The sequence below is a fragment of the Nycticebus coucang genome, chromosome 16 (assembly GCF_027406575.1).
Source record: "Nycticebus coucang isolate mNycCou1 chromosome 16, mNycCou1.pri, whole genome shotgun sequence".
Classification (NCBI taxonomy): Eukaryota; Metazoa; Chordata; class Mammalia; order Primates; family Lorisidae; genus Nycticebus; species Nycticebus coucang.
The window spans coordinates 71,419,060-71,995,698 of NC_069795.1; the positions used below are offsets into that span (position 1 = coordinate 71,419,060).

The 576,639-nt window shown below is 40.2% G+C and overlaps 12 protein-coding genes, 1 long non-coding RNA gene, 4 other non-coding genes and 9 pseudogenes across 27 annotated transcripts; 17 read left to right on the top strand and 9 right to left on the bottom strand.

The window, feature by feature from the left end:
• The first annotated feature begins 19,905 nt into the window (after positions 1-19,905).
• Positions 19,906-20,805, top strand: LOC128567458 (cyclin-dependent kinase 1-like; annotated as a pseudogene).
• Positions 20,806-23,003: 2,198 nt separating this feature from the next.
• On the top strand, positions 23,004-23,110 carry LOC128568229 (U6 spliceosomal RNA). The gene has a single exon (XR_008375050.1). It is a non-coding gene; the product is annotated as a U6 spliceosomal RNA (small nuclear RNA).
• A 4,022-nt stretch (positions 23,111-27,132) lies between these two features.
• On the top strand, positions 27,133-120,086 carry CASR (calcium sensing receptor). Its single transcript, XM_053565315.1, has 7 exons — positions 27,133-27,322; positions 78,669-79,092; positions 81,650-81,956; positions 86,506-87,390; positions 109,893-110,123; positions 115,598-115,721; positions 117,191-120,086. The coding sequence occupies exons 2-7, from the start codon at positions 78,908-78,910 to the stop codon at positions 118,681-118,683; spliced, it is 3,225 nt and encodes a 1,074-aa protein (XP_053421290.1). The 5' UTR covers positions 27,133-27,322; positions 78,669-78,907; the 3' UTR covers positions 118,684-120,086.
• LOC128567802 (protein transport protein Sec61 subunit alpha-like) lies at positions 66,842-68,538 on the top strand (annotated as a pseudogene).
• Positions 120,087-133,398: 13,312 nt separating the features above from the next.
• LOC128568331 (U1 spliceosomal RNA) lies at positions 133,399-133,560 on the top strand. The gene has a single exon (XR_008375135.1). It is a non-coding gene; the product is annotated as a U1 spliceosomal RNA (small nuclear RNA).
• Positions 133,561-138,186: 4,626 nt separating this feature from the next.
• LOC128567806 (pirin-like) lies at positions 138,187-139,251 on the top strand (annotated as a pseudogene).
• A 17,539-nt stretch (positions 139,252-156,790) lies between these two features.
• On the top strand, positions 156,791-159,248 carry LOC128567800 (TGF-beta-activated kinase 1 and MAP3K7-binding protein 3-like; annotated as a pseudogene).
• A 12,175-nt stretch (positions 159,249-171,423) lies between these two features.
• Positions 171,424-172,796, top strand: LOC128567803 (eukaryotic initiation factor 4A-I-like). Its single transcript, XM_053565318.1, is given in 2 exon segments — positions 171,424-172,290; positions 172,293-172,796. Coding segments are annotated over 2 exon segments (1,212 nt in total). The 5' UTR covers positions 171,424-171,440; the 3' UTR covers positions 172,655-172,796.
• A 2,935-nt stretch (positions 172,797-175,731) lies between these two features.
• Positions 175,732-189,334, top strand: CSTA (cystatin A). Its single transcript, XM_053565333.1, has 3 exons — positions 175,732-175,980; positions 185,118-185,219; positions 189,047-189,334. Exons 1-3 carry the CDS (start codon positions 175,915-175,917, stop codon positions 189,173-189,175), a joined length of 297 nt encoding a protein of 98 aa, XP_053421308.1. The 5' UTR covers positions 175,732-175,914; the 3' UTR covers positions 189,176-189,334.
• An 8,668-nt stretch (positions 189,335-198,002) lies between these two features.
• LOC128567807 (securin-like) lies at positions 198,003-198,711 on the top strand. Its single transcript, XM_053565321.1, has one exon. The coding sequence runs from the start codon at positions 198,046-198,048 to the stop codon at positions 198,652-198,654; it is 609 nt and encodes a 202-aa protein (XP_053421296.1). The 5' UTR covers positions 198,003-198,045; the 3' UTR covers positions 198,655-198,711.
• A 5,378-nt stretch (positions 198,712-204,089) lies between these two features.
• MIX23 (mitochondrial matrix import factor 23) lies at positions 204,090-233,750 on the bottom strand. 7 transcript variants are annotated; one of them, XM_053565331.1, is made up of 7 exons: positions 233,358-233,415; positions 233,070-233,186; positions 223,722-223,852; positions 217,048-217,173; positions 213,412-213,558; positions 208,346-208,405; positions 204,677-205,071 (listed from the first exon to the last, which is right to left on the bottom strand). In XM_053565331.1, exons 4-7 carry the CDS (start codon positions 217,156-217,158, stop codon positions 204,991-204,993), a joined length of 399 nt encoding a protein of 132 aa, XP_053421306.1. In that variant the 5' UTR covers positions 217,159-217,173; positions 223,722-223,852; positions 233,070-233,186; positions 233,358-233,415; the 3' UTR covers positions 204,677-204,990. The 7 variants fall into 7 exon arrangements, with proteins under 7 accessions (XP_053421302.1, XP_053421307.1, XP_053421306.1 ...); XM_053565330.1 differs by lacking the exon at positions 223,722-223,852 and adding an exon at positions 227,394-227,473; XM_053565327.1 differs by lacking the exons at positions 204,677-205,071; positions 223,722-223,852; positions 233,358-233,415 and adding exons at positions 204,090-204,396; positions 233,655-233,744.
• A 493-nt stretch (positions 233,751-234,243) lies between these two features.
• Positions 234,244-273,010, top strand: FAM162A (family with sequence similarity 162 member A). Of its 3 annotated transcripts, XM_053565322.1 has the most exons (6): positions 234,285-234,396; positions 249,905-249,993; positions 258,704-258,826; positions 264,777-264,885; positions 268,565-268,673; positions 272,761-273,010. In XM_053565322.1, the coding sequence occupies exons 2-6, from the start codon at positions 249,951-249,953 to the stop codon at positions 272,848-272,850; spliced, it is 474 nt and encodes a 157-aa protein (XP_053421297.1). In that variant the 5' UTR covers positions 234,285-234,396; positions 249,905-249,950; the 3' UTR covers positions 272,851-273,010. The 3 variants fall into 3 exon arrangements, with proteins under 3 accessions (XP_053421299.1, XP_053421297.1, XP_053421298.1); XM_053565324.1 differs by lacking the exon at positions 249,905-249,993 and having other exon boundaries at positions 234,244-234,396; XM_053565323.1 differs by lacking the exons at positions 234,285-234,396; positions 249,905-249,993 and adding an exon at positions 257,384-257,535.
• On the top strand, positions 258,837-264,764 carry LOC128567812 (trifunctional purine biosynthetic protein adenosine-3-like; annotated as a pseudogene).
• Positions 273,011-274,172: 1,162 nt separating the features above from the next.
• On the bottom strand, positions 274,173-279,160 carry WDR5B (WD repeat domain 5B). 2 transcript variants are annotated; one of them, XM_053565319.1, is made up of 2 exons: positions 279,113-279,160; positions 274,173-278,688 (listed from the first exon to the last, which is right to left on the bottom strand). In XM_053565319.1, exon 2 carries the CDS (start codon positions 278,620-278,622, stop codon positions 277,630-277,632), a length of 993 nt encoding a protein of 330 aa, XP_053421294.1. In that variant the 5' UTR covers positions 278,623-278,688; positions 279,113-279,160; the 3' UTR covers positions 274,173-277,629. The 2 variants fall into 2 exon arrangements, with proteins under 2 accessions (XP_053421294.1, XP_053421295.1); XM_053565320.1 differs by lacking the exon at positions 279,113-279,160 and adding an exon at positions 279,063-279,109.
• Positions 279,161-286,535: 7,375 nt separating this feature from the next.
• KPNA1 (karyopherin subunit alpha 1) lies at positions 286,536-368,367 on the bottom strand. Its single transcript, XM_053565316.1, has 14 exons — positions 368,178-368,367; positions 345,407-345,540; positions 321,636-321,743; positions 317,936-318,035; positions 315,994-316,088; positions 309,496-309,627; positions 307,895-307,983; positions 307,447-307,546; positions 306,696-306,859; positions 305,182-305,260; positions 296,500-296,625; positions 294,075-294,202; positions 289,203-289,381; positions 286,536-288,872 (listed from the first exon to the last, which is right to left on the bottom strand). Exons 2-14 carry the CDS (start codon positions 345,533-345,535, stop codon positions 288,685-288,687), a joined length of 1,617 nt encoding a protein of 538 aa, XP_053421291.1. The 5' UTR covers positions 345,536-345,540; positions 368,178-368,367; the 3' UTR covers positions 286,536-288,684.
• Positions 341,643-342,810, bottom strand: LOC128567804 (glutamine synthetase-like; annotated as a pseudogene).
• Positions 365,625-365,756, bottom strand: LOC128568287 (small nucleolar RNA SNORA51). Its single transcript, XR_008375097.1, has one exon. It is a non-coding gene; the product is annotated as a small nucleolar RNA SNORA51 (small nucleolar RNA).
• Positions 368,368-383,937: 15,570 nt separating the features above from the next.
• PARP9 (poly(ADP-ribose) polymerase family member 9) lies at positions 383,938-427,233 on the bottom strand. 2 transcript variants are annotated; one of them, XM_053564417.1, is made up of 12 exons: positions 427,151-427,233; positions 426,593-426,831; positions 423,026-423,131; positions 422,169-422,202; positions 418,897-419,744; positions 415,916-416,149; positions 414,137-414,349; positions 400,495-400,540; positions 397,968-398,348; positions 394,338-394,483; positions 393,240-393,414; positions 383,938-386,805 (listed from the first exon to the last, which is right to left on the bottom strand). In XM_053564417.1, the coding sequence occupies exons 3-12, from the start codon at positions 423,038-423,040 to the stop codon at positions 386,429-386,431; spliced, it is 2,469 nt and encodes an 822-aa protein (XP_053420392.1). In that variant the 5' UTR covers positions 423,041-423,131; positions 426,593-426,831; positions 427,151-427,233; the 3' UTR covers positions 383,938-386,428. The 2 variants fall into 2 exon arrangements, with proteins under 2 accessions (XP_053420392.1, XP_053420393.1); XM_053564418.1 differs by having other exon boundaries at positions 427,058-427,164.
• On the bottom strand, positions 391,071-391,178 carry LOC128568187 (U6 spliceosomal RNA). The gene has a single exon (XR_008375012.1). It is a non-coding gene; the product is annotated as a U6 spliceosomal RNA (small nuclear RNA).
• A 71-nt stretch (positions 427,234-427,304) lies between the features above and the next one.
• DTX3L (deltex E3 ubiquitin ligase 3L) lies at positions 427,305-440,430 on the top strand. Its single transcript, XM_053564419.1, has 5 exons — positions 427,305-427,522; positions 428,555-428,763; positions 434,600-436,138; positions 436,535-436,752; positions 437,623-440,430. The coding sequence occupies exons 1-5, from the start codon at positions 427,339-427,341 to the stop codon at positions 437,690-437,692; spliced, it is 2,220 nt and encodes a 739-aa protein (XP_053420394.1). The 5' UTR covers positions 427,305-427,338; the 3' UTR covers positions 437,693-440,430.
• A 3,075-nt stretch (positions 440,431-443,505) lies between these two features.
• LOC128567284 (protein cornichon homolog 1-like) lies at positions 443,506-443,943 on the bottom strand (annotated as a pseudogene).
• A 668-nt stretch (positions 443,944-444,611) lies between these two features.
• PARP15 (poly(ADP-ribose) polymerase family member 15) lies at positions 444,612-482,923 on the top strand. The gene is made up of 12 exons (XM_053564421.1): positions 444,612-444,815; positions 458,990-459,106; positions 460,794-461,030; positions 462,112-462,333; positions 464,418-464,496; positions 465,324-465,473; positions 468,410-468,472; positions 470,031-470,198; positions 474,462-474,668; positions 478,749-478,882; positions 481,539-481,713; positions 482,022-482,923. Exons 1-12 carry the CDS (start codon positions 444,813-444,815, stop codon positions 482,309-482,311), a joined length of 1,845 nt encoding a protein of 614 aa, XP_053420396.1. The 5' UTR covers positions 444,612-444,812; the 3' UTR covers positions 482,312-482,923.
• LOC128567285 (prefoldin subunit 6-like) lies at positions 445,955-447,994 on the top strand (annotated as a pseudogene).
• LOC128567286 (uncharacterized) lies at positions 449,809-458,978 on the top strand. The gene is made up of 3 exons (XR_008374842.1): positions 449,809-451,094; positions 451,965-452,185; positions 457,171-458,978. It is a non-coding gene; the product is annotated as an uncharacterized LOC128567286 (long non-coding RNA).
• Positions 482,924-537,394: 54,471 nt separating the features above from the next.
• LOC128567459 (protein mono-ADP-ribosyltransferase PARP14-like) lies at positions 537,395-545,745 on the top strand. Its single transcript, XM_053564634.1, has 3 exons — positions 537,395-537,591; positions 540,317-540,450; positions 545,722-545,745. The coding sequence occupies exons 1-3, from the start codon at positions 537,405-537,407 to the stop codon at positions 545,743-545,745; spliced, it is 345 nt and encodes a 114-aa protein (XP_053420609.1). The 5' UTR covers positions 537,395-537,404.
• LOC128567783 (60S ribosomal protein L17-like) lies at positions 539,078-539,632 on the bottom strand (annotated as a pseudogene).
• Positions 545,746-576,639: the final 30,894 nt, after the last annotated feature.

Here is a 576,639-nt window from a genome sequence, read left to right on the forward strand (position 1 = left end):
GGGAAAACTCTTGAAGGAATCGGCCTCAGTGAATATTTTATGAGGAGGACTCCCCAGGCAATTGAAGCAGTATCAAAAAGACATTACTGGGACCTGATCAAACTAAAAAGCTTCTGCACAGCCAAGAACATAGTGAGTAAAGCAAGCAGACAGCCCTCAGAATGGGAGAAAATATTTGCAGGTTATACCTCCGATAAAGGTCTAATAACCAGAATCCACAGAGAACTCAAACGTATTAATAAGAAAAGAACACGTGATCCCATCTCAGGGTGGGAAAGGGACTTGAAGAGAAACTTCTCTAAAGAAGACAGACGCACAATCTACAAACAGATGAAAAAAAGCTCATCATCCTTAATCATCAGAGAAATGCAAATCAAAACTACTTTGAGATACCACCTAACCCCAGTAAGAGTAGCCCACATAACGAAATCCCAAAACCAGAGATGTTGGCGTGGATGTGGAAAAAAGGGCACACTTCCACACTGCTGGTGGGAATGCACACTAATACGTTCCTTCTGGAAGGATGTTTGGAGAATACTTAGAGATCTAAAAATAGTCCTGCCATTCGATCCTATAATTCCTTTACTAGGTTTATACCCCAAAGACCAAAAGTCACAATATAACAAAGACATCTGTACCAGAATGTTTATTGCAGCCCAATTCATAATTGCTAAATCATGGAAGAAGCCCAAGTGTCCATCGACCCACGAATGGACTAGCAAATTGTGGTACATGTATACCATGGAATATTATGCAGCCTTAAAGAAAGATGGAGACTTTACCTCTTTCATGTTTACATGGATGGAGCTGGAACATATTCTTAGCAAAGTATCTCAGGAATGGAAGAAAAAGTATCCTATGTACTCATCTCTGCTATGAAGCTAAATTATAGCTTTCACATAAAGGCTATAACCCAACTATAGCACAAGACTATAGGAAAAGGGCCAAGGAAGGGGAAGGGAGGCGGGAGGTTTTGGTGGAGGGAGGGTAATGGGTGGGGTCACATGAAGGGTGCATCTTAGAATGGTACAGGCGAAAGTTACTAAATGCAGAATACAAATGCCTACATACAGTAACTAAGAAAATGCCATGAAGGCTACGTTGAACAGTTTGATGAGAGTATTTCAGATTGTATATGAAACCAGCACATTGTACCCCTTGATTGCACTACAGTACACAGCTATGATTTAACAATAAAAACAAACAAACAAACAAAAAGATATTATTTCACTATTTTAGTTTTCCTTACTATGTTGAGAAGTCATCTGACAAATTGTTACTCCTTTAAAAGCAATCTGTCTTTTTTCTCTCTGGCTTCTTTTAAATTCTTCTTGTCTTTGGAGTTCTAAACTTGTATTGTAATGTGTCTAGGTATGGATTTCTTTTCCTTTAGATTATGTGGGTTTTATGAAGCTTCTTGAGTAAGTGTATTAGTGTCTCTAATCATTGGCCTCCTTTTTTCTTAAAGCTTGTTTTTGAGGAAGAGGAATAGCTATTTAATTTGGGCTGTTTCAAATAGAAGTCAAAACCCATACCTAGTATATGTGGGTAAAGACAAAATTGTGACATCCATAACATTTTATCATATCAGTTTCTATTTACATTGTTCTTTTGTCTAACAGCAACATGTCAATTTTCTAGACTATTTTTAAGGTTTTAGCAGAAGAGACAGATTTTGTTTTATTCATTTTTATGCTTATTGTTTTATGCTTCTGTTTATTGTTTTAAAACGCAGAAGTTTAAAAGTGGCTTAAAATGCATTTTTAAAATATTTTTAAAAATCCCTTACTATAAGTGTCGAAGCTAGAATAAAAGGAAAATCAAGGCATGCAAAATAAAATTAAATCAAAGGTAAGAATAATTCACAAAATGCATGTAAATGTGAATTAATTTGGGTGCTAGAGAAAGGCTATAATTTAAATCTGAGCTTCACAGCTGATAAACTAAAGTCAATAATAAAATCAAATAAAAGATTCACCACGTCTACAAGGTACAAATAAACCAGCTTTTCTGGGGAAACATAATCTGGTTTTAGTACTGAGACACGAAAAAAAATTCTCAAGGTTTGAAAACGGATTAACATGAGGTGTATCAGATAGCGTCCTTAACCTCCCTGCATTAACTATAATGATAAATTTCATAACCTCAGGTAGAGAACAAAAACACAAGCTGAAGCAATTTTACATAGGCAAAAAACAGCTTGATCTAGGAATTAAGAGCTCTGATGGTCAAACTAAAGCTAAGGATAAGATATAAGATGGCTTGCATATCTCCCAGGCAATGTTCTGTGACTATCGTCTCTCAAAATTAAACTTTCAGGAAGAATTGATTGAGAACTCAAAGTTCTCTTCTTTCACAAGAAAGAATATATTTTGATGTTCAATCAAAGGAGTAATGTTTCCATCTTCCCCCCAAATTGAGAACTCTGATCAAAACCTCCGCTTTAATGTAAGGATATCCTACCTCCACATGGACGTGGACCGATGGAATGCTGTGGCAGAGAAGTTTATTCTTTTAAAAAATCATTTAATACCATAAGTAATATATGACTTTTTTAAAAAGCTGAAACATTGTAGAAAAATTAAAAGTCCCTTTTGATCATCATCCTCATTCCTAGCCCTTTCCTTCTCTTCAGACATGATCCCAGCAATTTAGTGTATTCTTCCATTACATCTTTGCATGTACGTATGTATAGAAAATATATAGCATATAATACATATATAGTACTGTTTTGTATTAATTTCTCTTTACACAAAAATTGTGGTATTTCTATTTCCCCACTCAACAGTGCTTTTTGAATTTCTAATCATGTCCATACCTTTGAATCCACGTCATTCTATTTTCTCCCCCCACTGATGAACACATAGGTTGTTACTAATACAAATATTTCTTTTTTTTGTTTGTTTGAGACAGAGCCTCAAGCTGTCCCCCTGGGTGGAGTGCCATGGCATCGCAGCTCACAGCAACCTCCAACTCCTGGGCTCAAGCAATTCTCCTGCCTCCACCTCCCAAGTAGCTGGGACTACAGTCGCCAACCACAACACCCAGCTATGTTTTTTGGTTGCAGCCATCATTGTTGTTTGGCAGGCCCAGGCTGGATTCAAACCCGCCAGCTCAGGTGTATGTGGCTGGTGCATTAGCCGCTTGAGCCACAGGTGCCAAGCCATAATCCAAATTTTTTTTTTTTTTTTTGTAGAGACAGAGTCTCACCCTATGGCCCTCGGTAGAGTGCCATGGCATCACACAGCTTCACAGCAACTTCCAACTCCTGGGCTCAAGCGATTCTCTTGCCTCAGCCTCCCGAGTAGTTGGGACTACAGGCGCCCGCCACAACACCCAGCTATTCTTTGGTTGCAGTTCAGCCGAGGCTGGGTTTGAACCCGCCACCCTCGGTATATGGGGCCGGCGCCCCACCGACTGAGCCACAGGCGCCGTCCTAATCCAAATATTTTTAATGACTACTTTGCATATGCCTTATTGGTGTAAAAGCAAGTATTTCTTTGCTGTAGATTTTGAGTAGAATTGCTAGATAGAAATTTTAATTTTTTAATGAGTACTACAAAATTGCCCTCCAAAGTTGGTGCACCAATTTCCACTTCTCCAGGCAGTGGATGGCAGTATCTATTTCCTTAGACCCTTATCAATGCTGGACATTATCAATCTTTTAACTTTTTTTTAATCCAAAGGATGAAAATGATATCTTGTTGCTTGAATTCACAGTTCCCTGATTATTAGAGAAGTGGACCTTTTTTCATTTTCAGCAACCATTAATGCTACTTTTCCCGCCCATTTTTAGCAAGCTGTTTGTTTTTTATCTGCTAATTTGTAATAATTTTTTAATAATTATTGTTATACACATACACAATATGAATCATTTTCCTGTTACACATATTATAATAGCTTTCTTCAAATATGTTGTATCCTTCAGCTGTGTTTATATCACTACGTAATATACAAAGGTTTTTCATTTTGATAGTCAAATTTTTCAGTTTTTCCTTTGCTTTATTTTACTCTACAGAATATACATTTATTGCACAGACGTCAAAAGCCACCTATGACATTTTTTGCCTATAAATCCCTGACTGCTTCTCTCTTCCCTCCTGATCATCAATACCCATCATACAAGATCCATCTGCTGTAAGATGCAATCTTTGGGCCTTTACAGGATGGAATGATTGCCATTCATTCCTTTATTCAATTAATACTTATTAAGCATTCACCGTATTCAGTGCCAGGCACAGTGCTAGGTGTTGGATATGAATGAGCAGACAAGACCCCTGCCCTCATGGAGCTCACAGTCTACTGAAAAACACACATTAAACAAGTAACTAAACACACATATTTATTGCACATACTGTGACATGATGAAGAGAAGAACTTCCACTGGGCCTAGCTTACCTCCATGACAGTACTGTATTCTAATTTTCTGATTCCCGTGATTTTATACTTTGGCCACTAACACATTGTTTTCCTGACATCATTCTCAGAGCCATCATCCCTAACAGGGACAGACTCCAAATTTAACTGTGCTTTCCTCTCTTTGGGCTGCCCTGCTGACTTAGCATGGTGTGAGTCACGCTCGCTCTGAGAAACAAAGTTCTGAGAAAACTGAGCCAACAAACAGGTGACAGAAAAATAAAACTCCTTGCATAAGGGATTTGGAGCATGTAGGGGTGGAAAAAATCTCTCTGGAGTTGTCAGATGAACTTGATCCAGATAAAATACTCTATGCTTAGATGAACAAACAGATAGCAAAATAAATAAAAGTACAATTTTGAGTACTTATTTGAAACAGTGACATGTGAAACACTTCCTATAACACCTTGAGAAAGGCCTTCACAATAACAATAACATCTTGTAACAAAACTAAACCTAAATCTTTGGACTAAGAAAAGAATAGAAAAAAGGACACGGAGTCAATGAATGCACATTTTCCCTCTCACCATCATCTGTAAAATAAGCCATTATACACTCGGGGTTTCAGGATCTTAACTGACATTCTAGAATAGCAAGAAAAGGCCTCCCACTGTCTTCCTCGAACTTGGGGCCTCGTGTCTATAGCCAAATCTCCATTCTACCAGGTTTATGATCTTAGGGAGGTTATTTACTTCATTCCCTCTGCCTCAGTTTCCTTATGGCTTAGACGTGAGTAACAATGGTCTTCCTAGAGTCTTTCTGAATGTTTAGTACATTATAGGCATTATAATCTTATAATTTATACTTTTTTTAGAGCCTAGCTCAGTGCTTAGCACAAAAGAAGGTATCTCAAACACATTTTATTGTTTATCAGTGCTTTTATTATAGGGCTCCCCCTCAAGCAGTGATCCTCAACCCCAAGAGAAATGGGTGAATGGTCCCTGGGGCCCCACAGAGGCTCTCAGAGGGCTGACGACATGTTCTGCAAAGAGCAACCGGGATTTGGAATCATCCTAAGACAAAGGGGTGTGGCCATTTGCCTGGCCCAGGCTCCTTGCTGGATCTGTTGACTTTCCACCTTGCTAGGAAGAGACCAATTTGGATTTTTTTTTCAGATAGAGCCTCACTCTATTCCCCTGGGTAGAGTGCCATGGCATCATACCTCAGAGCAAACTCAAAGTCTTGGGCTAAAATGATCCTCTTGTCTCAGCCTCCCAAGTAGCTGGGACTACAGGTGCCTACCACTCCACCTAGATAGTTTTTCTATTTTTAGTAGAGACTTGGTCTTGATCTTGCTCAGGCTAGTCTCAAACTTGTGAGCTCGAACAATCCTCCCACTTCGGCCACCCAGACTGCTAAGATTACAGGCATGAGCCACTGTGCTTGGCCTAGGGTATTCTTTATTTAAATAAAAAAAGTACTAGATAATGCTTATGAGCATTTTCTTAGTTATATTCAGCAAAAAGTAAAACATTCTACATTATGAAATTATAATGCCTATTGTGTATTAAGCATTCAAAAAAGCTCTAGGAGCCCCATTATTATTCACATTTTACTCATGAACAAATTGAGGTAGAGAGAGTGAGGTAAACAACTTGCCCAAGATTACACAGCTGGTCACAGATTCTTCAGTTGCTCTTCACATCAGGTTGTGTGGCATCAGCTGGGTGCCAGGCCCCACACCAGAATCTGGAGCTCTCTTTCCTGACCAGAGCTCTATCCTGGGCTCTGGTGGACTTGATTCAGCTCATATGTTTTGACTCTTCCAACAGAACAGAAGAAGCTATCTCTCCTTTTCTGTCGTTTGCTTCACCTCCCCCAGCTGCAAAATGTTAAATTACAAACCCTTGGGTGATGGAGTGGGGCCTGCATGTAGGGCCACCACCTATGGCTACTTCCTTGAGCATCTAAGGCTAACCTGAGCTCAGCTGGTGCCCTCGGCTCATGGGGGGCCGGCACCTGGAGCTGGAGGGGGCTCACTCTGAACTGCTCTCAGGCCCAAACCAGTCTGTGACATGGACTAAGAAGAGATTCCTGGGGAAGAAGAGAAACATTCTGGGGAGGTTTCTACCTGAAAGGGTAGGCTTCATCATGGGAAAGACTAGAAAATTTGATGGGCTCAACCAATAGATACCTAAAATCCAGGGAGATTTACTTTCTAACACAAAGAAAAATAAGGTCAAAATGTTTTTTCTCAAAAGTACCTGAGACACAATTTGGAAAGGAAGTTTAATATTTTTAACAATGGCTTTCTTAACCATCAACCAGCAATTTTAAAAAATCAAGAATTGATTTTTAAGCCTTTTTAATTTTGTGAAGGCAAAAAAATGGAAACCTAATAAACACATGTATATGTAAAAATTTTTAAAAAGTGCTTTGATACTTTCATTTTTCAAGAAAAAATCAAGAATTGAAACAGAAATAAACACTCAGATGAACTTGGTACATCACAGTTAAGGCCAATACTGTGACAGTAAAATGGTTAATCCTGGGTTCATAGCTGTGGGATAATTCAGAAAAAGTTTATTTCCTGAATAATAAAGACTAGGCTATCTAATCCCAGATCACATTATCCTGATAAATAAGGAAGTTGTGCTTATTAAGAGCAGCTTAATAAGATTGTAGACCCTTTAAATATCCTGAAGACACTGGATTCTTTCCTTGCTAGCAGCAAACTGTGGTGGGCAGCTCAGGGTCATTTCCTGCCTCGCCCTTGACTGCCAGCTGCAGCCCATGGACATGGCTGACCAGGGCACAGGGTCTCATGACTCATCCTTGTTGCAGCATATGGATATGCGAGCAGCACTATTTCATAGGAAAGCATAATTTTGTTTTATTTTGTCTAGTGTGACTCCAGGACAGCATATCTGTCCCTTTTCTGAGGTTGGAAAATTTGATTTCCTCCCTTGCCTGTGGAAATGAGCTCAGCACATAACTCTATTTAATCTCAGAACGTTAACACTAACCTGAGAAAAACAGCTGATGCCAGGCCCTCCCCAGGCCACAATACACAGGGTGAATCCTTCTCACTGAAACTGGGCCCAACTGCAGAGAACAGAGCTCTTGGCAGCCCCACTAACTACAGTAGTTATGTATTTTCCTCAGTTCAAAGATGTGTATAATATTTTTTCACCAGGAGAGGAAAATAAATTACTCTTTTAACAATTAGAGGGAGGGGGCGGGGCCTTGGTGCATGCCACACCTTCTGGGGGCATGCATGATTGCAAGAGGGACTTTACCTACCAAATGCAATCAGTGTAACCTGGTTTATTGTACCCTCAATGAATTCCCAACAATGAAAAAATAAAAAAAAATAAGCAATATAAAAAAAAATAAAAAAATAAAACAATTGGCACCAGAATCCCAGTGAGGAAAGGGAAAAATGAATTCTAGCGACAGTCATGTACGGTTATTCTGATGTTTTTTTCAGCGCTGTTTTCCTATATATACACCCATTATCCCAAAATGTTCAGTAGGAGGCTAGTCTATATGATCACCTGTATTCACCTTGGAGAATGAAGACAGAAGGGTGGCACAGCGAGGACAGCAGCTGCAGATGCTGAAAGAAACGGTAGAAGCTGGAAACAGCAGAGAGGCAGGCTTCAGAGTGGGCAAACTCAGAGATGCAGACACAAGAGAGACTCTGCTGAGGGACCAGGTAATGGAAGAATGGGCAGATCCGGGGGGCAGCCTTGCCACTATTAGAAGGAAAGAGGCTTCCAAGTGGTAGAACTTTGAGTTCAATTAGTATTTGCTCAACACATCTGCAATGATAATTCAGATGTGTTGAGCAAATACTCTGGGTTGAGTACATCACAACTTACAACAACCTCAAACTCTTGGCCACAAGCTTGTTCTTGGGAGGCTCTTGCTTCAGCCTCCCAAGTAACTGGGACTACAGGCACCCGTCACAATGCCTGGCTGTTTTAGAGACTACTATTAGATGTCCTCAAACTTTTTAAACAGGGGTCCAGTTCACTGTCCCTCAGACTGTTGGAGGGCCAGACTATAGTTTAAAAAAAAAAAACTGAACTAATTCCTATGCATACTGAACATATCTTATTTTGAAGTAAAAAACTAAAACAGGAACAAATACAATCACACCACCTCATGTGGCCCGCGGGCCGCAGTTTGAGGACCCCTGGACTACTTCGTGCTTTTGCTCAGGCTGTTCTCAACCTCTGAGCTCAAGTAATTCACCCACTTCAGTCTCCCAGAGTGCTAGGATTATAAGCGTGAGCCACCTCACCTGGCCTAAATAGAACTACAACACTCATTCCCAAACTGGGAGTCAAACCTGAGCCACCTGCATGAAAACCAGGAATCCTCAGCACTAGACCATATGGGAGCCACTACATGTAATACACTGATTTTTTTTTCTGTGACTTTTTTTATTGATTTATTTTTTTTAATTCTTTTTTTATTGTTAAATCATAGCTGAATACACTGATTTTTTTGGCAAATATAATCTCAGAAGTATTCTCAATTCAACTAATGCATTATCTTTATATCAAAACCTATGGGGTACAGCAAAAGCAATGTTCAAGAGAGAAGCTTATAGCAATAAACACCTATATCAAACAAATAGATTTCAGATAAATCATCTAACAATGCCTGTCAAGGAAGTAGAAAAGCAAGGACCAGCCAGGCCCCAAATTAGCAGAAGAGAAGAAATCATAAAGGTAAGGGCAGAACTCAACAAAGTAGAGACAAAAAACTTAAATATCAAAGAAATGAAAAGTTAGTTATTTGAAAAATGAACAAAATCATTTGTTCTCCTTTTTTTCTTGTTTAGTCTAGAAAGTGGTTTGTTGATTTGGGGCAGGGAACTGGCCTGACTGACATGCAGTTCTATAAATGCACATTTGCCTCAGCATTTTTTTTTTTTTGTATAGTTTAGTAAAGTATTAATAGTTTTAATAAGTAAATATTTTTAGGTTGCAAAACTGATCTTTATCACAAACTCTGAATCTGAAGAAAAGAAATAAAAGGCTGTGCATTCAGAAAAAAAAGAACAAAAAAGTTACAAACAAAAAATACTCTCTGGGGTGGCACCTGTGGCTCAAAGGAGTAGGGTGCCAGCCCCATATGCCGGAGGTGGTGGGTTCAAACCCAGCCCTGGCCAAAAACTGCCCCCCCCAAAAAATATATATATATATTCTCTCATATTTACCTATGTATTTATCTTTATTGATGCTTTTTATTTCTTTGTATGAATTTGAGTCATCTAGTGTCCTTTTATTTGAGCCTGAAGGAGTTTATTTTGTATTCTGATAAGGCAAGTCTCTTAGTGTTTGATTATATGGAAATGTCTTGGTTTTTGTTTGGTTTTGAAGTGTAACATTGCCGAATGTAGAATTCTTAGTTGACAATTTTTTTCCTTTCAACACTCAAATATATACTCCTACTGCCTTCTGAACTTCATAGTTTCTGAGAATTCTGCCAGCTATTAGTCTTACTGAGAATCCCTTGTATGTGGTGAGTTGTTTTTCTCTTGCTGCTTTCTTTTTGTTTTTGCTTTTTGATAGTTTGATCATGATATGTCTAGGTATGGACCTATTGGAGTTTATCCTACTTTGAGTTTGTTGAGATTTTTGAATGTACAGATTAATGTTTTTAATCAAATTTGGGAGGTTTTCTACCATCATTTCTTCAACTGTTATTTCCTCTTCTGTCTCCTCTCCTTCTAGTATTCCAAATATGTGTATATTAGTATGACTGATGATATTCCAGAGGTCTACAAGGCACTGTTCATTTCTCTTTGTTTTTTCAGTTTTCTTTTCCTCAGAGTGGAAAAGTGGATTATCTCAAATAATTTGTCTTCAAATTTTCTGATCCTTTCTTTTCTGCCAGTTTAAATCTACTGTTGGGTCCCTCTAGTAAAATTTTTATTTCAGTTATTGTACCTTTCAATTGCAGAATTTAAATTTGTTTCCTTTTATAATTTCTATTATTTTACATTCTCTATTTGATGAGCTGTTGTTCTCATATTTGCCTTCAATTTTTAAGACATGAGTTCCTTTAGCTCTTCTGACATATGTAAAATACCTAATTTAAAGTCTTTGTCTAACAAAGTCAATGCTTGAGTTCCTCAGGAACAGTTTTTCAATTGACAGGTCTTATTCTATGCATGAATCATACTTTTCTGCTTCTTTGTGTGTTTTATAATTTTTGGTTGCATACTGGACATTTAAAATAAAATAATGTATCAATTCTGGAAATAAGATCCTCCTCCCTTAGAGTTTGTTGATGTCAATGTTTGTTATTGTGTTTTGTTTTGTTTTGTTTTGTTTTTGGTGACATTCCTGGTCTAATTCTACAAGTCTATAGTTTTTGTTGTGTGCAGCTATGAAGATCTCTGCTTAGTCAGTGCAGTGTCCAGCTAACAAATGGACAATATATTAGTCAATTGGGGGCTATTATAACAAAACACCATAGACTAAGCTACATAAACAATGGACATTAATTTCTCACCATTCTAAAGGACAAGAAGTCTGAGATCAGAGAGCCAGCTTGGTTGGGTTATGACAAGGGTTCCCTTTTACATACTAAAGGCCCTATCTCAAAATATCACATTGGAAGTTAGGGCATTAACATGAATTTTTGGAAGATAAAATTCAGTCCATAAGTAATAGAGATTTTCTTAAATACCTGGAACCGATAAGCTTCCCAGCCTTTGCTTAAAGGCTCTTTGTGTATGTTGAGGTATGATTTCAAAGTTTTTGCGGCTAGTTTTAAACTCTGACCTATCCAGGGTGAGAAGTTTGAACTTTATCAGTTCTTTCCTCAGCATGCAGCCATCTAGCTTCTCAGAAATATGTCAGAGCTTTAAAAAGTCCTAAATGGACATCTTAACCCTAGTTTTGTCTTTTAAGTTTCTTCATCAACTTCTTGTTAGCCTCAACTGGTAATGCCACCTCAGGTAGCTGTGATGATAATTATTGGTATTGTTTTCAACAAATTCCCTGATGATTGGCAGTTCACACAGGTGAACTCTGAGTAAGATCAAATAAGACAAACCTTGAGAATAGAAGCTTTAAATGAGTTTCCAGGCAGGTAAAATAGTAATTATTCAACAGAGTGAACCAACAACCTGCAGAACGGTAGAAACTATTAGGCTATTAAATATGAAATGTCCAATTTCTTTTTTTTTTTTTTTTTTTATTGTTGGGGATTCATTGAGGGACAATAAGCCAGTTACACTGATGAAATGTCCAATTTCAAATCAAAAGTTTAGTTTATCATATTTCAAACAAGAAACAGTAAAATGAATTAAAGTATGAGCCTAAACTATCAACACAGTTTTGCCATCTTAATGGTAGTTTGATTATGCCAGCAACAGAGAAATTTGGAGAGCAAATGGCTATGAAATCACAAATGGTGTTTTCCTCAGAAAGCTTGTTTTCCTTGCAAGAAGTGGTTCAAAGCCGGGAAGAAGTGGTAGTCAGTTGGTGCAAGGCTGGTGGGTATAGTGGATAACAGTGAGTTTTTCCAAGTCCAGCGTCTAAAGTTTGAGCAGTGTTGTTTGTACATTGAACCATTGTGTTGGTTCATTGTACCAACCATTGTCTTGCAGGAGGATTGGTTTATCTCTATTGACCAATTCAACTGTTGTTTAATCACAAGCATCCTCATCATTTCATCCAGTTGGTTGCAATAAACATCTGCTATAATCAACTGAACAGGCTTCATGAAGCTGTAGTGGATTCTATCAGCGCTGGACCATCAAACAAACACCATTAGCTATTTTTGATGAATATTCTGTTCTGAACTGTGTTTTGGCACTTCATCTTTATCCAACCATTATGCAGAATGCTTGTGATTGTTGAAAGAATCCATTTTTGGCTCAGCACCCATAGCTCTGTGGTTAGGGCACCAACTGCATACAACAGGACTGGCAAGTTTGAACCTGGCCCGGGCCTGTTAAACAACAATGACAACTACAACAAAAAAATAGCTGGGTATTGTGGCAGGTGCCTATAGTCCCAGCTACTTGGGAGTCCCAGCTACTGAGGCAAGAGAATCACTTAGGAAAGAGTTTGAGGCTGCTGTGAGCTGTGATGCCTGGCACTCTACTGAGGGTGAGAGTCTGTGCCAAAAAAAAAAAAAAAAAATTAAAAAAAGAATCCATTTTCATCACGTGTAACAATATAGTGTAGAAATGGTTCATCTTTATGCCATGGCAGCAAAGAAAGGCAAGCTTCTAGATGATCTCTCTTCTGATGCTCATTTAATGACTAAGGAACCCATCTATCCAGCTTCTTTACCTTGCTGATTCATTTCAAATGGTCCAATCTTGTTGGAAAAATAGTGTCACACTTTGCTGTTAATTCACATGTAGGTTGAAATGGATTCACTTCCACTACACCTTTCAGCTCATCATTATCCACCTTGGTCTCAGGTTGCCCTCTTGGCTCATTTTTCAAGATTAAAATCACCAGAACAGAACTTCTCAAACTATCAACATACTGTGCATTCATTAACCACATCCTTCCCAAACACTGCATTGATATTTCAAGTTGTCTGCAATGCATTTGTTCCACAACAGAGCTCATATTCGAAAACAACACAAATTTTTGACTTATCCATGGTTTCACAAAATTTGTTCTAAAAAACTCTGAAAGGTAATCGTAAGCCAAACATGCATTTGAAAGAATTAGCATGTACATTTACAATTTAAAATAAAAATGTGAAAGTGAAATACCAGTGATATCAACTCTCAAACTTAGTACTTAAGAAAATCAGACATTTTGGGCGGCGCCTGTGGCTCAAAGGAGTAGGGCACCGGCCCCATATACTGAAGGCGGTGGGTTCAAACCGGCCCTGGCCAAAAACTGCAAAAAAAAGGAAAAGAAAATCAGACATTTTATACATAATAATCTAAAATTTGCAAACTATCCGACAGGGGCTGATATCCATAATTTGCAAGGAATTCAACAACTCAATAGTAACAGCAACAACAAAAAAAATCCCATAAAAAGGCAGACAAAGGGCATGAATAGACCTTTTTTGAAAGGAAACATAAAAATGGCCAACAAGCATATGAAAAAGTACTTATTACAAATTACAACCATAAAGAGATACCATCTTACACCAATCAGAATGGCTATTATCAAAAAATTTAAAAATAACTATATGTTGGCAAGGGTGCATAAGAAAACACTTACATACTATTTGTAGTAATATAAGTTAGTACAACCTCTATGAAAAACAGTATAGAGAGTTTTCAAAACACTAAAAATAGAACTACTATTCCACCCAGCCATCCCAGTACTAGGTACCTAACCAAAGGAAAAGAAATTATTATATCAAAAAGATAACCTCATCTGTTTACAGTTATATGTTTATCACAGTACTATTCACAATAGCAAAGACATAGAATCAACTTAAATGTCCATCAACAGAGGACACACACACAAACACGATGGAATACTATTCAGCCTTAAAAAAGAGTAAAATAATGTCTTTTGCAGTAATATCTTTTTTCTTTTTTTTAATTAGGTCTTTTGTACATAGATCATAAATACCTTTATGCCATTTTCAATGTGTTGATTATTTGTACAAATTGGAGTGCTTACATCATTCTAATCAACATAGCTGTCACCTCATTTACCCAATTATAGCATTAGGACATTTGTGTTCTACACATGATAGATCCAACTTGTACTTGCAATGTGCTCCCTAGGTGTGAAACAACTGAGAAAGTCAAATACCACATGTCCCACTGGTAAGTGGGAGCTAAATAATGTGTACATACAGGCATAGAGTGTGGAATAATAATCACTGGAGACTCTGTGGGGGGAGAAGGCAGAAGAGATGAGAAATTAATAGGCACAATGCATACTATTCAGGTGATAGTTACACTAAAATCTCAGAATTCACTCCTACAAAATAGATCCATGTAACAAAACTGCACTTGTATGCTTTAAGTTTATAAAATTTTTAAAAATAGTAACTATTATTTAGGGATGGTATTTGAAGAACTCCAAGCCCCTTCTGTTTCCTTCATTGGCCTCAACAGCTGCTATTTTTTTACAGCTTCCATAATTGAGCCAGTCAGCTTTCAAGGCTAGCACAGAGTTGGGAAGAGGGAGTTAGGATTAAAGCAAGTTAAAATGCCACAAGGCCTGGTGTTCCTACCAAGATTCAGCCAGTTTTCTTGAACAAACACTTTTCTGACTCTTTGAAGACTTTAATTTCCAGAATCCTGAAAAACTTGGTTTTGGCAGTTTTTGCCAGCAATCTAGTTGCTTTAATGGAGAAGAAGAATTCTTTTTATTATAGAAGACTTATTACTCTGCCATTCCAGATGTCAAACTCTTAATTACATTTGGATCATTTATATTTTTCTATTAATTTTTTTATTTCATCTATATTTCCAAATAAGCTAATATAATGAATTTTCTCTCCTCTATTAATATAATCATGTGCACTTTTTTCTGATGATATTTGTGATTTGTCTGTTGACTTAGCAAAAATTTTCTATTTTATTGGTTTTCTTAGAAAAATAGTCTAGGGCCAGGCATGGTGACTCACACTTGTAATCCTAGCACTTGGAGAGGCTTTGCTGCACCTTGGATTGCTTGAGGATTCCTTGAGGCCAGGAGTTCAAGATTAGCCTAGGCAACAAAGCAAAAAATCCTATCTCTACCAAAAAATAAAACCAAGAAAAATAAAATCTGATTTAATTGAAGTACTAGATTTTTTATAGGTTTGTATTTCATCAATTTCTGTCTTCTACATTTTAAGGCTTATTTATTATCCTTTTTATTAATTTAAATATTTACCAGTTTATATTTAGTACTTATATTTTTCCTTGAAAGAGTAAATTTTAGACTATAAATTTTTCTCTGAATAATGCTTTGGCTAAATTCAGTAGGTTTTGATATGTACTTATTGCTAGGTAATCTACAATGCTATTTTGATTTCTTTTTAGCCCAAGAATTTTTAGAATACTTTGTTGTTAGTATCCAAGCACAGAGTTGTATTTTTTTTTTTTTTGAGACAGAATCTCAAGTTGTCACCTTGGTGTAGAGTGCTGTGGCTTCACCACTCACAGCAATCTCCAACTCTTGGGCTCAAGAGATCCTCTTGGCTCAGTGTTTCTATTTTTCAGTTTTTGTGTAGGCTGGTTTCAAACCTGTGAGCTCAAACTATCATGCACCTTGGCCTCCCAGAGGGCTAGGATTACACGCATGAGCCACCATGCCCAGCAAGCACAGAGATTTTAAATTGTGTGTGCACACTTATAATTATTTTACTGTAATTAAGAAATGTGGTTTTTATGAGGTCAACTTGGAAGAATTTGTTGATGATATCTTCTTTGTGGTTACATACAGGGCCAATTTTTAAAATATATTATAGAATTCATAAAAAGAATGATTACTCTTTTTTAAATACAAAGTTTTATATGCGTAAGGGTAATCAGTCTTAATTGTGTTACTCATATACTCTATGTTCTTATTCATTTTTTAAATCTACTTGACCCCATAATTTCTTTAAAAAGAAAAATTAAAAAAAAAAAGAAAAAAGATATCTTAGGGAGAGATTAAAGATGGCGGGTGAGTAACAGCTTCCCTGCAACTGGGAACAGCAAGTCTGGGGAGACAAGACTCCAGGCATCTCTGGCCGGTGGGATCTGCCTATAATCATCCCTTTGAGGATACAGGGAGCCAGCAAGGGACTTCTGGACCCCAAGAAGAGAACAAAAAAGTGGAAAACTGGCAAGTGGTTGCGTGTGTTCGATCGACCTAATCACACCGGCAACCTTAAGTACAAGCAGCAGTGAGACTGCAAACCGGAAAGGCCTTACCTGTGAACTGTTTCAGTGTTCTTGGACTTGGCACTCAGTTGAACTGCCTTGGGGAGAGCTTGAGCAGGAGTGTGGAGAACTTTGGGCATTGTCTGGGGCCCCAGAATGAGCCACTGAGCTGGGTGCAGGAAGACATTGTGAAAGAACCACCCTGGCAAGCTCTGCCCTCAGGGTCTCAGAGCAAGGATTGGGTGGGTCAAAGTAACCCATTGACTGAGATATCCCCCAGACACATCATAATCAATTTCAATAAAGTTAATATGAAGGAGAAAATTCTGAAAGCTGAATTTCTGAATTCTGAAATTTCTTTCAGACGAAAGAAAACCATTACCTACAAGGGGAAGAATATCAGAATAACTGCAGATCTCTCTGCTGAAACCTTTCAAGCTAGAAGAAGATGGTCATTGACTTTTAATCTCCTAAAACAAAATAACTTTCAACCCAGGATCCTGTACCCAGCTAAACCGAGCTTCAATTATGATGGAGAAATTAAATACTTCAACGACATTCACATGTTGAAGAAATTTGCCACAACTAAACCAGCTCTCCAGGACATTCTTAGACCTATCCTCCATAAAGATCAGCGTAATTCTCCACCACAAAAGTAAACCCACCCAAAAAATTTTTGATCAAATTCCAACTTCCACAGTCGCAAAAGGATTAAAAATGTCCACCGGTCTCTCGAAAGGCTTATCAATACTCTCAATTAATGTGAATGGTTTAAATTGTCCTCTAAAGAGGCACAGGTTGGCTGACTGGATACAAAAACTCAAGCCAGATATCTGCTGCATCCAAGAATCGCATCTTACATTAAAAGACAGATATAGACTCAAGGTGAAGGGATGGTCATCTATATTCCAGGAAAACGGAAAGCAGAAAAAAGCAGGTGTTGCAATCCTGTCCGCAGACACAATAGGCTTTAAACTAACCAAAATAATTAAGGATAAGGATGGACACTTCATATTTGTTAAAGGTAATACTCCATATGAGGAGATCTCAATTATTAATATTTATGCACCCAACCGCAACGCACCTCAATTTATAAGAGAAACTCTAACAGACATGAGCAACTCAATTTCCTCCACTTCCATAGTAGTTGGAGATTTTAACACCCCTTTAGCAGTGCTGGATAGATCCTCCAAAAAGAAGCTAAGCAAAGAAATTTTAGATTTAAACTCAACCATTCAACATCTGGACTTAACAGGCATCTACAGAACATTTCATCCCCAAAAAACTGAATACACATTCTTCTCATCAGCCCACGGAACATACTCCAAAATCGACCACATCCTAGGCCACAAATCTAACCTCAGCAAATTTTAAAAAAATAGAAGTAATTCCTTGCATCTTCTCAGACCATCATGGAATAAAAGTTGAACTAAATAACAACAGGAACCTGCATATCCATACAAAAACATGGAAGCTAAACAACCTTATACTGAAGGATACATGGGTTATAGACGAGATTAAGAAGGAAATCACCATATTTTTGGAAAAAACAACTATCAAGACACGAATTACCAGAACCTCTGGGATACTGCAAAGACGGTCGTAAGAGGGAAATTTATAGCACTGCAAGCCTTCCTCAAGAAAACGGAAAGAGAGGAAGTCAATAACTTAATGGAACATCTCAAGCAACTGGAGAAAGAAGAAAACTTCAACCCCAAACGCAGCAGAAGAAAAGAAATAACCAAAATCAGAGCAGAATTAAATGAAATTGAAAACAAAAGAATTATACAACAGATCAATAAATCCAAGAGCTGGTTTTTTGAAAAGATCAATAAAATAGATAAACCTTGGCCAACCTAACCAGGAAAAAAAGAGTAAAATCTCTAATTTCATCAATCAGAAATGGTAATGATGAAATAACAACAGACCCCTCAGAAATTCAAAAGATCCTTAAGGAATAGTACAAGAAACTCTATTCTCACAAATATGAAAATCTGAAAGAAATCGACCAATATGTGGAAGCACACCACCTACCAAGACTTAGCCAGAACAAAGTGGAAATGTTGAACAGGACTATATCAAGTTCTGAAATAGCATCAACTATACAAAATCTCCCTAAAAAGAAAAGCCCAGGACCAGATGGCTTTACGTCAGAATTCTACCAAACATTTAAAGAAGAACTAGTACATATACTATTAAACCTCTTCCAACATATAGAAAAAGAAGGAATATTACCCAGCACATTCTACGAAGCAAACATCACCTTAATCCCCAAACCACGGAAAGACCCAACAAAAAAGAAAATTATAGACCAGTGTCACTCATGAATATAGATGCTATAATACTCAATAAGATCCTAACAAACAGAATCCAACAACACATCAAAAAAATTATACACCATGACCAAGTCAGATTTATCCCAGGGTCTCAAGGCTGGTTCAATATATGTAAATCTATAAATGTAATTCAACACATAAACAAACTTAAAAATAAAGACCATATGACTCTTTCAATTGATGCAGAAAAAGCTTTTGATAATATCCAGCATCCCTTCATGATCAGAGCACTTAAGAAAATTGGTATAGAAGGGACATTTCTTAAACTAATAGAGGCCATCTACAGCAAACCCACAGCCAATATCATATTGAATGGAGTTAAATTGAAATCATTTCCACTTAGAGCAGGAACCAGGCAAGGTTGCCCATTGTCTCCGTTGCTCTTTAACATTGTAATGGAAGTTTTAGCCATTGCAATTAGGGAAGAAAATACGATCAAGGGTATCCACATAGGGTCAGAAGAGATGAAACTTTCACTCTTTGCAGATGATATGATCGTATGTCCGGAAAACACTAGGGATTCTACTACAAAACTTTTAGTAGTGATCAAGGAATACAGCAATGTCCCAGTCTACAAAATCAACACAAATAAATCTGTAGCCTTTATATATACCAACAATAGCCAAGCCGAAAAAATAGTCAAGGACTCTATTCCTTTCACAGTAGTGTGAAAGAAGATGAAATATTTGGGAGTACCTAACAAAGGACGTGAAAGATCTCTACAAAGAGAACTATGAAACTTTAAGAAAAGAAATAACTGAAGAGGTTAACAAATGGAAAAACATACCATGCTCATGGCTGGGAAGAATCAACACTGTTAAAATGTCTATACTACCCAAAGCAATATATAATTTTAGTGCAATTCCTATTAAAGCTCCATCATCATATTTTAAAGATCTTGAAAAAATAATACTTCATTTTATATGGAATCAGAAAAAAACTCTGATAGCCAAAACATTACTCAGCAATAAAAACAAAGCAGGAGGAATCACACTACCAGACCTGAGACTGTACTATAAATTGATAGTGATCAAAACAGCATGGTATTGGCACAAAAACAGAGAAGTAGATGTCTGGAACAGAATAGAGAACCAAGAGATGAATCCAGCTACTTACTGTTATTTGGTCTTTGACGAGCCAATTAAAAACATTCAGTGGGGAAAAGATTCCCTATTTAACAAATGGTGCTGGGTGAACTGGCTGGCAACCTGTAGAAGATTGAAACTGGACCCACACCTTTCACCATTAACTAAGATAGACTTACTGGATTAAAGATTTAAACTTAAGACATGAAACTGGAGAGAGTAGTGACGCTAAGGTGGTAGCTGGCGCCACGACCACCGCGGGATAATAAGCCGGGTAGAGTTGCTGAGGATCTGCCATACTTATTGATTAACCGTGGAAGATTATACCAAAATAGAGAAAATTGGAGAGGGTACCTATGGAGTTGTGTATAAGGGTAGACACAAAACTACAGGTCAAGTGGTAGCCATGAAGAAAATCAGACTAGAAAGTGAAGAGGTAGGGGTTCCTAGCACTGCAATTCAGGAAATTTCTCTATTAAAAGAACTTTGTCATCCAAATATAGTCAGTCTTCAAGATGTGCTTATGCAGGATTCCAGGTTATATCTCATCTCTGAATTTCTTTCCATGGACTTCAAGAAATATTTGGATTCTATCCCTCCTGGTCCGTTCATGGATTCTTCACTTGTTAAGAAATTTGTTACCAAATCCTCCAGGGGATTGTGTTTTGTCACTCTAGAAGAGTTCTTCACTGAGACTTAAAACCTCAAAATCTTCTGATTGATGACAAAGGAACAATTAAACTGGCTGATTTTGGCCTTGCCAGAGCTTTTGGAATACCCATTCGGGTATATACACATGAAGTAGTAATACTCTGGCACAGATCCCCAGAAGTATTGCTGGGGTCAGCTCGGTACTCGACTCCAGTTGACATTTGAAGTATAGGCACCATATTTGCAGAATTAGCAACTAAGAAACCACTTTTCCATGGGGATTCAGAAATTGATCAACTCTTCAGGATTTTCACAGCTTTGGGCACTCCCAATAATGAAATGTGGCCAGAAGTAGAATCTTTACAGGACTATAAGAACACATTTCCCAAGTGGAAACCAGTAAGTCTAGCGTCCCATGTCAAAAACTTGGATGAAAAATGGCTTAGATTTGCTCTCGAAAATGTTAGTCTATGATTCTGCCAAATGAATTTCTGGCAAAATGGCATTGAATCATCCATATTTTAATGATTTGGACAATCAGATTAAGAAGATGTAACTTTCTGACAAAAAGTTTGCACGTTCCAGATAGTTGTATTTTTACTGTTAACTCTGTTTTTGTCTTGTATATTTTTCCTTTCTTTGTTGTAAAACTTATGCTGTACTACATCTTCTAATTTCAAAAATATAACTTAAAAATGTAAAAAAAAAAAGAAAAGACATGAAACAATAAAAATATTTAAAGAAAGTGCAGGGAAAACTCTTGAAGGAATCGGCCTTGGTGAATATTTTATGAGGAGGACTCCCCAGACAATTGCAGCAGTATCAAAAAGACATTACTGGGACCTGATCAAACTAAAAAGCTGCACAGCCAAGAACATAGTAAGTAAAGCAAGCAGACAGCCCTCAGAATGGGAGAAAATATTTCCAGGTTATACCTCCGATAAAGGTCTAATAACCAGAATCCACAGAGAACTCAATCGTATTAGCAAGAAAAGAACACGTGATCCCATTTCAGGGTAGGCAAAAAACTTGAAGAGAAACTTCTCTAAAGAAGACAGACGCACAATCTACAGACACATAAAAAAAAGCTCATCATCCTTAATCATCAGAGAAATGCAAATCAAAACTACTTCGAGATATCACCTAACTCCAGTAAGAGTAGCCCACATAACAAAATCCCAAAACCAGAGATGTTGGCGTGGATGCGGAGAAAAGGGCACACTTCCACACTGCTGGTGGGAATGCACACTAATATGTTCCTTTTGGAATGATGTTTGGAGAATACTTAGAGATCTAAAAATAGACCTGCCATTCAATCCTATAATTCCTTTACTAGGTATATACCCAGAAGACCAAAAATCACAATATAACAAAGACATCTGTACCAGAATGTTTATTGCAGCCTAATTCATAATTGCTAAGTCATGGAAGAAGCCCAAGTGCCCATGGACCCACGAATGGACTAGCAAATTGTGGTACATGTATACCATGGAATATTATGCAGCCTTAAAGAAAGATGGAGACTTTACCTCTTTCATGTTTACATGGGTGGAGCTGGAACATATTCTTCTTAGCAAAGTATCTCAGGAATGGACGAAAAAGTATCCAATGCACTCAGCCCTTCTATGAAGCTAATTTATAGCTTTCATATGAAGGCTATAACCCAACTATAGCACAAGAATATGGGGAAAGGGCCAAGGGAGGGGAAGGAAGAGGGGAGGTTGGGATAGAGGGAGGATAATTAGTGGGACTACACCTACAGTACATCTTAGAATGTGTACAGGTGAAATTTACTAAAGGCAGAATACAAATGTCTACATACAATAACTAAGAGAATGCCATGAAGGCTACGTTGAACAGTTTGATGAGAATATTTCAGATTGTATATGAAACCAGCACATTGTACCCCTTGATTGCACTAATGTACACAGCTATGATTTAATAATAGTTAAAATAAATAAATAAAAATAAAAATAAATAAAAATGTATGGAAATAAATGCAAACAGCCAAGAGGAGCCACAATAATCCTAAAGAAGAATAAAGTTAGAGACTTACTATACCAGATTTGAAGACTTATTATAAAGCCAAAACAAAAAAGACATAGTGATATTTTGGCAAAATAATAGACAAATAGACCCCTAGGACACAATAAGGAGTACAGAAACAGATCCACACATATATGAGAACTTATTTATAACAAAGGTGACATAGAAGAGTATGGGAAAGTAGATACTTTAAAGAAGTGAGGCCGAGTCAATTGGATATTCATGGGAAAAAATGAAACTTAACCCATACAAAAATCATTTACAGGTGGACTGCAGATCTTAATGTAAAAGGCAAATCAAGAAGTCTTCTTGGCTTGATGCTTGTAGCTACATACATTGAGGCTGGCAGGTTCAAACCCAGCCCATGCCAACTAAACAACAATGACAACTACAACAACAACACAAAAATAGCCGGGCATTGTGGCCAGCGCCTGTAGTCCCAGCTACTTGGGAGGTTGAGGCAAGAGAATCACTTAAGCCCAAGAGTTTGAGGTTGCTGTGAGCTGTGATGTCACAGCACTCTTCTGAGGGCAACATAGTGAGACTCTGTCTCAAAAAAAAGAAAAAAGAAGTCTTCTAGCAGACAACATTAGAGAACACAGCCACAACTTGGAGTAGGCAAAGGTTTCTGAAGGAGGACCAGAAAGAACACACTAACCATAAATGAAAAGATGAATATATTGGACTACATTAAAAATAAGAACATCTGTGCTTGCTTCAGAAGCGCATATACTAAAATTATAATGACACAGAGAAGGTTAGCATGGCCCCTACACAAGGCTGACACACAAATTCGTGAAGTATTCCACATTTAATAATAGAAAAAAAAAGAACTTCTGTTCATGAAAAATCACTATGAAGAGAGGGAAAAGGCAACCACAAAATCGGAAAAGATATTTGCAATACCTATGATTGTCTCAACAATTAAATTTCAAATGTTCTCACCATAAAAAAATTGTGTGAGGTGATAGATATGTTAACTAGCCTGATTTAATTTTTCACATTGTGTTAACATATTGTAACATCACATTGTATCTCATAAATGTGCATAATTATAAATTATCAATTTACCATAAAGTACCTATAATTGACAAAGAACCTATACCTAGACTATAATAAGATTTACATGTTGATAAGAAAAAGAGAGATAACCCCATTTTTTAAAGGAGGAGAAAAGAGAAAACAGACACTATAACTATAATTTTCCATTTTCTGTATGTATAGTGACTTCGGGGAAAACTTTTGGGACATCCTGTATTTTGAAAGTAGAGCCAGTAGGACTTGCAGATAGTTTGGCTATCATGTGTGAGGGAAAGAGAAGCATCAAGGATGCCTTGGGAAAGGACTTCCTAACCCAACATGCTGTCTAACAATTAAATGGTTTCTCCATCATGCAGTTACTCTAGTGGAAGCATTTAGTCCATCTGTGGCGCTGCCTAAATAGTCTCCTCCTTCTGGCCTACCTGCCAAATAAGCTCCTGGAGGGATTTCCATTCTCAGCAGTCATGGACCCTGATGATCTGTAAGCACCAAATGTTCTCAAACCATAAGGCAATCAGACCACAGTTCTGCATGGATTTTCAGACTACGTAGCTGCGAAATAAATTACCTTTACCAAAGGTACTTTTTAACTGCTGGAGGCCCTACATACTTTAACTACACATACATTTTTTTTTTACTGGTCTAAAGGGTTAAATTGAACAGCAAGGGCAGCTGCTTTGGGGGACACAAATGCCACAAAGTGGACCCTGGAGAGATGGGAGATGTAGACAAATGGGAGGAAAGAGGAACAGCCCCATCCTCTTGGCCTTCAGGATGGTTAGGAATAGAGTTAACACCTGAAGAAGGTATAAATAGAGGAAATGAATTGCAAACAAACATTCTAACATTTTAAATCCCTCAGAATGTGTCAGAACAGATACCTTGGAGAGAAGCTGGTAGGGCTCTTTCAGCACTATTGTCGTTATACCATTGACACAGTGGTGCTATTGCTCAAAGCCTGTTTGGAACTCTCCTTTGGGATTTGTCCTCAAAAGGAGAGTTCATATAACTTACTCCAAAATCTGTCTTTTCAGAGGTCAGATCCCTGGGAAGCTCTGCTGCTTGGCAGGAAGTTTAAAACTTCTAGCCTGTCTAGTATTTGGGCTCCCATGGTGTCATTCATAACAAGCAGGCATCTAACAACCTCTGCTCCAACCCTCTTCAGACCTCTACTCCAGTGTGGTTGATATTCTCCACCCTAAGGCGGCCCTTAAGCATCTTCTCAGACAGCTCTGATTGTTAGGAAGTTCTTACTTATTTTGGACTGAAAACAGCCTGACTGTACTTTCCATCCACTGGTCTTACTAGAGTGTGGGGCAGTATTTTCCAAATTTCAAGTATCACTGGTCCTATTAGTTCTCTTCAATTTTTGTTTGAAATTACTCATTTTTCTTATATAATAAAATTTATCTTAAATGGAAACTACATTGCTTTGTATGTGGAAAACTACATCAATTAGAAATTAACAGCATGAGGAGTCACAGACGGAAGAGAAAATGATGAAATTAAATTCTACTTAGGAGCTGTTGCCTAGCAAAGGTTCTTGGGGGGAGGCAAGCTCTTTCATTGTTAAAACAGGAGATTAGCAAGGGTTAGAGAGGTGTAAAGACAAATACCACAAAGTAACACTTCCTCCCTGACCTGGGCCATAGGAACAAGATAATTGAAAAGGGTTTTAGCTCTTTCGCCTTGTAATCCACTGTTATTTACTGTTATTGTCTGTTTACCACCGAAAACCATCTCTAGTGGAAGATGCACACATGGGGACAGACTGGCAAAGTGACCCAGCACCTGGACTGAGGTCAAGTTTATCAGGCTCAGGTCTTGGTTCTACCAACTGCCAGCTCCCCAATCCTGAAAACCTTAAACTATTAAGTGTCAGTTTCTACATCTTTAACATGGGAGCAACAAGAGCTCTGAGTGTCACTTTCTTAAAGACAGTCCCCAAGGTTGAACATTATGCTCAGGTGTCAGCTGACTATTGAAGAGTGTTAGTCCATCCTAAGATTATAGCCTCATCCAGCTTTTGGAGTGAATTAATTCAGCCTTTGGATGCTGACAAGGCTATGCTTATAGCTAACTCAAGTATCAAAGATAGAAGTAGGTACAGGGCTCTAGGCTTATAGACCCAGCTACTTGGAAGGCTGAGGCAAGAAAATCCCTTGAGCCAGGAGTTTGGGTTGGAGGAAACAACAAAACTCTGCCATATTTTGATATATACTGCTATTGAGCCAAATCCCCCATTACCAACTTGTATTGCTGGGTGTTTGGGCCTGCCGGAGGGTTTGACATTTATCCTTATTAACTAGATTCTCCTCGTTTACTTTACCCTGGTGCTTAACCAAATCCTCAACTCCTTCTGCCCTGCATTTGTGTGAGAGGAAGCCAAATGGGCAGAACTGGGCCACAATAATGTACTTGACACATTTGAGTCCAAGTTCCCTTTAACAAAGGAAATGAAAACTTTTTGCTGTATAGCCACTATGTGTCTGGCACTTTTCTTGAATATCTCATTTAATATTCCAAGCATCCCTTGAGGTAGGTGTTATTTTGCAGAGAAGAAAACTGCATTTTTCTTTGAAGTTATTAAGTATAGTTACAATGCAATTTTCTATGTTTTTTTCTTAATATTGTTTTGAAAATGCTTTATAATATTACTTCATTTTTTTCTTTTTGTTTTCTTTTTGCTTCATAAATAAATGCATACTCCTTGTTCTAAAAGGAATTGGAAGCATTTCTGTCTCGATGTTTATCATTTTAGCAGTTGTATAATATCCCATTAAGTCACCCTAATTTATTTAATGAATTTCCTACTGTTGACATTTTGGCTTGTTTTGCTTTTTGTGGTTTCGAAATTATTTTATGTAATAAATGATCCAGCTACAAACATCTGCACATGAGTATTATTTTTTTGTTCTGGAAATTTCCCCAAGTGCAGAATACTACATTAAAGGGGATAATATTTGGAATGGTTCTTTATAGAGATTGGCAAATTACCCACCCAAAGGAGTATGCTTTATTTGAGGGTGAAAGGCACATCACCTGTATTCGGCAAAAGAAATTAGTTTTACACTTATTCATAAAATATTCGGCTGCTGTGATGGGTGGCAGGCCCAGTGCCAGGGGCTGGGGACAGGGATGGCAATGCAGGATTCCAGCCTCCAAGCAGCTTACTGAGGGGTCCAACAGACGTCTTCGCACCGGAGAGCGGAAGGAGGCAGCTGTTTGCTAGCGCCCCATAGGTCTTGTGGCATAGGCATCGCTTCACCTGAGTCTCGCAGTATCAGGAAGAGTTTTGGCACAGGATTTTTGTTTATTCTATTGTGAATTTCTGGCCTTACATCAGAAAACATTGTTGCATCCTCGGCTCAAAGAACGTTGGTGGCGTGTAATAAGCCCCCTAAACCAAGAGGTCGGGTTGGGGAAAAGGGAGCTCCCGGACAACAGGGTCAGGATTTGGGAGCCGGGAACCCCTGGCGCGACACCGAGAGGGCAGGAGAGGACCTGAGCGCGGGGCCCGACGTCTCCTGGGGGCCAGACCCTGCTAGTGTCCCTCAGGAAAGGGAAGACGCGCCCTCAGCGCCCGGCTCCAGGGGCGTCTGTTCAGGGCAGGGAGACTGTGAGGGCTCAGGTGCTGCCTGCCGTGGGGGGCTTAGAAGGCAGCCAGCGAGTGGACTCCGAGGGGAGCTGGGCTCCGCAGTCGGAGACCCCGAGGGGGAAGGCGGGCGGGGAGCCGGAGGGGGGCGGAGCTCCGGGACCGGGGCCACAGCGGCCGTCCAGAGGGTCTGTGGGGGCTGCCGGGGCTGGACCTGGGAGCCGGCGCCGAAGCGCCAGGGAGCAGCGCGCGCCTCGGCAAGACCCTGACCTTGGAATTCAGAGCAGGACCCGTGCGCAAACCTGAGCTCAGACCCGAGCCCGTCCCCGTGGAGATCCACGGCCGAGGGGCCGGAGCTGCCCTGTGCGAAGGAGCCGGGACAGGGGCGCAGGTAGGACCGCGGTGCGGGAGGAGGGCGGGCGGAAAGCGTCCCCAGTGGGGAGGGGCTTTGGCGGGGTCTGGGGGCCAAGGCTTCAGGTGTCAACGAGGGGCGCACACCGGAACAGCTCGGATCAGAGAACATTGAGCGAAAGTCGTGCGGCAAGTTAGGACCCCGGTTACAGGAGCAGGGGTTTCCCCGGCGCAGGACTGGACTGTTCGGGGACCCTCCGAAAGGGAAGTGGGTCGCCTGTGCAGATAAGCGGGAGCGCTCACTAAGACGCGGGCTGTGGGTAGTGTCTTGTGCCTCCGCCTTATTTCTTCCAGTGTTATGGTCTGAAAGAACTCTCATTCTGTGTCAAAAGGGGATAGGCAAGTTTCTAGAGTACACGTATATGTAAGGGAGAGCTACAGCGTCCGCCCTGGCCTCTAGGACCATGCAAGATTCCTGGTCCAAGCTTCCAGCTGCCTTGGAGACCTTGCCTCAGTGGCACCAAATTAGAATGTCCGTCCCTAGTCCGAGTCACTAGCCTCCATATTCCTTGGGAAGAGAAAAAGAGTACCAGATTGATGGAGTCTTTTATTAACCTTATTAGGATTATCACTGTCGTCCATAATACATGCCCATGGGTTTTTATTTTATCAAATGGTACAAGCCTTTGTCTTTTCTATGCCTATACTTATCCCTCCCTTCCTTTTTTACTCAATATGCTTTCTTGCTATACTCATTTTGCCCCCTCCTTTTAATTCTTTATCTACCACCTGCCTAATGAAGGTACCGAGAGAAAATAATGCCTCCATCCCTGCTCACATCCCTCAATCCCCAATATTCCCTTCTAGCGACGGTCCTCAAATGTCTTTCCCAGAGGCGGTCCTCCGGGTGGGGAGCCTGCTACGAGAATAACAACCTATTTACTTGCCCTAACTCTACCAGCAATTTGAAGAAAGGTGCACTGGGGAAGAACCCATGACACAGTACTGTACCTCACCTGTTTTTCCCCTTAAGCTGGAATTTCCAAGTGAAGTCTATGTAGACTTTGGTACTAAGGACAATTAATTAAGGATAGTTCCTGAATGCTCCGGATGTCCTGGACTTAACACCATACTTGTTCCTATTCTCTAAAGCAGAGCTTTGTCAGTTAGGCCTTTGTATTGCCTTTCTCTCCCTTACCCCAAGACCCTCTAGCATAGGAATTTTCCTCTGTAGGAACCTGGGAGATCTGGATATTTTATACCCGCCTCTGAGCCGCCTGGTGAAGGGGCTCAGGGCCAGCTTTGTGGCTCCCAAGGTGGGAGGGGAAGATTTAGGAGAGGAAGATGGAGGGGCAGTGGAAAGGAAGGAGCAGACCAGGACCCTTGAATGGGACGAATCCTGGAGCACAGGCCCCTGTCATTTGGGAACAACTGCTAGATAATTTTGTTAAGAGACCACACATGTGGTTTACTTCCTGCCAACACTCAACACAATCAACTCTTTTCCAAGTTTTTTTCTAGGCTAGGCCATAACATACTGAGAAGTGAAAAAATCAGCAAATCTACCCATTTTTGTCTCTATGATAAAACAGTGTTTGAAATTTTTACTGAATTAACAAGTTCTTCAGGAGCTGCATAAAAATTGCTTAACATAACCTAACAGCTGCTCCCATCAGCCCGTTTTCCTTTATTCTGTTCATTTTTTCATGTTGCACAATTTTGAACTGGATCCCAACCATGTCAGAAAGTTCAGGTTGTTTAGAAGCTGCCTCTTCTAAGAAGACTGAATGGGTGTGGGGTGGGAGGAGTAGGGGGGAGAAGATTAGAAAATAAGGGCTATCTTTGTGATAGGGTAGGGGGAAAATGAAGAGTAATGGATTGACTGCAAGTGTGGGAATGGTAAGGAGCTGCATATAATTCTCAAGAAATCATTCTTGCAAAATACAGTATTTATGTAGAGTGGCTAGCCTAACTATGTGACAGTCACTGGCCACAAAATGGTATAAAAAAACCAGGCAAGGTCCCTGCTCTCTTGGAGCTTACAGATGCTTTGGAGAGGCAGCTGTTAGTAAAATAACTAAGTGTTGACTGTATAATTACAAGCTAAGATAAGCTCTCTAAAGGAAACAGTCCTTTGAGGATGTTTACAGACTGAACTGTGAGCCCAGGGAAGGTGTTCTCAAGGAGTTCTCCCTTGAGCCAAGATCCAAGGATGGATGTGAGTGTTAAGGTTATATTTGGTTTTGAGGTAGGACCAGATGTATCTATTAGGAATTCCACTTGGCTGCTGCTAGTCCTCAAGAAGACTGCCTGCCCTGTGGCATTTGCCACACATGTGCACAGATACGGATTTGGCGTTTCTGGCACTTTGGGAAAGAATGCTGCATTATCACAGCACTGTTTGTGTTGTCTTGAGTTGGTCATGGTCTTCCATTACTGATTTCTTGCTTTTAAATTAAATGTTCAGATTAATTTTATTATTTTCAGTTTATTTAATTGTGTACAAGAAAATGTGTTCATCGCAGTTCAAATGTGAATCAACCATAGTCCCATTGACAAGGTAAATATGGTAACTTTGATACCAATTTTGGCTTACCCAGTGACATTTCACTGTTATCAGTGAACAATAGCCGAGGTGAAAACAGGTGAGGCAGGTAGGCTATAATATCTTCCCTTCATCCTCATCCACGACACTACTTAGGAGGATGTCAAAGTTTTTTAGTTACTCTAAAGCTCCATGTACGTCTTCAAAGCTTCATATACAATTCCTTAGTAAAGAAAAACATAGTATCAATTGCATTGACACTGTAAGTAAAAGAAATATAAATTTCACAATGTAGAGCATAAGATCCTCTATATAACCAAGGAACGTATTTCACATTCAAACTCATATTTTTATTAATTCAACAATGTTTACAGTAAATGTTCTGTGTGTCCAGAACTGTATTAGTTAGTATGGCTAAAATGGATTGCTAAACCACAATCCCAACATTTAAGATATGTGTAGACATCTAAGAGAGGGAATCATACTCATTAATGTACAGGTTGTAAAGTATTATGTTCGTTATAACAGAAGTATAAGCAGGGAACAATAATATACAAAGGAGGGGAGTGGTCAATTCTACCAAGAAAAGGAGGGGTCAGGGAACCATTCATGGTGACACTTGAGTTGAATCTTGAAAGATGAGAGAGACAAAAGGGAGAAGCATAATAAAACAGAGATTTGTGTGCAAAAACAAACAACAAGCCAGAAGCATGAAACAGATGTAGGACCAGCAAGTGGGTCAAAGAGCTAAAGCCAAGGGATCAAGGGGGGATCATTGAAAGATGAGGCTGGAGAGGTGGGCAGGCTAGCAGAGGTGGTTAAAGTATGCACTTTGGGTCAGACAGACCTAGTTTGAGTCATAAGTCTGCCACTTCTCCTGGGGGACCTCAGTCACACAACTTAGCCTCAGTAATTAACGGTAATGAAGGCAGTACTGCTCTCATAGGATTGCTGCAAAGATTGAGATAAGATATGCAGAGAGTATGTACTCAGTCATTGTTGGCTATTATTTTCATTATTTATCGAAGGGCAAAGGGAGTGGCTGGAGGACTTTACATAGAGGAGAGACTTAGTGAGCATTTTTGTTTAGAGTGCAGTCATTCTGGCTGCATGTGAATGCTGGGTTGAAGGGAATTTGTTTAGAACAGGCTGACCTCTTAAAGGTAATACAACCATTCGGACCAGACTATGGTGATGGTGCTCTGAATCATGGGGCTGAGGCAGTGGCCCTGCAGAAAACCAGCTACATTCCTGAGATATCTCAGAGGTAGGCTCCGCCGCAGAACTCAGTTACTCATTAGATGTGGGTAGTGAGGGTGAGGATATAAAGAGGTGAGGCTTGGGATTCTGGTCTGTCATCCTTTAGCTTTGTCATCCTAGTGATCTTGGCACAGACAAAAGGAAGCTGGGCATCAACCAGCACTTTGGATCAGTAATCTGGGAAGCCCTGTGTGCAGAACTTCGTGATGAGTAACAAAAACTGTCGAAGACTCCTTACAACATCTGCGATGTAACTTGAAATAGGATCAGAAGATCCAGTTAATACATACCAAATATAATTTGTTTCTCTCTCTCTCTCTTTCTCTCTCTCTCTCAGCCTTTCAGTTAAGGGTGAATTGACATTGTACTTCACCTATTTGTCATTGCTTAAAATGGCATGTGTAACCTTTACTCATGCCTGGTAGTATTGACTTGATCCTTGACTGACACCAGGCAGATGGACTTTTTTCTCTTTTTTTTCATGTCCTCCCAAATCCACTATGCAGAGATTGAGGTGCTCACATGAACTTTATTAAAGCCAGTGAGGATTAGAGGATTGAGATGGTTCCTATTTTATAATGCAATGCAGTTATGATAACCACATCACCCATTCATCAGGCAGGAAACAATCCAGACATGTGAAGTAGTGTGTATTGAAAAATTGCAGAGAGCTTTACTCCCATTTCACCACAGGTGGCTACTAAGAATTACGATTAAATGTATATCCTTGGATTCAGTTGCTCAAACGACTGTATTATTACCTGAAGCCACAGAAATGAACAGACATTGTAATTAGGCGGAGCCAAACGAGTGAGGTAATAAAATGTGAAGTGAGCAAAATAAGGTCAGCCTCTGCCATGGACAGTCCAGTTTGGTTAAAAGTGGACTTTCCTTCTCTGACTTTGGGCAAGACATTAACATATCTGAGCCTCATAATGTCCTTTACTGGAGGACATTATTTAGATATCTGTAAAACTAAGGTAATGTCTCCTTCATGGTGTGGTCGTGAGGTTTAAATGAGCTATATGTGGAAAGTGCTTAACACGATGCCTGGTGTATGGCAGGTGCTTCAGTAGCCCATGTGCTTTGTCTCAGCTAGTCCCTGCATCTTCCCTCACATTGGAAAACAGGGAAGAGCAAAGATTTCTTAGGTTAAGTAACCTGAATTAATTTGCTTTTATGTGTTTCTCATCCATAATTGGGAACCAGGGTGGAAACTTGTTTTCCTCCACCCTCAGTGAAGTTTATCAGTGATGATGGGGGCAAAGGTAATATACCTGTGGAGAGGAAGCTAATTTTAGCTATCCTTCCTCCAATGACTCTTTCACACCCACGCACTCAAAATCATTAACAGAAAAATGGAGCAAGTTGTCTGCGTTTGCCCATATTTTCTATGGGAAGAGTTCTTAACAAGCATGTTTCTTGTTTACTTGTTGTTTTTCGTGTAGAAAGAAATAAGCAGGTTCAAAGACATTGTAATTATTCCCCTCAATAAACCTTTGTCCTAGGAAAAATGTTTTGTTTTTCTCCTTCTAATAGAAGTTGATGGTTGAAAGAATTATCATATCCTGCATATAGTCTTTCTAAATATTCTATAATTTGACATAAGCCTTTAATTTCGTTTAGTTCACCCATTGGGCTCCAACTGTGTATCAGACATGGAGTTGGCACTGGCCAGTCAGAGACGACAGCCATGGTACCCAGATTTCAAGTTCGGTAGCCCTTGTGGGAGAGGGTGAGTAGGAAAACAAGAGGGAGTGGTGCCAGCTGATCTGAGATACGGAGGATGGGCTGAGGGAACCCTCAGGCCAAAGCTCTCTACCAAAAGCTCTCTACCAAAGGTTCAGGCCTCAGTCCATCAGATCGTGAGCCCCTACAAGTCAGGATCTGGGTGGGCTCATCCCTACTTCCGAGGCCTCTGCCCACCAGATAAGTGTTTGCCAATTGAGAGGTCAGGGGAAAAAGTAGTAGGTGGAGTCGCCTTTTCTTTTTACACTCTGAAGAAATGACTTTCATGCTCTGTGTAATTATCAGCCAATTTTCACCCTCATCTTTTGAGAAAGGGTACAGTAGTATTGTGGTTAGAAGCCTAAGCTCTGGAGTTAGACTGCCCAGGCTTGTATCTCTCAGCTTGACAGCTTCCTGGCTATGTGACCTTGGGCAGGTTGTTCAGCCTTCCTGTGCCCCATTTCCCTTATCTATGAACTGGGGTTATTAACATTACCTACTTTTTTGGTTGTTAAGAAATTTATATGCACTAATACACATGGTTAGAGCTCATCCGGTGTAGGCAGCATATCTTATTCAACTCTGAAACCCTGGAATCCAGCAAAGTGTCTGGTAAACGTACCAGGAGGAGCTCAATGGATCGATGAATGGATGAAGTAAATGAGTGACTTAAGGAGTGAAAAAAATCTCCATATCTAGACTGGCACAACAGTCAGTAATCAACAAAAGCACCCTCTTATCATTAATGCATTTGATCCTCAGAACATGTCCACACGTCTGGAGATAAATGAGGGAGGGGGCGAGGGAAGTATTATTATCTCCATCTTACAAATCATGAAACCAGAGAACTGGAAGGTAGAGTGGCTTGTCAAAGAAAGCACAGCTATGTGTGAGCGGCCTGGTCAGGTGAGCAGCCTCTCCACTCACTCCTGGACTCTGCTCTCCCCACCATCCGGCTGCCTCTGCAGCTTAAACAGGTTTCACAGAACTCAAAGGACATCTACCAGCAAAAACAAACACAGGTAGCTCATTTAGCTTTCCGAAGAAATAACCTTTTACTACAGATGGGCTCAGTCAAGTTATAACTTGAAGTTTCAACTGAAAGTTTGGAAAGTTTTTATTTTTTGGAGGAGAGCGCTGTAGATATTTCATGAGAATGAGGAAGTTCTAAGTTTGGAAATAGCAGAGATCATGGAGGGAAATATTGATAGATTTTATTATATAAACACTTTAAATACTTACATATAAAGTTATAATTAAATTAAAATGAAAAAAAGCTCCAAGAAATTTGCAACAAACATGCCAAAAGGTTCAAATTTTCCACATACAAAATACTCATAGGATTTTAATAGGAGAAGCAACAAGACTACAGTTTCAAAAAAGTTATCAAAGGATATAATGGTTTTCAAATAAGGAAAAGCATATGGATGGTGAAACATAAAAATATTTCATTGTACTTGAATAAAAGAAGCATCTTTTAAACGAATTATTAGTTTCCTTATTAGGAATATTTTAGAGATAATGCTTATGGAATGGAACGATTTTCTAGAAAACAATTGTCTCAAAACTGTTCATAGCCTTTGACCAAAGAATTCCATTTCTGGGACCCCATCATAAACAAATCATCAGCAGTGTGGTTAAAGACTTATGCCCAAAGATGTTCTTCAGTGTGTATTTTTTGAAACACTAGGGAAAAAAAAAAAACATGTGTCCAGTAATAAATCAGTTAAATAAATTGCTTGTACCCTCATATTAATCTGAAATTAAAAACAAACAAATAAATAAATAGGTTAAATACAGAGTGGCCAGAAAGTTCCTGTGCAATTTTAAATTGCATACTATTTTAAACTGCATATGAATTTTACGGCCTCCGTGTATATTATGGTGGGTATAAAGCATCAGGGACTATGAGCTAATGTCATTCGAGAGTCTCACCCCCTGAATTCAAATCCTGACTCTGCTGTTTATTAGCCTTGTAACTTTGGAAACCTCTCTTTGCTCTACTTTCCTCATCTGTACAATGGGGACAGTGAGAGTATCTACCACAGAGGGCTGTGATGTGGGTTAAATGGGCCTATATAAGTCTAAAATTCCAAACTCCTCAAAGCTCTAAAAACCTAAAGGTTTTTTATAACTTAATTGACAAAACAATGATTGAATTGACAAAAATCTACTTTATTCCATTTACTGTGACTAAAATTGGTAGCTATAATCAACCTTAATCCTGTTCCATAGTTTTACTTTTCTTGCAGAATCTCCCAACTTCTCTTTATAAATTAATAACCCTCTTGCACATGTGAAAAGCTCAATTTTGAAGGCAAAGCTAACTGGAGAGCGAGTATATCTATTTTGAACTAATCACATGTCCAAGAAACTTTTCCTCCAGCCCAGAACTTTGGGACTTTAAGATGGGAGATGTTATTAACATGTAGATTGCTGACCTCCACCCCCCCCACACACACACAAATTCTAATTATGTAGGTCTTGGGTGGGGCCAAACGTCTGTAGTTCCTACAGTCTCCCAGATGATGCTGATCTGTAGACCACCCTAGGTAGCCTGGCTCTCTGATCCACCCCTTCTCTAATCTTTATCACCCCTTGAATTGCACTTTTTTTTGAACACCTTAATTTGGGAAAATCACCAATTTGTTTTTTAAAGTATTATTTTCTTTTTTTCTCTCTCTCTTTTTTTTTTTTTGAGACAGAGTTTCATTATGTCACCCTCAGTAGAGTGCCATGGCGTTATAGCAACTTCAAACTCTTGGGCTTAAGTGATTCTCTTGCCTCAGCCTCCCAAGTACCTGGGACTACAGGCACCTGCCACAACGCCCAGCTATTTTTTTGTTGCAGTTGTCATTGTTGTTTAGCAGGCCCAGGCCGGGTTGGAACTCGCCCAGTGCATGTGGCTGGTGCCCATGACCGCTGAGCTACAGGCACTGAGCCTAAATTATCATTTTCCTATCCTCTCATTTCTATGTCATGCTTTTCTTATGTTTTTAGGAGTAGTAATATAACAAAATTATTTTTTACTTTCTAAGCACTATGTGTCAGGAACTGTGTTGGCACAGTGCTTCTTTTTTTGCTTGTTTTTTAATCCTTTCTACAACCCTGGAAGGGAGGCACTGTATATCATCCTCATTTAAGTGATGAGAAAACTGAAGTCCTAAGCCAGCAATTCTCAACCTGTGGGTCACGACCCCTTTGCAACAATGATAATACATATTGTATATCAGATATTTACATTATGATTCATAACAGTAGCAAAATTACAATTATGAAGTAGCAACGAAAATAATTTTATGATTGGGGGTCGCCACAACATGAGGAACTGTATTAAAGGGTCACGGCATTAGGAGGCATTAGGAAGGTTGAGAACCACTGTCTAGGCCTACCTGTTTGTGAGTGGTGGAAACATTCACCTTGGCCCCAAAGCCATTTGACCGTCCTGCCTGCTTCACATGGTGATACACGTCCCAAACTACCTGCCTTCCCATCCTTACTTCCTACAGATTCCCCAGTCTAGAACCTCCTATCTCCTTACCACCTTGTCCCGACACCAACCCAGGTTTCCTACACCAGGAATCTTTTCCAGTTGTGTGTGCCCACAGCCCACACCCAACTGTATCTGTTGCTCTTTCTTGGCCCCTTAGCACATGTGGTTGTTTTTCACACCAGGAGATTTTTGTCTTCCTCACTGGATTTGGAGCTCCTTGAAGGAAGTGTTGTCTCATGCGTCTCTGGGTGGCCCTGGTAACAGCTATGGTGGGGACTAATGGCCTCCTCCACCACCCACTTCTTTATCTTCTTCCTCCCTATCCCATCCCCAACACTTGTCCCTTCCTACCTTAGTGAAATCAAGCCACACCAACAAAAAAGCAAAAGGGAGGCTGGGTTTAATCCTTCTTAATTTCCCCCTCTGCAATCCAGGTGCGTGGTTTTGTGGTTCCACAATGTCATGAGAAGGAACTTTTCTGTTAGAAGGAACTTTCTCATGAGTGTCATGAGAAGGAACTTGTTCTTCACTTGGCAGAGAAGTACCAGCAATGTCTTATACCCTTAGTTCCTCTTGAGCGTTTCCGTTCTCCGTGCCTACTCAAATTCCGTGTTCATTATGGTACTTCTTAGTTTCACTCTGGATCCTTGTCATCATCCAAGTATAAGCCAGGAGTTCTCAGATGCTCCTTCCCAGCTTGTACATCCGGGAAGCTGCTTCTTCCCTACTGAGATCTTCCAGGGCCAGCATAGTGGACACATTCATTTGGTCTGTACACCTGGTTATTCTCTTCCCTGCTTCTTTCCTTCCTCTTCCTCCTCCTTTCCTCTTCTTTCTTCCTCCTTCTCTTCTTCCTTCTTTCTCCTCCCTTGTCCTCTCCACTTCTCTCCATCTTTCCCTTCCCCCTTCTTCTCGAGGTCATTAATCCCATCATTGCTTGAGTAGTGTTATCGACCCAGCGTGACAGCACCCAGCTTACACATCCCAGGGCTTGTAACCTTCCTTTTGTAAGTTTTTTTTTTTTTTTTCAAAACTCATCATTATTTCTTGTAACGGGTCTGCAGAGCAGCTGGGCTTCTCAGCACAAGAGTGAGATTTCCTATGATGTTTTCATTTCCTCCCATCCATTCAGTACAAAGTGCTGGTTGTGTTTTTGTGTTATGGACTCAAGTCCATAGAGATGTGCTCCCGGCATCACTGTGACATAATTTAGATTTAGTTAATTTTCTTGCTCAGGCTTTTTTCTGACCACATTGATGAACCAGCTTTGTGGTGCTCTTGGTGCTTTCCTTTGGTGGGTCCTGTATCTGAATTCCTTCTCTTTTGTGCTTAATTACATGTGCTATTCTCTCTAGTTTTCATAGTAGAACCGTGGGGAGAAAACTATGCTGAGGAATACCAGTTACTTTTTTTGATGTTTGCAATGGGTCAGGCATGGTGCTCAGCATTTTTATAAATTGTTTTATGTAATCCTTTCAAAAACCTTGGGTAGTTATTATCCCAGCACACATGGGGAAACAGGTTCAGTGAGGTTGAGTAACTTGTCTGAGGTCTCGTGGCCAGTAAGTGGAACCTTAGTTTCAAATTCAGTCTATAAAATTCTAAAGTCTGTAGTCAAAAATGTAGTTTCTGGGATCTTTTTTCCTCTGCTTTGAAAATGGAATGAGTTTGTCAATAGTTCTGTCATCTCTGCTGTGAGATTATAAATGAGCATGCCCTTTGTGGAGGGCAATTTAGCAATACATATGACAAGCTTTTAAAATGTGCTCATCCTTTAATCTAAAAATTCCCCTGCCTGAGTCTGTGCTAAGGAAATAATCCTTAACATGTGCAAAGATTTTACCCTCAGAAAGTTCAGGGCAGCAATATTTACAGTAGGAAAAACTAGGAACAGGTTTCAGGTCCAGCAGAAAGGAATTGGCTAAATAAAGTAAGAAACATAATCAATTAAATTCCAAATAGTCATTCTAAATTATGTGGAAAAAGAATATTCAGTGGCAGAGAAATGTGTTTATGACATAGTATTAATAATATTAGAAATGCCATAAATTCAGGTTAAAATGATTTTATAAAAGCAGATTCAAAGAGAAATGACATAGAGCTAAAGATGTAGGCATGCACCATATATTTAAAAATGTGAACAGTCATAAAGTTAAAAGGTTGTAATTAAAACTTACTGTCATTTCCTTTTATCTTTTTTACTATATAATAATTACTTTCGAATTGATGTTTAGGTTTTTTTTTAACTTTTTGGAGTCTTTTTAATTGGAAAAAAATGTCTGATGTTGTTTTTCTCCCCCCAGTATCCCAGTTACTGAGATATACATAACAGATAAAATTGACAAATAAGGTATATAATGTGACAATTTGATATATGTAAATTTGAAATGATTACTCCAATCAAGTTATTTAACATATCTATCTCCTTACTTACCTTTTTATGTACGTACAGTGAGAACATTTAAGATTCACTCTCAGCAACATTTTGTATGTAGAATACAGACAGTATTGTTAACTATAGTCAGCATGCTGTACATTACGTCCTCAGAACTTATCTTATAACTGAAGATAAGTTTGACCAACATCTCCCCATTTAGATGTGACCGTTAGACCTACATCTTGGTCGTTTCCTCCGTTGGTGTCCTTATACTATGACTATTTTTGCCCATCTACCTGCCAGGCTGGGCTTGGGAGCTAGTCATTTGTCCAGGAAGTATTTGCACAAAGCCTGAGCTCTTATCTGGCATTGTGTATTCTTGTGTGGCTTAGATTTATCAAAATTATTTTCCTCATTTAAACTAAGTATCCTCTCTACCTTCCTCTGCTACCTAGTTTTATGAACCCCAGTAGGCCTTATTTTTTTCCTCCAGAGTAGTAGCTGTCTTTTTTTATCCTCACTCACACTTCAAAGGAAATTCTACACTTCTTTTAAATTACAAGATCTTTGACCAAGTTCATATTTTATAATTTCCCCCATAGCAAAGCAAGCATTTTTACAGACACTGAGTTCTATCTCTTAAGTTTCTTCAATATCGTTATTTTTTTCTTAATGCAGGTTTTCATTCATTGTTTCTCTCTCTCTCTCTCTCTTTCTTTTTTTTTTTTTTTTTGAGACAGTCTCAGTATGTCGCCCTGGGGTAGAGTGTTGTGGCGTCACATCTCACAGCAACCTCAAACAATTGGACATAAGCGAGTCTCCTGCCTCAGCCTCTCAAGTAGCTGGGACCACAGGCGCCCACCGCAGCACCTGGTTATTTTTTCGTTGCAGCTGTCATTGTTGTCTAGCTGGCCCGGGCTGGCTGGGTTCGAACCCACCAGCCTGAGTGTATGTGGCCAGCGCCCTACCCACTGAGCTACAGGCGCCACCCTGTTGTTTTTCTCTTTTTATCCCGTGTGCTTTGGTTTCCTGACTAAGGTCACCTCCAAACGGCCGTGTGCTGCTGGGTCACTTCAGTTTCTTACACTCATCACATTGATCCCCCTTCTTTCAGGATTCAAGATGTCTTTGAAAAGTGTCCCCATTCTTTCTTCAGCTTTTCTCTCTGCTCTCCTGGCTTTGATCATCTCCCTGCTGGCTTCTTTCATTGACCCCCTTTTCATTCTCCTTTTCTGTTTCTCGACAGTCTACCTATCTGTTCCTCATTCATTCATTGGCTGCTCCAACTGGTAATCCTGAGTATAATCAGTTAAGCCTTTGATTTGGGCCTTCTCTGAAGCATTTTTTCAGACCTTTTAAAAAACAAGTCTCACCACTCTGACTCCTGAGAGTTGTATAGAGCTTTCTGACTCATCTTTTTTTTTTTTTAGGGCATAATCAGTTATAGATGGAACAGGTTAACCTCAGAAGATAAAATACTAAAACAAAACATTGATTAATATATCCCCTATTAAAAGAAAACCAAAACATTGGTTAAAAAACAAAGAAATTATCTTTTAAAAGAACAGGTTATTCCTGATCAACCTCCCAAAAGAGTTAATGACATAGTATTTCCACCTCTCAGAATGAATCTTAAGGTAAAAGAAGTATTTGAAAATAGGGTAATTGAAATGCTTTTTGTAAGAGTAAAAAAATAAGAAATGTCTTTAATGCTCAGAAATAGATGATTGGCTATGTAAATTTTGACTTACATATTCCATGAACCACTAGGAAGTCAAATAATTATTATATATTTATTATCATAAATATATATTATTGAATGAAAAAGAAATCCAGGTTTCAGATCAGAATGTATACTATAATCCCATTTTTGTAAAATTATATATGTATGTATGTATATATATAATCACCAAAATAAACTCTCTTGGTGATCAACTTTGGGGTGATTTTTAATTGTTTCTTCTTTCTACTTTTATACGTTGCTTATATATTTTACAGTTAGCAAATATTGTTTTTAAAACCAAAAAAAATTAGTTTCTTTTCTTAGTAATTTACATAACTAACCTTAATTTTTGATTATTCATTTTATAGTTTCCTAAATTTTACTATGAACATACTCAAGCACTTGAATTATTTGAGTTTTTATTGTGAAATGTTATTCCTGCTAGAGATAATATATAATCTTATATATGGCTTAAAGAATAATAATGAAATGGATACCTGTATACCCATAATTCAGCTTAAGGAAAGTAATTCTTTGGAACTTCTGCATGCCCCTAATCAAGGCTTTCCTGCTCTTTCCTTCAGAAAGGTAATTGCTCTCAAATTTGGTTTTCATATTCCCTTTCTTTATAGTTTTATGACATATAGATGTTCAGTTTATTATGCTACAACTTGAGTTACTGTACTACACATTGAAAAAGCAGTCTGTAAATAAGGGAATTCTTACTGGGATTTCTGGAAGTTGCATTGCTTATACAAGGTTTTTCCCAACACAAAAATGTTCTGTGCCACTAAGGAACCACAGATGACTTCAGAGTATACTGGATGCAGCATAATATGAGAGTGAATTCTGTTCATGAAACACACCCACTGCAAGTTCCTCCTCTTGGCTCATTTGGCTTTATATTCTGTTTGAGAAGTGCGTATTACACAGTGAGCAATGATCATGCCACTGCACTTCAGCCTGGGTGACAGAGGTCTCAAAAAAAAATTAAAGCAAAAACATACACAATGTGAGGGTGTTCAGCATGCCCTCTGAGTGAAGGGCTCAACTACAACTTGAACTTTTCCTTAGAATTGAAAACAGTGTAACCTAAACCCTGTACCCTCATATTAATTCGAAATTACATTAATTAATTAACTAAATAAATGTTTGGCTGGGAGGAAGACCAAAAAAAAAGCAAAAAAATAAATAAACTTATTATATTATACCAGAAATACTTGTATCCCTAAATAATACATTGTTTAATATGCAGTGCTTTGAATATTATACAAATGGCATCATACTCTTTGCATTCTTCTCAATATTCTTTTTTTTTTTAATTATATTTGTGAAAGTAACCCATGTTAAGGACTATGGCTATGGTTTATTCATTATTTCATTTCTTCTGTAGATGGACAGAAGAATATTGGTATGTATAGTTTCTTGCTGGTATAAAAAAAATGCTATGAACCTTTTTGTGCATGATTCCTTGGCAGATTCCTATGGAAGAATCTTTAGGAAATTACACCTAGGAGTAAACAGAAAAAAATGGATTTCTAAAGTGACTTTATCAATTGAAACTTCCTCCATCAATATAAGAGAGTGCTCAATTAGGCACACCCTGGCTAACAGTTGAACTGTTGCCAAATTGCTGTGGTTTTAATTTGATTACCAGTAAGTATGTGCTTCTTTTTCTTGTTCTTTTTTTTTTTTTTTTTGCCTATTGATTCCTTTTTGCCCACTGTTTATTCCAATACGAATTTTTCTTTCAATCAGAATGCTAAATATTCTAGGTACTAATCTTTTTTATTTACATTACTACAACTGTCCCCTTTCAGTTTGTGATTTGTCTTTTCACTTTTAGGATCTTTTCATGAACAGTCGTTCTTAATTTAATGTAATCAGATTTACCCTTTTATTTTCTTTCATTGTTTGTGGCTTTTTTTTATTTGTTTAAGAAATTTTTCCACACCAGAGATGATAAAGCCATTCTATTATTTTGTTCTAAATTTAAAAAAAAAAATTGCCTATTGCATTTTAATCTTTAAGCCATTTGCAATTGGATTTTGTGTATGATTTGAGCAGAGTTCCAAATACATTTTTTCCACGTGGATAACCAAGTGTTCCAATACAGTTTTTGAATAGTCTACCCCACCCTTTCTCTCACCAATATACGGTACCATCTGTCAATTATCAAGGTCCTGTGCACCCTCAAGTCTGTTTCTGGGCTCTCTGTTCTATACTGTTTATCTCCTCTGCTATTGTCAACCACTGTAATTGTCCAGGAGAATATTAACTTTTGGTAACAGGTAGTATGAGCCTCTCTCCTGCGTTCATTTTCTTTAGGAGTGTCAGCTATTCTCAGCCCTTTGCTTATCCATATAACTTGTAAGAAATAATAAATGAGTCAAGTTGTGCAACACACCACGCACACACATATCTCAATAGAGAATTGAGATTTTCTATCAGAACTGCAGTGAATCATTGATTAATCATTCATCAGTGTTGAGTTTTCCTATCCATGAACGTAGGAGAGCTGTCCATTTATAGTCACATGTCACTCAATGACAGAGATGCATTCTGATAAATGCACTGTTAGGTGATTTCATCATTGTGCAGACATCATAGAGTATATTTACACCAACCCAGATGGTATAGCCTAAAAGACACCTAGGCTAGATGGGATAGTGTATTGCTCCAAGGCTACAAACCCATACAGCATATCATTGAACTGAATACTGTCAGCAGTTGTAGCACAATGCAATTTGTTATCTAAACATAGAAAAGATACAGTAAAACTATGGTTTAAAATAGTGGTTTTCAACATCTTTTATCTCACGACACATTTGAACATATAGTTGAACTTACGTGGCACTCTTAAATTATGTTGGTCAAAAAAAGGAGTAATAAAGAAAATACAGTACTGTGCTGTGAACTGCTTTCAAAAATAATTTAATTAATTATCTTTAAAAATTTTCAAGGCACACCTAGGATCTTCTTGCAGCACACTGGTTGAAAACCACTGGTTTAAAATATAAAAAATTATACAACAGTTTAGGGCACTAACCATGGATGGAGCTCACACACCTGAGGGTTGCTCTGGGTAAGCCAGTGAGTGAAGGCCTAGGATATTACTGCACACCACTGCAGGCTTGATAAACACTGTACACTATTTCACCATTAAGTGTGGTGTTTGGCATAGGTTGTTTTCACAGTCACCCTTTATTACGTTCATTAACTCCCAGCTTTCTGTCTTCCCCATGAAAGGATATTGAATTTTACCAAATACCTTTCTCCCTCATGGAAGCAGGCTTCTGAAACTACTGAGTTGGCCTCTGGATTCCTGGAATGTGTGGGAAACATGTTTGGCTCCTTTCTTCCAGCACCAAGTGGCCATGCAGTTTGGAGCACATCTTTCTCCTATTTGATCAGAAAGAAGGGATCTCAAGTTCAGCCTTGGACAAGGAGGCAGGATTTCATGCCTTACCTATAGATTGCTTAAGCTAACATAATGGGAAAAAAGGATCTTCCCTTGGTCCCACCTCTTACTAGAGTTTGACACGAAGGCTTGGGAGTCTCGCTAATATTCTCAGTAGATGCATTTTCCTTCGAAAGCTTGAGGGCAAGATTTGGATAGTTCTGAGGCCCCTGCCAAAAACTGCCTCATAATGCACTAGTTCTCAAACTCGAGTGTGTATTAGAATCACACGTCATTGGACCTCACCCCAAAGTTTATATGAGTCAGCAGGTCTGAAAATTTGTTTTTCTGAAAAATTTCCAGGTGATGCTGAGACACACTTTAAAAAACACTGTCCTAATGCTATCTCCTTTAAACAGTGTCTCCTAACAGAGGACAGTTCAGAGACAAGGAAACAAAATAATTAAAGTGTCTGAGAAGGAAGAAGGAAGGCTGCAGAGCACGACAATGAAGACTGCCCCTGGAGGCTGACAGATGGCCACCCCATTCTTGCATGGGGGGACTGGAAGGAGAGGGGGACACAAGGGAAAATGGGAGACTTGGAATAGAGCAATGGAAGGAAAACACGGGAAAGTATGCAGGGGGGCCAGAAATGAGCAAATACATCAGGAGGGGCTGACTATTCAGTTTGCATCCCTTAAGAACTTAGAGAGGGGCGCCCGTAGCACAGTGGGTGGGGCGTTGGCCACATACACCGAGGCTGGCAGTTCGAACCCAGCCAGGGCCAGCTAAACAACAATGACAACTGCAACAAAAAAATAGCTGGGCATTGTGATGGGCTCCTATAGTCTCAGGTACTTGAGAGGCTGAGGCAAGAGAATCGCTTAAGCTCAAGAGGTTGAGGTTACTGTGAGCTGTGACACCATAGCACTCTACCAAGGGAGACATAGTGAGACTCTGTCTCAAAAAAAAAAAAAAGGAACTCAGAGAGGAAGGATGACAGGGAGACCTATGCCACTTCTGAGAGAGAATGACAGGACACCCATTGGAGGAACAGTCCCTTGTAAAGATTTGTTCCACATAGAGATGGGCCTCTGCCAAGTAAGACAGTAAGTGCTGGACATACTGACACCCAGGCCCCAGGAAGTAAGAAACAATGCAAGTTTCTCATAAAGCAGAGAAATTGTACATATTCTTGAAGTAGAAAGGGGAGATAACTGTGAGTAGACAAGACTTAAGGTCATGTTCACTCACTTCAGGAGCTGCAGTCCCTGCTAAAGACACTTTGAGGAGCTCAAGGCTAGTGAGGGCGCAGGTGTCAGACAGGGAGAGTCATCCAAGGAGGAAGAAGTTGAAGCCATCACCCTGATGGGTAGGACTCCATATCAAACGTGCCAGGGAGAGCCAAAGACCAGCTCTGCACGTGGGGCTGGAATCATTTGATGTTTTTTGGGGTTTCTACTCATCAACTTGGGGACTAAACAACTGATTAAAAATAGGAAGGCATAATGCTCCATTCTGCCTCATACCTGCTGCCTGCCTGGGCTAGCTTGCTCTCTGGGACACCATATCTGTCTCTCTTTTTTTTTTTATTTCAAATGTCTTTTATTAAACTATGTCTACAAACAGTCCCAGAACAAACCAGTTACACCCTCAGGAATGGGACATCATATCTTAAAGCTCCCTCTGGCTTTAGTAGTTAGTGCAGAACACATCTGAGCTGGAAGAAACCTTGGCAGTGATCCTCAAAGGTCCAGCTGAGCCCACACAGCAAAAGCCACTTCCCAGAGATCAACCAGAGGAACTGCATCATTGACTTTATTCTCCATATTTGTTATTAGGACCGCTGGATTCAATTTATTGACCTATTAAACCATAAATCTGTATCTTAATATTTACTCTATAAAACCTGAAAGTATTACCTTGGATTTATACTGGGTGTCCATTTAAAATAGTTGTCTATATTATTTTACTTTTTTGAGACAGAGTCTCTAGCTGTCGCCCTGGGTAGAGTGCTGTGGTGTCACAGGTCACAGCAACCTCAAACTCTTGGTTTTAAGTGATTCTCTTGCCTCAGCCTCCCAAGTAGCTGGGAGTACTGGTGCCTGCCACAATGCCCAGTTATTTTTTTATTGTTGGTGGTGGTGGTGTTGCAGTTGTCATTGTTGTTTTAGCTGGCCCAAGCTGGGTTCGAACCTGCCAGCCTTGGTGTGTGTGGCCAGCGCTCTACCCACTTAGCTATGGGCTCCACCAAAATAGTTGGCTATTTTAATTTGTACAGGAATTTTATGGACACCCTGTATAATATCTTGCCTCTGGGTAAACTCAAGTAGCTTCCTGTGTGTGACGTGTGTAGAAACCAGTAAAAAATCACGTCACTAGGAGGAGTTTTGATCCTAGATTTTCTACAAGCAATTTTTGAGCATGTTAATCCACCTACTGACAATATATAAGCTACAAGCTCAGGTGACTACTGAAGAAGCATGTTGTTAACAAGGACCTGGAGCACCAAGACCCCTATCACATGCACCTTGGCCCAGACTTCATATGGGATATGGTTCTGTGATTCATTGACTCCTGGGTGACTCAAGGTAAAATTACTATAAGCTCCAAGAAAGAAGGGTGCAATGGAAGTTCAGGATCATTGTTAGAATTGCAGATTCTTCTGGTAGTACATGCAGATATCCACAGTCCAAAGGGCCAGATGCGCTCAGCCTCCCTCACACCTGATCGTCCGCAGCCTCTTTTTGAATACTTTTACACCCTCACACGTATATTTATTCTTACAAAGTCCTAATTGCTGAAACAGGGATTTTTTTCTTGGGCTGTATTAGAAGCCTAATGTATTCTAACCCTTTTGATGGTTAGAAAATTCTTCCTTGCATTACACCAAAATCTGTCACCATGGAATTTGCTCGGTGTATACCCACCTAGAAAAAACCAGGACCTCTTTTAGTATTCTGAAAATCCCGATCGTTTCATAACTAGAGTCCTTTTCTCCAGGCAAACTTTCAGGGTCAGTCCTAGTAATTGTTTCTCCTGCAGGCTTCATAACCAAACTTTCATTGTTCCTGTTTGCCTGCTCTGGACAGAGGCCAGCTTGCCTGGGTCCCCTCTCTAAGACTGAAATATGTATACTTGGCACCATACCCCACACGAAGTCCGGGCCAGAGCTGAGTGTGATAAGGGTCTTGCTGCTCCGGGTCCTTATTAACAACACACGTCTTCACTAGTCACTTGAGCCTGTAGCTTCTGTAGCTTATATGTTGCCAATAGATGATCCAGACCCTTCTGTATTTTTTCTTACTATTTGGGTACAGTTGCTAAGCCAAGGTCAAAAACTCCTTATCTGAATTACTGAAATCAACACTCATTTTTATCTGCCATTCCAGCAAGCATAGCAAAGAGAGAAGTCAGGGGTAATCTGGGATGACTCATTCAAGCTGGGTCCTGACCATTACCGCTGTGCTTTCTGAGAGGTACAAACCCACCACTTCAGAGTATCGTTCTCATTTCTTCCACATCAGTGTCTCCTGACCAGTATACCTTTGCTCTGAACCCATACCAGTGTCTTGATGCCCTCCTTTACACTAGACCCTGTGTCATGCCCTCTTCTTAGAAACTTTGAGGTGACTTTTGGGAGTGTGGGGGTTTTGCTGCTGTTATTGCTTACTTTCCCTTTGTTCCTCTGATCTCTATGCCAGCTCCTGTCCTCTGTGCTTTCAGTGTGTGGTGTTAGATAATCCTGATGATCTGCCCCACCCCCAGATTGATTGATTGACTGATTCTACTTTATGGCCCAGTTTTCTTTTTTCTATAGTGTCCATTTGAAGATTCTTTAATGGAGAATATCTACTTTTTCCTCATTAAAGCCTTTGATTTGTGCTGTCTTCTAAAAAAAAAAAAGCATTCTTTAGAACTTCTCCAAAAACATGTCACAGCGGCTTTACAGTATCTTAGACTGAGAGCAGGGAGACGAGCAATTGCAGAGCTGTAAGAGAGCGCAGTTCTCCTAACCTCAGTCTGGAACCTCCACACTAACTGCAGTCTTTCCCTTACCTGGCTCAGACAGGAGGAGGATGACACCACATTGCTGTTCTCTCTTACTGCAGAATGTTCATAATACTAAAGAGTGCGTGGGGCAGGTGGGGGTGGGGCCACACACCAAACATATCTGAGTCCCAGTTCTAACCTAACCGGGAATGGTGTACTATACTATTCAGTAAACTCTGTTGTCATTCACTTTGTACCTGGACCAGATAGAGGAATGCTTTGCAGTCTGGACTCCAGTGTGTAGAATTCAAGTAAAGAAAATCTGTCTTGGGGCTCGGTGCCTGTGGCTCAAGCGGCTAAGGCACCAGCCACATACATCTGAGCTGGCAGGTTCGAATCCAGCCCAGGCCCGCCAAACTACAATGATGGCTGCAACCAAAAAATAGCTGGGCATTGTGGCAGGTGCCTGTAATCCCAACTACTTGGGAGGCAGAGGCAGGAGAATCGTTTGAGCCCAGGAGTTGGAGGTTGCTGTGAGCTGTGATGCCATGGCACTCTACCCAGGGCAACAGCTTGGGGCTCTGTCTCAAAAAAAAAAAAAAAAAAAAAAGAAGAAGAAAGAAAGAAAAAGAAAATCTGCTTTGGTTTCCAATGAGTCCTTGGAATGCAAGTGACTAAGAAAAGACCATGTCCCCTAGATGGACACATGGAGACAGGGTAGTAAGACAAATTCCTTGTTTGAAAGTACCCACAGCACAGTACTTTTTTTCATTGACTGGACTATGAGTCGAACAGAAGCGCAGGATAAATGACTTACTTTTCTTCAGAGTCATTTATTAACCTCAAGAGCGTGGAACGCATCACTGAGAGACCGATCTTTGCAACACATTCAAAAGACATAAACCAGAGTTTTCAGGGGTTCTGAGGGGGTTCATTCTGGCCCTTGCTGCTTGCCCAAACATGGCTGCCTCCAGCACCTTGAAGAACAGATGGATAATGAGTCTTTGCCTACACCTTTGAGAAAACTGGGCCATGCTGTGATTATAGCCCTCTGCCTCCACAAGTGAACCAAGAGCACAACTCATCAGTTGGGCTGTGAATGAGGTATAAAATTTAAACTACTGACTTATTTTATTTAAATCAACATACCAGTGTGTGCACCGCCAAGTTAAGTGTGGTCCCCTTTTAAGTGAAGCCCGTTGAAAAACTTTCCACTTGTCCCTTAATGTTTTCATGTTTCTGAAAAGATCATTAAAGAGTGAAGTGAAGGATGGCACAAAAAAGAAAATAATAGCCATCTATATCCACAACTTAGAAGTAACTACTATTAATATTTTGGCATACTTGCTTCTAGCATTTTTTTATATTTAAGAAATTTCTTTCTATTCTTTCTCATTAAATGAAACAAGAATGATGATAGAGAATTCAAATAAGGCAAAAAAAAGTTTAAAGGTTTTTAAAATTATTTTTATTTTTATTTATTTATTTTTGAGACAGAGTCTCACTATGTCACCCTTGCGACATGGCGTCACAGCTCACAGCAGCCTCCAACTCTTGGGCTTAAGCAATTCTCTTGCCTCAGCCTCCCAAGTAGCTGGGATTACAGGCACCTGCCACAATGCCTGGCTATATTTTTGTTGCAGTTATTGTTGTTTTAGCTGGCCCGGGCTGGGTTGGAACCCGCCAACTTCTGTGTACGTGGCTGGTGCCACTGTGTTACAGGTGTCGAGCCTCTAATGGTTTTTTAAAGAAGTTTAATTTTTTTTATTTCAATAGATTGAGGGGTACGAGTGGTTTTTTGTTACATGGATGAATTGTATCATGGTGATATCTGGGCTTTTAGCATATAAAAAAGTTTTTTTAAGCACATTAAAGTTCATCATTAATATTTGGTGAACATTATTGAGGACATTTTTCTATATACGCTATTGTTCTGAAAATCATTGTATTTAGCCAAGTTTCCACTTTTGAGAAAGGGTTAGATTTTTCAAAATAGGTCAACACTGCCAGGAGCCATTTAAGTCTAGTGAATAAAGTAATAATTAAGCTAGGTAACAAGATTTTGGTGCCAAGTCAGGTTTAATTGGTTTTCTTGGACAGCTCAGAAAGTGCCATGAGGGGCACCAATGTCAGAAGTGATCAACAAGAGCTGCCCCCAGAGAGGCTCTCTCTGAAGGACATGTGCACAGGTCTATGCCCTTTGGGGGCTGTGGACCTCAGTAAGGTCCTTAACCTCATTCAGCCTCTGTTTGCTCATCTTTAATGGGATATTCACAGTGTCCATATTTTACTAGTTGTTATGAGAATCAAATTAGGTCAAGGACATGAAAGCTCTTTTGTAAGCTATCAAGGCCTATACAAATGTTAGGCACTGTTATTTAAGTATATTTGTCAAATTAATCTTGTTTCTTGATGGGCACATCTGCAAACACCGTCAGTCCACAGACAGCTACATCTTCAAAGCCTAACGGGCTGGTGCTTTTCTCTCTACTTCTGCTCTCCTCAGGCTGCAGGTTTGTCCCTTCAAAGCTTGCTTGCCCTTGACTTGATGGTCTTTTACCTGATTTTTACTGATACCTGAGGTGGCTGGGAGGACGCAGTTTGAATCACTAACACCATTGTTTCAAGCTTCTTGCAGCCTGTGCAATGAATGATTTCAGTCTGGGGTGTTTGTTACATACTTCGGAATTTTAGAAGGATCTGGTAAATTTCCCTAGCTACCTTAAAGTTCTTTTGACGTTTAAAACACATCAATTCATCTTTCACAGAACAGGGGAATCTGAGACCTGGAAGGTTTCTCAGAAGTTCCCATGTGCATAATAAAGGGAAGAAAGATTAAAAACTGAAGTTATTGCATCTGCGAAAATGAGAATAAGAACTCTAATCTCAATAGTAGTTAGAAGGACCAAATTTCAGGCACATAGTACAGCCTGGCATAAAAAGTGCTTAATAAATGTTACTTATTTTTCATGTTGTTATTAATAAAGGATTAGAATGTATAGACTCAGTAAGTGTATTAGTCCGTTTGTGTTGCTATAAAGAAAATACCTGAGGCTGGGTAACATAAAGAAAAAAAAATTTATTTGGCCCGCAGTTCTGCAGACTGTACAAGAAGCCTGGTATCAGCATCTGCTTCTGGTAAGGCAGAAGGTGAAGGGGGAGCAGACATCACATGGCAGGAGAGGGAGGAAATGATGCCAGGCTCTGTTAAGTAACCAGCTATCTGGTGAACCAATACAGTGAGAAGCTATTCATTATGGGGGAGAGGGCACCAAGCCTTTCATGAGGGATCTACTCCCATGACCTAAACACCTCTGCCCAGACCAGCAATGGATCAACCAATTAGATCAACAATGGGGATCTAATTGCAGCATGAGATTTGGAGTGACCAAACATCCAAACTCTATCAGTAAGTTAGAAGGATGTCAGTATATATGCCATTACTGACTTTTGACCCTTAAGGATATGAAGGATAGCCATAACCAATGAGCTGCTGTTACTCATGCATAATTTGCAGGTGTAGTTTTGCTATTTGGAAGGTCTACTTTTTTATTTGTATTCATTCATCTGACATATATGTATTAACTGATTGCTAACCATATGCCAGGCATTGTGCCCCGCATGGGAGATACAACAATGAGCCAGAGAGACCTTAACCCCTTGGAGCTGACTGTAATGAAGGAGGCAAGCAATAAACAAATAATTACAGGAAGGAATATTCCATTGGAATTTTTTTTGGAGTGCAGTGAAGAGACCTCCTACACTGCACTCAAAACTTCTACTACTCCTATAATTCCAAGAGGTCATGTAGCTGAAGAGACCCAGGCTTGTTTGGATGGATGGCAAGTTGGCAAAGAGGATGCAGAGCAAGTTTCTGGAAGTAATTGACATGTGACCTGAGATCCAAAGAAAGAGTTGGACCAATGTAGCAGAGAGTGAGGAAAAGCAGATTCCCACTAGAAGAAACATGTGCAAAGGCCTTGAGGCTGGGAGGAATAGGACATAGTTATATCTGAAGCACAGTGAGGGGCTGTGGAGCAAAAAATTAGATTGAGGGCTGTAGGGTCTAAACCTGACAAGGGCCTTGAAGACCATGATTGTAATTGTGGTCTTGACCCTCACAGTAAATGGAAGCCATTGACCTGATTCAAAAAAGTTGAATAGATTTCTGTATTCAAAGATCATGTAAGAAGAAATATGGACATGGGGGAGGGTGGTAGGTGGCTGCAGACAGTAAATATAAGAAGCCACACATAAGAAGAGTTGATGGTAGGTTTGCCCATGGCAGTAGTAGTGGGGCTGGAAAGGAGAAGAAAGAATAGACAATTACTTAAGAGGCAAAATCTACAGGATCTACTGATGAACTGGAAGTAGGAGATAAGAAAGGAAGGTAGGGAGAATCTGTTCATCCATTCAGCTAATATTTATGGATCCCCTACTAAATTTCAGACGCTCTGCTAAGTAAGTACTGAGGATTCAACTGTGATCAAGACAGACAAGTACCTACCCTCAAATCAGGGAGAGGTAAACAGACATCAGATGCATTTTGTAGGTAAAACCAGTGGTCCTCAGGGAAGAGCCAAATAACCCCTAAAGAAGTGGTGGCATGATTCAATTGCAGAGGTTGACAGCCTGTTGTAACCTTCCCATAGAAACAGAGTCTATGACGCATCTCATGAGACACAGGCCAGACCAGGAATTAGGGACCCAGCACCAGCATAACTGGGATCAGGGCCAGGGGTCACCAAGACTGGGGTCACCAAAGTCACATCAGGGTCTGTGACAGCCCACAGTAACTGGAGGGGTCTGTTGAGCTAGTTTTATAAGTGCTGCTTGCCTGGGGCCACAATTGGGAGCCAGTTCAAAACCTGGGTCAAGGGAGAGCTGGGCCAACAGTGGAAGGGTAGAGATGTGCCACCTCTGACACCAATTAACTGAGACATTTGATGGACGATTCAGACCTGAGAGAGACTGTGCTGTGGTCCATTATCTCAATTCCAAGAAACACAGTTGACAGTGTCCTTTCTGATTCATCCGCTCAAGTTTCAACTTCCTCGGCTTATCCATGCTGCCAGGAGGGCTTCATTTGTTTCCATCTGCAAGGATTTTACATTTCTCAATTTTTGTGCATCTCAGAATTTTTGTAATGACCAACATATGTGTGGAATAGCAAGCAGGGCAATCTCAGTGTTCTTTAGTTCTTTGTAACTCAGACAAAAGGGATGCCTGTCTTGCAGACCTGGTTTGATCTAGCATAAGGCCCCTTTTGTTAGCCTCACCAGTAAAATACTTGCTTTCTCCATCTCAGTATCTGTTTCTCTGCCATCTCGACATCATTTTGAACATAAGTTAAATATTCAGGATTCAGTGACAAGTTTCAGCCCCCGTTGCTGCTGTGTGGGTATGCCTGCATACATGTGTGTGTATACACATGTTGTGTCTACCCTGGTGAACATGTGTGACAGCTGGGTGTGAGTAACGGCTACATCAGGGTATGTTGCCCCACAGGGCATGAGCATCTCCATGCTATGAGTAACATAATATAGTTAAAGAATAAGGAAAGTATATCTAAAGCGATTGAAACCAAAATAGCAGTTGGGGATATAATTGACAAAGGGAAGCATGAAGGAGGATTCTCTGGTGCTGGAAACATTATATGTCCAGGGATATGGTACATATGTAAAAAATTCACTGAGTTGTACTCTTTTTTTTTTTTTTTTTTTTTTTGTCGAGACACAGTTCTACCCTATGCCCTGAGCAGAGGGCAATGGCGTCGTAGCTCACTGCAACCTCAGACTCGGGCTGTGGGCATCCTGCTGCCTCAGCCTCCGAAGCCGCTGGGATTACAGACGCTCGCCGCGGCACCCGGCTGGGTTTTTCCATTTTTTTCATGAGTCGGGGTCTCACTCTCGCTCAGACAAGCCTCAAACTCCTGAGCTCAAGCAATCCTCCCGCCTCAGCCTCCCACAGTGCTGGGATTACAGGCGTGAGCCACCGCGCCCGGCAAGTTGTACTCTTAAAAATTGTGAACTTTATCTTACACAAGTTATACCTCAAAAATGTTTTTAAAGAAGAGAAAGAGAAGCACCCACCTGATCCAAGAAGGACAAGATGAAGAAGGACAGTCCATCCTCAATTACAAGGAGCAGCAGCAAGCCCCTTCCTGGAACCTGTTTGTGTCTGATCACTCCTTTCTGCCCTTCCCCCATCTTAGCTCCCAGCCAGTGCTAATTTCCACCTAGCAACATGTAGAAGAAATTGGCAACATATCCTGACAATAAGCCAGGAGCCTGTGGAGAGTCTGATAGTATTAATTATTTACAAATATTGCAAATCCAATGTGACACAGCCTGAAAATTTCTAGAGAAATACAAGATAGCATCCCTGTTAGTCATTATCCACATCTCTGATACCAGTTAACTACAAATGAATTAAATTAAATACATTATAGAACACCAAAGATTTACAGCACTTTGAGCTTTAGATTCAGAAAAAGAGAAGAAGTAAAAACAAGAAAATTAAAAGAATGATATTGTTCTTATTTTCTTCTTTACTTTGTTGGTAGGATCCTTGTTTTGGAGATTCTACAATGCATATTAGACTATTAAAGATTAATAAATCCTGAAGTAAAGAGACATGTTTAGTTTTTTTTAGCCCCACCTTTCCATATGTATTTGACCAAGAACACTTTGGGGAATGCTACAATAAGTCTATCATTCATTTTCTCTTCCCTTCTTTTCTTGGAGAACCATCAGTCCCCACTGTTCCAGGTGCCATCTTGGTGCTAAAGTCTCTCTTGTCTCAGCCCCAGCTCTCCTTTGAAAGCCCCAGGACATCCCTGCCCATAGCAAACCTTCACCTAGATATTTCACAACAGGGCAGAATGGCAACGTACAGAGGTTTGGAGGAAGTTCTGACTTCATTAATTCTTCATTCAGTGGATATGAAGAATGAGCCTGATAAAATGGAAGAGGCTCTATCTCTGTAGTTTTCATTAAGTAGACTTGAAAATTGAACCCCAAACTCAATAAATCTTTGATAATTAGAATCTAGAAACTTTAGTGATCTGTGGCCACTAGAAAGGCAGTCACAATAAAAATTAACAACATAAATCTCTAGGATACCAGTGAACAGTGGAATCCCACCTGGAAACAATGTGATCTACTTTTAAATTATTTCCTCACTGTTTATTACAGTATGATTTGGCCAAGTCACTTTATCTCTCCAAGTCTCACACAGTTTGTCCTATGAGTAAAGATGATATCTGTGGAGATGGTTGGGATGATTTAATGAAGAACTGTGGCAAATATAAAATACCTTTTACCTGCTTTTTACCTCCCTCTTATTTGTCCATTTAACTCTCATCTCCTATTTCCTTCTTTCCCACTAATTAGCACAGTCTCCACACTAACACCTGAATTCACATCTATTCAAACCCCTTTGTCCTGCCCAGCATGTTAACTGTATCACTTGCCCATATCTTGATGTTCCAGTGAAATGGATCTTTCCATTGTGGTTTACTTTCTTTTGTAAAAAGTTTGCACACTAAAAATGAGAAATAAGAAGCCTCCCATTCCATACTGAGAAAACTGTGAAATAAGAAAATGGCATTTACATCCTGCTCCTAACACTGCTAGCCTCTGGAACCTTGCCAAGCCACTTGGAACCTTGCCAAGTAAACTCCCTCTGGGCCTAGAGTTTACTCATTTGTAAAATGAGAGGTTTATACTGAAGGTCTTCTGAGTTACTTTCTGGCCCTGGCATTACAGCACTGGATTCTAATACACTCCTCAGAAGTATATTATTATTATATTGATATCTAGCCACTTTCTCCTAGGATTGGAATAGGTTGCTCTTTTTTCTGGAATAGCCTCTAAAAAACAATAGTATTATTTTAGAGTCTGCAAAATAAGATATTGGGGACTAGAAGAGGCCTTTTGCCCTTGGGAGGGTCTGCTCCTAGGTAGGGAAAAAAACAATTGTCCCAGATCCTTGATTTTCTCATGTGCCAAATAATTCTTGAGGTGCCAGCCGGTTCTAGTAGCCTTTGTACACAGGGTGTGTGCATAAAGTGCCGAGCAGCTTGCTTGTATCACTTTTCCCATGAAATATTCAAAAAGCAGGAGGGATGTCTGTTGAGCACACTACTACATCATTTCTTAAAGAGAAAAAAAGACACCCATTTTTCTGCAGACATTGAATGACTTTGTTGTCATGTCAACAAGGTTACTTCAAAAAAGCACATCCTGCCTGGCTTGGTGGCTCACACGTATAATCATAGCATTTTGGGAGGCCAAGGCAGGAGAATGGCTTGAGGCCAGGAGTTGGAGACCAGTGTGGGTAACTAAGTAAGACTTCATCTCTACAAAAATTTTTAAAAATTAGTGTGGTGATCAGGCCACTGCACTCAAGCCTGGTGACAGAGCAAGGCCCTGTCTCTTAAGAAAATAAACAAAAAAAAGAACACCCTTCCTGAGATGTATATATGCTCATGAGTAACACCAGCAGTCTGAGGAAAAGTGGATTGGATTGTCCAGGAGAAGAACATTGTACTGGGAATCTGAGAACTGGTTTCAGCTGAGGTTTTGCTAGGTATTGGCTGTATAATATTGGACAAGTCACTTAATTCCCCTGATTCACAGGTAATTGTCTTGTAGCTGTTGGTAAGTACCATTAACACTATTAGTCTCTTCTTGATCTACCTCCTAGGAGTGCTAATAATGCTCCATCTTTTCTTGCTATATTTTGTTCATACTTTGAAAACAGTGGTATCATACATGCTGTTTTCTAAGTTTGTTTTGTAAGTTATTTAACAGCATATCATGAGCATTGTCTTGTGTATTTAGGCAGTTTTATGATATGTTCTGAAAGACTGCATGGTATTCTGAGACTATACCATCTTTGCATACCAGTCCTCACTTGGCGTTGGACCTGGAGTTCCTGTTATTTGCTGTTAGAAACAGTGTTGCCAGGTGCAGGGAAAGGAGGAATCTGGGCTCTTTAAATTAAGATCATACCTCTTGTGCTCCATTTACATAGATCCATCTGTCTCTGGCTGGAATTGGGACTCCAAAGGAAGAGGGACAGAAGGACCGGTCACTTAAAAGAGTAGAAAGGCAGAGTAGAACATGGGAGAGTGTGTGTTGGCTTACTGGGGACCGAAGTGGCAGACACTACATGTGCTAGTACAAAACCCTGTGAGGTGAAGGTTATTCCCTTACATTTACTGCAGGGGCTGACTGAATCGTGTTCACAGATACCATCTTAAAAGGGGAAGCTGACTGAGAAGGGCTCAGAACCACCACTGTGTCACCCCTCCTAAGCCCTTATCATCCTCTCTTCCCCACCATGACACCTGATCTTGAATACCTTTGAATACTCACTGCTTTACCCTTTCTGGAACTTTCAGTCACATACTTAGCACCTTGTTATAAATGACCTAATTTTTAGATTCTTTGGGTTAAAACAGATGATTTACATAGCCTTGCCTGTATGCAGTTAAATTCCTTCAAGATTAAAAACTCTCTATGTGGGCGGCACCTGTGGCTCAAGGAGTAGGGTGCTGGTCCCATATGCCAGAGGTGGCAGGTTCATACCCAGCCCCGGCCAAAAACCACATAAAAAAAAAAACTCTCTATGTGAGCTTAAAATTTAATAATCTGGCTCAGCGCCTGTGGCTCAAGGAGCTAAGGCGCCAGCCACATACAACTGAGTTGGTAGATTCCAGCCACATACAACTGAGCTGGTGGGTTCGAATCCAGCCCAGGCCTGCCAAACGACAATGAAGGCTGCAACCAAAAAATAGCCAGGCATTGTAGCAGGTGCCTGTAGTCCCAACTACTTGGGAGGCGGAGGCAGGAGAATAGCTTGAGCCCAGGAGTTGGAGGTTGCTGTGAGCTGTGATACCACAGCACTCTACCCAGGGTGACAGCTTGAGGCTCTGTCTCAAAAAAAAAAACAAAAAAACTTAATAATCCAACAACATAGACATTCTACACTTAATGTATATTTTTTTGTAAATGGTCTGAAATTTTTAAAATGTATCTTTAAAAGTCTGCTAAACACTTTTTTGCTGTTCTCTGAACTCTTCCCACCCACCTTCGCTAACCTTCAAAATCAGGACACACTAGTAGCAGAATTTCCTATTTGTTACTAGAGTGTGCAGAGATCATTTGCATTTCTGTTTGGGTGAGTTGCTTTATTTAGTAACAGCTGTGGCAGAGGGCAGGGCCCACCAGAATCTTTTCTCTACTACTAACCATTGCTAAGTGAAGGAAAGAGTGAACTAGGAGACTTCTGAGATCCTTTCCAAATTTAAAACCCTGTATCTCTTGCCCATATCTTGATGTTCCAGTGGAAGGGATCTTTCCATTGTGGTTTATTTTCTTTTGTAAAAAGTCTGCACACTTTGAGACTGCTCATTTTGAGACAAAATGAGAAATAAGCTTCCCATTCCATACCATGTAAACTGTGAAATAAGAAATGGCATTTACACCCTGCTCCTAACACTACCAGTCTCTGGAACCTTGCCAAGCCGCTTTCCTCTCTGGGCCTCAGTTTACTCGTTTGTAAAATCAGAGGTTTATACTGAACATCTGAGTTGCCTTCTGGCCCAGGCATTACAGTATTGGATTTTAATACACTCTCAGAAGCCTCTCTCCGGTTTTATCTATCAATAACCCCTCGAGGAGTCTAGAGCATTGGGGACCGACCGGCTCCTCCCAGCCCAGCCCAGGTGCGCGGAGGCGGCCTTCTGAGGAGTCGCCGGCGTGGGCCAGTCAAGTGCAAAGGCCCTGTCCCCTAACCGTGAGGACCGGAGCCCAAGGCCGGAGAGAGCGACTCCTTTAGCGCCATGCACTACAAGTCCAAACAACCTCTCTCCCTGCTGACGCCACGCCGGCTGAGGCTGCAAATCGAGCTGCGATCTTTCTGCTCTGGCACAGCCGGCCCGCGGCGGATGCGGGCGCGCAGGGCTGCGCTGGAGCGGCCGGCTGGGCTGCTGACCGCGGAGAAGGGGGGCTGCTTCCCGGGCGTCCCCTCCCGCGCTCCACCCACCACTGCGCAGTCTGGGTCTCTGGGCGGTGGGATGGGAAGAGGAGGGAGAGGGAGACCCTCTCCCCCGAACGCGGCGAGGGGAGGGGACACTTCCAAACCCAACCTTCAGCTGGGGCCCCACCAGCCCCTGCTGCCCAGCTCGGTCATCCGGCAGAAGCAGCAGCCAAAGCCTAGACGTGAGCAGTAGTCAGTCCCAAGGGAGAGCCTGATGTGGAACCGCTGTCGCCTGACCCCTTCACTTCTGTGTCCCCTTCAACTTTCCACAAACCTGCTTCCAAATTGTTGCACTGACCTATGGGACTGATACTTAAAGGAGGATTTGTATATCTGACGCCTGAAACCCGCCCATCTCTCCCCATGTATCGACCACAGACCTTTGCTTGTGTGCCCTTTTTGCAGTTGAGCGTCTTCATCCTCCTGCAGTCACTTTTGAGACTTCGGAAATGTCCCCACCATGATCCCATTGTAGAGGTGCGTGCGCAGCTGATCTTACCCGCTGGGTGGACCGGATGCTACCTGCTCTCAGAGAGCACCTCTTCTCTCACCTGGCTGTTGGGGGCCTGCCTGGCTTTCTGCCTCTGTCCTGACTCTCAGCAGCATACACGGCTGTTTGAAGGCGGCCATCCTGGGGTGAGCTACCAGTAGCGTGGGAGGACCAGTTGGGAGGTGGTAAGTCACCATCCTGCTCTCTTCAGTTAGTAAAGGCACTGATGGGGGAGTGAAGGGGCATCACTATCATTATCATACAAAGAACTAATGTTTAGTTAACATTCAGAATGTGCTAGGCTTTATGCTAAGTTCTTACAAGTATTACCTTAATATAACTCTTATAGCACCCCTACTGTTGTTGTTATTCCTATGTTACAGATGAAACAGAGGCACAGAGATTAAATACCGTGTAATTTGCTGCAAGTCACCAGCTGGTAGTTATCAAAGCAGCGATTTGAACCCTAGGTTCAAGGCCGTGCTTTCAACTGTCATGCATGGTGCCGCTCATGGCGGGATGAACACTTTGGTGTAAGGAAAGGTTAGTAAATGGGGGATATGAAAACTTGGCTTCCTTTCTTGTTCTACCTCTGTGTCATCTCAGGAAGTCACTTACCCTAGTTTTTCAGGTACATGAAACACCTGAATTGGATAAAATTATATGCATTGTGTGCATTTTTCTGGGACTAGGAGCCACAGCTTTCATCAGCATCCCAGAAAAATCCATTACCTTCCACACACACACACTTTATATATAAATATATATGGAGGGTGCCAAAAATGTATATGCATTTTAAGAAAGGAAACATCTATTAAAATTATAATAATATATACCGATAACATTTGTCATCTTGTATATTGTATCTCTTGTAATTGCAGAAGTAAAATGTGGCCTGGATATTACAATTTTAATATAGTTTTTCCTTTCTTAAAATGTGTACGTATTTTTTGGGCTTCTGTATACGTGGAGCAAGTTAAAACTCGCATGAATGAATCAGAAAGGACACTTGTGACTGTGTTTCTTGGACATGAAATAATGGACTGTATAACACAGTCCATTTGTCTTAAAATGTTCACAGTGAACTACACATTAAGAACTCTGTGGACTATCTCTTCTTCAGAGCCTTTTTCATGATAAAAAATCTACCCTACATTCTCTTCCAATGTTTTAATCACTAATGAGCTTGAGCACTAGCAACTCCTAACTACTGCCACCTGTGTGCACATGAGTCAGAGCCCCTCCTCCCCCCACCTTGTGGTTCAGGGGCATGAAGGGCTCCTGGCCACACGCCTGCCTTTCCAGAACACCCGCATGTCCAGATAGCCATCACAGGAAGAGTGTCATTGGGATGGGATCATCAAAGTCACCCTCCACCAACTTGCAACACCTCAGCATTTTTATGTTAGCATGTTGTATTCTTTATTTTTAGGTCTCAAGAAAAGATTCAGAATCCTATTTTCATTGTGCTATAAAAAGAATTCTAGTGATAAGGATGCCATAAGACATGTAAAGCGGCTATTCTCTGCTGAGCATGTCTGTGTCCTGAGCATACAGCAGTGAACAAGACAGACAGGTCCCTGACTGCAGAAAGAACAAGAGGGCCTCTGGCGGGGAAGTGCCAGGCTGATGCAAGGGTGCTGTGGAAGGGAGGCCTGGAGGACCAGGAGAAGTGGTATTTGAGCCAGTCCCTGAAGGATGAGGAGGAATGAATTAAGCAAGAGGTGCAGGTCAGAGGGCAGAAGAGCATTCCAAGCAGAGTGGGAAGGGCCCAAGACTCTAATGAACCGTGGCCAGCCAACGGACTGAAGGGAGGGCAGGCTGGAGTGTAGAGAGGGCAAGTAGTGTGGGAGATGACGTGGGAAAGAGACAGCCAGAGTGTGCGGGGCTCCAGGAGTCACCAGCTGGGACACTGCCTGTCTGGGTGACATTAGCAAGGAAGGTAACATCTCTGATCTTCCATTTTCTTAACTTGGGAGGCTTGAATTAGATGGTCTCAAAGGTCCTTTCTAACTGTACTATCCAGTATTTTGTGACTTCAAAGAGAGTAAAATGATCACTGAGATTAAATGGCTCCTACCAACCCAGATGTAAGTTCTACTGTCATTTAGGCCTTGATGTCCTCCTGTTGAACATAAATAACCTCGAAGCACATCACTATCAAGCAGGGCCTTTCTGCAACTATTATAAAGATAAAAATAAGACCATCGCGCAATCATGTCTGCGGGAACACAGACAAAAAACCAAACATCTCCCTGTCCTGGCTCAGATGAGTGACTGCTGCTTCTTTACAATGTAGTTACTGTCTCACTTTAATCTTCCTTCCTTCTAGACAAGATTTATTAAGACGCCAAATCATAGAACTGGCCCCTGCTTTCTACAGCATGCAAAGCCCAGCTTCCTTAAACCCTCCCCAAATCACCTAATGCAAACCCCAGTTCCGTATGTCCTTTCTACCACCTTCTCAGGGTGACACCTCCCAGTTCTCCTTCTCTGCTGTGGGTAGCAAACCCAAATTGTCCAAGCACAGGGTGTTCCTGGTGCAGCGCTGGCCGAGAGAAGCAGTGTCTCCTGCACTTTGCACCTGACTTTGCATCTGCCAGGCCTCTCTTGTCTCACCCGAGGTGCAGCCTGTCTTGATGGTCTTTGGCTAGAGGGCATTGACGTCAGCCCCCTCCTCTTCCGACTGCTGTCCCCTGATCTCTTCTCCAGTGCCCTGCTGTGGGCTTCACGGTTTAGAGACTGGAGCCATGAAGAGGAGAAGAAAATGAGGAAGAGAAACACCAGGGGGTGAAACACAAAGGGACAACTTCACGGGGAATTTTCTCCCACCTGATGTTGAGGGAGCGGAATAAAAACTATCTCCATGGCAAACATGTTTTTCCTCACTTGAAGCACTGGGCTTCTTCCTTTTATGTCTACAGCCCACCCAGCTTATGCATGAGCTGCTTGAGAGATAGTGGTATTTCTGTTTCCCAGCCAAACCACACCAATCATATTCTCCCGTAAAGTCATCCTCACAGTTCCCAGAAACTGATGTATTTGGCAGTATCTAATGAGGTGAAAATTGTTGCTGTAGGTGACTCAGTTTCACAGTCCAGATTTCCCACCCTTTAAAAGTTTTTCATAGAAAGGAGTCCCTACCAGACAACCCACCCTGTTCTGTTCATGTGGCAAAATGATAAACAAAATCAGACCTCCGATGCCTGCTGAGCAGATGACAACCAAGAAAAGAGAAAGAAATGACCTCTATCTTTGGCCACAAAGCAGACGATTGGACTCTTAATCCACTGATTGAGAAAGCTAGTAAAGATAGCACCTTTTGACTTGCAGAAACCACTGCTCACACCAAGGCTGTCAGTGTCCAGTTCATGGCAGAAGTACAGGTTTTCTTTGTGCTCAGTTTGATTGCAGGACTCAATCAGCTTTTTCTGTGAAGGGCCAAAGAGTAAATATTTGAAGCTTTCTAGGGAATCTTTGTCATAACTATTCATATATAACCTTGCAGCACAAAAGCAACCATAGCTATTGGGCCAGTGACTAAGTATGCCTCTATTTCAGCAAAACTGTTTACCAAAACAAACAGACCAGCTTTGGCCCATGGGCTGCAGTTGACTGATCCCTAGTTTGATGTAATCAACACATGGGCACAGCTCTTTACTTTCCCTGAAATCTTTCTCATGTAATAATTGCTAATGTCTTATGAAACGAGTATTTCAGGAAACACAGTTAGGAAACCATTGCCCGATAGTGAGGGTGACTTTCCGAATCTATAATCAGTATGCATGGTTTGTGAACTAGAAAAGATTGCCTTTAACCATAGAGTACTTCTCACTCTTTTTCCCAGCCAAATGGAGGGGTTTTACCTGATTATCATTAGCCTCTACCTTTCCCCAGCACAGTAAAGAGTGAACTGACATTAACAGGAAACTATTGTGTATCTGTTCAAAACACATTTTTTGTTTTGCGAAGTTATGCTTGAAAATAAGTTACAGTATTAGAAGAAACAAGTTCATTTTGAAAAATCATTCTCAGGAAATAGATTTTTCAGAGCCAAGAACAGAATATGACCACAAGCTAAGGAAGGAAAGGAAAGGTAGTCTAGCAGTGGTTCTCAAACTTGAATAATGTACATCAGATTTGCCCAGAGGGCTTGTTAAAACACAGGTTGCTGGGCCCAACCCCCCTAGAGTCTCTGATTCAGTTAAGTTGGAATAGGACCCAGGAATTTACATTGCTAAAAAGCGGTGCTGGTGCCACACACTTAAGACTCACTACCCTGCAGCCAGCCCAGTACTCAATAGATAGGAAACTCTTTATCCACTATCATAAAGTTTCTGTCCAGAAGTTACCACTTTCCAGGAAATCAAATCTGCTGGGTTTCCACCGTGTGTGAAGATACGTTAGCTAACCCAGCTTTGAAGTCAGATTTATAGAAGTATATATGGGCTTAATTTGGGAAAAATTTGAGACAGTCTTTCCCCAGAACAGCTTCGGGTGTCATTAGCAAGGGAGAACCTTCTTATGTAGGCATGTTCCAGGATTTATTTTTTAAATGCTGTTACATGATTCACCAACTAAAAGTCAATAAATATTTCCTGACCAGGAGAGATGTTTCTTCAAAAATGAAAACAAAATTCAAAATGAATTAAGCAGGGAAACATAGTTCCTCAAAATGGAAATAAAATTCAGTTTGAACAATTACAATGCAATATATATTTGGGGATTTAAAAAAATACTGTCCGAAAGGACTGCCCATGCAAATGTATATTAGAAATGTATATCAGGAAGAACCTAAATGACCAGAATGTAGATGTCTGAGTCAGGCAAATTACGATGTTACTAGATAACATGTCTTGAGATCTGTTATGTGAGGGCTGGGCACAAATTCTATCAACCTCAGGTCAGTCTCAAAACATAGTACCATTTTTGTTGGCATATTCTAAAAAATTACATAAAGAAGTTAGGAAAGGTTTGTGGGATAGTAACAAATAGCTCTAGAAACATATGAAATAGTCCTAAGCACAGGACCATTCCCAAAGGAATTTGGGTTGTTAAGTCTGGAAAAAGTGAAAGTAATTTTATCTTACCTTTGAATGAATGAGAGATTTCTGCCTGCAGTAAGCTAAGCAAGAAGAAATGGATTTAAATTTTTTTAAATTTACTAATAGATTGATTTTAATTAGTTAACTATGAGGTAAAATCTTTGAAAGAGAACAATGAAACACTGAAGGGATGTCATTTTGGGCTTTGGAAATTTTCAAGACGCATCGCTTCTCGGCCTTTTGGCTAAGATCAAGTGTGGAAATTTTCAAGACGCTAGTAGCAGTAATCCATTTAAAAGCCCTAAAATTTGGATAAATCTCTTCCATGATTCCCACACCATACTGAAGCCAATTGAAAGAGAGAATTGTCATGCTACTGAAAAAGCCCAAATGCCCATCCACAGAAAAGTGAATAAACAAATTGTGATATATGCACACAGTAAAATATTAGATAGCAGTCAAAATCATGGATTCTAGTAAAACAACAGTATAGGTGAATTTCATTACTATAATGGGAGGGAATAGTCTTGGAAGATTAAATACAGTATGATAAACTTTGATAAAGTTTAAAACAACTAAAATTTCTAAAATACTTTTTAGGAATACAGGTAGATACAATATAACCATATAAATGGAAGGCAAGAGGTGGAGTACAGTGGCTCACGCCTGTAAGTCTAGTAGTTTGGGAGGCCCGGAGTTTAAGGCCAGATTGAGCAATGTAACAAGACCCTGACTCTAAAAAAAATAGAAAAATTAGCTGGGCCTGGTGGCATTCACCTGTAGCTTTTCAGGAGGCTAAGCAGACGGATTGCTCAAGCCCAGGAGTCTGAGGCTGCAGTGAGCTATGATAATACCACTAAACTCCAGCATGGGCAACCAACCGTCTCAAAAAAAAAAAAGTGACAACTATAATGAAAAAGAATGTTCACAGCACCATTATTCATTAAAATCCCAAACTGTTCATTAAAAGAAGAATGGATAGATAATGTGGGATAGAATCATTTGAGAATACTATACAATAGTGAAAAAACCAAACTCCATTTACACACAATATTGTTGGATCTTGCAAACACCATGTTGGATAAAAGAAGCCAGATATCACATGATTCCATTTATATAACGTTCAAAAATAGGAAAAGCTGATCTGTGACACTAGAAGTCATGTTCCTGGTTATCTCTGGGGAGGGTGGTGACTGGGGGGGTGGGCAGACATGGGGTCTCCAGGGTTCTAGTTCCAGTTCTTGGTTTGGATCCTGGTTACATGGATGCGTTTACATTGTGGAAGTTCATGTATGATTTGTCCACATATCTGATGTCTGTTATACTTCAATTTAAAAATGTAAGGGTAAGGGAAAAATAAGGGAGATGGAGAAAAAAGGTAAAAACAAGCAAAAAAAGGATGGAAGATATAAAGAAGTAAGAAGTATTCATAAGCATATATTTCAAAGAACATACAGTATGAGTAGATAGTAAAATCTTTTTTTGCACTGGTTTTCATGTTTAATGTTTATGTTCATATATAATCATTCCTTTAATAACTTTTTTTTTACTTTCTCATTTAAAAAGTAATATGATTGTCCCTTCTTCACAGGTTCTAGGATCCCATTGTATACCAAAATTCTAAGATGTTCTAGTCTTTTCTATAAAATGTGTAGTATTTGTGTATAACTTGCTCTATCCTCTGTATACTTTAACTCATCTCTAGATTGCTTATACTGCCTACTGCAGTGCAAATGCTATGTAAATAGTCATTTTATATAGCATGACGTGTAAACATGTCATGAAGTCATTCTTCGGTTTAGACACTACTGACAAGGGAAAAAGTCTGTACATGTGCAGTACATAAGCAACCATTCTTTTTTAAAAATATTTTTGGCATTCAGTTGGTTGAATCCACAGATGTGGAACCTAGGGATATGAAGGACCAAGTGTATGTGTTTTGTTTTGTTTTGTTTTGTTTTTTAATTTCAAAAATAAAAAACAAACTAAGGAAAAAATACAGAATTCCATCAACAAGATCAATTTTCCATTTGGTGTTATCCTCTCAATCTGTCTTATTATTTACAAAGTTATTTAAAAGGGTAGGGCGAGAAGGGAAGCAAGGAACCACGAACATATGGTTCAGGATAATGTCATCTTTGGGGGGAAGAAGCAGGAGAATGGGGTGCAAGATGGGAACCTCCAGGTAGGTTACTACTGATGTTCTTTGTTTTAATGGAAGATTCATTATTAAAAATAACTGAATAAAGAATTTTAAATGGGCCAGGCCTTCCTGGACCTGGGATGAAGAATCAACAAAGGATTATGATTAATCCAACTTTGTGCACCTGTGGCCTAATTAAAACTAAAAGAATTCCAATAATAAATGGATCTTGTGGCTGGCCGGAGTGCATCAGGAGCCGGTGTCAAGGCCTAAGCTGTGAGAGCCAAGTGAAGACAGCGCTGAGGCTGCTGCCATGGGCATTAAATTTTTGAAAGTTATAAAACCTGTCCGTGCAGTTCTACCAGGAATTCAGAAACCTTAAAGGAATATCCAGTTTAGAGAGAAGGTGTTATGAACTGCTATAACTCTCTTCATTTTCCTAGTATGTTGTCAAATACCACTATTTGGAATCATGTCATCAGATTCTGCAGATCCTTTCTACTGGATGAGAGTTATTCTTGCATTCAATACTGGAACTTGAATGGAATTGGGTATCTCCCCAACTGTAACATCTGGTCTGATTATGCAGTTGTTAGCTGGAGCCAAAATCATTGCAGTTGTTGATATACCCAAAGACAGAGCTTTATTCAGTGGAGCCCAGAAACTATTTGGTATGATCATTACCAGTGGGCAAGCCATTCTGTATGTCATACCTGGGATGTATGCGACCCGTGGCAGTGGATGCTGGGATCTGTCTCCTTATCATTATTCAGTTGTTCGTTGCTGGTTTGATTGTGCTGCTGTTAAAGGAGCTGCTACAGAAGGTTTACGGCTTGGGGTCTGGTATTTCCCGCTTTATTGCCACCAACATCTGTGAGACCATTGTCTGGAACCCCTTTCACCCCACTACCATTAACGCTGGCAGAGGTAGGGCCGAGCACACTTAGTCCCAGCACTTGGGAGGCGGAGGTGGATGGATTGCCTGAGCTCCCAAGTTCAAGACCATACTGAGCAAGAGGGAGACTCCATCTCAAAGAATAGCCGGGTGTTGTGGTGGGAGCCTGTAGTCCCAGCTACTTGGGAGGCTGAGACAAGAGAATCACTTAAGCCCCACAGGTTGCTGTGAGCTGTGATGCCACAGCACTCTACCAAGGGTGACATAGTGAGACTCTGTCTCAAAAAAAAAAACACTGGCAGAACTTCCGAATCTGAAGGTGCAGTCATAGCTCTGTTTCATTTGTTTTGGCCACCAGGACAGACAAAGTCTGAGCTTTACAGGAAGCTTTTTATTGGCAGAACTTACCCAATCTCATGAAACCTACAGTTTTTGTGTTTGCCGTTGTTATATATTTTCAGGGATTTCATGTTGACTTGCCCGTTAAGTCAGCCTGCTATTGAAGACAGTATAGCAGCTGTCCCATCAAGCTGTTCTACACCTGGAACAGTCCCATTATTCTCCAGTCTGCCTGAGTTTCAAACCTGTAGGTTATTTCCCAGATGCTGTCTGTTCGATTTAGTGGCAACTTTTTAGTAAATTTACTGGGACAGTCGGCAGACGTCAGTGGGGGAGGACCTGCTCATTCTTACCCAGTTGGAGACCTCTGCTACTACCCTTCTCCTCCTAAGTCTGGTGGGTGCCGTGTTGGAGGATCCCATCCATGTAGTTGTTTAAATCATCTTCGTGTTGGGATCCTGTGCATCCTTTTCTAAGACACGGGTAGAGGTGTCTGGTTCCTCAGCCAAAGATGTAGCTAAGCAGCTTAAGGAACAGTGGACAGTAAAGAGGAGTCCCAGAGACACCTCTGTGGTTCATGAGCTTAATAGGTACATCCCACAGCAGCTGCATTTTGTGACCTGTGCATTGGCGCCCTGTTGGCGTTGGCGGACTTCCTGGGGGCCATTGGATCTGGCACCACAATTCTGCTTTCGATCACTATGATTAATTAGTATTTTGCAATATTTGTTAAGGAACAAGCTGAAGTTAGTGGGATGGGTGCTTTGTTTTTCTAAACGTTCAAATATTTCTTTTTGTGTGTGTAAAAGGGAAGTATTTTGACACGTTTTTTCAAATAATGCTGGTGGTTCCCCTTTTTTCCCTCTCACAGTTTGTCTAGTGCTGATTGTCCCACTTCTTAAATGGGCACCGACCTAAGCCTGTGTGCAGCATTAGTACCAGCTGCCTTAAAACTAAAGTTTACATTATTTGTTTAAAAATGTACAGCTAATGTACATTAGGTAGAAACCAATGTATCTCCCTTGCTGTGTTCAATAACAGTGAGATAGTACATGGATTAGTTTTACACACAACATTCAAAACACTTAATATTCCCCCTACTTGTTTAAAAATAAATGTAGTTCAGCTACTTGGGAGGCTGAGGCAAGACAATCACTTAAACCCAAGAGTTTGAGGTTGCTGTGAGCTGTGATACCACAGCACTCTACCGAGGATTAAATAGTGAGACTCTGTCTCAAAAATAAATAAATAAATAAAAATAAATGTAGTTCAAATTCCCACTTTCCAGTAATATATATGTGTATATATATTTCTTTTCTTTTTTTTTTTGCAGGTTTTTTTTTCAGCCAGGGCCTGGTTTGAACCCACCAACTCTGGTACATGGGGCTGGTGCCTTACTCCTTGAGCCACAGGTGCCACCCACACTTTCCAGCATTTTTGAGCTTATTTAATGAGTTCTAGAACATTTATGCCTACTCTATATTGTAGATAATTAATTTTTTAACTCATAGTATCCCCACAGCCCCTCTTTTTATTTGTCCCCTTTCAAAACAGCCATTTAGCCCAGATGGGCAAAATTATGCAGTCAGTTATTTCTGTCACTAGAAACAACTGCTTCTAATTACTCTGCCTGTTTTTCAAACCTCCTTTCTTCCCAGTAACAGCATAATTGGTGCTGTTTGACTGTATTGGCTATGCCTTCGAACTCCAACCAGGCACTTGAGAATGCTCCTTCAAGGTATTATGCCCCTATTCTTTCTTTTTTTTTCATATCTTTAAAGCAAAGATCTAATTCCCGAGCAATGTCTGTAGTTCAATGAGGGTGAACAATGAGCAATTCATGCTAGGAATCTGTGTATGTTGTTGTACTTATAGCAGCAGCATGAGTGTAAACAGTAGACAATAAACTTTTATTTAATAAAACTGTTTCAGTTGTGTTGGAAAAATAAAGAAATGTGATATAAAAAATGGATCTTATGCTATAATTGAAAGTAAGTTTAGTCCTCTGAAGATCTAAACTGCTATTTTTAAGACACACTTTGCAATGAAAAGCAGGAGGAAAAAATGACTTCACCTTTAACTAAAAAGAAAATGCTTTCCTTTTGCTTACTAAACTTCACATAGCTTTTTGAATGAGTGTGAATTACAGCTTCTATTCATGATTCAAATATTCATATGTAAGGTTTCAATATAAACCAGATAAACTTCCCGGATCACCTTATACCCCTAAAATTCTATATTTTAGATTAATGTCCTGATGATATGCCAAGATGGCCTCTAATAAAACAAGAATGATTTATCCAGACTCCTTCCTGCTAATTACAGAGTTTAACCTGAAGACATTTTTTATTGCCCACAGTAAAACTTCAGATTTGGGTATTTGCTCTTGTGCTTATGTCCCCACCGCTGCTTATAAAAATGAAAGATTTAATGTGGTTGAGGAAACTGGGGTAAAATGAGAGTAAGAATTAAAAGTAATACATGAGTAATATTAGAATACTAATGTATTTTTTGTTTCTATCTTAGCCACCAATTTGGCTTGCAGCTTCCTAACAGTCAAAGTAAAGAGGGAAACAGAAGGAGATAGAAGATTTATAATGCCGATGAAATAATTTGGGCTAGGTTTTCCAAAGAAAATTAGTATTTCCAGAGATGGAATTCCAGTGATGGAATTTCCAGTGACGGCTAAAGCTCTTGAGAGCTGATAGTTAAATAGCCAGGATTTTTGCAAATTGTTTAACCATTGAAACTTGAAATTGATCTTGGTGGAAATATTTACCAAACACAAGTCAGGATTCTTTTTTTTTTTTGCCTTCAGACAGCTAGCTGGTTTAGTGTGCAAGGACACTGTGCAAAGTGTGGGAGGGACTGCAAGTGAGTGGGGAAAGGCTTAGACCAGCTTGTTATGTACAAGAGCAGAAGAGAGTGGGAATATGCCTAAGACCAGAGAATAACTTGGAAGTTTGTGCCAGCAGTCACCCACGGCACCTCAGTCCTTTCCAATACTACCCTTTGGAATTTCATACCCAGAATTATAAAAAATGCTATACTCATTGAGGGACAGACATATCTTCCATTCAGAAATGCATCCAGAGAGATGAGGGAATCTCAGGTTAAGGATTTTATGCTTTCCATTAGGTCAGCACTTCCAAGTTCATATTTCACAGCATAGTAACAAGTGTCCTGCTGGGGAGAAGAAAAGTGTTCCATGCTGAAATAAGCAGTTATCTTTACCACAGGACTTCTTGGAACCTTAAGAAGGCAATAGAATGCACATTAGTTCCTGAACTTATTTTATCCTAGAACAATTTGTTGTGGCACATCTTGGGACACCCGACTGAAAAATGCGACTCTGGGTAGTCAGGGTTTCTTGAGATTAGGAAAGGCAATACCAGGATGTTCTTCCTCAGCAATACTCCTTTAATGTAGGGCTTGAGGCACTGGCATTTTTTATAATAAAAACAGAATCTGCCTATCTTTAGTTTTCAAATGAACCATTTTATTAAGCCTGTGGGTATCCATACACCCATCAATAGAGCTTACTTACGGAAGGAAGGGAAACATTTCAGGACAAGAAATTTCTTAACTGTGTCCCCAGCAACTCAGTCCTGTTGGGGGAACACCAGGCATTGACAATGTCAAAGCCCAAAGCCAGCTTGGGTCCATTTTCACCTCACAAGATTCTGGAGCAGAGACTGAATATTTCTCAGCACTTTTAACCTTGACTATTCCCCACTCCACCTCCCACCTATCTCTTGTTTCCTTTCTGTCTTCTTGAGCTAGGATCGTTAACTCCTGACATGCCATGGCTGCTCCACACATCTGCCTGCACTCAACAATGAGTGTGGAGCCCTCCGTTCCAGACCCTGGATGAGAAGACAAGGTCCTGTCATGGAGAAGCTCAGAATTCAGCATTAATGAATGTTAGCTTCCTCTCCTACTTAGCACCTTTCCTGGGCTTGTCTAGGCTATTTTGTCCCACTGTGCTCAGCACCCTGGGCGGCTCCTCACCACTTTTGCCCATCCTTTTTCCTCTCTTCCCTGATAGCTTTTTCCAATGACTAACAGGAACCCAGCTCAGCTAGTTTTTATCACGCTCCTGTCCTTGCATTTTTCCAACTCAATTAAGCCATTACCAGGGCTAAATGAGGCATGGCCTCTCCAAAAGTCACACCTGTTGTCAGAGAGCTGGAGGGTGAGACTGTGTGCAGCTGGCTGGCAGACAGCAAGCCAGGCTCAAGGGAGGCAGCTGAGTGTGACCAGGCAGTTTGTGTTCCCCCCAGTGCTGAAAGAGGGCCCTTATTTTAAAACAAGATGTGCCTTGATTTGGCACAGAAAGAATGATGTTTGACAGAGCTGGGGCTGTCACATTGGAGATAGCAGATAGAATGTCCCTTGTTCTTTGGCAAATGTGCACCAGGTGTGTATAGAAACCTACACTGTGGATGTGTCCTCAGCAAGAGGTAAAGACAGCTGTAACCAGAGCCAAGTACATGAGTTTTATGATTATTGGTTGAACTTTCTCAGGTTTTTCCTTGCTCACCCTCATTAAAACACACACATTTTACCTTTCCACAATAGTGGCTTCAAGCCCTACTGTTAATATTCTTTATGATCAGTGTGAGGAATGAGGGAAAAGATTATAATACAATGAACCAGAGAAACAGCAGTGTACTTACCCTATGAAACAAATGATCTCTACTGGAAATCAAATGTGGCTTCATAAGCATCTTTTTTCTAGGCAACCTAGAATTTTTACTTTGGCAATCTAGCAATTGAGAAATTATAGCTTTTGAGAGTGCTGTGACTTTAATTTACTGAGCAGTTTTATGTTCAGAAGGTCTGTGTCTGTATCTTGGTTTTCTCTATTTGAAATGTAGGCAAAATCATTCTGCTCTGTACAATTTCCTGAAATATCAGAGCCAAGATGTGAGAGTGAGGATGGTTTATACTTTAATGAAAATTGAAATGTTACAGTGTTGAGTCTTAATCTTGCCTTGCTATTCTGTGTTAACTTGTCCTACACTATGGACTTGGATGAGCCATGTACCTACTTTGAAGACAAATGCAAGTTAACAAATATTTTTCAGCACATCCACTGAATACCAGATTCCTTACTGAATGCTAGTGATGCAGCTGTGATCACAATGAAACCCTTGCCCACAAGAGCCTTCAGTCTCGCAGGCTGACCCCTTCCATGTTCTGTCCTGGAATTGCCCACCCAGCCTCTGGTCTCTACTGATCACACTTCATTCATTTATTCAACAAGTATCTGTGGAGCATCTACTAAGTTCCAGGCTGTGCTTGGTGCTGGGCTACAATGTTGAGGAAAGGAGACCCTGCTCTCATAAAGCTTCTGGTCCCCATATTGACTTAATTCTCTCTCCAGGCAATCACCAGCCAAAGGATATCACTCTCTGCTCTTTCAACATAAAGTGCATGCCTCTTTATAGCATTTGCATCATTGTAATTATAATATGTTTTTATATCTCCTTTTAAACCATGGGCATTTTGAAGGCAAGTATTTCTTTTTTTTGAGACAGAGCCTCAAGCTGTCGCCCTGGGTAGAGTGCTGTGGCATCACAGCTCACAGCAACCTCCAACTCCTGGGCTTAAGCGATGATTCTCTTGCCTCAGCCTCCCAAGTAGCTGGGACCACAGGCACCCGCCACAACACCCGGCTATTTTTTTGGTTGCAGCCATCATTGTTGTTTGGCAGGCCCAGGCTGGATTCAAACCTGCCAGCTCAGGTGTATGTGGCTGGTGCCTTAGCCACTTGAGCCACAGGCACCGAGCCTGAAGGCAAGTATTTCAAGTTTCTTTCCCTGGTGTCTTTCACTCCCTACTTTCTCGCACACAGAGAGCTCAATTGGTGCTTTTGAATGAATGAATAAATAAATGCAATAATTTATAAGTTCATGAACTCATGGAAGCCCTGGATCCATCTGTCCTCATCTCCTGCCATTCCACAGCTCTTGGCTGAGGAACTTAATGAGCAGTCATCTACCAGAACTGAAACACCCCTCATGATGTCAAGGACCTTCTAAACAAAAACTACCTGGTCCATTGGCCATTTCTTCTTCCCAGATACATCTGCCAGGAGAGAAAGAACAAATATTAACTTCAGTTTTTTCCCCTAATACTTTTTTACAGGAGGACAAACATGATTATATATGATTTCGTGATGTTCCATTTAGCTTATAGTAAGAACAAATGACTCTTAGGTGGATACTGTTCGAGATAGGTCCAGTAATAAAAATACACAGGATGCCAATAAAAGTATTCACATTTTAAGAAAAAAACTGTATTGAATGTGTAATATTCAAGTCACATTTGACTTCTGCAATTACAAGATGTGCTCAATATGACTTGTATTTATCTTTTATTATCAGTGTATACAAATTTAATTACAAATTTAATACAGTTTTTTCTGTTTTTAAATATGTGTACATTTTTTGGCACCTTCTGTATACAAGGTCAGGCAATTAAATTCAGGAACTCATCCTAGAAAAAGTGCTATAGATCTCATTGCTGAATATCACTGTGGTCACCTTTGAAGTACTTCCCTCAGGAAGCTATACACCAACACCAGCCCATAGTCCACCCTTCAGACACTTTTTCTAGGATGAATTCTAGAATGAACTTAATTGTCAGGCCTCATATGATGACAGCTCTGATGGCCATTCCAGAAAAGGAGTTCCAAAATTGCTTTGAAGGGAGGGCTAGGCACTGCTATCAGTACATAGCTTACCAAGGGGAGTACTTCGAAGATGACTATAATGATGTTCAGCAATGAGGTGTGAAGTGTTTTTTCCAGGATGTGTTCAAAAACTTAATTGTCTGACTTTGTATATTAATATATAACAACAGTGATTTAAACAACCCTGAAGCTTTTTCCCTTTTATGTTGAAGTCCAGGACTAGTTTAATAGCAAGATTCTGCTCCATGAACTCATTAGCTCATGGTGCCATCATTTCCTAGGATATGGGTTGTGGTTCAAGATGGACTCCAGCTGTCTCACCGCCAAACAGCAGAATGGAGGAAAGAGATGAGGGACGAACACCAACTCTTTCTTAAGCAAGGTTCCTGGAAGCTGTCATGGGACATGTCAGCTTATATACCATTGGCCACAACTTAGTTATATGACCACACATAATCATCAGGGAAGATGGAGAAAATAGTCTTTATTGTGGACAGCCACTAGTCCAAATAGCATAAAAGCATATAAGGGGAACAATGAGAAGTCACTACCACAGATGCACTGACATATTGGTAGTGATTATTTAAGAACTTTTATATTTTTTATTGTTTGGGAGTCATTGAGGGTACAAAGAATTAGGTTACACTAATTGTATGCTAGGTAAAGTCTCTCTTATAATTGTGTCCTGACCCCAAGAGGTGTGCCATACACCGTGACCCCCTCTCCTTCTCACCTCCCCTCTACTCACTCCCTTATTCCCCTACCCACCACCTTGTATTAGATCATCTACTGCCTTCATATTAGAATAGAGTACATATTAGAATAGAGATTCTTGATTCTCCATTCTTGTGATGTTTTACTAAAGAGAATCCATTCCACCTCCATCCAGGTTAATACAAAAGATGTAAAGTCCCTATCTCTTTTAGTGGCTGACTAGTATTCCATAGTATACATATACCACAGCTTGTTAATCCATTCCTGGGTTGGTGGGCATTTAGGCTGTTGGCAATTGTAAACTGAGCTGTGATAAACAGTCTAAGGCAAATGTCCTTATGATAAAATGATTTTTTTCTTCTGGGTAGATGCCCAGTAATGAGATTGCAAAATCAAATGGAAGGTCTAATTTGAGTTCTTTGAGGATTTGCCATACTTCTTTCCAAAGAGATTATATTAGTTTGCAGTCCCACCAGCAGTGTAAAAGTGTTTCCTTCTCTCCACATCCACGCCAGCATCTGCAACTTTGAGGCTTTGTGATGAGGGGCATTCTCACTGGGGTTAGGTGATATCTCAGGGTGGCTTTGATTTGCATTTCTCTGATGATTAGGGATGATGAGCATTTTTTTTTTTTTTTTTGCATTTTTTTCCGGCCCTGGCTGGGTTTGGACCCACCACCTCTGGCATATGGGGCTGGTGTCCTACTCCTTTGAGCCACAGGCGCCACCCGGGGATGATGAGCATTTTTTTCATATGTTAGCCATTTGTCTATCTTCTTTAAAGAAGGTTCTATTCATGTCTCTTTGAATTTTTTAGTTTGTCGCCCTCAGTAGGTAGAGTGCTGTAGCATCATTGCTCACAGCAACCTCAAACTCGGGCTCAGATGATACCTTGCCTCGGCCCCTGCCCCCAAGTAGCTGGGACTACAGGAGCCTACCACAATGCCTTTTTTAGAGATGGGGTCTCCCTCTTGCTCAGGCTGGTCTTGAACTTGTAAGCTCAAGCAATCCACCCCCTTGGCCTCCCAGAGTGCTAGGATTACAGACGTGAGTCACCATACCTCGCCTAAGAACTCTTGCATTCTAACAATTGCAAGCTAAAGTCACAGTGATGACTGTGCTAGGATCACACTTGATCCTGCCCTGGTTTTTGATGTCTAGGGAGTGGGAGAAATGAGGTAGAGGGGAAAGAAAGTTTTTGCAACAGGGAAGGTGGGAGGCAATGGGAGCTCAGGCACAGGCCACAGAGGTGTAGGGGAGAAGGCAGAGTAGAGAGCAATGGCAGAATCACGGGACCCAGGGCCTGATGTTTTAGGGGAGGAACACATTTATAAGAGGGACTTTGCCTAGTAAACGCAATTAGTGTAATTTGGATCTTTGTACCCTCAATGAATCCCAAAAAATTTTTTAAAAGAAAATGGAGACAGAGGATATAGAATGACTCGTGGCTTTGAAGGCAAATTAGACCCTGATAATTGGAGTAAGAAGTGTTGTTTAGTGACTATATTATACTGGTGGAGTGAACTACTACAAATTGACCCAAAATCTCTCCTTCCATTACAGTGGTTCTCAACCTGTGGGTTGCAACCCACGGGAACTGTAATAAAGGGCCGTGGCATTAGGAAGGTTGAAAACCACTGTTCTATTACTTCTTGCTTGAAGAGACGAATGAAGTTAATAAACTCTTCCAAGTAGTTAATCTTTCACAGGAAAAAATTAACAGGTCTTAGTGACTTAACCTAGCCAGTTATAATGTTCCCTCTGCTACCTAATTCAGTACATGGGACTCCTTAAAATTCTGAATTCTTGAGGCATTCTTAAGTGCCAAAATTTCTCACTTGAGTAAGCTGAATATACAGAGAATCTATTCCCTACCTAGAAAGTGGAGTTGGTATTTCTCTGCACAAAATTGTTGTAAAGTTTAAAATACATTGGATATTTAAAGAGCCTGGCACAATGCTTGTGTCAATGAATGTTAATTTCTATCTCTTTCCAAAATACTTTCCTGTTTTATGCATTCATTCAAAAAACATTTGGTCAGCATTTCTTATTTCAGGCACTATACTAAGTACTGGAGGGCAAAGTTTAATTTAGTCAGAGAAAACAACGGTTTGTTTTGTTTTGTTTTCATTTCTGAGTGTTGAGGTAAATTCTGAGCTGATCTTTTACACCAGTGGTTTTCAACCTTCCTAATGCTGCGACCCTTTAATACAGTTCCTCATGTTGTGGTGACCCCCAACCATAAAATTATTTTCATTAGGAAAATAATTCTAAGGTGGAATGTGAAGTTCAAGGGAAGACTAACAAGAGTGAGGCTGAAAGGACATTTGTTACAGCTAGCATTTTCTGTGAGTTTGCTAGTTACACTGTACTAATGGCCCTCCGTGCATTACTTTAATAACATCACAGAGGCTAAGTGATTTGTCCAAAGTCATACTACTTAAAAAATAGTAATGGTCTTAAGACCATAATGGTCTTTGCCTCGGGAATGGCAAAGAGTGCATGGATTCCAGAGAGATTTAGGAAGTGGAATCTACAGGACTTGGTGATTGTTTGAATATGGAGAATAAGGGTGAGAAAAGAGAGGAGGCAAAGGTGACTCCTTATTTTGTGTGTTTGTGGACAGCATATAATCTTCTTAGATAGAAAGCTTGTTCCTTAAAGAGGAACAAGTTTGGGAGCGTGGTATGTTTAAGGCCTGTAAAGTTGAAGGCACCTGTGGGATATCCAGGTAGAAATGTCCCGTTGAAAGTTCATTGCTTGATCCTCAACCTTAGGGCAGACTAGTCAACCAACATCAACCTGTAATTGATCCACAAGGTAGGTGAGATATGGTACAGAATAAGAAGAACAGAGAGTTTCTTCTGCTAGATTAATCAGCTGGAGGAGAAAAGCTTTTCCCTAGATTCAGCTGTGGATCTTTGTAAAACATGATCTAACCCATGATTTTTCTAAATCTTGTACTACAACTACTCCTAAGAGGCCTATAGATGTCATATTACAAAGTAGAACAAAGACCTGTATTATCATAAGAGCACTGTCATAACAAGAAAGAGTAATTGATCTGACACTTTTTGTTGGTTCAAAGTCAGATTTAAACTTACATAAAATTTATTCTGTATTTTCTATAACAACTTATGTGCTGAATAAAATATCATTATTATTATTCTAATACAAGGGGCTGCTACTACTAGACCAATTTTATGCTTCATTCATGCAGAAGAATGAATGGATTAAAATCCAGCAGCAACCAATAAATTATCCCAACAATAAAAGCAAAAATGAAGCCTCAAGCCCTTCTCCAATATGGCAATTGAAGTTTCCTGTATCTGACATGAAGTGCGATGAAAACGTGACTCTAAGCCATGCCTTCTTAATCTGCAACTCCTAAACCCTTCTAGTGAAAATTCTGAGTCACCTCTGTTTTTAATCATCATAACAAGATGGGATTTAGGTTTACTTGAACCTAAATTTTGTCTCTCTTTCCTTTTAGAAAGCATCATAGACGGTCTCTACATGATGTGGCTTCCAAAGACTCAGGGACTATCCACCTTACAAATCTGCAATGAGAAGGCAGGAATGAAGATCAGACACCTCAGCTTTCATCCTGTTATTAATCACTCCGTAGACATGTGTCCCCACTGCAGAGAGTGAACTGCATGAACGAGGAAAGTTCTCAGGGCCTCAAACCACCAGCACTCTTGTCTCTCGCCCTGAGGAGAAGGCAGAATCATGGCGTTTTATAGCTGCTGCGGGATCCTCTTGGCTCTTGCCTGGCACTCCTCTGCCTATGGGCCTGACCAGCGGGCCCAAAAGAAAGGGGACATTATCCTCGGGGGGCTCTTTCCTATTCATTTTGGAGTAGCAGCCAAAGATCAAGATCTGAAATCAAGACCCGAGTCTGTAGAATGTATCAGGTACGAGAAGCAGCTAAATCTCAGAGTCTCCTCTTCTTTTCTTTTTTCAGAGAAAAGCTGCATCAAACCCCAAATGTTCAAATTTGGTTCTCTTTTCAAAAATGGCAACTGATAATCATACTGAAGCTTATTATCCCCCTGCCTCCTTTTTTTCTCCTAAAGAATTTTTTCCAAACATAAAATGGCCAGGGTGTTGAGTAGAAAAACTCTTGGCCCATTAAAGCATCTGTCTGGTCATTTGGTGACCAGCTCATTGTCATCGTTACCTGGCAGCAGCATTGCTTGATGGAAGAATAAGTAACTAGAAGGAAATTTACTGTAGGTCTTGCAAACCTGAGTAGTAAAATGCCCTATTGGCCTTTTGTGCCCTGTGGTCAGTATTATAATACCTGAGTGCTAGCTGCCTCAATTGTTTTTAAAGGAATTTAGAGTTGAAAGAAATAGCGTTTTCTATTTGGCATGACTCAGCCATCTTCAAAATGTGGTCCATAGCATTTGGCAACTGCGCCTAATAGAAAGTCATTCTCATAGAAAGTTCATAGAAAGCTCATAGAAATCTGAACCCCACTAGTCCTCCCCACTAACAGAATACATCTTACTCTCTTGGTGAACTCTCCCTGCCGCTGGGTGAAGACAGCTAATATGTCTCATTAAATCTTTCCTTCTCCAGGCCAAATAGTCCCAGTTTTCTCTTCCATGACTTGCTTTCTTGATGCCCCACCCCTACTCCCGGTATCCTACTTGTCCTCTATCCAATGTTCCCTAATTTATCATGACCCTTTTACAATATGGCAGCCAGGACTAGGCACAACTCCTTCAAACAGGATCTGACTTCTGCAGAGCACAGTGGGACTGTGTACCACCTCCCCTAATCTAGACATAAGAGACCATGACTGCACTCCAACTCTCAACTCATTTTCTAAGAGAGATTTGCAACTTCCAAAAGAGATCCAGCACTTTTCCTGCATCTTCTCGATAGCAGGAAAATGAAAATGAAAACTAGGACTTTTCCAACAAAAATGGATTTCTGTTCATGATCTAGTAAGAGCTAATAAATTAGATAACATTTTCATATTTTTCTTAGGAATGCAGAAAAGCTAAGTGCAGAATGTAGCTGATGCCAATTATAACAATCACATAACCCATGTGGACAAATACTTTCTTTGTTGTACCCTGCTAGACAGAGTTGTATCTGTGCCAGTTTAGCAGTACAGATGTTTAAAATAAATTCTGTAATATTTCTTAATAACTTCGCAGATTTAAAACAAACGATTAGATAAATGAAGGACACATAAAGAAAATGAAATGAAAATGTTACATTAAAAGTTAGATCAGAAAAAAAAAAGTTAGATTAGGAACTGTGGGAACCTGAACAATACGATAGAATAAAACAGATCGTATTTCTCACCTCCTGTCACTGAGTTCAAGTAATGAAACCCACGGTATAAAGGGAGAACCTGCCGAGTTATGTTTTTTTCCTGTAGGCGCAGAAACACTAATTCAGCACATTTGTTGAGGCCTCACTCTGAGACAAGTGCTCAGGCCGTGAAAACCATGTCACTGACCCTATTTCTCTTGTTAAGTTGCTTGATTTTTATTTGAAATAACATTTTTCTTTGAAAAGCAATACCACTTTTTTTTTGTTCTTTGTTTTTTTTTATTGAGAAAGAACCTCAAGCTGTCGCCCTGGGTAGAGTGCTATGACTTCACAGCTCACAGCAACCTCCAACTCCTGGGCTCAAGCAATTCTCCTACCTCAGCCTCCCAAGTAGCTGGGACCATAGGCGCCTGCCATAACACCCAGCTATTTTTTGGTTGCAGCCGTCATTGTTGTTTGGCGGGCCCGGGCTGGATTTGAACCCGCCAGCTCAGGTGTATGTGGCTGGCGCCTTAGCTGCTTGAGCCACAGGCACTGAGTCAATACCACGTTTTTTAAATACAAAATATAAACAAGCCCAAAACAGATAATCTTAAAATAATCATTCTACCACCAGGAATGACCACTGTTTAATACCCCAAAATGACCACTGTCTATATACAGCCTTCATCTGTCTGTGGTTTATTAATAAAAATGAGATCATTCATCACCCTTTCCACTTCCATCTCCAGGAATGTTATGGTCTCTATTTGTGACTGCAAATTTGAGTTATTTTTAGGCATCCACGAATTAATATCCTAATTTATATTTTTCCTTTTTCTTTTTAATAAAAATATATGTTTCTAAAAACCATTTCTAGTAAAGTACCTCACATCAGCTACTTCAAATTTTTGCTGGAGAAGCTGGATACAAATTATTCAATAGATTAAAAATAACAATCTATTTTTATTGCTCCCTGACTCTGTGTGAGGCACCAGGCTGGGTATTTTACATAATCATATCTCTCTCTTCACAGCCACTCTGTAAGGCAAGTGTCATCTCCATTTTACAGGGAGGACTTTGTAAACAATACCCAAAGAGTGACAGAGCCAGGATTCAAACCCAGCTGTGCCTAGGACTGACTTCTAAAGTAGTTGACCAGAAAGCTTCCCATTTTCTTCCACTTCTTCTTTCTTCCAGGTATAATTTCCGTGGGTTTCGCTGGCTACAAGCTATGATATTTGCCATAGAGGAGATAAACAGCAGCCCGGCCCTGCTTCCCAACATGACGCTGGGATACAGGATATTCGACACTTGCAACACCGTTTCTAAGGCCTTGGAGGCCACTTTGAGTTTTGTTGCCCAGAACAAAATCGATTCTTTGAACCTTGATGAGTTCTGCAACTGCTCAGAGCACATCCCCTCTACTATTGCTGTGGTGGGAGCAACTGGCTCAGGTGTCTCCACGGCGGTGGCAAACCTGCTGGGGCTCTTCTACATTCCCCAGGTACCCGCACCTTCTAAGATGGGGCTCTGGGAGCAGAATCAGGACAGCAGGCTTGGAGGGTGCCTTGCCTGGTGTCCAGGACTTTGACTATTTTCCTATCCCTGGTGCAAAAGACCTTTTATTCAGTTGGTGACCATTTGAGATTTCTGAGACCCCCGATGTCAATAATGTCTTCACAGGCCTTCCAAAATTCTTTTAAACATGCCTTGTATAAAACTTTGTCCTTTTTTGTAAGCATTGTTATTTATTTCCCATTTCTTTCCTTTAGTAAATGGCATCTCTTCTGCTTTTACTAAAAGGAATGATACCATACGATATAAATCCCACCTTTCAAACCTAAAATGTATGTCCCTAATTCCATTCCCATATAAGTCCCTGTTTCTCTACTGTCTGGCTGAAAACTTAGGTCAGAAGGAGAAAACAAAACAGAAACATATTGTTTGTCTTGCACATTCCAGAAGTGAAGAATATTCTATTTCATTCAACAAATACATAGAGAGAACATATATGATTAAGCATTCACCACCCTGGAGGAACTCAGCTTAGGTGGAGAGACAGTTTTCATTTTCAAATACTACTATTTTTCAAATAATACTGTTTCAAAAACAGTTCACTGAAACAAATGCTTTAATCAACATTTATTCAAAGTTGCATTTTTTCACAAGAAAAATGACAACAAATGTAAATGGATTTTATAACCTGATTTTTCCCTCTTACCACTATGCAGCAAACCTTTTCCAGTTTAATATTTATAGATTTATGACATCATTTTATAATATTGAAAAATTGGAAACAACCTAAATATCCATGAATGGAAGAATCAGCTCGATTATGATGCATCCCTTATATCAAGTTTTAAATAAATTATAAAGCACACCTTAAATTTTTCAATGTTTAATATTTACAATTAGTAAGAATACCTTTGGTAAATTTACATTTCTCTGCTAGGAGGGCTCCATTTTTCTGGTGATAGCCATTATCTCTTTACATACACATGATAACCGAAAGTCTATCATCATTTACCGAACTTTACTTCAGGGAACTAAAGGTGTTTCCCATGGGGAAGCCCTAGCTTTGTAACTTTGGTGCCACCGAGATCTGGCAAAGCCCATATCAGCAAATGTGTTGGGCATATGTAAATTTGGTACATTGCACAGCTTTATTTTATATGTGCAATTAAAATAAGTTGTTGTTACCCCTCGGTCAACAGGCATAAGATGTTTTAATAATTACCTTCAAGTAAAGAAAGATCATGAAGGGGAGGGTCTTCATTCTTTGTGGTTTGCATAAGGTTAAGCTGAATTTTAATTATAAAAGTGCTGAGAGAGCTATAATGTTCATCTATCAAACCAATGTGAGTTTATCTATAGCAGTGGTTCTCTGCCATGGTTGCATGTTGGAATAATATGGAGAGCTTTAAAAATACTGATGTCTGGGTCCCACCCAGGCCCACCCACAAAGATAGGTGTTTAATTGAGCTGAGATGCTGCCTGGGCTTCAGGAGTTTAGTGAGTTCCCAAGGCAGCTGTAATGTGCACCAGGCTGGGAATCACTGCTCTGCAGGGTTAGGTCAGCGGCCCAGAGCTATTTTGTATATCAGCCCCGCCACCAAGTGGTTGGAACAAGCAGACCAGCAAGAACCAATTGTGGTTAGCACAGTTTTCTGAATCATCTATGAAATTCTTCCCTCTTATGACATAAAGAACTTTTGTGTGTTTTTAAGGGGATTTTTTTTTTGGGGGGAGATGCAAAGTGATATTTACCTCATTTCATAGGTTGCTTTCTAAAAACTGAATAAATTTAAATCCAGTTCTTAAGAGTATATGCATAAGGGATATTTTTGTTTCTAGCTTTTATCCCTTTAAAACCTTTTTTGGCCCATTTCAAAAGAAAATCAAGGAGCAAGCAATAACAGAAGGATTTACAAAATGGTATGTCTCACATTGGCAAAAACCTGATTCAAAGCCTATTGTTAGGGCCTGCAAACAGAGTTCTTTAAAAACAGTAACATCTAAACAAATTATTTCATTTAACTACCTACCTCATGAACTTCTATAGTAGTACAAGAGTGTGAGCTTATTCTGATGAAAGAAAAAATTGTCAGTTTCATATTATAGTTTTTAAAATCAAAGCTTTTGTCAGAAAAATCATACTTGCCCGATGGCAAATGTGGCTGGGTTTTTATGTTTTTAATATAGAAACTATCCATTAACAAGAAGGAATATATTGGAAAACTTCATTTAAAAACATTGAACATAGCCAGGCACAGTGGCTCATGCCTGTAATCCCAGCACATGGGAGGCTGAAGCTGGTGGATTGCATGAGCTCACAGGTTTGAGACAAGCCTGATCCAAGACCCCATCTCTAAAAAATAGCCAGGCATTGTGGCTACTTGGGAGGTTGAGGCAAAAGGAGCACTTAAACACAAGAGTTTGAGGTTGCTGTGAACTAAGACACCGCAGCACTCGACCAAGGGTAACCAAGTGAGACTCTGTCTCATAAAAAACAAAAAATTGAACATAGAACATCAATTGTTCCAAATGGTGAGAAATATTGAAAAGGCATTTCCCCAAATTTCTTCAACTTGTTTTCTTAAGTTAAAATCTCTCTAGCAAACTAGAGAACACGAGATATTAACCACTACTTCCTTTTCTAGATTCTATTACGCATACGTAATGGAATACTATTGAGTGTACTTCTACTAAGTGCAAAAATGTTTTGTTTTTTAGAAGAAATGGTCTAATAACTTGGAACTTCCTAACTGGTAAGCCATAATGACATGCAAAATGCTGCAAATGTGCCAAATCCTGCCCAATCAAAGATCCCGATCCCCCCAAGCCTTGGGATGGTTAGACGGGCCTGGGTGGTCAGAGCACTCCTCGCCAGGTTTGATCAGCCCCCTCCCTTTTCCCCATCTTCTGTGTTTGCCATAATGTGGGGGTGGGAAGTAGAGGAGCACTACACTAGCTAATGCTTTCCATGGTATTTGGGTGCTTCTTCAAGCAGTGATCTCTTATCATAAAAAGCAAGGCTTTCTTCCCTTGGTGGTCCACACCCATGCTCAGGTGCAGAAGTGGCTATGTCTTAGAGAGTCAGAACAAGGTAGCTTCTCCAGGGTTCCTTTTCAGCCCCTCTAAGTTTTTGGAGACTCACATCAAAAGCCTGCCAATGGGCTCAGCCAGCACCTACAACTGCACAGAGGTAAAGGGCTCAGAGCCAGGTGCAGTGGCGCACTCCTATGGGCCCAGCTACTTGGGAGGCTGAGACAAGAGGATTGCATGAGGCCAGGAGTTAAAAAATAACTCCTTAAAGATATCACTCTTGAAAAAAAAAAAAAGAAAGAAATAAAAAGGATAAAACTCTAGATCAGTGGTTCTCAACCTTCCTTATGCCACAGCCCTTTAATATAGTGGCTCCTGTGGATCACGACCCACAGGTTGAGAACCACTGCTCTAATGGTGGTTGAACTGAAAAGTAAGAAGTAGAAAGGATATTTTTCTGATAATATTTAACAATACATAATACATCATTGTTACTGAAGTGCAGTGGAACTGAGCTTAATGAGCCTAAATCGCTAATTGAGCCTAAAGGGTAAAATAGTTCTCTAAAATGACGGCAGCTGAGGTTTTGAGGTTATTTTTATCTGAAGTACTGGGGGTGAGTAGGAGAAGAAAGATGGGAAGAGAGAAATTAGGCAGTGGCTGGGCATAGTGGCTCGTGCCTGTAATTCTAGCACTCTGGGAGGCCAAGGCAGGAGACTTCCTTGAGCTCAGGAGTTTGAGAACAGTCTGAGCAAGAGTGAGCCCCCATTTCTACTAAAAATGAAAAAAATAACCAGATGTTGTGGTGAGTGCCTATAGTCCCAGCTATTTGGGAGGCTAAGGCAAGGGGATCACTTGAGGCCAGGAGTTTGAGGTTGCTGTGAGCTAGGTTGATGGTACGGTGCTCTAGCCTAGGCAACAGAGTGAGACTCTGTCTCAAAAAAGAGAGAGAGAGACAGAAATTAGGCAGGATATGAAAAGGGAACTCTTTGGGACTCCTCTGAAGAACCTTATGTTTACAATCTGTAGAGAGCCTGACTCTTCCCAGAGGTGAGTTATAGACAAGTATTCATCACAGTAAAGGGAATTTAAACTGTTCAGATCAGAAATCAGGCCCAACTGGCCAAAGATGTTTACATGGATACTTCTACCCAATGAGCAGCACAGCGGAGGTTAGAAGCAACATGAAACAGTGCATAAAGACTCTTCTTGAAAGGATAAGTACATCCCACCATTGCTGGATTGACTTATGGCTATTTTTGAAGGTAGCATTGTGAAGAATCACCCATTGGGAATTAAGATGCTCTGTCACAGACTGAGAGGTACTTGGGCACTCTGGACTGGAACAGATTCTGATTTTCCTCACCCTTTCATCCTGTCCACAGTGAACACCATGTTTGATACATGAGACTAAGGTAGACCCAAAAAGCCACCTCCACAATAGCCTTGAGGATCACCCAGCACCTCACTCACTCACTCATCCCTTCTGTGTTCCTGGTCCTTTCCAGGTCAGCTACGCCTCCTCCAGCAGACTCCTCAGCAACAAAAATCAGTTCAAGTCCTTCCTCCGTACCATCCCCAATGATGAACACCAGGCCACCGCTATGGCAGACATCATAGAGTATTTCCGCTGGAACTGGGTGGGCACAATTGCAGCTGATGATGACTATGGGCGGCCAGGGATAGAGAAGTTCCGAGAGGAAGCCGAGGAGAGGGACATCTGCATTGACTTCAGCGAACTCATCTCCCAATACTCTGATGAGGAAGAGATCCAGCAGGTTGTAGAGGTGATCCAGAATTCCACAGCCAAAGTCATCGTTGTTTTCTCCAGTGGCCCAGACCTTGAACCCCTCATCAAGGAGATTGTCCGGCGCAACATCACAGGCAGGATCTGGCTGGCCAGCGAGGCCTGGGCCAGCTCCTCCCTGATCGCTATGCCTGAGTACTTCCATGTGGTTGGAGGCACCATTGGATTTGCTCTGAAGGCTGGGCAGATACCAGGGTTCCGGGAATTCCTGAAGAAAGTCCATCCCAGGAAATCTGTCCACAATGGTTTTGCCAAGGAGTTTTGGGAAGAAACCTTTAACTGCCACCTCCAAGAAGGTACTAAAGGACCTTTACCCACAGACACCTTCCTGAGAGGTCAGGAAGACAATGGTGGCAGGTTCAGCAACAGCTCCACTGCCTTCCGACCTCTCTGTACAGGGGATGAGAACATCAGCAGTGTGGAGACCCCTTACATGGATTACACACATTTACGGATATCCTACAATGTGTACTTAGCAGTCTATTCCATTGCTTACGCCTTGCAAGATATATATACCTGCCTACCCGGGAGAGGGCTCTTCACCAATGGCTCCTGTGCAGACATCAAGAAAGTTGAGGCTTGGCAGGTATGTCCTTCATGTAGATAGTAGTTTGCTGCATAGCAAAGCAGAGTTGGGCTGATCCAGGCAAGAAAAATAGTGATTACTTGAAAAAGTCAGTAACAGGGGTGGCGCCTGTGGCTCAGTCGGTAAGGCCCCGGCCCCATATACCGAGGGTGGCGGGTTCAAACCCGGCCCCGGCTGAACTGCAACCAAAAAAAAAATAGCTGGGTGTTGTGGCGGGTGCCTGTAGTCCCAGCTGCTCGGGAGGCTGAGGCAAGAGAATCGCTTAAGCCCAGGAGTTGGAGGTTGCTGTGAGCTGTGTGATGCCATGGCACTCTACCGAAGGTGATAAAGTGAGACTGTCTCTACAAAAAAAAAAAAAAGAAAAAGTCAGTAACTAAAAGAGGCTACTAAGTAGAACTTTGGATTCAAATTGCCTTTTTAAACATCATGCGCAACTGACTTCTATAAAATTGATAGTAATTTGATTATGTATTTAAAGCCTTGACTCAACTATTCTTTTTTTTTTCAAAAATGTATTTTTATTATACTAAGGTAAACAAACCCACATACACCTTCTATGTTTTTAGAGGTTACCATTTCAAATGAAGGGAGAGGATTGAGAAAAAGAGTGATTACCTAAGAGGTTTTTAGTTAACATACACTGTATTTATAATTAAATGAGGAATTTTATATCTACACACATATACATGTAAATCTATATGAGAAACCTAAAAATGTGGAAATGTTAACATCCTTAGACTATGGTCAGTGATTCCATGGTGCCATGGTTTCTCTGTAACTTTTTGTACATTTTAAATGGTCTTAGGAAAAAAATACATTTATCTACATTTATAAGTGAAGAATAAATACTCAGAACTATGGGTCTATCCTCATCTGTTTAATCATGTCCTTGTTTATGGATGCTGAGTAGTTTCTAGTACTGAATTCAGACCTTCAGAACTTGGGGAGGGGGGAGCTCATATCATCAGGTAATACAGTATTCCTTCATTCTTCATTTTCTATACATCAGATTAATTTCGAGTTTGCCTTCCTACCTTGTCAGAAAGGAAGAAATACCTGTGTCTCTCGTAGACCTGTTTTCCTTGCTTCAGTTGGATTAAAATTGGTGAATTTCTCAGACAATAGAGGACATGGTGATTACAGGCGGAAGGTCACATTTATCAGGAAAATGCTTTTATTCAGAAGGATTCAGCAGATGTGCACACTGCCTAGGGCTCTCAGTGCTTCCTGAGGCAGTGTGGGACTTTGAAACAATCTTTCTTTTTTTTTTTTTATTATTGTTTTTTTTAATTGATATTTGCTTTCTGGTAATGCTTTTTTTTTTGTTAAATCATAGCTTGTACATTAGTGCGATCACCTGTACCCATTCTAAGATGCACCATAGATGTGGCCCCAACCATTACCCTCCCTCCACCAAAACCTCCCCCCTCCCTTCCCCCTCCTTGGCCCTTTCCCCATAGTCTTGTGCTATAGTTGGGTTATAGCCTTCATGTAAAAGCTATAACTTAGCTTCATAGTAGGGCTGAGTACATTGGATACTTTTTCTTCCATTCCTGAGATACTTTACTAAGAAGAATATGTTCCAGCTCCATCCATGTAAACATGAAAGAGGTAAAATCTCCATCTTTCTTTAAGGCTGCATAATATTCCATGGTATACATGTACCACAATTTGCTAGTCCATTCATGGGTCCATGGGCACTTGGGCTTCTTCCATGACTTAGCAATTATGAATTGGGCTTCAATAAACATTCTAGTACAGATGTCTTTGTTATATTGTGACTTTTGGTCTTCTAGGTATAAACCTAGTAAAGGAATTATAGGATCAAATGGCAGGTCTATTTTTAGGTCTCTAAGTATTCTCCAAACATCCTTCCAGAAGGAACGTATTAGTGTGCATTCCCACCAGCAGTGTAGAAGTGTGCCCCTTTCCTCCACATCCATGCCAACATTTCTGGTTTTGGGATTTTGTTATGTGGGCTACTCTTACTGGAGTTAGATGATATCTCAGAGTAGTTTTGATTTGCATTTCTCTGATGATTAAGGATGATGAGCTTTTTTTCATGTGTTTGTAGATCTTGCATCGGTCTTCTTTAGAGAAGTTTCTCTTCAAGTCCCTCTCCCACCCTGAGATGGGGTCACGTGTTCTTTTCTTGTTAATACGTTTGAGTTCTCTGTGGATTCTGGTTATTAGACCTTTATCAGAGGTATAACCTGCAAATATTTTCTCCCATTCTGAGGGCTGTCTGCTTGCTTTATTCACTATGTTCTTGGCTGTGCAGAAGCTTTTTAGTTTGATCAGGTCCCAGTAGTGTATTTTTGATACTGCTTCAATTGCCTGGGGAGTCCTCCTCCTAAAATATTCACCGAGGCCGATTCCTTCAAGAGTTTTCCCTGCACTTTCTTCAAGTATTTTTATAGTTTCATGTCTTAAGTTTAAATCTTTTATCCAGTGAGAGTCTATCTTAGTTAATGGTGAAAGGTGTGGGTCCAGTTTCAATCTTTTACAGGTTGCCAGCCAGTTTACCCAGTACCATTTGTTAAATAGGGAATCTTTTCCCCACTGAATGTTTTTAATTGGCTTGTCAAAGATCAAATAACGGTAAGTAGCTGGATCCACCTCTTGGTTCTCTATTCTCTTCCAGACATCTACTTCTCTGCTTTTGTGCCAGTACCATGCTGTTTTGATCACTATGGGTTTATAGTACAGTCTCAGGTCTGGGTAGTGTGGTTCCTCCTGTTGTGTTTCTATTGCTGAGTAATGTTTTGGCTATTCGAGGTTTTTTCTGATTACATATAAAACGAATTCCATATTATTTTTTCAAGATCTTTAAAGTATGACAATGGAGCTTTAATAGGAATTGCATTAAAATTATATATTGCTTTGGGCAGTATGGACATTTTAACAATGTTGATTCTTCCCAGCCATGAGCATGGTATGTTTTTCCATCTGTTAACATCTTCAGCTATTTCTTTTCTTAGAGTTTCATAGTTCTCTTTGTAGAGATCTTTCAAGTCCTTTGTTGAGTATACTCCCAAATATTTCCTCTTCTTTGGCACTACTGTGAAAGGAATAGAGTCCTTGACTGTTTTTTCGGCTTGGTTATTGTTGGTATATATAAAGGCTACAGATTTATGGGTGTTGATTTTATAGCCTGAGACATTGCTATATTCCTTGATCACTTCTAAAAGTTTTGTAGTAGAATTCCTAGTGTTTTCGAGACATACGATCATATCATCTGCGAAGAGTGAAAGTTTGATCTCTTCTGACCCTATGTGGATACCCTTGATTGCCTTTTCTTCCCTAATTGCAATGGCTAAAACTTCCATTACAATGTTAAAAAGCAATGGAGACAATGGACAACCTTGCCTGGTTCCTGATCTAAGTGGAAATGATTTCAATTTAACTCCATTCAATACGATATTGGCTGTGGGTTTGCTGTAGATGGCCTCTATTAGTTTAAGAAATGTCCCTTCTATACCAATTTTCTTAAGTGCTCTGATCATGAAGGGATGCTGGATATTATCAAAAGCTTTTTCTGCATCAATTGAAAGAATCATATGGTCTTTATTTTTAAGTTTGTTTATGTGTTGAATTACATTTATAGATTTACGTATATTGAACCAGCCTTGAGACCCTGGGATAAATCCGACTTGGTCATGGTGTATAATTTTTTTGATGTGTTGTTGGATTCTGTTTGTTAGGCTCTTATTGAGTATTTTAGCATCTATATTCATAAGTGACATTGGTCTATAATTTTCTTCTTTGTTGAGTCTTTCCGTGGTTTGGGGATCAAGGTGATGTTTGCTTTGTAGAATGTGCTGGGTAATATTTCTTCTTTTTCTTTATTTTGGAAAAGGTTTAGTAGTATAGGTACTAGTTCTTCTTTAAATGTTTGGTAGAATTCTGACGTAAAGCCATCTGGTCCTGGGCTTTTCTTTTTTCTTTTCTCAAATAGTTGATGCTATTTCAGAACTTGATATAGGCCTGTTCAACATTTCCACTTCATTCTGGCTAAGTCTTGGTAGGTGGCGTGCTTCCAGGTATTGGTCAATTTCTTTCAGATTTTCATATTTGTGAGAGTAGAGTTTCTTGTAGTATTCGTTAAGGATTTTTTGAATTTCTGAGGGGTCTGTTGTTATTTCATCTTTATCATTTCTGATTGATGAAATTAGAGATTTTACTCTTTTTTTCCTGGTTAGGTTGGCCAAAGGTTTATCTATTTTATTGATCTTTTCAAAAAACCAGCTTTTGGATTTATTGATCTGTTGTATAATTCTTTTGTTTTCAATTTCATTTAATTCTCTCTGATTTTGGTTATTTCTTTTCTTCTGCTGCATTTGGGGTTGAAGTGTTCTTCTTTCTCCAGTTGCTTGAGATGTTACATTAAGTTGTTGACTTCCACTCTTTCCGTTTTCTTGAGGAAGGCTTGCAGTGCTATAAATTTCCCTCTTAGGACAGCCTTTGCAGTATCCCAGAGGTTCTGGTAATTTGTGTCTTGATTGTTGTTTTGTTCCCAAAATATGGTGATTTCCTTCTTAATCTCGTCTATAACCCATGTATCCTTCAGCATAAGGTTGTTTAGCTTCCATGTTTTTGTATGGGTATGCAGGTTCCTGTTGTTATTTAGTTCAACTTTTATTCCATGATGGTCTGAGAAGATGCAAGGAATAATTTCTATTTTTTTTAAATTTGCTGAGGTTAGATTTGTGGCCTAGGATGTGGTCGATTTTGGAGTATGTTCCGTGGGCTGATGAGAAGAATGTGTATTCAGTTTTTTTGGGATGAAATGTTCTGTAGATGTCTGTTAGGTCCAGATGTTGAATGGCTGAGTTTAAATCTAAAATTTCTTTGCTTAGCTTCTTTTTGGAGGATCTATCCAGCACTGCTAAAGGGGTGTTAAAATCTCCAACTACTATGGAAGTGGAGGAAATTGAGTTGCTCATGTCTGTTAGAGTTTCTCTTATAAATTGAGGTGTGTTGTGGTTGGGTGCATAAATATTAACAATTGAGATCTCATCATATTGAGTATTATCTTTAACAAATATGAAGTGTCCATCCTTATCCTGAATTATTTTGGTTGGTTTAAAGCCTATTGCGTCTGCGAACAGGATTGCAACGCCTGCTTTTTTCTGCTTTCCATTTTCCTGGAATATAGATGACCATCCCTTCACCTTGAGTCTATATCTGTCTTTTAATGTAAGATGCGATTCTTGGATGCAGCAGATATCTGGTTTGAGTTTTTGTATCCAGTCCGCCAACCTATGCCTCTTTAGAGGACAATTTAAACCATTCACATTAATTGAGAGTATTGATAAGCCTTTCGAGAGACCAGTGGACATTTTTAATCCTTTTGCAACTGTGGAAGTTAGAATTTGATCAAAAATTTTTTGGGTGGGTTTACTTTTGTGGTGGAGAATTACGCTGATCTTTTTTTTTTTGTAGAGACAGAGTCTCACTTTATCGCCCTCGGTAGAGTGCCATGGCATCACACAGCTCACAGCAACCTCCAACTCCTGGGCTGAAGCGATTCTCTTGCCTCAGCCTCCCGAGTAGCTGGGACTACAGGCGCCCACCACAACACCCAGCTATTTTTTGGTTGCAGTTCAGCCGGGGCAGGGTTTGAACCCGCCACCCTCGGTATATGGGGCCGGCACCTTACCAACTGAGCCACAGGCACCGCCCTACGCTGATCTTTATGGAGGATAGGTCTGAGAATGTCCTGGAGAGCTGGTTTAGTTGTGGCAAATTTCTTCAACATGTGAATGTCGTTGAAGTATTTAATTTCTCCGTCATAAATGAAGCTCATTTTAGCTGGGTACAGGATCCTGGGTTGAAAGTTATTTTGTTTTAGGAGATTAAAAGTCGATGACCATCCTCTTCTAGCTTGAAAGGTTTCAGCAGAGAGATCTGCAGTTATTCTGATATTCTTCCCCTTGTAGGGAATGGTTTTCTTTCGTCTGGCAGCTTTCAGAATTTTCTCCTTCATATTAACTTTAGTGAAATTGATTATGATGTGTCTGGGGGATGTCTTATTTGGGTTGAGTCGTGCTGGAGTTCTGAAACTGTCTGCTATCTGAATTTCAGAATCTCTTGGCATGTCTGGAAAGTTCTCCTTCATAATCTCATGGAGAAGAGACTCTGTGCCTTGTGAAGCCACTTCGTCACTTTCGGGAATCCCTAGAAGACGAATATTGGTTTTCTTCAAATTATCCAAGAGCTCTCTGAGAGAGTGGTCTGTTTTTGCTCTCCATGTCTCTTCTTCTTTGAGGGTTTGGGAGCATTCGAAAGCTTTGTCTTCAATGTCAGAAATCTTCTGCTTGAAGATCTGAGAAGAAATCTTTCTTCTGCTTGCTCCATTCTGTTACTGAGGGATTCTACTGTGTTTCTCAGATCTTTGAGGGATGCAACTTCTTGTCTCAATGTGTCGAAATCTTTGGTCATTTGCTCTTTGAATCCGTTGAATTCTTGAGGTAACTTTTGGAATTCTAATTCGATCTTATTTGCTATCCAGATCCTGAATTCAATTTCTGACATCTCAGCTATTTGTTTGTGCATGGGGTCTTGTGCTGTTTCTGCCCCATTGATCCTTGGGGGAGTTGATCTTCTCTGATTATTCATATTGCCAGAGTTTTTCTGTTGATTTCGCCTCATGATTGTTTTTCACTGTTGCCTCTGGCTGTCCTCAGAGTTGGGGAGGTGTCTCTCCAAGATTAGACCCCAGCGGGATCACTCTTTTGTTGCTGGATCTTTGTAGGGAGTGACCCTGTGTAGTTCCTCTGGGGCTGCTCTAGCTAGGGAGTTCTGGTTGTGGAAGCAGCTCCAGTTTGTGCCACACCCAGATCCAGCAACAGAGCTGGGGGTGGTGCGCATGGTTCTCCCAGAGTGTCAGGCGCCCAGTGACTTTGGCACAGACTGCCCAAGGCTCCAGCAGTCTCTGGCCAGGAGAAGAGCTCTGCGCAGAGGCAGGGAGGGCTCCAAAGGGCACGCAGCTACCAGAGTCCCTGTCCAGATGAATGGGCTAGTGTGGAAGCTGGGAGGACACAGGAGGGAGGACGCAGGGTTGCGTGGCTCCCGCAGTTCCTGGTCAGGGAATGTGGAGGCCCGGTGGGTGTGGGTCACCATTCGGGGGTCACTGCACAACTCTTATGGAGGTCTGGGCGGCGCCAAGCCCAGGAGTTTGAGGTTGCTATGAGCTGTGACGTCATAGCACTGTACCCAGGGCAACAGCCCAAGGCTTCAGTGTGCCAAAACTGTCTCACTCTGCCCCTAAGGATTAAGGCTGTAAGGCAGCTCAGTCCCTGCCTTTAGGCTGCTCGGTCAGTAGGTTACTTTGACCCGCCCAATCCTTGCTCTGAGACCCTGAGGGCGGAGCTTGCCAGGGCAGTTCTTTCACAATGGCTTCCTGCGCCCAGCTCAGTGGCTCAGTCTGGGGCCCCAGACAATGCCCAAAGTTCTCCACACTCCTGCTCAAGCTCTCCCCAAGGCAGTTCAACTGAGTGCCAAGTCCAAGAACACTGAAACAGTTCACAGGTAAGACCTTTGCAGTTTGCAGTCTCACTGCTGCTTGTACTTACGGTTGCCGGCGTGATTAGGTCAATGGAACACACACAACCACTTGCCAGTTTTCCACTGTTTTTGTCCTCCTCTTGGGTCCAAAAGTCCCTTGCTGGCTCCCTGTATCCTCAAAGGGATGATTATAGGCAGATCCCACCGGCCAGAGATGCCTGGAGTCTTGTCTCCCCAGACTCACTGTTCCCAGTTGCATAGAAGTTGTTACTCGGCCGCCATCTTTAATCTCCCTGAAACAATCTTTCAATCTGTGAAATGGGCACAAGATAACCACTGCCTACAGACAGTACAACCCCCCCCCCACCAAGTAATTTATCTCTACCCCTGCATTAGTCTTGTTCTGTTGTTCATCCTTTATCTCCATCAGAAGGAAGGAGGTCTGGACCAGGGTACTGAGAATGACACTTTCCTCCTCTTGGAGCTCAGCCTCTGCTGAGCCTTGTTAGCACTGGAGCAGAGCTGAAAACGTCCCTCACTTAGGGGTGTGTGGGGCCCTGGAGAGTCCTCTTCCTGAAGATCAGTATTCAGAAAAGGTTGGTGCCTTTTACTGAAAATCTCTGCATTATAGGAATTTGGTCTAAAGGCTTGAGGTTTCACATTGCTGATGGGGCTGGATGAGTGGATGAGATGGCTCATCAGCTGTGCCTGCTGCTGCCACAAGTCTATTTCAGTGTGCTCCTTTGAGAGGGTCCCATTCTGCAATCAGAGCCTGGCAGATCTCATCCCACCATTGTACAACATAAGATAAGTCAATGTTGGGACCCAGATGAGTCCCGTCCAGGAGAGAGGACAGGTCAATTTGGTGCTGCTGAACAGTCTGATCTGGTGTTCTGTTTGGGGCACCTATCAAGAAAGGCACAGGCTCCCTTTTGCTCTGCTTACCACACAGAGATCTTCGGTTCTGAAACCGCATCTGAATTCTTGATTCCCGAAGGCATATTTGTTTAGCCAGTTTCTTCCTGGTAGCAATATCAGGGAATGGGTTTCTCGCAAAGGCTTGAACCAGTTTGCTTCTCTGATTTCTTGTGATGGCTTCCAGGTCTGATTTGGCTTTTTGGGGTATGCATTCCTGACACCAGGCTGGTCATGCTTCTGGGTTTCATCTTTTCCTGAAGAATGTTCTGAATTTAATTGTCTCTGTTGTTTCATTCTGTAGTTTTTAAACCAATTCTGGATTTTAGATTCTACAACACCAATTTCTTTGGCCAGTTGTTCCCTGGCAACTTTATCAGGGTGAGAGTCACGGCTAAACCATGCTAGGAGGGTATCCTTTTGATTCTGGTTATTAAAAAACCAGTCTCCATGGGTTTCTGTCTATAGCATGCCACTTGAAGGGCTGTTCGAATTCATCTTGGGGAGAGGATCTAGTCTGGGAGAGCGACTCAACTATTCTTACTCCAGTGGTTCAGAATACCCAAAGTATGGTCCCTAAAAGTTTTCATAGGCCGGGTGTACTGGGAGGCCAAGGCCGAAGGATTGCTTAAGCTCAGGAGTTCAAGACCAGCCTGAGCAAGAGCAAGAGCAAGACCCCATCTCTACTAAAAATGGAAAAACTAGCCCAGTGTTTTGTCAGTCACCTGTAGTCCTAGCTACTTGGGAGGCTGAGACAAGAGGATTGCTTGAGCTCAAGAGTTTGAGGTTGCTGTGAGTATGATGTCACAGTACTCTACACAGAGCAACAGAGTAAGACTCCATCTCAAAAAAAAAAAAGTTTTCATATATTCTAGAACTAAATAGAGAATGTTTTTAATGTCTGAATTAAAGATAATGTCTCCTTCTGAGTAACAAGTATTTGTTGGGTACCTATTACATTCCATACACTAAGGGGCATAACACAAGTATTGTGTTCAGCCATCACTCTTGCCATTATGTCCCTCACAGCCTGTGCTGAGCCACCCATTAGGCCAACCAAGCACAAGCTTAGGATATAAGCAAATCACAGGCACAGAAGAAAAAAAAAAAACCCTCTTCTTAAAAGGATTTGATATTGAATACTTCAAAAAGAAGGACTGAGGGCCGGGTACAGCAGCTCACGTCTATAATCCTAGCACTCTGGGAGGCTGAGGCAGTCAAATTGCTTGAGTTTAGAATTCAAGACCAGCGTGACCAAGAGTGAAACCCCCATCTCTAAAAATGGCTGGGTGTTGTAGTCCCAGCTACTTAGGAGGCTGAGGCAAAAGGATCACTTGAGCCCAAGAGTTTGAGGTTGCTGTAAGCTGTGACACCATGGCCCTCTACAAAGGGTGACAAAGTGAGATTCTGTCTAAAAGAAAAAAAAAGAAAGACAGGTTGCTAGCATAGAAAAAAATCAGAACTTAAGTTGAATTTCTAGTTTAGTCTTTAGTACTTTTGTATTACACACATTTTGTAGACTCACATCCTACAGTGCTGTTCCGTCTTGCACATGTGCCTTGTTTTTTCAATCAGACCATGTTTTATACTCCTTTTGTATTTTCCTCAGGTCCAAATTGACCTATCAAGGAGAAAACATGAAAGTGGGAGGGAAATCCCTGAATTTTTTTTTTTTTAGCATATGCTATACCTTTTAATTGATATTAAATTAATATTGGTATTACTAAATGTTTTCATGTTCCTTAATTGAAAATGTACAAATCATTTCAAATTAAAATAGAGATAGTTATTTTAGAGTCATGCGTAGTCATAGAATAGTCACAGAAATTCCTGAATTCAAATCAAATGACCCAGCCTTCAACTCCCCCATTTTCTAGCTGTGTTCTAAGTCACAGTGTCTTCATCTGTAAAATGCACCTAAAATCTAGTCTACTTTCTACTCAATGTTCTTTTGACAATGAAATGAGATATGTGAAAGCAATTTATAAACTTTCAAGCTATAACCATGTGGGTGATTATTATGGTAGGACTTCAGTACACCTCTAATTAATTAATTAGGCAAAAAAAAAAATAACTGGGGCATCTTTGTATATAGAACCCAACCAACACAGACCCTTTGGGAAAAGATACTAAGAGGCAAAGAATGTACAACTTATGTTAGTTATTGCAGAGACCCTCATGAGAGGGTATGAGAGACTATCATCTAGGCCAGAGCCAGGACCTGCAAGTTCTCAACCCTTCTTATATAGGAACATCTCACTCAACTATGATTGTTGGCTAAAATTTCTAACCTCTATGAGTATTCATAGCTTCCTTTCTCACACTGAACCTCCACCCTGGCAAAGACAGAAAAGCTCCGATAAAGGTGAAAGACTCCAAAGACTTCAGAAGCCATAATGCTAAGGTGTGTAGTTTTAAGTAGGAGTAATAAAGGGACAATCTTTGGGTGGTGAATACTATTGTTTTTTCTCTTTTCTCTTGTATGTCCTCTGCAAGGGGGACCCCAGCTCTTGAAAAGCCTGCAAGACCAGGGTGAGGTTGACGGGAAAAGAGGCTTCCAGTGGGAAAGTTGGGCATTCTACTCTTTAATCACTGCTCTCCCATACAACAAAGTAAGGTCAAGATGGTCACGACCAGAGCTCAGGCCTTAGAGAAGAAAGCCATGATTGGCTATACTCAAGATTGGGACTTTTAGTTGTATAAGAGAAAACCCAAACCAAATTAGCATAAACAAAAAAAGGGAAATTAGTGGCTTATGTTACTGAAAATCTCAGAAGTATTCCAAGTACAACTAAATACTCTCATCTCTCTCTTTCTTTGTTCTTTATTCCCCAGGGTTAGCAGTTTTCAACAGCGAGCTCAAAAAAAAATTCCTTGCTTCTAGGATCTCCTTACTTCCCAGAATTTCCAATAAAAGTCCCAGACATTGGTGGCACCTGTGGCTCAATGGGTAGGGCACCAGACACATACACCAAGGCTGGCAGATTCTAACCCAGCCCGGGCCAGCTAAAACAACAATGACAACTGCAACAAAAAAATAGCCGAGTGTTGTGGTGGGCACCTGTAGTCCCAGCGACTTGGAAGGCTGAGGCAAGAGAATCACTTAAGCCCAAGAGTTCGAGGTTGCTGTGAGCTGTGACACCACAGCACTCTACCCAGGGCAACAGCTTTAGACTCTGTCTAAAAAAAAAAAAAAAAAGTCCCAAACATCATGCTGTGTTTATTGACCAGTCCTAGGTAATGTATCCATCCCTGAAGCTAGGAGTTCACCCAAACTACACAGACTGAAAGTAAGGGGAGAGTGCATCCCCACAGGAAATCAGGATGCTCTTTCCAAAAGGAGGAGGAAAAAGAAAGCAGCAAAAATTTAAAATATCCACTGATAGACAGCTCACTTGACCCTAGTCCAGGTAAAGAGTGTCCTTCTGGCACAATTCATGTAGGAGAGGACACACATATGAAAATGGGATCAGACTCTAGGGAGGAATAGCATGTAAATGTTGGCCAAAATCTCCTGTTGGGTGGGCATTCCAAAATTTAAGATCTGTGCCATTGTCTCCATCAAGAGAAGAACCAGCAATTATTCACTGTCATTATCAATACCTATCTGGAACCCTTTCGCTATACAATCTAATCTAAGAATCTCAGTTGGGAACTCCATGTCTGCCTTCTCTCAGTCTTTCCCTTATAAGTCAAACTGCCTGAAACCCCCCACAAGTCACTCGTTAGTTTTTGGCACAGCATCTTTGCTGAGGCCATAACCTACAACAGAAGGGCCATCGATTCTCATCTTCACTATCACTGTCTACCAAGAACTTTTAAATATTTTTTAAAATTCACTTTCTCTTAGAAATCTTTTCAAATCCACAAGTTTCTGATCATTCTTTCATCTTCATTTTTGCTGTTTAAGCTTCCACAGCTCTTTAACTAACTAAAATAGATTCTTATTAGTTAAATCTCTAGTTAAGTAAGGATCAATCACATTTTTTTCTTTTTTTCCACCTAAAATATATCAATCAACTCATATGCATTAAAAGTACCACCAATAGGTAATTTATGAACACACAACCTGCAATTGCCTCCTGACCTCCACAGAGACCCCAAGCCCTCCTTACACCCCCCCTCCCACAGCTCTTTCTCTTCACTTTGAATCCTCTGCCTCACAAGAGCAGGAACTAGGCCCATATTGTTCAGAATGCGTCCAGAATGCCTAACACCAGAATATTTGTAGAATGAATGAGTTGATTTGACTGGACACTACATAGAGTTCTTTGCAGGGAACTGTTTGACCCAACAATCCATTCTTGGATCAATCACTATGGCCAAGGTATTTTAGCCTCTAACTAGACAAGCTTGGGTCAGATGCTCCATCGAGTTTGAGTGGAACATCATGTAAATAAGTATGGAACCACTTTCCTTCTTCTTTCAGGATGATCATGGACGAGGCATGCTTCCTGTTTTCCTCCATCTCACACCAACCACTCACTAGTCAAAAAATAGGCATGCCTCTTGACAGAACTGTGGTGATGACAGAAGTCACATGGAGTTGATCTTTCCAGGAATTGCTGGCACTCTTAGGAGTTACGGTGAAAGCCTGAGAAGATGGAGGGGAGATATAAAATATGGCTGAGGTTAGAGAAAGGAATGAGGCCTGGATCTTCCCTTCACTCTAAGCACAGGAAATAGGCAAGAAGCAAGAAGCTCATTATCTGTGCAAACTCTCCCTCATTATCTGTGTAAGAGCTGGAAGTCCTTGACCACAGTGGGGGCTTTCTAGTCTTTGGCTTAATTCTATTGACTTTTTAGAGAGTATGCCAAGAGGTGATTCCCATTTATGCTTGTGATGAGCAACAATTAGACTTTAAAATTCTTTAGGGGAAACACCCTAAAAGGCCACAAGATGGGAATATCACTGCATAAAAGAATGTGTGACCTTCTAAGTGTGTGCATTTCCCACATAATTGCCCCTCTTTTAGATATGCCTGTCTCCTGTTTAGTTTTCTTTATGAGACTGTTAGTCTCTTTGGGTATTTATATTATCTTCTATGTTTAGGTCTTTCTACTGGCTTTTTTTGTTTCTCTTACCCTTTATTTATTCTTTCTTTTCCTCATATTACTCCCCAAATAAAATAATTTGGATGCATATTGAATTATACTCTCAAGTTAAATTTTATGCTTTCTTTTTTAATTCCGTCAGTTTCTTTCTTTCTTTCTTTTTTTTTTTAATTTTAAAAGCAAAAGAGGGTTCTCTCTGGGGGAAATATCTAAATTATTTTTTAACTTACATTGACACTGCTTTTTTGTGGGTCAGTGATTATCAATTTAAAGATTCCTGGCCAGGTCAGGCACAGTGGCTCACCCCTGTAATCCTAGCACTTTGGGAGGCTGAGGCAGGAGGATCACTTGAGATCAGGAGTTCAAGACCAACCTGGTTACATAGTGAGACCTCCCTCTACATAATATAAAAAAATTAGCCAGATGTGGTGGGACATGCCTGTAATCTCAGCTACTTGGGAGCTGAGGCAGGAAGATCACCTAGCCCAGGCATTCAAAGTTGCGGAGAAATATGATCATGATCTAGCCACTGCAGTCCACCACAGAGCAGGACCATGTCTCCAATATTCCCTATTATTGATTCCTCTTAAGGGTGAAATGAAAGTCTCTAACTTTCCTTGCTATGCAAATTAAAGGCAAAAAGATATTTTGCAGAAAATAAAATATTCAGCTGCAAAACTTGCAAGTCAACATGACAAAAGAAATATTAAAGATTATTAAAGAGATAATTTAGAGATATGACTTAGTAAACAATTTATTATAAATATATATGGTACAAATTTTGAGTAGAAAATACTCCACACTCTGTGATTCTATTTACATACCTGCTGTGAAGATGAAACACTATAGTACTCTCAGGTTCAGATTTAAAGTATGGAAAAGGTGAAGCATATCAATTGAGATGGGCCTTGAGGGATAGATAGGATTTGTGAATATGGAGAAGTATCTGTTCCTTGGAGGAAATATCACATGCAAGGACACGTATATGCAACCTAGATAAATCACAGAAACACCACACTGAATGAAAGAACACAGACTACAAAAAGAGTACATACTGTAGGATTCCATTTATGTGATGGTCTATCTCTAGTGACAGAAAGAAAGCAGATCAGTGGTGGCCTCAGGCTGTGAGAAGAGTGGAGATTGACTTGGAAGAGGCACCAAGGAACATTTTGGAGTGGAGGCAGTGGTAGTTCCCAATAGGTGAATACATTTGTCAAAACTCAGAACTGTACATTTAGAATGGATACACTTTATTCTATATAAATAATACCTCAATAAAGTAGATTAAAAATAAAAAATAAGGACAATTTCCCAGGGTATGAAAGTACAGGCCACTCATGGAGATCACAATGTCACTCAGTTTAGGTTGCTTTTCCAATTATGTCTTCATGCGTTGCCACAAGCATTGCATGTGCTTCCACCATCCCATTGTTAAAAATTCCATCTTCTCAACCTAAATTTTACACTAGTTAACCTATTGTAACCAGAGATTGACAACCTAACAGAATGTCCAATCTGACTCTGGTGCACGTGAGTAAGTATACATGATGGTTAAGAGTTTGGACTCTGAAGCCAGCATGAGTTGGTTTAAGTTTCCATAGTCACCTAATTGCTTTATGACCTTGGGCAGTCACTTAATGTCCCTGTGCCTCACTTTCCTCAGATGAAAAATGAAGATGATAAAAGTTACCTTACAGTTTTATTATGAGGATAATATGTATTTATAGAGTGCTTGGGATTGTGCCTATATAGTAAATAAGGAAAGTAAGACCCAGAGAGGCCCAAATGGTTTTCCCAAAATCATCTATCCAGCCAGTAAGAAAGCCTACAGCTGCTCCAGATGATCTGTTGCCTGATGAACCCAAGGTAACTGCAAAAGAGCCAAGTGGCCAGTTTGTCCATCTGCGCACATGCCTTATACCTCCTGAGAGGCTGCCAGGTGAGCTTATGGTTTCCTAATGAAGACACTGGTCCACAGCCTTGAACCATGGGTGTTCACCAAAGGAAACTAATTATCCTGACAGCCTGGTACTTACCCAAAGAGAAAGTATAGTATGCAAATAAAGTATGAACGCAACTGACCAAGTTGGGGTGTATTAAAATATCTTTTGGTCCATCTTGAATATTATTATATTTCTTGTTCTTAAAACAGTACTTGGCCCATAGTGGTTGCTCAATAAATGCTTGTCGAATAAACAAATAGATAAAGGAAAATAATGGGACAAAGGTAAATACTGAGAAAGACAGTCAACTGTAAAACAGTACATAGATACAGGAATGGTCCAAAATGCTTTCTAACTCTCCTTTTCATTTCTTCTTTGACATTTAGGTTTAGAAGTGTGCTGTTTGGTTTCCAAGTTTCTGGTTTTTCCAAACATCTTTCTGTGATTGATTTTTGGTTTAGTTCCATTGAAGTTAAAGAGCATACTTTGTATGATTTGAATATTTTTTTTTTTTTTTGGTTTTTGGCCGGGGCTGGGTTCGAACCCGCCACCTCCGGCATATGGGACCGGCGCCCTACTCCTTGAGCCACAGGCGCCACCCTGATTTGAATATTTTTAAACTGGCTCAGCGCCTGTGGCTCAAGAGTCTAAGGCACTAGCCACATACACCTGAGCTGGCGGGTTCAAATCCAGCCCGGGCCTGCCAATCAACAATGATGGCTGCAAGCAAAAAATAGCTGGGCATTGTGGCAGTGCCTGTAGTCCCACCTACTTGGGAGGTGGAGGCAGGAGAATCCCTTGAGCCCAAGAGTTTGAGGTTGCTGTGAGCTGTGATGCCACAGCGTTCTACCCAAGGCAACAGCTTGAGGCTCTGTCTCAAATAAAAAATAATTTGAGGTTGGTTTAAGCTATGACACCATCCCACTCTACTGAAAGCGACATAGTAAGACTCCATCTCAAAATAAATAAATAAGAAGATGAATATTTTTAAACTTGTTAAAACTTGCTTTATGACCCAGAATATGGTTTATCTTGGTAAGTAATATGTGTACTCTTGAAAAGACTGTATATTAGGTTGTCGTTGGGGTGAGTGTTATATAAATGTTAATCAGATCAAGTCATTTGATAGTGTCATCCAAGTCTTTTATACCTTTACCGATTTCTTTTGTCTACTTGTTCTTTCAATTAAAACATGTTCACTGGCTCAGCACCTGTAGCTCTGTGGTTACAGTACCAGCCACATACACAGGGGCTGGCAGATTCTAGCCCAGCCTGGCCTGCTAAACAACAATGACAACTACAATTAAAAAAAAAATAGTTGGGCCTTGTGGCGGGTGCCTGTAGTCCCAGCTACTTGGGAAGCTGAGGCAAGAGACTCACTTAAGCCTAAGAGTTTGAGGTTGCTGTGAGCTGTGAAGCCACAGCACTCTACCAAGGGTGACATAGTGAGACTCTGTCTCAAAAAAAAAACAAAAAAACTTTTTCTTCCATTCTTGAGATACTTTACTAAGAAGAGTATGTTCCAGCTCCATCCATGTAAACATGAAAGAGGTAAAGTCTCCATCTTTCTTTAAGGCTGCATAATATTCCATGGTGTACATATACCACAATTTATTAATCCATTCATGGATCGATGGGCACTTGGGCTTTTTCCATGACTTAGCAATTGTGAATTGGGCTGCAATAAACATTCTGGTAAGAAAATTCCAGGAAGGCTATGTTAACCAGTGTGATGAAAACGTGTCAAACAGTTTATAAAACCAGTGTATGGTGCCCCATGATCACATTAATATACACAGCTATGATTTAATATGAATAAAAGTGGGGATGGGGCCTTGGTGTGTGTCACACTTTATGGGGGCAAGACATGATTGCAAGAGGGACTTTACCTAACAATTGCAATCAGTGTAACCTGGCTTATTGTATCCTCAATGAATCCCCAACAATAAAAAAAAAAAAAAAAAAATTAAAAAAAACACGTTCACCTTCTTTTTTGCATTTATCCTCAGCCTGGACACCATTTGTCCACCTAGTAGTGCAGGACACCTACAGGTTTATTGTTTATTCCATTAACCAAGAACTCAACAGACATAGTTTGAGTAGTCACTAAAATTCAAGGCCTCTACAAACAACTGGGGATACATAAAGAAATAAAATAGTGCCTTGTTTAGAGGAATTTGGTCTAACAAAGTATGGGTACAAAATTTCTAAGCAAAAATTTTCCAGGATGCTTCCTTTTCTGGATAAGACATTTGCATTGCTACCCTCTCTTCTCCTTCCCTTCTCCTTGCCCTTATCCCCCTGCCACATCTAAAGCTAAATTTTCCATGTCTCATTAGTAGACCAAATATCCTAGAGATTACCTTGTTGTAAGTAAAGTTCCCTGCCTGCTGCTGAATGTCAGCTCCATCAATGATTGGATTATTGGGGGTGTAGAGGGTTTGGAAACACAGTCTTACTCTGTCACCCAGGGTACAGTGATGTGGCATCATAGCTCACAGCAACCTTAAACTCCTGGGTTTGAGCAATCCTCTTGCCTCAGCCTCCCAAGTAGCTGAGACTATAGGCCTCCTACCATAACGCCCAGCTATTTTTTCTTTTCTTTTCTTTTTCTGTTTTTAGTAGAGACAGGGTCTTGCTCTTACTCAGCCCGGTCTTGAACTCCCAAGCTTAGGCAATCCCACCCACCTCAGCCTCCCAGAATGCTAGGATTACAGAGGTTAGCCATGATGTCCAGCCCAAATTTGGATGTTTTAAAGCCCTTTCCATTGAGATATAATTCATACACCATACAATTCATTTAAAGTGTGAAATTCACTTTAAATATGCTAAAGTGCTTTTTAGTGTTTCCACGCATGCGTTATCCATTTTAGAACATTTTCACCACATCAGAAAGAAGCCCCATACCCTTTAAATATCATGCTCTCAGCCTCCCAACCCCTCATCTCTAGACAAGCACTAATCTTCTTTCTGCCTCTCTATATTTGGATATTTCTGGACATTTCATATAAATGGAATTATAAAATATATGGTCTTTTGTGACTGGCTTCTTCCACTTAGCATAATACATTTTTAAGGTTCTGCCATGTTGTAGCATGTATCAGAACTTCATTCCTGTTTATGGCCAAATAGTATTCCACTGTATGGATATACCACAATGTATTTATCTATTTACCCAATTGATGAACATTTGAGTTGTTTCCACTTTGGGTTATTATGAATAATGTTGCTATAAACATTTGTGTACAAGTTTTTTGTGTGGACATATATTTTCTTTTCTCTTGGGTGTGTGTGTGCATATGTGTATTTTATATATATATATATAATTATATATATATATATAATTGTGGGGTCAAATGAGAAGTCTATGTTTAATTTTTTGAGGAACTTGTTTCCAAAGTGACTGCACCATTTTATATCCCCACCAGCAGTCTCTTGAGGACTCTGAGTTCTCTGCATTCCTATCAACACTTTTCATTATCTGATCTGTACCATGTTGGTGTGAAATCTAGCCTCTCTTTGCCTTGGCTCCTTCTTGGGATCTACTAATCTATTTCCCCTTGTTGTTTATCACATACACAATTTTTGAGAAATTGATCTCTTTGCTGCCCCATCACACATTGTGTTTATTCCTGACGTGCTATCTTTGCCCATGCTGTTCCCACTATATTTAACACAGGATTGTCTTTGCCAATCCAGATGTCTACCATGCTTCAAGCCTACATTGACCATTTGACCCTTTTGATCTCTATTTCCTCTGAATTTCTTTGTACTTAGACTTGGTAACCCATAAATTAACCCTTCACTATATTTTATCTTGCACTGTTTGCTGTTTCATTGAATATTTTTATGTTTTACATTTTATTCCCTAGTCCCTATGTAAACTCCACAAGGTCTAGATGAGCCTGCCTTGTATTACCAGCCCAGTTCAGAACACACAGTGGATATACTATAAATATTAGGTGGTTGATTAATTCCAGTAGTATAAAAATCTGGTATTGTTAGGATTATGATGAAAATCTCCAGCCCCTGCCAACTGCAATGCATAAGACTTGTAAACAGAAATGATCTTCTCCAGTCTGGCCATTGTGAAAGATGACCATTGAATTATGAAAGGGTCTTGTCCAGCTTCTCTCCCCTGCATCTGCTCTGATGCTTAGAGAGTGCCACTGCATTACAGAAGACTAGTGGAAAGAGAAAAGGAGAGAAGCAGCTTGTTGCCTGGCATGTTAAGAACCAAGGGATTGTCTCGGTGCCTGTGGCTCAGCAGCTAGAGCACCAGCCACATACTCTGAAGCTGGTGGGTTTGAATCCAGGCTGGGCCTGCCAAACAACAATGACAACTACAACCAAAAGAATAGCTGGATATTATGGCCAGTGCTTGTAGTCCCAGCTACTTGGGAGGCTGAGGCAAGAGACTCGCTTAAGCCCAAGAATTTGAGGTTGTTGTGACACCACAGCACTCTACCCAGGGCAACAGCTTAAGACTCTTGTCTCAAAAAAGGGGTTGGGGGTGGCACCTGTGTCTCAGTGGGTAGGTCGCTGGCCCCATATACCAAGGGTGGCAGGTTGGAACCCGGCCCCAGACAAACTGCAACCAAAAAATAGCCGAGCTTTGTGGTGGCCACCTGTAGTCCCAGCTACTTGGGAGGCTGAGGCAAGAGAATCACCTAAGCCCAGGAGTTGGAGGTTGCTGTGAGCTGTGATGCCATGGCACTCTACTGAGGGTGAGAAAGTGAGACTCTTTCTCTTAAAAAACAAAACAAAACAGGCGCCGGCCCCATATACCGAGGGTGGCGGGTTCAAACCCGGCCCCCAGCCAAACTGCAACCAAAAAATAGCCGGGTGTTGTGGCGGGCGCCTGTAGTCCCAGCTACTCGGGAGGCTGAGGCAAGAGAATCGCTTAAGCCCAGGAGTTGGAGGTTGCTGTGAGCTGTGTGAAGCCACGGCACTCTACCGAGGGCCATAAAGTGAGACTCTGTCTCTACAAAAAAAAAAAAGAAAAAAAAACAAAACAAAACAAACAAAAAAAAAAAACAAGGGATTGAAAGCTGGATAAAAGGAAGGAAATTCATGCTAATTACTCTACCTTTACTGCTATATTCCCTTTTTTTTTTGAAACAGAAATTCACTCTGTCACCCTGGGTTGAACGCCGTGGTGTCGTCATAGTTCACAGCAATCTCAATCTCTTAGGCTCAAGGGATCCTCTTACCCCAAGTAGCTGGGACTACAGGCACTCATCGCAATGCCTGGCTAGTTTTTCTATTTTTAGTAGAGATGGGGTCTTTCTCTTGCTCAGACTGGTCTCCAACTCCTGAGCTCGAACAAAGCACCCAGCTCGGCCTCCCAGAGTGCCAGGGTTACAGGCCTGAGCTACCACACCCAGTCATTCTTCATCTTTTTTTGAGGATGGCTCAGCAACTCTGGTTGCAGAACCGGGTAGTAGGGAGTGAGGGGTCCCCCTCTCCCATAGGTCTGGGACAAAAGTCAGGACAGCTAGAGCCTTCCAGGGCATATGCTCTCCCCTCAAACACATCTCAGAACTACTTCTGAGCAAATTCAGGTGACTCTTTTTATCTATTTAATTTTACGTACCATAACTGTTTATTTAAAAATAAAATCAAGGCCAGGTGAAATAGCTCATGCCTGTAATACTAGCTCTCTGGGAAGCCAAGATGGGAGGACCACTTGAGCTCAAGAGTTTAAGACCAGCTTGAGCAAGAATGAGACCCTTGTCTCTACAAAAAAAAAATAAAAATAAATAAATTAGCCAGGTGTGGTGGTGCAGGTGCTTGCAGACTCAGCTACTTGGGAGGCTGACAGAGCAGAGGAAGATTGCTTGAGCCCAGGAGTTTGAGGTTGTAGTCTGGGTAATAAAGTGAGGCTCTGTCTCAAAAACAAACATACAAACAAGATAACAGAGAGAGGTGCCTGTAAGTGTTCTCCTGGGACCATTAAACCACAGAACAAAGAGGCATGAAGATGTGAGTGCAGAGAGCCCTGCAGCCTCTAGGCCCAGCCCTCTTACACACGTGAGGAAATGGGCTCAGAGCACAAGAGTGGTAAAGATTCATGAGCTGCACTGGAAGTGGGTGCCCCTGTGCTCACAGACTGGACTCTGTCTTACTCTCGGTGACTTGGTGGCAAAGGGCAGGTCCCACATGAGCTACTAAGTGCCCCTTGTCTCCTCTTGGCCAATATCAGGGCCACAGCAGGAAGCAGAGCCAAGACCTCAGCAATGCTGCAATAAAGCACAACAGCTAAGACACAAGCTTGTGACCCGGAGCAAGATACTCTTTACTCTGCCTCAGTTTCCTCATCAATAAAATGAGGGTAATCTTACTATTTGTCATGAGAGTTAGATTAGGTAATGAATATAGAGTATTTAGGATCGTTCCTCAAAGGCAGTGAAAATGACTATTTTTAAATGGCTAGAATGTATTAGCAATTATTATTATTTTATGTGTGTGTGCAAAGGCTTCGGTGGCCCATAAAACCTGTACAAATTCAAGGATTTGCCATGACTCCGACAACAGCGAGGCCAGGGCTCCACCCACAGCCTCGTTTCTTTCTTCCTTCCATCCCACTTTCTGTGATTTTTGGCACCAAGGCACTTCCACAAAAATAGAACCATAGAGAAAGAAGTTGTGAAGAGTCAGAGCACTCAGCCATCCCTCCTCTCCTTCCCCAGTGCCCATCTCAGAAGGTGCCAGGATGGGTTCTGGCTTTCAAGCCCTGCCTTTCCTGAGATGCCACAGGCGGCGGTGCATTGGCTTTTACTTGGCCAGTGGCCAGGTGAGATGTACCCCATTTCCCTTTCCCATCTTCAAGAAAGTTTTTCCCACCCCACTTATAATCTGAATAGTAAGTAAAGCCCATGGTTTACTAGGGCTACTGCTAATACTTGCCAGTACTGTTCTAATGTAAATTGGAAACAGGTGTCTCTTCCTCAGGTCTCTTCCTCTCATTTTGTTGGAACAAGAGAGTTTACTGTCCCTGTGCGGTGCAAAATCTACATACCTGGTTATGTGTGGCAGCCCTGTGGTCTGTACTCATTCACCTGTGTTCCTTTCTAGGTCCTGAAACACCTACGGCATCTTAACTTTACCAACAATATGGGGGAGCAAGTGACTTTTGATGAGTGTGGTGACCTGGTGGGGAACTATTCCATCATCAACTGGCACCTCTCCCCAGAGGACAGCTCCATCGTGTTTAAGGAAGTCGGGTATTACAACGTCTACGCAAAGAAGGGGGAAAGACTCTTCATCAACGATGAGAAAATCCTGTGGAGTGGATTCTCCAGGGAGGTACGTGCCATCCATCAGAACACCAGACACCTCCACCATGGGTGGGACGCTGTTCTGGACTTTGGGAGGGCCTTTGGCTTCACCAGTGGACTTCCAAAATGATGAGTCTACTCCTCTGTGAATGTGCACTTCAGGAAAAGACACATGATGGCTGAGGGGATGAGTAGTCTATGATGGATGTGCCCCAGAATGTAGTAGCCTGCTGAGGACCCAGATCCCTGTAGGAACACAGACTCTGGACTGGGCATCCTCTTTATTGCTCCCAGGAGCCTGGATAAGACTCACCACATTTCTTTTTGCATTTGTCTTTTTATTATCAACTTTGAGCATCTTGGACCATTTTTTTTAACGTGACCAAAGATTTAACTTCATCTTTTTACCAAGTGCTTCTCAGATTGATGGGTTTCTAATGAGATGCTACAAGAATGGGTTGTCCTTGTGAGCGTCTCAATAGATAGTGATGTCATCCACAGTGTGCAAGTCATTATTAGCATCTACTTCAGAGAGTGGATTCTCAATTATAAACATGTCATAACCTTTTCTAAATAGAGATTTTGAGGTTCCAGAGGTTATACTCCTTTGCCCACTAATTATACCTTATCTAAATTATCTGGATTTTTAGATAGCCTGGAGTCTAAATTGATCAGCTATCCTACCAGCTGTTCACCACTGATGGATCATCCAGGTTATATTTCCGCTGCCATTAACGAACATCATTATCTCTAGTTGGTGTGTGTCTCATTTCCCTTCCTGCGTGGAAACTAGTTCCTGTACAGTTCTCAATAATCCTAATGTCCTTTACCAGATTGTATTCATCATGGATTTAAACATTGCTAAGTGAGTATCACAGACAATTCTCATAAACTTATTCACTTATGCTCCTGGGGTAGTTGACAGACTTAAAAATTAAATCTAGCTTTTCCTTCCATAAAGGCACTACCTTCAACCTAGCACGCAGTCTCGTCTACTCTTTTCTATACTTTTTGTACAAATGACCACAAAAATACCAATGACATCACATCTGTAACCCTAGCACTCTGGGAGGCTGAGGAAGGTAGATTGCTTGAGCTTAGGAGTTTAAGACCAGCCCGAGCAAGAGCAAGACCTTGTCTCTACTAAAAATAGAAAAACCATCTAGGCATTGTGGCAGGTGCCTATAGTCCCAGCTACTGAGGAAACTGAGGCAAGAAGATTGCTTGAGGCTCGACACCTGTGGCTCAGTGGTTACGGTGCCAGCCATAGACACCCAGGCTGGCAGGTTCAAACCTGGCCCAGGCCTGCTAAACAACAATGACAACTACAAAAAAAAAAAAGAAAAGAAAAAAAAGCCAGGCATTGTGGTGGGTGCCTGTAGTCCCAGCTACTCGGAAGGCTGAGGCAAGAGAGTAACTTAAGTCCAAGAGTTTGAGGTTGCTGTGAACTGTGATGCCACGGCACTCTACCAAGGGTGACATAGTGAGACTCTGTCTCAAAAAAAAAAAAAGATCACTTGAGCCCAAAAGACTGAGGTTGCTATGAGCTATGATGATGCCATGGCACTTTATGCAAGGCAACAGAGTAAAACTGTCTCAAAAAAAAGATAAAATAAAATAAAATAAAATAATCTTCTACCTCAAAAAAATACCATTTACATTTAACTACAGAAGCAAATTACATATTCATAACTTCCCTACATATCTCAAAAAGTTGTTATGGAGATCAATATAAAAGCATATTATAAATTAAATTATACTATGTAATTGCATAGTGTTACTTATATAGCATTATATCTTAACATTCTCAATTTACTTACAAATGCAGTACTTTAGAGCTCAATGGGTCTTTAAAGATCCTTGTATTCAACCCTCTAATTTGAAGTTGATGAGACTGATATTGAGGGATGCAAAAGTAACTCCTCAGGCTAGACAGATAGATGATGTAAAACCTGAGACTAGACACCAAGGTCCCTAACTCCAATCTCAGTGTTCCATCCTTTACACTACACTGCCGATAATTCTTTCTTTGTTTTGGTACAACTAATAAGAAGTCAAAGAGACATATTAAATTAGGAGCTTGGGATTCAGATGAGCTTCCTTGGCTATAATTGGATAGGCATCTTTAATAATGCTGTTGGGGAGACTTGCAACTATAGTAGAACCTCTAAGTTGACTATCCAAGGGACTATAACAAATTGGTCAACATTCTAAGGTGGCCTTAGTACATATGATGCATGTCCAGTCTATGAAAATTGGGTCAAATTAAAGAAATGCTCAATGTAAGGAGGTGGTCAACTATGGAGGTTCCACCATACTTGACAGCTTTTTGCGAAATGGATCTTTCTGGTGGCTGCCTCAGCCCATTCCTGTAATGTTAGTATTTTTCTTTAGCCAAAGAATGCTGAAGAAGGCAAAAAAAGGACTCAGAGGGTAACATCTCCTAAGCCTTTACTGGGATAAAGCAGAATTTGCAGACTTTGAAAACTGACTTGGGTATGAATCTCAGCTTTCCATCATTGTGTGACCCTAAGCCTGTCCCTTAGCCAATATGAAGATGGGAACAAAAGGCATAGCAGAGACTCCCAAAAGTTCCCAATATTTGAACTCTCATTTTTCTTCAATAACGCAATCTATTTTAGCTGGACATATAACCAGCCAGAATAAAGAAGGTATTTCTCAGCCTCCTTTTCTGCTAAGTGTGACCCCAGGACAAAATCCTGGAGAATGGATTATAAATGACAGTGTTGTGTGATAGTTTCTGGGAACCTTCTTTAAGAAAGTGCCTGCAAGTATACTGTGCCCTCTTCTTCATCCCTTCCATTATCTTGACTCCTGGAAACTACATGTTACCATCAAGGACTATGAGGCAAGACCAGTCATGTTAGAACCACAAGGTAAAAAGAGTGTAGGTCTCCAACACTGGAGTGCTGTGTCACGATAGGCCACATATCTAGATATTTATATGACAGAGGAATACTTTTCAGTCTTGTTGGGATCATTGTTATATTGAGATTTTTGCACTCACAACCTAACAGAAATCAACAAGAAAAACTATTAAGCTCATTCCATGAGGCTAATATTATCTTTATATCAAAAACAGAACAGTACAAGCAAAGATCATTATAGGCCAATGTTGTTTATATACACAGATGCTCAAATCCTAAATAATCAGCAAACCTAGAGCATCAATGTATAAAATATATAATACATCATGACCCAGTAGAGCTAGCAGTGAATTTACAGTAATATCATGAAAGCCAAACATTACAAAGTTCATAAACGTACCTTATCACATTAAAAAAACAAAAGATAAATGTTCTATTATAATGTCAATAGATACAAAGAAAGTATTCAATGACATTCAACCCCTTTCAGATTAAAAAAAATTCATAAACCTAGGAATAGATGTATCCTTACTTTACTTTATCTTGCTAAAGGATAGAGCAACCACCATTCTTTAAGAAAGGAAATTTAGAAACATTCCTAGTGTGGGTTTGGGAAATAGGGTTCATCACTTTCATTCCAAGATCAACTGGGTTGATACTCAAGAAGGATTGTAAGAATGTCTCTGAGGATGCCCTGTCACCATAGTTGAACATGCTGATGTGAATTGTCTTTCACTCTTCCCTTCCTATATTTCCCCTTCTAAGGTCATGGGAGTCGTAGCAATCATCAGGTCCAATATGGAATTACACCATTCCTATGCCTTTCATTAGAAGATAATATCGATCATCTTCAGGTTTTTATTAACTCTTTTGTCAAGCCAGTTATTGCTTTCCATGTTTTTAACTTTGTAAGATAGCTTACAAAATCAGGAGGAGGAGGAGGCAGGCTTCTGAAAGAAATGTTGTGGAAATAGTATTATTCAAGGCATGTGACTGGGATTACAAAGATGAATGAGAATTGCTCCGTACCATTAAGAAACATATGCTGTTGCAAGATAAACTTCATTCTTCTGACATATTCCTTGTCTCTGAAACATATAGACCGTCAGGTGGTAAATAACTAATAAATTTTTAGAGTAGATACTCAATTACCTTGTCATGATCAAAGAATGAGGCAGAAGCAGGACTTCTGAAACAATGCAGCAATGATAAAATTGAACAAAACTGTCAAAAACAGACATTTAAGGACCTGGAAATTGACCAAAAGGACACAAAAGGCAACATTTCTTTTTCTAGAAAAACTAATGAAACTCTGATAAGAATAGTGACAGTCCGTAGTATTTTAGCTGGGAGCTTCTTTCCAATTATTTCTAATGTCTTCATTGTTCTTTTGGGCTTTCTATGCAGTAGTCACATCTTCTGCAAATAATCAAGTTTTGTTTAGTCTTCTCCAGCATTTATGCCATTATTTTTCTTGTGTTATTCCACTAAATAGGACCTCCAGTGCAATGTTAAGTAGTGGTGATGATAATGGGCATTCTTGTTTTTTTTTTCCTTTTTTTTTTTTTTTTTTGGAGACAGAGTCTCACTATGTCAGCTGTTGTCACAGCTCACAGCAACCTCAAACTCTTTGGGATTAAGTTATTTTCTTGCCTCAGCCTCCCAAGTAGCTGGGACTATAGGTGCCTGCCACAATGCCCAGCTATTTTTTTTTTTTTTTTGGTTGTAGTTGTCACTGTTGTTTGGCAGGCCCAGGCTGGATTTGAACACACCAGCTCTAGTGCCCTAGCCATAGAGCTACAGGTGCCAAGCTGGGGCAGTCTTGTTTTAAAGAAAATGTTTTAAATATTTTCTCATATACAATGTTGTTCACTGTAAATAAATTACCCTTTCTCAAGCTAAAGATATTTCTTCCTCCTCCTTTTTTTTTTTTTTTTTTTATTGTTGGGGATTCATTGAGGGTACAATAAGCCAGGTTACACTGATTGCAATTGTTAGGTAAAGTCCCTCTTGCAGTCATGTCTTGCCCCCATAAAGTGTGACACACACCAAGGCCCCACCCCCTCCCTCCTTCCTCCTCCTTTTCACTAAGCTTTTAATCACCAATTTGTGTTGGATTTCATTTTTTCTTCATCTATTGATCATAGGATTTTTCTCCATCAATTTGTTGACGCCATGAATGATACTTACAGATTTTCTAATATTTAACTTCTTTGCACTCCCGTCATAAAACCAACATGGTCATGGTGTATTTTCTTCTTGTGTTCCTTGAATTTATTTGCTAGTTGTTTTACATTTTATTTGTCATCTGTTTTCAAGTAGTAGAAAGTAGTGGTGTTCTCCCCAGATCGTCTCACAGAATCCCGTGGCTATGTGTGTGTACGTGCATGCACGTGTCTATGTGTACATACGCAGCTGCCCTGTGGGTATCTGTCCCTCTCACAGATAACAGGACCAAGGTCCTCTGGACCTCCTTCTGCCTGGAATGGGCCCAGAGTCTGCCACACTGGTCCTTGTGCCCAAACTCCTCCCCCTTGCATGTGTCAAAGGAGTTATAGGACTAGCCTGGACCCCATGGCTGCAGCCACTCACCCTTGTGCTCTCTGTCCTCCAGATTCCCTTCTCCAACTGCAGCAGAGATTGCCTCGCAGGCACCAGGAAAGGGATAATTGAAGGGGAGCCTACCTGCTGCTTTGAGTGTGTGGAGTGTCCTGATGGAGAGTACAGTGACGAGACAGGTAAAGTGACAGCCCCTCTTGGGCACTGTGCACTCAGTCCACTTTGGGGGTCTGGGGTCAGTGAAGCTCACAGAAAGGCTGGGCTGCGACTGTGCTTAGCACAGTTCCTCATTAACACGGTTCCTTAGGCAGGGTATCGTGAGCATTGCACCTTGTTGGCCACAGAGGGGGAACAGAAAAACAATGTTCGATGTCATTTTAATACCATAAAAGCTGAGAACAGACTCATTACACATCTTCCTCTTGCTTTGATACTGCTCTCCAATACTGTTTTCCTTTACTTAGACCTCAGCGGCCCTGAGTGCACAATGTTCTGTCTGCTCTGAGCTTCAGAGTTATAGGCCATCATGGGTTACATGCTGGGGGCTGGCACATATGGAATTTGTCATCTCATGTTTTTCCTGTGCCTTGGATTCTTCTGAAGTGGAAATAATAAGCTGGGCGTGGTGGCTCACATCTGTAATCCTAGCACTCTGGGAGGCCAAGATGAGTGGATCACCTGAGCTTAGGAATTCAAGACCAGCCTGAGCAATAATAAGACCCCATCTCTACTAAAAATAAAAAAACTAGATGGGCATCTTGGCAGGCACCTATAATCCCAGCCATGCAGGAGGCTGAGGCAGGAGGATCTCTTGAGCCCAGGGGTTTGAGGTTGCAGTGAGCTGGGCTGATGCAATGGCACTCTAGCCTACGTAACAGAGCAAGACTCTGTCACAAAAAAAAAAAAAGTGAAAAATAATTAAGCCTATCTTACAGAGTTTTGAAAATTAAATTAGCATTGGTAATGTACGTTGTAAGTTCTAAATGTTTATTAAATCTGTGCCATATTAGAAGCACTCTAGACACAAGCTATAATTGTTATTATTGTTATTTCATCCTCACCACATGATGGGGTTGTTGCTGCTTCCATTTTAAAAATGAGGAAACTGAGACTCAAAGAGCCTGACCAAAAGCATAGCCAGAATCCCACCCAGATCTCTAACTGCAAAACCCAGGCTTCTTTCTCCTCTCCAAACTGCATACTGCTGGCACATAGTTGAGACTCAGCAAACACTTATTTGACTGAATGAGTCTGTGGTCACCCTTATTGAAAAGCTGTGGATGTGGAGGGAGGAAAGCACAGGTCAGATGCATGGAATACTCTGCTTTGATCTCAAGGCAGGGCCACTGGTGTGCAGGGCGGCCACCTGTCCAGCGAGGTTGCTCATTCTCTGCTGCAAACCATCCGCAGGTGGTATTAAAGGAAGCAAGCGCCCCCCGTTTGTGTGCAAAGGGAAAACAGTAAACCATTCCATCAAAGGTGTATGAAATTAAGTTAAGTTACCAATTATGTTTGACAGTGTGAAAATTACAATTTCATCACCAAAGAAAATAAAAAGTGACCAGATCCAATAACCTGTGTACCCTCACCACTACCAATTTTAGACGGTGTCCCACAGTACCTAACTCTTCCCTGGGACGTTTTACAGATGCGAGTGCCTGTGACAAGTGCCCAGACGACTTCTGGTCCAATGAGAACCACACTTCCTGCATTGCCAAGGAGATCGAGTTCCTGTCGTGGACGGAGCCCTTCGGCATCGCGCTCACACTCTTCGCGGTGCTGGGCATTCTCCTGACGGCCTTCGTGCTGGGGGTGTTCATCAAGTTCCGCAACACGCCCATCGTCAAGGCCACTAACCGCGAGCTCTCCTACCTGCTCCTCTTCTCCCTGCTCTGCTGCTTCTCCAGCTCGCTGTTCTTCATCGGGGAGCCCCAGGACTGGACGTGCCGCCTGCGCCAGCCCGCCTTCGGCATCAGCTTCGTGCTCTGCATCTCGTGCATCTTGGTGAAAACCAACCGCGTCCTCCTGGTGTTCGAGGCCAAGATCCCCACCAGCTTCCACCGCAAGTGGTGGGGGCTCAACCTGCAGTTCCTGCTGGTTTTCCTCTGCACCTTCATGCAGATCGTCATCTGTGCGATCTGGCTCTACACGGCGCCCCCGTCCAGCTACCGCAACCATGAGCTGGAGGACGAGGTCATCTTCATCACGTGTCACGAGGGCTCGCTCATGGCGCTAGGCTTCCTGATCGGCTACACCTGCCTGCTGGCCGCCGTCTGCTTCTTCTTCGCCTTCAAGTCGCGGAAGCTGCCCGAGAACTTCAATGAGGCCAAGTTCATCACCTTCAGCATGCTCATCTTCTTCATCGTCTGGATCTCCTTCATCCCAGCCTACGCCAGCACCTACGGCAAGTTCGTCTCCGCCGTGGAGGTGATCGCCATCCTGGCCGCCAGCTTTGGCCTGCTGGCCTGCATCTTCTTCAACAAGATCTACATCATTCTCTTCAAGCCGTCCCGCAACACCATCGAGGAGGTGCGCTGCAGCACGGCCGCCCACGCGTTCAAGGTGGCTGCCCGCGCCACGCTGCGCCGCAGCAACGTCTCCCGCAAGCGCTCCAGCAGCCTCGGGGGCTCCACGGGGTCCACGCCCTCCTCCTCCATCAGCAGCAAAAGCAACAGCGAAGACCCTTTCCCGCAGCCCGAGAGGCAGAAGCAGCCGCCGCCTCCGGCCCAGACCCCGCAGGAGCAGCAGCAGCCCCTCCAGCACCAGCATCCGCCGCCGCAGCAGCGATGCAAGCAGAAGGTCATCTTCGGCAGTGGCACAGTCACCTTCTCACTGAGCTTCGACGAGCCGCAGAAGAATGCCCCGGCGCACAGGAATTCTACACACCAGAACTCCCTGGAGGCCCAGAAGAGCAACGACGTGCTCACCAAACACCAGGCGTTACTCCCGCTACAGCGCGGGGACACAGACTCGGAACTGACCATCCAGGACACAGACCTGCAGGGGCCAGGGGGTGGGGACCTCCAGCGAGAGAGGGAGGACCCTGAGGAGATGTCCCCAGCCCTTGTAGTGTCCAATTCACGGAGCTTTGTCATCAGCGGTGGAGGCAGCACTGTCACAGAAAACGTACTGCGTTTGTAAAGGGACAGAGAAGGCGGGTCTGGGGAGGACACGGAGAGGTTTCTCAGGCTCACGGGGTGGTGGAATCATCCCTGGTTCCTTTCTCCTGAGGAAGGACGGACAGTGAACCCGTCAAATGCCCCGAACTTAGTTGCACTGTCTTAAATGACAGTAAGTTGACTAATGTTCCTTTTAAAATTAAAAAAAGAAGAGCCATGTGTTTCTGTGGTTGTATTTGTCAAAGCACGGAGAAGACCACAGTAAGATTTGCTGTTCACCCACATAAGAGAACTCTTTATCTATTCTCTCCTGCCCAGCAGCTCAGAGGTGAAACCAGGATACCCACCCACGCCCTCCCCCCTTCCTTTTTTTTTTTTATATTGAAATGCTTGCCCTGAAAATCATGGACAGCCTGGTCTAGAGACAGAAGTGTGCAGACTGATTGGAGATGAGGTTTGCCACCACCGGAGTCTGAAAGACAGAATGTCTCCAGTGCTGCTCAAAGCCTTGACAGTGGAGAGAATTTTAAATGCTCAAAACATAAGAAGAAAGCGTCTCCTCCTATTTATGAAAACCCTAAGATATTTGGTCGCCCACCTACTGCTACTGTCATCAGACATCAGAAGGTCTGCATCTTTCTTATACCATATGTCTGGTCTTGTCTAAGATGTGACAGTGATACCATGTTTAGATTCCAGGATCACAAAAATCACCTCAAATTGTTGGGAAGGGACCGCATAAACCAATGAGTTGTATCTATAATTAATATTGCTATGTGTAGCTTCATCTTTAAGAAAATGCTTCTGTTGTAATAGTCCATGGACAATATAAATTGAAAAAAAAAGTCACAGTCTGGTTTATATAAGGCAGTATTATTGAGCACCATTTCCTTCCCATCTCAACACCCTCACCCCCATAAGCTGAGCCTAATGTGAGTTCTTTTAGGGTCTGAAGTGTTCAGAAGCTCCCTCCACTTCTGCCCCCAAAGGATTCCTGAAGTCAGATACACACCTGTCCCTGTGGAGAATGAGCTCCCGTGATAGTAGCCGGGGTAAGGCAGGGTGGTTTCAAGAGAGCAACCCCACGCACACATTAATTTCAGGGCTGTGTCCCTTCAGCAGTGGTATTCAGAGAATATTGCTGGGGAGTCAGGCTCTGGAGCCAGAGACAGTGGGGTTCAAGCCCGGGTTGGTCACCTACAAGCTAAGTGAGCATATGCAGGGAACTTTAGCCTCTCTAAGCCCCAGCTTCTTTGTCTCTAAACTGGGAATAATAGTCATCCTTTTCTGTCAGAGCTCTTACATGGATTAAATGAGAAAATGTATGTAAAGTGCTTCAGCACAGTGCCCAGCATATAATGAGCATTCAATAAATACTAGTTAATATTGTTACTGATATATCACAATGATTGTTTTTTCACTTGCTTAGAATACAAAATAAAACTTATTTATTAAGTATTTGGATTTTAATGACTAGCCCATTGATCACAATAGCTCTTTCCATAATAACCCCAGTACAAGGGACAGTCTTGGTAATCCCTGGTAATATTGGCTCATGGGAAGGAAGCCACAAACTCAGCTTCCCCAGTGGCCCAATGTCCTGACCTCCACCTTCAAGGAAGACCACCTTCAGTCTGACCAGGGTTTCCCAGAGTAGCATTTCCCTAAATGCTATGCAGAAGAGTAGCATTTAAATCTATATGAGGCCTCAAGTTTGACAACTTTGGGTGACTTCTTTCCCTGACCACTTTCTTCCAAAGGGCTGCCTTGCAATGACTTTTAGGGTAACCTGTTGACATGATAGTTGTTAAGATTATCATGAAAAATCATTAGGGGGTTCCACATGGGAGTGCAAGTGTAAGGCAGTGGGTGGCCACCCAGGACAACCCTGGTGAGGGGCCCACACACACCCCCAAAAAGGACACCAGCCACTATCCCCACCTGTTGTACCTTTTGAGCACACCTCTGAGCAAGGCACAGAGTTGAGAGGATTTATATCGAACATTTCACTTGGTCTTGGAAAAACAAAAAGCTGAAAGCATGATAACTTCAAATAGCCACGGGATAACAGCCTCAACAAAATGTCACCTGCTCATCCTTCTGAGGTTTGATGTCAATGCACACATTACCCAAGTAGCTGATGTGAAGGAGGATGAGCCTCTGCAGAAAAGGCAGGAAGACTCACAGCATTTACATTGAGCTTTATGTCACGGAGGTTCTGGATAATTCATGGAAGCCAACAAGTTTCCAGGGCACCATAGAAGAAACAGCATGTAATCTCCAAACCTGTGCGGACTTTTGTGGTGGGCAGAATGATGGTCACCCAAAGATTCCCATATCCTAATCTCTAGAACCTATGATTATGTTGTTACATGCATGGCAAGGGTGAAATAAAGTGGCAAATGGAATTAAGAGGGCTAATCATCTGACCTTGAAATAGGAAGATTATCCTGAATTATCCGGGTGGGCCCAATATAATCACAAGGGTCCTTCAATGTGGAAGGAGGAAGCAGAAGAATCTGTTGGAGTGACATAGCGTGAGAAAGACTCCACCATCCACTGCTGCCTTTTCATATGGAAGGGGGGCCATGAGCCAAGGAATGCAGGAAGCTTCTAGAAACTGGAAAAAGCAAGAAAGTTGGTTTTCCCCTAAAACTACTAGAAGAGAATGCAGCCAGCCCTGTCATCACCTTGATTTTAGCCCAATGAGACCCTTTTTCATAACTATAATATAATAAATTCAGGTTGTTTTAAGCCACTATGTTTGTGATAATTTGTTTCAGCCAACAGGAAACAAATACATTTTTATTGTCATCTCCTTCCCTGACCTCTGGCAGCTCAGAGCCACTGGCCAGGACGTCTCGCCAATGCCCTCTGTGGTGCTCTTCCCTCCACCTAGATCACCAGTTTTCCACCAAAAGAACGTTCTGACCAATACTGTATTCCTCCAGATCTGCTGGGAAACATGTAAGCCTTATGCTCTAAGTCTCTCCCAGCTTTGGCTTATAGAAAATGATCAACCATGTTGTCTCAATCTATTATCTGTTCATAGCAAAAACCTGAAAAACAATGGCATCAGAAAACTAGTGTTGGCTTTTCTCTTGTATAAAAGAAGTCAGAAGGTAAACATATGGTCACCATTTAGTTACTTTTTTTTTTGAGATTCCTTAGGATTCATTGACAATGGAAAACTGCTTATATTTCTTTTGAAAATAAAATGGAATTGCATAGTTAAAATAATTTTTATTCAAATGAAAGTATCCTAGAAGATCTTAAGAATTTACGTTGGAACTTCAGAATAGACAATTAGTATTTAATATTATCACCCTGAAAGTCCCAACGGTTGTCACAAGTGATCTAATTGCATTAACTTAGATTTTGGGGAATTTGGGGCTGTTCTACCTCTGCCTTCCAAAACTCACACTGGGACAATGTTTTCTGTCCTTTCGAAGTCACGTAGCTTTGGGAGCCAGAGTTTCCATTAGCTCATTGCCTGAATTTGAAATCATTAGTGCTGGAAGAACAAGGAAACATCATTAAGGGGTGCTGGTTAATCCCTGGAGGAGGTGGCCCTCACTGGTCTGTGCCTGGCTGGTCTTTTTAGGAGTCCATTGGAGACAAAGTTGATTTGAAATTGGGGTAGGCGGGAGGAAGTTGTAGTAAAATCACAGGTCTCTGGAAGACCCTGGATTTCCTGGCCCAGATCATGGAAAAACACTAAAGGTTGGATGAGAATTCTGAATGCACTTCGATATTATGTGGAGGGGTCAGGGATATACAGACAGAAAGGGGTAGGATCAATCCAGGAACAACGGTGCACTCCAAGGATAAGAAGAAGAGTTTAGCCTTGAGGGAACTGCTCAGCAAGTGGTAAGAGAAATGGAGAACTGTGATGAAGGCACAAAGGGGCAGCAAACTAGAAAGAACCAGCATGAAAGTGCATCTGGGAACTAAAAAGACAGCTGCGCCTCAAGCACCAGGAGGGGCCAGGTGACATTTTCCTCTGTTGGGGTGACAACCACATCCCTCCATTCTCCTGAGCCCTGCTTAAGAGTGGAAGAAACATGGAATGGAGGCAAACAGAGGTGCCTGTTCTTATCAAGAGCTGGACTGGAAGAAAGACTGAGGGAGTCATTGAAATACATCACAGGCTGCCTTTGAGAGCTGGGCATCAGCCACCTGGGTAACTAGCTCAAACAGGAGGTTGTAATCAGTAAGAGCAGTGAACTCTGGGACTAAAGGCCCAGCACATGGAGGGAAGACACTTTCAAGTTTAGTGAAAATAGGTAAGAGATCAAAGCTCAGGAATAACCTTTGGGTCAGAACAGGATTTAATCCCTGACAAAAGCATCAGGAAGTGTTTTTTGGAAGAATGTGGTCGTATTCCTTGACATCAACCCAAAGATGTGGTTATCGCTCAACACATCCTGATTTTTTGTATATGTTTTGTTTCTATCTGACCTCAGCCAATACTCACATTATAAGCAGAAATTGCTGCTTGGTGGTGGACTAATAGATTATCTTTTCTGCTTTTTTAGAATTTTCTAAATTCTTCCCAAATTTCGTACATTAAGTACAAAATTATGTGAGGAAAAATAAAGAATGGAATTTAAGCATGTAACCAAATTTTAAATAGATAAGAGCACTATCTTAGATGAGAATCACCATAGGTCAGTTGCCTCCCCTATAGTTCTTCTAGAGGTCTAGTTAGCCCCCAGACTTAGGGAACCTTTTAATTTCTTTTGTTTATTATTCTTTACAGACTAGTGGAAAACCAGGAGCAGAATTCTAAGCAGGATAACAGATAAGTTATATGTCTTTAGCTGGGCGAGGTGGCTCATGCCTGTAATCTGGCACTCTGGGAGGCGGAAGTGGGTGGATTGCTTGCCATCAGGAATTGGAGACCAGCCTGAGCAAAAGTGAGACCCCGTCTCTACTAAAAATAGAAAAACTACCTGGGCATTGTGGCACATGCCTGTAAGTCCCAGCTACTCAGGAGGCTGAGGCAAGATGATCGCTTGAACTCAAGAGTGTGAAGTTGCTGTGAGTTATGACACCAGGGCACTGTAGCCTGCAGCAACAAAGTGAAACTCTTGTCTCAAAAAAAAAAAAAGTTACATGTCCTTGGATGAGGCACTGAATCTTTCCTTGCCTCATGTAAAGTAGTTTCCTATGTAAAGTAGATATACTATTACCTGCCATAGTTACCAACTATGGTTATTCACCAAATAAAATAACTGATGTAAAAGCATAAATAATCATTAAAACTACAGATGACTAAAGTTAGAGGGTTTGCTTTTGAATACTAAGGAAGGGCCAGGGAAGTCAAAGACTTCTTAGCTGTAGACAATAGAATCCAACCTAACTAGCTGAGCAGAAAGAGATTTGTTCTAGGGTATTAGGAAGCTTATAAAATGTGGGAGGTCCAGTGATCCAAACTTGGATACTACATAATCAGGAACAATTACTTCATCTGGGAGAAAAACATAATCCCTCCACAGGGTTGTGTGGCAAAACCTTACTACCTATCCTGCCTTCTACTTAGAATCAACACGAGGACACTAGAAAACTGCATTGTAGCTGGAGGGACCAACTCTCCCTCCCCAGACACCCCCAGCATGTGTTTGGCCCCATTCACATCAACCTTCCAAGTCTCACATCAGTCACTTGCAGAGCCCTAGCTGCCAGGGGTCTAGAAATGTAGCTTTTGCTTCCCAGCCTCTTCAGCAGAGGAAGACATGCTGGAAGAAGTTCACAGCAGGTGCTGAATGAGCCGGTCCTCGGTATCCACCACCCAAAAACACAAAATGAAAACACACTCTCCTGAGAAATCCCAAGGTAAATAGGATTCCTTTCCATCTTAACAGCTGCAGTAGATCTAAGAGATACTATGCTGAAGACTGAGCTGCAGCTGGCATTTGGTCATGAGGGAGAGCTGGCAGGCAGAGTGGCCAGAGAGAGCAGGAGAGGACACTGCGGGGAGGGCAGGACGGGCGCGTTTTGTTATAAGGCCTTTAGTACAATTTCACTTTTTCAATAAAATGCGTATGTTTGTGTGTGTGTGTTTCAAAATCTATTTAATAGCCTGGAGAAAAATACATAATTGTTTAATAGTAGTTATGTCTGGATGTTAGAATTATGACTGCTTTTTATTTTCTTTTTGGCATTTTTCTGGATTTTTTCCCTAAATTTCTCTCTGTGAACATGATTTATAGTAAAACAGGAAAAAAATCTGTCACATAGGTTCTCATATGTCATAATTTTTGTTCTTTTTTTATTGTTAAATCATGGCTGTGTACATTAGTGCAATCAAGGGGTACAATGTGCCAGTTTCATATACAATCTGAAATATTCTCATCAAACTGTTCAACGTAGCCTTCATGGCATTTTCTTAGTTATTGTATGTAGACATTTGTATTCTGCATTTAGTAAGTTTTGCCTGTACCCATTCTAAGATGCACCGTAGGTGTGGCCCCACCCATTACCCTCCCTCCCCCCCCAACCTCCCTCCTCCCTCCCCCTTCTTTGGCCCTTTCCTCATAGTCTTATGCTATAGTTGGGTTATAGCCTTTTGTTCTTTTTTTTCCCCTAGGTTTTTATTTGGGAATAATTTCAGACTTACAGAAAATTCACAAAAGCAAAAGTAATACAAAGAACACTGCTCAGATTCACTTATCATTAACACTTTACCCCATTTGCTTTGTCCTTTGTGCCACAATCATTTAATAAAATATGAAGCACACTGAAGTACTTGTAGGTGAAATCACGTAATTGTTATCAAAAGGCAAAGGGGTTTGGCCTGGGTCCAGTTACAGCTGCAAAACTGGCCTGGGTCCAATTACTGAGACAACAAGGGTTAACAAGGAAGAAAGGAATTTTTAATACAAAAGACCTCTTGCCAGAGGAACAGGAAAAGCTGCCTGAAGTCCAGCTCTCCAATTAACAGAGATCATGAGCTTTTTAAGGATTGGCCACATACCTTAGGGCAAAGGATGGTGAGTCCTGGCCAGGACACATACTCTGGGACCTTCAGAATCTCAACTCTTTGTATTGCAAAAAATCCACCATTTCTGGGAAACAACTCAAAAGGTCAAGTAGTTAGTTAAGGGAGAAGATAATAAAACAAAATATAGGAGTCATTAAAATTTGTTCATGGAACTGATTATATAATGTCTGGGATTTGCGTTAAAATACTGCAATGGGGGGGGGATGCTGCAATGGGAAAGATAAGAACAGCAGAAAGTCTTGGCTGTTGAAGCTGGGAGACTGGTATAGGAAGCTTCATTTTTCTATACCCTCTATTTTTGTAGGGTTTAATATTTTTTCCATAGTAAACAATTAATGTTATGTCAACATACAAGAACTCAAACTCTGTAAAATAACTTACAGAAGTTTATTCTAAGCTGCCTATGTATTACCATGGCCTAGAGAGCCCTCCTAAGAAGCCTTCACCAACTGGTCTCCCCATGGTTGGGTTACAGTTTGGCTTTATACATTTTAGGGAAACAAGAATTACACATAAAGTCATAAATCAATATATGGAAGGAATATATTGGTCTGGCCCAAAAAGAGAAGATAACTGGAAGCAGGGGATTACAGGTTATAGGTGGGTTTAAACATTCTTTCATTTACAGTTGATTAAAAAAATGAAGCTTTGTCTGAAGGTCTGGGACATGTTAGTTAAGGGACTCTGTTAATCAGAGACAAGCCACTAGACATATACTGGACTTAGATGGAAGGGATTTGTTACGTAAATTGACCATCTGCAGGAGTGCCTTAAGCTTTGTCCTACATGATCTTAGGCTTGTTAATGATTTTGTATCTTACTGTTATAAAAAAATAACTCTAAAAGGGACAGGGAATGACTAGGTATGTCTGACATCCCTTCTCCTCAGGCTGGCAACTCAGGTAAGTGGTTTTTTAGGGGGTGCAATAGGACTTCCTTGGCCAAGAGAGGGTTCATTCAGCCAGCTGAGGGGAGCTTAAGATTTTATTTTAGTTCACAGTTTAAAAAGTACCTAAAGGGTAAAAAGAAAAATCAGTAAAAAAAAAAAAAAAAAAATGACACTTAGGCCAGGCACAGTGGCTCACACCTATAATCTTAGCACTCTGGAAGGTCAAGGAAGGTGGATTGCTTGAGCTCAGGAGCTCAAGACCAGGCTGAGCTAGAATGAGACACTCTCTAAAAATAGCTGGGCATGGTGGTGGGCACCTGTAGTCCCAGCTACTTGGGAGGCTGAGGCAACAGAATCACTTGAGCCCAAGAGTTTGAGGTTGCTGTGAGCTATGATGGGACAGCACTCTACCAAGGGTGTCAAAGCGATACTCTGTCTCAAAAAAAAAGAAAAAAAAAAAGACGCAAAAGAATTTCACTGATTTTGATACAAGATTTCCCTGTTTGGGCCTAGATGGAGAACCCCATTTTCTAGGCTTGGTTGAACTCAGAAGTCAGTCTCATCACAGACCCCAATCTCAAGGCACAAACAGCCCTTTCCAGGTCACATTCTCAGGGCTTAAACAAGGTCATGACAAAAAGCAGCCTGATTGGTATCTTACCCTAGTAGCACACACCCTACTACCTCACCTGGGGCAAGGACTGCAAGGACCATTCCTTTGCTTATTTTAGGATTATTTTCTGCCTGAAGGCCCCTGACCAATTGTGACATGTTCCATGTTCCAGATATAGATCCCCCAAACCCTCCTTACCCACAGGATAGGAAAAGAGGTGTATAATCCCCTAGACAGAAGTCCCACAGGGGCTTCCCTCTTGGGCCCCCCTGTTCCCAGAGATTGTTTTCCCCTTTTTTTGAGACAAAGTCTCACTATGTCATCCTCAGTACAGTGCAGTGGCATCACAGCTCACAGCAGCCTCAAACTCTTGGGCTCAAACGATTCTCTTGCCTCAGCCTCCCAGGTAGCTGGAACTACAGGCACCCACCACAATGCCCAGCTATTTTTTGTTGTAGTTATCATTGTTGGTTAGCTGGCCCAGGTCAGGCTCAAACCCGCCAGGCTCGATGTATGACACTGTGCTACAGGTGCCAAGCCTCTGTTCCCCTTCTTTAGCTTATCTATCTCTTTTATCTTTGAATAAACTCTGTACTTTTGCTTGTTCACATGGTCCATGCTTTCATTCTTTGAATCTCGGGATCAAAGATCCAACACAGAGAAATTCCAGCTACAATTTAACTTGTTCCATCAGTCACAAGGGAAGTCAATCGAACTTACTCATAGAAAAAGAACTTGGAAGTTTGCCAAGCAGCTAAAATTTTGGCTGAAAAGGAAAAGAAGAAAAATTAAGATCTTTACAAGAAAGTACATAAAGTGAATCTTTGGAACACATCAGAAAGGCCTTCCTGAAGCTTGTTGCAAGAAAAGTCTCCCTGGATCTTTCAACATTTGATTCAATTATGATGTTATCCTTACATGAACTAATTGTTGGCTGGTTTAATTTTTTTTGATCATCCTCTGGCAAAATGTTTACAAGTTCTTAATAGATCATTTTGCCAGTAATTTCTCTTTTATGTACATATAATCACCAGGAAATAATCCAGTAGGCAGCAAAATTAATGACTACCAACATGTTCAGGCTAAAAGAGAACCGGCCTGGGCCATGCCGTGGGAAGGGCTGCACCCAGGGAGCACTGGCAACTGCTGAGATCTTGTGAGGAAAACCAGGAGACAACCCAGACACCCAACACCCAGCTGACAGCTAAGGAAACTGTGCTACCATCCCATTGTGGGAGAGCCCACAGATGTTAGTATGCAAATATCTGGACTACTGGAAACATACAATCGAGTTCCAGAACTAATGTTAAGGGGGAGGGCAGGACACAGAATAGGATGTCCAGACAGGATAACAAGAGGGAAATTTCACTGAAATGAAGAAAGAGGGAATGTGAGAGAGGAAAATAGAGTTTATTGCTCATTTGGTTCTTTCTTTTGTAAAGTTATATAACTTCACTGAAAAAAGGAAAAAGAAAAGAAGGGAAGAGAGGAAGGGAGAAGAAACATAGCCTCCCCTGAGGTATTTTAACTATGACTTAAGAACTAACAAAATCAAGATTCTTCTGGACAGCTGATTAGAAGAAGCCGCTTGCAAGCTCTTGAGCTAAATCCATCAAAATTTATAATAGATAGGCTATGGAGAATGCTAACCTATTGCTCCATATCTTAGCCAATATTGAGTGACCTCTGATATGGGTGGAAGTACAACATTCAAAGCCCACTTTTTCAAATCACTTTCTCTGTTATGCAGGTGTGATAAGTCGACTTTAACCAAATATAAAGCAAACGATTTTACTGGCCTTGCTCAGTGTCTCCGTCCCCCAGCCCCCATGGAGCAAGCAAGCAAAGCTCATGGGATGTACTTCTAAAGCAGCTTCATTTTTTCTCTCGCTCTCCATCTAATCTGCTTTATGAGGCTAGTTCTCCTGCCTCTACAGGAAAAAACTTGATTATGACTATTTCAGTAACCCTTTAAGTCGTCCAAGTTCTAATCAGTAATTAAAATGTATGATTTCATGTGACGGTCAGAATTCTGAACATAGTTTCATTTGGGCCTCCTTCCCTTCCTCAGCTCAGGCCTCCTACACCCGGACAAGTCTGTAGTCAGGGAAGAGGGTCCAGTCAGCCTCTTTATCTATTTGTGCTATGCCCTTTCCTCGCTACACGTACCATTAACCCCTCCAAGGTTGGGACACAGGGAGGAAGAAACATAAGCTGGGCAGCAAAGTCTCCATAATGAGCACCCAGCAAGCAGGAGTTAGACTCTTTTTTTTAAGACAGAGTCTCACTGTGTTGACCCAGGCTGGGGTGCCATTGCATCATAGCTCACAGCAACCTCAAACTCTTAGGTTCAAGTCATTCTCTTGGCTCAGCCTCCTGAGTAGCTGAGACTACAGGTGCCTACCTCATCACCTGGCTAGTTTTTCTATTTTTAGTAGAGAAATAATCTCATGCTTGCCCAAGCTGGCCTTGAACTCCTTCTCTCAGGCAGTCCACTCCGCCTTCCAGAGTCCTAGAATTATAGGCGTGAGCCACTGCACCCAGCCTATATAGCTGAGTCTTTTGCCTATGGTTTGTCTCATGTGTTCTTTGAAGACCCCCTCCATTACTAGGGAACTGTCTCCTACAGGTTCCTTAATGAAGGTAATGGCGTCTCCTTACTTCTAAGCATCCCCCAATATGTCTAGTTTCTTTGCTCTTCCTGGCCGCCCTCTTAAGCAGAATCTAAGAACACACAGAAGAATAAGCTCTAAATTCCCATTTTCAGGATTCTTTCCCAGCTAGCAGTGGCCACTGGGTAAGAATCAGTGGTGCAATATGATCCACAGACACTCAGTGTAGTGAGAGAGTCAACACAGCTAAGAACCTGAGATGTTCTTGAGCTCATGGGCTTGTTTAATCACTGAGACAAAAACTCTCCTTTGACCAAACTCTTAATCAGATTCTGGGTGGCACCTGTGGCTCAAAGGAGTGGGGCGCTGATCCCATATGCTGGAGGTGGTGGGTTCAAACCCAGCCCTGGCCAAAAACTAAAACAAACACACACACAAAAAAAATCATATTCCTCTGAGTCCCCACTTACCTAGGCCAAACCTTGGGCTTCTCTCTCTGCTCTTATCAAATCTAGGTTGAGAAAGACTTCTTTTAAGTCATTGTAGGGAAAATCCCTCACCCTGGGTATCTGACCACCTGCAATATCTTATTACGCTGAACTGGTCGGCCACAATAATCCTAGCAATTCAGGTGGCCAGAAACCCCTCAGCTCTGATGTTTCCTCTTAGTGATTTTCCACCCACTGCTCCCTCCCTGTCCTTTGGTTATAAATTCCCACTTGTCCTGGTCTGAATCAGAGTTGTGTCTAATTGGCAAGATCCTTGTTGCAGTGGTCCTAAATAAAGTCTGCCTCACCATCTTAACTAGTTTTTGGATAAAGTTTTTTTTTAATAACTATTATTTCCAATTCAAGACCATGCCTTCAAGCATGGACCAGTGGACCATGCCACTTCCTTGGTCCACTGGACAAGCCTCTCCCAAACTCCTTCCAGACCTTCCTCCAATTCCTTTCCCATTATCATATCCTTCAAGAGTAGGTCTCGTAATTAGGGACTCAAGAATAAAGATTTTAAAGTTGACCAGAATCTTCTGATACATTTAGTTAAACTCTAGCTATTTCCTTGGCTCAACTTTTTGCTGCATATTCAAGATTCTATAATTTCTTATCGTGATGAACTGATCTCTTGTCTGATACCTGGATAAGTCATCTAAAATCAATAACATAAAATATTTCACTTCTATTAACTAAAACCTCCTAATTTGCCCTTCCCAATAAACTAGATTCCCTACCTAATCAGTAGTATCGAACAATTTTCATTTGCCACTTTAGAAAAACCCCACCAACATTAGTGGGACAAACTGCGTTACATGTAATGAGACACCAATGAGTGTAATCCAGGAAAAATACTTATTTCAGACAAAAACAAAAATTTCTATGTCATATTGCTGGTTACAAGAATTATCATAACAAGAGATCAGCACCCAGAGAGGCTTGCAGACTTTGAATGGGCCCAAGACCACAGCAGAGACTCACCTTTTAGTAAAGTGTCTAAACCAGTCTGGACGTTGATGTCATGAGCCTTCTCAAGTCTTATTTAAGCAGATAACCCATGAGGTGCTATGTGCGACCTTCCCACATTTTTGGATTCTTTTACTGGACCTTAAAGTGATAGAAGACAAGTAGAATTTAATATGTCAAGTAGAAGTGAATTATAATATTAAAGTTATTTGGATTTTCTAATTATAGTCAAAGAAAACACCCAACTTCCTTAACAAAATAAGCAATTAAAACAATTTGACTTCAGATATACCAAGTACACAAATTAGCACTATCTTATATTCCAAGACCAATTTGTGGATCCACTTGCTTACAAGAAGGTGATTTTGTAACAAAGTTTTTTAATGCCTTTTTATTCAACTCTCTTGAACATGGTTCAATATAGGATCCCTTTTACTCAATTCCAATATGAAACAAACATAAGGTTGCAGTAATTACGAGACTCTCATGAGTAATTTACAGTATAATCTTTGTCAGATCACTTATTGTGGTAAGGAGAATAATGGCCCCCAAAGCTGTCTACATCTCTAGACCCTAGTACTTGTAAATATGTTATATTTTGTGGCAAGAGGAAATTTGATTGCATGTGGATTTAAGATTGCTAATTAGCTCACCTTGAGATAGGGAGAATATCTTGGATTATTCAGGCAGTCCCAAGTAATCAAAGGGTCCATAAAAATTGAAGAGGGTGGTAGGGTAGAGTCAGAGAGAGATTTGAAGATGCTGGCTTTGAAGATGGAGGAAGTGACCATAAATAAGCAATGAACACGGGTGGCCTCTAAAAGGTAGAAAACAAGAAATAGATTTTTCCTTATAGTTTCCACAAAGAAATGCAACCGGGCCAATACCTGGATTTTAATCCAAGAAGATTCATGTTGGACTTCTGACTTCCAGAACTATGAGACAGCAAATTTGTATTGTTTTAAGACGCTAAGTTTGTGGAAATTTGTTACAGCAGAAGTAAGAGAAACACCATTACACTTACCCTTTCAAGGTCTCAGTTCTCTAATGTGTAAGTGGGGGAGGGAGGGTGGTTCTGCCCTGACATTCTATGGTTGCAAGTCTTCCTTAACTATAAAAAAATGAGTTCTTTTTCAGACCACAAAGATTTTACGGGTTCAAGCCACTACAACATCTGAAAACTTTCACATAGTAATAGGAATTGATTGTCATCAAGTTAATCTGATAGGGCTGGGTGTGGTGGCTAGTGCATTTGGAGGACAAGGCAGGTGGACTGCTTGAGCTTAGGAGTTCAAGACCCGTCTGAGCAAGAGTGAGACCCCATATCTACCAAAAATAGAAAAATTAGCTGGGTGTTGTGGTAGACACCTATAGTCTTATCTATTCAGGAGGGTGAGGCAAGAGGATCACTTGAGTCCAAGAGTTTGAAGTTGCTATGAGCTATGACAGGACCACAGCACTCCATCCAGGGAGACAGAGTGAGACTTCGTCTCAAAAAAAAAAAAAAAAAATTAACAATGTGCTCTTAGGATTAAATAACGCTACAAAGAAAATCAGGCAAATCCAAGTACTGACATTCTATAGGACCACTGTCCTAGTCTTAGCAAAAAGTATCGACTCGGCTCCTGTGAGTAGCTCAGTGAGTAGGGTGCCAGCCACATACACAAAGGCTGGCAGGTTCAAGCCCAGCCCAGGCCTGCTAAAACAACAATGACAACTGCAACAAGAAAATTGCTGGGTGCTGTGGCAGGGGCGCCTGTAGTCCCAGCTACTTGGGAGGCTGAGGCAAGAGAATCACTTGACACAAGATTGGAGGCTGCTGTGAGCTGTGATGCCACAGCACTCTACCAAGGGCAACAAAATGAGACTATCTCAAAAAAAAAAAGTCAGTATCATGGCTGCGCATGGTGCCTCAAACTGTAATCCTAGGACTCTGTGATGCCAAGGTGGGTGGATTGCTTCAGCTCAGGAGTTTAAGAACAGCCTGAGCAAGAGTGAAACCATCTATACTAAAAATAAAAAAAAATAGCTGGGCCTTTTAGTCCCAGCTACTAGGAAGACTGAGGCAAGAGGATCTCTTGAGCCCCAGAGTTGCAATTTCTGAGTTAGCACACCACAGGGGCACTCAAGCCTGGGGCAACAGAGTAAGACAGTATCACACTTCCCTGGCAGGGGAGATACCATAATCACAAAGGTAGTTTTTCCAGGATGAGGCTTATCCATCGCACTCAGGTGTGCTGACCCCTGAGATGTCCCCAACTATGGGAAACTCAACTGCATAATATGTGGTAGCGGGAGACTGAGTTATTTGCTGTTCTAACAAAAGAAGGAGTTTTTATTGCATGTTAAAAAAAAGTCAGTAAATATATATACACACACATATATTTTTTAAAGCATTTCTAAATAATAAGAGTCTAAAGAAACGCTAATAACCAACTGTAATATATGAAATTTGAATTGGGGGGAAATTTGGGAAACGTTAGTGTGGACTGGTTTTTAGATGAAATTAAGAAAATACTGTTAGTTTTTCTTAAGGGTAATGATGTAGTTATACAGGGTAATGTTCTTTATTTTAGGGGATGCATGCTGAACAGTTTGGAGGTAAATAGTCACAATATCTGCAATTCTTTTTATATGTTTCAGACAAAAAATAGAGGTGGACAAAAAATTCATGTGCAATTACTATATTAAACTATTTTAAATTGCACATGAACTTTATGTCCACACTGTATAGATACAAATATATATTAAAATACACGGCAAAATATTAATAATTGCTTAACCTGAGTGGCGTATAGGAGTATTTGTCACATTTTTCTGAATGCTTTGGAAATTTTGTAACAAAAGTTGGGGAGATTTGTTTTTAAAAACTGTTTATAAATGTGTGTTAATCCTTTGCTCAGAAACTTTACATTTTGGGGCTGGGTACAATAGCTCATGCTTGTAATCCCAGCACTTTAGGAGGTTGAGACAGAAAGGATTGCTTGAGGCCAGAAATTCAAGACCAGTCTGGGCAACATAATAAGACCTTGTCTCTACAACAAAAATTAAAAATTAAAAAATTACCAGGGCATAGTAGTACATGCCTATAGTAACAGCTACTTGAGACACTGAGACAGGAGGATCAATTGAGCCCAGGAGTTCCAGGTTAGAGTGAGCTATAATTGCTCCTGTACCCTGCACTCCAGCCTGGATGACAGAGCAAGATTGTCTACCAAAAAAAAAAAAAACCCAAAAAACTAACTTTACATGTAGCTTTAAAACGCTCTCTCTGTATACATACAACTTTCTTTATAAAATTATCTGTAGCAACTCAGATTGGTGACAACCACCACCTTATGTAAAATAGTTTATATAAGTTTCCAGTCAGAAAGCTCATGGGAAAAAAAGTGATGTTCTTCTATGAATCAGTGGGAAATTACTGCTCTCTAATTGAAGAATACCTAACTTGGTGGAACGGGGATTTTTGGTCTCAGCAGGTCAGATTTTCATTTCTTGATTTTGCCAATAGAAACGACAAAAGCAAAAGTCTGAATATAATAAATAGAAGCTTATGGACACATAAAAGAAGGCAGGCACAAAAATTATTCCCTTAACCCATAATATTTATGACCAGTAGCATAAAGAAATTGCAAGAAATGTATGTCACCAACTTTGACTAAAGTTGCAAAGCTATATCAGCCGTTTCCTGTCTGCATACAAGAGAATATCAGAGAGAATTAAGTAGTAGCAATTTATTCAGTCCAGAAGTAAGAACAGGATTTGCTAGAGATAGAATAAAAAATACTTTTATATCATTTGCTCTCTAGAAATTTTTCAGATATGATAGGTCAATACAGATTTCTATTTGTATTAAAATAAAACTTAATAATGTAAAGTTTTTATTAAAATATACAAATACTATTTGTAACTTTTATTTGAAAAATATACATTTAAAAATCTACAATGGACTTTACATAGAAAATTTTAATTTGATCTCATTGTGGAGGACAACCAGGATATTCACTACCACCTAGTGGACTGTAACGGAATTACAAGAAAAGCCTGAGGTGAGAGAGTAAGGGAAATGGTTAACATCCAATTTACAGAAATTCCTTCTAAATCAGTTTCCTTTGGTGATCTCTACAAATGCTGAAAAAAGTATCTGACAAAACCCAAAGCCAATTTCTCAGGTCAAAAAAGCACTCAAGAGACTAGGAATATGCTGGGAGTAGTGGCTCATGCCTGTAATCCTAGCACACTTACAGGCAGATGTAGGGGGATTGCTTGAGCTCAGGAGTTCAAGATCAGCCTGAGCAATACCCTGTATCTACTAAAAATAGAAAAACTAGCAAGGTGTTTGGCAGACACGTGTAGTCTCAGCTACTGGGGGGGGGGGGGCTGAGGCAAGAGGATCACTTGAGCCCAAGAGTTTGAGGTTGTTGTGAGCTAAGATGATACCACAGCACTCTATCCAAGGCAAAAGAGTGAAACTCTGTCTCAAAAGAAACAAAAAAAAATAATACAGGAATGCAATAATAAGTATTTTCTTAATGTAATAAAGCCAGCATTTCATAGATGACATAATAATATCTGCAAAATATTATACAAACAAAGGAAAACTAACAAAGCAATTAAAAATCTAAAGTCACATGATATAAAACTAACATACAGAAATCACTAGCCTTAAAGTATACTCACAGTAACCAGTTAGAAGATAAAAGAGGAGAAAGGCCTATTTACAACAGCAATAAAAAAGATAAATTCTAAGAAATAAACTTAACAAGAAATGTGCAGAATCAATATGAGGAAGATATTAAAACACTCCTAAGATACAAAAAAAAATAAACTTGAACAAATGGAAAGACACTTTATGAACAGGATCATTCACATTAAAACAATGTCTGTTCTTCCCAAGTTAATTTACAAATTAAATAAGATTATCCATAAAGATACCAATAAGCTTTTTTGGAACCAGATTAAGTTGATGCTAAAGTTTATATGAAAAGATAAATGTGCAAGAATAGCTTTTCTAAAAATCTGAAAAAGAAGAGCTATTAGAAAAGAGTACTACTGGCGGTGCCTGTGGCTCAGTGAGTAGGGCACCGGCCCCATATGCCGAGGGTGGTGGGTTCAAACCTAGCCCCGGCCAAACTGCAACAGAAAAATAGCCGGGCGTTGTGGCAGGCGCCTGTAGTCCCAGCTGCTGGGGAGGCTGAGGCAAGAGAATCACGTAAGCCCAAGAGTTAGAGGTTGCTGTGAGCCGTGTGACGCCACGGCACTCTACCCGAGGGCGGTACAGTGAGACTCTGTCTCTACAAAAAAAAAAAAAAAAAAAAGAAAGAAAAGAGTACTACTACCAGATATTGAAATATACATATATCATAAAATCTCTATGATGAAAGTTTAGTATTTAGTACATGAATAGACAGATCTGTGTAAAAGAATACAAAGTCCAGAATCAAGCCTAAGTATAAATGAAAATTTAGAATATGATACCAGAAACTCATGTGACATCTAAAAGCAAACCACTGGTGCAAATATGACCAGTTAATATATAGCTATGAAAACAACTTGATAGCCATTTTGAAAAAAGACAAAATTGGATCCACACCCCAAACAAACACAAGAATAAACTCCCAATGGATCAGAGATCTTAATATAAAAAATGAAACTGAACCATATAAGAAATTCATGGCACATTTCTTTATAACTTGTGGAAAGGCTTTTTTGTGTGTGTGTGCATTCTTTTATGGAAAGGCTTTTTAACTAATACTCCACATCCAGATTCAGTAAAAGAACATACTAATAAATTTGACTACATAAAAATAAAAAATTTTCACATCACAAATAAAAACCACCAAAAGCAAAGCCAAATGGAAAATTGCTGAGAGAAAACATATTTGCAACATATATCACAGATAATGAGCAACATACCTAATATATAAATTATTTTTAGAAATCAAAGGAAACAAAGACCAAGAACGCAATATAAAAATGGGCAAAAGATATGAATACATGAGATAAGGAAATAGATACATGAAATAAGGAAAAATCTGTAAAGGTGATAGGCTGTGTCCTGATAAGTTACAATCAGAGTTACCAACACCACCACTTCTCTTTTATTAATTAATTATTTTTTTGGAGACAGTCTCACTTTGTCACCCTGGATAGAGTGCCATGGCATCATAGCTCACAACCTCAAACTCTTGGGCTCCAGTGATCCTCTTGCCTCAGCCTCCCAAGTAGCTGGGACTACAGGCACCCATCACAATGCCAGGCTAGTTTTAGAGACGGGAGTCTCACCCTGGTTCAGGCTGGTCTCAGACTCCTGAGCTCAAGCAATCCACCTAATTCGGCCTCCCAGAGTTCTAGGATTACAGGCCTGAGCCACCAGACAAGCCCCCCACTTCTCTTTTAATAACAAGATAAGTAACAGCAAGTATCAAGGGCTTTTGATGTCTACAGGTTATTTTAAAACACCTCAGAGGGGTACTTAACTGAAAATAACAGAAAGAGTTAGAAAGCTGTGACATAGTCTAAACACAGGGTTAGTTTTATCAAGGAATTGGAGCCTTAGAGGTAGTACCAAATTGTATTTGTGAGTTTACATTTCTTTATATCTGGCTTTAAAAGTGACTAAGTGTACATGCTATCTTTGAAAAAAATATCTGTTTCTATTTGTAACTTTTGACAGCATTCTAATCTCCTGAAGCAATGATTTCTTGTTAATAGTTGGGATGTACGCTTCCCTGCAACCCCTCAATCCTACGATCCTATAGTTCAGTGATTGCCCAACAGGGCAAGCATAACAAAGATGCCATTGGCCACTTGGTGGCAGTATATCTTATTGCATATGAAGTTCTTAAAAGGTGCGACTCCGGCTTGCCCCGCCAGGCGCCGCGGAGGCTCCTAACGCCGGAACTAACGTCTGAGCATTTAAACCATCTCATCGTTGACTTTGACATGGGGTCCTACAAGAAGGTTACTCTCACAGCGCTCAGCCAGGAACAATCTGAAGGGATTGGAGCCAGAGTCCGCAGAAGCATTGAAAGACCCGAGTTAAAAAATCTAGATCCATTTTTGCTTTTTGATGAATTTAAAGGAGGTAAACCAGGTGGATTTCCTGATCACCCACATCGAGGTTTTGAAACAGTATCTTACCTCCTGGATGGGGGCAGCGCGGTTCATGAGGACTTCTGTGGACACGTAGGTAAAATGGACCCAGGAGATCTACAGTGGATGACCACAGGCCGGGGCATCCTGCATGCTGAGATGCCTTGCTCAGAGAAGCCCGCCCATGGCCTACAATTATGGGTTAACCTGAGGGATTCAGAAAAGATGGTGGAGCCTCAGTACCAAGAGCTAAAAAGCAAAGAAATTCCAAAGCCTACTAACCGTAACCATCGGTTACATAACCATAGCAGTCATCTCTGGAGAAGCACTGGGGATAAAGTCCAAAGTTTATACCAGCACGCCAACTCTGTATCTGGATTTTAAATTGGACGAGGGTGCGAAACATACTCAGTCTATTCCCAGAGGCTGGACGAGTTTTATTTACACGATCTCTGGAAACGTGTACGTTGGGCCCAATGACGAGCAAGTAAAAATAGAACCACATCATATGGGCGTGCTTGGGGAAGGTGACAAAGTTCAAGTGGAGAACAAAGATCAGAAAAGAAGCCACTTTGTATTAATTGCTGGGGAGCCATTGAAGTAACCGATTGTTCAGCACGGTCCATTCGTAATGAATACCAGCGAGGAAGTATCTCAGGCCATCCTAGACTTCAGAAACGGAAAAAATGGCTTCGGAAAGGCCAAAACCTGGAAATCAAAGATCAGAAACTAGTGAAGACCACAAGAGCAGGTCTCCATGCTTCCTAGAATTTGGCCATTTGTAGCATGCAACTATTCAAGGCCTTTAGTTTCTAAAGCTAACTTAGCCGGTGCTTCTAAAGAATTACACGCTAAAGTGGTAACCTGGTTTATGTAACAATGCACGTAAGATGAAAATTTCTTGGCACCTGCAAATAAAAGTAATCGTTGCTTCTCTAAAAAAAAAAAAAAGTTCTTAAAAAGTGATGGATGGTTTGCTAACAAATTAGAAGATAATTTATGAAGACATTTCATGCAGTTCACAAGAGACCTTAGTTATCAGAAAGAGGAGGTCAATGCTTAATATCCTTTAAAAGGGCATTAGAAGCAGGGGGAAACATAGTCTGTCTTTGTCAAACCTATTTATGGATACGCTCTAGAAATTTCTATAAGAAAAGATCTTTTAGCCGGGCGTTGTGGCCGGCGCCTGTAGTCCCAGCTACTCCGAAGGCTGAGGCAAGAGAATTGCTTAAGCCCAGGAGTTGGAGGTTGCTGTGAGCCGTGTGACGCCACGGCACTCTACCCGTGGGCGGTACAGTGAGACTCTGTCTCTACAAAAAAAAAAAAGAAAAAAGAAAAGATCTTTGGAGCTAGAAAAGGTCCAGAAAAAGAGGAAAACTGCTGACATAGTAATGATCACTAAAAATACATAAAATAAAAGGATGATTTTATTAATAAGATTAAGAACCCTCTACTGTTTAGCCAGCTGATCTTGAACAAATCCATTGCATTTTCAGGGCTTCAATTTCTTTGCCTGAATAGTGGGCTAGATCAAGGGTCAGCAATTTTTCTCTGTAAAATTCGTGATAAATATTTTAAGATTTGCAGGCCTTACACTGTCTGCTGCAACTACCCCTTCACTGTAGCATAAAAGCAGCAACTGGTAATATATAAACAAATAAGCGTGGCTGTGTGCCAACAAAACTTTATGTATGAGCCTAAGATTTGAATTGTTCCCAGTTTCCACATGTCATGAAATACTATGCTTCTTTGATTTTCTCCCCCAATTACTTAAAAATGTAAAACCGATTCTTAGCTCAAGGGCTATTAAAAAAGAAAGAGAGAGATGGCAAGGCTAACTCTGACTATCGGGCTGTAGTTTGCTGACCTCTGCGCTGGATATGTGGTCTAAATTCCCTTCTTGCCCCATGTCTCTGTGTGCTGAATAAACTGCTATTTAGCTATTTAGCTGTTTAGTTATTATCCCTATTTAGCCAACACTGGTGTTAGACTTGCCTTATACTTTCTTGCACCTTCTTTTCCATCCTAAAGCAGTTTCTCAAACTTTATTTACTTGCATACCTGTTAGATAAGACTTTAAAAGATTTCACATATTTTTTTTCAACTTTCAATATGTTTCCTTTTATTTTGAAATTGAAACAGCAAAATGAAGAGGTTTGTGAAGATTTCACATATTTTAAATAGCACATATAATTTTTAAGGTAGTTATCTGTGTCCTTCCAAACACATGTGTGAGTTTTCCAATTATAACACATCCTTCTGTCCCAACTCCCTTCATCGCAAAGAGATTCCCAGAATTGTCCTCATGCATCTGAGCATCACTGCCTTGCAGTTGTTTAGACTTGAAAATTCCCAACTGGAAATCCCCCAAAAAACCTCACTTCTCTTTTCTGCTGTGAAAGAACATCAGTTTTCTACTAACTCTGCTCTTTGAGGATAGTAACTCAAACCTATGTGAAGCAGCGCGTTCCAGGTAAGCACTCTCCTTGCCTTCCTCTTAGTCCTTTCTTCCACATGGTCCACAGAACCCCAAGTATGAGTCAAATAATGAATCTGTGCATTTGTGCTTCCCCCTGTTCACTTAAGACTGTGAGACCACCCACCTTTCAACCAAGATCTGATCAACTTGACCATGTAACTGGTTCTAACAGCTATGAGAATAAAACACTGAGAACTCATGTTTACGGTCAGTCTGTGCAGAATGTCCATAAATTATACAGAGGAAATTGAGAAAGAAGCTTTTAGACCCATACTTGGTGATGAGCAGTCTTAAAACTACTCCTAGAAGGAGACGAGATTACAAAATGCCAGTCTCGGTAATTCTTTCACTGTTAGTGAGCCCTGAGGGTATACAGACTGAGTTCCCGCAGTGGGCCAAGGGCCCTGCAGCATTTGGTCACATGGTCTGCCCCCTGAGCCTGTGCAGCATATGAAGTCAGTGGAGACTATTATCACTCTTAGGACAACTGATGAACCAAGGATCCTTTGTGCCTGGACATAGATTAAAGCTACTTCCTCTTTAGAGTTTTGCTATCACTCTCCTTTGCTCTGGGCCTCAAAGATCTCTGTGCATTCATCACTTCCCTTCCCCTTAGTGGGACAATATTTTCCAGTCTCACTTTGATTTCAGGCAGATGTCTTGTCTGCTCTCTTCCCATTCTAGAATTTAATTCTTAAAAATAGAAATCAAAAAGTCTTGTAGACTTCTGCTTTCTAACATGCCTCTTTTGAGATAATGAGAACAGACTGACCACTAGCTTGAATGGGGGAAAGTAAGAAAAGGGAGAAGTAGGAAAAGAATAAAAATGTAGGTAAATACCTGAAATGTTATCCAGTCACATATTTTTTCAGCATTTACAAAGGTTCTTAGATGCCTTGCTTTCAAAATTTTAAAACCCTCATCATCCCATCTACTGAAATAAACAAATTTGCTTTCTCCTTCAACCCCATTTTTCTCAATTATTTCTCTCTACTGTGGGCCCATGTTTCCATAATAGAGTAAAATCACATGATAAAATCCTATACAAAAAAAGAAAACAAAAAATACAAATAAATAAATGAATGAATTTTTAAAATCTTTTGCAGCAGTTCAATATCAAGTTGTGGAAGAGTTTGTAATAATATTCACAATAAAAATAATAAAGGCAGTATGAACTAGGCAATCACAATTGCATAATGTTTGTATTTGAACGTAGCCTATAGAAAAAAGCTAGAAACTTCCTCTCTGAAACTTTAAAAGGGATTTCTGGGTGGTGAAATTACCAGTGGAATTATTAATAACAATTATTTTCTTTCCATATTTTCAAATATTTCTATAAGGTAAATGTGATATTGTCATAGTCAGAGCAATGATGTTATTTAAAAAGTTAAAAGCAGGCTTGGTGCCCATAGCTCAGTGGTTAGGGTGCCGGCCACATACACCTGGGCTGGCAGGTTCCAACATGGCCCGGGCCTGCTAAACAACAGTGACAACTACAACAAAAAAATAGCCGGGCGTTGTGGCAGGTGCCTGTAGTTCCAGCTACTTAGGAGGCTGAGGCAAGAGAATCGCTTAAGCCCAAAAGTTTGAGGTTGCTGTGAGCTGTGACGATACAGCACTCTACCGCAGGTAACACAGTGAGACTCTGTCTCAAACAAACAAAAAAAAAAGTTAAAAGCATTTATTGAAGTTTTGATTTGTCTACTATGAATACGCTAAACTTTAATAAAGTGGTTTTTAACAAACAAGACCAGGGATCTTCAACGAGAAGAATAAAAGAAACACCTCCTGACAATGACTCAGTCTCTGGTTCAGCTTTCTTGCTAACCAAAGAAATCTTTTATGCTGATTAAATTTCCTATCAGTCCCATGAAATGTTTTACCTTTTAAAAAAATTCTCAGATATTAATGTGCTTAATAAAAAGTATTTTGCAAATCATGTGTACACTAATTACTGATTTAAAGAAGAGACTATATTATAATTGTCTTGTCTCCCCACAACTGACTATAGAACCAGAAAGTAACCTGGATATGGCAAACAGGTTATGAATGTCCTGGTTCACAGGCTGAGTCATCAAGAACCTGTTGGGTAAAAATCTAGTCTGACTACTTGTCTTAGACTTCATAATTTCCGACTCCACCCACTGTCTCCAGGCTCTTCTCCATCTCATTATTGTCAGTGGAAAATCTGACAGCCCAGCCTTCTCAGCCCCACCTTCTCATAGGCTTGTAGGCCAGATAAGGTGCTCAGAAGGGGGAACAGCCCAGGCCCCAGGCATAGTGAGTGAAGAATTACAATTGCAAAGGGTAAGGGAGCTACTGCTGTTGCTAAATCTGAACATGACTTCACTCATAACCACTTGATTTTTCTCATGTCCGAATCAGTTATCTTTACCTCCATGTGGAGTTATAAAGTGGTTTGCATCAATCAGCAATGCCATGACTCTCCTGTCCCCTGTTTTGCTTTGGGGTTGTTGGGCACCCAGAACAGCCGCAGAGGATGCTTTTGTGACTTGTGCTGAGAACTGTACCCTGGTTAATATTCATTTAAACCTGATCTCTAGCACTCAGTCTGTGGGGAAAGCCTCAAAATTACATTCTGGGCCTCTAAGGTCTAGCTGACTTTGGGTTAACATTAGTTTAACCTACAGGATTTTAGTTATCTCCAATTTGTTCATTCATTTGTTTAACTATCAAATGCCCAAAACGTGTAAGACACTATGCTAGGCACTGGATATGAAGTGTGAACAAAACAGACACAGTCCCTACCAATAAAGCTTAATTTAGATAGGGGGTAATGTAATAGTCTAGAGCCAAAAACAAAAACAAAATGAAAAACCAAAAATAAAAACCCAAAGAGGACAAGTGCAGTGTCTTAGGCCTGTAATCCCAGAACTTCAGGAGGCCAAGGCAGGAGGATCTTTTGGGCCAGGAGTTTAAGACCAGCTTGGGCAACATAGCAATACCCCATCTCTACAAAAAGGTTTAATAAAATTAACCAAGAATGTGTGGTGGCAATGATGATAAGAGCTATGATAAAGAAATTACAATTATGGCTCGGTGCCTGTAGCATAGTGGTTATGTCGGAAATTATGAAGTCTAAGACAAGTAGTCAGCCACATGCACGAAGGCTGGCAGTTTGAACCTGGCCCTGGGGCCAAGTGGACAATGATGACAACTGCAACAAAAAATAGCTGGGTGTTGTGGCAGGTGTCTATAGTCCTAGCTACTTGGGCTGAGGCAAGAGAATCACTTAAACCCAGGAGTTTGAGGTTGCTGTGAGCTGTGATGCCACGGCACTCTACCAAGAGGGTATCCAGCAGGGGCACACAGATGTTGAAGGTGTGGGGAGGATGTGCCCCAAGGGAAGTGACGGCCCAGTTTAGGCCTTATATTGGTTTTCTAGGGTTACCATAACAAAGGATCACAGACTAAGTAGCTTAAACAACAGAAATTTATTTTCTCACAATTCTAGAGGCCAGAAGTCTGAGATGAGGGTGTTACAGTGTTTATTTCTGCTGAGGCCTCTCTCCTTGGCTTCTCTTCTGCTTTCTGACTTCACAGGCTCTTTCCGCTATGCTATTGTGCCATAATTTCCTCTTCTTGTGAGGACACCAGTCATATTGGTTTACAGTCTACCCTAATAACCTAATTTTAACTTAATTACCTCTTAAATGACCCTATATCCAAATACAGCCACATTCTGATGTATTGGGGCTTGGAACTTCAGCATATGAATTGGGGAGGGAGGACACAATTCAGCCCATAGCAAACCTGAAGGATCAAGAGGAATCAGCCAGGCAAACGTGCGCTCAGGGAAGGGTTTCCAATATAAGCAAAGAAGCAAGAGAAAAAGGCACCCTAGAACTCCACAGAAGCCAACTCAGAGAGGGCTGTGAAAACCATATTCTAATGATAATGAAAAGCTCCTGAAGGGTTCTAATTAAAGCAACAATAAGCTGGTAATTGGTTTTGCTTTTTAGAAGAAATATGGGGAGCTATATGTGACTAATGGAGCATGGCTGAAGGAGGAGGGCAGAAAAGCTATTGCTGGAGGTGGAGAGCAAGATGGTGGCCGAGTAACAGCTTCCTTGCATCTGGGCACCATGAGTCTGGGGAGATAAGACTCTAGGCATCTCTGGCTGGTGGGATCTGCCTATAATTATCCCTTTCAGGATACAGGGAGTCAGCAAGAGACATCTGGACCCCAAGAGGAGGACAAAAACAGTGGAAAACTGGCAAGTAATCGCATGTATTCGATCGGTCTAATCCCGCTGGCAGCTGTAAGTGCAGTAGCAGCGAGACTACAAACTGGAAAGGCCTTACCTGTGAACTGTTTTGGTGTTTTTGGACTTGGCACTCAGTTGAACTGCCTTGGGGAGAGCTTGAGCGGGAGTGCGGAGAACTTTGGGCATTGTCTTGGACCCCAGACTGAGCCGCTGACCCGGACTGACGGAGCTAATAGTGTTTGGCTGTGGGCTGCAGGGAGCCATTGTGAGAGAACTGCCCCAACAAGGTCCGCCCTAGGTGTTGCAGAGCAAGGATTGGGTGGGACCTAATAACCTAGTGACTGAGCAGCCTAAAGGCGGGGTCTGAGTCGCCTTACAGCCCTAACCCTCAGGGGCAGCATGACACCGATTTTGGCACACTGGGTAAGTAGATAGCCACTTCACCAGTGATTCCAGAGATAAGCACTTTCCTGGGAAAGCTTCTGCTTAGCAAGTTTAGAAGCTTAAAGTGCCTTTTAAGAGGGCTGAAGAGAGACTTAGGGTGTCTACCCTGTGGGCTTTGAGAAATCAGCAGAGGCCTCCAGTCCTATCAGCATTGTAATTAACATCTCATACCCCAGAAGACCACCTGTTGCCCAGACAATATTCAACAAGATATATATACTGCTTTGTTTTTGGTTGCTTTTTTTGTTTGTTTGTTTTTTATTTTAATGTTGTTGTTGTTTTGTTTTTTAATTTCAACCTTTTCCGTACAGATTTTTTCATTTCTTTCTCCAGTTTTCTAGTATAAATACAATTTCCCATTGCTGCCTTTTTCAATAACTAGAACTTCATTTTTGCTAGTGTTTCTACCCCTATTATTTTTTTTTCACCCAATTTTATCCCATAAAGTTTTCTGTTTGCTTGTTTTGGTTTGATTTATAGCATTTTTGTCTTCCCCCTCTACTTGGTGGAGGTGTGGTTCTGTGTCTGATCAGGTTAGCAAAGAGTTGCTCCCCTCAAGGGAACCACCAAACCGGGCACCCCAGAGGTTGGGGTTTTTTAAGGTTGTGTCAAAGTACCCTACTGTACACCTATGTTGCTCTGTCTCCCTCTTTCTGTGCCTCTCTTCTTTTTGTCAATATTCCTTTTACCCACCCCCTCTCCTTGCTCTATTTTCTTTTCATTCTTTCCTTCTTTCTTTCATCCCTTCTTGCTCTTCAACCTTCTCATCCTTCTGGTCCTATACCAAAGGACTCATCGAAACCTTAGTCCACAGGCACAGGAATTTAAAGAGCAAGAGAAAGTGAAAGGAAAATTAGGGCAAGGAAACAGATAAAAGAAATCACTCATGAGGAAGAATCAGCAGAAAACTCCAGGCAACAAGAAGAACCAGTCCAGAACAACCCCTTCAAGGGACCATGAGGTAGCTACTGCAGAGGATTCCACCAACAAAGAAATGTTAGGAATGACAGAAAGAGAATTTAGAACACACATGATGAAAACAATGAAGGAAATGATGGAAACAATGAAGGAAACTGCTAATAAAGTGGAAAATAACCAAAAGGAAATCCAAAAACAGAATCAAATAACAGATAAAAGATATGAAGAATATAGAAAGGATATAGCAGAGCTGAAGGAACTGAAGCACTCAGTTAGGGAACTTAAAGATGCAATGGAAAGTATAAGCAACAGGTTACACCATGCATAAGAAAGAATTTCAGAGGTAGAAAACAAAGTTCTTGAGATACCTCAGATAGTAAAAGAGGCAGAAAAGAAGAGAGAGAAAGCAGAACGTTCACTGTCAGAATTATGGGACCTTATGAAGAGTTCCAACATACGAGTTATAGGAATCCCAGAAGGGGAAGAAGAATGCCCCAGAGGAATGGAAGCCATACTAGAGAATATTATAACAGAAAATTTCCCAAATATCACCAAAGATTCTGACACACTGCTTTCAGAGGGATATAGGACCCCAGGTCGCCTCAACGCTAACTGAGCTTCTCCAAGACACATTGTGATGAAACTGTCCAAAGTCAAGACAAAAGAAAAGATTCTGCAAGCTGCCAGGAGTAAGCGCCAGTTGACCTACAGGGGCAAATCCATCAGAGTGACTGCAGACTTCTCTAATGAAACTTTCCAAGCAATAAGACAATGGTCATCTACCTTTAGTCTTCTTAAACACAACAATTACCAGCCCAGAATTTTGTACCCTGCTAAGCAAAGCTTTAATATTGATGGAGAAATCAAATCATTTATGGATATCCAAACATTGAGGAAATTCGTCACAATAAGACCAGCTCTACAGGAAATACTTCAACCTGTTCTACACACTGACCATCACAATGGATCAGCAGCAAAGTAAAAACTCAGAAATTAAAGGACAGAACCTAACCTTCACCCTGATGCAAAAGATAAAACTAAGCAATGGACTCTCACAAAATAAGATAAACAGAATACTACCACACTTATCAATTATCTCAATAAATGTTAATGGCTTGAATTCCCCACTGAAGAGACATAGATTGGCTAACTGGATTAAAAAACACAAGCCATCTATTTGCTGTCTGCAAAAAAACACCTGGCTTCAAAAGACAAATTAAAGCTCTAAGTCAAGGGTTGGAAGACAATTTTTCAGCAAACGGAATTCAGAAGAAAAGAGGAGTTGCAATCTTATTTTCAGATTCATGTGGATTTAAAGCAACTAAAGTCAAAAAAAGACAAAGATGGTCACTTTATATTGGTCAAGGGAAAAATACAACAAGAAGGCGTTTCAATTCTAAATATTTATGCACCCAATTTAAATGCTCCCAGATTCTTGAAACAGACCTTACTCAGTCTGAGCAATATGATCGATAATACCATAATAACAGGGGACCTTAACACTCCTCTTACAGAGCTGGACAGATCCTCTAAACAGAAATTAAACAAAGATATAAGAGATTTAAATTAGACCCTAGAACAACTGTGCTTGATAGACACATATAGAACACTCCATCCCAATGATAAAGAATACACATTCTTCTCATCACCCCATGGAACATTCTCCAAAATTGTTCATATCCTGGGACACAAAACAAATATCAACAGAATCAAAAGAATTGAAATTTTATCTTGTATCTTCTCAGACCATAAGGCACTAAGGGTGGAACTCAACTCTAACGAAAACGTTCGACCCCACACAAAGACATGGAAATTAAACAATCTTCTGTTGAATAACAGATGGGTGCAGGAAGAAATAAAACAGGAAATTATTAACTTCCTTGAGCATAACAACAATGAAGACACAAGCTACCAAAACCTGTGGGATACTGCAAAAGCAGTTTTGAGAGGAAAATTTATCACTTTAGATGCCTACATTGGAAAAACAGAAAGAGAGCACATCAACAAACTCACAAGCCATCTTATGGAGTTGGAAAAAGAAGAACAATCTAAGCCTAATGTCAGTAGAAGAAAAGAGATCTCCAAAATCAAATCAGAGATCAATGAAAAGGAAAACAAAAGAACCTTTCAGAAAATTAATGAAACAAGGAGTTGGTTTTTTGAAAAAATTAATAAAATAGATAAAGCATTGGCCAGACTAATGAGAAATAGAAAAGTAAAATCTCTAGTAACCTCAATCAGAAATGATAAAAGGGGAAACAACAACTAATCCCACAGAGATACAAGAGATCATCTCTGAATACTACCAGAAACTCTATGCCCAGAAATTTGACGATGTGAAGGAAATGGATCAATATTTGGAATCATACCCTCTCCCTAGACTTAGCCAGGATGAAATAGAGCTCCTGAACAGACCAATTTCAAGCAATAAGATTAAAGAAACAATAAAAAAGCTTCCAACCAAAAAAATGCCCTGGTCCAGATGGCTTAACACCAGAATTCTATCAAACCTTCAAGGAAGAGCTTATTCCTGTACTGCAGAAATTATTCCAAAAAATTGAGGAGGAAGGAATTTTCCCTAACACATTCTATGAAGCAAACATCACCCTGATACCAAAACCAGGAAAAGACCCAAACAAAAAGGAGAATTGCAGACCAATTTCACTCATGAATATAGATGCAAAAATTCTCAACAAAATCCTAGCCAATCGATTACAGCTTATCATTAAAAAGTCATACATCATGATCAAGTAGGTTTTATCCCAGGGATGCAAGGCTGGTTTAACATACGCAAGTCCATAAACGTTATCCACCATATTAACAGAGGCAAAAATAAAGATCATATGATCCTCTCAATAGATGCAGAAAAAGCATTTGATAAAATCCAGCATCCTTTTCTAATTAGAACACTGAAGAGTATAGGCATAGGTGGCACATTTCTAAAACTGATTGAAGCTATCTATGACAAACCCACAGCCAATATTTTACTGAATGGAGTAAAACTGAAAGCTTTTCCTCTTAAAACTGGAACCAGACAAGGTTGTCCTCTGTCACCTTTACTATTCAACATAGTGCTGGAAGTTCTAGCCAATACAATTAGGCAAGACAAGGAAATAAAGGGAATCCAAATGGGAGCAGAGGAGGTCAAACTCTCCCTCTTTGCTGATGACACGATCTTATACTTAGAGAATCCCAAAGACTCAACCACAAGACTCCTAGAAGTCATCAAAAAATACGGTAATGTTTCAGGATATAAAATCAATGTCCACAAGTCAGTAGCCTTTGTATACACCAATAACAGTCAAGATGAGAAGCTAATTAAGGACACAACTCCCTTCATCATAGTTTCAAAGAAAATGAAATACCTAGGAATATACCTAACGAAGGAGGTGAAGGACCTCTATAAAGAAAATTATGAAATCCTCAGAAAGGAAATAGCAGAGGATTTTAACAAATGGTAGAACACACCATGCTTATGGATGGGCAGAATCAACATTGTTAAAATGTCTGTACTTCCCAAAGCAATCTACCTATTCAATGCCATTCCTATCAAAATACCAACATCGTACTTTCAAGATTTGGAAAACATGATTCTGTGTTTTGTATGGAACCAGAAAAAAAAAAACCTGTATAGCTAAGGCAGTTCTTAGTAATAAAAATAAAGCTGGGGGCATCAGCATACCAGATTTTAGTTTGTACTACAAAGCCATAGTGGTCAAGACAGTATGGTACTGGCACAAAAAATAGAGACATAGACATTTGGAATCAAACAGAAAATCAAGAAATGAAACTAACATCTTACAACCACCTAATCTTTGATAAACCAAACAAGAACATACCTTGGGGGAAAGACTCCCTATTCAATAAATGGTGTTGGGAGAACTGGATATCCACATGTAAAAGACTGAAACTGGACCCACACCTTTCCCCACTCACAAAAATTGATTCAAGATGGATAAGGAACTTAAATTTAAGGCATGAAACAATAAAAATCCTCAAAGAAAGCATAGGAAAAACACTGGAAGATATTGGCCTGGGGAAAGACTTCATGAAGAAGACTGCTATGGCAATTGCAACAACAAAAATAAACAAATGGGACTTCATTAAACTGAAAAGCTTCTGTACAGCTAAGGAGACAACAACCAAAGCAAAGAGACAACCTACACAATGGGAAAGGATATTTGCATATTTTCAATCAGACAAAAGCCTGATAGCTAGGATCTATAGAGAATTCAAAATAATCCACATGAAAAAAGCCAACAATCCCATATATCAATGGGCAAGACACATGAATAGAACCTTTTCTATAGAAGACAGACGAATGGCTAACAAACAGGAAAAAATGTTTATCATCTCTATATTAGAGAAATGCACATCAAAACCACCCTGAGATACTATCTAACCCCCGTGAGAATGGCCCACATCACAAAATCTCAAAACTGTAGATGCTGGCGTGGATGTGGAGAGAAGGGAACACTTTTACACTGCTGGTGGGACTGCAAACTAGTACAACCTTTCTGGAAGGAAGTATGGAGAAACCTCAAAGCACTCAAGCTAGACCTCCCATTTGATCCTGCAATCCCATTACTGGGCATCTACCCAGAAGGAAAAAAATCCTTCTATCATAAGAACACTTGTACTAGACTGTTTATCGCAGCTCAATTTACAATTGCCAAAATGTGGAAACAGCCTAAATGCCCACCAACCCAGGAATGGATTAACAAGCTGTGGTATATGTATACCATGGAATACTATTCAGCTATTAAAAACAAATGGAGACTTTACATCCTTCGTATTAACCTGGATGGAAGTGGAAGACATTATTCTTAGTGAAGCATCACAAGAATTGAGAAGCATGAATCCTATGTACTCAATTTTGATATGAGGACAATTAATGACAATTAAGTTCATGGAGGGGGAAGGAAAAGCAGAGAGAGGGAAGGAGGGAGCAGGTGGGGCCTTGGTGTGTGCCACACCTTCTGGGGGCAAGACATGATTGCAAGAGGGACTTTACCTAACAAATGCAATCAGTGTAACCTGGCTTATTGTACCCTCAATGAATCCCCAACAATAAAATAAATGAATAAATAAATAAATAATTGCTATTATTCAGGGAAGACATAATCATGCCCCCAGCCAGAGTAGTGAAGACTAGATGGAAAGAGATGGATGGAGTCAGAGTAACTAACCAGAGCTGGTGCAGAAGGGGGCTAAGAGGAAGGAGTCTTTCTGATTTAGGAAATGAGAAAACCAAGTCATGGAACATGGAAAGAGGACAATCAGATGTGCAGGAGAAGATAAAGGATGAGTCAAAAGTAGACCCTGCACCTGAGACCTGCCAGCATTACCCCCAACATCTCCACTAAGGACCATGGTGTATATTATGAGGAAAGAAAAGGGGGGTAAAGTACTTATGTACCCAGCCTGGCTTGATTAAGATGATGTGACTTATAAGAATCTATAAAGTACTTAAGCAAATCAGCAAAAAAAAAAAGATGATGTGACTTTTCATCTCATCTATTTCAAATATTAAAAGTAATCCAAAAATACAAATATATCCTTGTATCCTATTTTACTTTCTTCACCTCTCTTTACATTTCTAGGTCCCTCACAATGCAGCTAAGGACACAAATGCAAAGGTCGTTGCAATAGTTTCTAAGATACCTGGAAGTGAAAATATGACTAGTTTCCCTTAATGGAACACTAACTATACATACATACCAGGGACTGAGTTTAATATATTTTCCATCTAATTCACACAAGCCTGGGAAGTCATTATTATCTCCATTGCACAGGCAAAGAAACGGATGCTTAGAAAGGTGGACTAACTTGCACAGGATCCTGTTCTCCTTTGAGAACTAGGATGAATTTAAACTCGTTCCACAAAAGCCTTATTGTCCTTTTCATACATTTTTACTGAAAATGGTAAAGTATTCTTAGTGAAATCATCCCACAAACTTGAACTCCATTTTACAATACACTGTGAATAATGATCCAGAAAAAGTACAACTTAGCAGATCTGTGACAGCGCTGGCTTGTATCAAACTATCAGGCCTGAGGCTTAGGTTCAGGTTAGGTATACAGACTGCCAAGCAACTCATTTAAAAGGACAGATTAGTTAAGTGACTGCTGAAACTGTGAAAACATACGGACCATCTTCTATCCAGCAGTGCAAAGAAGCAGGAGCAAAGAGAAGGTAACCTCAAACTCCTGAATGCCCCACTGTGTTTTCTGTATTTTGGATTCCTAAGAGAAGACCATTTGAACTGGTAGCCAAGTTTAGTGTCAGTCCTCTGATTAACAAGCACTGTGAACTCAGACTGACCCTGTTTTCTCAACTGCAAAATGGAAAATTTTGAATGAGATGTGTTTATCCAATGATCTGCAAGCGCTCCAGAAGTCTATGTTGGCTGGATGTCCTCTACTCACAATAATAAAGTGGTAAGATCTATGAATTTACTCACATATTTGCTGGGCAGTTGCTGTGTTTGATGATTTAGGAGACATGATGGTAGTGGCCAAGACAACAGTCTCTGCCATGGAAGAGATTTCAATCAGATCATAGATAAGATAAACAGAGAATATACACATAATATAACGAGGGTAACGGAATATGTAGTGCAAACAAAGAGCTAAGGGGAATCACAGAAGACAGTGGGTGGTGTGGTTTTTGAAAGTAGTACTAGATGTAGAGTGATGGAAAAGAGAAGGGATGGCATTCCTTTCAAGGGGCATTGTATGAGCTCCAAAGTGATGGGGCTGAGAATAAGAATGAGGAAGAGGTGCGAGGGACTAAAGGGACACTCAGAAGACCCAACTGGAGAGGAATTCAGAAGCTGATTCCAGAAGATATGTGAGCACTTGAATGCCATTCTTAAAAGTGTAGAATGAATTTGGTAGATGAAAGAAATACCCAAGTTATAGAGCAATTTTTTTTAAGCATATGAGGCAGATTTGGATTTCAGGAGAAACTATTAATAGAAGGAAGTCCCAGCAACGAGCCAATAAGGGAGTGATGAAATTTTTTGGTGGAGTGGTGCCTGTGAACACAGCAAAGAAGGGCAAATTTGAAAGAACTTGTGAAATCATAATTGCCAGAATGTTTGAGTAATTCCTGGCAATCTTGCCCCTGGGTTTCTGTGCAATGAGCTTTTAAGTTGAAGGTTTCTTTCACCTCAGTAGTATTATGCCAAGACCTCATTTATTTTGTCTAGTGTAAAGTTTAAGTTGCTAATACTCTACTTCAGTCTATAGAAGCCCCCCTGCAAGAATGCAGGGCTTCTAAATATCCGTAGATATAAAATCAGAGAAGTTGGAAAGTTTAATGCTGCTTTCCCTTCTCCCCCAGGGATTGTGTCTGTGCGGGGCAGAAGGAACACTGGAATGCTCCAATGGGGAATGACACAGAAGGTGACAACACTCTATAGTTTGGGGGAAAATATTCATCAGCCTGGCTTTGGATTGAAGGTGTGACAGTGCTGTGACCATGACCTGCCCCCTCTTTATTGGGGAGCTCCCAGAGATGAGGCACAGAACCCTGTCCTAGGGCTGTGGTCAGGGCACTGGACTAGGACAAACACTTTTAAGGACTGACATCCCAGTTCCCATGTAGTATATGCCAGATGTACTGCAACACAAACTCACAATCCACTTGCGTCCACCCCAATGTAAATAGCACACGCTCTTTCCTCGGGCTGTTCTTATGTGTTTTCTCTTTGTAAAAATGTTTTTCACCTAGCAATGGACTACTTTGCCAGATTTCCACCTCTTTTACCTCCCTATTGCCTCTATAAAGTTAGGACAAAAACATTGTAAGTTACTGGGCTTCTAAATTTAATGCACATAAGAATCACTGAGGGAGTTTTTTTTTTTTTGGTCGGTGCTAGCTTTGAACCCACCACCTCCAGTGTATGGGGCCAGTGCCCTACTCCTTTGAGCCACAGGCACCGCCCCAGGAAGCTTTTTTTGAAATGCCTATTCTAGGGCCTGCCCTCAAGAGATAATAACTTAATAATCTGGAATTGGGCTATGGAATCTGCACTGAGCAAGGATCCCATGTGATTCTGGTGTAGGTAGTCCACGGTCCACCTTACCACAGCACAGCTAAGTTGAACCTAGCAACATAATTAATCCATGCCAAAGCCAAACTGATAAATTAACATTTCTCAAGAAACTTTTGAGAGTATGGCCCTATATTTATGTGAGCCTTTGGTACCATTTTTCCTAGGGCATAAGCTAATGCAATGTCATTCTAGGAAAGCCTATGACTTAGTGCATGTTTTTAGCAGGAACAGAATTTTCTCCACAGGGACAGGTATAGCAACATTGATTACATAATATTTCTCCAACCTAGCTTTATTATTAATCATAAAAGTTGAGTCAGGTCCTTTGATGAGTACTCAGGCTGAATACACCCCATAACTCCTTCCTTCTTCCCTGAAAAGGAAAAAAAAATTCAAGTCAACTGATAGAGCAGGCTGCTGAACAAAGGTTCCTATGACCCCAAGCCCATACAAGAGTATCCCGAAGCTTCGGGGTTGTAGAAATCACTTGTTCCTTTGCTCTATAAAGAAGGGGCAAAGAGGTGATCGCTGCTACCCTCAGTCTGAAGTGAGAAAGCTGTGGTTGCCAAAAATTTTACTCTGGAAAGATGTTTGACACCTCGTTATTTGTACAATCCTGCAAACTATGTTCTCACCCCTCACCCTCAGTGTCCTGGCACGCAGAGGGGTTCCCTGGGAGGCATAGTTCCCAGACTTGTTGGCTTTAGGTACTTTAATCCCACCTTCAGTTTCATCTGCAAAAGTCTCACTGAAATCAGACAAGTCCAGGATGTGGGTTACACAGCCTTTTCAAAAAAAATTTTTTATTAAATCATAACTGTGTACATTGATACATTTATGGGGTTCCATGTACTGATTTGATATACATTGAGAAATGCTTACATCAAACTGATTAATACATCCATCATCTCACTTACGTATTTGTTGTGGTAAGACAATTATACTCTTTTCTTAATAGTTTTGAAATGTACTATTGCATTATGCACATTAGGTAAGGTCACCCCAAATACCCGCTTCCTCCAGTCTCCCCTCCTAAACAACTTTTTATGTGCCAATCTCAGCTTTCCTTTCCCAATGCATCTCCAACCCTAACTCATCCCAGGACACTAATCTCTAACTCATGGAAGCTTGGAACTCACATTTTTCAGTTGTCCTTGGGGCCTCACTCTCTGCCCATGACTGGCAACCACTCGCAGTGAAAAGTCAGAGCCCTTGGTGGCCAGAATTTTTATTTGTCTTTGCCTTGTCTTGGCTAGAATTTTTTTTTACTTTTGCTATAGAAAACTTTTTCCTGCCACTTTTCCTGCTATGGCCAGAAAAGTCAGGGATTTCCAGAAAACTCCAAGTGTCTAAAATGCCATGAGCCCAATAATTAGGATGTGGTTGGTTAAGGAATATAAATTCATAAGAACATTGTACTTTTAAAAAATAACCATTGGCTCAATTAAGGATACTCATTAGAAATGATTTAATGCAAATATGTACCCATCTCTAAATCGTATATTCAAATAGTTTGTAATATAGGAGAAACTTAAGTAAATATAAATATCTAAGGACATTTAGATACATTTTTTTTTGTTAAGTTTTCAGCTCTTCTCTAGAATTATTTAGTCCAAGATTGTATTTCCCATATTATAAAACTACCTCTTCACTTGTGCAGCAACTTCTGAGTTATCAACCTTGCCAACTTTGGCCTGTTGAAATGGAGAGAGGTAGATGCTGTTATGGGTGAGAAAGGACTACCCGGCCAATTTAAAAGTGTCCAAATGGAGTCTTTTATTAGCCAGCCGGCAGCTGTCTCTAAATGTTCAGAAAAACTGAGAGAGCAGCACTGACTGGCTCGGAATTGGGGTTTTTATAGGGTTGGCCAATGCAAGCAAGCAAGCAATCAGTTATCAAAACCAACCTTCACAGAAGCAGACTTTGCATTTGCGGTTAGCAGATAAGCAAACAGCTTTTCATAATAGAAGCTCAATAAGTTCTTATTCCATCTCACCATTCCTCCCTCCATCTCCCGCCCCTGGTCTAAGGGGTGATGCAGGGCCACAGAGGCCATCTCATTCCCCACTTCTCATTTTGGGTAATCAAATCGTTTCATCTTCATCTTGACAGATATGTTTGCAGGACCATGAGTTTTACTGCCTGTACCCACCCCCCACTCCACCCACCCACCCCCTTTTTTTTTTTTGGATGTAAGAAGTGAGAGTATTAATAATGCATGATCCTACCAACATCCTAAAAGGAGGAGGAGGGGCCCTGCAAAGGCTGATAGGAGAGTGGTCAGCTAAGGAGATCAATTGAACCAGTTCTTAAACTAAGTTTCCGACTGGTTCCTAGCCTCTTTGCGATCTCCGAGTCTCTTTCTCAACATAGTTAGGCTGTCTTTAATAACTCCAGAATTGTTGGATTCGGGTCCCGCGCGGCGCGCACCCGAGGCGGGGGTCGGGCGGGGAAGCGGCGCCGGCCCGGACCCCCCGCGGGAGTAGGCGACGGGCGTGAATACTAACTAGGTGGCGGAGCCGGCGGCGGACGGAGAGCAGCAGCTGCCGGAAAATGACTGTGATGTTAAAAGATTGTTACTCTTGGAAGGCTGGTTAACATTCATTTCCTAAGAGAAACTTGACCACCATTTGCTCTGGCATGGCGCAAAGCAATCCACAACCTGATATTCAGGTTCTCCATGATCTTCGACAACGTTTCCCTGAAATTCCAGAGAGTGCGGTGTCTCAGTGCATGTTACAGAATAACAACAATCTTGAAGCCTGTTGCCGAGCCCTTTCCCAGGAGAGTAGTAAATACTTACATATGGAATACCACAGTCCAGATGACAGTAGGATGAATAGAAATCGCCTTTTGCATATTAACCTGGGTATCCATTCTCCTAGTAGCTATACCATCCAGGAGATGGAGCTCAATTTAATGGTGGTGGAACACTGGTCCATAGTTCAAGTGATGGACATATGGATCCACAGCATACAGCAGGTAAACAGCTGATATGTTTAGTTCAGGAACCACACTGAGCTCCAGCTGTTGTGGCTGCCACTCCCAACTACAATGCATTTTTTATGAATGAACAGAAGAGAAGTGCAGCTACTCCTTCACAGCCACCTCAACAACCATCTTCCACTCAAACAGGAATGAATCCGTCTGCTATGCAAGGGCCTTCACCACCACCACCGCCACCTCCTTCATACATGCACATACCTCGGTATAGTACAAATCCAATTACTGTTACAGTATCCCAGAACCTCCCTTCTGGACAGACTATACCAAGAGCTTTACAGATTCTTCCACAAATTCCAGGCAATCTCTATGGGTCTCCTGGCTCTATTTATATTAGACAGACATCTCAGAGTTCATCAGGAAGACAGACTCCTCAGAGTACACCATGGCAGTCCTCACCACAGGGCCCAGTGCCTCATTATAGCCAACGTCTTTTATCTGTTTATCCACATCAACAGAACTATCAACCTTCTCAGTATTCTCCCAAACAATAGCAGATCCCACAGTCTGCATACCATTCTCCACCTCCTTCTCAATGTCCTTCACCCTTCAGCTCTCCACAGCATCAAGTGCAACCTTCTCAGTTGGGCCACGTCTTTATGCCACCTAGTCCTTCAACTACTCCACCCCATCCATATCAACAAGGACCTCCTAGCTATCAGAAACAGGGAAGCCACTCAGTAGCCTATCTCCCATACACAACATCAAGCTTACCCAAAGGTTCCATGAAGAAGATAGAAATTACAGTTGAACCTTCTCAAAGACCTGGACAGCAATTACTAGGAGTCCTTCACCCATCAGTAGTCAACCATGTCCACAGAATCAGCACTCACTGTACACAGCCACCACACCACCTTCAAGTTCTACTTCAAGAGGGATATCTACTCAACCAAAACCTCCATTTAGTGTTAATCCTGTGTATATTACGTATACACAGCCAACTGGACCTTCATGCGCTCCTTCACCATCTCCTCGGGTGATACCAAACCCAGCTACAGTTTTTAAAATTACTGTAGGCCGAGCTACAACTGAAAATCTTTTAAATTTAGTGGACCAAGAAGAGCGCTCTGCTGCACCAGAACCTATTCAGCCCATTTCAGTGATACCAGGCTCTGGGGGAGAAAAGGGAAGCCACAAACATCAGAGGAGTTCTAATTCTGGATTAGATGACTATGCCTATACACAAGCCTTGCTGTTACATCAGCAAGCAAGGATGGAGAGGTTAGCAAAGCAATTGAAACTTGAGAAAGAGGAGCTAGAGCACTTGAAGGCTGAAGTTAACGGTATGGAGCATGATCTGATGCAAAGACGGCTCAGAAGAGTCAGCTGCATCCTGCGATCCCCACGCCTGAGGAAATGACAAGATTGAGAAGCATGAACAGACAACTCCAGATTAATGTTGACTGTACACTGAAAGAAGTTGACCTTCTTCAATCTAGAGGAAACTTTGATCCAAAAGCCATGAATAATTTTTATGACCACATAGAACCTGGCCCAGTTGCACCACCCAAGCCATCTAAAAAAGACTCCTCAGACCCCTGCACAATTGAAAGAAAAGCCCGAAGAATTAGTGTAACTTCCAAAGTACAGGCAGACATCCATGATACCCAGACAGCAGCTGTGGATGAGCATCTACCTGGCTCTAAACAGAGTCCTCGGACACAGCCTCGAGATGAAGACTATGAGGGGGCTCCATGGAATTGTGACAGCTGTACCTTTCTCAACCACCCAGCACTAAATCCCTGCGAGCAGTGCGAGATGCCACGGTACACTTGAATTTGGAACAGTCCACACCAGGCTGAGAGTGAAATGTTAAGCACCAACAGAAGAAAAAGAAACTGTGGGAATCTGTTCATCTGCCCAGCCTTTCATTTCTGATTACACAGTGGGGAGGAAGAATGGCACTGTGGCCACTGTGCTCAGGAAAGGGAAAATGGGGAGGTTTCTTTTTTTCCTTTATTAACTTCTGTTGCAGAATGAGAGATAGAAAGCGATACTTAAAACTAGGAAAGGATTCACTCCTGAAAGAAGGTACATAGAGCAGTCAAGAGCTCTTCTGTGGAATCCCAATTGTTAAAGTTACTGCTGAGTAGCTCTTATTTTATAAGCTAGAACTTTCAATCATGGTAATGTTACAGTTTATGCAGACAAACTGTGAATCCCAGAGTAGACTTACCTAGTCGCAGCTCTCTGGAAACCAAGGCTCCCTTATGCTTCTTCCTGTTGCTTCCTTCTAAAGAGAAGGACAGGAAAAAGCACCCAGAATATGATTTTTTTTGGGGGGGGGCAGGTAAAATAAAGGTATTTGTAATTGCAAAAAAAAAATAACTCCAGAATTGTTAATATAGAAGTAGCACATTTCTCTTAGAGTCACACATAATCCTTCTTGCTTTAAGAACAGTAGATCAAGCCCTCTACAGTTCTGAAGGACTACCTCTGCTAAAGAGTCTAGAGAGGTCTCTAATCAGGCAACTGAGTTTTCTAGGTCCTTCAGATCCCAGTCAATTTGTTTGCTGGGCAATTTGAAATTTTCTCCCCTACTACAAGGGCAGACATTTCAACTGCTGCTGGTTCTTGCTATATCTATATAGTACCAGGGAGATGGATTTAGGCACAGTGAACAATACCTGGTGGTGTCAGGGTTGGTGTTATTCATATACTGGAATACCGCATCTGGCTTTTCTAAGAGTGGCCTTCAGGGGGCTCCTACAGATCTCTTTTGGGGGGCTGTGGTATTGGAGCAGGAGAGGGATTACGAGTGGGAGAAGGCATTGCCAGGGGCTGGACTGGTGGGCGTCCAGAAAACAGGACTACATTGGGTCCAATTGGGTTTAGTTCCCTTCTGGGCACAAACTGCTGAATGGTGCATGTTACTCCAGGGTCCAGACATGTGACCCGTAATCTAAATTCCCATGTATGTCCCACAGTCCACCCCTGTTTCTTCTTATGCCCTTGGTAGACTTTTATAACAATGGGATTATAAGTCCTTGGCTGACTACAAGTTGCTGGTCTTTCCCTGGATAGGCTGAGGTGCAGCCCCATTCTGCACTGTGGTATTCAGCTCCCCTGTCACAGTTGTCCTTTCCTATACAAGCATAATATTACTGGTCCTGCAGTCTTTTCTCACATCCGAGGGAGCTGCACCCATAGTAAAAGTCCCTTTGGTGTTACAGGCATCTGCTGGCAAGTGTTTCCAGTTGGGTGGGAACAGGTCACATAGATCAAAGGTGAAAGTGGGCTGTTTGTCTGACTGAACTCTGCTCAATAATTCTCCATTTATGGTCCTAGTCAATTCCCATGTATAGTTTACAGAGATGTGGGGATCTACCACACATTGTCCTCCCCATCTCATGAGGAATGTCAAAATTAGTCCCCATTTAATCTTAGCTTTAGCAGATTCTCAGTTTGCAGAGCTAACCATTTCTCTCCTGGGTCCAGGTATGTTTTCTTGACCTGGGACAGGTAGATTCAGCAGCATTTTCCGCCAACCTTGACAGCAGTGGGGATGATGAGGATTACCAGCAGTGGTCTGTCCCACCAGGCACCCAGAGAGCCAGGTTGGTACTTCCAGACCAGGTCCCTGGGCTGTATGTGGCTTTGCTCCTCCGAAGAGCGAGTTTTTCTTTTGTCTCAATGCACCATCTTTACGTCTCACATACTCGTTGGGAGGAGATCTGTAATGCTTGTAATGACCTGAGGAGAGAATGTGTGTTAAATTTTGCTAGTCTCTCACTTTCCAGGTGAGGGATCAGTGGCAGGGGTTTTCTAAACATTATTTCATATGGGGTGATTCCCTTCACATAAGGAGTGCACTGGATATGGACAAGGGCAAAGGGAAGGAGGTTCACCCAGTTTTCACTAGTCTCTAGTTCTATTTAACAGATCAGGTTAGTGAAACAGCTATGTTTCATTTTATGAGCTGACATTGCAGACAAGGCTGGGATTTAATATAGGTGGGCCACAGTCTCTTTTTTTTTTTTTTTTTTTTTGTAGAGACAGAGTCTCACTGTACCGCCCTCGGTAGAGCGCCGTGGCGTCACACGGCTCACAGCAACCTCTAACCCTTGGGCTTACGTGATTCTCTTGCCTCAGCCTCCCGAGTAGCTGGGACTACAGGCGCCCGCCACAACGCCCGGCTATTTTTTTGTTGCAGTTTGGCCGGGGCTGGGTTTGAACCCGCCACCCTCGGCATATGGGGCCGACGCCCTACTCACTGAGCCACAGGCGCCGCCCGTCTCTTTTTTTTCTTTGAATCATTTTTCTCTTTCTAATTTCTTTCTTCACTAAAGACAAATTATAGAATTAACTTAGTTGCCAAAATAAACTGTACTTTCAATATACTGGGTTTCATTTTTTGCATAAAGTGCAGCAAGAATAATTATTAGTTATCTAGGTTCTCCTTTCCTTTAAAATTGTTTTTGTTGGTGAGGCAGCACCTGTGGCTCAAAGGAGTAGGGCGCCAGCCCCATTATACTGGAGGTGGTAGGTTCAAATCCAGCCCCAGCCAAAAAAAAAACTGCAAAAAAAAAAAGGCTTTGTTGGAACTTTTCATAAGGAATCTCAGGTTAGACTTGAAAGCCTTTTATGAGCCCAGGTTTCATCTCCGCTGTTAGATACCTGTATGCATTGGGTAAATTTCTCTTCTCTTTTATGAACTTCATTTAACCTACACAGACAATTTATAAACATTCTAAACATTTTTAACCTTTGTCTTGCCTTTCGCTTCCAAAACACACCCACTTTCTATAACACAGAATCATAGTTCACTATGAAGTCAGCCATTCCCTTGGCAAAACTGATAATTAGAGGGTTTAAAAGGCTAGAATTTTATTCTTTGATAAAGACTCAGTTTCCCCAACAATTTAAACAACGAAATTATTACATTTTACAAATGAGAGACATTTTATGGAATATAATATTGATACAGGATTTTCCCATTTAGGACTAGACAGGGAATTCCTATTTTTCAGATTCAGGTAAGCTCAGAAATCAAACTTCTATCTTTAGGCATGAACACGTTGCAGGCCATATTCTCTGAGGAATAAAGCAGTCCTAAGCATTTTGAATGCCTCCACCCTGAGAAGGGAGTACATACTCTAATCTCCTCCCCAGACAAAAACTGCAACAAAGACCAAATAACCTTGCTCAAGGTGCAGGGCTGCATTCATTCATTTGTTAGAACATTCATTTAGTTTTTAAAGGTATTTTTCTATTTATTAATCCCTTGGTCAAAATATTTCTCAGGGCTAATTATTCACCCCATAGACAAAGGACCCATGCAGGAGACTTCTGACTCGGGCCTCCTCCCCCTGCCAGTAGCTCTGGCACTCTCCACTCTCTCTGCATGCCCCCTCTATTCAACAAAATTCCAATTTTGTGCCCTGTGGGCTCAATTCCTGAATCCCCAAAACCAAGGACTCACTGAAGAAATTCCAGTAACAAAACCACAACACAGTTACCCTTTCTGATGTCATTTCATTTTTTTCCCCCTAAGTTTCACATGGCCACGTGGCTGCCAAAGACTAGACCTGTGTCCAAGACAGAAAGCAGAAAATGTGGAACTTCCAGTTTCTCTCAGAATAGTTGGGGGCAAAGTTGGAGCAGTGAAAAGGGGGCCACTCACACAATTGTTTCATCCTGTGAAGAGGAGAGTGAAACTCCACCTATCGTTACCCATCTCAGTCAGTCTCCAAGCAGTCACATGCACACATTCCAACCCATTGCTTAACCTGGGCAGCCTTAATTTCCCACTCAAACTGCCACTTAGCCATAGGAGGCAAATCAACACTCCCTTAGGTCCTTTCAGTCATACTATATCCACACACTCTCATACACCTTTTAATAGGCCTGTGGGTGATCTAACACCCCAGAGGTTGATTGGACCCCATTTCCACCATAAAGGGTGTTGACAAACATTTCTGGGAGCCCCTGACAGGCCGATAGGGCTGAGGCTCCCCATTGGATTTCTATGTGTGTGTTTCTAGTGGCATGTGGCTCTACTGACACATGCCTCTGAGTGCCTCTGACAAGCCAATAGCCTGGCAACCCAGGGTCCCTGTCCAAAGTTCCTGCCTCTTTGGCCTTCCCTCAGAGGTCCCTAAGGGCTCTACACAAATCACAACAAACAAATTCAACAAATAGTTATATATCTCCACAGCAATCCACAACAAATAAGTACAACAAAAATACCATCAATAGTTACACTAACATCTGCAGACACTATCCAAAAGTAGATCTTAAAATGGCTGACCTCCGGAGGTGGACTCACAGGTGAATTTAGAGGTGATTGTCAGCCGGTCTCCTGAGGGCTCTGGGTCCTCTGGGGGCCCTGGAATGTTTCCAGGGGGTGCCTCCCCTCAGAGGGCCCACAGCCTGTCCCTCTCCTGGAAGCCACCTATGGACTGGCAGAATTAGGGTCTGGAGGACATGGGCCAAACATAATAAGCATGGGGTAGGGGTGGGGAAAGAGTGACTGACAAAAAGGAAAAGACCGGGAAGGGCTCAGTCAGATGCCTGCCCAGCCATGTCCCTGACAGAAAAACAACTCTATCTTAGCATAGGCTGGATGTATAAATCCTGTGCCAGGTCACCCCAGGGGGTGATTCGCCACTGAGCCGTATGATAGAGTCATGGAACCGGGTGAAGGCCCACTCAGATTCCATAGCCTCGGGCAGTGGAATCACAACTAAAACTCAATCATTCACACATTCATTCACATGTTTATGTGGAATTGGAAAGGGAGGACAGTTTAGAGATCTACTTTATAATAATATCAAAGGAAAAATGAAACCAGAAGATCCAGTCGGCTGCCCCAACATGAGATCTGAAACCAGAAGATCCAGTTGGCACCCTGACACAATCCAGGATCCATCACCAGCCTTATGGCTGCATCCAGCCCCCAGGCAACCCAGACAGATGGACAGACTTACTGGTAAGGGACAGAACCAGAACCAGACGACTTCCTTAAGGTGCCTAGTCAAGTAATTTAGTGGATTGAGGAGGGGAACGGGGTTGGTCTCCCATCTGGGGCTGAGGAATGTCTCTCAGTGGCCATCCCCTACCAGGGGTCCTCAAACTATGGCCCGCAGGGCACATGAGGCAGTGTGATTGTATTTGTTTGCATTTTGTTTTTTTTTTTTACTTCAAAATAAGATACGTGCAGTGTGCATAGGAATTTGTTCATAGTTTTTTTTTAAACTATAGTCTGGCCCTCCAGCGGTCTGAGGGACAGTGAACTGGCCCCCTGTTTAAAAAGTTTGAGGACCCCTGCAACGGAGATTGGCCCATGTACCTAGCCACAACTGGTGGTCCTAACCTAGACCTAGCCATCGCGCTGGGGCCTCCAAATGTTATGCGCAAGAAAGGACTACATGGCCGATTTAAAAGTGTCTAAATGGAGTCTTTTATTAGCTGACTGGCAGCTGTGTCTACAATCTCAGAAAAACTGAGAGAGTAGCACTGACTGGCTCAGAATTGGGGTTTTAATAGAGTTGTCTGATGCGAGCAAGCAAGGAAGCAAGCGAACAAACAAGCAAACAATCAGTTATCATAACTGACCTTCAAAGAAGCAGATTTTGCATCTGCAGTTAGCAAATAAGCAAACAACTTTTCATAATACAAGCTCAGTAAGTTCTTATTCCATCTCCCCATTTTTCCCTCCATCTCCCGCCCCTGTCTAAGGGGTAGTGCAGGACCATGGCAGCCATCTCAGTGCCTAAGGAACTATGGAGGTAGAATAGACACTTGTGGTTTAACAAAGTCAGAACGAGTTTTCAAATCAAATGAAGGCCAGCTTTACATGTAAAAAGGTGAGGTTATCCCCTAACCCGTGTCATTCAAAGATGCTGAAAACAAGCTTACTTCCCAAAATGTATTTGATCACCTTATGCCTAAAATTCAAATACCCATAAGATTTTTTTCTTTGCACCATGTTGTGATTCCTTACGGATTCTTTTGTAAGAATTCATTTTAATAGATGAATAGGTAAAATGAGTACCTTAACACCAAAGAGATGAGGAAAGGGGTTGAAACCTGAGCGCCTCACAATGCTGGCTTTAGCAATCCCTAAAAACATACAGCCTGCTTGTAAGTCTGGAATTGAATGCCTTTACCCATAGAAGAATTATATACAGATGGTCTCTGACTTACAATGGTTCAACTTGGATTTTTCAACTTTATAGTGAATTTATCAGCATATTAAATGCATTTTTGACTTACGATATTTTCAACTTGAAATGGGTTTATTAGGAAATAGCCCCATCGTAAGCTCAGATGCATCTGAATTTATGATAATTCAACTCCCGATTTTTTGACTTTACAATGGATTTATTGGAGTATTAAGTTCATATTCAATCTATGGTATTTTTTACTTATGATGGTTTTACCTGGACATAAGCCCATCATAAGTAAACAGCATCTGCATACGTAGCAATATTGTTCTTGGAGGCAAGGAAAGACAAATGTAACAACTACTTACCATTTCCTGCCATATGCCAAGACTTCCTTGGCAGGATAACTGAAATTTGTGGGCTATTTCTCCTTTCTCTTGTATTCTTGGGCCTTAGCAGGGGAAAAGGCACTTAATACTTAGTACACAGACCCATGCATATCTAGTCAGTTTATCTTCAAAAAAGCCATTTAAAAAATTAAATATGAAATAAAACTTTTAGTTGGATTTTTTTCCCACAAGTAATGTAACGACTAGCTATCTGTAAGGAAAAACATGAGCAACTTAAATCTCCCAGCCCTCACATCATACATACCACACATAAAAATAATTTCAGATGGGTCATACATTTAAAGAATCTAAAACCATGAAGCATCAAAAAGAAAATATAGAAAAATATATTCCTGAACCCTAGGGAAAATTTTTTTTTTTGAGACAGAGCCTCAAGCTGTGGCCCTGGGTAAAGTACTGTGGCATCACAGCTCACAGCAACCTCCAATTCCTGGGCTTAAGTGATTGTCTTGCTTTCAGCCTCCCAAGTAGCTGGGACCACAGGCACCCACCACAATGCTGGGCTATTTTTTGGTTGTAGTTCTCATTGTTGTTTGGCAGGCCCAGGCTGGATTTGAACCTGCCTGCTCTGGTGTATGTGGCTGGCACCTTAGCCACTTGAGCTACAGGCACCAAGCCAGGGAAAATGTTTTTAAAACATGTTATAGGCAATAAACATGAAAAAAAAAAAAAAAAGAACTTCATCAAAATTAGAAACTTCCCCTCATCAGAAATACCCATTAGGAAAGTAAAAAAAAAAAAAAGGGGGGGGGTGGGGGAGCTCTGAGTGTGGAGTCATAATGACAAACCCAGCAGCAAGACAGATCAGCATATGAGGCAATAGATTGGGAAATCCTTGTTAAGGAGTTGTCCCTCTATCTCCATAGGGTCCCTCCCATTTCTCTGCCAGTTGTTCCAGTCCTTGTTGTTCTCAGGCTTTAAGCAACACTCAGTCTCGTGGTTTAAACAGGTGGAGAGGCACTTCCTACTGGGGTGGGGACCTGAAAGAGCAAACTCACGCATAGTGGCTAGTATTTGATTTATTTGCTTGACATATTGCTTTACTCTGCTTTCCTTACTCATGGTTATACACATATCATCAGACTTACCTCGGGGCACTAGAAGGGTCTCATATAAACTATTTCATAGGGGTTTAACTCAAGCCTGCTTCTGGGGACTACCATGGTGGCATTCCTGTGAAAATTAAAAAGTCCGCTGACCAAGTTCCTACTGTCAATCCTACCTAAGGCTCCCGTGGGGATGTTTGGATTGAAGCTACTAGAAAGACATGGCACCCCAGGACCCCTCTCCGTCACCCAGTTCCTCTGCTCTAGCATTATACACTTTAAAGGCGGTGTCAACAAGCTGTGAGGGATTCATGCCAATTGCCCCTTCCCATGCTGGAGTTCAGCATTTTGCCCAGTGAAAGTGATATTAACCATGTGCAAAGTTTCAGGGGCCTCTGGACACACATTTGTATATTTCCAATATGCCTGATATGTGCATTCCAAAAAATTTAGAGAGCACTTCATTAGCTTTTTGTTGTAAGTCATGGACCTTGTTTAAACTCTTCTGTCAAGGCATTCTCCATTCAGAGGCCTGCTCCAATACACTTTTGGTAATAATTTGTCCTCACACTGAATCTGCTTTAGGATCCCAATTCGTGTAAATCTAATAATACCCTGCTGTCTGTCCTTGCACATTCAAATTCCCTAGCTGATGTTACCAAACTGAAAATTGCCCTGCCCCAGCTATAGGTTCCCTCTTGCCAAATTGAGCTTCCTGCCAGGTCTTGGAAGGAGAGACCATTCCTAGTCCCAAGTCCTAACCCACTGGACACAGCACTGAAGAACTGGTACCAGTCATGCCCTCCCCAACCAGAGGCTCTTCCATCAGCTGTGGCAGGTGGGAGGGAGCAGGTTCTTCAAGATTTGGATTGAAAGGTTCATGAGATCCTCCTCAAACTCCAGTACGTACCCTGACCAAGCAGTATTACAATAAAACACACCCTTTTGTACCTTCATATTAATCCACATAATACTCAGTGTGACCTTCCCTGCCACTTGTACGAAAAAAATCCACTAATGCCAAGTATTTAGCAAATTCAGTCAATTTTCTGCAGATTAGGAGTCACAGAAAGGACCTCAGCCCCAGAGTCCGGGCTGGCCCTCCTGCCATCCTGCTGGCTACACTGTTTCTTCCTACTCCATAAACAAAACAGAAACTCTGCTTTTCTGAAGCCAAGACTACAGCCAACACCTGGGTTACAAATTACCAGCTTCTACACATTTTTGATGGCCAGAGAGTATTGAGTGTTGAGAATATAGGAGGAGAAAACAGACAGTTATTTGGTGTTTTCCTGATACACTAGCCTTCACATTGCTTCCATTTTTATCCTCCTACAGCACAAACGGTTTCTGTATAGCACAAAATGTCCAGTGACCTCCGTTACCTGATAATGAAAGTGTAAAAAACTTATTATTATTATTTTTTTTTTTGAGACTTATTCTGTGGCCCTGGGTAGAGTGCCAAGGCATCATCGTAACTAACCTCATAATTCCTGGGCTCAAGTGATTCTCTTGCCCCAGCCTCTTGAGTAGCTGACACTACAGGTTTCCACCATAATGCCCAGCTATTTTTTCTATTTTTAGTAGAGATAGGGTCTCACTCTTGCTCAGGCTGATCTCCAACTCTTGAACTCAAGCAATCCACTTCCTTCAGCCTCCCAGAGTGCTAGAATTACAGGCGTGAGCCATTGTGCCTGGTGTAAAAACCTTTCATCTGTCATCCATGACCTGTCCTCATCAACCTCTTGCTTTCCCCCTTCACTACAAGGATAGCCAGGAGGAGTAACTGTGTCCTCTCCTGGGCACACAAATGGGGTCTTCACAACCATTTTTAAAGCAATGTGTTGGTGCCGTGGGAGTTAAGACTCTAATGAAAAACATCAGAGAAAGTGGTTGTATAAAAGCAAGACCAATGGATATATAAAGAAGGCATTCAAAAGATAGTGCTGTTTCAGCTTAAGAGCAAGAGCAAGAGTGTCTCTACAACAAAGAACAAAAACTAGCCAGGCTTGCTGGTGCACCTGTAATCCCAGCTACTTGGAAGGATGAGGCAGGACAATCCCTTGAGCCCAGGAATTTTAGGTTGCCATGAGGTAGGCTGACACCCTGGCACTCTAACCCAGGCAAGAGAGCAAGACCCTGTCTCAATTTTCAAAACAAGATAACACTTTTAAATTCTAGCTTTTGGGGGGTATAACTTACATACAAAAGTCCACCCACTTGAAGTGTGCAATTGGATGAATTTTGTAATTGTATACTGTTTGTGTAACCACTACCACAATCCCAATACGCAGCAGTTTCATCTCCTTAAGATGATTCCTGGAGCCCCTTTGCAGTCCATTCCTCCCCTAACCCCAGCCTCCTCTGGTATCCTTTTTATCCTTTATAACTTTGCCTCTCCTGGGGTTTTATATAAATGGAATCATGTAGTCCATATTCTTTTGCGTTTAACTTCTTTCACTTGACTTTTCACTTTGACTTGTTTTGGAGATTCACCTATGTTATTTAACATATTATTATTTTGTCCCTTTTTATTGTTAAGTATTATTCTATACCATGGATAAGCCACAATAGTTTTGCTATTCACCAATGGATGGACATTTGCATCATTTCCAGTTCTGAACTAATATGAATAATGCAACTATAACCATTTGTATGGACACATATTTTCATTTCTCGTGGGTAAATACTTAGGAATGGGAACAGTGGGTTGCATGATATGTGAATATATCCCAACTTCCATCCTGGCAACCACTATTTGGGAAAGTCCAGAGTCCCAGACCATTAACAAAAGCTGGAGACTAGCCCAAATTCTCAGTATCTTCATGCTTCAAGAGCTCTAAGCCAACAGTAAAATAAAAGGCAACCAACCCATAGTGAAGCCCAGTAACTCAGCCATGAATGAGAAAGTTCTGTAAAAGATAACTTCTCTAAGGGGAAAGAGGAGAGGGAGGGGAGGGGAGGGGGGAGCATGGGTGGAGGGAGGGTAATTGGTGGGACCACACCTATGGTGCATTTTACAAGGGTACATGTTAAATCTGCTAAGGGTAGAATATAAATAGCTTACACAATAACTAAGAAAATGCAGTGAAGGCTATGTTATCCAGTTTGATGAAAGTATTTCAAATTGTATATAAAACCAGCACATTGTACCCCACAATTGCATTAATGTACACGGCTATGATTTAATTTAAAAAAAAAAAAAGACAACTGCTCTGGAAGACGAGATCACATATAAGAAATATGAAACATAAGAGGATGTCTAGCTCCATACAGATAGCCTGAATAACTCATCCCAGAACAAAACCCTAAAAGAAATCTTCAGGTATTTTAAAAATGGCCTGGCAAAGTGGTTCATGCCTGTAATCCTAGCATTCTGGAAGGCCAAGATGGGAAGATCTCTTGAGCTTAGGCATTCAAGACCAGTCTGAGAAAGAGCAAGACCACGTCTCTAAAAAAAAAAAAAGTAACTTGGCACTGTGGCAGGCACCTGTAGTCCTAGCTACCAGGGAGGTTGAGACAAGGGAATCATTTTTAGCCCAGGAGTTTGAGTTTGCTGTGAGCTATGATGCCATAGTACTCTACAGAGAGCAACAGAGTAAGACTCTGTCTCAAAAAAAAAAGTACTTTAAAAATAAATTTGTATTTAAATAATTGTATGTTTTGTTGTTTTTTTTTTTTTGTAGAGACAGAGTCTTACTCTATGGCCCTTGGTAGAGTGCCGTGGCATCACACAGCTCACAGCAACCTCCAGCTCCTGGGCTTAAGTGATTCTCTTGCCTCAGCCTCCCGAGTAGCTGGGACTACAGGTGCCCGCCACAGCACCCGGCTATTTTTTTGTTGCAGTTTGGCCGGGGCTGGGTTTGAACCTGCCACCCTCGGCGTATGGGGCCGGAGCCCTACTCACTGAGCCACAGGCACCGCCCAATAATTGTATGTTTAATTGATTTGATTATTAATAAAATTTATATCAATTATTAATTAATTATTCATTATTAATTAACCCAGAGATGTTAATTGGTGTGCTTTTCTTTCCTGCAATGTCCTCATGTTTGACTCTTCTCCTGCCAGTCGGAGGCATCCATACTACCTTGAGAAAAACTAGGATTTTATAGTAGGAATACGAAAGACAAAATATTTGCTCTAGGGACATTTTTACTTCTAAAATAAATTACTGAGAATAAAGAGGGATGACCACAGGGTAACACAGCATAGACCCTAGAAAGAGAATAGGAAACATGCTTTGCTTACCGTATACCCCACCACTGGAGAGAGAGAATCAAGACGGTCTGGACTAAGAGGTAAGCAGAGAGATAGAAATGGTCCATGGCCTTGAAAAAGTTGGGGGCCTGAATATGAGAGGCCCTGTCTTAAAAAAGACATAAAGCCTAGTTTCTAAGGATCATGTCTGTGAGCCAGGATTCCCGATCTAGAGACAATGGACCTGATGGGATGGAGCCCAAAGGCGTCATTGAGAGTAACTGGAATGAGATTGTTGACAGCGTCGATGACATGAATCTCTCGGAGTCCCTCCTCCATGGTATCTACACCTATGGTTTTGAGAAGCCCTCTGCCATCCAGCAGCGAGCCATTCTTCCTTGTATCAAGGGTTATGATGTGATCATTCAAGGCCAATCTGGGACTGGGAAAACAGCCACATTTGCTATCTCGATTTTGCAGCAGATTGAATTGGATCTAAAGGCCACTCAGGCCTTAGTCTTAGCACTCACTCGAGAATTGGCTCAGCAGATACGGAAGGTGGTCATGGCATTAGGAGATTACATGGGTGCCTCCTGTCATGCCTGCATTGGGGGCACCAATGTTCATGCTGAAGTGCAAAAACTGCAAATGGAAGCTCCCCATATCATTGTGGGTACCCCTGGCCGAGTGTTTGATATGCTTAACCGGAGATACCTGTCTCCCAAATACATCAAGATGTTTGTACTGGATGAAGCTGATGAAATGTTAAGCCGTGGATTTAAGGACCAGATCTATGACATATTCCAAAAGCTCAACAGCAACACCCAGGTGGTTTTGCTGTCAGCTACAATGCCTTCTGATGCGCTTGAGGTGACCAAGAAGTTCATGAGGGACCCTATTCGGATTCTTGTCAAGAAGGAAGAGTTGACCCTGGAGGGTATTCGCCAATTCTACATCAATGTGGAACGAGAGGAGTGGAAGCTGGACACACTGTGTGACTTGTATGAAACCCTGACCATCACCCAGGCAGTCATCTTCATCAACACCTGGAGGAAGTTGATTGGCTCACTGAGAAGATGCATGCCCGAGATTTCACTGTGTCTGCCATGCATGGAGATATGGACCAAAAGGAACGAGATGTGATCATGAGAGAGTTCCATTCTGGCTCAAGCCGAGTATTGATTACCACTGACCTGCTGGCCAGAGGCATAGATGTGCAACAGGTTTCTTTAGTCATCAACTATGATCTTCCTACCAACAGAGAAAACCACAGAATTGGTCGTGGTGGACGCTTTGGCCGTAAGGGTGTGGCTATCAACATGGTGACAGAAGAAGATAAGAGGACTCTTAGAGACATCGAGACCTTCTACAACACCTCCATCGAGGAGATGCCCCTCAACATTGCAGACCTCATCTGAGAGGGGCTGTCCTAATACCTAGCCCCAGCCAGGGTTCAATCTTGGGGGGCTGAGGAGTAGCAGGAGGGGGGAGGGAAGGGAGCCAAGGAATGGACATCTTGTCATTTTTTTCTTTGAATAAATGTCACTTTTTGAAGCAAAAAAAAAAAAGAGACATAAAGATGGGGTGGTGCCTGTGCTCAGTGGGTAGGGCACCAGCCCCATATACCGAGGGTGGAAGGTTCAAACCCAGCCCTGGCGTTTGGCAAAAAAAATAGCCAGACGTTGTGGCAGGTGCCTGTAGTCCCAGTTACTCAGGAGGCTGAGGCAAGAGAATCGCCTAAGCCCAGGAGACGGAGGTTGCTGTGAGTTGTGTGACTCCATGGCACTCTACTGAGGGCAATAAAGTGAGACTCTGTCTCTAAATTTAAAAAAAGAAAAGGACACAAAGATGAATAGAACCAGCTGTTGGGATTAGCCAGAGAAGGTGGCCTAGGAAGGCTGAGCCTATGTCTTCAGGTAACTTGTGGCCATTTTGGGTGGTTTTTTTTAGTTTTTGTTTTTTGTTGTTGTTTTGAGACAGCATCTCACTTTGTCACCTTGGTAGAGTGTTAGTGGCATCCCAGCTCACAGCAACCTCAAACTCTTGGGCTTAGGTGATTCTCTTGCCTCAGTCTGCCAAGTAGCTAGGACTATATGTGCCTGCCACAACACCCAGCTATTTTTAGAGACAGGGTCTTGAACTCCTGAGCTCAAATGGTCCACCTACCTCGGCCTCCCAGAGTGTTAGGATTACAGGCATGAGCCACTGTGCCCAGCCTTTTTTTTTTTTTTAAGACAGAGTCTCACTTTGTTGCCAGAGTAGAGTGCCATGGTGTTATAGCTCACAACAACCAGAAGGTCAAACTCCTGGGCTCAAGTGATCCTCTTCCCTCAACCTCCAAAAGAGGTGCGCCACCATGGCCAGTTAATTTTCCATTTTTAATAGAGACAGGGTCTCATTCTTGCTCAGGCTGGTCTTGAACTCTTGAGCTCAAGCAATCCACCCAACTCGGCCTCCCAGAGTGCTAGGATTACAGGCATGAGCCACCGTACCTGGCTGACTTGTGACCTCTTGAGTGAGTGCCTTGTCATCCACATTTGCTGTTTTTCTCAATTGCCAGGTGAAGGCATTTAATAAGACATAGCTGTGCAGTGGCCCTAGAGTAGTCAGTAGAGCACTTACCCATCACCAAGAACTTGCCAAGCACCTGTCAAGTACCAGCGAGGGAAGAAGCACCTGTATAACATGTAGCAATGTAAAACAATCTCCAAAATATATTAGGGGTCAAGCAAAGAGTATGGTAACTGAAGTAGTAGAGTTACAGTTACATAAAAGGAAAACACATCTGCTTGTATATGCATGTGTGTGTTCAGCTAATCATTCATTTGTATGTGTAAAGAATGTCTCTAAAAAATATACAAGAAGCTGGTGCCAGTAATTGTCTCTGGAGAGTAGAAGGGTGGCCGAGGAATTGGGTGGATGAAGAAATCCTTACATTGCAAGTTCTTTGGTTCTGCTGAACATTTTTATTATGTATATGGATTATTCCTTCCCAAAATTGAAAAAATATCAATGAAGAGCCACACAACATGGCAATTTTGTTTGTAGATAAGTTGCCTGCTAAAGCCCTGACACATGGTGCAAAAAATACACCATTGTTTATAAGGGGGAAGCAATAGAAACAACCAAAATCTTCATCAGTTGGGGAATGAATGTGTAAAGTACAGAATAGCACAAACCATGTGGCAGTCAGCTAGAATGCCACAGAGATAGATCTAGCATAGAACGGCACAGGGCAGTTAAAGGAAATGAACTGGATTAAGTTCCCTTCTGTGTATCAGGACTCAAAAACGGATGGAGCAGAAAAAAAACATAATGTAAAATGTATGCTTTTCATACAATTTGAGGAAAAATGTTAAGAACACACTAAGTAAAAGTATAAAAATGGGCTAGAAGGATACCAGACTCACAATGTAATTTACTTCTGTGCGAGAAAGGTTGGGGTGGGGTGAGGAGTTTCCTCCAAACCTATAATATGTATTTTATTTCTTAAAAACAACTATAAAAAAAATAAAAAGGCCAGGCACAGTGGCTAACACCTTTAATTCCAGCACTGTGGGAGGGTAAAACAGGAGGATTGCTTGAAGCCAGGAATTAGAGACCAGCCTGGGCAACATAGGGAGACCTCGCTCTATAAAAATAGTAAGAAGGCTTCTTTGCCTTTTCTTTGTCACCACAATGGGGGACAGTTTGCTGTCTATGGTGAACGTATCTTGCTCTTACTCTGCAAATCTTTCTCTTTCTCAATAAAACTTGTTTATATCTTGCCTTAAAAAAAGAGAAGAAGAAAAATTATCCAGGCTCAGTTGGGCATGCCTATAGTCCCAGGCTGAGATGGGAAGATACCTTGAACCCAGAAGTTTGAGGCTGCAGTGAGCTGTGATCACGCCACTGCACTCCAGCCTGTGTGGTGACAGAGTGAGATCCCCTCTCAAAAAAAAAAAAAAAAAAAAAAGAAAGAAAGCAAATGTGACAAAATATTAAATGTTTTAATTCTGACCAATAGAAATATAGATGTTTGTTATTTTATTCTTTGTGTTTTTCTTTTTTTCTTTTTTTTTTTGCAGTTTTTGGCTGGGGCTGGGTTTGAACCCACCACTTCCGGCATATGGGGCCAGCACCCTACCGCTTTGAGCCACAGGTGCCACCCTGTGTTTTTCTTTATTTTAAATGTTTCTAGAAATTTAAATAAAAGTGCACATACATAGCCAATGTCCTCCAGATAGATCCTTTTACTTTCTTTTTAAAGTCAAATAAATTCTAAATGATCAGCCTTGACATTATTTATAGGTATTCCTTTGAAAATAAAATTTTGGGTTAGAAGTTTTAAAACATTTAGAAATTCTGGTTGTGGCTTCAGATTTCATACTTAGATGATGTAAGAGGATGGAACCACTGTCAAAGAGCAGGCAGGGATGTTTGATGCTTGTTACAGCATGACTCTTGTACACACCTATTTCCCCCCACCCCCACCCCTCTTTCTTCCAGATTCCACTTAGCATATTCTGTTGAGGAAGCAAGACTTGCCTTGAGGCATATTCAATTTCCTCCCATAGGAAGGAATAGATGAATAGAAAATAAAACATTCTATAGGCGGAGCTCTTTAAAGACTCGACTCCACACGTACCTGATCACTTCTCTTCCAGCAACTCACCCAACAAAGAAATAACCAGCCAAAATGATACCTGGAGGTTTAACTGAAGCCAAACCTGCCACTCCAGAAATCCAGGAGATTGCTAACAAGGTGAGTTGATTCAGGCAATAGTTTGATCCAAAAATCTTAGTTCATAGGTTGAACTATGTGTGTGGGCGAACATGAAAACCAAAACACTGGTAAGTGTGTGGTTTTGCTCAGGCTTCCTTACAACTAAAATGGAACGCTGAGCTTTTCAGATTAGACCTCAAATAATCCCAACTATGACCTTGAGCGAATAACATACCTTCTCTGAGCTTCATTTTCCCCATTTGCACAAAACAAAATTTATATTGGATCATTTCCAAATCTCTTACAAAGTATGATTCTAGGACTACTAATTCAGTCTATATCCTAAGTGAGGCCAATATGTAATTAAAGCCTAAGGTTGTTAACAATCTGATGAAGTAGACTTGGAATGCCTTGCAGAGAGTTTTAAAAAATAAATTGAGTGAAGAACAGCATAGTAAAGGCACTTAACAAACTTTCTATACATTTGTCTAAATAGACAGTGATTTAGTCTTTTTGTAGTTAGAGAGTAATTAAACTACTAGAAAAGAGAAGTGGGTAGTTTATAATTCTAAGATGTTACCGGGAGCCAAATCATTTAACTCAGGGAAAAATAGAACTCAATGTTTTTAGCAAGTTGATGCATTTCTAAATACTGTTTGATTAGCTGTCACCTATATAATAAAAATTCATTTGCATATTTTATGGAAAGGCAATGCATATCACTATTTCAGGTTTGTAATTTGTTGCTTTATTGTGTCATTCCTTCTTTTTTATCTCTGAAATGTCATTCTGTGATTTGGCAAGCAATATCAGCCATTTAAGTGATTTAAGAGATAGAATCCTTTATATTCATTCAGGAAACTCTCTAAGAAGCCAGGTCTCAAATTCTACCACTCATTCTTTGGGACTAAATATTTCCAATTCAAGAGATATTTAAAAATAAACATCTTAGCCAGGCGCAGTGGCTCACACCTACAATCCTAGCACTCTGGGAGGCCAAGCGGGCAGATTGCCTGAGCTCAGGAGTTTGAGCGAAGTGAGAATCCATCTCTACAAATAGAAAAACTAGCCAGGCATGTTGGCAGGTGCCTATACTCTCCGCTACTGGGGAGGCTGAGGCAACAGGATCACTTGAGCCCGAGAATTTGAGGTTGCTGTGAGCTATGGAGTCATGGCACTCTATTTGGGGTGACCAAAAAATAAAAAAAAAACATACCTTGGACCTTTTTTTCTTGGAGAAGATAATGTTAAGTCATTAATACATTTATTTGAAACCCCTAATCAAATTGGTGTTCTCAAACTTGAACGTGCCCATGAATCACCTATGGACCTTGCAGATTCTGACCTGGAGGTCTAGGGTAGGCTTGAGATTCTGCATTTTGTCAGTGGAAAAGAACCCACACTCTGCAAAATAACGAGATTTATTCTGAACTGAATATATGCAGCCATGCCTGGAAAGCCTTGAGCAAGTGGTCTCACCGTGGCTGTGTTACAGTTTGGCCATATACATTTCAGGGAGACAGGAATTACACCATAAATCAATATGTGGAAGTCACATTGGTCTGGCCCAGAAAGCCAAAACATCTCAAAGCAGATTACAGGGTATAAGTGGTTTTTAAGATTGTTTGATTTATTATTATAAATGAAGTCTAACATCTTGGAAAGTTTTAAATTAAAATAAGGAAGTCAGTTAATCAGAGACAAGCCACCAGATTTATACTGGACATACAACCAAACTCAAGAGATCTGGTAAGTAAATTAATGACCAATAGGTGTGATTTAAGCTTTGTTTTACATAGGTTTAGGCCTGTTAATAGGTTGCAAAGGACATCTCCAAGAAGGGAGGGGACATGATGAGACGTGTCTGACCTCTTGTCGGGGGGAGGCTAAGATTTTTAGTTCACAGTTTCTAGCAGGCTCACAGGAATGTCACTGTTGTGTAAGGCCTCACTTGTTTACACAACCAGGGATATATGGCATCCTACAAAGCCTATGGAGGTGGGGCTCTAAAAATCAGGGTGCCAAAATAGAACTTCTTGATTTCATTTGTAAAACACCTCTGGCCCTGCCAATCTAAGAGCTGTAAAGACTACATGAGATAATATGTATTAAAATGACTTGAAAATGAAAAAAGAAATATTCAGGGTAGGCATCACAATTATTTACTTCAAATTTTGACCTGAGATCATTCCTGACCCTTGAGGGGACCAGAGCTATGGTGCATAGCGAATAGTAGAGATCTGGAATTGAAAGGATACAGAAAAGTTTAATTGATTTGTTAAAAGCCTTTTATCTGGTTAGCAAGAATAATAATTTTTTTAAACAAGAAGCCTTGCCTTGTTAACAACACCTATCTGTAAGCCACATCTTAAATTTGAAAGTTTGTTTCTGGCTGCTTACCTGAGGCCCTAATTTTGCCAGAGAAATAGAATAACAGATAGTTTTAGCAACTATCTCTTAGCTATCTCTTTAGCAACTTTAGCAGCTACCCCACCCCAGCCACCCCAGAAAGGTGTTCTGCAGTTTTAAAAGCCTGCCCTCCAATTCAACTTCTCATTTAATCTTCAAAACCTCTGAGGCAGGCAAGGGAAGCATTACGGCAATTTGTCAGATATTGAAATCAAAAGTCAAAGAAGTTTAAGAGTCACCCACTTAAGAAGCGAGCTTACCCTCAGATGTTTGACACACAGTGGCAGAACCTGGAGAAGCTCTGTGAGGTGAGAGAATCACAGTGAGGGGAGGGATCTGGGGAACTTGGCTTCCCTGTGCAAGCATCTGCCGCACATTTAAATCAGTATGGGAAACGGATACCAAAGAAACATTTCCTGGTAGGTGCATTTCTTGAATATCTCTTAGGTGTCTAACATTGTGTTAAATATTACAGAAGCTACATAAGGGCTGTGAGACACACCCCTGCCCTCAAGGAGTTACAGTGTAGGGGATGTCAAGAGAGCCGGAACATAACATAAAACAATATCCAATTAACTATTTTTCATAGTCATAGGTTTAAGACCAGAAAAGACATTAGAAAATGCTTGTCAAACCTCCTTACTTTCAGGTGAATAATTACTGTGTGTGGTTCAGCTGCTCAGGTGTTGAACTCCTTCCTCATTAGAACTTATCTGCCCTCCTTGCAGGAAAGAGCCTTAGGGGACAATTCCCAGTCAGTTGGGAAGGTAGAGGAACAGTCAAGAGACTATGATTTAGGAAGCACTTTCCTTTAATTATATCACTTATCCTACAAACAACCCTAAGAGGCAGGTATTCCTTATAGGTGAGGAACTTGAATCGGCCCCACCAAGATTATGGAATCAGCTCTGCCAAGATTATGGAACCTCCCTAAATCATATATGGTATATGGGCCAATGCTGAGAACCATATACCTAGGATGATTTAGGGAGGTTCAGGGAAGATCTCCATTACCTGTCATTTACTTTGTAGTTTTATTCCTTTGATTTTTGAATGTATGTCTTTTTGTTAATGAAAAATACAGTATTCTTAAAGTGGCTAAAGTTAATCAGCTTTCTCTGTCCTTACCCAAGAGCTTCTTAGCAGAATGCCAGCTGAAGGAAGAATCTAACTGGGGGTTGGGGGAGACAGAATCAAAGAAAAAATATAATACATATCCAAGGAATCTGCCATCAAAATAAAGAGAAATATTGGATCAAATCAGAAAGAAAAGAAAGGCAAATAAAGGGTTTAGGGATTGAGGAAACTTGAACATTTATGAAGGCAGAGGTTTTCCCATTCTGAGGATAAGAGACTGAATGGGTCATTGTGGTATCAGATATTAAAGGTGCTTGGGCCCAGAGTACACTTAGAAGTAACCCCCTCTTCCAGAATTCTCTGTATTAGTTAAGGGTCATTGTTACATCTGTATTTTCTATTTTGGGATGGACAACATTGATCATGTCCACAGTACTTTGTGGATTGCTATGGATGGAGGGGGACATAAAATAGTTCCTACCCTCAGGGAAATTTACAAAATCGGTTGGCAGTAAGGGAGACACAGGAAGAAACACAGCCCCACCATGAAAACTATAATAGGTGTAATGAAGAACAAAGTAAATGATGGCCCAACACCAAACGTCTCCAGATTGTGACTGATCCATTATCTTATGTCCTACGTAAATAAACATTAGATGAGAATTTTGAGTATGTTTATATGAAGGAAAGAAATATTATTTCAATTATTTTTAGAAATAAGGGCTATAATTAATTACACATGCAATGTGCGTGCGCGCGCGCGCGCACACACACACACACACACATACACCTTAGTCATAAACCTGATTGCTAAATACCATTCCTGGCAAACACACAGAACACAATTTCTGTCAGCCAAGACACCACACTAATACCTCAGGGGCATCTTGAGCACACCCTGGAGTTTGGCATGTCACAGCTCCCACTCACTGGGATTGGCAAATTCACGTAACCCTCTCTGACCACAGCCTCCTCTTCAGTCACTCTCCTGCTGCCCCACACCCAAAGAACCTGCCATTCAGCCATACCGAGTCCTCCAGGTGCCCGCCCTCCCACCTTCATCAGAACGTGACTCACACAGCCTGGACCCCATGCTAGGGTGGTTTCCTACACTCCTCCACTTGATTTCCATGACCGTGGGAGCTCCTGGCATGCCAGTCCTTAGAGGCAGTCTCCCACTGTGTCACTTCCTTCATGACCTCCTCTCCAGGAACAAAGAACTTTGCTCAAGGGAGGCGTAGAACCACAGAAACCTCACCTATTTCAGACCTAGGAATTCATGCCAAACAACCAAAACAGGGCCCTGGCTGCCAGAACATCCTTCCAGTCATACTGTTTTTTGGCCCTTCTCTAGAAACCCCACAGAGGTGGGTCTGACCTCAGTTGCTCCATCTCTCCCATCCCCATGGTCCCTGCCGCAGGTGTCTCAGCTCCTGCCCTTAGAGGATTGGTGTCTATACCCCACTGGCTCTCCATCCTCCCTCCAGTCTTAGGCTCTGCACTCGTGTCCTCAGCCCACCTTGCCTCTCTTAGCCAGGTGACTTCATTTCATTTCTACATCCTGCCTGCTTTGGCCCATACGTCCTGTCCCTTCAAAATATAGACAACCAATGTCCACAAGTCACACCTTACCAGCCCTGTTGTCCTTTCATGCTATTTCCCAAACTATCCTTCCTTGTCCTGTAAAATGTCCCCAAATATAATCTATCCACATTGCCACCATTATCTTTCTATCCATTGTCTCCTAAATTATGCACAGCCCAACTGTTTCTGTAGAACAATCGCAGGTTAGGGGAAACACTTAGGTATTGAATGCCTGGTGGCTCAAATCTTCAAATCTCAGAGAACTAACAACTCGCCAAGATTTGTGCTCCTAGTAATCAGAAAAGCTTGAACAACTCTGGGGTAAATGTATTCACCAGGTGCTCCTCCCCTGGCTGGGAACTGAATCTACATCCACCCTCTGTTCCTTCTCCAGCACCACCACCATGCATGGCAGGTGAGGAAGGTGAGGCCAACTGTGGTTAGTGCAACTGTGGTCTCTCTCCTCATCCCCAAGGCTCCTGACCGTGCTCCCCGTGGGCCTTCATCCTCCTGGTGCCCATCTGGCGGGGGGGGGGGGGTCTTTCAGCACCAAACTACCTTCGCTGACCAACTCCCCTCCTCTGCCCCTGCTCCCCAGCTCAGATCTTACCACCCAGGTCCAAAGTATCCAACATTAAACTGCACAAATCTGTTTTCCGGGAACGGGGAAGGGAGGCTACAGGTTATAAACACAATGAGCCAGAAATCAAGGTACACAATTGAACAGGTACCGAGTACTTAAGGAAACGAAACAGACATTTGAAATCAACTTTCTCATGGAAAATTTTGGATTTGTGGACTGCACAGAAACAATGGAAAGTTTATAGATTTGGATCTATTTTGAGGACAGATAGAAATAAAAGCTTAGGATGCATGCTAAAAAATAAAACATGACCTTGGGCAGCGCCTGTGGCTCAAAGGAGTAGGGCACTGGCCCCATATCCCAGTGGTAGTTTGAGGACCCCTGCAGGATTAGAGTAGAGATTAACCCTTTCCAGTTCAGCTCCCAACTTGACTGGTACTCAATGTCGGCAACTCCTCATTTGGAAGTGCAAAAGGCCTAGGACAGGGGAGCCTAAGAGAGTAAGCCCTTCCTTATCTTCTCTCTGCACCCTGAGCACTTCAACTCTCTCCTGCACCTTATCTCTTCCCATTCCTGTTTTTTTCTCACTATTTGTCTTCTCTCTTTCTCTACTTTGAAACTTCATTTTCCATCTCAACAAAGCTATCATATTTTCCCTGTGTATTCTGAAGGTGGTCCACAGAGTGGCCTCTCAAAATTATCTGAGAACTCCTAATTTGCAAATGCCTACGTGTTTGAAAACCTGATACCCAAACTAGGGTTCCCAAACTAGGGCACCAATAAAAATAATTGAAAATGGGGCACCGCCTGTGGCTCAGTGGAGTAGGGCGCCAGCCTCATATGCCAGAGGTGGGGGATTCAAACCCAGCCCTAGCCAAAAACTGCAAAAAATAAAAAATAATTGAAAATGTCTGCTCACTCGGGCACCTATAGTCCCAGCTACCTGGGAGGCTAAGGCAAGAGAATCGCTTAAGCCCAAGAGTTTGAGGTTGCTGTGAGCTGTGACACCACAGCACTCTATCCAGGGCAACAGCTTGAGACTCTGTATGAAAAAAAAAAAAAAAGAAGAAGAAGAAGGATAAAGAAAATGCCTGCTTACAGATGAGAAGGGCCAGGTGGCCTCAGGAGAACTGAGGTACACTGGAGGCCTAATTGGAGCTTTCATGGAGGGCACAGAGGCAACTCCCCAGTAACAAGGTACACAACACAGAATTCGCAGCACGCAGCTATTTCCTTTTCTGCCCAAGGGATAGGAAAGGACTGAGGAGGGAGGCACAAACGTACATAAAAAAGACAGGAGATAGGCAGACACCACCACAGAGATATCAACAGTGTCTTGGAAGATGGAAAACAGATGAACAATGGAAAACGACCGAGCCGTCAAGACAGAATCTAAGTCCGCAGTGGGGAAAGTCTAAGCCAAAAGTAGGTAAATTCATGCTGCAGAACTTCACAGAAACAAGAGTGAGGCGTGGAGCCAAATCTGAGAAGTCTGACAGGGAGATCTCTGAGGAACAACTGGATCTTCCCTCTCTCTCTCCTCCACCCTGGAAGACAAACTGTTACCCTGGCAGAAGACCGAAGCTTTACTGTTAGCAGAAATTCAGTCTGAGGAATCATAGGAGACTCTAGCATCTCAGCCCCACCTGAGGATGAAGGACCAAACCTGACACTGGTGGATTCAGTAAGAGTTTACACATTGAATTTGGGACTCTCTAGTTCCCTCTCATTCTTGATTTAAGCTTAGCATCTAAGCTTATACCCCGCTGTGGTAGCAGAATGATGGCCCTCCCAGGACGTCCATATCCTAATCTCTGGAATTATGTTACCTTACATGGCAAAAGGGACTTTGCAGGTGTGATTAAGAATCTAAAGATGAGGGGCTTATCTTGGATTACCCTGGTGTGCCCAATGCAATCACAGGCTCATTATAGAACTGTACACAAATACTGTACTCTAGTTAGTTAATTTACTTTGCACAGGGGTATACGTTAGCAATTCTGAAACTGATTTATGTATATGCTAGAATTGAACAAATAAGTAAATACATTGAGAATAGTAAGAATCAGGCTTCTTAGTGTTTGAGAACAGAGTTACGGATGAGGAAAGGGGCAAAGCTAAGTGGATCCTACAGTGTTGGGATAGATTATACACACACATATACATAATGCATAAACAGTGTGTCATATATACAAGCATATATATATTTATACACATACAGATCAAGAAAGATATGTGCATATGTGTGTGAGTATATATACATATATTTTGTAGCTCTTTGTACTGAGTGGCCCAGAAGCAATGATATCCAGTAACAATGAGAATGCACAGTGCCCAAATCTTGGATCTTAAATACCATTCTCTAATAAAAGGAGCCAGGGCCATTTTTTCTTGGAGAAATGGTTGATGACAGTGGGGAGGCAGAGAAAATTCAAGATAAGCCTGGCATATCTTATAGTGTCAGAAAGTAAGGAATTGCTCATGAAGGAGGCATGTTGAAAGGACACAGGCAATAATCAAGAAGCTCCCAAGGGCCAACTCTAGAACAATTTGAGCAACAGCATAAGTAGTAATGAATTATAATCCATAAGATAAAAGAAATATCCATGAGTCATATTAACATAAGAAAAGATCAGACAATCCCAAATTGAAGAACAACCTACAAGTTACCAGGTCAGTATTCTTCACATTTACAAGGTCGTGAATAACAAAGATAGACCTAAATTTAAGCCAGGTTGGAAGGAGACTAAGGAGAGATGGCAAGTAAGTGTGATGTAGGATCCTGGACGATATCCTGGAGCAGAAAGGAGACATTTTGGGGATGGTTGGCAAAATTTGAAAAAGGTCGATTGACCACTTGATAATATTGTACCATGTAAGATACCAACATCGGGGAGACTGAATAAAGGAATTTAGTATACTATTTTTGCAACTTTTAAGTCTGAAATTATTTCGAAATAATTTTTTATCAAGTAGTTATTATCACTCTCCTGTTTGTTATCAAAGACATAGATAACTAGGCTCGGCGCTTGTGTGCACCAGCCACATATATTGAGGCTGGCAGATTCAAACCCGGCCAGGACCAGCTGAACAACAATGACAACTACAACAACAACAACAAAAAATAGCGGGTGCCTGTAGTCCCAGCTACTTGGAAGGCTGAGGCAAGAGAATCGCTTAAGCCTAAGAGTTTGACGTTGCTGTGAGCTGTGACACCACAATACTCTACCGAGGGTGACATAATGAGACTCTGTCTCAAAGGAAAAAAAAAAGACATAGATAACTATTAGAGCTTTACAAGTCAAAATGTTACCATACTCCATAACCACACCAACTTAATGTAAATACCGCCTAAAGCAACATTTTAACCCATGTAATTTTATTAAAGATAGCTGTTTTCTGTTGAAATGCTCACAGATTTCAATACCATCTTTAAGGACTTTTAGGAGCATGAGGTTCCCATATTTGTAAATCACATTAATGAAGTCCAGTAATAATTCATTTTCTCTTTTCTCTTCTTAAGATTAAACCACAGCTTGAAGAAAAAACAAATAAGAATTATGAAGAATTTGAAGCTGAAGAGTATAAAACTCAAGTAGTTGCTGGAATAAATTACTACATTAAGGTTAGAGTTCAACATCCACCTCGGCACTAAACAGTATTATATTTCTCAATTCATATAAAATGTTTCCTGATTCCCCTACTCTATAATTTATTCCCTAAGATGCCCAACATGATACTTTCCAAGCGGTAGACTTTCAAATTTGGCAGATGAAGTTATACCTTTTTTTCTTCATGAGTTAAGAAAAATTTTTAATATTGATTCTTGATTTCCAGAGATTGTAAAGAAAACAATTTTGTGACAGTTTAGGGCATGTGTGCTCTGTGGCTGTGGCCATAAAGGAGGTAAATATATCATCTGCTGAACAAGTAGGGTGGGACCAGATGGTATCTTGAAGCATAATCCACTTTAAAGCTGAATGATTCTATATGTCTAAATTAAGTGTATTTAAGAAATAACTTGACTCATTAGCTGGGAAAATAAACTATTTTTGCCCTTTTCATAAGCATTTTGATCAATACAATTTAAATAATTATTTTTTGCAACTCAAATTAGTAGATTCAATTTGTGGCGCTCTTGGTATAGTTTAAAGCAAAGGAAACTTTAAAAATATTTTAAAAGTTAATTTTATAGGGGTTGTGCCTGTGGCTCAAAGGAGTGGGGCACTGGTCCCATAAACCCAACCCTGCCAAAAACTGCAAAAGAAAAAAAAAATAATAAAATAAAAGTCTTTAAAAAATAATAATAATAAATACGTATCTTTACTTAATCATTGGCCTTGGCACAGTATGGCTTATTTCTCTTTAATAAATAATTAGCCACTTAAAATATATAATAAAAAAATGTTCACAGCAAAGAAATCAAATTAGTGGATATAGCAAGCTCAGCACAGAAAGGTTACATTACTAGGTTGTGTAGGTGAATCAGCCCAGTCTTACCAAATCTGAGTTCCTAGTATAGGTCAGGCCTGGGGAGACACAGGCAAATGAGACTCCACTGTATCCTTAAAAAACAATGGCATTGTCTCCTCCATTCTCAATCTGCTTTCCTCAGGGCCTGAAAAGAAAGTTTTCCAGTTAGAAAACAATTTTGTTCAAAGACAGAAAATAGCCCATCAAAATTGGGATCATTATGATAATAATTTTTGATTAATCCAGATGCATAGGATTCACATATTGACCATCTCACACATTTCTTGAAAAGCTTATGAAAAACTATCTCAAAAGTTTCTTCTTGAAAATTTCTCTCCTTGACCATCCTTTTGCCCTCTCTTAACCCCAGTCCTTCTCTCTTTTTCTCTTTCTCTCAGTATTTTGATCTTTCTGCTATCAAACTTCTCCCACAGGATTACAGCCTCTGACCCCAGTTTCCTCCATACTTCTTGTCAGTCTGGGGGTTGATCCTTTGCTCTGGCCCACTCTCTTGATTTAAGGTCTTGCTGGTAATGTGACACTCCATGTATCTGAAGCAGAGTGGTAAAAGGGAAGGACTGTCGGCTTTGGTGTCAGACCATCCTGGTTTTAGACCCTTGCTGAAACCTGTGTGATTGAAGCTCCCTCCGCTTCTTCTCTGAGCCTTCATCCCCTCATCTGCACAGTGGGGGTAACAACCTACTTTTCAGGGTTTTGTGAGATATAATCAAGATAGGAATTTATTGAGCACTTACACTGTGTCAGCTACTATTTTAACAGCTGGGCACGGGTCATCTCATTTAGTACTCACAACAAATATATGAGATATGTACAATCACTTCTCTCGTGTTACTGATGAGAATATTGAGCCCTGGGCGGCGAAGTAAGTAACAAGGTCACACAACTGTAAGAGCAGTGTCAGAATTTGAAGCCAGGTAGTCTGATGCTTACCTACTGGCTGTGCTGCCTCCAGTGATGTTCGCTAAGGTGGATGCCCTATTTCAAATACACAGTAAGTGCTTTTAAAAGGTTACAACATAAGCTCGGCACCCGTAGATCAGTGAGTAGGGGTCCAGCTACATACAACTGAGGTTGGCGGGTTCGAGCCCAGCCCAGGCCTGCTGAACAACAATGACAACTGCAATCAAAAAATAGCTGGGCATTGTGGCGGGCACCTGTAGTCTCAGCTACTTGGGAGGCTGAGGCAAGAGAATTGCTTAAGCCCAAGAGTTTGAGGTTGCTGTGAACTGTGATGTCACGGCACTCTACCCAGGGCAACATAGTGAGACTCCATCTTAAAAAAAAAAAGGTTACAACATAAGTAAAAAGAGCATAGATGTTAGAGCCTAATAAATCTGGGCTTAAATATTTGCTCTGTCACTTAACTAGCTGAGAAATTTATGAAAAACCTCTTAACCTTTCTTGCTAATCTTCCATATCTGTAAAACTGACATTGTTCTGACTTTCTTCAGGTCTTTAATAATAAAAAAAAAATAATCATATATCTGAGATACTCATCACAGTGTATGGCTCATAGTAAATATTTGACAAATGGCAATTTTACTTTTTTTTTTTTTTTTTTTTTTTTTGCAGTTTTTGGCCAGGGCTGGGTTTGAACCTACCACCTCTAGTATATGGGGCCAGCGCCCTACTCCTTTGAGCCACAGGCACTGCCCAACAAATGGCAATTTTAAAATTAGGATAGAAAGTGAAATCAGAACACAATAAATATTATTATAAGGCTAAACTTCTATTGTCTCAACCAAGAACAAAAGTAAAAATTCTTACCATGAGTTTTCCTCGATCCATATTCATAGCTCCTAGATTCATATCCAAACTACTATCTCACCCTTCACACCAATGATTTCCTAGAAAGACCCCCTTACCCTGTCTTCCCCAGGGGGAAGAAGGGAGGCTGTCTTCCCCCTGGGCCCTGCTTGGTACTACCAGTAGTCATTTATAAAGTGGGTTCCAATATAGGTGTGGGAACGCTGCATTCCAAATTTTCTAGGACAGTCTGATCTTCTTCCTTATCCAACTGTGTGGCAAACAAAGTGTCACGATTTGGGAGTCAGAAAACAGCATCACCAAAAATATAGGATGTCACTTGTTTTCTTGCTTGCCGCATCTTGGCAAATAAAAAGCAATTCTAGGCTATCATTTGTGCCTAGATTATAAAATTTAAAAAAGAACAACAGGGTGGTGCCTGTGGCTCAGTGAGTGGGGCGCCAGCCCCATATACCAAGGGTGGTGGGTTCAAACCCAGCCCCCGCCAAACTGCAACAAAAAACTAGCCGGGCGTTGTGGCGGGCGCCTGTTGTCTGTCCCAGCTACCCGGGAGGCTGAGGCAAGAGAATCGCCTAAACCTAGGAGTTGGAGGTTGCTGTGAGCTGTGATGCCATGACAGTCTGCAGAGGGTAATAAAGTGAGACCCTGTCTCTTAAAAAAAAAAAAACTCAGTCTGGCTGGGCGCCTGTGGCTCAAGCGGCTAAGGCACCAGCCACATACACCTGAGCTGGAGGGTTTGAATCCAGCCCCAGCCGCCAAACAACAATCATGGCTGCAACCAAAAAAATAGCTGGGCGTTGTGGCGATCTCCTGTAGACCCAGCTACTTGGGAGGCAGAGGCAGGAGAATCGCTTGAGCCGAGGAGTTGAAGGTTGCTGTGAGCTGTGATGCCATAGCACTCTACCCAAGGTGATAGCTTGAGGTTCTGTCTCAAAAAAAAAAAAAAAAGAACAACAACAAAATAAACTTAGGACCTATGCCTGCTACCATGTTGTGAGCCTGCCCTTTCTTTCATAAAATATTTTGGCAGGTTTATAGAAGCAGCTAGTCTAAGAATAGTAGTCTGATCTAGCAAGGCTGTTTCCCAAGGACTTAACTGCACTGACATCTTGACAGACCTGTAGAATCTTCGCTTGATGTAGGCCTTGCTGATTGAATCTTTTTCATCTTCTTTTTTGAAATACCCTTCAGATACGAGTAGGCGAAAATCGTTATATTCACGTGAAAGTATTCCAAAGTCTTCCTTATCAAAATCAGGAGTTGACGCTTTCTGGTTACCAGACTGACAAACGCAAGGAAGATGAGCTGACTGGCTTTTAGCAGCGTGTTCCCAAGGTGATCTGGTTCCTTCCACCGGCTACGGAGAAATGATCCTTGTTAATAAAATATGCTCATCAATAAAGAAGAATTCCTTTTCAAATACCTTATTTCTTGAATTATTTCTCATTGTTGTATTAAATAAAAATGACCTTTTCTATCTCAAAATCAGTAGTACGTGTAATGCTTTGCAGCGGTATTTTCATCATTTTTTATCTCACAGCACACTTGAACCTATAGTTAAATTTCTGCAGCATATTTAAATTACATTGATTTAAAGGGGAGTAAAAAAAAAAAAGAAAATACTGGGTGGTGCCAAAAAAAAGAATATACTTACTGTGCTTTGAACTTCTTTTGAAAATAATTTAATTAACGATCTTTAAAAATTTTCATGGCACACTTAAGATCCTCTCATGGCACACCAGTGCACCACTGCACACTGGTTGAAAAATCACTGCTTTACAGTATAAATTCTATGTAAATTGATGTCAGTTGGAAATTGTACAAATGGCTAAAGGATACTGTAACTTCCTCCACAGGCAGGCGGAATCATGGACTATCAATTAACCAATCTTCTTGTTCTCTGTGGTTGCTGAGACCCCCAAATATCCCAGGTTCAATGCACTTAACCTCTATGCTCTACTAACACATGCTCAGAATTCATTCCCTCAGCTATTCTAACCCCTGAAGCAGACAAGGAAGTGAGAATTAGAACAGTGGTTGTTTTTTATAACCACTGCCAGCTCATAATGCTTCGTAATAGAGAAACTGTTCTGTTCATCAGCCTTCAGGTACCAGCATATAAACAGTCAGTAATTGAAAAATGCCTCCACTGGCTAGCCAACATCAATGCTATGGCACTCTTATGTCTGTGAGCAGCAACAACCACAGGCAGTCCCACTGGCCTGGTAATAATGTAACCAGCTCTGTCAACAAATTTCAAGAACCCTATGTGTTTTTTATAATCCCCCCCAGCCCCCTTAACTATTTGATTTTTTTGAGACAGTCTCAAGCTGTTGCCCTGGGTAGAGTGCCATGGCACCACAGCTCACAGCAACCTCCTACTCTTGGGCTCAAGCAATCCTCTTGCCTCCATTTTCCTATTTTTAGTAGAGATGGGGTCTCACTTTTTGCTCAGGCTTGTCTTGAACCTGTGAGCTCAAGCTGTCCACCCATCTCTGCCTCCCAGAGCGCTAGGATTACAGGTGTGAGCCACCAGGCCTGGCCTACTATTTGAACTTTTTGAGTTGTTTCCCAAAAACGGCAGAATTTTCGCAGGACAAAGGCCCCTGGGCAACATTCTGACCCATCCATCCCCCACGACCTGCACATAGCCTCTCCAGGAGATGATTCGAGGCTGCTTCTTCTGTTTTTCTGACAGATGTCTTTTGTATTTAAAAAATTGAATTCTTCCTTGGGACTCCTCAGCATTTCAATAATTAGCTCTCTGTGCAGCAAGTAACAAGACCTAGGCTGGACCCCCTTTGGGTTTGGTAATCCTAAGAATCCTTTTCTGAGGATTACAAACAGATAGACATACATACAGATACACATACAATCCTAAAAATCCTTTTTTGAGTATTACAAACATACACGCATACACAGAGCAGCTAATTAAAGATACGTGAAATTCCAGAATTTCATGATTAGATTTACGTTATCCTCATTTTGGTATGAAAAGTCTGAATACATCACAGGTTTAAGAATTAATCCAATAACAGAAGAACCTATGCAAAAAAAGTTAGTCATGCACTACATAACATTTTACTCAAGATGGATTACATGTATGACAGTGGTCTCATAAAATTATACTGAAGCTGAAAAATTCCTGTCCCCTAGTGACATCATAGCTGTTGTAACGTGTAATTAAACCCACTGCACCACCAGTGGTATAGAAATGTAGCATGTACAATTATATATGTGTAGCGTACATAATACTTGATGATAAATGACTGTTATTGGTTTATGTATTTATTATACTTTTTATTTTAGAATGAACTCCTTCTACTTATAAAAAAAAAGTTAACTGTAGAACAGCCTCAGGCAGGTCCTTCGGGGGTTATTCCAGAGGAAGGCATTGTCATGACAAGAGTTGACAGCTCCCTGTGTGTTACTGCCCCTGAGGACCTCCCAGGGGGATAATATGTGGAGGTGGAAGACAGTGACCTTGATGAACCTGACCCTGTGTAAGCATAGGTGTGTTTGTGTCTTCATTTTTAACAAAAAAGGTTAAAAAGTAAAAAAAAAAAAGTTAAAAATAGAAAAATGCGTACCCCATATATGCATTAATATACACAGTTATGATTTAATAAAGAATTCAAAAAATAAAAAAGTAACAAAAATAGAAAAAAGCTTATAGAATAAGAACATAAGAAAGAAAAATACTTTTGTACAGCTGTACAATGTGTTTGTATTTTAAGCTAAGTGTTATTACAAGAGTCAAAATGTTTAAAACATTTAAAAGTTTACAAAGTAAAAACATTGTAAGAGGCTCAAAGTAATTTATTGTTGAAGAAAGAAAAAAAGTTGTATACATTTCACGTAGCCTAAGTGTACAGTGTTTATAAAGCCGATAGCCGTGTTCTGTAACGTCCTAGGCCTTCGCATTCACTCACCACTCACTCACTGACTCATCCACAGCAACTTCCAATCCATTCATGATAAGTGCCCTATACAGGTATACCACTTTTTGTCTTTTATCCTTTACTATGTTTAGATATGTTTAGACATACAAATACTTACTGTGGTGTGGCAATTTCCTGCCATATTTAGTACAGTCACATGTTGCAAAATTTTGTGGTCTAGGAGCAACAGGCTAGGCCATCTAGCCTAAAGTGTGTAGCAGGCTACACCATCTAGGTTTGCATCAGGTTGGTACAAAAGTAATTGTGGTTCATACTGGAATACATTCTTAAATAAATGTGGTTATGTTACACATCGTTTTAATGCGTGTTTCTTGCTTTAGGTGTTTTTGCTAATGACTTATGACTTGCTGTTTGTTTTATATCTATTTTGGACTATGTTAATGATGGTAAGACAAAAAGCAAATTTGTCTTTTGGTATGCAAAGATAAGCAAATTTTCTTGTTTTTTTTTTTTGAGACAGAGTCTCACTTTGTCACCCTTGGTAGAGTGCTGTGGTGGCATCACCAATCACAGCAACCTCAAACACTTGGGCTCAAGTGATTCTCTTGCCTCAGCCTCCCAAATAGCTGAGACCATAGAAGCCCGCCACAAGGCCCGGCTATTTTTTTTTTTTTTTTTTTTTAGAGACAGAGTCTCACTTTGTCACCCTCAGTAGAGTGCTGTGGCATCACAGCTCACAGCAACTTCCAGCTCTTGGGCTCAGGTGATCCTCCTGCCTGACCCTCCCAAGTAGCTGGGACCACAGCCACCTGCCACAATGCCCGGCTATTTTTTCTTGCACTTTGGTTGGGGTTGGGCTCGAACCTGCCGCACTCAGCATATGAGGCCTGGGCCCCACTCCCTGAGCCACAGGTGCTGCCTGAGGCCAGGCTATTTTTTAAGAGATGGGGTCTAGCTCTTGCTCAGGCTGGTCTTGAAATCATGAGCTCGGGCAATCTTGCCCAGCTCAAGCGATTTTCTTATTTGAGTTCAAAATGGGTTGTAAAGCAGTGGAGACAATTCAAAACATCAACAGTGCATTTGCCCCAGGTACTGCTAAAATAAAGTACAGTGGTGATTCAAGAAGTTTTGTAAAGGAGACAAGAGCCTTGAAGATGAAGATGTAGTGGTGGCCATTGGAAGTTGACAACAACCAGCTGAGAGCAGTCATCAAAGCTGATGCTCTGACAACTGCAGAAGAAGCTGCCGAAGAACCCCACATTGACCATTCTACAGTCATTCAGCATTTGATGCAAACTGGAAAGTGAAAAAACTCCATAAGTGGGTGCCTCATGAGCTGACCGAAAATCAGAGCAATCATTGTCTTCAGGTGTGGTCTTTTCTCTTATTTTATGTAACAACAACGAACCTTTTCTTTTTCAGATTGTGACATGCCATGAAAAGTGGATTTTATATGACAACGGACAGTGATCAGCTCAGTGGTTGGTCACAGCAGAACCTTCAAAGCACTTCCCAAAGCCAAACTGGCACCAAAAAATGGTCATAGTCCCTGTTTGGTGGTCTGCTGCTGGTCTGCTCCACTACAGCTTTCTGAATCCAGTGAAACCATTACGTCTGAGAAGTCTGCTCAGAAAATTGATGAGATGCACTGAAAACTGCAATGCCTGCAGCTGGTCTTGGTCAACAGAAAGGGCCCAATTCTTCTCCACAACAATGCTGTACTGCACCGTGCACGACTGATGCTTCAAAAGTTAAATGAATGGGACTATAACTTTTGGCCTCGTCTGCCATATTGACCTGACCTTTTGCCAACCAACAACCACTTCTTCAAGCCTCTTGACAACTTCTGGCAGGGAAAACGCTTCCACAACCAGCAGGATGCAGAAAATGCTTTCCAAGAGTTCATTGACTTGCAAAGCATGGATTTTTACACTACAGGAAAAAATAAACTTATTTCTCAGCAGCAATATTTTGATTGTAGTGGTTCCTATCTTGATTAACAAAAATGTGTTTGAACCTAGTTATAACGATTTAAAATTCATAGTCCAAAAACCACAATTACTTCTGCACCAACCTAATATAAGTACATCCTGTAACATCCATACAGTGATGAAATTGCCAACACTACATTTCTTAAAACATATCCCTCTCATTCGACACATGACTGTATAGCATTTTACTGGTTAGGTGTGGTTAGGTATTCTTCATGCTGGTTAGGTATTCTTCATGTTAAAATAACATAACAATAAATGAAAATAAGTAGAAAGAAAAGTCAAGTAATGTGTGCAGTAAGTCTCAATCTTGCCTGCATATTAGCATCATTTAATTTACAAATTAAGAATAAATCCAGGATGGAACACCATGGCAAGTCAATTAAATAAGAATCTCTAGGAAATTATCTAGGTGATTCTAGCAACAGTCAGGGGTACATGCTACTGTGCATAAAGGGAAACAGTTTAATGAAAATACTTGCCCGAATGGAATTGAAATTTTATTTATTTATTTTTTTTGAGACAGATTCTCACTATGTTGTCCTCGGTAGAATGCTGTGGTGTCACAGCTCACAGCAGTATCACAGCTCACAGAAACCTCAAACTCTTGGGCTCAAGTGATTCTCTTGTTTCAGTCTCCCTAGTAGCTGGGACTACAGGTCCCCGCCCCACCCCAACGTCCAGCTATTTGTTGTTATTGTTGTTGTTGTAGTTGTCATTGCTATTTGGCAGGCCCAGGCTGGGTTCCAACCCACCAGCTCCAGTGTATGTGGCTGATGCCCTAGCCAAGGAGCTATAGGCTCCGAGCCTTGAAATTTTATTTTAAAGTTTGAAATTTATTACAAAGTGTTTCACCATCTGGCAGTAGGTTAAATACAGACTATACACTGAGAACAGAAAAAAAAAGTCAGAATATAGCCAAATTTGTTCAAGCCAGGTGAAATAAAAGCAATGTGAAAATCTTTATTTACTAAATGTCATTAAAAAAATTACATTTTGGAAGATAATAATTTGGATCCATATTTCATATATACCATAACAAATTACAAATTGGTTAAAAAGTTAAAAACTGGAATAGTTTAAAAACAACATTCACCTAGATGCTTTTTAAAAAGGGAGTAGCTTATTTTAAAGGATTAGGAAGTAATGTTTGAACAATTAGGCTTATTCTCCAAGATTTGTTGGGATTTCCAGAGGAATGAAAAGAAAATAGACCTACAACTGGATAAACTGCTGATGGAAAGATTGGTTGAAAGTTTTTGCCATTTAAAGGCTTAAAGGAACAAATTTTCCCCCAAGAAAACTGTCCTCCCTTAGGACCATTGCAACTAAAGGAAAAATTACATTTCTGAAGTGTTTCTCCCACCAAATTTGCAGTGGAATCTGGGAGTCAGAATGAGTATTTAATTGCAGAAATTATTTTGCCTGACCCCAAAGAGACAGATTAAGAGAATACTCCCGCCTTGCATGGGTGAGGAACTCAATCAATCCTAGCTATCTGGCAGGCACTTAGAGAATTTTCTGCCATAGACCAGGTTTTTAAATGACTGGTATGGATTCAAGGGTAGATTCAGAGTATATGATTGCCCCCAGGGTTATGGGCAATGCCTACTGTTTTCTCTGGGAAACAGATTTCTTCCCCTACCCAAGGGAGAGAATTAATCATTTTCTGTCTAGTTCCAGTTCCTCAGTCAGGAGAGGGCCAGAAACTTATCCTGGGCCCCTGGAGGCTTCTGAGGCCTCCCTTATTGTGCTTGAAGTTCAGACACAGGGGCCAGTCTCTCCCAAGGAGCCATCCAGGCATTGCTGCTCTAAACAGCAATATAAGAAGCACTGGACCAGGAAAAAACATCCTCATGTCCAGCCATTTTCTGCTTTTATCTCATTTGCCAGAACTGTCTCTTTGTTACCTGGAGCTGCAAGGGAAGTTGGACATACAGTTACCCTAAACAAAACCAGCATTCTATTGGTAAGGAAGAGAAAAATGGGTAGAACAGGAAGCCAGCAGTGTCTCATGCATGAGTAGGGCACTGGCCCCCTATATTCTCAGTGCCAGGCACTGAGAACCACATGGCCAGCCCTCAAAAACAGGTGGAGGAAAGAAAGAAACCAGCAATTTAATGGTGTGATAAAGATCACTACTTGGGAGGCAGAGGCAAGAGAATTGCTTAAGCCCAAGAGTTTGAGTTTGCTGTGAACCATGACACCACAGCACTCTACCAAGGGCAACATAGTAAGACTCGGTTTCAAAAAAAAAAAAAAAGTGTCATCTTGCTGAAGGAAGTGATAGCTGAGACCTTAAGTGCAGGTGGGGTTGGCCAGGGGTGAGAGCACACATAGAAGTTCAGAGGCAAGACAGGGTCTTTTCTGGGGACACAGAGTAGTTCAGTGTTGGTGGAGAACACAAGGTGCCACAAAGTGCAATGAGGCTGGAGGAAAGCAGGCGCCTGAGAGCATGTTTCCTAAGCCATGTTAAGAAATCTGTACTCATCAAGGCAGTGGGAAACCATTGAAGGTTTTTAAGCAGGAGACAGATTTTGCTTGCTAGTTTTAAAAACTGAAGTGGAAAAATTATTTCACCTATAGTAACTATTTTTTAAATAGCTATTATCTTTAAGTGTCAATGAATTAGGTATCCCTTAACACACAGGAGAGGGATTTGCAGGAGATTCACAAATTTACTTAGGCCAAATGCTCTTCCCTTTAACAAGGGTGCCCTCAGGTGGCCACTGCACTCAAAAGCTGGGAGTTATTTTTGCTTAAACCTTTTTAATTTTTTTTGTTGTTGCAGTTTGGCTGGGACCATGTTCAAACCCACCACTCTCGGTATATGGGGCCAGTGCCCTACTCACTGAGCCACAGGCACCGCCCTAAACCTTTTATTAATATTTTGAATTTCTTCTCCAACATAGTGTTGTGAGATAAAATGGATATTCATTTTTCTTAATTTGAAATAGGACCACAGAGGATCACTTGAGGCCAACCAGCTTGGGCAACATAGCCAGATCCCATCTCTACAAAAAATAAAGAGTATGGTGGTGTGCACCTGTAGGCCCAGTTACCAGGAGGCTGAGGTGGGAGGATCCCTTGAGCCCAAAAGTTCAAGACTCTAGTGAGCTATGATCATGACACTACACTCCAGCCTGGACAACAAAACGAGACCCTATCTCTAAACATAAGTAAATAAACAAATAAATAAACAAACATTAAATGGGACCACGTGTTTAATTAACTTCTTAAGTTTACAAGGAGATTACAAATTTATTGTTCCTGGACATGTGGCACATTAGCAGGGGTGACTGCAATAGCACTGAGTATGTTATCACTCTGCTTCCCAAATTGCTATCTCTGGAGCATGACTTATAAAAGAGAAGGATCTTTTAGAAAATGCCCTTGTTTGCTACTACACCTATTTTGTACATTCCCATCTCAAGATAAGTTTTCAAAGACAAGGGCATTATAATATTCTCCAATCATCTGAAAACAGTAGTTTGCAACCCACTTTCCACACCCATTCCTAATTTCCATTGAACTTTACCATATTTTAGCATACTATATAATTTAGTTCTTTACTATTATCTCTCTTCTAACTAAAGGTAAGCTCTCTGAGAGCAGGTATTTTTGTTTTCTTCAGGATTGTAACAATAATGGCTAATAATGCTAGAATGCATAAGGTATTCAAAATATTTGTTAAAAAGAATTTGCAAATACATTATCACAGGTGTTTCTTCATATGGCTGCATTTTGTTCCACTCAGGAAGGACCAAACTCATCTCTGAACTTTGGATATCTATTTCTCCTCTTTTTTGTGTGTGGGTCACTGAATTCCTACCTATACTTCAAGCAGTAAAAAAATCAACTAATTATTCTAAGGCAGTAATTATACACAAGGCATTCTGTTTCAGCAAGCAACTTTCAAAAGCAATGTGTCATCCATCTTTCTTCATATTTGTGGCTTTAATTGCCATTCATCACAGTCTAAACCTATTCATTTATACTAAATCACTCCACACTGCCATAACTGCATTGTTCGTAATATGTGTTATATTGGAATGATTCAGTGATCTTACTAATGTAATTGGCTTACCTAGTTATTTTGGCAGACCTGAAATTCTGGAAGGGCTGTTATGAATCCTTTCCAAGGATGTGAATTCCCTCCTAAGCACTAGCCCTTCATTGTCATTTCATTTTTGTCAGGGAGATCTTCATTGTCTTGTCATTTTTGTGTCCATCCTTTCAACTCACTCACCCATTCAAAAATAATTACATATCGGCTGTGCTCTTAAAATAATCCAGAATGGCTACTCTGATTTTTGTCGATAAGGAAAATGGAGAACCAGCCACTCGTGTGGCTCCTAAAGATGGGCTGAAGTTGAAGTCTAGACATTCAGTCAAAGCTTTAGATGGGAGATCTCAGGTTTCAACACCACTTGTTGGCAAAATGTTTGATGCTCCGTCAGCCTTACCTAAAGCTGCCAGAAAGGCTTTGGGAACTGTCAACAGAACTACAGAAAAGTCAGTAAAGACTAATGGACCCCTCAAACAAAAACAGCTAAACTTTCCTGCAAAAAAGGTGATTGAGAAGACCACTGAAGCAAAAAGCTCTGTTCCTGCCGCAGATGACACCTATCCAGAAATAGAAAAATTCTTTCCTTTCAATCCTCTAGATTTTGAGAGTTTTGACCTGCCCGAAGAGCACCAGATTGCAGACCTCCCCTTGAATGGAGTGCCTCTCATGATTCTTGATGAGGAGAGAAATTTTGAAAAGCTGTTAAAGCTGGGTCCCCCTTCACCTGTGAAGATGCTCTCTCCACCATGGGAATCTGATCCATTGCAGTCTCCTTCAAGCATTCTGTCGACCTTGGATGTTGAGTTGCCACCTGTTTGCTATGACATAGATACTTGAATTTCTTAGTGCTTTATAGCTAGTGTGTATTTGTATTAATAAAGCATTTCTTTAACACGTAAAAAAAAAAATTACATATCAATTTTACAGAAATTTTCACTGCTGATCCCTACAAAATTTTTCTTGTTGAACCCACTAATTATGCCCACAAAAGTAGGTCTTCTTTATTAATATTCCCAACAAACTAAAAGCATGATCTACAGCAAGAGCTCAAAAAGAGTTCGGCCAGGTGTGGTGTCTCACACCTGTAATCCTAGCAATCTGGGAGGTCGAGACAGGTGGATTGTTTGAGCTGAGGAGTTCCAGACCAGCTTAAGCAAAAGTGAGACCTTGTCTCTACTAAAAATAGAAAAAACAAACAAAAAACTAGACAAGCACCTGTAGTCCCAGCTACTTGGGAGGCTGAGACAAGAGGATCCTTTGAGCCCAAGAGTTTGAGGTTGCTGTGAGCTGTGATGCCACAGCGCTGTACCCAGAGTGATAAGAGTGAGACTCTGTCTCAAGAAAAAAAGTTCTGTTGCAAGAATGGTGGGTACTTCATACTTTTACTGCTAATTTCCAAATGCATAATCTGGTGAAAGTCAATGTACACATACCTATCAAGAGACCTCATTGGTCAATCAAACTGGGCCAGAGTCAGGTGGCTTGAGTTTATATCACCAGGGTAGGCAGAATCCTAAATTGGCTTCTCAAGATGTCCCACCCTAATCTCTCAGACTAGGAATATGAGAGTTAATGTTTGTGATTATGTTACATGACCTGGAGACAGAGCTTTGCAGATGTAATTAAAATTTATAATCAATGCTGAATGATGGTTGGGTTCAGGAAGAGATAGAAGAGGAAAATGCTAATTTTTTCAAACATAACAACAATGAAGACACAAGTTACCAAAAGCAGTCCTGAGAGGAAAATTTATCGCACTAGATGCCTATATTCAAAAAACATACGGAGCACATCAACAAACTCACAAACCATCTTATGGAATTGGAAAAAGAAGAACAATTTAATCCTAAACCCAGCAGAAGAAAAGAAATGACCAAAATTAAATCAGAGAGTAATGAAATTAAAAACAAACAAAAAAATCATTCAGAAATTAACAAAAAGTTGTTTGTTTTTTTAAATAGATAAACCTTTGGCCACACTAACTAGAAACATAAAAGTAAAATCTCTAGTAACCGTGATTAGAAATGAAAAAGGGGAAATAACAACAGATTTCACTGAGATACAAGAGATTATCTCTGGATACTACAAGAAATTCTATGACCAGAAATTTGACAATGTGGAGGAAATGGATCAATACTTGGAATCACACCCTCTCCCTAGACTTAACCAAGAATAACTAGATCTCCCGAACAGACCAATTTCAAGCACTGAGACCAAAGAAACATTAATGCCTGGTCCTGGGTGGTGCCTGTAGCTCAGTGGGTAGGTCCCCAGCCACACACACTAAGGGTGGCAAGTTTGAGCCCAGCCTGGACCTGCTAAACAACAATGACAACTACAACAAAAAAATAGCTGGGTGTTATGGCGGGCACCTATAGTCCCAGCTACTTGGGAGGCTGAGGCAAGCGAATCACTTAAGCCCAAGAACTGGAGGTTGCTGTGAGCTGTGATGCCATGGCACTCTACTGAGGATGACATAGTGAGATTTTGTCTCTCTCTCTCACACACACACACACACACACACACACAAATGCCCTGGTCCAGATGGCTTCCCACCAGAATTCTATCAAACTTTCAAAGAAGAGCTTATGCTCATACTGCAGAAACTATTCCAAAAAATTGAGAAGTAATGAATCTTCCCCAACACATTCTACAAAACAAACATCACCCTGATACCAAAATCAGGAAAAGACCCAATAAAAAGGAGAACTTCAGACCAATTTCACTAATAAATATAGATGCAAAAATTCTCAGTAAAATCCTAGCCAATAGATTACAGCTTCTCATTAAAAAAGTCATACATCACAATGAAGTAAGTTTCATCCCAGGGATACAAGGCTAGTTTAACACCTGCAAGTCCATAAACCTAATTCACCATTCAACAGAAGTAAAAACAAAGACCATATGATCTTGTCAGTAGATGCAGAAATAGCAGTTGATAAAATTTACCATCTTTTTCTAATTAGAACACTGAATAGGCACAGGTGGCACATTTCTTAAACAGATTGAAGTCATCTACCACAAACCCACAGCTAATATTATATTGAATGGAGTAATACTGAAAGCTTGTCCAGTTAGAACTGGAACCAGACAAGGTTGTCCTCCATCACCACTACTATTCAACGCAGTGCTGGAAATTCTAGGTAATACAAATCAGGCAAGAGAATGAAATAAAGGGCATCCAAATGGGGGCAGAGGTCAAACTCTCTCTTTTTGTTGACAATATGATCTTATACTTAGAGAATTCCCAAGACTCAACCATAAGACTCCTGGAAGTGATAAAAAAAAAATACAGTAATGTCTCAGGATATCAAATCAATGTCCACAAATTGGTAGCCTCTGTATATGCCAATTACAGCCAAGATGAGAAGGTAATCGACAAAATTCCTTTCACAGTAGTGTCAAAGAAAATGAAATACCTAGGAATATACCTAATGAAGAGGTGAAGAACCTCTATAAAGAAAATTATGAAACCCTAAGAAAAGAAATAGCAGAAGATATTAACAAATGGAATAACGTACCATATTCGTGGCTGGGAAGAATCAACATTGTTAAAATGTCCATACTTCCCAAAGCATCTACAGATTCAATGCAATCCCCATGAAAATACCGTCATCATACTTTTAAGATTTGGAAAAAATAATTCTTTGTTTTGTATGAAAGCAGAAAAAATCCCATATAGCCAAGGCAATTCTTAGTAATAAAAACAAAGCCAGAGGCATCAGTCTATCAGACTTTAGGTTGTACTACAAGGCCATAGTGATCAAAACAGCATGGTATTGGCACATCTGGAACGAAATAAAAAACCAAGAAATGAAACTCAGATATTACAGCCACCTAATCTTTGAGAAGCCAAACAAGAACACACACTGGGGGAAAGAATCCCTATTCAATAAATGGTGCTGGGAGAACTGGATATCCACGTGTAAAAGACTGAAACTGGACCGGCACCTTTCTCCACTCACTAAAACCGATTCAAGATGGATAACAGATCTAAATCTAAGGCATGAAACAATAAAAATCCTCAAAGACCCAAATGTGGGAAAAACACTTGAAGTTATTGGATTGAGGAAAGACTTTATGAAGAAGACTTCAGTGGCAATTGCAACAACAAAAATAAACAAATGGGACTTAATTAAATTGAATAGCTTCTGTACAGGTAAGGAGACAACAACCAAACAGACAACCATCAGAATGGGAAAAGATATTTGCATACTATGAATCAGACAAAAGCTTCATAACTAAGATCCACACAGAACTCATTAATCAACATAAAAAAGCCAACAATCCTTTGTATCAATGGGCAAGAGAGAGGAATAGAACCTTCTCTAAAGAAGACAGATGAATGGCTAACATAGGAAAAATGCTCATCGTGCCTAATTATCAGAGAAATGCAAATTAAAACCACTCTATCACCTAACTCCAGTGACAATGGCCCACATCACAATATCTCAAAGCTACAGACGCTTTGGATGTGCAGAGAGGGCAATACTTTTACACTGTTCATGGGACTGCAAACTAATACAACCTTTTTGGAAGGAAGTAGGGAGAATCCTCAAAGAACTAAATTAGACCTCCCATTTGATTCTGCAATCTCATTGCTGGGCATCTACCCAGAAGAAAAAATATCATTTTATCATAAGGACATTTGCACTAGACTGTTTATCACAGCTCAATTTACAATTGCTAAACTGCAGAAAAAAACTAAATGCCCACCAATCCAGGAATGGATTAACAAGCTGTGGTATATGTATACTATGGAATACTATTCATCCACTAAAAAAGATGGAGACTATACATCAGTGGTTCTCAACCTGTGGGTTGAGACCCACAGGAACTGTATAAAAGGGTTGCAGCATTAGGAAGGTTGAGAACCACTGTTATACATCTTTTCTATTAATTTGAATGAAGGTGGAACACTCTTCTTAGTAAAGCATCACAAGAATGGAGAAGAATCCAATATACTCAATTCTGACATAGTGGGGGGTGGTGGAATGGAGGAGCAGAGAAAGGGAAGGAGGAAGGGCAGGGGTAGGGGTCATGGTGTGTGACACATCTCTTGCGGGCAGGACACAACATGAGGGACTTTACCTAACAAATCCAGTCAGTGTAACCTGGTTCTCTGTATGCCCAATGAATTTAAAAAAAAAAAAAAAGTTATGGATTGGCACCTGTAGCTCAGTGGTTAAGGGTGCTGGCCACATACACCTGGGGTGGTGGGTTTGAACCTGGCCCAGGCCTGCTAAACAACAAAAAAATAGCTGGGTATTTTGGTGGGTGCCTGTAGTCTCAGCTACTTGGGAGGCTGAGGCAAGAGAATCATTTAAGCCCAAGAATTAAGAGGTTGCTGTGAGCTATGACACCACAGCACTCAACCGAAGGTGACATAGTGAGACTCTCTCCACCTGCATTTCTGATCCACAGAGCAGGGACGTAATAAGATATTAAGCTACTAACTTTGTGATAGTTTGTGAAGCAGCAATAGAACACTAACATAAATAATCATTCTGTATTAGTGTTTCCTTGCAATGACCAAATCCTGTGATTACAGTAGGATTTTTACCAACTCATTTACTATCATGTAAGCCCTCCTGCTTTTCCCTTTCCTGAATTTCTGTTTTCCTTTTCAGTGTCTATGGAAATACTATCCAAGAAAGGATTCTACCTGAAATAAGTTTTTATATTCAAAAATAAATTAAGATACTAAAAAAAAAAAAAAAACCTTCTTTCGACAGTGTCCAGCTCATAATACCACCCTTTTACAATCAACCCATATCCTGAATCAAGGACCAGAGATCAAACAATAAATAAGAAATTATTATAATCAACCCACAAAGATAAATCAGATAATTAAACTCATCAGTGACCAAAGAGGTCCACATCCTTGCCAATAAATTTGTAAAAATAAAAAAAGTACAATACAAATAAAATCAGATTTTTTTTTTTTTTTTTGTAGAGACAGAGTCTCACCGTACCGCCCTCAGGTAGAGTGCCGTGGCATCACACGGCTCACAGCAACCTCTAACTCTTGGGCTTACGAGATTCTCTTGCCTCAGCCTCCCGAGCAGCTGGGACTACAGGCGCCCGCCACAACGCCCGGCTATTTTTTGCTGCAGTTTGGCCGGGGCTGGGTTTGAACCCGCCACCCTCGGCATATGGGGCCAGCGCCCTACCACTGAGCCACAGGCGCTGCCCATAAAATCAGATTTTGAAAGTGCAAATCTCTAATGAGAACTTACTGTCTCAACATAGAAAACAGTTAAATAATTACATACACTGAGTCAGAAAATTATTTTAATAGTTACAAAACTTTTTTTTTATAGAATCAGTATAAAATAGCAGTTGATTTCTCCACAATTATCAGAATTATTTATATTTGAGGTCTTGGCTAAGTGAGGCTGAAATCAACAAAAGGTCTTGGACTGTTGGCTCAGAAATCATCCTAGGAAGCCTGCCCTGTTGATATCTGTCATGCTTAGCTCTTATGAGATGACCCGGTCCTTTAAATAAAAAGTATCTTTCTTTTTTTTATTCATTCTTTGGAGGCTTGAAGTGAATTCGGCAGCGTTCATTAAACACCTATAATATTTAAAAAGAAATAAAAGTCACTGAGTCAACCTGTAATAAAGCAGGCCTGGAACTAAATTCAGTAAGATATTACCATTTTTGTCCCAAATCACCAGATCTAGAAAACAGAAGAGTTTCCTTAACAGTTCAAACTGAATTATCAGGTGCTAAGTACATAAACGGTCTTAATGTCCATTTACAAGACAATTTTAATATAGCAAAACCTCTATATGTTGACCACCCAAGGGACTATAACTAACTAGTCAAAATACAGAAGTGGTCATCATAAGGAACTAGGCCCACTGTACTAATATGTACATGTGATGCATGTCCAGTCTATGAAAATTAGGTCAACTTAAGGAGGTGATCAATGTAGGGAGTGGTCAGCTATCGAGGTTCTACTGTATTTTTAATAAAATTAAATTATTTAAGGAAAAACCATTAAGAGAGATGGGTGGCACCTGTGGCTCAGTGAGTAGGGTGCTGGTCTCAAAGATCCAGGGTGGTGGGTTCAAACCCGGCCCCGGCCAAACTGCAACAAAAAATAGCTGGGCGTTGTGGCGGGCACCTGTAGTCCCTGCTACTAGGGAGGCTGAGGCAAGAGAATCACCTAAGACCAAGAGCTGGAGGTAGCTGTGAGCTATAACGCCACAGCACTCTAAGGAGGGCGACAAAGCGAGACTGTCTCTAAAAAAAAAAAAAGAAAGAAAAACCATTAAGAGCCAGTTAATTTAGTAATTATCTGGATATAATTTGATAATTAGATAAAAATATCTAAAATAAGTTAAAGGTAAAGATTTTTACTGTACTTTTTTATAGAATTGTTTTATTAATTAAATATTTGTTGTAGGCTCAGTGCCTGTAGCTCAAGCAGCTAAGGCGCCAGCCACATATACCAAAGCTGGCAGGTTCAAATCTAGCCCATGCCTACCAAACAACAATGACAATTACAACCAAAAAATAGCTGGGCATTGTGGAAGGCACCTGTAGTCCCATCTACTTGGGAGGCTGAGGCAAGAGAACTGCTTAAGCCCAGGAGTTGGGAGGTTGCTGTGAGCTGTGATGCCACAGCATTCTACCTAGGGTGACAGCTTGAGGCTCTGTCTAAAAAAAAAAAAAAAAAAAAAAAAAATTTGTCGTACTTTCTAAATGTGTGCCAGGTCCTTCTCACAAGTAGTTATACTTGCCAGATGGACCAATTTTTTGCTCAACTGTATGAATTCATAGTTTTTTTGTTGTTGTTGTTCTACTTACCTTTTCTAAAAATCTAAATAAAAAATAATCATAAATGTTTAAAGAACACTGAGTAACTAAATGTTTCTCAACATGGAACTGTGTTAAAGAAAAAATTGTATGATGATTTAATACCTACGTAAGCTTAAAAAAAGAATAAGGAAGCTCTTTATGTTCTGCTTTGAAAAGATCTCCAACATATAATAAAGGAAAAAAACAAAGTGTGGACAACACAGTTCTATTTGTGTAATGAAGGCAGAATAATAAATACATACATAAAATTAGAAATACCTATATCCTTTCAGAGATAAGAGAAAGGAAGGAGATAGCTGAAGGAGAGGGATAAGAGGCAGAAATTTTACTATATATCCTTTAATATAAAAAAATTTTTGAAACACATGTCAATTTTTAATGTCCAATTTAAAATATTCTAAAATCAAAAAGAATTTCTTCTCAGAATTTATTTTTTTAATAAAGGTATAAATCATTTTAAAATCATCAATGTTGACTGCTATTAACTATCAAAAAAACTACATATAAAGGGAGCTTCTAAGATACCAGCATTAGAGTTCTTAAACTGGTTTAAGTTCTAAATATTCTGATACCTGAATATTCATTTTAATAACATTCTTTAAATTCTACATAGTACATATTCTTTGTTATGTGTACACATATCTCACAATTAAAAGAGGTATGTGTACACATACCATATCTCTTTTAATGTAGAAATTATATAGATTTTTTTCCAGCACTTTGGTCATTTCACTCCAGTTTCCAGTCCTGATACTTCCCTGAAATTCCTAATGCTCAGACCAGAGGAAGCCTCAGCCTTTGATACACTAGTTGGGATGATACATACCACCTGGCTGAGCAGCTCCAGATCCTTTTCCTAAATGATTTCCTATATGCCTTTGCTGGTCTATTACATCACAGCTGAATTTCCTTCTTCTTAAAACAACAGGGGGCCTTCATTTTCAGTTGAGTGGATAGAGCATATTTTCTTTAAAACTATTATCAAATGGCTGGGTGCGGTGGCTCACTCCTGTAATCCCAGCACTTGAGAGGCCAAGATGGGTGGATGGCTTGAGCTGACAAGTTGGAGACCAGGCTGAGCCAAGCAAGACCCCATCTCTAAAAAAAAAAAAAATAGCTGGGCATTGTGGTGGGCGCCTATACTCCCAGCTACTTGGGAGGCAAAGGCAAGAGAATCACTTAAGCCCAAGAGTTTGAGGTTGCTGTGAGCTGTGATGCCATAGCACTCTACCATATGTCATAACCTCCACACTTGGTTATTCAAACCAGATATTCATTTGAACCTCTCCTTCATCCACTCTCGAGAGTAAATATTACTTCTCCAGAGAATATAAATGGACAAATACCACCATAATCTTTCAAGTAGCAAACACCTTATCAAATTGGTGGAAAGGGTAAGAATAAGAAATCTTGGTAAAGAGGATAAGATAAAGAAATGTGATAAAGCGAAAAAAAAAATCAATTTTGCAATTTATATCAGCAAGTTGATACACTCATTCCACTTTTGGTACAGTTAAACTTTCTTTTAAAAGCATATAGCTTTAAACTCTATTTTATTAAATTCAAAAAAGAGAAACAATTTTCAGTTCATCTTTTCAGATTTAACAGATTTTGTTTTTAGAAATCTTTTAGATTAGGGGGCGGCACCTGTGGCTTAAAGGAGTAGGGCACTGGCCCCATATGCCGGAGGTGGTGGTTTCAAACCCAGCCCCGGCCAAAAATTGCAGAAATCTTTTAGATTAGGAGTTATAGAGAGGGTAAATGAATCCACTTTTATAAAAAACTAAATCAGAGTTTTGTGATTTTTGACTATATGTAAATTCCTGATATCTGGTTCCCCCAGTCTGGGTCCTAATCAGAACTATGTAGTGGTAATAAAGAGCATGTGAATCTATTAGCAATAAAAAGCCTATCAGATACCAGGAAAGCTATGTACACTAAAATATTTCATGATCAGAGTCATTAGAAGGCAAGCAACTGCAGAGCTAATGATATGAAAATTTATAAAAAATAACTGAGTTCAAAAGGCTAATTTTAACAACTGAGCTCCTTGAAGGTTCTGAGGTAAGCAGAATAACTCTACACATCAAATATGCCTGTAATGAGTAGTGAGGGGGCAAAGGAATGTCTCTAATTCTCAATTCTGTTATGACGGCAAGTCATACAATTCTACCATATATGCTATAAAGCTTTTTTTTTTTAAGATATAAGGTCTTACTTTGTCACCCAGGCTGGAGTGCAATGGCATAATCATAGTTCACTGCAGCCTTGAATTCATAGACTCAAGGAATCCTCCCACCTCAGTCTCCTGATTAGTTTAGCTAGGACTAGAGACACAAGCCACACCAGGCTCTGCTAATTTTTTTAAAGACAGAGTCTCACTATGTTGCACCAGCTGGTCTCAAACCCCTGGCCTCAAGTGATCCTCCTGTCTTGGCCTCCTAGTGCTTGTAATTACAGGTATAAGCCACTGTGCCTGGCTAATTTTTAGAAGATGGCTTTATTTAGACACTAAATGCAATCCCCCAATAAAAGGTGAAAAATCCTCAGTTGTAAATGTAAATGAATGATCTCTACTCTCCTAAGCTCCTTCGAGCTTCATGGTGCTCTTTACTCTCCTTCCCTTGGTTTCCCCTGGCTAGTTTGGCTTTCCTGCTATTTATACTTCTTTCTAAGAACCAACATTGTTTTATACCTTCCAGCTCCTGTCATTTACAACTTCTTCAACATTCAATTCTGACTGCATCCATTTCAACTGCAAAAAAGAAAAAAAAAATTAAAGTTATGAAGTTTAAAGAACTAAAACCATACTCTATTCTGTTTTCCCAACAAACTCTGCTGCTGCTGTTGTATCTTTATCTGTTAATGGTAGACTTTTGAACCTCCTTTGACATAACTCACTCTCCTTGTATCTAATCAACTGTTAGTCTTCTGTAACAATGGTTCTCAAGCTTTGCTGCATATTATAATCACCTTAAAAATTAAAAAAAATTTCAATACCAAAAAATTTTCCAATTTCAAAAAATTTCAGGACATACAAATGAATAATAAACATATAAAATAAAAGGTCAATTCTTCTTAGAAAAGGCATTAAGAAAAGCTCAATCTTACTCGGTATAAAGAAATGCAAATTAAGCTATAATATGACAAAATGAAAAATACTTAGAAGTCTGATAAAACCTACCATTAGTGAAAGTGTGGGAAAAGATATACACATTCTTAGTAAGAGTATAAATTGTTACAAGTTGTATGGAGGGCAATTTGGCAAGATTCAACAAAAATGTACATTTACAATGTCCTTAAACCCAACAATTCTAGTTCTAGAAATTAATTATATAACTACAGACTTGCAAAGATTAGCACAGAGGAATAAAAAGAAGGACAAGGAAGTGGAAACATGATTTAGATAGAGAAATAAGAAAAAAGAATCAGGCAGAAAAACAGGGATAAGGACTACACAAGGCCCAAGTGATCTAGAAAGGCATGATCCCATGGCTTGACCATATAACCAGAGGTGTGAGGCTAAAAATGATGTCTTCACAACCTTCTTTGTAACTGCCAACCTAATTACTCCACAAGAAAAGTAGCCAATTTTCCACTGCTAGGGCCAGACGGCAGGACCCATAATACTCCCAGTTATATCTGGTCAGAGGACTGGAAAAAATCTAGCTAGTTCCAGGAAGAGGGCTTAAATGCTCAGGAACATGAGGAAAATAAAGTATGAACTACAGGTTAAGGCAGCAGAAAGTTTAAAACCAGGATGTTTTCCTCAGGCCAGTGTCAAAAAACAGACCAAATTTGGGAACAAAATGCCAAGAGAGTCTGAAAAGATCTGGGCAACCATGAGTCTGAAACCTTGGCCAAAGATGATGACCAAGTAGGAGCATAGCTTGGGCAGGAGATTTGAGAAATGTGCATGCAACACTAATAAGAATGGAACTTGGTACTGATCCAATGGCTCCTTTGCAAACTCCCTTCCTAGATTCAGAACTGGCACCAAAGCACAGGTAGGTACAATAGCTGGAACTGTGGAAGGAAGGAAAGGACTGCACTTCTGATAACTGGTCCTTTATTGGAAAGTAAAAACAAGCCTAAAGCAGCCCACCAAAGAAAGAAACCTCAATTTGACATATTAATCAGCCATACAGACAAAAACCATTGAAGTTTCACTGCTCTGTTGAAGTGTGTACTCACTGCCAAAGAAACATCAACTTTAGCTGGACAGCAGGATGACATGTCACCAAGATAGCCTTCATAACAGCTCTCTAGTATTCAAAGGGATGTCATGTAGATAAAGGTTTAGACTCATCCTGTGTCACTACAGCATGTAATGTATACATTACAGAAGGCAGATTTCTGCAATATATACATATATAAAAAAATCTTTGAACAATTAGAACCATCCAAAAAGAGAAGACATTGGCTTGACGCCTGTAGCACAGTGGTTACGGCACCAGCCACATACAACGAGGGTAGTGGGTTCGAACCTGGCCCAGGCCAGCTAAAGCAATGACAACTGCAACAAAAAACAGTTTGGCATTGTGGCAGGCTCTTGTAGTCCTAGATGCTTGGGAGGCTGAGGCAAGAGAATTGCTTAAGCCCAAGAGTTCAAGGTTGCTGTGAGCTGTGACACTATAACACTCTACCAAGGGCAACATAAGGGACTCTGTCTCAAAAAAAAAAAAAAAGAGAGAAGACATTGAGTCCCCCCCCTCACAACACCTGCTCTTAACAATGGTTAAAACTTTTTTAGTACAAGTTCACAAGTTCGTCAATGACATCAATAAAGTGTCACCTCTAAAATGTTTTTTTTTTTTGTAGAGACAGAGTCTCACTTTACTGCCCTCGGTAGAGTGCCATGACGTCACAGGACTCACAGCAACCTCCAGCTGTTGGGCTTCTGCGATTCTCCTACCTCAGCCTCCCGAGCAGCTGGGACTACAGGCGCCGGCCACAACACCCAGCCATTTTTGGCTGGGGGTGGGTTTGAACCCGCCACCCTGGGTATACGGGGCCGGCACCCTACTCACTGAGCCACAGGCACCACCCTAAAATGGTTGTTTTTAAGGTGCTGGGTCTTCAACAGGTAAATTTCCTCTCAAAGGTCACAACAGTTATAGAGTTCCAGCAAGGAAGGTGCTTTTTTTTGAGGTAGAAATTCAGGGAAAAACTGAAGATTTTTAGACTTGCATCTCTGTATCTAAATAAAGTGTGCTCACTAAACTCACTGAAATTTGACTATCAGTCACAACTTAATGTAAAGAAACTGACTGAATTCAGGGTCAGAAGAAATGGCTTAAAGCCCGAGTTCTACCACTTATTAGCTCATGAGTTTGGGGATGTCAGTTAGTATCTGAGTCTCAGTTTCCTCATTCAGAAAATGAAGAGGTAGAGCTGAAACATCTCTTAAGAGCTCTCTCTGTGATTCCATAACCTTCATAGCAAACTAAAAATAAAAAAAGAAATTTCACATTTCCTTATTTGCTTACATATGACTCATGGTTACTTCCTAACTCTATAAATTAAATTAGAAGAGTAGAAAGCACACCTCATTTAACTCTGATTGGCTTCTAAACCCCTCCTTGGTCATTCTGGTGATTTTCTCTGGGCTCTAAAAGTATAGGGGTGGATGTGAGGGTTCAGCAAATTGTGTGACACAATCACACCAAAACACTCAGTAGTTTAGAATTTTGAACTTTGTCCCTCACTAACAAGAGTCACTCTATTCTAACTTAATTTGCAAACAGTAATTTTTTTTCAGTTTCTAGTTTAACAGCCTTGCCCTATAGTTTCCTGTTAATAGCTTTAAAAGTCTGTTGAAATCTAAAATCACCTAGACTTCAGCCAGCTGTCCATAGGTCTTCATGAACAGAGAGAGCAGAGTAAGGTGAGCATTATCACACAGACTCACTGTGTGAGGGATCCCCACTGCCTGATGAAAAAGCAGCAAAGAGACACCTGGAATCAATAGGATGACTTAGAAAGTGTAGCAGCCTGGTCTGTGCACCTGTATATAGAGGCTTTTCTTTTCTTTTCTAGTACAGGATTTTAAGAGATGGCAACATCTCCTTTTCATGTTTGCCTATATCCAGTAATCAAAAGGCAAACTTTATGACTGCTCTGTATAAAAAGGATGACTCCATTCTGCAAGGATCTGAAAGTCAACTATTGTGCCATCTTAAAATATGAACGTGATTTTACTAATTGCACAGTGGTCAGGTAAAAAAAAGCCCGTTTTAGGATGTAACTAATGAATTTAGGAGTAAAGTGGTACAACGTATCCAATACACTCTCAAAATGCTTCAGAGGAAAAAAATACGTTTATATGTGTAGGTGTATGTGGAGGACAGGGAGCAGGAGGGAGGGAAGAGAAAAGTAGGTAGGAGCTACTGAACTGTGAGGTAAGTCAGACAATATAAACAATAAGTGAACACAGGTAAAGGGTACATGGGAGTTCTTTGTACTGTTATTTTCTGTAAATTATGTGTAAATAAAACAAAAAGTTCCCTCAAAGAGTCCTCTCAAAAAAAAAAAAAGACAGCAATGCATTTCCATATAATAAAATATGCTGTTTATTTCAGCTGTTTCATTAACATGTCACACACAAGGGCTATAAAGAAACAGTTCTGCTATATTAACTATATTCTGAGGTTTCCATTCTGTCTACATTAGAGTCATCTTGGGAAAATGAGGCTTCTTCTGACACATCCCTGGATGAGTACTTGATGTTTTCTTCAAAGTGAAAACATAGCAGGGGTGGGAAATGAAATGGAAAAAAAATGCATCCAAAAAAGGCCAAAGACCCACAGCAACTTCTATATAGCAGGGAAATAAATTATAATGATGTACTCATGTATCTGATTATATTTAAATAGTACTATACTTTTATGGATGAAGAGAATAATATACTAAAGCTAAATACTCTGTATTATATTTCAGCAAATTTCTGCAGAATGAAACCAGAAGTAAATATTTTCAAACTATAACTACATTAAGAAATGTTTCTTCTCCACTCAGCGCTTGTGGCTCGAGTGGCTAAGATGCCAGCCACATACACCTGAGCTGGCAGGTTCGAATCCAGCCCGGGCCCACCAAACAATAATGACGGCTGCAACCAAAAAATAGCCGGGAGTTATGGCAGGCGCTTGTAGTCCCAGCTACCTGGGAGGCGGAGGCAGGAGACTCACTTGAGCCCAGGAGTTGGAGGTTGCTGTGAGCTATGATGCCACAGCATTCTACCCAGGGGGAGAGCATGAGGCTCTGTCTCAAAAAAAAAAAGAAATGTTTCTTCTCAAGGTAAGTGTCAAAAGGTAGATACTGCACAGATGTGATTTCCTTAGAATTTCTGATGTGGCATTGTTCTATACTGAGCCTTAATGGAAACAAAGTAAAATCATATACTTATTGTAGCTAAAGCTGCATTTGCTTAGGAAGCGCACATTAATTTACCAATACCTTAATGCAGTAAAATAAGGCCCATTGAAAATAAAGCACTAATCTCCTCATTATCTTTTTTTCAATAACCGTATCTTATCCAAATTTTTCATATTAGAAACAGCTTTTAAAGGGCATCGCCTGTGGCTCAAGGAGTAGGGTGCCGGCCCCATATTCAAGAGGTGGTGGGTTCAAACCTGGCCCTGGTCATAAAAACCCCCTGCAAAATAAATAAATAAATAAATAAATAAATAAATAAAAACAGCTTTTATTTTGGGTACAACTGGAAAAACTTTGCCTGAGAAATGTTAACTCTGTTCAACTTACCTTTGTCTGCTCTTTTCTAAGTTGCTTTAATAACGTTAAATCGTCCAAATTCTTTTCTCTCTCTTCTCGGAGGGTTTTTACTACTGCTGAGGTCTGGGCTATACAATTTTTTATGACTCTGTCCCTACTGGCATGAGCTGCCATCAACTAAAAGAACAAAGGGAGGAAAAGGGGGAGGGGAACATCAATTTATCACATTTTACTGTTTTTTAAAAAACATTTTGATACGAGAGAAATTTAATACTTTCTAAAACAGTGCTAAAACAATTCCAGAACTGAATTCATGGAACAGAAGACTGTATGAATCAGCTATATCATCTAAAAATAGATAGAAGGAAGCAACTCTGAGGGTGGCAGGTATGAGGCTCCAGGCTGTCTCCTTCCTCAATATGCTCCCAGCACTTCCTGCTCCTTTCCCGGCATTCCCCTGCTGGGCTTTTCATTTCAGCCTTCCCTTACCCCAATCTCTGTATTTATTCCATCCATATGTTCCTCTATCCTACATACACCTGCTCACACCTCTGAGCCACTCACTGCTCTCCTTCCTCTCTTTTTTGGTCCTTTCATAATTTTTTCAATCTCTTGGTGTCAAGAAGTGAAAGAAATTGTAAACTAAGCTATGTAGAGAAACCTATGTAGGACAAAGCCCTGTTCAAAATAAGTATTGATAAAGGAAACTTACATATGAAGCACAGATCAGCGGTTGCATCTGCTGTGTGTACTGATTTGAAAGTTGACAGAACAACTCTTTAATAACCTCCATCTTAATGGAAGAAAGCTAACAAAAACAATTCTTTACTATTTTCTGTCTTGGTTCACAGGGTTGGATAGTAATGATTCAAACACACTCCATGATCACAGCCAAGTTTTGATTATACTCCCAAATTTTGCATTTGTAAAGCCCTGTTTCAAGTTCATAGACTTTTTATTGTCCAGCATGGATTCTTTTTTTTCTTTGGGAGGGACAGAGTCTCAAGCTGTCACCCTGGGTAGAGTGCTGTTGCAACACAGCTCACAGCAACCTCCAACGCTTGGGCTTAAGTGATTCTCTTGCCTCAGACTCCCAAGTAGCTGGGACTACAGATGCCAGCCACAACGCCCAGCTATTTTTTGGTTGTAGTTGTCATTGTTGTTTGGCAGGCCTGGGCTGGATTCAAACCTGACACCTTCGGTGAATGTGACTGGTGCCCTACACGCTGAGCTATAGGCGCCAAGCCTGTTCAGCATTGATTTTTATGTTTATCTTGGGAATAAACAATGTAAAGCTAGAAAAATTTCAGACTGAAGGGTACATGCTCTGAAAAGGGAATCTCATTGCAATTATTTTACTTTTACCATGAGTATACTTTTGAGATTTGGAATTTCTAAAATCAGTGCTTCATAGTAACTTTACTGATCAACTCCTATGAAGAAGTGTTATCATTAGAAAATGCAAATACTCCTTCAGCTATAAAAGAAAGCTGGGTCAGGGACTAAGTCCGGGTGACTAATAAGGAACTTGGACATTTCACAGAGTTCTACTTCTTGACTGAGACAATATTCGATGTTAGTTATTGGCATGGGTAGATATCTGCTGCAGGCCCGATCCCCAGTGCAAAGCTACCTTATAAACTATCCTTTACATGACATACATGTTGCTAAATCCCTCTAGGGCACAGATGCACACAAAGAAAAACCCAAACGCATACACAAGGATATCTAAAACAGAGCAGTCCCAAATTTATCCTGATTCAACAAAGGGATTAAGACATTAGAGTAGCAACAGCATTTACATGCAAAACACTTAGTACAATAAGCACTTTATGGGCGGCGCCTGTGGCTCAGTGAGTAGGGCGCTGGCCCCATATGCCGAGGGTGGCGGGTTCAAACCCAGCCCCGGCCAAACTGCAACAAAAAAAAAATAGCCGGGCGTTGTGGCTGGCGCCTGTAGTCCCAGCTGCTCGGGAGGCTGAGGCAAGAGAATCGCGTAAGCCCAAGAGTTAGAGGTTGCTGTGAGCCGTGTGACGCCACGGCACTCTACCAAGGGCGGTACAGTGAGACTCTGTCTCTACAAAAACAAAAACAAACAAAACAAAACAAAAAAAAAAAATAAGCACTTTATATTAATTCACTTAATCCCCTAACAACCCTATGAACTAGGTACTATTATTACACTATTTTATAAATAAGGAAGCTGTGGCAGAGGTCATGTAGTGACCAGAACATGTTCAAGGTCATCCAGCTAGGAAGTAACAGAGGTGGAGTTTATTCTAGATCTGAAATGGAGGTTGTTAATCACTATACTATAAACCTCTAGATTGATAGGAAGATTATAAACTGAAACAACTGAATAGATTATAGAGATTATATGGTTAGTAAGGTGAGAAGGGACTATCACTAACATGACCATAAATTCTAGTTCTTTAAACAGTGGCACTTAAAGAAACTAAGTGAACTATCAAACAACATAATAGTAAATTAGGACTTATACTCATACTACCTACTCCCAATGCTGGATTTTATTCAATAAAGTGCACAATCTCACAATTTTCTCAAGCCACGATACTTATCTGATCATTCAGTAAAATAACATATATACTTTAATACAAAGCAGGACAAAAATATCAGTAGTTTATGTCCCAAATTTTATTAATGTAAATAATCTTACCTAAAATGAATTTGAGAAATGCACTTTTGGTTTTAAATGTTTTCTTTATTTGACAATGAAGGCATATAAAGTAACCCTGTGATAGAGCCTAAAACAAGAATCATTTGAACTTTCAAGTTAATAAAAGGATATAGGTAAATAAATTATAAAAAATTTTAACTGCATCATTATTTCCTTTTGCTTTTGTAAATTAAAGAGAAATAAAGGGAGGCAATAAAAAAATATATACTTGAGAAACCAAAGCTTCAGAAAAGGACACTATCTGTGGCTTGCCTTCTCTCCCAATTGCCAAATGCTATTCTCATTCCTGATGAGAAAAGGGGGAAGAAAAGAAGATCGATCGATCTATCTATCCATCTAAAAGGTGTGATGGGTTTTAATTCTCCCATATATCAGCTGTCTGGCTTTTTAGGGTTGATTTACTCAAAGTTCTTCCTCTTGTTACTGTTACACTTTACTATTTTACTCCCCTCTTCATTCCTTTTGTGCAGGTCTCCTTAAGTTAAAGGGTGAAAATGCAGAAGCTAAAAAATGGCAGCTCCCATTCTTTTAGAACCATCCCTTCACAGATTTGTTCATAATTACGATCATATATTTTCTTTAGTTTGTAGAAACCAGATCAAAATTTATATACGCAGGTTACTACAAAGGTTTTGAGACAAACTGTTATTATCCATTATTTCTATTCCAAGAAACAAGTGGAAGCATCCTTTCTGATTGACCCATGCAAGTTTCAGCTTGCTCAGCTTATTGGTGTTGCTGGGACTTAGTCTTAATTTCTTTCCATCTGCATGGATTTTATGTTTCTTCGTATTTGTGTATCTCAAAACTTTCATAATGACCCATGTATACACCCTCAGATGTGGGCAAGGAAACATGAAGATGTCATTCTTTTATTCACAGTTTAGTTACGTGATTATAGATTTCTTATTCTGTCTGCAAAGAAAGGCATAAAAAGAAGTGAAAGAAGATTCAAAAGATACACTTACAGACTCATAAAGTTGTTTACAGGTTTGGCTGGCATCAATTTTCCCTGCAAAGGAAGCTGTTGGAACCGTAGTGTTTAATTCATGTACTATTCTGTCATCAATTGTCCTCATCACCTTGAGTAATTCCTATGTATATTTAAAATAAAAGAATATAACCTGAATGGAAAGTTAAGTAATAAAAAATAAGTATTTAAGCAAAAAATAAAGCTCTTTGATATTTTTATAACTCTTTAAGTTAGAAGTGGGGAAACCAAGGTAAAGTACAACCATAGAAAATCTTTATTATGTAAGGATGATAGGTAGGTTAAGTAATAGAAATTATAACAGTGGGCACCAAATCTGGTCAACTGTGTTTATCTTGAGGGTTAAGACTGTCTTACTTATATTTAATCTATTTGTTGTTATGGTGCTTACTAAACAGCACATGCTCTTTCCATCTCCAACTTACAGTCAACAGAGTTTTACTGAACTTGTTTACCACAGATTCTCCATCACAATGCAGCAAAAAAAATACCGTCTTTGGCTTTTAGCCTTTTCGTTTTTTGTAGTCAAGTATTATTTTTGAAATAAAAATAGGTTAAACAAAACATGCTGCTAGAGAAGAAATCAAAACTCTTCATGGCCTCCATATTCACAGAACAAGTTGGAATTAGTTTTACCCTTAGTGACCCTGGATACTCTCTCCCTTAAAAAGCTTTCAACTCTTAAAAACCAACCAAAAGAAAAATGATACCAAAAGGGCAGGGAACTTAGCCTGGTGACAATGACCACCCAGCATAGCCTCTCCTCCCCACATTCTAATGAGCACACTCCTTCTCACTGGTCACTAGAGAACGGTGAGCATCACCTACATTCTGTCTTCAGATGTTTCTAGCAGTACACTCTTCTTTTTCTTGTTTCTCAAATTTATAAAAAACCCAAATATCAACAACCAAAAAACCATGATTACTGAAAAACCAAAGAAAACAGAATTACAAAATACTAGGAATATACTTATTAAAAACATCCAAGACAAAAGTCAATATTAATATGTGTATGTATTAAAAGCAATTGCTTGATTCTGTCTCCCTCAACATATGTACCATCCTACTTCTTTAAACTTTGACAAACTTAAATCCCTGACTGAAACTAGCTCCTTCATTTCTTTCCACATCCATTTGTTAAAATAAACTTTTATTGGGATTGAAGCATTACCTTCATTTTAGAAAAATTTGTAAAGAAAATAAAATCATCCATAGTTAACCACTGTCAATATTTTAACATGTCTCTTTGGTCTTTTTTCCCTATTATCAATGAATATTTTTAATAAAATGGAGATACTATGTAACATTTTAAAGTCCTGCTTTATGACATTATACGATGAGCATTTTGCCCTTGTTACTAAAAATGCCTTCTGGACGTTTATAATAGTTGCATAAATATTCTCTCCTATGGAAATGCTAAAACTTACCTGCCCAATTTTCCATTAAGGAACATTGGTTTCCAATGATAATAGTCCATTCAATCTAAACCTGTAGCCTAAATTTTTTCTATTGTTCCATTAATCTTCAGTGAATTTAGTAGCCTTTTCTACATCTCAAAGAGAAATGGCTTGTGGAAAGTCTATAATTGAGACTAATAAAACACAGATAAACATCAGGTGTAAAACCTAGTTCTTCGCACTTTAAAAATATTCCTAGTCTGGGCAGTGCCTGTGGCCCACTGGGTATACTGAGGGTGGTAGGTTCTAACCCAGCCCCAGCCAAACTGCAACAAAATATAGCTGGGAGTTGTGGCAGGTGCCTGTAGTCCCAGCTACACAGGAGGCTAAGGCAAGAGAACTGCCTATGCCCAAGAGGTGGAGGTTGCTGTGAGCGGTGACACCATAGCACTCTACCATCTCTAAAAAAAAAATGGGTGGCGCCTGTGGCTCAAAGGAGTAGGCGCCGGCCCCATATGCCGGAGGTGGCGGGTTCAAACCCAGCTCTGGCCAAAAACTGCAAAAAAAACCAAACAAACAAAAAAAATTCCTAGTCTAAAAAATTCATGTGAGCAATCACTCATGTGGATGTGCAATTTGATAAAATATATTAATCTTAACAATAAAATCATTCATGTGTTAAAATAAAATAAAACCACATTCTTTATCTCATTTCATCTTCCTGTATCTTTCTTTTTTGTTGATGGTATCCTCTGTAAACTGGAATTCTTAGGGGATAATACCACAATATTCACAAAGCAACCACAATTTTAAGTAGTGTGCTATATACAGTGTAACATAATGTATGTAAAATGGTTTTAAATTCCAAACAAATGACAGTAGCACCATTTAGGGAGTAAAAAAAATAGGTAAATTAAAGCTGGGAAGGGTAGTGGGGAGAGAATAAAGAGGGGATGACTAATGGACACAAAAATACAGTTAGAAGGAGTAAGATCCAGTGTTTGGTAGCACAGCAGGGCAACTATACTCAATATTTATCGTCTATTTCAAAATAACAGAGGAATTGGAATGTTCTGAACACAAGGAAATGGTAGTGCCTGAGATGAGGGATATCCTAATTACCCTCATTTGTTGATTACACATTCTCAGTGGTTCTCAACCTTCCTAATGCCGTGGCCCTTTAATACAGTTCCTGTGGGTTCAGACCCACAGGTTAAGAACCACTGCATTAGATGCTTGTACCAAAACAGCACATGTACCTCATAAATATGTACAATATATTTAACTATATGAACCTAAACAACTAAAATTAACTAAAAAAAATTAACTAAAAATGGGTAGGTAGAAGATAGGGACCCACCCTGCCAACTTTACCTCCTACAACTTGCCTTAAGAAAAAAAAAAAAAAAAACAGTCCTAGCCAGGCGCCGTGGCACATGCCTGTAATCCCAGCACTTGGGAGGCTGAACCAGCCTGAGCCAAAGTGAGACCCCGTCTCTAAAAATATCCAGGTGTTGCGGCTGGCACATACAGTCCCAGCTACTTGGGAGGCTGAGGCAATAGAATCACTTGAGCCAAAGAGTTGGAGGTTGCTGTGAGCTATGATGTCACAGCACTCTACCAGGGTGACAGCTTGAGACTCTGTCTCAAAAAAAGAAAAAAAATAAGTCCTTTAAAATCTTCTAAAACTTTCTTTTCCCCTGTCTAAATAGAACTAAATTAACCAAGGATTGGATAAAGTTTGTCTTGGCTATGAAAGCTCTGTGCAATCTTTCTTCTTTAAATAATGCAGCAGTTAGAGAAGAATACCACAGAGTTCATTCATCTATTAACTCATTCTTCATTCAAAACAAAATTATAGGCAGTGCTTGTAGCTCAGTCGGCAAGGCCACTAGCCACAGACACCTAGGGTGGCAGGTTTGAACCGGGCCCAGGTCTGCTGAGCAACAATGACAACTGCAACCAAAAACAAAAAAAAATAGCCAGGTGCTGTGGTGGGTGCCTGTAGTCCCAGCTACTTGGGAGGCTGAGGCAAGAGAATCACTTACGCCCAAGAGTTTGAGGTTGCTGTGACCTGTGATGCTATGGCAATCTACCCAGGGCAACAGCTTAAGACTCTGTCTCAAAAGAAATAATAAATAATAAAAAAAAATAAAACAAAACAAAATTAGGGAAGTAAACAATAAACAAGTACTCCCATAAACAACATAATTTTGATTCTGAAAAATACAATAAAAACAAACAAACAAAAAAAAAACAAGGTCAGGAACTAGGGGTCATGCTTATAATCCCAGAACTTTGGGAAGTCAAAGATTGCTTGAAGCCAGGAGTTTCAAAACTGCCCTTAACAACACAGTGAGATCTCACCTCTATAAAAAAGAGGGAAGAGATAAAAACTTATGAGGCAAGAACAAACTTTAGGGTGTTTGAAGAATTAAAAGAAGGTAAGTAGTCTGAGGTAAGTCAGAGTAGAACAGAATACAGAGGACAATATAGACCAAGGATGGGGAACTTGCAGCCTTTTCATTGAATCCAAATTTACAGAACCAATCCTTTTATTTTTACTAATACATTTTTGCTTATCTTTTATATATATTTTTATTTTTAAAATGAACATATTTAAAATACCAAAGAATAAAATAAGTTTAAATGAAATAATCCTCCCAGATTGACAGGCACAATTAAGTACATTAGTGAGCCATTGAAGACTAAATTGACCACTGCTATGCTTGTGATTTAGTTCTACCTTCCCCCACATGACTGGTGCCACTACCACATGAGACTGGTTGGCAAGAATTTATGGGGGTCAAGTACACCAGTATGTTATCAGCTTTTGATAACACTGTACTGTTCCTGTTTGAAGTGGAGTTTGTGAACAGTTGCACAATTCCACAGTATTTTAAAATTCTGTCTGCTTAGCAGCCCATCATGTCAAAGAAGACAAAGAGACTGCTGAAAGAACAGATTTTTTTTTCTTTGAGACAGAGTCCACTCCGTCACCCTGGGTAGTGTCGTGGCACCATAACTCATAGCAACCTCAAACTCCTCGGTTCAAGTGATCCTCTTGCCTCAGCCTCCTGAGTACCTGGGACTACAGGCACCAGCCATAATGCCTAGCTAGTTTTTCCAGTTTTAGTAGAGACAGGGTTTCACTCTTGCTCAGGCTGGTCTTGAACTCCTGAGCTCAAACAATCCCCCCACCTCGGTCTCCTAGAGTGCCGGTGTGAGACACTGTGCCCAGCCAGAAAACAGATTTTTAAACAGATTTTAAATGAGAATTGCAATATTATCTCATTTCTGCTAAAGACAAGATGATTTGCTTGCTTTGTCATACTGCAATAACATTAAAGAAATTCAATGCCCATCAGCTTTAGAATACTCATAAGGGCCACACATTTTAAATTAGAGGGAGAGGTATAAAAGGTTTTAAAAGAACTGAAAGCCTATTTTTTTCAAACAGATATAAAACCTAGAAATAATGCCACTGAAGCAACTTATAAAGTAGGTTACACACTTGGGAGAAAAGGGAAGCCATAAATTGTGCATAAATTGTGAAAGAATATACTGCCAAAGTTGTAGGATGCTTAGACCTCAGATAACATATCAAAGTACAAACAACTGCCTCTTTCAAGGAGATCCATTAACTGATCAGCAGCGTGCAATAGCTTTCAACTTAATATAACCACTTCATGTAATACTTGAAAAGTAAATATATATTGTTCAATCTCTATGGATCAATGACTGAGACTACTGAGTCAGCACAGACTTTATATTAATACTTTATTTGGGTCTTAACAGAAGCTCTCCTTTGCTACCAAGAGTTACTGGCTTTGGCTCGGTGCCTGTGGCTCAAGCGGCTAAGGCGCCAGCCACATAGACCTGAGCTGGCGGGTTCAAATCCAGCCCCGGCCCACCAAACAATAATGATGGCTGCAACCAAAAAATAGCCGGGCGTTATGGCAGGCGCTTGTAGTCCCAGCTACTTGGGAGGCAGAGGCAGGAGACTCGCTTGAGCCCAGGAGTTTGAGGTTGCTGTGAGCTATGATGCCACGGCACTCTACCCAGGGCAACAGCTTGAGGCTCTGTCTCAAAAAAAAAAAGAAAAGAGTTACTGGCTTTGAGCACTCTTGCAAACAGAACATGGGGAATAGATTATCTTCAACCTTTAAGATAAGTGTCATGAAGTTTTACTGAATTTAGTAGATGTAGTCAGTGTATATAAACAGGGCACCTTCCATTCCAGGAAAACATAAAGAGTTTATTGCACAGATAAAAAAAGTATAAACAGATCCGGATGCTCTCATTTCTTTTCATTGTATCTTGCATCAGCAAAATCTCTGTGCTAAAGCTCCTATTTTAAGTGACCCTCTGCAACAAGTTGCAAGTAGTGTTAATTATATTTGTTCAAATGCAACATGGCATAGTCAGTTTTCTAACATGCTAAAGTTGAATGATGAGGTGTTCAGTGCGGATTTGCTTTATCATATAAAGCAGTGGTTCTCAACCTGTGCGTTGCAACCCACAGGAACTGTATTAAGGGCCACAGCATTAGGAAGGTTGAGAACCACTGATCTAAAGTGTGTTGGCTATCACGATAACAGCTAAATTTTATGAAGAAAAGAATTAGCAATGTGTGGGTGGCGTCTATGGCTCAAAGGAGTAGGGGGCCAGCCCCATATACTGGAGGTGGTGGGTTCAAACCTGGCCCTGGCCAAAAAAAAAAAAAAAAAACTGCAAAAGAAAAAAAAAAAAAAAGAATTAGCAATGTGAATTATTGAAAGATGTCTATAGGAATGTTGCATTTCTTTTTTTTTTTTTTTTTTTGTAGAGACAGAGTCTCACTGTACCGCCCTCGGGTAGAGTGCCGTGGCATCACACGGCTCACAGCAACCTCTAACTCTTGGGCTTACGCGATTCTCTTGCCTCAGCCTCCCGAGCAACTGGGACTAAGGAATGTTGCATTTCTATGTGATACATCAAATCAAAACAACTTGCATATTTCTTTGCAAGCTATCCTTTTTCTTTTCTTTTCTTTTTTTTAGTATTAATACTATAATTATTTTTTTATTGTTGTGGATTCATTGAGGGTGCAAGCTATCCCTTTTCAAAACACTACTTCAAAAAGAAATTTTAGAAGAACATTATCTCCAGTTGAAGAGGTCACTGATGAACAGGATGATATACACAAGTCATCTGAAGTATAAGCAGCTGTTACAGTCCTATTAATTGGAGAATAAAATGAAAAGTTCACTACCTTTGAGAATCATGACATCACACTCCCATAGCCCATTTCAGCTTCACTTAGTTGGTGTCACCAAGAACTAGCTGTATAAGTGGAATCGATTGAGCTCTCAGCAGATGACATTTTAAAGTCATTATGTGATGCTAAGAAAGATCCAGTTGAAATACAGAAAAATTCAGTAGAATACCCACACCTTCGGCAATATGCCTGAAACGTGCTTTCTTACTTTTCGACCACTGATACTGCTATGAATCTACATTCTCCTACTAACCTATATAAAGACATTCTTAAGGTCACAAATGACTCATCTAGAGGATCAACTGAAAATACGGACCTTTGTGCTGCAACCAATTATTCAAATGCTTTCCAACAAAAAGCAGGCACAACAAAGTCATTAAAAGGTTAACTTTAAAATAAAATATCTTTCATTTTCTGAAATTATGAAGTACATATTAGTTAGATTTTTACAAAATAACATACATTTTTAAAAGTATATCTACTTGCAGTTTCTTGAATGTGGCCTTATTTGATTATAGCTAAAGTAATGCAGCCTTCCAACATGAAAAACTTCTCTACCCCTGGTCTAGATGATGGAAATGATTAAAGATTCTGTTCTACAGGCAATAGCGTTTTAGACAAGAACATTACTTTTTCAAAAGACAACAGTGGCTGGTGTGTGGAGAATGGATTATAGGAGGAGAATGGGAACAGAGTGACCATTTAGGAGATTACTGAGATGATCTAGTCAAAAGATAAAGATGCTTTGATAAAGTTCAGAATCAGATTTAGGATATATTTTGAAGATAGAGCTAATAGGACTTGCTGATGAATTAGTGGTGGGGGATTAAAGAAAGGGATAACTTTGAGGTTTCAGGCCTATGCAACTAAATACATGGTAGTGCCATTAGTTGATGCAGGTGGGGAAAAGACTGGGGAAGGAAGATGTGGGAAGATCAAAAGTTCTGTTTTGATTCACAGGATATTTGATGATACTAAGGCTTACTGTTAATTTTTATGTGATATTGGTATTATCTGAAAATTTTGTAATCTTTAGGAGATAAAGATTGAAATATTTACTGAAAAGAAGACTATCTAGAATGTACCTCAATATAACCTGGGGGGGGGGCAAGTGGTAGCAATACATAGATAAAATAAGAGAGGTCATGAATTGATTGCTGGAGTTGAGGGATGGGTTCACAGTATACATGGCAACATTTCTCCTTTTGTTTATGTTTGAGATTTTGTAGAACAAAGTTTTTGTTTTTTTTTTTAAGTTCCGTTCAGACTTTTTAAGTTTGAGAGACCTGTTACATATCAGAGTGGAAAAGTGGAGGAAAAGTTGAATATACCAGCGACACTGATTAGGGCTAGAGATGTATTGATGTATTAATGAAATGATGTTCTTTAAAGCCATGAACCTAGAAAAGATCACTGAGGGAGACTGGGAAGTGGAGAGCGCCTATGATCAAGAAGCAATTCTAGGACGGCACCTGTGGCTCAAAGGAGTAGGGTGCCGGCCCCATATGTCAGAGGTGGCGGGTTCAAACCCAGCCCAGGCCAAAAACTGCAAAAAAAAAAAAAAGAAGCAGCAATTCTAGGATCTAGAAGTACAGAAAAAAATCTGTAATGTCATAGAAATCAGAGGAAGAATGTTTTTTTTTAAGGAAATGGTCAATTGTGTTGAATGATAACTAAGTCGAGAATTATATGTACAGAAAGTTATCTTTTAGACTTAGGAAAATAGAAATCATGGGTGACCTTGTAGTGAGCTATTTAGACAGTGTTTAACGGACTAAAAAGTTCAGGTGGCTTAAGTACAGGCAGTAAGAGAAAACATGGTGTTGAGATGAGGCCCTCTACTACAGGTCATGTTATAGAATTCTCCATGGCCAGTGAAATGTCTTGAGTGTGGTGGGGTTACATGAGTTGATCTGTGTTCTGAAATGATTGCTGAAGTTAAAATTATGGTGTGGAAAACAGAATGAGAGGAATAGGAGTAATGTAAAGAGATCAGTTGAGAGATTGGTACAATAATCCAGGTGAAAGATTATGCAGTTTGACATTTCCTAGGGTTTATATCAACTCTGAACTTTGACCACAGTTTTGAGTTTGAACATTAATCACTATAGCCAAAGTCTTCTCCAATAAAACAATTTGGACAAACTATTAAATTCCTTATACAGCAATGGAAATATATCTGCATTAAATAGGTAAATGAATCCATCAATTTTACAGTCTTATCAATGGAACCAATAAACGTAGATTACCAAATATAGTAATATGTCACTTAATGATGGGGACACATTCTGAGAAATGCTGTCATTTTGTGAACATCATAGTGTACTTACATAAACCTTACTACGTAGCCAGATTATATGGTATAGGATATTACTCCCAGACTACAAACCTGTACATCATGTCACTGTACTAAAGACCATAGGCAATTGCAACACAATAGTAAGTATCTGCTATTTATGTATGTAAGCATATAAAAGCTATAGTAAAAATACGGTGTTAATGTTATAGGACTACTGTCATATTTGTGGTCCAAAATGTCATTAGGTATGCACGTGACTACATACCAGTTTTTCTCTGTGTATTACAGAATTATCAGTGTATGATCTAGAGCTTAGCTTTCAACATGGCAGACCCTAGCCATGTGAGTTATTTAAATTAACATTAGGCCGGGCACAAAGGCACTCTGGGAGGCTGAGGCAAGTGGACTGCCTGAGCTCAGGAGTTTCAAACTAGCCAGAGCAAAAAAATCAAGACCCCCATCTCTACTAAAAATAGAAAAACTAGCCAGGTGCTGCGGAAGGTGCCAGTAGTCCCAGCTACTCAGGAGGCTGAGACAAAAAGATCCTTTGAGTCCAAGAGTTTGAGGTTGCTACGTGCTATGACACCATGGCACTCTACTCAGAGTGACAGAGACTGTATCTCAAAATAAATGAAAAAATTAATTAAAATTAAATGACCAGCCTAAGCAAGAATGAGACCCTGTCTCTACTAAAAATAGAAGAACTAGCCAGGTGCTGTGTGGGTGCCTATAGTCCCAACTACTCAGGAGGCAAGACGATGGCGTGAATTCAAGAGTTTGAGGTTGCTGTGAGCTATGATGCTACAGCACTCAAGCCCAGGGCAATTGAGCAAGACTCTGCCTCCAAAAAAAAAAATTAAACACAATTTGAAATTTACGTCCTCAGTTGCACTAGCCACATTTCAAGAGTTCAAGAGCTTCATGTTGCTAATGGCTACCACATGAAGACAACACAAATATGGAATATTTCCACCATTACAGAAAGTCCTATTGGACAGTGTTATATTCTAGAAAATACAACGATAATCTCTAAACTGATAATGTATTTGTTCAGAGACTGCAGAAAACAGTAAGCTATTCTTAATGTCACAGAAAAGATTCCAAAAAAGCTAAAAAGGGAAATAAAGGAGGTAAGATGCAAGAAGGGATTTCTATTAAAACTGGAAAAGCAGAAGGAATGTGAACTTCATTAAGCTCACATTTCTTTACAGGAAAAAAATTATCAAAGCTCTTTAGGCAACTCCCAGAGGTTCTTCTAGGCAAAAGGTCAGGTGGCACTCACTGAGAGCAAATGAAGGTGAACACAGGCACAAAAATGCTGCTATTGAATCAAGTGGATCATTCATAAGGCATTATTTATCACCTACCTGATACCTAGATCTGATGGCACACTCTCCTCCCACTTTCTCGCTCACAAATTCACCAAGAAAATATACAGACGACACCCCTGAACAGACATAATATGCAATAAACTGCAAATCATGCCCACAGAGATAAGAAAGAAATACACAGGTAAGTGGTTCTCTAAAGGCTACATTTTGTGTAGGCCCTAGAACCCTCAGCCTCTAAATATCAAATCACAGTAAAAGATAACTCTACAAATTTTGTAGTGTCCCTAGCTTGTCCTATCTTTTATCCTCCTCAAAGAAATTTGATTTATCATTAATCTCTAATTTTAGACTGACACTTGAGATTATTCAGGCACTTTTGTTGGAATTTCATTTTAAGTCTTCTAATTGTGGGGGAAATCTCATCCCCTTGGAAGCCAACTTAGATACTGAAGCAGTGCCCATATTCACTAGTGGGGAGAAGAGAAAATGTTCTATTGCCCCTACAATTATACTATAGCTTATTCCTAAAAATTAATCCTCAGGAAAATTCTGTTTATTTTAGTGTATATGAAGGTGGGGAGGGGAAAAGTACTTTTATATGACCAAAATGAGGTTGCTACGTGCCACGACACCATGGCACTGTAGTCTGAAGAATTATCTACAAGTCCCTTAATCTTTTCTCTCTTTTCCCTCTGTGTGAGGGTAGCCATTAGCATGACGATACCTTTAGGTAGACCTAGTTGTCAAACCTATTTTTACAGCAATACTCACATTGCTTCTCCCAAGTCAGAAACACAAACTTATCTGCTACTGCCAGAGTCTTCTGACACCCAACACCCCCAGGGACAAGAAGAGTGAAAGGAACAAAGGTTGATGCTAGAAAATAATTTATTTAATCTGTACCTAATTACCATATGGCTAGAAATCAGTTATGTATAAATAAATATTCCTAATAGAAACATTCTGGGAAGGAATACCTAGCTGATTTTGTCCAGGTGATATATGAACTAGGTCTCAGAGTCAGGAGGAAGGGTTTTCAGAGTGGCAATCAGTTTTTAAAAGCACAGAAATGAGAAAAGTGCATGATGTATTCAGGAAAAAAGCCAGCAGCCCTATGTGGCTGGACAGTAGAGTCCAGATACATGCTGGAGGAGGTGGTGAGTGAGTGGGAAGAGACATGCACCTGGTATAAGGGCAGTGTTAAAGGATACCAGAGGGGGAGAGGCACTTTGTGATCTAATTTTAAAATGTCTCATATGCCACATCAAGTAGTTTAGAATTAATCATATGAGTCTAACCGTTAGAAGCATGGTTTGGATTCTAAAATTCAGAAGATAATAGCATATGCCACAGTATTAAGGGGGAATATATTATAGAAATGAGTGCTTAAGACAGGGGGATCTGTTGTAAAAATGACAGAGCTTGGCTGGGTGCAGTAACTCACACCTATAATCCTAGCACTCTTGGAAGCCAAGATAGGTGGATTGCCTGAGCTCAAGAATTCCAGACCAGCCTGAGCAAGAGCGAGACTCCTCTACTAAAACAGAAAAACTAGCTAGGTGTTGTGGAGGGCACCTGAAGTTCCAGCTACCTGGGAAGTTGAGGCAAGAGGATGACTTGAGCCCAAGAGTTTGAGGTTGCTGTGAGCTGTGTTGCCTCTACTGAGGGTGACAGAGTAAGACTCTGTCTCAAAATAAAACATGATAGTGCTTGAACAAAGCCAATGGCAGCAACAATGAATCTTACTAAAGTACCTCTCTGATAATCTCACTCAGTCTGCTCAAAAATGACTCCCTAATTTCACACTAAGCATTCAAGGCCTTCCACAATCTTCTTCTAAATTTTTGCATAATCCCAACATGCCCCTGTGGAAACTCTTTTCCAGTAATGCTGGGTTTTGCCTAATATACAATTGCCTCTGCTTACAAGTCCCTTGGTCCCTGTCCACCTAAGGTCCAACTTAATTACCATCTCTTTATTTCTCTCTAAATTCTTATAGCATTTTATACATTTTTTCAATGTTGTCTCTAGGTTTCACATCCTTACTTGGATTAAGTTTCTTGTTTTACACCCTATCCACTGGATCTCCCTAAGTGCCTGATAGCTACTATTCCAGAGTGAATTGTGTCCCCTTGAAATTCATGTTGAAGTCTTAATTCCTCACATGATTGTATCTGGGGATGGGATCTTCAGGAATGTAATAAAGGTTACATGAAGTCGCAAGGGTGGGGCCCTAATTTGGTAGAAATAGTGTCCCCATAAAAAGAGGAAGAGATACCAGAGATCCCTTTCCTAGAAGGCAGCCATTTAAAACCCAAGAAGAAAGGCTTTACCAGAAACCAATCCTGAAGGCACTGATGTTTGGAACTTACTCTGAAATGCATCCAAAATAAAAAATAAAAAGGTGGGCTTATGAATCAAGAGATGCATAGATGTATATGTGATAGAGTAAATATAACATTGATTAGGGTGGCACCTGTGGCTCAAGGAGTAGGGTGCCAGCGGGTTTAAACCCTCCAGGGGTGGTGGGTTTAAGCCCAGTCTCAGCCAAAACTGCAAAACAAAACAAAACAAAAATCATTAATTAGAGAATCCAGATGGTGGGTACATGAGTGCTTACCACAAAATTCTTCATGTTTTCTTTAGTGTCTGCACATTTTTTAAATAAAATTCTGAAAAAGGTACACTTAATCTTTAAAGCAAAAAGAAAAAGTGACTTTTTTTTTTTTTTTTTGGGTAGAGACAGAGTCTCACTTTACTGCACTCGGTGGAGTGCCATGACGTCACACGGCTTACAGCAACCTCCAGCTTTTGGGCTTATGCCATTCTCTTGTCTCAGCCTCCCAAGCAGCTGGGACAACAGACACCCACCACAATGGCCAGCTATTTTTTGGTTGCAGTTTGGCCGAGGCCGGGCTTGAACCCGCCATCCTTGGTATATGGGGCCAGCGCCCTACTCACTGAGCCACAGGTGCCACCTGAAAAAGTGACTTTTTGTTTCTCTTTCACAGTATTTAGTGTAGTGCTTTCCACATTTAGGATACTTATTTACAAAATGTAACAGTTTAGTAGCTTTGAAAATATATAAACTATGGCCGGGGGCGTGGTGGCTCACTCTTGTAATCCTAGCATTCTGGGAGGCTGAGGTCGGTGGATTGCCCTGAGCTCACAGATTCAAGACCAGCCTGAGCAGGAGGGAGAGCCGGGTGTTGTACCGGGCACCTGTAGTCCCAGCTACTTGGGTGGCTGAGGCAAGAGAATGGCTTGAGCCTAAGAGTTGAAGGTTGCTGTGAGCTATGAAGCCACAACACTCTACCAAGGGTAACAAAGTGAGACTGTCTCACAAAAAAAAAAAAAGGAAAAAGAAAAAATATAAATTATGATTAATAATTTGAGAATGCCGATTAATCATGTTTTATAATTTTACCAAACTCATCTAAACCTAAATGTTACAGTAAAATTTTACATTTTCATAGCACCTTCATTTATGTTTTTGTGTGTCTAAGGTAATAGACTTATTTACAAGAAGGTTAAACACTGCCTGATGGCCAGCTCTATAAAACCAGATCTTCTGACTAAGACTCATTTTATGATCCTTTGATATATTTTATCTCTGTGAATGGAATGGGTAGGCAAGCTTTCCAAAAGAAAAAAATCTTAACAGCTCAAAGAGATCCTTTGACATTTGGTTTTAGAGATTCAAATAACTACAGAGATGGAAACAGCTTTAGATATTACTTAACACAACCCCCCCCTTTTTTTTTTACAGATTCAAGTCAATTTCCAAAGAGGTTAAGTGATTACTCAACAAAACAAGTTTTTTTTTTTTTCTTTTAGAGACAGAGTCTCACTTTGTTGCACTGGGTAAAGTGTCTTGGCATCACAGCTCAGAGCAACCCCAAACTCTTGGGCTCAAGTGATTCTCTTGCCTTAGCCTCCCAAATAGCTGGGACTATAGGCACCAGCAACAACACCTGGCTATTTTGCAAGACGAGGTCTCACTCTGGCTCAGGCTGGTCTCGAACCCATAGGCAATCCATCCGCCTCGGCCTCCTAGAGTGCTGGGATTACAGGCATGAGCCACCTCGCCTGGCCAAGGTCACCAGCTGTTTGATGGTGGATGCAGTTCTAAACCCAGAACATCTAATTCCCTAATCAACACTCTTTCCCATTGACTTTAAGACTACCACTGCTCATACGAACTCACAGTACTAATGCGACAAGGCCAAGGCCACAAATGGGTGGGTTAATCTTAAATAATTCCATATAAAGTGGTGAATCCAACAGTCTTTTTCTATCCTATTAACAATTTTTACAAGTTTTGTATGTATTGAGCACTATGATAGCATATGAGGTAGGCTGCTATTGTTCTGATCTAGTCCGTTCTGAAGAGCAATCGAAGGGGTGAAGAGGATGCAAACAATGGTAGAAAGACACCTCATAAACTCTTTGGCCAAATGGTATGTTGACAGAAAAGAAACCATACCCTGTAAAATAATAAGGTTTATTCTGAGCCAAATTTGAGGACCATGACCTAGAGCCATACTCAAGAAGCCCTGAGCACATGGACTAGAGGTGGTGGGGTTATAGTTTGGTTTTATACATTTTAGGGAGACAGGGATTACAAGTGAGATCACAAATCAGTATGTGGAAAACATACATTGGTTTGGCTCAAATAGGTGGGACATCTGGAAGGCAAGAACTTACAGGTTATAGGTGGGTTTATGGATTCTCTAGCTAGCAATTGGCTGAAAGAGTTAGGCTCTAAAAGACCAAGAGTCTGTGAAAAGGAAAGCTTAAGATAAAGGTCCTGTTAATTAGACTCAAGTGATTTATTACTTATATTGAGGATCTACAAGATCTGGCATAGCCTTAGGCCTGTTGGTGAACCCAGAAAGACATCTCTAAGAAGTGGAGGGGGCTTGATAAGGCTTGTCTGATCTCCTTTCTCTTGACTAGCAACTCAGTTTTAGGGATTCTCTTGGCCAAGAGGGGGGTCCAGTCAGTCGCTGAGGAGGCAGACTTAAGATTTTATTTTAGTTCATAGCTACTTATCAAATAATTCAGTCTGTCACTACCTACACTGTTTAAAGCACAAAGCTTACTAAAGATAGGTAAATCACACATGAAACTATTTTTCAATATCTTTGGTTAGCTAAAAACGCAACACATTTTTAAGGTCATGATATTTTAATTCAGTTCTGTAATTAGACAGAAACAGGTACTAGAAGTAATTCTCCCTCCAAGCTTCCGAACGTTCTCTTCCACTAAAATAATGAATTGTATCAACTGATTGCTTTAACAAGTAAATAAGCTCTCTTTGACTTTTCTCTCTCCCACAAAAGCTCAACTTAAAAGTAGGAAAGGAATGGCAGAGGCTGAGAACTGAGATCTAAGGGCTTGCAAGATCGTTTCAATCCCTACCCTCGGAACCAGAGCTCGATACTACCTAGAGTTTCCCACTCAAGCCTGCGCGGCGCAAAGAGAATTATGGAAACCCCCTCCCCCCTCCCCCCCCCGTTTACCTTCCCCCCACACAGTAGCCTCCCTCTACGGCCAAACCCGCGCCCCCCATGACCTCCAATGGCTTAAAAATAGAGCCTTAAACTGGCCGCTTTCCCCACAACTGGTCCATACTGCCTCCCGGAGAAGGGAATAGGGTCTGGGAACAAAAACAGGGACACGCCTGCCACGTGAGGAAAACCCCTTCACCTGGAACTCGGCGAACTCCTCGCAGTTCACACCGCCACTGGGCGCCGCCATATTGGACAAACGCGCGGACCCCGCTGCAGGCCAATCACCGTGGAGCAAAGGTGTCTGCAGCGCCGCCTGACAAAAAAAAACGACGGGGACTCTCAAGAAAGCCGAGGGCAATGCTTAACTTCTTCGTGGTCTCCACCCACATCGAAGCCTGTCATTCTGGTTTTCACTCTGGAACTAGCCCACGTGCATGAATCAAAGAACTTGAAGGGATCGTTTATGCCAATCCTATCTTCTTACAATAAAGAAGTAATTTTCTGGTCACACAAACCCGGCGTTCCAGGAGGAAATCTAGAGAGTGAGGCTTTCCTAATCCCTTTTACTCCAGTGTCTACCCACCCCCCATCTCCAACAGTTGAGTTGGAGGTCTTTGCTCATTGAGAATTTGGGGCCGCTGGCCAGGCAGCGGCTCACGCCTGTAGTCCTAGCGCTCTGGGAGGTCAAAGCCAGTGCATTGCTTGAGCTCAGGAGTTCAGACCAGCCTGAGCCAAGAGTGAGACCCCGTCTCTGAAAATAGCTGGGCGTTGTGGTGGGTACCTGTAGTCCCAGCTACTCCGGAGGCTGAGGCAGGAGGATCGCTTCAGCCGAGTTTGAGGTTGCTGTGAGCTACTGAGGGTGACAGAGTGCGATTCTTGTCTAAATAATAAATAATTAAGGAATTCGGGGGAAAGAGACATTTCTGGCAGCGTGATGAGTATGGACGAAGGTGTTTACCGGTGTAAATAGTTTTTAGAAATATACACTAGAAAACAAAATGGGAAATATACACATTTTCTCTAATTAGCCAGAGGGACACTCCAGAAGCTAACAAGAGATAGGTCCGCTGGGCACTACGAGACCGGTTAGGTGTTTTTTATAAAGGAATATTCATGGAAAGCGCTGGAGGAGCAGTATAGTGAAATACTGGCTGATCTAGTGTATTTCGGAAGCTCATAGTTCACAAAAGTTCTACAACTTTTCTACTTTTAACAGGTAATCCACGGACCCCCCACGCGGCACATGGATATCCCCTCAGCTCAACTCCCGCGCAGCGCGTAAGGTCCTACGCTGGCCCACTGCCCGCGTCCTCTGCGGGGCTCGCACGTCCCGCACGCCCTGCACGTAACGCAGGCCCGCCCACGCGCTGTGCTCGCTCCGCCCCCAGCTCGCTGTACAGTGTCTTTTCTACGCCAGCGCTTGGTGACATTGCGCATATCTACGCCCCCGCGGGCTAGTGCCCTTCTGTGCTGGTCGGCTGAGTAGGTGGCAATGGGGAGCCTCCGCGGCCTACGCCTGGCGGGTGAGACGTGGGACCGGCTGAGGGAGGGAAGGGAGCCTGTCTGACCGCTGGGGCTGGGGGAATCCTGCGACCTTGCCAGGCCCGGGAATTGCTCGGTTCCACAGCTTACTCCTCTCAACTTGCTAGGAATCCTACCCTCTTAGGGCAGTAACGCAGACACCGGAGCCTGATCTGGAGTTACCCTTGTACCTGGTTCTCCATCTACTCACGTCCCACCGCCTTAACGGGTCTTTGCTCTCTCCCTTCCCTCCATCCCTTTCCCCAGCCTCTCCTGAGCTCAGTCTTGAATGCACCTTCTATTCCTAGAACTCCCTACTGCCCACTTCCACCCTAACCTCCCCGGTCCGTTGCTCTCCTTGAATCTGCTCCTTTCACCCTCATCTCAAGAATTTACCCCTGGTGTCAAAAATCCTCCAGTCTAGATTTTTCCACCTATTAAATGTCTAATTAGTCAAGGGATTTACGGTTTTACAGTATAATGGTAACTGTTTTCTTAAAACGGGGGATACTTTACTCTTAAACAGTTCTGCAACTAAGTGCTTTGAATTTCTTGGAGGAAAGTGTTATGTAATTGCAGGATCTGCAGTTTGTAGTAGACATTTATGTGTTAGGTATTTTGAAGTCAGGTAATGAGAGCTTAATTTACCTTCTTGGGGAAACTAGTAGAGCCTTGTCATAACAGGAGTTGAGAAATCAGAATGCTGTCATTTGACTTTTTTCTTTTCTTTTTTTTTTTTGTTCATTCTTCAGAAAGAATTTTTCTTTTGCATCTTGACTTTTTTGTAGATACCAAGGTAATGCACTCTTTCAGTCACTTTTAAGATTTCATAAGGTGTGGTCGACTTCATGAGATTTGATAAGGTGTAATGAACTTGAATTAAAAGTTGTTTAATTCAACTTTAAAAGAATAGCCCCAAGCTTGGTTTTAAAATAATGTACATATACACTGTAAATGTAAATGAAATAATGCAAAAAAAAATACTGGATGTTAGATAGTTTCACAAGCTTGACAGATAACAAAAAAAAGTTATCCCTTACATGGCTTATGTGTTCCAATGAAGAATGGACTGGAAAAACATGCCTCAAACTGAGACAGTATTATTTGTTCCTTTGAAAACAAATACCTGCTTCATTGAAAAAGAAAAACTTTAATACTATTTGAGTTCACTGGTTTTGTCAGTTTCATTGACCTAATTCACCTAAAATGCTGTTAACTGTTGTAAAGCTTTTCAATAAGGCAAGTGAAAGAATCATTGCTCTAAAAAAGTTAAAATAGACTGTGTTGAAGAGACTTTGACATGTGCAACTAACACTGTGTTGTAAGTAATTTATTTTCTCATGTTTAAGAACTTCACTATTAGGTAACTAAAGTAACTCCTTGAGCAATTTAAGAACAATTTATTTCACTTTAAACAGAAACATTTTAAGACAAAGCTGTTAAGGGTGTTGTATAAGCAAGTTTCTCCAAATGATCTGTGAATATCTGATGTTTTATGAGCAACTCCCAGACAGTCTGCTGTGTCTTTCACCTACTTTTGGCCATCTTATAGCTAAACACTTTGATATACATCTTTATTTGATTGATTTCTCACAGTAGCTCTCTCAGGTAAGTCTTAATCCATCTCCACTTTTTAAATGAAGAAACACAAGTCAGAGAGTTAAGTGACTTACCCAGGATCACTTTGCCAGAAAATGTTAGAGCTAGAAGAGTTAGTGCCCTCTAGTTTTGGAATTCATGCTTATTTCTATTGTTCAAATTGCTTATTCAGGATATGTGGGTGTGTGAATTTGTTATGACTAATTAGGTTTCATCAACGTGAAATTGAAGAGTCATTAAAGGTAAATTTATTTGTGAAATGGAAGTAAACATTCTTGTGCAAATGGTTTTTCAAGAAAGACTGATTTAATAAGTACCTTCAACCAATGGAATTACATCAATAGATCAAATATAAATATAACCTTGGCATACATACCTTCCTTATCCAGAATATTATTTGGAATAGGATACTCTTTTTTTTTTTTTTTTTTTTTTTTTTGAGAGCCTTAAGCTGTCACCCTGGGTAGAGTGCTGTGGCATCACAGCTCACAGAAACCTCCAACTCCAGGGCTCAAGCAATTCTCCTGCCTCCACCTCCCAAGTAGCTGGGACCACAGGCTCCCGCCACAATGCCTGGCTATTTTTTGGTTGCCACCATCATTGTTGTTTGGCGGGCCCAGGCTGGATTTGAACCTGCCAGCTCAGGTATATGTGGCTGGTGCCTTAACCACTTGAGCCACAGGCCCCGAGCCGGAATAGGATACTCTTGATGAATGAAATATTGTATAATTAAAACTTAATCCTTTAAATGATAGACCTTTACTTTTAGTTTCTGTTGGAAATCTTTCCTATACTCCCTTAGCAAACATAATATAGGCTTTTATAAGCTTGGATTTGTTTATTATTTTGTAGGTAACAGGTCAGCATTGTTAACTTGTGATAGTTGGATAACTTCACATTTGAGAGGTCCTGTGAACCTCTTAAATTATACTCAAATTTTTGTGATTATATACCTGTTCCTGAGAGGGTGAATAGTTTATATTTTCTAGTCAGAGCAGTTCATGCTGCTAAAGTTAGAAAGCACTGATATGGATGAGGAATTAAATAGCCACTGACCCTCACTGCTGTGGCTTTCATGAGGGTAAAGAGACTGGATTTTTTTTTTTTTTTAACTAAATCCTCACCACTTATCAACATAAAGCTCATAGTAGACAGGCAATACCTATTTTCTGGATGTGGGACACTAGGAAATATTTCAGAACATGCTTGCAAATATTAGGTGAGTTTTCATGCCTCTTTTCTCTTGAAAGTAGAATAAAAGAGGTATCGATAAAACTTTCAGGATATTGTAGCTTTACATGGGTTAATTATTAGATCAAAGGAATGGAATGCTCTTACAAGAAGAGTTCTTCATGTTTTCAGAAAAGTTTTGCTCCCCCAAACTCGTGTGGATTGATCAGATTTTAAAATGAATTTATTATCATTATTTTAACTAATGCAATAGACTATGGACTACTGTTAGTTTAACCCACATTAGAGTTTAGAGATAGCATAGAAATTAGGTAATCAAGTCCCCTAGTTTTTACAGATGGGGAAACTTTGACTTGCTAAGGATCACACAGATAGAAAACTGGGATGTAATCAGTATCCCCTGGCTCTCATTCTAATTTTATTTCCACCTCATTCTGCTCCTTCATTATCCTTTTTGTTTGGTTCTTGCTAACTGACCCTAAATAGACCATGGCCATTTTAATTATCTCCATCTTTCACTTTGCTTATCACCATCTTTCACTTTGCTTATCACCCTTCTCCAGGTCTTGCCTGTTTATTGAGCGCACAGTGGGTGCTCTTGACTCTGTGAAAGCTCTAAAATAATGGACTGTCCCACTTTATAGGGCAGTTTATTGCAGTGAGCAAACAAACAGATATAATACATCTAGAGAACCTATGCAAAGTAGTATATATAAAGTTCTAGATTATGGAACATGTCATAGGTGCTGCTGTGGTGTCCCAGAGCCAGTTCCTACAGGCTTTATGCACATTTCTTGCCAGTTTTGCAGTTGATGAAGTTCCATTGGTATTTTGAAATCTGCTATAGTGAAGTTTATTGGTAAGCATTACAAACCAAGGTTTCTGTTCATTAGCCCCCTCCCAAGGCCTAGGACACAACTGGCCTTTAGGTTAGGATATCAGGTTGGAGGTTGAAACTAAAGGTTGGTGTGAGAATAATATGAGCACAGGTAGCAGTGATGAATCTGAGGAAAAGTTCAGGTAGGAAAGATTACATTGCATTTTGATCAGGAGGTGATAGAAGAAAAGGTGTGGTCTTTTGAGGAGTTGGAACCAGATGAATTTGGACAAAAAAGAAAAAGCATTTAAGCAGAAATAAAAGAAACATTTCTGGAAAATTAACAAGGCAACTGCATACAAGTTGAATTGCTGCTGCCTATGAAGATGTTGTAGTAATCGATGTGTAAGGTAATGATGGCAATGAGAAAGAAATATATCTAAGAAGTGTCTTGAAGAAATTATTAGTATGAGTTTTGAGATACTGAGTAAGGATGGTCTTAAAGACAAGATTTGAGTGTTGAGGACTGCAGAATTGTTGCTCCAGTGTCAGAATTAAGAAAGTTGGGAAAATAGGCGGGTCCCGTACCTCAGTAGGTAGGGTGCTGGCCACATACACCCAGGCTGGCAGGTTTGAACCCAGCCCAGGGCAGCTGAACAGCAATGACAACTGCAACAAAAAATAGCCAGGCGTTGTGGCAGGTGCCTGTAGTCCCAGCTACTTGGGAGGCTGAGGCAAGAGAATCACTTAAGCCCAAGAGTTTGAGGTTGCTATGAGCTGTCAGGCCATGGCACTGTACTAAGGGCGACATAGTCAGACTCTATCTAAAAAAAAAAAAAGTTGGGAAAATATTCAGAAATACCATCAAAGATTTGTGTTAGTTTGGCAGAGAATATGGTGCATTATTGAGTTAAAGGTGGCACTGAGTTATAGGTAATGATGGGACTTCTCAGATAAGTACTAAGGACAAAGGAAGGGTAAGATTATGGAGATAAAGATATGGGAACAATTGGTTTGGAGGAGTCTTTCCAGAGACTAGGACAGAATAACGGCAAGGACTGAACCTTGGAGGCCTGACATAGTGTAATGGCAAAGAAGTTAAGACATATCATAGAGATTGGGAATGAAGTGAGAGAATGTAGTGGTATAATGTAGGCAGGGATTGAGTCCTTGTGGAAAGATGAGATCATAGAGTCAAATGGTCACAAAGATAGAAGAGTAGAGTCAAAGGGTCTAATGATGGGGATCTAAAAAATGTATTAATGATTGAGCGTGGTGGCTGACACCAGTAATCCGAGCACTCTGGGAGGCTGAGGTGGGGTGGATTGCTTGAGCTCAAGAGTTTGAGACCAGCCTGAGCAGGAGTGAGACCCGCATCTGTACTAAAAATAGAAAAACTAGCCAGGCATTGTGGTGGGCACTTGTAGTCCTAGCTACTCGGGAGGCTGAGACAAGAGGATCGCTTAAGCCAGGGAGTTTGCTATGCGCATGACACTGTGGCACTCTACCCAGGGTGACAGAGTGAGACTGTCTCAGAACAAACAAACAAAAGGCTGAGTGAAGTGGCTCATGCCTATAATCCTAACACTCTAGGAGGTAGAGGCTGATGAATCACCTGAGCACAGGAGTTCCAGACCTGCCTGAGCAGGAGCGAGACCCCCATCTTTACTAAAAAAATAGAAAACTGGCCGGGGATTGTGGTGGGGACGTGTAGTCCCAGCTAGTCGGGAGGCTGAGGCAAGAGGATCTGTTAAGCCCAAGATTTTGAGGTTGTTATGAGCTATGATGGCCTGAGACTCTATCTTCAAAAAAAAAGTAGCAGTGAAAAATGGGAAGCAAATCCAGTTGTAGGGAATGATTAAATTCAGGCCTTACACCTTTATAATCCTAGCACTTTGGAAGGCTGAAGCAGAAGGATCACTTGAGCCCAGGAGTTCAAGACCAGCCTAGGCAACATAGTGAGACTTCCATCTCTAAAAAAGAAATAGGAAAAAAAATTAGCTGAGTGTAGTGGCCTGCACCTGTAGCCTTAGTTACACAGGAGGCTGAGGGAGGAGGAACAGTTGGCCCCTGGAATTTGAGGTTGCAGCAGTCAGTGACCTATGGTGACACCATTGCATCTCTGCAGTCTATTTTTTTTTTTTTATATTGTTGGGGATTCATTGAGGGTACAATAAGCCAGGTTACACTGATTGCAATTGTTAGGTAAAGTCCCTCTTGCAATCATGTCTTGCCCCCATAAAGCATCTCTGCAGTCTAGCTCAGGGGACAGAGCAAGACCATGTTCCTCTCCCCCCAAAACAACAACAACAATTATCTTGCAAAGTGTTTGTGACATAAGGAAGATATAGTATTATCTGATTATAAAAAATGTGTATGTTGTATTAAGCATAGAAAAAGTTCTCAAATAAATAAAAGTTGTTATCCCTAATTATGAGTGCTTTTATTTTTCTTCATTACTGCCTGTCACATTTTCTGTAATGGGTAAGTATTAATTTAAGGTTTTTTGGTTTTGTTTTTAAAGATGGGTGATATAATAGTTGGCAGGAAAATAGACAGTAGAAAATCAGAAACTAGAGCTTGTGCTAAGTTTGGTGTAGCATCCTTCAGGAGAGGGATTATAGATGCAAAGGCTGACTAGTTCAGACTGAAGGAGATGGGTGTTCTTCTGAGCCTGCAGGGAAGGGTGAGAAAGCAGGAGACAGGGAATCTGTTGCTGTCACAGTGCCCTTAGGTAACAACTAAGGCCTAGAAAGTTTCAGCTAGCCACTGTTTAGAGTAGGCTGGAATTTTGATGGGAGGAAAAAAGATCATCAAGGAGTGGCCCCTTCTCACTGTGGTTTAATCACCAGATACATAGAATTACAAGATGTTTTAACATAAAGTCTCCTCCCAAGACATGAAAACTGGTTAAGTTCCAAAAGTTTGTTTATAAATCTGTTTTTTGAACTCTGAAAGATTTTTTTTCTCATAGAAACAATGTTATAAGTGGTGATTAGGGGTCTAGCCAGCCCACAAAAACTCAGTGTCAATCTATCTTGCCTGTTTGCTCCAGTTTTTCTCACATCTGTCAGATCTTCTCCATTACCATAGCTATCTTATTTCCTTTGCCCAGTCCACTTGAGCTGCAGTGTTGTGATACCAGCTAGCAAGAGGTTTTCATGCCCATTTCTTTCTTTATTTTTTTTTAAGAGATAGAGTCTCACTTTGTCACCTTTGGTAGAGTGCTGTGGCGTCACAGCTCACAGCAACCTCCACCTCCTAGGCTTAGGTGATTCTCTTGCCTCAGCCTCCCGAGTAGCTGGGACTACAGGCACCCGCCATAACGCCCGGCTATTTTTTGTTGCAGTTTGGCCAGGGCTGGGTTCGAAACTGCCACCCTTGGTGTATGGGACCTGCACCCTACCCACTGAGCCACAGGCGCCGCCCCCATTCATGCCCATTTCTTTCCACTCCTTCTGTGTACCCGACAACCCCACATCTGCCCATACCAGAGCCTGGTCTTACTTTCTGTGCTCAGACTTATTTTCCTCAAACACCCTGCTCAAGTGTTTGGGTGTGACAGAGAAAAGGACCCTTAACTATGGGGTAGGCCTGATAGCCACAACACCCAGAGCTGGAGTAAGTTAGGCCAGTATTGTCGCTTAGTTTCTGAGTCCCAGAACGATAGCATGGACCTCATTCACATGGTAGAGTTAGGCTTGAGCATGTTCGTAGCCTGGCAGGCAGATTGAGGTGTCAATGTCAGTTACAAGAAAAGGACATATCAGAATTTGAAGCCAGGAAAAATCCATCCCTATCAGAATTAGAATAGCTGCAAACAGGAGATTTCAAGCCATTCAGGTCTGGTCATGGAAAGCCCCAGAGCGAGTTAATGTTTCAGGTTCACCCTTTTGTTTGTTGTGGTCAGCTTTTAAGGCAACCTAGCTTTGCTTCTTTCTTTTTTTTTTTTTTTTGAGACAGAGCCTCAAGCTGTCACCCTGGGTAGAGAGCTGTGGCATCACAGCTCACAGCAACATTCAACTCTGGGGTCAAGCGATTCTCCTGCCTCTGCCTCCCAAGTAGCTGGGACTATAGGCACCCACCACAATGCCCACTATTTTTTGCTTGCATCCGTCATTGTTGTTTTGCGGCCTGGGCTGGATTCAAACCTGCCAGCTCAGGTGTATGTGGCTGGTGTCTTAGCTACTTGAGCCACAGGTGCTGAGTCCAAGCTTTGCTTCTAATTAAATCAGTGGTTCTCTATTCTAAGTGAGCTCCAAGTGGGAATGAGAGGTTCAACTTCCCTAAACAACATGATTACCATAACTTAATTATTCTTTTTTCTGCTAGGTCTACTGAGCAGTTATAAATATTTGACATACAGTATCATTAAATTACAAAATGCAGTGTTGGTTAGTATATGTAATCAGCCTCTGTGTTCATGGATTCCGCATCTGCAGATTCAACCAACCTTGATACAAAACAAATAATACAATAATAATTCAAATTTTACAAATATAGTATGAACTATTTATATAGCATTTATATTGTGTTCGGTGTAAGTAATCTAGCTATGATTTAAAGTATATGGGGGCCAGGCAAGGTGGCTCACGCCTGTAATCCCAGCACTCTGGGAGGCTGAGGCAGGTGGATCACTTGAGCTCAGGAGTTCAAGACCAGCCTGAGCAAGAGCGAGACCCCCGTCTCTAAAAAATAGAGTTCAGGTGTTGTGATGCACGCCTGTAGTCCCAGCTACTTGGGAGGCTGAGGCAAAAGGATCACTTGAGCCCAAGAGTTTGAGGTTGCCGTGAGCTATAAAGCCACAGCACTCTACCAGAGGCAAGAAAGTGAGACTCTGTCTCAAAAAAGAAAAAGTATATGGGGGTGATGGTGCATAGGGTATATACTATAATACTGTGCCATTTTATATCAGGGAGTCAAGCATCTGCAAAATTTGGGTTTTATGGGAGGTCCTGGAACCAATCCCTCATAGATTCTGAAGGATAACTGTATGTAGACTTGGATATCCTCAGGATAAGCATACATCTAAGCTTTTTTCTCCTGAGACTTAAAAACTTCAAAGTTCTTTCCATAAGGTTGCCCTTTCCTATCAAAGCAAACGTTGTACTGGATATATTTTAAAAAGGATTAAATTAAAGGCATTTGTGAGCTAATCTAAATATCAAAGTATTTAGATTAAAAAAATCTTTCTATGGGACATGGGAAAGGAATATTGTCCCAGAAACAGCTGCTTTTTCCAGCCAAGGTCATAGTAACCTCTGGCCTTCTGGAACATTAGGAAAAGGGAATGAGTTGGTTGAGGGAACAGTCTGAGATCACTGCAGTAGATCAGCTCTTTGGGCTCTGGCCATTCATCATGAGAATCAGTGTCTATCTGTGAGGGGCAGCCAGGCGCTGTGGACGAAGGATGTGAAATAAAATCTATTTTTTTCCAAGGGAGATGAGAAGGTAAAATAACTATAGAACAATTTATACTGCATATCATCAAGTAATAAGTAGTGTGTTAGATACAACATGCTCTAAAGTCTGAAACCTGGAAATATTTTAATATATCCCATGGGAATTCCAAACTTTCAAAGTAATAAATTACATGTTATTAGTATGTAGAAATTAGAGATAAAGCAGAGCTTCTTTTCAGTGAATTAGCTATTGAAAGAGGGATTTTGAACTCAAGAGATATAGGTATTAAGCTTTGCAAGTGTACCCTGATTATTCACATAGCTTATATTCAACAGGGACTCCCAACTGTTGAAGAGTTGGTTGTGTCAAGGAGTGTTTCTCAAACATGGCAGCGCATTAGAATAATTGGGGAATTTTAAAAGATACTGATGCCAGAGTCCTGCTCCCAGAAATTGGAATTTAATTTAACTGGGTTGGGCTGGTGTATTGGGGTTTTTTTAGGTACTCTGGTGATTCCAATATTTGAAGTTTGAAATCTACTTTTCCAGAGCAGTGCTTCTCAAACTTCATGTGTAAACATCACCTTTCAAGGCCTATAAAAACATAATTTGCAATTCTGTGAAGCTCCTAATTGAAGTTGAATAGCACTGTTCTAGACTTTAGAGTATGTGGTTTATGTTTTTGTGTGTCTCAGAAACTTTTTTTTTTGCAATTTTTGGCCGGGTCTGGGTTTGAATCCACGACCTACGGTATATGGGGCTGGTGCCCTACTCCTTTGAGCCACAGGTGCCGCCCAGAAACTTTTGAATGAATGTGTGTGTCTGCTTGCTTTTCAAAATATAATTGTTCTGGCTCAGCACCCGTACGTAGCACGGTTACAGCGTCAGCCACATGCACCACATGCAAGGCTGGCAGGTTCCAACCCAGCCCTGGCCAGCTAAACAACAATGACAACTGCAACTAAAAAATAGCCAGGTGTTGTGGCAGGTGCCTGTAATCCCAGCTACTTGGGAGGCTGAAGCAAGAGAATCACTTAAGCCCAAGAGTTTGAGGTTGTGGTGAACTGTGATGCCACAGCACTCTATGGAGAGATAGTGAGACTCTTTTCTCAAAAAAAAAAAAAAATATATATATATATATATTATTGTTCATATGAATCCCATGGATATCATTAAAAATGCATATTCAAATTACATAGGTCTGAAGGGAAAATTGAGAGTCCACATTTCTAACAAGCTCCCAAATGTTGTACACTTGAAAATAGCAAGGTCTTAGAGTATGACAAGATGAATACCATCAAGTGTAATTTTCTCATATCCCACCAAGGAACACTTATATCTGCACATTCTTTGTCTCTCCTGAATTGGGCACATCTACCTCATTCCTTTCTTTTTCCCTCCCAGCTTCACATCTTTATGACTGACAGTTTTAAAGATTATTGGTCAAGTATTTTGTAGAGTATCTCTCAATTTGGATTTGTTTTGTGTTTTCTTATGACCAGGGTTATGGGTTTTATGTTTTGGGGTTTTTTTTGAAACAAAGAGTCTCATTATGTTGCCCTCGGCAGAGTGCTAGCACGTCACAGCTCACAGCAGCCTCAAACTCTTGGGCTTAAGTGATTCTCTTGCCTCAGCCTCCCACGTAGCTGGGACTACAGGCACCCGCCACAATGCCTGGCTATTTTTTGGTTGCAGTTGTCATTGTTTAGCAGGCCCGGCCCGGGCTCGAACCTGCCAGCCTCAGTGTATGTGGCTGGCGCCCAACTCACTGAGCTACAGGCACTGAGCTGGGTTATGGGTTTTAGAGAAGAATAAATAGCAAGGAGGTGAAGTGCCATTCCTATCATATCATATTAAATGGTACATGATATCCATATTATTTGGGACTGTAATTTTAACCTTGACCAGTTGGTTTCTCTCCTATAAAGTTACTGTTTTCACTTCTGTATTCTTAGGAAGCACATTACTGAGTCCAATCCACACTTAAAAGGACTAAGTAATTCAAGAGGAAGGAGTATGTACATACATTTGGAGTTTTTCTGGAAGGAATATGTATCACTTCTCACTGTTTATCCATTCACCCTGTGTTATTGATGTTAATATTGACTCATATTTTCTAACTTGGGTTGTAATCTATTACTACATTATTTTCTTGTTCAAATTATTTCAGTTTAGGCTTTTAGATCAATTCATGTGTTCCTTTACATGCCCCTATCTTTTTGTTTTTGTTTGTTTTTTTGAACACTTGTTTATTTGGGGGCACTAAAAGATGTTCTAGGCTCTTGTATTTTCTTTGCTTCAGTGTACAATCAGCCATTTTTCTCCAAGGAGAAATGGAGAATGATGTTTAGAAACCAAGATGTGGATGGTAGGTGAGCTCATTGATACTAACGTGTTACAGATTCAAGGCCCTTCGAGTGGGTTGACCTAGGAAATACTTGTATGTATCCCCCAGTGTCCTGGTTTATATTCTAAAATTTGTGTCTGTTAAAGTTCTTTGTAATATACAGTTTTGGGGTTCTGACAAATTCTGTGATTTTATTTTTTAAAGTTAACCATTAGGGGCTCAGGGGTTACACAGTAGTTACAGCACCAAGGGTGGAGGGTTCGAACATGGCCCGGGCCAGCTAAACAACGACAACAGCAACAATAACAACAACAACAACAAAAGTATCTGGCCATTGTGGCGGGTGCATGTAGTTCAACCTACTTGGGAGGCTTGGGCAAGAGAATCACTTAAGCCCAAGAGTTTGAGGTTGCTGTGAGCTGTGACACCATGGCATTCTACCGAGGGTGACATAGGGAGACTCTGTCTCAAAATAAAAAAAAAAAAAAGTTAATCATTAGGCCATGTCATAGCAATGGATTATTGCTAAAATCAATCACACCTGATGATTGATTTTAATAATAGGTTAAGAAACATTAGATAATCTAAAGGCCCTCTTTTCCTCCAACATTTATTGAACCTTCATTTATTATCACTGATTCCCAGGGATTGGTCACATCCCAGATTGCTAATCTCCAGGAGGATCTTGAAAGATCTATCATGGGGTTGGAAAGGTGATTTATGGAAAAGAGAGGACAGTCAAGAGAGAGTACTTCATCCAGCCTCATCCTGCCTGACCCACAGCCTCCAGCTAGCAATAGTACTTCTACGGCAATGATTTTCGAAGTGTGAGTCTGCCTACCAGCAGTAGCAGCTGGGAAACTGTTAGAACTTCATTCTCAGGATCCATTCCTACCTACTGAACCAGTGGAGTCCAGTAATCTGTATCACAAGTCTTCCATGTGATTTTGCTACTCCTAAAATTTGAGAACCTCCATATAAGATTAATGAGCTATTTGCTAGTTAAAGCTTTAGAGAGACAGCTGTGAGGCTTCATCTTGACTTCAAGCTAGGGCCCTGGGGATACAGAATTAGTCAGTCAGGGATAAGTTGCAAGTGTAGTCTGAGGGTTAAAGGGCTATTTTTCTTTTGGTTTGTATGTTTTTAATTATAATCCACCAGAGGATGGAAAATTTCTGGCCTGGATGTCTAGGGCAATATGTTCTCTGTTTGAGATAGAAAATGAAGGTCTTAATAATACTAAAATGTATTTATGCTTTCATTTTGTTCTAATTGCAGAATACTTTAGCAAGTACTTTAGCCTTTTTTAGTGATAACATTAAAAAAATTATTTTTACATTCGTCTATTATTCCTATTGTAAGGAAATAATAAGATCATATTTGTGTATTTTTTTTTTTTTTGAGACAGTCTCACTATGTCACCCTCAGAGTGCCGTGGCGTGACACCTCACAGCAAGCTCAAACTCTTGGACTCAAGCAATTCTTTTGCCTCCACCTCCCAAGTAGCTGGGACTACAGGTGCCCGCCACAATGCCTGGCTATTTTTTGTTGCAGTTGTCATTGTTGTTTAGTTGGCCAGGGCCAGGTTCGAACCTGCCACTTGGTGTATGTGGCTGGCGCAGCAACCATTGTACTATGGGCACTGAGCCTGTGTTTGTGTATGTTTTAAGCAGCATTTATGCTGTAGGGAAGTGAAAGTTATTTGCAGACAGTATGAAGTTGCAGTAAAAACAGTTGGGAATATTTCTGATCTAGGTAAACATCTCATGTCTCTGAGTCCCTACCCACCACCTCTCTCTGGGGTACCTCTGACATCACTTCTTCTTCCCTCTTTTCCAGCCACACTGGCATCCACTCTGTGAGCCCTAGAACCACTTCAGAACTTTTGAATTTGCTGTCTTTCCATTCAGAATATTCTTCCACTATATAGCTGCATAGCTATCTCCTTTACTTTCTTGCAAAGTGACATACTCAGAGAGGATGTCCCTATCTGAATTTTCATACATACACCCCATTCTAAACACATATTTTATATCCCCCATTGTTTATGCTTAGTATCTAACATATTTGTAACTTTGTCTCTAGTAGAATGTAAGTTTTGGTGACATGAATTTTTATCTATTTTGTTTATTGCCTAACACAGTGCCTGGCACATAGTAGGAGCTTAACTATTATTTGTTGAATGAATGACTATCTCCAGCGTACATTTACGTGTGACTGATAGTGAGTGGATACACATGGTAACATGTTTTGCTTTATTACTATTTCCCAAACTGAGCTGAGAGGCAACTCATCTTCTGTCCTCCTAAGCTACCTCTGTTCTGTTCTATTCCCCAACCCTGCCTTCATTCTAATTAAGAGGGATGGGGATGGACAGCCATCTAAGGAAGTAATTATTGATTCTTTTTCTGTTTAAAGGGCAGGGTCCTTCTAGCTCTCTGCCAGTTAACCTTACTCCTTTCTAAGTGCCTGCCAGAGAGGAGGAATTGGGACAACATGGTGTGTGGTGGGGCTTTATAGGTCACACTAAACCAGTGGTTCTCTGGAGAGATGACCAAGTCAAAGAGATGGATTGGTTGCACAACAATGTAAATGTACTTTATGCCTCTGCAAATTATAAACTTAAAAGTAAATGGTAGATTTTATGTAGTTAATTAAAAATGGGGGGATACCCTAATAGTTCTGAGTATAGTCCAGAATCAATAATAGCAGCATCACCAAGGAACTTGTTAGAAATGCAGATTGCCAGCCAATCCTACAATTATGGACTCAGAAACCGGAGGTAGGCAGCCTAGAGATCTGTGTTGTAACAAAAGCATTCTGATATGTACTAAGGTTTGAGAATCACATCATTAAATAATTGTCTTAATCCTAAAAGCTATGAAAAACTATTGAAGACTTTGCCCAGGCCCTCATAAATATTTTTGTCAGAAATCCTGACTACTTGGGCGGTGCCTGTGGCTCAGTGGGTAGGACGCCGACCCCATATACCAAGGGTGTTGGGTTCAAGAAAAAATAAAGAAATTCTGACCACCTTTGGGGTAAAATTGAAAAGTACTATGGAAGTGCTTTATGAAGATTAAAGTTTTAGGTAATATTTAGGTAATTTAAGAAAATGAACTTAATGTTTAGAGAGCCTGCTGTGTTTCAAAAAGAATTTTTTTTTTTGAGACAGAGTCTCACTTTGTCTCATTAGGTCATGCCATGGTGTTACAGCTCACAGCAACCTCAAACTCTTGGACTTAAGCAATTCTCTTGCCTCAGCCTCCCAGTACCTGGGACTGTAGGTTCCCGCCACAATGCCCAGCTATTTTTTTATTGCAGTTGTTATTGTTGTTTAGCTGGCCCAGCCAGGGTTTGAACACGACAGCCTTTGGTGCATGTGGCGCCATAACCACTGTGCTATGGGCACCAAGCCAAGAATCTTACCAGATGCTCCTACATTTGTTTTTCCATTTAACCCTCAAATCATCCCTGCTAAAGTAAGGACCACATTTTCCATATTTAAAATGAGGAAACATAATCCCAACAGTCTGAGAGGCCAAGGATTGCTTGAGCTCAGGAGTTCGAGACCAGCCTGAATAAGAGTGAGACCCTGTCTCTAAAAATAGTCAGGTGTTGTGGTGTGTGCCTGTAGCCCCAGCTATTTAGAAGGCTGAGGCAAGAGAATCACTTAAGCCCAAGAGTTTGAGGTTGCTCTGAGCTTTGTGACGCCTTGGCACACTACTGAGGGTGACATAGACTCTGTCTCAAAAAATAAATAAAAAATAAAAATGAGGAAACAAGTGATGGCTGTTGTAATTTATTTACTTTCCTTATATGGCTGCCGCTAGGAATCACTGATGTTGTTTTTACCTGGATCCAGGCAAAGCTTTCTGAGATTACAGCCCTAGAAAACTGAAATAAATAAGAGCTCTTATGAAAGAGATCAGACTGCAGGTAACCACAGAGATTCTGACTTCTGGTGTGTCGAGAGTAAAGACCTCTGAAATGCATTCCTACCTTTTTAAAAGCAATGATAACACTGCCAAAATTTGTCAAAAGCCAGCTTTTCAGAACTCGGGAAAATAACTAGATGCTTGTGATGATCTGATATGAGAAGGACAGTGTCTTTTGGAGTTTTAACTTGCTTTATTCCTGTCTCCTCTTCTCAGTTTCACAGAAGCTTTGAAAATCAACAGCCTCACAATCACAGTGGCTATGAAAACCAGCAGGCTGGCAGGCATTGAAGAATGCAGAACAAGTTTGGAGCTCTCCCAAAGCTCCACCCCTAGAGAATTGATACTTTTTGACCCTCTGATGATTTCCTGGAACTCATAGAACCTTTTTTTTTTTTTTTTTTTTTTTTTACCTAACTCAGAGTTCATTCAGTACAAACAGTTTTTTTTTCCTTGGGACATTTGTTGTTTTTTTTTTTTTTCCACGAGTCGGGGTCTCACTGTCGCTCAGGCGAGTCTCGAACTCCTGAGCTCAAGCGATTCTCCCTCCTCAACCTCCCACAGTGCTGGGATTACAGGCGTGAGCCACCGCGCCCGGCCCTTGGGACATTTGTTAAAAACCTTCAGTAGCACTGTTTTATATAACCCAGAGAGAGTTAATAACAGATGGAGCAAATAAGCAGCAGATGAAAAAAATTTAAAAGGAAAAACTTGGGAATGAGATATCCATTCTGGCATCTATAACATATTTCCCAGATGTAACATGGAGAATATTGTGCACATGCCCCAGGAAAGACCTAAGAAGTCCTAAGTTCTCACCTCACATTTAGTCTCTGTGCAAGCTGGAAGGGAAGGGTCAGGCAGTGTTGCAAATTGCCTGCCAGTGGGTAGAAGACATGCCCCAGTATGCACGCACAGCCCTTCAGCAAAGGCTAACAAACTTACTGATGAAAGTCATTTAAGGAAGTCTCTCCATTTATTAGCTGACTAGCAAGATACTCAGATACTTCTGTGGCCAAACACACAAAGAATACAGGGAGATACTATGAACAATCATATGCAAAAAATTTACATAAACTAGATGAAATGGACACATTTCTAAAAGGACAAAAATTACTAAAACTGAGTCAAGAAGAAATTAAAAAATCTAAAAAGCCCTGAACTCTGGGCCTGGCGCAGTGGCTCACACCTGTAATGCTAGCACTCTGGGAGGGTGAGGAGGGTAGATTGCTTGAGCTCAGGAGATCCAGACCAGCCTGAGCAAAAGTGAGACCCCCATCTCTACTTAAAATAGAAAATATAAGGCAAGAGGATCACGTGAGCCCAAGAGTTTGAGGTTGCTGTGAGCTTTGATGCTATGGCACTCAACCCAGGATGATAGCTTGAAACTGTCCCCCCCCCCAAAAAAAAGCCCTAAACTGTGGTCAGTCATGGTGGCTCACGCTTATAATCCTAGCACTTTGGGAGGCCCAGGCGGGTGGATTGCCTGAGCTCACAGGTTCGAGACCAGCCTGAGCAAGAGCGAGACCTGTCTCTAGAAATAGCTGGGCATTGTGCTGGGTGCCTAAGGTCCTAGCTACTCAGGAGGCTGAGGCAAGAGAATAATGGCTTGAGCCCAACAATTTGAGGTTGCTCTGAGCTATAATGCTATGGCACTCTACTGAGGGTGACAAGGAGTCTCTGTCTCAAAAAAAAAAAGGCAGCACCTGTGGCTCGGTGAGTAGGACGCCGGCCCCATATACTGAGGGTGGCAGGTTCAAACCCAACCCCAGCCAAACTGCAACAAAAAAATAGCAGGGCGTTGTGGCGGGTGCCTGTAGTCCCAGCTACTCAGGAGGCTGAGGCAAGAGAATTGCCTAAGCCCAAGAGCTGGAGGTTGCTGTGAGCTGTGACGCCACGGTACTCTCCTGAGGGCGACAAAATGAGACTCTCTTTAAAAAGAAAAAAAAAAAAAAAAAACTCTGAACTAGATGAAATAGATACATTTCTAGAAAGACAAAAATTACCGTACTGAAGGGCGGCGCCTGTAGCTCAAAGGGGTAGGGTGCCAGCCCCATATGCCGGAGGTGGTGGGTTCAAACCCAGCCCTGACCAAAAAAAGAAAAAAAAAATTACCAGACTGAGTCAAGAAGAAATACAAAATCTGGCAAGCCTATATATAATGGATAAAGAGGTTGAGATGGCTCCAATGGTGAATTACACCAAACATCTTTTAAAAAATTGCATTATTCCTTTACAACCTCTTGTAAAATATAGATGAGGAGGGATCACTTCCCAACTCATATTATGAAGCTGCATTGTTCTGATACTAAAACCAGACAAAGACTTAAGAAAACTACCCATATCCTTTATGAATATAGATTCAGAAATCCTCCAGATAATTCTACACAGTGAATCCAACAACATATAAAAGGTTATACACCATAGCCAAGTGGAATATGTCTTAGAAATGCAAGTTAGGATAGCACCTGAGTCAACATCATTCATTTATAATAAAGTAACAAAAATATATAATCACCTCGGTAGACACAGAAAAAGTATTTGATAACATCAAACACTCCTTCATTACAAAACTGCTCAGAAACTAGGAATAAAAACGATCTTCCTCAACTTAATAAAGGAAAAACCCACAGTTAACATCTCACTTAATGGTGAAAAAGTGAATGCTTTCTCTCGTAACATGACAAGGATGTCCTCTCTCAACATTTTCATTCAGTACCATACTGGATATTCTATCTAGGGAATGTAGGCAGGTAAAACAATAAACACCACCAGATTGAAAAGAAGCAAAGCAACCTTTATTTCCAGATGACATGATCATGTATACAGAAAATCCTAAGGAATACACACACATACCCTATTAGATTGAATGTTGAACAAGTTTGTAGCTTACAAGAAAAATTGGCAATAAATAATCCAAACATCAAATTAAGAAAATTCCATTTACAATAGCTTCAAAAAGAATAACATAGGAAGTATAAGATGTATACTGTGAAAATTGCATAACACTGTTGAAAGAAGCTAAAAAAGACCCATATAAATGGAAAAACATCCCATATACCTGTATATCATTCAATTCCAATATACAGACTGAACATAATCCCAAACAAATACCAGCTGGATTCTTTGCAGAGATTGATAAACTGATTTTCAGATTCATAAGGAAATTTGAGTAAGCAACCTAATCTTAAAAAAAGTAAATAAAAGAACCAAGTTGGAAAACTCATACTTCATGTTTCAGAACTTAACCACAAAGCCACAGTAATCAAGACAGCATGCTTTTTGAACTCTAGGATGAGGTTAGAAAAAAAAAAAAAAGTGTGGTATAGACGTAAGGATAGATGTTACAGATTGGTGGAATAGACTTGAAACTCGAGAAATAAACTCATAAAAATTTATAGTAAATTAATTTTCTATATTGTACCAAAACAATTCAGTGAGGAAAAGAATAGTCTTTTCAACAAATGGTACTAGGAGAGGTAGATATCCACATTTCAAAGAACAAGTTTGGATCTTTTCCATGTACTATTTACCAATATTAACTTAAAATACATCACAGAGGCCAGGTGATGTGGCTCATGCCTATAATCTTAGCAGTCTAGGAGGCCAAGGTGGGAGGATTGCTTGATTCAGGAGTTCAAGAGCAGCCTGAGAAGAGCCAGACCCCTTCTCTACTAAAAATAGAAAAAAATTAGCTTAGTGTCATGGGCACCTGTAGTGCCAGCTACTCTAGAGGCTGAGGTTGGAGGATCGCTTGAACCTAGGAGTGTAAAGTTGCTGTGAGCTAGGCTGATGCCATGGCACTCTAGCCTGGGCAAGAGAGTAAGACTCTGTCTCCAAAAAAAAAAAAAAAAATCAAAAGACCTAAATAAATGTTAGAACTAAAACTATAAAATTCTTATAGGAGTGAATCTTTGTCACTTTATATATGACACCAGAAGCTCAGACAATAAGAGAAAAGATGGATATACTGCACCTCATCTAAATGATAGACTTCTGAAAATGTTAACAAATGGAAAACATACCATGCTCATGGCTGGGAAGAATCAACATTGTTAAAATGTCCATATTACCCAAACCAATATACATTTTTAATGCAATCCCTATTAAAGCTCCACTGTCATAAAGATCTTGAAAAAATAATACTTCGTTTTATATAGAATCAGAAAAAACCTCGAATAGCCAAGACGTTACTCAGAAATGAAAACAAAGCAGGAGGAATCACACTACGAGACCTCAGACTGTACTATAAATCGATAGTGATCAAAACAGCATGGTACTGGCACAAAAACAGGTAGATATATGGAACAGAATAAAGAACCAAAAGATGAACCCAGCTACTTACCGTTATTTGATCTTTTTTTTTTTAATTTTTATTTTTTTATTTATTTTATTTTTTTGTAGAGACAGAGTTTCACTTTATTGCCCTTGGTAGAGTGCCATGGCATCACACAGCTCACAGCAACCTCCAACTCCTGGGCTTAAGCAATTCTCTTGCCTCAGCCTCCTGAATAGCTGGGACTACAGGCGCCCGCCACAACGCCCAGCTATTTTTTGGTCACAGTTCAGCCGGGGCAGGGTTTGAACCTGCCACCCTCGGTATATGGGGCTGGCACCCTATCGACGGAGCCACAGGCGCCTCCCACCGTTATTTGATCTTTGACAAGCCAATTAAAAACATTCAGTGGGGAAAGAATTCCCTATCTAACAAATGGTGAACTGGGTAGCAACCTGTAGAAGACTGAAACTGGACCCACACCTTTCACCATTCACTAAGAAAGACTCTCACTGGATTAAAGATTTAAACTTAAGACATGAAACTATAAAAATATTAGAAGAGAGTGCAGGGAAAACTCTTGAAGAAAACGGTCTGGGTGAGTATTTTATGAGGAGGACCCCCCAGGCAATTGAAGCAGCTTCAAAAATAGACTACTGGGACCTGATCAAACTAAAAACGTTTCTGCACAGCCAAGAACACAGTAAGTAAAGCAAGCAGACAGCCCTCAGAATGGGAGAAAATATTTGCAGTTTATGTCTCTGACAAAGGTTTAATAACCAGAATCCACAGAGAACTCAAATGTATAAGCAAGAAAAGAACAAGTGATCCCATCGCAGGCTGGGCAAGGGACTTGAAGAGAAACTTCTCTGAAGAAGACAGGCGCACGGCCTACAGACATATGAAAAAATGCTCATCATCCTTAATCATCAGAGAAATGCAAATCAAAACTTGAGATATCATCTCCAGTAAGATTAGCCCATATCACAAAATCCCAAGACCAGAGATGTTGGCGTGATGTGGAGAAAAGGGAACACTTCTACACTGCTGGTGGGAATGCAAATTAATATGTTCCTTTTGGAAAGATGTTTGGAGAACACTTAGAGATCTAAAAATAGATCTGCCATTTAATCCTATAATTCCTCTACTAGGTATATACCCAGAAGACCAAAAATCACATCATAACAAAGATATTTGTACAAGAATGTTTATTGCAGCCCAATTCATAATTGCTAAGTCATGGAAAAGGCCCAAGTGCCCATCAATCCACAAATGGATTAATTGTGGTATATATACGCCATGGAATATTATGCAGGCTTAAAGAAAGATGGAGACTTTACCTCTTTCATGTTTACATGGATGGAGCTGGAACCTATTCTTCTTAGTAAAGTATCTCAAGAATGGAAGAAAAAGTATCCAATGTATTCAGCCCTACTGTGAAACTAATTTATGGCTTTCATATAAAAGCTATAACCCAGTTATAACCTAAGAATATGGGGAAGGGGGAGAGGGAGGGGAGAGAGGGTGATTGGTGGGATTACAACTGCAGTGCATCTTACAAGGGTGCATGTGAAACTTAGTAAGTGTAGAATATAAATGTCTAACATAATAACTAAGAAAATGCCAGGAAGGCTCTGTTAACCAGGGTGATGAAAATATGTCAAATGGTCTATAAAACCAGTGTAAGGTGCCCCATGATTGCATTAATGTACACAGCTATGATTTAATAATTAAAAAAAAAAAAGAAAGAAATGTTAGGGCTACTGAGATATCTGTCAATGAAACATTTTTACTTAAAATTAAAATATTACTTATAATTGTCAGTGTAGTCAAACTGAGGTTGAAAATATCTGGTCTAAATATCTGAGGTTGAAAATCAGAATTGGGAGAGTTGGAGTATGTATTAAAATATTGCTGTTATTTATACTCTAAAAAAATAAATGATAGACTTATGTACTTCAAAGGACATTAAGATATTGAAGAGACAACTCGTGGAATGAGAGAATATATTTGCAAATCATAGATAAGGAAAAAACTCTTACAACTCAACAATAAAAATCCCAATGAACCCAGTTTCAAAAATGGGCAAAGGAACTAAATAGACATTTCTCCAGAGAATATATACAAATGGCCAGTTAGCACATGGAAAGATCCTCCTCATTATTACTCGTCAGGAAAATGCAAATCCAGACCACAATGAGATACCTCTTCACACCTACTGGGATGGTTTTCGTCTAAAAGACAACAACAAGTGAGGACCAGAATGTAGAGAAATTGGAATCTTCATTCATTGCTGATGGAAATGTAAAGAGCAGCCACTTGGAATAACGGTCTTGTATTTAGGTGATTAAATAGTTATCAGATGACTCAATAATTTCAACCCTTATTGTATACCCCCCAAAATGAAAATGTGTTTTTCTCAAAAACTTGCGCACAAATGCTGTTTATAACAGCATTCTTAATAGCCAAGAAGTGGAAACCACGTAAATGTCCATCAACTAATGTGTAAACAAAATGGTATATCTATACAATAGAATAAAATTTATCAATTTGAAGGAAATGCTACAACATGGATGAACTTTTAAGACAGCATCATAAGTGAAAGCCAGTCACAAAAGGCTACATGTCTCATGATTCCACTTACATAAAATGTCCAGAACACTCAAATCCATAGAGAGTAAAAGTGAATTAGTGGCTTCCTAGGATTGGGGGAAGGAGGAAACAGGAAGTGACTGCTAATATACTCAAGTTTTCTTTCTGGAGTGATCAAAGTCTTCTGGAATTAGTAATGATCAATACAGAACTTGTGAATATACTTAACACCACTGAATTATACACTCTAAAAGTAAACTACAATAGGGAATTATATTGTTCAAAAAAATTTTTTTAACAGAAAAGAAAAAAAAAGTGAGGAAATAAAGATTCTGTCCATCTTTTATCCACTAGCAAATTATCTTTAACCACAAAGCTGTGAGGGCAGTCTAGTTGTATTAGATGCAAGTTTGGGGCATTTCTTTTGTGTTATCCAGAGCATTAGGTAAGGTGCCAAAGCCCTGGACAGATTTACTACTCGTTCCTTTCTTTTCCAGCTTTCATTTCTGTTCCATTCTTCCTCATCCTAGGATCCTAGGGTTCAGATCTGGTCTCATGCTATGACCCCCTTTCTCAGAATTACATTCCTTTTCTCCCACCCTCATTTAAACTATTTCTGGGTTTTTCTGCTTTTAATTCTGATTAATTATTGATATGTTAATTGTTCAAGCTAAAGCTGAAGGTGAAAAGTACTAACACAAACCAATTTCTTAAGTGTATTTTATTTTCCAGAGTTATGTATTTCGTAGCTTTGTTCACTGAAAAGACTTAAAAATAGTGACAAAAATAAGCCTGGCTAAATTGTCTCTAAAAAATAATTTCCTCTTTACAGGAACAAGGAAAATGTGTAATTCCAAGGCAGGGCCAGGGAGTACTTAAAATGAGTCTGGAACATCTTGTCAGAAAGCAAGGAAGCTGCTATCTGTGACCACTGAGCATATGTTAAAAGGAGTCGGGAGCCAACTTGGAAGGGTTACCAGTGAGTGAAGATGGGAACATTTGAGCATTAGAAAGAATAACTGAAATGGACTGGAGCACATCATGTGTTAAAATGCAAGAGTTCCTTACCTTTCAAACAAAAGATCACTCATGGATGTTGCAAGAAAACCAGTTTGTTCTTTTGAAAACTGGTAAAATAAAGGGAAAGAATCAAGCATTTATTCCTCCTTGCTACCTTGGGATGACCAAGTAGTTGATGTGAAAAAATATATCACCATTTTGCAACTCCTAATAAAACAATGGATCTAGTTAACAATTACCATTGTCTGCTAAAAATATTACATGAAAAGCTGATGAAGAACTTTGTATCACAAAGAGATAAAATTGATATATGCCTCTTGAGGTGACGCAGTAGGAAATACATAGTTCTACCTATGGCATATTCTTGCTGCAAAACTCTAACCTGAATTTTATCAAGTCTCAAAACTGTTGATAAAAAATAGAGGAGTTAGAAGACTATGTAAGACAACACTATGGGAATGCAATCAGCAAAATCTAAAGTGAGGAAATGACATACTAATGACATAATTTCTTCAACAAATGAATAACAAAATTTTTTTAAAGGGACAGGGAGATTGTAGATTTAAAGAAACTCAGGAAGCATCAACCATATCCATCTATTTATAAATACATAGTTTTAAAATTACACTTAATTCATAACTACTTCTAAAATTGGTTTCTAACTATGGATTGGAATGAGCTGGAACGAGCGGCCTTTTAGAGCTACTTGCTGGCCACAACAGATCCAAACAATAGCCCAGAGTTAACCAGAATAGTATTGGCAGCACAGTGACTGAGTTTATCACTTGTGGCAGGTTGCTTATCTTAAACAGCATGGGTGCCATGATACATAATGTTGTCACCTGAGCCATTACTATTACAATAAGATATATGTGAAAAGTACTTATATAAAAGTTACAGCAGATGAAATTTTTCATGTTGTAAATTCCTAAACACTAAAACATTTTACAACAAAACCAAGCATAGCACCTGAAATATAGTATATGTATCTTACATCTAGTATGTGCATATATTCATTTTATAAATGAGCTAAAATTTGTAAATGAAATATATAAATTGCAGGCATTTCTTATTTTGAGAAAACATCAAATATTCTTTCTTTGAAGCATTTTCCTCTTTTTTTCCAGGGAGTTGTTTAAGGTTATGTGAAAGAGATGTTTATTCATCTCTAAGGCTTACCAGAAACACTGATTTGAAGAGAATAATTGGATTTTGCACCAAACCACAAGAAAGTGCCAGAGCTCCATCCAGTAAGTTTTTATTGTTTTTTTCCATATGTGGGGTAAGTAACACCCAAAACGTAGGAAAACTTAGAATCAGAAGAACCTAACAGAACTGTTTGAGCTGGTCTATTCATACCCTCTCATGTAGTGCAGGCCTCCCATATTGTACTTAGATTGGTTGTGCTCATACACAGTGATTTAGTTTTCCTTGTTTATCCTTTTCATCTCTTTCTTGTCTCAAGAGTTTTCTCTAAGAGTATAGATGAATTAAATAGAAATGATCTTTTAAGGAACCTCAAAGATGAACCAAATTAAGAAATTATGTTTTGGGTAATTGACTTCAGTCACATCCAGTCCTGTCCCTAATTCTAAACTTTGTCACTGTCACCACTATGGAAAAATGAATACAACATGTAAACTGCTGAGTGCTAGGGGATATTCGCCTGTGTTTTCTTCATGGGAGTATGCTTGGGTCAAGCGTATCTTGGTGAGTAGAAAGGAACTGTTCCCAAAGGATATTTATCGAGAGCTTAAAAATATTTATACCATTTGAACTGGTCTATTCTAAGGAATAATTACTACATGTGGAAAAAGCTTTGAGTATTAATATGCTCCCATTATTTATTTATTTATTTATTTGTTTTGTACAAAAGGTCTTTATTGGTTGGGGGGGATGTTGTAGGACAACATCAAGGAGGAGTGAGGAAAGAAAGAGAAAGAGAGAGAGGAAAGGGGGGGAGAGATGGAGACAGAGAGAGGGGAGAGAGAGCTCCCATTTTTTTTTTTCAAGTCTTCCTCATTAGCCCTTTTACTCTCAGAATAATCTTTCAATACATAGATGATAAATGCACATTTACTGCAAATTGAGTCATGGAAAAATTATCATATTAATAATTTTGTTGGGGAAGAATCTGAGACCAAGACCGTGTTCTGAACATCTACTCACTGTTAGAGATTTACTATTTTCTGAGGCTACTGAAAGGTTTTTTTGGTTTTTCTAGATTCGTCTCTCTACTTTTTGAAGTGAGGGAAGGTTAACTACCATGGACTTAGAACCAGGGCATATTATATTTACAGATTTCCCAGGAAGCTTGGAGCCCATTTTTTATATGTAATGGAAAACCAGAAATAAATCTAAATGTCAAATCAGGAATGATTAATGTATATTAGATGTACTTGATGATGAGATACTGGTTGGAAACCAATTCCATGTCATCATCAAGTACATCTAATATACATCAAGTACATTTCCAACAGCTGCATAATATCTCAGCTGTGAGGTGGCTCATGCTCGTAATCCTAGCACTTTGGGATGCAGAGGTGGGAGGATTGCTTAAGGCCAGAAATTCAAGACTAACCTGAGCAAAAGCAAGTACCCTCATTTCTACAAAAACTAGAAAAATTAGCCAGGCATTGGGGCACACACCTGTAGTCCCAGCTACTTGGAAGGCTGAGTACAAGATCACTTGAGCCCAGGAGTTTGAGGTTGTAGTGAGCTCTGATGATTCCACTGCACTCTAGCCAGGAAGACTAGAGTGTAGTAGTTTGGAAATTGTTTACTATAATGTTAATGAACAAAGCAGGACACAGACTTCTATTGTAAGAACAAGCACGATGCATACAAATTACACACACAGCTGGGAATGGTAGCTCACACCTATAATCCCAGCACTCTGGGAGGCTGAAGTGGAAGAATTGCTTGAGGCTAGGAATTTAGGGCCAGCCTGAGCAGCATAGTGAGACCCTCATCCCTGTAATGAATTAATTAATTAAAAAATAACTAAGCATGCTGGCATGCATCTATAGCCCTAGCTACTCAGTCTGAGGCAGGAGCATCACCTGAGCCTAGTAATTGAAGGCTGCTGTTAGCTATAATCAGACCAGTTGTGCCTGGGTGACAGGAAGACCATGTCCCTAAAAAAAAATAAAATAGAATAAAGATTACACACACACATATACATATACACACATGCTCATGCTTGACCTCATGGGAGTAAAACTCAGGAAGCTTGTCAAAATTAAAGGCAGTAGTTAATGCTGTGACAATAGCATTAAGGGGAGTTTTTTTTTTTTATTTTTTCATGTCTATAATTTTTGAATAGTCTTAAAAAAATAACTATACAGAGAATTGTGCCACGTGTTAGAAGGATTAAAAGGTAAGACTAGAGTAGTGCTATTTCTAAGCCTGTTGCTTTGCCTTTGGTTCTTTCTGTATTTGTTTGTTCCTATCACTTTCCTGTTCCTTTTTCTGTTGCCTTCTGGTTAGGTGAAAGGAACAGCATAAGTGAAATTGTGTCAGTAGCAATGTATGTGGCATGCAGGTAACAGTCAAGGAAATGATCTGTCTGCGGAAGAGAGGTAGGCAGCAGATGGAAGTTGGGTTGAGACGATCTTGGAGGCCACATCTAACTCTGACACTCTGGCTTTTTCTGCTCCTTAACTTCAGTTAACTTCTGCTTTCTTTAAAAGACTTTCTCTCTTATAGTCTTTGGTTCTGTATTTTTCTTGCTCATCTGCCTCTGTGGCACACTCTGTGGCACTTTTCTCTGCCTCTTTTTCCTATCTCCTCTCTTGGATCACATGCCAAGGCTTAGCCCTTGGCCTTGCTCCTCTTTATCACCTTCACTGGCTCTCCTTTGCACTGATGTTTATTTCTCTTTCTGACCTTTTAATGAAACCTCCTCAGCATAAATTCCCTTTAGGCTCCACAAATCTTAGAATAACATTCATGCTCAAGTGCGAGTGGTGTGGTCATCTGGCCGGTTCTCCCTCCCCACTTTTGAATTTCTGCTTTACAGACAGCAATGACAGCCAGAGCACTTATAATTGGTAGTGAAGGAAGGGAACATACATTGGCCTGGAAACTTGCACAGTCTCCTTATGTCAAAGAAGTGTTGGTTGCCCCAGGAAATGCAGGCACTGCCTGCTTGGGAACAATTTCAAATACTGCCATCTCAATCGATGACCACACTGCCCTTGCTTAATTCTGCAAAGATGAGAAAATTGAATTTGTAGTTGTTGGGGCAGAAGCACCTCTGGCTACCGGAATTGTTGGGAATCTGGCATCTGCAGGAGTACGATGCTTTGGCCCCACAGCAGAAGCAGCTCAGATAGAGTCCAGTAAAAGGTTTGCCAAAGAGTTTATGGACCGACATGGAATCCCAACTGCACAATGGAAAACTTTCACCAAACCTGAAGAGGCCTGCAGCTTCATTATGAATGCAAACTTCCCTGCTTTAGTTGTGAAGGCCAGTGGTCTTGCAGCTGGGAAAGGGGTGATTGTTGCAAAGAACAAAGAAGAGGCCTGCAAAGCTGTACAGGAGATCATGCAGGAGAAAGCTTTTGGAACAGCTGGAGAAACAATTGTCATTGAAGAACTTCTCGAAGGAGAAGTAGTATCTTGTCTGTGTTTCACTGATGAGAAGACTGTGGCTGCCATGCCCCCAGCACAGGACCATAAGCGATTATTGGAGGGAGATGGCGGCCCCAACACCAGGGGAATGGGAACCTATTGTCCAGCACCTCAGATTTCTAAGGATCTGTTACTAAAAATTAAAAATATGGTTCTTCAAAGGACAGTAGATGGGATGCAGCAGGAGGGTACTTCATATATAGATATTCTCTGTGCTGGTATAATGCTGACCAAGGATGGCCCAAAAGTTCTTGAGTTCAATTGTCGTTTTGGTGATCCAAAGTGCCAAGTAATCCTCCCACTTCTTAAAAGTGATCTTTATGGGCGGCGCCTGTGGCTCAGTCGGTGGGGCGCAGGCCCCACATACCGAGGGTGGCGGGTTCAAACCCGGCCCCGGCTGAACTGCAACCAAAAATGGCTGGGCATGGTGGCGGGCTCCTGTCGTCCCAGCTACTCGGGAGGCTGAGGCAAGAGAATCGCTTAAGCCTAGGAGTTGGAAGTTGCTGTGAGCTGTGTGATGCCATGGCACTCTACCCGAAGGGCATAAAGTGACACTCTGTCTCTACAAAAAAAAAAAAGTGATCTTTATGAGTTGATTCAGTCTACCTTAGATGGCCTGCTCTGCAGATCTCTACCTGTTTGGCTAGAAAACTGTGCTGCCCTCACTGTTGTCATGGCCAGTTAAGGTTATCCTGGAGACTACATCAAGGGCGTGGAGATAACAGGGTTTCCCTGAGACTCAAACTTTAGGACTAGAGGTGTTCCATGTAGGCACTGAGCTCAAAGATGGCAGAATAGTCACTAACGGGGGTAGAGTCCTGGCAGTAACAGCCATCCGGGAGAATCTCATATCAGCCCTTGAAGAAGCCAAGAAAGGACTAGCTGCTATAAAGTTTGAGGGAGCAATTTATAGGAAGGATATTGGCTTTCGTGCAATAGCTTTCCTTCAGCAGCCCAGGTAAAATCTCATAATGAGCTGGTTATAGCACTGTTTCATAATTGGCCTAAATGACTGTGTAGGAGATTTCATTATTCTGTATTCTTTTCTCTCTATGGGGCTGATTTGACATTTCATTTCATTTGAATCAAAACTGGTTATAGCAATATTCAAATTAAGTAGGAAAACTTTATAATAGCTTTTGTTTGCAAAGGTTTTCAGAATCACAGACACATTAAGGATGTTTGTTTCTTAAGTTATCAGTTAAAATTATTACATTTGAATCATAGTTTCTGGTTTTGTCAAAGTGCTCAAGATGGGAATATTGGTCCTCTATCTTTGTAATTTGATTTAATTATGCTGTACATTTTGATGGTCTCCTGTTATCACTACATTTGTTATCTATTACTGAAATGTATTTTTGACCTCTTATTGATTCATTGTTGGTATGTACAACTATTCCCTTGTAAGAACAATAAACTTTTAGTTGTAAAAAAAAAAAGAATAACATTCATGCTCTTTCCTTCTCTAACCGGTTCCTTTCAGTCTTCTTTTGGTTAACAGTGCTACTGTCACTTTAGTCATCTAAGTTTGAGGTTCTTCATTTCTTCTTCTTTGTCTCAACTTAATTGGTTTCTAAATTCTTTTTTTTTTTTTGGCCGAGGCTGGGTTTGAACCCACCACCTCCGGTATATGGGGCCAGCGCCCTACTCCTTGAGCCACAGGAGCTGCCCTGGTTTCTAAATTCTTTCAGCCATCCCCAGACTGACTTCATCTCTCTTTCCACCACTATAATTCTGGTTCAGACCATGTCACCTCACCCTTATAATCCAGTCTCCTGTTTGGACTTTCTGCCTACCTTGCCCTACCCCCTTCTCTTCCATCATCCCTTGTGCCTATTAATCTTCCTGAAACATTAACTTGCCCCCTTTTTTTACTTTTTTTGAGACAGAGTCTCATTCTGTTACCCTGAGTAGAGTGCCATGGCACCATAGCTCACAGCAACCTCAAACTCTTGGGCCCAAGTGACCCTCTTGCCTCAGCTTCCTGACTATCTGGGACTACAGGTGTGCACCACAACATCTGGCTAGTTTTTCTTGCTCAGGCTGGTCTGCAACTCCTCAGCTCAAGTAATCGTCCCCCCTCTACCTCCCAAAGTGCTAGAATTACAAGCGTGAGCTACCACACCTGGCCTTAAACATTAACTTTCTTGCTTCAGAAATGTACAGTAGTTCCAAACCAGGTCTAAACTCCTAAGCCTCATATTCAAGCTCTTTTATAATCTGATCTACCTTAGAAACTTTTGTTTTTTGCTGAAGTCTGATAATCTCTTAACTGTTCCCTTCTTAGTTCACCCTTCCTTATTTTTGTTCACAGTGTTCTTTCAACTTTCCATGGGTAGGGCTTATATTGGAAAATAATGCTTTTGTTTTACTTTTGTCTTCATGGAATTTTGGAATCTCATTAGGAAAATGAGGATCCTAAGAAATTCCATTCAAGTAAAGCCCTAAATAACTTGGTTTCTCAGTGTATCTGTTAGTGACTAGCTAAAACGCACAAACAGCATTTTTCTGTTGCTAGATCTGAGAGTCATAATCTCAAGATTTCTTGTCTGGTTTTTCTCATAGACACCTACAGCCACAGAGTGCCTTTACACAAACCCACGGACTGGGAGAAAAAGATGTTGATATGGTCAGGTCGCTTCAAAAAGGAAGATGAAATTCCAGAGACCATCTCGTGAGTGCTGAATTTAGGGTTGTAAGCAGCTTTCACTTCTCACTGATACGTTTTAAGGGAAAAGCAATTTCTCTGAGTTCTATTTAAAACCTTTCAATCAAATTTGAAAACATTTTTCACTTCTCTAAGTATTTAGTCTTTGGTAAGTACTTGTAATAAAAGAAAAGTGCTGGTGAGTGGCACCCTGTGGCTCCATGGGTAGGCCGCTGGCCCCTTATACCGAAGGTGGTGGGTTTGAACCCAGCCCTGGCCAAACTGCAACAACAACAAAAAAAATAGTTGGGTATTGTGGCAGGCGCCTGTAGTCCCAGCTACTCAAGAGGCTGAAGCAAGAGAATCATCTAAGCCCAGGATTTGGCAGTTGCTGTGAGCTGTGTGACACCACGGCGATAAAGTGAGATTAAGGGCGATAAAGTGAGACTCTGTCTTTACAAAAAAAAAGTGCTGGGAAACCTATGTCTTGGTATGTTATACATTGTGACTAGTGAAGAGCCATTGGGTACTCTAAAATGAACTGACTGTTTGAATTCATCTCCTGGTTACAGAAACATGACTTTTTAAATTTATATTCAATTTGCGTGTTTGAATTAGGTAACAGTGACAATAAGTATATTCTACAAAATCCACTTAAATATTCAACCTTAGGTAAAAATGTATTTAAATGTAACACATTCTTTTTCTGGGATTCAGGAAAGGGTGCCACCTGTTGCCAAATTCTTTAAACTTAGCTTTGCCCAGGATCTTGGGTCTTTTTTTTCCAGAGTTTGTAGATGATGAGTATAGGTTCCTCCAACTCAGAGTTTCTCAGCCTTATTACTAATGACATTTTGGACTAGATAATTCTTTGTTGTAGGGGGCTGTTTTGTGTATTGTAGGATGTTTAGCAGCATCCCTAGCTTTTATTCTCTAGATGCCAGTAGCATTCTCTCAGTGGTGAAAATCAGAAATGTCTCCAAATATTGCCAAATGTGCACTGGGGGCAAAATCGCCCCTTGTTGAAAACCAGTACCTCAGGTCCATGTTAAAGATCCTGACTGGTTAGCATCTTGGCCAATAGAAAGTTTGAGAAATCGATGCCATCTCCCCTGTGGGGCATCATCCTATTCAGGGACAGGGACTTCGGAAAAAGCTCCTGGAAGTTCCATTTTAGCAAGGAACTATTCCTGTGGTCTCTACTTTCAAGTCATGATTTAAAAAGATATGGGTTCATTAAGGGTATCTTTTGTAAGAAGACCGGTAGTATTTGCTTTCTGTTTAGAACAGCTTTATTAGAGCCTTTCTGCTTCTGTCAGTCAAGTAGCACATTATTTTCACTAGTACTGTTATTCTTCTGGAAATGAGAATATACCATGGAACCAGCAAAGGTGATACTGATAACAAAAAATATCCAAAATAACAAGGACTTGAAGTTCTTGCCTATGTTCTAATTTCTTCCAGAATATCCCAGCATGGGCTGGGTGCGGTGTCTCACGCCTATAATCCTAACACTCTGGGAGGCCAAGGCAGGCAGATTGTCTGAGTTCAGGAGTTTGAGACCAACCTAAGCATTAGTGAGACCTTGTCTCTACTAAAAATAGAAAAAAAAAAAAAAAATGTCTCAGCAGCACCCGTAGCTCAGTGGATAGGGCTCCGGTCACCTACACTGAGGCTGGCGGGTTCGAACCTGGCTGGGGCCAGCTAAACAACAATGACAACTACAACCAAAAAATAGCCAGGCATTGTGGTGAGCACCTGTAGTCCCAGCTACTTGGGAGGCTGAGGCAAGAGAATTCCTTCAGCCCAAGAGTTTGAGGTTGCTGTGAGCTGTGATGCCACCGTACTCTACCAGGGATGACATAGTAAGACTGTCTCAAAAAAAAAAAAAAAACCCAAAACTAGTCTCTAAAAATAGCCAGGCATTGTGGTAGGTGCATGTAATCCCAACTCCTCGGAAGCCAGGGCAGGAGATCAGTTGAGCCCAAGAGTTTGAGGTTGCTGTGAGCAATGACACCATGGCACTCAACTCCAGGGCAAGGAAGTGAGACTCAGTCTCAAAAAAAAATCAATATCCAACAGAAAATAAGCTAGTATATATCCTTGACCATAATAAATGCCGTGTAGACATTGGTATGTAACATCTTCTTGGTCTGTTTCATAGTTTGTTCTAAGATCCACTTAGGCCCAAAATACTATCTCACTAGTCACCTTGGAAGATTCTCTGGTTTTGTACTAGCCTGTGCTAGTGGTTCTGAACAAGTCCTACTTAACTGCAGTTGACCCTGGTTCCTGCCACCCTGCAGGCCCAGCAGTACCTGGAAAACTCCATCCACATGCTGCCTCATTGGTGTACATCATATTTTATATGCTTTTAGGGTCCTTCTACTGCAACATCCTGAGCCCTGTGCCTCCTTCCGAGCATTTTTTACCCCTATGATTTTAAAAGTAATATATGATAAATATCTAGGGGGGGAAAAGATAAGAAGCACTTCAACCTTACCATCTAGAAATAATTCCTATATACACATCTACTGAGCCAGAAATTCTTTAGCACACAAGTATTGCACGTGCTCAGCCTTGAGGCTCTTACCAGGCACCCGGGTAATAGAATGTTCAGCATGGTGGTACACACCTGTAGTCCCAGCTACTTAGGAGGCTGAGGCAGGAGGACTGCTTGAGATCAGAAGTTCAAGTCCAGTCTGGGCAACATAGTGAGATCCCATCTCTTTAAAAGAATGACCCAGAAGTGGCCTGTTCTTTAGACTCTTCCATGTTAGGCCTCTTACCTTTCACACAACAATGATGATTCAACCCTCAACTTCCTGGACATGAGTCTGTATTCACTGGACAGGTTTGAAGAACTATTCAAGTACTTGCCAAAAAGCATAGTCTCAAGTTCACTGTCACTGAATCTTAGCAAAACGTTAGTTAAAAGATAAATACTGGCTTGGTGCCTGTGGCTCAAGCGGCTAAGGCTCCAGCCACATACACCAGAGCTGGCAGGTTTAAATCCAGCCCGGACCTGCCAAACAACAATGACAATTGCAACCAAAAAATAGCCAGGCATTGTGACAGGCGCCTGTAGTCTCAGCTACTTGAGAGACTAAGCCAAGAGAATTGCTTAAGCCCAGGAGTTTGAGGTTGCTATGAGCTGTGATGCCACGGCACTCTACCCAGGGCGACAGCTTGAGGCTCTGTTTAAAAAAAAAAAGATAAATACTAAGGGGATATTGCTTAAGAGAACTTTCTGCTGTTCTATTTCTAGTTCAAGAAAGAGAGCAAAAGCTGGATAGAGAGAGCACATTGTCTCTCATGTTTGTTTTCTTTCTGAATCCTGCTTTGTGTTGAAACTTTACCTTGCAATATCTGTTGCCAGAAAGCCAAAACTGGAGCCCACCATAGCAAGTGTAGATTAATAGGCTTTGCCTTTTTTGTTTCCTTCTTTTTCTGTCTCCTTTTTCTATCTTCACCCTTTTCTTCTTTTGTACTACTTTGAATTTGTAGTACTATCTTGTATTTTATATATAAATGAGTTATGAAAAATGTCCCATCCTCCCCCAAATCTTATGAGATCTCTAGGCCCTAACTCCTTTTTTATGTATATAGACACCAGTAAACTTCTGGTTTGTACACAGATATTTTTATCCTGTTACAACTTAAAGAAAAAAGTTAATAACTTTCTTTCATTATTTCATTGTATTAGGTTTGAGATGCTTGATGCTGCCAAGAATAAGATTCGGGTGAAGATAAGCTATGTAATGATTGCCCTGACAGTGGCAGGATGTATCTTTATGGTTATTGAAGGAAAGAAGGTGAGAATGGGTTTCCTTTTTATCTCTGTATGTTCTCACCCAAAGGACCTGCAGGAAATCAGGGATTGACCCTTGTATTTACTCTCAGAGAAGAAGCTACTTTCTACATGAAAAATGATAAGATGTGGCACCTGCGGCTCAGTGGGCAGGGTACCGGCCCCATATACTGAGGGTGGTGGGGTCAAACCCGGCCCCAGCCAAACTGCAACAAAAAAATAGCCGGGCGTTCTGGTAGGCGCCTGTGGTCCCAGCTACTCAGGAGGCTGAGGCAAGGGAATCGCCTAATAGGAGGTGGAGGCAGCTGTGAGCTGTGTGATGCCACAGCACTCTACCACGGGTGATAAAGTAAAACTCTGTCTCTACAAAAAAAAAAAAAAAAAGCCAGGTGTTGTGGTGGGCACCTGTAGTCCCAGCTACTTGGGAGGCTGAGGCAAGAGAATCGCCTAAGCCCAGTAGTTGGAGGTTGCTGTGAGCCGTGTGACACCACAGCACTCCACCATGGGCAATAAAGTGAAACTCTGTCTCTACAAAAAAAAAAAGAAAGAAAGAAAGAAAAATGATAAGAAACAAAATAACATACATTAGGAACAACCTTAGAATATCCATGGTTGGAATAAATAGCAAATCCTAACTTTGGCATTGGACGGTTTAGATTCATTTTGTATAATGTAAAAAAGAAAAGCTTTTATTATCACAGATATCATAAATAATGTGAATCAAGAACTATGACACTGGCTGGGCACAGTAGCTCCCGCCTTTAATCCTAATACTCTAGGAGGCCAAGGCAGGTGGATCACTTGAGCTCAGCAGTTCGGGACCAGCCTGAGCAAGAGTGAGACCCTGTCTCTACTAAAAAAAATAAAAAATAAAAAAATAGCTGGGTGTTGGGGCAGGTGCCTGTAGTCCCAGCTCCTGGGGAGGATGAGGCAAAAGAATCACTTAAGCCCAAGAGTTTGAGATTGCTATGAGCTAGGCTGATGCCACAGCAACAGAGTGATACTCTGTCTCAAAAATAAATAAATAAAGAACTATGACCCTGGCATGTTCGATAAACCTTTGCACATTTACAAAGCTCTCTTAGTATATGGGCTTATCTTCACTATAACTGCCTTAATCATGGTGAGCTTTCTTATTCCTATTCTTTATTTGAAGCTCAGCCAAATTAAGCCGTATGTCCAAGGACCATAGCTCCTAAGCAGAACATAGGAATGCAAGCCCAGAAATCTTTGTTTTAATGCAGATTACAGTTAATAGCTATCACTAATTGAATACTCACTGGATGCTAAGTACTTTGCTATTATCTCATTTGAACCTCACAAAAACACTGAAAAATAGGTATTATTACTAGGACCTCATTTATAGATGGAGGCAACCATAACTTAGAAAGCTTTAGTAACAGGGGAGAACAGAGAGAGAAAGGAGGGAGGGGTGGAGAAAGGAAGAGCAAAGAGGGAAGGAGGGAGGTGGATGGGGCCTTGGTGTGTGCCACACCTTTTGGGGGCAAGGCACAATTGCAAGAGGGACTTTGCATAACAAATGCAATCAGTGTAATCTGGTTTATTGTGCCCTCAATGAATCCCCACAATAAAAAAAAGGGGGGGGGGTGGCACCTGTGGCTCAGTGAGTAGGGCGCTGGCCCCATATACCAAGGGTAGCGGGTTTGAACCCGGTTCCAGCAAAACTGCAACAAAAAAATAACCAGGGCTTGGCGCCTGTGGCTTAAGCAGCTAAGGTGCCAGCCACATACACCTGAGCTGGCGGGTTCGAATCCAGCCCTGGCCTGCCAAACAACAATGACGGCTGCAACCAAAAAATAGCCAGGCTAGTTGTGGCGGGTGCCTGTAGTCCCAGCTAGTTGGGAGGCTGAGGCAGGAGAATCGCTTGAGCCCAGGAGTTGGAGGTTGCTGTGAGCTGTGATGCCACATACTCTACCCAGGGCGATAGCTTGAGGCTCTGTCTCAAAAAATAAATAAATAAATAAATATTAAAAAAAGAAATCTTTAGTAACTTGCCTGATCCCATGCATCTCCTTAATGGCAGCCCACACTGTGAAGCTAGACCTAATTTGAGGTAATAGTAAAATCGTTCCCATTTATTGGGGACTCATTATATAGTAAGTACTATTAAATTTATTTAACCGGCACAATAACCCTAAGAACCTAAGAGGTATGCTCTCTTATTACCATGATTTATAAAAGAAGAACCTAAAGCTTATAGATGTTAAATAATTTTCCCAAACTTGCATAGCCAGTTAGTGGCAAGATAAAAATTAGACTCAAGTTTGCTGATTAACAAACATCATACTATACTATCTTGTTATTAAGATAAAGTGATTTTCAGCAGCCCTGGTCAAATTCTTCTTCTAATACTATGTCTTGTGGGTGGCACCTATGGCTTAGTGAGTAGGGTGCCGGCCCCATATACCGAGGGTAGCGGGTTCGAACCCAGCCCTGGCCAAACTGCAAAGTAGCCAGGCATTGTGGCAGGCACCTGTAGTCCCAGCTACTTGGGGGGCTGAGGGAAGAGAATTGCCTAAGCCCAAGAGCTGGATGTTGCTGTGAGCTGTGACGCGACGGCACTCTACCGAGGGTGACAAAGTGAGACACTCTTAACAAAAAAAAAAAATTATGTCTTGTATCACTGAACCCATGTAAAAAGAGATGTCTTATAACTATCATTAAATACTAATTAAATCTCCTGCTTACCCACTATTAGCTGACTTCCTTATTCTCCGGGACTCCACAGAGTAAAGGGAAATGAACTTTTGGCTCTCTTTTGACAGTCTTGCAGTTAAATGGAAATACTGACCATTTAACTGAATGTGAAAGCTGAATGTTTTTGGTAAAAGAGTGAGGAGCTAGAACAGTGTGGGAGAATACAGATGAGTTGAAGAGGGAGAAATAGTAGCAACCATTTTAGGTTGACCTCATGGGAGTATGAAAGGGCAAGTGTGCTGACCTGGGTGAAGTTCTCTGGAAAGCTCTGTTCCTGACCCACTTCGATTTTTCTTCTGTCTCCCTCTTTGACCTCTCATGCATAGTTCTCAGATTGAAACCTACAGAAGCATGTGGATAGGACATATGGGCTTCTAGAATTCCAAGAAATATGCATTATTTTTGTATATTTGACTATACAAGCTGTGTTTAAATACTCCAGAAGCAAATTATTCCCCTGTGATCTCTTCCAGCATTATTCAAGTATATATGCTATGGAGTTCCTCTCCTGTTCTATATCATAAAATTGTTAATATTTACCTTTCATGGAATTTCCATTTCCCAAAAGTTGGCAAATGCTACTAGAATGGAGAACTTGTGAACTTAATATGATTTGGAATAAAGAAATTAGTCATTGTGTTTTGTTCTATCAACTTACCCCTCCCATTCTCCTCCCCCTTCACAGATCTAATTCTTTTCATATTGAATGACACAGATGTAAAAAAAATGCCAGTTTAGGGTGCTAGTTTCACTTACTTGGTATAAAAGTCTTAAAACTAGTCTGTTTATGTATGCTTCATAGAAATGTAAAATTTCACATGGAGGGAAACAGGGGAAGAGGACAGTTGCCTTCCTCACTGAAAGGATGGAGTTGTAGGATAAGTAGCATTCGGAGTCATCCATGGTAGTATTTTTTGTAAACTCTGGGATTCTCAAAGCTGAATGTTTTTGGTAAAAGAGTGAGGAGCTAGAACAGTGTGGAAGGATACAGATGAGTGGAAGAGGGAGAAATGGTAGCAACCAAGAAAGGTGAAAGGAGAAAAGAGTGATAGAAATGGAAATGGGAAGGTATTTAATGTAGAATAGCAGGGGAGAAAAAAGGAAAGACATGGGACTAAAGTATAAAGGAAAGAGAGGCTAAAGATACAAAGAAAGGGCCAGAAAGGAAGAGAAGGGAAGGCACTTTTTCTCTTGTTTGAATGATGAGCTACTGTTCTCTGAAGCATTGGAGGACACTGCTGTGCCCAATGTCCAAGCAGCAGACCATCCCGTACCTCTACAGCCCTGGTTAACCTGCTGTCATCAGTGTAAAGTAATGGCATTCTTCCCTGATGGACATAAATAATCACCTGTTGAAATTTGTTTCACTTTAGGCTGCCAAAAGAAACGAGAGTTTAACAAGCATGAACTTAGAAAAGAAAGCTCGTCTGAGAGAGGAAGCAGCTATGAAGGACAAAGAGTAGCAGAGGTATCCATATTGGCTGGATTTCAGAAATCCAGGAATAATGTTGCAACAAGCCTGTATTAAAAAGAATTTGATACAAAGTTCCATTTCATAAAAATATGGTTTACACAAACTCATACCTTTTCTCTGTTGTAACAGTACGAATAAATTTCCTTAAAGAATGACTTGTCTATGTTTTATGGCTTTGATCTAAGTAAAATTTTGCCTGTCAACTTTGTGGAGAAAAATGGAGAATGAAAAATGAAGCAACTTATTTCAACTTGAATATTAACTCTTCTTTAGAGAAATCAAGAACCACAATTGTCCCCAACCTCTTTGGCACTAGGGACCAGTTTCAAGGAAGACAATTTTTTCCACAGACGGGATTAGGGGGATAGTTAAGGAATGATTCAAGCTTATTACATCTCCATGTCAGATCAGATCATCAGACATTAGATTCTCATAAGGAGTACACAACCTAGATCCCTCACATGCAGTTTACAGTAGGGTTCACGTTCTTAAGAGATCTAATGCCCCCACTGATCTGACAGTTCTGGCAGTGATGTGAGCGATGGGGAACACCTCTAAGTACAGATGAAGCTTTGGTCACCCGCTGCATGCCCAGTTCCTAACAAGCCATGGTCAGTACCAGTGGACGGCCCCATGGTTGGGACTACAGGAGTACCACAACTTACTTTTATTCCTATTATGGAAGTGACTTCTTTCCACAGGCCAAAATGTGGGTTTCTTATTTCTCTCTCTGTGTGAGCTCACTTCTGAAGAGATAAGAAAGGTCAGCTGAGTACACTGTCCAGGCACATCTTGCTTGGAGAGCCAGCGTTCCCAAATGCCATAATGCTGTTGGGAGGCTGGCTTCCAAAAAGGCCCTGAGAAGCAGCTAAACCACACTTAGTACCTTCAGGCATGACAGACAGGAGCTTTTAGAAGAGCAGTTTTTGAAAACATTCTGGCAAGGTGATGAGAGCAGTCTCACGAGGAATTTTGAGAACTTAGCATCATGGAGTGGCTTGGGGCCAATGTAGTCACCTCTTAGCTCTATGACTTAGAATTCTCAATTTGCCCTTTTCCTGTCTTCGAGAAACCAAATATCTCAATTATGAAAATATAATGTATTTTTTTATTAGTGTTGAAAGATAAGCATTTATACCTGTTATGTATTTCATTTACACTTTTGACTTTGGGATAGTAATGTGCCCCATATTTAGGTATGGTTGTAGGTTTATATTTTTGTTGTTGAGACAAGAGCTTCAAGCTTCACCCTGGTAGAGTGCTGTGGCATCACTGCTCACAGCAACCTCCAACTCCTGGGCTTAAGTGATTCTCTTGCCTCAGCCTCCCAAGTAGCTGGGACCATAGGCGACCGCCATTAACACCCGGCTATTTTTATTTGGTTGCAGCCGTCATTGTTGTTTGGAGGGCCCCAGCTGAATTTGAACCCGCCAGCTCAGGTGTATGTGGCTGGCGCCTTAGCCACTTGAGCCACAGGCGCCGAGCCTATCACTTGCAAATTTATTATCAAAAACATTATTTCTTGTAGGTTTTAGAAGATTTTTCTTGATTATTTTAGACTTATACCAGTGTTTTAAATAAGGGTAAATATTAATTTGGTACTTCTCTTAAAAATATATAATCTTAAGACCAAAAAGCATATCATAAAAAAGATATTTGTACCAGAATGTTTATTGCAGCTCAATTCATAATTGCTAAGTCATGGAAGAAGCCCAAGTGCCCATCGATCCACGAATGGATTAATAAATTGTGGTTCATGTACACCATGGAATATTATGCAACATAAAGAAAGATGGAGACTTTACCTCTTTCATGTTTACATGGATGGAGCTGGAACATATTCTTCTTAGTAAAGTATCTCAAGAACGGAAGAGAAAGTATACAATGTACTCAGCCCTACTATGAAACTAATTTAGGGTTTTCACATGAAAGCTATAACCCAGTTACAACCTAAGAATAGGGGGAAAGGGGAAAAGGAGGGGAGGGCGGGGGGAGGTGGGTAGAGGGAAAGGGATTGGTGGGATTACACCAGCGGTGCATCTTACAAGGGTATATGTGAAACTTGGTAAACAGTCTGTGAAGCTAGTGAATGATGCCCCATGATCATATCAATGTACACAGCTATGATTTAATAAAAAATAAAGTAAAAAAAATATATATAATCTTTCTTCAGATATAGAGCAATAACATTTAACTTCTGATGATCATTAAAACATGTTATCTTGGAGATTTACTATAATAAAAATGTTTTATTAAACTAAGCTCACAAATGTTACCATGCACCAAGGATTTAGTCATTTCTCATTTTGTATCATTCTGCTGTTCAGTAACATATCAAGACTACTTCCTTCTGGATTAAGTATCTATTTCTTGGCCTAAACTTCAGACCTGTCCCTATTTCTCCCAATATCCCCACATACCAACCTCTTAGCAGTCATACCCTACTAGTACCTTTCATTTCTCATATCCCTGAAGACTTATCAAGCAAATAAAATTTAATGAGTAATATTATAAAGTACTATAAACTACAAAAGATGCCAGTTTTGCCTTTGTTTATTTTAGTTAATTTTTTTTTTATAAGAGGAAGGGCTTTATTCACCAGCTGGGATTAAATTATTATTGTATTATTTTTTGCTTAATTTCTAAATTTTTTTTGCACATCTATCATGTGTCCATAGGTAAAGTGGGCAGAGATAATTTTCTACTTTATATTTCCTACAAGCACCATTTGAGTAACATTAATATGTGAAGCTGTGGTTAGATAATTTTTAATCAACATGATGACAGTTTTAGGAATCACTTACTAAAATTTATCACAAACAGGCAAGGGATAAAGTAGTGCTGGTATCACATAATGTCAAACATTACTTGAGTCCCTTTATGACACAAAAAACCAAGAATACATAAATTCTCTATACAAAGAATACTTTTCTGATTTTACCTGACCAATGAAAGCATTACAATACAAACAGGTAAATAACAGAAACCTAACTCAGGTATTAGCTGTGGTTGGAGGCAGGTGGTGATGCCTCCACTAGGTGACTTCTGAACTGAGCTTGAAGCACAGGTAGGAAATAGGTCAGACATATAACAAAGGAGAGCACTTTTCACCATTCATTTAGCTTGCTTGAATCATAAAACAGTACAATCTAACAAGGCATTAAGAAGCCCTCCAGTAAGTGACATTTTTAATGTTGTTTTGTATATTTTTAGTTTTTATTCTTTTTTTTGAGACAGAGCCTCAAGCTGTGGCCCTGGGTAGAGTGCCATGGCTTCACAGCTCACAGCAACCTCCAACTCCTGGGCTTGGGTGATTCTCTTGCCTCAGCCTCCCAAGTAGCTGGGACTGTAGGCGCCCGGCTATTTTTTGGTTGTAGTTGTCGTTGTTTGGCAGGCAGGGACTGAATTTCAACCCGTGAGCTCTGGTGTATGTGGCTGGCAACTTAACCGCTTGAGCTACAGGCTCCGATCCAGTTTTTCTTGGTAAGAAACCTCCATCACCATCCTAGGCTTATGCTCTTTGTTCATCTGATCTCCCAAACCAGAAATTGTGGAAATATTCCAAATTCCCTTGTTCTGTAATCTTAACTTCTAAACATTCTCAAATACACTAACCCTCTAGGCTAGTCACTGAGAGGAATGGAACAGGAAACTGTCCAGGTAGAGACATATGAGATTAATAACAGACCTCAAGATTAGAAGTCAGAAGATCTTACATTCTAGACTTGCTTTTTCAACTGTTTCATGTCATAAATATAAGTTATAAGCCTCTCATTTTGTAAATGCAGGTTGTAAGCCTCAAAATCTTATTATATAGGACAGTTTCAAATAGAAATATAGGCTCAGTGGTCGCCCATGCTCAGTGGTTAGGGTGCCGGCCACATACACCAAGGCAGGTGGGTTTGAACCCAGCCTGGGCCTGCTAAACAACAACAACTGCAACATCAAAAAAAAATAGCCAGGCACTGTGGCAGGCGCCTGTAGTCCCAGCTACTTGGGAGGCTGTGGGAAGAGAATCGCTTAAGCCCAAGAGTTTGAGGTTGCTGTGGGCTGCGACACCCTGGCATTCTGCCACAGCCCTCTACGGAGGGTGACATAGTGAAACTGTCTCAAAAAAAGAAAAAAAAAGGAAAGAAATATAACACCATGCCAAAATTAAGAAAAACCATCTTTTTTTTTTTTTTGAGACAGCGCCTCAAGCTGTCACCCTGTGTAGAGTGCTCTGGCATCACAGCTCACAGCAACCTCCAACTCCTGGGCTCAGGCGATTCTCCTGCCTCCACCTCCCAAGTAGCTGGGACTACAGGTGCCAGTCACAATGCCCGAATAGTTTTTGATTGCAGCTGTCATTGTTGTTTGGCTGAACCCGCCAGCTCAGGTGTATGTGGCTGGCGCCTTAGCTGCTTAAGGCACAGGCGCGGAGCCAACCATCTTTTTTTTTTTTTTTGGGAGACAGTCTCAGTTTGTCACCCTCAGTAGTGTCATACCTCATAGCAACCTTAAAACTCTTGGCCTCAAGCAATCTTCTTGCCTCAGCTCCTTGAGTAGCTGGGACTACAGGCGCCTGCCACAAAGCTGGACTATTTTTTAGAGATGGGGTCTTGCTCTTGCTCAGGCTTGTCTCCAACTAGTGAGCTTAAGCAATCCACCCAGCTCAGGCCTCCCAGAATGCTAGGATTATAGGCATCAGCCACTGCGCCCAGCCAAAAACCATTTTTAAAAAAAAGCCTTTTGCCAACATGGCTCTACTACTTGATTTCCAAAGGAATTAGTGGTTACTCATCCACAGCTTAATTGTTTTGTCATTTTCTAATGCTGCAGATGCAATGATGTTTTCTGTAGGATGGCAAGCTGCTGAGATCACAACATCTGTATGACCTTGTAATTTCTGTACAATCTCTTTGGTCTGAAGGTTCCAAATGTAAACCAGGTTATCCTCAGAACCAGATACAATCCACTTTCCACCAGTAACTGAAAAATTGGCAAAAATGCAGTATTTCTCATTCTTGTGACCAGTGTATGTTTTCAGACATCTGCCTCTGCTATAATCCCACAGTTTAAGAGTGTTGTCCAAAGTTGCAGTAAGAATGTATTTACCATTTGGAGAAAATTTCACAAAAGAGACAGGAGGGTTATCATCAGCAGCAAGCGTTTTCAAACACTGGCCTGATGCAGCATCCCAGATTCTACAGAGACCATCATAGCTACCTGACACTATCAATGACCCATTACAATTAAAATGAACAGCAGAAACTGGGTCAGAATGAGCAGACAAAGTCTTGAGGCACTTTCCTGTTTTCACTTCCCATATTTTCACACTCTCATCAAAAGATCCTGAAATGATAAGGTTGGATGGTGGATTGAAATTACAGCAAAACACATAATTACTGTGTCCCATCAGTGTTTTCAAACATTTTCCTGATCTCACATCCCATATCTTTAACGTTTTATCATCTGAAGCAGAAACAAGATGATTGGAATCTGATGACCAGGCAACATCTGATATTTCCAGAGTATGACCAACGAGTGTTTTCTCATATTTTCCATTATATGCTCCCCAAATTATGATTAGTTTATCAGCAGAAGAACTTGCTAGCCATTCTCCATTAGGACTAAATTTAACTGATGATATTGCTTCTGTATGTCCCACGAGAGTACATTTGAGAGCATAGTTTGGTTTTTCAGGCACTTCTTGGCTCCAACTCGCTGAAGAGGTGAGGGCCAACTGTGCTTTGGAATCTGCTAACCACTTTGTTGCCATGGATCTGAAGTTCCAAGTCAGCAGGTTGGCTAGGCGTCCAGTCCTGAACCAAGCAATCTAGTATTTCTGCCCAGCAAATGAAGAGAAAAACATCGGCTTCAAACATACACACTTTTTTGTGATTATAATTTCTGTGTTGTCTCTAAACTACGATATATACTTAATCAGCAGCATGGGTTGAACTACATTTTCTCCTTTTTTAAATACTTGAGAAACACTATTAAAAGGTCCCTGTGCGCAGTCAGCAGTAAAGTACTGATGTTCGGTATTTTATTAATGTACAATCGTTCAAAGAAGGGGCGGGGCGAAGGGGATGTCCGTAGTTAAGTAGCTGATATACCCCTCCCCCCACCAGCTCTGAAATGTTTGGATCATGAGCAATGCTACCAGACAGACTAGAAACTTGAGGATGAATGAACCACCGCTTAAAGAAAACCTACCTAGCCATCGGAATCGGAAGCCCTGGCCTACCCAACACTTCCGCACTTACCAACTGGTCAACACCGCAGAGTCAATCTCAACCACGCGGAACCGGAAGCCCAGGGCAAGTACAAAGGAAACCCGCCCAACCAACACGTCCGGATCCAGGTGACCAATGGGAGACGTTTGCCTGCGCCTGCGCAAAAGGTAGTGCCAGGGCATTTCTCGACACTGTCCTCCAAACGCAAACTTGGCTGCTTCGTTTGGCGAATAGGTCAGGTGAATAGGCTTTCTCCCAGACTTCTGGCTAAAGCAACGGATCTTTACTTCAGAGACCGTTCATTTCTTTTTTGAAACTCACAGGAAAGAACTGAATTTGCCGATGCCTCTTAGCCGCAGGCTTAGGACCACACTTCACACGTAAATTCCACCCTTTTCAGAAATACAGCTAACCTCGGTCCACCCAGACGTTGATCACTGTAAGCTCCTGCTCGGCAGGTGGCTTTGGTTCTGCGCATTTAATATTTGTTGTGGTGTAGAGCCTGGTGGCTTAGGGAGTATGGCGGAATTTATGCCAGATTATAAAACTCCTACAAGTTGTCCCTGAAAACGTTTTGGAAAGGCTAAGGAATAAGTCTGTTGGGGGACTTTAAAAGCCAGTGCTGTGCTGGGAGTAACGAGCAAAAATTTATTTTAGCACTTATGTTTTAAGCTTCCTCGGAAAATTAAGGAAATGGGGTCTCAAAGGTGCTTGAAATAAAAGGAGGTTGGTGGAACTTGGAAAGAAATGGGGTAAGGTTACTACTCTTAATTAGGGTTTGGAGAGCTCTCCTTAGTATTAAAAGAAATTATCAATGGCCGCAAAAGTATGTAAAATATGCATACTATTGTATAAAATTTACTCTTTTAAACAAAAATGGTTTACTCCAAACTGGTAAGCCTGACTAGTTTCTCCATCTCTGTGTGTGCTTGATTGTGCCTAAGAGAGAAGGCGAATGTTCAGTTTAAAAGATTTTCACGGTGACCATGCTGAAGTCCAAATGAAGTCATTGGAGATCTAAAAACTATTTGGCAACAAAGGGTCTCCTATTGTATATTAGGGAAACAAACGGTCTCCTATTGTTGAAAAGACGACCAATTGAAAGTCTTTGCCTTTATAAAGCACAGTAGGCATAATTGGATCACCAGAAATAAATACACTAAAGTAAAAACGTCATTGAAACCCTACCATTATAGTTGGAAATTGAAACAAATTGGGTAAGTTCTTGAAAATTAGCGGTATGAACACAACACAGCAGTTCTGGGAATGGTAAGGGCATCCTTAAAATGGTCTAGACTTGAGGATTCATTTGTATACATTAAATTGCAACCATTCTTAGCTATAAAGGCAAGGTCTCCATGGACCTCCCACCCCGGGTAACATTTTGAAAAGGGAAAATTTTCTTTCAAGGTATCTTAAAGTTCAATTCAGACTAAACTCGGCCTCTTGCTCTCCCTTTGTCCCATTAGCCTGGGTTAGTGTGATTTTTCTGGGAAGCTTAGGAACTAAACCAACTGAGAAATTACATTTTTAATTAACTCATTAAAGAGATAAATTTAAAAGCACCTCAGAACACAAAGTTTAGGCATTGTTTAAAAGAATTTAGGTAAATCTGTTATTTTTCCAATGGCTGTTTGTATGCACTAGAAGAGACTAAAGAAAGGAAATTAGAGGATAGAGCCTGTGGCTCAAGGAGTAGGACACCAGCCCCATATGGCAGAGGTGGCCAAAAAAAAAAACTGCAAAAAAAAAAAAGTAAATTCGGTAAGGTGAACACTTGCCATGAGCACTAGGATGAGGTGTTGGTTCTGGAGTCTATTTTGCCCAGTATGAACATCACAAGCGTGAGAGAAAGGAAGGTACACAATTAAGGATGTACTGATTAGTATCTAGAAATGATTTTCCTTAAGATTTCCCCCAAAATTGAAGAAATTTCTGTAATTAAAATCCACTTCTTGGTTTCTGGGACTTTGTGTTTACAAATTGTATCAGGGACTTCTGCAAAGAAATCCAAGACAGGTTAAACCTTGCTTATTCATTAGCCATGTTCTAATATTAACATGTAGTCCTCACATTGTAGTTCTTAAGAATGAGGATTAAGAATTTCATAATTTGTTTTCTTGGGAGAAGGGGTGAGGGATAATCAGGGGTTACTGAATCAGAGAATACTGGTAGGTAAAATCCAAAATAGCTGAATGGAGATTTGCATTTCGGGTTCCCCAGCAAAATTGCTTACACCATCTCCCTTTTAACATATTATACTTTTGCTGCCCTTATCTTCACCAGTTGGGTAATTTGGGAAGTTTTCCTCCCTGCAAAAATCAACTAGGTTTCTTTAAATTTCCCATAAACACCTTTAAAAGTCTCTTGTCTATAGTTTAAAGGTGTATTTCCCTTGCCCCTCAGAAAAATTTGCAAATATTCTAAACAGAAATGTTGCCACAAATAGGGCAATTGTTCTTGGTATGTTGTAGGACTTACCCATGCCCTGAGTGTGATTCCTACATTAATCAGTTTCTTGACTAACTTCAGACTTGGGTCATTATGAAAGTTTTGAGATATACAAAAATCCCAAACAAAATCCATGTGGACAGAAACAAATGAAACCCTCCCAGCAATACCAATAAGCCAAGAAAGTTGAAACTTGCCCAAGTGAATCAGAAAGGATGCTGTCAACTGTTTCTTGGAAATAAAATAATGGACCATAACTCAGTCTGTCTCAAAGCTTTTGTAGTGACCTATGTAGCAACTCCTTTGACTACTACAGTACTCAAAATCAAACATTAATAAAATTATGTACATACCCAGTTGCTTTAAGACTAGCAGCAGATGTAAGAAAATCTAGCTGGGCTAAACAAGGGGTGCTGTATAATATCATCCAAGCTGGGACATTTTTAAAAGCAAAAAGGGGAACCAAAATAATTAGGAGGTATTAATTCATCTACAAATATAAAATGGGACTGTCACCAGGAAAACAATAGTCACTGCTAACTTCTCAAGAAAATCTCCTCATAAATTATTCTTGGAAAATCTCATTCTCTACAATACAGTTTATACTCCAGCCTGCCTGTCTCTCTCTCTCTCTCAAACTCTCCTGTTCTCTCCCCACCACTACAGTTTTTGCCCATCACTTTATCTTAATAATGCTGGCCCCTTATAATACATAAAGCAGTGATCCATATTATGGATCCCCACTGGTCTCCACTGGCTTCCTCCGGTTAAGTGAATATGGATAAAGAAATTAAAAGAGAATTTTATTTTTTGCAAAGACAATTCACGATCACAGATAGGACCATATAGAGATTTAAAATTGAAGAAAACAGTGACTTTTTCAAAGTGCAAATGAAACAGGGGCAATAATCATTCAAGCTAGCTTTAATAAACCTGTAAATCCAGCAATTATATAATATACATAAAAAATATAATTTATCAGAAACTAAGACTATATTTTGCTTTAATTTCTTTTTTTTTTTTTTTTTTGAGACAGAGACTCATTTTTTGGCCCTCAATAGAGTGCTGTGGCATCATAGCTCATAGCAACCTCAAACTCTTGGAGTCAATTGATTCTCTTGCCTCAGCCTCCCAAGTAGCTTGGGACTACAGGTGCTGCCACAACGCCTGGCTACTTTTAGAGACAGGTCTTACTCTGGCTCAGGCTAGTCTCAAACTTGTGAGCTCAGGCAATCCACCCACCTCGGCCTCCCAGAGTGCTAGGATTACAAGTGTAAAAGGTTTTTTGTTCTTAGAAAAAAATACCTGGTCAGTGGAATCTTTTTGGAAAAAAAGAAAAAGCAGTCACAGAATGAAGAAATACACCATCTTTCTGTTTCTACTCATCTGTGACTTATGAAGAATGGACTAAAAAATGTTCTCACGAAGTACATACCATTTAATAGCCTAAGGTAACTATCAGCTTCCACATCAGTTGTATAAAATAACAATTTTTTTCTTGATATGCCATAATAGACTGATGAGTTATTTTGGGCACATATAAACACATGAGGTTGATTATATATTAGTTAACCTGTGGAATACACCCATCAGCTTTTCTCATGGGTTTTGTTTTCAAATACCAGACCTCTGCTATGACAATGTTTTTGTAAACTTCAGGTCAAATTATATTTCTTTAAAGGTAACTGCATATAAAACACTTAGATATTGAGACACTTGCTTTAAGAGTTGTTAATCCTGGTTTCAAGTTTCCTTTGAATTCAATTCTTAATCAAGTACCCTTTACTAATATATAGATCAGTGGTTCTCAACCTTCCTAATGCCACGAACCTTTAATACAGTTCCTGTGGGTCATGACCCACAGGTTGAAAACCGCTGAAATAGATGCTTATTCCTTCATTTATTATTTATTGAAGGTCTACTTATGTGCAAGGCACTCATCATGGCCTGACAGACCACATTCAAGTTCACAGACTCAATAGAACCATTCCAGATCAAAGTGTCAACACTTTGAAAAAGTACATAGAGAAGTCAGCATAACTTGAGGTAAGAAGAGAACACTCAACAACCAATATATTGAAAGGTGATCTTAATTTTTGAAGGTCCTTTCAACTGTACTTCTTTATAAAGTAGACTTTTAAATTCACAACCCAGGGCCCTGCTTTCTAAAGCAATAATTTCTTCATTCCAAAGCCTTTTCTTCTCTAATTCATTACCTATTTTGCATTTAAAGGGAAATACATTTCTTAAGTTTAGCCATTATATGAAACTCAAAATCTATTATTTGTCTATTAATTATTTTTATTTATTTATTTTTTTTGGGGGGTGCAGTTTCTGGCTGGGGCTGGGTTTGAACCCACCATCTCCAGCATATGGGGCCAGGGCCCTACTACCCCTTTGAGCCACAGGCACCCACCCATGCCTATTTTTTTTTTTAAACTCTCAGTTGTACTTACCTGGTCATGCAGAATTTTAGCACCACAGAAAGGGAAAAAGGTGTTTGGACTGAGAGGACCTACACTCCAGCCTATGTAACCTAAAAGCAACTTATGCCTAACTTACTCATTTTAAGGGTGCTGATGAGGAAGATTCAGGAAGAATGATCCAAAAAGGGCTGACCCAACTGTGGCTGCTGAAATTTCGTTTTGGGAGTATCTGAACAGAATTACTGCCTGAACACTGCTTTTTTCAAGACAGAATTTGCAGGTTCTTCCTCTCCCTCAGACAGCCAGTATCTAAGGATTTGTGACCTCGTGGCAAAGTAATTTTTTGAGTCTTGACCTTGTCATCTGTAATACAGTAATAATTATCTACTTCAAAGAGCAATTAGAGGATTACAGGCGTGAGCCACCATGTGTGGCCATTATCACACTTTTCTGATGCCTGGTATCCATTTTTATAATCTGTCCTTTTGTGACAATAAAGCATGTTATGGAATTTTTTTTTTCAAGACAGGGTCTCAACACTTGCCACCCAAGCTGGCTGGAGTGCAGTGGCACAATCATAGCTCACTGGAGCCTTGAACTGCTGGGCTAGCATTCCTTCCACCACAGCCTCTTTAATAGCTAGGACTACAGGCGAACACCACCAAACCCAGCTAATTTATTTTTGTACAGATGGGGTCTCACTACGTTGCCTAGAGTGGTAAAATTCCTGGTATTGGGAATACAGGTGTGACCCACCACATCTGGCTGGAATGTTCTTTATATTACCTCTAACTTACTCTACCAGTTATATCTGGCTTCATTTACTTTAGCATTTCTCTAAAAATTACTTTAGTATTTTATGATTAAGACAACATAGCTGCAAATATTTCTCAATTGGGCAGATTATTATTATTATTATTTTCTGCAGTTTTTGGCTGGGGCTGGGTTTGAACCCGCCGCCTCCAGCATATGGGGCCAGCACCCTACTCCTTTGAGCCACAGGCACCACCCCTGGGCAGGTATGTATTTAACTTGCTTGCCTCACAATAGAAAGAAATGGTCCTGTTAATTGGAGATGGCCAAAAATTCAAATTTGAGACTTCCACATATAAGCACATTTGTCTCTGCAAGTGAGTAAATTTTGCAATGTAGAAGATAGTATATGAATGTTGAAATCTAACAATGCCCCTTTCCAAAAGTGGATCTCTTTTCTTTACTTAACATTATCCTTATATACCACAATTTCCAATATACATAAAAAGCCCTAACCCCTAAAAGTTACAATGAATTTATTTATACAAAAAATTTTCCAAAAACGAAAGAAAAAAATGAAAACCTCTTCATAATTGAAGGGGGGGAGTAAGGGTGGTGGTAGTGTTTAAATGGCTGGAATGTTTATTTAGCACTAGAGAAGTAAATTCAAAGTTGCCTGTGGGTGGCCATGTACATTAGACGATGTAGTTGACAGTTTAATTTATAAAAATATACTTACATATTTTTTCTTAGGCAAAATCAGCAGCAACCAGAAATTCATATTTATATGGGATAATTGCCAATGTTTTTCTCTGTGACAGTAATGCTGAAAATAACCCAGAGTCCAATCAACTTCATCTGGCATATGGAAGAAACAAAAATACGAGGGCAAGAGGATTCTCAAAAGCAGTATAACTGACAAAGGTAAAGAGTTTTAAAAGGTCTTGATTAGTTAATGAAGAACATGAACATGTTTCACAGAGAAGTCAGTCTCTTTAATCTCTCCTTTCTTAACATCAGTCACCTTTACCTTCCCTGATTTCTTAATCCAGCCATATCTACCTTCTGGTCCTTTAGAAACCAGGTGCTTTTACATCCCAGATTCTCTTAATTCTTTTTTTTCCCCCACCAAAGTTCTCATAACAAAGAATACACTTTGAAAGTTTGGAGGAAGAAAAAAAAAAAAAAAACAAAGACAAGGACACAGAAAAGCTATTTTTCCTCCCATCAGTAAATAAAACTGCAAAAGACTCTTTCCTGTGTTGAAATCAACATGCTTTTGTAATGAGTAACACCTTAGTGACAGGGCATTCAATAAATTGAGTAAATTAACAGATTGTACCACACAGAGAACTAAAAATAGGATTTAGTTACCCCTTAAAATGTCATTTCTATTACCAAAAAAGCTGTTTTATCATACCAAGTTCCAATACATCTGAGTTATGCTGAGATTTAACTTTTAGTCAATTCAATTTCTGTACTTAATTAAAACAGAAGATCTAGTTCATATTTTGTAATTTATGAGCTACTAGGATAGGAAGATAAATTCCTCTGTTTTAGACAGAAAATAGATCACATCAGTTAAATGAACTTTAATTCATTCATTGAAAACACCTGCAACTAGCAGCAAACATTCCCAATGTACACTGCTCTTACTAACGTGGGGAGTCAATTTTGTGTGCTTTTATTTTTTCCATTCAAATTAGTTTATAAAATGAATTTTTTAAACCATCCAATAGCAGGTACATAATTTAAAACATCCTATAGAAATGACATATTACCAGTAATTTACAATAAAAAAAAAACTCAGCCACAAAAAGAAGTCAAAGCTAAAAAACAAGATTTTTACTATGAATCAGTGCTTCTATTACCCTTCTGAAAGTTATATTTTAATGTGATGTAAAGGCAACATTGAAAGTTCTTTAAATTAACCACCTAATTTATCCCTAAAATTACAAAGAATCAAAGTCTTTTACAGATCAAGTGCAGTAAACTAAAATGTTCTCTCAGCACAAAGCAGCACTAGAAAAAGTAATAGTTATAGATGGGAGTTGACTAGTTTTGCAGTGGCTGCTCCATCAATAACAAAAGACATCAGACGGTATCCATCCCAGAGCACAGACACAACTACCGGCTAGATGTGAAGAATGCGTCACACTCTTGGCTGATATATGTCCTTTGTCTTTGACTCTTTCTAGTTTGAATGAAGTGGATTTTTTAAGTTTAAATCAGGTCACGTAAGTTGGCTGCTTAAGTAACATCATGATGAGGTATGAAAGCTCTGAATATCCCTTAAATTCAGCAGGATTTACCAGAGATGTATATATAATAGCTTGTCAGGGGCAACTTTCAAATAATTTTTATACTTTGGGGTTATACTGAATTCTAGAAGAGGAGAAGTCTAAATAGATTTAAAAGGGTATGTTCTGAAATAGAAGTGAGCAACTTTTCCTTCAGAATTCATTTTGAACAGCACATCAACAAAAAAATCTTCTGATAGTATATCCCAACATTGAGTCATGATGGCCAACTAGCACCGAGAAATCATATTGAACTCATTTGCAGTTCTCTTGGCAATTAAGCATATTTTTTCATTCCAGTCCAAGCACAAATGTAGATCACTGAACACAGTACTGGAAGAGCCATTTGCAGGTACAGATTGCAGTCATCATCAAATGAGCCAGAAGGTGGATATTATTTTTATTGGGGAGGGGGGTAAGGGGTGCGCAGTACTAAGAGATGAAATAAAATGATTTGGAAACAATGAGGTTATTAGAAAAGTTCAATGTCCTTATTTGGGTTAAGCAGGTCATGTTGCAAAGACTTTTTTTTTTAAATAAGGATGCTACATTAAAAGGAATCTTATGTGCAGCATGAATACATTAGAATCTAGCTGCACCTGACTTAAGAAAAAAATCCCTAAGTAACTTATAAAAGTATGTGTTATGTGCTAGTCACAGAAGGGAAAAGCACCTAGGGTGAACTCAAATTTAATGAGGACCTTGATCAGGACCACAAAGCCTGAAACATTTATTTTAATGCAGAAACACAGCCTCTAGTCAACCAGTTGAGTTTAGGAAAACTGGAGGGTGGTTTTTTTTGTTTTTCTTAGTTTTTATGGAATTATAGGATATGGTTTTTGATTACTGAAGATTCTAAATCTTTATACCAGCCAGCATTAGGACTGATCACTTCCAAATCCGAAGACACATAAGAACAAAAAGATGCAAAAGCCATACAAATTAATATGTGCCCCTTTCCTTTCTGCTCTAAGGGAATCTGCAAACCAGTATCACATTTAAGAGTCAAAGTGTTAATTCTTCAGCATTTCTGACAACTAGAAAGCACATTCACTGAAGGCTGAAGGTGAGGGAGTGGATGGTTTAACTTTAATATCTGAAGAATGGCGCCAATAGAGGAAAAGAAACCATCCAATCTCAGTAAGTATTAATGCAAACTTGGCTAGAAAAAGCCATCAGGTAATCCAAGGGTTCACTGTGGAAGAACGCATGAAAAGTACTCTGAAGTATACACAACAGGTCTAAACATTTCTCTTGTCGCAAGTAGTTGTGTGAAATTCAAGATAAAGGTTTAATCTCATCTTTTAATGTCAGTTTTTCCCATATTAAAGGGAACAAGGAGTCCTCTTTTTCACCCATAAAAAAGGGAGCCACATTAATATGTGTATATTCCCATGACTCTAACATAAGTGCAGATCTCCAAAGCCTAGGGATTTTTCCATAACAGAGTGGGCCGTTCTGGTTACCCTTGTATTAGAAGGGTATTCCACCACAGAGAGCCAGAGGTTTTCCAGATGTGTGTAAGAGAGCAGGTGCGCAAGGCAAGCAAATGAGCGCAAACAGTATTATGGAAAACATTTGAGAAGTTAGCTCCATGAGGACTGTGGGCTCCACAAGAGAACTCGCCGGGGTAGCCTGGTCTGACACAGGAACGTGAAAGCAGAGTATTGCTTCAAAGCTGGAAACCTTCCATAGGAGCCTCGCACTGCTGGAAGATGTACTGCTGCTGGCTAAGGTCAACCTGGGGCGCAATGCTGCTGTCCTCATCTTCAGTCCCGAAGTAGTGCTCAATAAGGTCAAAGGCCTTCTGGTAGATCTCCTGGTTTTCATGACTCTGTAAAAACTCAATTTTATCCAGACCTAAAATGAATAAAGGAAAATCTTTATTGGAATTTCTAATATTTGCTGGAAATTCTGATAAAACTATATTTTGCCGTATGTGTCTTTAATTGATGTAAGGGAAGATTATCTACTTGAATCTCCTAAGTATTTTGAAAATGATTGCTGGGATTACACCTGAAATTAGTATATTATTAAATTCACATGCAAGCAACATCCAGCGTGCAGATACAGCAATTTCCTTAATAATAACCATTTCATCCAGTGCCTAGTAGTATTAGTGCTTTTATTGGACTCTATGGCCTAATTGCTTCCATATGGCCACATGCTTCCTTAGTCAATGCGTCTTACCATAAGCTTCTTCAATCAAAGCACAGTAAGGATTAATGCCACTGCCATTCCTTTTGGCTTCTTGTTCTCCAAGTCTCAGGATATTTTCCAAGCCATTCAGGGCAACCTGTACAATCTTAGAGTCCATGACCGTGAGGAGATCACAGAGTGGCTTGATACAACCCAGTTCTACTAGGTACCTACATTAACATGAAGAAAATTTTGTCAAACAAAATGTTTAACTTTGTAGAACTTTAATAAAATCAGTGAGTCATCCTCAAACTTACTGCAGATAAAAAAAAAGGCTCTCATCCAACCATACAAGCTATACCTTATCATAAAAAGCCTATAAATAAATTATCCCCAAACCTGATCTCTGGCACCCTTCTCCATTCTTTTTGAATCCAATTACAGAATCCAAAAAATGGAATACTCTCTGAATTTGAATATAAGCAGCTCATCAAAAAGGTATAGGTTTGACTGATTAATTTCATCCTTGTTTCTATAGGTAGTGACATCTCTGAAACATGACACACTTGGTGCTAAAAGCTAGTTTCTTGATAAAGCTAAACATCTTTCCATATGACCCAGCAATTATTTGGACATCTACCCAAATGAAAACTTACGCCCACACAAAAACCTAAACAAAAATGTTTATAGCAGCTTTATTCGTAATTGCCAAAAACTAGAAGTAACCAAGATTTTCTTCAGGAGGTGAATGGATAAACTGTGGTACATCTATATTATGGAATGTTCTGCAGTGCTAAAAAAGAAATGAGCTATCGAGTCATGAGTGGACACAGAGGAGAGCCTTAAATGCATTATTCTAAGTGAAAGAACTCCATCTGAAAAAGCGACATAATACATGAATCCAACTATATGATAGTCTGAAAAAGGCAGAACTAGACAAAGAATAAAAAAAATAATGACTGCCAAGGATTCTAAGGGTTCAACAAAGAGGTGGTGATGGTAGGTGAAGCAGAGAGTAATTTTAGGGCAGCAGAACACTATTCTGTACAATACTGCAATGATGGACATACAACACTGTAACTGTACAAAGAGTGAACTATTTGTTTCTTGGAGACAGAGTCTCACTTTGTTATCCTTGGTTGAGTGCCATGGCATCACAGCTCACAACAACCTCAAATTCTCGGGCTCAAGCAATTCTCTTGCCTCAGCCTCCCAAGTAGCTAGGACTACAGGCGCCTATCACAACACCTGGCTATTTTTAGAGAAGTCTCACTCTGGCTCAGGCTGGTCTCAAACCTGTGAGCTAAGGCACTCCACCTGCCTCAGCATCCCACGGTGCTAAGATTACAGGCGTGAACAACCACATCTCACAAGAGTCTGTAATTTTCAAGATTAGAAGCAATTTAAGGTGATATTTTCTTTTCTTTTTTTGGAGACAGAGTCTCACTATGTTAAAACTAGGATAATGGCTATTTTTTGTTTTTTTCTTTTGAGACAGAATCTCACTATGTTGCCATTGGTAGAGTGCAGTAGCATCACAGCTCCCAGCAACCTCGAACTCTTGGGCTTAAGCAATTCTCTTGCCTCAGCTTCCCAAGTAGCTGGGACTATAGGCACCCGCCACAACGCATAGCTATTTTTTTTGTTGCAACTGTCATTGTTGTTTAGCAGGCCTGGGTTCAAACCCACCTGCCTTGGTGTATGTGACCAGTGCCCTAACCACTGAGCTATGGCCAGAGCCTAAGGTGATATTTTCTGATGCAACCTCTCATTTTTGGAGAATTAAGGCATTATTATAGTTAGAGAAAAAAAGGACTATATGTTCTCAGGCTTAAGTTTGAAGACTTGAAAAGATGACTGAGAAGCATCACAAAAAGTATGCACAATTCTATGGTTAACACCTGGGAATGGTTCCTAGGGGTGACATATTTAAAATATCTAGACACAATGAATACTGGTCATCAAAGTCAACTGACTTTTGTGGTAGAATAAACTATAAAACTACCACCAAGGTTTTTTCTGAGTAAGGATATTTAGTGCACAATACATTATCTAGAAAAGTGAGTTATCTTCTAAAATTTCATCAGTGTTGCAAACCTGATCACATGAGTAACTTTACATTTAGGAGTTCCTTTAAGAAGCAGAAATTTATGAGGAGGAAATCTAGGTCCAAGACAGAGAAAAGCTGAGTTTTAGAAGACTGAATGGTAAAGTCAGGTTTCTCCAGATAAGTAACAAATTCACTGTAATCTAAAATCACTGCCTTTAAACAGGATTTACTCCTCCACGTCCTGTTATCATCAGCACCACCATTTTCCAGTCATCTTTGACTTCCCTTTCCTTTGTTTCCCAGAGCTTTCCACAAATCCTACAGATCCTTCTTTCCCATATCCAGACCCACTAACATCTTAACCCTGGCTATCATTATACTCTGAACTACTGCAAGGCTTCTTACTTGCTCTCGTTCTTCTCAAAACACTACATTTTGCATGTCACTCTTGAGGTTAGACACTCAAAGTTTTCCCAACACCCAAGACTAAGGCTTTTATCCTAGTATTGAAAGTCCACCGATCACTTAAATCCTCATCCTTGTGAAAGAATTACCTATAGCAAGATTGATCTCCTCTAAAAACCTTTACTGTGCATTCTCTCACACTTTTCCTCATGCTATTCTCTCCTCAAAATTGCCAAATCTCTATCTAATAGTAACTTTATCTCCTTCACACATCTTTAACTCCAGTCAACATTTCTTATTCCTCTTAAAAACACAGTATGTATTAACAATTAATTATATTCAGCCTAGAACTGTTGATATTTCCTAAATTATTCTAACTGATTCTTGCATCCAAATCTTGTCTCTTCAACAAGAATGAGCAGGAGCCAAGTAGGTACCTATTATCCATGATAACATCAGTTTTTTTCCTGTAAGTTGGAGTTTTAGGATTTTTGTGATGATCTTTCAAGATAACTCTTCATATATACGTAAGAAGAAACTGCTAGGAGATTGATACTTAACTTCATTATAAATAGCTACACTGAATTTTAAAAACTGGAACAGTAGTGATTCCCCTTTTCTCTAACTCAGCAAAAACACTCCTGAATACTTTCAAATGAAAGATGGCACAATATTTTAGAAATGTTTTTAAAATATGTATGTTTAAGGTTTAATTATTTCAATTAAGAGAAGATATTTGGTATAGACACAATTAATGATTATAAATGTGAATCTGAACATAGTTTACTCAAATAACTATTCTACAGTACTTGATATTATTGCAATCTGGTGATAGTATACTTAAAAACACAGTACCCTGGAACCAGAATCTTAGAGGTTAAAAAAATATAAAAGACAAATGTGCTTCTGAAGACCACTTGAAGTCTTTCTCGAATAACCTGTCCATTATGACATTTATTGAAATTGCTATTGCCTATGTTAATCAGTTTGCAGGTTTAATATTTCAGGTAAGTATTTCTTTTCTTCTCTACTTATCTACTTCTGCAATTTATTAGGACTATTCTTCCTTTTAATTCCAAACAGAGCACTCAAAATTATCATTTGTTGGGCGGTGCCTGTGGCTCAAAGGAGTAGGATGCCGGCCCCATATGCCGGAGGTGGTGGATTCAAACCCAGCCCCCACAAAAAAAAAAAAAAAAAAAAAAAATTATCATTTGTTGAATGCCTACATTTAATCCATAAAGAAGCAATGTAAGAGTACTTATGGTTGGCAGCGGCTGTGGCTCAGTGAGCAGGGTGCCGGCCCCATATACCGAGGGTAGCGGGTTCAAACCCAGCCCCGGCCAAACTGCAACAAAAAAACAGCCGGGCGTTGTGGCGGGTGCCTATAGTCCCAGCTACTCGGGAGGCTGAGGCAGGAGAATCGCCTAAGCCCAGGAGTTGGAGGTTGCTGTGAGCTATGTGACGCCATGGCACTCTACCGAGGGCAATAAAGTGAAACTCTGTCTCTACAAAAAAAAAAAAAAAGAAGTACTTATGGTTGTCTGATGACACATGAGAAAGGGGTTAATGCTTTAACACTCATTTGAAACCATTTTCCCCTCATTTGGATTCAGGTAGCATTTAATTATATGATAATTCCATATTTATACTTTCTCTGCCCATAAAAATTATAAACTGTTACCAAGAAGTAATAGTTTATAGAGACTTACCACATAAGTTTCTTCCTTTACTGAAAACCGTAATACTTTTGAAGATAATTGCCTCTATTGAATTTGGCACTTTATTCTAAGACATATCTCTCTTTCAAGTCTGGTCTAATTCTACTTAGTATTAAGATATTTCTGACCAAATAGCTCCAGAGTAGGTTGAAGTCACCTATCTTTCTGTTGCCTCAAACCTCAACTATGTCTTTTTATTTCCTTTTTTTTCTTTTGAGACGGAGTCTCACTTTGTCACCCAGGGTAGAGTGCCATAGCATCATGATATTTCACAGCAACCTCAAACTCTTAGGGCTCAAGAGATCCTCTTGCCTCTGCCTCCAGAGTAGCTGGGACTCAAGGAGCCCGCCACAACTCCCAGCTAGTTTTTAGAGACAGGGTCTCGCTCTTGCTTAGGCTGGTCTCAAACGCCTGAGCTCACGCAATTCACTGCCTTGGCCTCCCAAAGTGCTAGGATTACAGCCACCACGCCCAGTGTATGCCTTTTTATTAAAAAAAAAAAAAAGAATTGTGAGTGATATAAGGAATCAAATACACATTTGAGTCTAATCATGACACTGAGAACAATCTTCCAAAGGGGTGAAATTAAGCATTTTTACTTAATAAGATCATCTCTCACTCACCTCACTCCTCAAAAATACCTAATCTTTTACTCTTAGGTAATATGTGGGAAATTTATAAAATGACAGACACAATAATAATTTTTCCTTTAATTTACAAGATGCTTACAAACTGGCTAGTACTTACTTGATTTGTTCAGCTGATCCTCCAGAAGTTGCATTTGTGATGGCCCAGGCTGCTTCTTTCCTTGTCCGAAATTCAGCAGTTTGTAATATACTAATGAGGGCTGGAAAAATATTGGCATCTATCACAGTCTGAAATTAAAGAAAAATTTAAGTGGGGAAAACATTTTTAATGAAAAGGGAAATAAAAAGATTTATAAAAAAATATTCATAAAAGTAACTATAACTTTTAAGATAGCTTTACTATTGACTAACTCTTTTGAATTACAGAGTTAAGTCATCATCACCCCTATTCAGGCTATACTTGGTATTACTGATAATATCCATCCTGGAGTTTGTGAACTTGTACCTCCTAGTTTTCTGAGTTCTCTTCTATTTTCTTATCCTTTCTTGTTCTACCCACAGTAACAAATTATAAAAATTCAATTTTCTGTTCTCTTGCTACTCTCATTTCTCTCTTAACACGTGATCTTACAAATGCACTGAAACTCTGCAGTCCTCACTTCTCAATGAAACTCTAGCCCAGGGAAACTGGTGGCTTACTTTAAGTCAGCTAGTCACCTTAAACACACCATCTTTACTTTATATCAGGTCTCCTTTTATGGTTCTCCAGTTCACAAAGGCTACTAGTTTATTTATTCTAAATTCAATCAGCTAACAAGTGTCCTGGCCATTCTCAATTTAGAATGTCCTGGTCCATCTTTTACTTTCCCTTAGCACTGCAGCTATCCTATTCCAAAGCCACCAACTCCCAACCAGATTAATAGCGATACAGTTGTATGGAATACTTTTACTTAATTCAGCTACATATTAACACTAAAATTGTCTTCCAAAAATTACTATCTACATGTTTCTCTTCAGCTCAAGAATCTAAAATGGGTCCTATTTTCTGTATCAAGAAACTGAGAATTTCTTGGGACTGCAAACTAATACAGCCTCCTTGGAAAGAAATATGGAGACTCCTCAAAGAACTCAAAATAGACCTTCCATTTGATAAGATAATCATTACTAGGCATCTACTCAGAAGAAAAAAATCATTTTATTAATAAGGACATGTGCACTAGATTGTTTATTGCAGCTCAATTTACAATCACCAGGATGTGGAAACAACCTAAATGCTCACCAACCTAGGAATCAATTAATAAACTATGGTATATGTACACCATGGAATACTATTCAGCCATAAAAAGATGGGGTCTTATATCTTTTGCATTAACCTTGGTGGAGCTGAACCACATTCTTCTTCATAAAATATCACAAGAATGGAAAAGCAAGAATCCAATGTATCAATACTGTTTTGAAGTCAGTAGAAGATCTAATACATGCCCCTATAAGAGAAAAACTCAATCCAAGTTGGGGGGGGGGAGGAAGAGAGGGGGATAGGTGTGCTCTCAATGGGCACAATGCACAATGTAAGGGTGTATGGCACACCTCTTGGGTGTGGGACGCAACTACAAAAGGGACTCTACCTAATAAATACAAATATTGTAAGCTAATTGTACCCTCATTTTAATCTCAAATAAAAAGAAAAAGAAACAGAATTTCTGCATAAAAGCCTGGTGAAAGTAGGAAATCAACTACAGATGAAATCATCTAGTACATGTGCTACAAATTGGTATAGCTATCAATCTCAGTCCCTAATTCAGCATTCTAAAAGCAATTAACTATGCTTTCTGGGCCAAGAATTCCTTCTATTACACCAGTGTAGGAATCAGCAAAGTTTAGTAGAATGATACCTAATCCTGGTCCTGTTAATTTCCTAGAGGTGTCCTTAAGCAAATCATTTTATTTGAGATGGTTTCATCTTTCTCTTTAATATTTTATTAACAAATAGTAACTATAACTATATATATTTATAGGAGACAATACAATGCTTCAATGTATATATTCATTCTGGTAAATGAGAATGTTGCATCAGATAATCTCTATGTTTCCACTCATCTCCAAGTCCCCTGAGTCTGTGTTCTATTTTTACTTATCCCTTATTTTAGCCTTGACCATGGCTCATGATAAACCGTTTGGTCCACTGTTTATTTTCCACTCGAGTTACTCTCTCATTGATAGAAAGGCAAAAGTAAAGGGCAAATAACCATTAAAAAACAGATATCCAATAAAACTTTACTTGCTAAGAGCAAACCTAATCTAATCATGTTTAGTGCGAAGTTCATCAAACCACTTTGGAAATACAAGACTATTTCTTGAAACTTGGTAAATAATCAAATAATAAAGGCAATGAAGAAAACCAAGACCTAAGTGTAAATTTCAAAAGACTTATTAACACCTATAAGCTAGGATAAAGAATCAGATTACAAAATATGACAACAATATTGGAAGTTATTGGTCTTCAAAGCAATAATGAAAATAACACATATTTTAAGGGTTACTGAAAAATACCCTACTTAAAAGAAAGATAGGTCCCCTGAGATTACCTGAATCTGTGCCCTATTTCCAGCTGTTATATTAGATATGGTCCAACACGCTTCCTTTTTGATAGATTCCTTTGGGCTACTCAGCAAATGCAATAAACTCTGTAGAGCTGAACAATTCAAAATTACCTAAAAGAAAAAGTTTGACATTTTTACGTGTGTTGTTCCAAATAAATCTTTAACTCAATAATTAATTTTAGGAAAAACATAGGCAAAGAAATAACAGTATCTCCCCTTGAAATTTTGGAAATAAGTAATTTTATTATATAGGTTTAAAAAAGTATTCACTGCTAATAAGAATTAGTTTCTAAGATTACCAAAGCAGTTTCATTGTATATAATCACAACTGCTAAAACTACACTTAATAAGACACAACAACATTTGTATTAGTAATTTTAAAAGGATTATTCATTCACCTTCTTACCCCTATAGCATAAATCCTCTGAATGGGTAAATATATCAAGTAGTCAGAAAGATCAGAAGTAGTCTTCCGGTTTTTAAATCTTCTAATAATTCTTTACCACTGGTAGTCAATAAATTAATATATACTTACTAACAAAGTAGCTAATGAAGTATATCAGGTGCTTTATAGGATACAAAGATAAAAATGATAATGACCCTACCTATATTAAATAGCTTACAAAGGTGAAGGATATTCTAACAGAAACCAAAATCACTAAGTTTAAATGATTAAAATAGTACGTAGCAGGCTCAAAACTCAATCAATCACTGAAAAACAGAATAGATATCTAGTTCAGAAACAAATATAGACGTTTAGGAAGAATTAAGTATATAATAAAAGTTAATCCTTTCTTTCTTCCAATGACTGGTGGTTTTATTTAACAGAGTAAGAGGCTAAATAGTTGAAAACTATTTTTCTATTTTTTCAAAATCAATTCTTAATGCTAACAGTTATCAAAAATAAATTAGTAACCAAGTGGGTGTGGGTGGCGCCTGTGGCTCAGTGAGTAGGGGGCCTGCCGCACAGACCAAGGGTGGCGGGTTCGAACCTGACCCCAGCCAAAATGCAACAACAAAACAAAAATGGCCGGGCATTGTGGCAGGCACCTGGGGTCCTAGCTACTTGGGAGGCTGACGCAAGAGGATCACTTAAGCCCAGGAGTTGGAGGTTGCTGTGAGCTGTGACTCCATGGCACTGTACCGAGGGCGATAAAGTGAGACTCTGTCTCAAAAAAAAAAAAAAAAATTAGTAACCAAGTATTTTAAAAATTATAAAGTAAAAAAAGAAAAAAAATTTCACCAAATCATTTTTCCTATCAAAAATCATTAAGAAATTTAAAATGCATACTATACAATATAAAAAATATTCACAGTAAATAAGTGGATTCCTACCTTTATTTTGTCAATTGAAAAGAGAAACTAATATTTTAATAGAAAGTACCTCACAAGTATTTGAAAGAAATGCAAATTAAAACAAAGCCATTTTTGGTTATTACATACAGCTCAAAAAATAAAACTTGTAGTAAAACAGGTATGATCTTTCTAAAAACAATTTGGTCATACACATTAAGACATAACAATAAATGTTAGATAAAATATACATGAACAAGGAAATACAGTATTAATATTGATAATATTTCTTTCTTTCTTCTTCTTTTTTTTTTTTTTTTAGAGACAGAATCTCACTTTATCGCCCTCGGTACAGTGCCATGGAGTCACAGCTCACAGCAACCTCCAACTCCTGGGCTTAGGTGATTCTCCTGCCTCAGCCTCCTGAGTAGTTGGGACCACAGGCACCTGCCAGAATGCCCGGCTATTTTTTGGTTGCAGTTTGGCGGGGGCCAGGTTTGAACCCGCCACCCTCAGTATATGGGGCCAGCGCCCTACCTACTGAGCCACAGACGCCACCCAATATTGATAATATTCCTAGATAATGCGTTCTAAGTTAACTTTTACATTCTTCACATTTTCCTGTATTTGATAAATTTCCTAAAATAAAAAATATTATTTTAATATTCAGAGTTAAACCCAAAAAGAAGAAAAGATAAGCAATAGTATAAGAGAAGGTACAAAGCAATTTTTAAAATGCCACAAGTAACTGTGTGAAAAATAAACATGTCAAAAATTAAAGGGAACATGGGGCGGCTCCTATGGCTCAAAGGAGTAGGGCATGGACCCCATATACCAGAGGTGACGGGTTCAAACCCAGCCCTGGCCAAAAACTGCAAAAAAAAAAAGGTAACATTCAAAGAATAGTCAAGAAAAAACTTTATGGAGGACACCCTTGAAACACAGAGTAACTACTAAAGAAGAGATCTATATCCCCATAATTAATACACTAGAAAAAAAGAATGAAACAAAATCTTAAGGCAGAAACTCCTTACAGCCTTTCAAGGCCCTTCATCTCACAGGCACTAAAAAAGTTTATTGTTTCTAAGAGAAAAATAAATAAGGCGAACATTATTTTAGGAAAGATTAAGCTGTTTTTAAAGAGGAATACATTAAGAGAGGTGGTACCTGCTTAATAGAGTAAAAGGATAGATCAGGTGGATATAGCAACAATCTATGTTTGAGAAGACAGGGAACAAAATAAGGTAACTGGACATGGATCAAGTGCAATTAAGACACAAGCTCTGATGACTTACTGCACAAAGTTCAAGAGAAGAGACACCAATTATGACAGCAAAATTTCAAGTGGGGGTAAACAGGAGAACAGTTATGTCATTACTTAGACTGGGAAAAATCAAGACTTAAACTTGTCCATAATGAGAACTATGGAACCCTGAGAAAAGAAATAGCTGAAGATGTTAAGAAGTAGAAAAACATACCATGCTCATGGCTGGGAAGAATCAACCCTGTTGTCCATACTACCCAAAGCAATCTACAGATTTAATGCAATCCCTATCAAAGCACCAATGTCAAGCTTTAAAGAACTTGAAAAAATAGTACTTCATTTTATATGGAATCAGAAAAAAATCTCATATAGCCAATATGTTATTTAGAAATAAAAACAAATCAGGAGGCATCATGTTACCAGACTTCAGATTATACTATAAATCTATTGTGATCAAAACAGCATAGTACTGGCACAAAAACAGAGATGTAGATATATGGAACAGAATAGAGAACCTAGAGATGAACCCAAGCACATATCATCATTTGATCTTAAGCCTAACAAAAACATACACTGGGGAAAAGATTCCTTATTTAAGAAATGGTGCTGGGAGAACTTGGCTAGTAACCTATAGAAGACTGAAACTGGACCCTCACCTTTTACCACTAACAAAAATTGATCTCACTGGATAAAAGATTTAAACGTAAGACATGAAACTATAAAAACACTAGAAGAGAGTGCAGGGAAAACACTTGAAGATACTGGCCTGGGAAAATATTTTATGAGGAGGACACCCCTGGCAATTGAAGCAACATCAAAAATATATTACAGGGATCTAATCAAGCTAAAAAGCTTCTGCACAGCTAAGGGCACTGCAAGTAAAAGCAGACAGCCTTCGGAATAGGAAAAGATATTTTGCAGGTTATGATTCTGACAAGGGTCTGACAACTACAATCTACAGAAAATTCAAATTAATCAATAAGAAAAGAACAAACAACAGCTGGACAAGAGACTTGAACAGAAACTTCTCTGAAGATAACAGGTGCATGGCCTACAAATGTGAAAAAATGCTCATCATCTTTAATCATCAGAGAAATGCAAATCAAAACCACTTTGAAATATCAACTAACTCCAGTAAGATGAGCTCTCTTGACAAAATCCCAAAACTGCAGATGTTGGTGTGGATGTGGAGAGAAAGGAACGCTTCTACACTGCTGATGGGATTGCACACTAATACAGCCTTCTTGGAAAGAATTATGAGAATTCTCAAGGAAGTAAAAGTTGACCTACTATTTGATCCTACAATTCCATTACGAGGTATCTACCCAGATGAACAAAAACCATTTTACAACAAAGACATTTGCACCAGAATTTTTGTTGCAGCCCAATTCATAATTGCCAAGTCACGGAAGCAGCCCAAATGCCCACTGACCCATGAATGAATTAACAAATTGTGGTACATGTATACCGTAGAATATTATGCATCCATAAAAAAAAGGTGGAGACCTGATATCTTTTATATTTACCTAGACAGAGCTGAACATATTCTTCTTAGTGAAGTATCTCAAGAATGGGGAAAAAAGTATCCAATGTACTCAATACTATTATGAAACCAATATATAGTCACTTACACATTTCATACGAATGATAAAACACAAATATTGTGCAGAAAGAAGGGAGAAGGGGTAGAGGGGAGGAGAGGGTGGGAGGGCAAGTGGAAGGAGGGTATTGGTGGGAATCTCACCTAGTGTGCACAATGCAAGGCTGTATTTCAAAACAACTAAGAGTATATTATAAATGTCTCACCATAATAATTGAGGTGATGGTTATGTTAATCAGTTTAAGCATTCCACACTGTATATCAAATCATCACATTGTACCCCATAAATGTATAGTTATTATTTAATAAAAATTAAGTTAAAAAAATTTTTTTTAATTTATAATTTTATCATATTATTAAATATATAATATGACTCTGTTAATTTTCCTATGTATGGGTGACCTTTGGAAGTTCAATCTATATTTTCGGGAGGACACAATTCTGCCCTGTCTAGTCCTACTTCTGATATTACTTTCTGGCAGTGGCTAGGACCTCACGGCTCCTTTCTGCTCACTAACTAGTAAACATTCTTTTTTGCCATACTCCCAGTAGGAACATTCCCCTGGAGGGATGCGAACTACTTTGTCCATCATTTGCTTGTGATCTTTTATGTTTCTATCAAAATACAGCTTCATTAAAGTGAACATTCCTAAATGGAAACGCTGTCATCTGTCAGGATAGGAAGGCAGGAAATTATTATTTTTCCATAAGTCAATTCAATGCCCGATGAAGAAAGTTTCTTTATAGCAATATTGAAGTTTTAAGAAAATGTTTCAACAACTATACAGGATAATTCACTGTAAGTCTGTTGATCTCAACTAGAAACATTTGTATACCTGTCCTTTTCCTAGCTATATATATATATATATATATACATATATATTTCTGTTATAGTTACAATGGGTATGTATGTTTAATTTGGTATTTTTCCTTTTATATGACAAGATTTAATGAAATTGTTTTGTTTTTTTTTTTTTGCAGTTTTTGGCCAGGGTTGGGTTTGAACCCACCACTTCCAGCATATGGGGCCGGTGCCCTAACCTTTGAGCCACTGGCACCGCCCCTAATGAAATATTTTCTAATTTTTCTTAAAATTCAGAATATTATAAGGGAACACACATTTTAGTTATATAAATTGCTTTTGTCATTTTAAGTCAAAGTCGTAAGTATGCTCCTCACCCAAAGTTATGTGTATTGATCCAGTTAGGTGTGAATTTACGCAACTCCCTCCTCCCACCTATTTGATTTCTGTTGAGTTTTACTTCCATATGTGCACGTAAGTGTTGATCAACTAGCTCCAATTTAGTATGGAGTACATGTGGTCTTTGTTTATTTATTATTGTGATACTTAGAAGAATGGTGTCTAGTTCTACCCAGGTTGTTACAAAAGATCCTAGATCACTGTTTTTTAATGAATGAATAGTAATATACCACATTCTGTTAATTCACTTATGTGTCAATGGGCACTTGGGTTGTTTCCACATCTTTGCAATTACGAATTATGCTGCTATAAACATTCAAGTGTCTTTTATTTTTTTTAATGAAAAATAAATAAAGAAATGTAAATGGTTTAAAAAAAAAGACTTGAACTTGCTTTGTTGGGAGAAGATACACTGAAAAAAATGTCAGATATAAAGCAGAAATATAATAGGCTATTAGAGATATGGGAATGGAACTTGAGATAGGTCAGAATTAGATGTATAGATGAGGAACTTCATTCCATCAATAATTATTGAGACCCTATATATTGTTCCAGGAACTAACAGACTGTAGAGGCACAGAAAGGATCAAAATTGACAAGTAGAACCATACAATCTAATGATTAGACAGTTATGACACAGTGTGATTACTGCTCTGATGGATGAAATAAAAGAAGCAGCATCTAACTTAAGGGTCTGGGGTCAAACAAGTCTTCTCAGAGAAGTAATTTTATACCAATACCCAAAGAATGAGAGAACATTAGTGGGACAATGTGGATATATGTGAAGGTGCTGGTCAGAGGAAGAGCGGAGGATTTAGGTATACGTTACATGAGGAGAGAACAAAGTAAGTGTTAACGATCAGAGTGGAAGTGATCACAGCCAATTAAAGGAACAAACATGTTAAGTGCATAGAGCACGGGAGAGAAATTTTGTTTTTGTAAAGCAAATACACTGATATGGCTTAAAAACTCAGAAGGAATATACCCAGAAGCCCAAAAGTCGCAATATAACAAAGACATCTGTACTAGAATGTTTATAGAAGCCCAATTTATAATTGCTAAGTCATGGAAGAAGCCCAAGTGTCCATCAACCCACGAATGGACTAGCAAATTGTCCATATTATGCAGCCTTAAAGAAAGATGGAGACTCTACCTCTTTCATGCTTACATGGATGGAGCTGAAACATATTCTTCTTAGCAAAGTATCTCAGGAATGGAAGAAAAAGTATCCAATGTACTCAGCTCTACTATGAAGCTAAATTATAGCTTTCACATGAAGGCCATAACCCAAATATAGCACAAGGCTATGGGGAAAGGGCCAAGGAAGGGGAAAGGAGGGGGGAGGTTTTGGTGGAGGGAGGGTAATGGGTGGGGCCACACCTACGGTGCATCTTAGAATGGGTACAGGCGAAACTTACTAAATGCAGAATACAAATGCCTGCATACAGTAACTAAGAAAATGCCATGAAGGCTACGTTGAACAGTTCGAAGAGAATATTTCAGATTGTATATGAAACCCGCCCATTGTACCCCTCGATTGCACTAATGTACACAGCTATGATTTAACAATAAAAATAAATTAAAAAAAAAATCATATGGGGATCTCACTGCCTTTCTACCATACAAGAGAAAGCTCCTGTCCCAGGAGGGAAAAAAAAAAAAATTCAGAAGGAATAAAGAACTATACTCTTTAAAGCCTCCTTCTTATTCCTATACCCCAGCTACCCAGTCATCCTCAGAAACCACCAATGTTATTACTTCCTGGGTAATCTTCCAAAGAAATTTTATGCAAATATAATCAAACTTATATATTCTTTTCTTCTCCTTTCTTTATCTGAAATGCCTGAACTAAGCACTGCAACGGATGAGTAGAGATGGAGTAACAGGACTTAGTGACTGATGACAGAGGTGGAGGAGAGGGAAAGATCAAGCTGGTGTCCAGGTTTGTGGCTTGGGCAACTGTTGGTGCCATTTGGAGGTAGGGAATATAAGCAGAAGTTCAGATTATATACAGGGAGAAATGAGTTCCCCTTTGTACAGATAAATTCAAAGTAAATACATTAGACTTGGAAGACATCTGAGAACAAACCCAATTTCCTTAATTTTAGTGATCAGAGAAGTGAAGACATTCAATGTTCTGGTGAAAGTCAAGTTGGTTAAGAAAGAGCTGAGGCTGGCGCCTGTGGCTCAAAGGGATAGGGTGCTGGCCCCATATGCTGGAGGTGGCAGGTTCAAACCCATCTCTGGCCAAAAACTAAAAAAAAAAAAAAAAAAAAGGAAGAAAGAGCTGAGGCTAAAACCTAACTCCAAGTTCTCAATCTATACACGCAAGGGCAATATAGTTGAAGTTAGAAGATCTATGAATGAGGTTGAAGGCTTGCCTTCTGGAAGATGCCCACAAATGAGAAGGAACAGGAAAAGAAAAAGTTTTCAAGGAGAAATAAATGGTCAATGAGGCAGAAGAACCAAAGTATTTCAACATCAGAGAAGCCTAGGAAGACAATTTAAAGATGTCATCAATGCACCTGAGACATCAAGAAGAAAAATGGCTAGAACAAAGCACTGTGAATGTGTCTTGATATAGAAATTAAATGAAGTAGGGAATGACATTAGGAACTAGGAAGGAAGGAAGGATCTTCCTCACATTGGAGACTTACCATATACAAAAGGAAGAAGCTAACAGATGGTGATATTAAGATGACAGAGACAGAAAAAAAGATGCTACTAGAGGCTTCTGATGCTCACAAGAACCCTGTCAAGTAAGAGGGAAACAAATCTGCCTTACCAAAAGAAAAAGTCACTATTACAGGAGAATCCAAAATTGCTGCAAGGAATAGGTCAAGTCAGAGATAACTGAAGGTATTGAGAGTAGATGCCTAAGCCAACATTTTTTTGTGTGTATGAGACAGAGTCTCACTATGTCGCCCTCGGTATAGTGCCGTGGTGTCACAGCTCACAGCAACCTCAAACTCTTGGGCTTAAGCAATTCTCTTGCCTCAGCCTCCCAAGTAGCCTGGACTACAGGCGCCCGCCACAACACCCGGCTATTTTTTTGTTGTAGTTGTCACTGTTGTTTGGCAGGCCCAGGCTGGGTTCGAACCCCCGGCAACTCTGGTGTATGTGGCTGGCACCCTAGCTGCTGAGCTACAAGCCAGGCACTGAGCCCTAAGCCAACATTTTTAAACATCAGTAAAACAAAGTATCAACTTCCCAGAATAATATGGAGCTAAACAACTATAATAGAAACATGATCATGCCACTAAATGAATTGTCCTGGAGGAAGCAAAAACAGTTACCACTTATACATACCTGTGTCTGAATATCATCCCCTGTGACGATGTTTCCCACAGCACGCAAAGCGGGAGAAACCACTTTATAATCATTATGCCTGCAATCATAAAAAGAAATGTTAGAGGCAACAATTTTATCCTTAGTCTCTTTTCCTTAGAGCCAAAATCCAAAAGAAATAATGTGGTAGGATTTTAGAGTAGAAAAGTACCTATGGTGGTTATTAAGGAAAGCTACTATCATGATGACACAATATTTGGTAGAAGAACTGTCTTTCCCCTTATTTAGTATTTCTGAAAAAAAAAGAGGAAAAAAAAGAAACCTACAAATATTTCCTAGTAATCTTTTCTAGTAATTCCATCACCTAAATTCCAATTTTTCCCTCTCATTCTGTAATACAGGTTTCATTTCCCCTTTATTGGGTCTTCCACGGTTGCTGAGACAATGGAGAGCAATAGATAACATTTAAGTAATACTTTTAAGTTTGATGAATAAAACCTCCCACAAAGCCCTTTTTATATGTTTCAAGACAGGTACTAAGTCCTGATTCAGGCCAAATAAGTCAACAACCTTATATTTTCCTTAAAGGTCCTATTTTTTCTCTTCCATTTAGTGAGAACGATCACTTTTTTCAAATGTACACCTGTTTCTTCACATTGAAGACTTGATGACTAAAACGAATTGGTTGAAATATACAACAGTCTAGTGCAGTGGTTCTCAACCTTCCTAATGGCCACAGCACTTTAATACAGTTCCTGGGGGTCACAACTCACAGGTTGTGAACCACTGGTCTAGTGACTAAGGAATGCAAAACCACTTTCCTGATGTTGAATGATCTTCTGACTCCTACAGCATCACAATAGCCCTACACTACTGACCTGCATCCAGGAAGATGGCCATCTATGATGTCAAAGTTTTGTATTCCATAAATTATACTTATCTAATCCATTACACAAGTCACATTTGGGATAATGTCTTCTAGCATCTAATTTGTACTTCATTTAAATTTCATGTTGCTGGTAATAGTGCCATTTCCCCATTATGGTATCATTCTGCTTTTTTCTTCTACAGAATTATCTTAAATTTTAATTAATATAGGCTCAATATTTATGCCAAGAGTAAATCTTCCACCCACTCGATCATCAAAGGCATCACAAAGAGATAAAAGTAAATATTTGATGTCTGACACAATTCTAAGCAAGTTCTAAATGAGGCAGACAGATAAGGAATGACTAGGGACAAAATGCCTTTTTAAGTCCAGTGGTTGATCTCACATCATTCAATATGAGCCTAGGAAATACATCAGAATTTTCCAAATTTTTCTGTTGAAAGACTGCTAACAGCAGAAGAAGGGTTCTTTCTATGCCTCAAAGAAAGAGACAAAAATATATGGTATCAACATAAATAACAAAAGACAGTACCACAAAGCACAGCAAGTCAATATAATGTACAAGCAATTATTATGTAAGTTTTAGCACCCAGAGAACTAACATGAGAGGTAAAAGAGTAGACACGCTTTGTTAAAGATATCTTACATCAGCAGCTCCACAAGTCTTCTACATACTCCTGCATCAATGACAGCTTGAATTTTATCATTGGGTCCATCTGATAGATATGAGAGGGCCCAGCAGGCATCAGCCAGTACATCAGTATCACTGACAAACAGCAACCAGGAAAGGACATTCAGACAGGGAGAAACCTGTAAAGAAAGATAGTATTATAAAATTCAATAGAATAAAAGCCCAAAGTGGTGAGATACTAAAGAAGGTGCAGGCATATACTTAGCGACTTCTAGGATGATTTATACTTTTAGAGATAAAGTACCAAATGGCAGTTCCATCTTTGGGAACCACTGTCAGTATCTTAAAAATAATTCAATAAGGCGGTCAGAGTTCAAAAAATATAATTCCAGGAGCAAAGTTTTATACACATCAATTCTTGGAAGTGAGATGCCTGTCACAACACATTCTTTGTGGACTGAAAATGTAAAGGAACTTTCATAAATGCCAAAGCTAGGAAATTCTTCTGTATTTTAGATACTTTGTCATGAACAAAAAAAAATGCTAAGATTTTAAGATGAATTCGGAGTCTTTACAAGCATTGATAAATGATTCCAAATTACAAGAACTACAAAAAAAGATACAATTATATCTTTTCTCTAGGAACAGATAAAATTGTAACTCTTTACATTTTTTTAAAAATTATCCTCCTGTTCACCTCAATGTTGGCTGCTACACTCTTAATTGCACTTTTTTTCTGCCAATTTCCCACAAGCATAGTCCTCACCTTTGCGAATTCTGGAGGTGGACTTTTCCCTCTACAGAGATTAGACAAAGCCCATACTGCATTCCGGGTCATGGTCAGGCGGTTTTGCTTTGAAAATAACCTACAAGCATGATAGTATGAAGGTAAATCACTTAAAAGACATTAATTTTCTGATGGCATAAAATAAATACCAAATAATACTTTTGATAAACAGATGTCATCAAATAGTTTTTTTCTTTCAAAATAAAACTTTATTCTAATATAAATAATTCAGAATTTTGGCACTGGAATAAGATAGAATGCTTAAAAAAAGATCTGAAAAATTAAAAAGTATTTAAAATGAAAAGTAATACCAGGAAATTCAAAATGATTTGAATCATTTTGAGGCACTGCTTTCTTATGAATCTCCCATGTTTGTATTACTTACTACTCAAAAAAACAAACAAAAAAAGAAGAAGAAGAAACTTACTGCAAAAGAGGAGGGAGGATATTACAGTCTAAGACATAGTCCCTGCACATGGTACTATCTCCAGCAATGTTGCCAAGAGCCCAGACTGCCTGTGAAGGAATTATTCATTAATGACAGTTACACAGTTTAATTCACTTATAATTCTTTCAGAAAAGATGCTAGCATATCACAGTAACATTTTATAAAACAGTAATAGTTTTTAACATATTAGGAAATTAACAACTAATATCCCTGATATCACTCATCAAGGAGTCAAATGAAATAGAAGAAAAATTATATTCTAAAGTGTACAATAAGGTGGCATCTGTGGCTCAAAGGGTAGGGCGCCAGCCCCATATACCAAGGGTGGCAGGTTTGAACCCAGCCCTGGCCAAACTGCAACAAAAAAATAGCTGGGCGTTGTGGCGGGCGCCTGTAGTCCCAGCTACTCGGGAGGCTGAGGCAAGAGAATCGCTTAAGCCCAGGAGTTGGAGGTTGCTGTGAGCTGTGATGTCATGGCAGTTGTACCGAGGGCAATAAAGTGAGACTCTGTCCCCCCCCCCCAAAAAAAATTTATTTATACACACACACACACACACACAGAAAGACATGTGAACATTCACGGTACTCAGTTTATTAATGAGAAGAACCAAATCTTATATTCTTTATCTTAGGGGATGACATCCTCACCACCAAGTAACATTTCACACAGTCACTGATAAACAACAGAGATTCAGATGGCTCACCCAGCTGATTAAAAATGTATTTTATGCTTGCTTATGAGAGAAAACAGTGAACAAAGAATTTAAGAGCGATCAAAATGCAAATAAACTTTTCCTAATTTATTTCCTAAACTTTTAAGGGCGAGGAATATAATTATCTTAATTATGATGATGGCTTCATGAGTATACAACATATGTCAAAACTTATCAAATTGTGCATTATAAATACATGCAGTTTTATTGTATGTCAATTACAGCTTAACAAAATTGTAAAAGAAAATCATACTCTTTGCTCTACATACTTAGGCTGGGGAGTGGGAGGAGGAACCAAAATCATTTAGCAGTGATTTTCTGATAAAGTTGGTAGTGACAATAAATTCATGTTTTCTGTCCTTTTCTGCATAAAAGTAGCAAAGACATGCTACTTCAAATAACATTCGAGATTTCTATTTTTAAAAATCTCCATAGTAACTACTTATATGGCCTTTAAAAACTACACCTGTCAGGCTTAATGAATTTCAGGTTCAGGTTCGGAAAGGGAAGACTGTTCTAGGAGAAATTGTGCCTATAGTCACTAAGGGATTCCAACCTGTGGCCCAAATGTGGATTATATGAGAACTTCTTGCTTATCTATGGTGGCAGATATCACAAAAATATGCGTGCATCTTTTTTTTTTTTTTTGCTTATCAGTTTTTGCGAGCGTTTATGTATTTAATGTGTGGCTCAAGGCAACTCTTCTTCTAATGTGGCACAAAGAAGCCAAAAGGTTGAACACCCCTGACAAGGACAAACCATGGATTAGCCACAGCCAAGTAGTGAAACTTATGTCCTAAATGTCCCTTTTCTCTCTTTGAGAGAAAAACTTAATTCATCTACTTTTTTGTTTGTTTCATTTTTTACCTGTTCCTGGACATCTTCAAACTCTGAGCTGAGCAACTCTATGAAGATGGGCACAGCTCCTGCCTGAATCACAATGCGGGTCTGAAGAGAATTTCCTGAAGCAATATTTGTCAGTACCCAAGCTGATTCAAACTATAAAGATAAAAATAAATTTCATTATCTTGTTAGAATTCAAAAGTTTGTTCACTTATAACAATAATATCTTCTGTACATAAACAAAAGAGCCTGAGATTATTATTCAAGCATAACCAATTGCTAGAATACTATTTTTTTTTTTTTTGCAGTGTTTTTGGCCGGGGCTGGGCTTGAACCTGCCACCTCTGGCATATGGGGCCAGCACCCTACTCCTTTGAGCCACAGGTGCCGCCCTAGAATACTATTATTAATGCTAAAAGAAGATTCCCAGAAGAAACATCTCAGCCTAGAAGAATATCCAGGGTGTTTAAAATTTCAGATCAAGACTGAGTTGACATGAGCCTATAAAAATAATGAGGAAGTGTTTCATACACTGATATAAATATGGAATGATTATCCAAAAAAGAAATGGAAAAAAAAACAACCCATAAAGTGTGCACATTTATATGGTATCATGCTCTATTTTCTAAGAGTTAAAAAGGAATATGCGCATTAATTTACTGATTGTACAGATTATCTCTAGAAGAAGTCATAAGAAACTGTAAATACTTTTTGCCTATAGGAAGATATCTGGATGACTGGGACACAAGGATGGGAAAAACTTTTCACTGGAAAGCCTATGTACTTCTTTTGGCCTTGTACCACACATATTATCTAATAAAAAATGTAATTAAAAAAAAAACTTCAGTTGTATGTGTATTAGAGATCAGTAATAGATCATCAAAAGATATGCCTGTGATTCTTCTAAGCTTCTGAACAATTAAAAGGCAGCTGTCATACAGAAAACTAAATCTTTTGGGTGGTGCCTGTGGCTCAGTGAGTAGGGCACCCAGCCCCATATACCAAGGGTGGCAGGTTCAACCCTGGCCCTGGCCAAACTGCAACAAAAAAATAGCTGGGCATTGTGGCAGGCGCCTGTAGACCCAGCTACTTGAGAGGCTGAGGCAAGAGGATCACCTAAGCCTAAGAGCTGGAGGTTGTTGTGAGGTAACAAAAAAAAGAAAGAAAGAAAGAAAACTAAATTATTAATCTTTGGAGGTAGAAGAACATAGACGAAATGGACAATCTAACTTAGTACAATCCAAAGTCATGTGAACGATAGCAAATTCATAATAGAATGAATTTTTTGTCACAGTTCGGCTGGAGCTGGGTTCAAACCTGCCACCCTCAATGTATGAGGCCTACCTACTGAGTCACAGGCCCTGCCCCATAGTAAAAAATATTAAAGGATATGTTCCAAGAAAACTATAAAAGTGATATATATGAATGAGATAAAGTAGTTTGGCAGCCTCACTGGACATTGATATTTATGTGGCAGAGAGGCCCAGACTAAGAGTATCAGTTAAAGTGAGAATGTATCAGCTCTGCGCCTGTAACTCAGCAGCTAGGGCGCAGGCCACATACATGAGAGCTGGTGGGTTCAAACCTGGCCTGGGCCTGCCAAACACCAACAACTACAACAAAAAAATAGCTGGACATTGTGGTGGGTGCTTGTAGTTCTAGCTATTTGTGAGGCTGAGGCAAGAGAATCGCTTAAGCCCAAGAGGTTGCTGTGAGCTGTGACGCCACTCTACCCAGGGTGACAGCTTGAGTCTCTGTCTCAAAAAAAGAAAAAAAGATAACCAGGTACTGTGGCGGGCACCTGCAGCCCCATCTACTCTGGAGGGTGAGGCAAGAGAATCGTCTAAGCCCAGGAGCTGGAGATTGCTGTGAGCTGTGATGCCACCTCACTCTACTGAGGGCATCTGTCTCTCAAAAAAAAAGTAAGACAGAGTAAGACTCTGTCTTTTAAAAAAAAAAAAGAGAGAGAGAGAGAGAGAGAGAGAAAATATATCCCATCTGATAACTTTTTGTTACAACAAATATTCAGGAGACTTGTAGATTAAACCCGAATATCATGAAATAAAATCTCTTTATACATTCATCACTATAATTAAATTACTATGAAAGCAATGGTCAAACCCTTTCAATCTGAATTAAAACTTTACATCTGTACTGGACATTATATTTTCAAAGCATTATTCACATACTCTCAGATCCTCATAACAACCCAGAAAAATAAGATATCTCTGGCTTTTCTAGTTTGTGAATGAGGAAAACTACCAGGAAAAGATCCATTAAGATAGTGACTTGAGTAACTTTACATAGCCAGTTAAAGAGAAGTACTAGTTTATAGCCTCCTAATCTGGCATCCCGTGAAACCCAGAGGTAGTTATTCTCTCTGACAAATACCAGTAACACTGGAATATCATAATTTCAGTAAGTAGGGTAACAAATTTCAAATAATAGTGGGCCAGATCATTTATACTATCAAATGTAAAACCCAGTTCATCTAAAATACTGTATCTTTTGCTTACTAGAAAAGAATTAATTAGTAAACCAAAGTCATATGATATGAGTAAAGAAGCAAACCATCCTATCAGAAGGTAGGCTTAAAGTTCAATAGTCATCAAACACTGCAGAGATCAAGTAAAGAAATAAAAACTGAGGAAAAGCAATCTAGAAAAAATAAGATCAGCACACATATCTACCTGTATCAAAGAGAGAAAAAATACTGCAGTGAGATTTTGATGCACAAGAAATGGTAATTCAAGAATTATTAGTGAGAAAAAATTACTTAGAATACTAATTTGTGCCATCATTCAAAATGCTATTTCATGAGTTTAGCACCAAAGATCTCACAGAAAACATTCCAGAAACTACTGAAGTAAATGAAATGGAGATGTAAAATAAATAAGAGTGAAAATGAACAACTAAGAAAATGAAAAACAGGTGAATGACAGCCTGAATGTGGATGGTAAAAAATCAGAAATTAGTACATCTTAGCAAAAGAATAATTGCCAGAGTTACACTTATCACTAAAAAGTACACAAGAAATATTATCTCCTCAAGTAGCAAATTGTGGCCAAAATGACTATAATCTTTCCCTCCTTTTCATTGTTTAAAACTACTATATTCTTAATATTCCAAGAATGGTGTCAGAAAAGAAACAAGCTATCATGCAGCTATAACTTCTTACAAATTGTAATTCCACTATTATTTTTCACTGTCCAGAACTTGCTAAATAAGGCTACAACTAAAATCTGCACACTGAAGGTTGATGTTTTCTCTCTCCCCTTTCTCAGTCTCTACCTTCAGGTGCTCAGTTCCTTATATAAGGAAATTGAGAATCCAAAGCTGAAGTACTTCTGACCTCCTATCAAGTTTCCCACTCCAGGTTGAGGTACGCCTGGTTCCCTTTCTCCATTTGGATCAGGACTCTGTTGCTGGCCACTTTGCCGGTTCCACTCTGGTTCCTAGCAAATGCCAGGCTCACCTGGAGAGCAAGTGAAAAGAAAGGCTCACATCAGAAAAATAAATCCAGATATCAAACTCTGCAGAGAACAGTGCCTGAGTCATCTGAGCAACCTTTTAGGAAAGGCAGAGAGATCAATGAAGATGGGAGAAGACATAGGAGAATGAGGCTTACTGCAGTTTATCACATTAAGTTCTTAGAGGGGACAAGACAGGCAGGATAGGGAAACTAAGCCAATTTAATTCAAATTTACAACTTTTAGAGGCAAGAACCTGTCCAATGTCTGGAAGTAGGAGGCAGTTTACTTATTTCTAGCTATTTTTTATGATCTGTTACAAGAAGAGTTGGGAATGTATTATCTCAGCACACAAAGATGCTGAGCCTGAACTCAAAGATTCAAACCAGTATGGACTCACAGAACATACCATAGACCAGATTAGTCTTATGACAAGGGCTCCAGTATATCTGAGACCTAGATGCAGCTTGAGATTGAGAACGTTCTTACATAAATGACACTGTTTGCTTCTAAATCCAAGATTCCACCCATTCTTACAGTGAGGGCAACTGAGTATCCACACTGGTGGTAGTGCCCAGGCATTTTTGTATCCCTGGTTTGAGGTGCCTCACTGATCTGGGAAGCCAGAAAGAAATTAAAGAGACCCTTCACTAAGATTTATAGTTCTCTGTCTATGGAATGCAGAAATTAAGTTTGTTCACAGGATTTATCAGTAAGATTGTTCCTCTTATTTATTTCCTCTTCACACCATATAGTACGACTCAGTTTTAGGAAGAGAAATGGCAAAAGCTTTATTCAAAACACACTAGTCATACTTCTAGTAAGTAGACTGGGGGGGAAGAGTATCAGGTCTTGGTGCTTTCTCAGAAGACGAAAGAATATCGTCCAAGCTTTCCAGAGCCATGTCTTTCTCACTATCTGTGGATATGGCAGAGCATAATGTCTTCTGGCTTTAAGGTCTCTCTCAATATACTTGCTCCTCCTGCTTCTCAGGTGGACAAAGTTACCCATTAGTCACACTGGAGGGAGAACAGTTCTGTGCTTAAGTGTGCACAGGAGAAAAGCTAGAGAAGCTGATGCTTAGGTAAGAAACAGGTGGGTTATTTCTCAGTCTTAAGATAGCTAAGGTGAAAATCACAAGGTGGTCACTTCCAGAGGAATCATTTTGCTATCTTTCGGCCTAATTATTAGTTTTCACAAGGGTGGAATCTGGGGATTTAGAGAAGAGCAAACTGGAGATTTCTGAAGGCTTTCATCTTCGGATATATTAAAATATAAATTACAGGATTACTGAGTACTAAAAAAAAAAAAAAAAACTACAGAATTTACATGTGTTAGCCAGAAGAGGGCACTGTCTAAAAACATTCTGTTCTCTTCAGGGAGTATAGGAGAATGTAAGAGATGCAGAAAGATTCATTTCTCTCTTTTCTCATTTTAAGTCTAAAAGGTTAAACCATGTCTCTTTAATGCATTAGGGAACTGGGCCCTGCAATCATGCATTAAAAACTGTTATAACAAGGAGTCGATTCAATACCTTTCAATTACCCTCACTCCCAATAGGACAAAACATTTTTTCAGCATGAACAAAATGATAATTTTCCCTACCTCCCTCTTCCTACAAAGCATTTCAAATGATAAACTGCAGTAAGGCTTCTCATTTGGTCCCTCTGGCTCTCTCGGCAAGATGCTTAGGGGCTCAGGTTCTGTTCTCTGCAGTGTTGGTTGTCTGGATTTCCTTTATTCTGAGAAAAGTCTCTCTCTTCCCTGCTCTCAGGGCGAACATGATTCTTTTTCAGGTGTCTGATATTCCTGGTCTTAGATGGGGACCAGAATAACAATCCAGGAGGCAGCTAGCAAAACAGAATCTTAATTCAAATGAACACAGGAATTGGTAAATGTCAAACTGGAGAAGAAAAATTGATGGGACAATGAAGTACTCTACCTTTTCTGGATTTCTTATTTTTCCTCTGGAAGGAACTCATCACTGCAACAGAGAGTGTAAAAGAAGAAGGGGGAAGAGGAGGGGGAAAGAAGAGAAAATATCAAGACAAATTATCAATCTTTACAAGTAATCTACAATGGTTTGGATAGTAATGAATCTGGGAACAGGGACTATCATTTATTTAAAAAAGCCCCAGTCCCTACATGGCACAAGCTAACATAAAAGCACACAAATAAGGCGGTGATGTGTGTGTTGAGATCTTAATGATTAACTTGTAATTGTCAAATATTTACTCAGAAAAATAATCACATTTTTTGTGAACTACTTGGCATCTAACCAATTATTATAGTTGCAGAATCTTTCTAACGGGCTCAGGCTCTGCAGATTAGATCCTACAAATGAGAACTTAGGGATCATCAGTATTTGTTAACAATAAAGACAGTGGAATTCAGTTGGCTACTCCAAGAAGTGTAACCAATGAAAAACCACCAGTTTACTAAACATCCAACTTTATTTAGGAAAAAAATAGCATTTAAAATTTCTATATACTCTGAGGATGACAGTCAGTTGATAGGTGGTTCCTTACATCGTAAAAATTAATCAATATATATGCTGCAGAATTTCTTCTTGGAATCCCTATATAGTACAGTAGTAAACGCCTAAAAAATGACAGTAATAAGTACACAGATTTCTGACAAGGTTACCTCTTGGCCAACTTTTTTAGGGTTGGGGAAGGTTTGGGAATTAGTGAGTCTTTGATTTAGCCCATGTTATACTATGCCAAGAAATCCAACAAGTATAATCTAAAATTCCCTCAAAACTAAATTTTATATAGCTCACACATATAGTACCTATCTGTAATGGCTCCACTACTGCAAACATTTCCCCATGAAACATCATAAGATTTGAAATGATTAAAATTAACAAGAATTCTGGAGTACAGCCAAGGCCTTTGTGTTAACAAAGCTACACGCTTGCAATGTAATTGTCAGGATATCAATATAAACAAATTTAACCCTTCACATAGGCTAAAATAAGTAACAAATTTGCACAGAAAATGGAAGTTTTCAAAGGAATTTTTATGAGGCAAGAAATGAAAATTGTTCCCACCTGCAGTGTACAATTCTCCTTTCGTTTGAGGAATTCCACAAACCTTGCCACTACTCCTGGTGTGCTGATAACTTCATCAATAGGAGGGTTAGGTTCTGTTTCCCCATAAAATACAGGGGAAAAAAAAAAAGAATCCTTTGATTTTGATGGAAGAATTTAATAAGTCAAAATTATACCATAATATCCCTCCCTCCATTTACCATCTTCTTTCATGCTGGAAATCTACCCTCCAAAATAAATAAATAAATAAATAAATAAGAGTTTAAGACTAGGGTAGCCCGAAAGTTCTCACAAAGAAGAAAAGAAGATTTAATAAGAAAATGAAGGATGGGTAGAATTCTTAAAAATTAAAATTATTGCTGCCACTATTTTAGTAAACCTGGAAATCAGGGTAGGAAGGATTGAAAGGCATTTACTATTAACAGTTACTTTCTTCTATCTCTTTTTCTGTACATGGGTTTTCACTTTATCTGTTTTTGTTTAATGTAAGTTGTCTTGAGAATGTTATAGGATTCTCAATATGCTCGTAGAATTTAGTTTTGCACCTACAGTGATTAAGTAGAAGCCAGCAAAAATTCACTAAAATTGACGTGCCAAATTAATCTCATTTCATTTATAGTATCTTATAAATGAAGTCAATCAGTACAAACTTAGTGACTAGAAAAGAAATGTCATGGACAATCAGATCAATAATTTGGGCAAGAGCAATCTCACCAAAGTTTTGACAGCTTGCATGCACCAACGCCAGAAAAATGGTAATCAGAGCATTACAGAAATAACTTATAAAAACAGTAAGAGAAAACAGGCAATAATACAAGAGGAATAAACCAAAATTTAGCAAAGGCAATTTAAAAAAAATTATGTGACTTCACAAATAAAACCTAACAATAGTTCAAGAGAAAAAGTACTAGGGAATTTAGTTTGCTGGTAATTTGGCAAAATACAGTAGAACCTCTGTTAAGTTGACCACCCAAGGAACTGTAACTGGTCAATATATGAAAGTGATCAACAGAAGGAATGAGACCCACACATGGTACATGCCCAGTCTATAAAAATTACATCAACTTAAGGAGGCAGTTGAGGTACGGTGGTGGTCAATATAGAGTTATTACTAAACCACAACTACAAAAATTACTAATACTATCTTGGACTACATTACTGGAATAGATAGTCTTAAGATTAGGAAGGTAATCTCCCACCATACTTTATAGAATTAAGACTTTTTTTAGAGGAGTAGGAAGGATATGCCTTCCCTTCAAGTATTTAACAAATTGTCATGCTAAAGACAAATTTGTTTTGTTATGGTGGTAGGTTTGTATACCACTTAACTTTAAGGGTTATATTAATTTTTTTTTCCCCACTAATGACTGAAAACAACCATAACTTACTAGTAGGGGTTTAAGTATTTACTGTCAACATTTTAATATGGTTCAGGATTCTTTTCACTTGCCCAAGGTGACAGTAAATATATCAGATTCTATTCTACACTAATCATACAAAAAAAGTATGATTCTATTCTATACTAATCATACAAAAAAAGTATGATCCACCAATAAATCCATACTTTCAGTGATAAGCTACTAACATTAAAATCAATAAGTACTGCTCTTCAAGTGATAATTTAAATGTTACTATATAAAAATAGTAGAAGTTCTCAATGTGCATTAAAATGAGATGCTGACTACTATTCTCTATAAGGTCTTTTATAAGACAACTTAAAAATGAAAGTAATGCTGTTTTCTGGTCCTGGTAAGATTCCACAAATAAGGAAATTTAAAAGTTATGCATGATCCACAATTATACACACATCTGTATACTTCTTTTCGTTCTCTTATTGGTAAACATACTCCAAAACAAATTATCTGTGCTGTGAAAAACAGATTATAGAAAGTAATATTTTGTAGAGAAATGAAAAAATATACTCAATATATTCATAGCTTGCCTTTTGAAAGTAGTTTCCTGAATTTCTGTGTTGCTGAAAGCTGCTGCTCAGGGCTATTGGAAAATATCATTTCAATCATGTCAGAAGTAATAACACCACCCTGGGATCATAAACAAAAAGCAAATATTAATATAATAAAACACTGACCATTCATCAAAGGTAAACAAAGGTAGCACATATAATGACCAAGTTGTTAAGTTAATCATATTTCACTAGAAGTTACACAAAGATAGGACAAACTTTACATATAGAAATGTGTAAGATAGTCATATAATGAAGCCAAATTTTCTATCATTAAAATGCTCACAATTTAATGTGAAAGTAATCTTAGTAAATACTAAAATCAGGTGCTTTTTACTCTTCCTCTCCTTCCTCATTCCATGGCTAGCTATTCCTGGTTATCCAAATTAAATGCTAAAAAGGCTTTTTATAACCTCCAAATCCAAGGCAGCTACTGTATTTTTTTTTTTTTTTTTTTTATAGAGACAGAGTCTCACTGTACCGCCCTCGGGTAGAGTGCCGTGGCGTCACACAGCTCACAGCAACCTCCAACTCCTGGGCTTAGGCGATTCTCCTGCCTCAGCCTCCCAAGTAGCTGGGACTACAGGCGCCCACCACAACGCCCGGCTATTTTTTTTTTGCTGTTGCAGTTTGGCCGGGGCTGGGTTTGAACCCGCCACCCTCGGCATATGGGGCCGGCGCCCTACTCACTGAGCCACAGGCGCCGCCGAGCTACTGTATTTTTATTACCACATCACCCTGCTTCCATCCTGTGCCCAGCTCTTATCATATACCACCATATATTTTTCTGGGTTACTTGTTTACTGCTTGTGTTCCCCCAGTATATTGTGATCTTGAAAGCCAAAGACCCTATCTTACCACTCTATTACTAATGGCTGGTGTAGAAGAGATGCTCAACAAGTATTTATTGAGTAAGTATAGAGTTGTCTTGTATAAATCAAAAATTCTAGTGACTGTCAAATTCAACATGACTCTTTTTTGCCATTTCTAATTCTTGTTTTATTAAAACTTGGTTTCCTACTACCACCTATTGCCAATATAAGCAATTAACTTTCTTCTCAGGATCATTTGCCATAATGTAACAAAGTTCTGATTTCATCAAGGGTTATAAGCAACAAGATTAATTGTGAATAATTATATTTTTTAACATAGTGCCGAATATCTGTCATTTACTGGATGCAGCTATAAATGCTGGATAACTGGAACTGATAAGCAATACCTAACCCTTAAGAATTCTCATGGGAAGGTCCCTTTTATGATGTGTTATGAATATGCTTGAACATATATATATATATACACACATCCACATACATCATATACATAAAGAAGTATCTTTTTCTTGCCTCTCTTATCCTTTTTAACAAACTGTATTGACTTTACATTATACTATTTTAAGTATTGTTAACTTTACATTGTAGTATTTAAGTTACAGGTTATCAAGAAGAGGAGTGAACATCACCCAAATACTGTGTAACCTCTTCTAGGGAAAATGTACAGATGCTCCTCAACTTACAACAGGGTTACATCCCAATAAACCCATCATAAGTTGAAAATATCTTAAGTCAAAAATGCACTTTAATACACCCAATCTACTAAACATCATAGCTTCACCTACCTTTTCTTTCTTTCTTTTTTTTTTTGAGACAGAGTCTCAAGCTGTCACCCTGGGTAAAGTGCCGTGGCATCACAGCTCACAGCAACCTCCAACTCCTGGGTTTAAACGATTCTTCCGCCTCAGCCCCACCAAGTACCTGGGACTACAGGTGTCCACCACAACGCCCAGCTATATTTTGGTTGTAGTTGTCATTGTTGTTTAGTAGTCCTGGGCTGGATTCAAACCCGCCAGCTCTGGTATACATGGCTGGCACCTTAGCATCTTGAGCTACAGGCACCGAGCCAAAATTGATTTTTGTTTTTTTTTGGTAGAGACAGAGTCTCACTCTATCACACTCAGTAGAGTGCTGTGGCATCACACAGCTCACAGCAACCTCCAACTCCTGGGCTTAGGCGATTCTCTTGCCTCAGCCTCCCAAGTAGCTGGAACCATAGGCACCCGCCACAACCTCCACCTACTTTTTGTTACAGTTTGGCCGGGGCCGAGTTTGAACCCGCCACCCTCAGTATATGGTGCTGGCGCCCTACCCACTAAGCTACAGACGCCGCCCAAGATTGATTTTCATAAGGGCCTAGAATAATTTATCACAAAACAACAGCTTTGGCAATAATGTCTGTATTAATTCCAAATGAAATTATACTACTCCCTTCCCAACTCCCAAAGGAAGCTGATTCATATAAATTGGAGATCTATGAAGTGAAATAAAGAAAAAACTATAAAATACCATGCATAATGTGTAAACATTTAAAAAAAGTGAGGAGAGGAGAACATTTATTTTAACATATGAAAGCTTTCAAAAGAATAAATAAGAATCAAATAACAGTTGTTGCTACTGGGGAAAAAACACAAGTGAAAGAGGTAGAAGAAAAAAATTTTTCTGTCTTAAAGAATAAGACATGTATAAATAGGCTGGGTGTCATGGCTCGTACCTGTAATCCTAGCATTCAGGGAGGCTGAAGCAGGAAAATCGCTTGAGCTCAGGAGTTCAAGGCAAGTCTGCGAAAGAGTAATGAGACCCTGTCTCTACAAAAAATAGAAAAATTGCTGGGCAGTGGCTCACGCCTGTAATCCCAGCACTTGGGAGGCTGAGGCAGGTGGACTGCCTGAGCTCACAGATTTAAGACCAGCCTGAGTCAGAGCAAGACCTCATCTCTAAAAATAGCCAGGCATTGGGGCAGGTGCCTATATCTCTAGCTACTCCGGATGCTGAGGCAAGAGAATCACTTAAGCCCAAGAGTTAGAGGTGGCTGTGAGCTATGACGCCACAGCACTCTACCAAGGGTGACAAAGTGAGACTCTGTCTCAAAAAATAACATTAAAAAATAAATAAATAAATAAATAAATAAATAAATAAAAATATTTATGTTGTGACAGGTACCTGTAGTCCCATCTAGTAAGGAGGCTGAGGTAAGAGGATCACTTGAACCCAGGAGTTTGAGGTTGCTGAGAGCTAGGCTGATACCACAGCACTCTAGAGTGTGATAACAGAGTAAGACTGTCTCCAAAATAAATAAATATTTTTAAAAATTTAAAAAGTATATATAAATATGTCATCTATTTGTATGATTAATTATAATACACTGGAGGTCTAAATCACATAAATAAAGCATAATTTTTATCTCTTTTGTAACTTAAAAAAGTTACATAATAGCTTATAATTCCAAAAATTCCAACAGTTCTAATGTGGAATTAATTTTTAAAATCATATAAACACCAATTTTGCCAATGAAATGAATATAAACACCAATAAATCATATAAACACCAATTTTGCCAATTTCATTTTGCCAATGAAATTGTGATTTCATTGAAAGTATCTTGTATTTATAACCTCTAAGTTTTTATGGCTGAATTAATCTTTATAATTTTGTTTTATTTAACATTATCCAAAATATAATAAATATTTAATGGACCATGAGATTAAGTTATATACCTTCTGTCTGAAAATAAAATGCCAAGTACTTTTTATAGCCATCTAATCTTCCTTTTTTCTTTTAATTCAAAAAGAGATCTACATCTCTTATCTCCATCACAAAAACACCAAGACAGTTCATTATTTTACTTACTGGCACCATCTCCATGTTATTAATCTGGGCCTCATGAAAGCCTCCATCTGACATAATTTCTTCTTCTGTTTCTTCTTCTGCTGTAGCAACATTTCTCCGCTTAAATAACTGAAATATAAAAGACTGTTAGTAGAGGCTTCTTGGATCCTGATAATAAGCTATGTGTAAGGTAGAGGATTTTGGATCATGAGAAACCACCAAAACCAGCAGGGACAGTGACACGATCAGATTTATGTTGAAATGTCTCCTGTGCTTTAAAAAACACCTTGAATGCAGATGGTAGGCCCAGGGCAGTCGTGGGCAGAAGTAGCCCACAGGTGCTGAGAACTGCCAACGGCAATGTGTGCTTGGAAGCAGATCCTTCCCCAGGACAGAGGAAAACGGAGGGAGCACATTTTGAGATGAAGCTGGTCACAGAAGGAGCTCTGGATGGGATTTGGAAACTAATTGGCAGAAACCGTGGGTCAGCGTCTTGTGCCTGGTGCCCCAGGCTGAAGGGAGCTTCTTGCTTTTTTCACACTGTGCCTCAGATGTGGTATTTAAGAAGGACCACAACCAAGACAGGAGTCGACTAAAGTGACTTATTTTCCCAGACTCCTGTTTTAAAAACAGAAGTCTAACTGCCCGTGGAGAATTGAATTAACAAAATAATGTAATTTATTTTTAAAGCCAATTACCGACATTTAAAAGGCTGCCTCTGTAGGGGTCAATGTGAACCCCTCATTTAAACTGACCTCTTAATAACACACTCATTGAAGTATTTTCTGCCTGAGGGCGGCGCCTGTGGCTCAGTTGATAGGGCACTGGCCCCATATACCGAGAGTGGCGGGTTCAAACCGGACCCAGGCTGAACTGCAACCAAAAAATAGCTGGGCGTTGTGGCAGGCGCCTGTAGTCCCAGCTACTCGGGAGGCTGAGGCAAGAGAATCGCTTAAGCCGAGGAGTTGGAGGTTGCTGTGAGCTGTGTGATGCCATGGCACTCTACCGAGGGCCATAAAGTGAGACTCTGTCTCTACCAAAAAAAAAAAAAAAAAAAAAAAAAGAAATATTTTCTGCCTGAAATGGACTAATCTTAAACAAGCATTTTTGGAGGGTGGGTAATGGGTAAGAGTCATTTATTTACTCAAAAAATATTTCCTGCATGGCAACTTGGTGCCAGGCACTGTTCTGGACATTTTCTTCATTTTAGTGTGGGAGAAAAACAATAAAATGATGATTAACATATTATATAATATAATAGTGTAATGACACATTACCAATAAAATATAAGTAATATAAAAAAAAAGACTGTTTTTAAATTTTTTAAAAATTTTTTTAAAATTTTTTTAAATTTCAAATTTGATATGAGGGTACAAATGTTTAGATCAGTGGTTCTCAACCTTCCTAATGCCGCAGCCCTTTAACACAGTTCTTGTGGATTGTGACCCACAGGTTGAGAACCGGTGATCTAAGGTGATATCCATTACATCCTTGAGAGGCCTGGGAAGTACAATAATTCAAGCCATGATGGACTAATAGTATCTCATACTCCCCCATCCTAAACAACTAAAAAGCAGACAAAATATATACAATAATATTTTCAGCCACTGGACAACATGAAGCACAGGGCAGTGATCTCTCAGAGAGAAAATAAAAACAAGATAAGCCCCATAATTGTGGCAGATTATTGTCTATTTCCAGTGCAGGAAATATTGTCTATTTCCAGTGCTGCAGTGCAGGGAGAGTAAAACCAGACAGAGCTTAGAGGTTCCTTGAATTGAGGAAACAAAAGTTTAAAACTGAGAAATAAAGACACCTAAAATTTACAAGTGAGGCTGCAACACAGAAAAACTGCCAAAGCCCTACAGAAGATTCCCTTTGAATCTTAACTTAGTATTGTGATCAGCACATAATCATGTTCTTCCAGAAGACAGAAGCAGAGGGAGTACTTCTTAACTCATTCTATGAAGCCAACATTACCTTAATACCATAATCAACTATCAAAGGCTTATTTATAAGTTTCTTTTACCCAATATATCATGTTCAGCTATTAAGAAAAAATTACAGGGCATATTAAAAGATACAAAACACAGTTTGAAGTGGCAGAGCAAGCATCAAACCCAGGTTTGGATTTGGTAGGGATTATTAGATCTGCTAATTTAAAACTACAATTAATATGTGCTAAAGGCTTTAATGGATAATGTAGATAGAGAGCATAAAAGAAGAGATAGGAGAGAACAATGTAAGGAGAGAGATGGAAAATTCTAAAAACCAACCACAAAGAAATGCAATGGATCAAAACACTGTAACAGAAATGAAAATGTCTTTATGGGCTTATAAGTAAACTAGATACAGCTAAATAATCTCTGAACTTGAAATCATCTCATTAGAAAACTGCAAAACTGAAAAGTAAAAGTACTTAAAAAAAAAAAAAAAAAAACAGAACAGAATATACAGTACTATGGGACAACTACAAATGGTATAACAAACATGCAGCAGAAATACCAGAAGGGAGAACAGAGAGAAATCAAAAGAAACAATTTGATATAATAATGAATGAGAATTTCTTCAAATGTCAGACATCAAACCAAAGATCCAGGAAACTCAGAGACCACCAAGCAGGATAAAAGCAAAAAGAGGGGCAGGGGGGACAGGGATAAAGAAAAGACACACATACAAAACCCACTACCACTTAGGGATATCATTTTCAAACAAAAGAAAATGAAAGACAAAGAAAAAAATCTCAGAAAGGAAAAAACTCTATTCCTATATATGAACAAAGAATTATGTCCAACTATGCAAAACCCACATAAGCCGGAAGAAAGCACTGGAGAGAGAAAAAAAAAAAAAAGCGAACAAACCTAAAGCTAAGCATGCTTCAGAAGTGAAAAAGAAATAAGACTTTCTCAGAAAACCAAAAGCTATTGCCAGTAGACCTGCTTTACAGAAATGTTAGAAGTCATTTAGAGAAAAGGAAAATGATATAGGTAAGAAACTTGTATCTACCTAAGGGAAGGAAGAACATCAGAAAATGATTAAGTGAAAGTAAAATTAAAACTTTAGAGTTTCTATTCTTAACTAACCTAACACGTAACACTTTGCTTAAAATAATAACATCCACAACGTATTTGACCATGTACACTTAGGGGTATATACCTTATGTATGGTCATGTATGTTTCTGTATAAGTGAAATGAACAACAGCAACAATAGGAGGGAAGAAGGAGGGAACAGGACTATCTTATTTTGAGGTAATCAGTGTATGTGAAGATGTATAGTGTTGTTTGAAAGTGAACTTGGATAAATGTACATTCCAAACTCAAGGGCAAACACTAAACGAAATAAAAAAAAGTAGTACAATACATACGCTAAGAAAGGAAAGAAAATGAAAGTCAATATAAAATGCTCGATTAAGGCCAGGAGGGGTGGCTCACTTATACATACTTAACATGTATAAGTCTAACAATACAAAATGTAAAAATATGTAGGCAAAGACTAACAGAACTGCAAGAAAAAATGACTGATTTCATGGCGGCACCTATAGCTCAGTTGGCAGGGCGCCAGCCACATACACCAAGGGGGATGGCTTTGAACCCAGTCCAGGCCAGCTGTAACAACAATGACAAGTGCAACAACAAAAAAACAGCTGGGCACTGTGGCTGGTGCCCGTAGTCCCAGCTACTTGGGAGTCTGAGGCAAGAGAATCGCTTAAGCCCAGGAGTTTGCTGTGAGCTGTGATGCCACAACACTCTACCCAGGGTGACAGCTTGAGACTCCATCTCAAAAAAAAAAAAAAGATCGATTTCACTATTATAGCTGGAGAATTCAACATTCCTCTGTCAACAACAGGACCAATAAGGACATAACTGAATTGGACAATATCATTAATAAAACGGATATAATGAACATTCACAGGCTGATTCATGTAAAAACAGCTTAATACAGATTTCTAAGCTCATACGATTATTCAGCAATATAGACCACACTCTGGGCCATAAAACTCATCCTAACAACTTTTTTTTTTTTTTTAATTTGAGGGTACAAGAAACCAGGTTACACGGATTGCATTTGTTAGGTAAAGTCCCTCTTACAATTGTGTCTTGTAGGTGTGTCACACACCAAGGTGTGTCACACACCAAGACCCCACCCGGCTCCCTTCCCTTTCTCTGCTCTTCGTTTCCCCCACCCCTCCCTCCTTCTTTCTCTCTCTGCTCTCCCCTTCCCCCACCGTGTCATAAATAATCCTAACAATTTTTAAAACAACAGAAGTGGGAAATGTCTGCTCTCAGCAACAATGAAATTAAATTACAAATCAGTAACTGAAAGGTATTAAAATCCCCCAATATATGAAAATTATTAACTAGGGCGGCGCCTGTGGCTCAGTCAGTAAGGCGCCGGCCCCATATACTGAGGGTGGCGGGTTCAAACCCGGCCCCGGCTGAACTGCAAACCAAAAAATAGCTGGGCATTGTGGCAGACGCCTGTAGTCCCAGCTACTTGGGAGGCTGAGGCAAGAGAATCGCTTCAGCCCAGGAGTTGGAGGTTGCTGTGAGCTGTGTGATGCCATGGCACTCTACCGAGGGCGATAAAGTGAGACTCTGTCTCTACAAAAAAAAAAAAAAGAAAGAAAGAAAATTATTAACTAATAACAATTTTCAGAACACATGGGTCAAAGAAGAGATCAAGAGAAATTTTAAAATATTTAAAACTAAATGAAAACTTGTCAAAAATCTGGATGAAAGGGATAATACAAAAGCAGTGCTTAGGGGGAAATTTATAGCATTGAATATATATATTAAAAAAGACAAAAGATTTAAAATCGCCTAATCAATCACCTTACAAAACCAGAAAAAGAAGAGCAAATTCAAAGTAAGCAACAACAACAACAAAGAATAAAAATGAACATATATCAATGAAACTGAAAATAGGAAATGAACAGAGAAAAAAATCAATGAAACCAAAAGCTGGTTCTTTCAAAAGATCAATAAAATCTATAAGCCTCTAGCCAGGCAAACTAATATAAAAAAGACAAAAGGACACAATTTACTAGCATCAGAAATGAGAAATCCATGAACAAAAGAATACTGTAACTCCTTTGCCAAATTTGATAACCTAGATAAATTGTACCAATTCATTGAAAGACACAAAACTACCAAAACTCAGACAATATGAAACAATCTGAATAAGACTATTAGTAAAGAAATTGACCAATAACCTTTCAAAATAAAAAACACCAGCCAGATGGGTTTTAACTGGTGAATGCTATTCAACGTTTAACGAAGAAATTATACCAAGTCTCTACAATTTCTTCCAAAGCAGAAGACATACTTTCTATTTCTATAAAATCATTCTGTAAAGGCCAACATCTGACAAATATCAAAACCAGAGACATAAAAAGAAAAACAAAAATAAAAAAAAAAAGAGAGAGAAAGGAACAAAAGAAGAAAAAAAGTTTTTAAAAAACCCCAAAGAGTTCAGGGTGGGCAAGGGACTTAAAGAGAAACTTCTCTAAAGAAGACAGACGCACAATCTACAAACACATGAAAAAAAGATCATCATCCTTAATCATCAGAGAAATGCAAATCAAAACTACTCTGAGATATCACCTAACCCCAGTAAGAGTAGCCCACATAACCAGAAATGTGGGCGTGGATTGGAGGAAAGGGCACACTTCTACACTGCTGGTGGGAATGCCCACTAATAGTTCCTTCTGGAAGGATGTTTAGAGAATACTTAGAGACCTAAAAATAGACCTGCCATTCGATCCTATAATTCCCTTACTAGGTTTATACCCAGAAGACCAAAAGTCACAATATAACAAAGACATCTGTACCAGAATGTTTATTGCAGCCCAATTCATAATTGCTAAGTCATGGAAGAAGCCCAAGCGCCCATCAACCCACGAATGGACTAGCAAATTGTGGTACATGTATACCATGGAATACTATGCGGCCTTAAAGAAAGATGGAGACTTTACCTCTTTCATGTTTACATGGATGGAGCTGGAACATATTCTTCTTAGCAAAGTATCTCAGGAATGGAAGAAAAAGTATCCAATGTACTCAGCCCTACTATGAAGCTAAATTTTAGCTTTCACATGAAGACTATAACCCAACTATAGCACAAGACTATGGGGAAAGGGCCAAGGAAGGGGAAGGGAGGGGGGCGGTGTTGGTGGAGGGAGGGTAATGGGTGGGGCCACATCTATGGTGCATCTTAGAATGGGTACAGGCGATTGCGCTAATGTACACAGCTATGATTTAACAATAAAAAAAAGGGGGGAGGGGAAGAAACAGAACCAGTAACAAAAAAAAAAAAAAAAAAAACCCAAAGAGGCTTGGCACCCGTAGCACAGTGGTTACGGTGCTGGCCACATGCACCTAGGATGTCAGGTTTGAACCTAGCCAGGACCAGCTAAACAATGACAACTGCAACAAAAAAATAGCCAGGCCTTGTGGCAGGCGCCTGTAGTCCCAGCTACTTGAGAAGCTGAGGCAAGAGAATCACTTAAGCCCAAGAGTTTGAGGTTGCTATCAACTGTGACACCACAAAACTCTACTGAGGGTGACAAAATGAGACTGTCTCCAAAAAAAAAAAGAAACAAACCCCAAAGACCTTCCTACAAAGCAATCTCTCTTATGAATACAGATACAGAATCCTTAACAAAATATTAGGAAATCAAACCCAACAATGTATAAAAAAATTATACACTATGATCAAGCAGAATTTAACACTTAAAAATCAAAGATCAATTAATATAATCCATCACATCAAATAGGCTAAAGAAGAAAAATCACATGATCATATCAACAGATACAGAAAAAGATTTTAAAAGTACCAACAAAAAAACTCCCAGAACTAGTAAGTAACTATAGCAAGGTTGCTATCTGATAAAGGGTTAATATAGAAAATTCACCTTGCTATAGTTACTTATTACTTCTGGGAGTTTTTTCAATCTATTCAAATTCAATCAATTTTCTATATGTTAGCAAGGAACAAGTGAAATTTAAAATTAAAAACAGTAACATTAGCACTCAAAAAAATGGAACATTCAGGTCTGAATCTAACAAAATATATACAAGTGCTGTATGGGGAAAATTACAAAACTCTGATGAAAGAAATTAAAGAATTAAAGAAGTGAAGAGGTATTATTCCATGTTCACAGACAAGAAGACTCAATATTGTCAAGATGTCCATTCTTACCAATTAGACCTACAGATTCAATACAACCACAATCCCAGCAAGTTATTTTGTAGTTATCACCAAAATGATTCTAAAATTTATATACAAAGGTCAAAGACCCAGAATAACCAACTAAATATTCAAGAAAAAGAACAAAGTTAGAAGACTGACACTACCCAACCTCTAAAGCTACAGGAATCAAGAAAGTATGGTATTGGTCAAAGAAAGACCAGGCAAACAGATCAATGAAACAGGAAAGAAGAGCTGTGGGAGGCCGATGCGGGTGGATTACCTGAGCTCAGAGGTTCGAGATCAGTATGAACAGCAGTGAGCCAGAGTAAGACCCTGTCTCTACTAATCTCAAAAACATGGCCAGAGGAAGAAGAAAATGAACAACAAAAAAAAGTACTTCAAATGAAGAAGAATGAACAAGGAAGCTGAAATTAAAAAAAATAAAAATATAAAAAAAATAAAATTAAAAAAAAAAAAAAGAAAAGAAAACAGGAAAGAAAGCCCAGAAATACACCCCATACATATAGTAAGATGATCCTTGACAAAGGTACTATCTTTTCAACAAATGCTTCTGGATTTCAACAAAATACTAGCAACTAAAACTCTCAACAGCACCTTAAAAGCATCATTCAAGATGATCTAAGTCATGGTTTGTGACACACCTCTTGGAGGTGGGACATAGCTGTAAGAGGGACTTTACCCAAATAAACGCAGTCAGTGCAACCTGGTTGTCTGTACCCTCAATGAATCCCCGACAATAAAACAAAAACAAAAACAAAAACATTAAAACCCAAGATGATCTGAGTGAGATTTATCCCAAGGATACAAGAATGGTTCAACATATAAAAATGTATAAATGTGGGTGGTGCCTGTGGCTCAGTGGGTAGGGCGCCGGCCCCATATACGGAGGGTGGCATGTTCGAACCCAATCCTGGCTGAACTCCAAAAAAAAAAATAGCCAGACATTGTGGCAGGCGCCTGTGGTCCCAGCTTCTCGGGAGGCTGAGGGAAAAGAATCGCCTAAGCCCAGAAGTTAGAGTTTGCTGTGAGCAGTGTGATGCCACGGCACTCTACCAAGGGCGATAAAGTGAGACTCTATCTCGACAAAAAAAAAAAAAAAAAAAAAGTATAAATGTGACACACCACATTAACAGAATGAAAGACAAGAACATGATCATTTCAGTAAGATGCAGAAAATGCATCAAGGCAAATTTCAACATACTTTCCTGATAAAAACGCTCAATAAATTAGGTACAGAAGGAATTTACCTCAAAATACAGTAAAGGCCGTATATGACAAACCAACAGCCAACATCATATTAAACATTAAAAAGTTGAAAGCTTTTCTTTTAAAATCAGGAACAAGATACAGATACTCCCTCTCACCAACTTCACTTAACATAGTACTGGAAGTCCTAGCCAGAGCAATTAGCCAAGAAAAAAACAACAAAAGGCAACCAAATTTAAAAGGAAGAAGTTAAAAATTGTCTCTGATTGCAGAAGACACTATGTTATATGCAGTAAACTCTAAAGACTCCACAAAAAAACTATTAGAACTAGTAAAATTTCAGGAAAGCAACAGAATATAAAAATCAAAAATAAGAAGCACTTACTTTGCCTCCCAGAGTCTCACTGGGTTGCCCTGGGGAGAGGGCCATGGTATCATCATAGCTCACAGCAACCTCCAACTCCTGGGCTTAAGTGATCCTCTTGCCTCAGCTTCCTGAGTGGCTGGGACTATAAAAGCCCGCCATAATGCTAGTTTTTTCCGTTTTTAGTAGAGACAGCAGGAGTCTGGCTCTTGCTCAGGCTGGTCTCAAACTCCTAAGCTCAGGCCATCCATATGCCTTGGCTTCCCAGAGTGCTAGGCGTGAGCCACGGTGCCAAGCCAGCACTTCTATTACATACATGCTAGAAAGAAAATACCTGAAAACAATTTTTTTAAATCCCATTTGTAATAGTTACAAAAATAAAATACTTAGTCATAAATTTAACCAAGAAAGTAAAAGACCTATACAATAAAAATTATAAAACACTGATGAAAGAAACTAAAGAAATAAATGGAAAGATGTTCCATGTTCATGAATTAGAAGATTGTGATGTCCATAATAAAATGTCCATGCTACTTGAAGTGATCTACAGATTCAATACAATCCCTATCAAAATTCCAATGACTTTTTTTAGAGACAGCATCTTACTTTATCACCCTAGATAGAGTGCCGTGGTGTCACAGCTCACAGCAACCTCCAACTCCTGGGCTTAGGCAATTCTCTTGCCTCAGCCTCCCAAGCAGCTGGGACTACAGGCACCTGCCACAACACCTGGCTATTTATTGTTGCAGTTTGGCCGGGGCCGGGTTTGAAACCACCACCCTCAGTATGTGGGACCAGTGCCCTACCCACTGAACCACAGGCACCGCCCTCCAATGACATTTTTCTCAGGAAAAAAAAAATCCAACAATTTATATGGAACCATAAAAGACCCTATATAGCCAAAGCAATCTTGAACAGAGTAAAGCTAGAGACATTACATTTACTGACTTCAAAACACAGCTGACCCTTGAACAATGTGGTGGTTATGGGCATTAAGCCCCTGTGCAGTTGACTCCCCCAAAACTTAACTATTATTAGCTACTATTCGATGGAGGCCTCATTGATAATAGTGACAATAGTTGATTAACATATTTTGTATGTTATATGTAGTATATACAATAAAGTAAGGTACAGAAAAGAAAATGTTATTAGGAAAATCATAAGGAAGAGAAATATATTTACTATTCATTAAGTGGAAGTGGATCATCATAAAGGCCTTCATTCTTGTCATCTTCATGATAAGTAGGCAGGGGAAGGGGTGGTCACACTGTCTCTCTCAGTGTGGCAAAGGTAGAAGATCTGTAAGCCTACGTTGCTCAAGAGTCAACTGTACACTAAAAACTATAGTAACCAAAAGAGCAAGGTACTGGGCATAAAAACAGACGCATAGACCAATAGAACAGACTATGTAGTCCAGTAGTAAATCCACACATTTATAGTCAATTGATTTTTGATAAAGGTGCTAAAAACACACAAAAGGGGAAAAGACAGTTTCTTCAATAAATGGTGCTGAGAAAATAGGATATCCACATGCAAAAGAATGAAATTGGAAGAACTTTTCTTTCTTTAAATAGAGATGGAGTCCTGCTTTTGTCACCCAAGCTGGAGTGCACTGGCACAATCACAGCTTACTAAAGCATCAAACTCCTAGGCTCAAGCCATCCTGTCACCCCGGCCTCTCAATTTATTGAGACTATAAGGGCATGCCACCATGCCTAGCTAGAACTCTTATATAATACCTTATGTAAAAATCGATTCAATATGGATTAAACACTTAAAACATAAGACCTAAAAACTATACAACTAAAATGGGGGGGAAGCTTCTTGACAGTGGCCCAGGCAATCAGTTTTTGGATATAACTCCAAAAAGCAAAGGCAACGAAAGCAAAAGATAGAATAAATGGATTATGGCAAACTAAAAAGCACAGCAAAAGAATCAAAGGAGTGAAGAAGCAATCTTCAGAAGGGGAGAAAATATTTGCAAACCATACATCAGATAAGGACTTAATATCTAAAATATGTAAAGGAATTCAAGTAATCAACAGTAAGTAAACACATAACCTTTTTTTTTTTGTTTTGTTTTGGAGACAGAGCCTCAAGCTGTCGCCCTGGGTAGAGAGAGTGCTGTAGCATCACAGCTCACAGCAACCTCCAATTCCTGGGCACAGCCTCCCAACTGGCCGGGACTACAGGCGCCCACCACAACGCCTGGCTGTTTTTTGGTTGTAGTTGTCATTATTGTTTGGCAGGCCCAGGCTGGATTCAAACCCTCCAGCTCTGGTGTATGGGGCTGTCGCCTTAGCCACTTGAGCTATAGGCGCTGAGCCAATAACCTGATTTTTAAAAAAGCAACCTCACTAAACATTTCTCAGGAGAAGACATACAGATGACCAACAGATTATATGAAAAAATGCTCAACACTAATCACTAGGGAAATACAAATTAAAAACAATGAGATATTGCTTCACACCTGATAAAATGACTATCGTCAAAAAGACAGTAAAAGAACAAGTGTTAGCAAGGATGTGGAGTAAAGAGAACTCTGGCACACTGCTGGTAGGAATGTACTTTATAGTATTACAACCATTATGAAAAACAGAATGGAGTTTCCTCAAAAAACTAAAAACAGAATTACCTTATGATCCCATAATCCAACTACTGGGTATACAGCCAAAAAAAATGAAATCAATACATCTAACAGATATCTGCACTCTCACGTTCACTGTAGATTATTTACAACAGCTAAGAAATGTAATCAACCTACATGTCAAAAGATAAATGGATAAAGAAAATGTGGTATATATACACACAATGGACTAATATTCGGTCTTTTAAAAAGAAGGAAATCCTGTCATTTGCAACATGAATAAAGTATGTTAAAGAAATAACCAAGGCACAGAAATACCACGTGATTTCACTTACAGACAAAATTTTAAAAAGTCAAACTCGGAGATGCTGAGAGTATAATTGGAGGTTAGGGTGTGGGATATGGGGTGTAGGTCTGGAGAGATGTTGGTGAAAGGATACAAAATTTCAGTTAGAAAAAAAGGATTAAATTCAAGAAATCTATTGTACAACATGGTGACTGTAGTTAACAACAGTGTACTGTATATTTGAAAACTTCAAAGAGAGTAGATTTTAAGTGTTCTTGCCACAAAAATGATAAGGTATGTTAGGTAATCTGTATGTTTATTGGTTCACGTTAGCCATTCCTCAGTGTATACATATTTCAAAATATCCTGTTGTATACCATAAATATATACAATTTTTATTTGTGAATTAAAATATATGTATATCACAAAGAAAAAGAAAAAAGTCTTAATGGGCAAAAACAGTGCTGAAATAGGACATAAAACATACAAAAAAAATACATCTAGACGCAAGCCTTACACCCTTCATAAAAATTAACCCCAAATGGATCAGAGATCTAAATGTAAAATGCAAAACTAAAAAACTCCTAGAAACGAACATAGGGAAAGCTCTAGATGACTTTGCACTGGCTATAACATTTTAGATACAATAACAAAAGCATGATCAATGAAAAAGATACACTGGACTTAATTAAATATCTGCATAGTATCTGATAAGAGGCTGGTATCCAAAATAGACAAATAACTCAAAACTTAAGGAAACCACCCAGTTAAAAATGGGCCAAAGACTTCAATAAACATCACCAAAGAAGACATATAGATGGTAAATAAGCATAGTATGAGAGATACTCCATATTATATGCCATCAGGAAAATGCAAACTAAATGAGATACCACTACGCACCTACCAAAATGGCCAAAATCCAGAACCAGTGATATACTAAATGCTGCCAAAGCTGTGGAGCAACAGGAACTCTAATTTGTTGTTACTGGTAATGCAAAATGTACAGCCACTTTGGAAAACAGTTTAGCAGTTTGTTACAAAATTAAGCATACTCTCTACCATAAGATCCAGCAACCATCCTCCTTGATATTTACCCAAAGAAATCGAAAGTTTTATTTACACACAAACCTGCCCATAGATGTATATAGTAGCTCTATCAAATAACTGCCAAAACGAAGAAGCAACCAAGTCCTTCAGCAGGTAAACAGATAAACTATCACACATCTAGACATGAATTATTATTCAGCATTAAGAAGAAATGAGCTATCAAGCCACAAAAAGACATGAAAGAAATCTTGAATCCAAATTACTAAGTGAAAGAGGTCAATCTGAAAAGGCATATATATTGTATGATTCTAACTAACTATATGACATTTTAGAAAAGTCAATACTATAGACAGAATACAAAGATCACTAGTGGCTGGGGGTTAGGGAAAAGGAAAGAAGAAAAGGCAAAGCAGGGCAATTACTGATACTGTAATGATGGATACAATGTCATTATACATTTGTTCACACCCACAAAATGTACACCACCAGGCATAAACTCTAATGTAAACTATGGACTTAAGGTAATAATGATGTGTCAATGTCAAGTTCATTAATTACAACTGACATTCCATTTCAGAAGGTATCTGGACAATGGGGGGAGGCTATATATGTGCAGGGCAGAGGGTATATGGAAAATCTCTGTATCACCTACTCAATTTTGTTGTGAACCAAAAACTGCTCAAAAAAAAAATTGTAAAAGAAATGGTGAAAATGTTTTTCAGATACACAAAAATTGAAATGGATCATCTCCAAAAACTAACTCTGTAAGAAAATGTTAAAGGATGTCTTCAAAGAGAAGGAAAATGTTACCAGATAAAATATAGAACTATAAAAAGGAATGAAGACAACTAGACACTATAAAAATATAAAATATTTTTAAAACTGTCCTCATTGCAAAAAAAGGTTTCACAAGATAGGTGACTACTGAATATCCAAAGGATAACTATAATCAAAAAAACAGGTAATAACAACTGGCAAGGATGTGGAACTGAACTCTCACATATTGCTGATATGAATGTAAAGTGGCACTGCCTTTGTAGAAAACAAGTTGTCAGTTCCTCTCTAAGTATTACATACCCTAAGACTGTGCGGGGTGTGCACTGTGAGGCGGCAGAAGCCCCATAGCCCAGGAGATGCATTCAAAGAACAACCCCCAACTGCTTCTCCTCCCTTCCTAAAAACAATAGTCCTTTCTCTTTGCTCCCTCTGCCACATACTTTCCTATCTTTTGCCTAAAAGCACATAGCCTTCTCTCCCTAAAGTTAATCTTTACCCCATGTACTAAGATTCACATCATTAAGAATATTGCTTATGATAAAGCTCCTTTTACCTATCCAGTTACTTCCCCTCACACGCGGTGGCTCACGCCTGTAATCCCAGCACTGTGGGAGGCTGAGGAGGGAGAATCGCTTGAGCTCAGGAGTTTGAGAGTCGCCTGAGTGACAATGAGACCCCGACTCATGAAAAAAATGGAAAAACCCAGCCGGGCACCGTAGCAAGCGCCTGTAATCCCAGCGGCTTCCGGAGGCTGAGGCAGTGGGGGTGCCCGCAGCCGGAGTCTGAGGTTGTGGTGAGCTACCACGCCCACTGCACTCTGCTCAGGGGCATAGGGTGGGACCCTGTCTCAACAACAAAAAAAAAGGTAAAGAAATAAAAAATAAGCAACAAAATAAAATTAAAAAGCCAAAAAAATAAAATATTTCATAATAAATATGAAAATATTCCCACTGTCTTTCCTTGCTGATTTGCAACATCGTTAATATTAGAAACCTCATTTAGATACTATATAAATAAAGCTGTTCACACAGTTGGAGACTGGCTGCAGTCATCAGCTACACCAGGTCTCCCCATCTCATCTGTCTTTCCTATAAGCTATGTCTCTTGTATGATTTGTTTTCTCATTTGTTCTCCCGTCATTCCCACTCTGGTTCCTTTACTCTCCACACTACTTCATGAAAACTCTGCAATTCCACTCTTAGTATACTTTTGGGTATAGTCCCAAGAGAAATAAAAACATATCCACAACTAAAACATATACACTAACGTTCATAGCGGCATTATTCAATGGAAAAAAGGAGAAACAATGCAAATGTCCATCAACTGAATGAATAAACAAAAAATAGAATAATGGTATATCTGCACAATGGAATACCAGGAAAAAGGAATACAGTACGATGCATGTTAAAAAATATTAGAATCTTGGAAACATCCTGCAAAGTGAAGGAAGCCAATCTCACAAAAGACCACATATATTATGTGATTTCATCTATATGAAATTTCAGGAATAGGCAAATCTATACAGACAGAAAGTAGATGAGGGTTGGGAGTTGTTAAGGGAGGAGCAGAGGGAATGAAGAGTGACTGTGAAGGGACATAAGGTGATCAAAATGTTCAAAAATTGGTTGTAGCAACAGTTATACAGTTGTATAACTGTAATTCAAGGCATTTTAAAGACGTAGTGGAAAATTTAAAGTAATATTAGTTAAGGGTTTAATAACACATACTTAGAAGTAAAAACCATGAAATATGATGTGGTATAATATTAGTCGAAAGTATAGGCCAGGTGGCTCATGCCTGTAATCCTAATATTCTGAGAGGCAGGTGGATTGCTTGAGCTCAGGAGTCTGAGACCAGCCTGAGCAAGAACAAGGCTCCATCTCCTACTAAAAATAGAAAAACTACCCAGGCATTGTGCCAAGCATAGTAGTCCCAACTATTCCAGAAGCTGAGGCAAGCAGATCTCTTCAACCCAGAAGTTTGAGGTTGCTATGAGCTATGATGCCATGTACTCTAGCCTGGGGCAAGAGAGTGAGATTCTGCCTCAAAAAACAAAACAAAACAAACAAACAAAAAAAAAGTATACTGTGCTAAGTTAAAGATGTATATAGGATAGCCTGAAGCAAGCATCAAAAAACATAACAAATCATATGCTGCCAATAAGAAACACAACTCACATGTAAAGACAAAGATATGTTAAAAGTTAAAAAAGTGGGAAAAGACATACAATGCCAATGCTAGCTAACAGAAAGCAGGAATGACTAATACCAGGCAAGATGATTTCACAGAAATATTATCAGAAATAAAGAAGGTAATTTCATAATGATCAAGGGATGGATAAACACGAAGACATGAGAATCCTAAACATGTACATACCTATTTAACTAGGAACTAATATCCTTGACCTCATAAAAGGAATGAAGGTATGTATCACTTAAATAGAGTCTGAGAAATGCATCAGGCAATTTCATCAATGTGTGACCATCATATATTAATTACTTACACAAATCTAGATGAAATATCCTATTACATAACAAGGCTATGAGGTACAGCCTATTCATTGCTTTTAGGCTACAAACCTGAGGTATGTGACTATACCTAGGCAATTTTAAACAATGATAAAAATTTGCTTATCTGAACACAGAAAAGGTACAATAACCCATTACTTTTTGCCCAAGGTCAAGAATCAAATAGATAAGTCTGCTTTCATTATTTTTATCCAGCATTACACTGTTGCAGTGCAATTAGGTAAGTTAATGAAATAGAAAGCATCCAGATAAGAAAGGAGGAAGGAAAATTATTTTTACCTATAGATGACAAGGAAAAACTCAATGGAATTTAGAAAAAAGTAATGAGAATAAATAAGTTCAGCAAGATTTATGATCTCAATATGGAAAAATAAACTATGTTTCTATATATTAACAATGAACAGTTGAAAGCTCAAATTCTGGGCGGTGCCTGTGGCTCAGTGGGTGGGGTGCCAGCCCCATATACTGAGGGTGGCGGGTTTGAACCTGGCCCCGGCCAAACTGCAACAAAAAATAGCCAGGCGTTATGGGCGCCTGTAGTCCCAGCAACTTGGGCAAGAGAATCGCCTAAGCCCAGGAGTTAGAGGTTGCTGTGAGCTGTGTGAAGCCACGGCACTCTACCGAGGATGATAAAGTGAGACCCTGTACAAAAAAAAAGGAACCTCAAATTCAAAAGCATCAAAGAAATGAAATCCTTAAGGAAAAAAATCTGACAAAAGATGTACAACAGAACATCAATAGCAATATAAACCAGACTGAATGTTGAAGAAAGTTAAAAGTGGTTTACTTGGAAATAAAACCAGGAAAAGTGTTGGTTTCATTGAGTTTAGGTCAAGTAATTTATCATTATTTGACTTTTCCCACTTTGTCCATGTATTACTCAGATTAAAATGGCTTTCTAAAAAGAAAAAAAAACTGCCAAAACATTCATGATTTGTAGACTACTGTTTGCCTGGATGTGTCAGCCAAGGTAACTGATGAGAAATATTGGCTACGACAAGTTTATCAATTTGGTTAATTTGGTAAGATACTTTTTATGACTAAATATCAAACAGGCTTCCATTCTTCGTCACTATGGTTCTCACAAGCTTTTTAGCAACTCTATGTTACCTACTCACTGAATTAGGAAAAGTCTACTTAATTCAAAGTATTTTAACAATAAATATAAAATGTTCATCTTCCTGTACATGAAAAATTACAAGTACTACCTCATTCAGAATGACACCAACTAGTAAACTGTTTTGCTAAAAATAAACTAGTTTCGTCTGTCACTGCCAACTAGACAAGAGATCATTTATACAATACTGCGTAAAGAACAGATGTTAAGTGTTAGTCTACTAAATGGTCCTAAAAGATGCAGATATCTTTTGTGTATTTGGCAGCCAATAACTATACTACGCTCAAAGGTAGCAGCTATATAGCTGGCATAAGCCAGTGACTTTTGCAGACAGATGAAGCAATTGTGGAAAAATAAACAGTACTTAAATGCATCTGTGTTTTCCTAATGTTTACTGTATTACAAATTAGGCATAAAACATGTATTGCTGTAACATTAAGAAGCCTGATTAGTTTTACCAGTTCTCCCCACACAAGATGACACATAGGACAAACTTAAGATTATTTAAATAGAGTAATATTCCAGAAGCTTCTTAAAGCCTTGGCACAATTTTAGATCTTATACAATGAAGATGGTAAAATTCCAACTACAATGTCATGTATGTAGGACTATATTCACCACCTGAAATACTAAGAATAAAAAGCTTCAGATAGATGAAGTGAATATGAAAAATTTATTTTCAAATGAAATTTAGTATGATTATTAGTAGTCCCCAATAAGAAACAGAATAAAATCAATACCATGTTAATGACAGAGTGCCACTGCTACATCTTCAAATGGCTATGCCAAATATAATCCTTAGACTGATAGTTATATTCAGACCTATACACTGATTTACATGCATACATACATATTCATATTTATATATGTGAATATAAATACAGCAAAACCTCTAGAGCTGACCACCTACCTACATTGACCATCTATTTTTTTTTTTTTAATGTTAGGCTGATTTATATAAGAGCTGCTCTGGGCAGTTACACAGTTTGTTTACCATAAGGAGTTATCTAACTCTAAACAGACTGTACATGAAATCAGAAATCATCAAAGCAAGAGAATCACAGCTGGTCTGCTGCAGCCAACACAAAAAACCACCAGAGATCAAGAGGAGAAATGTCAGGATGAAGGTGGGGCTTTTTTTATTATAGAAGAAAAAATAACTCCTCAGCAATCTTAACAAAGGGAAAGAGTATTCTGCCCTGGGAGAAAACAACGTGATACAAAATCACAAGTGTTTTTGTTACCAGCCCTGCCTCTGTCTCCTCCAAGAGCTCCAAGAGCGGAGGTGAAAGGACACAGCTGAAGCAAATGGGGCGGCGCCTGTGGCTCAGTCGGTAAGGCGCCGGCCCCAAATACCGAGGGTGGCAGGTTCAAGCCCGGCCCCAGCCAAACTGCAACCAAAAAATAGCCGGGCGTTGTGGTAGTCCCAGCTACTCGGGAGGCTGAGGCAAGAGAATCGCTTAAGCCCAGGAGTTGGAGGTTGCTGTGAGCTGTGTGAGGCCATGGCACTCTACCGAGGGCCATAAAGTGAAACTCTGTCTCTAAAAAAAAAAGTAAAATATGCAATTATGTAAAATTACTTAGAAACCCCACAAATGTGGCTCAGTGGGTAGGGCGCCGGCCTCATATACCAAAGGTGACAGATTCAAACCCGGCCCCGGCCAAACTGCAACAACAAAAAAAAGCTGGGTGTTGTGGCAGACGCCTGTAGTCCCAACTATTGGGGGGGCGGCGCTGAGGCAAGAGAATCGCCTAAGCCCAGGAGCTGGAGATTGTTGTGAGCTGTGACGCTACAGCACTCTACTGAGGGCAATAAAGTGAGACTCTGTCTCTTAAAAAAAAAAAAAAAAAAAGCTAAACTTCTTTTTTGCTTTAAAAAAAATTTTTTTTAATACATCAGAAGGCCTGCTTTGGTGACAAGCTATCCCCACCAGAGAATAACTCCATATATGTATATCCCCTCTCTGTAACATGCTGAAGTTGAACTGTCAACTCATTACTAAACCTGTGTGAGGACAAGTACATTTATCTTGTGAAACAGAGCTACAGCAATCAAGTGACTGCTAGTTAGCCTGCATCCACCTGTCAATTTAACAGCGCCCACTTCCTCCAGAGGGTGGGCAGGGCAGAGACCCTGAAGTGGTAATGAGGAATTAACCCCCAATTATCAACTTTCCAAGCACCCCTTCCCCCATCTCCTCCTCAGAAGGAGAGACTTCTCTCTAAACTTACTTTACTTTGGCTCCCTGTGACTCAGATGGTTTTCACCTTTAGAAACACAAATAATCCACACACCTATATAATTTTTTTGTTTTTACATTTAAATATAAAAATACTACTCTTCTGGTTATAAAGGAGGACCAAACAATAAGAACCTTTTCTTCTTTTAAGGTAGGGATATCCATCAGTTTATTCTGAGCTCATTGTTGAGGGGAGGGCATTTAGCCCCATGAAAGGAAGTATGGCCTCATCCTTCCTTGATCTCCAACTTCTACTTTCTCTCCTAATTCCCACTTACAGTAGAATGTTAGTTATAATCTCTTCAACTTTTTCACCAAGGAAGTCCTAGCCTGGAGTAAGCCAGGCCTTCCACTTTCAGCTACCCTGAAGAAAAAGTCCTCCCAGTCCAGCAGATGTGCTCCACCCAGATAACCATGCCTACTGGACAAGCACACCCCAGTAAGTGGAAGAAGTGGTTACATCCATTCCCGCCCACTAGAGCACTAGAAAGCTTCAGTGATAAGGGAAAAAAGGAGGGTAGATGCAAGAGATTAAGAACTTGACCCGTCTATCTTGGCCAAAGAAAGCAAGATTAACTGGACATGAGGAATAAAAAAAGATGTTAATATTCCACTCTTTTGAATTACAACTGGGACAACCGGGAAAGGGGGAAGATTTGGAATGGGATGGAGAACCAGAAGGGACTCAATGACTGGAAGTCTAGTCCACTTAGTTTTTGTACTGGAAGGACTCATTGCCAGTTTCATTGAGAAGACACGTGTGGATGAGGGCTTCTGTCACTTAAGAAGGGGTCGCAGTTGGCAGGACGATGGTCTTCAAAGTAGCCCTTCCTTCTCCTGGCCAACAGTCTGGGGATTGCAGATGCTGGCACTATAGTTAGCTACACCAGCAGAAAAGTTGTTGATGTTGGAGGTTTCATGGAATCCAGTTAGGTTCCAGCCATTGTCCAGGCCCCCCTTGGGATCACAGGCGCAAATGTGTTACTGGTGCCGCTTGCTTAACTTCTCAGTCCTCCTCAATGTACTTCAGATCTTTCTCCTCCGGCATGGCTTTGGTGCTGAAGTTGGTATGGCAACCTGCACCATTCCAGTTCCCAGGAGGGTGGGCTTAGGATCAAAGGTTGCTATCACTCCAAAGTTTTCACACACATAATGCAAAATGAAATGAGTCACCCAGAGATGATCTCCCATGCTGATTCTTACACAGAGTCCATTTTGGAATTCCCACTGGGCAGGCATGACCTTGGCATTAGTTCCAGCAATCTTGACTACAGCATACAAGCAGGCTCGGTAGTGAGCCTCCATGATATCCCTGCCATAGGCTCTATCTGCTCCCACACCACAGTAATAAGGACCCTGGGACCCAGCAGATGTGCTCCATTAGAGGGCCAACTGAAGGGGTGCCCATCTGTCCCCATCAGAGTATATTTCTGCTCCATTTCAAACCAGGGGTGCTAGGCGCTCACTATGTCCATTATCCACTTACAGGTGTGCTTAAAATTGGTCTCCACAAGCTTTCTTGTGTACTTGAAAGCTTCACAGAACATAGGCTGTTTGTTGGGGTCCTTGTGGAAAGGGTCCTGGAACATGGCAGTAGGCACAAGATGTCACTGTTGGAGCCTTCAGACTGTAAAGTATTAAAGCCATCAAAATTCCACTCAGGTAACTCTTCTACACACTTGGGCTGGCAGTCCAGGGTGCGGGTCTTGCAGTGTAGTCCTTCTCTAGTACCAACAATCCAGATATACATGTCTTGGACTTTCTCACCCTGAAGCAGGGATATATATACCTGCTTGATGCCTTTAAGTGGGAACTTGCTGAGGTGGTCATGGTGGAAGATGTTCTGGGTGCCAAGCAGGCGGGCGGGCAGGCAGGCCAGCCATGTGAGTGAGGTGAAGAGAGGAGAGGAGGCTAGTGTGCTGCTCAAATGCCCTACTCTTCTCTCATCCTGGGCTCCCAATCCATCTCAAGTTGACCTAATTTTCACAGATGGAACACGCACTACATGTATGTATCAGTATAGCAGTCCTACTTCTTTATATGGACCACCTCTGTATGTTGACCATTTTGTTATACTCCTATACTCCTGACCAGTTGGGTGGTCAACTTATAGAGGTTCTCAATACATAATAGGTCTATTGTAATTTCTGAGAATAAAAGAAATGAAAATTTTCTCCAGAAATAGAAGCCAATATACACATAAAAGCTCATCCAAAGAGAAGGATCCATTTCCAGTATGACAAAGAGATGAATACAGAGGCAACAAGAAACTCATTATTTTGTAAGTGGTGACTTCCAAAGATGATAAACCAGAATGTCAAGAACTCATAATTTAATTTGCTGTACTCAATTTAAAGCCTATTACAATAGGCCGGGCAAGATGGCTCACACATACAATCCTACCACTCCGGGAGGCTGAGGCAGGTGGACTGCCTGAGCTCAGGAGGTTGAGATGAGCCTGAGCTAGAGCAAGACCCCATCTCTAAAATATAGCCAGTGTTGTGGTGGGGCCAGTAGTCCCAGCTACTCAGTAGGCTGAGGCAAGAGATCACTTGAGCCCAAGAGTTTGAGGCTGCTATGAGCTATTATACCATAGCACTCTACGAAGGGCAACAAAGTGAGACTCTGTCTCAAAAAAAATTAAGTCTATTACAATATTATAAATTATCCTTGCCAATAATAAAGAAGATAAAGTGTTCAACTCAAATATCTACAGCCTACAAATAAAATACTGACGTATTCTTAGATTTCACCTAACTGGATTACCTAGTACAGTGTTCCACATAATAAGAGTGTGTGTTAACAATATCTCACCATAACTGCAAAATATTTATGATAGATTACCTTATTTGTCAGATATGAAGGATCTTGACTCATTCATTTGCCTTTATGAAATTTTTACAATATGAGGGTCAAACGGTCCTTCAGACTCAAAAGTCTCTCCCTTTAAATTTCTTTGCTGAAAGTGATGGACCATTTGTACTCAGCATTTTTTTTTTTTTTTTTTGTTTGAGACGGAGTCTCACTGTGTTGCCCTGGATTGAAAACACAGTGGCGTAATAGCTCACAGCAACCTCCAACTCTTGGGCTCAAGCAATTCTCTTGCCTCAGCCTCCCAAGAAGCTGAGACTACAGGCACCACCACAACATCCAGCTACTTTTTTTTGTTGTTGCAGTTGTCACTGTTGGTTAGCTGGCCCGGGCTGGGTTCAAACCCATCAGCTTTGGTGTATGTGCCTGGAGCTGTAACCACTGTGCTACAGGCGCCAAGCCTGTACTCAGCATTTTTAAAGGAAATTATTTTGTCACTTTATAGTGACAATTAAATCCCAGTGTTCCTATAGATGTTCTCAGGTTAAAAATGATTTAAAAAAAAAAAAAATCAATCTCCTAAGTGTCCTTATGAATAACAGAATTATTCTAGAACAAAAAATTCTTCAATTTTTGCTTTAAAATATTAAATAATAAAGAAATATACAGAAAGACAAACATGAACAAACTGTTGACAATTACTGAATCCAAAGGATGGGTTTATGAGATTCATTATCCTTTATTTTTCTGTATATATATAAATTTCCAATTTTAAGTTTACAATGAACAGCAATGTTTTGTTGGTCATTTGGGAATTCATTAACAAACACACATGAAAATCTTAAGAAAGTTGCAACTTTAGAAAAATAAAATACATTAAAAACAAATAGGCCCAAATTTTAAACGGTTATATTGAGAAAATGGGAACCTGAAAGGTTTCTGAATTCTTGTGTTCCACTTTTTAGTACCTTTTCTCCCCCACCCCCCAAAAGTGCTGATTTTATAGAAGGGAAGGGGAATACATAAGCACAAACACACACAGACACGTGTATATAGGGTATCCATTAAGTTCATGTGTAATTTTTAAAGTGTACGTGAACTTTATAGACACCCTGCATATATATAGATAGATTTTTTTTTTTTTTTAGACAGAGCCTCAAGCTGTGGTCCTGGGTAGAACACTGTGGCATCACAGCTCACAGCAACCTCCAACTCCTGGGCATAAGCGATTCTCTTGCCTCAGCCTCCCAGGTAGCTGGGACTACAGGCACCTGCCACAACACCCAGGTGTTTTTTTTTTTTTTTTAGACAGAGCCTCAAGCTGTCACCCTGGGTTGAGTGCTGTGACATCACAGCTCACAGCAACCTCCAACTCCTGGGCTCAATTGATTCTTCTGCCTCCGCCTCCCAATTAGCTGGGATTACAGGTGCCTGCCATAACACCCAGCTATTGTTTTGGTTGCAGCCGTCATTGTTGTTTGGTGGGCCTGGGCTGGATTCGAACCTGCCACCTCAGGTGTATGTGGCTGGTGCCTTAGCCATTTGAGCCAAAAGAGTTTCAGGCTTAAAGTAGAAAGTTAAGTTCTTTAAAAGAAATGAAGAGTAAAAGACTTACCTGCTCTTCTCTTTTCTGTTTGCGTAACTGCAATCCTTCTTCCTCCCTCCTTCTGCGCATCTCATCAGGATTCAGAGATTTGTTCTTGTAACTTTTTAGGCGAAAGTTCTCTTTTCCTGGGGTGGTCATGATTTCTACAAGAATAAAAGTAGGAAAAGAGAACAGCTTAGCGTAAAAAGCTGTTATTCTAGGAGCTTAGCCTTTTAAATATATACATGCTCAGACTCACCCCAAAGTGATGCCAGAAATGGTTATTTTTATTTATTTTTAAGTTTTATTAAAGTGTGCAATTCAGCACTTTTTAGTACTTTCACAGGGTATGTAACCATCAACACAATGAATTTTAGGACATCCTCATCATATCACAAAGAAATCCTGGGCTTGGCACCTGGAGGTCAGAGGCTAGGGCGCCAGCCACATACAACAATAAAAAAAAAAAAATGTTAAAACCCAAGATGATGTATCTATTTTTTTTTTTTTTTTTTTTTTGCAGTTTTGGGCCGGGGCTGGGTTTGAATCTGCCACCTCTGGCATATGGGGCCAGCACCCTACTCCGTTGAGCCACAGGTGCCACCCTAACCCAAGATGATCTGAGTGAGATTTATCCCAAGGATACAAGGATGGTTCAACATACAAAAATGTATAAATGTGGGTGGCGCCTGCGGCTCAGTGGGTAGAGCCCCGGTCCTATATACAGGGTGGCGGGTTCAAACCCAGCCCTGGCCAAACTGCAACAAAAAATAGCTGGGCATTGTGGCGGGAGCCTGTGGTCTCAGCTACTCTGGGAGGCTGATGCAAGAAAATCGCCTAAGTCCAGGATTTGGAGGTTCCTGTGAGCTGTGTGATGCCACGGCACTCTACCAAGGCAATAAAGTGAGATTGTCTCTACAAAAAAAAAAAAAAAAAAAAAAAAAAGCTGGGTGTGTGGCGGGTGCCTGTAGTCCCAGCTACTTGGGAGGCTGAGGCAAAAAAATCACTTAAGTCCAAGAGTTTAAGGTTGCTGTGAGCTGTGATGCTACAGTACTCTAACCAGGGTGACATAGTGAGACTCTGTCTCAAAAAACAAAGAAAAGAAAAAAGAAATCCTGTATTGTTTAGCTATTATCCCTACTCTGCACATCCCACTTCTGGACATCTCATAGGAACAGAATCATAGAATATGCAATGTTTTGTGAATGGCTTCTTTCATTAAGCATATTGTTTTCAAAATTCATCCATGTTGTAACACATATTAGTACTTAATTTCTTTTTATAGCTGAATAATATTCCATTGGCTATCCATTCATCAGCTGATAGACATTTGAGCTGTTTCCACCTTGCAGCTAGTAGGAATAATGTTTCTATAAACATTTGTGGTCAAGTATTTGTATAGACATGTTTCCATTTTTCACACCTAGGAGTGGACTTTCTGGGTCACATGGTAACTATGTTTAATCACTTGACAAACTGCCCAACTGTTTTTTCAAAGTGGCTGCACCATTTTATGTTCCTCCATCAGCAGCATATGAAATTTGCTCCAACATTTTGCCATTCCAACTTTTTGATTCAAACCATCCTAGTGGGTACGAAGTAGTATCTCACTGATTTGTAATTCCCTAATGACTGAGAAGGAACACTTTTTCATGTGTTTGGTAACTGTGTATCTTCCATTAAAACAAAGTCTGCTCAAATCCTTTGCCCATTTTAAAAGTAGAATATTTGTCCTTTTATTCTAGAGTTGTAAGATTTCTTTACACATTCTAGATGCAAGTCCCTGATCAAATACACTTTGCAAATAAATGTAGTTTTTTTTGTCTTTTCACTTTCTTGATGGTGTCCTTTGAAGCTTAACAAAAGTTTTAATTTTAATGAAGTTCAAATTAACGTTTTTTTTTCTTGTTCATGCTTTTGGTGTCATTTCCAAGAATCCTTAACCCTATATATCCTTATAAGAGTTTTTTTTCCTTATAAGAGTTTTATAAAGTTTTACCTCTGACATTAAGGTCTGTGGTTCATTTTGAATTAATTTTTGTACGTGACATGATCTAAAGTCCAACTTCATTCTTTGCATGTGGCTATCAATCTGTTCTAACACTATTTTTTGAAAAGACTACTCTTTCTCCACTAAATGGACTCGACTCTTGCTACAGATAATGTGTTTCTCTCCCAAAATTCACATGTTAAATCCTAAGTACCAATGTAAAGGTGTCTGAGGGCCAAGGCTTTCAGAGATGATGAGGTCAGGATCGTAGAGTCCTTGTGAATGGGATTAGAAACCTTGTAAAAGGCTCAGCACCTGTAGCTCAGTGGCTAGGGCACCAGCCACGTACATGGAAGCTGGCGGGTTTGAACCCAGCCTGGGGCTGCCAAACAACAATGACAACTACAACCAAAAAATAGCCAGGTGTTGTGGGAGGCACCTGTAGTCCTAGCTACTTGGGAGGCTGAGGCAAGAGAATCACTTAAGCCCAAGAGTTTGAGGCTGCTGTGAGCTGTGACGCTACGGCACTCTACTGAGGGCGACATAGTGAAACTCAGTCTCAAAAAAGAAGAAAAGAAAAGAAACCTTATAAAAGGGCTCACTTGCCCCTTCAGCTATGTAAACACAGGGAAAAGAAGTCTGTGAACCAGACTGATTCCATTAACCTATGTGTGTATCCCTGTGCCAACTCCACAGTCTTAATTACTACTGCTTTGTAATGTTTTAAAACCAGTAAGTTTAAGGCTTCTTTCTTCTGATCTTCTCTTTCAAGACTATTTTGACTATACTGAATCCCTTGCAATTTCTCATGAATTTTAGGATCAGTTCGTCAATTTCTACAAAGAAGTCAGCTGGGATATTATAATAAGGATTGTGCTGAACCTGTAGATCAATATGCAGAGTACTGCCACCTTGAAAATGTCTTATCTTTCGATTCTTTAAGATGGGCTATTTTTCTATCTAGATCATAATTTCTTTCTATGATGTTTTATAGCTTTCAGAATATAAGTTTTGCATTTCTTTTGTTAAACTTATTTCTGAATATTTTATTTTCTCCATTGTACATGGAACTGTTTTCTTAATTGTCAGATTGTTCATCACAAGTCTAGAGAAATACAGAATGTGTCAAAAATGCATACTAATTTTAAGAGAAAAGGCTATCCCATTCATGCCTGTTGCATGTAGATACTAGCATTCATTTGACTAACACCATCTTTTGCGTGAATGTCATACATATTTAAGTCAACTTCAAAAAGTGATACGTAGACAATATGTCTTAAAGTGTGCATACATTTCTTGGCACCTCCAGTACAATTGATTTTTGTATATTGATCTTATATCCTACAATCTTGCTAAACATACTAGTATACTTTTTTTAATTGATATACATTATAGGCTCGGCACCTGTGGCTCAAGCAGCTAAGGCGCCAGCCACATACACCTGAGCTGGTGGGTTTCAAATCCAGCCTGGGCCTACCAAACAACGATGGCTGCAACCAAAAAATGGCGGGGCGTTGTGGCAGGCGCTTGTAGTCCTAGCTACTTGGGAGGCGGAGGCAGAAGAATCGCTTGAGCCTAGGAGTTGGAGGTTGCTGTGAGCTGTGATGCTACAGCACTCTCCCCAGGGCGACAGCTTGAGGCTCTATCTCAAAAAAAAAAAAAAAAAAACCCCAAATTGATATACATTATATCATCTGTAAAAGAGACAGTTTTACTACCTCCTTTCTTATTTTGATCCCTTTTATTTCTTTTTCTTGCCTAACTTCCTTTCAAATACGATGTTGAATGAGTTGGGAAGTATTCTCCCTCTCTCTGTTTTAGAAGTGAAAAATTAGCATTAATTTTAAAATGTTTGGTGGAATTCAGTAGTAAAGTTCATAAACCTAGGCTTTTCTTTGTAATTGTGTGACTACTCATTCAATGTCTTCGCCATGTTTTAGGTCTATTCAGATTGAGTGAGTTTTGGTAGTTGTCTTTCTAAACACTTATCCACTTCATCTAAGACATTTAATTTACTGGGATGCAGTTGTAAATAGTATTTCTTCATTACCTTTAAATCTGTATAAGATCATTAATAATGTGGCCCCTCCTTTCATTTCTGATTCAAAAAAAAGCTAAGTCTTTTTTTCTTAATCAATCTGACTAAAAGTTTGTCAATTTTGTTAATCTTTTCAAGGAACTGGTTTTCAACTTCACTAGTGTTCTCTATTATAGTTTTCTTATTCTTTGTGTCATTAATTTCCACTCTACTCTTATATTATTTGCTTCCTTTATCTTTCCTCTGTTCTTTTTTCTGTGGTTTAAAGTAAAGTAGGTTAGGTTACTAACTTTTAGCTCTTTCTTCTTTCTTTCTTTCTTTTTTTTTTTATAGAGACAGTTTTACTTTACAGCCCTCGGTAGAATGCCGTGCAGTCACAGCTCACAGCAACCTCCAACTCCTGGGCGTAGGCGATTCTCTTGCCTCAGCCTCCAGAGTAGCTAGGACTAAGGCGCTCACCACAACACGGGGCTATTTTTGTTGTTGTTGTTGCAATTTGGCTGGGGCCAAGTTTGAACCCACCCTCAGTATATGCGGCTGGCACCCTACCCACTGAGACACAGGCACCACCCCTCTTTCTTCTTTCTTAATATGGGCCTTCACAACTAAGTTTCTCTTGAAGCACTGCTTTATCTATATCCGCAAGTTTTCTTGAGACAGAGTCTCAGTTTGTTGCCCTCGGTAGAGTGCGCAGCTCACAGCAACCTCTAACTCTTGGGCTTAAGTGATTCTCTTACTTCAGCCTCCCACGTAGCTGGGACTATAGGTGCCCACCACAATGCCCGGCTATTTTTTTGTTGTAGTTTTCATTGTTGTTTAGCAGGCCTGGGCCAGGTTCGAATCTGCTAACCCTGGTGTACGTGGCTGGCACCTTAACCACTGAGCTACGGATCCTTACCCTGAAGAAATTATATTTAAAAATGTGGAGAGGCCAGGTGCAGTGGCTCATGCCTGTAAGCACACTGGGAGGCCAAGGCAGGTGGACTGCTTAGGCTCCTAAGTTCCAGATCAGCCAGAGGCAGAACAAGACCCTGTCACTAAAAAAATAGCCAGATGTTGTAGTGGGTGCCTGTATTCCATCTACTTGGGAAGCTGAGGTAAGAGAATCACTTGAGCCCAATAGTGTGAGGTTCCTGTGGGCTATGATGTCACAGCACTCTACAGAGGTTGACAAAGTGAGACTCTGCCTCAAAAACAATAAAATAAAATAAAATAAAATAAAATAAAAAATAAAGATGCAGAGGAATTATAAAAAGAAAAACACTGGTTTTCTAAAGCAGACAGCATTTTGACACAGAAATATCACAATATAGTGTAACAATAGCTGTGTCACAATGATTCAAATTAAAGGACCTAAGTATTCCGTTAAGAAAAGGAAAAACCAGGCAGTGCCTGTGGCTCAGTGGGTAGGGCACCAGCCCCATATACCGAGAGTGGCGGGTTCAAACCCAGCCCTGGCCAAACTACAACAAAAAAATAGCTGGGCATTGTGGCGGGTGCCTGTAGTCCCAGCTATTCAGGAGGCTGAGGCAGGAGAATCGCCTAAGCCTAGGAGTTGGAGGATGCTGTGAGCTGTGTGACACCACGGCACTTTACCTAGGGCAATAAAATGAGACTCTGTCTCTACAAAAAAATTTTTAAAAAAGAAAGAAAGAAAAGGAAAAAGCATATAGTAAGGTTAGGAACTGGAAAAAGCTAATGGGAACAAAAAACATTTAAACTTAAGGAAGTTAATTTGAAGCCTATATTCATTAATATGAAGCTATAAGGGTATGCAATTAAAGAAAAGCAATGTTAAGAACATACATAAATAGAAAGAGAGGAAAAATAAATAATAAAGCAAATGGGATAAAAGGTAATATGAACAACTGACAAATGTAGAAGAAAAGTATGTAGGTGGTCATGTACACATCTTAAAATTTTTCTGTAAGTCTAAAATTAATTCAAAATTAAAATATATATATAACAAAGTCAAGTGTAGTAGGTCACACCTGTAATCCTAATACTTTGGGAAACTGAGGCTAGTAGACTGCTTGAGCTCAGGAGTTCAAGACCAGCCTGAGCAAAAGTAAGACTCCCATCTTAAGTAAATAAATAAATAAATAAATGTTTTAAAAAATAAAAATCTAGGTGCTGGCCCCACATGCCAGAGGTGGAGGGTTCAAACCCAGCCCTGGCCAAAAACTGCAACAAATAAATAAATAAATAAAAATAAATAAAAATCTAAAAGAACACAAATGTTTACACAAAAATTAACTATTCACTTGCTTCCTTTTATTAAAATATCATAAGCAGCAAAGGAAGAGCAGGGAGAGGGCAGGAGGGAGGGGTGTAGGGCCTTGGTGTGTGCCACACCTTTTGGGGGCAAGACAGGATTGTAAGAGGGACTTTACCTAACAAATGCAATCAGTGTGACCTGGTTTCTTGTACCCTCAATGAGTCCCCAACAATAAAAAAATTAAAAAAAAGAAAAAAAAGCCATATATATCATAAGAAGCAAGTTCAAACATGAAGCCTGGCCTTAAAGCCCTGTGTTCAAATTTGCTTTTCAGCATAACTAATGACACAGGGAAGATAAACTAGCCTTTGTGAGTCTTGGTTTCCTCATGTGCACAATAGAGATAAAAGTACCTCATAAAATGAAGAACAGTTACATGTGGAAACTTAATTCCCACTATCTAATCCATACATGGGGTCTGACAATTAAGTTTACAAACTCATCCTAGAAAAATTGTTAACATACTTCATTGCTGAATATCACTATGGTCACCTTCAAAGTACTCCCCTTGGGAAGCTATGTACCAATGCCAGCACCTAGTTCCCCCTTCAAAGCAATTTTGGAATCCTTTTCCTGGAATGGCCATTATATTACCATTAATGTCTTCATCATATTACCCTGAATGTCTTTTTTTTTTTTTTTGAGACAGAGCCTCACTTTGTCACCCTCAGTAGAGTCCCATGGTGTCACAGCTCACAGCAACCCCAAACTCTTGGGCTCAAATGATCCTCTTGCCTTTGCCTCCCAAGTAGCTGGGACTACATGCACCCACCACAACCAACACCTGGCTATTTTTAGAGATGGGGTCTCGCTCTTGCTCAGGCTGGTCTCAAATCAAACTCCTGAGCTCAAGCAATCTACCCACCCTGGCCTCCTACAGTGCTAGGATTACAGGTTTGATGTCTTGAATGTTATCAAAATGTTTTCATTACAGTATTTCTTTTATTTTCGGGTAGAAGAAAAAGTCAGTGGAGCCAGATCAGGTAAGTAGGGAGGGTGATCTAATACAGTTATTTGTTTACTGGCTAAAAATTCCCTCACAGACAGTGCCATGTCAATGCTGGTACAGTGTCATGATGCAAGCTGGAGAAAAGTTCAAGTCATTTTCATCTAACCTTTTCACACAGCTTTTTCAGCATTTCCAAAGAGTAAACTTGGATAACTACCTGTCCAGTTGTTACAAATTCATAATAAGTAACTCCTTTGATGTCAAAATTGGTTAGCAACATAATTTTGACTCTTGATTTGGACTGATGGAAATATTTTGGTTGTGGAAAATTGGCTGACTTCCATTATGCACTTTGATGCTTTCTTTCAGGGTCATTTTGGTATGTTCATGTTTCAATGACAGTGATAACACAGCCCAAAACATCATCATACCTCTCTCAAGTCTCGGCAAATTTTGACTTACCTTTGCTTTTGTTCACTGGCAAGCTCCTTTGGGATCATTTTTTTTGGGGGGGGGGGGATCATTTTTGTAGACAGCTTTCTCATGCCAAGATTTTCAGTCAAGATTTTCCTGTTTCTCTATTGATATTTACTTGGTCTGCTATGCTTCTCACAATCAGCCGACGATGTGATGCACAATTCAATAAACTTTTGCTATATTTTCTTCACTTCTGCTCGTTACTGGCTGCCCTGACCTCACTTCACCAGTGACCCTTTCTCTCCCCTCAGAAAAATGTTTAATCCACTTGTACACTGCTATTTTCTTCATGGCATTATCCCCATAATCTTAGACTAACATGTCCCAGATTTCATTTCCACTCTTGCCAAATTTAACAAGAAATGTATAATTCAAGGTCTGACATTCTTTCAGTGGCACACAAAAACACACAACAATGAATGCCATTCAACAAGACACCAGCAAACGTCGACACAAACACGGCTGTGAAACACTGATATTCCGAGGGCATGAAACCTTACCAAGCTATTTGTACAGTGCTGCTAATTCAAGTGCACCAGGGCAAGTTCACAAACTTAAATGTCAGACCGTATATATGTATATAGTTCATATTTGATACCTGTGTAATGAAGAAATGGCTATAAATGCATATACCGGGTTCCACAGGGTTGATTGCAGGACTTGATATGCAAAAATTTTGGTATATGTGGGGGTTCTGAATCCATCCCCACCCCACCCCCAGTATTCTAAGGGATAGAACCTGATTTAAAAGGTTCAGAATTTCAACAATAACCAAAAAACCCAAATACAGAAGGGAATAAAAACAAATTTATACAAGTGTTCCTCTCTTGGTTTCCAAAGATAACCAACAAGTTCTTTGTATATCCTTTTAAAAGTTATGTTAAACAAGTATACACATTATCTATTTTTTATTGTCCACTGACAGGATAATTACACACACAGTTTGGCACTTGGCTTCAATTTTGGACTACTTCCTATAACAATCCCCAAAAAGTTAAATCACCTTCTAACTATGTAATATAGTAATTTTTATACTTTTATGCCTAGAACCTAGACATTACTGATGACAATTAATTCTATCTCCCACTTTCTCTCACAAACAATTCTGCAACAAATATTCTTTTTCATGTATTTATGAAATTATACCATTAATAAATTCTAACAGTGGAAGCTCAAAAGTCAAAAGGTATGTATATTTACAATTTTGATATTGTCAAACTACTCTAAAATGTTGCACCAATATATCAGTATGGATGAAAGCACCAGTGTTTTCCCCACCCCACACTGCCAATACAGGACTTCCTCCAACTTTTCCATATTTGACAATATAATATGTGGGAAAAAAATGTTTCTCATGACAACCATTTTCATAACTCATCTCCCTCCCATTACCTAATTATCACCCAAAGGCCCCACTCAAACATCATTACATTAGGGATTAGGTTTCAACACATGAATTTTAAGGGGACACAAACATTCAGTCTACAGCAGTGATTTGATGCCTCCAAAATTTTTACAGATCACTATTAAATCATTTTCAGAAGAAGTTCAAAGCACATTAAGTATATCCTCTTTTTTTACTTGTTTTGATCAACATAATTTAAGTATGCCACAGAAGTTTAACTATAGGTTCAAGTGTGCCACAAGATTTTTAAAAAAGGTTAAAAAACACCGGTTTATAGCATCAACTGTAACAAATGAACCCCGTGGTGCAGAATGCTGATGGTAGGGAAAGCTGTATGCATATGGAGGTGACGAAGTGTCCAAAAGGTATTGTGTACTTTCTATTTAATTTTGTTGTGAAATTAAAACTACTATTAAAAAGTCTGTATATGCCTGTATATGTGTAAAACATAAAGATTTCCTCACCAGTATCCATAAAAAAGATGGATTTGTTTCCTCTTTTATGTGAGAGGGATTACATTAATATTTGCTCCACTGGAAAGCTTTTCGAAAAACACACACCACAAAGTATTCTTCCAAGGAATTTGATTAACAGGTCTAAAGCAGACAACAGAGACCTGGTGTTTTTTTTTTTTTCTTTTAAAGATCCCCAAGTGAATTCTGATATGCATCTGTAGTTGAAAATCACTATAGTAGAGCAAAAATTTTGCTGTAAAACATAGCTGAACAGGTAGACTGAAGTTAGACTGAAGAGTGAAAGAAAGAAAAAAACTATGTAAGAGGAATAATAAAGTAATAGTACAACAATATTATTCAGTTTATCCTAAGATCACCTAAGTTATTAATTGAAAATTTTAAGTTATTGCCAATTACTTAACAGTACCCTAACAGGGACCAGAACACTTTAAATTAAAGCCATTATATCTAATCTTCCTCTTGTTTTCTAGAGAAATAAAGCCAAAAACAACAAACTTAAAAACAAGACGCCAAACCACGGGTGGTAAAACAGAAACACACTCTCTTATTTCCATAAAGGAGATGCTTCACTTTCTCCTTCATGCCCATTTAGTCAATTATCAAGTTTTACTTATTCCATCCAAAATTGATTTGAATTTTCCATTTTATCTTTTCCCATTTATTCCCACTGCCACTAGGTCCTTGTCATCCTATATCTAGGTAACAACAAAAACTCTAAACCACCCTTGCTACCCTCAGACTCTGCTCTTCAATTCATCCTCCACAAACTCCTCAGATTAATCTCAAGACATTTTTCACTGTATTACTCCAATGGATAAGGACATACAATGTCTTTACCACTTCTTAGATCAAATTTGAACATTTTTGTTCTACAAGATCCCTTTTTCTTTATTTTTGAGTCAGAGTCTCAAGCTGTTGCCCTGGGTTGAGTGCCATAGCATCACAGCTCATAGCAACCTTAACTCTTGGGCTTTAGCAATTCTCTTGCCTCAGCCTCCCAAGTAACTGGGAATACAGGTGCCTGCCACAAACGTCCGGCTATTTTTTTGTTGCAGTTGTCATTGTTTTAGCTGGCCTGGTCCAGGTTAGAACCCGCCAGCCTTGGTGTATGGGGCCGGTGCCCTACCCACTGAGCTACGGGCGCTGCCCAAGATCCCTTTTTCTTGATTCATTCAACACTGTCCACCAATCTATACCCAAAAGATACTGAGTATATATCTCTTTATAATTTTACTATTTTCAAGACATTATGTAGTCATAGCATGCTAAGTCAGGCCATCCAGAGACAGTAAATCTGAAACAAATTCTAAATATTCTATTTAAGTTCTGCAATACTATTTGTGGAACACCTTGCTTAGTTCTATCATACAAATGTTATTAGAAAACACAATGTGCATTTAATACTATAATAAAAACCAAAACCGGCTATAACAAAAGACTATTTTAAAAAATCCTGAAACCACAAGAAAGTGTGAACTACAAAATAAGCAAGTTAAGGCCAGGCATAGTGGCTCACACCTGTAATCCTAACACTTTGGGAGGCCGAGCCGGGTGGATTGCTTGAGCTCAGGAGTTCTAGACCAGCCTAAGCAACAGCGAGACCCCATCTCTACTAAAAATAGGAAAACTGAGGCAAGAGGATCGCTTGAGCCTAAGAACTTGAGGTTGCTGTGTGCTATAATGCCATGGCACATGAGACTGTCTCAAAAAAAAAGAAAAGGCAAATTATGGATTTAAATATAAGTACCTTTTTGTTTGTTTGTTCATTTGGTTTTTGTGGAGACAGAGTCTCTTTGCGTTGCCTAAGTTGCTCCTGAACACCTGGCATCAAGTGATCCTATTACCTCAACCTCCCAAAATGCTGGGATTACAGGCACAAGATATCACACCTGGATTAACCGATTTATGAGTAAGTATAAAGTGTTCACTTCATTTGAAAATATTAATAATCGTTTGTTATGAGTTTCTAGTCAAATGACACAGAGCCTTTTAAAAGATTTCAGTAGAAATCATGAAAGAAAATTAAAATCTGAAATATAAGACCCATTCTTTTCCTATAATACAATTAAAGACTATCTTTATGTTATTAACAGCATTTCAGTGTTCATTAAGTACAAAGTTTAAAAAGTTCTACAATTAGCCTTTCCTGTGAGAAGTAAATGCTACATTCTTCAAAGATGTTCACCTCTAAGTCACATCTTACAATTAAAACCCACCAGAAATATATACCTTATTTCATAGCCTACCTTCAGATGTTTTTCCTTTGAGAAGTTTACTATAACTTTTGACCTGAATTCTGACTTCACCTTCCAATATCTATCTATAGGTTCCCAAAGTGGGAGATTCCCCAAAGACCTTCTCAATATCAAAATATTTAAAGAAAAAAAAAAATTTTTTTTTTTTTTTGAGACAGAGTCTCAAGCTGTCACCCTGAGTACAGTGCCATGATGTCACAGCTCACAGCAACCTCCAACTCTTGGGCTTAAGCAAGTCTCTTGCCTCAGCCTCCCAACTAGCTGGGACTACAGGCGCCTGCCACAACACCCAGCTATTTTTTGGTTGTAGTTGTCATGTTGTCTGGCAGGCTCGGGCTGTATTTGAACCTGCCAGCTCCAGTGCATGTGGCTGGCACCCTAGCCACTGAGCCATTAAAGAAAAATCCTTATCAAACATTTTGGAAATTCAAACCCTAGAATACAAAAGTTCCTCTTTTGGAATGCACACAAAGGAAATAAAACCAGTCGTATGTTTAAGAATGTTGACTGTAGTGTGTTATTCTAATAAAAAATTGTAAACAACCTAAAAGGTCCAAAATGAGGGCCAGGTTTTAGGAAATAATCACAGTATACTGAGAAATGAGAAAAACAACGCTAACTTATAAAAAAAAATCCTAGTGTTGCAAACAAAAACCCAACTTACATTATGCTTTACACTTTTAAAAAATATTTCATAGTTTAAGAAACTGGAATACAACTTTTATTTAAATTTGGAAATTACCTTCCAAATTTTCTACAATAAGCAGCATACTAATTATACAAACTCTGAAGAAACACCAACGAAAACAAAAGTAAAAAACTATCTTTAATATCCTCAGAAGGGCTCAAACCTCTAATACTAGCACTCTGGGAGGCTGAGGCGTGTGGATTGCTTAAGCTCTGGAGTTCCAGGCCAGCCAAGCAAGAACCAAGATGCCATCTCTAAAAACTAGTTGGGTGTTGTGATGGGCACCTATAGTCAAGCTACTGGCAAGAGGATTGCTTGAGCCCAATAGTTTGAAGCTGCTGTGAGCTAATGGCACAGCACTCTACTGAGGGCAACAAAGTGAGACTCTCTCTCTCAAAAAAAACAAACAAAAAAATCCTCAGAAGGATGAAAATGTCTATGAGAAAAATAAAGACTCTTGGCTTGGCACCTGTGGCTCAAGCGGCTAAAGTGCCAGCCACATACACCTGAGCTAGCAGGTTCAAATCCAGCCCAGGCCCACCAAACAACGATGGCTACAACCAAAAAATAGTCGGGCATTGTGGCAGGCGCTTGTGGTCCAAGCTACTTGGGCTGCAGAGGCAGGAGACTCGCTTGAGCCCAGGAGTTGGGAGGTTGCTGTGAGTAGTGATGCCACAGCACTCTACCCAGGGTGACAGCTTGAGGCTCTGTCTCAAAAAAAAAAAAAAAAAAAGAAAAGAAAAAGAAAAAATAAAGACTCAGTAAGAATGAGCTCTAAGAAATTTAAAAGGTGACTAGAAATTAAAAATCAGCAGAAGTGCTAGGTGGTATCAATGAGGAAATCTCTCAAGAAACAGATCAAAGGCTCAGTGCCTGTGGCTCAAGTGGCTAAGGCACCAGCCACATACACCTGAGCTGCCGGGTTCGAATCCAGCCTGGCCTGCCAAACGATGGCTGCAACCAAAAAATAGCCAGACGTTGTGGCGGGCGCCTGTAGTCCCAGCTATTTGGGAGGCGGAGGCAGGAGAATCGCTTGAGCCCAGGAGTTGAAGGTTGCTGTGAGCTGTGATGCCACAGCACTCTACCCAGGGTGACAGCTTGAAGCTCTGTCTCAAAAAAAAAAAAAAAAAAAAAGGAAACAGAACAAAAAGATGAAAATTAGAAGACGAAAGAAAAAAGTTAAAACAACCTAAGAATTCCAATACTCAAATAATACCAATGCCGGGCGGCACCTGTGGCTCAGTGAGTAGGGTGCCGGCCCCATATGCGGAGGGTGGCGGGTACAAACCCAGCCCCGGCCAAACTGCAACAAAAAAACAGCCGGGTGTTGTGGCAGGCACCTGTAGTCCCAGCTGCTTGGGAGGCTGAAGCAAGAGAATCGCGTAAGCTCAAGAGTTAGAGGTTGCTGTGAGCCGTGTGACGTCATGGCACTCTACTCGAGGGTGGTACAGTGAGTCTCTACAAAAAATAATAATAATGATACCAACGCCAAAAAGACAGAAGTGTAAGAGATTATGAAACAATGCATCATTCAACGTCTATTCAACGAAAGACACCACCAGCAAAATTAACAGAAAGATAACAGACTTAGAGAAGGTATTTTCCAAGTCTACTACTATCAACAAATCATTCAAATCTAACCTCTACAAGGAACTTCTGCAAACCAAAGACAGACAAAGGATAAAATATACAATTATCAAAAAGGAAAATCTGAATGAATCTAAGAGATGCACAAATTGATTAGTAATCAGAGAACATAAATTGAAACAAAGAAAAACCACTTTATAACTATCCAACTGACAAAAAATAGAAAATTAGGTAAAACCACGTAGAGGAAAAGACAATGTGCAAAAAACTCTCTTGAACTCAAGTAGACAATATAAACTGAATCTTCCATTCTATATTCTATGCCCTGGGAATCACAATCTGGGGTATATACCCCTGAGAACTTCTCACTAAAATCCATACAGATGTACAACTTTGCAGGGGTCCTCAAACTTTCTAAACGGGGCCAGTTCACTGTCCCTTAGACCACTGGAGGGCCGGACTATAGTTTAAAAAAAAACAAAACTATGAACAAATTCCTATGCACACTGCACATATCTTATTTTGAAGTAAAAAAACAAAACGGGGGCTCGGTGGGCACCTGTGGCTCAAGTGGCTAAGGCACCAGTCACATACACCTGAGCTGGCGGGTTCGAATCCAGTCCAGACCCACCAAACCACAATGATGGCTGCAACAGCAAAAAAAAAAAAAATAGCCAGGCATTGTGGCAGGTGCCTATAGTCCCAGCTACTTGGGGGGCTGAGGCAGGAGAATCACCTGAGCCTAGGAGTTGGAGGTTGCTGTGAGCTGCTATGGCACAGCACTCTACCCAGGGCGATAGCTTGAGGCTCTGTCTCAAAAAAAAAAGCAAAATGGGAACAAATACAATCACACTGCCGCATGTGGCCCGCGGGCCATCATTTGAGGACCTCTGACTTAGAGTATATTTACCACAGAGTACTTGTGATGGCAGAAAGGCAACTCAGTCTCAATTATCAGGGAATGAAAAGTACAGTGTGGTAATAGAATTCTGTATTAGACACAATTATACATACATAAAACAAAATAGAAAGGTCCCCAAACCAATGCTGAGTAAAAAAGAAACAGGACATGATCTATGACACAATAAATAAACTAAATAAATACACACAAACCCACTACATATTTCACAATGATTCTTATATACTCATGGATGTATCAACCACAATGCTATAGGAAGGGATAATATATAGTAGAAACAAGGCTCAGAAATTTAAGAAAAACATAAAGGACCTTGTACAAACTGGTGTTAAGAACTCCGAAGCATAATTCATTTTAAAACCCTTTTTACCTGGCTTGGTGCCTGTAGCTCAGTGACTAGGGAGTCAGCCACATACACCAGGGATGGAGGGTTCAGCTCGGGACTGCTGAACAGTAACAACTACAACAAAAAAATAGCCGGGCGTTGTGGTAGGTGCCTGTAGTCCCAGCTACTTGGGAGGCTGAGGCAAGAGAATTGCGTAAGCCCAAGAGTTAAGAGGTTGCTGTGAGCTGGAATGCCACAGCACTCTACCCAGGGTGATAGCTTGAGACTCTGTCTCAAAAAAAAAAACAAACAGAAAACAAAAACCATTTTTACCTAATGTCCAAATAAAAAATTTTCTCAAAACTAAAGGTCATCAATTCCCAGCTGGTATGGGCCCTTAAATGGGGGAGGTGGGCAGGGAGGACCCACACCTAGAAATATCATCATGGAATTTCAAGGGTTAAAAACACCCTAAAGCTTCCCAGGGGTCCTCAAACTTTTTAAACAAGGGGCCAGTTCACTGTCCCTCAGACGGTTGGAGGGCCGGACTATAGTTTAAAAAAAAAAAAAACTATGAACAAATTCCTGTGCACACTGCACATATCTTATTTTGAAGTAATAAAATAAAACGGGAACAAACACTATCACACCGCCTCATGTGGCCTGCGGGCCGCAGTTTGAGGACCCCTGTTAGAGACAGGGTTGGAGGGGAAGGTCATATATAAATGAAGAGTCAGACTGGCTTTGGACTTCAACAGCAACATTGGATAGAAAACAAAAGAACTTTTGAACTTTGAATAAAAATTATTTTCAGCCTAGAATTTTATATCCAGCCAAATTATTAATCAAATGTGAAGGCAGAATAAAGATTTTTTTCAATTATGCAAGATCTAAAAAGTTTTTACTTCCCATGTACCCTTTCTTAGGAAGCTACTCGAAGACACACTCCAAGGAAATGAGTAAACCAAGAAAGAAAATATGAGAAACAGAAAAAAGGAAACAGAGAAGGGGAAAGAGAATTTTAAGGATAATGTAAACAGACGTTGCAGAATAACAACTGAGAAGCAGGCCCAGAAAGTAAATTACCACAGACTACATTAAGAGAAGAGAGGGCAGCGCCTGTGGCTCAATGGAGTAGGGCACCCGCCCCATATGCCGGAGGTGGTGGGTTCAAACCAAACCCAGCCAAAAACTGCAAAAAAAAAAAAAAAAAGAGAAGAGATTTCCAGGATGGCTGTCTCAGGAAATTACACACACACACACACACTAACTCCTGGAAAAACAAAAATCGACTCAGAGGAAATGGTATCATAATACTCTACATGGTTCAGCTATAAATATGTACATAGTTATAAAATAGTGAACACTGAATATTGACTTAAATACCTGTGGTAACTATATTTGTAGGATGGGAGAGGCAGTGTATGTAGTCGGTGAAGTAGGTATGTATGAAATGGTAAGAAACATCTTGCATATATAATAAAGTCAACAATAATGTCTAAAATAGCTGTATCAAGAAATAGTAATAAAAGCAAGTTACTCTATTTATAAATATGAAAGTAAACACAAGAGGAAACAATTAAGAGAAAGAAAATGGTAGCCTCTAAACTGCAGAAGCTAGGACAGGGGACAGCTACTTTTTGGATACTCTAATTTAAAAATTACATTTTTTTAATGGTGATAAAACATGAATAATCTCTCAGCTGTCAGCAAATTATATCTTCAGTATTATTTGATAATGTTAAATAAACTATCCCCAGTCTGTTCTGCCAAAGAGATTGAATTGCTAATAAAACCAAGCTTCAATGATTGATGTGAATATACAAACAGCCCTCATATTTTAATCCCAGCTTCACTACTTACTACTTATGAAGTAGGGCAGGTTACCCAATCTCTCTGCGTATGTAACTACCTCCCTCAAAGTGGTTTTGCAAGAACAATTAAGTGAAAGCACCTGATGTAAAGCTTGACCTCCTCAGAAGATGTTAGTACTTTCTGGCGTCTTGTTGTTCTCTAGCTACAAACTCACATTTTGACCCCAAACTGCCTTGCTGGTCACAGAGTACAGAGACTCACGGACAACTCAGCACATATCTGTCCTCATGCTAGAAAATTAATTACAATGAATAAGCAGACTTATCTTTGTATATGAAGGGCAGCATTATTCTTGTTGTATGAAGGGGATTATCTCCATTATCCACATTCTGGATTACTGCCTCTTCTCAAGAACTGTCCCATTAGTCTACAACACTAAGAACCATTTTCTCACTTAGATCTGTTTTGTTGGCCTACAACAGCTATAAAAAACAATAAAAAAAAAAACAACTGTATATTACGGATGGCGCCTGTGGCTCAAAAGAGTAAGGCGCCAGCCCTATATGCCAGAGGTGGCGGGTTCAAACCCAGCCCCAGACAAAAACTGCACCCCCCCCCAAAAAAAAACCTGTATATTCCATCAGTCTTCATCATCCCTGCTCTTTCAATGCACAGCCTCAGAATTTTCTAATGTCCTATCTGGCCTCCAGTTGGCCTCTCATCTCCTGCTTACTACAGCAATAAATAGAAGAAAGAAATCAGCCCAAATCAGCTAATTGAATTGTTTACCATTTCCAAAATTTTCTTCAGTTTGGCTAATTAACAATACCCTGTAAAGTTCAAAGATATGTAAAACAAAGAGAATAGGCTCAGCGCCTATGGCTCAAGCGGCTAAGGCACCAGCCACATACACCTAAGCTGGCGGATTCGAATCCAGCCCAGGCCCATCAAACAACAATGACGGCTGCAACCAAAAAAAAGCCGGGTGTTGTGGCAGGCGCTTGTAGTCCCTGCTACTTGGGAGGTGGAGGGAGAATAGCTTGAGTCCAGGAGTTGGAGGTTGCTGTGAGCTGTGATGCCACAGCACTCTACCTAGGGCGAGAGCCTGAGGCTCTGTCTCAAAAAAAAAAAAAAAACAAAGACAGTAACAGAGGATTATCTTTATCACTAGGTCAGGCATCTTGCATGGCCAAGGGTCTTATGTGATTTTATATATAATATTCACACGTACTTCTGAAAACAATCTGGCAGACTTAAAAACATAGGTGTCATAAGTCACTGAAACTATTTTATCATTAATTCAACAAACACTGTGTTAAAACACTGGAGGAGCAGAGAATAAGATGTGGTCCTACTCTCAAGTATAAGGGAAAAGGACAAAATAATAGAGAGCAACAGAGAACAAAGAAAATAATCCAGGAAACAACTGAAAGTAATTCCAGACTATCTGGTATAAAACAATTCATAATATAGCTGAGACTAAGGACAATTAACAAAAATCAAACAAAGCTCTAAGCCACCTGACAGTCAAAGTATAAAAAGAAAAAGGATGGCGGGCAGCGCCTGTGGCTCAACAGAGTAGGGCACTGGCCCCATATGCCAGAGGTGGCAAGTACAAACCCAGCCCTGGCCAAAAACTGCAAAAAAAAAAAAAAAAAAAGAAAGAAAGCAAAAGGATGGCTTACAAAACAAAAATGACCTCGAAGTAGTCATTTGTTTAAAAACAAGAGAAAAAAGAAAAGAAAAAAAGCCCAGCACTGGAATTTTAAGAAGAATTTTATCTCTAAGTCTATACTGTCCAGAGATCAATAATTACATTGGACAGCAATGAAGAAAAGACTTTTTTCATGGCATCCTTCGGTGTATATATATTCTAATAAAAGTCAATATGCACAATATTAAATCATAGTTCTGTGAAGAAACAGACTACTTGGGCGGCACCTGTGGCTCAGTTGGTAAGGCGCCAGCCCCATATACCGAGGGTGATGGGTTCAAACCCGGCCCCGGCTGAACTGCAACCAAAAAATAGCTGGGCGTTGTGGCGGGCGCCTGTAGTCCCAGCTACTCGGGAGACTGAGGCAAGAGAATCGCTTGAGCCCAGGAGTTGGAGGTTGCTGTGAGCTGTGTGATGCCATGGCACTCTACCTGAGGGCCATAAAGTGACACTCTGTTTCTATAAAAAAAAAAAAAAAAAAAAAAAAAGAAACAGACTACTTTACAAAGTAACATATGAAAGTAAACTGATTTCTTTCTTTTTTTTTTTCCTTTTTTGAGATAGAGCCTCAAGCTGCCGCCCTGGGTAGAGTGCCGTGACATTACAGCTCACAGCAACCTCCAACTCCTGGGCTTAAGCGATTCTCTTGTCTCAACCTCCCAAGTAGCTGGGACCACAGGCACCCGCCACAATGCCCAGCTATTTTTTGGTTGCAGCCATCATTGTTGTTTGGCGGACTCGGCTGGATTCAAACCCGCCAGAGCTCAGGTGTATGTGGCTGGTGCTGCTTGAGTCATAGGCGCAGAGCAGTTGTAAACTGATTTCTGATGATGTATTTGCCATTTATTTAAATTTTTTTTTTTGTTTTTTTTTAAAGACAAGAGTCTCACTCAGAGCCCGGGTAGGGTTTGAATCCGCCACCCTCAGTATATGGGACCAGCGCCCTACTCACTGAGCCACAGGTACCGCCCATATTTTAAACTTTTATAAATAAATGTATGTTTTGTTTTCCCTACAAGACTGGAAATTCCTCAAGGCTTATGTTATCTGCTTCCATTTGAACTTCCTTTGCTATTTATTAGACTGCTTTACAGTTTCTGCTCAATTTTTATAACTGATAAAATGTCATACAATCAATATTTGTAATGTTTACTAGTCTTCCCTGCTACATTATAAATCCCATGAAGACAGGAACTGTGTCTTGATCATGACTACATTCCATCTCAGGTACAGGATTACTCCATAAGTATACACTGAATAAATGGATAAAATAAAGAAAACACAACCAAGAAGTATAAAGAGGGAGAGAAATAATTCTTTTTTTTTTTTTTTCCATGTTCCCCCATTCACAATACAGACCAGGCATGGGGCCTGGGCTGGGGTGTACATAGGGTAGGTTTATTCTGCCTCCTCTTTCTATACAGTCAGTGTAAGAACACAGCCTGTGGTAAGCACCAGGAGGTCGAGAAATAATTCTTAAAATGGCAGTGACTCTGGGTTCTATCCCACAATAGCTGGATAACCTTAGTTAAGTTACTTAATCTGTCTGACCTTCAATGCTTTCATCTGTAAAACAGAAAAAGAAACACCAACTTCAAAACTACTGTAAGCATTAAACGTTTTAATACATGTAAAGCATTTAGCACAAAACCTAGAAAGGAGCTCATAAATGTTAATTCCTTTACTTTCATGTCCTCTCTAAAATTTCATATACCTGTAAGAGAATAAATTATTACAATAAAAATACAACAGAACTCATTTTCGGCTCGGTGCCTGTAGCTCAGTCGGTAGGGCACTAGCCACATACACGGGAGCTGACCAGTTCGAATCCGGCCTGGGCCTGCCAAACAACTACAACCAGAAGATAGCCGGGCGTTGTGGCAGGCGCCTGTAGTCCCAGCTACTTGGACTGAGGGAAGAGAATGGCTTAACCCCAAGAGTCTGAGGTTGCTGTGAGCTGTGACAGCATAGCACTCTACCCAGGGCAACAGCTTAAAACTATGTCTCCCCGCCCTCTGCACCGCCCCCCCAAAAAAACTCATTCTCACTTTCATTTTAAAAATTCATTTTTCGGGTGGCACCTGTGGCTCAGTGGGTAGGGCGCTGGCCCCATATACCGAGGGTAGAGGATTCAAACCCCGCCCCAGCCAAACTGCAACAAAAAAAGTAGCCAGACGTTGTGGCGGGCACCTGAGGTCCCAGCTACTTGGGAGGCTGAAGGCAAGAGAATCACCTAAGCCCAGGAGTTGGAGGTTGCTGTGAGCTGTGACACCACTGCACTCTACCGAGGGCAATAAAGTGAGACTCTGTCTCTACAAAAAAAAAACATTAATTTTTTACCTTTTCAATCTTTAAAATGGAAGGGGTAATTAAGTGTGAATTTCAAAATATCACAAATGCAAGCAAAAATTAAGAAAAAAGTCTAAAATAAGCCTTGAAACAACAAGGGGAGGGGAGTCACCTATACATCGACTGCTAATAAGGTCTTTTTTTTTTTTTTTTTTAGAGAGAGATAGAGTCTCACTTTATCGCTCTCGGTAGAGTGCAGTGGCGTCACAGCTCACCCCAACGTCCAGCTCTTGGGCTTAGCCAATTCTCTTAGCCAATTCTCCTGCCTCAGCCTCCCGAGCAGCTGGAACTACAGGCGATCGCCACAACGCCCGGCTATTTTTTTGTTGCAGTTTGGCCGGGACCGGGCCCGGGACCCTACCCACTGAACCATACGCACCGCCCTGCTACTGTCTTGAAGACACCGCTCGTTTTTTAAAGAAGGGGGTAAAAGTTAGTAAATACTATGTTTTAGAAAAAAATACTTCGCAACAGCGGGGCACGGCGGTCCGCTCCTATGTCCCATAGTCCCAGCTACTTAAAAATAAGGCAAGAGGATCGCTTGAGCGCAAGAGTTCGCGTCCAGCCTGGACAACAGAGCGAGACCCGGTCTCTTAAAAAACAAAAACACGCAAGACATAATTGCAAGAGGGACTTTATCTAACAAATGCAATCAGTGTAACCTGGCTTATTGTACCCTCAATGAATCCCCAACAATAAAGAAAAAAAAACACTTCGTAATCATTTAGTCTGAATTTAAACCGTAAAAAAAAAAATAATGTTGAAACCTTTTACTCAAAAGCGTAACACAAAGCAGTTTCATTTAACCGTAATTCCTTAGTGACGAATTCCCTGACTACTCCAGTTTTCTCCTCCTATTTTGAGCTTAATCTAATACTTCTCTGTTTCCCTCGCATTACCAGTTACACAGACTCTATGCAGAAAAAGTTCCGTCATTCCTATAATTACCACACCCCCGGTCAGCCGCTTCAGGCCCATGTTGTTATGACATCTGTAAACTGCAGCCGTCTACGCCCTCTGCTCCCCCCTCCACCTTCCTCCAAACCACCGGCTCCTGCCCAAGGTGTTAACTTATGAATTCCCAGGAGTCTCTGCCTGCCTCCGTTAAAATTTTTAAATGCCACCCCCCGCTCTTCCCTGGCTCTGTCACAGCACTGTGCGCGACCCACCCCCGCTCCCCGACCCCGCCCCGCGGCGCAGGCTCCGCGCCCGCCTCATCTCTGCCCGGCTGCCTCTGCTCCCCGCAGTCCCCGGCGCCGCTCCCAGCCCCGCCGCCCCGCCGCGCCGCGCAGCCCCGCCCCGCCTCGACCGGCGTTCCTGATGGCGATCGCACTAGCGCTCCCCACCCCCTCCCTCTCCTCCTCTCGCCGCGCGGCGATTAGCACAGCCAGGCCGTGAGGCTCAGACACGCAGAGAGCGTCCAGGCCCAGGCACCCTCGTTCGAACCACATCCACCACCCGCCCTCGCCCCAGGGCCTCTCCCGAATCCGCCAGCCGGAGGGGGAGGGGATATGGCCACGGAGCCCCAGCACTCACCAGGCTCAAGGCAACCGAACCCGGTGCCACAGCTGAAGCGAGCAGACAGCTGACTCAATGGACCGCGGTACGTCTCCTGCGCACAACCTCGAAGAGCTAGCCCGCGCCTCAGCGTTGCTCACTAGGCCTGGATCTCCGCCGCCGCGTACCAAGCAGCGAGACTCAGCTCAGCCGGCGTTCGCAGTGCGCCTGCGTGCGGTGGGCCGGCCCTCGCGTCTGCGTGCGCCACTCCACCGCTCGCCGCGGAGCCTGCTGGGAGACGTAGTAGTCTAACGGTCTTTCACTGGACGCCTTCCGCGGTTAGCTCCCAACCAGTGAAGAGAGTCGGGAGTCGGACAGATCTAGCTGAGGTTTTCAGTCCATGGCAAAGGTTGGGGAAAGTTTTGTCTACAAACGTGTCTTCTATTAGCTCTTCTAGAGCGGATTGATCCTCGCCTCTTCATAGTTGACCTTTAAGGTGGTAGGCACCTCATACCTGTTCAGGGAATGATGGATGGAATGATCCAAGGCTGAGGGAGTGCGACTTCCTATTAGGAAGGCAGCGGAGTCGGGCGCTGTGGCTCACGCCTGTAATCCCGGCACTGGGAGGCCGAGGTAGCTGGATCGCTGGAGCTGGGGAGTTCGAGACCAGCCTGAGGAAGAGCGAGACATCGTCTCTACTAAAAATAGAAAAACTAGCTGGGCGTACTGGTGGCTGCCTGTAATCCCGGCAGGCTGAGGCAAGAGGCTCGTTTGAGCCCAAGAGTTTGAGGTTGCTGTGAGCTATGACTCTACAGCACTCTACCCAGGGCAACAGAGTGAGACTGGCTCAAAAAACAATAACAATAACAACAAAAAGGTAGTCGCTCAGCGCCTCACGTGTGAGGGGTTCATATGCAGCACTTTTACTGGAAGCTTCTAGGTATACCTGGTTTTTTAGTTGTCTCCCATCCCCTTTGCCTGAGAATGTATGAGCAGTATCAATAAGAAATTAAATACTTGCTTAGCTCCTAGTAAGGGCTCTCAAGCGAAAATTTGGAGCAAAAAGGTTGTTAATGTTAAATCTGATGGTATTCTTTTGCGGGGAGCAAATGGAGTATTGGCTTCAAACGAAGAAAAAAAGTAGCCCGCCCAGCAGGGGCTACGGGACAGAAAAGACTCACCTATATCAAGTTAAAACAACCCCAGGTGTAAGAGATGAGGTAGATTAAAATATTTACTAGTGTGGGAGGGAAGGGGAGAGAGGACGACACTCCCTGAATTTTAGGTTATGCAATGTTCATTTGTCCTGGCTCTCTCTCTCTCTCTCCATGCTGCATCAGCATTGCCCCACTGATGGTGTGTTTACCAAGGTCAGAATTGAGTCTGAGTGAAGGGTGGGGAAAGGGACGCTGTCCTGTGGGACAGACTGAGTGTGCCTGACCACAGGTAGGCTGGAGACAGATCTCCTTATTCCAATCAGAAACTAGGATTGATTATTCAGAACTGGACTTTAGTCTTTGTGAAATCTAATTAATTGCCAGTTCACCCGTATTGGTAGCTGTGGTATAATCTTTGAGGGTCCCAACCAAAAGTCTGGGGCATTTACTAGGGTCTCTCCTCGTTGCCTGGCCTTAATTCCGTGAGACAGCCAAAAGCTTGCTTGGTTTTTCAGCCATACCTTTCAAAATCACCAATCACCTCAGCTTTAGAAAAGTGATGACGAATGTCAGGCCCACCTCTTGTGGTTTCTTTCTTCCCAATTTTTCACCCACACCTTCTCACTGCCTTGGTAGCTCTTCAGTGCATTATTATTTTTTATATTTTGTCCAGTTCTCAGTGGTGGAATGGTTGATCCAAACAGCAATGGTAGGCCATTGCTGGAAGCAGAATTCCTAAATATGTTACTTAAATGTTATACCATGCAAAGTGTTTTTTTAAGCTAATGTCTGTTTGACTGTATAATTTTGTATTTTGAGGAATTTAAAATAGAATAATTTTATTATTTCAAACAATGCTGCTATGAACATTCTTGTACATCTCTACTACGTACAGGGAAACTGCACAAATCCAAGGACATTGCATCTTTTAACATTTATAGATATGGTAGGAAGAATTCTAAGATGGCCTCTTGATGTTGCCCTGTATAACTCTCACCCAACCCTTGAGTACAGGTGGGACCTTTGATTTATTTCTAGCCAATAAAATCTGGCAGAAATGATGGGATGTCATCCCATGATTATGCTTTGTTATACAGGGGGCCATAAAGTTCATGTGCATGAATAGTTGTAAGATTGTATAAGACTCTGCCTCAGCTAACTGGAGCTAGAGACTCTCCTGCTAGTCCTTAAGGAGCAAGATGTCATGTTGTAAATTACCTATGGAGACAGCTACATAGCAGGAATCTGCAGATGGCTTCTTGACTTGAGTGCAGCCACCAGCCAACACCAGACTGTAAGAAGCTGGTGTTCTCAGTGTTACAACTAGGAAATGAATTCTGCCAATGACCTGAGAGAGCTTAAAAGCAGGTTCTCCCAAGGTGGCTCATGCCTGTAATCCCAGCACTCTGGGAGGCAGGAGTGGGCAAATCACCTGAGCTCACAAGTTCAAGACCAGCCTGAGGTAGAGAGATATCCTATCTCCAAAAATAGCTAGGCGTCGTGGCAGGTGCCTATAGTCCCAGCTACTGGGAAGGCTGAGGCAAGAGAATTGCTTGAGCCCAGGAGTTTGAGGTTGCTGTGAACTATGATGATACAGCACTTTACTGAGGGCAACAAAAAGAATAAAAGCAAGCTGTCCCCTAATCAAGCCTCCAAATGAGAAGTCCTGATTTATACTTTGACTGCAGCATTGTGAGACCCTGGGCAAATAAACTGTTCCTGGACTCCTGCTGGTAAAAAGTGTGAGGTAATAAATATCTTTTAAGCCACTAGGCTTATAGTAATATGTTATACAGCAAAGAAAAACTAATGGTTAGCCAGGCGTTGTAGCGGGCGCCTGTAGTCCCAGCTACTCGGGAGGCTGAGGCAAGAGAATATCTTAAGCCCAGGAGTTGGAGGTTGCTGTGAGCTGTGTGAGGCCACAGCACTCTACCGAGGGCCATAAAGTGAGACTCTGTCTCTACAAAAAAAAAAAAAAAGAACAACTAATGGATTAGTTCACAAAGTGGTTATACCATTTACACTCCACATTTGGAAAGATCTGAATAATAATAATAATATAAATTATATACATATATTATTATTATTTTTTTTTTTAGAAACTTTTTTTTTCTTTTTTTTTTTTTTATTGTTGGGGATTCATTGAGGGTACAATAAGCCAGGTTACACTGATTGCAATTGTTAGGTAAAGTCCCTCTTGCAATCATGTCTTGCCCCCATAAAGTGTGACACACACCAAGGCCCCACCCACCTCCCTCCTTCCCTCTTTCTGTTTCCCCCCATAACCATAATTGTCATTAATTGTCCTCATATCAAAATTGAGTACATAGGATTCATGCTTCTCCATTCTTGTGATGCTTCACTAAGAATAATGTCTTCCACTTCCATCCAGGTTAATACGAAGGATGTAAAGTCTCCATTTTTTTTAATGGCTGAATAGTATTCCATGGTATACATATACCACAGCTTGTTAATCCATTCCTGGGTTGGTGGGCATTTAGGCTGTTTCCACGTTTTGGCGATTGTAAATTGAGCTGCAATAAACAGTCTAGTACAAGTGTCCTTATGATAAAAGGATTTCTTTCCTTCTGGGTAGATGCCCAGTAATGGGATTGCAGGATCAAATGGGAGGTCTAGCTTGAGTGCTTTGAGGTTTCTCCATACTTCCTTCCAGAAAGCTAGTTTGCAGTCCCACCAGCAGTGTAAAAGTGTTCCCTTCTCTCCACATCCACGCCAGCATCTGCAGTTTTGAGATTTTGTGATGTGGGCCATTCTCACTGGGGTTAGATGATATCTCAGGGTTGTTTTGATTTGCATTTCTCTAATATATAGAGATGATGAACATTTTTTCATGTGTTTGTTAGCCATTCGTCTGTCGTCTTTAGGGAAAGTTCTATTCATGTCTCTTGCCCATTGATATAAGGGATTGTTGGCTTTTTTCATGTGGATTAATTTCAGTTCTCTATAGATCCTAGTTATCAAGCTTTTGTCTGATTGAAAATATGCAAATATCCTTTCCCATTGTGTAGGTTGTCTCTTTGCTTTGGTTATTGTCTCCTTAGCTGTACAGAAGCTTTTTAGTTTAATGAAGTCCCATTTGTTTATTTTTGTTGTTGTTGCAATTGCCATGGCAGTCTTCTTCATGAAGTCTTTCCCCAGGCCAATATCTTCCAGTGTTTTTCCTATGCTTTCTTGGAGGATTTTTATTGTTTCATGCCTTAAGTTTAAGTCCGTTATCCATCTTGAATCAATTTTTGTGAGTGGGGAATGGTGTGGGTCCAGTTTCAGTCTTTTACATGTAGACATCCAGTTCTCCCAACACCATTTATTGAATAGGGAGTCTTTCCCGCAAGGTATGTTCTTGTTTGGTTTATCAAAGATTAGGTGGTTGTAAAATGTTAGTTTCATTTCTTGGTTTTCAATTCGATTCCAAGTGTCTATGTCTCTGTTTTTGTGCCAGTACCATGCTGTCTTGAGCACGATGGCTTTGTAGTACAGACTAAAATCTGGTATGCTGATGCCCCCAGCTTTATTTTTGTTACAGAGAACTGCCTTAGCTATACGGGTTTTTTTCTGGTTCCATACAAAACGCAGAATCATTTTTTCCAAGTCTTGAAAGTACGATGTTGGTATTTTGATAGGAATGGCATTGAATAGGTAGATTGCTTTGGGAAGTATAGACATTTTAACAATGTTGATTCTTCCCATCCATGAGCATGGAATGTCCTTCCATTTGTTAATATCCTCTGCTATTTCCTTTCTGAGGATTTCATAGTTTTCTTTATAGAGGTCCTTCACCTCCTTCATTAGGTATATTCCTAGGTATTTCATTTTCTTTGAGACTATGGTGAAGGGAGTTGTGTCCTTAATTAGCTTCTCATCCTGACTGTTATTGGTGTACACAAAGGCTACTGACTTGTGGACATTGATTTTATATCCTGAAACATTACTGTATTTTTTGATGACTTCTAGGAGTCTTGTGGTTGAGTCTTTGGGGTTCTCTAAGTATAAGATCATGTCATCAGCAAAGAGGGAGAGTTTGACCTCCTCTGCTCCCATTTGGATTCCCTTTATTTCCTTGTCTTGCCTAATTGTATTGGCTAGAACTTCCAGCACTACGTTGAATTGTAAAGGTGACAGAGGACAAACTTGTCTGGTTCCAGTTCTAAGAGGAAAAGCTTTCAGTTTTACTCCATTCAGTAAAATATTGGCTGTGAGTTTGTCATAGATAGCTTCAATCAGTTTTAGAAATGTGCCACCTATGCCTATACTCTTCAGTGTTCTAATTAGAAAAGGATGCTGGATTTTATCAAATGCTTTTTCTGCATCTATTGAGAGGATCATGTGATCTTTATTTTTGCCTCTGTTAATATGGTGAATAATGTTTATAGACTTGCGTATGTTAAACCAGCCTTGCATCCCTGGGATGAAGCCTACTTGATCATGATGAATGACTTTTTTGATGATAAGCTGTAATCTATTGGCTAGGATTTTGTTGAGAATTTTTGCGTCTATGTTCATGAGTGAGATTGGTCTGAAATTCTCCTTTTTGTTTGGGTCTTTTCCTGGTTTTGGTATCAGGGTGATGTTTGCTTCATAGAATGTGTTGGGGAAGATTCCTTCTTCCTCAATTTTTTGGAATAATTTCTGCAGTACAGAAATAAGCTCTTCCTTGAAGATTTGATAGAATTCTGGAGTGAAGCCATCTGGACCAGGGCATTTTTTGGTTGGAAGATTTTTTATTGTTTCTTTGATCTCAGTGCTTGAAATTGGTCTGTTCAGGAGCTCTATTTCTTCCTGGCTGAGCCTAGGGAGAGGGTGTGATTCCAAATATTGATCCATTTCTTTCACATTGTCAAATTTCTGGGCATAGAGTTTCTGGTAGTATTCAGAGATGATCTCTTGTATCTCTGTGGGATCAGTTGTTATTTCCCCTTTATCATTTCTGATTGAGGTTACTAGAGATTTTACTTTTCTATTCCTCATTAGTCTGGCCAATGGTTTATCTATTTTATTTATTTTTTCAAAAAACCAACTCCTTGTTTCATTAATTTTCTGAATGATTCTTTTGTTTTCAATTTCATTGATCTCTGATTTGATTTTGGAGATTTCTTTTCTTCTACTGAGTTTAGGCTTAGATTGTTCTTCTTTTTCCAATTCCATAAGATCTCTTGTGAGATTGTTGATGTGCTCTCTTTCTGTTTTTCGAATGTAGGCATCCAAAGCAATGAATTTTCCTCTCAAAACTGCTTTTGCAGTATCCCACAGGTTTTGGTAGCTTGTGTCTTCATTGTTGTTATGCTCAAGGAAGTTAATGATTTCCTGTTTTATTTCTTCCTTCACCCATCTGTTATTCAACAGAAGATTGTTTAGTTTCCATGCCTTTGGGTGGGGTCGAGCATTTTTGTTAGAGTTGAGTTCCACCTTTAGTGCCTTATGGTCTGAGAAGATACAAGGTAAAATTTCAATTCTTTTGATTCTGTTGATATTTGTTTTGTGTCCCAGGATATGATCAATTTTGGAGAATGTTCCATGGGGTGATGAGAAGAATGTATATTCTTTATCTTTGGGATGTAGTGTTCTATATGCATCTATCAAGCACAGTTGTTCTAGGGTCTCATTTAAGTCTCTTATATCCTTGTTTAATTTCTGTTTAGAGGATCTGTCCAGCTCTGTAAGAGGAGTGTTAAGGTCCCCTGTTATTATGGTATTATCAGATATCATATTGCTCAGACTGAGTAAGGTCTGTTTCAAGAATCTGGGAGCATTTAAATTGGGTGCATAGATATTTAGAATTGAAATGTCTTCTTGTTGTAGTTTTCCCTTGACCAATATAAAGTGACCATCTTTGTCTTTTTTGACTTTAGTTGCTTTAAATCCACATGTATCTGAAAATAAGATTGCAACTCCTCTTTTCTTCTGAATTCCATTTGCCTGAAAAATTGTCTTCCAACCCTTGACTCGGAGCTTTAATTTGTCTTTTGAAGCCAGGTGTGTTTCTTGCAGACAGCAAATGGATGGCTTGTGTTTTTTAATCCAGTCAACCAATCTATGTCTCTTCAGTGGGGAATTCAAGCCATTAACATTTATTGAGATAATTGATAAGTGTGGTAATATTCTATTCGTCTTATTTTGCAGAGTCCATTGCTTAGTTTTATCTTTTGCATCAGTGTGGAGGTTTGGTTCTGTCCTTTAATTTCTGAGTTCTTACTTTGCTGCTGATCCATTGTGGTGGTCAGTGTGCAGAACAGGTTGAAGTATTTCCTGTAGAGCTGGTCTTGTTGTGGCGAATTTCCTCAATGTTTGTATATCCGTAAATGATTTGATTTCTCTGTCAATTTTTAGGCTTAGCTTAGCAGGGTACAGAATTCTGGGCTGGAAATTGTTCTGTTTAAGTAGATTAAAGGTAGATGACCATTGTCTTCTTGCTTGGAAGGTTTCATTAGAGAAGTCTGCGGTCACTCTGATGGATTTGCCCCTGTAGGTCAACTGGCGCTTACTCCTGGCAGCTTGCAGAATCTTTTCTTTTGTCTTGACTTTGGACAGGTTCATCACAATGTGTCTTGGAGAAGCTCGGTTAGAGTTGAGGCGACGTGGGGTCCGATAGCCCTCTGAAAGCAGTGTGTCAGAATCTTTGGTGATATTTGGGAAATTTTCTTTTATAATATTCTCTAGTATGGCTTCCATTCCTCTGGGGCATTCTTCTTCCCCTTCTGGAATTCCTATAACTCGTATGTTGGAACGCTTCATAAAGTCCCATAATTCTGACAGTGAACGTTCTGCTTTCTCTCTCTTCTTTTCTGCCTCTTTTACTATCTGAGTTATCTCAAGAACTTTGTCTTCTACCTCTGAAATTCTTTCTTCTGCATGGTCTAACCTGTTGCTCATACTTTCCATTGCATCTTTAAGTTCCCTGATTGACTGTTTCATTTCCTTCAGCTCTGCTATATCCTTTTTATATTCTTCATATCGTTCATCTCTTATTTGATTCTGTTTTTGGATTTCCTTTTGGTTATTTTCCACTTTATTAGCAGTTTCCTTCATTGTTTCCATCATTTCTTTCATTGTTTTCAACATGTGTATTCTAAATTCCCTTTCTGTCATTCCTAACATTTCTGTATAGGTGGAATCCTCTGCAGTAGCTACCTCATTGTCCCTTGGCAGGGTTGTTCTGGACTGGTTTTTCATGTTGCCTGGAGTTTTCTGCTGATTCTTCCTCATGGGTGATTTCTTTTATCTGTTTCCTTGCCTTAATTTTCCTTTCACTTCCTCTTGCTCTTTAAGTTCTCGTGCCTGTGGAAGTTGCGGGTGGGTTTAGACGGATTGAACACACGCGACCACTTGCCAGTTTTCCACTGTTTTAGTCCTCCTCTTGGGGTCCAGAAGTCTCTCGCTGACTCCCTGTATCCTCTCAGGGGTGATGATAGGCAGATCCCAGCAGCCAGAGATGCCTGGAGTCCTATATCCCCAGACTCACGGTGCCCAGATGCAAGGAAGCTGTTACTCGGCTGCCATCTTGCTCCGCCTCCCCTCTTTTCTTTCTTTGCAGTTTTTGGCCAGGGCTAGGCTTGAACCCACCACCTCTGGCCTATGGGGCCAGTTCCCTCCCCTTTGAGCCACAGGTGCTGCCCCTAGTCTGTGTCATCTTAAACTTGTAAGATTCAGTCACTGTGTTTTCACATCCCCTTCTCCACCATACCCAATCCCAATTTCTTCACATATTGTTTAATATGCTGTTTTAGTTATTTACTTTTCTAATCCAGTTATATTGTCTTTCCATCTGTCATTAACGTTACATAATTATTTAGCTTTCATTTACAGTGATATGTGGGTCATGCTGGTGTTGATATTATGATCATTCTCATTTTCATTTCCACTCTTATAAAACATGGTCACTATATTCACAATCTTAAAAATCCATTTTTATAAGGTACAATAGTTAATTAGCAAGCAAACCCAAGATGGACTTTGTTTTTTTTTTTAAGACAGAGCCTCAAGCTGTCGCCCTGGGTAGAGTGCCGTGGCATCACATCTTACAGCAACCTCCAGCTCCTGGCCTTAAGCGATTCTCTTGTCTCAGCCCATATTGCCACCTTGCTAGAATAATCTCATTCCCCCACCCCCAGAGGGACAACCTAAGCCAATAATTTTCACCTGAGTTCAAAAGGCCAGTCCTTGCTGCAGAATGCAATTTTTATTTGTTATTAGTGTTTGCGTTTTTTTTTTTTTTTTTTTTTGGCAGGGGTTGAGATACGGATCTCATTCTGTTGACCAGGCTAGAATGTAGTGGTGGGATGATACCTCACCACAGCCTCAAACTACTGAGTTCAAATGATCCTTCCACCTCATCCTCCCAGGTAGCTGGGGCTATAGGCACATGCCACCAGGCTCACCTAATTGACTTACTTCTAATGTTACAATTTGTGCTCTCGAATTTCTCCTTAGAATCAGACTGAAGCTAATCTTCAGCTGAGACTATACTGACCACACTGTGCTCTTTTATTTCCTTATACCTGAGAGCACTCCCCCAATAAGTCACTTGAACATGAATTCCTATCTCAGGCTTCTAAGGAATCCCACCTAGGACAAGATACAAATTTAATTGTTTTCCATTTTCTTGTCTAGTTTTCCAGATCATTTATTGAGATCAGTCCATTGATTTCCTAATAATCTGCAGTTTTACCTCTGACTTGAGCAATACACATATATATATATGAATCTTGAATATATACATAAATATATATAGATGCATATAAGAGATTACCCATGGCTGGATACTTTACATATCTCTATATAAATTGTATATATCCAATATATATTATTAAAGAAAAACTTCAGACAAATTGAGCAGAATCAAAGCATGATTCATGAATCAGGCAGCACCCAGAATCAGGAGGTGTTCAGGGAGCTCCACCCAACCAATGAGGAAAGGCGATATTTATAAATAGACAAAGTAAGTGACATACAGAAACATCTTGTTTGTTTACAGCTCAGCATTTGCCTCATCTGAACAAGGTATGATGAAGCATTTGCCTTATATGGACATGTTATACTGAGTGGCAGCCTGTGATTGGCTGAGACAGCTACTTTTTGGGAGAATATACTCTTAATTAGGTTGCAATTTCTTTACATACTAAGTTAGGGTGCAGTTCACTACATAAGAAGGTAGCTTTAGGGCAAACGTAGTTTAAATATATAGTATATATGTCTTATATATCTATATAAGATAAATTCAAGATACATACATTGTTCAAGTTTCCATATTAGCACAGATCTGTTTGGGTGCTTTCTATTCCATTGATCTGTTTGTCTATTCCTGCACAAATAACACATTACCTTAATTACTTTATTTATATAACGTGATATGTTGGTCAAGTCACTTCCACTTTTATTTAAAATTGCCTTGGATGGATAACAGAAAGAGGGAAGGAGGGAGGTGGGTGGGGCCTTGGTGTGTGTCACACTTTATGGGGGCAAGACATGATTGCAAGAGGGACTTTACCTAACAATTGCAATCAGTGTAACCTGGCTTATTGTACCCTCAATGAATCCCCAACAATAAAAAAAAAAAAATAAATAAAATTGCCTTGGATGATCTTGAACTTTTTTCTCCCATATACATTTTATAATTACTCCATCAAATTCTCTGAAGAAAATCTTTTATGATTTTGATTTCGAAATTGCATTGAATGGACAAATTAAATTTTGAGGAATAGATACCTTTAATATATGAAGTCTTTTCAGTGAGGGTATGGTATATCTCTCCATTTATTTAGATCTTTAATGCCTTTGCATAGTCTTTTGTAATTATTTTCATTTGGTTTTTGCACATCTTCTGTTAAACTTATTTTTTTTTTTAGAGACAGAGTCTCACTTGTCACCCTTGGTAGAGTGCCATAGCGTCACAGCTCACAGCAACCTCCAGCTCTTGGGCTTAGGTGATTCTCTTGCCTCAGCCTCCTGAGTAGCTGGGACTATAGGTGCCCACCACAGCACCTAGCTATTTTTTTGTTGGTTTGGCTACCCTCCACATATGGCCAGCACCCTACTTACTGAGCCACAGGTGCCATCCTAAAATTTCAATTTCTTAGCACAAAATTTTTCTACCATTCTCACTGACTTTAGATCTATAATGCGTCTTAGTTACATCTTTCTTTTTATTCTGAAAATGCTTTTTTTTTTTTTAAGAGATAGGATCTTAGTCACCCAGGCTAGAGTGCAGTAGCACAATCACAGCTCACTGCAGCCTTGAAATTTTGAGCTCAAGTGAGCCTCCCTCCTGCCTCAGCCTCCTGCATAGCTAGGATGGCAGATGAGCAGCACCACACCAAACTCATTTTTTAATTTTTTATAGAGCGAGGGTCTCACTCTGTTGCCCAGGCTGATCTTCAACTCCTGGGTTCAAACAGTCCTTCTGACCCAATCTCTGAAAGTGCTGGGATTACGTGCATGAATCCTCGTGCCTGAGTTCCTAAAATTCTTTATGTGTACCATTTATCATCTTTTTTTGATCAAAGGTTTATCTACTTCTTCAATCTTTTTTTTTTTTTGGAGAGGCAGAGTCTCACTTTACGGCCCTAGGTAGATTGCCGTGGCCTCACACAGCTCACAGCAACCTTCAACTCCTGGGCTTAAGCGATTCTGTTGCCTCAGCCTCCCGAGTAGCTGGGACTACAGGCGCCCGCCACAACGCCCGGCTATTTTTTGGTTGCAGGTTGGCTGGGGCTGGGTTTGAACCCGCCACCCTCGGTATATGGGGCCTGCGCCCTACTGATTGAGCCACAGGCGCCGCCCTATTTCTTCAATCTTTACAAAGAAAAGGGTATTCACTTTCATTGCTCTCCTTACTGAATGTTTTGGTTTTTATCCCACTATTTTGTTTTTATACTTTCTTCAAGTTTATTCTGTTTCCTTAAGTTTATGCCTTTAAAAAAAAATTTTTTTTGAGACAGAGTCTCACTATGTTGCCCTCAGTAGAGTGCTGTAGCATCACAGCTCACAGCAACCTCAAACTCTTGGGCTTAAGCAATTCTCTTGCCTCAGCCTCCCAAGTAGCTGGGACAACAGGTGTCCACCACAACACCCAGCTACAGGTGCCAAGCCTGTACCTTTTTCTTAATAAAAGCTTTAAGTTTATGAATAATTTAAGCACTATTTTAGTTTTATGTCAGAAGCTATATTAGTAATACTTTCATTATCATTCAGTTCTAAATATTTTCTATTTTATGTTTTCAAGACCCATGGGGCATTATTTCAAATATTAAATGTAATTTACAAATATATTTATTTTTAATCATTTTTCATTGATTTTTAAATTAATTACATGATGAATGATGGCCAGAGAACATGACCCAATTGAAAATGTCTTTAGCCAGAGATGTTGGCGCGGATGTAGAAAAAAGGGAACACTTTTGCACTGCTGATGGGAATGCAAATTAATACATTCCTTTTGGAAAGAGATACGGAGAACACTTAGAGATCTAAAAATAGATCTGCCATTCAATCCTGTAATCCCTCTACTGGGCATATACCCAGAAGATCAAAAATCACATCATAACAAAGATATTTGTATCAGAATATTTATTGCAGCCCTATTCATAATTGCTAAGTCATGGAAAAAGCCCAAGTGCCCATCGATCCACGAATGGATTAATAAATTGTGGTATATGTACACCATGGAATATTATGCAGCCTTAAAGAAAGATGGAGACTTTACCTCTTTCATGTTTACATGGATGGAGCTGGAACATATTCTTCTTAGTAATGTGTCTCAAGAATGGAAGAAAAAGTACCCAATGTACTCACCCTTATTATGAAACTAATGTAGGACCTTCACATGAAAGCTATAATCCAGTTATAACCTAAGAATAGGGAGAAGGGGGAAAGGGAGGGGAGGGAGGGGGGAGGTAGGTAGAGGGAGGTGGATTAATGGGATTACACCTGCGGTGCATCTTACAAGGGTGCATCTTATAAGGGTGAATCTTAGTAAAAGTGGAATGTAAAAGTCTTAGCAAAATAACTAAGAAAATGCCAGGAAAGCTATGTTAACTAGCGTGATGAAAATGTGTCAAACAGTCTATGAACCAAGTGTATGGTGCCCCATGATCATACTAATGTACACAGCTATGATTTAATAAAAAAAAAAAAAAAAGAAAAGAAAATGTCTTTAGGGCAGCGCCTGTGGCTCAAAGGAGTAGGGCACTGGCCCCATATGCCGGAGGTGGCAGGTTCATACCAAGCCCCGGCCAAAAACGGCAAAAAAAAAAAAAGAAAGAAAGAAAATGTCTTTAAAACTTTGAACCTGGGGCGGTGCCTGTGGCTCAGTGAGTAGGGTGCCAGCCCCATATACAGAGGGTGGCGGGTTCAAACCCCGCCCTGGCCAAACTGCAACAAAAAAATAGCCCGGCTGTGGCGGGTGCCTGTAGTCCCAGCTACTTGGGAGGCTGAGGCAAAAGAATCGCCTAAGCCCAAGAGCTGGAGGTTGCTGTGAGCTGTGAAGCAACGGCTCTCTACCAAGGGCAACAAAATGAGACTCTGTCTCTTCAAAAAAAAAAAAAAAAAATTGTTGAACCTGGCCAAGAACTGTGGCTCACGCCTGCAATACTAACACTCTGGGAAGCCCAGGAGGCTAGATCACCTTAGCTCAGGCTGAGCAAGAACACGACCCCTATCTCTACTAAAAATAGAAAAACTAGCCTAGTGCCATGGCAGGCACCTATAGTCCCAGCTATCTGAGAGGTTGAGGCCAGGGGATTGCTTGAGCCCCAGAGACTCTGTCTAAAAAAACAAAACAAAACAAAACAAAAACAGTTCAAAAACTATTGAACTTATCAAGAGGCTGAGGTAGGAGGATCAAAAAAATCTGTTGAACTTATCAAGAGGCTGAGGTGGGAGGATCATTGGAACTGAGGAGTTCAAAGCTGCCGTTGAGCTATGATCATGCCACTTACATTCCAGCCTGGGCAACAGAGCAAGACTCTTTCTCAAAAAAAAAAAAAAAGAAAAAAGAAAAGAAAAAAAAGAAATCATTGAACTTGAGTCTGGTTAATGTATGTAACTGTTCATCGTATACTTAAGAAGAATACATAGTCTTAAATTTGGGGGTGGGGAGTCTTATCTATGTACATTAAATAAAAACTGTTGTTCAAGCCTTCTACATTCTTACCAATTTTTTACCATGTTACCTACTAGTTACAGTCGTTAAATCTCTGTGATAGTGGATTGGTCAGTTTTGTCTATAATTCTGTCAATTTTTGCTTTATACAGTTTGAGTCTCTGTTATTAAATACATTACATACAGATTTAGCATTATATCTATTCCTGGTGAACTGAACATGTCACCATCAATTACTCCTCTTTATCCTTCATAAGGCTTTTTAATATAAGGTCTATTTTATCTAATACTAATACAGCTATGCCAGCCTTCTTTTGATTGGTGTTTGCTAATTACATTTTTCTATCTTTTTATTTTCAATCTTTCAGTATTTTAAAGATTTTGTTATGCCTCCTACAAACAGTATATAGCTGATTTTTTCAATACAATCTGTCAAAAAAGAAATAAATGAAATACAGTCTATCAATCTGTGACTGAACTAGCAAGTTAAGTCCAAATCATACATATTATAATCACATATATTATTACAGGTAATTATTTCTACCATTTTGTGTTGTTTATCTCTCTATCTCTTTTTTTTAGAGACAGAGTCTCACTTTATTGCCCTTGGTAGAGTGCTGTCGCATCACAGCTCACAGCAACCTCCAACTCCTGGGCTTACGAAATTCTCTTGCCTCAGCCTCCCGAACAGGCACCTGCCACAACACCCGGCTATTTTGTGTTGCAGTTTGGCCAGGGCTGGGTTCAAACGCGCCACCCTCAGCATATCGGGCCAGCGCCCTACCCAGTGAGCCACAGGTGCCGCCCTATTTTATATTTCTTTTATTTTATTTTCTCTTTTCCTAACTTTTCCCTCTTTGGGATTTTTAAATTCTTTTTTTCCCCCCTACTGTTTGGAAGTTACATAGTTTCTCTTCTTTTGTGGCTGCCCTTAAATTTTAATCTGGTTAATAAACTTAATATCTCTATTCTTGCACAATACAAGGACTTTGTTTATTTATTTATAGACTTGTCTCACCATGTTGCCCAGGCTGGAGTGCAGTGGCTAGTCATAGGCACATGATAGCTCACTGCAGCCTTGAACTCCTGAGTAGGATCTCAAAGGATACTCCTGACTTAGCCTCCTGAGTAGCTGAATCTGTAGGTGCCTAGTGCTGCACCTGACCCAAGACAAAGACTTTAAAACACTTTAAATGTAGTCACCACCCCATCTTTTCACAGTATTTTATTTTGGTATTATTGTATAACCAAAATTAGATATTCCTATTTGCTGTTTTATAAAGACAGGATTGAACTATTCATATTTATCATTTCTTTGCTCAAAAATGCCTTAATGCCATTTAGATTTTCCTTTGATCTTTGTCTTCTTCCAGATGTACCTCCTTAAATTTTAAGGTTCATAACTGAGAGTCTATTGTTGGTAAACTCAGTTTTTGATCTGGGTGGCACCTGTGGCTTAAGGAGTAGGGCACCAGCCCCCTATACCAGAGGTGGTGGGTTCAAATCCAGCCCCAGCCAAAACTGCAAAAAAAAAAAAAAAACCCAAAACTCAGTTTTTGATGATCCAAGAGTATCTTTATTCAAAAATTAAAGCAAAATAATAGTTTAGCTAATCATAAAATTCTAGACTAACAATTTCTCTCAGCCCTTTGAAAATATTATACTAATATTTTCAGGCTTCCATTGTTACTATTGAAAAATATATTAGTAATAAAAAAAGAAGAAAGCAAAAAAGACAAAAAAGAAAATTAGTTTTCTATTATGGCCATAACAAATTACCACAACTTTAATGGATTAAAAGGGCACAAATTTATTGTTTTACAGTTCTGTGGGTCAGCAGTCAGACATGGATCTCACTAAACTAAAATCAGGGTATCAGTTGGCAGATTTTATTCCTTTCTGAAGGTTCTTGAGCTTGTTTTCTTGTTAATTCAGGTGTTGACTGAATTCAGTTCCATGCAGTAGACTGAGGTCTCTGTTTTCTTGCTGGTTGTCAGCTGGGGCTACTCTGAGAAGCTTCTCTTTAGTCCTTATACAGAGTGTCCTACATGTCAGAACCAACACAGGGCATCAAATCCTTCCCATGCTGACATCTCTTTGACTCAGCTATGAAATGTTCTCTACTTTTAACCATTTTAGTGATTAGATTGGGTCAACCTAGATAATTCTAGATAACCTTTCCATTTGAAGTGTAACCTTAATTATAGCTGCAGAGTCCTTTTGCACTGTGTAAGGTAATATAGTCACAGGTTCAGGGGAAGACATTATTCTGCCTACCCCAAATATAATGCTGTCAGTCTAATTGTCCTTCCTTTGAAGATGATTTGGCTATTCTCCCTGGCTGCTTTTAAGATTACTTCTTTGGTGGCCTATAGTTTCATTACATTTCTTGTTATGGATTTTTTTTTTTTTTTAATCCTTGTGACCATTGCCTCTCCTCCATTCACTTCTAAAATTCTTAACACACTTAAGATAGATCTTTCAAATCTGTCTTCTCACCCTTAGCTCTGCACCACAGGACTCATGTATATGGACTCCTCAACACTCAAGTCTAAGCCCATGCCTGCAAATGGTCATCTGTTGGTCATTCTTGATGCAGATTATGGCACAGTCCAACCTTGGGAGGAGAAACCCAAGGATGAGACCCAATCGGGGCCTGGAAATGGATTCAGCTCTTAAGTAGGAAATTTAGGGGTTCCAGGTGCCTAGTTGGTGGCTGAGGAGAGTGAAGTGCAGGCTCCAGATGGATCCATTCTCTTAGACTTCATCTTATGAGGATGGGCACCATTGGAGGAGGGCTAGACTGGGGCGCTCTCAAGGAAAGGGCTAGACTGGGGCGCTTTCAAGCCAGGGTTCAAGGCCCAGCCCCTTTTGGCCAAATTCAAGGGCAGTACCATATTAGACAATAAGCATGCTTCTTCCTAGAGGGAGAATGCTGGTTAAGGTAAGACAAGGAAGAGAAAGTGTTCTGTGCAAGAGGTTGTAAGGTCAGGATAGTTTAGAAATAAAGAGAAATATGGATTTGAAAATAGGTAAGAGATGCATAGTGTGATTAGCTGGCCTCAACATTGCAAATAAAACTCTGTAGTCAATTTTGGGCACAGTCACAGTGAATTTTCCCTTTATAAAAGCTATTCTCTCTGCCTAAAATACTCTTTTGTCTGCTCCCAACTTGCTACATTCTTTATGGTCTCAGCTTGAATTTCATTTCATTTGGTGGCCTTTCCCTCAACCTCTGACTAATTTATCCCTTTCCTCCTTAAATTTTTCCAAAGAGACTATAATTCTCTTTTTGTTACACTTAATAACACATAAGTTGTATGATTATTCTTTCTGATTATTCAGGCTAAAAGATTTGTAAAGACATTTGTCTTATCCAGCATCATGTCCCTTGTACCCACAAAGTGACTAAGACACATCTGGTGGTCAGTAAATATTTGGTGAATTAATAATTTGGCCTCATGGTGCTTAAGTGGCATTGCTGGATATGGGTGAATCCAAACAGATTATCAACATTTGATGTCCTTCTACTTCAAATTATTTCAATAATCTCAAGATATGTTTCAGAGCCCATAACTCAGACAAAGGTTATTTATTTTGATTATCTAAAGCACTTTATAAGATTCTCTGGAAAATCTAAAATCATTCTGCTGTCCTAATAGTTTACACGCTCATGATTTTAGAAAATGAAGGGCTTAGACTATATAATAGAAAAATCCCATTACATGTAAAACATTTTTGCTGTTAACTATAGCAAAGGAGGTGAAAGAATAGCTGCAAGGAGAAGGAACAGTCCTGAGAGTGTTTAAGTTGGTAATTACTCACCCCAACTCCAAGAGATTAAAAACACAAATGAAGGCACTAAGGTACTAGTGTGTGGCTGGTTCCTTCAATAACTCAGTCAATCCATACAGATAACCTATTTGACATATTCAAACCACTTTTTGAATCACTGACGGTCATTATGTGATTAGTTCCCCCAAAGTAAGGCCATACCAGTTATTACAATGACATAGGGATTAATCAACAGAGCTTCCATCTGTGAATCTCCCCCAAGGCTTCTGGGAAAGCGTCATTGGTCCCAGTGAGTTATCTTGTAACCCAACAAGATCCTGCATACAAGTCCACAAATATCGGGGAATTGCCTGTATGCCATTAAAAATAACAAAGGTTTCAGGGCTTGAGACATTGTCAACCACACTGTCATGAATATCTATGGCTCCAGGACTCAATGGTGGGGGGACAATATTTGACTTCTGACCCTGGCAAAAGGAGCCTGTGAGTACTTCAGCCTCAAACACATAGATCAGCTTATTTGTGGCAGAGGTTTTCTTGACCTTGTCTGCTAGGTTTTTGAGGTTCTTGGTGAAGTATATGCCAACTCCATATTTGAGGTCTGGTAAAAGAAAAAAAAATTTTAAATATTGTTATATCTGGTGAATGATAGTGCCTAGTTGGGTAATAATACCTATTCCCTCTCTAGTCTTCCAAATAATCACCACCTGTTGGTCTTGAGTCCCCGTGTCTGTAGCAAAGGCATCCAAAGTTGTTCCCTTAAAACAATCCTATCTCTGATACATTGGCATAATAATAGCTTACATTTGAATATATCATTAGAGTTTGGAGAAGTCTGTGGTTTTCAAAGGATTTTTACATTGATTAGATGCAATTAATTTGCGGTTTGCATAGCATCTCCATATAAAAGGTGACAGATCTGAGATTCAGAGAGATTGTGATTCAAGTTAACATTATCAACTAAAAAGGTGACAACACAATGGAAAGAAGGTTCTATTTTTCTTAGAACATTGTCTGATGGCTACAGGCAACCAATAGGGATAGCTCTAAAACTCTTGAGAATGTGGCTTTCAAAAACATCTAATAAGAAAAAGTAGAGTGTCTCTCAATCTAATGGATAGTATTCTAAGAAAAATGTGCCAAAATAAGGGGAATGTTGAGCATATAAAATGTCAGTGTACATGCTTCATTGTTTAAGAAGAGCAACCCTGGATTTGGGGGACACAGACATTTTGGTCAGTAGGTATTCTGTATAGTAGGTCAAGGATAGGTCATCATTTCTCACCATGACCTGGCATAATACCCCACAAAGAATCTCCAAATGCTTTTGATTGAGGTCCAGACTCTCCAGGCAATTTTTCACCTATCAGGCTTTCTGGGGACTGTGACACTAAGGAGCCTACCCTATTCTGACCACTCCATTCTGACATATTGCTTGTAAACGAGTAAGATATGATTCTTATTCTCCAAAGTTTACAAAGGGGACTCACTGCATGTAAACAGATAAAATATAGTACAATTTTATTGGCAAGGTAATATTTTAAGATGAAAGTTTCCTTCCCAAGAAGTTTTACTTGCTCTTTGCTTTTATACCCATCGAGTTGTTGTTCAATGGCAAAAAGGACACAGTTTAGAATAAAGTCATTTGAATATATATACAGAGGGTGCCAAAAAATGTGTACATAGTTTAACTGACATTATCTATACATTACTTTCCATTAAAATTGAAGGTACCATTACTGTCAAGTGTATCTAGACATGCTATGCACATCCATTTTACCTTCAATTCATACACTTTTGGGAAATGATTGATTTTACTTCCTACAATGTGTATACATTTTTTGGGCACCCCCAGTATATATGTGTATGTATGAGTGCATATTTTTATACATGATATATAATTACTTCAATTCACAGAAGAAAATATTCTTAAAATTCTGGCTTTCAGAGTTAGGTTTCCTGAGAGGAAGAAGGTTTTCTGAACTAAAGGCCAAAATTCTGGATTCAGAACATAAAGATTTTACTGTAAATGACAGAGGACAGAATAATACAAGATATACTAAAAGCATTTTCCTCACTTCAAGATAAATAAAACTTTTTTTTTCAGCTGGTGGGACTAGAAGAGTCAGATGTGACACGACTAGAGCTTTTGGGAAGTTTGAGAAAGGGTTCACTTCCCTGCTTTACTCCCTCAAGAGAGCCTAGAGTCAGGAGGGGGCAGAACAGTAGAAATCTCAGAACAAGAACAATTGAGGGACTCACAGAGCAGCAAGGACCATTGCTGACTGTGCTGGGTGCACTCCCTCGTACAGCCTGGTACCTGAGTGGAGGGTGGCAATGGCAGGAGAACACTACAGAACAGATGAGAACCATTACACAATTCAGCACGAAGGATACATGCTCAGACATTTCCTGCAGTACAGGAGGAGCAAAGAAATGGCCTGGAAAGGAATTCCTTCAACATGAAAAAGACAGAGTGGCCTGTGAAGACACTACCTGAATACAAATGGGTGCTAATGAGCAAAGCCCAGGGTGGTTAATCTAGCAGAGGGCAGTGGGAGGCAGAGAATAGATGAGACGCATAAGCCAGACAACCTGCCCTACAGTGCTTCTCCTGCCATCTAGATCACTCTCAGAGAAAAGGGGCAAAATGTTGCAGGAGTTTAAACCCTGAAGGGACTAAGAAGTTTCTGAAAGGACTGAGTCACCTTTCTCTGCATTTGTGAACATGGAGCATGAAAACTAGGTAAAGTTCAGTTAAACAGCTGTAAGTAGTTCTGTGCCTGCATTTTGTGGGACTATAGATTTTACTACTTGCTGAGGTTATAGATGTCATAACAAAGGAATGGAGGAAGTACAGGAACACAGAGGAAGAAGCAACTCACTAGGTCTGCAGGAATTGGGAAAGGTGCCAAACAGGAGATGCCATTTGTGCTATGTCTTGAAGAAAGAAAAGGAATTTATAGCACTACAAAGGGTGAGGAGGGAAGTCATTCCACAGAAAAAGGAGAGGCATAAATGTATACAGCATGTTTAAGGAACTCTAAACAGTTAATGGCTAGAGTGTTGAGGAACACAGTGGGTGGTGAGTCTGGTGAAATAATAGAAGCTAGGGCCTTACGTGTTCTGCAAAGGCCTTATGTGTTCTTTTTATCTTGTAGGCAACTGGAAATACAGATAGTAAGCAAGCATGTAATTTTTTAGCATGATAATTCTGGTGGTAAAGTAACTGATAGATTAGGTAGGGGTGTGTTTTGAGGCAAGGAAAGGATGCGGTAATAGTCTAGGTCTAAGGAAAGATGAACTAAGACAGTAGAAATAAAGTGGTGATACTGGGCTAAGACTTTTATGAGATTAAATCACTAGGACTGGATGACTGCCTGGATATAAAGTTAAAGGAAAGGGAGGAGTGGAAGATGATAACATTTCAGACTTAGAAGACCTGGCAGGAAGGTAGTGATGATATTAGTCAGGTTAGGCAGAATCAGATAATAAAGGACATATCTCTTAGAGAAAACCATGCCCAAGAAAAGAGCTCAGTTTGAGGTGCCTAAAGGACATCTGGGTAAAGATAACTAAAAGACAGTGGTATATGTGGACCTCCGGGCCAGGAGTTAGAGCTAGAAATTCTTTTTTCTTTTTTCTTTTTTTTTAATTATTTATTTATTTATTTATTTTTTTATTGTTGCAGTTTGGCCAGGGTTGGGCTTGAACTCACCACCCTCAGTACATGGGACCAGCACCCTACTCACTGAGCCACAGGCACTACCCTGAGAGCTAGACATTCTTAAGTCACTGTGGTACAAGTAGGAGTTGAGACCATGAAATAGGGACAATCACCTAGAAGGACACAGTAGAGGAAAAATAAAGAAGATATAGAATGGGCAACAGATGAACTCATTAAGTTACAAATTGTGAGCGCAAGCATTCCAAGCTTTTTTGTTTACTGCTGTATCTCCAGCACCCCTAGCACAGAATGTGCCTAATAAATACTTGAGGAACAAATGAATCAACCCTATAAGAAACAGCAAATGTATAGTCTCCTTGCTGCATTCAGCCAGGCCCTACAAGTTAGATCAACTCAGAAATGGCTGGGATGCAAACATAAATTAGAAAAAAAGAAAACCCAGCTTTGTTAATAGAAACTCCCTCTGCCTGTGAGTAGCCATCTAAATTGACTAAGAGTCCTATAATTTGGAACATAGCAGGCCTGAAAAAGGCAGGGACTTTTCTACTCCAGATGACAACAGATTCAGTGGTGGTAAAACTGGTTTCTTCTGGGCTTTTCTATCACTGTCTGTTAAGAGTTCTCACCAGTCCATAGACAGACCATTGGCATAGGTCACACTATGGGTGGTGTCTGAACTGCCTCAAGGCAGTGGCTTGTTCAGGTAAGGGATAGGGAAATAGGCAGAGCACAGAATCCAGAAGGTAAGACCAAAATCTTGAGGCTTAAAAGACTATATGGAGACAAGATAGCTGGCTGGGTTATAAAGGCATAAATTTGACCAGAAGCAAATGTGTCTCTTGTCTGCTGAGTTTTTCTTTTTTCTTTTTCTTTTTTTTTTTTTTTTGAGACAGAGCCTCAAGCTGTTGCCCTGGGTAGAGAGCCATGGCATCACAGCTCACAGGAACCTCCAACTCCTGGGCTCAAGCAATTCTCCTGCCTCCACCTCCCAAGTAGCTGGGACTACAGGCACCAGCCACAATGCCTGGATATTTTTTGGCTGCAGCCGTCATTGTCGTTTGGCAGGCCCCGGCTGGATTCAAACCCGCCAGCTCAGGTGTATGTGGCTGGCGCCTTAGCCACTTGAGCCACAGGTGCTGAGCCGTCTGCTGAGTTTTTTTTTTTTTAAGGTTTCAAAAAAATATATGGAACGCTTCACGAATTTGCGTGTCATCCTTTGCGCAGGGGCCATGCTAATCTTCTCTGTATCGTTCCAATTTTAGTATATGTGCTGCCGAAGCAAGCACCGTCTGCTGAGTTTTTTAAAGGGACTCCATTGCTGAAGAAACCGCAGCCTGTCTGCAACAGGTGAAGCACATTCAGGCCTATGAGGCAATCCACAGCCCTCTGGTAGGCAAGGGGCATAGAAATGGTCAAGGATCACAATGTGTAAGAAAGCTTTTCCCAGAATGCAAAACTAGGGTTTACTCTACTCTCAGAATAGGAGTCCTTACTATTCCTGTCCGGCAACATGTGATAAGTGACGTAAGCCAGTGACTATTGTGTTTTTCTTCTCCCCTTTCAAACAGGGAGTTTTTACTGCAGTTTTCCTGCTCCTTCTTATAGCATCATATAAGCTTTAAGAGGGAAGTGCCTGAAATTGATGTGGCTGATGCTGAGACTAGCCAAGACTTTGGGGCTCCCTTCCTTGGGATGATGATGAGTGTTTCCGATGTTTTGAGAAGAAAGCTGTATGTAGATGTTCGGTAGGCAGTTAGCAGTATCTGCCACAGAACTGAAAAGAGGGTACTGACTACATTTGGAAAATAGGATATGAGTACTTTATTGAAAGTAGTTTAGGAGTAAAGGGATGAGGATTACAGAGAAACCAGCTTAGGAGCAAATGGAAGTTACAGATTTTTAAGAGTTTGCCAATGGGCGGCGCCTGTGGCTCAAGGAGTAGGGCACTGGTCCCATATGCCGGAGGTGGCGGGTTCAAACCTAGCCCCGGCCAAAAACCAAAAAAAGAAGAGTTTGCCAATGAAGGGACTATATTGACCATCACTTCATGGTTAAGCTCAGAAGGCTTCTTGGTGGGACTCATTTCTTTATTTTTATGTACCTCCAGGAATTGTCTATGTTCAGTTTTTACCTTAGGTATTACTTACATTCTGAGACAAAGGAAAAATGATTTCCAGACCCTTTAGTTTCTAGACATCAAGACCACTGGCATTGACTCCATAGCAAGGATCATACTATATATTTTGAAAGGTAATACTCAAGAGCCACATATTTAACGGACTAGACAAAGTCAAGCTGCACTGCTAAGGTAGCCCTCCATGATTATTACTGAACTTCTTATGCTCCTCCTTTGGAATGATAGCAAGTAAAAATTTTTCATTGGTGACTAAAAATATTGTATACATAATTGCTGAATTATTGTGTACATTACATACATAATACAGCAAGTATGTATACAATAATTGTTGTACAACTGAGAAGAGACATGGAAGCTACACACAGAATTCCAGTGGCTGAGAAGGATCTTAAGATGTTATTCACTTCACCTGCCAGATGATACCTAATTCATTCACTAGCAGGCTACAGGAAATAAAGAGGATAGAAAAGACAAGACCAACTTTCTTAAATTGGATTTAGGAAAATGCCCTTTTAATTAAAGGATGAGGAAAGTTCAGTGCTGTTGGTAATAATTTTGTTGAAATAAGTAAAAAAAAAAAAAAAGCTCCAAGCACCTGCTCTCTACAGATAGGATACAAGACGGATAAATGAAAAAAAAAAAAAAAAAAAAAATAGTGAGCCATAGATTTTGTATTTGTTTTTTAGAGTCAGAGTCTTGTTCTGTTCCCCAAGCTGGAGCACAGTAGTATAATTAAGCTCTAAGCAATCCTCCTGCTTCACTCAGCCTCTCAAGTAGCTGAGATTAAAGGCATGCGCCAATATAACTGGATAATTAAAAAATTTTTTTTTTTTTTTTTTTTGTAGAGAAAGCAGTCTCACTATGTTGCCCAGACTTGTCTTGAACTCCTGGTTTAAGCAATCCTCCTGCATGGGCTTCCTAAAGTACTGGGTGTGAGCTGCCATACCTGGCCAGAACCATAGCTCTTACTGCTCCCACTTTCATCAATGTAAAAATCCATCATCAACAAAAGATATGAAGGAAAATTAAAAATACCACTCTTTCCAAAAGACTTTGGAAAGAAGTCTTTCCAAAAGACTTCACCTCTAAATTCTAGTCACAAATGATCTCCTCCCCATAGCAACAAATGATTTTAGTGGAAAACCACCTGCTGTGTCTGGTCACCAATCCCCACATAGAGTAGCCCCAGAGATGAGGAGTTGACACCTACCACAGGGCTCCGAGTATATCCTTTGAAAGCCAACTCTGCACACCACATTGCAGAACTGGTATGGGACCTGGTGAAACAGTCTGTGGCTCATGGGGTTCTTATGTGGTCTCCCTTCCATCATTTTCTTCTTCCTTTGGAAGGCAGCCTTGAGAACCTCATTGTCTATCTTCTCTACCTACAACCAATGAAAAGAAAAACTGGAAAAGAGGTGGGAGAAATGCTCCTTATATTCCTACTATACTGCTTCAAAAATAAAGGAACTTATGTGCATACTAACTTGTATGAAATTTGCTTTTCACATAAAGTTGCATACAGGTTCTCTCCCTGCTTCTAATCCTTTCCGATTTTGACTTCTAGCTCTTCAAAATTCCCTGTTCCTTCTTTGATAAATTCATTTAATAATTCACTGAGTAATCACTATGTGCCAGGCACTGATGTGAAATAAGTGGTCAACGACATAGTCTGTCTTGAAGCTCTCTCTTACAGCTCACAGTTTAGTGAGAGATAAAATAGGTAAATAATTATAATACAGCATGATAACTACTATTCTACTTCTTTCATTTCACTCAAGGATAGGCAGATAGCTCTTTTCCAGATCTGGTATCTGTGGTTCTGTCCTGACATCATTTCTACCTCCTGATTCCAGCTATACCCTTCATACCTGCCCTTCCCTGCCATCTGAGTGACCTAGTTTCATGTAGATGAGCAGCTAGTTTAAAGTTAGCTTAGAGTCATCAGCAAGTGAGCCTTTTCCTTTTTTTAGAGACAAGGTCTGTCTCTGTCGCCCTCAATGTAGCCTCAAACTCTTGGGCTCAAGAGTTCGAGCCTTGGTCTCCCAAAGTGCTGAGATTGATGGCAGGCATAAGCCACCCCCGACCCCGAGCCAGGTGGGTTTTACTTGAATAACTTTTTATTTATTTATTTATTTATTTGCAATTTTTGGCCAGGGCTGGGTTTGAACCTGACACCTCGGGCATATAGGGCCGGCGTCCTACTCCTTTGAGCCACAGGCGCCGCCCCAGGTGGGCTTTTCTTTTGGCTACGAGCCAAGTTAATTAATAGCAAGATGAGCCAAACTATCCCCATAATTAGGTATACCTTTATAACCCTCAAACCATATTCTTCAAACTGTTTCTTTTGATCCTGAATTTCTTGAGTTGCAGACACTACATATTTCTGAAAAAATATGACATTCTCTTCTTTCATTTCATCCTGGCGTTTTGGTTGCTGATAAGTCCGTTCTCCTAAAAATGACAACATAAAACTTTGTCTCAAGGCTCTGCCAGAGGGAAAGAGTTATTTTTTTTGTGTGTGTATGTGTGATCTTATTTGGAGATCATCAGAAAAGAGTTCATAAAGAAATCTAATGAAACAAATTTAGAAATTCAGAGGAAGAGATGAGCCAGTTTAAACTGTATGCCCTGCGTTGTGTAGGACATGCAAGTATAATGATACGAGAAGTCATAGGATGAAATACAGTGGTAAGAAATTCATCTTTGCATGACTTGGATAATGAGGTTGAGGAGCTATGAGAAAGAATATACATCCCTTCCCAATTGTTTTGCTTATAGGAAATGTTTTTTTTTTTTTTTTTAGAGACAGGGTCTCACGTTATCACCCTCAGTAGAGTGCCATAACATCACAGCTCACAGCAACCTCCAGCTCTTGGGCTTAGGTGATTCTCTTGCCTCAGCCTTCCGAGTAGCTGGGACTACAGGCACCCACCACAATGCCTGGCTATTTTTTTGTGGCAGTTTGGCCAGGGCGGGCTTGAACCTGCCACCCTCGGTACATGGGGCCGGCGCCCTACTCACTGAGCCACAGGCCCTGCCCAGGAAATGTTTTTATCTTTAGCCCCAATGCCTATCAGTAAAAAAGAGATAAACATAAGAAAACATTAACTAAGGAATGACAGAAAAGGATATGGTATCTAAATGACACTTCAAAGTTTTCAGAGAGATTTCAATCTTTACCCCATTTGATCACTACAGCACCACCACTGAAATAATTAACATAATTTTACAAATAAGGAAGTTCAGAGAAGTTATGTAATTTTCCCAGTATTACACAGCTAGTAAATAATAATCTAAGATTTATATAAACCTGGCTTTCACCAGTGTGTTCTATAAGCTAACAAGGCAAAATACATACTTAGAAGTATCACTACTTAGAACAGGTATACTACTCAACCATGAAGAATAAAATTTGGAGGTTAACAGTCTATGGTGTCTTATCTTTGTTCCCTCCCTCTTCTCCTTTCTTTTCTTCTTTCCTATTTCCCTCCTTCCTTCCTTCCTTCCTTATTTCCCTCCCTCCCGTTTTAAATTTAAGAGACAACCTGTTTTTGTCCAAGGGAGGGAGCTCCTTATTGTACTAAATGTACAATGAAAACCAAAAAAAGGCTAATTTCTCTCTTGCTTTATTTTCAGTTTGACTTAAGATCAAGTATACTAAAATGACCTAATCCTCAGTACATTTCTAACTGAGTGAGGCTCAATTTAACCACAAAAAGGAGTTGATAAACAGAGAAGAACTCACTACAGGGCCAAACTGTAAATCTGACAAAACACAAGGGACAAAATTCCATGGCAGGGAAACTCCAAAGCCAGGAAACTTCAAAGGAAGACACTGTAAATTAACGTTAGAGAGCAAAAGCCCACATTTAGAAGGTGTAACATTAGAGTGCAGTTCACTTGAGTTCAACAAACATTTACTAAGCCCCTCCAATATGCCAGGCTCTGAGCTGAGCACTGGGGATCCAAAGATCACAAACTTCTACAGTAAGAAGCACTCACTGGGAAGGATTAAAAGAGTAACATATAAAGGAAGTGATGCCTAACTTCAATTTTTTAAAATACTTTATTGTTCTGATGGATATTTCATATTTCTTAGAATAACTCATCTCAAAATTATCCATGTTGTTACCAAAGATTTTGATGTGATGAAGAAAGAGTGAGTCTGCATGAACCTGTGAAATGCTGCTGTGGCTTAATATGCTTAGTCATCAACTACCAAAAGGGGCTTACATGACTAAATTGCCGGCAGCTGGGAGAATGCGTCAACCTTATCAGTGCCGTTAATTTAAACTAATGCTGCAAGCTTATAGGAGATCAAAGTTTCTTTGTATTCTGTTCTCCTGAGCTGACCCTGGTTCCTGTTTAAACATCCACACTCCTTACATCCCATAAACAAAGTAGAAATCATAATCTTGGTTCTCACACTTGTGTATTATTTTTAATATACATTTCTTGACACTGGGTTTTCTGTGGATTGTGGATGCAACATTTAATGCAAATTCTCACTCACTTTGACCATTTCCTCCTGAATTATTTTTATGAACACATTGTGAAAATAAGGTATCCTTACAGGGCAGCGCCTGTGGCTCAAAGGAGTAGGGCACTGGCCCCATATGCCAGAGGTGTTGGGTTCAAACCCAGCCCTGGCCAGAAACTGCAAAAAAAAAAAAAAAAGGTATCCTTACAAATTTTGCATCTGAATCCTTGTATCTCTGACTAAATCTGTTCTTCACATAAGCAGTGATCTTCCTAAAATACAAGTCTGATTTCATCTCTGCTTAAAAACCTTTAAGGTTCCCCATTTTCTTTGAGAACAATTCTAAACACTCTCATGCGATTTTTAAGGTTTTGCATTATCTAGGCCCTGTAACAGTCTTATTTCTTGAAATTGTCTTTGCCTGGTTAATTTCTACTTATTATTCAATTGTCCATTTATGACAGCTGTGAGAAGGCTGCCTCCCCAGTTTGGGTTAAGGGCCTCTCCTCAATGCTCCCAGAGAACTTCTACCTTCTCTATCATAACTAACCTCCTCCCCAATTAGACTTTGAGCAGGAACAATGTTCATCTTGTTTATCACTGCACAGGGATTGGCACATATCATGGGTACAATATGCATTAGTTGAACAAAATAATCTTCTATCTCCCACGGTGGCATTACATGTATAAAAGGCACGATTTTCTAGTTAGTTTTGGCCTCTGTTAAAGAGATCTCTCCAGGGCGGTGCCTATGGCTCAAAGGAGTAGGGCACCGGCCCCATATGCTGGAAGGTGGCAGGTTCAAACCCAGCCCTGGCCAAAAACTGCAAAAAAAAAAAAACAAAAAAATCTCTCCAGACACAAATTCCTGATGAATTTAGCCCCCAATGAATTGGAGATACTTGAGTATAACTTACCAATGAATAATTTCCAAATGCTATCTATGAACAAATGCAGCAAAACACAATAACATAAATTAATCAGGTAGAACATGTCTACATTGGAATGCTCCATCTGCAGAATTAGGGGTGAACGTTTTCCCCCATGGCTTAGGCTTGAGTTTTATCCTAGGTTTTCCATGTACTTGCCACTTAGGCAATCCATGTTATCAATAGTAAATTCAATTGTGTGTGTTTCCATTTACTAATAAATAACCCTGATAGTAGAAAGAGAGCAAAAAAATGGCTCATAAAACTTTATGACCTAACACAAAACCAGAATGGTATACCCTCTTCTCTCTTATCCTATCTCTTACCTACGTACATACATATACATTTGCGCCCAAAAGAAGAAAAAGTTGGGAGAGCTGACTTTCTTTTTTTTTTTTTTTTGTTGCAGTTTGGCCGGGGCTGGGTATGAACCAGCCACCCTTGGCATATGGGGCTGGCGCCCTACTCACTGAGCCACAGGCGCCGCCCGAGAGCTGACTTTCTAACTTAGCAGAAAGTTACTCACCCGCCATGCTCCAAAGGCTTTGCTCATTTTTCCTTGCCACTTCCTCCTGAACTTTGCACAGCATATGTTCAATGGACAAAACCACTTCAATGAGGTCAGCCTGCGCTCCTTTAATCTCTAACCTTGCCTTTTCCAGACTGGTATACTCTGAGATGGAGACATCTGAAGTTTTCTGAAGCTGAGCCAAAAGGTCATGTTCCTTTTCCCCAAAGTACAGAATATGATTATTCTCAATGTGGTGGTGGTCCTGGAGGGTCAATATTCTTTGGATCCATGCCTCAGCCTCATGCATCTCTTCCTTGTTGCAGCTCATCAGATTGATGACGGGAGATCGAGCTTCAAGCCCATTTTCTCTCTTTTCCTCTCTGGTCGACTGGGGGACTGAAATGACTATCATAAGCAACCACAGAAGGCTAATGGGCTTTAAAATAGTGCAGAACAAAATACAATGGCCAGTGTTCACCACAATGATATTGTCACCACTGTCAGAAGTAGCAGCTCCTATCTCTGAAAGCTGGGCTGGGTACATGGTCTTCATATCTTTACACTAAAATGCACACCTCTTCAGGAACAGAGTGTGTCCTGTAACAGGTTGACTTTATCATATCTTGCTCATCTGTGTTAGATTTGTCAGTTCACAGATGAGTTCACCTTGAGATCTCACCCTGGATGTTCATTTTTACTTCCTGCTAAATGGAATTTTCTTTACCTCTTGCTATTACCAAGTTTAAAGTCAAATATCTCTGAAAGCCATAAAGCTTAAAGATTGAAAATTATTTTTTAAAACAACCAAACATAAAAGCCTGGTTATAAAAATAAAATGTTTATTATTGAAAAATTGAAAAATTATCAAACTACAGTGAAAGGAAGAAATACCTATAATTCCACTACCCAGCATTCCTTATTACATCTTATCCACGTATAACAGGACATTATAGACCTTCTATTGTTTAAAAAGTGGAGTTAGGGAAAAAAAAAAAGTGAACTTAGGAGTAAATTTCCCTCTCTCTCTCTGTGTATATATATATATACACACACACATATATGTTTATTCTAATTTTAGTATATGTGCTGCTGAAGCAAGCACTATTCTTCTAGATAACTAAATTGTTCAGATCACTAAACACTAAACTGTTCTAGTACCAAAACACATTTAGTTTTAACTATTTATGAATTAAGTATTTCTAATCGAAACACCTTTCTGCCTTCCTAAATAGTTTAATCTTTCTTTGATAATCTGCAATCATTAATCATTATTAATGTAAATTATTATCATATGCTATATAATTCCTTTATAGATGTCTTCAAGAATTATTGAATAAATGGTAACACTTGCCCCTATTATTCATATTAATGACATATAGACCTTTGTGTTTCTTTTCCATGTTATCCTCATTTAAAACTCCTTATCTAGCTGCCCTGGGTTCCTTGCAGTTTCCCAAATTTGTACTGGATTTATTTTCTCATGTTGGTTTTCTTTACCTTGGATGCCCCACCCCACCATCTCTGGACATTGAAAATCTTGCCACCTTCAAAACCCAGCTTAGAATCATCTCATTGATGAAGCCATTCTTGATACCTTCTAGTCACAAGGAAATCGCTCCCTCCTCTGGAGTTTATAATGGATAAACACCTGAGGAGTTTATCCATTTTCTCATGCATTATTTATCCCCTGGCATTTATTTAGTGTTTTGCAATTGGTTGGCATTTTTAAAAAATCTCAAATTATCCTTATAGCAATCTGCTGTTATCACTATACAGATAAATAAACAGGCTTGTCATAGGCATAGTCCTAGAGGAGAACTGTTAAAGTTCCCCTTCTTTACTTCCATCATTGCCAGCCCCACTGAACATTCCGAGTCCACCCAAATGCAACCGAAAAGAATGGAGTTATGAGACAAAGCTAATCCTTCTTCAGTCCCCAACAACCAAGACTGGTTTAGTCCACTAATCCCAAACCTGGCTCAGCAAAATTGACTAGGAGCATTCAAAATGGATCTGCTTGGCTCAGACCCAGAGTTCCAGAATCAGAATTGGTAGAGTTGGGCCTACACATACTTTTGTCTGGTTGGTTGGTTTTTCAAGTTTCCATCATGATCTCAGTGATTACTCAGGTTTCAGTAGCATAGGATTAACCCATTTATCTGGTATTACTAAGACATGTTCTCTGTAATTAGTGGTAAATAACCCCATTCGGATGTTAAGAGCAGAAAGAGTGGCTAGCTTAGCCAGTTTATGGAGGATAGAATTTTTTCTTATAAAAAACTATAGACACCAATTTATGAATAAACTACCTATACTGTGGATTATCTACTGTGATGCAGCCTTCCCCCTGGACATATCATGAAACCAGACTGAGCAAGAACAGAGTCATGATCAAAGAATAAATAGGTTGGTATCTAAGCAGGATCGCAATGAAATATATTTGGCTTATGTCTTCTTCTCCCCTCTATTAGTTCAGATAATCATGAATGGTAGGAGATACTACCTGCAGGCCTGTGAATTTCTTACTTACAACTATACTTACTGTGATTTAGTATCTTGGACTTCTTTGTGATTTCAGTACAGAAAACCTACAAAAAGCAAAACAGAGCAGTGAATCATAAGCAAGTATATCCATTGTCATCAAAATCTCTTTATCTGCAAACACTACATTTGACCTTATTTACTGTCAGTTCCTATTGCCACAAATCTAAAGCAGCCTTTAGGAAAGTCCTAAGAAAGACCACCACAATCTGTTAGGACATGTAAGGGAAACCAGTATAGGAAAAATGGAAAGAAAACCAAAATCCCGTATTAAAAAAGAATGTATATTCCAAAGCAAAACACAACCATTCATTCATTCAACAGATATTACTTCTCTGTTTACTGCATGTCAGGTACTGAACAGATGCTCTTATAATTAATAAAATCCAAGTGCACTTTTTAAGTTGTTTGTTTGTTTGTTTGTTTTAAGAGTCGAGGTCTGACTCTGTCACCCAAGCTGGAGAGCAGTGGCTTGATCACAGCTCACTGTAGCCTTGAACTTCTTAAACTTCTGAGCTCAAGTGATATTTCTGCCTCAGCCTCCCAAGTTGCTGGGATCACAGGCATGAGCTACCACAACTGGCTAAAAATTTGTCAGTAGATTAAATAAGTGATCTGTTTAATATGTGTTAATTCCTATAAAGTGCTTAAAGTTGTTCCTAGCACATGGTAAATATTCACCATATATTAGCTATTGTAATTTTTTTTTTTTTTTTTTTTGCAGTTTTTGGCCAAGGCCGGGTTTGAACCCACTACCTCCAGTATACAGGGCCGGCACCCTACTCTTTTGAGCCACAGGTGCTACCCTATTATTTTATGAAATCTATAAAGATTTGTATATACTGCCATGCAGCTCTTTTAACTTAATCTCTATTTGAAATAATACCTTTCTCCTAGGATTTGGAATCACCATGTCTACTGTTTTCCTTATTCAAAGTAGATACAATTGCCAGTACAAAGGTCTCCAACTTATAATGGTTCAGTTTGAAATTTTTGACTTTATGATGGTGTAAAAGTGATGCCCATTTAGTAGAAACTGCACTTCTAATTTTGAATTTTGATCTTTTCCCTGGTGAGTGATATGTGGTATAAAGCTGTCTTGTGATGCTAGGAAGTGGCAGCAAATCATAGCTCCCAGTTAGTCAGGCAATCACACAAACAACCAACACTGTACAGAGTGCTGTATTCAATAAATTATATGAGATATTCAATGCTTTATTATAAAATAGACTTTGTGTTAGATGATTTTTGCCAAACTGTAGGCTAATGTAAGTGTTCCAAGAATATTTAAGGTAGGCTAAGCTAAGCTATGATGTTTGGTGAGTGAGGCATGTTAAATGCATTTTTGGGGGGGGCACCTGTGGCTCAGTGAGTAGGACACCAGCCCCGTATACCAAGGGTCATGGGTTCAAACCCGACCATGGCCAAACTGCAACAAAAAAAATAGCTGGGGTGCGGAGGCAAGATGGCTGACTGGAGCCAGCTTTCCACAGTAGCTCCTGTCCAGAAGGAGAATTAAAGGACAGAAGTTTAGCAAGTAAGCTGATGGTCTGGAGCTGAGCCAAGGTTGAAGAACGCACATCAACACTGCTGAGGCGAGCTGCAAGGATACAAACAAAAGGTACAAAATCCATCCCAAGTGGACAGGAGTCCCCTCCCTCATGAAAATGGGTCAGAGCATACTCCATACAAACAGGCAAACAGAGTTCAAAAGTCCTCCCATTTTATTCCACAGGAGAGACCCTCTAAAAACCAGACCTCCTTCCCCTACTAGGGTGCCATGGCACTCTCCTGCCAGGCATAAAACTGTTTAAAACTGTATATATTCTCTACCTGCAATTCTGAACTCCCAGCACTCCCCTCTACTCTTACCCCAAGGTCTGAAAGCCTGTCCCCCATGGAGTCCAGATTCCTGGGCATTTTCTTGAGAGGTGTGGACAGGGCATGGGCTATTGCAGGTCTGTGCTGATTCTGTGGCACAGGGGCAAGGAGAAAATGGTGGACTGAAGGAACCGGGAAAGGCAGAGGCATTGCCCCCTGGCACAGTGCAGCATCGACAGGAGGGGGAACAATAGGGCTCGCACCCCTGGGGATATTTTGGAATGACACTCCCTGTCTCTCTGGGCAACCAGAGAAAGCTGGGCATCTTCTCCGGTAGCAGACATTGGCAGAACAGATCTGGGATGGTAATGCAGGCCCTGTGAGCAAAGGGTATGCCTGAGGTGGCACCGGCCTGAGCAGAGCGCAGCGAGAGGGAGAATTGAAGACCCATCCACAGAGACGGCATACTCCCAGGGTGGGGCTGTGCCAGAGGACTGCTTTATTGAGCCTAAGAAACACCCGGCCCTCAGGGGATCATAGCTGAGACAAAGGCAAGCAGGAAACCAAAAGCTCAGTGTAAGCTCTAACTGCACCGCCCCAACACAAACTGCAGGGGAAACAGAAACAACAGCTCTGGGCAGTGGCACAAACCGGGGCTGAGTTGCAGTTTCTCTGAACTCAAATAGTGTCTGGTCCACAGGGGAATATAGCCAGGACAGAATCACAAATTCTGCACAAATATAAGTGTCAGCAACATCAATCAGGGGCAGGGCTGGAACTGAGTGAACTGCCTCAGCTTCCATTAACCACCCAAGGTTGTCAGGCCTCAGCTTTCCCTGCTGGATAGTGGCAGAGTGCGGAGGTCTGGCCGAGGACACATAAGATCTCTCTGTGACTCAGGAAGGCTCAAACCCCTGTAGCATCTGCTCATTGGAGGGAATTGGGACATAGCCCTGCAGGGTAACCAGGGTTACCTCTGGGTGTGACAGAGGTACAAGGTGGGGAAGAAAGCGTCAACCTTCCCAGACTAATTCATTTGCTGGGGGGTGGGGGTCCCTCTGACCCCACAAAAGCACCAGAACAAGTCATACTTGAGCTGCCAGCAGACTCCTGCTATCTAGTTGCCAGAGACCTTTTGAACACCCTCACTTGAGAACAGGTGCTGACTGGGACAATTGATTTGGCTCTCTCAGACTGGACCCAACGACTATCCAAAGTGGTACCCTGGTGTGTGGTTGTGAGAGGGTTTGATTTTCCTTTTCCAGTTGTTGCCATGGGAAACAGGATGACTTAATTGCTGGTATTTCTCCACAGCTGAGACTTCAACCCAGAGTAACTAATTCACTAGAGTAGGACAGAGACCAGCTGAAAACAAGACAGAGCCACTTAGTCCCACCACACCAAGTAAGTCCCCAGTGTCTCAGGCCGTAGCACTGTACAGGTCCTTTGCAAAGCTCTAGGGGAAAAGGTACAGACACAGTCACAGCTCTTGGGCAAAGGCTAGTTAATCACTACTCCAGGAGCACCCCCGAACCAAACTTCACCTTATCCGCTCAGCTAGCCAAACGGTGTAAAATAATCATGGGGTGGAATCAGCAGAAAAACTCCAGTAACACGAATAAGCAGAGTAGATCAACTCCCCAAGGAACAATATGGTGGACACAACTGAAGATCCCATTCATAGAAAAATGGCTGATCCCATTCAGAAATCAAATTCAGAGATTGGATTGCAAATAAGATTGACAGAATGGAGATAAAGTTGGAATTGGAAATTCAAGGAACAATTCAAAAATTGTCTCAAGAATTCAATGAATTCAAAGACAAAATCACCAAAGATTTTGACACATTGAGGCAAGAATTTGCACTCCTCAAAGATCTGAGAAGTACAGTGGAATCTCTCAATAACAGAATGGAGCAAGCACAAGAAAAGATTTCTGACATTGAAGACAAAGCTTTTGAACGCTCCCAAGCACTCAAAGAGGAAGAGAAATAGAGAGCAAAAATGAATCATTTTCTCAGAGAGCTCTGGGATAATTCGAAGAAGGCTAACATAATTCCTGAAGGTGATGAAGTTGCTTCACAAAGCACAGAGGCCTTTCTTCATGAGATAATGAAGGAGAACTTTCCAGACATGCCAAGAGATTCTGAAATTCAGATAGCAGACAGTTTCTGAACCCCAGCACAACTCAACCTGAATAAGACACATCATAATTAATTTCAATAAAGTTAATATGAAGGAGAAATTCTGAAAGCAGCTAGACGTAAGAAAACCATAACCTACAAGGGGAAGAATATTAGAATGACTGCAGACCTCTCTGCTGAGACCTTTCAAGCTAGAAGAGGGTGGTAATCGACTTTTAATATCCTAAAACAAAATAACTTTCAACCCAGGATCCTGTATCCAGCTAAACTGAGTTTCATTTATGATGGAGAAATTAAATACTTTAATGAAATTCACATGTTGAAGAAATTTGCCATAACTAAACCAGCTCTCCAGGATATTCTCAGACTTATCCTCCATAATGATCAGCGCAATCATCCACCACAAAAGTAAACTCACTCCGAAACTTTTGATCAAATTCCAACTTCCACAGTGGCAAAAGGATTAAAAATGTCCACTGGACGTTCGAAAAACTCGATACCCAAAACTCTACCAGGCTTATCAATCTTCTCAATTAATGTGAATGGTTTAAATTGTCCTCTAAAGAGGCACAGGTTGGCTGACTGGATACAAAAACTCAGGCCAGATATCTGCCGCATACAAGAATCTCATCTTACCTTAAAAGATGAATATAGACTCATGGTGAAGGCATAGTCATCTATATTTCAGGCAAATGGATGTTGCAATTTTATTTGCAGATACAATAGGCTTTTTTTTTTTTTTTTTTTTTTGTAGAAACAGAGTCTCACTTTATGGCCCTCGGTAGAGTGCCGTGGCCTCACACAGCTCACAGCAACCTCCAACTCCTGGGCTTAAGCGATTCTCTTGCCTCAGCCTCCCGAGTAGCTGGGACTACAGGCGCCCGCCACAACGCCCGGCTACAATAGGCTTTTTTTAAATTAAATCATAGCTGTGTACATTAATGCGATCATGGGGCACCATGCACTGGTTTTATAAACAGTTTGACACATTTTCACCACACTGGTTAACATAGGCTTCCTAGCATTTTCTTAGTTATTGTGTTAAGACATTTATATTCTACATTTACTAAGTTTCACATGTACCCTTGTAAGATGCACCGCAGGTGTAATCCCACCAATCACCCTCCCTCCACCCATGCTCCACCCTTCCTCCCCTCTCTCTCCCCCTTCCCCATATTCTTAGCTTACAACTGGGTTATAGCTTTCATATAAAAACCATAAATTAGTTTCATAGTAGGGCTGAATACATTGGATACTTTTTCTTCCATTCTTGAGATACTTTACTAAGAAGAATATGTTCCAGCTCCATCCATGTAAACAACAATAGGCTTTAAACCAACAAAAGGAAGGAAGGATAAGGATGGTCACTTCATATTTGTTCAGGGTTACACTCAATATGATGAGATTTCAATTATTAACATTTATGCACCCAACCAGAATGCACCTCAATTTATAAGAGAGATTTTAACAGACATGAGCAACTTGATTTCCTCCAGCTCCATAATACTTCTAGATTTCAACACTCCTTTGGCAGTGTTGGACCGATCCTCCAATAAGAAGCTGAGCAAAGAAATCTTAGATTTAAACCTAACCATCCAACATTTGGATTAACAGATATCTACAGGACTTTCATCCTAACAAAACTGAATACACATTCTTCTCATCAGCCCACAGAACATACCCCAAAATTGATCACATCTTAGGTCACAAGTCTAACCTCAGCAAATTTAAAAGAATAGAAATTATTCTTTGCATTTTCTCACACTATAATGGAATAAAAGTTGAACTCAGTAACAACAGGAATATGCATACTCATACAAAACCACGGAAGCTATATAACCTTATGCTGAATGATAGCTGGGTCACAAACGAGATTAAGAAGGAAATTACCAAATTTTTGGAACAAAATGATAATGAAGAAATGAATTATCAGAACCTCTGGAATACCGCAAAGGCAGTCCTAAGAGGGAAATTTATAGCACTGCAAGCCTTCTTCAAGAGAACAGAAAGAGAGGAAGTTAACAACTTAATGGGACATTTCAAGCAACTTGAAAAGGAAGAACATTTCAATCCCAAACCCAGCAGAACGAAATAACCAAAATTAGAGCAGAATTAAATGAAATTGAAAACAAAAGAATTATACAACAGATCAATAAATCAAAGTTGATTTTTTGAAAAACTCAATAAAATAGATAAACCTTTGGCTAATCTAACCAGGAAAAAGAGTAAAATCTCTAATTTCATCAGTCAGAAATGGTAATGGTGAAATAACAACAGACTCCTCAGAAATTGAAAAAAATCCTCAACGAATATTACAAGAAACTTTATTCTCAGAAATATGAAAATCTGAAAGAAAATGACTGATACTTGGAAGCTTGCCACCTTCTAAGACTTAGCCAGAATCAAATGAAAATGTTGAACAGGCCTATATCAAGTTCTGAAATAGCATCAACTATACAAAATCTCCCTAAAAAGAAAAGCCCAGGATCAGATGGCTTTACATCAGAATTCTACCAAACCTTAAAAGTGGAACTAGTACCTATATTACTCAACCTTTTCCAAAATATAGAAAAAGAAGGAATACTACCGAACATATTCTATGAAGCAAACCTTGATCCCCAAACCGGGAAAAGACCCAACAAGAAAAGAAAATTATAGACCAATATCACTAATGAATATTGATGCAAAAATATTCAACAAGATCCTAATAAACAGAATCCAACAACACATCAAACAAATTATACACCATGACCAAGTGGGTTTTATCCCAGAGTCTCAAGGCTGGTTCAATACATGTAAATCTATAAATATAATTCATCACATAAACAAATTAAAAAACAAAGACCTTATGATTCTCTCAATTGATGCAGAAGAAGCTTTTGATAATATCCAGCATCCTTCATGATCAGAACACTTAAGAAAACTGGTATACAAGGGACATTTCTTAAACTGATAGAGGCCATCTACAGCAAACTCACAGCCAATATCGTATTGAATGGGGTGAAATTGAAATCATTTCCACTCAGATGAAGAACCAGGCAAGGTTGCCCATTGTCTCCACTGCTTTTTAACACCGTAATGGAAGTCTTAGCCATTGCAAGTAGGGAAGAAAAGGCGATCAAGGGTATCCATTATAGGGTCAAAAGAAATCAAACTTTCACTCTTTGCAGATGATATGGTTGTATATCTGGAAAACACCAGGGATTCTACTACAAAACTCTTAGAAGTGATCAAGGAATACAGCAGTGTCTCAGGTTACAAAATCAACACTCATAAATCTGTAGCCTTTATATATACCAACAACAGTCAAGCTGAAAAAACAGTCAAGGACTCTATTCCATTCACAGTAATGCCAAAGAAGATGAAGTATTTGGGAGTTTACCTAACAAAGGATGTGAAAAATCTCTAAAAAGAGAACTATGAAACTCTAAGAAAAGAAATAGCTGAAAATGTTAACAAATGGAAAAACATACCATGCTCATGGCTGGGAAGAATCAACATTGTTAACATGTCCATACTACCCAAAGCAATACACAATTTTAATTCAATCCCTATTAAAGCTCCACCTTCATACTTTAAAGATCTTAAAAAAATAATACTTCATTTTACATGGAATCAGAAAAAACCTGGAATAGCTAAGACATTACTCGGAAATTAAAACAAAGCAGGAGGAATTATGCTACCAGACCTCAGACTATACTATAAATGGATAGTGATCAAAACAGAATGGTACTGGCACAAAAACAGAGAGGTAGATGTATAGAACAGAATAGAGAACTAAGAGATGAACCCAGCTACTCACCATTATTTGATCTTTGACAAGCCAATTAAAAACATTCAGTGGGGAAAAGATTCCCTATTTAACAAATGGTGCTGGGTGAACTGGCGGAGACCTGTAGAAGACTGAAACTGGACCCACACTTTTCACCATTAACTAAGATAGACTCTCACTGGATTAAAGATTTAAACTTAAGACATGAAACTATAAAAATACTAGAAGAAAGTGCAGGGAAAACTCTTGAAGAAATCGGCCTGGGAGAATATTTTGTAAGGAGGATCCTCCCAAGCAATTGAAGCAACACCAAAAATACATTACTGGGACCTGATGAAATTAAAAAGCTTCTGCACAGCCAAGAACACAGTAAGTAAAGCAAGCAGATAGCTCTCAGAATGGGAAAAGATATTTGCAGGTTATGTCTCTGACAAAGGTTTAATAACCAGAATCCAGAGAGAACTCAAACATATTAGCAAGAAAAGAACAAGTGATCTGATCTGAGGCTGGGCAAGGGACTTGAAGAGAAACTTCTCTGAAGAAGACAGGCTCACGACCTACAGACACATGAAAAAATGCCCATCATCCTTAATCATCAGAGAAATGCAAATCAAAACTACCTTGAGATGTCATCTAACTCCAGTAAGATTAGCCCACATCACAAAATCATAAAATCCCAAAACCAGAGATGTTGGCATGGATATGGAGAAAAGGGAACAGTTCTACATTGTCGGTGGGAATGCAAACTAATATGTTCCTTTTGGAAAGATGTTTGGAGAACACTTAGGGATCTAAAAATAGACCTGCCATTTGATCCTACAATTCCTCTATTAGGTATATATCCAGAAGACCAAAAATCACATTATAACAAATATATATGTACCAGAATGTTTATTGCAGCCCAATGCATAATTGCTAAGTCATGGAAGTAGCCCAAGTGACCATCGACCTATGAATGGATCAATTAATTGTGGTATATGTACACAATGGAATATTATGCAGCCCTAAAAAAGATAGAGACTTTACCTCTTTCATGTTTACATGGATGTAGATGGAGCTGGGACATATTCTTCTTAGCAAAGTATCTCAAGAATGGAAGAAAAGTATCCAGTGTACTCAGTCTTACTATGAAACCAATTTATAGCTTTCTTATGAAAGCTATAACCCAATTATAGTCCAAGAAGAAGGGGAAAGGGGAGAGGAAGGGGAGGGGTGAGGATGGGTGGAGGGAGAGTAATTGGTGGGACCACACCTACTGGTGCATCTTACAAGGGTACATGTGAAATGTACTAGGTATAGAATATGAATGTCTTAACACAATAACCAAGAAAATGCCGTGAAGGCTATGTTAATCAGTTTGATGAAAATATTTCCAATTGTATATAAAACCAGCAGATTCTACTCCATGATTGCATTAATGTAGACAGCTATGATTTAATTAAAAAAAAAATAGCCAGGCATTGTGGTGGCCGCCTATAGTCCCAGCTACTCGGGAGGCTGAGGCAAGAGAATCACCTAAGCCCCAGAGCTGGAAGTTGCTGTGAGCTCTGATGCCACAGCACTCTACTGAGGGTGACAAAGTCTGTCTCTGAAAAAAAAAAAATGCATATTTGACTTACAATATTTTCAACTTATGATGGGTTTATCAGAACAAAACCCCATCATAAGTCAAGGAGCATCTGTAATTACTTCATTGAAAAGATGGTAATCTGATAAAGACAAGATTTTGCTTCGCATTTGAACTTTAACATGAAGTTTCTTAATTTATAGGATATTTTCTCTTGCCTCAGCTACCCGAGTAGCTGGGACTACAGGTACCCATGATAACGCCCTACTATTTTTTTGTTGGAGTTTGGCCAGGGCCAGGTTGGAACCTGCCACCCTTGATATATGGGGCCGGCACCCTACCCGAAAAGCCACAGGCGCTGCCCCAATTTATAGGATATTTTCTTCATAAATTATATTTGCAACTGCTATTTATCAGACCAAGAAGCCCTCAATCTTATGATAGGTAGTACCTGGAGAGGTTATGACAAGCTACTTAGGGAAGATGCCCTCCTCATGTAAGCACTTGCAAAGAAAACAAATGAGGTAATATTATCTGCTGACAAAAAAAGACTAATAAGAACTATCATACACAATGGATAAAAATTAGCCCTCTACAAAAGTCACTTTAAAAGTCAGGATGTGTAGCAGGCTTAAAAATCATTGGGCAAGGCTTTTGAATTGAAATGTGAAAGAAAACTGTAACAATCAATAGCAATAACACTTAAGAAAGAAGGTGTGAACAACAAATAAATGATCTGCAAGGAGTCTAGAAAAGTGGACTCAAAAGGCAAGAATTTAATAGTGTTCTTCCAGCTCTGTCCATGAGTGACTAACACTAGATCTAAGAGATGTCAGTGACATGTCCTTGAGAAGTGTTCCTTATTATAAGACGCAATATCTAGCACAAGGTAAATATGCAATAAATATTTGTTAAATAATAACCATCCATCAAAACAAACACCACATGTACTCACTGTTAAATTGGAACTAATTAGTCAACACTTATGTGCAGGTATGGAAATTACACTCATCAAAAATCAAGTAGGTGGGAGGGAGGAACAGGAGATGGGTAAATTCACACCTAATGGGTATGGTGTACACTATCTGGGTGAGGGGCACACTTATAACTTTGACTTGAACAGTACAAAAGCTATTTATAACCAAAGCAATTGTATCCCCACAATATTCTGAAATAAATTAATTGAAAAGAATAACCACCTATCACCTTTTATAAACACTCATTTCTACCCAAGCTCCTTATAATCATGAAATACTGGTAAGTATTTCACTCAGCCAGGAAATTATTTACACATTATCAATTCTGAGTTGGAAAATTTGAGTGTGTGAAAGACAAATATGATATCACTTTATTGTGAGGTTAGTGTAGGTTGGTCTTCCTGGGTCAGGTTAACGCTGGATATTTGACAAATCCATTTTGTGAGGACCTTCTTAAGTTGCCTTTTGATCTTTCTGTATACACATCTCTCATTGCAAGACTTATTTAGGAAGAAAAGAAAGGCTTATTAGAAGGCCAGAAGTGTATGCATATGTGTGTACACATGCCATAACTCCATGTTGATACAATATAGTGTTAATCTTAAAAAAAGCTAGAAGGAATGACCAATGTTCACTATGTAATATAAATCACTCTCCACTGCATTACAAAACTGAAAGATACATCATTCCTCGATCCCTCCGCCCCACTGTGTTTTCTGTGTAGTAGTTCAGAATAGAGACTTTCAGGGCAGACAGACCCAGGTTGGGATCTTAGCTGGCCACTTGATTAGGTGTGCACATATTAACTTCTGGATTATGTTTCCCCATTTATGAAATGGAGAAGACAACAATGGCTTCATTACAGGATTGAGGGGAGAACAAAATGGGACATCATACTCTCAGCACACTGCCTGGTCAATGCACTATGTGGCAATTATTTTTTATTTTTAGCTTCTGGGAAGCCCTCAGACTCTGGCTGATCTTTCCACTTTTCTTGAACTGCCATACACATTTTTGTTTGTAAGTTGGAGAGAATAAACCTTCTATTCTAGATGGGGTTAATTCTTTTTATTTGGATATGGTGTTTCCTAAACAGTTCAGGGATGTGCTCAGGGTGCCTATCTGGACCCAGGGATAGGCCTACGCTTAGAGAAAATGACTCCATTTCATGCATAGGACAACATGGTTCATTTTATCAGAAGGTGAGCTACTTCCTTGGGTCAAGTGCCACCATCTCACCAGTTAGCTGTAGATAAGGCACAGTGTGTACTGGAGCCAGCTCACATTGGCTCACAAGAGCCCACTGTTAGTATCTCTTCCAACTCCTCCTTCACTGATGTCACATTGATAGTTTAAAAGTAGCCTTTGAAATCAACAAATGCTACAAACCTTCCTGTGTCTAACTGGACAGCAGAAGGAATAAGTATCTTTGTACTTGCTCCAGGAAAGAGCAAACTAGAACAAGTATGAACTCATTTTCTTGTAGGGAGAGATAAAATGACAACCACACCCATGGAGCAGGCCAAGAGGTGGGAAGATGAGCAGTCAGAGAAGTAATATTTGGAGGCACTCTCTCCCAGGCACTGAGCAAGGCCCTTTTACCCCAAACCCAGACACATGCCAGGAAGTCTCACTAGCACTTGGATCTTGCTGTCAGCAGAATGAGAAAACCGGGTCTTAAAAACTATTTAAGCTGGGTGGCACCTGTGGCTCAAAGAGGTAGGGTGCCGGCCCCATACGCCGGAGGTGGTAGGTTCAAACCCACCCCCGGCCAAAAACCACAAAAAAAAACAAAACTATTTAAGATGCTGTATCTTATTTCATTTCTTTTTCATTCATTCTTCTCTAACATCATTAAACTCTTTTTTGAAAATGCTATGTAAGGGAGAATAAAGCAAAGAGGTGGTTGGTACTTCAAAGGCACAACAGCACAGTAATGCATGCTAATTATGCCAATGATACCGGGGACTTCTTCACATGTTAGAAACTCAGCATGATCTATGATCTGTTCATTCTCAAACTAAAAGCAGAGACAAGGAGAAAACTAAAGAAGCTGAACACACACAGATCTGTGTACACATAAGACACACTCCCCTACAACACATGTCCCTTCATTTTGTTAGAAGACAACTAATTCTGAGGTCATCTACCAGATGAGTTAAAGAATAGATTGAATCTGAAGACAGTACTAGGGATATGCAAAAATAGGACACATCCCTATTGTTAAAGAATTTATAATCTAGGGTGGCGCCTGTGGCTCAAGGAGTAGGGTGCCGGTCCCATATGCCAGAGGTGGTGAGTTCAAACCCAGCCCTGGCCCAAAACCAAAAAAAAAAAAAAGAATTTATAATCTAGTTAGAAAGAAAAGATAGATTCACTTAATTTGGGAATAATTCACCACTCAGTAGACAACAGCTATTATAGTTGATATAGTAACAGCTAACCTTCATGAGGGCCTACTGCGTGTTAGGTACTGTTCTACATGTTTTACACAAGTTAACTCATTTAATTCTTGCAACAGCTCTATAAGATGGTATTTATTATCCCCCTGTTAAAGAGGAAGAAACTTAGGCATAGATAATTAAACTAACTTGCCTAAGGTCACATAACCAGTAAGAAGCAAAGCAGAGATTCACAGGGATTTTAGAGGGAAAATCCATTGATTGAAAAGAAGACAAATAGGGGCGGCGCCTGTGGCTCAGTGGGCAGGGCACCAACCTCATATACTGAGGGTGGAGGGTTCGAACCTGGCCCCGGCAAAACTGTAACAAAAAATAGCCGGGTGTTGTGGCAGGTGCCTGTAGTCCCAGCTACTTGGGAGGCTGAGCAAGAGAATCGCCCCAGCTCAGGAATTGGAGGTTGCTGTGAGCTGTGACGCCACAGCACTCTACCCAGGGCAATAAAGTGAGACTGTCACTTAGGGAAAAAAAAAAGAAGAATGAAGACAAATAACTTGTTTTAAATAAAAGGTGTCTGAGATGACAGTCAGAAATCCAAGTGGAAGTGAGAAAGGGTTGGGGATGTGGGTCTGAAGTTGGCTCAGAAGACAGGACTTTAAGGAAGTTATGGCAGAAACCTTAAGAACAGATGTGTTCTTGGAGGGAAAAAGAAAAGAGAAGAGCAGAGGGGAGAATAAATGCCAACAAAGGATAAGAGAGAAGCTAAATAGTAGGGGAAACATGGCTCATCATGACATTCTTTACCAGCTCAGAGGTAGGTAATTTATAAAAATTAAATTTCACCAAGTTAGAATACCATCACGCTATACAGCACCTAGCCCCATGTCTTACATTAAAGATACCAAACAGATGTTTAATGAATGAATTTTTAAAAACTGTAGGACATTACAAAGATATTAACCTACCTTATATAGATCTAGTTCTGTTGGAAAGATCACAAACTTTACAGTTAATTGGTTTTTTGAATAGTGTTTGGCAAATCTTAAAACTTCCTCAAACATAGTCCGTGCTGCTATTTCCTTCGGTATGCCCATGCCTCCAGTGCCAAGGGCAGGAAAGGAAATGGAAGTTATATTTTCCTCAAGGCATTTTTCCAAACACTTGCTCATAGCATTTCTCTGTAGGAAAAACACAAATTTAAGAGCAGCCTCTGAGGTAAAAATAAGACTTCACTGACCCCTTGATCCTGCCCTTATTTTACAACAACAACCTCCATTCTCTCTGGGAGTCATGTTCATGCTTCCCCAGAGGGCAAGAAAAGTCTGATTCCGCAGGAACACTCTATAGCAGTGGTTCTCAACCTGTGGGTCGTGAGCCCTTTGGGGGTCCAACAACCCTTTCACAGGGATCGCCAAAGACCATTCTGCATATCAGATATTTACATTACAATTCATAACAGTAGCAAAATTACAGTTATGAAGTAGCAATGAAAATAATTTTATGGCTGGGGGTCAAAACACAACATGAGGAACTGTACTAAAGGGTTGAGGCATTAAGAAGGTTGAGAACCACTGCTCTATAGCTATATAGTTAGATGATGAGAAACTGAAGTAATAAGTAGCCCATTTGTGCTATTCAGGACACTGGGCACCACGATTTCTTCCAGTTCATGTGGCCTTGCCCAACAAACATCCCAGTTCAGAGAGCCAATCATCAGTTTATCCCCACTCACTTGCCACTTCTAGGGCAATGTAAAGAGCTAGAAGTTTAACAAAGAGAGCAGTATTTATTCACAGTTGTTAAGATCTATCATGTAATTTCTCTTGGAAAAATGCTAATATTTTTGGCAGATTTAAACTTCCATCAGCTTTTCAACATCAAGTTGAAGATCAATACAAGAAGCCTGTCTATAAAAGGACTTCGGAAAACTAAGGGATAGAGAAATTGGAGGACCAATCTGGGATTGAGAGCTCTTTGGTCAAGAGAGGGCAAAAAATGGTGAAGAAAAAAAGGCAGACAAAGGCAGAGGTGGGGATTAAGTCTCCTCTTTCCACACCCTGAGTGGGTTCCCCCTGTTTTTTAAAGCCAGTGTTTTATGTGCCTCAGCTGAAGAGTTGGCCAGAGCCAAGCTCCACAGCAGGCACAGGTGGGAAGAGACTACAGGTAACAGATTTCACTGGAATGATGCTGGAAATCCCAGCTCCACCTGAAATTTAACAAGGGAGCTATGGAGAGGTTGAATCCCCTACCTACTAAGGAGACCTACAGGGTCACTGGGTATGATGAGGTGAACCAGTGTTTAGACCAGGCATGCCACATGAAGCGGTGTGAATTGTATTTGTTCCCGTTTTGTTTTTTACTTCAAAATAAGATATGTGCAGTGTGCATAGGAATTTGTTCATAGTTTTTTTTTAAAACTATAGTCCAGCCCTCCAACAGTCTGAGGGACAGTGAATTGGCCCTCTGTTTAAAAAGTTTGAGGACGCCTGGTTTAGACTGAGGGAGTTCTGATGTTTTAGTGTCTATTTGAAGTATGCCCAAAGTTATGTGGTTTACATAACATTTTAAATTAAATGTCTTAGGATAACTTGTGACAACTGTACTTGTTCAGTATTTCAGGTATTCACAAGTGTGCTAAAAAATGGGGACTATACCACTCAACGATATTTCATGAATGTAATGAAATGATGGAAGTTTAACAGACTGTATGGAGCTACATAAAGATACATTAATTTTTAACTTACCAGATGTGTAGAATCTGCTGAATGCCACAGTACATGATATACATATTGACAGGACAAGTTAAATCCTTTAGTGACCACTACATACGGGAAATTTTGCAGTGATGTAGTATGCAGTGATGTAATCTTTTTGTTTAATTCCAATCTCATTTCAAATCCTGCTTGTTGTACAATTGAGTCTGACACAGGTCCTTGTCTACTATTAAATGGGTCCATAGAATTAACAATCACTTCTGTCTGAAAAGGGAAGAACAGGATTTACTGTTAAATTCCTTCTTAAATGACTAATTTAAATATTTCCCTGAGAGCTTTGGAAGATAATTTTTGACGATCCTAAATCCACAAAAATTCATGTAATAATGGATAGAAATTCCTATTTCCCTGCTCCCTACCACCCCCTCTACTTATTCACCATTAATTTGCTAAACCCCAGATGCATGCCCAGACCAGGCCCTGGGGCTAAAGAAATGAATAAGCCATGATGCTCATTCTCAAACAGTGATCATTTGGTTGCTGTGAAACTGTCTGTCCTATTCAGAATTTATGTAAATACATGGATGATATAATTTTTACTATAAACTTCTGTTAGCCCCTTGCTGGATTACACCTCACATATTTCTAGACTTTCAGCATTCCCCGATTTGTTTTTGGCTCTATCAATAAATAGATTGATTTTCTGCCCCACCACCATCACTTTTTGCTATTTCTGTATGGGATTTTCGGTTTGCTTTAAACAGAGGAAATTAAATTCCTCGGGCAATTTCTACTTCTTCTTCTTTTTTTTTTAAGAGACAGAGTCTCGGTAGAGTGCCGTAGCATCACAGCTCACAGCAACCTCCATCTCTTGGGCTTAGGTGATTCTCTTGCCTCAGCCTCCAGAGTAGCTGGAACTACAGGTGCCCACCACAACACCCAGCTATTTTTTTGTTGCAGTTTGGCTGGGGCTGGGTTCAAACCCGCCACCCTTGGTATATCGGGCCGATGCCCTACTCACTAAGCCACAGGTCCTGCCCATGGAAATTTCTACTTCCTAATGTTTTTATGGTTTAAGGTAAATAGTACAGAGTTAAAGAAAGTCCAGTCCTTGGCTTGGCATCCATAGGTCAGTGGTTAGGGTGCCTGCCACATACACGGAGGCTGGCGGGTTCCAACCTGGCCTGGGCCTGCTAAACAACGACAACTGTGACAAAAAAAAATAGCTGGGAGTTGTGGCGGGTGCCTGTAGTCCCAGCTACTTGGGAGGCTGAGGCAAGAGAATCACTTAAGCCCAAGAGTTTGAGGTTGCTGTGAGCTATGATGTCATAGCACTCTACCAAGGGTGACATAGTGAGACTCTGTCTCAAAAAAAAAAAAAAAAGTCCAGTCCAAATGAGACAATGAAAAGTTCTTCAATGAAAAGTAGGCCTTCCTCTTGGTAGGGTCCCCAGATCCTCCCCTCACCCATTCTATAGGTGCCCACTTTTACTAGTTCTTCATCTGTCTTTTCAGAAATAGACTATTTTTAGTAATATTATCTCCTAGTTAGTCCTCACAGATGTGCTAAAGGAAGCTGTGCTCTTCCCCCACCCCATGCCCGAATCCCCCTAATCATTCAGATAGCTTTAGCTCCCTTTTGGGTTAACTTAGGTAATTCTTACAGATGTTAATGTATGCTTCACTTTGAAAGATCACAGTTAGAATTTGCAATTTGCAGGTCCTGGCATCCTTTAAAATGTTTAAATTCCTAATGCTGTTGGCAATAAATAAGTACAAAAAAATTTCAGTTAAAAAGATGCTATTCAAGTAGGATGTTTCCACTTTTAAAATAAATAGGTTAATGACAACTTGAATGAATATTCCATTTCCAGGGGTTCCATCAGTCTTCTCTCTAATTGTCTTATAGGTAATAAGGCGTATTTTTACTGATGATTAAGTATATTTGATTGCAGCCACAAAGGTCTTAAGTGTGACATCATTGATCCAGAAAACAAAAGAATATAGGTTTATATTCTTTCTCTCCCTCTATCCCAGTCCCTGCAACCTGCTGCCCCCTCCACTTATTCAGCATTAATTTGCTGAACACCTAGATGTATGCTCAGACTGGGCCTTGGGGATGAAGAAATGAACAAGCCATGATGTCCATCCTCAAAGTGCTATCTAGCAGGGGAGCTGCACTAACTCAGAAATACCTAGGTTCATGCTTGCCCTGACTCTTTCCTCTCCCTGACAGTGTCCTCACATATTCACAAATATTATTTTTTGTCTTACTAAAATACATTTTCAGTAATAAAGTCCTGGTGTTATAAGTATTATTTTTGTTTACCATTAATAGATTGCCTCAGAAATGCTGAGATGGTTTTTCTCTCCAATGAGATTTTTCAAATAAAGACATTTTTATGTAAGAACATTTTAGGTCTCTTAGGATCAAAGACTATCCTAATTCCTGATGGTGCCCAAGAATAATAACAATAGCAATAATTATGTGTATCATGTACCAAGCACTATTCTAAGTATTTTATGTATATTGATTGCAGCTCTAAGATACAAGTGCTGTTATTATCCTCATTTTATAGATGAGAAAACTGAAGACCAAAAGATAAAGTAAATTGCTTTGGGTCACCCAGTTAATAAATGGCAGAGCTGGTATTCAAATCCAGATGGCATGACTCTGAAGTCCATATTCTCTTTTTTTAATTCCTTCCTTCCTTCCTCCCTCCCTCCCTTCCTTCCTCCTTTCCTTCCTCTCTTCCTCCCTCCCTTTTCTTTTTAAGAGATGGAGTCTTACTATGTTTTCTAGGCTAGACTCAAACCTCTGGGCTCAAGCAACCCTCCAACTTCAGCTCCTGAGTAGCTGAAGGCACATGTGCCCATCACCATACATATTCTTAACCCTAACAAGATGCTTTCTACACAGCATTGCACAGGATATCCTTGAAATATATTTAATGGGCAATTAACAATTCCGGGATCACCTATGGCAGTGCAAGAGCCTAAAAATGACTTACCAATTGCCATTCAATATGGCCCTGGACAACCTGGAGAGTCATATTGTTCACGACCATTCTATCAGAAGGATGGGCGGCTTCTTGATTCATCCAGGGTTCCAGCTCATTTTTCCCTAAGATGAGTTCTGAAGCACGTTTAAAGGCAGCAACAGTAGGATCCTCATTGCTCACCAAGTGAATTTCTTTCAAATTACCGACCATTTGCTTGTTATACAAATTAAACCGGATAGTATTTACAATGATCTGTGTACATAAGTCCAGAGGGAACCTGAAAATCCCAGAGCTCACAGCTGGAATTGCTACTGTCTCAATGGAAGTATTTGTATACGTGACATAATCCAGAATATTTGTAATGGCCATCTGCAGCTTTTGTATACATCCCTCTGGATCCATTTCCCCCCACATGGGCCCAACAGCATGGATGATCTCTTTGCAGGGAAGCTTCCCTGACCCAGTGACAGCTATCTCACCAACTGATAATTTCCCATTTCTGGAAATAAATTTTCTGCTCTCTTCTTGGATTTCAATGCCACCAACTTTCACCAGGGCCCCGGCCAGGCCTCCCCCATGTAGAAGGTTTTCATTAGCTGCATTCACCACAGCATCAACAACATGTGTGGTGAGGTCATCCTTCCAGACAGATAACTCTAGCCTAGGAGTCAGCTTTTTTCTAAACACTTGCAGAGATTTGCTGGTGACTTCCAGGGCTGGAGAGACCAGGGTAGAGATACAGCCAAACTTATTCTGGAGGACTTCATGCAGCACACTCTCATTATTTTTTAAAATGTTGAAGTCATGGTGCTTAATGGGAATTTGGCAACTATAGTTTTCTCTGAAAGTATCAGTCTCTGGAAAAGGAGAGAAGATTAAAAAATAAAGAAATTAAGCAGGGTTCCTTTGGAAAGGATGTAATTCCATTTCACACCAGGTGACTGAGTTCCCTATGTACATAAGAGAGAAGAACTTTCTGAAGCTCCCTTCCTGATTTTTCTCACCTAGACATATAATTAGAACAAGGATATTTAAGAGTTTTCAATGGTAGGTCACTCATAACATAGATAATAAGTACCCCATAAGTGGTAGCTACTATGATACAATGATGGTGGTAAGAAAACTGTTTATATGGGGATATAGAGGCTCATGAAATTGTTTGTTTTAGAAAGGGTCTCATTCCGTTTCCTAGGCTAGAATACAGTGGCATCATCATAGATCACTGTAACCTCAAACTCCCAGGCTCAAGCAATCTTCCTGCCTTAGCCTTCTGAGTATTGAGGACCGCAGATGTGCTCCACCATGCCCAGTTAATTTTTGTATTTGTGGTAGAGAGGAGGTCTCCCTCTGTTTCTCAGACCAATCTTGAACTCCTGGGTTCAAACGATCATTCCACCTCACCCTCCCAATGTGCTAGGATTACAGCCTGGTTCATGCCTATAATCCTAGCACATTATAAAAATTCATGAACTATGTCTGGCCATGAATTTTTTAAATGTACGTAAAAACAGTGAGCTTGGAAAGACCCATGCTTAGGGCACCTGTATTGGAAGGGACTTAATTACAAATCAAAAATATGTGGAGACTTCATAACTTTTTTGCTTCCTTCGGTGTCTTAGTTTGTCTTCTCAGGAGCAGACCTTGAGACAAGGATTTAAGTGTAAGTAGTTTGGGAGGTGATCCTAGAATATACCAGGAGTTTGTGGTGGGGAGGGCAGGGTAGGAATTTAAGACAAAGTATATGAACAAAGGATGTTTTAAGGTGGGTAGACTGCCTGAGCTGAGGAGTTTAGGACCAGCCTGAGCAAGAGTGAGACCCTGTCTCTAAAAATAGCCAGGCATTGCAATAGGTGACCATAGCCCCAGCTACTTGGGAGGCTGAGGCAAGAGGATCAATTGAGCCCAAGAGTTTGAGGTTGCTGTGAGCTAAGATGCCATGGCACTCTACCAAGGGTGACAAAGTGAAACTCTGTCTCAAAAAAAATAAATAAATAAAAACCCACCAAAACAAAGGGTATGTTACTAAGCAAATGAACCTTAACACCATTGGGAGACATCCATCTTATGCCTCAGAGTTATACCCACCAGAGGAGTAATTACAGGAGCTGAGATATTTATCCAACTTCTAATAGGTCATTGGTTCAGGTAGCTCCTTGGTGGAGACAGGAAGGGAGGACATCAGACCAGTAAATGAGTGGACACTGACAGTGTCTGCTACAGTGAAAAATTCTTCATGATACTCTGGTTTCATGGCACAATTTTGGTGGAATCAAAACTAATCAACTAAAAATCTTGGCAGATAAGATGTGCTGCTCAGGTCCACCTTCAATTTGGTTATGAAGTGGGACATATGGTTAGCCAATAGCCTCCAGCTGATAGGGTTCATCTCAGCTCCCAGCCAAGGTCATGCTTTTCTCAGGACAGCCTCCGTTAATGATTGAGTGAGTTCATTTGTGCCCAAAGTGGGATACCTCCAATGGGCAATCTCTGGCTTGCAGAAGGTCAGGTTTTCATTATAGTCTGATGGCTCCACCTGCCCAAACCAGCTTCCTCTCTTTTCCTTTTGCATGAATGTTCTGCACTCCTAACTCTATCTCACCTTCTGCTTCCTGGATAACCCAGCCCTTGACATTGTATTTAATGGCATCTAAGACATTGTTAATATATGGCTCAGAGAAAAGAAAAATGATGCCAACTGAACTGGGGCGCACCACCAGGAATTTGTGGTGGGGAGGGCAGGGTAGGAATTTGATCAGTTGATAGGAACAATACCACCTTATTTCACAGATGTTGAAATGTGAAAAAAAATGTGCATCCTTAGATAAAATACAGTAAATTACTTAATTTTACTTCAACTCCCATTTCAAATCTGAGCCCCTCAGAAAGACCTCTAGTGGAGTGGCCTCAATTACCCCAAAGAAGCAGCAATTGAGTTAGGCCTACATGGCCTGAGCTTTGGTTGAAAATCTCAAATGGGCCACCCCTGATACCAGGCAGGTTATCACTTGGCTTTTCCAGACCTCGTTGAGCAAGGAGAAAATCAGGTCCCCTCTCTGGCCAATCTCAGGTACAGAGCTGCGGTCATACGGGAAGATCAGTGAGGGCCCTAGATGAATGTGCCTGCCACCTCTGAAGCACATGCTAAGGCCCCCACAAGCATCTTTCATACCCACCTGAGCAGTGGTGGAGGAAACATTCTCCTTCCGCATTCCCTTTTCTCCCCTAAGGAAAGATCTGAGCAAAGACTTTCTGAAACAAGACTGACAGCAAGGTAATCCTACCTGATTTTTCATTGTAAGCTGCAGCTCCAGCACCCTGTGAAAAAGGAGAATGGCTTTTTAAAAAAATGGAAGCTAAGTGACTACAGATTACTGACAATAAATATAGCCTAATAAACACAATACAACAGAAACCCAGCTCAAAGAACTGGGTCTGGAAGGAAGGGGAGCAAGTGTATTTTTAACCTGTGTGTCTGAAACACTACTTAAAATACCAAAGGTTCCAGAAAACACTGAGTCCCTATCCCACTTCCCTAGGGGCCAATGAACTTCTAATTCAGAATGAGATGAGGATTGGAGATTAACATTTGAAAAGGCCCAAAGATCACAGCCCAAAATGACCCCAAACTCTCAGATAGTCTCCAATCTCAAAGGCTATGAGTTTCCTAGACAGAACAGAAAACATGGCAACAGGAGCCTCATCTGCCACATCGTGCATCCTCCAGTTAGGAGCCCCTTTCAATTGCCTTTTCAAGACACACTCTTTAATGTGGAATTTTCAAGTTTAGCAAATAAGATGCCCTTCTCTATTTCCTTGTTTTTATTCCTCCTCCAATACCCTTCCTTGTCCTATCCTGAAAAAAAAGGATGTGGCTGAATGAGTGAAGGAAATAAAAATGATTCTGATTTTCAGTGCTGAGGTGACATTTTTGAAAACTCATCCATCCTCAAGTTGACTCTGTTGATCAGATTAGATATTCTTGATTCCCCATTACCCATACGATGCGAGGAGAAAACTTTTATTAAAACCAGATATGGATGTCAGGTATAATTGAAGACTTTGGACTTTTTACTGTTACAGGAAGAACTATTCATGTACTGACCAAGGTTCATGATATATACACATTTATTCTTTTTACCATGGAAAAGTCCATCTTCCAAGTTGCTGGCAGGGCAGGTCTTTAATGTCTCTCTCGTTTGTAGTTCTGAGTGTAGACTGTAGTTCCCAGATATGGTGGTCCACTTCTAGGAACGAACAGAAAAGATGCAATAAGCATTAACCAAAATCTTAGGGAATTTATTTAAAAACACCGTAGGGGGATTAAGTGTGCTTTCTGAGCCTGAATAGTTTTTCGCATGATTGGTGAAGATGCATACTTTGTTTTGCTGCTGCTGTTACTGTTTACCTTCCGTTTTCCAGGAGAGGTTCCACCTAACACTGTAATGGCAGTTGAGAGAAGGTAAAGAGCAGCACGGGCAGGACAGGGAAAGCTTTATGGGAAAGGTGAGACTAGAGCCAGGCTTTGAAGGAAGAAGCGGGTTTTTACATATTTAGAAGAGGATGAGAATCAGGGAGACCAAGCACAGCCTTCAAAGAACAGTGAGGAAAACTAGCCTCATGAGTGAGCAAAGACCCCTGGAGAGCAAAGAAAGAAGAAACAGGGCGGCGCCTGTGGCTCAGTCGGTAGGGCACCGGCCCCATATACTGAGGGTGGCGGGTTCAAACCCGGCCCCGGCTGAACTGCAACCAAAAAATAGCCGGGCGTTGTGGCGGGCGCCTGTAGTCCCAGCTACTCGGGAGGCTGAGGCAAGAGAATCGCTTAAGCCCAGGAGTTGGAGGTTGCTGTGAGCTGTGTGAGGCCACGGCACTCTACCGAGGGCCATAAAGTGAGACTCTGTCTCTACAAAAAAAAAAGAAAGAAGAAACACCACTTACTGAATTTGTGATAAGTATCTTTGCCCTAATTAGATAGGGGAATATCTGGATAAAAGTCAGAAACTCCAAGAATTATACTTTAGTGATTTTCCATCTATAGGTAGGAATTAAAGATTGTGAATTTCCAGAAGGATGATGAAAATACTTAAAAGAACTATACCTTAGGGTGGCACCCATAGCTCAGTGGGTAGGGCACTGTCCACATACACTGAAGCTTGTGGGTTTGGACCCAGCCTGGGCCAGCTAAAACAACAATGACAACTGCAACAACAACAACAAAAGAGCCGGGCGTTGTGGCAGGCGCCTGTAGTACCAGCTACTTGGGAGGCTGAGGCAAGAGAACCATTTGAGCCCAAGAGTTTGAGGTTGCTGTGAGCTATAATGCCATAGCACTCTACCCAGAGCGACAGCATGAGGCTCTGTCTCAAAAAAAAAAAAAGGAGCTTTACCTTAGAAACACAAACAATGTAACCTAATCATTTGTACTCATATTAATCTGAAATAATATATATAAAAAATAAAAATAAAAGAGGAGAAAAATACAATTGCCCACACTTGCTGTTCTCTTTGCTCCTCTGAAATGATTTTGTACCATCATCTACAGCATCAGAGCACTATACTTATTGCACGGAGAGGAAAAGCAGCAAGTTCAGTACAATTGTAAAATCCAAGGACAAGATGCATTTTTGCCTCCAGAGGGCACTGCTATTTCCACAAAAGAAGGGAGAATAGCGTCTGCTTTGCTGTGGGCTTTTGCTTTCAGATGTTGCACTTGTTTCTGTCTTTAGACCAGCTTTACAGTCCTATCAATAAACTTGGCAGTGGGGGTGGCATTCATTTAACCCCAAAGAAATAGAAACAGAAAGCATATTGCCCAAAACATTCAATCTCTTCCATTTTAAAAGCAATAGTATCAACAAAAGCCTTCCCAACTTTCCATCACTGGTTCCATTGTTTTCTTCTCTTTCACAAACAGCTAAACTTCTGGAATGAGCAGTTGACTCTACTATTACCTTCCCACTTCGACCACTATAGTCTGGCTCCCCACCTCACTCCCAGCACCCCTCTGAAAATATCGTCACTGTCTTCCATGTGGTAACTCCAATAGACTTTCTTCTGTCCTAACCTTTCTGTAGTGTTTCATTCTTTGATTCCTGAAATGCTGTTTTCTTGGCTTCTCCTGTGGCAACTTTCCTTGGTTCTTTTGCTGTTTAGAGGCCTTTAAAGGCCTTTCTCCAGACTCACTTCCACCATCTGCCCCTAAATCATTTGCCCAGGATTCTGTCCAAGAGACACTTTCCATCTCACTCTACATTCTCTCCAGGGGTGATCTCATCCACTCCCATTGTTTCAATTCCCCACTTGCAAATATAACTCCCATATATGTATGTCTAGGCTCTTTTGAACCTCACTTTTCTTTTTATTTATTTATTTATTTTATTTTTTTATTAAATCATAGCTGTGTACATTGATATGATCATGGGGCATTATACACTCACTTCATAGACCATTTGACACATTTTCATCACAATAGTTAACATAGCCTTCCTGGCTGAACCTCACTTTTCAACCTCTACTTGAATGTCTCATAGTCCCCTCAAATAGAGCCTCTGCAAAATTAGACCCTTTATCTCCTGGTTCTCATCTCCCTTCCCCTAAATCCATGCTTTGTCTCCTGGATCCTATAGCTCAGTAAATGATATACCATTTACCTACTTGCTCAGAAATCTAGGAATTCTTCAACCTTCTCTTTTGCTCCAAAGCCAACCCATCTCTGGGCGCTGACCACACAGATCACTTTCAAATACATCACTACCCTCTTCACTCATTGACCCTGGTTCACTTTTGAGACTCAGCACCTCCTGCCTGAGCTGTGGCAATACACAATTTTGGATATTTTAATGTACCTAACTTTACATTTTATTGTTTAAGCAGATATTATACTTACATGGTTCAAATTTTAAAAGTGTAAAAGGCTCACTCCTATCTCTTTCCCTAAGTTTCCCTCCCAGAGGCCATCAGTGTTTCTCCTGTATACTTCCAGAGGCATTTTTACACAAAAGTAGCAGCTTATACTAACTCTTCTACATTTACTTTCCCCACTTAATGTATCCTAGAGATCTTTTCATATTAGCACCTAGAAAGGTTCCTCTTTTATTTTTCACAGTTCATTGCAATCCATTGTATAGATACATGTTATTATGTAACTGCCTCCATTCATTCTTGCTTGGAAATGTGTTCTGTGCACCCTTGTCAGCACCATCTTTCTAAAATGCAAATCTGACATGCCACTTTCTTACCCTGCTTATAAACCTTCAATTTCTCTTCACTGCTCCTTAAGACCTTTCACCATCTACACCTGTGCTATCCAAGGTGGACGATTTAAAAATAACAGCATGTAGCTACTGAGCACCTGACATGTGGCTAGTCCCCACTGAGATACGATGCAAGTGTAAGAAAAACACTGGATCCCAAAGACTTAGTATGGTAAAAAATGTAAAGTATCTCATTACACGCTGAAATGATTGCATTTTGGATATATTAAGTAACATCATTAAGACTAATTTCACCTGTTTCTCTATGCTTTCTCGGATATGCCTAGAAAATGTTTTAGAATAATCACACAGGCTCTCTTATATGTCTATTGGATAGCACAGATGTAGGTAGGCACTTCTTCCTTCACCTCCTTCATCCATCTTCTCTCCTCCCAGGCCTCAGGCCTCCTCTGTACAACAGTGGTCCCTGTGCCTTGAGCACTCTCCGCACTTACCCTCCCTTCTCCTCCCCACACTCTGATTGGGATTCTGCTTGAAACTTTCTCTCGGAGACGTTCAAGAGGTTTCTCTTCTTGGTCCACAGGTCCACCTCCCTTGAGCAGCCTGTACAGTCACGGCCTGGCTCCCATCTTTATTCCCTCGTTCACAGGTTGAACAGGCAAACAGTTTAGGGCTGTTGGCGAAATCAAGGAATGGGGCAGAAAACCCCCGAGAGCCAGTCTAAAGGGTAGAGCTGGAGGCAGGGAACAGGCAAAAGGTCACAATGAAAGTGAACAAACAAATTCAAATGCTTAAAAATAATACGGAAGTTTAACCCAAATTCAGAATTTGGGCAAATAATAGTAATAACAAGAAGTTACAAAGAATCAGAAACAAGAGAAATTTATCTTATTCGCCCAGTCTACATCCTCGCAGGGGATCCCTAACCCCGGGACCCCGGCCCGCGCCTCCGCCTGTACCTGGCCTCCCGCCCGATCCTGCAGGAGCGCGGACGCGAGAGCCCAGAAGGCGCCGAGTGCAGCGCCCACCGCCCGGGGACGCGACCTACTCACCCCGCAGAGAGCCGCGGCGCAGACTGCAAACCCAGGAGGGGGAAGCAGCTCTGCCGGGAACCGGGAGGGACCTGCCGGGAACAGGGAGGGACCTCCGGGGAAGCGAAACTGAAACTTGGCGGCCCCAATCGCCGGGCGGGACGCGCCTTCGCCCCAGTCCCAGCCCAGCACCAGCCCGACTCGGAGTCATGGCGTCAAGCCCGTGCCCAACGTCCCCGCTGCTCGTGCGGGCGTCCGAGTTCGGCCTCCGGACCCGCTGCAAGCTGGAAATCTACTTCCAGAGCCGGGCCTCGGGCGGCGGGGAGTGCACCGTCCGGCCGGTCGAGAGCGGCGCCCCGGGCACCTTCCGCGTGGAGTTCAGAGAAAGGGAAGGTGAGCTGCGGGCAGAAGGGGTGCCGGCTGGGGCTGGGGTGCAAAGGCCATCCCGGGGGCCCAGCCCTGCGGGTTTCCAGGCAGTCCCAGTGCAAGCTGGCACCGTCTGTTGAGGGGACAGAAATGAGACTGCGGCCACCGAGAGACTAAGAAAGGGAACACTCAGTGGAGGACAGAGCCCCAGGAGTGCCGGGTCTGAGATCTGGTTTGGGTCTCAGGGTTGACGCTTTCCATTTCCTTTTCCTGACTTAGTTCTCAGCTGTCCTCTTCCTTCCCTAAAGGCCTGTCAGCCGCTGTCCTTGTTATTTTGGCTTTCCACTTCATATTTTAAATAATGATTCCAGTGATTTATTTTTTGAGGATTACAGAAGTAATATTGGAGGTGCCAAAAAAAAATGTATACACATTTGTTAGAAGTAAAATTGAAGTAAAATTCCCCCAAAGTGTATAAATTGCAGGTAAAATGTCTAGGTACACTTGACAGTCACAGTACTTTCAATTCAACTTCAAAAAGTTAATACATAGATAACATGCTTAAAATGTGTCTACAATTTTGGGGTACCCTTTGTATATGTTCACTATAGAAAAGAGAGAAAAGAGTAAAGAAGAAAACTACCTGGAGATAGACAATGTGAACATTTTGGTATTATTTCCTTCCAGCCTTTTTCTATGAATGTCAGCAAACACATACCTATTTACAAAATTACTTTTCTTTCCTGCTTTTTTCACTTAGTTGTGTAATGAATATTGAAATGGAAGACTGGAGACAATTTTAGAAACATGACTTTTAATGTATGGATGATGTTCACTGTTATTAAGCTTTCATTTCTATAGTAAAACTTAAGCTGTTCACTTTTGATAGTTAATAGCACTCTGCTTCCTCCCTTACCAATGCACATGCCACCATGCAGGAAGCAGCTTTACTAGGAGGGTGCTGGGGCAGGACACAGATGCAGAAATAAGAGAATTACTTGAAATCTCTCCCATTTCTGTGTGTATGTATGTATGTGCATGTTAATGTCTCCACTGCAGCTAAGGAGAGAGTCTTGAAAAAAGAAAATCACCAAATATCTATTGATGGAAAATCTGTGACTATTTCCCTGGAACCCACTGAAAATCGAGTAGAGAACACAAGAACCAGAATTTCTTCACTGACAGAGTCACAAGCAGGTGCAGAGTCTGATGGGAAGTATTCTAATGAAAGATATGTTCCTACCGCTATGGATTCCTATGTCCAAAAGGTGACTATTGAAAGAAGATGGCTGTGTTCCTGCAACTTCCTCTCCAATCACCACACCTCATGTGGTATCGGTCCAACAACTATGTACTGGGGTCTAATAATGAGCGAGGCATTGTTTTAGAGACTAGGACACAGAGGTGAACATGATCTCTGCTCTCATGCAGCCTGTATTGGGAGTGGGGCAGAACCTAGAAAGACAATAGGCTTACAAAATAAATAAAACCATTTCAAAGTAACAAGAAAATGTAATGGGGATTTGCCATAGATGCTACTGATGGGGCCAGGGCGAAGAAGGGGAAGATGGAGGTGGTGTTACTTCTGACCAGAAGTCACAACAACTTCTCTGAGGAGGTGACATTTGACCTGAAACTTGAATGATGAGAAAGAGGTGGCTATGCAAAGATCCTTTCAACAAATGCATGTTGACCACCTACAGCATGAACATTTGGCATATTTTCTTCCAGCCTCTTTCTATGAATGTCAGCAAACAGAAACCTATTTACAGAATTCTGAGTCTGTGCTTCAATCCCTGCTTTTTTTCGCTTAACTATAATGAGTATTGAAATGGGAGACTGGAGACAGTTTCAGAAACATGACTTTTCATTTTTGTTTATCTAAAGAAGTTTTTTATTTCACATTTAGTTAGGGTTTTTTTTATTTTTTTGGTTGTTGAGACAGAGTCTGGGTAGAGTGTCCTTGTGTCATCGCTCACAGCAACCTCAAACTCTTAGGTTCAAGAGATCCTCTTGCCTCAGCCTCTCTAGTAGCTGGGCCTAGTACCACCAGGCTAGCTTTTCTATTTTTAGTAGAGATGGGTTTCACTCTTGCTCAGGTTGGTAGAGATGGGGTTTTGCTCTTGCTCAGGCAGGTCTCAAACTCCTGAGTTCAAGGGATCTACCCATCTTGGCCTCCCAGCGTGCTAGGATTCAGGTGTGAGCAAATGCACCCACCCCTCACATTTAGTTTTGAAAAGTATTTATTAGGTACAGTTTTTTTTTTTCTTTCAATTCTTTAAAGATGTCATTCCACTGTCTTCTGGATTGTACTGTTTTTGTAAAAAGGCTGCCCTTCTTATTTCTTTTGTATATAATGAAATCTTTTCCTTCTGTTTGTTACAGATTTGGTGGGGGTACATGTGATATTTTGATACATGCATGCAATGTGTAATAATCAAATCAGGATAATAGGGATAGATATCTATCACTTCAAGCAATTATCTTTATGTTAGGAACATTCCAACATTCTTTCATCTCCTCTAGCTATTTTGAATTTTATATATTGTTAACTGTTTTAGGCACTATTGTTGACTGTTGTAGGTATTATTATAGGAGCTGGAGTCAGGAGCTCATAATTAGACCCCAGTACTTGTAGTAGATGTTGGACCCATAACACCAGATCCCAGCAGACTCAGCCCTTAGGGGCCTACCCTTTTAGTGAGGGAAACAGACAATAAAAGTAAACAAATAGATATATAGGGTAAACATAAAGTTTCTGTGCAATTTAAATTAGTTTAACATAGTAAATTGCACATGAACTTTATGTTCACCCTGTATAATAAAATGTCTGCCAATGGTAACTTCTAGGAAGAAGAATAAGCAGAATAAATGACAAGACAGAACCACCATTTAAAGTAGGATGTCTCAGTGACATCTGAGTAAACATGAATGAAGTAAGAGAACTAGCCAGGTGGACTTCTGAGGGAAGAACATTCTAGGCAAAGGACAGCACAAGTGCAAAGGCCTGAGACAGGAGCTTAAATCCTGAGCCCCAGGATTTAAGGAAGCCAGTGTTGGGGAAGTGGGAGAGAGCAGTGAGCAAGGAAGAGAATGATAGGAACTCAAGAGAAGTACCCCAGAAGTTAGGTCTTTGGGACTGAAGGTAAGGACTTTAGACATTTTGTTGTTTTGGTTTGGCTTTCTTTCCACTTTATCCTCCTGAGTAACTATAACTACAGGCAGGCACTACTATGCTGAGCTAATTTTTTAATTATTTCTTTATAGAGATGAGGTCTTACTGTGTTGCCCAGGCAAGTCTTGAACTCCTTGACTCAAGGGATCCCCCAGTCTCAGCTTTCCAAAGTGCTGGGATTACAGGCGTAAACCATCATGACTGACCAGGATTTTGAATTTAATTTAAATGTCAGGGGATTTATCAGATGGTTCTGAGCCAGGGGGAGTGATTCTGATTTACATTTCTAAAGTGTTGCTCTGGCTACTGTGTAGAAAAACATATGTAGGAAGAGACTATCTTGGAAGGTTAGAGACCACTTAGGAGAGGTTGCAAAGTGCCAGGTGAAAGGTGGTAATAGTTTGGACTCTTATGTGGAAATGTGAGGGGTGGCTGGATTCAGGAAACATTTTAAAGATCTAAAGGAAGGATGTTACATGTAGTGAAAATAGCATGTGCAAAGACCTTGAGAGTAAACAAAACATTGGAAATTTTGCTTTTAAATTATATGCAATTTTCCTCTGTCCTTTTTATCTTAATCTGGTGTGTCTTATATTTGAGCTCCTAAAAGCCAGGATTTAGAAAGACCCAGCAACTTTGCATGTAGTCAAATATTCAGTTGAGGGTTAAAAAACAAAAAAAAAAGGAGGTAGTGAAGAAGAGAAAGAAAAAAGAACAAAACAGTAGTAGAAAAAAATATTTTCCTTAGACTTATGGCTCCCTTCCAGGTTCATAGTCTTTTGTGAGAACTGTAGCAACTTGCTCAGAGAGCAGAAGCCTTCCCTCTAACTGTTTCCAAGATCAAACAGATAATGGCAGCTCTAAAACACAGATTGCCCAGCCATGGATCTTTTTTTGTTGTTATTGTTCAATTCTTTTAATATTTTTTAATTGTTTGGGATTCGCTGAGGGTACAAAGAATTAGGTTACACTGATTGCATTTGTTAGGTAAATTCCCTCTTATAATTGTGTCCTGTCCCCAAGAGGTGTGTCATACACATGACCACCCCAATCCCCTCTCTGCTCCCCCTCCCTGCTCCCTCATCTCCACATTCCCCACCATGTATTAAGTCATCTGTTGTCTTCATATTAGAATTGAGTGCTTTGGATTCTTGGTTCTCCATTCTTGTGATGCTTTACTAAGAAGAATGCATTCCACCTCAGTCCAGGTTAACACAAAACACATAAAATCTTCATCTCTTTCAAGGGTAAAAAAAATCATATATCATGATCAAGTAGGTTTCATACCAGGAATGCAAGGATGGTTTAACATATGCAAGTCCATAAACATAATTCACCATATCAACAGAAGCAAAAACAAAGACCATATGATCCTCTCAATAGATGCAGAAAAGGCATTATATAAAATTCAGCATCCTTTTCTAATTAGAACACTTAAGAATATAGGCAGAGGTGGCACATTTCTGAAATTGATTGAAGCCATCTGTGACAAACCCACAGCTAATATTATACAGAATGGAGTAAAACTGGAAGCTTTTCTACTTAGAACTGGAACCAGACAAGTTGTCCTCTATTACCACTACTATTCAACATAGTGCTGGAAGTTCTAGCCAATACAATCAGGCAAGAAAAGGAAATAAAGGGCATCCATATGGGAGCAGAGGAGGTCAAACTCTCCCTCTTTGCTGACGATATCATCTTATACTTAGAGAACCCCAAAGACTCAACCACAAGACTCCTAGAAGTGAAATACAGTAATGTCTCAGGATATAAAAGCCATGGATCTTTTAAAAGATGCTCATAGGTTGTTTTCTTTCTTTTTTAAATTGTTTATTATTATTATTATTTTCTTTTATTGTGGGGGATTAATTGAGGGTACAAGAAACCAGGTTACACTGATTGCATTTGTTATGCAAAGTCCCTCTTGCAATTGGGTCTTGCCCCCAAAAGGTGTGGCACACACCAAGGCCCCACCCCTCTCTCTCCTTCCCTCCCTCCTTCTTTCTCTCTGTACTCTCCATTTCCCCCACACCCACCGTGTCCTCAATTGTTACTAATTGTCCTCATATCAAAATTGAGTACATAGAATTCATGCTTCTCCATTCTTGTGATGCTTTACTAAGAATAATGTGTTCCACTTCCATCCAGGTTAATACAAAGGATGTAAAGTCTCCATTTTTTTTAATGGCTGAATAGTATTCCATGGTGTACATATACCACAGCTTGTTAATCCATTCCTGGGCTGGTGGGTATTTAGGCTGTTTCCACATTTTTGCGGTTGTAAATTGAGCTGCAATAAACAGTCTGGTGTAAGTGTCCTCATGATAAAAGGATTTTTTTCCTTCTGGGCAGATGCCCAGAAATGGGATTGCAGGATCAAATGGGAGGTCTAGCTTGAGTTCTTTGAGGTTTCACCATACTTCCTTCCAAAAAGATTGTACTAGTTTGCAGTCCCACCAGCAGTGTAAAAGTGTTCCCTTCTCTCCACATCCACACCAGCATCTGCAGTTTTGAGATTTTGTGATGTGGGCCATTCTCACTGGGGTTAGATGGTATCTCAGGGTGGTTTTGATTTGCATTTCTCTAATAGATAGGGATGATGAACATTTTTTCATATGTTTGTTAGCCATTGTCTGTCTTCTTTAGAGAAGGTTCTATTCATGTCTCTTGCCCATTGATATATGGGATTGTTGGCTTTTTTCATGTGGATTAATTTGAGTTCTCTATAAATCCTAGTTATCAAGCTTTTGTCTGATTGAAAATATGCAAATATCCTTTCCCATTGTGTAGGTTGTCTATTTGCTTTGGTTGTTGTCTCCTTAGCTGCACAGAAGCTTTTCAGTTTAATGAAGTCCCATTTGTTTATTTTTGTTGTTGTTGCAATTGCCATGGCAGTCTTCTTCATGAAGTCTTTCCCCAGGCCAATATCTTTCAGTGTTTTTCCTATGCTTTCATTGAGGATTTTTATTGTTTCGTGCCTTAAATTTAAGTCCTTTATCCATATTGAATCAATTTTTGTGAGTGGAAAAAGGTGAGGGTCCAGTTCCAGTCTTTTACATGTGGATATCCAGTTCTCCCAACACCATTTATTGAATAGGGAGTCTTTCCCCCAAGGTATGTTCTTGTTTGGTTTATTGAAGATTAGGTGGTTATAAGATGTTAATTTCATTTCCTGGTTTTCTATTCAATTCCAAATGTCTGTGTCTCTATTTTTGTGCCAGTACCATGATGTCTTGAACACTATGGCTTTGTAGTACAGCCTAAAATCTGGTATGGTGATGCCCCCAGCTTTCTTTTTATTACTAAGAACTGCCTTATTTGTACGGGGGATGCTCATAGGTTGTTTTAAGGCAGGGCGTGGTGGCTCACACCCGTAATCCTAGCACTCTGGAGGCATGTAGATTGCTTGATCTCAGGAGTTCAAGACCAGCCCGAGCAAGAGCAAGACCCCGTCTCTAAAAAATAGCTGGTGTTGTGGTGGGTGCTTGTAGTCCCAGCTATTTGGGAGGCTGAGACAAGAAGATCACTTAAGCCCAAGAGTTTGAGGTTGCTGTGAGTTATGATGCCATGGCACTCTACCAAGGGTGACAAAGTAAGACTCTGTCTCAAAAGAAAAGAAAAGAAAAAGATGCTAATGCCCAAGGCTTCACTGCTAACTAGTCCTGTTAGAATATCTGGGGATGTACCTGGGCCTTCGATGTTTTTTTCCTTAACTCCCCAGGTGATTCTAACATTCAGACAGGGTTGAGAACCTCTGGGCTCTATATGTAGCATGCTGCATTCTCTATAAAGGATATGAAAGAAGTTGTCCCCTGCTCTGGGAACACATAGTGGTTGGTTCTGTAGTCTCAAGGCTTTCTCCACAAGAGAAAACTGTATGTCTGGATGCTGAGATACTTTATTTGTTCCTGTTCTTTTTAAATTTTCAGATCTTTCTTACTGTCACAGCTGATCTGAACTGTAACCTGTTCTCCAAAGAGCAGAGGGCACATGTAACTACTCTCTGCCCCAATGTCAGAAAAATGGAGGGCCACAATGGAATTGAGAAGGTGTGTGGTGACTTCCAAGATATTGAAAAAATATATCACTTCTTGAGTGACATGTTCCTAGAAAGTGAGCAGAAACATGAATCAAAAATGGAAAGGAAGAAGGCACTCAAGGAGCAAGATTGGAACAGCTATGTTTCTCCTGAACCAGAAACCAAGTCAGAAGAAAAAGGCAACTGTTTTGAAGTTCCCTTGCCTTTGTTTGAATACTTCAAATTTACCCATCCTGATAAAATAGACTCAATAGAGAAAAGATTCGATATAAACATCAAAATCCAGGAGACTTCTCCAAATGTGGTCTCTATAGGCTTCCCCAAAAGTGGATCAGGCAACCTAGAAGCAGCTCGTGAGTCTTTTGTTAGTGAATTCCAGAAGAACATAGAAGGTCTGAAGCAAGAATGTTTCTCTTTAGCAGACAGTAAACAGGCAAATAAAATCAAACAGAAATTGAATCTCCAGTTTACAAAACTCCTTATTAAGGAGAAAGGAAAAGAATTAACTCTCCTTGGGAGCCAAAATGACATTTCAGCTGCCAAACAAAAAATCTCAGAAGCTCTTGTCAAGGCACCTATGACAATATTGACTAAAGGTTGCATGACCGATGGAATTGAAGTTGACACTGATCGCTTTAAGCTTTTAGAAGCTGAATTACTCAAGGAGATATCAGAGATAGAGAAAAGGTATGACATTAGAAGTAAGGTTTTAGGAAAAAAGCAAAAAACCTGCATTCTATTTGAACCTAAGGATCAGCAGGTAGATCTATCTGTGCATGCTTATGCAAGTTTCATCGATGCCTTTCAGTATGCCTCGTGTCAGCTGATGAGAGAAGTTCTTTCACTGAAACTGTTGGACAAGGAGAGAAAGCACTTATATGGGACCAAGTTTGCTGATGATTTTAGAACAAAGTATCCAAATATACACCTTGTGCAAAGAAAAGAGTCCAATATACACCTTGTGACTTTGACTGGTTTGCCAAATCACCTTGCAAAGGCAAAACAGTATATCTTAAAAGAAGGGGGAATGTCTCCAGTGGCTGGAGAGAGATTGAAGGAGGATCACGAAACATCCATGGACATTGATAGTAATGATTCAAAAGCAGATTCCCTCTCATTCAAGGACTCTGTGAGTTCTGAGGCTTCAGAAGTACACAAGAAGGAAAAGGACATCTGCGTCATCTGTATGGACACCATGAAGAACAAACAAGTGCTACCAAAGTGCAAGCATGAATTCTGTGCCGCTTGTATCAACAAAGCCATGTCATATAAGCCAATCTGCCCTTCATGTCAGACTTCATATGGTATCCAGAAAGGAAATCAGCCAGATGGAAACATGTTCGTCGCTAGGTCACCACAGTCACTTCCAGGCTATGAATCCTGTGGCTCCATTGTGATTACTTATGTTATGAACACAGGTGTACAAACAGTAAGTGTTTTGGAGGCCCCTGGGTTTCTTTCCACTATCCTAGAGATTACCAGAGCAAAAGAGACTGTCCTGTTGACTCAGCCAGTGGATTTCCCAGGGACCAGGAAATTATTTCCATGGTCAAATGCAATGATTAGAATAATGGTAATTATCTGTTGTGTCTATTTCTTAAGACAGAAAAACGGTGGGTGGAGATTCTGCCTTAAGATTAGGAAGGGGGAGTAAGAAAGGTGGATACAGTTCCTAGCATCAGGAGGAAGAAGGAGAAATATGAATTACTGGGCATATGGGCAAAACTGCAACACTTTTCTCTATCTACAAATGAACACACTTATACATATAGTACAATTTAAATAGGGGACTGTTTACGCATGATATTTTCTTGCTTTCATACAGAAAGAGCACCCACACCCAGGAAAGAGATATTCTGGGATACAGCGAACTGCATATTTGCCTGATAATGAGGAAGGAAAGGATGTTTTACGACTGCTTCAAATGGCCTTTGACCAAAAGCTGATTTTCACAATAGGGTACTCTCGCACATTAGGAGTCTCGGATGTCATCACATGGAATGATATTCACCACAAAACATCCCGATTTGGAGGACCAGAAAAGTGAGAGTCTTTTGAAATGCAATGGCTGCTAAACGGATTGTAGGGGTTGTAAAATATGGCAATTTCAAGATGCAGATATAAGGAGACTTTACAGTAGTGGTACTGGGTATAGTAAAGTATTTTGAGAGATGCTAATCAGGGATTGTAACATCAAAGACAGAAAGACTGGTCTCCATAAATTTCTACTCTGCCAACTACAAAGTATTATGTAGTTACCAAATTTTACATCAAATGACAATGCAAGATGAATAGTGTGGAAGGTGATTTCATTTGAGGCTTTCATGTCTATTTGAAAGGTAGATCCTAGGAATGTTATTTACACTGGTTTCTTTTAGGTCACCTTTTTTTTGTTTTTCTCTCCTCTCCCCCCATCAATCCACAGAGAACATGAACTCACTTGGCCAATAGCGTTTTAGGAAAAGTCTTAGTTGTAAGGAGACCAGTCGTGGAAGCTGTGTTACAGGAAACCCAATTTTTCTTTATGAAACTCAAATAGAATACCTTAGCCCTTGATATTAATGAAAAAAATACATCCTGAGACTTTTCCAATCCTCAAATTTGAAAATACTACCAACATATGATTACAATGCCCCCATAAAATACAGTATAGTTATCTATGAGAGTCACTACTTATAATAAGCAGAAAATAAGAAATGGCCTATTGCGAGGCAGATACAGGCCAGACATCTAGACTTACTCACTGACTAAATGACTCACATCTGCACTTGTAAGAGAGACTGTAAGTCACCAATATTTAGGATTTTCTGGGAATGTTTGTAACACTAAATATTAAATGCTCAAATGCCAAATGTCTCTTGTACCGATTGGAACCACTTGTGGTGACACTAAAGGAATTTTTTCCTTTTGCAGGTTTGGCTACCCTGATCCTACTTACCTGAAACGTGTCAAAGAGGAGCTGAAAGCTAAAGGAATTGAGTAAGAAAACTACTGGAAGAATGTCTTCACCCAAGCTGTCAAAAAGTAGATTTTAGGAGGTTGACTTAACGCCAATGTAAATCCTTTTATAAATTTTTATCTTTATCTAAGAGTAGGTTTAGCTAGTCTTTCATTTCTAGAGTGATATTTTTGATGGAAAGCAAAACCCCAAAGGTCTCTATAATTTTGCTGCAGAAGTGTCATTTCTCATTCTTATGTCATCTTCAGGGCTGAAGGTGAGTCTGAAATCATCATCCATGTTGTTCAGTTGGACTACTCACTATCTCTGGAGTGGATCTTTAGTTTTTCTTTTTCCCTTTAATTTCCACCTGTGAAAGTGAAATTCTAATGCACATTACAGGAGGGGGTAGGAGGGCTTTGGTTACAGAAAATTAGAGACCCATACTCCCCTCCATTCCCCATGGTAAGAAAAGTGGTCAGGAGCAGAGACCGGGCTACCTTTGGTAATAAATAGCATTAAGGCTATTATTTTTAATGACACAGAGCCTGGTATACAGTTGGTGCCTGCCTTAGTCCTTTGTGTTCTTAAAAGGAGTACCTGAGGCAAGGTAGTTTGTAAAGAGAAAAGGTTTATTTGGCTCACACTTCTGCTGGCTGGAAGAATGGGCATCTGGTGAAGGCTCAGGCCACTTCCATTCTTAGGGAAAGCAGAGAGGAAGCAAGACAGCAAGGGAGAGGTGCCATGCTCTTAGTAACTTAACCAGTTCTGGTGGGAACTGACAAAGCAAGAATTCACTCATTACCACTTAGGAGGACAGCACCAAGCTTTTCATGGAGGATCTGCACTCATGACCCAGATACTTCCTATTAGGCTCCACTGCCAACATTGGAGATCAGATTACAACATGAGATTTGGAGGGAGTCAAACAAACCAAACTATAGCAGTGCTTAATAAATTTGTGTTACCTGACTGAGGTTGCCAGTGACCCAGCCGTGGTAGGGATATATGCTTTCAAAATTTTCAGCAGATTCAGGAGTAAGGAATCCATTTCTGGAGTCCTCACCACTAATTTGGAAAATTTAGGATTTTTTTGTTTTTAAGAGACAACGTTTCTTGATGTCCAGGCTGGACTTGAAGTCCTGTGCTCAATCTTCCCACGTCAGCCTCCCAAGTAGTTGAAACTATAAGCAGGAACCACCATGCCCAGCTTATGAGTTTCTTTTTTTAATTTTTTTGTAGAGACAGAGTTTCACTTTATGGCCCTCGGTAGAGTGCCATGGCCTCACACAGCTCACAGCAACCTCCAACTCCTGGGCTTAAGCGATTCTCTTGCCTCAGCCTCCCGAGTAGCCGGGACTACAGGCACCCGCCACAACGCCCGGCTATTTTTTTTGTTGTTGCAGTTCGACCTGGGCCGGGTCCGAACCTGCCACCCTCGGTATATGGGGCCCGCACCCTACCAACTGAGCCACACGCGCCGCCCAGCTGATGAGTTTCTTACTCTGGAACACTTGGTGCCTGAACTCTGACCAGGCTCCGAACATGTATCTTTGCTCCCTGTTCCTTATAACCTGCCATGTTGGATGCATTTGCCCTACCACAGTAACACTACATGTTCCTGAACATTGCTTTCCTCTGGATGTTTTTGACTACGTCCTGCTTCCAGGTTTAAGAGATAAATAACCCTACTTTCATAACTGTCTTCTGTCATTTTATAGTAACTCTAGTACCCATTCTATTAGTTTTTTCATCCCACCAGTTGATGTTTTGTCCTTAAAATCTATCTCCCTGACACTCTCTCTAGAAAGAAAAAAGGCGAGAGTTAAGCCTACTATAAGAAATATATAATGTATCAAATTTTACTTTTAAATGGTTCTCCAAGTAAGATAAAAGTCGTAATAGCAAATTATCTGATTATCCATGTTCTAGCCTCTCTCCAAAAATGGCAAACAAGATGTCATCTTATTTTCCTAAAGATACACATACACAAACATAATTTTTTTGGTCAGATAATAATAGGTAACACGTACACTGTACTTTGTCCCTTTTATAAGAGCTTTACATATGTACTGATACAACTACTGTCCCCATTTTATAACTGGGAGAACTGGTGCACAGAGAGCATAAAGAACTTGCCAAAGGTCACACAGTAAACAAACAAATGCTGCAATTTGAACCAAGTAGTCTGGCTCCAGGGCTTCTTCACGCCAGAGTGGTAATACCTCCTGCAGGCACTTCTCCATGGAGGAAGCTAAAGAGATCCCTTTATTATGAGCTTCACCCCAGAGTGGTATTACCTCCTACAGGTACTTCTCCATGGAGGAAGCTAAAGAGATCCCTTTATTATGAGCTTGTCTCAGAAATGGATTCTACAGAGTACTCGCACTCAAAGCAAAGTTTCCACCAAGGAAGACCTTTTTGAACAACTTTAAAAGGCAGAATCTTTTTTTTTTTTCCTTTTGTCCAGAGAGTTGAGGAAGCTTAAGCTAAGTGATATGTCTTTTTAAATAGAAATCATATTATACATTTAATTTTTGTTGACTGATTAGATGACTTACTATTATACTTGATTATTTTCTATCTACTAATCTTTTGTCTCAATTTGCTGCAAAGAAGCAAATTTTGGTTTTTACTAAATTGTGGATCCTAGATTATAGTGTATATGTACATGCAAATTCTATGGTGAGCGTGGTTGTTAAGCATTTGGATTACTGCTTTTGCTCTTTGGGAAGGTGTTATTATCTGCATCTGCTTTAAATAAAGTTAAACCCAAACTTGGAACAGACTATTTGTATTGTTTACAGTACTCCTTTTTTCTCTTTCATTAGGTTGGGGATTTCCTATAACACAATATACAATTGTATACCATGTGCATGAACATCTTTCATTGATTTTTGTATATAGCAGTTTGCTACATATTACCACAGTAGAAATGAACTATTCTTGAGTTCCCTGCTGCCAGTTTTAGCTGTAAAAATCACATTTCTCAATATTTTTTCTTTTATAACAGGTTACTGTAAAGATAAAAGTAGGCTTCAGTTTTCATTTCCTCTCTTCACTCTTTCTAGAGAATGCATGTCTAACACCCTACCAAGCTAGACTTGCCTTGGCCTGGTCCTAGAGTTTGTTTTACCTCTCCAACTTCTGGGATGAATTACCCAGAGAACTCAGTGAGCACCAGCAGATTAGAGTCACCTTCCTTTGCAAAGAAAAAAAAATTTTTAAATAACACTGAGATTGTTGATGTTTCTCTAAAAATAGCATTGAAGTAGTCATTAGGAGAAAAATCAGACCTTTATTGGACTTCCTTATACTTATCTTTATAGTTTAGTACTGGTTTTGGTTTGATTTACTTTTTTATCAGTTGAGTCATTTTTATTGATCGAATCTAAATCACAGAGCCTGAGGCAAAGCCTTAAGATATTAACCATTTGGGAGTACAAGTCCAAGGGCAAATAAAAAGGGAAGTGAGGCAGAGTAAGATGCAGTGCAATGCTGGGCTACTGCTTCATGAGGAGCCTGATGCTGCTGACCTGGGGAATCACATTTTGAGAACCACTGGCCTAAAAAATAGAGTTTAAACTCCACAGCAAGAACATCAGATATTTCTCATTCTACTTTGCTTACTGTATGTCCCTTCCTCATCACAAAGCCCCGATAGTCCAGTCACACTAGACTATCCACTATCCACTTTTCAAAGTAGTCTGCACTTTTCATTTTCCTGTGCTTTTCTTTCTCTCTCTCCAGAGACCTAAACACCACCCACTAGGCTCCACGTCCAATACTGGGGATCAAATTGCAACATGAGATTTGGAGCCAGAGCCAAACAAAGCCAATTATAGCAGTGCTTAATAAATTTGTGTTGCCTGACCAGGTTGCTAGTAACCCAGCAGAGGAATATATGCTCCTTAAATCCAGAGAGAGAGAGAGAAACACACTTCATCCTCATTCTTCACTTAGAAATCCCCTATTTTTCATTTGATGTCTCATTCAAAAGCCACTACTACGGGAACTTTCCTTCAATCTTATCTCCAAATTACGATGAAGCACTGATTTCCCCGTTGTCCTAATACTTCGTATGTATCTCAATGCAGATGTAATATCAAAATCCACTTGCCCTGCTCTCTGCCTTGGAGGTGGTACAGGAGCTGACCCTCTAAGTACTGCGTCATCTCCCTTCTCTCACTGCTATTTGGGTTCCACAAGGGAAGGCACCAGCCAGTATTAAAGGGTAGGGGGAGACAGTGGTTGAGGTACTTATGTTCTCCTGGCTGTCTCTGTAGCCAGGGCTCTGTCCCGTGGCATTTTCTGGTGGGTATCGCTCTTACCAGGTGCCCCTCCCTTTCCCCTTCTGCCTAGATGGGAAGGCAAGGCTGGGGCTGCTTCATAAATCCTTAATTAAAATTCTCCTCAGTTGCCCATTTTGGGTATATTCTCTATATCCTGCCCAGCCCTTTTGTGATACAAATAACTGTTAATCTCTGTTTCCTTTCTTGGTCCCCTCACTTCCACCTTCACTCCAAAGAGAAGGGATCTGTGTCTACTTCATCTTTATTTATTTTTTTTTTTTGAGTCTTAATTTCAGAGTTTTGCTGTATTTTACTAAGGAAAAAGTAGGATAGTTATACAATTTCCTTTCCCATTCAGTTTTGAAAATCTATAGTACTTGTAAATTCTTAAAACACCTTTATCCAGGGCTGGGCAGGACAGATCCCTATCTGACTCCATCCATCGCAAAAAGAAAAAAGATTTTTAGAGAGAGAAGAAAATAATCTTTAAAAAAAAATACCTTACCACCATAGTAGAATAGTAAGTTCTAATAATGAAGTTCTTAATAAGCAATGGTTTACCAATAAAAACACATTCAAAATAGCTATAAATGCATTCTTTACAAGTAATTCAGCATATTTTTATGTCATGTTCACTTATGCTTAGAATTAGGGCAAGTAGATTCAGTACTCTGGTGGAAATACAGAATATCTCTCATTCATGCAATATGCAGGGATAATATTCAAGTCAAAAGGAAAAAATCCCACTCCTTTTCTTGTAAATGTGCCCATATATGATCATCGCCATGAGCAATGAAGAACCCCCTGAAGTTTCCCACGTCAGGAACACGTGCCAGCTCAGCGAAACACCTGGTATCCATAGCTGATTTACTACTAGATGTCATTTCAATAAAACCAAAAGGAGCCCTGCAAGTGTCTATAAACCAGAGTTTCCAATGCAATAAGGACAGTCAGTGATCAATGTAGTCATCCGGAGGATTGCGGCTGTTCCTTAAGGAGTGCAAGTTCAAAGGGCCAATATCAAAGGTAATTCTTTATATTAATTTATAAGTAATTCCACTTAAATTTTTTATCACAGTATAACATATGAAAATAGTTTCTCCAAAGCAAAACATGTGGAAACATTTAAAATATAAGAAGTCATTTTTTTTTGAGACAGAGTCTCACCCTGAGTAGAGTACAGTACAGTGATGTCATAGTTCACAGCAACCTCAAACTCTTGGGCTCCAGCGCTCCTCTTGCCTCAGCCTCCTGAGTAGCTGGGACTACAACTGCCTTCCACAATGCCCAGCTTTTTTTTTTTCTGTTCTATTTTTAGTAGAGACAGGGTCTTGCTGTTACTCAGGCTGGTTCCAAACTCATGAACTCAGGCAATCCTCTGCCTCAGCTTCCCAGAGTGCTAGGATTACAGGTGTAAGCCACCGCACAAGGCCCAAGAATCATTTTTTAAAGTAACTGATCAGATTTCATAGGCTGCTCTGGAAAACAGGATCTTGCTGGATAAAATCTTTTTATTTGGTGACTTTTTGCATGCACTTCACTGGACCAGTTATTCTGTGTGCTGTTCTAAGAGCTCACCAAAATATAGATCATGCCATATAGGTAGTAAAGAAAATGCTAGAAGATAGAGAGCTAGTTTGCACCATCCTTCTTTCTGATAATATGCTAGAATATCTTCATTCATAATGGTCATGGGGTCATAGAGTCCTTGTCCACTCATCACTGGTCTATTCATACACCTCCAAATATGATATGCCAAAAGGGGCACGTCGAGACTCAGTGTTAGGCACTCTGCTGCACCAAGATCATGACACAGAAGTAAGCAAGGATGAGCTACTCTGGGAGTGCAAGGGAATTCGGGGTATTACGCTGGTCTGTGGGATTCTTGTAATTAGTCTTCAGCTCATCAAATGCTATTATAACGTGCCAGATGACGAAGAAGATGAGCAGAGCGCTGAGCAGCAGCATCTGCATGCAGCAGAAGGCCTTGAATGTGAACTCCATGGCCAGGGAGGAGACAGGAGCAGCCCTGGCCCAGCTGAGCAAGGCAACCCTCAGCCCTCTAGGGAAAACCATTCACCTCCTCCAGGCCACAGTCCTCATCTTTATATTCTTCACACTTGATCTTAGCCAAAAGGCCGAGAAGTGATCATCTTTATAATCTTAACACAGTGTCAAGCAGATCAAGGATGTTCCATGTAGGTTGGTTAAATTAAAATAATGTCAGGTCAGAGAGCAACTTGATTACAGCCCTGTCTTGTAGGGCCCAGAGAATGACCCAGTGTATTATTCTGAAAATGGGTGTGTAGCGTGTGATAATGGAATGCCCAGCAGAAAAGGAAACTAATTCTGTGCCAAGCATTCTACGGACTCTATCTCGCTTAATCCCTCAATACTATGAAGTAGTTATGGCTGTGTTTTTTGCACAAATTCAATTGACTGAGTTAATAAATTGCAGAGCCCAATACTGTGACCTGCAATTTCTCTGGCAATAACACTTGTCCCAAAAGAGCAATAATTTTGAGGCAGCTGTTTGCAACTTCCAGGACAAGGACCCACCCAACCTTTAGCAGAAGCAGTTTTCACAGAAAAGAAAGCGAAAGAAGCTCAAGGCCTAATAAGTCTGCTGGGTGGGGCGGCCCTGGCAGTCCCAGGGAACTAGCAGAGCGGGGGTGGGGTGGGGGCGGGTGGCTATGCCTGGCTTCTTCCTGCCGTGGGTCTAAGAGTTGGGGGCCTCAGGCCCCCAGACGAACTTCCACACCGAGTTACAGAGTTGCAGGCGCACCTCCAGAGCCAGACGAGATCGCGAGGCCGGGAGTGTGAGGGCCGCCAGGAGCCAGGGAGATCCTTCCTGGCGCTCTTCCTCCGGGAGGATGGTGAGAGGAGTGAGGGCGGTACCAGGAGGGGGTGACCCGGCTGCCCCGCCAGGCTCCAAGGTGCCAGCGAGACGCTGCAGCCGGAGCGGGCGCGGTGATCCCAGGCCGGGCACAGCGCTTCTAGGGAGCGCCGAACACGCTGACTCGGGGCTGCCTGTCCAGAAAGAGAGTGCTGCGTTGGGCATCGTTTTCCAAAGCAGTTTTGGTCTTTTTTCCCCTCTCAAAGTTTAAAAGTTGTCTCAGTTAGATGGATCTACTTTTTTAAGAAAAGTTTTAAAGTTCTTTGTAAATTTGAGATATTTATTAGTCCTTTATCTGTGATATGTGTTATGAATATTTCCTTCTAGTTTTGGATATGGTGGCTTTCTTCGGCACGCAAACGGTTTTATTTTATATAGGAAAATTCACAAGTCTTTTATTTTATTACATCTTCATATGACATATTTTAATATATAACTTTACTCATACTTTGCCCTACACCCATGTTATAGAAAAGTTCACTCATGCTTTCTTCTAGTCCTTGTACTGATTTTTTTTTTATATATTTAAATCTCTAATACATTTAGAGTTTGTTCTTGTGTATGGTTTGAGGAATGGATCTAATTTTAACTTTTTTCCAAATGGGTATCAGTTGTCCCAATGCGATTTATTAAAAGCGTTATCACTGCCCCAGTAACTTGAAACAGGTACGTAGTTAGGCTCTTTCTGGACCTTCTGTTTTATTCTATCCACCTATTTATTTCATCCCCTTTAGAGAGACTTTGTAGTATTTTATTGTTTTTTTTTTTTTTTGTTTGGAGACAGAGTCTCACTCTATTACCCAGGCTGAAGTGCCCTAGTGAAGTGTTTTTAATTTTTTATTTTGTACAGACAGGGTCTCACTGTTGCCTTGGGCAGTGTCTAACTGCTGGCCTCAAGTGACACTCCCACCTTGGCTGCCCAAAATGCTGGGATTGCAGGCTGAGCCAGTGGGACCTGCAGGATGCCTGGGATGTCAGAGCTTGTACCCCTAGAGTGCTCCCGTATCAGTGTTTTCCTAGCTATTCTTTTTTTGTTTTTCCTTTTGACCTCTTCTGATTTATGGTCAGTGTTAAGAAAGCTCATTGGAATTTTTATTGGGATCACATTAAATTTATAAATTCAATTACAGAGACCTGACACCTTGAGGTGGTGTTGAGATGTTCTAACCAAAACAAAGGATGTGGATTAACACTAAAGGGAGGATGTGGGCTTCATCCTGCCATGGCTGAGCTGATCCAGAAGAAGCTGCAGGGAGAAGTGGAGAAATATCAACAGCTACAGAAGGACTTGAGTAAATCCATGTCAGGGAGGCAGAAGCCTGAGGCACAACTAACAGAAAATAATATCGTGAAGGAGGAACTGGCCTTGCTGGATGAGTCCAACATGGTCTTTAAACTTCTGGGTTCTGTGCTGGCCAAACAGGCGCTGCCCGGGCCACAGTGGGGAAGAGGCTGGACCATCTCACAGCTGAAATTAAGTGATATGAATCCCAGCTCCCGGACCTTGAAGGGCAGTCAGAGCAACAGAGGGAAACCCTTGCTTAGCTGCAGCAGGAGTTCCAGCAGGCCTAGGCAACAAAGGCAGGGGCTCCTGGGAAGGCCTGACCCCATGGTTGTGGGGAAGGGGAGAGAATGAGGCAGCTCTAGGATCTATACTGTAGGTAATAAGATGTAAGAATACCTGGCTTTGTTTTCTGACAAGCCACTTGTATCTTAACTGTCTCCATTCAGCTCTCTAGCCCCTTCCACCTTATACATACTGTACCTATGTTAAACTGGAATCTCTCTGTGCCATGGTAATCTTTTCTGTCTTGAAACTGAACTCTTAAACCTGTTTGTTACCTAACTCTCCCTTATCTTGGTTGGCATGACCAAAAATGACATTTAGGAAACCCAAAAATGACATTTATAATATAGCATGTTGTTAGGAATGCCAGCTTAATTAAGGAACTCACAATTTTCTAAAAAACAAAACAAACAAACAAACAAACAAAACAAAGGGCAGGGGCCAGGCGTGGTGGCTCACGCCTGTAATCCTAGCACTCTGGGAGGCCAAGGCGGGTGGTTGGCCTGAGTTTAAGAGTTCAAGACCAGCCTGAGCAAGAACAAGACCCCATCTCAAAAATTAGCCAGGCGCCTGTAGTCTCAGTTACTCAGGAGGCTAAGGCAAGAGAATCACTTGAGCCCAGGAGTTTGAGGTTGCTGTGAGCTATGACACCAGGGCACTCTACCCAGGGTGACAAAGTGAGATTGTCGGGAGGTGGAAGGTTGGAGGAAACAAAGGATGCCTTATCTTTACATAAAAATTAAGCTATAATTTATATACAACAAATTCATACTTTTTAGTGTACATTTCTCTGAGTTTTGACAAATGTATACCACCACAAGGAAGATATGAAAGAGTTTGATCACCTCCTAAAATTCCTACTTGTCCTGTTGTTACTAACCCCTTCACTAGTGAATTCCTGGCAGCCCCTGGTCAGATTTGGTCTCCATAGTTGCAGAACATTAAACTGTGTAATGAAATCATACAGTATCTAATATTTTGAGTCTTAGATATCACTAGTTTTCTATTGCTTTCTAAATAAATTCCATTGCGGCCAGAGACAGTATTTTCTATTATTTGAATCCATTAAAATTGTTTTATTACTATTTGTTTTAGGAACAGAATATGGTCTATCTTGGTAAATTCCCATGCACACTTCAAAACAAAGTGTGTTCTCTTATTGGGTAGGATATTCCATAAATATGTATGAATGTTGAGGATTATTACTATGTATGAATGTTGAGGATATGTATGAATGTTGAGGATTATTACTATGTATAAATGTTGAGGATTATTATTTCCTCTTGATGAGCTGATCCATTTGTCATCATGAAGTGACATTCTTGGCCTTTGTAATATTTATACTAAAATCTACCAGGTTTCTTTGTTATTTATTTATTTTTTGAGGTAGGATCTTGCTCTGTTGCCCAGGCCAGAGTGCAGTGGTGTCATCGTACCTTACTGCAACCTCTGTCTCCAGGCTTGAGTGTTCCTCCTGCCTCTGCCTCCTAGCATCCTGCCTCAGCCTTCAAGTAGCTGGGACTATGGGTGCCCACCACCACACCTGAATAATTTTTACATTTTTTGTAGAGGTGGGGTCTCACCCTTGTTGAGGTTGGTCTTGAACTTCTAGCCTCAACCAATCTTCTTGCCTTGTAGTCTCAGAGTGCTAGGATTATAGGCGTGAGCCACCGCACCTGGCCCCTTTTCTTTTAATTTTGAGAAATTGTGATAAAGTACATATAACATCAGATTTACCATCTTAACCGTTTTTAAAATTTTTTTTATTTTTTTTATGGTTGAGGATTCATTGAGGGTACAAGAAACATCTTAACCATTTTTAAGTGTAGAGTTCATTAGTATTAAGTATGTTTACATTGTTGTGCAACGAATCTCCAGAACTTTTTCATCTTGCAAAACTGAAATAGTACATTATTTGTATTTTCATGACTAACTTATTTCACTTAATGTAATATCTTCAAAGTTTATCTATTTTATAGTGTGTGTCAGAATTTCCTTACTTTTTAAGGCTGAATAATATTCCATGGTATGTATACACCACTTTTTATTTATTCATTCACCCAGGGATGGACATTGGGTTGCTTCCACCTTTCAGCTACTATAGATAATGCTGCTGTGAATATTTGTTGTCTCCATCACCTTGGACTGCTGTGACAAATGTCAGAGACTGGATAGCTTAAACAATAAACATTTATTTCTCATATAGAGGCTAGAAGTCTGAGATCTTGGTACCAGCCTGGTCAGGTTCTTAGCACAGACTGTCTTCCTGGTTTGTAGATAACCGCTACTGGCTATGTCCTCACATGGCAGAGAGAGAGAGAGAGCTCTGGTCTCTTATCTTCTTATAAGAAAATTAATCCCATCACAGGGCCTCTGCCCTTCTGACGTCATCTAAACACAATTATCTGCAAAGACTCCAGATTCAATCAGAATATCTCATTGTGGTTTTGATTTGCATTTTCTTTTTTTTTTGTAATTTTTTTTTTTTTTTTTTTTTTTGTAGAGACAGAGTCTCACTTTATGGCCCTCGGTAGAGTGCCGTGGCCTCACACAGCTCACAGCAACCTCCAACTCCTGGGCTTCAGCGATTCTCTTGCCTCAGCCTCCCGAGTAGCTGGGACCACAGGCGCCCGCCACAACGCCCGGCTATGATTTGCATTTTCTTAATGACTAATTAGACATTCAGAACTTTTAATACCTTAATTAACCATTTATATGTCTTCTTTTAAGAAATGTCTATTTATATCCATTGCTGATTTTTAAATTAGATTACTTGGTTTTTCATTGTTTTTTTTTTTTTTTTGTAGAGACAGAGTCTCACTTTATGGCCCTCGGTAGAGTGCCATGGCATCACACAGCTCACAGCAACCTCCACAGCAACCTCCAACTCCTGGGCTTAAGCGATTCTCTTGCCTCAGCCTCCCGAGTAGCTGGGACTACAGGCATCCGCCACAACGCCCAGCTGTTTTTTGGTTGCAGTTCAGCCGGGGCTGGGTTTGAACCCACCACCCTCGGTATATGGGGCCGGCGCCTTACTGACTGAGCCACAGGCACCGCCCATAGATTACTTGGTTTTTCATTGTTGAGTTGTAAGAGTTCTTTGCATATTCTATATACAAATCATCAGGTATATGATTTTCTCCTATTTTTGTGGGAGAAAATACCAACACAGCCCCGGCCAAACTGCAACCAAAAAATAGCCGGGCGTTGTGGCGGGCGCCTGTAGTCCCAGCTACTCGGGAGGCTGAGGCAAGAGAATTGCGTAAGCCCAAGAGTTAGAGGTTGCTGTGAGCAGTGTGACGCCACGGCACTCTACCGAGGGCGGTACAGTGAGACTCTGTCTCTACAAAAAAAAAAAAAAAAGGAAAGAAAATACCACTTTGTTGATGGTATTGTTTTTATTTTCAATTCTTTCAACATGTGGTTGTATTTGTAAAGAATAACTTTTTCTGTAACTTTTTCATTTCTATATTTATCCTCATTTCTTTTCCTCACCTTATTTTGATGACCAGGAAAAGTTCCAGAATTCCAAATAATATATTGAAGGAAGCGATGACAACATATATCTGATTTTTGTTTTATTTTTGGTTTTTACTGCTCCTTAGAAGAGTGATGCCCATGGTTTCTTCACTGTGAATACTCTTGAGTTCTGAGTCCAAAATAAGATGCTTTTTTTTTTCTTTGAGACAGAGTACCACTCTGTTGTCCCAGCGGGTAATGGTGTCATCGCTCACGACAATCTCAAACTTCTAGGCATAAGCACATGCTACGATGTCTGGCTAATTTTTCCATTTTTTATAGAGGTGTGTTTTCACCCTTGCTCTTGAAGCTGTTCCCAAACTTCTGACCTCAAGTGATCTTCTTGCTTTGGCCTCCTGAAGTGCTAGGATTACAGGCCAGACCCCTTATGAGACTTTATCATGCTAAGGGAAGTCCCTTTATTTCTCTCTCAAAGATAAAAAAAAGAAAAAAACGACAACGAAAAGTCTCTATTCTCCCCTTCATTTGTGATGAATCTACTAGTACCCAGTCTTCTTGTGAATGTGAAGCATTTCTGTATTTGGTTACATCTGGAGATTGCTCTTTCATTATGCAGTCACTTCTTTCTTGTCAGTAACAACTTGTAGCTCTATTAATTTAGATCAGTGAATGAGCACCATCATTCACTGTCATGTTTGTGACTTTCCCCCTATGAGTTGCTGAGTAAATCTGACTTAACCAAGTAAAATGTTTAGCTTTATGTAATCAATTTAGCCAAAGAGATACTATTTTCCTTGTCATTTAAAAAGAAATAAGGCAATCAGCAAAATCTGTTTTCTTCTAAGGTATTTAATACAGAAAGTAATATAAAGATGAAAGCCTTTCAAATCTCAAATTTGATCTAAAAACTAACATCTTGAGTGTTTCTTCCTAAAAATCAGTAAGTTGGAAGACCTTGGTACAAAAATACTACTTCTCAGCAGAATGGATATAATGGAAGAAATGGAAGTGAATGAAATAAATGAATTTGCTAAAGACCTTTCACAAGCCTCTCTTTTCAATGCATTCCACAACATCCAAGACATCAGGATTGAGAACATGCGATCTTTGCTCATAAAGTCTTTTACTGGCCTATCCAAAGCCAGTGTGACTTCAGGGTGGAAGTAATAGCCAATATTAAAGTTGCTGTCATCACTTTTCTCAAAAATACTGGTAAGGCAGACAATAGCTTGTGACTTTTCATTTTCAAATTATGGTAACATCCTACTTTGATTCTAGGCATCTAACCATGGGTCTTCTTTAAAAGTTGCGCTCTTTCTAACTCCCAGTAAGAGAGAGCTGTGAGGGAATATGCAGAATTACTTCTGCTACTGCTGGTAGCTACCATTTATCTAGCCCTTGCTCTCTGCCAGGCACTGTGCTAAACTTTTTACTTATCTTATAACACATAGCTCTCTGAGATAGGTGATTATGTCTATTTTACAGATGAAGAAATTGGGGCTTAGCAAGGATTAAGTAACTTGCTCGCAGTCACTAGTAAGTTGATTCAGATTTCCAAAGTAGACATCCTGACTTCTGAGCGTATTTTCTTAACCACTATACATGTCTTCTCAAATTTCCATTGAGTTTTAATAGTAATAAGACTTCATTTTCAACATAATGGTATGTCCTAATAGTGATCAAGGTATGATGACATGTATAAGGGGGACAGAGAGAAATTGGATTTAGCAAACCATATTGTATTTTTTTCTTTTAACAATATTATATTATAATCATTATTACTATCATCAGATTACAGAGTGGCTGCTCACACTTGATTACATTTGGAGAGGTTGTTTGATCCTTGTTCCCCAAATGATCTCAAACTAGAGATAATTATTGAAGATAGCTGTGCATTCAGCATAAGCAATGTATGTCAGATCAAAACTAACATTGTGAAATCTAACTTTACATAGAAACTTAGCATATAAATTCTTCATTCTTATTTATAGCCTAAAAATCAATTGCTTTTAAAAATCTATTTTCTTTTCATATGAAATAAAATTATGGTGCCAACAAACAGATTTTTTTTGTATATTTCAGCACAGTTGTTAATGTTTGTAATGGACTCTATAAAGTTCGGCAACTCCAGATTTTCCCAGAACTTCTGGAATTCACAAGAAACCACTGAGACTGATAATATGCCACTTGATATTGAAAATAATTATGTAACAATTTTCTTTGAAAAATACCAAAAAAGAAGAAGGATGTCCAGTATTTCCTAGAGGAGAGTTCAGTCCTTGTTGAATTTTCTGACTATAAAGGTAACTATGATTTCTCTTGCTTCTCTTTTTGTTCTTTTTTAAAAATATATATATGTATATATATAATAATATAAATAAATAGCTTTATCTCTTCTTTATTGATGCCAAAATGATGATTAACCATTTGATGCATAAATGAAGTCAGATTAGTAGTTACATAGATGATTAGGAAACCCATCAAAGCTACCACATTCTTATTGGATGTGGTATGTGCTATGAATTAACTCAAGCTTTGAACGTGTCTCTGTGGAAATCTAGCTAAAACAATTTTTGTTGTTGTTTGTTGTTGTAGTAACAAAAATAAACAACTAAAAACTTTGCTTGATCTCAATTTCCATGTAGCTACTACTGCATTTCTTTGCTTCCCTTTGCAAAAAAATTTCTTTCTTTCTTTCTTTCTTTTTTTTTTTTTTGCTTTTAGACAAGAGTCGTCTCACTCTGTCTCTACTCACCCTGATTAGAGTGCTGTAGTATCAGCCAGCTCACAGCAACCTCGAACTCAAACTTTTGGACTCAAGTAATTCTTGGCCTCGGCCTCTAGAGTAGCTGAGACTACAGGCATGTACCACTAAGCCTGGATAATTTTTCTGTTTTTAGGAGATAAATTTTTCTGTTTTTCACTCTTGCTCAGGCTGATCTCTAAACTCCTAAGCTCAAGCAATCCTCTTGCCTCAGCCTCCCAGAGTGCTAGGATTATATGCAAGAGCCCCTGGGCCTGGCTGCAATAAAATTTCTTAATCAAGTTTCCCATGCTCATCCCTATTTCCTCTCATTCTTTCCTAAATCCATTCTATACAGGCTTTTATCTCTAGCAATCCACCAAAGCTATTCTGGCCAAGGTCAGGAGTAACCTCCATGTTGCTCAACTCAATAGCCACCTTTCAGTGCACATTTTTACTTGATGTCTTAGTAATATTTGGCACAGCTGGTGGCTCCCTCCTCCTAGATACTGTTCCTTCACTTGCTGTTAGGACTCCTCACTTTGGGTTTTTCCTATCTCCATGGCTTCTCATTCTTACTCTTCTTCTCTTGGTCATCTTCTTTTCCCCCTGTTTTTAGTGTAGGACTCAGTCGATGGTTTTCTCTTTTTTATCTTTACTCAGTCCCTTGGGGATCTAATGGATTTAAATATTGTCTGTGTACCCATGACTGTCAATGTCTACGTCCAGCCAAGACTCTCTCCTGAACTCCAGTGTCTACGCTTGCTGTCTAGATGGCTTCCTTATTTGGGTATCTAAGAGCATTTGACATAAATATAACATGTCCAAAATGAACTTCTCCTGATCATCCAGCCTTACCCACAGGCTTTCCCAATCTCAGTTGGTAGCCTCATCCTCCTGGTTGCTTGGGCCAAAACGCAAAAGTCATCTCCACTCTTCCCTTTCTCTCATATCCCATATCCAGACCTTTAAGAAATCCTGTTCACCTGCAAGATAGATTCAGAATCTGATCCTTTCTCAAAGAGCACGTTAAGCATTTGGAAAATTAATGAACCATTTTAAAGACAGACTTAATTGTGCCACTGAGTAACTTATTATAGCTTGGATAATATGACCAAATAAATACGATTCTAATGGTGATACCTCAGCTGCACATCTCCTCCCCATTGTGATCCTGAGGGAGGTGGTAAAGCCAAAAAGTATCCCTGAAACTATAGACAGGGATAGAAGACGAGGGGGGAAAGTCAGTGAGCTCGAGAGGAGAGAAGCACAGATCATATGTTTGTCCTCACACAGGTTCAATGGAAACCAGTCAGGCAGGAGAGCCAAAAATTGAGAGGCTATCTAGAGAGAAAAGGAGCTTAACTTCCAATAATGGTGTCTTAGTCTGTTCAGGCTGCTATACCAAAATTCCTTAGACTCGGTAATTTCTAAACAAGGGAAACTTATTGCTCACAGTTCTGGAAACTGGTTTTGGTGTCAGCAGACACAGGGGCTGGCAAGGGATTATTTTCTGCTCCAAAGATGCCTTCTTGCTGCACCTTCACAGGAAAGAGGTGAAGAAGGCTCCCATGAGTCTTTTTCTTAAGGGCATTAATCCCACTCTGGAGGGGAGAGCTCTGTGACCTAATCACCTCTTCATACCACCACAATAGCCGTTCGGTCTCAACGTGAATTTTGGAGGGACACAAACATTCAGACAGTAGCAAGTGGTTTAAAAAGCTGAAAACCTTAATGCTAGGGCAAACTCCATTCTGGTGTTTATGACCGAAATATTTGATTCTTAATACAGCAATGAATTGGTATCACTGGGAAATTTTAATTGATACTTTATGAGAGGACAGATGTTGAGGACTGATATCTTTCTCTTACCAGACTTCTACATTTAAAACTGTAGATCCTGGTTGGGCGCCCGTAGCACAGTGGTTAGGGTGGAAGCCACATAACACCAAGGGTGGTAAGTTTGAACGTGGCCTAGGCCAGCTAAACAAACAATGACAACTGCAACAAGAAATAGCCAGGCATTGTGGCGGGCGCCTGTAGTCCCAGCTACTTGGGAGGCTGAGGCAAGAGAATCACTTAAGCCCAAGAGTTCGAGGTTGCTGTGAGCTGTGATGCCCCAGCATTCTACTGAAGATGACATAGTGAGACTCTGTCTCAAAAAAAAAAAAAAAAAAAATAGTAGATCCTTAGGACTAATACAACCTCCCCAACATGCAGAATTGGAAGGCCCCTTCTGTCTCACGCACTTGTCACCTAGTTCTTACTGCTGCTATTGACATCTGAAGACCCATAAAGAAAAAATTTTTTTTATCATGGTTATACTCTGGTAAATAGTTAATATTTAAGCACAGTCAATATTTCTGTGGATGACATGTTTGAGTTGGGTTGTCTGGGAGCCTCAATCTGCAATTTAGCCATTAGAGAAGTGAAGAAACCAGAAGGTGAGGCAGAGTGATATAGAGTGCAATGCAGCATTTTATAAATATTTTTAAACCTCAGTGCACCACAAAGATGCATTTTACATCCCAACCAATCTCATGCCTTCTATGAAAATGAAAGTGTTTGTTGTAATTTGTAAAAATAAGTTTTGTAACAATATATGCATTTCTTGCTAAGAAACTGATGCAATTTGTATTCTGTTTGGTAGACAAGATTATATATACCACACGGACATATGTATACACAGCTTTCCCTTGGTATCTGTGGGGAATTCTTCCAGGACCCCTTGAGGATACCAAAGCTCAGAGATGAAAAGTCTCTTACACAAAATGACATAGTATTTGCATATAACTTATGTACATCCTCTTGTATACTTTAAATTATCTCTAGATTACTCATAATACCTAACCAGTATAAATGCTCTCAAATAGTTATTCTGCTATATTTTTGTATATATCTCTTTTTTACTTTTCCCCCCTGATATTCTTGATCCATGGTTTGAATCCACATATGGGGAGCCCACAATTACAGAGGGCTAGCCATATATGCATATCGTTACAATTTTTTGTTAAGACCCTTAAAATTTATACTTCTGGCACAGAGGCTAGGAGTGGGCTTTCAAGCAATGATTTTTCTGGAAAAAATGGTTAGGGTGTGGGGGTTTTAGCCTTATCTTCACTATGTCCACCAGCCTGCTTTCTCAAACCATTCTAAGTAAGCATATAATTTATATTACTTTTTTATTGCTGCATAATGAATTTAAGTGTTTGCAATAACAAATGTTTATTTCCTCACATATTCTGTGGGTCAGGAATTTGGGAGCTGCTTAGCTGGGGGGATTCTTGCTCAGGTCTCTCATGAGGTGGTGATCCAGATGGTTGAATCTACAGCCACCTGTAGGCGTGACCGGGATTGGAGGGTAGTGCTTCCAAGTTGTGGCAGCTGCCAGATTCCCCAATTTCTTGCCACAAGGGCCTCTCCATAGGGCTGTTCATGACATGGTTGCTGGCTGACCCCAAAGTGAGTTATCCAAGAGAAGGCGGGAGAGACAAAGAGCCAGCAAACCTAAAGCTGCAGTGCCTTTTATAACCCAGCCTCAGAAGTGACACAGCATCACTCTTTCATATTCTTTTTAATTTTTTTTTCACTCTGTTGCCCCAGGCTAGAGTGTGGTGGCATCAGCATAGCTCACAGCAACCTCAAACTCCTGGGTTTAAACAATCCTCCAGCCTCAGCCTCCTGAGTCGCTGGGACTATAGGTGCCCACCACGACACCTGGCTAATTGTCTTTATTTTTAGTAGAGATGGGATCTCGCTCTTGCTCAGGCTGGTCTGAAACGCTTGAGCTCAAGAGATCCTCCTGCCTCAGCCTCCCAATGTGTTAGGATTACAGGCATGAGCCACTGTGCTTGGCTACACTCTGTCATAGTCTATGAGACTCACAGCAACTCTGATGTGCTATGGAAGGAAACTATGCAAAGGCTTAATGACCAGGAGGTAGGGATCTTTGAGAGAAATCTTACTTACACAATCCAAGAAACTGCCTTCATCACCCTCTCCTTCTGCATTGTCACACATAAGCCTGCTATGTAGAAAGTCTAGAGCACCACTGGCTATTAGAATTCCAAATGTATGGATTTAGACTCTTGTAGAGTGTACTAGAGTTTACTAGAGACAGTGAGACTGTCTCAAAATAACTAACTAGTGTCTTTACTTCTAATAGGTTATTTTAAATTGCTTGTGTTTTATTGTTTGTATTTATTGAATCACAAAGGGCAAGACATTTTCAGGAAAAAAAACTACCTTTCCAATTTTCCAATGACTATCCATGGAAAAATTAGATTAATGTGACAAAACTTTACTGCAAAATGAATGCAAATGGAAGAAATATTCTGTTAGGTTGGGATTACCTCCATTGCCTTTTTGAATGTCCCATCTTTCATTGAACTGTTGACAGCAGCACCATTTTAGAAAGACAGTCTGTGTTTCAGAGTCTCATTAGTATCGGGATTTCTTTATGTGCCAAAGGTATCTTTTACTCTTTGAAATATCACCATCTGATTTTGCCTGAATGACGTGAGTCCCGTATTTTTATTTTTTTAGTGATGGATACCTACTTGGCTAAAAATCTTGTCTTCAGTGAAAGATATCTCTGCTCCCATGTTGTAAGTCTTTGGGCACAGCCTAGTATGGAAGGGAGAAGCCCCTGAGAAAGTTGCTGGCACCATTCCTGGTGTCCCTGGATCCGCACATGTGGATGTTCATGCAGAAGAAACATCACCTGATTGGAATGAAAAATTATAAAGAGGGAAGTTGTCGCTGTGAGGTAACATGACCACAAGTCAGCTGTAAGGGGACAGAGGTAACACTCAGGTCTGCAGCCACCGAACTCACTCAAAGAAGACTGAAAAATCAGTGTCATCAAACCTGGGAGAAGATGTTCCTAAAAAATTCTCCTTCATCATATTTAAATATCAAGTCACCAAATTGAATGTGATGTACGGGAGGACATAAAAAATAGCACAGGGGATGATAAAATTTTGATTGGGTTTGATATATTTAAGGAGCTGGTCTTAATATCGGTTGTTTGGAAGATGTGAAAATTATAACACAAAGACATTAATAGAAAGTACCAACCAAAACATTGAAAAGATAATCAGGGAATGTGCTGATTCATTTGGAAGGTTTTCTGGTCTTCACAAAGTGGGACATCATTGATATTGCTTTCACCCAACATACCAAACTGCATGCAGGAGGGTGTGAAGTGAAGAATGAAATTCCTGAACAAGGGAAAAGGATTGCCCAGAAATCTGTTCCCAAAGACAGTGAAAAATTCTCTGAGACAATTTTAAGCAAAGAAAATTTATATCCTTTTCGAGTTAGCCACATAATAGAAAATAGGTTTTATTTCATGCATTATATGTGATCAAATGATAGTCATTGCCTGGAGCTCTGTGTTGAGGAAGATTCTGAAACTGTATTTGGATTGATTGAAAAAAAAGTTCTGATACCAATTAGTAATGTCTGTCACAGGTGCTATAAAAAATATGTGCCATGTTTTTACCATTCATTGGCATGGGAAATCCCATGAGGTAGATCAGCTCACATTCTGTGAAAAGCAGAGCTGAGTTGGGTGTGAAGAGACCAGATTCAAGTATTGTGTCTTCTGTTAGTTAGTAGTTTGACTTTGTGACTTCATCACACGGGTTTCATTTTCAGGACAATGAAGTTTCTAAATTGGATGATCTGTGATGACCCTTTAAATTCTAAAATTCTGTGACTGATTAATAGTCAAACTTCAAATGTGTTATTGTGGAGAGGGTGCAGGGATTGTGTCTTAGTTTGTGTTTCCCCAGAAGGGGACCTAGAGATAGGATTGGAGTGTGAATGATTGAAATGGAAAAGTAAAGGAAACTTTGGGTACATTATCAAATTAGCTCCCTCTCAATCCCACTGAGGAAACTCCAAGTCAATCTATTTGGGAGGCAAGGTTGCTGGGGTGTTTTTATACCAGCTCCTGCCAATCATTGAATGAGGGCTGGTGATGGGGCAGATGGGCTAATTTGCCTGTGTTTCCTCTCTACTATGCCAGTGAGCACTAACGAAAGTCCCCAGGCAAGAAGTACAGATGGAAATGTGTATAGGGTGTGCTTAAGTAGTAAGGGCTGGGGGATATGGACAGGGTCTGCTATGCCAGCATTCTTGGAGAAATAAAGTAAAAGAGCTCATTGGCATTTGGTATTAAATACAATTGATACTTAAACATTAATATAAGGAATTATCTCCTTTTGGATCTCAGAGCTGAGGTATGAGTTGAATAAAGGAAATTTGTAAAATCTACTAGTTATTTTCTGTTTAGCCCCCTACAAGGAGAGTCTTCAGATAGGCACTGCCTAGTAATGCTTTTCTGTTTTCTCCACAGTCAAGGAACTATTTCAGCAAGAAAGATTATCTTCCAAACAGAAATGTTCTAGCTTCCACCCAAACCCTTGAAGGTCTGACCCTCAAATTGATAAGTGGAGATGTTCAGTTTGTCAGGGTAGGTGGTACTATTTAGTAAATCCACCAAGGAACAATCGTTCTAATTAGGTTTAGGGTCAAAGATTTAGGTAATGTATATTTGAGAAGTTGAATCCACCTGAAGTTCATTCAGGGATATATTTAACATCCTCTGTGTATTCTTTCACGTGTACCCATGTGGAGGGGTCTGAGTTTCATCTCTAACCAGTGTGTCCAAATACACTTGTTTTGTTTCTCTATGACTGTTCTTGACATACTTTCAACCCAGGTTTGTTTTTCTCTCTGCCTCCCATCAACATTAATGAGGAAGACATATATGCCACACTATAAAGTCACCCTTCACAAACATCCCATTGCTCCTGCCTCGGCATTTTCCAGAGACACAGGGAGAATAAGGAAGGATAAAGATTACTGTTTAGGTGCTAAATCCTCAACTTGGCTACTGCCTATGGGTTCTTTCCTATCACTTCCTTTTCCCTGGAATCACCAGTTAGCAAGAGACAGGCCCTAAAGTCCATTATAGTTGATATCCATAATACTTCATCCTGGCTGCAGATCAGAATCATCTGGGAAACTTTTTAAAAATATAGATGCCCAGGCCCCACCCTAGAGTTCCTGACTTTAATTGGTCAGATCTGTGGTGTAGTTGACAGTAGTTTTTGAAAGCATTCCAGGAGATTCTATCATGTAGCTAGGGCTGAGATTCACTGCTGTGGATGCTTCTTCAGAATTCTGCAGCCCTCAAATTTGGACACTTGATATTTACCTTCAGGTGGCACACATTCCGACTAATGGAAGGAGAGCCCTCCTCGGAATTTCAGGATTCTTCTGGATTATGAGCCACTGAAAATACTTGTTGCTTTTGCTATAGCTCATGATATGGCAGAGGAGAGGGAGCCCACTGCTTCCTTCATTTTTCTCTAGCCAAGAGTCCTTAGATTCCACGCCACTCCTGTCCACATGATCAGAGCACTTACTTCCTCGCTCCAAGTCAAATTACCAGGGAATCAAAGGTTGTCAGTGAACACAAAATCTGAGTAAGAGGAGTTTAAGGAATTAAATATAGAACATCAAATGGTATCAGGCTATGGGACAGCCTCTGCACACTGGACAGCTGGATGCCTCTGGACAGGCTAGAATGGACACTACCTTCCTTCACCTTAGTGACTTCCCTTTGTCCAGACCATAAGGGCTGACCAGACCCCCCTTTAGATAGGCCCAATCTGTCTTTAGGTATGTTATTATGTTAAATTAAAAACAATTATTTTCAGTTTCTGCCATCATAAAAGCGATTCTCACTTCCCACCTCTCTCAATCTTTCTATGTTTCTATTCAATCTGTTTCTGTCTTTCCCTTTCTGTCTCTGCCTTTCATTCCCACTTTCCTTTTTTCTCCGTCTCTGTCTTTCACTCTTTGTCTCTGTCTCTGGTCTCCATTTCACTCATTTTCATAGCTCTATTCTGACCAACTAGGTGTTGATTTGACAGTAGTGGTTAGTATATTTCCTTAATTTCTGAGTTTCAGGAGTCACCTTGTTACGGTGTCTAAGTCCTGACAACGTCATAAACTCCTTGAGGGCAGGGCTGGCATGTTAGCGTGAAAGGCAAACATGTCTTGTGCATTACTCCATATTGCTTAGCAAAGTCACAGGTGCTCAATCGTTACGTACTGGTTCAATCTCTAACAAACATCGTGTTTTCATTAAGGCTGACGTCATTGTCAACACTGTTCCCACGGATCTTCAGCTTGGAGGAGGACCACTATCTCTGGCTCTTTTGAAGAAAGCTGGTCCACATCTCCAGAAGGAGTTAAATGCCACCACACAGCAAACAAACGAGAAAGTGGGTAGTATGTTCATGACAAGCGGCTGCGATCTAGACTGCAATGCAGTACTCCACGTCGTGGCTCCAAGCTGGAAAAAAGGAGCAGGGGCTTCTGAGCAGGTAGAGAAAGCCTTAGTACTTCACCTCCTTTGGTAGCTTTGGGAATTTCTTTCTGGCATGGTTCTCAACTAAGGTAATTTTGCCACACAGGCTTGTTACGACTGCTACTGGTGCCTAGTAGATAGAGGCCAGGGATGCTGCAAGACATCCTACAATGTGCACGCCAGCCCCCGTCAACAAAGAAATATTTGGCCTAGGTTGACCTAGTATTGATTGAACCCAGGCTATTTATTGAAATCTTTGCTACATTTCATGGAGATTCCATCACAACTATCTGCAATTTCATAGTAATTGACCCTTGGAAGTAGTAACGGCCATTGGGCTTTTCCGGGACTGGTATCTAAAAAGTAATGTATTCATCCTTCAGGACAACAAAGACATGCACCCTGAGTTGCAGTGAAGAATAAAAGAGAGTCATGGCCCTTGTTGTTGTTGTTTTTTTGATTGTTTGTTTGTTTTGTTTTTATTGTTGGGGATTCATTGAGGGTACACAGAAGCAGGTTACATTGATTGCATTCGTTAGATAAGGACCCTCTTACAACTGTTTTGTTAACATAATTCTCACCTTCACTCTTTGTCTAACCTCCCAACTTTATATTTACAGAATATAAAAAATAGGTTTATGCTGTAGAAAGTACAGAAAAGTATAAAAAGAAGGTGAAAATCATAATATCAGTCACCAATAGATAATTTTGGTTAACATTTTATGTATTTCCTTCAAGTCAATTTTATACATAATTATTTCTTAATTGAGATTCTCTTTCAAACATTTTTTAATTCTGCTTTTTTTCTTAAAGATTGTTCTCATGTCAAAACTCTTCATGAGCATCACTTTTAGTTTCATTGAGTTTCCATTGTTCATGTAATCATTCCCACACTATTGCACCTTCCCTTCCTGAATAAGTTTGACTCTCTCTGGAAAATCTTCTCCTGTTTTGTTGTTTTCCCTTTTTGACTTCTCAGGCCCTGACAAAGCCAGCAGTAGCAGAGAGGTCCTAGTCAGAGTTGCTATAACTGTGGCTCTTTCTGTTTTCTACCAGTTGGAGCCCTGACCTATGTTATTATACTTTGTACATTTCAGATCATGGCAAATATCATCAAGACATGTTTGAGGACTGTAGAAGAACTAAGCTTCTCATCAATCACATTTCCCCTGATTGGAACAGGAAATTTGAAGTTTCCCAAAGCTACTTTCGCTGAACTAATGTTTTCAGAAGTGTTCAAATTTAGTAGCAGTTCTTGGCAAAGAAACTTAAAAGAAGTTCACATTCTAGTATATACAAGTGATGGGGAAGGCCGTCAGGTATGGTTGTGTATCTTGTCTGGTCATTCCGGCAAGTGAACCCCAATACAATCAGCTGTCAATAATAGTATTTTATACTTCCCTGCCTGTAAATGTTGGTTGCTGATGGGAGGCTGTCACATGGCTTGCCTATGAGCTAACACTAATAACTCACACAATCCTTCCTAGACAGTTTATCAGAGGACCAGATAATCTATAATAAGTCAATTCTTAGAAAAAAGTAGTAAATTTGTGTCATAAAAATGGCCTAAGCATTTTAACAATAACTATATGAAAGCTAGATCATGTCTCTACCTATAGGGAAAAGGTAGGATAACAGAAGCCTGAAGAATTTAGGCTGAGCGTGGTGGCTCACGCCTATAATCCTGGCACTCTGGGAGGTGGGTGGATTGCTTCAGCTCAGGAGTTCAAGACCAGCCTGAGCCAGAGTGAGACCCCGTCTCTAAAAAATAGCCAGGCATTGTGCTGGGTGCCTATAGTCCAAGCTACTCGGGAAGCTAAGGCAAGAGGATCTCGTGAGCCCAAGAGTTTGAGGTTGCTGTGAGCTATGATGCCATGGTACTCTACCCAGGGTTACAAAGTAAGACTCTGTCTCAACAACAACAACAACAAAGAATTTAGTTATTAGGATAGAGTATACCAGGCCATACAAGTCTGTGAGAGTCTGCAACTAGAAATACCAGCACCATATTCAGCAGTAGAGAAACAGTCAAAATCACATTTGCTAAGCAGTTATCACTGGCATTAGAAGAACGGTATACCTAGGTTTGAAGCTCTGTTTTTCCATTTAAAAGTTGGGTAACATAACTTCTCTGAATCACAGTTTTTTTATGGGTAAAATGAAACCATTATTAAGATCTTGCAGAGTTGATGTGAGTATTATAAGAGAGAATAGGTTTCACATGTTTTGCACAATATCTAGCACATAGCAAGCCTCAAAAGTGGTTGCAGTAGCAGTTATCACCTCATCATTAGGTGACTTCAAGGCTAACAGGCAATTGCTACAACTTACTAACATTAGCACTTGAAAAGGACATTGAAGATAATTTTGCTTTCTAAGTTCTTATTTCTAGCCATTTGGGATGGAAGTGTAGCCTTCCCAGAGAGCCCCAGAAACATTTCAAAGTATCACATGATGTAGTTTATAAGTTTATTTGCCCATAGATGCAGGAGAGAATAATAACAGCTAAAAGATTAACATCAATCCCAAACCTTTTCTTAGTTTTTTTCTCCCCTAGTGAATATAAAATGTCCAGAGGCATAATTCTTGCTCAAAGATAGACTGGGAAAAGTATTATTAGCAAATTTTCATACCTAAAATGGACTATCCAGGTGAAACTTTATAACTCCAATTTGTCACCCATTGCTCAGTTTTGTCACTCACATGACCAACAAATCATTTTCCATTTCTAAATAAAACTTTAGCTTATGAAGGCCTAATGTAGATTTTAGTGATTTTGTTCAGGAGGCTTTGGCTGGGCATAGAGATGAAATATACCATATGTATTTGTTGTTAGTCAACCCCAGAATGCATCTACCAGCCAATTATGCTAAGAAATGTTGTACCCTGACCCCCACACTGTAACCATTCTACACTCTGCTAAGCACATCATATGTAGCAGGCCAGAAGTATGGGGTTTCAAAAGAAGAGAGATAATCTCTTACTATTGCAAATAAAGCATCTGATTTCCTGCAGAGCCAGTAGACTAAAATGGATCTGAAATGGAAAAATAGATCCTTTTGTTTCCACAGGTCTTTGTGGTCCCTAAATTAGTTGTTGGCTAGAAAGACTTCATAAAGGACTTAATCGTTAGCCCTTAGAAAACCTTACATCCCTTTATTTAGTTCCCTAACCTACTCACCAGGGTATAGTGTTAGTTATACTCATGAAATGAAGTAAATCAGTACTGCTATTTATTGAGAAAATTTCTAGGTTGAACCACAATCCTTTCATTCCAAAGTCTATGAGGTAAGAGAAAATCTATCACAAATTATTGTTCTTATTTGATATCTGCTGATCAAAGATTTGGAGTAGTATTCCTATAGAATGTTATTGTGGTCAATAACTCTGTTTCTATTTCCAGGCATTTTTAGATGAATTTGCCAGACGGTCAGGTGGATATCCCAACAAGGACGAGATTTTCATGCCTAGAGATACCCAAGGTCTGGGGAAGTTGTTCTGCTAAGGAAATATTTCTCTTTGCTTAGTAACTTTTCAGTGGTAGTTGAGTCCAATAGAAGGAGGCAAAACTAATTGACATGAAGACCAATTGGTGAGGGAGAAGGTGTTAGAGTGTGTCCCATTGTCTGGGCACACGAAGAAGCCAGAGTGTTAACATGAACTAAATCATTGGTAATGAAACCAGAATTGCAAAGAATTGTGTATGGCACATTACACTTTACTGATCACTTTCATGTACATTATATTATTTATCTATACAATGGCCCCATGGGCAGGTGTTTCTGTTGCCACTGTAAAAACACCAAAAGGGAGATCTAATGAGCTGAAGGGATGAGTGGAAGCGGCACATCTAAGTTGTAAAGCCTCAGAGTGCGGAGTGGACAGGAATATGCCAGCATGTTGCTGGTAATTTCCTCCGAGCATCCTCTATATTGCTATCCGCAGTGATGATAAAAGACTTTCCCAGTGATGTTGCTCACATGATATGAGAGAGCACTTTCCACCCTCCCCTTCTTCCTCACTCCTTTCATGATGCCACAGCCACTTTTGCCAGTAAACACGTTGGTTCAATCTGATGTTTCTGCCTGATTTTATTTAACTGAGAAAATGTAGATATTCTTTTTTCCACAAAGCATTATTTTCTAATTTCCTTTAAAAAAGAAATCTAGTAGTTTAACAGGCCAGGAGACATGATAGTGTTTAGATTTATATTGGGGAAAAGAAAGAGGACTGGGAAGAGGATAGGGCCCCAAGACACTTGCTCTTCCTCCCAGCCAGTCAATTCCTTATCCATTTTCTTTCTTTTCAGGTATCTTCAGGACTGACCCTAATCCTGCACCCTCAATGCATCAAATGAAAATTGGTGCAGTTACTTTCCAGGTTGCTACTGGAGATATCACCAGAGAAAGTGTAGATGTTATTGTAAACTCAACAACAAGGACATTTAATCTGAAATCAGGTACTTTATTTAAGCAATGTACTTTATTGTACCTATTAATGGCTACTATTGCCCTGAGTAGACAGAGGATGTTGTAGAAAATATGGACTCAGAAAGACCCGGGACTCAGAAAGACCCAGGTTGAATCCTTATAAGCTATATCACTTAGCATGATGTGTTCTTGGACAAGCCAATGACCTCCCTTAGCCTTGTTTCTTTGCCTGTCAAATGCCTATTTCCCAGAGGAGGATTAGATGGGTGAAACTGATATAACGGTGGGTTGTAACTGTTGCATCATGCTTAATGTCAGCTCTCAGCCCCTTTTATCTCTGGATTAGGCTTCCACACTTAAAATTCAATAAGCTTTAAGGTCTTCTATTTTTACTTCCCTCTATTTTTACTCTTTCCCAGAAGTGAAACTCAACTCTTTTTCTTGATTTTCTGTGAAATGTTTAACCACACCCATTACAGTAACACTTTCAAGCATGCCTTCCCCACATATATTTATTAATTTATAACTTTTATATGTATATTCTTTTTCTTATATATTTCATTGATCATAAAACATTGATTTTTAAATTAAAAGTGTAAAGTAAAACATAAATAGAAATAGAATTTTATATATTTCATAAATTGCAAAATTTACAATGCAGAAATGAATCTGTAGAATATCACTTTAATTAGTCACTCACTTTTTAAGTCATTCAAAATATGGACCTAAAGAACATCCAGTTATATGAAACATGGTATACGGAATTATCATTTATGTGCATTTATCCCTGCACCCTTTTGGTATGCCATTGAAGCAACAATAAAGGAATGAAAAAAGGATAAACACTCAAGCAGAAAGCATTTTGGAGGGGAAACAACTATGAACAAGTAATAACATATTTTAGAAGATGGGAAGCTGCTAGCCAGTGGTAGGAACTGACATGGGATGGGGGGTAGAGGGCAATACTGCCGGAGAGAACAGCGGCCCCTATAGACATGCGAGTTAGAGACAGCAGGTGCCTGGGAAGACAGGGGACAAATACAAACATGAGAACAGACCTCTTTCATGTTTACATGGATGGAGCTGGAACATATTCTTCTTAGTAAAGTATCCCAAGAATGGAAGAAAAAATACCCAATGTACACAGCCCTACTATGAAACTAATTTGGGACTCTCACATGAAAGCTATAACCCAGCTACAACTTAACAATAGGGAGAAGTGGGAAAGGGGGGGGTGGGTAGAGGGAGGGGAATCGGTGGGATCACACCTGTGGTGCATATTACAGGGGTATTTGCGAAACTTGGTAAATGTAGAATGTAAATGTTTTGGCACAGTAACTGAGATAACACCGGAAAGGCTATGTTAACTACTGTGATAAAAATGTGTCAAATGGTTTATGAAGTGAGTGTATGATGCCCCATAATCATATCATTGTATACAGTTATGATTTAATAAAAAAAAAAAAAACAGAAAAAAAAAAAAAGAAAATCCTTATCAGCAGCAATTAGGCCTCTTGAGTCTATTCACCCTCCTACTCAGTAGTAACTTTACTTGCTCTTCCCCAACCAGAGATGGGAGGTTCATGCCCTAGAAAAATGGAGCCAGAGGAATTCTGGACATAGGGCACCAGGCACAGGTGAGGTGGAGACTATGTGAGGAGGCTTGTTGACCAGTGCGCTTCAGCTGTCTGCTGCTCCGAAAGCTGTGTCTAAGAGAAGGTCTCTGTACTGGACAAGGAGTATCGAGCTTCCCTCCCTGTGTGGCTCCCAGAATAGCAGACAGCTGAAGCCCACTGATCAACAAGCCTCCAGGCCTCTTCACATACTGCTTCTAAGCTCACTTTTCCATATGAACAGACTGGCCAAGATCAGTGAACATGGAGAGAAGTTTCCGTCACAGCAAAGACTGAGACCAGAACAAACAAACCAAAAAGGGAATTTTTTAAAAAATGAGATGATGGCCTGGGAGACATAGTAAAACTCTGTCTCTACAAATAAATAAATAAATAAATAACAAGGTGGGCATGGTGACTTGCATATGTGTAGGCCTGGCCCTTCGGGAGGCTGAGGCAGGAGGATCACTTGAGCTCAGGAGTTAGAGGTTACAGTGAACTACGATCATGCCACTGTCCTCCAGCCTGGGCAACAGAGTGAAAGCCTGTCTCTAAAAAAAATTGAAACAAAAGATAATTCATAACACACATCATCAAGATTATATAGATATATATCTCTTCATAGTGGTAAAACAACATTAATTTAATATTTTCTGCACGCCAGCTTCTATGCTAACCATTTATCACCCGTTATTCCTTTTGACTAAGCCAGTGAGGGAAGTGCTGTGTTATTAGCCTCTGTGTAATAGATGAGGAACTGATTACTCACATATTAGCTACTAAGTGGTGGAGTTAACGCCAACCCAGTCCTTCAAAATGCAATGTCCATGTCATTGACTACTCAATCCAGTTGTCATTAGACTCAGCCAAAGCTGTGAAGCTGCAACCTTGCCTGGAAGAATCATTGTACTGAAATCAGCTAACTGTCTAACTGTAGGGGGAAAAGAATGAAAAACTTAAGTAAAATGTTGAATTTTATTACAGTTTAGAGGTGCATGCTTGTCATTAGTATCAGAACTTTTAGTTTCATATTGGTTATTCATTTTTATAAAATAACAAGGGTAAAACAAAAAGTTTTCAATAACTGCAAAAATAATCCCTGTCCAAGTAGAGAAGGTGAAGTTGCAGACACTGGACTCTAAGCCTTGGGCGGTGCCATCACGCTGGGACCCAGGTATTCATTCTTCAGCCCTTGAATGAAGGTTGCTAGAGAAAACAAGGTTTTCTGGGGGAGAGGGGCTGATAGATTATGCATAAAGGGGTAAGTTGAGCAAAATTATAATATACAAAGGCTAATTAACCACTCACTGAATTTTTACTCATGCTTTTAACCTTCAACATGTCTTCTTCAGGTGTGTCAAAGGCAATTTTAGAAGCTGCTGGAGAGGATGTGGAATATGAGTGTGCTGTACGAGGTATGGTGCATGTTACTTTTGGCTACAAACTGTTGAAAATTAGAGGGCTGAGAATACTATGAGAGGACCTACAGGAGGACTGGGAGTAGAGTAGATAGTGAGCATTTCAGAAAAGGTTACTTCCCTAGGGGAGCAGGCAGAGGTGGTGGCACTTGGTGGCTGTGGGGGACAGGTCCCACCATCCCATCTATCTCTTGTTTTATAAGTATCAAAAGGAAACCGGGCTGTCCTAATAATCCAGGCTTCAGAATTTACCTGATGATCGTAGGCTTGTCATCCAACTTCTGAGTGCCTCTCTCATCCATAAGTAGGTCCGACTGATGAGGAATATGGGGATGGCTGTCCCACAGGCGGTTGTGAGGAGGAGAAGGAATAATGAATGTGAAATGTTTTGTAAACTGTAAAGTGCTATAAAAATACCTTTTACTTTCCCCAGCCTAGTTCAACTTCTTATAGCACATCTCCATCTCAATGACTTCAATCCTTTTTGGAACCCAAGCTGGGAACCTGAAGGATTATTTGTCCTTTAAAACATCCCTTCCAGAGCTGGGGAGACAGTTGGCTACAAGTGCACTTTGAAGAAGTCATAGTCCACCATGTTTGACAGTATGACCCCACAACTGACCTGCTGTGGTGCTGGAAACGCCAATCTTATGAAATCTCTTCTGATTAAGGCATTTTCTCTGGAGTGAAAGACTTACTAGAGGGAGGGAAGAGGGGTTTGAGCCCTGGAAGGGCCAGCTGTGCCCTGGGAGGCAGAAGCTGAGGATGAAGCTGGGGGGGATTAGCTGCCTAAGGGGGAGAATCAGGTGGGCACCCAAAGGGCACCAGGGAGAGCCTGGGCATGGTGCTCCCAAGGAGAGCAGGGTGAGCGGGCAGGGAGCCACTCTCTTCTCCCCTTTGCCAGACCCAACCCTACTCAGAGCAGGCTGAACCAAAAGGGCAGCGACTTAAAACAGCCCTGGTAATTTCCTTGTGCTCCTGTGCTCTCTGGGTCCCCAGGGAGGGAGAAGTTTTCGTCCATTCACCCCCACCACCATAGAGTATGTTGCTTTTACCTCCTTGCAAAATTAACGTGGTCAATGATTAATTAATTAATTAATAAATAATTAACGTGGTAATTATTAATTAATTATTAGTAATTGATTATTTTATTAATATTATAAAACTACTCTTCTGGGAAAGTAGGCGGGTTTAAGAGCTCTGGAGACTGGCTGCTTGGGTCCATGTCCTGGGTAGCCTTATCTCTCTGTGGCTCTGTTTAATCTGTGTAAGGAGAAAACAGTACCTGCCTCCTAGGCTTGTTTTGAAGATCAAATGGTTAATGCGGATAGAATGCTGTGGAACAGCACCCAAAATTTCAACAATGTAGTTGTTGAGTTCAGGAATTACGATTGTAAAGAAAACGAACCAGTCACATTCCCAGTGAACGAAGCCAGAGGGATGGAGGAAGCTTGGGCTTCACGGTTTTCTCTGGTGTCAGATATTTTCATTTCTCAATGATTAAAATCTTGCTCCCAATAACTGATGGGCCTGTGTGTTTCTTCCCCTTTTCCAGCTGCACAGCCTCACAGAGATTATATAATTACACAAGGTGGAAACTTAAACTGCAAAATAATAATGCACATTCTTGGGGAAAACGATGTCAGGAGAACAATCTCCACTGTTCTAGAAGAGTGTGAACTGAGGAAGTGCACATCAGTTTCGCTTCCAGCCATTGGGACAGGTTTGTCGCTCCTTATCCCTCTAAAATTCCAAGTGATCCAGATTCCTGTAGACTTGTCTCAGTCATAAGGAAATCGATGCTGAGTCCATCTGATGGCACCAATAGTGTTGTAAACCAGAGAGGGTGCAACCTTCAGCTGCTGAGGTATGACAAGCTGTGGGGCCCAAGCCTCTTTCCTCAGCTTTCTTCTTTATGTTCCTTAAGTTTTTTTCCAGATTTGGTCTCGAAATTCATGGTTTTCTAACTCTATGTTTTTTTTCCCCCCTGTGCGGGTTCATTTGCCCTTACTGTATCTGTTACCATTTCTTCAGTGACTCCCATATCAGCATTCCTCACCTTCTTCCGTAGCTCCCTGGGGAGAGTTCTCTGTTACCAGAAACTTCTTTACATCAGAATCGAAACACATCATCCTCCCTTGCAAACAGATACTCCTCTTGACCTCTCTGGTTTTCTAGTGTCCTCCTTCAGTGGTGCCACAATGCATCCAGTTGTCCTGGTCTGTCACCCTTTCTTCCTTATTTCCCCAGACCCCTGTAACCAGCATATCCTGCTGAATCTTTTTCCAGAGAGTTGTTGAGTTTGAGCCTTCCTCTTAGTTTGAAACCCTTAATGCCTCCTCCACCATCTGCTTTCCTAACTAGCTCCTCATTCGTGCACTTATTTAATTGAAATGCTGTGGCCAGATGTGTCAACCACCACACCTGGCCACAGCATTTCAACTGAATAAGTGAAAAGCCAGTAAGGAGACTGAGGCAGGAGGATCACTTGAGGCCAGGAGCTTGAGACCAGCTTGGGCAAGATAATGAGTTCCTGTTTCTATAAAAACTAAAACAATTAGCCGGTGTGGTGGCGGGCACCAGTAGTCCCAGCTATTTGGGAGACTGAGGTGGGAGGATCACTTGAACCCAGGAGTTCAAGGCTGCAGTGAGCTATGACAAAATCACTGCACTCCAGCCTGGGTGACAGAGCCAGACTCTGTCTCAGAAAAAAAGAAATACTGCTACTACCAAGGCCCCGTGTAATGTGCAGTACTCATGAGTAAGATGCAGTCACTGCCTGTTAGCGACAAGCTCAGGTTGATCCCGCTCACAGTTGCTGGGAACACTTTCCTCATGTCTATCATATCATACAACAATTTGTTCTTCTTAGCTGAAGACATTGCTGCTGAGCAGCTTCCTGATTCACTCCACCCGTGTGACCTGTTGCTCTCTGGGAAGTGAGAACTTCTCCATCAGGAAGGTGGGGCGGGTGGGGGGTGGAGTAGAAGGCTGCAGCTGCAGGTTACCATTACCCTTTTAGCAATTAAATTCCTAGCCTTAGAATCACCATTGTCATCTATGCTTAACTCTGTGGGCTTCCTTCTGCTTCGCAGGTTAAAACTGAAGGCCCCTGCCCGGTATCCAGGCCCTTCTTTCCCGAGCCCCAGGGACCCGCCCAGGGCTTGCCGCACATTCTTCTACCTTCCCTACTGCCCGTCCTCATTACCACCTAACCCTTTTTGCTCCTTTTGGTCATGTTATTCTCCTCATCTGGATCCTCTCGCATCACCTTCTGCCAAATTATAACCCTCACAAAGCCTGCTTATTTTATTCCTGTCACCCAGAGCAAGCACTCTGGTACTTGGCAATGGGGAAACAGAGTGCAGTCAGCCCTGCCCCTCAAGAGCTTATGATTTAGGAACAGATGGAAGACATGGTAACCAAGGATGGCACACGACACGGAGGCCACAGGCATAGTGGGATAATCAGCCACACCATGGGAAGGGTTGTAGCTGGGTAGGTGGTATGAGCTTTTCAAGGGACTGCACGGAGAAAGAGAGAGGAGAGGGCTGAGGCCAGAACAGGGAGAAGCGCCCACAGGAAGCTTGTGTGTGTGGGGGGGGGGAGCAGAAAAGGCAGCCAAAGAACCAACAAATAATCACAAGCATTGGAAGAGATTAAGTCCAGGCCCTACCAAGCCAGGATAACTTTCTCCAGGTTTTTTTGTTTGTAGAGATAGGGTCTTGGTATGTTGCCCAGGCTGATCTCAAACTCCTGGCCTCAAGCCATCCTCCTGCCTCGGCCTCCCAAAGTACTGGGATGTGAGCCAGCATACCTGGCCTTGCCTCCTCAATTAGGAACACACAGTGAGATGCTCAGAAGACAAGTACCAGATCTCCCTCATATCTTCTCTGCCCCACACTGAGTGCAGAATCATTACCCATTAAATGTCATTGAAAGAATGAACACATGAAGAATAACAGGTGATTTTGATGATGCCTCCTAAGTTGCTCAAGTACGCTCTTCTTTACTGATTTCAACGGACAACATTTGTGTGGTCATTTGTATTTTCAAAATGTTTCCCAGAAAGTATCTATTTTGAGTACCAACGAACCCCGATGAAGTAGTTGACACAGTTATGTTAGTTGTAATAGCAATGCTAATAATTGCTAAGACTTAGTAAGTGCTTCCATGTTCCAAGTGCTTTACATGTAAAAGTTCATTTATTCCTCATAGTAACCTTTGTAGGGTGATCAACTTAACTTGATTTTGCCCAGGATTTTCCTGGTTTTAGCACTGAAAGTCCTATGTCTGGGGCAACATCTCCAGCCCAGGGAAACTAGGAGCATTGGTCCTCATATTATGACATTGATAATATTAGCAAGGACAAGTTTATTGTGAAGACAATGAAGCTTAAGCAACTGGGCTTCCCTTGCACAGGCCTTTCTTTTTAAAGACACAGAGGAGACCTAATAATGTCCTTACATGGTTATATAGTTTAGTAATACTTCAAAATTAAAGTATTTCAACCACCATGGGTTAAGACCACTGATTCTTCCCTTTGACCACCTAGACTTCACATACTTCCTCTTGCACTGGGTGATGTTGGACTAGTTGCAAACATTTTGGGGATACACCTAAGGAAATTTGCCTTGAAAATACATCTTTCATCATCTTAAAATATATACTTTGATGTGATTTCTGATTCTAAATAATCACTTTTATTCACAGTTTTTTATTTATTCTTTTTCTGCAATGTATAAATTTTAAGCCCTACAAAGCCTGGGCACAGTATCTCATCTTGCAGATGAATAACTTGAGATACTAAAGCACAGGGTCACATAGCTAGTAAGCCGCAGAGCTGGGTTCAAACGCAGACAGCCTGGTGCAGAGCCTGCATAGTTTTAAGCATTACATTTTTTTTTTTTTACTATTACTTTGTAATAGTAATTACATTATGTTCTTAATTGCTGTATTCTTGTTTTTATTAATTGCTGTATTCTTAGTGATGACATTCTTATTTCTATTATCTATTACCCTAAATGATTGCTCCAATTTATAGCTGAGCAAACTGAAGTGTAGAGGTGTTATGGGAAAAGTCGTGTTATCCCCAAATGTGCATTTGGAAGTCCTAACCCTAGCTCAGAATGTGATTGTTTTTGGAGACAGGGTCTTTACAGAGGTAATTAAGTTAAAGTGAGGCCATTAGGGTAGGCCCTAATCCAATCCAACTGGTGTTCTTATAAGAAGAGGAGATTGGGACACCAACAGGCACAGAGGGAAGACAGCCTGGAGAAGCCATCTACAAGCCAAAGGGAGAGACCTACTCTGCCAACACCTCAATGTCAGATTTCTAGCCTCCAGGATTTTGAGAATGGATTTCTGTTGCCTAAGCTGCCAGTCTGTGGCATTTTGTATGGAAGCTCTAGCAAACTCATATAAGAGGGATCAAATGGTTTACATAAGATCACACAGCTATTAAGTAGCAGAGCCCAAGATATAAACCCAGACCTTCTGCATCCAAATCTCATGTTCTTTTCTCTGTGCTGCTAATGGTCTTCAGGAACACACACCATGGGGAATGTTGCAGCCTCTAAGTAAGAGGATATTAGGATTTACTGTATTCATGAATTTGGGTGCAGAAGATTTTTCTGGCAGTCTTTCCTCTGGATCCAGATACTTTTACGAAGTCTCTGATTGGGTATCTTATCTAGAAGGAGGGAAAAATGAAGTGAAGCTAAACCCATAACTGGTAATGAAGCAGCCATTACTGGTCAGCATAGCCGGATATTTGGCTATTTTTGGGTTTTAGATCGTGTGTGTGTTCTCGTCTCTGGTCAGACATGGTTTTGGAGTCATCTTGTTTTTGTCTTCATTCATCATGGTCATGAATTGGTTACAATGATGATGTTCAGCACCAAGAACTGCATTTGCCAAATCTTGTCACATTACTAACACCAACTACAAATTCTTTCTGTCACTTAAAAAAAAAATTATTTTTCAGGAATGGCGGGGAAGAATCCAACTGAAGTTGCTGATAGCATAATAGATGCCATTGTCGACTACACACGGAAACACCCCAACCCATCATTAAAAACAGTTAGGGTTGTCATCTTTCAAGATGAGCTGCTACCTGTATTCCGGGACATCATGGAAAAAAGAAACATCTCTGTGTCACCTGTCTTTCAGTCCATGTTCTTCAAGGCTGCACGTAAGATGTTCATTTTTAAAAATCACAAGGTTGTTTCTGCTATCACTTAGAAAATGTTTCAATATGAATGTTCACTGGTCTTATAATTTTCTATCCGTTTTAGGACTTTATAGACAACTTCTTCTGATACGTGGGGAAAGTATAAGAATTAAGGAACGCAAGTCCTTGTCAACTAATTGTTTTTTCTGAGAGGGAAAATCACACCTAGGAAAAAGGAATAGCAAATGGATAGGAAGAGAATAAGAGTGAGACAGCAGGCAGGGAAGTACGCCATGAAATTTCTAGCTGACAGTCCCATTATTTATTTATCCATTGGTATTGACCCTCAGTGCCCCCTGTAGTTATGAACTAGCTGATCAATATATTTTATTGATCACCCAGCTCTAAACAAGTTAGTCTGGAAACAGAAGCAGAGGCAAGAAGGGAGTGGCCAGGGTCTTCTGGCTGTACGACATCAAGAGAGACGCCCAGTGGCTACTTGGTCAGGTGTATTTATGTTTTATGTGTAAGTATCAGTGTCAGTCGGTTCTCTGATTTGGCTTTCCCCATTTCGTGGCCTCTAGACTGCAGTTAAAAGAACTAGAGTTTCAGCTTCCTGTGCAGTTACCATTTGCACTCTCTTGGACACTCATCCATAAAGCACTGTGCGTTTTGCTGGTGATGAGGCCATGTGCCATCAGCAGCTGCCCTTCACTGACATTGTCTTCTGCTCTTCTCAGTTTCCTCTGTTTTCATTTCCTGAAATATAATGCCAGGGAACAGAGCTCTGAGATTCTTTCTGATCGGACCAATGTAGGGAACTGGAACTGCACAGCCAAGATAGAGTCACATGCTCCACACATGTTTGAGCTGCAGGGGAATCACTGTCTGAGGCAACTTGGGACAGTTGTTCCCCAAGGGACATTGAAAATGCTTTCACCAGAAGGAAGAGAAAGGATGTCAGGCAGTTAAAAATAATATGTAGGTATTATAGTATCCAGGGATAGATTCCCTTTGGTGTTTGTAGAGGACAATTTTTATTTAAGAACAGTAAATAAGTCATTATTTTTAAAGTAAAAAACAAAACAAAACACAGTTAAATGGGTTCATGTATTCCCTGCTTTCATCAACATTTTAAAGGAAACTATGAAATTTAAAAAAGAAAACAGTGAAGTTTAAGAGAGAAGCAAACAGAAAATGACTAATGAGCATACAATGGACCATATGAGACACCTGGGTTATTAAAACAGTGAAAGAAAGTCTAGTCTGAGCTTCTAGCACTTGAGGGAAACCCAACAACAACCACATGATACAATCTTTGTTGTTAGAAAAAAGAAATAATACAGGTAAAATATCAGATAAAAGGAAGTTAGTTGACCCAGATAAATTTAAATTTTCTAAGAATTTACCAGATGGCCCTCTTTAGCTTAAAGAGGTTAACTTTGACCTTTATTTGGGCATATGATACATATTACTTTTAAAATGTATGTTAAAGCTATTTATTGAGGCAGAGAGCATTTATTGAGCACCGACTGTATATCAGATTCTAGAGATATGGATTTGGGAAGTCATGTGCATAGGTGGGAGTTGAAGCCCTTAAGTGTGAATTGACTTTTCCATGGAGAGTATCAGGAAAACTAAGGGAAGAGCTGGGATTTTTGGTTTCTTGTTTTTTAGAGACAGGGTCCTGTTGTGTCACCCAGGCTGGAGTGCTGTGGCATCATCAGAGCTCACTACAGCTTGTGACTCTGGGCTCAAACTGTCCTCCTCCCTCAGCCTCCTTAGTAGGTGAGACAACAGGAGCACACAGCCAGGCCTAACTAATTTTTTTTATTTTTTGTAGATTTAATATCTCTCAATGTCACTCAGCCTGGTCTTAACCTCCTGTCCTCAAGCAATCCGCCCAACCTCAGACTTCCCAAGTGTTCAGTTTAGCAGTATGATCTACCACGTCCAGCATGATTCTCAGTGTTTAATCCCATCTCCACAGATGGAGGGGAGACAGGCAGCGTGGGTCCAGAGAGGTGAGGGAAGGCATTTATCCTGAACACTGGGAATGTGAAAGTAGAATTTATCTTTTAAAAAAGGTCCGTGGAAAGGGCTCAAGGACGTGCCGGGCACGTGGCAAACACTTGAGAAAAGGCAGCTGCCATGTGATTGTCCTTGAAGCAGTAGGCTTGCAGAACACATGCTGAATAGGACAAAATTCTCTTCCTTACTTTGATAATGACCCTCCATGTAATGTGGACGAGTGAGTCTTCAGCTTTCTTGGAAATTAGTTTCCTTTTCTCTAAATTGTCTAGTTAGGGTGACCTTTTGTACATGGGCAGATAAAGGTGAAATTTAAATGTCTTTCCTCTCAATAAAATACACTTGGCTTTATTCTTTACTTCCTTTGAAAATACATATACTTCTGGAATGTAAAAAAAAAAAAATCAAACTTATTTTTTAAGTTTTTAAGAATAACAACTGTGGGCGGTGCCTGCGGCTCAGTGGGTAGGGCGCCGGCCCCATATACTGAGGTTGGAGGGTTCGAACCCAGCCCCGGCCAAACTGTAACAAAAAATAGCCAGGTTTTCTGGCAGGCGTCTGTAGTCCCAGCTACTTGGGAGGCTGAGGCAAGAGAATCACCTAAGCCTAGGAGTTGGTGGTTGCTGTGAGTTGTGATGCCACAGCACTCTACCCAGGGTGATAAAGTGAGATTCTGTCCTTAAAAAAAAAAAAAAGAGAAGAAGAATAACTGTATGTTTATAAAGGACTTGGCATTCCCTAAAGTGCTTTAGACTCCTTATTGTATTTTCCTGTTGTAACAATTCTGTGAGGTTACAAAGGCAAGGAGAGAAGATTTTATAATTTCCATTTCACAGATGAGAAAATGAAAAAGCTCTCAAATAGCATCCCTAGTTCCAAGTCACATGGCTGGTCACAGGCTGAGGCTGATCCGGTCTTCTGATTCTAGGCCCTGACAGCATTCTCTGTCCCACCTCATGGCATGAAAAGAACAGAGACCCCAGAGGAAATCTCCACTTACTTCCTAGTCTTGTCTGTGTATTCAGGGGAAAGAAAGTAGCAAGTCCAAAAGGACCCTGAGGCCTAGAACTAGAGATGATTCTCCAAAAGCTCCTGAAGGAGGTGGGCAGTGGGGGAGGGAAGGAACATAATTTGTATGAAGGTCCCACCCTATTAATGGGAAACTTCTTCAGAAAACTCTTAAAATGGAATTGGAAAGGAGTTTACCGATTAGAGCTCCTGGCTCCCCTATGTCACCAGAGTTAACCCTGGATGATGAAGAATGTCTCCTAAATCCCTTTCTGAGGCCTGACATGTCTTTCACTACCAGTGAGTAAATTGTGGCTTTGTTTTTAGTGAAGAAATCCTGTGGGGTTTATTTATTTATTTATTTTTGGCAGTTTTTGGCTGGGGCCAGGTTTGAACCTGCCACCTCAGGCATATGGGGCCGGCGCCCTACCCCTTTGAGCCGCAGGAGCCACCCGAAATCCTGTGGGTTTTACCTGTGGCATGTTCTTCTCTAATGCAGTCTGTCCATATTTATACTAGTCATGCTCTCTTAGCAAGTGATACTAGCCGTAGTATTTTCGAAGTTCCTGGAAGCCATTAGAAAAGCCATCAGAAAAGGACAACTTTGAGCAATGTCACCTTACATGAAAGGATTCTCTTAGCACATCTGCTGTTTTCTCTACATATGGTGCTTTCTCTACTTAGCGTAAAAGAACATACAGAACAATGTGCTTTGAATAACTTTAGCAGGGTGATCATTTTTCTAAAGAAAAACAATAAACAACCACATAAAATAAAACTGAAAAAAGCATCAGTAAATTGACATTTGTGGTTATATATCAGCTTCTTAATGGAATTAATTCCATAGAACCTTCCGGGAAAATGAAAATTTTAAACTACAATGTTTATGTAAATATTTTAGCGGGACTATTAAATAGTACATTATGTGACATATTGGCATCAGAGTCTTCACTTCATCTGTGTTCACTCCATGGAGGTTAATTTAAAAAGCAACTATGAAATGTGTCTTACCAAGAGCACATCATGATGATGTCATGTTTTCACCAAATACTGACTTTCTAGATAATATTCCTGAACACTGGACTGACATGAATCATCAGCTGTGTTCTGTGGTTCCACTGCAGCCTGGACAATCAGAATATAACACTGTGGAGGACAAGTTCACTGAGACTTGCTCTTCCTACACAATAGAGAAGGTAATATTGTGTGAAACATTTACTGTTTGAAAATGTTGAAACTAACATGAAAGCCATCTTTTTTCACTAATCCCCTTTCGTCCTTTGTACCTTACATGTTTATTTTAATTGGAATGAGACCTAGCTCCATAGACTTCAAATCTCATGATTCATTGATTGGCAGCTATGAAGGAATGAGGTCACATGTGTGTGTTAGAATACTTTCAGTTGCAAGCTCAAACAGAGCCACTCAAACTGATTAAACGAGGAGAATTGTTCTGGAGATTAATGGACAGTCTGGAATTAGGGTGATCTGTGGAGCAGTTTGATTCAGTGGCCAGATGATGTCCAGGATCCTGGTGTCCACAGTGTGAGCTTCATAGTAAGGTTGGACTCTCCCTGTGGTTGTAGGATGGCTGCTGGTTGCAATCAGGGTTCTCTGCTTCCACATTTACATCCCCTAGAAGACAACTGTGTCTTGTCCCACGATTGTTAGACAAGAGTCCTAAAGTTTTTGCTTTTTTTTTTTTTCATTTCCTGTGTGCCTTACTTACCTAAGGTTTTTTTTTGTTTTGTTTTGTTTTTTGTTGTTGTTTTTAAATGACCACTCCAACTATCTCTGTCTCATTAATACCATGTGGTGGTTGGCGAGGGCCTGGGCCATCAGATCCCTCACTGTGTGATCCTTATTGAGATCCTGATTGGTTTAAGCTAATTAGGATCCACCCTAGAACTATTAGTGAGGCCAATTCCACTCAAACCGGAAGTTGTTGATGGGGTGGGATGGATGTGTAGGAGATTACCACAGTGTCCATTATGCTGCATAAAATCATTAGTCGCTAAAGTGTAGGGATTCATCAACAGGGCATTGGCATACTATGTGTGTCAAACTGGGGTGTTGCATCCTAGACATTTAAAATCTAGTTCCTTCTTCCGTGGAACTGTGTACTACTTACTCTATAGCACTTATAAAATTGTACCTTGATAACCTTTCAATTAGACAGCAAGCCTCTTAGGTAGGAGTATGCCTTATTCATCTCAGCATTCCCGTAACCTAGCACAATGCCCAGCACATAGTAGGACACAACATGTATTGAATAAACTCAGTTGAATGAATGGAATTAATTCCTGAGAAAAGAGAACCACAAGACAGACATCCTGAATAATCCAGTATAAAAACTATTTACACAGCACTGGCATTGTGTTAGGTATTATTAATAATTGAAATCACTCTAGAAGTGATTTAAAGTGTACAGGAGGATTGCATAGGTTAGATGCAAATACCATACTCCCATTTTATACAAAGACTTGGGAATTCTAGCTTATTGGTATCTTCAGGGGTCCTGACACCAATCCTCTACAGGTATTGATGGATGGCTTTACAAGAAGAGCAAGAACCTTACTTTGTTGTGTTTACCCAAAATGTGCAATTTCCTTAGCTCTAAGCCTTCTAGCGTACTCATTTTGAAAATCTCCAACTTTGGATTGATCCCATAACCTACCTTCTCTCTTGCTGTTCCTAGATAAAATCAGTACTAAGTCATGGTCCCCAATCTCAGCTGGACTCCCCAGGCTGCCTGGAATCCTTCGTTGCTTCTCCAGTCAGTTGCCTCTCCAATTCCCCATTCCAAACATTCACTACTCTCCCTGAAGCAGTCCTCACTCTCAGAAAAACAATTTCCTCCTGCTCTTAATACTTGGCTTCTTCTCAATCTCTGTCCCAGGTACCCTCTCCACTCTTGTAGAAACTCTCCTCTTCCTCCGTTTCCAGAGCATCATCCTTTCAGATTTCCTCCTCTCCTTCCCCCAGACATAGATAATCTAGAGCCCTTTCTTATGCTTTCCTGGCTCTGCGTGTGTTCTCCTAACCTGTCCCTTACCTCACTTAGGGGTGGTGATTTGTCTTCTTGTCTTTCTTCTCTATTAAACTTCTCACGAGGGCAGAGACAGCATTGGATTCATAGTAGGTGTTCAGTAGGTGATGATTTAATGGGTTTTAATTCACTTCATTTCCTAGAAGGAGGGAAAACAAGTAGAGGGTAACATTTTGAAAAGAAGTTAAAGAAGGACAGAGTTTCAAAGAGGGGATTTTTCATGGTTGGAATTGCTAGTGTAAGGTCTAAAAAGAAACAGTTATCAGATTTGCCGATTATGAGGTGACCTGTGACTGTAATTGGAACAATAACAGAAAGAGTTGTTACACAGAAAACCCACATGGAACAGGTCTAAAGAGGAAAAGGAATTAAGGAAATGGCTATGGCAGTGGTTCTCAACCTTCCGAATGCCGCCATCGTTTCATACAGTTCCTGTGGGTCATGACCCACAGGTGGAGAACCGCTGGGCTATGGAATGTTTCCAAAGTTTTGAGTAGGAATTTGAATGTCAGTGAATCTCTAGAAATTCCAGGGAGTACATAGAGGTAAACATTTTGATATAAACTGTAAATCCTGTTATGTAAAATAGATTCTAATAGGTACTATGACAAAGTATAGATAGGAATAGATACTTTTAGCAAAAAGCACCTGTCTCTGAATTCGCTGTTCATTTGCATTTTCTTCTCCTTTTCCCTCACCTCCTCCTCCTCCTTCTCCCTCATCCTGCTTACTTTAAATCCACAATTACAATATAATGAGATCTAAGGTTAGGTCCAATATGTTTTGGGTTTTGTCATCTGCAGATTGAGAAAATACAGAATAAATTTCTCTGGGACAGCTACCAGCTGAAGAAAAAGCACATGGACTACAAGAATGGCCATACGAATAACGAGAAGCTCCTCTTCCACGGGACAGATGCAGCCTCGGTGCCCCTTATCAATCAACACGGCTTTAATCGGAGCCTGGCTGGGAAGAGAGGTAAGGAAGAGAGATGTCTGGCTGATCTGAACGAGGTGGATGGTAGTTCTAGTATCAATTATTCACACCCAAGCAGTGTAGGACCATAGTTGGCAGCCACATTGTCACTTCAGGACAGGGCTCACTGTGCTTCACCCTGAGGCACACTGACAACCTTCTGAGGGGAGAGGAGGTGAATTGTAGAAATGATGAAAAGTGGCTTTGGTAGACAGGAACTGAATTTATACAAGATTTTCTTGGGTTGGGTGTGATTCTACATATTGTTTAATTTTATAACCTTAGGAAGACTTTTATCTTTCCCTTTACAGGTACAGCCTATGGAAAGGGAACCTATTTTGCTGTTGATGCCAGTTACTCTGCTCAAGACATGTACTCTACTCCAGACAGCAGCGGGAGAAAGCATATGTACCTTGTGCGAGTGCTGACCGGAGATTACACACGTGGCAATGTGGGATTAGTTACCCCTCCCCCAAAGAATTCTTTCAATCCCACAGATCTCTTTGACTCTGTCACAGATGATACACAATATCCACAGATGTTTGTGGTATTCTCTGATAACCAGGCTTATCCAGAATATCTCATAACTTTCAAATATTAAAAAATACATCTTAATACCAAGGAGATGATTTAATAATCTATGTATAAGAGTAATTTACAGAGTCCTTTCTCTTTGCCTTTGGTTTATTTATCCAGATAAATTTTCCTTTTTAGGTGCTGAGATGCTGAACATTATCTTTTTTTTTTTTTTGCATTTTTTCCCCCATCGGTATGGCTGTAGCTAGCCACAGACAACAAAGCTAACCAAATAATGAAAAGCACACTTTTCTTTTCTATCAAAAAAAAAAAAAAAACATGTATCACAGCAAAGAGGATATGTTCTTATTGAAACATGCTAAGATATCAAACTGTGGTGGGTTAAACTGTACTATGTAAGTGGAGAGGCTATGGGTATACATTTATAACAGCCAGGGATTTTGTCTAATGAAGAAAAACTTGTCAGTAGCTTAGTTGAAATGACTGAATCATGGAATATTACCTCAACTCTGTTGTGGAAGAAATCAAGTAAAAATGTATTGTTATCTAATGCTACTTAAGAAATTACCCCCAAAGAGGGACTTTACCTAACAAATGCAATCAGTGTAACCTGGCTTATTGTACCCTCAATGAATCCCCAACAATAAAAAAATAATAATAATAAAATAAAATAATTACCCCAAATTTAGTGGCTTACTCTCAGTCTTTTTGGGTCAGAAATTCAGCTATGGCTTAACTGGGTCACTCTGCTGGAGTCTGTCATGAATCTACAGAAAGAGGTCAGCAAGGGATGCAGTCATCTGAAGGTTTGTCTGGGATGGGAAGTGTGACTGCAAGGTGAATTGCTCATACAACTGGTGAGTTTTGCTGAGTGTGGAGGGACTAACACAAGGGCATGAATACCCAGAGACAAGGATCACTGGGGCCATCTTGGAAGCTGTATGAATGAGTGAATGATAAATAGGATGTTAGTCATGCAAATGATGCTACAGTTATCTGTCCCACTGTCCCCTCATTCACCCACACACATAACCTCCCTGCCCCCAGGGCAAGAAGCCCCCCTAGCCCCTACTTGACCACTTTCAATACTCAACAACTTGAGGGAATCTATTCCATTGTGGGAGAAGGTTAATCGTTAGAAATCTTTCATTTACACTGACTTGAAATCTGCTTCTATATGTCTATTACCTGATGACCACCATCCTGACTTTCGGAGGACACAGAACAAGTGTTTCTCATTTTACTACTTTGCAGCACTATTTTGTCTCTTCTCTCTAGTATATTAGAGTTATGTAAATTCTTAAAATTTTTAGTAGCTTATTTATCCCGAAGCATCACTCTGAAGTGTTATGGGCATTTACAAAGTATTCACATTACCATAAATTAAATTACATGCACATTTGGAGAGTACTGCAGAATATAAAGAAAGAAAATCTCTCACCAACTGAGCTCATAATTCCAGTATTCAGAGAAAACTACTGCCAATTTTCTCACATACACTGTTTTAGTTTCTTCTCTTCACATTCCACAAAGATAAAATCACACTTTCTTCAATCACTAAATATACAATATTATATTTACCATTTTTCATTTAACATAAGTTGTTCCTTTGTATCATTTTTTCTATGAACATAATTTTCATGGCTGAGTTATTCTGCTATGTATTTTTCCCCTATTTTTACGTAGATATAAGTACAAAGTTTTTAAAACTGGTAATTTTTACTTATTGTTTAACAATCAGATTTTTTTAAATTTATTTTTTATTTTTATTTTTTAATTTTTTTATTATTGAATCATAGCTGTGTACATTAATGAGATCATGGGGCACCATACACTGGTTTTATACACCATTTGACATATTTTCATCACACTGGTTAACATAGCCTTCCTGGCATTTTCTTAGTTATTGTGTTAAGACATTTATATTCTACATTTTGCAAGTTTCACATGCACCCTTATAAGATGCACCATAAGTGTGATCCCATCAATCACCCTCCCTCCGCCCATCCACTCCCCTCCCCTCCTCTCCCCCTCCTCCTTCCCTATATTCTTAGGTTATAACTGGATTATACCTCTCATATGAAAGCCATAAATTAGTTTCATAGAAGGGCTGAGTACATTGGATATTTTTTCTTCCACTCTTGAGATACTTTACTAAGAAGAATATGTTCCAGCTCCATCCATGTGAACATGAAAGTGGTAAAGTCTCCATCTTTCTTCAAGGCTGCATAATATTCCATGGTGTACATATACCATAATTTATTGACCCATTCGTGAATTGATGGGCACTTGGGCTCTTTCCATGACTTAGCAATTATGAATTGGGCTGCAATAAACATTCTGGTACAAATATCTTTGTTATAATGTGATTTTTGGTCTTCTGGGTATATACCTAGTAGAGAAATTATAGGATTGAATGGCAGGTCTATTTTTAGATTGCTAAGTGTTTATTTATCTTTTAAATAAGGAATGTATTAGTTTGCGTTCCCACCAGCAGTGTAGAAGTGTTCCCTTTTCTTCACATCCACGCTAACATCTTTGGTCTTGGGATTTTGTGATATGGGCTAATCTTACTGGAGTTAGATGATATCTCAAAGTAGTTTTGATTTACATTTCTCTGATGATTAAGGATGATGAGCATTTTTTCATATGTCTGTAGGCCGTGCACCTGTCTTCTTCAGAGAAGTTTCTCTTCAAGTCCCTTGCCCAGCCTGAGATGGGATCACTTGTTCTTTTCTTGCTAACATGTTTGAGTTCTCTGTGGATTCTGGTTATTAAACCTTTGTCAGAGACATAACCTGCAAATATCTTCTCCCATTCTGAGGGCTGTCTCCTTGCTTTACTTACTGTGTTCTTGGCTGTGCAGAAGCTTTTTAGTTTGATCAGGTCCCAGTAGTGTATTTTTGAAGCTGTTTCAATTGCCCGGGGGGTCCTCCTCATAAAATACTCTCCCAGACTGATTTCTTCAAGAGTTTTCCCTGCACTCTCTTCTAGTATTTATATAGTTTCATGTCTTAAGTTTAAATCTTTAATCCAGTGAGAGTCTATCTTAATTAATGGTGAAAGATTCAGTGTTCTACAGGTTGCTAGCCAGTTCACCCGGCACCATTTGTTAAGTAGGGAATCTTTTCCCCACTGAATGTTTTTAATTGGCTTGTCAAAGATCAAGTAACGGTAAGTAGCTGGGTTCATCTCTTGGTTCTCTATTCTGTTCCATACATCTACCTCTCTGTTTGTGCCAGCACCATGTTGTTTTGATCACTATCAATTTATAGTGTAGTCTGAGGTCTGGTAGCGTAATTCCTCCTGCTTTGTTTTTATTTCTGAGTAATGTCTTGGCTATTCGAGCTTTTTTCTGATTCCATATAAAATGAAGTATTATTTTTTCAAGCTCTTTAAAGTATGGCAGTGGAGCTTTATTACGGATTGCATTAAAATTGTATATTGCTTTGGGTAGTATGGACATGTTAACAATGTTGATTCTTCCCAGCCAGGAGCATGGTATGTTTTTCCATTTGTTAACATCTTCAGCTATTTCTTTTCTTAGAGTTTCACAGTTGTCTTTATAGAGATCTTTCATGTCTTTTATTCAATAAACTCCCAAATATTTCATCTTTTTTGGCACTACTGTGAGCGGAATAGAGTCCTTGACTGTTTTTTCAGCTTGACTATTGTTGGTGTATATAAAGGCTACTGATTTATGGATGTTGATTTTGTAACATGAGACGCTGCTGTATTCCTTGATCACTTCTAAGAGTTTTGTAGTAGAATCCCTAGTGTTTTCCAGATATACAATCATGTCATCTGTGAAGAGTGAAAGTTTGATCTCTTCTGATCCTATGTGGATAAACTTGATCGCCTTTTTTTCCCTAAATGCAATGGCTAGAACTTCCATTACAATGTTAGAGAGCAATGGAGACAATTGGCAACCTTGTCTGGTTCCTGATCTGAGTGGAAATGATTTCAATTTAACTCCATTGAATAGGATATTGGCTGTGGGTTTGCTGTAGATGGCCTCTATCTGTTTAAGAAATGTCCCTTCTATACCCATTTTCTTAAGTGTTCAGATCATGAAGTCATGCTGGATATTATCAAAAGCTTTTTTCTGCATCAATTGAGAGAATCATATGGTCTTTGTCTTTAATTTGTTTATGTGCTAAATTATATTTATATATTTACGTATATTGAACCAGCCATGAGACCCTGGGATAAGACTGACTTGGTCATGATGTGTACTTTGTTTGATGTGTTGCTGGATTCTGTTTGTTAGGATCTTGTTGAATATTTTTGCATCTCTATTCAGTAGTGATATTGGTCTATAATTTTCTTTTTTTGTTGTGTTTTTTCTGGTTGGCGATCTGGGTGATGTTTGCTGCATAGAATGTATTGGGTAGGATTCCTTCTTTTTCTATATTTTGGAACAGGTTATGTAATATAGGTACTAGTTCCTCTTTAAAGATTTGGTAGAATTCTGACATGAAGCCATCTGGTCCCGGGGTTTTCTTCTTAGGAAGATTTTGTATGGTTGGTGCTATTTCAGAACTTAATATAGGACTGTTCAACATTTCTACTTGATTCTGGCTAAGTCTTGGAAGGTGACATGCTTCCAAGTATTGGTCAATTTCCTTCAGATTTTCATATTTCTGAGAATAAAGTTTCGTGTAATATTCATTAAATTTTTTTGAATTTCTGAGGAGTCTGTTGTTATTTCTTCTTTGTCATTTCTGATTGATGAAATTAAGGACTTTACTCTTTTTTTTTTATGGTTAGGTTAGCCAAAGGATATCTATTTACTGATCGTTTCAAAAAACCAACTTTTTAATTTATTGAGCTGTTGTATAATCCTTTTGTTTTCAATTTCTTTTTTCTTTTTTTTTTTTTTTGAGACAGAGCCTCAAGTTTTCACCCTGCGTAGAGTGCCATGGTATCACAGCTCACAGCAACCTCCATCTCCTTGGGCTCAAGCAATTCTCCTGCCTCCACCTCCCAAGTAGCTGGAACAACAGGCTCCCGCCACAACACCTGGCTATTTTTTGGTTGCAGCCATCATTGTTGTTTGGCAGGCCTGGGCTGGATTCGAACCCGCCAGCTCTGGTGTGTGGGCTGGCACCTTAGCCACTTGAGCCACAGGTGCTGAGCCTTGTTTTCAATTTCATTTAATTCTGCTCTCATTTTGGTTATTTCTTTTCTTCTACTGGCTTTGGGGTTGAAATGTTCTTCCTTTTCCAGTTGTTTGAGATGTCCCATTAGGTTGTTAACTTCCTCTCTTTCCATTATCTTGAGGAAGGCTTGCAGTACTATAAATTTCCCTCTTAGGACTGTCTTTGTGGTATCCCAGAGTTTCTGATAATTCATATTTTCATTGTTGTTTTGTTCCAAAAATTTGCAATTTCATTCTTAGTCTCATCTATGACCCAGCTATCATTCAGCATAAGGTTATTTAACTTCCATATTTTTTTTATGAGTATGCAGATTCCTGTTGTTACTGAGTTCAACTTTTATTCCATGGTGGTCCGAGAAGATGCAAGGAATAATTTCTATTCCTTTAAATTTACTGAGGTTAGACTTGTGACCTAAGATGTGACCGATTTTGGAATATGTTCCATGGGCTGATGAGAAGTATGTGTATTCAGTTTTGTTGGGATGAAATGTTCTGTAGATGTCGGTTAAATCCAAATGTTGGATGGTTACGTTTAAATCTAAAATTTCTTTGCTCAGCTTCTTATTGGAGGATGGATCCAACACTGCCAAAGGAGTGTAAAAATCTCTGACTATTATGGAGCTGGGGGAAATCAAGTTGCTTATGTCTGTTAGAGTTTCTCTTATAAATAGAGGTGCATTTTGGTTGGATACATAAATATTAATAATTGAAATCTCATCATATTGAGTATTATATTAAAGAAATATGAAGTGACCATTCTTATACTTCCTTACTTTTGTTGGTTCAAAGCCTATTACATCTGTAAATAGAATTGCAACCCCTGCCTTTTTCTGATTTCCATTTGCCTGAAATATGGACAACCATCCTTTAACCCTGAGTCTATATTTATCTTTTAAGGTAAGATGAGATTCTTGTATGCAGCAGATATCTGGCCTGAGTTTTTATATCCAGTCAGACAACCTGTGCCTCATTAGAGGACAGTTTAAGCCATTCAAATTTATGGGGACTATTGAGAAGCCTGATAAAATTTTGGGTATCGAGTTTTTCGAAAGTCCAGTGGACATTTTTAATTCTTTCACCACTGTGGAAGTTGGAGTTTGATCAAAAGTTTCTGAGTGAGTTTACCTTGTGGTAGAGGATTGTGCTGGTCATTATGGAGGATAGGTCCGAGAATATCCTGAAGAGCTGGTTTAGTTATGGCAAATTTCTTAAATATGTGAATGTCAGTAAAGTATTAAATTTCTCCATCATAAATGAAACTCAGTTTAGCTGGATACAGGATCCTGGGTTGAAAGTTATTTTGTTTTAGGAGATTAAAAGTCTATAACTACCCTCTTCTGGCTTGAAAGGTTTCAGCAGAGAGATCTGCAGTCATTCTAATATTCTTCTCTTTGTAGGTAATTGTTTTCTTACGTCTGGCTGCTTTCAGAATTTTCTCCTTCATATTAACTTTAGTGAAGTTAATTATGATGTCCTTGGGGGTGTCTTATTCGGGTAGAGTCGTGCTGGGTTTCTGAAACTGTCTGCTATCTGAATTTCAGAATCTCTTGGCATGTCTGGAAATTGTCTTTCATAATTTCATGGAGAACAGCCTCTGTGCCTTGTGAAGCCACTCATCGCTTTCAGGGATTCCAATGAGGCGGATATTAGCCTTCTTTGAATTATCCCAGAGCTCTCTGAGAGAATGATCCATATTTGCTCTCCATTTCTCTTCCTCATTGAGAGTCTGGGAGTGTTCAACAGCTTTTTCTTCAATGTCAGAAATCCTGTCTTCTGCTTGCTCCAGTCTGTTATTGAGGGATTCTACTGTATTTTTCAGATCTTTAAGGGCTGAAAATTCTTGCTTCAAAGTATCAAAATGTTTCATGATTTTGTCTTTAAATTCATTGAATTCTTGAGACAACGTTTGAATTTCTCCTCGAATTTCCAATTCCCATTTTTCCTCCAGTCTATTAATCTTGTTTGCAATCCAAACTCTGAATTCAATTTCTGACATCTCGGCCATCTGTTTATGAATGGCATGTTCAGTTATGTCTGCCATATCTTTCTCTCGGGGGGTTGATCTACTCTGGTTATTCGTGTTACCAGAGTTTTTCCACTGATTTCACCCTATGATTATTTTATACCGTTTGACTAGCTGAGTGGATAGAGAAAAGTTGGGTTTAGGGCTCCAGTAGTAGTGATTAACCAGCCCTTTGCCCAAAAGCTGGGACTGTATCTTTTTCCCTGGAGCTTTGCTAAGCATCCGTACAGTGCTACAGCCTGAGAAATTGGGGTCCTGCTTGGTGTGGTGGAAATAAGTGGCTATATCTGGTTTTTAGTTGGTCTCTGTCTGACACTAGTGAATCAGTTACTCTGGGTTGAAGTCTCAGCTGTGAAGAAATACTAGTAATTAATTCACCCCCCCCCCACAGGCAACAATTGGAAAAGGAAAGTCAAACCTTCCTACAATCACACACCCAGGGTAAGACTTGGATACTCCTCGGGTGATTGGCCCAGTTCAAGAGGTCCAAATAAATTGTCTCAGTCAGCACCTATCTCACATGGGAGAGTTTAAAAGGTCTCTGGCAATTAGATGGCAGGTGTCTGCTGACAACTCAACTCAAATATGCCTTGGTCTGGTGCTCTGTGAGGTCAGGAGGACCCACCCAGCAAATAGATTAGTCTGGGAAGGTTGATGCCTCCTTTCCCACCTTTCACCTTTGTCACTTTCAGTCACTGATAACTGCAGGGCTATGACCCAGTTGCCTCCAATGAGCAGATACTCCAGGGGTTTGCACCTGCCTGAATTACAGGGAGATCTATGTCTCTGCAGCCAGGCTGCTGCTTTCTGCCACTATGTGGCAGGGGGAGGTGAGGCCTGACAACCTTGGGTGCTTGATGGAGGCTGGGGCTGTTCACTCAGTTCTAGCCCCACCCCTGACTGATGTTACTGACAGAACAGAAAAACTTTGCAGAATTTGTTTCTGTCCCTGCTAAATTCCCCTGCAGAAGAAAAGCTGCTTTGAGTTCACAGAACCTACACCTCAGGCCCTGTCTGTGTTGCTGCCCAGTAGATTGTATTCGCAGCGCAATTAGCTGTCAGTTCTATCCTCCTGCCCGCCTTTTTCTGGGCTAATGATCCCCTGGGGATCAGGTGTGTCTTAGGCTCAGTAAAGTAGTTGTCTGGGTCAGCCCTGCCCTGGAAATCTGCCGGCTCTGCACGTGTGTTTTCTAGTTCCTGTGCTCCACCCAGGTTGGTACCTCCTCAGGCAAACACTTTACTCACAGAACCTGCGTTTCCATCCCAGATATTTTCTGGCAGTGGCTGCTACCGGAGAATATGCCCAGCCTCCTCTGGTTTCACAGAGAGACAGGGGGCATGACTCCAGGTTATCCAGGGGCGAGCCCTGTTGTTGGCAAAAATGGCTGCTGCACTGCACCTCGGGGCACAACCACTCCTGTGTGGTTCCTTCTCAGTCAACCAACCTCTCCTTACTCCCATGCCACAGAATCAGCACTGGCCAGCAGCAGTCCATGCCCTGTCCACACCTCTCGAGATAATACCCAAGAATCTGGACTCCTGGTGACAGGCTTCCAGACGTCAGAGTGAGAGTGGAGGGGAGTGCTGGGAGCTCAGAATTGCAGGTAGAGAACATATGCAGTTTTATACAGTTTTATGCCTGGCAGGGGAGCACCGTGGCACCCTAGTAGGGGAAGTAGGTCCAGTTTTTACAGGGTCTCTCACGTGGGATATAAAGGGAGGACTTTTGAACTGTGCTCATTTGTTTTTCTGTCAGAGTACATGAGTTGGTCAGAAAATCCTTACAATAAATGGGTTGATTTAGTGGAGGACAAGCAATTTTGATTAAATGCTTATGAGCTGGAGTCTCATTTTTTCATCATTCATATTCAAAAAATTTAAAGTAAAAAGAGCTGACGATAATCTATTTCTCGGGTTATATTATACTTTTCTCCCCCCTTTTTTCATTTTAACAGTATTTCTTTTAAAGTTTGATTTTGTCTTTCAATAATGGCCTGTCCTGTACTATTACCAGGAATTCCAGTAATATGCCTTATATTATGTAATTTTTAAAAACCATGACATTTGCTAGAAATATAAGCAGAACCATTATCTGTTTTTATAGTCAAAGGTTTACCCAGGACTTAAAAGGCTTCTAATAAATGAGAAAGTACAGCATCAGCCTTCTCCAATGTCATTGCTGAAGGCCAAGTTAAATGAGAATAAGTACCTACAGAATGATGGATATATGTTAATTTTCCAAATTCTTGAAATTCAGTAACATCCATCTGCCATAATTGATTAGATAATAATCCTCTAGGATTGACTCCCATAGGTAAATGTGGAGCCATTAAAGGCTGAAAAGTAGGGCAAGAGCATATTATAGCTCTTGCAGTATGCCAAGAAATGTCATGTCTTCTTTTTAAAGCTTGAGCATTAGTATGATGTAATGTATGTTCATCTTGAGTAGATAAAACTGAACCTACTAAATAATCAATAGTTGTGATTGCCCAATGAAATGGGTCCTGGTAAATTGGAGTGAGGTCTAACATGAGCAATATGTATAGGATAAGATATATTTCTAATTAACTGCTAAAGGCATGAAAACAATAAAGTAAGTTCTTGTGAATTAAATGGCAAAGTACAATTTCAATAGAGTATTGAAACAGTTTCAATATGAGTAGAATTCTGAATCAGAAATGTTAAGGGGACAATCAGGAAAATCTGTTAGAAGTAATATAATAGCAAATAGCTCTGCTTTTTGTATAGATGAATAAGGGGATTGTTGTATTTTATGAGTCTGAGGACCTAAATATCCAGATATTCCCATTTTATTTGCATCCATGTAAAACATTTCTGCATGTGGGATGGCTTCTAATTTTACTATTTTAGGTAAAATCCAAGAAGTATTTTTCATAAACTGAGTTCTTTTACCTGGAGGAAAACAATTGTCTATTATTGCAATATAATCTGATAATGCAAATAGCCATTCAGTATTCAACGTCAGTAAATCAGAAATTTGATTATTAGTTAGAGGAACAACAATTTTTTCAGGATCTCTTCCTATTAAATGTCTTAAGTGCTGTCTTCCTTTTAATATTATAAAGGCCATTTTTTGTATGTAGGTTTCCATCCTTTTGGATGCTTTATTAGGTAAAAAGCACCATTCAACAAAGGCTGTTTCTTGCACAATCATTCTTGTATGAGAGTGCATTGATGGAAAGACATAGATATAAAAATTATTAATTTGAGAGATTTGGTTTAATTGAGCATGCTGAATATATTCCTTAACCCACTGTAATTATTTTTCAGCCTAAGGAGTAAGTTGTCTAGGGTTGCAAAGATCAGGATCCCCTTCCAAAATGGAAAATAATTTAATAAGAGAATAAGTGGGGATTCCTAAAGTTGGCTGTACCCAATTAATATGTCCTAATAATTTTTGAAAGTCGTTTGGAGTTGGAAGAGAGTCTCTTCTAATCTCTACTTTTTGAGGAACAATATTTTGAGCAGTAATGCAAATAATCCCAAGGTTCCTGAGTTTGAACTTTATCTTCTGCTAATTGAAGACCATATTCTTTAAATTTGGAACATGCTAATTGGTATAGTTCTTGTAATTTATTAGGGCATGGATGAGCCAACAATATATCATCCATATAATGTAAACACATGGCATCTGGAAAATATTTCCTAGTTCTTCTAAATGTTGATCTACAAATAGTTGACACAAGGTTGAGCTGTTAACCATACCTTGAAGCAATAGCTTCCAGTGGAACCTCCGAATAGGCTTTTCATTGTTTAAAGCAGGAATGGTAAAAAAAAAAATGTTCTGAATCTTTTGGCTGCAAATGAATATTTAAAAAGCAATCTTTTAAGTCAATAATAATTATAGGATAATGTTTTGGTATTAAAGTTGGATTAGGAATTCCGGGTTGTAAAGGACCCATTCATTGAATGACTGCATTAATTTTTCTTAAATCTGTTAACATTCTCCATTTGCCTGATTTCTTTTTAATTACAAATATTGGAGAATTCCATGTACTGGTACTGGGTTCTGTATGTGCAGCTTGTAATTGTTCATCAATTAATTGATGTAGCGCTTCTAATTTTACCAAAGGAAGAGGCCACTGCTCCACCCAAACCGATTTATCTGTTTTCCACTGCAAGGAAAATGTGAAGTGCTGGGCAGAGGCCTCTATGAAAAATCTTCTGATAAAGCAGGAAGTCCAAGGCCTTTTTATCATGGCCAATTTGAGTTATTTCAAGCTCTCTTGAAGGGGTGGACTAGGTTGGATCATAGCCCATATTAAACATTATACTTTTAGCAGCTTTTGAAATTATGGGGATAGTGAGCATAGCTCCCCATTTTTGTAATAGATCTTGACCCCACAAGGTAATGGCTATGAGTGCAACATAAGGAAAGATATGAACTGCTTGTCCTTCAGGTCCTAGACAATGTAAATCAGAAGTACTTTGTTCAATATTAGTCATTGTTCCAAGCCCAACAAAAGGAGTTTTACTCGAGCTTTTGACCAACATTCAGGCCACATGTGAGAAGCAATAATAGAGACATCTGCTCCTGTGGCCATTAGCCCCTCAATTTGAATATTATGTTCAAATGTCACCTTACATTGAGGGCAAGTGTCATTTAGAAAAGCATGCCAAAAGATACATTTCTCTGTGTTTCCAAAACCACCTTCTCTGGTAACAGGAGCTATTTCACCTTTAAGATATGGTAAAATTAATATTTGAGCCACATGATGTCCTGCAGACAATTGGATATTTTTTGTGGTTGAAGCCAGTTATTAGAATTGCTTCCTTATAATCTTCATTAATTATTCCTGGGTGTACACAAAGTCCTTCCATAGTAAACCTGCTTCTTCCTAGTATTAATCCTACAGTCCCTGAAGATATGGAACCATAAACTCCAGTTGGTAATTTTTTAGGAACTTCTCCACTGTTAAAGTTAAAATCTATTAATAAAGGGAGATCCAAGGCTGCACTTCCTTAAGTGTCATGAAATAAATCCTGGACATTGATTTTGTTAACAGAACATGGTTTTGATTCATTTGAGTGTGAGCCTAGCCTTCCCTCATAGGAAACTGCTGAAGAAGAGAGCTCGACTAGTTTGTTTCGTGGCCTCAAGCTAGCCCTGCATGGAGTTTCCCTGATTCTGGGTAGAAGGCAAAATATTGCTGTCTTTGTCCTTAATTGAGTGACACTCATTTATCCAATGTGTGCCTTTACCACACCGGTGACACACACCTGACGGCCTGGTCTTGATTTTAGTTTCACTTTTACCTTTTCTACATTCTATCTGAATGTGGCCATTTTTTCCACAGTTGTAACATTTAGATCTCATAGTACTGGGTTGCATAGCTGAGGCTAACAATTTAGCTTGGAACATGTCCTACCTCATGACAAACATGAATATATTAATCAATGGTAACATTATCCTGATTTTTGAGTCTGGCCATGGCTTTTTTGCAATCAATGTTAGCATTTTCGAAAGCCAGTTGCAGGACCAACATTTTTTGGGCACCTTCTCCAGGCACTGATCTCTCAATTGCTGATTGTAAATGAGCAATATATTCAGTATATGCTTCATTGTTTCCTTGAAATATTTTTGTGAAAAATTGTTTAATCTGTCCCTTTTCAACGAGATGCTGCCATGTAGTAAGGCAATTATCTCAAATTTGAGCCAGTAATTTATTAGAATACTGTGTTTGAGCATTTATACCATCAAAGGCTCCTGTTCCTGTTCCCTGATCAAAGTTAAAAGTAGGAGGATTTTCATGTCTATTACGGCGAGCTTGTCTTTTCACTTCCTCTGTGCACCAGGACTTAAATTAAACGTATTGTCCTGGACTCAAAGTAGTCTGTACTAGAGTATGCCAATCTACGGGAATAAGTAAATGGTTTGCACAATAGAATCTTTTTTTTTTTATTGTTGGGGATTCATTGAGGGTACAATAAACCAGGTTACATTGATTGCAATTGTTAGGCAAAGTCCCTCTTGCAATCATGTCTTGTCCCCATATGCATAATAGAATCTTCAAATCCCCATAACATACGGCGATTTAGGGCTGTAAGTATAAATAGCATCTTTTAATATAGTTATAACTTTTAGTTGAATAGAAATATGACTAGTTTGTATCTGCTTATCTTCAAGCACTTCCTTAAGTAGTGGGAAAGTGAAAGCACTGGTGGACTGAGCATTAGAATCTTGGGGCAGTGCCAAGGAAGACTTGGTGTTTTGGATGATATTAAAAATTGCTGGATTAACAGGACAATGGAGTTTAGTAGTGAATTGAGAATCCAGAGAATTTGGCCACACTGGATAGCAAACTGGAGGAGCAATGGGGGTCAAAGATTTATCTTGTAAGGTCAAAAAATACTTACTGTGGGCAGAGACAATATGGCTGACTGAAGCCGTCTTCCCACAGAGATTCCCACTCAGAAGGAGAGTTAAAGGACAGAAATTTAGCAAGTAAATTGGCGGATTAGAGCTGCACCAAGAGAGAAAGTTGAAGAACACACATCAACCCTGCTGAGGTGAGCTGTGACCCCAAGGATACAAACAAAAGGTACAAAATCCATAGCCAAGAGGATGGGAGTCCCCTCCCCCACGAAAATGGCTCGGAGTACCCCATAAACATACAAGCATAGTTCAAAAGTCCTCCCATTATACTCCATGGGAGAGACCCTCTAAAAACTGGACCTACTTCTCTTACTAGGGTGCCATGGTGCTCTCCTGCCAGGCATAAAACTGTGTAAAACTGTATATATTCTCTACCTGCAATTCTGAGCTCCCAGCACTTTCCTTTACTCTCACTCTGAGGTCTGTAGTCCTGCCCCTAGGAGTCCACATTCTTGGGGGATTTCTCAAGGGGTGTGAACAGGGCCTGGACTGTAGCTGGCCAGTGCTGATTCTGTGGCATGCGAGTGAGGAGAGGACGGTTGGCTGAGAGGGAACCAAACTCTCAAAGAGGAAGACAAATGGAGAGCAAAAATGGATCATTCTCTCAGAGAGCTCTGGGATAATTCGAATAAGGCTAATGTCCACCTCATTGGACTCCCTGAAAACAATGAAGTGGCTTTGCAAGGCACAGAGGATATTCTCCATGAAATTATGAAAGAGAATTTTCCAGACATGCCAAGAGATTCTGAAATTCAGATAGCAGACAGTTTCAGAACCCCAGCATGACATTCACATGTTGAAGAAATTTGCCATAACCAGACCTATCCTCCATAATGACCAGCCCAATCCTCTACCACAAAAGTAAACTCTCAGAAACTTTTGATCAAACTCCAACTTCCACAGTGGTGAAAGCATTAAAAATGTCCACTGGACTTTCAAAAAACTCGATACCCAAAATTTCATCAGACTTTCTATATTCTCCATTAATGTGAACGGTTTCAACTGTCCTCTAAAGAGGCACAGGTTGGCTGACTGGTTACAAAAACTCAGGCCAGATATTTGCTACATACAAGAATCACATCTTACCTTAAAAGATAAATATGGACTCAGAGTGAAAGTATGGTCATCTAAATTTCAGGCAAATGGAAATCAGAAAAAAGCAGGTGTTGCAATTCTATTTGCAGATACAATAGGCTTTAAACCAACAAAAGTAAGGAAGGATAAGAATGGTCACTTCATATTTGCTAAGGGTAATACTAAGTATGATGAGATTTTAATTATTAATATTTATGCACCCAACCAGAATGCACCTCAATTTATAAGAGAAACTCTAACAGACATGAGCAACTTGATTTCCACCAGCTTCGTAATAGTCAGAGATTTCAGCACTCCTTTGGCAGTGTTGGATCAATCCTCCAATAAGAAGCTGAGCAAAGAAATTTTAGATTTAAACGTAACCATCCAACATTTGGATTTAACCGACATCTACAGAACATTTCATCCCAACAAAACTGAATACACATACTTCTCATCAGCCCACAAAACATACTTCAAAATCAATCACATCTTAGGTCACAAGTCTAACCTCAGTAAATTTAAAGGAATAGAAATTATTCCTTTCATCTTCTCGGACCATCGTGGAATAAAATTTGAACTCAGTAACAACAGGATTCTGCATAGTCATAAAAAAACAAACATTGAAGTTAAATAACCTGAATGATAGCTGGGTCATAGATAAGATTAAAAAGGAAATTGCCAAATTTTTGGAACAAAACGACAATGAAAACATGAATTATCAGAACCTCTGGGATACTGCAAAGGCAGTCCTAAGAGTGAAATTTATAGTACTGCAAGCTTTCCTCAAGAGAATGGAAAGAGGGGCGGCGCCTGTGGCTCAGTGAGTAGGGCACCGGCCCCATATGCTGAGGGTGGCGGGTTCAAACCCAGCCCCGGCCAAACTGCAACAAAAAAAATAGCTGGGCGTTGTGGCAGGCGCCTGTAGTCCCAGCTGCTCGGGAGGCTGAGGCAAGAGAATCGCTGAAGCCCAGGAGTTGGAGGTTGCTGTGAGCTGTGTGATGCCACAGCACTCTACCGAGGGCCATAAAGTGAGACTCTGTCTCTACAAAAAAAAAAAAAAAAAAAAAGAGAATGGAAAGAGTGGAAGTTAACAACTTAATGGGACATCTCAAGCAACTGGAAAAGGAAGAACATTTCAATGCCAAACCTAGTAGAAGAAAAGATATAACCAAAATTAGAGCAGAATTAAATGAAATTGAAAACAAAAGAATTATACAACAGATCAATAAATCAAAAAGTTGGTTTTTTGAAAAGGTCAATAAAATAGATAAACCTTTGGCTAACCTAACCAAGAAAAAAAGAGTAAAATCTCTAATTTTATCAATCAGATAAGACAAAGACGAAATAACAACGGACTCCTTCGAAATTCAAAAAATCCTTAATGAATATTACAAGAAACTTTATTCTCAGAAATATGAAGATCTGAAGAAAATTGACCAATACTTGGAAACATGTCACCTTCCAAGACTTAGCCAGAATCAAGTGGAAATGTTGAATAGAACTTGATGTTCTGAAATAGCATCAACTGTACAAAGTCTCCCTAGAAAGAAAAGCCCGGGACCAGATGGCTTCATGTCAGAATTCTACCAAACCTTTAAAGAGGAACTAGTACCTATATTACTTAACCTGTTCCAAAGTATAGAAAAAGAAGGAATACTACCCAGCACATTCTATGAAGCAAAGATCACCCTGATACCCAAACCAGGAAAAGACCCAACAAGAAAAGGAAATTATAGACCAATATCATTAATGAATATAGATGCAAAAATATTTTACAAGAGCCAAACAAAAAGAATCCAGCAACACATCAAATTATACATCATGACCAAGTCGGTTTTATGCCAGGGCCTCAAGGCTGGTTCAATACACGTAAATCTATAAATATAATTCAGCACATAAATAAATTAAAAAACAAAGACCATATGATTCTCTCAATTAATGCCGAAAAAGCTTTTGATAATATCCAGCATCCCTTCATGATAAGAACACGGAAGAAATGGATATAGAAGGGACATTTCTTAAACAGATAGAGGTCATCTACAGTAAACCCACAGCCAATATCGTATTGAATGGAATTAGATTGAAGTCATTTCCACTCAGATCAGGAACTAGGCAAGGTTGCCCATTGTCTCCAATGCTCTTTAACATTGTAATGGAAGTTTTAGTCATTGCAATTAGGGAAGAAAAGGTAATCAAGCTTATCCAAATAGGGTCAGAAGAGATCAAACTTTCATTCTTTATAGATGATATGATTGTATATCTGGAAAACACCAGAGATTCTACTACAAAACTTTAGAAGTGATCAAGGAATACAGCAGCATCTCAGGTTACAAAATCAACATTCATAAATCAGTAGCCTTTATATATACCAACAATAGTCAAGCTGAAGAAACAGTTAAGGACTCTATTCCATTCACAGTAGTGCCAAAGAAGATGACATATTTGGGAGTTTATCTAACAAAGGACGTGAAAGATCTCTATAAAGACAACTGTGAAACTCTAAGAAAAGAAATAGCTGAAAATGTTAACAAATGGAAAAACACACCATGCTCATGGCTGGGAAGAATCAACATTGTTAAAATGTTCATATTACCCAAAGCAATATACAATTTTAATGCAATCCCTATTAAAGCTCCACTGTCAAAGTTTAAGGATCTTGAAAAAATAATACTTCGTTTAATATGGAATCAGAAAAAAGCTTGAATAGCCAAGGCGTTACTCAGAAATAAAAACAAATTCACGTTACCGGACCTCAGACTATACTATAAATTGATAGTGATCAAAACAGCGTGGTACTGGCACAAAAACAGAGAGGTAGATGTATGGAACAGAATAGAGAACCAAGTGATGAACCCAGCTACTTACTGTTATTTGATCTTTGACAAGCCAATTAAAAACATTCAGTGGGGAAAATATTCCCTATTTAATAAAGGGTGCTGGGTGAACTGGCCAGCAACCTGTAGAAGACTGAAACTGGACCCACACCTTTCACCATTAACTAAGATAGACTCTCACTGGATTAAAGATTTAAACTTAAGACATGAAACTATAAAAATACTAGAAGAGAGTGCAGGGAAAACTCTTGAAGAAATCAGTCTGGGAGAGTATTTTATGAGGAGTACCCCCTGGGCAATTGAAGCAGCTTCAAAAACACACTACTGGGACTTGATCAAACTAAAAAGTTTCTGCACAGCCAAGAACACAGTAAGTAAAGGAAGCAGATAGCCCTCAGAATGGGAGAAGGTATTTGCAGGTTATGTCTCCGACAAAGGTTTAATAACCAGAATCCACAGAGAACTCAAATGTATAACAAGAAAAGAACAAGTGATCCCATCGCAGGCTGGGCAAGGGACTCGAAGAGAAACTTCTCTGAAGAAGATAGGCGCACTGCCTACAGACATATGAAAAAATGCTCATCATCCTTAATCATCAGAGAAATGCAAATCAAAACTACTTTGAGATATCATCTAACTCCAGTAAGATTAGCCCATATCACAAAATCCCAAGACCAGAGATGTTGGCGTGGATGTGGAGAAAAGGAAACACTTCTACACATCTGGTGGGAATGCAAATTAATACATTCCTTTTGGAAAGAGATATGGAGAACACTTAGAGATCTAAAAATAGATCTGCCATTCAATCCTATAATTCCTCTACTAGGTATATACCCAGAAGACCAAAAATCACATTATAACAAAGATATTTGTACCAGAATGTTTATTGCAGCCCAATTCATAATTGCTAAGTCATGGGAAAAGCCCAAGTGCCCACTGATCCACGAATGGATTAATAAATTGTGGTATATTTACACCATGGAATATTATGCAGCCTTAAAGAAAGATGGAGACTTTACCACTTTCATGTTTACACGGATGGAGCTGGAACATATTCTTTTTAGTAAAGTTCTCAAGAATGGAGGAAAAAGCCAATGTACTCAGACCTGCTATGAAACTAATTTATGGCTTTCATATGAAGGCTATAACCCAGTTATAACCTAAGAATATGGGGAAGAGGGAGAGGGAGGGTAGGGAGAGGGGAGGATAGGTGGAGGGAGGGTGATTGGTGGGATTACACTTATGGTGCATCTTACAAGGGTACATGTGAAACTTAGTAAATGTAGAATATAAATGTCTTAATGCAATAACTAAGAAAATTCCAGGAAGACTATGTTAACCAGTGTGATAAAAATATGTCAAATGGTCTATAAAATCAGTGTATGGTGCCCCATGATCTCATTAATGTACACAGGTATGATTTAATAATAATAATAAAAGAAAAAAATACTTTTGGGAGGTTTTTAATAATGTTTCTCAATGGCCTGGCAATATTGGTTTAACTTTTTCTTAATTTTGGTCATGTTCTCGCTATCAGAAAAATTGGTTACAGTATGATCTTAGTCACTTTCAGTTTGATCTTTCTCTGACCCTTTCTTAACTTCTGGATTTTCTGGTTCATTATACACAGGCTCTTCTTTTTTTTTTTTTTTTTTATTGTTGGGGATTCATTGAGGGTACAATAAGCCAGGTTACACTGATTGCAATTGTTAGGTAAAGTCCCTCTTGCAATCATGTCTTGCCCCCATAAAGTGTGACACACACCAAGGCCCCACCCACCTCCCTCCTTCCCTCTTTGTTTCCCCCCCATAACCATAATTGTCCTCATATCAAAATTGAGTACATAGGATTCATGCTTCTCCATTCTTGTGATGCTTTACTAAGAATAATGTCTTCCACGTCCATCCAGGTTAATAAGAAGGATGTAAAGTCTCCATTTTTTTTAATGGCTAAAAAGTATTCCATGGTATACATACACCACAGCTTGTTAATCCATTCCTGGGTCGGTGGGCATTTAGGCTGTTTCCACATTTTGGCGATTGTAATTGAGCTGCAATAAACAGTCTAGTACAAGTGTCCTTATGATAAAAGGATTTCTTTCCTTCTGGGTAGATGCCCAGTAATGGGATTGCAGGATCAAATGGGAGGTCTAGCTTGAGTGCTTTGAGGTTTCTCCATAATTCCTTCCAGAAAGGTTGTACTAGTTTGCAGTCCCACCAGCAGTGTAAAAGTGTTCCCTTCTCTCCACATCCACGCCAGCATCTGCAGTTTTGAGATTTTGTGATGTGGGCCATTCTCACTGGGGTTAGATGATATCTCAGGGTTGTTTTGATTTGCATTTCTCTAATATATAGAGATGATGAACATTTTTTCATGTGTTTGTTAGCCATTCATCTGTCATCTTTAGAGAAAGTTCTATTCATGTCTCTTGCCCATTGATCTATGGGATTGTTGGCTTTTTTCATGTGGATTAATTTCAGTTCTCTATAGATCCTAGTTATCAAGCTTTTGTCTGATTGAAAATATGCAAATATCCTTTCCCATTGTGTAGGTTGTCTCTTTGCTTTGGTTATTGTCTCCTTAGCTGTACAGAAGCTTTTCAGTTTAATGAAGTCCCATTTGTTTATTTTTGTTGTTGTTGCAATTGCCATGGCAGTCTTCTTCATGAAGTCTTTCCCCAGGCCAATATCTTCCAGTGTTTTTCCTATGCTTTCTTGGAGGATTTTTATTGTTTCATGCCTTAAATTTAAGTTCTTTATCCATCTTGAATCAATTTTTGTGAGTGGGGAATGGTGTGGGTCCAGTTTCAGTCTTTTACATGTAGACATCCAGTTCTCCCTATTTATTGAATAGGGAGTCTTTCCCCCAAGGTTTGTTCTTGTTTGGTTTATCGAAGATTAGGTGGTTGTAAAATGTTAGTTTCATTTCTTGGTTTTCAATTCAATTCCAAGTGTCTATGTCTCTGTTTTTGTGCCAGTACCATGCTGTCTTGAGCACCATGGCTTTGTAGTACAGACTAAAATCTGGTATGCTGATGCCCCCAGCTTTTATTTTGTTACAGAGAACTGCCTGAGCTATACGGGGTTTTTTCCGGTTCCATACAAAATGGCAGAATAATTTTTTCCAAATCTTGAAAGTACGATGTTGGTATTTTGATAGGAATGGCATTGAATAGGTAGATTGCTTTGGGAAGTATAGACATTTTAACAATGTTGATTCTTCCCATCCATGAGCATGGTATGTTCTTCCATTTGTTAATATCCTCTGCCATTTCCTTTCTGAGGATTTCATAGTTTTCTTTATAGAGGTCCTTCACCTCCTTTGTTAGGTATATTCCTAGGTATTTCACTTTCTTTGAAACTATGGTGAAGGGAGTTGTGTCCTGAATTAGCTTCTCATCTTGACTGTTATTGGTGTACACAAAGGCTACTGACTTGTGGACATTGATTTTATATCCTGAAACATTACTGTATTTTTTGATGACTTCTAGGAGTCTTATGGTTGAGTCTTTGGGGTTCTCTAAGTATAAGATCATGTCATCAGCAAAGAGGGAGAGTTTGACCTCCTCTGCTCCCATTTGGATTCCCTTTATTTCCTTGTCTTGCCTAATTGTATTGGCTAGAACTTCCAGCACTACGTTGAATAGTAAAGGTGACAGAGGACAACCTTGTCTGGTTCCAGTTCTAAGAATAAAAGCTTTGAGTTTTACTCCATTCAGTAAAATATTGGCTGTGGGTTTGTCATAGTTAGCTTCAATCAGTTTTAGAAGTGTGCCACCTATGCCTATACTCTTCAGTGTTCTAATTAGAAAAGGATGCTGGATTTCATCAAATGCTTTTTCTGCATCTATTGAGAGGATCATGTGATCTTTATTTTTGCCTCTGTTAATATGGTGGATAACGTTTATGGACTTGCGTATGTTAAACCAGCCTTGCATCCCTGGGATGAAGCCTACTTGATCATGATGAATGACTTTTTTGATGATAAGCTGTAATCTATTGGCTAGGATTTTGTTGAGAATTTTTGTGCCTATGTTCATGAGTGAGATTGGTCTGAAATTCTCCTTTTTGTTTGGGTCTTTTCCTGGTTTTGGTATCATGGTGATGTTTGCTTCATAGAATGTGTTGGGGAAGATTCCTTCTTCCTCAATTTTTTGGAATAATTTCTGCAGTACAGGAATAAGCTCTTCCTTGAAGGTTTGATAGAATTCTGGAGTGAAGCCACCTGGACCAGGGCATTTTTTGGTTGGAAGATTTTTTATTGTTTCTTTGATCTCAGTTCTTGAAATTGGTCTGTTCAGGAGCTCTATTTCTTCCTGGCTGAGTCTAGGGAGAGGGTGTGATTCCATATATTGATCCATTTCTTTCACATTGTCAAATTTCTGGGCATAGAGTTTCTGGTAGTATTCAGAGATGATCTCTTGTATCTCTGTGGGATCAGTTGTTATTTCCCCTTTATCATTTCTGATTGAGGTTACTAGAGATTTTACTTTTCTATTCCTCATTAGTCTGGCCAATGGTTTATCTATTTTATTTATTTTTTCAAAAAACCAACTCCTTGTTTCATTAATTTCCTGAATGATTCTTCTGTTTTGAATTTCATTGATCTCTGATTTGATTTTGGATGTTTCTTTTCTTCTACTGAGTTTAGGCTTAGATTGTTCTTCTTTTTCCAATTCCATAAGATCTCTTGTGAGATTGTTGATGTGCTCTCTTTCTGTTTTTCGAATGTAGGCATCCAAAGCGATGAACTTTCCTTTCAAAACTGCTTTTGCAGTATCCCACAGGTTTTGGTAGCTTGTGTCCTCATTGTTCTTATGCTCAAGGAAGTTAATGATTTCCTATTTTATTTCTTCCTGCACCCATCTGTTATTCAACAGAAGATTGTTTAATTTCCATGCCTTTGGGTGGGGTTGAGCATTTTTGTTAGAGTTGAGTTCCACCTTTAGTGCCTTATGGTCTGAGAAGATACAAGGTAAAATTTCAATTCTTTTGATTCTGTTGATATTTGTTTTGTCGCCCAGGATATGATCAATTTTGGAGAATGTTCCATGGGGTGATGAGAAGAATGTATATTCTTTATCTTTGGGATGGAGTGTTCTATATGCGTCTATCAAGCACAGTTGTTCTAGGGTCTCATTTAAGTCTCTTATATCCTTGTTTAATTTCTGTTTAGAGGATCTGTCCAGCTCTGTAAGAGGAGTGTTAAGGTCCCCTGTTATTATGGTATTATCAGATATCATATTGCTCAGACTGAGTAAGGTCTGTTTCAAGAATCTGGGAGCATTAAAATTGGGTGCATAGATATTTAGAATTGAAATGTCTTCTTGTTGTATTTTTCCCTTGACCAATATAAAGTGACCATCTTTGTCTTTTTTGACTTTAGTTGCTTTAAATCCACATGTATCTGAAAATAAGATTGCAACTCCTCTTTTCTTCTGAATTCCATTTGCCTGAAAAATTGTCTTCCAACCCTTGACTCGGAGCTTTCATTTGTCTTTTGAAGCCAGGTGTGTTTCTTGCAGACAGCAAATGGATGGCTTGTGTTTTTTAATCCAGTCAACCAATCTATGTCTCTTCAGTGGGGAATTCAAGCCATTAACATTTATTGAGATCATTGATAAGTGTGGTAGTATTCTATTCGTCTTATTTTGTGAGAGTCCATTGCTTAGTTTTATCTTTTGCATCAGTGTGGAGGTTAGGTTCTGTCCTTTAATTTCTGAGTTCTTACTTTGCTGCTGATCCATTGTGGTGGTCATTGTGCAGGACAGGTTGAAGTATTTCCTGTAGAACTGGTCTTGTTGTGGCGAATTTCCTCAATGTTTGTATATCCGTAAATCATTTGATTTCTCCGTCAATTTTGAAGCTTAGCTTAGCAGGGTACAGAATTCTGGGCTGGAAATTGTTCTGTTTAAGTAGATTAAAGGTAGATGACCATTGTCTTCTTGCTTGGAAAGTTTCATTAGGGAAGTCTGCGGTCACTCTGATGGATTTACCCCTGTAGGTTAACTGGCGCTTACTCCTGGCAGCTTGCAGAATCTTTTCTTTTGTCTTGACTTTGGACAGGTTCATCACAATGTGTCTTGGAGAAGCTCGGTTAGAGTTGAGGTGACCTGGGGTCCGATATCTCTCTGAAAGCAGTGTGTCAGAATCTTTGGTGATATTTGGGAAATTTTCTTTTATAATATTCTCTAGTATGGCTTCCATTCCTCTGGGGCATTTTTCTTCCCCTTCTGGAATTCCTATAACTCGTATGTTGGAACGCTTGATAAAGTCCCATAATTCTGACAGTGAACGTTCTGCTTTCTCTCTCTTCTTTTCTGCCTCTTTTACTATCTGAGTTATCTCAAAAACTTTGTGTTCTACCTCTGAAATTCTTTCTTCTGCATGGTCTAACCTGTTGCTGATACTTTCCATTGCATCTTTAAGTTCCCTGATTGACTGTTTCAGTTCCTTCAGCTCTGCTATATCCTTTTTATATTCTTCATATCGTTCATCTCTTATTTGATTCTGTTTTTGGATTTCCTTTTGGTTATTTTCCACTTTATTAGCAGTTTCCTTCATTGTTTCCATCATTTCTTTTATTGTTTTCAACATGTGTATTCTAAATTCCCTTTCTGTCATTCCTAACATTTCTGTATAGGTGGAATCCTCTGCAGTAGCTACCTCATTGTCCCTTGGCAGGGTTGTTCTGGACTGGTTCTTCATCTTGCCTGGAGTTTGCTGCTGATTCTTCCTCATGAGTGATTTCTTTTATGTGTTTCCTTGCCCTAATTTTCCTTTCACTTCCTCTTGCTCTTTAAGTTCTCGTGCCTGTGGACTAAGGGTTAGAGGACCAGAAGTGTGAGAAGGTTGAAGAGCAAAAAAAGGGATGAAAGAAATGAGGACCGAGTGATAAGAAAAAAGAAGAAAAATAGAGAAAGGAGAGGGGGTGGGTAAAAGGAATATTGACAAAAAGAAGAGAGGCACAGAAAGAGGGAGACAGAGCAATATAGGTGTACAGTAGGGTACTTTGATACAACCTTAAAAAAAAACCACCTTCTGGGCGTGCCCAGTTGGGTGGTTCCCTTGAGGTCAGCAGCTCTTTGCTAACCTGATCAGACACAGTACCCCACCTCCACCAAGTAGAGAGGAAAGACAAAAATTGTATAAATCAAACCAAAACAAGCAAACAGAAAACTTTACAGGATAAAATTTGGTGGAAAACCAAATAATAGCGGTAGAAACACTAACAAAAATGAAGTTCTAATTATTGAAATAGGCAGCAATGGGAAATTATAATTAAACTAGAAAAATGGAGAAAGAAAAAGGATCTGTATGGAAGAGCTTGAACTTAACAAACAAAACAACAATCAACATCATCAAAATAAACAAAAAGAAAACAACCAAACAAAAAAAAAAAAAAAAAAAAAACTACCAAAAACAAAGCAGTATGTATATGTTATTGAATATTGTCTGGGCAACACGTGGTCTTCTGGGGTATGAGATGTTAATCACAGTTCTGATACGACTGGAGGTTGCTAGTTTCTCAAACCCGAGCAGGTAGACACCCTAAATCTCTCTTCAGCCCACTTAAAAGGCACTTTGAACTTGTTCACTTGCTGAGCAGAAGCTTTCCCAGGGAAGTGCTTGTCACTGGAATCACTGCTGAAGTGGCTATCCACTTACCCTGTGTGCCAAAACTGGTCTCCCTCTGCCCCCAGTGGTTAGGGCTGCAAGGCGGCTCAGACCCCGCCCTTAGGCTACTTGGTCGCTGGGTTACCAGCTCCCACCCAATTCTAGCTCTGCAACCCTGAGGGCGGAGCTTGCCAGGGTAGATCGCTCACAATGGCTGCCTGTGACCCAGAGCCAAACACTATTAGCTCCGTCTGGCTCAGCGGCTCAGACTGGGGCCCCAGACAAAGGCCAAAGTTCTCCACACTCCCGCGCAGGCTCTCCCCAAGGCATTTCAGCTGAGTGCCAAGTCCAAAGACACCAAAACAGTTCACAGGTAAGGCCTTTCTGGTTTGCAGTCTCGCTGCTACTGAACTTACAGTTGCGGGTGGGTTTAGACGGATTGAACACACGCAACCACTTGCCGGTTTTTCACTGTTTTAGTCCTCCTCTTGGGGTCCAGAAGTCTCTCGCTGACTCCCTGTATCCTCTCAGGGGTGATGATAGGCAGATCCCACCAGCTAGAGATGCCTGGAGTCCTATCTCTCCAGACTCACGGTGCCCAGATGCAAGGAAGCTGTTACTCGGCTGCCATCTTGCTCCGCCTCCCTACCCTTACAAACTTTTAAATTTAATTGATTTTTCTTTTCTGGAGTAAACCAGTAGCATTGTTTAGCTACTACCGAAACAGTCCTTGCAAGGTTTTTAGTCACATACGGAGTTCTATCCAGATTTTTTTCCTTTCTAACTCACAAAAGACTTCAAACTTGCCTTCACAAAATGGAACCATTTAAAGACTTATTTATAGGCTTTCTGCCTATAGAAATATTCCAGCATCTTTTCTAGATAGAGGACCATATTGTTGTGAACACAGATTTTGACAACAACATTCCAAAAGGTGTTGAACCTTAGCCCTATTATCATCGGCCTCATTACCTTGGTAGCCTCCCATTCAGTTTCAGTTTCAGAGGAGCTGCTAGAGCTATTTAAAAGTGATATCTCGCAAAGTGCCTGTGGCTCAAAGGAGTAGGGTGCTGGCCTCATATACCGGAGGTGGCAGGTTCAGACCCACCAAAACTGCAGAAAAAAAGAAAGAAAGAAAGAAAGAAAGCGGTATCTCATTGTAAGTCAGGGCTTCCGCAGTTTTGGCAGCCTGTTCCTGGGGAAAGGTTAAAGTCACAGGCTCTGCCTTTTAGTCTGTATCTGAACTAGATTGTAAAAGCTGCAAAGCCAAAGTTACCAGATTAAAAGCTGTCCGGACATCCGATTCAATGCATTCCCCTCTTCACAGAGCTTTTCCTACATCCTTCCAAACCTTTAAATTTAATTGATTTTTCTTTTTAGGAGTAACCAAATAACAATGCTTAGCAATCACCTGAAATAGGTGCTGCAATGTTTTTCTCTTTATGGAGGTACCTGTGCTCTGTAGTAAAGTTTTCAAGAGCTGTAACATACTGCTCTTCCAAAGACAGGAAATTCCCCATGACTCTGCTCCTATTCCCAAGAGTCTTGTGTACTATGGCGCAGAGCAATTCTTCTCAATTCCAACCATGCCTGGTCTTACCTTAGTGAATTCCATGAAGTCCCATATCCTCCTGACTATGCCAAGTTATTGCTGGAAATGTTCAGGCCAGGGTCACAGAGATGAGACCAGCAGTCAGAATGTAGTGAGAAGAGGAGGGCTATAGCTCTCTCAGACATGCAGCAACTCTACTTTATTTCTTGCAAACTTACATACTGTTAACAACACTAAGTTCTGCATGTACACTTGATAAGAATAAACTAGCTGGCGGCAAATGGTCTATATAATAAGAGTACAAAAAAACCATACAGAGTAACCACAAAAACTTATTCACCTGTTCATCTGTAAAAAACAGGTGCAACCTTTAACTGAGATGCACATTAACTTATCTTGTTTTCCACTCCCAAGGTCCCTTCCAGGAAATTCCAGAGACAGCCAGACTCAGCTTTCAGGGTCTGTCTCCTGCATGATTAGCGTTCTAATCAGTTCGGAGCATCTTCAAAGGAACATGCCTTCATGTGGATTCTGAGAAAGCTTCTTCAAACATAAGTCAATGGCACTCAAAGTTACATTGAGGTTACATGGCACCACGTAGCCTTGATCTAGCATTAGTAAACCTGGGTTCAGTCCTGATCTCAGAACTAAGTGTAATGTGCTGACTGCGTAAAAGGCAAAAAAAAACTTACACTCTCAGTCTTAGTTTCTCATGTTTAAATTGGGATAATAATTTTTACCTTGTCTATTGTCCAGGGATGAATAAGATAATACTAAAATGATATTGAAAAAATGTATTATTATTTTAAGCTGAAAATTGGGAGGGAAGACATGAGTAGGAAAAACCACTAAGGCAAAGATAAATTGGGGTCAGGCTTAAGATGGCTGATTGAACATTTGCTTCTAATTTTGTTTTTCTCCCCAAAACTAGGAAAACATTAATGGAACTTAACTGGATATGTAAGCCCCCAAGAACAGGGAGATAGAGGAAGAGAGGATAGTGAAAACATTCTAGAAGCTAGAAAGCAGATGGATATGTGAAATGACTTGAGACAGCTCAACCTTAAGCTGGGTAGTGGAGGGAAATCTGGGTAACCACATGATCGACCTTTAAACATCTCAGGAGTGTCTCTGGAGTGAAGAAGCAAAGCTTGGCAGGTGCTGCTATCAGAAATATAGGCTGAAAGACGTTTATGGAACCATTAAATCCCTAGATCTCCTCTGCCTTTTCCTTGGCCAGGATGACTGCCTCTTTCCTACTCCAGCAGAAACCTAGTGATTGTTCCCATAACATGTAAAATAAAGGGTTTCTGAGCAGGACATCAGGCACAGAGAAGGCACTGGGCAATGCACCAAAAATAGGGGAGTTAGTGGCTAAAGGCATACTAAACGCTTAATCCTAAAATGACATCTTTCACCAAACTCTTCTATCATTTGCTCCCAGAACATCAGTAGCCAGAATTTTACTCTCCAAACAAGAGATTGTGAATTTCAATTCTATCCAGGTCATGTAGAAATTTTACTTACAAATTCAGAGGTTCATCAACACACAGGCCACCAAAGATATCCACCAGTTCACATAATGTATAATGAAACTCAAGTTTGAAAAGCTTCACTAGCTCAGAACATTCAATAGTTTTTAAAAAAACTCTTACTAAACAGATTACCAAGGTTTATTCGACATTCTAGGAAAACTTCTAATTTAGAATACTAAGCTTAAAAAACATGATAAGCAGAAAGAGAGTGCTATATAAAGGGGAAAAATTAGGAAACAAACAAGAGGTCTTGAAATTAAAAAGTGTACAGACAGAAGTGGAAAAAATGTTGGAAGATAAGTATAGGAAAAGTGGAGTAAAAAGACAATGAAATGAAAAATAGAAAATGAAATTAGAGGACCAGTCCAAGTGGTCCAACATCCAGAAAGAGATCAGAAAGCAGATATAAGAAATCATCAATCAAATAATTCAAGAAAACATCCCCAAACTAGAGGTCATAAATTTTCTAATTAAATGTTTGCATCTAGTACTCAGCACAATGGGAAAAAAAAAATAGTCCACTCTCAAAGAATACTGTGGAGAAATTTCAAAAACACTAAGGACAACCTTCTAAAGGGAAGAAAATAAAACAGGTCACCTACGAAGGATCAAGTATCAGAATGGTTTCAGATTTCTTGGCACCAACACTGGAAGCTTAAAGACAATGGAGTGATGCTCTCAAAATTGCAACACAGAGACATAGAGACATTTCTAACCATTGTTTTTGGGATGAGCTTTCTGGTCATTGTAGACTGTGATGCTGCAAAAGATCACACAAGTTTCCAAAATAATAGAAATACACCCATTCTTACATGTATGCTTGGACAAGCACAGCACATCTCTGGAAGGAAACACAAGAAGCTAGAACATGGTAGCAGTGGTTCCGTCCAGAGAGGAGAAGTGAGTGCTGTGGAAGAAGTGTGTAGGGGAGACTTAATTTCTACTGCTTACATTTTTTGTTCCCTTTGAATTTTATATCATTTGTATGTATCATCTACTTGAAAAATAAATAAAATACATTTTCTTTTTTTCTTTTTTGCAGTTTTTGGCTGGGGTTGGGTTTGAACCCACCATCTCTGGTATATGGGGCTGGTGCCCTACTCCTTTGAGCCACAGGCACCACCCAAAACACATTTTCTTTTAAAGGCTACATTGAGATGTCCTTTTCAAAAAGCCTGATAGACTAGAAGGGTAAGTTCAGTAACACTGTGCTAGTAAAAGTGCAAGGAAGTGACAGCTCTGCTGAGGGAGGGTAAATTGACACAGCCTCTAAGGAGGGCAATATGGCAATAACTGTGAAAATTATCCTTGACCTAGCAATCTCATTGATAGGAATTTCTCATATAGATAAAAGTGAGGAATAAGAGGTGCAAGATTATTTATTGTAGCATTAGTATTTTTGCACTGTTTTCCTTGCAAGAAAGGAAACTAGTTGGCTACATGGAGTAGGAGGGAGATTTTTCATTTTATACTTTCATATTTTTGATTCTCACATCTCATGAATTTATCTTTTTACTTTAAGTAAATAATATTCCTTAAAATTTTATGACATCTTTTTCTAATTTTAAAAACAACATATAAAAAAAGACAAGTCACATGTTGAAAGAAGAGATTAGGGCGGTGCCTGTAGCTCAGTGGGTAGGGTGTTGGCCCCATATACTGAAGGTTGCAGGTTTGAACCCAGCCCCAGCCAGCTAAAACATTAATGACAACTGCAAAAAAAAAAAAAAAAGCTGGGCATTGTGGCTGGTGTCTGTAGTCCCAGCTACTTCGGAGGCCAAGGCAAGGGAATCACTTAAGCCCAAGATTTGGAGGTTGCTGTGAGCTGTGATGCCACGACACTCTACCAAGGACGACAAAGTGAGATTCTGTGTATAAAGATAAAATTGATTAAATTGAAAAGAAAAATTAATGGTGCATATAACCAGCAAAAGACTGGTATCCAGATAATATTAAGGAACTTCTTAATATTATCAAGAGAAAAAGCAAGAATTCCCACCAATATATGAACAAGAGCATGAAAAGGCATTTTGTAGAAGAGGAAACCGAGGACTAATAAGCAGATTTCTTACATGTTCAACTCCATTAAAATAGTAATCAGATATTATTTCACATCTATAAGTTTGGGAACATTTAAATGTGTGACAATTTCAGAAACTCTCATATAGCTGGTGGAAGTATAAATTGGAGTAATAAGTCAAGGTCTTCAGGTGCACTATGGATAAAGTATAATTAAAAACACACCAAATAGCCAGGAGCAGTGGATCACGCCTATAATCCTAGCACTCTGGGAGGCAGAGGCAGGAGGATTGCTTGAGCCCAGGAATTTGAGACAGGCTGAGCAAGAGCAAGAACTATCTGTATTAGAAATAAAAAGAAAAAAAAAATCAGGCATTGTGGCAGGCACCTGTACTCCCATCTACTCAGGAGGCTGAGACAAGAGGATCACTTGAACCCAGGAGTTTTGGGTTGCTGTGTGATAGGCTGACAACATAGCACTCTAGTCTGGGCAGCAGAATGAAATTCTATCTTAAACTACCACCCCCACCCAAACAAAAAACCCCACCAAATAAAAACATAAATAGAAAGATGGAATAGATTATAAATTTAAAAACTATAAGCAAACTAATTCCAAAAGGAGAAAGTCCAACATGGATTCAACTTGTGTCTTTGCCCTTGGAGCATTTCTAGTTCTCCTCTAAGGAAGGGTGGAGGCTGTTGCGGTTATTTGACTGTAACTCTTATTATGGCCGAGTCATCTCCAGCACTGGGCTCTGTGTGCCTCTTCATCCACACTGTCGGAGACTCATGTGTCCATTGCTGACTGGGGTGAGGGAGTTTGTTTTTTCCTCCTCCCTCTGTGATGTGAACCTACACCCCAGAAGGACACTCCATATGCTCTTTAGTCTGAGTTCCCCAAGGATGCAGCCATACTGCAAAAGGAAACCAGGAGGCCACGTGCCTCTACAGCGCTCACTCCTATGGGCAATCCACGCAGGGTCCTCGCTCAGATCTGCGGCAGGTGAAGGGTGTAAGTACAGCACTCTGCTCCTTTCCTTGTGCTGCCTCATTCTCTCTTCTCCCCAGGGTTCTTTTAACTGCTTCTCCTCCCAGCTTTGACCCTTCCCTCCTTGCTCAGACTATGACCTCTTCCTCAGCAGTCAGCAGGGTCCGTGTTTCTTCCAGTTTATCTACTGTATCTTCAAAACCTGGAGCATCCATTGGAAGTCACAGCGGTTCCTTCCCAGCCCTTCCATGGGACTGGATGGCAAGAGTTGGGAGCAGAATGCCTGGAGATGGAGGAAAGGAAGAGGACATGAAAGCGTTTCTGCCCTGTGAAGGGGAGTTCCCTTTCGCCCTCCATCCTTTCATTCCTTTCATCACTCTTGATTATTTTTTAAAAAGAAAAGAAAAGGAAAAATTTTAATTCAGAGTTGGTTGATCTTCCATTATATGAGTTTCATATCTATCATAACTTTAAACTTTGTTTTGCTAAGAGAGCTTCAGGATCATTTCTACCTTTCAGTTTACAAAAGTTTGAAAAGCTAGCTTGGGGGCTAGGGCCCCGGCCACATACACCGGAGCTGGCAGGTTGGAACCTAGCCGGGCCTGCCAAACAATGACAACTACAACCCAAAACAGCTGGGCATTGTGGTGGCTGAGGCAAGAGAATCACTTGGGCCCAAGAGTTTGAGGTTTCTGTGAGCTGTGACACCATAGCACTCTACCAAGGGCGACATAGTGAGACTCTGTCTCAAAAAAAAAAAAAAAAAAAAGGAGAAAAGAAAAGGTTTGAAAAGCCCTTTAACTTGGCCGGGGAGGTAAATTATGGGATTCATTAGGGTTCTCTGGAGAAACAGAACTAAAAGGATGTATAAATATATACAGGCACAGGTTTAATTTATGGAACAGGTTTCTTTGGTTGTGGAGGCTTGCCAAGGCCAAAATCTCATGGAGTAGGCTGGCAAGCCAGAGACTCAGGGAAGAGCTGCATTTCATTCAAAAAGTACTGTTGTAGAAACATGTACTAATTGATCAAATTGACCAAGCTGACAGATAAATTCAATCATCATGATAACCATTTATTTCATCTCCTGACTTTTTCTCTTCTTACTGCAACAGGTAGGGGGAGGACTTCCCTGTCACATGTAAACAATTGATTTGCTGTTCAGAGTTTTAACAATTAAAAAAAATAGACATATATACAGGAACAGAGAAAGGGGAAAAAAGAAGGCTCAACATGTAAAAGGTGAACCAAGTATAGGAGTCAAAAGCAAGTATACTTTTAAATAAAAAAGCAGTAACTCAATCTTAAAAGCTCACCACATTTATAATGCAAAGAAAATAATGCCATTAAACTTATACCAACAAATCATATAAGGCAATAAAATACAAGAGACAACCCAAAAATGCATGAGGAAATTGAAAGACAAAACTATATTTTTAAATGATCTGAATGTTAGTCATTCATTCAATGAGTAAAATTTATTCATTGAATCAACTGTTATTGACTATGTATATGTCAGACATCATATTAGGCACTGGGGACATAGCAAAAAACTAGACATATAAAGTTTCTGACTTTAAGGTGAGCATAATCTAGCACTGCAGAGAGAGATTAATCAAATATATTACAGAACAGAGTAATCAAAATCGTAATAACTAGTAAAAGAAAGTAGAAGGCGCTATCAGATGGACTACTTAACTGAACCTGAGAGGGTAGGGTAGGCTTTTCTGAGGAATGTGTTGAATAAAAGTAAAATTTGGGGTTTTAAAATATGAGAAGGTAGAATACAAATGTTTAAGGTGAAATAAACCTCTGCTTCCAAATGAATGACCTAACTAGTCACAGGCTGTGGTCCTTCCTAAAATAAGCAGAAAATCAAAACAAAATAAACTGAGCATGTCTTTTAAGGCAGGGGAGTGCTCCTGAGTCTAGGAGAACTGGAGGAACTAAGACTCCAGCAAGGAGAGCTGAGTTCTGGACCCACAGAATTCACTGATTCTGTGAATGGGCTGAAAACTGATCACCACAGGCCTTGCACTACGGGAGGCCACTGCAGGGACAGAGACCCGCAAGGCTATTGGAGGAGACTTGGAAGCTCCTCGCAGAAGGTCTGTCAAATTCTGGGGATGCACAGGGGCAAAGTCTAAAAATGGAAGCAGAAAGTGTCTGAAAGCAGAACAAAGCCTTCAGAAATCTTGTGTAGACAAAAATTAGAATTCTGGGCTCACCAGGGGAAGGGGCATGTAGAGTACACCATGATTTCTGCTGAAAATCCTGAAGCGACAGGAGTAAAATGGAGACAGACTGAGCTTCACCAGGACTGCCACTCAGCCTCAACTCAGCACAGTCCATATGGGATTCAAGTAAACAGCTGTTAATTAGAAATTAGGTGTTTCATAAAATTAATATTTGAAAAATAAATGGGCAAGAACATCAAAAAACATTCTAGATTCAAAAAGAGTCATGAGAAAAATTCATTCTAGGAGACTGTAAATGTACTAGTAAGCAATTTGAGGCCCTTGGTATATACAGGAATATTAATGAGAATATTAAAAGGATACACACTTTCTACTACCCTACCCTACAAAAAATTCTAGGTGGATTGAGAGTTAAATACTTTAAAAATAAAATCAAATAAACACACACGCCCACAGAAAAGACTAGCATAGGGGAAATCACTTTTTGAGTGTTGACAGAGCAGAAATGAAAACAAGATGGACAGATTTGTTACTGAGTTAAACTTTGATTGAATGAATACCAATGAAACTAAAATTTTAAAAGTCAAAAGAATGGAAAAAATGTTTGCACATAAAGACTAAAGTTCGTTAACTAAGAGTGTAGAAAGTGCATATAAATGATTAAAAACCAAATGTTCATCAGTGTAACCTGGCTTATTGTACCCTCAATGAATCCCCCCCCAAAAAAAAAGACCTTAAAAAAAACAAAAAACCAAATGTTCATTAAACACATGTTTCAAAGACAATTCATACAAGAAGAGACACCATCAATGAATCATGATTTAAAAAGTACTCAGTTAACCTTGTTGGTAAAACACCTCTAAATTAAACCTACTGCCTAGTTTCATTTTGTAACCAGAAGAGAATGAGAAAACTTCTAAAAAGTTATAAAAGCCAAAGCTTGTAAGTCTTTAGGAAAGTAGGTAAGCTCATGCATTAACGACAACAATGTAAATTGATCTAGTCCTCCTGAAGGGCAGAATGGTACTTTATTGAAAGAATCATAAATATGCCTAGCCCCTCACCAAATAATAGAATGTATCCTGAGGAAATAAGAAACCAAAGTATATTGGTTTAATAAGAAACCAAAGTATACACACGTAATGTTTATTTTATGAGTGGAAAACCCTGGAAGAAAGCTAGGATCCCAACATTACAAACATATAGAAACTAACTATGGCATATCAAAATAATGTATTCTAGTGCTATTCTAAATACGATGAACATAAAGATGATATAAAAGCTGATAGCCAGAATCTACAAAGAATTCATGCAAATCAGAAAGGAAAAAGTGAAACAACTCCATTATAAAGTAGGCAAAAGACATGAACAGAAACTTTCCAAGGAAGATAGTCTTATGTCCAACAAACACACGAAAAATGCTCAACATCTGTAATCATCAGGGGAATGCAAATCAAAACCACAACCACAATGAGATACCATGTAACTCAAGTGAGAATAGCTGTTATCGAAAAATCCCCAAACAACAGGTGCTGGTGTGGATGGAGAGAAAGGAGCATGTATACACTGTTGGTGGGACTGCAAACTAGTACAACCTGTATGGAAAGGAGTATGGAGATACCTTAAAGATCTAAAAGTAGACCTATAATTTGATCCAGCAATCTCATTACTAGGTATTTAACTAAAGGGAAAAAAACAGATTTTATCAAAAGGACACTTGCACTCATATGTTTACAGCAGCACAATTCACAATAGCAAAGTAGTGGAAAGAACCCAAGTGCTCATCAATACATGAGCAGATTAATAAAACATGGTATATGTATGCCATGGAATAGTACTCAGCCATTGAAAAATGGTGATCTAGTGTCTTTTGTAATAACCTGGATTGGAGACCATTCTTTTAAGTGAACCATCACAAGAATGGAAAAACAAACACCGCATATACTCAATACTAAATTAGAACTAGTTGATGGACACTTATGTGCACATACGGAAGTAAAACTCAACAGAAATCAAGTAGGTGGGAGAGGGGAGAAGACATTGGGTTAATTCACACCTAACTGGTACAATGCACACATTCTGGGTGAAGGGCATAGTTATATCTTTGACTTAAAATGTATAATAGCAAATTATGTAACCAAAACACGGGTACTACTATAATATTCTGAATTTTAAAACATAAAAAAATGGAAAACGGAAATAATAAAGATGATATAGGAAATAGAAAATATTTGGTTAAATCATATTACATAAAAGGAATACCAAATTAAACATAGATACCCATTGTAACTATAAGAGAACCATATATAGATAAAGCTAGGAAAAGAGCAGAAACACAAAATGTTTCTAGTTAAGATTAACAGATTTACAGCGAATTATCCTGTAAAGCTGTTGAAACATTAGATTTTTTAAAACTTTAATATTGTTATAACGAGATTTTCTTCACGAGCATTGAATTGGCTTATGGAAAACAGTTATTTTCTGCCCTCCTAACATGGGCAGATGACAGTGTTTCCATTTAGGAATGTGAGCTTTACTGAAACTGTATTTTGATAGAAAAATAAAAGACCAGAGGCAAATGATAGACAACGTGTTGGGACTCCCTCCAGGGGAATGAGAGTAGTGGCAAAAAAGACTGTTTCCTAGTTAGTGAGCAGAAAGGAAGTGTGAGGTCCTAGCCACTGTCAGAGAGTAATACGAGAAGAAGTAGAGAGGGTAGGGTTGTGTTTCTCCAAAGGATATGTTGAGGTTCTAACCCCTAGGACTTGTCAATATAACTGAATTTGAAAACAGAGTCTTTGTGGATGTTATCAAGTGAAGAGGAGGTCTGGATGACCTCTAATCTAATGACTGGAGTCCTAATAAGAGGAGAAAAAATTGTACACAGGCAGACCCTGGGAAAATACCATGTGACAAGGGAGGCAGAGATTCGGGTGACACACCTGTAAGCCAAGGAATGGTAAGGCAACCACCAAAGCTGAGACAGAAGCATTGGAAATTTTCTCCCTCAGAGTCTCCAGTAATAACCAACCATGACCTATGCCTTGATTTTGAACTTCCAGCCTCCAGAACTGAGGTACAACAAATTTATGTTGTTTTGAACCACACAGGTTGTGCTAGTTTACTACAGCAATCCTGAGAAATTAATATGGGAACCTAAATGTGTATCATCTGGTATAATATCAATTAAAAGCTGCTGCAGCTGACTATGACTTCCAAGGTGGTGGCAAGACCCATGGTTCACTGTGTTTGGAAGAGTGCTTACATGAAGTCCTTACCCCCTTGTCCTACTCTAGGTCAGGGATGGCCAAATCTAGCTCACTGCCTGTTTTTGTACACCCACAAGCTATGAATAGTTTTTACATTTTTTAGTGTTTCGGGGGGGTGGGTGGGGAGTAAAAAAAAAAGAATGATATGTCATGACATGTAAAATTTAAGTTAAATCAAATTTCTGTGTCCATAATAGAATTTTATTGAGACGCAGCCACACTCATTTGTGTATATATGTTATGGCTGCATATGGACAAATACACATCAAAAAGTAAACATTGAATTCACTCAGGTACAAAAGAGGAAAGGAAACTCCCCTTCCCCATTTTCACTTTCAAAAACTCGTTAATTGTTAATTCTCTCTGTCTTTTAAATTTGTTTAAATCATCATGGTACATAATGGGTGTATATCTTTGTAGGGTACATGTGATGTTTTGATATAGGCCTACAATGTGAAATAATCAAATCAGGGTATCCATCACCTCAAGCATCAAACATTTCTTTGTGTTAGAAACATTTTAATTCCACTCTTTAGTTATTTTAAAGTACACCCTTAATCTAATTGTTGATTATAGTCATTTTATTCTGCTATCTAGTATTGTTAATTCTAACTATATTTTTGCACCCACTAACCAGCCCCACATTATCCTCTCTCCACACTACTCTTCCTAGCCTCTAGCAGCCATCTCTTTTTCTATCATTTTGAGACGCATAAAAGTCTTTTTAAACTCTTATGAAAAAAAGCCTGTTGCCAGGAATGTTTTCTCAAAAACCCGGGAACCATCTCTTAGGAAAGTAATCATGAAAGAAGATGGTGCCTTATCTCTCAGTTTTCCTGGGAGGGCAGGAGCCTGCCTTTGGCATCTGGCTCCAACTCTTAACTACCTGTCTGTCATGGAGATACAAGAAAATTTTATTATTTTTTCAGATAAAGACAATTAGCTAACAAAGATAGCCAGTTACCAGATGAATTCAGGATGAACTGTGTGTGACAGATAGTGTTGAAAGTCATCTTAGTTGAAGACTAGTTATCGTTTATCTTAAGAACACTTGTGTAATGGGCTGTACCTACCAGGATATATAAAAAGATGAGGCTTCTTTCTGCCTTTGCAATCTCTGCAGTGGATTGCCTGTGATAAGTGTCACATTCTGGCTTGATGCTTATTCAATACTAAAACTATGTTCTTTCTCTTCTGTCTCATGAAAAGGTTTTCTGGGTTGGCAGGAGATTTGGTTTTTAATTATATTTCCCCACCAAGTGCTTCTGGTCATGAATGGCAGAAGGGGGTAATTGTGACACAGATCATATGGCTGCATAGCCTGTTTACTACTTGGCTCTTTCCAGACCCCTGGGCTAGGTGACCAGATGTGTAAGCAAGATACCTAGACAAAGGGCGGTGCCTGTGGCTCAAAGGAGTAGGGCGCCGGTCCCCTATGCCAGAGGTGGCAAGTTCAAACCCAGCCCTGGCCAAAAACTGCAAAACAAATAAAAAATAATAAAAAATAAAATAAAAGAAGATGTAAGTTAAAAAAAAAAAAAAGATACCTAGACAAGGCTGTGTTATCCACTATAATAAAGTGAGAGGTATTTCAGTTGTGTGGGTGGCCTAAAGAGAAGCAGTTCCCCTGGGAACATGGGGAAGCAGGTGACATGAAGAGGTAGATCTTAGGGCAAGGAAGTGTGAATGCAAATGTCTAGAGGGGCTGAGGGTCATTGCCAAAGAGTGAAGGGGATCAAACGGAAAAGTCAGGGAACAGAAGCCTGGAGTTAGCTGGTCCTGGCTCCACTGTTGGCTGGTATGTGAGGAGGTGAACTGAAGCTGGCAAACCATGCCATTTTTTTCTCATAGAAATTGTAAATTTGAGGTTTGATATGAAAACTCACACTTTTAAACTGTTAGTATCTAATTTTAATTTTTCAAAGCAGGTCTTCAGTTTGGTGACCACCAACTTTTAACTTCTGATCTAGAGAATGGAGAAGGACCTCTCCACATTAAACAGCAACTGGGGAAATGGTTTGGGCAGGAAATGGTTGATGAAAGTACTTACATATGAACTTTGACCTGGGAGTTGGTTCCTAAATTGAGATGTAAGTAGTTTAAACCTTCGGTAAATATGATGATTTGGGGAAAGAAAAAAGGTAGTGTTTCTAGCTTAGGACAGAGGCAGGAGCCAAGGAACAGATTTTAGTTGTGGATTTTCTCTGGAAGAATGTGGTCTCCTAAAAACAGATGTACTGGAGAGGGCTCTGGGCTTCCCACAGTGCATGGGATGGGGATTTGAGACATTTTATTTGGATATTAAGTGAAACATAATTCAGGAAGAATGGAGAACTTAGGGACTTAGAATGATGACCACCATTTAGTAAGCCCTCAATAAATGTTGTCTCTTGTAGTTAGCTATTGTTTCCCAGAATAACATATGGAAACCAGTTCTATAAGTAGCTTCCAATAAGTAGCCCTTTAAGATGCCTCCAGCCTCAGCCACAGTTTGAATACAAACACATGAGAGAGGTGGAAGGAAAAATTGGCTGAGCTCAAACAACTCCCAGAATCTTGAGGGATAATATTAATAAGTGCTATTGTTTAATGACACTAAATTTTGGAGAGGATTGTTCAGCAGCTAAAGATAACTGGAGTCATGTTCCCAGCTCCCACTGTTTCAAAAAAAATGTTTTTTAAGTTAGCTTCATTGCCTATTATAAAAAAGAAATCTTTTATATTGACATTTCTTTGTGTTCATGCCTTTAAGTCACTGAAAGATTATGGGATTTAGGGAAGAAGTTGATATGTAGGATGGAGACTTAATTTATTTTAACTTGAGCATATGGATGACTTTTGGTAACAGATAAGATTTTCCAAAACTCTTCCATGGAACAAAAATTTTAAAAATGTAATGCCTTGATGATCTACCTTATTGTATGTAGGATAACTCACAAGATTCAACTTTCTGACCAATGACAGATATAACATACAAATATCCTGAATTTGACTACAAGGAGAAGAAACACTACTGATTTCTTCCAGATGATGCTCATGATTGAACAGTGGAAGACATACCGATTGACCAGATGGCACTTGATCCAAGTCATTGACCTGCCCTCATTCAGTGGATTAAAATATGCATTAAAAATGTCAGATCCAATTATATTTCAGGTTGGCTTCTCCAAGGATCAGACACTGAAATTAAGCATAATGTGCAGGATGCTTACTTGGGAGTAACCTTGGGGTCAACATCTATGGAAGGGAGTTGAAGGAAGTGGAATTGGGCAAAAAGGTCATGCTGCTATGTGGGCCTGATAACAGCTTCTGCCAACTTGATGAGGTGCTCCCATGCTTAAATGGCCCACCACAGGTGCCCTGTGTTGAACTAGAACATAATAGGAAGGGTGTGGCCTTGCGCAAGGCAACTCTGAAGCTCAGGCAATCCCTGAAGAGAGCTCGAGGCCATTGGGCAGTAGCACTCCTAGCAGCTGTCAACGTGACTCTCCCCACGTTAAAGGGGACTCTGTGTGCTGCATCACTGTGACCAAAGACAGATGAAAACTTTTGGCTGAGTATGGATTATCTATTTTGCTCCTAAGGATGATTTTGGAACACAAACATCAGGATTCCAAGCAGCTTCAAGTGGAACTGACTAAGCAATAAGAAAAGGAGGATATTTCAAAAGACAGAAAGAATTAACAACTACAAGCTTTTGAAGGTGAAAACAGGGAAGGGACTTTCCTTTCCTCTTTTGTACCTGAGTGAATTCAATTTTTACTTTTTTTTTTTGAGACAGAGTCTCACTATGTCACCCTTGGTAGTGTGCTATGGCATCACAGCTCACAGCAACCTCAAACTCTTGGGCTTAAGCGATTCTCTTGCCTCAGCCTCCCAAGTAGCTGGGACTACAGGTGTCCATCACGACGCCTGGGTAGGTATTTTTTTGTTGCAGTTGTCATTGTTGTTTAGCTGGCCCAGGATGGGTTTGAACCCGCCAGCCTTGGTGTATGTGGCCGGCGTCCTACCCACTGAGCTACGAGCACCGAGCCAATTTTTACTCTTTGATTTTATTTGTCCATAGGCAGCCAGAGAACATATACAGTCTCTCTGGAGCTTCAGAGGTGATTTTATAACCCCCTGAATTATTCTGAAACATCTGGCTACATGACTGAACTCTGGGCAAAGTTTTAGCCAACCAAGTCTATGAATGAATTTTAGTTTCTATTTATGAACTACATTTCTATGACTCTTTTTTGGCTGACTTTGGGTTTCATCACATCTTTTATTTTTAGTGGACTTGGAAGATTTTTTAATGCAAAACTAAGTAGTAAGGGCACAGGATTTAATGACAACAGATTTGGATGTTACAGTATTAAAAGCTACTTTTCTCTTATTTAGTTAACGCTTGTGATCTCAGGTGACCACGTTGTATTTCCAGCCACTATGTTGAAGGACATAATGTGATCCAGTTGCTCTAACAGAAACGTGCTGTGCAGAAATGAGAGTTAGCATCATGGGCCTCAGACAGTTATCCTTTGAAAGGCCAGCTTGCAAGTTGGCCAAGGGCTGATATCTGAACTTAGACTTTGAAAGAGTTCTCTCAGTTTCCACACTGGGGGAACATAATAATAACAAACTTCTGTACTCAAGTCTATGTCTCTTAGAGTGTTTCCTTGGACCCAATTAAGTCAGAGCCTTTACCCAATTAAATCAGTGAGTTTACACTGATGAGAAGAGAGCGTGTAAACTATACACACAACGTGGTTTGTTCTTTTTCTTTTTTATTAAATCATAGCTGTGTACCTTGATATGATCATGGGGCATCATTCACTAGCTTCACAGAGCCTTTGACACACTTTCATCACACTGGTTAACATAGCCTTCCTGGCCTTCTCTCAGTTACTGTGCGAAGACACTTACATTCCACATTTACTAAGTTTCACATGTACCCTTGTAAGAGGCAATGCTGGTGTAATCCCACCAATCCCCTTCCCTCTACCCACCACCCCCCACCCTCACCTCCCTTTCCCCCTTCCCCCTATTCTTAGGTTATAACTGGGTTATAGCTTTCATGTGAAAGCCCTAAATTAGTGTCATAGTAGGGCTGAGTACATTGAGTACTTTTTCTTCCATTCCTGAGATACTTTACTAAGAAGAATATGTTCCAGCTCCATCCATGTAAACATGAAAGAGGTAAAGTCTCCATCTTTCTTTAAGGCTGCATAATATTCCATGGTGTACATATATCACAATTTATTAGTCCATTCATGGATCGATGGGCACTTGGGCTTTTTCCAAGACTTAGCAATTATGAATAGGGCTGCAATAAACATTCTGGTACAAATATCTTTGTTATGATGTGATTTTTGGTCTTCTGGGTATATGCCCAGATGAGGGATTACAGGATTGAATGGCAGATCTATTTTTAGATCTCTAAGTGTTCTCCATATCTCTTTCCAAAAGGAATGTATTAATTTACATTCCCACCAGCAGTGTAGAAGTGTTACCTTTTCTCCACATCCTCGCCAACATCTCTGGTCTTGGGATTTTGTGATATAGGCTAGTCTCACTGGAGTTAGATGATATCTCAAAGTAGTTTTGATTTACATTTCTCTGATGATTAAAGATGATGAGCATTTTTTCATATGTCTAAAGGCCGCGCACCTGTCTTCTTCAGAGAAGTTTCTCTTCAAATCCCTTGCCCAGCCTGCGATGGGATCACTTGTTCTTTTCTTGCTAATGCATTTGAGTTCTCTGTGGATTCTGGTTATTAAACCTTTGTCAGAGACATAACCTGCAAATATCTTCTCCCATTCTGAGGGCTGTTTGCTTGCTTTACTTACTGTGTTCTTGGCTGTGCAGAAACTTTTTAGTTTGATCAAGTCCCAGTAGTGTATTTTTGAAGCTGTTTCAATTGCCTGGGGGGTCCTCCTCATAAAATACTCGCCCAGACCGATTTAATCAAGGGTTTTCCCTGCACTCTCCTCTAGCATTTTTATAGTTTCACATCTTAAGTTTAAATCTTTAATCCAGCGAGAGTCTATCTTAGTTAATAGTGAAAGGTGTGGGTCCAGTTTCAGTCTTCTGCGGGTTGCCAGCCAGTTCATGCAGCACCATTTGTTAAATAGGGAATCTTTTTCCCACTGAATGTTTTTAATTGGCTTGTCAAAGATCACATAACGGTAAGTAGCTGGATTCATCTCTTGGGTCTCTATTCTGTTCCAGACATCTACTTCTCTGTTTTTGTGCCAATACCATGCTGTTTTGATCACTATCGATTTATAGTATAGTCTGAGGTCTGGTAGCGTAATTCCTCCTGCTTCGTTTTTATTTCTGAGTAATGTCTTGGCTATTCGAGGTTTTTTCTGATTCCATATAAAACGAAGTATTGTTTTTTCCAGATCTTTAAAGTATGACAGTGGAGCTTTAATAGGGATTGCGTTGAAATTATATATCACTTTGGGTAGTATGGGCATTTTAATAATGTTGATTCTTCCCAGCCATGAGCATGGTATGTTTTTCCATTTGTTAATATTTTCAGCTATTTCTTTTCTTAGAGTTTCATAGTACTCTTTATAGAGATCTTTCATGTCCTTTGTTAGATAAATTCCCAAATATTTCATCTTCTTTGGCACTACTGTGAATGGGATAGAGTCCTTAACTGTTTTTTCAACTTGACTATTGTTGGTATATATTAAGGCTACCGATTTATGAATGTTGATTTTGTAACCTGAGACGCTACTGTATTCCTTGATCACTTCTAAGAGTTTTGTAGTAGAGTCCCTAGTATTTTCCAGATATACAATCATATCATCTGCGAAGAGTGAACGTTTGATCTCTTATGACCCTATATGGATACCATTGATCGCTGTTTCTTCCCTAATTGTGGTTAAAACTTCCATTACAATGTTAAAAAACAATGGAGACAATGGGCAGCCTTGTCTGTTTCCTGATCTGAGTGGAAATGATTCCAATTTAACTGCATTCAGTATGATATTGGCTGTGGGTTTGCTGTAGATGGTCTCTATCAGTTTAAGAAATGTCCCTTCTATACCAATGTTCTGATCATGAAGGGATGCTGGATATTATCAAAAGCTTTGTCTGCATCGATTGAGAGAATCATATGGTCTTTGTTTTTTAATTTGTTTATGTGCTAGATTACATTTATAGATTTATGTATATTGAACCAGCCTTGAGACCCTGGGATGAAACTGACTTGGTCATGATGTATAATTTGTTTGATGTGTTGGTGGATTCTGTTTGTTAGTATCTTGTTAAATATTTTTGCATCTATATTCATTAGTGATATTGGTCTATAATTTTCTTTTCTTGTTGGATCTTTTCGTGGTTTGGGGATCAGGGTGATGTTTGCTTCATAGAATGTGTTGGGTAGTCTTCCTTCATTTTCTACCTTTTAGAACAGGTTGAGTAATATAGGTACTAATCCTTTTTTTTTGTAGAGACAGAGTCTCACTTTATGGCCTCGGTAGAGTGCCATGGCCTCACACAGCTAACAGCAACCTCCAACTAACTCCTGGGCTTAAGCGATTCTCCTGCCTCAGCCTCCCGAGTGGCTGGGACTACAGGTGCCTGCCACAATGCCCAGCTATTTTTTGGTTGTAGTTTGGCCGGGGCTGGGTTTGAACCCATCACCCTCGGCATATGGGGCCGGCACCCTACCGACTGAGCCACAGGTGCCGCCTGGTACTAATTCCTCTTTAAATGTTAGGTAGAATTCTGATGTGAATTCTGGTCCCGGGCTTTTCTTTTTAAGGAGGTTTTGTATGGTTGATGCTATTTCCAAACTTGATATGGGCCTGTTCAACATTTCCACTTGATTCTGGCTAAGTCTTGGAAGGTGACATGCTTCCAAGTACGGGTCAATTTCCTTCAGATTTTCATATTTCTGAGAATAAAGTTTCTTGTAATATTCATTAAGGATTTTTTTGATTTCTGAGGAGTCTGTTGTTATTTCGTCTTTGTCATTTCTGATTGATGAGATTAGGGATTTTAATCTTTTTTTCCTGATTAGGTTAGCCAAAGGTTCATCTATTTTATTGACCTGTTCAAAAACCCAGCTTTTTGATTTATTGATCTGTTGTATTATTCTTTTGTTTTCAATTTCATTTAATTCTGCTCTAATTTTGGTTATTTCTTTTCTTCTACTGGGTTTGAGGTTGTAATGTTCTTCCTTTTCCAGTTGCTTGAGATGTCCCATTAAGTTGTTAACTTCCTCTCTTTCTGTTCTCTTGAGGAAGGCTTGCAGTGCTATAAATTTCCCTCTTAGAACTGCCTTTGTGGTGTCCCAGAGGTTCTGATAGTTCGTGTCTTCATTGTCGTTTTGTTCCAAAAAATTGGCAATTTCTTTCTTAATCTCATCTCTGACCCAGCTATCATTCAGCATAAAGTTATTTAACTTCCATGTTTTTGTATGAGTATGCAGATTCCTGTTGTTACTCAGCTCAAGTTTTATTCCATGGTGGTCCGAGAAGATGCATGGAATAATTTCTATTCCTTTAAATTTACTGAGGTTAGACTTGTGACCTAAGATGTGATCGATTTTGGAGTAAGTTCCATGGGCTGATGAGAAGTATGTGTATTCAGTTTTGTTGGGATGAAATGTTCTGTAGATGTCTGCTAAATCCAGATGTTGGATGGTTAGGTTTAAATCTAAGATTTCTTTGCTCAGCTTCTTGTTGGAGGATGGATCCAACACTGCCAAAGGAGTGTTGAAATCTCCGACGATTATGGAGCTGGAGGGAATCAAGTTGCTCTTGTCTGTTAGAGTTTCTCTTATAAATTGAGGTGCATTCTGGTTGGGTGCATCAATATTAATAATTGAGATCTCATAATATTGAGTATTACCCTTAACAAATATGATGTGACCATTCTTGTCCTTCCTTACTTTTGTTGGTTTAAAGCGTATTGTGTCTGCAAATAAAATTGCAACACCTGCTTTTTTCTGATTACTATTTGCCTGAAATATGGATGACCATCCTTTCACCCTGAGTCTGTATTTGTCTTTTAAGTTAAGATGTGACTCTTGTATGCAACAAATATCTGGCCTGAGTTTTTGTATCCAGTCAGCTAACCTATGCCTCTTTAGAGGACAGTTTAAGCCGTTCACATTAATGGAGAATATTGATAAGTCTGGTGAAATTTTGGGTATAGTTTTTCAAATGTCCAAAACGACATTTTTAATCGTTTCGCCAGTGTGGGAAATGGAGTTTGATCTGAAATTTCTGAGTGAGTTTACTTTTGTGGTATAGGATTAGGTTGGTCATTATGGAGGATAGGTCTGAGAATATCCTGAAGAGCTGGTTTGGTTATGGCTAATTTCTTCAACATATGAATGTCATTAAAGTATTTAATTTCTCCATCATAAATGAAACTCAGTTTAGCTGGATACAAGATCCTGGGTTGAAAGTTATTTTGCTTTAGGAGATTAAAAGTGGATGACCACCCTCTTCTGGCTTTAAAAGTTTCAGCAGAGAGATCTGCAGTCATTCTAATATTCTTCCCTTTGAAGGTAATGGTTTTCTTTCTCTTGGCAGCTTTGAGAATTTTCTCCTTCATATTAACTTTAGTGAAGTTAATTACGATATGACTGGGGGATGTCTTATTGGGGTTGAGTCGTGCTGGAGTTCTGAAGCTGTCCGCTATATGAATTTCAGAATCTCTAGGCATGTCTGGAAAATTCTCTTTCATAATTTCATGCAGAAGGGCCTCTGTGCCCAGTGAGGCCACTTCATTGGTTTCAGGAACTCCAATGATTCAGATATTGACCTTCTTTGAATTACCCCAGAGCTCTCAGAGAGAATGATCCGTTTTTGCTCTCCATTTCTCTTCCTCTTTGAGAGTTTAGGAGTGTTCAAAGGCTTTATCTTCAATGTCAGAAATCCTTTCTTCTGCTTGCTCCATTCTGTTGCTGAGGGATTCTACTATATTTTTCATATCTTTGAGGGCTGCAAATTCTTTCTTCAGTGTGTCTAAGTCTTTGGTGGTTTTGTTTTTAAATTCGTTAAATTCTTGAGACAACTTTTGAATTTCTCCTCGAATTCCTAATTCCACTTTATTAATCTTGTCTGCAATCTAAATTCTGAATTCAACTTCTGACATCTCAGCCAGTTGTTTATGGATGGTATCTTCAATTACATCTGCCAAATCTTTCCTTGTGGGGGTTGATCTATTCTGGTTATTTATGTTACCAGAGTTTTTCCACTGATTCTGTCACATTGTTGTTTTACTCTCTTTGATTTTTTCCCCTGGGTCTTTGTCAAGGGCCTGTACATTGTTGTGGCCTGAGAAACTGGCCCTGTCTGGTGTGGTGGGGCTAAGTGGTTCTGTCTTGTTTTCACCTGGTTTCTGTTCCACCCTAGTGAAATAGATACTCTGGGTGAAGTCTCAGCTGTGGAGAAATATCAGCAATTAAGTCACCCGACCCACCACAGGCAAGAATTGGAAAAGGAAAATCAAACCTTCCTACAACTGTGCACTCAGGTCGCCACCTGATTTGTCCTCAGGCAATTGGTTCAGTTCCAAAGGTCCAAATCAATTGTCTCGGTCTCTACCTGTCTCCGGTGAAAGAGTTTAAGAGGTCTCTGGGAACTGGATCACAGGGGTCTGGTGATTACTCTGATGTGGCTTGCTCCAGTGCTGTGTGGAGTCAAGAGGAACCACCCAGCCAATAGATCAGTCTGGGAAGGTTGATGCCTCCTTCCCCACTTTGCACCACTGTCACACCCAGTCACTGATAACCCTGCAGTTGGCTGACCCAGTTGCCTGTAGTGAATCGGTACTCCAGGAGTTTGCACCTGCCTGAATCACAGGGAAGTCTGCCAGGCCGCTGTGCTCTGCCTCTCTCTAGCAGGAGGAGGTGAGGCCTGACAACCTCAGGTGCTTGATGAAGGTTGGGGGGTTTTCACTCAGGTCCAGTCTCACCCCTGATTAACGTTACTGACAGAACAGAACAGAACAACTTTGTGGTTCCCCTGCAGAAGAGAAGCTGAATTGAGTTCCAAATCAGCTTGTCTTCGCTCTTGTATTGTCTAAAGTCTGATGATCCCCTGATTGCCAGGTGCATCTTAGGCTCAGTAAAGTGGACCTCTGGGTCAGCCCCGCCCTGGGAGTTTCCCTGGTTTGCAAGTTGGTGTTGCCTCAGGCAAATCCTTTAGTCACAGCCTCTGGTTGCCCAGGGAGACAGGGGGTGTGGCTTCAGAATATCTGGTAGTGAGCTGTGTTGCTGCCAAAAGAGGGCTGCTGTTTTATGCCTCAGGGAGTTGGAGGTTGCTGTGAGCTATGATGTCATGGCACTCTACCCAGGGTGACAGCTTGGGGCTCTGTCTCAAAAAAAAAAAAAAAAAGGTGGAGCCTTTAGAGGTGATTAGGTCATAAGGGATTTTCCTCATGAATGGATAGTACCATTATTGCAGGAGTGGGTTAGTTATCTCTGGACTTCAGCCCCCCTTTTTTCTCTACGTCATATGTGATTACCCTCTCCAGCTCTCTCTCACCATGAGATGCCTTCCACCCTGTGTCAATGCTACAAAAAGGTCCTTATCAAATGTGGCCCCTTCATCTTTGACTTCGAAGCCTCTAGAACTATGAGCCAAATAAACTTCTATTATTTACAAATTTCTCAACCTATGATATTCTGTTATAGCAGCTGATAATAGGCTAAGGCAAATATCAAATTATAAACACATTAACATAATTGTGCTCTGTGGGAAATGGTAAAACTAAAAAAAAAAAACTAATGTAAAACTTTTTCTGAAAGTTTCCTGGTTTAGGGCTGGAAATTAGTAGCAGACAGCTCTGCCTCATTCCTCTAGGTGAGAGGAATGAGGCAAAAACAAGGCCAGTGAGGGATGCTGCTATAAGCCATCAGCAGCTGGGGAATGAATGGGTTTATCACCCTTAAGAAGGGATCTGAGCAAAGCAACATAGTATATACTCCAGAAGTACAGCATATCACTGAGCTCCTCAGCAAGATAGTCTATGTTTGTGTCCTAGTTTGACTATTCACTAGCTATGTTACCTTGGGCTATTTAACATTTCTGTGCCTCAGTTTCCTCATAGTAAAGTGGAGTGGAGATAATTTTAATTACAGTGGAACCTCCATAGTTGACCATCTCCTTAAGTCAATCTAATTTTCAGACTGGACATGTACCACATGTACGTATCAGTATAGTAAGCCTAGGTCCTTATGTTGACCTCCTCCATATGTTGACCTCTTTGTTACAGTCCCCTGGGGAATCAATTTAGAGAGGTTTTTACTGTATTTAATGTCTGTTGAGTTACTATACTCTTTTTTGAACCATAGGTCCTACTCTGATAATGGGTTATAAAATCAATGTGTGAGTTTCAGCATTTTTTAAAAACATCAAATAGAATACAATAGATACTTTCATGATAACATGTTCTAAGAGCAAACTATGGGGAAATAGGCACTGTCATACATTGCTAGTGGCAGTGTTAAATGGTACAATTGCTGCCATGGTGGACTGTCATGAAATGGTTCCCCCATGAATCCTAGCTTCCTGTAGTCATACCCTGTGTAGTCTCCTTCCAAATGAACTTGAACTAGACCTGTGACTTGCTTTGATCAACCAAATGCAGTGGAGGGAAAGTTCTGAGCCCAGGCCTTAAGAAGCCCTGCAGTTTGTATTTCTGCTCACTGTGAAGCCAGGGCCATGTAAAGTGTGCACAGTGCTGCCTGAGGGACCACATCCGAGGAAGGCCCTGCATTCAACCGTCCAGCTGAGGGTCAGTTGCAAATGAGGCCGTCTTGGATCTTTCAGCCCAAATGAAGGCTTTGTGAACAGGTTCCACTGGCACCTCAAGTGGCAGAGATGAACTGTCTTAGCTAAGCCCTGCCCAGCCAACTCACAGAGCTGTGATAAATACTAAATTGCTGTGTTTTAAACCATTAATGTTTGGGATGATTTATTATGAAACCAAAGACAACTGAAACACGTACAGAAGAAAATTTGGTAATATCTAAGGAAACCACACATGTATTTAATCTTTAACCTGTAATTCCCACATCTGGGGACTTACTCTGAAGCTATACCCAGAACAATAACAACACAAACATACACACATGTACAAGGTTACTCATTGTGTCATTATTTCTAACAGCAAAGTATTAGAGATGCCCTAAATGCCATGCAGGGGACATTAGTTAAAAACACTTCATGGACTAGGCAGCTATAAAAGAGAAGGGAGAAGATCTCTGTGGTCTGATACACATATAGAATGATTTACAGGCTATATGAAGGGTAAAACTCAAAGTTTAATGATGTGTGTGTACAGACAAAGTAGGTACATAGTATGCTACCTTTTGTGCAAGAAGAAGAAAAAATCACACACATGTATTTTTGCAAAAAGGAACATTGGAAGAATATTGGAGAAACTAATGCCATGGTAACCTGGTTACTTACAGAGGTGGTAGAGATGGATTAAGGGACTATCTGAATATATATACATATATATATTTTTGTCTTTAGACAGAGAAGTCGCCCTTGGTAGAGTGCTGTGGCATCATGGCTCATAACAACCTCAAACTCTTGGGCTTAAGCAATTCTCTTGCCTCAGCCTCCCAAGTAGCTATTTTGGGCACCTGCCACAACGCCTGGTTATTTTTTTGTTGCAGTTGTCATTGTTGCTTTAGCTGGCCCTGGCCAGATTCGAACCCTCCAGCCTCGGTGTATGTGGCCGGTGCCCTACCCACCGAGCTACAGGTGCTGCCCTGAACATATATTTTTATATGGTTTTGATTTTGAGCCATATTAAAGTTTTACATTTTTGAAAACAAAATAAAGACAGCAAGGATGGGGTTGAACTCAGGCCAATTTTCTTGTCCTAACTGATAATACTACCTCTATCAGGAGAAGAGTACAGCTTTTGCTGGAACTGGTTCACACTGGCTCACCAGAGGAAATTGTTCAATTTTCAGAAATTTTCTGAGTCAGTTATTAACCTCCATTGTTTATAATCACATTGTATAATTTATAATTGAATAGATTATATAATATTTTTAAAGGGTAATAAATACTGAAAATGCATCACTTCCTGATTTCTTTTGTTTTTGGTGTTTTTTTCCTTTTTTTTTCCTGAGACAGAGTCTCACTGTCACCCTTGGTAGACTGCCATGGCACTGTCATAGCTCACAGACACCTCAAACTCTTGGGCTCAAGCAATCCTCCTACTTCAGCCCCCTGAGTAGCTGGGACTACTACTACATGCACCCACCACTACATCCAGCTAATTTTCCTACTTTATTTTCACAGAGAGAGTCTCACTGTTGATCAGTCTGGTCTCCAATTTGTGAGGTCAAGCAATCCACTTATGTCAGCCTCCTAGAGTGCTAGGATTATAGGTGTGAGCCACCACATTTGGCCCCTGCCTGATTTCTTGACTACATTCTGTTACTACATGTTCCCTGACTTACTTATGTCTGCTGTATCTGGCATACATATCATGTAACAGTGTACTGCTGTTCATCTCTTCCCAACTCTAGTTAGTAGCAGCTCACTGGGAATGCTATCACTGGGAAGATGTAAATACTGGGAATATTTACACCATGGAATTAACAAACACAACAAGTTAGGACTGGATTTATTTTGTTGATTTTCTAGACTTAAGAAAGAGATGGAGAACATGGTAATGAGGCAGATTATTTACAAGCCAGTCAGCCTGTAGCCATTACATTGTAAAAAGCACCAACGATTGAGAAAATATCCTTGCATTATTTGAAAACTATCACTCAATTCAGTAAAGAAGGAATCACATCACTGACGAGTAAGAGTTCTGACAAATGTCTTCCTGTTTCATTGCCATCTTGTTCATGTAAACAAGTGTCAATGGGCATCTATGTCAGAACCACTCACTCATCAATTTCAAGCATAGGTGGGCTGCAGATGTAATTTTGGCAAAACTCTTCAAAATATTCTTTGAGAACCAATTGGCTATTTAGAAACTATAATAGAGTTGTGTATTTTATTATTTAGAAACTATAATAGAGCTGTATATTTGCATTTTTTTGTGCTATCCAACCATTGCAGCAGTTAAATTTATAATAAACGTACACACATGCAAACTTTTTTCCTGAGAGATAGTTGCTCAATATTTAACAGCATAGCACTGGTGGAGATGAAACATGTTATGTTTGATCCAGTCCTGGTAATAAAATATTCTATGTCTCCCTTTTTAAAAAATATGCTATAGTTTGTACTCTCTGAGAGCAAATGCCTGTCTTGGAACAGGTGCTTGTGTGTCAGATTCAATGGTTATCTAACTAGATGACCAAGAAAGGCCTTTACACACACTCGGGCAGATCAAGTCTCCTCGAGGCTCTCCTGGGAAGCCAGCTCCATCTCCCACCCAACTGAAATGTTAGTGAACCTAAATGACTCCTATTTGGGAGAATGTAGCATTAGAGATTACTGTCCTGGCAGACTTGAGGGTTGTGGGAGACTTTCCCTATGGAGAAGATAAAGCTTCTGAAAGGAACCAGTGCATAGAGAGTGAGGCCAAGACCCCAATGTGTCCATCGGGTGAGTTGCTCTGAGGGCTGAACTTCTTGGAGTGCTTCTTCCTTGACTTGAGACTACATCCTATTTCTGGGTTTCTGGGCCGGGAGGTTCCAGAAACAAAGTGAGGTGGGGTGGTGGGCATGAGGTGCTCATGACTCTCTGAGGACAGAAGGGAACAGCAGCCCTTTCCCCAATTTACACCCGAGGAATTGGGCAGGAATGGGGCACCTGATGCCAGTTTGTAGAGAAGTCCAAGGTACTTGATGTTAGGCTAGAGAAGTTTGAAGAGAACCCAAAAAAGGGAATTTAGGTGAAGCAGGGAAAGTTATGTTCAGCCCCAAAATGCAGAATGGGCTGTTCCATTAAGATTAGCTGTGGTGGGAGGGGAGAGGTGGGTAGAGGGAAGGTGATTGGTGGGATTACACCAGCGGTGCATCTTACAAGGGAAACTTGTATGTGAAACTTGGTAAACGGTCTGTGAAGCTAGTGAATGATGCCCCATGATCATATCAATGTACACAGCTATGATTTAATAAAAAAAAAGATTAGCTGTGGCTGTGAGGTGGATTCAAGCCAAAGAATGTGAACACGGTGGCTTCTATGCTGCAAGGCTACCTCCCTGCCAGCCCTGAGAGGACACTTGCCTCTTGGGCAGGAAGTAAGTATCAGAAAGCAGATACTCACAGAGGAGAGAGAATTGAGAGAGGATGAGCAGGCTGTGGGAGGGCAGGGTTCAAGCCACCAGGGTGCAAATAACTTAGGAGAGAAGACAATAGTTTGCTCCTTTCACAACTTTTTTTCCTTGGTGTTTAAGACCTGCCACCTGATCCTCTGATAGCTTCTTCTCGGTCCACCCAGGAGTGAGGAACAGAGTTCAAGTGGCAAGGCACATTGCCGGTAAGTGAATAAACCCTTGGAAGGAGTCCAGAAATAGTTCTGACTTTCTTATAAAATGGATGACATGAGGAAAAGGAAACTTTGACCTCCTGACTCTAGGGGAAGGGCATGAGGGAAGTGCTGATTTAGTTGTGGTTTGGAGTGAGATGGGAACGCCTTAGAGCAGGGGAACAGTCACTACTGTTGTCTGAGGGCTGTGACAGGCCCTTCTGTGTCCTCCTGACTTCAGCCAGGCCCAGGGCAGTTTAGATCAGATGACGAGCGCCATCTGCAGGTAGACAGCGGGCGGCAGGAGAAGATATCCTAAGACTGTTTAGCATGAGTACAGACAGGAAATAAAAGCCTGGAAAACTCTCCTGGGCCCATCTCTAGTTTATTCTGAAATTCAGCTTCATTGTGATTTAGACAATGTGCAAGGTCCAGCCCCCAGGGGAGAGCAGCTCTAATTCTGGCACAGTCTAAGAACCTCTCTGCACCTGCTTCTGAGCTTCCTCTCCCCACTTACTGCTGGTGCAGTGGGAGTGTCCTGTTCCTGAGACTAATGCCACCAGGAATCCCACCACCTTCTCCCACTCCCAGGATCTTCAGCCTTCTGTTCACTTCTTTTTATCAACACTTAAACATGTGCATGACTCATCTATCTTAAAAACATTTTAAAAGCCAGGAACAAAAGCAACAACTCCCCTGTCCCGTTTCCCCACACCCTGAGGCCGAAGTCCCTCTTCCATCCACAGTGGCACTGCTGGGGAAGAGCTGGCTACACCTTCTGGCCCCACCTCTTCCCCTCACTCTCTGTCCCCTCCATCTCCTCCTCCTCCTCACTGCCACCCCCTCTCCTCCCTCCTCACCAGGAGACAGTGCTTGCCAGGCCCCGGCAGCCCAACAGCCACCTCTCTGACCTGAAGAACCATAGCACTGGAATGGTGACCCCTCCCTGGGACTCGCAGCACTGTGTCATCGTGGGTCAAGGATACACACATTACCAGCCTCTTTCCCACCTCTCTGGCCACCCCACTATCCTCACATCTCATAGATGCCACTATTATTGGGCCATTTGCTCTGGCCATCCAAGGGTGACCAAGGAGTCATCCTTGAGCTTTTCCTTCTCCTGTGACTCAGATCCTGGAACAAGTCTTGCTTTCAATGTCAAGTCTCAGGCACCCAGTCTCTCACCTGGTACCCCACAGTAGCCACTTGGCTGACCTCCTGCCTCTACTCTAGCCACCATGCAGCAGCCAGAGGGACCCTGTACATGTAAATCACATCACAGAACCCTCCTCCTTTTCCATAAGTCTAGTCATTCTTGATCACCCTTAGGCTAAGGGTTACATACATGTCACTTCCTCATAAAACCTCAGTGAACCCCACACCTGGGCCGGGTGCCTTTCCTCATTTGGATCTTCCTCTCCAGAGCACTCAGTCTACTGTGCCCTAAATCCTCTGAGTCCCCCAGCTCCGAGCTCAGTGAGGGCAGGGACTGTATCCGTCTTTTAACTTCATCCCAAGTACATGGCACCTAGTGAACATTCCACAAGCAATGGGAGTGCATCGCGTCTCCCACGTTTCTAGACATGTAGTAGTTCAGGGAACAAAAAGCAAAAATACGGAACAAAGTAAAATTCTGGTAATTACACTGTTGAAAGAAATCCCCACAAGGGCAACAAACATTTTAAAAGGGTCAGGGTTTGCAAACCATTTTATTCTCTGGTAAAGTGTCGGCTTATGGCAAAAGTGAAACTATCCTCGTGTTTGTTCAAACTCTGGCGACCCAAAGCTGCTGGTTTTAGCTGTGAGCTGGGTGAGTGCCCGTAGCTTGGGCTACGCTGGGCGCAGGTGGAGGGAGGCCTGATGGCGGGGGCTGCGAAGGACAGCCCTGCAGCCCAGGACAAAGGTGCCGAATGGGGGTGACTAGCTCAGTCCTGCCTCAGCTGTTTACAGCTCAAGACGGGAACTAGAGGTCGGTAGAGTTTTCTAGAAAAGGAAAGCGAAACAGGCAACGTCAACCGCCCAGAGTAGTGGGGATGCGCGGGTCAACAGTCAGGACGGAGGGATGCGCAAGCTGAGCCTAGGATGGCTGAGTCCGGCTCCTTCCCGCTGCTGGTCCAGGGGTCTTGGGGCCCCGACACCCTGAAGAACTTGAGTACCAAGTTGCAGATGTACTTCCAGAGCCCAAAGAGATCCGGCGGGGGGGAGTGTGAGGTCCGGCAGGACCCCGGGAGCGCGTCCCGCTTCCTGGTGCTCTTCCACCCGGAGGACTGTGAGGGGCGCCGCGGGGCTGGGCAGAGGAGGGGTCCACCCTGCCCTCTCTCCGGGGATTGGGGCGGGGGCTGGGCCGGGGCTCGCGGCGGGAGGATCCTCCCGGCTCCTGCAACCCTAGAGAGGTGCCGGGATGCAGGGCAGAGCGGACTCGGAGCGCACGCTGGGCGCTGCGCTTCCACGCGCGTCTCCGCCCTGCCTGGAAGTGATGGAGCAACCGCACCAGCGAGCCCGTGTCTTAGGCTTTTTTCTTCTGTGTTTCTCTGTTGTTGATGGTTTTGGTGGAGAAGAAAGTGGTTAAGGGGCGGCGGCTGTGGCTCGGGGGGTAGGGCGCCGGCCCCATATACCGAGGGTGGCTGGTTCAAACCCGGCCTCGGCCAAACCGGAGGCTGAGGCAAGAGAATCGCCTAATCCTAAGAGCTGGAGGTTGCCATGCGCTGTGACACCATGGCACTATACTGAGGACGACAAAGTGAGACTCTGTATCAAAAAAAAAAAAAAAAGAAAGAAATGATAAAATAAAAAAGTGGTTAAGAAACACAAGGAGTCAGGGGGATTCCTCATGGTTCTTGGAGATTCCCGGTGTCCTAGGGTTACCTGGGTGAGAGGTAGAATCACTGCCTAAATCTAAGGGTGTGGTGTAAATATGGAGCCGTCTTCTACATCTAGGAGGGGGCGGCAGCCAGCTGTGCATGGGCACATAGCGCCCTGGTTGAGAACCTGCTGCCGCTTCTTCTCGCCTTCTCACAGTGGCCCCTTAGGACTAACTATGAAAACATCTGCCCTCCTGGCAAAGAGTGAGATTACAAACTGGCTCTGACCTACATCCGTGGGCCTTACCAGGAATATGCCATCAGAACGCACCCGGGTAACCCAACGTTCATGCTGGAGCCAGTCCTGGGAGCAGCAGGGCACTCCAGGAAGTTCCCTTTCCACCTTCTGACTCTGTTGACCACGCCTCTTCCTTTAAACTCACTCATTCCTGGTTCTCCAAAGTCTGAGATACAATGATGTTCATTTTTATGTCTTTGGCTGCTCCTTCTTATAATTTACATTTTAATAGCTCTGCAAGGTGTTAGCAAGTGCATTCACTGACTTCATTCAAGTGAGGAAACTGAGGTTCCTGGCAGAGTTGGAATTTGAACCTAGGTCTTTGGACTCTTTATGTGTAGGGTTCAGTTGCTTCGCTAGAGTCCAAACTGTCTGTTTTCTTGTTTCTACTCCTTGTACTATCAGGTGTGAAATCCTTACCATTACAAGCTCAGGAACTTATTGGAAGGGCTTTCTAGGTTTTCTAAGGAGGCCTCTGGTTCTCTTGGCCACCTAAATTGCCTTCCTAAAAGATGATTTTCTTCCTGCTGTTTCCCAGCACCCCATCTTCACTGGCCATCTATGGGATGTTTTACTTTAGTTCACTTTGGTGTAGAATAAATAATGCTACCTTTTTTTTTTTTTTAACTGTTATTTGCATTTATTTTATGTTGCATCTATTTCCGTGTCATAAGTTTTTGTTTCTTCAGTTTCTTCTGGGATATCTTTTTCTTCTGTGCTACCTCTTCTTCTGGTTTGGGAACAATCTGTTCTTTTTCAGTAAGGATCATCTCAATGTGGCAGGGGGAGCTCATGTATGGGTTAATGCGACCCTGAGCTCTGTAAGTTCGGTAACGCATCTTGGGTGCTTTGTTCACTTGGATATGCTCAATGACCAGAGAATCTACATCTAAACCCTTAAGTTCAGCATTACTCTCTGCATTTTTAAGCATAGGCAGCAAAAATTCAGCACTCTTTTTGGGCCACCAACCCTGTGTCCAGCCCCACTGTTTGGCCTGGGTACACCTACCTACTCCACCATTGTAACGTCAGAATGGTACACATTGTTTCTTTAAGGTGACGTCCTTCAGATACTTGGTGGCTTTTCCTATATGCATACCCTTGATGGCCTGGGCAGTTTCACGTGTGTTCTTAAAGTGAACACAAAGATTTGAGCCTCTTGACTTGCATGACTTTGTGGGGTTTTCTGGGTCAAGTGAATAGCGAACCATTTTCACTGATCACCTCAGGCCGCTTAAGGGAAGACAATGCTACTTTTTTGAGTGCCTGCTGAGTGTCAGGTTTTTGGCAATGTTTCTTCAATTTAATATTATACATATGGCATGTGAACAAAACAACTTCGATTAACCTTATTAAAAGACAAGAAGACTGAGGCTTTCTAAGTAAAGGGTAGTAGGCCCGGTGTGGTGGCTCAGGCCTGTAATCCCAGATCTTTGGGAGGCAGAGGTGGGTGTATCTTCTGAGCTCAGGAGTTCGAGACCAGCCTGAGAAAGAGTGAGACCTGGTCTCTAAAAAATAGCTGGTGTTGTGGCAGGGGCCTGTGGTCCCAGCTGCTTGGAAAGCTGAGGCAAAAGGATCACTGGAGCCTAAGAGTTTGAGGTTGCTGTGAGCTATGAGACCACAGCACTCCACCAAGGGCAAAGAAGTAAGACTCTCTCTCAAATAAATAATAAATAAATAAATAAAATAAAGTGTAGTAAGGATTATGCTCACTATTAACAAATAAGTTTAAAGATAGAATTCAAATCCATGTCTGCTTGCTAAAGTTCTGTTTTAACTACACCTGCCCTCTCTTGGATTGATGATAATGAAGCCTATAGAAATCACAGCTGAATTTTGTAAATAAAGATTGCTTGTCACGTGGCCTTTTATCTTTTCTTTGTTGGACATTTCAGTCCGGCAGAGGGTTTTGGCAAGAAAGAATCACGAGTTAATATGGCCAGGAAAAGGAACTTTCAAGTTAACTCTCCAGTTGCCCACAGCCTCAGATAAAGTCCATGATGGTGTAGAAGAGAAAAATTTGACTGAGGTAGGTGAACTGAGGGGGGATGAAAAGGGGATTGGGGTGTTCTTCTAAGGTGTGTGAGATGGGAAGCTCAAAGAGGAGAAAATAGTGGAATGAGAAGTATGAATCAATCTGGGGTGAGAGAGGCAGATTGCCAGTGTAGAGGGAACAAGGGCAGGGATAGGGCAGTGTGGGATAATGAGGAGATGGCACTTTTTGTTTGATGTTAGAGACCTTTGGAAAAGTTAAGACTTGGGAGTGATAATAACAGTGGTTTGGGATGTAAAGCTTTGGGTCTGTTTCCCCTGGGTTCTTTATAACCTGGAACTTGCTATATTTGTCTTATTTTTATGTCATTTTGAGGAAATAGCAATCCATACTACCTGTATTAAGTATTTCTTCAGTTGTAAAATGGAATAGTGATAGAGTGATAGTATCCAGCTTCTTGGATTGTTAGATTGCTATGAGCATTAAACGAGAGGGCGGGAATAAAGCACAGGGCACGGTGCTCGTCACATAGGAAATACTCAAATGTTAAACTGGGAAAATCACGGACTAAGTTGTTTTCTGATTTCAGTCTTACCCCATTACCCAAACAATTGTTGTTAATCGAGGTTTCTGTTATTTGTGTCTCATTTCCATCAGTGATATATGAGACTAGCCAGTGAATATGCCCCTACACATAGCCCCAGGTGCATTCAAGAAAACAGATGTTCTGAACTCCCCATTGTAGTTTCTGTTTACCTTGCACTTGCAGGCTGGTGCATTTTCTTAATGTAAAGACATTATGACTAATTTATTAATGCTACCTTATTGTTTCGGTTTCAGGAATCCAAGTTTAAAGAAAATGTCAAAAAAACAGGTAAGGGCTCTGTGCCTGTAGCTCAGTGGCTAGGGCACTGGCCATATATGCCAGGGCTGGCAGGTTTAAATCTGGCCTGGGTCTGCTAAACAATAATGACAACTACAATAAAAAGATAGCCAGGCATTGTGGTGGGCACCTATAGTCCCAGCTACTTGGGAGGCTGAGACAAGAGAATCACTTAAGCCTAAGAGTTGGAGGTTGCTGTGAGCTATGATGCCACAGCAGTCTACCAAGGGTGACAGTGAGACTCTGTCTCAAAAACAAAAAAACAGGTAAGATCTCAGTAGAGATGACTCTGACCAGGCAGTTTTGCTTTTATTAAAGCACTTGAGGGAGTCATCCCTCTCTTCTGGACTAACACGATGCAGGATTTATTCTGCTTGGAGCTGTCGTGGGCCACATCATCTACCTTCTCTGAGGCTGCTGTACAGAGGGTGGAGATACGCACCCTGTTGAGCTATTAGGTCTCAGGTCGGAGAGATGGAACAGCTCTCCGGGAGCTGGAATATGCCTTGAAATTGAGAGGAGGGCAAAGCAGTGCCTGGGAGCTGGTGCCAAACTGGCCCATCATGTCACCTGATGTACTAAACACGCAGCTAGTGTCTGTAGCTAAGCATCCTGTTATAAAGGGGAGGACATGACCCAGGCTGCATTCAGAAGGAGAGATAAAGTGGTGGTTACACCCAAATTTGAGAGGAAAGGAATTAGAAATAATGGATAAACACTGTCCTTTAAAATTGGAGTTGTCTTAGGACATGTAGTTTTCTGCAACTTTCTCTTTTGAAAACACCACTAGAATATGAGAGCTGCGTTTACTTTGGATAGGCCTTATAGATTGTTTTCCCGTAATGCACACGTACAATTAAACCGAATATATATGTGGCTTCCTTAGGAAGGTCAAGAATCTTATGTGAAAGGAATTTTTTGTCTCTTTAGAACAATTCCTGCTTTCCACCGTTTGGATTTGGAATTGGCCTGCCCACTCCCAGTGTTTATTGTTGTGACCCCCTAATCTTTACCTTTTTCTTGGAAGATGTCTAAGTACTATCCTCTCAAGCTCAATTTTAGAGCAGGAAGTGGTTTTTATATGTTTATCTTTATACTTGTGCTGTATTTCTAGATGTAAAGCTCAATCAAGTCTGCATTTCTTATGGTTTCATGGCTTTTACCCCAACTCTGTCTCACCCAACTTACCAGTGCTTATACCTCAAGTGCGTTCTCACTGAACCCCTCTCCACCAATTTTTACATCCTAGAGATTTTAGACCTGTTTTCTAACCTGTTTTCACCTGATTCAGACTCTAAGGATAGTAACCAGCCAGCAAGTTGAATGTCCTTCAACAGGTAATTAAGTTGCCTCCTTTGAGAGATGGGAACAGGAGGTCATCTGTTGGATGGCTACTCCATCTTGAATCCTGAATTCCGATATGGCTATAAGGCTAGAACTCTTGAAATTAATTGGAGTGGGATAGACATTTCAGAACTGAGCCAATGTGGGTGGAGCAGCTAGAGAATAGATCCTGTATCTCAGGGAAGGACAAAGTGGAGGATGCACCACCGTGAATGCACTAGGCACGTCTGAAGCTAATGCAGAAAGTTAAAAACTGAGATGTCTCAGGAGTTCATAGTGCAGAGAAAGGCACACGGGGGATGTGAGCTCTGAGCCAGTGTCGAGTTTCAGCTTAAGCTTAGTTGGGCTGGGTCTAAAAGAGAGAAACCACTACTAGAAAGATCTTAGCAGATCCAGGACAGGAGCAGAGGAATACTGGTTACCTGTGGTTGGCAGGTTCTGGTGTTTCCAAATCTATATCCCAAGCCGGAGTTCCTTCTGAATTTTAGAACTTTCATGTAAACTTCCTTTTGGAAAGTATGTTAAAGCCATTGTGCCCCAAGACCCCTGAGTCATCTTCTTGTCTCATTTCTCTTAAACCACAGAATCAGCCTGCCCTTCACATACTAGAAACTTCAGGCATCTCTCCTCTGTAAGATTTCACGTCTGCTGGTTAGGGAGACTTGTTAATTTTCTTCTAAATCCTTCCCCACCCATCCTTCTTTCACCAGAGACCCTCCCTTTTTACCTCTCAAATCCAGCATAGCAGAAGCCACCTGCTTGCTTGCTCTGTATCTGGTACCTTCTGAAATTGCACCAGTCCTTTGCAATACCCTATACAGGGTATATAAATGTCCTGGCACCCTTTTCATGGGAAGTGTCCATGACTTGCCCTTACCACCAACTGTGAGATAAAGTCCAGACCATATTCTGGACCTAGGCTGTTTTTCTGTCCTTGCTTCCTCCATCTCTTCATAAAAATGCTCCTTTTGTGCTCCTCAATCAAATCACCATTTTCTAAGTAGTCTGTTGCAGTCACATGGCTCTGCCTCTGCTTTTGCTGCTCACACTACTCTCTGTCCCACTTCTCTACCCAATTCTGTTTGCCTTTGAATTGCTGCTCAACTTCCTCCTCTTCTTGAAGCCTTTCCATGGCAGCCCAGTCCCCTATCTCTTTCTAGGATCCTGGCTTGATTGTTGATGCTCTTTATTTGTCAGTTATCAAGCCTCTCTTTTGATGAAGTTTTAAATAGAGGGTTATAAAACTCTACTGCTGGTGAGACTCCTACTGTTCAGTTCACTTAGTTCAATACCCTCATTTTATGATTAAGAGACTTGCCCAAGGTCACATGCCTAAGAGTAAGAGTCATGGTTTTAACATATATAGCCTCCTCCCTAGCCAAGTAGTTATTTTGATTTGCCATGCCTGTCTCATTTAATGCTAATGTATGTTGTTATTTTATCCTTAAGCTATTTTGTATTCAGCATGAGCGTATGTGCATGGTGTCATATCCAGGACACAATAAGATGATCTAACTGTTATAACAGATGACTGCACAATACAAGTTAGTTTCTCCTTCACATCACAGTTCAGTGTAGTCAGCAGCTGGGCTGGTAGGGGCAGTATGGATGCATCATGCACTCATTCAAGGGCCCAGGCAGCTTCCAACTTTTGACACCATTGTCTTTAATGTGTGACCTCTAAAGTCACTGTAAGGAAGAATGACACCAGTGTCTTTAATGTGTGATCTCTAAGGTGACTGTAAGAGAGAATAGGAATTCATATAAAGGTGATTTATATTGGCCACGCCTAGAAGTGGAACTCACCACTTCTACCACAGCCATTAGCTCCTTCAGCACTGCTGTAGCAATGAAACTGCAGGAAATTTGAGAAATGTTGCCCAGGAAGAAAACAAAATAAATGTGGTGAGCACAGGTATTTTACTCTGCCACAGTAGACATTTATACATGTTTTTTCCCTTTCTCCTTCTTCTTATATACCTCCATGAGAAAAATCTGTAAGTTTTTGCATTCACACCTCTCTGTACATGCAGTGTCTTGAATATGACAAGGACTCCAAGTGAAAATGGTTCACAGGGTGTCTAAAGATTGTATCATACACACCAGGCTTCACTGGAGAATGGAGTGAGAGTGATCATGCATGTCCCTTATGGTCAGCAATGGAGAGGGACAGGCCAGCGGGGGTGACTGCTGCTCAGTGAGCTTGCTGTATACAACTGCTCTCCCAGCCTTTTCACCTTCCATATGTCTCCCTTAGTCACCCACTGCAAGAGCTCTTTTTTCTCTTCAGCGATGAGAATTTACTCCTTTCTGGAATGTGATGTGGTGGAAGATTCCCATGCTTGAGCGGGGTCACATAGTCTTGCTTTCCTCCAGTGACCCAAGCAGCAAATCTCCATCTTATTCCCAAACATTTCCTGAGCCTCGATTATCTTATGTACCATCTTCCAGCAATACAAGGGTAAATGAACATGTGCCTTGCTTCTGAGAAGCTTAGTTCAGTAATTATACTGTAATATGATGCCGTGCTAGAAAAACATGTCAAGTGCAAGGAAGGATACAGCAGATTCCTCAGAGAGACAGGCAGAAAGGGTATATAATAAAATTGAACTTCAATTGTGTATAATTTTCATATGAAATTCATATATACAAATAGTCTAAGAATGTAAATCATTTCATAAGTGGCTATTTCTTTACTTAGGTATGTGAAATGAATATTTTTTTCTTATTGCTAATGATTTTGGACAAATTTTAATAATTGATCTCCTTAAAGGTTAATTTATATATCTCCCAGGAATAAATAAAAATCTTTTTTCCTCTTAATGGCAATGATCTTAAAAATAAAAAATTATTTTGTCAACATGAAAAAGGAAGAAAATTGAACTTAATAATAATAATAGACAATTAAATACTACATATCGCTTTAATTAAATAAATGGGACACCATCCAAAATCCGTTTTAATGTGAGTTGGTGAAGAAATTGGGAAGGAAAGAGATCTGTATCTTATGATCACTTACTTTGCTAAGACTATGATAGATAATGATAATACTTATACTTCCTTTGTTTCCCCAAAATCAGAGGTGTCAAAAGAACTGGATATAGGGGAGGAGACAAGATGGCTGACTGAAGCCAACTTTCCACAGAGGCTCCCGTCCAGTAGGAGAGTTAAAGGACAAAAATTCAACAAGTAACCTGGTGGATTTGAGCTGCACTAAGAGAGAAGGTTGAAGAACGCACGTCAACCCCGCTGAGGTGAGCTGCAACCACAAGCATACAAACAAAAGGTACAAAATCCATCACCAAGCGGACAGGAGTCCCCTCCCCCATGAGAACGGCTCAGAGTGCCCCACAAACAACTGGGCAGAGTTCAAAGGTCCTCCCACTACACTCCACGGGAGAGACCCTCTAAAAACTGGACCTACCTCCACTATTAGGGTGCCACGGCGTCCTCCTGCCAGGCATAAAATGGTATAAACTGTATATAGTCTCTACCTGGAATTCTGAGCTCCCAGCACTCCCCTTCACTCACACTGAGGTCTGGAGGCCAGTCCAGGTAAGCGGAGAGGGGACTGCACTGGAGTGGCGGTTCCCTGAGGCACAGTGCGATGGCCGTCTTTTGGTGACAATACGGCCAGGCATAAAACTGTGTAAAGCTGTGTGTGTTCTCTGCCCACAACCCCAGGCTCCCAGCACTCCCTGTGCTCCCCTCTGCTCTCGCTCCAAGGTCTGGAGGCCTGTCCTCCAGGAGTCCAGACTCTTGGGCGATTCCTCGACCGGCGTAGACAGTGCCCGGCTGCAGCCGGTCGATGCAGACTCTGGGGTACGGGAGCGGAGAGAGGGCAGTTGGCCGGAAGGGAGCTGCACTGGAACAGTGGTTGCCTGAGGCATAAAACAGCAGCCCTCTTTTGCTAGCAATACGGATCACTACCAAATATTCTGAAGCCACACCACCTGTCTCCCTGGGCAACCAGAGACTCTGAGTATAGGATTTGCCTGAGGCAACTCCAACTTGCAAACCGGGGAAACTCCCAGGATGGGGCTGACCCAGAGGTCTGCTTTACTAAACGTAAGATGCACCTGGCCCTCAGAGGATCGTCAGACTATAGACAATACAAGAGCAAAGACAAGCTGATTTGGAACTCAATTCAGCTTCTCTTCTGCAGGGGAACCACAAAGTTGTTCTGTTCTGTTCTGTCAGTAACATTAATCAGGGGCGAGACTGGACCTGAGTGAAAACCCCCCAACCTTCATCAAGCACCCGAGGTTGTCAGGCCTCACCTCCTCCTGCTAGAGAGAGGCAGAGCACAGCGGCCTGGCAGACTTCCCTGTGATTCAGGCAGGTAAAAACTCCTGGAGTACTGATTCACTACAGGCAACTGGGTCAGCCAACTGCAGGGTTATCAGTGACTGGGTGTGACAGTGGTGCAAGGTGGGGAAGGAGGCATCAACCTTCCCAGACTGATCTATTGGCTGGGTGGCTCCTCCTGACTCCACACAGCACTGGAGCAAGCCACACCAGAGTAGTCACCAGACTCCTGTGATCCAGTTTCCAGAGACCTCTTAAGCTCTCTCACCCGAGACAAGTGCAGACTGAGACAATTGATTTGGACCTTTGGAACTGAACCAATCGCCTGAGGACAAATCAGGTGGTGCCCTGGGTGCACGGTAGTAGGAAGGTTTGATTTTCCTTTTCCAATTGTTTGCCGGGGGTGGGGTGGGGTGGGGTGACTTAATAATAAAAACAAAGCAGGAGGAATTACGCTACTGGACCTCAGACTATACTACAAATCAATGTGATCAAAACAGCATGGTATTGGCACAAAAACAGAGAGGTAGATGTCTGGAATAGAATAGAGAATCAAGAGATGAATCCAGCTACTTACCATTATTTAATTTTTGACAAGCCAATTAAAAACATTCAGGGGGAAAAGATTCCCTATTTAACAAATGGTGCTGGGTGAACTGGCTGGCAACCTGTAAAAGACTGAAAGTGGACCCACACCTTTCACCATTAACTAAGATAGACTCTCACTGGATCAAAGATTTAAACTTAAGACATGAAACTATAAAAATACTAGAGGAGAGTGCAGGGAAAACCCTTGAAGATATCGCGATGGGCGAGTGTTTTATGAGGAGGACCCCCCGGGTGATTGAAGCAGCTTCAAAAATACACTACTGGGACTTGATCAAACTAAAAAGCTTCTGCACAGCCAAGAACACAGTAAGTAAAGCAAGCAAACAGCTCTCAGAATGGGAGAAGATATTTGCAGGTTATGTCTCCGACAAAGGTTTAATAACCAGAATCCACAGAGAACTCAAATGCATTAGCAAGAATAGAACAAGGGATCCCATCGCAGGCTGGGCAAGGGATTTGAAGAGAAACTTCTCTGAAGAAGACAGGTGTGCGGCCTTCAGACATATGAAAAAATGCTCATCATCTTTAATCATCAGAGAAATGCAAATCAAAACTACTTTGAGATACCATCTAACTCCAGTGAGACTAGCCTATATCACAAAATCCCAAGACCAGAGATGTTGGCGTGGATGTGGAGAAAAGGGAACACTTTTGCACTGCTGGTGGGAAGGCAAATTAATACATTCCTTTTGGAAAGAGATATGGAGAACACTTAGAGATCTAAAAATAGATCTGCCATTCAATCCTGTAATCCCTCTACTGGGCATATACCCAGAAGACCAAAAATCACATCATAACAAAGATATTTGTACCAGAATGTTTCTTGCAGCCCAATTCATAATTGCTAAGTCATGGAAGAAGCCCAGGTGCCCATGGATCCACGAATGGATTAATAAATTGTGGTATATGTACACCATGGAATATTATGCAGCCTTAAAGAAAGATGGAGACTTTACCTCTTTCATGTTTACATGGATGGAGCTGGAACATATTCTTCTTAGTAAAGTATCTCAAGAATGGAAGAGAAAGTACCCAATGTACTCAGCCCTACTATGAGACTAATTTAGGGTTTTCACATGAAAGCTATAACCCAGTTACAACCTAAGAATAGGGGGAAGGGGGAAAGGGAGGGGAGGGAGGGGGGAGGTGGATATAGGGAAGGGGATTGGTGGGATTACATCAGCGGTACATCTTACAAGGGTATATGTGAAACTTGGTAAACTGTCTGTGAAGCTAGTGAATGATGCCCCATGATCATATCAATGTACACAGCTATGATTTAATAAAATAAATAAATAAATAAATAAAAGTTTAGCAAAAAAAAAAAAAAAGAAGAAGTTTGAGGGAAGAAAAGGCAATCAAGGGTATCCACATAGGGTCAGAAGAGATCAAACTTTCACTCTTCGCAGATGATATGATTGTATATCTGGAAAACACTAGGGATTCTACTACAAAACTTTTAGAAGTGATCGAGGAATACAGCAATGTCTCAGGCTACAAAATCAACACCCATAAATCTGTAGCCTTTATATATACCAACAATAACCAAGCTCAAAAAATAGTCAAGGACTCTATTCCTTTCAAAGTAGTGCCAAGAAGATGAAATATTTGGGAGTATACCTAACAAAGGATGTGAAAGAACTCTACAAAGAGAACTATGAGACTTTAAGGAAAGAAATAGCTGAAGATGTTAACAGATGGAAAAACATACCATGCTCATGGCTGGGAAGAATCAACATTGTTAAAATGTCCATACTACCCAAAGCAATATATAATTTTAATGCAATTCCTATAAAAGCTCCATTGTCATATTTTAAAGATCTTGAAAAAATAATACTTCATTTTATATGGAATAAGAAAAAAACCTCGAATATCCAAAACATTACTCAGCAATAAAAACACAGCAGGAGGAATCACGCTACCAGACCTGAGACTGTACTATAAATCAATAGTGATCAAAACAGCATGGTACTCGCACAAGAACAGAGAAGTAGATGTCTGGAACAGAATACAGAACCAAGAGATGAATCTAGCTACTTACCATTATTTGATCTTTGACAAGCCAATTAAAAACATTCAGTGGGGAAAAGATTCCCTATTTAACAAATGGTGCTGGGTGAACTGTCTGGCAACCTGTAGAAGATTGAAACTGGACCCACACCTTTCACCGTTAACTAAGATAGACACTGGATAACAGATTTAAACTTAATATATGAAACTATAAAAATACTTGAAGAAAGTGCAGGGAAAACTCTTGAAGAAATCGGCCTGGGTGAATATTTTATGAGGAGGACTCCCCAGGCAATTGAAGCAGTATCAAAAATCCACTACTGGGACCTGATCAAACTAAAAAGCTTCTGCACAGCCAAGAACATAGTAAGTAAAGCAAGCAGACAGCCCTCAGAATGGGAGAAAATATTTGCAGGTTATACCTCTGATAAAGGTCTAATAACCAGAATCCACAGAGAACTCAAATTTCTTAGCAAGAAAAGAACACATGACCCCATCTCAGGGTGGGCAAGGGATTTGAAGAGAAACTTCCCCAAAGAAGACAGATGCACAATCTACAAACACATGAAAAAAAGCTCATCATCCTTAATCATCAGAGAAATGCAAATCAAAACTACTTTGAGATATCACCTAACCCCAGTAAGAGTAGCCCACATAACAAAATCCCAAAATCAGAGATGTTGGTGTGGATGTGGAGAAAAGGGCACACTTCTACTCTGCTGGTGGGAATGCACACTAACTCGTCCCTTCTGGAAGGATGTTTGGAGAATACTTAAGAGACCTAAAAATAGACCTGCCATTTGATCCTATAATTCCTTTACTAGGTTTATATCCAGAAGACCAAAAATCACAGTATAACAAAGACATCTGTACCAGAATGTTTATTCATAATTGCTAAGTCATGGAAGAAGCCCAAGTGCCCACTGACCCACGAATTGACTAGCAAATTGTGGTACATGTATACCATGGAATATTATGCAGCCTTAAAGAAAGATGGAGACTTTACCTCTTTCATATTTACATGGATGGAGCTGGAACATATTCTTCTTAGCAAAGTATCTCAGGAATGGAAGAAAAAGTATCCAATATACTCAGCTCTACTATGAAGCTAAATTATAGCTTTCACATGAAGGCTATAATCCAACTATAGCACAAGACTATGGGGAAAGGGCCAAAGAAGGGGAAGGGAGGGAGGTTTTGGTGGAGGAAGGGTAATGGGTGGGGCCACACCTATGGTACATCTTAGAATGGGTACAGGCGAAACTTACTAAATGCAGAATACAAATGCCTACATACAGTAACTAAGAAAATGCCATGAAGGCTACGTTGAACAGTTCGATGAGAATATTTCAGATTGTATATGAAACCAGCACATTGTACTCCTTGATTGCACTAATGTACACAGCTATGATTTAACAAGAAAAATAAATTAAAAAAAAAAGAAGTTTGAGTACAATTACCCATGCTGTTAAAGTTGTGATGCTTTCTTGAGGAAGGAACAAAATAGAAACCGATCAATAATTATGGTTATTATAAATTACACTTTCCAGTGGTATCTTCCCCTTTTAAGACCATCTCCTTTCCAGTTGGCTTTTGATTTTCTATCCATATGATGAGAATGGTCCCTCATCCTCTCCTAACTACTCATTTCAACTTAATATTAAAAGTGGAAGACATCTTGGTGTGGTGGCTCATGCTTGTAATCCTAGTACTGTGGTAGGCTGAAGGAAGAGAAGGGAAGACGGAGGTCAGGAGAGAACAGCCTGAGTAATAGCCAAACCCCATTCCTACCAAAAATAGAAAAAATTAGCTGAGTGTGTAAGCACATGTCCATGGACCTAGCTACTCGGTAGGCTGAGGCAGGAGGATCAATTGTGCCCAGGAGTTTGAGGTTGCTATGACCTATGATTATGCCACTGCTCTCTACCCAGGGCAACAGAGTGACACTCTGTCTCAAAAAACAAAGAATCCCTCTCCCCCAAAATAGAACAACCATAGAAAGCTTTCTGAAACTGGATAGTATTTCATTGTACGTTTCTCCCTATATGTTATGTTAACATAAGGTGCATAATGCTTATTATCCCAGAATCTGTAAAGGGATTCTGAAGAATCCCTTTTCTATGGATCTCCAAGACTCAGGCAAACAATACCTGATTAATCTGAGACCAGAACTCATGAGCTAAAGTTCTGTACTGGTGACCTGCTTTCACAGAAGGCTTTACTGTCTCATATATCTTCTCTTGTTAATTCTCTTAGCATTTTTTCTCCTTTTTCATACCCCCATTCAGTTCTTTTCAGTCCTTTCTTACTAGTGGAGAACAAGTTGGATATATAATCTGCTTGGCTCAATCATATTTTTTTCTGCACAATAATAATAAGTCATGTTAATGTGCTTGCAAGGGGGGGTTCTCTGCTGCTCACCTCACACAAGGCCAATCCACAAGGGTTGTCAAGGAAGAAAGGATTTATTAAAGAGGATGACCCAACCAGGAGGTGGGAGGAATGGACTGGCTCAAGTCTGTCTCCTCTACCAAAGGGGATCAGGGTGTCTCTGGAGGTGAAGAGAATAATGTGTGAGTGGAGTGAGCATCATTACATGTTTGGGGCAGATCATAGGGCATGTAAGTTCCGTGACAAATCCATGCTAGCACCTATATCCCATGATCAAAAAATGGCAGACAAATCTCTCCCAGGCCAGCTATTATAGTAGTAAAATGAGGTAGAGGTTAATTTTCATCATTCCTTCAGCCTTTGGTCGAGGAGGGACGTGGAAAGTAGGCTGCTCAGCTGCTCATTGGTCACAAGCTGTGGATAGGTAATGCTTACCTTGTCTTCTCCAGCCAAACAGGTGATGTAAGTTTATAGTTATCTCATGGATGGAAAGAAGTTTTGGGAACGAAATTCAAAAAGAGAATGCACTAGTGCAATAGAAAGTTAGAAGGTTCTAGTCAGCAAATCTTTGTCTTCCCATGGTCTGCCCATTCCTCCCACCTCCTCTGCTCCTACCTCCTGTGTCTCTGCCTATTCTTGTAAGGACACTGGGGCCCACCCCTATGCCCACACTTAACCGTAGTTGGATTAGGGCCCCACCCGGTCAGTGCCCACATTTAACTTAATTACCTCTTTAAAGGTCTTCTCTCCAATGGAGGGTAGGTCTTTAACATATGAATTTTAGAGTAATACAGTTTATTCCATAGCAGAGAGTAAATATTCAAGATGTAAAGTTTTAAAAAAAGGAAAATTTTAAAAAAGGATAGAAAACTTATTTCAGAATATGAAGATTTGGCACTGTTGCTGGAAATGTTCTGGCCACAGTCTCAGAGATGAGATCAGCAGTCAGAATGTAGTGAGAAGAGGATGGCTACAGCTCTCTCAGACATGTAGCAACCCTACTTTATTTCTTGTAAACTTATATACTCTTAACAACACTAAGTTTTGCATGTACACTTGATAATAACAAACCAGCTGACAGAAAATGGTCTATACGATAAGAGTACAAAGAAACCATAGAGAGTAACCATAAAAATTTATTCACCTGTTCATCTGTAAAAAACAGGTGCAAACTTTAACTGAGATGCACATTAACTTATCTTGTTTTCCACTCCCAAGGTCCCTTCCAGGAAATTTCACAGACAGCCAGACTCTGCTTTCAGGGTCTGTCTCCTGCATGATTAGCGTTCTAATCAGTTTGGAGTGTCTTCAAAGGAACATCCCTTAATGTGGACTCTGAGAAAGCTTCTTCAAACATAAGTCAATGGCACTCAGAGTTACATTGAGGTTACACTTCTCCCTTTTTGTTTACGTGACTTGGCGGTCACTAACTTGGTGGGCTTAACAGACCGGTCTACAGACTAAATATAAAACAAAACAAATAATGAACAATATGAAAAGCAAACCTGCAGAAGTTCCAAACAAAGCATTCAATTGAGGTAAAGGATTTAACTTTTCTATTCCATTTGACAATTTTTTTTAGTACAGTATCTCCATCAACACATTCAAGCTTGTGCTGAAACATGGCACATACCTGTTGTTGCAATTTAAGGATATCACTGGCTAAATTGTCATGATTTAATAAATGTTTTTTCCCACTTTATCCCAAGGGAATTCAGTTGCATTATAAATAACAGGAGTGAAACAAAATGAAGGCATATTCCAATCACATCGAAACTTGATTTGTTTTTGTAGGCTAGACAATTAATCTCCAACATTACTGTTTGTTCTAAATCTGAAAGTTCATTATTAATTTTCATATCAATTTGTCTCTGAGCCATCCAAAGTTGCTCAGAGTTGTGGTGCCATTCAGTGACAAAATCTTTACTCTTGATCAGGGGTTCTCAAACATTTTTAAAAGGGAGCCAGTTCACTGTCCCTCAGACCATTGGGGGGCCAGACTACAGTTTAATAAAAAAACTATGAACAAATTCCTATGCACACTACACATACCTTATTTTGAAGTAATAAAACAAAACGGGAACAAATACAATATTTAAAATGAAGAACAAGTAAAGTTAAATCAACAAACTTACCAGTCTTTCAATGAGAACTACGGCCTGCTTTTGGCTAATGACATGGTCAATGTCCATTTCCACATTTGTCACTGCTAGTTGTAACAAGTGATGCAAGTGTGCATCAGTTAGTCTAGATCTGGTTGGAGATTTCAGATGTTTTATTCTGGAAAAAGTCTGTTCACAGAAATAAGTGCTGTCAAAGATGGTTGCCATTTTGAGTGCATGGTTCCTGAGATTAGGATATGTCTCAGAGGGGAGAGATGCATAGAAATTAGGAAGGCTGCTTGACTTGAATGCATCTTTCAGAGAGTCACAATTCTGCAGTTCACCCAGTGCCATTTGGTAAATTGTATTCACATTTTCAATGTCAATAGAAAATGGATTGCAGAAAAGCTGTATATCCTGTTCATGGAGATGAAGCTCTTTAAATCTATATTGGAACTCCTTTTGCAACCTTTCCAGTGAATCCACACATGTTTTGTTTGGTAATGCAACCAATAGTTTTTCCGCTAACAGATTTTGAGTTGTGGGGAGATGGCAGAAATTTTCCTCCTTCACTTGTTTGATGAGGAGGCCTAATTTTACTTCAAATGCTTTCACATGTGATTGCACATCACAGATGAGCTTCCACTTTCCTTGAAGTTGCACATTGAAACGTTGAGTAGCTCTGTTACATCTGTCAGAAAGGCAAGGTGCCATTTCCATTCTGCATCATTGAGCTCTGGTACTTCTTTGTTTTTTGAAAGCAGAAAAGCTGTAATCTGTGGAAGTAAGTCATAGAAATGTTTCAAAACTCTCCCTTGACTCAGCCAACGGACTTCTGTGTGGTACAGAACATCTTCATAGGCAACATTTAGCTCAGACAGAAATTCCTGAAATTGTCTGCGGTTTAGCGCATTAGCTCTAATGAAGTTAACACAAGATACCACAATTTTCATAACAGAGTCCCACTTCAGTGATTTACTACACAGCCCTTATTGGTGGATGAGGCAGTGTATGGCTATTTGATGAGAATGGTTATGTTTGTCCATCTCTCAGTTAATGCGAGCAATTACTCCTTTCTTAGACCCCACCATGCTAGGAGCACCATGAGTTGTCACACTGGCTAGTTTAGTCTAGTCCAGCTCCAAACCATTCACAGTTTGGCAAACCTTTTCATAGATATCCTCTCCTGTGGTTGTCATTTGATTCTTTGCAGTGCAGCAAGCTCTTCTGTGACTTCAAAATAGTCATTCGTCCCACAAATAAAAATTAGAAGTTGTGCAGAATCACGAACATCATTACTTTCATTGAGTGCCAAGGAAAAGTAGGAAAGTTTTTTTTGGTGGAGTTTTACAAATGCTGATGCAAATTCTCTCCCATTTCTTCAATCCTTCATGTAATTGTAGGTACTAAAAGACTCACTGTACTAAATAAATCAGCCTTCTCTGGACACATCTTTTTGGCAACAGAAAGAAGGCATTCTTTAACAAATTCTCCCTCCACGAATGTTCTGCCAGTGCACGCTATTAGCTTGGCAACTTGAGAACTTGCTTACAGTGATGAAATATTTAGCTGCTTCTGCTTCACAAAAGTATTTTGCTGAGTTGTCAATGTATATTTAAGTTTTAATATTTTATCTTTTGTCACTTCTCAGCTGCTAAGCAGGACAGGCAGCCGTGGCAAAAACACCCACCGGGCCGGAAAAATGTCCTCAGCGAGCTGCATGTGGCCCACGGACCGTAGTTTGAGGACCCCTGGTCCTGATGCTTTCAGTGAAAGCAACTCATGCAGCAGCAGCAGTAACAGCAATTATTCCCAAAATGACTGCAATCAGCATTCCAGTGAAATGCTTAGCTCATTTGAAGACCTTCTCAGCTATCATCTGAAGGATTGATAACATAGGGCACTCCTCTGAAGTATGAGTGAGTTTCACCATAACCAAACATCTGTTCTTGCTCTTAAAAGATGTAAGTGCCCTTTGGAAATATGAAACTGAACAGAACTGTTAATGCAAGTATACATAGTACAACTTTGCAAACACCAAATTTCTCCACTGGTTTTGTTCCAATATATAGAACCCTTAAGCCATACAAAAGGCAGCCTTAAACAGGCTTGGATATTATGAGCTGTGTCTCTGGTAAAAGTTAAGGTATAATTTTTATCTTTTTGATTATAATATAATCCTCCTACCCAAGCTTTAAGAAGGCAGAGTGCAGCCCTAATATTCCACAAATGATTTTCTTTAGCATATTTTAATAGATTGGGGGAAGGAGGAGAAAATCCTCCTTCTCTCCATATAACATGACTGGATGCTTTGGTAGAAATTGTTGTATGATTTTTTTTCCTCTTACAGGTTTTAAACAATCCTGAGTGTGCATTAAGCCTGTAGGGCTCCAAGCTATGATGCTTCCATAGGAAGTATTAGTAACTAAAAACACACTTTCACCCTTACATTTTGTCCAATGCACTCATTCACTTATTTGTGAAAAGCTGTGCATCTGACAAAGAGGTAACTCAGGAGGAGCCAAAATATCATTGAATTTTGTTCTTTTAATAGACAGGGCTGATAAAAGATACATCTTTCTCTGTGGAGATTCACTGGAATCATGGCCTATACTTGTCCAAACTTGAAACTGAAAAGTTAAACAATGAGGCTGATTGCCAAAGCAAATGGGTGGGCCACTGACACCAGTACTATAATTAAAAAGTGTCATTCTTTCCTCATTAGGTTTTAAAGGAACACAATTGTCATAAAGTCCAGGAAGCCAAAAAGATTCATTCACATAAATTGGTTCACTTGGTTCAAACCAACTGACTCCCCTCAGTAGAGAAGGATTTGGGATCTATGTCCAATATTCATATGATTGAGCACTTACCTGAGTAGTGAGGAGTGAGATCATAGCCAAGAACAAGGTAGGTGTGGTCAGGGGTTGTTTATTCTGAACTACCAGATCCTCTACTTGGTGACAAAGCTTCTTCACCTGGCCCCAGGTCATCTCTGTTGCATTCAGAGTACAGGGCACACTGTCTTGGTTATCTTGGTTCGTTGGTTCAGAGTCATTTGTACAAATAGTTCACTCAGAGCCTGTGGATTCATCTCCTGGGGATGTGGTCTTTTCAGCGCCATCCTTCAGTTTCAAAGCTTTGTCAGGGACCCAAAAGTTTGATGAACCTGTTGAGATATAAGCATATCCTCTACCCCAAAGCAACACCTGAGTGGGGATCCATTTATTTGTTTTTAAATCTTTACAAAAACTGGCTGATTAAGAGGTTCTGTTGTTATTTTTATCCAATGCTTCTGGGCTGGTGTTTTATTACTGTCATCCATGTTCAAAAAATTTAAAGTAAATAAGGCAGAGTGAAGTTTATTTCTAGGTGTATTATTATACTGTTCTCTCCCTTTTTGTTTAAGCAATATATTTTTTATGGTACAATTATGTCTTTCAATTATAGCTTGACCTGTGCTATTCCCAGGAAGTCCAGTACTGTGTTTAATGCTATGTAATTGAAAAAAAGCTTGACATTTATTAGAAACATATGCAGGACCATTAACTGTTTTAATTGAATGTGGCTTCCTCATAATTGCACAAGCTTCAAGAAGATGGGAAATAACCGCATCTGCCCATTCAGAAGGAAATGCAGATGCCCAAGAAAAATGAGAATATGTTTCTACAGATGTACATATTTAAGATGGCCAAATTCTGGAACTTGAGTAACATCAATTTGCCAAAGTTGATTAGCTTGTAGGCCTCTTGGATTAACACCAGAGAGTAAAAGTGGCATTATTAAAAGCTGACAAGTGGAGCAAGAGTGAACAGTAGCTCCTGCTGCATGCCAAATAATACCATGTTGAACTTTTAAGGATTGAGCATTATTGTGATGCAAAGAATGCTCCAAATTGGCAGTTTGTATTGATTCAATTAAATGATTAATAGCAGCATTACCTTCAGAGAGAGGTCCAGGCAAATTAGAATGAGTTCTTATATGAGAAATATATAAAGGCTGCTGTCGAGAGTGAAGGAGTTTTTGTAATGTGAATAATACAATGATTAATTCTCACTCACTCCAAGGGAGGGTAACTGTGTCTATATTCTGTACTACATGTGCAAAATATTGTGAATCAGTTACCACATTTAAAGCGATGTTAGGAAAGCCTGTTAAAAGTAATATAATAGCAAATAATTCAGCCTTTTGAACAGATTGATAAGGAGATTGCTGGGTCCTAGAATTATGTTTCTCGTCCTAAGTAACCAGAAACACTCATTTTATTAGCATCAGTGTAAAAAGTGGGAGCATTAACGATAGGTTTTTGTTTAACAATTTGAGGTAAAATCGAAGAAGTGTTCTCTAAGAATTGTAAATGTTTATCTGTGGGGTAATGATTGTCAATTTCACCTATGAAGTCAGAAAGTGCCACTTGCCAATCCATAGAAAAGGTAAACAAATTATTTGTTTGTTGATTAGTTAAAAGGAATGACGATCTTATCAAGATCATGTCTTGCCAATTGTCATAACCTGAAACAACCTTTTAAGATGACATATGAAATTTTTTTGATATATGGTTTTGTGTGGAAGAAAACACCATTCTATAAAGACTTGTTTTTATACAAACAATACAGTAGGTGAATGTTCAGGAGGAAAAACCATATAAAATAAAGTATGAAGGTAGGAGATTAAAGATGGCGGCCGAGTAACAGCTTCCCTGCAACTGGGAACAGCGAGTCTGGGGAGACAAGACTCCAGGCATCTCTGGCCGGTGGGATCTGCCTATAATCATCCCTTTGAGGATACAGGGAGCCAGCAAGGGACTTCTGGACCCCAAGAGGAGGACAAAAACAGTGGAAAACTGTCAAGTGGGTGCTTGTGGTCGATCGACCTAATCCCGCTGTCAACCGTAAGTACAAGCAGCAGTGAGACTGCAAACCAGAAAGGCCTTACCTGTGAACTGTTTCAGTGTTCTTGGACTTGGCACTCAGTTGAACTGCCTTGGGGAGAGCTTGAGCAGGAGTGTGGAGAACTTTGGGCATTGTCTGGGAACCCAGACTGAGCCACTGAGCTGGGCACAGGAAGCCATTGTGAAAGAACTGCCCTGGGAAGCTCTGCCCTCAGGGTCTCAGAGCAAGAATTGGGCAGGTCAAAGTAACCTACTGACTGAGCAGCCTAAAGGTGGGGACTGAGCTGCCTTACAGCCTTAATCCTTAGGGGCAGAGTGAGACAGTTTTGGCACACTGGAGCCTTGGGTTTTTGCCCTGGGTAGAGTGCCATGATGTCACAGCTCATAGCAACCTCAAACTCCTGGGCTTGGCGCCGCCCAGACCTCCATAAGAGCTGTGCAGCGACCCCTGATGGGTGATCCACATTCACCGGGCCTCCACATTCCCTGACCAGGAACTGTGGGGGCCACGCAACCCTGCATCCTCCCTCCTGTGTCCTCCTAGCTTCCACACTAGCCCATTCATCTGGACAGGGACTCTGGTAGTTGCGTGACCTTTGGAGCCCTCCTGGCCTCTCCGCAGAGCTCTTCTCCTGGCCAGAGACTGCTGGGGCCTTGGGCTCTCTGTGCTAAAGTCACTGGGCGCCTGGCACTCCCAGAACTGTGCGCACCACTCCAGCCCTGTTGCTGGATCCGGGTGTGTCACAAACTGGAGCTGCTTCCACAACCAGAACTCCCTAGCTAGAGCAGCCCCAGAGGAACTACACAGGGTCACTCCCTACAAAGATCCAGCAACAATAGAGTGATCCCACTGGGGTCTAATCTTGGAGAGACACCTCCCCAACACTGAGGACGGCCAGAGGCAATGGTGAAAAACAATCATGAGGCAAAATCAACAGAAAAACTCTGGGAATATGAATAATCAGAGTAGATAAACTCCCCCAAGGATCAATGGGGCAGAAACAGCACAAGACCCCATGCACAAACGAATAGCTGAGATGTCAGAAACTGAATTCAGGATCTGGATAGCAAATAAGATTGAATTAGAATTCCAAAAGTTATCTCAAGAATTCAATGAATTCAAAGACCAAATGACCAAAGATTTCGACACATTGAGACAAGAAGTTGCATCCCTCAAAGATCTGAGAAACACAGTAGAATCCCTCAGTAACAGAATGGAGCAAGCAGAAGAAAGGATTTCTGACATTGAAGACAAAGCTTTCAAACCCTCCCAAACCGTCAAAGAAGAAGAGAAATGGAGAGCAAAAACAGACCACTCTCTCAGAGACCTCTTGGATAATTTGAAGAAAACCAATATTTGTCTTCTAGGGATTCCCGAAAGTGATGAAGTGGCTTCACAAGGCACAGAGTCTCTTCTCCATTAGATTATGAAGGAGAACTTTCCAGACATGCCAAGAGATTCCGAAATTCAGATAGCAGACAGTTTCAGAACTCCAGCATGACTCAACCCAAATAAGACATCCCTCAGACACATCATAATCAATTTCACTAAAGTTAATATGAAGGAGAAAATTCTGAAAGCTGCCAGACGAAAGAAAACCATTCCCTACAAGGGGAAGAATATCAGAATAACTGCAGATCTCTCTGCTGAAACCTTTCAAGCTAGAAGAGGATGGTCATCGATTTTAATCTCCTAAAACAAAATAACTTTCAACCTAGGATCCTGTACCCAGCTAAACTGAGCTTCATTTATGATGGAGAAATTAAATACTTCAATGACATTCACATGTTGAAGAAATTTGCGATAACTAAACCAGCTCTCCAGGATATTCTCAGACCTATCCTCCATAAAGACCAGCGTCATCCTCCACCACAAAAGTAAACTCACCCAGAAAATTTTGATCAAATTCCAACTTCCACAGTCGCAAAAGGATTAAAAATGTCCACTGGACTCTCCAAAGGCTTATCAATACTCTCAATTAATGTGAATGGTTTAAACTGTCCTCTAAAGAGGCACAGGTTGGCGGACTGGATGCAAAAACTCAACCACATATTTGCTGCCTACAAGAATCACATCTTATATTAAAAGACAAATATAGACTCAAGGTGAAGGGATGGTCATCTATATTCCAGGCAAATGGAAAGCAGAAAAAAGCAGGCATTGCAATGCTATTTGCAGACACAATAGGCTTTAAACCAACCAAAATAATTCAGGATAAGGATGGACACTTCATATTTGTTAAAGGTAATACTCAATATGATGAGATCTCTATTATTAATATTTATGCACCCAACCACAACGTACCTCAATTTATAAGAGAAACTCTAACAGACATGAGCAACGTAATTTCCTCCACTTCCATAGTAGTTGGAGATTTTAACACCCCTTTAGCAGTGTTGGATAGATCCTCCAAAAAGAAGCTAAGCAAAGAAATTTTAGATTTAAACTCAACCATTCAACATCTTGACTTAAAGGACATCTACAGAACATTTCATCCCAACAAAACTGAATACACATTCTTCTCATCAGCCCACGGAACTTACTCCAAAATTGACCACATCCTAGGCCACATCTAACCTCAGCAAATTTTAAAAAAATAGAAATTGTTCCTTGCATCTTCTCAGACCATCAGGGAATAAAAGTTGAACTCAATAACAACAGGAACCTGCATACCCATACAAGAACGTGGAAGCTAAACAACATTATACTGAAGGATAGATGGGTTATAGATGAGATTAAGAAGGAAATCACCAAATTTTTGGAACTAAACAACAATCAAGACACAAATTACCAGAACCTCTGGGATACTGCAAAGGCACTCCTAAGAGGGAAATTTATACCACTGCAAGCCTTCCTCAGGAAAATGGAAGGAGAGGAAGTTAATAACTTAATGGAATATCTCAAGCAACTGGAGAAGGAAGAACACTCCAATCCCAAACCCAGCAGAAGAAAAGAAATAACCAAAATCAGAGCAGAGCTAAATGAAATTGAAAACAAAAGAATTCTACAACAGATCAATAAATCCAAAAACTGGTTTTTTGAAAAGATCAATAAAATACATAAACCTTTGGCCAACCTAACCAGGAAAAAAAGAGTAAAATCTCTAATTATATCAATCAGAAATGGTAATGATGAAATAACGAGACCCCTCAGAAATTCAAAAAATCCTTAACGAATACTACAAGAAACTACTCTCACAAATATGAAAATCTAAAAGAAATTGACCAATACCTGGAAGCATGCCACCTACCATGACTTAGCCAGAATGAAGTAGAAATGTTGAACAGGCCTATATCAAGTTCTGAAATAGCATCAACTATACAAAATCTCCCTAAAAAGAAAAGCCCAGGACCAGATGGCTTTACATCAGAATTCTACCAAACATTTAAAGAAGAACTAGTACATATACTACTAAACTTCTTCCAAAATATAGAAAAAGAAGAAATATTACCCAGCACATTCTATGAAGCAAACATCGCCTTGATCCCCAAACCAGGGAAACACCCAACAAGAAAAGAAAATTATAGACCAATATCACTAATGAATATAGATGCTAAAATACTCAATAAGATCCTAACAAACAGAATCCAACAACACATCAAAAAAATTATACACCATGAGCAATTCGGATTTATCCCAAGGTCTCAAGGCTGGTTCAATATACGTAAATCTATAAATGTAATTCAACACATAAACAAACTTAAAAATAAAGACCATATGATTCTTTCAATTGATGCAGAAAAAGCTTTTGATAATATCCAGCATCCCTTCATGATCAGAGCACTTAAGAAAATTGGTATAGAAGGGACATTTCTTAAACTAATAGAGGCCATCTACAGCAAACCCACAGCCAATATCGTATTGAATGGAGTTAAATTGAAATCATTTCTACTTAGATCAGCAACCAGGCAAGGTTGCCAATTGTCTCCATTGCTCTTTAACATTGTAATGGAAGTTTTAGCCATTGCAATTAGGGAAGAAAAGGCGATCAAGGATATCCACATAGGGTCAGAAGAGATCAAACTTTCACTCTTCGCAGATGATATGATCGTATATCTGGAAAACACTAGGGATTCTACTACAAAACTTTTAGAAGTGATCAAGGAATATAGCAATGTCTCAGGCTACAAAATCAACACCCATAAATCTGTAGCCTTTATATATACCAATAATAACCAAGCCAAAATAACAGTCAAGGACTCTATTCCTTTCACAGTAGTGCCAAAGAAGATGAAATATTTGGGAGTATACCTAACAAAGGATGTGAAAGATCTCTACAAAGAGAACTGTGAAACTCTAAGAAAAGAAATAGCGAAAGATGTTAACAGATGGAAAAACATACCATACTCATGGCTGGGAAGAGTCAACATTGTTAAAATGTCCATACTGCCCAAAGCAATAGATAGTTTTAATGTAATTCCTATTAAAGCTCCATTGTCATACTTTAAAGATGTTGAAAAAATAATACTTCGTTTTATATGGAATCAGAAAAAACCTCAAATAGCCAAAACATTACTTAGCAATAAAAACAAAGCAGGAGGAATCACGCTACCAGACCTGAGACTGTACTATAAATCCATAGTGATCAAAACAGCATGGTACTGGCACAAAAACAGAGAAGTAGATGTCTGGAACACAATAGAGAAGCAAGAGATGGATCCAGCTACTTACCGTTATTTGATCTTTGACAAGCCAATTAAAAACATTCAGTGGGGAAAAGATTCCCTATTTAACAAATGGTACTGGATAAACTGGCTGGCAACCTGTAGAAGATTGAAACTGGACCCACACCTTTCACCATTAACTAAGATAGACTCTCACTGGATAAAAGATTTAAAATTAAGACATGAAACTATAAAAATACTTGAAGAAAGTGCAGGGAAAACTCTTGAAGGAATCAGCCTGGGTGAATATTTTATGAGGAGGACTCCCCAGGCATTTGAAGCAGTATCAAAAATCCACTACTGGGACCTGATCAAACTAAAAAGCTTCTGCACAGCCAAGAACATAGTGAGGAAAGGAAGCAGACAGCCCTCAGAATGGGAGAAAATATTTGCAGGTTATACCTCCGACAAAGGTCTAATAACCAGAATCCACAGAGAACTCAAACGTATTAACAAGAAAAGAACACATGACCCCATCTCAGGGTGGGCAAGGGACTTGAAGAGAAACTTCTCTAAAGAAGACCAACGCACAATCTATAAACACATGAAAAAAAGCTCATCATCCTTAATCATCAGAGAAATGCAAATCAAAACTACTCTGAGATATCACCTGACCCCAGTAAGAGTAGCCCACATAACAAAATCCCAAAACCAGAAATGTTGGCGTGGATGTGGAGAAAAGGGCACACTTCTACACTGCTGGTGGGAATGCCCACTAATACATTCCTTCTGGAAGTATGTTGGAGAACACTTAGAGACCTAAAAATAGACCTGCCATTCGATCCTATAATTCCTTTACTAGGTTTATACCCAGAAGACCAAAAGTCACAATATAACAAAGACATGTGTACCAGAATGTTTATTGCAGCCCAATTCATAATTGCTAAGTCTTGGAAGAAGCCCAAGTGCCCATCGACCCAGGAATGGACTTGCCAAATTGTGGTACATGTATACCATGGAATATTATGCAGCCTTAAAGAAAGATGGAGACTTTACCTCTTTCATGTTTACATGGATGGAGCTGGAACATACTCTTCTTAGCAAAGTATCTCAGGAATGGAAGAAAAAGTATCCAATGTACTCAGCCCTACTATGAAGCTAAATTATAACTTTCACATGAAGACTATAACCCAACTATAGCACAAGACTATGGGGAAAGGGCCAAGGAAGGGGAAAGGAGGGGGGAGGTTTTTGTGGAGGGAGGGTAATGGGTGGGGCCACATCTGTGGTGCATCTTAGAATGGGTACAGGTGATTGCACTAATGTACACAGCTATGATTTAACAATAAAAAAAGATAAAAGAAATTAATTAATTAATTAAAAAAATAAATAAAGTGTGAAAAATGAGTGATTCTATCAAGCTGAGCTTCTTGTATATGTTTTTCTAACCATTGTAATGTCTTCTCATCTTCCTTTGTAAGTTGCCTTGAGCTATGCAAGGCAGGATCACCTTCTAATAAGAAAAACAAATGGGTTAAAGTGTAAGTTGGTATTTCTAATATAGGTCTAATCCAATTTATATCTCCAAATAATTTTTGAGAATCATTAAGTGTTTTTAAGGTGTCTCATCTTTTTTGGACTTTTTGAGGAATTATATGCTGAGCTGATAATTTATATTCTAAATAATTCCATGGTTCTTTTGTTTGAACCTTCTCTGAGGCAATGTAAAGGCCAAAATTGGCAAGGTACTGGCAAGTTTTAGAGTACATTTTTTGTAACTCATCATTTGAAGAATGGGAAAATAAGATATCATCCATATAGTGTAAGCAAATTCCTTCCGAGAACTCTTTACGTACTAAATCCAAAGGTTGTTGTACAAATAATTGACAAACAGTGGGGCTATTTAACATGCCCTGAGGTAAAACCTTCCACTGATAACATTGAGCAGGCTGAGCATTATTCAAAGATGGAACAGTAAATGCAAAGCACTCAGCATCTTTGAGATATAAGAGAATATTAAAAAACAATCTTTTAAATCTACTATAATGAGAGGATAATTTTGGGAGATCAATCAAGAGTTTTCCCTGCACTTTCTTCAATTATTTTTATAGTTTCATGTCTTAAGTTTAAATCTTTTATCCAGTGAGAGTCTATCTTAGTTAATGGTGAAAGGTGTGGGTCCAATTTCAGTCTTCTGCAGGTTGCCAGCCAGTTCACCCAGCACTATTTGTTAAATAGGGAATCTTTTCCCCACTGAATGTTTTTAATTGGCTTGTCAAAGATTAAATAACGGTAAGTAGCTGGATTCATCTCTTGGTTCTCTATTCTGTTCCAGATATCTACTTCTCTGTTTTTGTGCCAATACCATGCTGTTTTGATCACTATCGATTTGTAGTAAAGTCTGAGGTCTGGTAGCGTGATTCCTCCTGTTTTGTTTTTATTTCTGAGTAATGTCTTGGCTATTCGAGGTTTTTTCTCATTCCATATAAAACAAAGTATTGTTTTCTCAAGATCTTTAAAGTATGACAGCAGAGCTTTAATAGGGAGTGCATTGAAATTATATATTGCTTTGGGTAGTATGGACACTTTAATACTGTTGATTCTTCCCGGCCATGAGCATGATATGTTTTTCCATTTGTTAACATTTTCAGCTATTTCTTTTCTTAGAGTTTCATAGTTCTCTTTATAGAGATCTTTCACATCTTTCATTAGGTAAATTCCCAAATATTTCATCTTCTTTGGCACTACTGTGAATGGGATAGAGTCCTTAACTGCTTTTTCAACTTGACTATTGTTGGTACATATAAAGGCTACCGATTTATGGATGTAGATTTTGTAACCTGAGACGCTGCTGTGTTCCTTGATCAATTCTAGGAGTTTTGTAGTAGAGTCCCTAGTGTTTTCCAGATACACAATCATATCATCTACGAAGAGTGAACGTTTGATCTCTTCTGACCCTCTATGGATACCCTTGATCGCCTTCTCTTCCCTAATTGTGATGGCTAAAACTTCCATTACATGTTAAAAAGCAATGGAAACAATGGGCAGCCTTGTCTGGTTCCTGATCTGAGTGGAAATGATTTCAATTTAACTCCATTCAATATGATATTGGCTGTGGGTTTGCTGTAGATGGCCTCTATCAGTTTAAGAAATGTCCCTTCTATACTGATTTTCTTAAGTGTTCTGATCATGAAGGGATGCTGGATATTATCAAAAGCTTTTTCTGCATCGATTGAGAGAATCATATGTTCTTTGTTTTTTAATTTGTTTATGTGCTGGATTACATTTATAGATTTATGTATATTGAACCAGCCTTGAGATCCTGGGATAAAACCGACTTTGTCATGATGTATAATTTGTTTGATGTGTTGCTGGATTCTGTTTGTTAGGATCTTGTTGAATATTTTTGCATCCATATTCATTAGTGATATCGGTCTATAATTTTCTTTTCTTGTTGGGTCTTTTCCTGGTTTGGGGATCAGGGTGATGTTTGCTTCATAGAACGTGTTGGGTAGTCTTCCTTCTATTTGTACCTTTTGTAACCGGTTCAGTAATATATGTACTAATTCCTCTTTAAAAGTTTGGTAGAATTCAGACGTGAAACATCTGGTCCCGGGCTTTTCTTTTTAGGGAAGTTTTGTATGGTTGATGCCATTTCCAAACTTTATATGGGCCTGTTTAACATTTCCACTTGATTCTGGCTAAGTCTTGGAAGGTGACGTGCTTCCAAGTATCGGTCAATGTCCTTCAGATTTTCATATTTCTGAGAATAAAGTTTCTTGTAATATTCATTAAGGATTTTTTGGATTTCTGAGGAGTCTGTTGTTATTTTGTCTTTGTTGTTTCTGATTGATGAGATTAGAGATTTTATTCTTTTTTTTCCTGATTAGGTTGGCCAAAGGTTTATCTATTTTATTGACCTTTTCGAAAAACAAGCTTTTTGATTTATTGATCTGTTGTATTATTCTTTTGTTTTCAATTTCATTTAATTCTGCTCTAATTTTGGTTATTTCTTTTCTTCTACTGGGTTTGGGGTTGGAATGTTCTTCCTTTTCCAGTTGCTTGAGATGTCCCATTAAGTTGTTAACTTCCTCTCTTTCCGTTCTCTTGAGGAAGGCTTGCAGTGCTATAAATTTCCCTCTTAGAACTGCCTTTGTGATGTCCCAGAGGTTCTGATCATTCATGTCTTCATTGTTGTTTTTTCAAAAAAATTGGCGATTTCTTTCTTAATTTCATCTCTGACCCAGCTATCATTCAGCATAAGGTTATTTAACTTCCATGTTTTTGTATGAGTATGCAGATTCCTGTTGTTACTCAGCTCAAGTTTTATTCCATGGTGGTCCGAGAAGATGCATGGAATAATTTCTATTCCTTTAAATTTACTGAGGTTAGACTTGTGACCTAAGATGTGATTGATTTTGGAGTAAGTTCCGTGGGCTGATGAGAAGTATGTGTATTCAGTTTTGTTGGGATGAAATGTTCTGTAGATGTCTGCTAAATCCAAATGTTGGATGGTTAGGTTGAAATCTAAGATTTCTTTGCTCAGCTTCTTGTTGGAGGATCGCTCCAACACTGCCAAAGGAGTGTTGAAATCTCCGACGATTAGGGAGCTGGAGGAAATCAAGTTGCTCATATCTGTTATAGTTTTTCTTATAAATTGAGGTGCATTCTGGTTGGGTGCATAGATATTAATAATTGAGATCTCATCATATTGAGTATTACCTTTAACAAATATGAAGTGACCATTCTTGTCCTTCCTTACTTTTGTTGGTTTAAAGCCTATTGTATCTGCAAATAAAATTGCAACACCTGCTTCTTTCACCCTGAGTCTTTATTTGTCTTTTAAGATGCGACTCTTGTATGCAACAAATATCTGGCCTGAGTTTTTTTATCCAGTCAGCTAATTTATGACTCTTTAGAGGACAGTTTTAAGCCGTTCATATTAATGGAGAATATTGATAAGTCTGGTGAAGTTTTGGGTATCGAGTTTTTCAAAAGTCCAGTGGGCATTTTCAATCCTTTCGCCAGTGTGGAAATTGGAGTTTGATCTGAAGTTTCTGAGTGAGTTTACTTTTGTGGTATAGGATTGGGTTGGTCATTAAGGAGGATATGTCTGAGAATATCCTGAAGAGCTGGTTTTGTTATGGCTAATTTCTTCAACATATGAATGTCATTAAAGTATTTAATTTCTCCATCATAAATGAAACTCAGTTTAGCTGGATACAAGATCTGGGGTTGAAAGTTATTTTGCTTTAGGAGATTAAAAGTCAGTGACCACCCTCTTCTGGCTTGAAAAGTTTCAGCAGAGAGATCTGCAATCATTCTAATATCCTTCCCTTTGAAGGTAATGGTTTTCTTTCTCCTTTGAGAATTTTCTCCTTCATATTAACTTTAGTGAAGTTAATTATGATATGCCTTGGGGATGTCTTATTGGGGTTGAGTCGTGCTGGAGTTCTGAAGCTGTCCGGTATCTGAATTTCAGAATCTCTAGGCGTGTCTGGAAAATTCTCTTTCATAATTTCATGCAGAAGGGCCTCTGTGCCTAGCAAGGCCACTTCATCTGTTTCTGGAACTCCAATAATTCGGATATTCCCCTTCTTTGAATTATCCCAGAGCTCTCGGAGAGAATGATCCATTTTTGCTCTCCATTTCTCTTCCTCTTTGAGAGTTTGGGAGCATTCAAAGGCTTTATCTTCGATGTCAGAAATCCTTTCTTCTGCTTGCTCCATTCTGTTACTGAGGGATTCTACTGTATTTTTCATATCTTTGAGGGCTGCAAATTCTTGCTTCAGCGTGTCTAAGTCTTTGGAGGTTTTGTCTTTAAATTCGTTAAATTCTTGAGACAACGTTTGAATTTTTCCTGGAATTCCTAATTCCACTTTGTTAATCTTGTCTGCCATCCAAATTCTGAATTCGATTTCTGACATCTCAGCCAGTTGTTTATGAGTGGGATCTTCAAGTGTATCTGCCGTATCTTTCCTTGGGGGGTTAACTCTGGTTATTCATGTTACCAGAGTTTTTCCGCTGATTCCGCCCCATGGTTCTTTTACTCCCTCTGATTTTAACCCTGGGGCTTTGTCGAGGGCCCGTACAGTGTTGTGGCCTGAGAAACTGGGGCCCTGTCTGGTGTGCTGGGGCTAAATGGTCCTGTTTTGTTTTCAGCTGGTTTCTGTTCCACCCTAATGAAACAGATACTTTGGATTGAAGTCTCAGCTGTGGAGAAATATCAGCAATTAAGTCACCCCACTCCACCCCACCGGCAAACAATTGGAAAAGAAAAATCAACCCTTCCTACCACCATGCACCTAGGGCACCACCTGATTTGTCCTCAGGTGATTGGTTCAGTTCAAAAAGTCCAAATCAATTGTCTCAGTCTGCACCTGTCTCGGGTGAGAGAGTTTAAGAAGTCTCTGGGAACTGGATCACAGGGGTCTGGTGACTACTCTGGTGTGGCTTGCTCCAGTGCTGTGTGGAGTCAGGAGAAGCCACCCAGCCTATAAATCAGTCTGGGAAGGTTGATGCCTCCTTCCCCACCTTGCACCACTTCACACCCAGTCACTGATAGCCCTGCAGTTGGCTGACCCAGTTGCCTGTAGTGAATCGGTACTCCAGGAGTTTGTACCTGCCTGAATCACAAGGAAGTCTGCCAGGCCACTGTGCTCTGCCTCTCTCCAGCAGGAGGAGGTGAGGCCTGACAACCTCGGGCACTAGATGAAGGTTGAGAGGTTTTCACTGAGGTCCATTCTCACCCCTGATTAATGTTACTGACAGAACCAAACAGAACAACTCTGCATTTCCCCTGCAGAAGAGAAGAGAGAAGCTGAATTGAGTTCCAAATCAGCTTGTCTTTGCTCTTGTATTGTCTATAGACTGATGATCCCCTGAGGGCCAGGTGCGTCTTACGTTTAGTAAAGCGGACCTCTGGGTCAGCCCGGCCTTGGTAGTTTCCCCGGTTTACAAGTTGGAGTTGCCTCAGGCAAACTCAGAGTCTCTGGTTGCCCAGGGAAACAGGGGGTGTGGCTTCAGAATATTCTGTATTGAGCCGTATTGCTAGCAAAAGAGGGCTGCTGCCTTATGGCTCAGGGAACCGTTGCTCCGGTGTAGCTCCCCTCCGGCCAACCGTCCTCTCTCCGCTCCCGTATCCCAGAATCTGCACTGACCGGCTGCAGCCCAGCACTGTCTACACCCCTCGAGCAATTGCCCAAGAGTCTGGACCACTGGGGGACAGGCCTCCAGACCTTGGAGCGAGAGCAGAGGGGAGCGCGGGGTGCACTGGAAGCCTGGGGTTGCGGGCAGAGAACACACAGCTTTACACAGTTTTATGCCTGGCCATATTGTTACCAAAAGACGGCCGTCGCACTGTGCCTAAGGGAACTGCCACTCCAGTGCTGTCCCCTCTCCACCGGCTGACCGGGACTGACCTCCAGACCCCAGTGTGAGTGAAGGGGAGCACTGGGAGCTCAGAATTCCAGGTAGAGACTATATACAGTTTATACAGTTTTATGCCTGGCAGGAGGACGCCCTGGCACCCTAGTAGGGGAGGTACGTCCAGTTTTTAGAGGGTCTCTCCCATGGAGTGTAGTGGGAGGACCTTTGAACTCTGCCCAATTGTTTGTGGGGCACTCTGAGCCACTCTCATGGGAGAGGGGACTCCTGTCTGCTTGGTGATGGATTTTGTACCTTTTGTTTGTATCCTTGTGGTCTCAGCTCGCCTCAGCGGGGTTGACGTGCGTTCTACAACCTTCTCTCTTAGTGCAGCTCAAATCCACCAGGTTACTTGCTGAATTTTTGTCCTTTAACTCCCCTTCTAAACTGGAGCCTTTGTGGAAAGCTGGCTTCAGTTAGCCATCTTGTCTCCTCCCCCCAAACCTCTTTATCTTACTACTGAAGTAAGAGAATAGCAAAATAAACTGAGGAACAGCATCCTTGAGTAACAATGTTAGAGAAGGCAGCAAGTCAGCAGGGATACTGCAAGTAAGAGCCTACCTGACTTAAGTAAAAGGAGTGTGTTCTTGTACTAACTTGGCTCACTAGAATTCTGATCTGGTTATTGGATCTGAGGCCCAGGAAGTAATATATCACTTTAACCTTGCTTCATTTACTGGACTATATTTCCCTCAGGAAGTTCAGGGAGTGGTGTCTCGGGTGGTGCCTGTGGCTCAGTGAGTAGGGCACCGACCCCATATACTGAGGACAGCAGGTTCAAACCCAGCCTCAGCCAAACTGCAACCAAAAAAAAAAAAAAAAAAACAGGGAGTGGTGTCTCATTGAAAGTAGATTATGGTCTTTACATCTCATATCCCAACTTCACATATTTATCTAGCAATTTAGGCACCTTATGTTGATATAACATACACGTAGAAACTGGCAATGAAATACTATCCAGTCATTAAGAAGGTTGTGTTAAGATATTTCATGACATGGAGAAAATAACACATTGCAAAATAAAATCTGGGGGTGGAGGCAAGATGGCTGACTGAAGCCAGCTTTCCACAGAGGCTCCCATCCAGGAGGAGAGTTAAAGGACAGAAATTTAGCAAATAACCTGGCGGATTAGAGCTGTGCCAAGAGAGAAGGTTGAAGAACGCACATCAACCCTGCTGAGGTGAGCTGCGACCCCAAGGATACAAACAAAAGGTACAAAATGCATCACCAAGCAGATGGGAGTCCCGTCCCCCATGAGAACGGCTCAGAGTACCCCATAAACAAATGAACAGAGTTCAAAAGTCCTCCCATTTTATCCCACGTGAGAAACCCTCTAAAAACTGGACCTACTTCCCCTTCTAGGGTGCCATTGTGCTCTCCTGCCAGGCCTAAAGCTGTATAAAATTGCATATATTCTCTACCTGCAATTCTGAGCTCCAAGAATTCCCCTCCACTCTCACTCTGAGCTCTGGAAGCCTGTCCCCCAGGAGTCCAGATTCTTGGGTATTATCTCAAGAGGTGTGGACAGGGCATGGACTGCTGCTGGAAGTGCTGATTCTGCGGCACAAGACTAAGGAGAGGACGGTTGACTGAGAGGGAACCACATAGAGGCAGTGGTGCCCCAAGGCGCAGAGCAGCAGCCATTTTTCCCAACAACAGGGCTCACCCCTGGATACCCTGGAGTCACGCCCCCTGTCTCTCTGTGAAACCAGAGGAGGCTGGGCATCTTCTCCAGTGGCAGCCACTGCCAGAAAATATCTGGGATGGAAGTGCAGGTCTTGTGAGTAAAGGGTTTGCCTGAGGAGGTACCAACCTGGGTGGAGCACGGGAACTAGAAAACACACTCGCAGAGCTGGCAGATTCCCAGGTCAGGGCAGACCCAGATGACTACTTTACTGAGCCTAAGACACACCTGGCCCCCAGGGGATCATTAGCCCAGACAAAGGAGTGCAGGAGGATAGAACTAACAGCTAATCGTGCTGCGAATACAATCTACTGGGCAGCACCACAGACAGGGCCTGAGGCATAGATTCTGTGAACTCAAAACAGCTTCTCTTCTGCAGGGGAATTGAGCAGGGAGAGAAACAAATTCTGCAAAGTTGTTCTGTTCTATCAGTAACATCAATCAGGGGTGGGGCTAGAACTGAATGAACAGCCCCAGCCTCCATCAAGCACCCAAGGTTGTCAGGCCTCACCTCCCCCTGCCGGATAGTGGCAGAGAGCTGTAGCCTGGCTGCAGAGACATAGATCACCCTGTGATTCAGGCAGATGCAAACCCCTGGAGTATCTGCTCATTGGAGGTAACCGGGTCACAGCCCTGCGGGGTTATCAGTGACTGGGTGTGACAAAGGTGAAAGGTGGGAAAGGAGGCATCAACCTTCCCAGACTAATCTATTTGCTGGGTGGGTCATCCTGACCTCATGGAGCACGGGAGCAAGTCATATTTGAGTTGTCAGCAGACACCTGCGATCTAGTTGCCAGAGACCTTTTGAACTATCCCACATGAGATAGGTGCTGACTGAGACAATTGATTTGGACCTCTTAAACTGGGCCAATTGCCTGAGGATATCCAAGTCTTACCCTGGGTGTGTGATTGTAGGAAGGTTTGATTTTCCTTTTCCAATCCTTGCCTGTGGGTGGTGGGGTGACTTAATTGCTAGTATTTCTCCACAGCTGAGACTTCAACCCAGAGTAACTGATTCACTAGGGTCAGACAGAGCTGAACTATAAACAAGACATAGCTACTTAGCCCCACAACACCAAGCAGGACCCCAGTTTCTCAGGCTGTACACTGTACAGATGCTTGGCTAAGCTCCAGGTAAAAGGTACAGACACCAGTCCCAGCTCTTGGGTAAAGGGCTGGTTAATCACTACTACTAGAGCCATGAACCCAACTTTTCTCTATCCGCTCAGCTAGTCAAACGGTATAAAATAATCATAGGGTGAAATCAGCCGAAATACTGGTAACATGAATAACCAGAGTAGATCAACCCATCCCACCCAGGGAAAGATATGGCAGACATAACTGAAGATGCCATTCATAAACAGATGGCCAAGATGTCAGAAATCTAATTCAGAGTTTGAATTGCAAACAAGATTAATAGAATGGAGGAAAGGAGGGAATTGGAAATTCGAGGAGAAATTCAAAAGTTGTCACAAGAATTCAATGAATTTAAAGACAAGATCACCAAAAATTTTGACACAATGAAGCAAGAATTTTTGGCCCTCAAAGATCTGAAAAATACAATAGAATCCCTCAGCAACAGAGTGGAGCAAGCAGAAGAAAGAATTTCTGACATCAAAGACAAGGCTTTTGAACACTCCCAAACTCTCAAAGAGGAAGACAAATGGAGAGCAAAAATGGATCATTCTCTCAGAGAGCTCTGGGATAATTCGAACAAGGCTAATATCTGCCTCATTGGAATCCCTGAAAACAATGAAATGGCTTCACAAGGCACAGAGTATCTTCTCCATGAAATTATGAAAGAGAATTTCCAGACATGCCAAGAGATTCTGATTCAGATAGAAGACAGTTTCAGAACTCCAGCACGACTCCACTGGTATAAGATGTCCCCCAGGCACATCATACTTCACTGAAGTTAATATGAAGGAGAAAATTCTGAAAGCAGCCAGACGTAAGAAAACCATACCTACAAAAGGAAGAATGTTAGAATGACTGCAGGTCTCTCTGCTGAAACCTTTCAATTCAGAATAGGCAGTCATCGACTTTTAATCTCCTAAAACAAAATAACTTTCAACCCAGGATCCTGTAACCAGCTAAACTGAGTTTCATTTATGATGGAGAAATTAAATACTTTAATGACATTCACATGTTGAGGATATTTGCCATAACTAAACCACCTCTTCAGGATATTCTCAGACCTATCCTCCATAATGACCAGCCCAATCCTCTACAACAAAAGTAAACTCACTCAGAAACTTTTGATCAAACTCCAACTCCACAGTGGCAAAAGAATTAAAAATGTCCACTGGACTTTTGAAAAAATCGATATCCAAAATTTTACCAGGCTTATCAATATTCCCCATTAATGTGAATGGCTTACACTGTCCTCTAAAGAGGCACAGGTTGGCTGACTGGATACAAAAACTCAGGCCAGATATCTGCTACCTACAAGAATCTCATCTTACCTTAAAAGATAAATATAGACTCTGGGTGAAAGGATGGTCATCTATATTTTAGGCAAATGGAAATCAGAAAAAAGCAGGTGTTACAATATAGGCTTTGCACCAACAAAAGTACGGAAGGATAAGAATGGTCACTTCTCTCAATATGATGAGATTTCAATTACTAATATTTATGCACCCAATGAAAATGCGCCTCAATTTATCAGAGAAACTCGACATAAGCAACTTGATTTCCTCCAGCTCCATAATAGTCACAGATTGCAACACTCCTTTGGGAGTGTTAGATAGATCCTTCAATAAGAAGGTGAGCAAAGAAATTTTAGATTTCAACCTAACCATCCAACATTCGTATTTAACAGACATCTACAGAGCATTTCATCCCAACAAAACTGAATATACACACTTCTCATCAGCCCATGGAACATACTCCAACATCAATCACATCTTAGGTCACAGTCTAACCTCAGTACATTTAAAGAAATAGAAATTATTCATTGCATCTTCTCGGACCACCATGGAATAAAAGTTGAACTCAGTAACAACAGGAATCTGCATACTCATACAAGAACATGGAAGTTAAATAACCGTATGCTGAATGATAGCTGGGTTAGAGAAGAGATTAAGAAGGAAATTGCCGGAGGCGGAGCAAGATGGCAGCCGAGTAACAGCTTCCTTGCATCTGGGCACCGTGAGTCGGGGGAGATAGGACTCCAGGCATCTCTGGCTGGTGGGAACTGCCTATCATCACTCCTATGAGGCTACAGGGAGTCAGCAAGAGACTTCTGGACCCCAAGAGGAGGACTAAAACAGTGGAAAACCGGCAAGTGGTCGCGTGTGTTCAATCCGTCTAAACCCGCCCACAACTGTAAGTTCAGTAGCAGCGAGACTGCAAACCAGAAAGGCCTTACCTGTGAACTGTTTTGATGTCCTTGGACTTGGCACTGAGTTGATCTGCCTTGGGGAAGGCCTGAGCGGGAGTGCGGAGAACTTTGGCCATTGTCTAGGGCCCCAGTCTGAGCCGCTGAGCCAGACGGAGCTAATAGTGTTTGGCGGTGGGTCGATCTGCCCCGGCAAGCTCCGCCCTCAGGGTCGCAGAGCTAGAAACGGGTGGGAGCTGGTAACCCAGCAACCAAGTAGCCGAAGGGTGGGGTCTGAGCTGCCTTGCAGCCCTAACCCTCAGGGGCAAAGTGAGACCTGTTTTGGCACCCTGGGTAAGTGGATAGCCACTTCAGCAGTGATTCCAGCAAGAAAGTTGGGAAAGCTTCTGCTCAGCAAGTTTACAAGTTCAAAGTGCCTTTTAAGTGGGCTGAAGAGAGATTTAGGGTGTCTACCTGCTGGGGTTTGAGAAATCAGCTGCCTCCAGTCGTATCAGAACTGTGACTAACATCTCATACCCCATAAGACCACGTGTTGCGCAGACAATATTCAATAACATATACAAACTGCTTTGTTTTTGGTTGTGTATTTTTTTCTTTTCTTTTTTTTGTTTGTTTATTTTGACGTTGTTGATG

Bases quoted from the DNA above. Each gene is read 5' to 3' on its own strand.
- CASR (XM_053565315.1), top strand. From the start codon at position 78,908: ATGGCGTTTTATAGCTGCTGCGGGATCCTCTTGGCTCTTGCCTGGCAC. The intron at 87,391-109,892 runs GTATGTCCTTCA...GTTCCTTTCTAG, and splicing joins AGAAAGTTGAGGCTTGGCAG to GTCCTGAAACACCTACGGCA. The intron at 115,722-117,190 runs GTAAAGTGACAG...GACGTTTTACAG, and splicing joins AGAGTACAGTGACGAGACAG to ATGCGAGTGCCTGTGACAAG.
- CSTA (XM_053565333.1), top strand. From the start codon at position 175,915: ATGATACCTGGAGGTTTAACTGAAGCCAAACCTGCCACTCCAGAAATC. The intron at 175,981-185,117 runs GTGAGTTGATTC...TCTCTTCTTAAG, and splicing joins TCCAGGAGATTGCTAACAAG to ATTAAACCACAGCTTGAAGA. The intron at 185,220-189,046 runs GTTAGAGTTCAA...AATACCCTTCAG, and splicing joins GAATAAATTACTACATTAAG to ATACGAGTAGGCGAAAATCG.
- LOC128567807 (XM_053565321.1), top strand. From the start codon at position 198,046: ATGGCTACTCTGATTTTTGTCGATAAGGAAAATGGAGAACCAGCCACT.
- MIX23 (XM_053565325.1), bottom strand. From the start codon at position 233,120: ATGGCGGCGCCCAGTGGCGGTGTGAACTGCGAGGAGTTCGCCGAGTTC. The intron at 217,174-233,069 runs GTGAAGGGGTTT...AAATATACATAG, and splicing joins AGGAGTTCGCCGAGTTCCAG to GAATTACTCAAGGTGATGAG. The intron at 208,406-213,411 runs GTAAGTTGAACA...TCTTTTTTGCAG, and splicing joins TTAGAAAAGAGCAGACAAAG to TTGAAATGGATGCAGTCAGA.
- FAM162A (XM_053565322.1), top strand. From the start codon at position 249,951: ATGAAAACCAGCAGGCTGGCAGGCATTGAAGAATGCAGAACAA. The intron at 249,994-258,703 runs GTTTGGAGCTCT...CTTTTTTTCCAG, and splicing joins CATTGAAGAATGCAGAACAA to GGAGTTGTTTAAGGTTATGT. The intron at 258,827-264,776 runs GTAAGTTTTTAT...TTTTTCTCATAG, and splicing joins AAGTGCCAGAGCTCCATCCA to ACACCTACAGCCACAGAGTG.
- WDR5B (XM_053565319.1), bottom strand. From the start codon at position 278,622: ATGGCAACAAAGTGGTTAGCAGATTCCAAAGCACAGTTGGCCCTCACC.
- KPNA1 (XM_053565316.1), bottom strand. From the start codon at position 345,535: ATGACCACCCCAGGAAAAGAGAACTTTCGCCTAAAAAGTTACAAGAAC. The intron at 307,984-309,495 runs GTAAAAAATGAA...ATTCCTTCACAG, and splicing joins TTGAAGATGTCCAGGAACAG to GCAGTCTGGGCTCTTGGCAA. The intron at 296,626-305,181 runs GTATGTATAAGT...TTTTTCTTTTAG, and splicing joins GGGATGATATTCAGACACAG to GTAATTTTGAATTGTTCAGC.
- PARP9 (XM_053564417.1), bottom strand. The intron at 414,350-415,915 runs GTAAGTTAAAAA...TTTTTCCTACAG, and splicing joins CAGCAGATTCTACACATCTG to AGAAATGCTATGAGCAAGTG. The intron at 394,484-397,967 runs GTGAGTAACTTT...TGTCATTTTTAG, and splicing joins AAGCCTTTGGAGCATGGCGG to GAGAACGGACTTATCAGCAA.
- DTX3L (XM_053564419.1), top strand. From the start codon at position 427,339: ATGGCGTCAAGCCCGTGCCCAACGTCCCCGCTGCTCGTGCGGGCGTCC. The intron at 436,139-436,534 runs GTAAGTGTTTTG...GCTTTCATACAG, and splicing joins TGAACACAGGTGTACAAACA to AAAGAGCACCCACACCCAGG. The intron at 436,753-437,622 runs GTGAGAGTCTTT...TTCCTTTTGCAG, and splicing joins CGATTTGGAGGACCAGAAAA to GTTTGGCTACCCTGATCCTA.
- PARP15 (XM_053564421.1), top strand. The intron at 464,497-465,323 runs GTCTGGGGAAGT...CTTTCTTTTCAG, and splicing joins CATGCCTAGAGATACCCAAG to GTATCTTCAGGACTGACCCT. The intron at 470,199-474,461 runs GTTTGTCGCTCC...ATTATTTTTCAG, and splicing joins GCTTCCAGCCATTGGGACAG to GAATGGCGGGGAAGAATCCA.
- LOC128567459 (XM_053564634.1), top strand. From the start codon at position 537,405: ATGGCTGAGTCCGGCTCCTTCCCGCTGCTGGTCCAGGGGTCTTGGGGC. The intron at 537,592-540,316 runs GTGAGGGGCGCC...TGGACATTTCAG, and splicing joins GCTCTTCCACCCGGAGGACT to TCCGGCAGAGGGTTTTGGCA. The intron at 540,451-545,721 runs GTAGGTGAACTG...CCCCAAAATCAG, and splicing joins AAGAGAAAAATTTGACTGAG to AGGTGTCAAAAGAACTGGAT.